The 576,716-nt window shown below is 43.3% G+C and overlaps 4 protein-coding genes across 7 annotated transcripts; 2 read left to right on the top strand and 2 right to left on the bottom strand.

Annotated features, from left to right (window-relative positions):
• Positions 1 to 50,017: 50,017 nt before the first annotated feature.
• Positions 50,018 to 76,476, bottom strand: MRPL15 (mitochondrial ribosomal protein L15). Its single transcript, XM_077492701.1, has 5 exons — positions 76,314 to 76,476; positions 72,793 to 72,950; positions 64,743 to 64,908; positions 60,667 to 60,790; positions 50,018 to 50,415 (listed from the first exon to the last, which is right to left on the bottom strand). Exons 1-5 carry the CDS (start codon positions 76,416 to 76,418, stop codon positions 50,078 to 50,080), a joined length of 891 nt encoding a protein of 296 aa, XP_077348827.1. The 5' UTR covers positions 76,419 to 76,476; the 3' UTR covers positions 50,018 to 50,077.
• A 28,321-nt stretch (positions 76,477 to 104,797) lies between these two features.
• On the top strand, positions 104,798 to 150,185 carry LYPLA1 (lysophospholipase 1). The gene is made up of 9 exons (XM_077492700.1): positions 104,798 to 104,981; positions 117,341 to 117,372; positions 119,427 to 119,492; positions 119,713 to 119,760; positions 133,325 to 133,395; positions 133,697 to 133,770; positions 135,452 to 135,553; positions 139,511 to 139,687; positions 149,687 to 150,185. The coding sequence occupies exons 1-9, from the start codon at positions 104,913 to 104,915 to the stop codon at positions 149,735 to 149,737; spliced, it is 690 nt and encodes a 229-aa protein (XP_077348826.1). The 5' UTR covers positions 104,798 to 104,912; the 3' UTR covers positions 149,738 to 150,185.
• An 8,606-nt stretch (positions 150,186 to 158,791) lies between these two features.
• TCEA1 (transcription elongation factor A1) lies at positions 158,792 to 194,776 on the top strand. Of its 2 annotated transcripts, none has more exons than XM_077492699.1 (10): positions 158,792 to 159,024; positions 163,881 to 163,943; positions 171,362 to 171,467; positions 179,563 to 179,650; positions 181,683 to 181,828; positions 184,044 to 184,100; positions 184,314 to 184,468; positions 186,307 to 186,453; positions 190,213 to 190,284; positions 194,153 to 194,776. In XM_077492699.1, the coding sequence occupies exons 1-10, from the start codon at positions 158,950 to 158,952 to the stop codon at positions 194,159 to 194,161; spliced, it is 918 nt and encodes a 305-aa protein (XP_077348825.1). In that variant the 5' UTR covers positions 158,792 to 158,949; the 3' UTR covers positions 194,162 to 194,776. The 2 variants fall into 2 exon arrangements, with proteins under 2 accessions (XP_077348825.1, XP_077348824.1); XM_077492698.1 differs by having other exon boundaries at positions 158,793 to 159,024; positions 181,680 to 181,828.
• Positions 194,777 to 253,715: 58,939 nt separating this feature from the next.
• On the bottom strand, positions 253,716 to 534,367 carry RGS20 (regulator of G protein signaling 20). 3 transcript variants are annotated; one of them, XM_077492695.1, is made up of 5 exons: positions 533,844 to 534,367; positions 284,040 to 284,188; positions 271,348 to 271,434; positions 267,576 to 267,810; positions 253,716 to 254,701 (listed from the first exon to the last, which is right to left on the bottom strand). In XM_077492695.1, the coding sequence occupies exons 1-5, from the start codon at positions 533,964 to 533,966 to the stop codon at positions 254,513 to 254,515; spliced, it is 783 nt and encodes a 260-aa protein (XP_077348821.1). In that variant the 5' UTR covers positions 533,967 to 534,367; the 3' UTR covers positions 253,716 to 254,512. The 3 variants fall into 3 exon arrangements, with proteins under 3 accessions (XP_077348821.1, XP_077348822.1, XP_077348823.1); XM_077492696.1 differs by lacking the exon at positions 533,844 to 534,367 and adding an exon at positions 352,507 to 352,782; XM_077492697.1 differs by lacking the exons at positions 284,040 to 284,188; positions 533,844 to 534,367 and adding an exon at positions 352,507 to 352,786.
• Between the last annotated feature and the right edge of the window lie 42,349 nt (positions 534,368 to 576,716).

Raw genomic sequence — 576,716 nt, 5'->3', positions numbered from 1 at the left:
CTGCCTCTGGTCAATGGGAAACCAAAGTGCTCATACCGCAGCAGTGGTTTTCCTTCTGCCTTTGGGATTTATAATGTCTTTCTTGTCATTCTGATTCACATATACAGTGGATAAAAAAAGTCTACGCGTCTTACTTTTGGTCCACAGTTAGGACCGTTATTCAAAAATTTACGGAGTATAATGTCCCCAATGACCCGGCCTTCTTCCTCCTGCACGTAAATACCATGTTCACTAAAAAGTACAAAAAATCCATTCTATGTCACCTAGTAAATGCCGCTAGAGCATGTATACCGCTCCACTGGAAAAGCCAGGCCCCTCCATCGGTGGCGTCCTGGATTCGTAGGGTGGAGGACATTAGTAAACTGGAAGACCTGGTGCTTATGGGGAGGCAACAGCAGGAAAAATTTAGGAAAACATGGGCGCTCTGGCACCAGTTTATATTCTCGCCCGAAGGAGTATCTCTGAGGACCTTGTAATATGGTCGGCATTATAGACTACCTGTGGGTTAGGGCAGTCCTGAATCAACCAGAATCCCCCCCCCCTCCCCCCTCTCCTTTTCCTCTCAGTTTCCCCCTTCAGTGTCCCTTCCCCCACCCCCGATGGTCTCTGCCCTTGGTACTGGGTTTTTGCCGGGGTGTTGAGGTTCTGACGAGAGCCGGAGATGGGGGGAACTGAACGGATCTAGGCTCTCGAATACACTTCTGGCTTCTTAATGAAGATTTTATGCTTAGACAAGCGGTTATCCCCAGATGACAGATTGACTTAGGTCTTTCATGGAGGTATAATTGGTATGCCATGTACAGTGTCTTCTATGAACCTTCCTCTCCCTTGCTCTCGGCAATATGTTCAATATGTGCTTATCTTTTCCTCCCTCCCCTTTATGTATCCCACTTCTCTGTTGTATGATATGCCCATGCCCATGTTGGGCATTGTTTGAAATTAATAAAAATTTATATTTGAAAAAAAAAAAAAAAAAAAAAAAAGTCTACGCACTCCTATTTAAATGTCAGGTTTCTTTAATGTAAAAAAATAAGCCAAAGATAAATCATTTCCACCTTTAATATGACCTAAAACCAACTGAAATCTTTTAGGGGGGGGGGTACAAATAAAAAAATTAAAATAATGTGGTTGCATAAGTGTGCATCCCCCTCCTATAACTGGGGGTGTAGCTGTGTTCAGAATTAAGCAATCACATTCAAACTCATGTTAAATAGGAATCAGTACACACCTGACATCATTTAAAGTGCCTCTGATTAACCCCAAATAAAGTTTAGCTGTTCTGGTAGGTCTTTCCTGACATTTTCTTAGTCGCATCCTACAGAAAAAGCCATGGTCTGCAGAGAGCTTCCAAAGCATCAGAGGGATCTTATTATTAAAAGGTATCAGTCAGGAGAAGGGTACAAAAGAATTTTCAAGGTATTAGATATACCATGGAACACAGTGAAGACAGTCATTATTAGACATGTGCGATTCGGTTCGTAACAAATAGATTTTCGTACGAATTTGTTATATACGTACATTCGGATCAATTTGAACATCTGAATAGCTGAAAGAACCAAAATACGAAAATTAGGAAATTACGGATAAGCAAAATAACAAACTACGAACAGACAAACTTACAAAAATATGAAACTCTGAAAAGAAAGAAAATGACATCTATAACAAATGATTTACATTTCGTATTTTCAATCCTTCGTCTGTTCATAATCTCGTATGTTCATATTTTCATTTGTGTATTGGTAATTTTATTTCTTCATCTGTTCGTAATTTCGTTTGTTCGTGTTCTGGAATCGTTCTTTTGAATGAACAGTGTAAGTGTATCTTAATATAAATGTTCGTAATTTCGTGTTCTCTAATCATTCTTTCAAATGGACAGTGTATTAGTGAGTTATGTATCTTACTTAATATCTTTAGCCAATCAGCTTATCCCTTTTGTGTCTGAGTCACACTGCATTCCTGAATATTTTTAGATTTAGTTGAGGAGGAGACTCGTGACTGAGGGAGTGGACTGGAGTAAGTACAGGAGTTATTAGAAAAGCAAGCATAGGATTAATTTTCTTTATTTCCTAAGAAAGTACAAATCAACGAAAAAGGCAATCTCACAAAAGTAACAATTACTAAATTAAGAGTAGCATACCGAATAAACGAAAATTATTATCTAACAAAATTACAAATTTCGAATCAAAGAAAATTGGAACAAAATTACGAATCATTTCGTATCAAAGAAAATATCACTGTTACAAAAATACAAACGAGTCCAAATATGAAACCTCGTGTCTTACGAGATTATGCATCATTAGATTAATGGAAATACGAATCATTTCATATCAACGAAAATATATATTTTTACGAAAATACGAACGAGTCCAAACATGAAAACTCACGACTTACGAAATTACAAATCATTGCGGAAATGTAAAGAAACAGAACTAAACTAATTTTTTTGTTGTACACATGTCTAGTCATTATCAAGTGGAGAAAATGTGGCACAACAGTGACATTACCAAGAACTGCACATCCCTCCAAAATGTATGAAAAGAAGAGAAGAAAACTAGTCAGGGAGGCTGCCAAGAGGCCTACAGCAACATTAAAGGTGCTGCAGGAATATCTGGCAAGTACTGGCTGTGTGGTACATGTGACAACAATCTCCTGTACTCTTCATATGTCTAGGCTATGGAGTAGAGTGGAAGCCTTTTCTTAACAAGAAAAACATCCAAACCTGGCTAAATATTGCAAAAACACATCTGCAGTCTCCCAAAAGCACGTGGGAAAATGTGTTATGGTCTGATGAAAATAAGGTTGAACTTTTTGGCCATAATTCCCAAAAATATGTTTGGTGCAAAAACAACACTGCACATCACCAAAAGAACACTATACCTACAGTGAAGCATGGTGGTGGCAGCATCATGCTTTGGGGCTGTTTTTCTTCAGCTGGAACAAGGGCCTTGTTCAAGGTAGAGGGAATTATGAACAGTTCCAAAACCTTCAGGCTTCTGCTAGAAAGCTGAACATGAAGAGGAACTTTATCTTTTAGCAGAACAACGACCCAAAGCATACATCCAAATCAACAAAGGAATGGCTTCACCAGAAGAAGATTAAAGTTTTGGAATGGCCCGGCCCTGAAACCCATTGAAAATCTGTGGTGTGATCTAAAGAGGGTTGTGCACAGGAGATGCCCTGACAGATATAGAGTGTTTTTGCAAAGAAGAGTGGGAAAATATTGCCAACTCAAGATGTGCCATGCTGATAGACTCAAAAAGACTAAGAGGGTTATTTACTAAAGGAAAATCCACTTTGCACTGTGAGTGCAATTGTAAATAAAGTCGCTGTAGATCCAAGGGGGACATGCAAGGAAACAAAAATAAAAAAGCATTTTAGCTTGCACACGACTGGATGATAAAATCAGCAGAGCTTCCCCTCATTTCAGATCTACCCCTTAGATTTAGCGCTACTGCACTTCCAACTGCACTTTCAGTGCACTTTCAAGTGCACTTGCAGTGCAAAGTGGATTTGTCTTTTGTAAATAACCCCCTAAGTGTAAAAAATTAAAAGATGCTTCAACATAGTATTAGTTTAAGGATGTGCACACTTATGCAACCATATTATTTTATTTTTTTATTTTTACTCCCTCCACCGAAAAGATTTCTGCTTGTTTTTGTCAGGGCTGGCTTAGCCCTTCCTCTTCTGGGCTGGCCGCTCGGCTAATTGCCAGCTCTCTTCTCTTTCCACAGTTACCAGCTGTTCCCGATGATGCTCGTCTGACCTGCCTATTTAAAGCCTTCCAGCTCACTTTTTCCTTTGCCTTCGCGTTGGTCACATCACAAGGAACCATCTCCTGCTGTTTGTTTCAAGACTGGCTTGCTGACATCCCTCCTGGCTTCTTATCCTGCTTGCAGTTGCTCTCCTTGACTTCTGGCCTGATTACCCAATCTGGTTTATGAACTTTGGACTGGCTGACTACCCAATCTGGCTACTGGACTCTGGCTATGCTTGACTACGCTTATTTCTATTTACCTTTTTATTTTTATTAATAAACAAGTGTGATTTGATTGTATTTGATTGTACTTCTGTCTCAGTCTGTTTCATGGTTTCTGATAGTTTTTCAACAGAGTTGTACAGTTTATAGGTCACATTAAAGGTGGAAAAAGTTCTGAAATGATTTATCTTTGTCTCGTTTCTTTACATCACAGAAACCTGACATTTTAACAGAGTTGTTAGACTTTTTATATCCACTGTACAATAATTAACAAAAGTATTGTGACGCCTGCCTTTACACACACATGAACATTAATGGCAGCCCAGTCTTAGTCCATAGGGTTCAATATTAGGTTGGCCCACCCTTTGCAGCTATAACAGCTTCAACTTTTCTGGGAGGCTGTCCACAAGGTTTAGGAGTGGGTCTATGGGAATGTTTGACCATTCTTCCAGAAGCGTATTTGTGAAGTCAGGCACTTACGTGGTCGAGAAGGCCTGGCTCGCAGTCTCCAAACGAAATCATCCCAAAGGTGTTCTATCGAGTTGAGGTCAGAAGTCTTTGCAGGCCAGTCACGTTCCTCCACTCAAAACTCACTCATCCGTGTCTTTATGGACCTTGCTTGTGCGCTGGAGCTGTTGGAACAGGATGCGGCCATCCCCAAACTGTTCCCACAAAGTTGGGAGCATGAATCTGTCCACAATGTGTTAGTATGATGACACCTTAAGAGTTCCCTTTACTGGAACTAAGGAACCAAGCCCAACCCCTGGAAAACAACCCCACACCATAATCTCCCCTCTACCAAATGATTTGGACTAGAGCACCAGTGTCCTTTATTTCACAGTCCACTGCCTATAAACCTTGAAAATGGAGAAGACTGATTCGGCAAGGGACACCCCCCCCCCTTTCACACGCACACAGGAACAGCTCAGGATGTCACCTTTTTTACCCTTTGGCTTCAAGAGAACTTATCAGAAGGCACTCATGCAGATAGTAGAGGAACGAGGCAGCAGACAGGAATGACACTTTGTGCTCTGGATTGGGACACATACACACTTTGGAAGGATTTGCTTTGTTATATTTCATGTCAGGGAAACAACCACCTTAAAGCTCATAATTTAAGAATGTTTGGATTATTCTTACCGAAAATGCCTTTAAATTAAACCAAAGCAGATTTACCCTTCAATATTTATATAATCTAAGAGATGGAAGAATACAAGACACAGGATCAAATGTGTACTTTTTTTTTCACAGCTACCACAAGGTAGCTGTGAATAAAAGTACAAATTTGGCCCTGTGTCTTCCCCCTCCAAAAAAAAACAAAAAAAAATACAGCACGTATCGTTACATTTAAACATGAAGAAATATTTATAAACATAATGGATTACATTCATACATCACATACATATTGGGAAATACAATTGCTTAAAGAGGAAGTAAACCCTGATGGGTTTTACTTCCTCTTTGTTTCCCTGCAAAGGTAAAGCATAATGGGCTACTATGCATATGGTCATCAAGCGTGTCTCCTAGAGGAGAGATATTGGATTCTATATGGCTGTGAATACCGATGTTATGTGATAATATATGGCGTGCTGAAACTGCGGGAAATGGATGTGAGAGTAATAGTCATCACTCATACAGCGTCATATGGCCTATAGTGGCCGCTAATAGAGGTGAGAGGCTGGGGGAAATAGGGGGCGCACCCTGGATTGCACTGAGCACAGAGGATTGGTGGATTTGCACTGCTTGAAGGTGGATTGCACCGAGATTTGCACCTGAAATTGATTTTGAATAAACTATTATATGAACATTATAATTTATTGCAATATTGTGGGACTTGATTTATAAAATCCTTTTGATGGTCACATTATTGGGGTATTCAACTATTGTTTAGCACGGATTGCACTTTGGAAAGTTTTTGGCACTTTAGAAGCATATTGCACTTTATAGGTTGATTTGCACAATTTTATTATATGTTTGCACATTCATCACTATCGCACTTTATCTATACTACTAAGGGTATATATTGTATTTTACCATATACATGTGATAATTAATGGTATTATTATTTTAATTTTAATTTTTTCACTTATTGGAATTTTTCTCGCTTATTTAACCAGTTGCCGACCGCCGCACGCCGATGTACGTCGGCAGAATGGCACGGGCAGGCATAAGGGCTTACATGTACGTCCCTTGCCTCCCGCGGGTCGGGGGCCCGATCGGGCCCCCGCCCGGTGCCTGCGGCGGTCGGTTTTCGTCCGGGAGCGATCCGGGACGAGGGGGCGGCCATTCATTCATGGCCACCCCCTCGCGATCGCTCCCGACGAATAGAAATCCCCCGTGACATCACTTCCTCTCCTGTAATGTAAACACAGGAGAGGAAGTGATGTATTCTCTCCTCCGTGTCGGTATTTTTCGTTCCGACACGGAGGAGAGCGGATCGGTGAGTTGCACCAACACTCTACACACACAGTAGAACATGCCAGGCACACTCACACCCCCCCTTTACCCCCCGATCACCCCCCCAATTACCCCTGCCCCCCAGTCACAGTGACACCAATGTCATTTTTTTATTTTTTTTTTGCATTGGTGTCATTTGTGACTGTAATAACTGTTAGGGCAGTTAGAGTTAGCCCCCTTTAGTTCTAATGTACCCCCCTAACCCCCCCAATACCACCGCACTGCAGTGCAAATCACATTCGATCTCTGTGCGATTCGAGTTCAGCCATTCGCCGCACCCGCCACACCCGCCGCACCCGCCGCAAATTCGCACGGGACCCTTTTTTTGGCCCGCAGCAGAATCGGATCGCATGGGTGTTCACACCATGCGATCCGAGTTTGCAGATCGCACTGCGATATGCGAACTGATCTGGGGGTGTCAGTAACATTTCACTGACACTCCCAGCAGTTCGCATAGGGCAGTGTGAACTGCCGCCGGGAGGCATGCGATGCGGGAACCCGCCGCGCATTCGTGGCGTTCCCGCATCGCTCCAGTGTGAACCCAGCCTAATAAGCGATCGTTTTTCTGATCGCTGTATTAGTGTCACAGGTGACGCTAGTTAGGCAGGTAGGTATTTAGGTTCGCTGCAGCTTTTTATAGCGCCAGGGACCCCCATATACTACCGCATAAAGCCCCCTGATTGCCCCCTAGTTAACCCTTTCACCAGTGATCACCATATAACTGTTACAGGTGACGCTGGTTGGTTAGTTATTTTTTTATAGTTTCAGGGCACCCGCCATTTATTACCTAGTCTCACTAGTGTACCCCTAAATTTAGGGGTGTCTACTTTCCAAAATGGGGTCATTTGGGGGGGGTTTGTGCCATCTTGGCATTTTATGGCCTTCAAAACTGTAACGCCCTTAGAAAGCCTGAAGGCGGTGCTTGGTTTTCGGGGCCCCGTACGCGGCTAGGCTCCCAAAAAGTCCCACATATGTGGTATCCCCGTACTCAGAAGAAGCAGCAGAATTTATTTTGGGGTGTCATTTCACATATGCCCATGGCATGCATGAGCAATATATCATTTAGTGACAACTTTGTGAAAAAAAAAAAAAAAAAAAAAAGTTTGTAATTTTCCCGCAACTTGTGGCAAAATATAAAATATTCCATGAACTCAACATGCCTCTCAGCAAATAGCTTGGGGTGTCTACTTTCTAAAATGGGGTCATTTGTGGGGGTTTTGTGCCATCTTGGCATTTTATGGCCTTCAAAACTGTAATAGGTAGTGAGAAGTGAACTCAAAAATTTACGCCCTTAGAAAGCCTGAAGGCGGTGCTTGGTTTTCGGGGCCCCGTACGCGGCTAGGCTCCCAAAAAGTCCCACATATGTGGTATCCCCGTACTCAGGAGAAGCAGCAGAATTTATTTTGGGGTGTCATTTCACATACGCCCATAGCATGTGTGAGCAATATATCATTTAGTGACAACTTTGTGTAAAAAAAAAAAAAAATTTTTTTTTTTGTCATTATTCAATGGCTTGAGGCAAAAAAATAAAATATTCAATGGGCTCAACATGCCTCTTATCAATTTCCTTAGGGGGTCTACTTTCCAAAATGGGGTCATTTGGGGGGGTTTTGTACTGCCCTGCCATTTTAGCACCTCAAGAAATGAGATAGGCAGTCGTAAACTAAAAGCTGCGTAAATTCCAGAAAACGTACCTTAGTTTGTAGATGTGACAACTTTTGCGCAAACCAATAAATATACAATTATTGACTTTTTTTTTACCAAAGACATGTGGCTGAATACATTTTGGCCTAAATGTATGACTAAAATTGAGTTTATTGGATTTTTCTAATAACAAAAAGTAGAAAATATCATTTTTTTTCAAAATTTGCGGTCTTTTTACGTTTATATCGCAAAAAAAAAAAATCGCAGAGGCAATCAAATACCATCAAAAGAAAGCTCTATTTGTGGGAAGAAAAGGACGCAAATTTTGTTTGGGTACAACATTGCATGACCGCGCAATTACCAGTTAAAGCAGCGCAGTGCCAAAGTGTAAAAAGACCTCTGGTCATTTACCAGCAAAATGGTCCGGTCTGAAAGTGGTTAAGGAGTGTAGTAGGTGCGGTAGTGTCACATATCACTTATAAATATTTACAAGGAGGGAGACTGCCATACATAGCCAGTTCTCCCTGAAGACCGCATTGTGCCAGATTTTCATTCCTTCCCTGGGAGATCTCCTGCAGAGTCAGCAGGTGGGCTGATGAAAGGGACAGTCTGGAGAACTGTGAAAGAAAGTTAGCCTGGAGGGCTAGTGAAAGGGCAGCTGCAGCCAGGTGGGTTGGCAGGGCCTGAAGAGGTAGGGCTGGGACCAGCAGCCACAGGAGGAAGAGTTCAAGCAGCTGATTACTGTAATCTGCTACACAACAAGGGGCTTCGAGTTTCTGCTCCAAAATGCAATTGCTAAATCTAACTGTGTTTGTCAGATTAATTTACAGTGATCCAGCTGGAGTCTGCAATCAAGGAAAGTGCAGGAGGGGTGTCAAGGAGGCTGTATATAGACTGTATATAGAGAGATGTCCCTGAAGATGTTGTTAAAGTGTTGGTTGCTGAAGTCAGGTGGGCACCCTATAATTTGCCATCCCCATTCAAGTTATTAACCCTCAATAAACTACAAAAAACAAAGTCATGACTGTTCTTTGTCTCTGAAGTGCCTGTGAAAATTCAGTGTGCCTGGCTGTGCAGGGTGGGGGATCCCAGTTCATCTGCAGCCCTTAAGGGGGTGCACTACATAGATATGAGGAAGAGGAAAAGTATAAGACAGAGAAGTTTGGAATCACATGGAAGAATTTAATTTAAGCTGCATCCCCCCAAGGTGACAGCCTACAACCACTGTCCCCCCAGGTGGTAAGCTACACCCCCCCCCCCCCCCAGGTGACAGGCTGCAACCTACCCCAACACACACACACGATAAGCAGAATCCCCCCTGAGGGAGGTGACAGGCTGCAACCACCCCCAAAGTTGATAAGCTGCAAACCCCCCTTCACTCTTTCCACGAGGTGACAAGCTGCGCGTCCCCTGGTGTCAGAGAGGTTGGGAACCGCTGCTCCACATGACACTTTTGTTGAATGGCTTGGTCTGTTAAAGGAAGTTGAAAAATTACAGAATTACTGGCAGGATCCCCAGATGAAAGCTAAGATAAAAAAGCATAAAAAAAGAAAATAATTCAGCCACCACATGTAAGAACTGGCAAGCTACAATATATATATATATATATATATATATATATATATATATATATATATATATATATATATATATATATATATATATATTTCTGTTGTTTTAAGGTTTATTACAGCTTTAATAAAGTAATGCATATCAGCACTATCATCTTTGTTTTAATCTTTGTGTATTCACGTTTTATAAATGTATATATATATATATATATATATATAGTATATTATAGAAATTTTTTCTAAATATATATAAAAATGATATAAAGAATATGGTTTCCATGTATAATGCACTCATTAAAGTTACTCATTCTCCGACAAGGCTCATTCTACATCCATTCTGTACCTTGTCATCAATGGCACAATAACGTCAGTTGACCTGTGCCCCCTTATCTCTTTGTTGGTATAAATAGGGGGGGGTCTTTAGAAGTCACTTGTTGCCAGGTGTCCTCTTCACTTTACTGAGAGCTCAGAGGCACTCGGGGCCCCTCTGCATTTCCCAGCTCCATCTTTTCCTGGTCCATCAGGAATTTCCTGTGATAGAATATCAGAAATCTGCTGTGGTTCAGGAGGAGGTGACTTCACACAGCAAGTGTTCCCTTTCTAAACATTCCCAGTGTGCTGATGTACAGCTCTGATTACAGACAACTGGGCACAGACTTCAGACAGACAAAAGCCATTTGAAATCTTGTCATGAAGAGGAAGTTACTTGACTACATTTTTCTAATTATGCTTACATTGTTTTGGTGTCAGAATTCTCAAGTTTCATATTTAAGCTGAGCTGGAAGTTATTTTCACAATACTTGGTGACCTTTTGATTTGATGTAGATGCAGAATTGGTTTACAATAGCTTGTGCTGCCGATCTGGAGAAGACAGTCGCATACCTGTTAGTATTTTTGCCTTGCAGCATGCCTTCCAGGCCTGCAACTTGAGAAAGAGGGACAATTTGTGACAGAGAAGATATGAGAGGAAACGCCACAGTGAAGGTGGGTTTGGCTGCTTAGTACTGAAAACTGGGCATGGTTTAAAAGGGCATAATCTGAGCCAATAGTATACACTTTAAACAGTCCCCTGTCCGTGTAGCCACACAATAAACCTCCTGCTGATTGTGAACAAGTAAGCTCTTTATTGCAGAACAGGCATGCAATGTGTCTTCTGCAATATTATACACCTACCTTCCTGCTTGCTGTCTTCTGTGACCTGTAAATTGAGCTGCACATGCATCCCTTCGTGCCTAGGAGACCGACTCCTGCATATGCAGGAGTGACGTCATCCTGCACTGGCCAATGAAGATGGTCAAAGACTGGCAGAAACCAGCAGATGATGCCGTTAGGGACGAGGACTGTTGAAGGAAAAGTATGTTTAGCTCCACCATTACTACTGTGCTATGAGAGAGTCTCATAGATATATACTGTATATACCAAAGCACAATTCAAAAGAAAAAAAGGGGACACAGACAGAGAGCTACCACTTGTCTGAGAAGAACGTCTGAAATAATTGTAAAATACACACAGTTACATAGTTAGACTGAAAAAGACCTTCTAGTTTAACTAATAAAGCTGATCCAGAGAAAAGCAAAAATAAAGCTCTATGTAGCATGGTCATTTCTTCCTGGTCCCCCAGGTAGGGTGACCACATTTCCAAACTGCCATTTAGGGGGAACCCCCTTCCTAAAAATCAGCTTGTGCTGTAAGAATCATAGCACAGCTAGGGTGGCGGGTGTGCGCTTTACCCAGAAACACTGATCTCGCCCCTCAAAAAAGGCCGCCGCATCACCACTTTACTCACTGACAGTACTTGTCCTTGCAGGCCAAGACCCGTTTTACCCTGTTCCAACGCTGGCTCTACAGTGATTACACGCAAGAGGCAGGATTTATGATTTCTCCAATCACAAGCAGGGGATGGGGATTGTGCCTCTCTAGACATTGCCGGTATTGTCAGTGAGTAAAGTGGCAATGTGGCGGCCTTTTTTGCAGGCATTAGATCAGCCCTGGGGGTGGGTGGCAGTGGCAGTTTAATTCCGGGACACTGTATTGTCCTGGAATGAAGGTGTCCGGGACAGACCTGCAAAATGCGGCACCCTACCCCCGAGTAACAATCAGATATTCCTTGGATCAAAAATCTCTGGTGTTATTACCAATAATGACATAAGACAAGTATTTGGCGCAAATCAAAGATATTAGGTTCCCACTTGAAAAAAAAGGAGTCTATAAGGTTACATATGGTGAGTGCAGGGAATGCACTACTTTGTCCAGACCAAAAAAAGGAGGGAATAAATGTTCTTTAGTTCATGGAGAGGGGGAGGGGAAAAGGGATGGGGAGGGGGGGGATGGATCCGCATGCAGGGCTGCCACCTTAAAAGAGCTGAAACTTGAGCTCCTGGATTGCTGTAGATAAAGGAGAAAAAGGAGAGAAAGGGGCGCCTCTGGGTGCAGATTTTTTTAAAAGGTTTTATTTTCAGTGTAAAAAACATAAAATTTTGCACTCACATTTAGTAGGCAAAAAGTAAGCATTAAACACCAGGGGTCATCTGGTATATCTGATTTTTGGGACGTCAGCCAGTGGTCCGGTCCACATCTGTCATCTCATCGCGTTGTTCCTGTTCCTCTCACATGCTGTCCACTGCAGGTGTTTTGTATGAAGCAGCCGGCTTGTGGTGGACACGAGATGTGCGGTCTTCAAAACGAGGCTTGGGAGGCAGAGACGACCAGGGCGCGGGGCTGTGACGTCAGCGGGTATGCGACACGTTTCTTGAGCGTGCGGGTCGAGATCGTCGGACGACCGCGCTCTTTCATCAGGCAGAATCAGAAAAAAATGCAGGGGACTCAGGATATAAATAGGGGCAGGCTAAGGGCAGTGGGCGGGGCTACAATCGAGTATGAGAAGGAAAACAATGAGTAATGAGGGGAGAGGGAAGTGGGATGAGTAATGAGGGGAGAGGGAAGTGGGAGAGAGAGGGAGCTGGAGCGGCTTAGTATAAGGAGGAAGTCAACGTCTATGGTGAAATCTTATGTACATATCGGTAAAGATATCTATGGGATAAAATCCTATTTGGAAAAAATCAAAGAATGGATGGAAGAATGAGTAAACAAAGGGGGATGGAAGGAAGATAAAAAATTTATATTAAAAATGGGTAAAAAGGCTTAAAAAACTTAGAAAGGAAGGTAAAAAGAGAGGAGCATACATGGAGTGTGTAGATATAATTATATTGGAGATTGGACGTGCAGGACATATGTGTTATAAGGGAATAAAAATAAAAAATAGTGTATGTGTATAGACACATACACACATACACGTGTAGATCCGTACGCTTATCAGTGTTTTAATGCAATTAATAATGTTATTCTAAGCGTATTGTATACAATAAAATGAGAATTAAAAAACAGAAGTATAATCAGAAAAGCACACATATATGCCTACATGGACACATGTGTGTATGTGTGTGAGCACATACATGAGTGTGGGGCGCGGAGATAGGAAAAAAAGGGGTACGAGGGAGTGGATTACGGGGCGGGGGGGGGGAAATAAAAATGGGGGGGAGGGGGAAAGGGAAAAAAAATAAAAAGGGGGGGGGAGGGGGAAAAAGGGGGGGAAAAAAGGGAAAGGGAGAGGGAGGGGGGGCCTGGGGAGAGGGGGGGGGGCAGCAAAAAGAGGGGGGGTGGGGGGGGGGGGGAGTATTACACAAATACAAAATCATAACAATAATTTTCTAAAAGAAATGCATGGGTACATATACAAGCCAATATCAGTGCATGATTCTTTGCAAGGAGAAGACAGAGTATAATCGCTTGAGAGATGCAGTAACGTTGGAAACAATATGTATACTAATATATTTTCCATAAATATCGGTAGCTAGAGCAAGCGGATAGATTGAGAGGATATCTATATAGATAGAAGGATATTTTTTTGTGGAATCATGTTGTATGATAGAGACCGCACTATGGACAAGGGGTGTCTGGTATGGGGCAGTTTGAGCTCTACAACAGATGATAACGGGTTGGTTATATCAGAGGATGGTGGCAATTTCGATACACTCGTTGATTCCCCCTGGGGAGAGTGCGTCGAGAGTGTAGATCCAGAAGGTTTCGCGGGAGCATAATTTTTTAAACCTTTCCGCTGGAGGGAGATGGTTGGGGATCTGCTCGATAACCCAGACCTTGAGACCTGATGTGGACCCCTTATGACAGAGGGCGAAGTGTCTGGGCACGCTATGGGGGTCTGTGCCTCCTTCTATTAGTCTACGATGCTCACCGAAACGTTGTCTGAGAGTCCTAATGGTTCTCCCTACATATATGAGACCACAGGGACAACTCAGACCATATATTACGAAATCGGATGAGCAGTTGTAAAATTCTTTTAGTTCATAGGTTTTGCCTTTGGTGGTAAATTCTTTTTGTCCGTGTTTGACAAATTTGCATGTTTTGCAAAGTGCTTTGTGGCATTGATACATCCCAGTTAGAGGTATCAGTTGGAGGGTTTTGGGAAAAATGGATTGAGTTTTTAATTTGCTGGGTGCGATTTTGTTCCTCAAGTTTGGGGCCCTGCGGTAAGTGACAGATGGTCGGGCTGGGAGTTCAGTTTTTAGGTGGGGGTCCTGCTGTAGGATATTCCAGTGTTTTTTTAAAATTCTTTCCATAGTTTTATGTTCATTGTGAAAAGTGGTGATGAATCTACTAGAGAAATTCTGTGGGGGGCGGTCTGTTTTTGTTGCAGTTTTTTTCTGAAAGACACTGTTTGAAAGCGTTTTCTATAAGGGGTGCAGGATAGTTTTTTTCTTTAAATTTAGTTTTCAAGGTGTTACTGGATTCGATATAGTCGATTTGTTTGGTGCAGTTTTGCCTTAGGCGCCAAAATTGTCCCTTTGGGATGTTTTTAAAGAAAAAAAATATCCTGCACCCCTTATAGAAAACGCTTTCAAACAGTGTCTTTCAGAAAAAACTGCAACAAAAACAGACCGCCCCCCACAGAATTTCTCTAGTAGATTCATCACCACTTTTCACAATGAACATAAAACTATGGAAAGAATTTTAAAAAAACACTGGAATATCCTACAGCAGGACCCCCACCTAAAAACTGAACTCCCAGCCCGACCATCTGTCACTTACCGCAGGGCCCCAAACTTGAGGAACAAAATCGCACCCAGCAAATTAAAAACTCAATCCATTTTTCCCAAAACCCTCCAACTGATACCTCTAACTGGGATGTATCAATGCCACAAAGCACTTTGCAAAACATGCAAATTTGTCAAACACGGACAAAAAGAATTTACCACCAAAGGCAAAACCTATGAACTAAAAGAATTTTACAACTGCTCATCCGATTTCGTAATATATGGTCTGAGTTGTCCCTGTGGTCTCATATATGTAGGGAGAACCATTAGGACTCTCAGACAACGTTTCGGTGAGCATCGTAGACTAATAGAAGGAGGCACAGACCCCCATAGCGTGCCCAGACACTTCGCCCTCTGTCATAAGGGGTCCACATCAGGTCTCAAGGTCTGGGTTATCGAGCAGATCCCCAACCATCTCCCTCCAGCGGAAAGGTTTAAAAAATTATGCTCCCGCGAAACCTTCTGGATCTACACTCTCGACGCACTCTCCCCAGGGGGAATCAACGAGTGTATCGAAATTGCCACCATCCTCTGATATAACCAACCCGTTATCATCTGTTGTAGAGCTCAAACTGCCCCATACCAGACACCCCTTGTCCATAGTGCGGTCTCTATCATACAACATGATTCCACAAAAAAATATCCTTCTATCTATATAGATATCCTCTCAATCTATCCGCTTGCTCTAGCTACCGATATTTATGGAAAATATATTAGTATACATATTGTTTCCAACGTTACTGCATCTCTCAAGCGATTATACTCTGTCTTCTCCTTGCAAAGAATCATGCACTTATATTGGCTTGTATATGTACCCATGCATTTCTTTTAGAAAATTATTGTTATGATTTTGTATTTGTGTAATACTCCCCCCCCCCCGTCCACCCCCCCTCTTTTTGCTGCCCCCCCCCCCTCTCCCCAGGCCCCCCCTCCCTCTCCCTTTCCCTTTTTCCCCCCCCTTTTTCCCCCCTTTCCCCCCCCCCCTTTTTTTTTTTTTTTTCCCTTTCCCCCTCCCCCCCATTTTTATTTCCTCCCCCCCCCCGTAATCCACTCCCTCGTACCCCTTTTTTTCCTATCTCCGCGCCCCACACTCATGTATGTGCTCACACACATACACACATGTGTCCATGTAGGCATATATGTGTGCTTTTCTGATTATACTTCTGTTTTTTAATTCTCATTTTATTGTATACAATACGCTTAGAATAACATTATTAATTACATTAAAACACTGATAAGCGTACGGATCTACACGTGTATGTGTGTATGTGTCTATACACATACACTATTTTTTATTTTTATTCCCTTATAACACATATGTCCTGCACGTCCAATCTCCAATATAATTATATCTATACACTCCATGTATGCTCCTCTCTTTTTACCTTCCTTTCTAAGTTTTTTAAGCCTTTTTACCCATTTTTAATATAAATTTTTTATCTTCCTTCCATCCCCCTTTGTTTACTCATTCTTCCATCCATTCTTTGATTTTTTCCAAATAGGATTTTATCCCATAGATATCTTTACCGATATGTACATAAGATTTCACCATAGACGTTGACTTCCTCCTTATACTAAGCCGCTCCAGCTCCCTCTCTCTCCCACTTCCCTCTCCCCTCATTACTCATCCCACTTCCCTCTCCCCTCATTACTCATTGTTTTCCTTCTCATACTCGATTGTAGCCCCGCCCACTGCCCTTAGCCTGCCCCTATTTATATCCTGAGTCCCCTGCATTTTTTTCTGATTCTGCCTGATGAAAGAGCGCGGTCGTCCGACGATCTCGACCCGCACGCTCAAGAAACGCGTCGCATACCCGCTGACGTCACAGCCCCGCGCCCTGGTCGTCTCTGCCTCCCAAGCCTCGTTTTGAAGACCGCACATCTCGTGTCCACCACAAGCCGGCTGCTTCATACAAAACACCTGCAGTGGACAGCATGTGAGAGGAACAGGAACAACGCGATGAGATGACAGATGTGGACCGGACCACTGGCTGACGTCCCAAAAATCAGATATACCAGATGACCCCTGGTGTTTAATGCTTACTTTTTGCCTACTAAATGTGAGTGCAAAATTTTATGTTTTTTACACTGAAAATAAAACCTTTTAAAAAAATCTGCACCCAGAGGCGCCCCTTTCTCTCCTTTTTCTCCTTTATTACCAATAATGAGCAGCTGTTGAAAATATAACGCTTTGGTCAAAAAACATGTAACACCCAAAATATTGTATAGAGTGCAGGGATCAGGTCTATGCAGCTATCTACACTATATTGTCAAAAGTTTGGGACTCCTGCCTTTACACACACATGAACTTTAATGGCATCCCAGTCTTAGTCCGTAGGGTTCAATATTGAGTTGGCCCACCCTTTGCAGCTATAGCAGCTTCGACTCTTCTGGAAAGGCTGTCCACAAGGTTTAGGAGTGTGTCTATTGGAAAGTATGACCATTCTTCCAGAAGTGCATTTGTGAGGTCAGGCTCTGATGTTGGACGAGAAAGCCTGGCTTGCAGTCTCCTCTCTAATTCATCCCAAAGGTGTTCTATTGGGTTGAGATCAGGACTCTGTGTAGGTCAGTCAAATTCGTCTACTACAGACTCGCTCATCCACACTATATTGTCAAAAGCATTGGGCAACCCCTCCAAATCATGTAGTGGAGCGTTGGTGGTATAATGGTGAGTATAGTTGCCTTCCAAATCATTTGGTGGAAGGGGGGTTATGGTGTGTGGTTATTTTCCAACATGACTGCGCACCGATGCCGAAAGCAAGGTCCGTAAAGACATGGATGAGCGAGTGTGGGGTGGAGGAACTTGACTGGCTGCATAGAGTCCCGACCTCAACCTGAGAACCCCCTTGGGGCGAATTAGAGCAGAGACTGCTAGCCAGGCCTTCTTGTCCAACATCAGTGCCTGACCTCGAAAATACACTTCTGGAAGAATGGTCAAACATTCCTAAACCTTGTGGACAGCCTTCCCAGAAGAGTTGAAGCTGTTATAGCTGCAAAGGGTGGGCCAACTCAATACTGAACCCTACAGACTAAGACTGGGCTGCCATTAACGTTCATGTGCGTGTAAAGGTGTGTGTCCCAATACTTTTGACAATATAGTGTATATCTACAGTGCCTTGAAAAATTATTCATACCCATTGACATTTTCCATATTTTGTTATGTTACAGCCAAAATGTAAATGTATTTTATTGGGATTTTATGTGATAGACCAACACAAAGTGGCACATAATTGTCAAGTAGAAGGAAAATGATAAATGGTTTTCAAAATGTTTTACAAATAAATATGCGAAAAGTGTGGCATGCATTTGTATTCAGCCCCCCCCGAGTCAATACTTTGTAGCAGGTGGGAGGAAAAAATGCCCAGCGTCGTTAGTCACTGGGACCGCATATATTATATTTTTTTTTTTTAGTTTTGGATAGAGTGGAGAGGGATCAGAACACTTGTCAGGTTTTATTGATGTCTGTATCCCCATCAGCCGGATGTTTCATTCATTAAAAACTGTTATATCTCTGCTTATACTGCCTTCATTTCATGGCTTTGCGTCCTCCAGCCATGAAATGAGGTGGGCTCTATCTGACTTGCTGTAACTTTTAAGGTACATTGTGAGAAGTTCACAATGTTCAGTAGCATCAGAGTAAGCAGAGTAAGCAAGTCCAATACAGTAGAGGCAGCTGGTTGGCAAGTGATTAAAGTAAGAATCCAGGCCTTTTATTATAACAATCTACTGAGCTGGCCAGAACCACCTCTTGCAGAAGTCTATTCCACATCTGCACAGCTCTTAATGTGAAGAAGCCTATCCGTATTTGGAGATTAATTCTTGTTTCCTCCATAACTAAAGTGTGTCTTCTAGGATGACCTTAAGGTGAAAAACTCTACAGCGAGTTCACTATATGGACCAATTATGTATTTATACATGTTGATCATATCCCCCCTTAATCTACTCTTCTCAAGAGAGAATAAATTCAGTTCCTCTAATCTTTTCCAATAACTGAGCTCCTCCATGTCTCTTATCAGTTTGGTTGCCCTTCTCTACACTTTCTCCAGTTCCCCGATATCCTTTTTTTAAACTGGTGTCCAAAACTGAACTGCATATTCTCCAGATATTCTAAAATGATATCTCTCTCTCTGGAGTCCATACCTCTCTTAATACAATAAAGGACTTTGCTCGCTTTGGAAACAGCAGCTTGATATTGCATGCTATTATTAGTAGAACCTAAGTAGAACTATAGGTAAAAACTTTTTTTTTCATTTTGAATAGTGCGGGGGGGGGGGGGGTGAATGGTGCTTATAACCCCTGTCAGATTTCTTTTTTCACCATCTGTGTCCCATTGGTGAGATTTCTATTCACTTCCTGTTCCATAATCAGAGAGGGAAACAGATAAAGTCCTTGAAAATTAGGGAAACCCCCTGGGGCCCCCATGGTCACCAGCACTGGTGTCCTCATTGGAAGATTTCCCTTCCATTACTTTTCTGAGGACAAACCAACATTTGTGATATTCTTTTACTTTCACTTCAATGATAATGGTAAACAGGACAAATAAAGAGGGTGCATCTCCTTAATGGGGGCACAGACAGCAATAAAAACTGTCAGGGGTTCTTATCCCTCCCCACTCTATCCAAAACTTTAAAAAAAATAGATTTGCCTTTAGTTATACTTTATTATCTACCAGAACACCCAGATCCTACACCGCCACTGATTCCCTCAGATGTTCTTCTCCTAGTATGTATGATGCCTGCATATTCTTAGCCCCCAAGTGCATAACTTTACATTTATCAACATTAAACCTCATCTGCCACATAGTTGCCCAATTAAACAATGCATTGAGGTTGGCTTATAAATTTGAGATGTCCTGTAAGGATGTTATACCCCACACTTTTAATCCCAGACCCTAAATCATTTATAAATACAGTGGTTATAGAAAATAATCACCCCCTTTAATATAATCAAATTTTCTTGCTTTGCAGCCTGAAATGAAGACAGACACTGTGTGAAGGTAAGGTAATGTCCCTGCCCATGCCTGCTGGACCATGAGTCAGCAGTAATATGCACCTTAGTGCAGACCGCCCTGTCCAACGAGGCCAAAACATTGCCTTCCACATGCCGGTAGAGAGCCGGAATGGCCTTCCGTGAAAAGAAATGGCATTTTGGAACCTGCCACTGAGGTACAGCACATTCCACAAATTCACGAAAGGGGGCAGAGTCTACCAGCTGAAAAGGCAGAAGTTGCAGTGCTAGCAATTTTGTCAAGCTAGCATTTAGACGCTGAGCACGTGGATGGCTGGGACCAAATTTATTTTTATGGTTCAGCAACTGGGGTAGCGAAATTTGCCTGCTAAAATCAGATGGTGGTGTAGTGCTTGCAGATTGGCTGCAAGTACTTTGGACACCTATTGCTATACCTTCATTCCTCTCAGTGCAGGTTTTTGAGAGGACTGGAGGTATAGCAGGGTTGGAGATCTCAGATGAGGAGCAAGGAGAAATCCATCTTTTTCTTTGATGTGGGTCTTTTAAGTGCTGTTGCCAAAGGACTGCATGGCAGGTCATCGTATGTCTGGTCAAGCATGTGGTGCCCAAGCGGCTGCTGTTCTGGCCATGCTTGATTCAGACATAGGTTGCAAACAGCAACGGTGTGATCTGCTGCACATGTGTCAAAAAAGGCCCACATCAAGTCAGTGGGGAGTCAGCAACGCCATACACCTGCCGAGCTCTGCGGTGTGATGACATTAGGTGGCTGCCCTTAAGCTGCCTCCTACAGGACATCCTGCCTCATTGGAGTTGTGCCTCCTCTCTTACCTCGGGCACCCAAGTACAGTCAGTGACCGCATCATCCCCTCCCTCCTCATCACTGGGGCAAGCTTGGCAGTATGCTGCAACTGGGTGAACATGACTGTGAGTTTCTTGTCCTTCTTGGGCACCCTCTCTCTCTAGGCTTACGTTACTCCCTTCCTTAACCTGGTAACCAACGTTGGAGCTTTCAAATTGCTGTGCATCCTCCAGCAGCATGTACCCGACACTGTGGTCAAATAATTCTGGGGACTCCGTGCATGATGGTGGGGCTACGGAAGGAGTAGCTGTGGACAAGGAGCCAGTGGAATAGGCCACTTTGGCAGCTGCATTGGAAGGCAAACTACTCTGAGCCTGGGTGAGAAAGCATGAGGGGGATGAGGATGGCTTTGTTATCCAATCCACCAACTCCTATGCATGCTCTGGCTCAATAATATGGCCAGCATATATATATATATATATATATATATATATATATATATATATATATCAAGTACACTGCCACTGCTGAACTGAATAACCCGCCTGCTTAATCGAAATCAAGCTATCTTTCCGTCCACACCAATAACACTACACACGGCCACCATGTAAGCTGCCTTATATGGTGTGGGGCATGGACTTAGTCCCCCTGAGCCATGATTGCCTTTGGCCAATTATGGCTCTCTTAGCAGAGGGTGCTGTGATTGGCCAAAGCATGCACGTCAGGTGCATGCTTTGGCCAATCATCATACAGCAATGCACTGCGATCTCGCAGTGCATTATAGGGCGTTCCGCGGCGCTCATATTTGTCACGAACGCAATGTTCGCTCTTCGGCAAAAGGGTGAACACCCGATGTTTGAGTCAAACTTATGTTTGACCCGAACATCAAGCTCATCCCTAGTCCCCAGTCAGCCAACTGCAGGTTATTTTGTAAAGAGCCTACATGCTCAGACCTGACCTTTTTACTATTAATATATTTGAAGAATTTCTTTGGGCTTGTCTTATGCCACGTACACGCGATCTAATTGTCCGGCGGACTAGGCCGGACCACGGTACACCGGACAATTCGATCGCGTGTGGGCTCCAGCGGACTTTTTCATTGTAAAGTCCGGCGGACTTAGAAAGTAGTTTTGACTCAAAATTTGTCCGCCGGACTTGGCTTTCAGCGGACAATCCGCTCGTCAGTGTGCTAGTCCGGCGGATTAAGAATGACGCATGCTCTGAAGCAAGTACGAGAAGGAAGCTATTGGCTACTGGCTATTGAACTTCCTTTTTCTAGTCCCCTCATACGTGCTGTACATCATCGCGTTATAAATCGCCGGACTTTCGGAGCGTCTGTGTGTGGCCAAGTCCGTTCGTTATAAAGTCCGGCGGATTGTTTGCCGGATTGTTTGCCGGACCAATTCCACCGGACAAATTCGATCGTGTGTACGCAGCATTACTCTCTTTTGCAATCTGTCATTCCCTTTGGATTTTTGCAGAATTGATTTCCTTGACTGAAATGTGACTTTAACTGTTTAGGTCAGGGGTGTCCAAACTTTTTTCAGTGGGGGCCAGATTTGATGAAGTGAACATGCGTTAGGTGAAGAGATGAGCTTGGAAGTGTTATTTATATATATATATACCTTTTAGTGGCCCCCAACGAATCCCTGAGTGCCGCTCAGGACTAAGGATGAGCTTGGGTGTGTTATTTGGATATACCATATTTATCAGCATATAACACCTGGAAAAAACTTACATTTTAAATAAAGAACTGTGAAGCAAAATAAGGGTCAGTGCCCACCAATGTAACCTAATCAGTGCCCATCTGCAGCATCACCATTGCCATAAATGCAGCCTTATCATTGCAATCAATGCAGCCTCACCATTGCCATGAATGTAGCCTCACCATTGCCATGAATGCAGCCTTACCATTTCTATCAGTGCAGCCTGATTGATGCCCATCTGCAGCCTTGGAGGGGACTGGGAGGGGGGGGGGGGGGCGGGACGTGCTCTGACAGATTACATAGAGGAAAATCTCCTGTTTACATGGCGGCCTCTTTAATACAAAGTCCCGCCTCGCTGTCCAATGGCAGCCCAGGAGACGGGACTTCCTATTACAGACACCCCTGAGTAAATAGGAGATTCTTCTGTATGTAATCTGATGGTGCGTGTCCCGCCCCCTCCCTGTCCCCTCCGAGGCAGCACCGATAAATACAGTATATATCCAAATCACCAGGGGGGCGTATTAAACTGGAACACAGGCTGCAAGTGGTCCGTGGGCCGGACTTTGGACATGCCTGGTTTAGTTAGTATGTGGGCTACATTGTTCAAGAAGTGCTGTAGGTGTGTTCAGTGATGTAAACAATAATAGTATGCCTGTAATATAAAAATTTCTAAAGTGGACCTAGCATCAATTATTTCATGTTAAGTGCATGGATACCAAAAATTAATCCCTTGACTCCTGTTTGAACATACCTGGTTAGTGAATCCAGACCATTGGACCTACGACGCTCGGCCCACTCTGCTCCATACATTTCTGGGCCTCACATTTTTGGTCTTGTTAGACCTGTGTGGATCAATGAGCTGCCTTCTCTTGAATGGCCTCCTGATTTCTGGATGTTTTGGAGCTGGAATTGTCCACATATGATTCTTCCACCTATATTGTTATCTATTCAATGTACTCCTAAACAAAGAGCTCCCTGAATAAGACTGTTATAGTTGAAACACGTAGGGGTATTGTTGTGTTGTAGTATTGCTTTTTTGAGGAATTACATCATATGCAATTGTTTGCTCATGACATGTACGCCTACTTTTTTGTATGCATTATGTTTTAACTTTATATGGATTTTAAACATTTGTATCAATAAAATTCTTAAATTTAATACAATTGTCTCTACTCTTAAGTGTCCTTTGGTGCCTCCAAAGTCCCATCCTGTCTCTTCTTTTTTGTTCCAATATTCATTGGGATGTGGCACCTTTTGAACACTTGGATATTTTAGGCCTTTTCTGATAGAAAATATATCTCCAAGTTTATCCCTAATCAGGAATTTATTGATGCAGATTAAGCATAGATCCTGAAAAGTCAACTTAAAGTGGAACGGTTATTTCTAGGTTACTTTAGACCAGGTCATGTTACCTTACCTTTTTTGGAAGTCAGACTAAGACATGTTTATTTACAACCACGCAGGGCACTTAAAGACAAATTTCATTTACAACTGTTTTGTCAGTGTTATGGGCCATGGTAATATTGGAATTCCTTCGAGAGTTGGTCACACTGCTAGACATGAATGCTTTGTTTCCTGTTTATTATTATTTTCTTTGAGGAGTTGGGTTTTTACTAGCAGTGTACAATGCATTCACTACCAAAAGAATAATTATGCCATAACAGGAAAGCCATTTGTCAGGTATGAACAGGATAAACTCATTCAAATTAATATTCTACTGTTTAATAGCAGCTAAAAGTGAGGTGTCTGGAGAAGTTGTGTATGTAGGAAAATTAATGGCTTCCGATGCTTTGGATAGAGAACTTGTTTCATTGAATTAAAATGACCTCCCCAATAGGTCACAATAGATGAAAACACAAGCATAAATAGCAAACATAGTCACCCTTACAGCTTACTGAATGTACAGTTTGTGTGTTAAAAAGATAATGTAAAAATTAGAAAATGAGTCGTTTTTAATAAAAATATATGTCTTTATTCATATTGTAGAGTATAATGGCCTACCAACCATGCCAAAACATGTTCAAACTTTACATATACCATTCAGTAACCTAAAAGTGATTGTAAATGATGCCTTGTAAAACAATCAATTCAGTTTAAAATAGAAATGAAATGCAAACCATTTTTGTATAGCTATTATAAATCACATTCCATCTCTTCTCAGCTGCATAAAAGCTGGGGGGAGGAGGAGAAGCAGCAGTACACTGAGCTTCTCAGTGAATGGCTGTGCAGAGGGAGCATGCCAGGACAAGTCTGATCATTGGAGGATAGCATAGCTAGAGAACTGACCATGGTGTGCTCGCCTGCTTAGTGTGGTCAGTTTTAAATAGGAAAGCAGAGGGACAGACAGGAACAACAGGGATTTCCGACAAAGGAAGCAATACAAGGAGAACAGGATACTTTCTCATATAAGTACATGGTACAGCAGACACTTATCAGGAATATGAAGCGTTGGGGTAACAGACGCTCTGCACAAAGTAATTCTTGAGAACAGTAATAGATAAACTGGGGACGCACTTGTAGACATTTATATAAAAAAAGAATGAGTTGGAACTTTAAATGAGATGTGCAGTTGACAATAGGTTGGATCAAATCACATTTTTAGTGCTGCCCATGTATTACTACTTTTGATTATATGTTTGATCCTAACTATTGTTATCTGTGCACCTCAGTTAAAGTCCCAAGCCAGGGATGGAGGCACATGTTGTCATGTACCTCGTTTAAAGTCCCAACCCCCCTTTCTCCTTACACTTCTAGACATTTAGTATTTACTGCCTTGCCCAGCGGGCCCCTATTCTTACCTAATTACCAAAATGGGCATTTCCTCTCAGCAATATGAAGACTTTTTTTTTACTCCAGCATGTAGGCAGGTGCAGTGTGCTTTCTCCACTGCAGGTGGTGTTCAACCTCAGTAATGCAGTTGGATGGGAAGTCATGGGGAACAGGGTTCTATGGTTTCCTGATTCACTGGGACAGCGATCCGATTGGATGTTGGCCACCCATGTGATTCTGGTGGCCATCTTATGTGTGGTAGAGTCTATTTAATACCCTGGAACCTGGGCTTGGTACGCTTTTTGCAAGTGGGTAGTGTAGGGAAAGCTACCCTGTCTGTTAGGGACAGTACTAGCAGTAGGAAAAGGTTCCTGATGAAGAGGGAAAGTGTAGGGACACAACTCTTCTGGACATCTTCCCGATTAGGCACCAGAGACCGCCAGCCACATTCTGCCCCTCTCAACAGATGCTGTCGGTCCAACTGGAACCCGCTCTGTTTACATTGCTGGAAACTGTGAGTGCACCTGGTTGGGCAGTCTTCTCACTGGGTTTGTTGTGAAATGTTAGTACATACTACAATACAAGTTTTCTATTGCACCAGACTGTGTGAATTATTGCCACTGCACCACACCTACACTTGACAGCCGTTGGCAGGATATGTCCCTTGCGGCGGGTGTGGAGGAAGCACTGGAAACCAGCATGGCTCCAGTAGGATCGTCATTAGCCCCGATACCGAAGCTTAATGGCTCTAACAGTCCTCTGGCAGAGTAGGAGGAGAGACTGGAGAGTGCCGTGCACCTGTACCAGGTGTTGTTCTAGCTGGTGGCAAAGTTAGCTATTAATGCTTTAGCGGCCGATGCACACCACACAGTGATGGAGCACCTAGAAGATGAGAGGGCCACCCTAGAGCAGATCATGTCACACTTGGAGAGCCTGTTTGGGGAGAGATTACCGGTGCAAGAGCTGCACTGAAGTTTATTTTAAAGGAGGCAGTAGGAAGATGAGAAAAGCAAGGGAAGGGAGAAAATGGCACCAACCTGTGGTGTAGTAAAACGATCAAAGAGCTTTATTAAAAACAACATATTATGTACTTACAAAATAAAATAAGAAACAGTACATATAGTCTATGAGGAAAAACCCACTCAACACACAACACGGTCACAAGGAAAGGATGGATGAGCAGCCACAGCATCCGGAAGCTGAAGAAAAGCTAAATAAGAGGAGGAGTCCTCAAAACGCATCCTGCAAACCCCACTTTTACAGGAAACCATTGTCCACTGAGAGCTGTCCTTGGGATTGAGTGAGCCGAGCAGGAGCAGCAGATACTTCTGGCATCCAGCCCAGCTCTTCACCTGTCAGCTGGCTACACAGTGATCTGGACACTGTCGATGCTCATCCATCCTTTCCTTGTGACTGTGTTGTGAGTTGAGTGGGCTCTTTCTCATGGATTATATGTGCTCTTTACCATTTTATTTTGTGAGTACATAATAAGTTGTATTTAATAAAGCCCTTTAATCCTTTTACTACACCAGAGGTCTGCACTGTTTTCTCTCTTCCATTGCTTTTGTCTTCACATGTGCACGTCCCTCTCTCTGATTACAACAGCAGTCCTCCTAGTGTGTAGTAGTTGTGTATCTAGGTGTTGGGCTACCCACTCAGTAGTTCACATTATTTATTGATAGCTGTATTTATATTTACATTTATAATTTGAGGTCATATCTATGTCATGCATAACTTTTTCATTTGTTATGGTCAATTCAGGGACAGTGTAGCGCTGTGAGCCAAACTCCATCCTGGTGTAAGGCTTTTTGTGGTTTTTAGCAGGAAAATGAGAGCCTTACCCACTATGCGTTGGCCATGCAGAAACTGTGGAGAAAAGAGAGATGTTCATGGCTGTGGAAATATCACTGTTTCAGATCACATCCTGAGGGATCAATTCCTAACTGGTATAAAGGCAGGCCCAGTCCGAAGAGCCCTGTAAGAGAAAGCGCAAACCACCATTTCCTTTCACAATGTGCTGGTGGATGCGGTTGCGCAGACACAAGAAGAGGCGGATGCAACAGTAGCAGTCACCAAGAAGTTTGAGTCTGCATACCTCAATTAAGAGGCCCTGGCACCACCGTCATCCCTGTTGGCCATGAAAACAGCACTCAAGAAGCTAACTCAGGATTTGGCCGCCTTGAAGCAGGAGGTAGCCTCCTCTAAAAGGGACTCACCTCAACCCCATAGGGGTGAGCACCCATTACACCTGAAAGAAGACAGAGAATGTTGGAGGTGTGGTCACTATGGACACATATACAAGCCCTGGGGGCGGTCTGGACCCAGGAACCCTGCTAGGCCATCGTTAAACTACTAACTTCCGGGACAACCCCCGGCAAAGTCAATCCAGAGTCCCAACAAGTCTGAAGGCATAGTCACTGCAAGCCCAGTTATGTCTGCCCTAGTCAATGGGCAAGAGGTCTCATGTTTGATCAACGTTGGGTCCGAGGTCATGGAATATGACCATGATGTGCAGAGATTTGGAGCACGGAAATAGCTGGATCCCTGCAGCTGCTATCCTCGGGCACTATGGCTCTGAGTATTTCAGGCTTTCGAGGCAAAACACAGAGCTACTAAGAGGTAACCTGAACAAGGGAGGGTGGCCCGTACCCCCCCCCAAAACAAAAGGTAATTCTGGTACCACTGCAAAAGGTGGTCGGGTCCCTGCCAATGGGGGCCCACAGGAAGCTACACGGAGCTACAGTGAACCCCACAAGGATCCCACAGCACCTAGAGGACCTCTAAGATTTACCGTAGAAGGGTGTTGGTACAGCTTATTAACCTGGAACAACACCAATCTCACTACCCAGGCACGCTGCATTGGCTGACATCTACGCTGTGTTAAGGGGTTGAGGTCATATGTGTCCCCTTGCAGGCAGCCATGTCTTCTTTGGATGAGACCCAATACAAGTCCCTCTTAAGCCGCGTACACACGGGGCGGACTGTCTGGCCAACTTAGTCCGTCAGACAATCCGACGGACAGTCCGTCATACTTTCGAATGAACGGACTTGACCACACACACCACTTTTTGAGCGGACTAATACGGCGTACTAAGTCCGCCATACTATCCGCCCTACTTTTGAAATGAACGGACTCGCCCACACACGCGGAGGAAAGTCCGCTCATTTCGAGCGCGTCTCCAGGTAGGCGGGGCCCGCGAAGGAGACGTCGCTGGCCCCGCCGCCTGGTATGGACTTAAAGGGGACCCCCAACGCCGAAAAAAATCGGCGTGGGGGTCCCCCCCAAGTCCACAACAGACCCTTGTCCGAGCACGCTACCCGGCCGGCCAGGAAAGGGGGGCGAGCGAGCGCCCCCCCTCCTGAGCCGTACCAGGCCGCGTGCCCTCAACATGGGGGGGTGCCTTGGGGAAGGGGGGGCCGCGCGGCCCCCCCACCCCAAAGCACCTTGTCCCCATGTTGATGAGGACAAGGGCCTCTTCCCGACAACCCTGGCCGTTGGTTGTCGGGGTCTGCGGGCGGGGGGCTTATCGGAATCCGGGAGCCCCCTTTAATAAGGGGGCCCCCGGATACCGGCCCCCCACCCTATGTGAATGAGTATGGGGTACAATGTACCCCTACCCATCCACCTGTAAAATAAAAGTACAAAAAAAACACAACACACGAGATAAAATACTTTATTGCACAGCTCCGGGGGTCTTCCGTCTTCGGGGGTCTTCTCGCCGGACTCCTCCGCTATCTTCTTGTAGCTCTTTTACTAGCAGAGGAGTCCGGCTTTCTTCCTCGCCACCAGCCTCTTCTCCCGACTTCGGGGGTCTTGTCCCCCTCTTCGGTTCTTCTGCCGGGCCACCGTGCCTTCTTATAGCTCTTTTACAGACGGTGGCCCAGTCTTCTGTCGCCGCCGTCGCCTTTTCTCCGGGCGGGAAAAGTCCGCTCATTTCAAAAGTACCGCGGACTGGCACACACACGGGCGGATTGTCCGCCGAAATGCGAGTCCGACGGACAGTATTACGGAAATTCCGAAATACTTAGTCCGCCAGACTGCACGCTGAAAAAGTCCGCTGAAGCCCACACACGAGCGGACTGTCCGCTGAAATGTGTTTCGGCGGACTAAGTAGGCCAGACAGTCCGCCCGTGTGTACGCGGCTTTAGAATAGATGGACATTCCATTTATAGACTTCTCCTTACCTCAACAGAGACTGCTTCATCAGCTATTGGAAAAGCACTTTTTGGTGTTCGCCACCAGTCCTGAAGACTATGGATTCACTGAAGCCATTGACTACCCTATTCTTATGGGGGGGACACCGCCCATTAGTGAGCGGTACCGCCATATTCCCCCAGTGTTGTTCCAAAAGGTTAAGGAGTTACTTTGCAATATGCTACAAGGTGGGGCGTGGGCTGCAGGCCATGGGCTGTTACTTTTTTCTGCGTCAACTATCCCAAACTTAACCCCTGCACACTCAAGGATGCTTACCCCCTTCCTCAGGTTGAGGAATCCCTAATAGCCTTTGGACAAGCCAAGTTCTTCTCTACCCTGGACCTGGCCAGTGGCTACTGGCAAGTCCTAGTACAGGATCAAGACTTGGAGAGAAGACCACTTTTATTACACCCCTGGGCCTGTTCAAGTTCAATTGTATGCCCTTCAGAATCAGCAAATGCCTCAGCAATGCCCCCAGCACCTTCCAGCACCTGATGGAGAGATGTCTTGGAGATTTTATTTTTGAGACTGCTAGTTTACCTTGATTATTGTCAGAAACCATGAATCAGACTGAAAGAGAAGTACAGTTAAATCATACTTGTTTATTAATAATAATAATAATAAAAAGGGTAACATAGTCAAAACATAGCCAGAGTTCGGGAATCGGAATGGATAGTCAGACAAGCCAAAACATCAGGGAGCCAGAGATGAGCGTAGTAGAACAGCAAGCAGGATCTGGAGCCAGAAGGAATGTCAGCCAAGCAAGTCTTTAACAGGAACACAGGAGAGCGTCTCTGGAGATGTGACCAAGGCAAAGGCAGAGATCATCTGGGCTGGACGGCTTAAGTAGGCAGGACTGACGAGCATGATATCATCAACAGGTGAGTCACTGTGGAGAGATAGGAGCTGGCAATTAGCCAAAAGCTGAGCAGCCAGCTCAGAGAATGAAGGGCTGAGCCCAGCCCTGACAGTACTCCCTCCTCAATGACCCTTCCCTTCTCGGAGGACCACCAGACTTGAGGGGAAAACATCTATGAAAATCACAGAGGAGAACAGGGGCATGTACGTTCGAGGATGAGACCCAAGAGCTTTCCTCCAGACCGTACCCTTTCCAAGTGCTTCTTCATGCCGCCATGCCCCCCTTTTAATACATTTTAAAATGTTTTTTACATTTATTTATAAGGGTGTTTGAGCTTTGGGATGCACACCCTAATGCAACAGGCTGTGCACACCTATGCCTGTGTAAATTATTGCCACCCCACCATGCTGCACCACACCGACAATACTACCCCCTGCCTTCATTCTCACCTAGGTGTCTTTGCATCCCAGTAGGCTTCAGGGATATCTCAAAAAAACTGCTCATGTGCATGGGAACATCATCAGCAGGGGCCAGGTTGCTAGAATTCAGAAGAGACAACCAGCTATTATTATTATACAGGATTTATATAGCGTTGACAGTTTACGCAGAGCTTTACAACATTAGGGCAGACATTACAATACAAGCCAATACAATTCAATACACGGGGAATCAGAGGGCCCTGCTCGTTAGAGCTTACAATCTAGGAGGGAGGGTCAAGTTATACAAAAGGATAAATAGCTGTGGGGGATGAGCTAATGGAGAAAATGGTGCAGTTGTTAGAAGGAGGCAGGATAGGCTTCTATGAAGAGGAAAGTTTTCAGGGATCACTTAAAAGTGGATACATTTGGAGACAGGCTAGGTCAGTGATATAACGAGGGGGGGGGGGGGGGAAGAGTTGTGGATGGCTTTGTAAGTTATTGTTAGTATTTTGAATTTAATTTGTTGAGCAAGTGGCAGCCAATGGAGGGATTGGCAGAGAGGGGTAGCAGACACTGTGCGGTTTATAAGGTGGATGAGTCTGGCAGCAGCATTCATGATGGACTGAAGGGGGCATAGTCTTTTTAAAGGTAAGCCAATGAGGATTGCAGTAGGCGAGAGATAACCAGGGAGTGAATCAGGAGCTTTGTGGTTTCATTGGTTAGAAAGGGACGTAGTTTAGAGATGTTGCGGAGGTTGAGGCGGCAAGCTTTGGAAAGTGATTGGATGTGGGGCCGAAGGGAGAGTTCAGAGTCCAGGATAACACCTAGCACACTGACATGTGGGGATGGGTGGATGGTTGTACCATTGCTCATGACAGATAAGTCAGGGGAAGGGGCAGGTAGGGGAAGAAATATTATAAGTTTGGTTTTGGACAAGCTGAGTTTGAGGAAGTGGTCTGACATCCATACAGATATGTCTGTTAGTAAGTTAGAGATGCGTGAGGAGACTGATGGAGTGAGTTGAGGGGTGGAGAGATAGATTTGTGTTTCGTCAGCGTAGAAATGATATTGATCAGCTGACCCATGGAAGACGTGTAGATTGAAAATAAGAGGACCAAGAACAGAACCTTGGGGGACCCCAACGGAGAAGGGAAGAGGAGTTGAGGAAGTAGAATTGTAGAGACACTTATGCCGTGTACACACGAGCGGACTTTTCAACATCCAAAGTCTGAAGGACCGAGTCCGTCAGACTATCCGATCGTGTGTGGGCTGCAACGGACTTTTGATTCACCAAAGTCTGACGGACTTTAGAATATGGAACATGCTTCAAATTTTCCCGAAGGAACTCCGCCGGACCCGGTCCCCTTCGAAAACTCCGCTCGTGTGTATGCTACTCCGACGGACTAAAACCGACGCTAGGGCAGCTATTGGCTACTGGCTATGAACTTCCTTATTCGAGTCGGGTCGTACGTCATCACGTTCGAATCCGTCGGAGTTTAGTGTGATCGTGTGTGGCCAAGTCCGTTCGGCCGAAAAGTCTGTCAGAACTCCGTCGGAACTCCGGCGGAACTCCTTTGGAAGTCTGTCGGACATAAGTCCTCTCGTGTGTACGGGGCATTAAGGTGCGCTGGGATAGGTAGGATGAGAGCCACTGAAGAGCACAGTCACGGAGACCAAGGGAGTAAAGTTTTTTGACGAAGAGGGGGTGGTCAACCATGTCAAATGCAGCTGAAAGGTCCAGAAGTAGGAGTACAGAATAGTGTCATTGGATTTTGCAGTTAGTAGGTCATTTGTGAGTTTTAAAAAAGCAGTTTCTGAGGAGTGTTGAGGGCAAAATCCAGATTGAAGGGGATCAAGAAGGTTATTTTTAATGAGGTGGTCACTCAGTGGGTTGTAAACCAGGCGTTAAAGGAGTTTAGAGGAAAAGGGGAGCAAGGAGATAGGGCGTAGGTTGTTAAGATTGGTAGGGTCCAAGGACGGCTTTTTAAGTATGGGGGTGACCAGTGCATGTTTTAAAGCATTGAGGAAAATGCCAGAGGTGAGGGAGAGATTGAAGAAGTGAGTTAGAGAGTGTAGGATAGAGTCAGAGGGTGACTGTAGTGTTTGAGAGGGAATAGGGTCCAGGGGGCAGGTGGTTAGGTGGGCATTAGAAAGGAGTTTAGCAACTTCCTCTGTAGTAGCAGATTTGAATAAGGGGAGTATCAAATGTACCTGTTTTAATAGGGTCTTAACTGGGGGAGATACCTGTAGAGTGGAGATTTCATCATGGATTGTATAAATCTTGTTTTTGAAGTGATTAGCAATCTCCTGGGCAGTGAGTGAGTCAGTGGGTGGAGGCAGTGGAGGACGAAATAGAGAGTTGAAGGTAGAGAAAAGTTCACGGGAACTGAACAAAAAGGTATTAATAAGAGTTGTAAAATAGGTCTGCTTGGCAGTGTGGAAGAAAGAATAGTATTTTTGGAGGGCAGATTTGTTTTTCCAAAAAGATTTTATTCGAGTTTTCCATGAAATATACAGCTAAATACGTCAAACTGGGATACAGGTTCTATACCTGATAAGCCCAACATTGGCTAACAGGTTGCTGACATCAAAATTGTCTAGAAGATAAGCTAGAGCTATAAAGAACACTATGATGAGAGGGAAAGAGAGGGAGGGGAGTGAATAACCTGGAAGGTGCTTTGGGGGAATAAGAGAAATCACACTCCACCTCCCTTGCGTCTATTAGGCCTAGGGGATTGAGTCCAGGGAAGGCCATCCTGGGAGAGGGAAGCAGGAGAAGGGGTGTCAGATTCGTGGAGCCAGGTTTCAGTGAGAGCAAGTAGATTAAAGCAATTAGTGACAAAGAGATCATGAACAGTGGTGAGCTTGTTGCAGACAGAGCGAGTGTTCCAGAGAGCGCAGAAGAGAGGGAGGCTGGTGTTGGGAAGAAGAAGAACGTAGACTAAATTGTGTAGATTGCGACTACTGCCAGAGGGTGTAGGGCAGGGGTGCCCAACCTTTTGAAGAGCGAGGACGACTTGGTAACCGGTCGTGGGCCACAATGAGCAGAGCAGGCGGATGACAGGTCCGTGCAGAGCGGACACAGTCCACTCTACTCTATATGGGTCCTCCGATCCGGTCAACCACGACGGAAGGGGATTGTTCTTTTTTTAGTGAATCAGATTGGAGGTAGGCAGATGTAAATGGACACAAATCTGTTTACATCTGCTGTTTCATAGAGGTGAACGGAGGGTCAGATTGGGTCGGACTGATTGTGTGAAAGGGGCCTTTCACACTAATGCAGCGCAGTGCACCTGTGTCTTTCCTGCGGGTTACCTACACTTTGCCATAGACTTCTGTTATATCCTGCAGGTTTGGTGCACTTTCTGAAAGCACACCAAACACGCAGGTAATAACAGAAGTCTATGCCTCAGTGCGAGTAAACTGAAGGTGCACTGCACCTGTGGATCAGTTTGAAAGCTGCTCAGTAACCAATCCGCAGATATGCCCATACATACACTGCAATTTTAATAATAAACTGACCTTTAACCACTTCCCGACCAGCGCACGACGATGTACGTCGACAGCATGGCACGGGCAGGCATATTGGCGTACATGTACGTCCAATATTCATTGCCGCCGTGCCATCGGGAGCGCGCCGCCGGCGGCGCGCTCCCACGCTGGTCGGGACCCCCGTGAGTCCGGTCGCGGGACCCGCGGACTCGATCGCCGCGGGCATCCCCGCGATCGTCTCACGGAGCGGCCGAATGGAGGAAATGCTGTATAAACAACATTTTCCCATTCTGCCTAGCAACTAGTGACGCTGATCTCTGCTCCATGTGATTGGAGCAGAGATCAGTGTACACTAAATGAAAGCCCAACCCCCCCACAGTAACACACCCCTAGGAACACTTAACCCCTACACTGCCACCCACAGGTTAACCCTTTCACTGCCAGTGTCATTTACACAGGAATCACTGCATTTATATAGCAGTGATTACTGTATAAATGACAATGGTCCCAAAAATGTGTCAAAAATGTCCGATGGGTCCCCGACAATGTCGCAGTCACAATAAAAATCGCAGATCGCCGCCATTACTAGTAAAAAAAAAAATAATAAAAAATTATTAATAAAAATGCTATAAAACTATCCCTATTTTGTAAACGCTATAACTTTTGCGCAAACCAATCAATAATCGCTTATTGTGATTTTTTTTACCAAAAATATGTAGAAGAATACGTATCGGCCTAAATTGAGGGAAAAAAATGTTTTTTTATATATTTTTGGGGGATATTTATTATAACAAAAAGTAAAAAATAATGCTTTTTTTTCAAAATTGTCGCTCTATTTTTGTTTATAGCGCAAAAAATAAAAACCGCAGGGGTGATCAAATACCACCAAAAGAAAGCTCTATTTGTGGGAAAAAAAGGACGTCAATTTTGTTTGGGAGCCACGTCGCACGACCGCGCAATTGTCAGTTAAAGCGACGCAGTGCCGAATCGCAAAAAGTGGTCTGGTCTTTGACCAGCAAATTGGTCCGGTCTGAAAGTGGTTAATAACAGTCTTCCATTCAGGTAGTGCCTGCTGTTGCTGTCCCCAGCAGAGTGCATTTGGTATCACTCTGCCTGTGGCAGTAGACGGGGCTATACAGGAAGCATCAGCTTACACAGCTCTGCTCCACAGCCGCTTGCTTTGCCAGCTTCATTAACAACACAGATGCTTTGGGATGGTGAGTCTGCAACCAATGATCTTGGCTTGCTGCCAATCCGCCATCCCACAGAAGGAGGTCGCGGGCCACATCAGAGGGCTCTGTGGGCCACATGTGGCCCCCGGGCCACTGGTTGGGCACCCCTGGTGTAGGGTGATGGTGATGGGTACAGTTAAATAAGGGAGGCCCAGGGTTAAGGGAAATATCTTCAGCAGTTAGGAGAAGCAGAAAAGTAAGGGAGGTAATATGAGAATACGATTTGTATGAGGGGACATGCTTCAGTATCCTGGGGTGTTTGTTCGCAACTGGTCTTAGAGTTAGAAAGAGGTGATGAGTGCAGTAATGGGGGATGGGAGAAGTGAGGGTGATATGTACAGATTGTGGGGTTTAGAAGGGGGGTGAAGAAAAGTGAGTTTGAGGAGAAAGGCTGCAATTATGAAAAGGAGGAGAGGTAAAGAGTGCATGTTTCAGAGAGGAAGGTGAGATCATTTGGAAATGAGGTCACCTGCAATCTGCTGTAGTTTGCTTTGTGCGAATCGCTGAAGTGCAGGAGCATAAGTGCCACTTATTTAAAGAACCCCACTTCTTTGGAAGAACCCCTGTATGCGACACTCCCTGTATGTGTTCCCCCATAAAGAAAGCCTTGTTTTTATACTGTGTTGGGTGTGGGTTGAATCTGGCAATTAATAAAGCAGGAGGTAATATTAGGCACGCAGCTAGCAGGGCACATCTTTTCACATCACATTCAAACTGCAAGAGGACCAAGAGGTCAAAATTGTAAAGATAAGGGAACCCATAATTTAGGTAAGACTTAATAGCTAAATAAACATTGAAATAAGGTGAGCATGGCTACAGATGGAGTTGAAACAGTGGTGACAAACAGATTTACCAAGTATGCATGTGACCAGTTAGTCAATGTTCAGTTTGAAGTAGATTTACCAAATATGAATGATATCAGCAGAGAAGACAGCAATGCGGGTCCTGCCGTGCAGTGGCCTTCAGCCAATACAGGAAACCAGGTAAGGGGAAAGAAAAAAAATATATAACATAGAGGGGTGAAGTTTTTTAAGCAGAACTCTATTATGTCCTCAGTCTTCTGTGTTGAATGATGACCAACATTTTTCAACCCACTTCCACTGAGCCAAGTTTGTCATTGACCCTTCCTATCCTCTTACTGGACAGTGAACAAGGAGCAAAACAGTACTAGATCTATTTCTGTGGCACTCTTTTTCCTCCTATCAGCATGCTCAATGCCACTCCCTGCACTAATTGTTTTTCTTGTCCTTACTCAGGAGCTCTATACTGCACAGGGGCTGCAATAGGCAAATACCAGGTCAAATTCAGGTACTTACATTGCTTGCATTTAACAACACAAATTTAATGATGTATTCATGACTACAAAGATTCCTTTATTTGTGTCTTTGATATTTTCCTAGAGTTTAGGTTTAAAATCATAGCTGTATGCACAGTGAAATTTATTTCTACGATGTTTGATTGTATTTCTTGACCATGAGCCAAAGACTACACATTGCAGATTATAGAGTTTTCACTTACAGATAATGGCAATGAGGCTGCCAAGAGACAATCCATTTTCATCAATGTAAAATGACATGTATACAGCAATAGGATATCCTTATATTTTAAAATTTCATTTAATTACACTTATAACTCTGCCCACATTTCACTTAAAAGCACAACCTGGTATATCAAGAAATTGACCCTCCGAGTTCAATTTGTTTGTTAACAAATACAAGATCCTTGTAAGTGTTCTCTTGAGTGAGAATGACCGGATCTCGGGGAACGTGGCTGTTTTGGCTCAAAGTGTATCTCCAGCACTAGAATATCAAGGCCAGGATACAGCTGCCTTTTGACTACATGCATGTTTAGTGAGCAAGTCATACCCAATCACTACACGTCACCAGACATCTGTTTCCTGTTTTCATTCCTTCTCCGCTATGCTACTATCATGCTTCCCTTTCACCTGTAGGGACATTTACAGACTGACGACAAATGCTTGGGCTACCCTGGAATGTGTTATTGCAAGAATTTGCTGCTCATACCTAACCTTCAATAAGAAATGGAACAAAATATTTATTAACTCAAGCCTGTCTGAATATACACTGCTCTTGACCCTTGGGCTAATAAGGGTTATCCTCAACAAGTCACCTTCTCAAGAGGTTTGAGCTAGGGTGTTACAGGGTTGATCTCAAACATCAATCTGAAGCCTATGGAAGGTTGGTCCTACAAGTGATGCAAAAGTTAAAGGGGTTGTAAACCCTCTTGTTTTTTCACCTTGATGCATCCTATGCATTAGGGTGAAAAAACTTCTGACAGTAAACGACCCCCTAGCCCCCACCCCCTCCCCCCCATTTTACTCACCTGACCCCCTTTGATCCCTCGGCGGAGACGTACTATACCTCTCTGCCCGAGATTCTCGGCTCTTGAGTGGATAGATTGAAAGCAGCGCAGCCATTGGCTCCCACTGCTGCCAATCAAATCCAATGATGCGGGTGTCAGGGGGGGGGCCGAGACCGGCATTCTGTGTCTATGGAAGCAAATGCTGGATTTGGGAGCGCACCCACAAGGTAACCCTCCTGGGAGAACGATTCTCCTAGAGGGTTAGACAATGTAGGGAGAAGCTGATCGCGCCGCCGGGGGACCCCAGAAGAGTGTGATCGGGGCCACTCTGTGCAAAACGAACTGCACAGTGGAGGTATGACATGTTTTTAAAGCTTAAAAAAAACAATCACTTTAAGGCAGCTGCCTTCTAATAGATTCCAGCATTCCACCAAACATTGTGGATGAAGGAGTCTTCGCTGATGGCTATCATCTGGTATCTGCAGCTGTCTGAATACCCAACTGATTGTATGCGGTAACTTTTCAGCAATTTTTGACCCAACTCCTTCAACAAACATCAAATGAAAAGTCAACTTTTGCTGAGATGGGTGGTGCCAAAAGGGTCACCCATAGCTTAAATTTCGAACAATTCAGCTGGAATCGGCTACAATTTAAGCTACGTATGACAGGCTTTGAGACAAGAAAATAACAGCAACAATACATGACAGTTGGACAAAAAGTAGTCAGGAACACTTAAACAAATTACTTATATCACCCCTGTGCTCTTTTGCGATCCCACTACAATATTCAGCTACTGCAACCAGACTATCCCCCTGCGCCTCATGCGAGATTCAGCTAAATTTTCACAGATTTCTCCTTATTCTTTAACAAGACCCTGTGGGTAGGTGCAGCATGGTGTGGCAGCAGAAAACAGTGCAGAGAAACAGCAATATGTTGTAACTGAAGTTCTGCAATACAGAACAGGCCTCGTGGGAAGACAACCTGACCGGGAGCACTTACAGCATGTAACAACGATGTGTCAGTAGAAGTAGGCCTCAGATGTGCCAACAGCATCTGTCCCAAGGGGTGGAATGCAGCCTAGCTGATTTATACCCAAGTGGGAAGGCTTTCAGGTAGGCTAGCGTGTCTCTGCACACTCTGCTCTCCCTGATGCTAAGCACTTTCCCTGCCAGACGGGTGACCTGTCCCTACACTAGTCACACGCAAAATGCGCACCAACCTTGAGAGTCAGGGTCTTAAATAGACTCTGCCTGACCCAAGATGGCCACCAGAGTCACATGGGGCTCCAGCATCCAATTAGATAGCTGGCTCCCATGACCCAAAAAAGCATAGAGGAAACAACTCTGCGCTCCCTGATGCTAAGCACTTTCCCTGCCAGATGGGTGACCTGTCCCTACACTAGCCACACGCAAAATGTGCACCAACCTTGGGAGTCAGGGTCTTAAATAGACTCTGCCTGACCCAAGATGGCCACCAGAGTCACATGGGGCTCCAGCATCCAATCAGATAGCTGGCTCCCATGACCCAGGAAAGCATAGAGGAAACAAGTTCCTCTCGATTTCCTCCTCCTCTGCAATGCTGTTGCGGTTAAGCACCACCTGCAGTGGAGAAAAAAAGACTGCACCTGCCTATAGACCCAGTCAGCAACTTATAAAAAAATTCAGACAGACATGAATGGACAGCCGTACTGGAATGAACTGGTGCTTGTAATGTAACATGTATCTCTTTGAGAGAAAGCTGTTAAGAAGGGATGCTGGGATGAGAGTGCCAATTGGTCCATTAGCAAAAGGGGGCAGAAAGTTCAAAGAGGAGGAGTATCCAAAAAAGCGTTATCAACCCCATTTAGTATGATAAGGAGTTTTTACATTTGGTGAGTGTATTAACTTTATAGGGATAAGTGTCTGCACTAAGGCACAGTGGCACTGACACAGATTGAAGAGTGGCATTTTGCATACAGTGGCTTTGTGGACTGAGTTATTGAACTTTGGCAATGCACTTCAGCACTTTCCTGTAAAGATTATTTTTTGGCTATTATGTGTCACATAATATAAGTAATCACAGGCTATTTTTAAAAAGTTTTATTTACCATTAATGATTGTCACAGACTGTCAGAGTTTGAAGTACTGGGAACCAATCAAGTTGATAGGTTGATAGAGAGTGTAGAATGACTGAGTTGAGTTCGGGCTGCAGCTTCTCCTTTCATTATGCAGTCACAAGATTAATAGTGATGTTGCACATACCTAGGTTTGGTTCAGGGTAGCAAACTTTATTGATGTTTGGATGCCTTAGAAATCAATAATGGCCATTTCTTTCAGCAATAGATTTGTTATTTTTTGGCTTACACTGGTACAACCATACCATAACAAAAACATTCAGGCACATTGGTCAGTCCCAAAATAATGGCCTTTTTTTAGGCTAATAGGCAAGTGACTGTCAAAGGGCATAGGTGGTTGGGTACTGGCCTGGGGGACATACATCAAAGCAGTAAAGTTCAATACCAGATCCTTTGGTGGTCCTCTTTTAAATATATCTAAATCAGGGGTGCCCAACCCCATGTGTGGCCTGCGCCGTCCTCTGATGTGGCCCACCACCTCCTGTTCTGGGATGGCGGGTCAGCAAGCCCAGATCACGTGGTTCCCGACCCACCATCCCAGAACATCAGCAAATGTGAAGAATGGAGTCGATACTACAAGAAGCAGAGCTGATGCTTCGTGTATAGCGTTGGCACCTGTCACAGGCGGAGTGATACAAAATATACTTTTCCCCCCTGCCTAATGAAGGGGTCCTGCGAGGCGCCATAACGTTGCTATTCAGAGTAGCAATGTGATCACTGAATAATGCTTTGGACCCATTCTGGAGATACATGGTGTGCTGGTAACATTTTCTTGCTCTATTTACGGTTCCAGACGGTGGTCAATTCAGCACTCACTTCTACAGGAAAGTGTGCGTTGGGAATAATGAGTATCTAATGATTGGTAAGTTGCCATATATAATGCATTCTTGGTTTTCGGTTTAATACCACTTTAATTCCTTTAGCAAATTAACCCCATAGTGTCTGTCTGCAACCTTACTGAATGTGGTGATCATAAACTATTATAGAAATTATACATAAAGACACAACATACACACACTGTATGGTCGATTCATTTATAAATGCATAAAAAAATAAGTCACCAAAAATAACGCTTTTGTTGCAGGGTAGACTTCCTTTAAAGCCAACATTAGCACTACTTTTTCCTGCTTGTTCATTTGAAACTTCTGCAGAACAGAGTACAATAGTGAATATGTTCATAAAACAAAATCCTTACAAATGAGGGAAACCAATTCATAATCCAAAACTGCTGCTGAAGCATTGTAATAGTGAGGAAAAAGCAGCTTGTCAAGTGCGTATGTTGCTCAGCCAGGATACGGCGTAGTTTTGGTATTGAAATCAAGGAAGGCTTTTTAAGAGTGCATTATTTAATTCAAGGAAAGAGGCTTCCAAGGGACTACTAGTTGCCAATGTTTTTTCATGAAGTCCATTTAACACAGGTATTTTCTTTAGTTAAAGTGTATGCAGACCTGGACAAATCTTGGTTAAGTACCTTTTGTTTATTGTGTTGACGGAGCTTTTATTTCTTACATTTTACTCCTGCCAGTGAGAGACTTTTGGCCCTAGGGTAACTACTCCATAACCAGCCTTTTGTCTCTGGCCTCTATCCCATTCACTGCTATGACATGCACCATTCGTATTGGAAAGTGAAGCTTTCCTTGGCAAATAAAGTTAAAAAAAAAACAAAAAAAAAACACACACACACACACAACTGTGATGCATATTATAGCAAAGTGATTGCTTTACATTGCCATTTGGGATTTTTACTTTCATTTTCCCATTTTTATAAGCTCAATTATTCCATTTTGTAAATATGCCATTGAAAGTCCACAGCACTCTGTTCAGATGCTTATACCACTGATGTGGTTTCAGTCGGCGGAGGCGGCTCTCTTCCCTGCACAGGCTGGCTGCAAAATGGCACACAGGCTGCAATGGGACACACTGGCTGCAATGGGACACACTGGCTGCAATGGGCTGCAATGGGGCACACTGGCTGCAATGGGCTGCAATGGGGCACACTGGCTGCAATGGGGCACACTGGCCTGCAATGGGGATGCCTCCTGTACCACGTCCTCTGTCTCTGACCATCTCCTGTACCATGTCCCCAGTCTGACCATCTTCTGTACCATATCCCCAGTCTCTGACCATCTCCTGTACCACGTCCTCTGTCTCTGACCATCTCCTATACCGTGTCCCTAGTCTCTGACCATCTCCTATACCGTGTCCCCAGTCTCTGACCATCTCCTATACCGTGTCCCCAGTCTCTGACCACCTCCTGTACCATGCATGCAGTCTCGGACCACCTCCTGTACCATGCATGCAGTCTCTGACCACCTCCTGTACCATGTCGCCAGTCTCTGACCACCTCCTGTACCATGTCGCCAGTCTCTGTCCATCTCCTGTACCATGTCCCCAGTCTCTGACCATCTCCTGTACCATGTCCCCAGTCTCTGACCACCTCCTGTACCATGCATGCAGTCTCGGACCACCTCCTGTACCATGCATGCAGTCTCTGACCACCTCCTGTACCATGTCGCCAGTCTCTGACCACCTCCTGTACCATGTCGCCAGTCTCTGACCACCTCCTGTACCATGTCGCCAGTCTCTGTCCATCTCCTGTACCATGTCGCCAGTCTCTGTCCATCTCCTGTACCATGTCGCCAGTCTCTGTCCATCTCCTGTACCATGTCCCCAGTCTCTGACCATCTCCTGTACCATGTCCCCAGTCTCTGACCACCTCCTGTACCATGCATGCAGTCTCGGACCACCTCCTGTACCATGCATGCAGTCTCTGACCACCTCCTGTACCATGTCGCCAGTCTCTGACCACCTCCTGTACCATGTCGCCAGTCTCTGACCACCTCCTGTACCATGTCGCCAGTCTCTGACCACCTCCTGTACCATGTCGCCAGTCTCTGTCCATCTCCTGTACCATGTCGCCAGTCTCTGTCCATCTCCTGTACCATGTCGCCAGTCTCTGTCCATCTCCTGTACCATGTCCCCAGTCTCTGACCATCTCCTGTACCATGTCCCCAGTCTCTGACCACCTCCTGTACCATGTCCCCAGTCTCTGACCACCTCCTGTACCATGTCCCCAGTCTCTGACCACCTCCTGTACCATGTCCCCAGTCTCTGACCACCTCCTGTACCATGTCCCCAGTCTCTGACCACCTCCTGTACCTTGTCCCCAGTCTCTGACCACCTCCTGTACCTTGTCCCCAGTCTCTAAACCACCTCCTGTACCATGTCCCCAGTCTCTGACCACCTCCTGTACCATGTCCCCAGTCTCCGACCACCTCCTGTACCATGTCCCCAGTCTCCGACCACCTCCTGTACCATGTCTCCAGTCTCCGACCATCTCCTGTGCCATGTCTCCAGTCTTTGACCATCTCCTGTACCATGTCCCCAGTCTCTGACCACCTCCTGTACCATATCACCAGTCTCTGACCACCTCCTGTACCATATCCCCAGTCTCTGACCACCTCCTGTACCATATCCCCAGTCTCTGACCACCTCCTGTATAAAAATATTTTTTAAAAACAGTCATTTTCGGTATCGGTGCTGTTTCGGTATCGGTTTCGGTTTTCAGCCTAGTGTATTTTTCATTTTCGGTATCGGTTTCGGCACCAAAAAAACCATTCGGTGCATCCCTAGTTGCGATGGACAATCTCCAGTTTCCAGGCATAAAGAACAGTTTTTATAATATAAAACTGCATGCAGGACACTGGACAGCCCACTAGGGACAAAGGGGATGTGAAATAATTACATACAGTAATGTAATCTGTAAGATTACATTATACTGTATGTATACTGCGTGTTTCACTTTTTGAATTTGGCGCCATTCTCCATCCCCGTGCGTCGCAACGCTCGCAGGGAACGGAGATCGGCTCCGTGATGATTCGAGCGGAGGACGAGCCGCTCGTACAGCGTGGGGACAAGGTAAGTAAGCGTCCTCCTGCATACAGCGATGCGGTCCCGAGTCTGGCTCGGGGTTACCGCTTTTGGTATAAAAATTCCACCCCGAGCCAGACTCGGGAACACCGCCAGGGGGGGTTAAACAAAAAAAAAAAAAAACACGACATATAGATATCTATATATGGATATAAAAAGTCTACGCACCTCTGTTAAAATGTCAGGTTTTTCGAATGTAAAAAAAAACAAGACAAAGATAAATAATTTCAGAACTTTTTCCACCTTTAATGTTACCTATAAACTAGCAAAAATAAAAAAAATGAATAATATGGTTGCAAAAGTGTTCACACCCTTAAACTAATACTTTGAAGCACCTTTTGATTTTAGTACAGCACTCAGTCTTTTTGGGTATGAGTCTATCAGCAAAGCACATCTTGACTTGGCAATATTTGCCCACTCTTATTTGCAAAAACACTCCAAATCTGTCAGATTGTGAGGGCATCACCTGTGCACAGCCCTCTTCAGATCAACCCACAGATTTTCAATCGGATTCAGGTCTGGGATCTGGCTGGGTCTTCCAAATCTTTTATCTTCTTCTGGTGAAATCATTCCTTTGTTAATTTTAATGCATGCTTTGGGTCGTTGTCATGCTGAAAGATGAAGTTCCTCTTCATGTTCAGATTTCTAGCAGAAGCCTCAAGGTTTTGTGCCAATATTGACTGGTATTTGGAACTGTTCATAATTCCCTCTGCCTCAACTAAGGCCCCTGTTCCAGCTGAAGAAAAACAGCCCCAAGGCCTGATGCTGCCACCACCATGCTTCACTGTGGACATGGTGTGTTCTTTTGGTGATGTGCAGTGTTGTTTATGCACCAAACATCTTTTGGAATTATGGCCAAAAAGTTCAACCTTGGTTTCATCAGACCATAACACATTTTCCCACGCTTTTGGGAGACTTCAGATGTATTTTTGCAAAATGTATGTAGTGGCCATAACCCTTGCAGGGCGGCCTTGAGTTATTGGGCTTACCGGTTACCTCTGCTTGGCTTGTTCTTCCACGTCTAGGGGTTCCCAGGGTTGATACCCAACAACTTGAACGCTGACACAAATAAAGTCCTTTTGAAAGGTTTTATTTTGCAGTAATAACATCCAGTAACACAGTCTCTCATGGGAACGGAGGGCACGGGTGAAGAACTTAGGCACCTTGAACTGCAAGTCTAGCAAAGTCTCTAATTCCACCCAGAGAGTAGCCACTCGCAGCTGGGTACTTCAAGGCTGAACAGATCTCTAGCCAGAGATCATGGCAGTCAGCAAGTTGACTCAAAACTTGAAACAATCCTATGAACGTGTACGTTGTAACTAAGGGTGAACAGGAACCTTTTTCCTCAGTACCTGGAACGTTCTCTGTCTCCTCAATGATACTGGAAAAACGTGGACTTGTCAATGTCTTTCCAAACTCAGTAACCGGGTACTTCCCAGGATGCCACTTGCCGGCCCTCCTCTGAAGAGTCCTCCCCCAGTCACTTCCACGAGCTGTGGTGCCTCTCCAAGCCGAGAGCACACCCGGACACCTTGAATCCTCCCTCAGTTACTGCGCTTCGGACCAGCAGGTTCCGAGACTCGGGAATAGACAGATCCCTACCCCAGACCAGGTAGGTCTATCAGGGGCCTCTAACAGGAACATGTTGCGGGATGTCGAACACCTCGTAACCGGGACCCCTCATGGGGCTACCCCGGTCCTGGAACCAGAACAGACCGCACGGACCTCACAAACTCCTCTCCCTAAACACCTGACCCACACATCTTAAGTACCCCTTCCCAGACTCCTCAGTGGGCCCCGGCACTCCCACTGAGTGGTTTCCGAGAAGGCTGATACTCAAAACGTCCAACCAGGCCTGGTTCTGGCCTGTCACGTGCACCTCGCTGCTCACATGACCAGGCAGAACTTCCAACACAGCCCGGCCAGACTGATGTCAAGGCCAACCTACGTAATTAACCCTCAGAACCCCTACTGTTCTGAAGCAAAAACTAAATTTACATGCGTATGACATTTTGGCCAAGATGTCATCTGCTACATGTATATGGGCTTGGATGTTTTTCTGCATAAGAAAAGGCTTCCATCATGCCACTCTACCCCATAACCCAGACATATGAAGATTACGTTGTCACATGTACCTCACAGCCAGTACTTGCCAGATATTCCTGTAGCTCCTTTAATGTTGCTGTAGACCTCTTGGCAGCCTCCCTGACCAGTTTTCTTCTTGTCTTTTCATCAATGTTGGAGGGACGTCCAGTTCTTGGTAATGTCAGTTTCGTGCCATATTTTCTCCACTTGACGACTGTTTTCAATCTGTTCCATGGTATATCTAATGCCTTGGAAATTATTTTGTACCTTTCTACTGACTGATACATATTAAAAATGAGATCCCTCTGATGCTTTGGAAATTCTCTGCAGACCATGGCTTTTGCTGTAGGATCTGACTAAAAAATGTCAGGAAAGACCTACTAGAACAGCTGAACTTTATTTGGAGTTAATCAGAGGCACTTTAAATGATGGCAGCTGTGGAACTAACTCCTACGTAACATGAGTTTGAATGTGATTGCTTAATTCTGAGCACAGCTACAACCCCAGTTATAAGAGGGCGTGCACACTTATGCAACCACATTTTTGTTAGTTTTTTATTTTTACTCTCCCCTAAAAGATTTCAGTTCGTCTTTTCAACTGAATTGTAGTTTATAGGTCACAAACTACAAAAAAAAAAGGTGGAAAAACTTCTAAAATTATTTGTCTAATTTTTTTTTTTTACATTACAGAAACATATTTTAACAGGGGTGTGTAGTCTTTTTATATCCACAGTATACACACACACACACACATTTTCTGCAAGTAAAATATATGTGTATTTGTCTGTAAAGCGTTGCACCCATGATCAGCAAATCACGAGTGCAATCGCTGGCTCCTACAGTCTGTCTGTGTAGCTGTTTGTTTGTACCTTGTATGGGCAGGCAGTTCCTGAATGACTGGATGAATCAATGAACTACTAGATCACTCAACAGTGCCCTATAATTCATTGACAACTACAGTGCCTTGAAAAAGTATTCAAACCCCTTACAATTTTCCACATTTTGTCAGTTACAACTGTAAATGTACTTTAATGGAATTGTATGTGATAGACCAACACAAAGTGGCACATAATTATGAAGTCAAAGAAAAATTATATATGGTTTTCAAATTTTTTTTTTTTATAAATATGTGAAAAGTGTGGCGTGCATTTGTATTCAACCCCGAGTCAATACTTTGTAGAACCACCCGTCACTGCAATTACAGCTTCAAGTCTTTTTGGGTATGTCTCTACCAGCTGTGACATTTTTGCCCATTCTTCTTTGCAAAATAGCTCAATCTCTGTCAGATTGGATGGAGAGCATCTGTGAACAGCAATTTGCAAGTCTTGCCACAGATTCTCCATTGGATTTAGGTCTTTGACTGGGCCATTCTAGTACATGAATGTGCTTTGATCTAAACCATTCTGCTGTAGCTCTGGCTGTATGTTTAGGGTCTTGTCCTGCTGGAAGGTGGAACTCCAGCCTAGTCTCAAGTCTTTTGCAGACTCTAACAGGGTTTCTTCTAATATTGCCCGTATTTAGCTCCCTCCATCCCATCAACTCCAACCAGCTAACCTGTCCCCGCTGAAGAAAAGCATCCCCACAGCATGATGCTGCCACCACCATGTTTCACGGTGGGGATGGTGGGTTCAGCGTGATGTACAGTGTTATTTTCCGCCACACATAGGTTTTGCTTTTAGGCCAAAAAGTAAAATTTTGCTCTCATCTGACCAGAGCACCTTCTTCCCCCAAATGGCTTCTCACAAACTGAAAACTGGACTTCTTATGGCTTTCTTTCAACAATGACTTTCTTCTTGCCTCTCTTACATAAAGGCCAGATTTGTGGAGTGCATGACGAATAGTTGTCCTGTGGCCAGATTCTCCCACCTGAGCTGTGTCTCTCTGCGGCTCCTCCACAGTTAGTATGGGCCTCTTGGGTGCTTCTCTGATTAATGTCATCTTTGCTCAGCTTGTCAGTTTAGGTGGACGGCCATGTATTGTTAGGTTTGCAGTTGTGTCATACTCTTTCCATTTTTGGATGATGGATTGAACAGGGCTCAGTGAGATGTTCAAAGTTAGTAAAAAAAAAAAAAAAAGTTATAACCTTAAGCCCCATACACACGATCAGATTTTTGTCTTCGGATTTACCAAAACCATATAATATAAGGTGAAACCTTAGGAGTTTCAATTTGTATGCAATCAGGCAGGCCCTTGCACTACATGGTTTTGGTAAATCCGAAGACAAAAACCAGCAGAAAATATGATAGCGTGTATCTGCTTTAAACTTCTCCACCACTTTATCCCTGACCTGTCTGGTGTGTTCCTTGGCCTTTATGATGTTTTGTGTTCACTAAAGTTCTCTAACAGAGAACATGTGAATTAATACTGAGAATAAATTACACACACAGGTGGACTCTATTTACCAATTAGGTAACTTCTGAAGGCAATTGGTTCCACTGCACGACTTGGAAGCTGCATAGGCTGTCGGTACTAGTAGTTCTCACATTCACAGAACTCTATGAAAGAAAGAATGATGCAGCCATGTGGGTGGAGCCGCTTTCTTTTCAAATTGTAACAGTGGTACGGGGAGAAGATGCCAGGCCCCCTGCCATAATTAGAAAGATGGGGGGGGGGGGGGGGTCAGAGAGAGGCTGCAGGAGCATGTACATATTTCCAAAAGTTAACTTATCCTTTAAAGCGGATGTAAACCCGAGTCATGAAATTTGAGCTTGGCACATACAGTAGATATAAAAACTCTACACACCCCTGTTAAAATGTCAGGTTTCTGTGATGTAAAAAAATAAGACAAAGAAGTAAAAATAAAATAATGTAGTTGCATAAGTGTGCACACCCTCTTAAAAACTGAGGATGTAGCTGTGTTCAGAATTAAGCAATCACATTTAAACTCGTGTTGAATAGGAGTCAGTACACACCTGCCATCATTTAAAGTGCCTCTGATTAACCCCAAATAAAGTTCAGCAGTTCTAGTAGGTCTTTCCTGACATTTTCTTAAATAGCATCCTACAGCAAAAGCCATGGTCCGCAGAAAGCTTCCAAAGCATCAGAGGTATCTCACTGTTAAAATGTATCAGTCAGGAGAAGAGTACAAAAGAATTTCCAAGGCATTAGCTATACCATGGAACACAGTCATCATCAAGTGGAGAAAATATGGCATGACAGTGACATTACCAATGACTGGACGCCCCTCCAAAATAAATTAAAAGACAAAAAGAAAATTGGTCAGGGAGGCTGCCAAGAGGCCTACAGCAACATTAAAGGTGCTGCAGGAATATCTGGCAAGTACTGAATGTGTGGTACATGCGACAATGTATTCTTTATACATCTGGGCTATGGGGTAGAGTGCCAAGATGGAAACTTTTTCTTACCAAGAAAAATATCCAAGCCCGATTAAGGTTTTGCAAAAACATACCTGAAGTCTCCCAAAATCCAAATGCCTACTTATAGGGTTTAACATTTTTCCACTCAGGAGTAAAGTTGACAACATCAAGTCCTACGTGTGAAGGGTCAGTGTGAAGGGCAGGGGAAAATTGAATGGTTGTGTCCCTAATGCTGTCAAATGTGCATCAAGTGTACTTTATTACGTGGAAGTCAGGGAAGGTGTAGGAGCATTAGGCATCAAAAGTGTGGCGCTAGCTAAAAGAACACGTGAAAGCTGAATCTGTGTTGTGACTGGCAGAAGAAAAGGAAGTGGAACCTGACCCAGATGGGTTCTCTAGTAGGTTTAGTGCTTGTGCCACTACAAATCCTAGACGTGTATTAGTGCATGAAGTCGTAGATGCATTAGGATTCGGACTCGTATATGTTGAGTCACAATGCGATCTTAAAATTGGATAGAATGTGTTTAACACTCCTACAAAGTCCATTCTTTCAACTGGCAATTAGAGGATTCTTAAAGAAGAAAAAAAATGGAGGGACTAAGATACCAGATGGCTTTAATTTATCCACCTTAGTTTATTTAACAGGTGAGAGTAGCTAAGTGTCAAACACCTCTATGTCCTTTGTATTATGAATACTAGGTACTATATATTAATCCCTTGTTATCATATGTTTGTGTTTTAGGTTACTGTGTGGTCTTATGTTGGTTACTATTATATTAATACTATCTACTATCTGGCTACCTATGAGATAGCTCCTGTATGGTCTATGTGCAGAGGTAGGCTTTTGGCCAATAATACTATTTGCCATCTTCCCTCATCTGCTTTTATGCAGGAATTGGGTTTTTGTTTTGTTTTTTCAAATCTGCTATCTTTAGAGGTTTAGAGCCATTCGGTGGAATCCCATTGCAAAGAGCAAGCATATATAAACCTATTATATCTTTTTAAACGTCTTTATAACTTTGATATATTTCATAGTGAAAACACACCGAAAAGCCATAGGAAAAAAAAGAAAAGATTTATTATACACACACTGGACTGTGTTGCTATTCCAGTCACTTAAGAACTGTAATATGCCAGTAATCGCTCATCTGTAGGCTTCAAGATCTTCTTTTCAGCCATGTTAATCACCCAACCTGGAGCAAGGCCAAAGAACATCTGGCGGGGATCCTTGCGCTGGCACAACATTTCATACAGTTCATCTTTGGTAATGTCAGGAAGGATATAGCCATATTTCTGAGCGAGTTTCTTCCTTGCTTCTTCAACCTTTATGGGATCTGCCAAGTAGCCACGTTTTTCAGCATCAGTATAATATTTCACCAAGTCCTCTGGTGGAAGCATTCGTTTGGGAATAGGTTTACCACGCATGAAAAATGGGACTGGTTTACACAGAATCTCTGCAAGGGAGATAAAACAGGTTTGGCAAAACTAGAGAAATAAATGATATGGACAAAACAACAAAACCCCAGTAAACACATTTTATCCTGTCAAAAGGATATTACTCAGCAGCAAAATTTACTCTAATGCAGGGTTTCATCTTTCTATCTATATCAGCTTATATGCAAAAGCACACAGAATAAACTCCCTTTCCACATAATTGGGAATAAAAAATAAAAAAAACTTCCAAGGAAAGCCTACCTTTTACAGGATTTTCATGTTTCTATAGGTTACATCATACTACACTGAATCACACAGGATATATAGTGGATATAGAAACAAATCACCCCCTTTAAAATAATCACATTTTGTTGCTTTGCAGCCTAAAACGAAGACACACAGTTTTTGTTTTATCCAGCTGTATTTACTTAAACTTATAACATCCAAGTGAAAGATAAAAAAACACCAACATGGCAGAATTTTTTTTATTTTATTTTTTAATTCAAACAGAATCACAAAGTTGGAAAAAGGATCGCTCCCCTTGTGTCAGTATTTTGAACCACCTATTGCTTTAATTACAGCCTTTAGTCTGTTGGGATAGGTCTCCACTAACTTTGCACATCTAAAACTTTGCAATATTTGCCCACTCTTTGCAGATCTGCTCAAGTTCAGTTAAATTTGATGGTGACTGTGGACTGCAGTCTTCAAGCCATTCCACAGATTTTCTATGCGCTAAGTCTGGGCTCTGATTAGACCATGCAAAGACATTCATCTTTTTCTCCTTCAACCACAGTCTGGTCATTTTTGATGTGTGCTTCAGGTCATTGTCATGATGAAATGTAAACCTTCTCCCCCCTGAGAACTTTCTGGCAGAGGGCAGCAGATTTTCCACAAGAATGAGACGGTATTTTGCCCCAACCATTTTTTTCTATCCTGACAAGTGCTTCAGTTCCTTCAGAGAAAAACCCCATAACAGGATATTACCACCTCCATGCTTTATTGTAGTAAAGGCGTTATTTGGATGGTGAGCTGTATTGGATTTCCACCAGACATAGGGTTTGGTGTTGAGGCCAAATAATAAAATTGTAATCTCTTCTGACGATAATACCTTTTTCCATGTGGTCCCAGAATCTTCAAGGTGTATTTTGGCAAAGGTCAATCAAGACTGCATGTGGCCTTTGAGGAATGGCTTATTTATTTCAACTCTCCAATACAAGCCACATTTGTGGAGAATTTGTGATATTATTGTCACATACACACACTGACCACTGTCATAAATTCCTGCAACTGCTTCAGAGTTGCTGTAGGCCTCTTGGTAGCCTCTCTGACCAGTTTCCTCGTGGCTCTTTCATCTAGTTTGGAGCAACGTCCTAATCCAGGGAGGGTCTGTGTTGTACCAAATACAGTCCACGTCTTCATAATAGACGTCACTGATTCTAGGGCTTGAAATGTTTCTATATACATCTGACTTATGCCTGTCCACAATTTTTTCCCGGAGATCTTTTGACAATACTTTGCCAACCATAGTTGATGGTTTGCTTCAGTTGCACTATCAGGGACTGGAATACACCAGGAAAGCTCTTTTCATGCAGCGCTAATCAAAATGACCACACCTGACCACAGTTGAAAGTCAAATGGCTGTGTGTGCCATTGAGAAGGTGATTAACTACACCTACAGTGGGGCAAAAAAAAGTATTTAGTCAGCCACCAATTGTGCAAGTTCTCCCACTTAAAAAGATGATAGAGGCATGTAAATTGTCATCATAGGCATACCTCAACTATGAGAGACAAAATGTGGAAACAAATCCAGACAATAACATTGTCTGATTTTTGAAAGAATTTATTTGCAAATTGTGGTGGAAAATAAGTATTCAGTCAATATCAAAAGTTCATCTCAATACTTTGTTATATATCCTTTGTTGCAAATGACAGAGGTTAAGCGTTTTCTGCAAGTCTTCACAAGGTTGTCGCACACTGTTGCTGGCATGTTGGCCCATTCCTCCATGCAGATCTCCTCTACAGCAGTGAGGTTTTGGGGCTGGGCAACACGGACTTTTAACTCCCTCCAAAGGTTTTCTATGGGGTTGAGATCTGGAGACTGGCTAGGCCCCTCCAGGACCTTGAAATGCTTCTTACGAAGCCACTTCCTCGTTGCCCGGGTGGTGCGTTTGGGATCATTGTCCTGCTGAAAGACCCAGCCATGTTTCATCTTTAATGCTGCCCTCACTGATGGGAGGAGCTTTGCACTCAAAATCTCGATACATGTCCCCATTCATTCTTTCATGTAGAGGGATCAGTCGTCCTGTTCTTTTTGCAGAGAAACACCCCAAAGCATGATGTTGCCACCCCCATGCTTCACAGTAGGTATGGTGTTCTTTGGTTGCAACTCAGCATTCTCTTTCCTCCAAACAGGATGCGTTGTGTTTCTACCAAACAGTTCTACTTTGGTTGCATCTGACCGTATGAGAGAAGGGGGGGAAACACTGCGCTGAAGCCAAAAGCATCAGAGTCAGTAGCTAACACCCAAACAAAGTTTAGTGAAAATGAGAAAAAATTGGTGTAGCGCTGGTGAATCAAATAGTGTAAAACTCTACAGCTATATTTGAATGGGTGATAATAAAACCAATACTATAAAACAAACATGTGAAATAATGTGCAAAAGGTAAGTGAAAAATATAGAACGAAAATAGATGAAATTAATAATTCATTAAGTATATGGATGCAATATATAAATGCACACAAATCTTAATGGGTATCAGCAACTGAAATCTAAATCCCAGCAAACAGTCCACATATGTTATGGAATGCAATGAAATCAAACGACCACACAGTTCAATTCAACCCGGAACAGTGGGTTGTCTGGAGTAAATGAAAGAATTGAATACTCTTACCGGAAGAATTGGACACATCTGTCATATGACAGTGGGTCAGAAGCGCTTGAAATCCTAGATGCCCAGTGCCCCTGTTGAAGACCTTTTGCTGTCGAAACGCGTCAGGCTTGCATTTTGTACCCCACATTGCTTTTATATCTTTGCTCATGTTCGATTTTAATTTGTGATCACTCATTGCCTTTATGCCAAGGTTTTAATGATTTTTTTCAATAAACCCATTGGTTACCTTCTGACCTGCACCATTTGGAGCCTTTTTTCTTTTTGAACCCCTTTTTATATGATCTTCCATACTTTGGATGGCATTCCAATGTGAATGTTTGGACCTTGTGGAGCCTGGAGATGTACGGTCCAGCCATTCATATCAGGAGTCCCAGTGAATCGTGAAATCTGGAGACAATACGGTGACTAACCGGGACCTGCCAACAAAGCACAATACCAGATTGATACCATCTAGGATTTCAAGCGCTTCTGACCCACTGTCATAAGACAGATGTATCCAATTCTTCCGGTAAGGGTATTCAATTCTCTTTAATTTACTCCAGACAAGCCGCTGTTCCGGGTTGAATTGAACTGTGTGGTCGTTTGATTCCATTGCTGGGAAGACCAACATTGATATTTTTTACCACCTAACATATGTGGACTGTTTGCTGGGATTTAGATTTCAGTTGCGGATACCCATTAAGATTTGTGTGCATTTATATATAGCATCTATATACTTAATGAATTATTAATTTCACCTATTTTCGTTCTATATTATTTTTCACTTACCTTTGCACATTATTTCACATGTGTGTTTTATAGTATTGGTTTTATTATCACCCCTTCAAATATAGCTTTTTTACACCATTTGATTCACCAGCGCTACACCAATTTTTTCTCATCTGACCATACGACATACTCCCAATCCTCTTCTGGATCATCCAAATGCACTCTAGCAAACCTCAGATGGGCCCAGACGTGTACTGGCTTAAGCAGGGGGACACATCGGGCACTGTAGGATGAGTCCCTTGTGGCGTAATGTGTGTTACTGATGGTAGCCTTCGTTACGTTGGTCCCAGCTCTCTGCAGGTCATTCACTAGGTTCCCCCACGTGGTTCTGGGATTTTTGCTCACCGTTCTTGTGATCATTTTGACCCCATGGGGTGAGATCTTGTGTGGAGCCCCAGATCGAGGGAGATCAGTGGCCTTGTATGCCTTCCATTTTCTAATTATTGCTCCCACAGTTGATTTATTCACACCAAGCTGCTTGCCCATTGCAGATTCAGTCTTTGCAGCCTGGTGCAGGTCTACAATTTTATTGCCTGGATTTGTTTCCACATTTTGTCTCTCATAGTTGAGGTATATCTATGATGACAATTACAGGCCTCTCATCTTTTTAAGTGGGAGAACTTGCACAATTGGTGGCAGACTAAATACTTTTTTGCCCCACTAATTGAGTTTACAAGTCATTTTTTGAAGTGATCCTTTTTTCCCCCCCAACTCCAGGAGTCTGTTATAGATTTTTTTTTTCCTGACATGCTGGCATCATCACTTTCACTTTTTTGTAAGTTGCAAGATTTTATAAGTTGCATTGAGTAAATATAGCTGGATGAAACAAAAACGGTGTCCGACTCAATTTTAGGCAGCAAAGCAACAAAATGTTATTATTTTAAAAAGGGGGGGGGGGGGTGATTCTCTTCTATACCCACTGTATGTCATATTAATTTCAGTATAGAGGGCAACTACCATTTTACTTTAGGTTTCCAAATGTATGCCTTAAGCTGTCCCAAAGACTTGAATTGGGTCACCCTCATGAAGGATCAGCTGCAGAAAACCAGCAGGGGCTTGTCCTATAGACAAAGACTGAACAAATCCAAAGAAAAAGGCTGACCACACTCCAAAACAAATTCAAACACTGGTAATTTTCTTGAATCAGATAACATGAGCAGAGAGTTCCTGCGTGGCACCTCTTTTGATGCATTTCATTTGCAAAGGCTGGGTTTAAATCAGAGGTTAGGAGGAGCAGATAAGAACAGACATATTTGTTATCTTTATAGAAGCGCAACTATTTTTGGCAAATTAATATTTGCGTTAATAGTATCTCACGGTGGAGCTGCTGCCCTAATTTAACTTGGTTGTTTATGTATTCAGTTTATAGCGCAGTTTCTTTTTTTGACTTTGGTATTTAAGAACAGACATCTTGTTATGACTACCCACCTGATATTGAGTATATCACCCTTTTGCCACCAACACAGCCCTGACCCACTGAGGCATAGACACCACTAGACCTTTGAAGGTATGCTGTGGTATCTGGCACCAAGCAGTCAGTTGCAGATCCTTTAAAAGCAGAGCTCCACCCAAAAGGGGAAGCGCTACGTGTTTGCTTCCTTCCCCCCCTCCAATGCCACATTTGCCACCTTTCGATGTGGGGGGGTCCTTGTTTTTGACCAGTACCTGACCTGTCCCCAATTCCCAAAAGCCTCATACACAAAACAATTATCTTGTTACAATGACTGTTCCTAGGGTACAGCCCTTAAAGAGAAACTTTACAGGCAGTAAGGCCCAGGTACCATCCTGTAGCTGCAGTGTCGTGGATGGATCGGGTTGCGGAGGTTTTTTTAAATCCAGCATGGATCCCTCCTGGAGCTCCTCAGAGCGCATCTTCATTCGTGACCAACACCTTAGACACTGGCAAAATAAAACTGAGGTACTCCTGGAAGGAGGAGGGGTTATATAGGGGCGTCAACTTCCTGTATTGTGAATACCAGTGTCAACACCTGAAGGTGGCACATAACCCATTAATTACTTAAGGCTGTGTCCCATGATGTACAATAAAAAAAATGCTCCACCTGCCTGTTCTTCCTTGTGGCAGAAAGGTCTATCTATGGGACTCCCCACTTCTGTTTGAACACTATTAGATTCTAGCACCGTTCTGTCGAAACCTCCCTGCTTAGGAAATCTGCCTGTGTTTAATTCCCCTTTTAAGTGAATTGAAACCAGAAGGAAGATTTGCCTCCGTCCATTGAAGGATTTATTCTGCTATCCTCATAAGGCCTGCCACTCTCGTACCTCCCTGCTTGCTGATGTAGCTTAAAAGGTGGTAATATTGTCCGAAAGGACCTGTGCGTGTCTTCCCTCAGAGCTGGACCAAAGGCTACTAGAGCCTTTAGAACTGCTCTCAGCTCCCTTGGATTGGAGGAAAGGGTGGCTTCCTGCTGGCTCCAGACCCCTTGGGCCATCTGTTTGCCTGAGCGGGCTCCCCACCCCTGACAGCTGCCATCCGTGATAACCGTCAGGAGGTTGTGTTGGGACCAAAGTCGACCGGCAGAGAGATTTGCTGGGATCAACCACCACTTGATTGAGGGCTTTACTTCCTGCGGAATCTGTTTTTCCTTCCTTCCATCCCAGACAGAAAGCATGAACGCCTAAAGTGCTCGAGTATGGAATTGGGCCCACTGGACTCCTGGGATGGCTGCTGTCTTCAACCCAAGGATCCTCATCATACCTTGAATTAAGGTCTCTGTACATGTGCAGAGGCTGCTCACCTCTAGAGGTCGACCGATATATCGGCCGGCCGATATATCGGCCAATATTTGCCGTTTTTTAATTAATCGGCATCGGCCGATTGAGCTGATAAAATGGCCAATTTAGAACAGTGGGACTTGGAAATGACTTCTGTAATAGAAGTCAGTGTAAGTTGCCTGAGTCGTCATAGAAACGTCTTTCCTCCTCTCTGGGCAGGCTGCCAAGAAAAGAACAGAAAGATACAATGTTTACACTTGAATGAATGAAGTCATCTCAGTGTGTAGAGTTCTCAGTTTAACCATTTAAAGACAATCTTTTTTGACACTTGTTGCTTACAAGTAAAAGTCCTGTATTTTCTGCCAGAAAATCACTTGGACCCCCCAAAAAGTATATATATTTTTTTAGCAGAGATCCTAGGTAATAAAATAGCGGTTGTTGCAACATTTTGTCACACGACATTTGCGCAGAGGTCTTTCAAATGCATTTTTTGGGGGGGGGGAATACACTAAATGATTAAAAAAAAAAAAAAAAACTAAACAGTAAAGTTAGTCCATTTTTTTTTTTCGTCCAAAAGTTTTGAGTACTTGTTTTTATTTTATAGGCTGCTTGCACACTGGAGCGGGCAGACGTTGATGGTAAAATGTTGCTAGTTTTAGCAGTGCTTTACCATCATTTTAGCGGTGCTATTCGGCTGCTAGTGGGACGCATATAATCCTAGCTAGCGGCCGAAGAAGAGGTTAAATGCGCCCGTGAAGCACCGTTGCCAAATCGCATTGCATGCGCTTGGGCAGTGGTGCCCATTAATATCAATGGGCAGGAGTGGTGGAGAAGCGGTATACACCACTCCAAACGTGCTGCTTGCATCGCCTCAGTGTGAAAGCACTCAGTCTTTCACACAGACTGCAGGGGAGCCGTTTTGCAGGCACTTTACAGGCGCTATTTTTAGCCCAAAAGCACCTAAAAAAAACGCCCCAGTGGGAAAGGTGTCTGTTAGGTTTTATGAGATGAAGGGGGATTAATAAAAAAAAAAAAAAAAAAAAAAAATCGGCCTAACATATCGGCCCAAAAAAAAAAAAATTAAAAAAAAATCGGCATCATATATCGGCCGCCATGATTTCTAAATATCGGCATCGGCCAGAGAAAAACCCATATCGGTCAACCTCTACTCACCTCTGCAATTATTGTTGTCACTTTTTCTTTCGTCAGAAAGAATTTGGATGTAGTCAAGTCTATCAAGTATCCTAGGAATACTATACTTTGAGTAGGTACTAACTGTGACTTCTCCTGATTTACCAGCCACACAAGCTGCTAAAGCTGTATGATAGACTGCTGAGTCTACAAAGATCAGCAGGTCATCCAGATAAGGAATTATGTGAATCCCCTCCGATCTCAGGGTCCACAGAGCTTCTGCCAGAATCTTCCTGAAGATGCATGGTGCTGACACCAATCCAAGGGCAGAGCATTGAACTGAAAATCGAGTCTTGAACCCGTTTTTCACTGCAAACCTGACAAATTGCTTGGACTCCTTTCCAATGGGGACATGAAGACCCCAGGGATTAACAAAATCTCTGGTGGTGTATATTGACTCCATTTTGAATTTTTTGTACTTTACAAACATGTTCACTTGCTTTAGATAAAAAAAAAAAAAAAAAAAATTCAAGAAAGTTCCGACTCATTTTGTATCAGAAAAACCCTCTTTTCTGGTCCTGTGGAGCTGCAAAACCCTTGTTACGCTGCAGTCTGTCCCCCTAATGGTTCCTTTTTCCTGGCCTCTAGAAGGGACAAAAATTCCTTTTTTGTTTTTTTTGGGAAAAAGGAAACCCCTTCTTTTTAATCGGCTGACCTCTCTAGAACAGATTATCTCTTTTTGCCAAAGAGCAAATCTCCATAAAAGGGGAGGGAACAGAGCTTGGTTTTTGACACTGACACTTCATTAATCAATGCTGTAGATCTGTCCGAGAACTTTACAGACTCCATGGATGCATCTGCTATATAGGCTACTGCCTTACTTAAAGTTGGCAAAGCATCCAAAATCTCTTCCCTGGGAGTGTCTGACTCCAGACGAGTGCGGTGCTGTTTTAGCCACAAATCAAGCATATGAGCCACACATGTAGTGGCTAGGGTGGATTTAAAGTTAGCTGAGCAGGCTTCCCACATTTTTTTTTTTTTTTTTTTTTTTTTTTTAAATAGCCTTACATCTTTCTATCCATTGGCTCCTTTAGGGTGCCTGTGTCCTCAAAGGAGAGCTCTGAACCTTTTGAAACTTTAGGGAAGCGCATAGTCTGGGACATGTTACCCACAACTTTGTATCCTCCTCGAAGGGAAACCTTCTCTTCAGGTTCTTAGGGAAGAAGACATTTCTCTGGATTCTTCCATTCCTGAGTACTGTCTCTTCAGGAGGGTAAGAAAAAAAAAAGGGAGCAGCTTGCCCCCTATTTTCAGGGCCTGATTCAACCGATGGCGCCTCCAGACCTGCTTCCATGAATCCTGGCATCTCCATGCTGCTCCTGGAAGCCTTCAGCACCATCTTCTTATCCAGGCCCCTATTTAACCACTTGCCACCCGCCATATAGCAATTTGATATCGACAAAGTGGTTGTGATGTCCTGGACGTCATATGATGTCGCTTTAATATCAAGCCGCTGTGCACCCCGGGGGGTGCGCATCATGGCGATCATCGTTGTGGTGCGTCAGTCTGACACACCGCAACTCCGATCTAGGTAAAGAGTCTCCAATGGAGACTCTTTACCACGCGATCATCCTCGTCCAATCAGGCTTTTCTTCACTTGCATCTGTACTCACGAGTAGAGGAGAGCCGATCGGCTGCTCCTCTTCTGAGGGGGGGGGGGTCTGTGCTGATTATCAGCGCAGCGCACCCCCCCTCAGGATACCCACACTGTACCACTGTGACCAAAAGGGATGCCCACCACTAGTCACCACCAGGTATGCCACCCTAGACCACCAGGGATGCCAATGCTAAACCATAATGCCGGCCCATCAGTGACTTCCGGCCGTGTCACTTCCTGCCGCAAGTGCCGGTCCACACGCTGAGGATAGAGAATCCCTGCAACATGGGGATCTCTGTAAATGAACAGCAGAGAAGGGCACCTGGACCATGCGGTGGCCCGCGCCTTCACCAGGAGAGCACCCTGCTGTACCTTTCCGGATGGACCCCACTGGGCCACCTCTTCCACTCCTAACAGGTACCTCACTGAGGCTACAACCACCAAGCAGGAGAGGGGGGTTACCTGCACCCTAGACCACTTTTTCCAGGTCTATGGGTGGCCCAAGCTGACTCATACCCCAGGAGTACTGCCCCTGTTGCACGGGGTTTTGGAGGGACAGGACGCATTTAAAAAAAAAAAAAAAAAAATGTTTTCTTATTTTAACTTTTTTTTTTTCCACTGTTCTTTTAAAAATTGTCACTTTTATTTCTATTCCAAGGAATGTAAAAATCCCTTGTAATAGAAAAAAGCATGACAGGTCCTCTTAAATATGAGATCTGGGGTCAGAGAGACCTCACATCTCATATTTACACTAAAATGCAATAAAAAAAAAAAAAAAAATTGTTATTTGAAAAATAAATAAAAATGTCCCTCTAAGAGCTATGGGCAATGACTTGGAGACAGGGACAGGTCCGGATTTCTATTACGGACCTGGCTCCTAACTTTTTTAGCTGGCTCCTAGATTCCAAGCAAATTTGTCAAGCCCTGTATTACAATATAGTATGAAAACTTTGGGGGGGGGGGGGGGGGTTAGTCCTTTATCTAGAACTGTATACAATTACAATTGCAGAAATCAAAATTTCATTATCTGTCATGGCAGAGAGATCCCAACAGCAGGCAACTTTCAACACATGACATACAAGGCAACTTACCAAGGCTTCGTGGATCATAAAAACCAGTTGTTATAACACCACCATTTCTCTCTATGGTTGCAACCACCAACTCTGATGCCCACTGGACTTCAATGTTAACTCTTGCACAAAACAAGTCAGCCCCCTGAAAACAAGCAAATATTGACAAAGTTGTCTGATTACATATAAGACTTTAATGTGTATATATACCCAAACTCTCCTTTGCTACCTTAAGGCTGGGAGACCCAGGTGTGATTCGCACCGCACTGCAGTGCAAATCACATCTGATCTCTGTGCGATGCGAGTTCAGCCATACAAATAGTATGGCTGAATTTGCATCGCACCCGCCGCAAACTCGCACGGGACCCTTTTTTTGGTCCGCAGCAGAATCGGATCGCATGGGTGTTCACACCATGCGATCCGATTCCTGTCGGAGTTTGTAGATCGCACTGCGATATGCGAACTGATCTAGGGGTGACATTAAGGTTTCACTGACACTCCCAGCAGTCCGCATAGGACAGTGTGAACTGCCGGCGGGAGGCATGCAATGCGGGAACCGGCCACGGGTTCGCGGCGTTCCCGCATCGCTTCAGTGTGAACCTAGCCTCAGTCTGTTGAAAGTGCATGGAAAGACAAAAATATAAAAAAACATAACTTTTGTACGTCTGTAGACTACATGCAAATTTCCCCATGCGTTATCCCTTTATAAAAAAAAAAAAAAAAAAAAAAAAAAAAAAAAAAAGAAGAAGAACAGAACTGTTGAGATGCCAGAAATAAAGTGTGCATTAAGGTAAAAACACCCCACATATCCCCCCCTGCTGTTTGCTCCCCTCTCTAAATACTTACAGAGTCCTGTCTTAGACCCCTTTCACACTGAGGGTGTTTTGCAGATACTATAGCGTGAAAAGAAAAAAAAAAAAAAAAAAAAATCGCTCCTGCAATCCGCCCTCAAACAGCTGCTCCATTTTCTCGAGTGTGAAAGCCCTCAGGCTTTCACACTGGAGCGGTGCGCTGACGGGATGTCAGGAAAAGTCCTGCCAGCAGCTTCTTTGGAGCGGTGTGTTTACCGCTCCTCCCCATTGAAACCAATGGGGCAGCGCGGCTATACCGCTGGTAAAACGCCACTATTGCAGCACATTGCAGGTGGTTTTAACCCTTTCTCGACAATTAGCAGGTGTTAAAAGCATCCCGTTGGGGGCCGAAATGCTCCAAAAAATGGGCGCACAGTGTGAAAGGGGACTGAATCTAGCACTGTGCCCATCTGCAGAAGCTCTGGTTTTTCTACCTGCTCTCAGGTGACAGATTGATAACAGTAGGAGCCATTGGTTCCTGCTGTTGTGAAACAAAACCAGTGAGGAGGGAGCAGGAAACATGGGCGAGTCTCATTGTGTCTATGGACTCACACAGCATGGCTTGGAAGCACCCACCTGTGCTCCCATAGCACACAGTTTGCCATGGGGGCAACACTCACAAGAGAAGGAGCGGACAACACCAGTAAGGGATCCCAGAAGAGGTAGTAAGGGGCCACTGTGTGCATTATCCTTGCACAGAGCGGTTAAGTATAAACCTCTATATTTTAGGTCAAAACATTCCACCTTTTAATATCACTTTAAACACAATTTCAGACTCAAATATGATTGATGTTTGTATCTAGCAAATCCAGAAAGGCTGCAAAATTAGCCTACACAATCTTGTCTATTTTGCATTTATTAAAAAAAAGCATTTAAAACATCCAAAACAAAGTGAGTTACAAAAATATAAAATAAAAATAAACATAAAAAAAAATAAAAAATAAAAAAGGAGGATATTCAACCTAGAAAGAGAAAAACAAAACAAACAAAAAAAAAAAATGTAAGAGTTAGCTAAAAATACTGTAGCTGCTGACTTTTACCAAAAGGACACGCACCTGTCTAGGGATCCAGCGCTCACCTGGGTCTGTTTTTTGCTGGTCTTTGGGCTCCCAGCATGTTTACTGTGGGAAGCCGCTACTGACTTCACATGTAAAAGCCATGCTGCCCTTTGTCAATAATCCTGCAAGCCTTCTGGGGAACATGTCCCAGAAGGGCGCGGACCAAACTTCCACCCAGGCCACCTAAGCGATCTGAGTAGAAGTGGGAGTGGGTGCCTTTCAATATAGCTATGCTTTAAAGAGCAAAAAAAAAAATGATAAGAAATACTTTTTAAAACAGTTCGCTTGGCTGATGTCTCCACCTAGTGGTGACTAATTTCTCTAGTTTTACAGATTAAAGCAGACAAAAAATAAAAAAATAAAAACCCTCCTCACGCTTATTACTAGAATTTTATTATTTGTGTGTGTGTATACTGACATAGTATGGAGCGAGGGGATGTAACTTCCAGAAAGGAGTGGCTGCCAATAGCCATATGCAGAAGAACCCGAGGCAGTTAATCTTGAAGGGCAAACCAAAAGGTAAACCTACTGTTATATTCAAGCAAGCAGTCTCTTAATAGCAAAAGAGACATGAAATTTCTCTTCTGCAATAAAAAAATAAAAAATAAAGTATGTGCCTACTTGCAGACTTTAAAACATACTCAGAGCTGTGCATGCACAGGTCTGTTTGCATTCCCAGCACAGTACCTGTGAGAGTTAAGTCATCTAGTGCTGCCCAATTAAGATAGTCAAAGGTCTGCACTTGGAAGAAGCTGGGGAAAATATGGCAGCGATAAACCTCATGGACATCAGACCATTGGAGCAGAGGTAATTATTGTGGACTTCAGTTACACTTTAAAGTCGGAGTCCAGATTTCCTGTCATTTTAATTTTCTTTGGACCAAGCTGGATTAAAAAACGAACAAATGATCAAATGAACCATTTCTATTACCAAATGATTTGGCCACTGTGAACACTGTGCTATAGGGTAGCAGCATTAACTGCATACAGTATACTGCGCTGTGTTCTGGCATCAGTATGGGCAATTTCCCTTCTGCTGCCAGAACAAACAGTGTATTCAGAGCAAGTCTTTATCAACAAATACAAGGCTTCCTCCGATTGGCCAAGGTGGAGAGACCAGTGGATGATGTCAACCTCGAGCCATCAAGAGGGAGTCTTTCATTTACTGATAAAAATAAAAGGCTTCCTCTGAGTGATTGAGGAGAACTCAGTCCGACTCGATCCTGACAGCAGATGGGAAGTTTCACCATTTAAAGTGCCAGGAAACCTAGACTTTGGTTTTAAGTTTCACTGTAACACAGACTTTAAAGTGGTTGTGAAGGCTGAAGGCTTTTACGAATGCATGAAGGTAAAAAAAAAAAAACCTGTGTGCTGCTCCCCCTCCCTTATACTCACCTGAGCCCCCTCTTGATCCAGCGATGGATACAGAGCCACGGCTGTCCCGGGTCTCTCTCTCCACATTAGCTGAGACACAGCAGTGGTAGCCACTGTTGTCAGGCACAGCCAGTCAATGAGAGATTGGGGGGCAGGGTGCACCAGTACCCCCATAGCAAGTGGCTTGCTATAGGAGGCATTGGTCAAGGAGGGAGGAGCCAGGAGTGCTGGCGGGGGACCTGAGAAGAGGAGGATTGGGGCTGCTCTGTGCAAAACCACTGCACAGAACAGGCAAGTATGACACGTTTGTTGTTTAAAAATAACAAACCTTTAGAATCACTTTGATACATTATTTTTATAAACAAATGTTTAATATGTGGCCAATATGCAGGTTAGAAAGGCATGTCAAGAATAGGAAAAACAAGTATATTTATTGTATTCTTTATCACAATAACCAGGGTACTCAACTGGCCAATACCAAAAATGAGGGGAGTGGGGGCCAACAGGTGTGGTGCATGCATTCTCTTTACAGAACAGGGCCTTCTTGCAAAATAAAATGACTGCAGCTCAGCCATAGTGAGTCTGATTGGGGCAAAGATCCAACTACAATGAAGAATAACTGCAACAAAGACTATTTTCTGTTATAGAGTGCAGGGTTATAACTATGACACAATTTTAATGAAACATGATTGAAGAACCAACCTAAGATATCCCTTTTAAAGTGCTTTAAAAGCAATAAAGAATGAATTATCCCACTGAACAGATAAGTTGCAGGTCAACCATTCAGTAATTATAAGCTTCAGTTGTTGCCATACCTCTTCCACCAACTGTACACCATAATCCCTTTTCAGTGGCTGGATGGTCACTCCTCTAGCATTGACCAGCTGGGTTAGGTCAATTGGTTGTGATGGATCCACCCTTCCAAGGTCAATGAGGTACTGGAGCTTCTTTAGGCTCAGCGGCTGATACTGGCGTCGGGTGCTAAACAAAAAACAATTCAGAATAAACAAGCCATTAAATAATGGTAACATATCCATTGTTTTTTCTTCCTCTGCCTTTGCCATTTTTAATTTTATGTTTCAAGCGGAGTTGTCGGACGTTACACCGACTCTCAGTCTCTTTGATAAATAAGAACATTTTCATTGCAAGGAGGTAAACAGAGGCTAAAAAAAAAAAATCAGATCCGCTCCGCTTTATTATAGGTTATAAACATTTTATCTGAAGTCCCCAATTATCCTGAATAGGAATATGTATTGGGATTGTTTTCCTGTTTTTCCATCTATGCTCTGTACACCAGGTCATCCCTTAGCTAGCAGTACAGTAAGAATTACATGAAGAGGGGGCGTGGCCAGCGCATGAGCTGAATGGAAGCTCTGTGAGAGAGCTCTGTGACACGAACGGGCATATTAGCGACAATTCACAGCGAATATCGGTAAAAAAGATACGAACAGACAACGGAAGAGTTCCTGAATCCGAAGGTGATGTCAAAAAAGCAGAAAGACGAACGGAAAATGATAAAACTAACAACATTCTCCTCTCAGTCAGCGGGAGGGAGAAAAAAAAGATGGCACAGATCCTCTCACAGCTGCTGTACCAGCAACAGCCTCCTCAGGGAGAGCGCAATACACTGACAGGCCTGATGCTGCTCTAGAGGAATCACCTCAGAAAACATATCTGGAATCTCCTCATGAGGAAGATTACCTCAGTCCTACATGTCGCAGCCCGGCTAAAACTCGTATCAAACTGGATTTCACAGGCCAGGAGGTAAGCTATAAAATACCTCATATTAGTCAAGATAACACAGTCATAACTCCTATAGCTTCACCTATAGCCGCATTCCCCACTAATAACCAGCCTATTCTGGACACCCAATTAAAAGAAATGCTATTAACTTTACATACTTTGCTTCATACGGATATTTTACAACTCACAAATCAATTCTCCAAAGCAGTGAACTCCTTAGGTGAAAGAGTACACACTATTGAGAACTCTATGGGAGACATGACCAATACTATTAATGATTTAATAGATGCTCATGAAGAAAATAAAGCTGAAAAAGAGTGGCTTAAATTTAAAATCGCAGATTTAGAAGACCGCTCAAGGAAGAACAATCTCAAAATCAGGGGTATCCCTGAAAATATACAGCAGTCTGATCTTAAAAAATATGCCACTGACTTATTCTCCAACTTGCTGCCAGCTATACCAGCCTTAGAGCTCACAATTGATCGTATCCATCGGATTCCGAAACCGTCATTTCTCCCTCCACAGATACCACGTGATGTACTACTTAGAGTACACTTCTACCATGTTAAAGAACAAATCCTATATAAAGTGCGACATCTAGGACAACTTCCACAACCATATAATACAATCCAGATTTATGCTGACTTGTCTAAACATACTCTAGATATGAGAAGACAACTTTCCACGATTACAAAAGCTCTGCGTAATCATAAAATTGAATACCGTTGGAAACAACCATCTAAACTACTGATACAGAAGAAGAACGACACCTACCATACAATCACTTCTGTGGAACAAGGCATTAAGTTACTTCACGCATGGGGTATTATCCCCGAACCAACTCCACCTATCGGAGCTAAGAAGAATCTGGAGAAACTTACGCCACAATGGCATTAGCTTTCATTGACTAGATCCGGTCAAAATACAATCCTAGCTATAGGAAACCGATCTATCAGCTTGCCCGCCGTGCGATACTAAATCTTTGGAACAGCTGACCTTTGAACTAATTCCCCATTCTAATGTTGCAGTATACATTGAAATGTTTACCACTGCAAGTTAAGTTTAATGTTTGGTTATATTTTTGTTTGTGCTTTTACTTTTATTTTTTTCTTCACAGTATCCTATACACAACTCATAGCATTCAAAGGGACAGGTATGTTGTGAACCTACAAAATTTGAATCAAAACTTTTCAGTCACTAAATTTTTGGACATTCATAGTCATTTCAGACTACAGATTGTTCACATGGAAGTAGAATTTAAAGCTATTATCAGGGTAGTATGTACTTACTTTTTCCATCTTATTAATATCCTTTTATGAGTATAAAGTTAATATCTTTAAATACTAATGGTCTTAACCATCCAGCAAAAAGCGTCGATGTGGCAAATGGCTAACACCCAGCGATGTCAAATATTGTGTATACAAGAAACCCATTTCAAAACAGGCGCTACTCCCACTTGCACCCATAAGAACTTTCCTCACATATTTACAGCATCAGGCCAACAGAAAAAAAGAGGAGTGCTTATTGCCATACATCATTCAGTTAATTTTCAATTGCATGAATCTATTGTAGATACCAATGGACGATACCTCATATTAATATGTACCATTGATAATACACTTACTACATTGGTAAATGTGTATGCGCCTAATAAAAGGCAATCCCATTTTCTGAATGGCCTGATGAGAAAAATAGGTAAATGCCGAAAAGGTGCCTTATAAATTTGTGGAGACTTCAACACAATACATGAACAAGAACTAGACACTTCTAATCCCAAAACCAGAACCAACTGTGCACTTAAAACTTTTTTGAATAAAAGCGATCTCTATGATGTATGGAGATGCCATCATCCTGGAGATCGTGAATACACATATCATTCCCTGGTACATAATACCTATACTCGTATCGATTATATTTTTACGGATAAGTGGTTATTGCAGCGGGTGAGGGAGTCTGACATTGCACCCATCACTTGGACTGATCATGCCCCAATTAGTATGACTATTCTACCTAAACACTCTCAAACGACCCATTTTCTATGGAGAACAAATGCATATCTTATCAAAATGCCTACCTATGCTACAGCTATACAAAACCAGATAACTGAATTCTTTAAATATAATGTGGGATCGGTGTCAGACTCCGCCACCCTATGGGGTGCTCATAAAGCATTTAGTAGGGGAATCCTAATGCAACTGAATGCTCAATTCAGGAAAAATAAAACGAAACTCATTGAGAAACTTACTGCTGTCATTAAAACATTAGATTCCCAAAACCAATCTCACCCATCACAACAACTGAAAACTAAACTACAAATATTACGACAGGAACTCAGAACGACTTTATTGGATACATTTGAAAAACATACTAGAAAACTTAAAGCTAAATATTACCATACTAGCAACAAAGCAGGAAAAAACATGGCACTTCGGATCAAAGGCAGATATTCCAAATCAAAGATTCCATATCTATACCACCCTATTACTAGAGAAAAATTGCAAGACCCCCAAGACATAGCAAATGCATTTAGCTGTTATTATAGCTCCCTTTACAATCTTAAAGATGATTCTCAAACTCCCACACCTACCCCAAAGATAATAAGTGATTTCTTAGATACTATTAGTCTCCCATCATTAACTACTGATCAAATCTCTGATCTTAACGTCCCATTTTCAGTGGAAGAAATTGCTAGAACTATAGACTCCCTGCCCAACAATAAATCTCCGGGCCAAGATGGAATGATAGGAGAATACTATAAATTACTTCGAGATATACTGGCTCCCCACTTATGCTCACTTTTTAACGAAGCGGCATCCAAATCAGAATTTCCGGCTGAGATGCTTCAGGCCTTGATCAGAACACTGCCGAAACCAGGCAAAGATCCCAATGCTGCCCAAAATTTCAGACCGATTTCACTATTGAACATTGACATCAAAATATACGCCAAAGCAATAGCGAATCGACTGATGAACTACATACCAGACCTCATTCACAAAGATCAATCTGGCTTTACTAAAGGTCGACAATCTTCAGATGCATTAAGACGTCTGATTGATATTATACACTTCACTGAGAGACATCAAACGCCTTCTCTGCTCCTTTCTTTGGATGCAGAGAAGGCGTTTGATAGAGTCCATTGGGGCTATTTACAGTCAGTGCTTTTAAAATTTGGCTTTCGTGGAAATATTTTATCGGCAATTTTTGCACTGTATAAGGGCCCCTCAGCGAGAGTATACACAAATGATATGATGTCTAGGCCCTTTGGCATCTCGAATGGAACACGACAAGGTTGCCCCTTATCTCCTTTAATATTTAATTTAGCCATCGAACCTCTAGCAGAACGTATACGATCTGACACAAAACTATCTGGTATAAAAATTGGGCAAATAGATAATAAAATAAGTCTGTTCGCAGATGACATAGTGCTTATAGTGTCTGATCCTATTTCATCTCTCCCGAATCTCCAAAATATACTAACGACATTTGGAGCAGCATCATATTATAAAATCAATGAAACTAAGTCCAATATTTTAGACCTAGGATTAGATAACACAACCAGGCAGTTATTGTCTAATAAATACCCCTACCACTGGAAAGACGAGGGGATTTCTTACTTAGGAATCACTCTCACTAACAAAACAAAAAACAGTTATTTAAAACAAACTTTTTACCATTTAAGAAACATTTTGAAACAGATCTGACAACACTTAGTAAATTCGAATTTACATGGGCTGGTCGCCTGGCAGCTTTCTAAATGATGACCTTACCAAAATTATTATATCAACTCAGGTCCCTTCCAATATGTATCCCTAAATACTACTTTAAATCCTTACAAAGCAGTTTGGGAAAATATCTATGGAATGGCAAAAAATCCCGTTGCACATACCATATACTAATTAAACATAGAAATATAGGTGGTGCGACCGTACCTGATCTACAGGATTATTATGACGCAACTCTTTTGACCCAATTGCAAGAATGGTTCTTGCCTACTCCTAAAACTTTATGGGGACAAATTGAGAAAGACATCACACGACAGCCTAATATGCAATTCTGGTTAATTAGTAGGAAAATTAAGTCCACAATTACAGCTCAATACCCACCAACGGTGAAAGCGACGCTACACTCTTGGCAGAGAATCATCACATACAAATGGGATAAAACTCCAATCACGGTGTTAAACCCTCCTCTAACAATTATACCAACATTAATTCCTGGCGTACAAATACACGACTGGAATTTGGGTGGGGATATCAAACTTGGTTCCTTCTTCCAACAGGGCTCATTAAAGTCTTTTTCTCAGTTAAGTAATGAATTACAGCTTCCGAATTCTGAGCGATCTACATATATTCAAATAGAAAAGTGTCTGCTACACAATCCACAACTCAGAGCTTCAATCCCGGTTAAAATATGGTCTTTCCTCAATAACCATGCCACCTCACAGAAAGGAGTAGCTACAATATACCCAATTCTAGGGGGAAAAAACATACCCAGCAAACTACCTTCCTTCCTTAAATTGGAACAAGATTTGGGGCAAGACTTTTCAATTAAACAATGGATGGCTTCCCTACAAAGCATATATAGGGCCACTGCATGTGTTACACTATGGGAACTGGCACAAAAAATTGTTCAAAGACAATACCTGACTCCACATATCCTAGCAAAATTCAAGGGGAACTCGTCACCTACTTGCTGGAGAAATTGTACCCAATTGGGGACCCTATTTCATATTATGTGGGACTGCCCAAGCTTACATAACTACTGGCAGGCAATCTCCCATTTACTCACTTCCGTAACAGGTATTGTCCTTCAACTTTCACCAGAACTAGCCATTCTGAATATGAATTTACATACGATTCCCAAACAATATCGTAAAGTAGTAACACATATACTTTTAGCTGCGAGACTATCCATAACTAGAAAATGGAAAACTGACTCTCTTCCTACTATGACAGAAGTTATAGAATTAACCCAACTCCACCACTCCTATGAATTGTTATTTCCTAATGACAAATCCCTATATATTAAGGAACAACAACTATGGGAACCTTGGAGTACATGGTACAAAAATTATACTTCCACAATTTAGATAATGCTGATTCTTTAATCATATAGAAGAAAGAACTCCTGTGCGTTTTAATATTTTTTTTGGATGGCTTTAAAAATAATTTCATAGCAAAGTGACAAATATATCACATATTTGTTTATCTGAATTGAGCTGCGGAGTAAGAATAGATCTTTATTTTCCTTCATAAAAGATAACTACTGTGTTTGAATTTCCTTTAGGATGTTGGCCTAGGTACTCCAAGACACAGATAGATCCCTGTGAGGGGTGTCTTGGGGTCCAGAAGTGGCCATTATCCATATCGCTATTTATAAATCTTACAATAATTATATTACAGACTTTATTATACAAATTTTAAGAGACTTACTCTTGTTCGAGTCCCTTTATGACTATGAATATTAGATACTTAGGAATACTACTTTATTCTTTATTGTGGATTATTTGTTTCTATGCTATATTATGCTGAGAAAACCCTGTCACTACATTATACTGTGTTATGTTACTTTTATTACTATATATTATTATTTTTTTTGTTTTGTAACCCTTGTTGTAACTAACTCTGCTAAAAATCTCAATAAAAACATTTGAAAAGAATTACATGAAAACACAGAGGCACGCTAAGGCCTCATGCACACAGGACATTAAAAAAAAAAAAAACTAACAAAAAAACAAACACCAGAGCTGCCAGGAAAAAGCAACATTAAAAATGAGCTGTGAATAGCGCTTATGGGGCATCAATGGGCGTGCATGGGCACATAGGCCAACATGGAGGGGCGTTTAGAGGCAGTAAAAAAAAAAATACAAAAATAAAAAAAAAAAATTTAAAAAAAAAGTCAGGACGCTCCTAAAAGCAGCTGTAAAAACGTCCTATGTGCATGAGCCCTTAACGTAGAATGAGTGTCACAAAACATGGCAGCTACAGAATATACTATACACAGGAAATGTAAACCAGGCAGGGACCGGAAAGTGGCATTAGTATGCAATTACTTTGAAATTATTCATATTGAGTATTTCTTTTACAATGTTAAACAAGTGATTCTAAAGGCTGAAGGGTTTTTTGATTTTTTTTACCTTAAAGCGGAGTTCCAGGCAAAAATACAACTTGGTCTTGTTCAACAAACTGCCCTACCTCGCCATGGTGAGGTAGGTAATTTCCACGGATGCATCAGCTCCTGGGATTGCAGTGTCCTCAATCCCAGGAGTCATTTGCCACCCCCGCTGCTAGAATCACATTATTTAAAAAAGGAAACTAGGTGGAGAACTTACACCAACGCCCCCATCGCTATGGAAACCGGGCCGACATGTAGTGGGGCACGCTTTATTCACACTGCACATGTGTGAGATCAGGAGGTGCATGCTGGGGAGCCAGTAGGCACCTAATCCCAGAACAGAGACCCAGCAGGCTTCACATGCCCACAGTCAGGATGGCCGTGCTGTGCAGACGGAGTACACACCAAGTAATAAATGCTGCACAAGTAATGAAAAAGGGACACTGATAACGACTGCAAATTGTAAAAGAACAAGTGGTGATATTCACGGGTGTAATAAAAAAATAAAAAGGCCAGAGCTAAGCTATAATATGCATTCTCTGCATTAAGGTAAAAAGAAAACCTGACTACAGCCCCCCTTAAATACTTACCCGAGACCGATCGCGATCCATCGCTATGCCCGAGAGCAGCGGGCATCTCCCTTCTCCACAGCCTTCGAGACAGCAGCAACTGTCCTTTGTAGCCATTGAGTAGAAGGGGGGGGGGGGGCGGGGCTGAGCCACGCTCTGTGTGTCAATGGACACACAGAGCATGGGTCAGGAGTGACTGAGCACTTGGTAGGAGGGAAAAGCCAGGAGCGACGACAGGGGACCTGAGAAGGAGGAGGATTGGAGCTGCTCTGTGCAATATGCACACACACACACACACAATAACTATATATATATATATATATACATACACACACACACACATACACATACACATTAATGCCTCTATAAGGTTACCTGGGTCAATATTTTAGGGAGCATTTCTTTATTTTTTTTTATTTTTTTTAAGATAAATACATGCCTATGTCCCTCGTTGAATCCATACTTCGGGATAATTAAGTAGAAAGGAGTCTGCCCGCCTTCAAACCCCAGACGAGGTTTGTTTCCTCTCTGTGTTTCTCCTTTGTGACCTCTACCACTTCTATTGCCACCATGTCTGCCACGACCTCGTCGTCTTTCCTTCAAACAAATGAAAAATAATTAAAACAGGAATGACTAACATATACGGAAATGTATTAAAAATAAACATCCGATAGCTTTATACAGTAAATCAGGACTGTGGTCTAGGACCATGATAGGGGGAAGGTACCCAAGCCGCTTTTCTCAGAGATCAGAATACCAAGTCACTGCTGTAAATGCCAAGATAAGCTGCAGTATCTTCAGATGGCCCACCCCTTGTGACATATATGCTGTAAATGGGCCATATGGACACCTTGAGACAGTCAAGAGTGCAAGCAGCTACAAGCATGGACTTATGAGTACATCCAGCACCTCTGTGACACAAAGTGCTAGGTGTCAGTCTAAGGCAGGGTTTCAACTCCAGTCCTCAAGGCACCCCAACAGGTCTTGTTTTCAGGCTTTCCATTATTTTACACAAGTGATTTGATCAGTTTCACTGCCCTAGTAATTACCACAGCCGGTTCAACTGAGGGAAATCCTAAAAACCTGACCTGTTGGGGCGCCTCGAGGACTGGAGATAAGAAACACGGACCTAAGGGATATAAACATGTGTTAAACTGAATCTCACAGCCACCTATGTATATAGGCCAACATTACTCTAATATCTCATGTAGTGTGCACTTGTCTTGAGATCCGTTCCTTTATGGCAAAGCAGGACCCCAGCTATGTGCAGAGCCTTTATTTCTCTCAAAGTTGAAATTCAAATGAACCTGTGCTTTGACAGTGCAGGACAAACCAACAAACCCCCTTCATCCACACTAGAAAGGCTGAATTAAAAAAAAAATTGCTATATCCATAATCCCCTTCCAACCGAGGACATCATTTTATTATGGCTTGGTTGGGAAGTGGTTAAATTACCCACTTCGGCCCGAGAAGGTTTTACCAGGCCATTTTTTGTGATACGGCACTGTTACTTTAACTGACAAATGTACGGTCATGCAACGCTGTACCCAAATAAAATTGAGGTCCTATAGAACACCTTAGGGAGACTGCAGGCCCGGCCTTCTTGTCCACATCAGTGCGTGACCTCACAAATGTGCTTCTTGAAGAAGGATCTCAAACCAGTGGCCCTCCAGCTGTTGCGAAACTACAAGTCCCATCATGCCTCTGCCTGTCGGAGTCATGCTTGTAATGGTCATCCTCGCCATGCCTCATGGGACTTGCAGTTTCACAACAGCTGGGGGGCCACCAGTTTGAGACCCCTGCCATAGACGCACAATAGACAGCCTTCCCAGAAGAGTTGAAGCTGTTATAGCTACAATGAGTGGGCCAACTCAATACTGAACCCCAAGGACCAAGAGTGAGATGCCATTAAAGTTCATGTAATAGCAGGCGTCACAACACTTTTGGTAATATAGCATGTGTGTAAACCATGTTCACACCACCCATGTGAGGTATCACCACCAACTTTGGAGTGAAAACGATCATTCTAGCACCACAGCTCACAGGTAGTTCTAAACTGATGATCTATAAAGGTTTTTAAAGTGTCACCTATGGAGATATTTGGGTACCATATTTTTTTGCAATATCATAATCACATTTAACCACTTCAGCCCTGGAAGATTTTACCCCCTTCCTGACCAAAACACTTCTTGCGATTCGGCACTGTATCGCTTTAACTGACTTTAATTGCGCGGTCGTGCGACGTTGCACCCAAACAAAATTGACATCTTTTTTTCCCCCACAAAAAGAGCTTTCGGTTGTCTTTTGGTGGCATTTGATCACCTCTGCATTTATTTTTTGCGCTATAAAAAAAAACGACAATTTTGAAAAAAATTTAAAAAAAGCGCAATATTTTTTACTTTTTGCTATAATAAATATCCCCAAAAAATATATTAAAAAAAACAGTTTAGGCTATGGTTAAAAAAAATAAAAAATAAGTCGCAATAAGCGTTTGACTGGTTTGGGCAAAAGTTATAGCGTCTACAAAATAAGGGATAGTTTTATGGCTTTTTTATTATTCATTTTTATTTTTACTAGTAATGTCAGCGATCTACAATTTTTATCAGGACTGTGACATTATGTCGGACAATTTTGACACATTTTTGGGACCACTGGCATTTATACAGCAATCACTGCTATAAAATTGATTACTGTAAAAATGTCACTGGCAGTGAAGGGGTTAACCACTAGGGGCCAGTGAAGTGGTTACATGTGTCCTAGTACGTGTTCTAACTGAAGGGGACTGTGTAGGGGAGATGACAGATCGCTGTTCATACTCTGTATAAACAGACAGTCTGTTCTCCCCTCAGAGAACCGGTTCTAGGTGTGCCCCGAGCGATCGCGGGGAGCCTGGCGGTGATCGCGACCGCCAGGCACTCGCATCGGCTCCGTGGGCGAACAGGGGATGCACACGCGCCCCCTAGTAGCCATCTATGGTACAGACGTACCATGACAGGGATTTGCGCAGCTGAGCCATATTGCCGCAGTATATCTGAAGCGGCTGGCATGCTGTTAAAGTAGGAAGTAAACCCTGATGGTTTGATACTTCCTTTTTAGGTCCCTGCAAAGTAAAAGCATAATGCGCTAGTATGCATTGCATACTAGCACATTATGTGCCACTTACCTGCAAACGAAGCCCGGATAAATCTTCGCCCCTCTTCCTTCCGAGGCCGCGGACTCCAGCTCTGTGACTAGCTGGAGTGGCACGTGCACAGGAGCCACCAGTCACGGCACTCGCTAGTAAAGAAAAGGCACGGAGGGCCATTTCTTCACAGCGCATGCACCGATGACATCATCGGCACACTACAAGGTAAATATCTCCTAATTGGCGCACGTTTAGGAAGTATTTACACTACCTATAGGTAAGCCTTATTCTAGGTACAACTTCCGCATGGAGGGTTTACAACCACTTTAAATCTAACACTTGGCACTTTGGGGATCTATTTATTTGGCACAACCTCATCTTTTAAATTTTAACCAAAGACGTTGAATTATATTGTGGTTTCACACAGAAAAAAAATATTTTACTAGATTTTTTTTTTTCCTGAAAATATGTATGAGACACTTATGCAAACATCATGCAACATAAAAATGTAAACTATCTTTTTATTCCCCAGGGCCTCTGCTTTCAGAAAATATATTGTGTTCTAGTGGGATTAGATGATTATAAAGAGAACAATTTAGATTTTATATGTGTGCAGAAAAGCTTGTAGTGTAGAAGTGTTGAGGGACAGCTTTCCAGTCACAGCACACGTGTACTCTCCGGAGGAGGGGCCCCTACACATCCTGGCCTTGCTGGTACTTGTAGTTCTACTAGAGCTGCCCATTCATAGTGTAGGTGAGCGGGTCCTGGCATGGGACCGCGTGACACTCGCCAAGCCCCCCGTCTATGGAAGTGTGCGGACACAGATCGGTTCTTACTCTTTGCCTGGCTCCGGGGTTGGGTCTCAGGTTGGCTAGGGACACACGGGGCAGAGTCCTCAGAAGCTCCCCGGCTTTCTTCCCGCTGCTCCCGGAGGCCGCCATGTTTGCATTCTGAAGGGCAGAATGACAGCAAAGACCATGTGACCACCATTTACTACTAAGCCACGCCTACAAGGTTTTGCTTTACGGCGATAACCTCAGTTTCCGCCATGTTGGTTTCGGGCAGAGGATAGTGGAGGACACATAGAAGACGTGTGCGTAGCGCCAAGTCTTTCTCTGTATTTTAGAAAGAGAAGTGATTATCAGATATTTGGTCATCCATGGACTGATATTTAAAGCAGTAGTAGTGCTCCCAACCAACCGTTCTTTATTAGGAATAATCCCTCTGTCCTTCCTCCAGTTGTTCCACTTTTTATTGTAAAGTATGTCATATAATTCATAACAAAAGTATAATACTATAAAACCCCTTTTACACAAAGCCACCCGTGACATCAGCAGTAAAGCGGCGCTATCATTAGCGCCGCTTTACTGTCGTTTTAGTGCCGCTAGTGGGGCGGTTTTAACCCCCGATAGCAGTGGAAAAAGGGGTTAAATCCGCCCGCAAAATGACACTGCAGCAGTATAGCAGTGCTGCCCCATTGGGATTAGCAGTGTATTCATGGCTCCCACACCGCTGCAAAGAAGCTGCTGGCAGGGCTTTTTGTGACGCCCCAACAGCGCAGCGCCCCAGTGTGAACTCACTCGGGCTTTCACACTGGGTTTGCAGCTGAGGCTTTTTACAGGCGCTATTTTTAGCACTGTAGCACCTGAAAAAGACCTCTGTGTGCAGGGGTTTTAATAGTGTATATATATATATATATATATATATATATATATATATATATATATATATACTCTATAATAAAAGTACTAGTTAACCACTTCATCTCTGGAAAATTTACTCGCCCCCCCCCCCCCCCCTTCAGGACCAATCCATTTTTTGTGATATGGCACCTCGCTATTTCAACTGACAATTGCGCGGTTGCGCCACGTCATACCCAAATAAAAGTTATGTCCTTTTTTTCCCACAAGTAGGGCTTTCTTTTGGTTGACTGCCAAATTTGAAAAAAAATAAAAAAAATTCAGAGAATATGAATGATACCACAAAAACTTTTCTTTCATTCATGGTCAGTGTTTGGCTGAAGCCATTTATTATCAATCTACTGTAAAGCTGCCCATTTCTCTTGACAAAAAGCCTCCAGTTCCTGTAAATTCTTGGGCTGTCCTGCATGATCTGCATGTTTGAGATCTCCCCAGAGTGGCTCAATGATATTGAGGTCAGGAGACTGAGATGGCCACTCCAGAACCTTCACTTTATTCTGCTGTAGCCAATGACAGGTCATCTTGGCCTTGTGTTTTGGATCGTTGTCATGTTGGAATGTCCAAGTACGTCCCATGCGCAGCTTCCTGGCTGATGAATGCAAATGTTCCTCCAGTATATTTTGATAACATTTCTGCATTCATCTTGCCATCGATTTTGACCAAATTTCCTGTGACTTTGTATCTTACACACCTCCAAAACATCAGCGATCCACCTCCGTGTTTCACAGTAGGAATGGTGTACCTTTCATCATAGGTCATGTTGACTCCTCTCCAAATGTAGTGTTTATGGTTGTGGCCAAAAAGCTCAATTTTGGTCTCGTCACTCCAAATGACTTTGTGCCAGAAGGTTTGAGGCTTGTCTCTGTGCTGTTCGGCGTATTATAAGTGGGATACTTTGTGGCATTTGCGTAGTAATGGCTTTCTTCTGGCGACTCGACCATGCAGTCCATCTTTCTTCAAGTGCCTCCTTATTGTGCATCTTGAATCAGCCTCACCACATGTTTTCAGAGAGTCCTGTATTTCACCTGAAGTTATTTGTGGGTTTTTCTTTGAATCCAGAACAATTTTCCTGGCAGTTGTAGCTGAAATTTTAGTTGGTCTACCCGACCGTGGTTTGGTTTCAACAGAGCCCCTCATTTTCCATTTCTTGATTAGAGCTTGAACACTGCTGATTGGCATTCTCAATTCCTTGGATATTTTTTATATCTCTTTCCTGTTTTATACCAACTCCTGCAGATTATTTGACAATTCTTTTGCTTTCCCCATGACTTGCACTGCAGCACTGGATGAAAGATGCAAGGGTCTGTCAGGAGTCCTGAAACTTATTGATCTTTTATACACACACACACTAATTACAAGCAAACAGATCACAGGTGAATATGGTTACCTTTTAATAGCCATTTAACCACTTTCAGACCGGACCATTTTGCTGGTAAATGCTTTAACTGGTAATTGCGCGGTCATGCAATGTTGTACCCAAACAAAATTTGCATCCTTTTCTTCCCACAAATAGAGCTTTCTTTTGATGGTATTTGATTGCCTCTGCGATTTTTATTTTTTGCGATATAAACGTAAAAAGACCGCAAATTTTGAAAAAAAATGATATTTTCTACTTTTTGTTATAAGAAAAATCCAATAAACTCAATTTTAGTCATACATTTAGGCCAAAATGTATTCAGCCACATGTCTTTGGTAAAAAAAAAGTCAATTGTATATTTATTGTTTTGCGCAAAAGTTGTCACATCTACAAACTAAGGTACGTTTTCTGGAATTTACGCAGCTTTTAGTTTACGACTGCCTATCTCAATTCTTGAAGTGCTAAAATGGCAGGGCAGTACAAAACCCCCCCAAATGACCCCATTTTGGAAAGTAGACCCCCTAAGGAAATTGATAAGTGGCATGTTGAGCCCATTGAATATTTTATTTTTTTGCCTCAAGCGATTGAATAATGACAAAAAAATATATATATTTTTTGTTTTACACAAAGTTGTCACTAAATGATATATTGCTCACACATGCTATGGGCAAATGTGAAATGACACCCCAAAATAAATTCTGCTGCTTCTCCCGAGTACGGGGATACCACATATGTGGGACTTTTTGGGAGCCTAGCCGCGTACGGGGCCCCGAAAACCAAGCACCGCCTTCAGGCTTTCTAAGGGCGTAAATTTTTGATTTCACTTCTCACTACCAATTACAGTTTTGAAGGCCATAAAATGCCAAGATGGCACAAAACCCCCACAAATGACCCCATTTTAGAAAGTAGACACCCCAAGCTATTTGCTGAGAGGCATGTTGAGTCCATGGAATATTTTATATTTTGCCACAAGTTGCGGGAATATTACAAACTTTAATTTTTTTTTATTTTTTTTTCACAAAGTTGTCACTAAATGATATATTGCTCACACATGCTATGGGCATATGTGAAATGACACCCCACAATAAATTCTGCTGCTTCTCTTGAGTACGGGGATACCACATATGTGGGACTTTTTGGGAGCCTAGCCGCGTACGGGGCCCCGAAAACCAAGAACCGCCTTCAGGTTTTCTTAGGGCGTAAATATTTGACTTCACTCCTCACTACCTATTACAGTTTTGAAGGCCATAAAATGCCAAGATGGCACAAAACCCCCACAAATGACCCCATTTTAGAAAGTAGACACCCCAAGCTATTTGCTGAGAGGCATGTTGAGTCCATGGAATATTTTATATTTTGCCACAAGTTGCGGGAAAATTACAGACTTTTTTTTTTTTTTTCACAAAGTTGTCACTAAATGATATATTGCTCACGCATGCCATGGGCATATGTGAAATGACACCCCAAAATAAATTCTGCTGCTTCTCCTGAGTACGGGGATACCACATATGTGGGACTTTTTGGGAGCCTAGCCGCATACGGGGCCCCGAAAACCAAGCACCGCCTTCAGGCTTTCTAAGGGCGTTACAGTTTTGAAGGCCATAAAATGCCAAGATGGCACAAACCCCCCCCCAAATGACCCCATTTTGGAAAGTAGACACCTCTAAATTTAGGGGTACACTAGTGAGACTAGGTAATAAATGGCGGGTGCCCTGAAACTATAAAAAAATAACTAACCAACCAGCGTCACCTGTAACAGTTATATGGTGATCACTGGTGAAAGGGTTAACTAGGGGGCAATCAGGGGGCTTTATGCGGTAGTATATGGGGGTCCCTGGCGCTATAAAAAGCTGCGGCGAACCTAAATACCTACCTGCCTAACTAGCGTCACCTGTGACACTAATACAGCGATCAGAAAAACGATCGCTTATTAGGCTGGGTTCACACTGGAGCGATGCGGGAACGCCACGAATCCGCGGCGGGTTCCTGCATCGCATGCCTCCCGGCGGCAGTTCACACTGCCCTATGCGAACTGCTGGGAGTGTCAGTGAAATGTTAATGACACCCCCAGATCAGTTCGCATATCGCAGTGCGATCTGCAAACTCGGATCGCATGGTGTGAACACCCATGCGATCCGATTCTGCTACGGACCAAAAAAAGGGTCCCGTGCGAGTTTGCGGCGGGTGCGACACGAATTCAGCCATACTATCTGTATGGCTGAACTCGAATCGCACAGAGATCGGATGTGATTTGCACTGCAGTGCGGTGCGAATCACATCCGTTCTCATAAACCGCTGCAATGTGAACCCAGCCTTAGTGACACTGGCGACGGGGGGTGATCACGGGGTTAAACCTTTATTGGGGGGGTTAGGGGGTACCTTAGAACTAAAGGGGGCTAACCTTAACTGCCCTAACAGTTATTACAGTCACAAATGACACCCGCCGGGTGATCAGGGGGTTAAACCTTTATTAGGTAATAAATGGCGGGTGCCCTGAAACTATAAAAAAATAACTAACCAACCAGCGTCACCTGTAACAGTTATATGGTGATCACTGGTGAAAGGGTTAACTAGGGGGCAATCAGGGGGCTTTATGCGGTAGTATATGGGGGTCCCTGGCGCTATAAAAAGCTGCGGCGAACCTAAATACCTACCTGCCTAACTAGCGTCAGCTGTGACACTAATACAGCGATCAGAAAAACGATCGCTTATTAGGCTGGGTTCACACTGGAGCGATGCGGGAACGCCACGAATCCGCGGCGGGTTCCCGCATCGCATGCCTCCCGGCGGCAGTTCACACTGCCCTATGCGAACTGCTGGGAGTGTCAGTGAAATGTTAATGACACCACCAGATTAGTTCGCATATCGTAGTGCGATCTGCAAACTCGGATCGCATGGTGTGAACACCCATGCGATCCGATTCTGCTGCGGGCCAAAAAAAGGGTCCCGTGCGAATTTGCGGCGGGTGTGATGCGAATTCAGCCATACTATCTGTATGGCTGAACTCGAATCGCACAGAGATCGGATGTGATTTGCACTGCAGTGCGGTGCGAATCACATTCGTTCTCATAAACCGCTGCAATGTGAACCCAGCCTTAGTGACACTGGCGACGGGGGGTGATCACGGGGTTAAACCTTTATTGGGGGGGTTAGGGGGGTACATTAGAACTAAAGGGGGCTAACCCTAACTGCCCTAACAGTTATTACAGTCACAAATGACACCAATGCAAAAAAAAAAAAAAAAATGACATTGGTGTCACTGTGACTGGGGGGCAGGGGTAATTGGGGGGGTGATCGGGGGGGTGTGAGTGTGCCTGGCATGTTCTACTGTGTAGTATCGTGTTGGTGCAACTCACCGATCCTCTCTCCTCGGTGTCGGAACGAAAAATACAGACACGGAGGAGAGATTACATCACTTCCTCTCCTGTGTTTACATTACAGGAGAGGAAGTGATGTGACGAAGGATTTCTATTCGTCGGGAGCGATCGCGAGGGGGTGGCCATGAATGAATGGCCGCCCCCTCATCCCGGATCGCTCCCGAACGAATACCGACCGCCGCAGGCCCCCAACCCGCGGGAAGGCAAGGACGTACATGTAAGCCCTTATGCCTGCCCGTGCCATTCTGTCGACGTACATCGTCGTGCGGCGGTCGGGAAGTGGTTAAAGTGGTTGTAAACCCTTACAACACACTTTGACCTACAGGTAAGCCTAGATTAAGGCTTACCTGTAGATCCAAGAAATATCTCCTAAACCGTATATTTGCCCGAAGACAGGCACCTCTGTCTACAGCGCATGCGCCGTAGACAGTGGCTCGCAGGCGCACTGAGCACGGCATTTTCAACGACGGAGCTGCCGCGCGTGTCGGCTCCCGTGCACATGCGCGGGAGTGACATCATCGTGGCTTCTCCGAATGACAATGGCGGAGCTGCGAGACCCCACCAAGAAGATGGATGCGCCGGACTACAGGGGACAGCGGTGACTTCGCTGGCTCCTGTGTCAGGTAAGTGACACATAATGACACATAATAGTGACACATAATGGACTACTATGCGATGCATAGTAGTCCATTATGCTTTGCCTTTGCAGGGAATGAAAGAGGAAGTAAACTCAACAGGGTTTACTTCCTCTTTAAACCCCTTTGTGTCAACTTGTGTGCATATTATCAGGCCAAAATCACCAGGGTATGTAATCTTTTGATCAGGGCCATTTGGGTAGTTTCTGTTGCCATTATGATTTAAAAAGAGTAAACACCGTTGATTGATAATAAATGGCTTCAGCCAAACACTGACCATGAGTGAAAGAAATGTTTTTGTGTTATTCATATTCTCTGAAAAATGGCCAAGAAATCATAAATGCTGTCAACTTAACCGTACAACTGTATAAAACACATCCAATAAAAAATAAATAAAAAATGTCTTCATAAATTTAGGCCAATATGTATTCTGCTACATATGTTTGGTAACAAAAATCCCAATAACCGTACATTGATTGGTTTGCACAAAAGTTTTAGCGTCTGCAATTTACAGTATATATTTATGGAATTTGTATTTATTTTTTACTAGCAATGGTAGCGATCAGCGACTTATAGCGGAACTGTGATATTGCAGTGGACAAATCAGACACTAACTGACCCTTTTTGGGGACCAGTGACACTAAAGCCTCATACACAAGATAGGACTTTGTACAAACTTTCCCTTGGATTTTTGTACAAAGGGCGTCAGCCGAGAACTTGTATTGCATATACACGGCAGGACTTTTTCAGCCAACTTTCAGCAAATCATGTGGTTTTTCTGCTCTTTACTGCCACCTTTGGTCAACTTCTGTATTGTCTGATCTTTTGCATTGGTTCTGAGCATGCCTGTTTGTACTTTGTACAAAAGTCCTTTGGTTTTCTGTACACACGATCAGACTTTGCTCCATCGGACTTTTGTTGCCAGAAAGTTTGTCCGTTCGCACAGCCAACAAAAGTCAGATGAAAACCAAAAAAGTTTGTCCGATGGAGCGTTCACACGGTCGGATGTTGCTCCAAAACAGCTAATTTGCATGTTTGTTGTCAAAAAGTCTGATCGTGTGATCAGTGCTAAAAATATGCACAGTCACTGTACTAATGACACTGGCTGGAAAGGGGTTAACATCAGGGGCGATCAAAGGCTTAACTGTGTGCCTAACCAGTGCCACGCAGGGGCTTCAACTATGGGAAGGCATGGATCCATGTTCCTTTGCAGGAACACAGGATCCATGACTTACCTACTGAGAGAACGGCATTCTGCCTTGTTTACATAGAAAAATCGCTGTTCTGGCTCTGTAATGAATGGTCATTGAGTACCTGCAGATCAGCTCCCGCTGTGTCTAATCACAGTGGGAGCAGGTCGCCGACGGCTAAATATATCATCCTGTGCAGGAGAGCCACCTTATATACAGTATACAGTCTGCAAGCAGTTAAACAAAAAGTTGTCTCTCTTCAATTTTGTATTAATGAGCCCTGTTCCCAGGGGTGTAGTGCATTGTCTTTCTTGTCCTATAGTGGTCTAAGGCCTAAGTTACATGGACATACTACAGCGTACACCTGTGTGAGGGGATGTAAAGGTGTTCCGTTCTTCTCTAGGTAGTAGGCTTCGACTGAATATTGGGGGCAGATATTCACTTTTTTAAAGAATCCTTATCGGTCACAAACATACCAATATTGGTCTCTCCTTGCCATGGCGGCCATCTTTTTGGGACCCACTATGTCATCGGCCTGGGTAGAAGAAGCCAGGACTCAGAAGGTTTTGCACTGCATGCCCAGTGCACGGAGGCGCACAGGACATGCACGTGACATCATTACATATGTTGCACCTCCACACACTGGGCCTCAGCCTCCTTTGTCTCGGACAGTGCAAGCCACTGAACGGCTGGACCAGAAGGGACATGCCAGCCAGCCAGCAGCCAACAGCAGGGTGTTAGCAAGCCACCCACCCACAGCAGGGTGCCAGCCACCCATAGCAGGGTGTCAGCCAGCCACCCACAGCAGGGTGCCAGCCAGCCGGGTACTCACAGCATGGTGCCAGCCGCCCATTCACAGCAGGGTGCCAGCCAACCACCCACCCACAGCAGGGTGCCAGCCAACCACACACAGCAGGGTGCCAACCATTGAGCACCCCACACATTTTTTACATATTTATTTGTAAAAAATTTTGTAACATGAAAAAATTTGGAATATTTCAAGTGTATGAATACTTTATCAAGCCACTGTACATGCTAATAATCACTGCTATTACAGCGTTTTACATGTCAGTGCTTCCACGGCTGTCCTCCCTACAGCGAAGTCAGAAAGTGCTTGTGCCATACGTACCACCCCGGGCACAGGGTTGCCTTTTTCTCCAGAGCGGGGACCCCCAGACTAAAATTTCCCCAGAAAATAGGAAGATTACATAGGCCACTTTAGCACTGTCCATAGGAAAGTTCTGTGGCTGTAGATCAAAGTGTATATTACACTGATTGACAAACCTGCTGCAACCCTTTGGACCCCTGGAGAAGCATGGAGGAGGCAGTGAGTGGCACAGGAAGGCCACAGACATAGCAGATGGCTAGGCTAGAAGGGATTGCGATTGGGGCCAGATGTTTGGGGTGGAATGACAGGGGTCTACAGTCGATCCAAACGAGTTGAGAGGGCATAGAGATGTCTGATCACCTGGACTTGACCAACTTGTAGGTAGGTGCAGTCTATTTCTCCACTGCAGGTGGTGCTCAACCGCAGCAGCAGTTCAGAGGGAAAGGAAGTCAGGAGGAACATGGTTCCTCTATGGTTACCTGGGTCACTGGAGCAGCGATCTGGTTGAATGCTGACAGCCCATGTGACTCTGGCAGACATCTTGGGTCAGGCAGAGTTTATGGCTCCTGGGTTTGGTGCACATTTAGTATGTGGATAGTGTAAGGACAGATCACCCATCTGTCAGGGACCATGCTAATGGTAGGGAAAGGTTCCAGACAAGGAGAGACTCACCACTCTTTGTGGATACTTCCCCACTTGGACTCAAACCAGCCATGCCACATTTCACCCTTCAAGATAGACGCTTGGCTGAGACCTGCTTCGCTCCGCTACATGCTGCTATCATTTGTGAGTGCTCCTGGTTGACTTCCATCTACCAGGCTTGTTGTGAACTGTTTTCCTTCAATACAATACTTCAATACAAGCTCTTTCAAATGCATCCAGAGTGTGTATTATTATTGCGGCTGCACCATGCTGCACCCACCCACAAGCTTCCTGGGCATTGACTCTAAAGAGAGTCCCTAGTTTGGATCGATATGCAGCTGGCGTTCATTGAAGGAATTCATGACAAGCGGCAGCCCTCGTCACCCCTCTGAAAAAACATCCGTGGTGCATCACTTTTCTTGGCAGGTAGTGAGGAGGCAGTATGCCCCAAACTCACCACCTGTTTTAACCCTAAAAGCCTGAACCACATGACAGCATACACTCAAATGGGTCACATTCAGTGGCTGTACTGCCTGCCGAATCTAACGTGGGAGATTACATTTTTACTGTAACCACAGGAAGTGTAAGCCATGAGCAGCTGTATGCCCTTCTTAAGGTGGGTGGTTGGAGAACGGTAAAACCCCCTTTGCCCTTGTTTGAAGGAGCCCTAACTCTAAACTATCTGAGTTCCCCACCTTTGGGACACATATAACAGTTCACAGAGAGCGGGCCCTTTCCTTCTAAAAGCTACAACACACATCAGAAGCCCAGATATCGCCTTGACAAAGTAGCTGAAGACTTGAAATGTGTGTCTGCGCCAAACCAAAAAAAGTAATGATGGCAGCTGCTAGATCTGTTTAAACACTACAACACTTTGAGGGTAGCCAGCAAAAAAAAAAAAAAAGTAATTATTTTAGCATACGTTGAATTTTTTTTTTTTGCATACATTTGCAAATGCATGTGGAATCCACACTGCTGCTTCAGGGCACCTCGGTTTAGTGCGGTCTGTAGCTGTAAACTATCTGTGTGTTAGTTTCAAACATAGAGCAGCTGCCATTGTTTCTTTTTTCATATACGCATACCACACACATTACACACCAGACACAGAATACATACAACCATTCATAGGAGACAGACCGCATAGCCATAGCACACAGGCAGAGCTTACACCCAGTCACTGAAGAGTGACATTCTCTGTCCCTGGCCCGTATCAGATAAACACAGAGGAGGCCTTATTGGCCTAATACCCGTTTTTTAGGGACACTCCCCTAAAATCAAGGACTGTCCCCAGAAACTGGTGACATCTGCTCACTCTACATTAAAAGCCAAGTATCCCTGATTGTGTCCCCAGTTAAAATATTTGCCACATTCTTTAATAATGTAGTCTCTGGCACTCTAATCTGTTTTAGCAAAATTTCTGATTGACCTGGACCATTAGGAAGTTGAGAAGAAATGTGTCTGCTCCCAACTGTGTTCAGGGTTATGGATGATGTCACATGCTGATGTCACCTAGCATACATAATATCTCACTTTTATTGGTGGTGCCCCTGGATTTCATTTTGAAAATATGTGGACTACGGATATCTACATAAAGCGAAGATGTCATTACAGTAAAACCTTTACCAAGCCATGCCCTCCATTGGCTGCCACTCAGCCAACAAATTAACTATAACTTACAAAGCCATCCACAACCTAGCCCCCAGCTACATCACTAACCTAGTCTCAAAATAATATACTATTCATTCTCTTCGCTCCTCCCAAGACCTCCTGCTCTCAAACTCCCTTGTCACCTCATCCCATGCTCACCTTCAGGACTTCTTCAGAGCCTCTCCCATCCTCTGGAATGCTTTACCCCATTCTGTCCAATTTTCTCCTACTTTATCCACTTTCAGACGATCCCTGAAAATGCATCTCTTTGGAGAAGCCTATCTGGCCCCCACCTAACAACTGTACATTTATCTTCTCAATTAGCACATCGCCCACAGTTTTTACCTCTTGTATCTCTTGACCTTTCCTCTTAGATTGTAAGCTCTAAGGAACAGGGCCCTCTGATTCCTACTGTATTCAAGTGTATTGTATTTGTACTGTCTACCCTCAAGTTGTAAAGAGCTACGTAAACTGTTGACGCTATATAAATCCTGTATAATAATAATAATAATCCCATACCACCATATGTTCCACTGCTTTTCCCCTATGTTTTTCACACCCTGTCTGTACATTAAGTATGCTGTCATAGACTTGTCTCCCCACCATCTATTATTCTATGTGCTCCTTGCTGTAAGGGCTAGTTACAGGTTGGGTTGGTTGCCGTTTGTTTGTACTGTTGGGTCCACTGTCACACCCTCCACACTCCTCTTCTGCACATACTGCCTTCTATCATACCCTCCACACTCCAGAAGTCACCTATGTTATATAACATTGTAGTGACAGGTTCTCTTCAAAGAAACATCAGCAGACTATTAGACCCCTGATATCTCACCTGCCCTCTATTAAAGCTAAGGGAGTGCATATTGCACTCCATTACTCCTTCCCTGGCCACAGTGACCAGGAAAAGTCACACTAGAAAACGGGAGTGGCGTTGTACACATTACTTCCAGGTTCTTTGCAGTTAGGTGATATCAGTGAATGGACATTCCCTGGTTTCCTTCCCCTCCACCCAGTGACACCCACCATTGGCACCGGCACCAATCAGAGAACACTTGAACGCAAAGCGTTCTATGATTGGATGCGGTGGAGAAGTGGGGTGGTGACATCGCGATCAGCACCTCATTCAACCAGAGAACACTTTGGCACGTGACCCAGAAGCTTTGGTGCCTAGTGTATTGATATCCAGCTCTCACAGGAATCCCACAGGTATGGCACATACATACTGACATTGGTCCAAACTGGACTAATATATCTGTATAAAGTTGCCATACTTCTGTTTTAACCACTTGCTGACCAGGCCATAGCCGAAATGATGGCTACAGCACGGTTGGCTAATTCCTGTGCGCCCCCTGGGGCACGCACCCTGGAATGTCCGTGACCGTCGGGTCCTCTGGACCTGGTACGTCACAGAACGGGGTAAAGGGCCAATGTCAGCAGCCCTATACCATGTGATCGCTCTGTCCAATGACGGAGCGATCACTTGTCAACAAACTAGAGCATGTCTGGTTCAGCTCCTCCCCTCCCGATCGGTACAGTGTGTAAGGAGAGTAGGGAACCAATGCAGCAACACTTGTGGGCTGGATCTGAAGTGCCCACAGTGCTGATCTGTGCCCATCCATGGCTAATCCATGCCTCATATATGCCCATCCATGCTCACCAGGTTTATTCATTAATTCCCCATGTTCACATCTTTCCTTGTTTGGGTATGGGGGATGTAATATTTAGTACATTTCCCTTTTACCAGGCCATTTGACACTATTATATGACCTTTAGGTAGTAGTCCTTAATCTGCCCATGGGCAGTTCTATATATAAAAATATTTACACAGTGTTCTCTTTTACAGTATACCCACTGGAATTGTCACACATTCTGTACCAATACCTAATAGCTAATTGGGGACTATACCACCACCGATGTTTCTTATATCATGTCCTTGGGCCTCAGTGTGGCCACGGATTTGCGGCCTCAGCTCCCGTGGGATGTCTGTTTTTCCATGGCACCTTCAGTTTCAAACATTAATAAAATAATATATATAATTAATGTGTATGTAGCGCTGACATTCTTGTTTACCGATGTGACTATGCATGCTTTAAAGCGGGAGTTCCACCGTTTTTTGTTTTTAAAAGTCAACAGCTACAAATACTGCAGCTGCTGACTTTTAAAATAAGGACACTTACCCTCCCAGCGCGCCCGCGATGTCGGCACCCGAGGCCGATCTCACGAACGGCTCTCGGGTGCTACCGCCGCCATCTTTGATATGGGAATCAGGAAGTGAAGCCTTGCGGCTTCACTTACCGGTTCCCTACTGCGCATGCGCGAATCGCGCTGCGCAATAAGGATGGTCCCCGCTGTCTCTGGGATCCGTGTGTTTCCCAGCAGGCAGCGGGGGACCCACAGGAAGTGGCGTAAATACCCACAGATTCTGTGGATATCTATGCCGGAAGTGGGTACAAATACCTGTACTATACAGGTACCTGCTCCTCCCTCCCCCTGTAAGGTGCCAATTGTGGCACCGGAGGGGGGGAGGGTTCCAATGAGTGGAAGTTCCACTTTAGAGTGGAGCTCCGCTTTAATGTGAAGTATATGGCCATTACTGTGGTTTCGCACTAGAGCCATCTAGTGACCAAATATGGGTAACGCACCTGTTTATGATTTACCTCAGAACAACCTAAAGACTTGTACAGGAAGGGACTGTTTGGATTCTGAAGGTTGACCTTGCTACCCAGGAGTCTGTGTGTGACCTACCCATGAACACTCTCTTACGCAGTGCATGCTGGGTAGGGAATATAAGGGACAGCAGTGGCCATTTTAGGTCTTTTGGGACCACGTTACCTGCCTGTGCAGGTCTGTGGAGGGGTGTCCCGAGACAGCCATCACAGAGCGCCAGCCTGTTTGTTCTTCTGAGGTGACCTGACGGAGCCTGAGAGACGGTAGCCGGATTGAGAAGGTCCAAAGACATTCAGCGGAGAATCGGAGAACCTGATCGATTCGGTGGAGCAATACAGAGCATCTGGCCCAGCTTACGGAAAGACAAGTGACAGTCACCAGACCAAAGTGATCACACGGAACTCTGATCCAGTTGATGAGTGGGTTATGACCCACCGTTTGTTAATTTTTGCATGCAGTTAGACTCACATTCAGACCTCACTGGAATCTGCAGTTCCACAGAGGCGTAGCAGAACCACTGACACTGAGCAGGCTTGGGGCCCATTTACTTTGGCGCCTCAGCGCACATAAATCAGTTACTGGAATTACACCAGGAGCATTTCAGCTTAATCTTTCACATTACTTTGGATTACAAATACAGATGAGTGATTTGAGCTAGCAAAGAAAAGAAAACCCCTGGACTGAAGTACTTTAAGTGAGGCCTCATGTATAGCCTTTAAAGCAGGGGTGCTCCCAGGTTCATTTAAATAGATTTAAATATATATGTTATATCCTGTTTTATTGAAATATATTGTGCTGTTGTCCTATGTTGGGATGACAGCACAATTATGGTAACTACCTGTTGAAATATTTACAATAAACAATATTTCTGGTTAAGTATCCAGTTGTGTGGTGTATTACTTTTCCCCACCAGGTGGAGCCAGTGGATCCTGAGGGTACAATACAGGTACTTTGCATTGTTGTATATTGTACAGTGTTACATTGCACCACAGCTGTGCCAAGGGGATTGAGTCAAGAGTGGGGTTGCTAGGTAGAGTGCAGGCCCAGTTAAAACCAGCAGCTCCTTCAGGGGTAAGTGCTACATGTTGATAAGAGCGGATGGGAATATTTCATCCCTCCTCCACCCTGCTTTCCTCTTGTGTCAAACGTCTGTTCATTCTGCAATTCTTTGTCCTATTGTAGATTTACCCTAATGTAACTGCTCCCGACGAGTGGATATCTCCACAAAACGCGTAGAGCCCCAGCCTTATGCTACATCAACGCAATCATGATATTCTGAGATTCAATAATATGAATTTTATCATCAATTATTACCATCATTAACATATTTATGTTCATTATGAATTGGAACAATTTTACCACTATATAGTATATACTAATGTATCTATTACCATTAGATTGTTTGTGAATTATGTCATTATGTATAATACATTGTTAAGGTGCTATTTATTTCTATCAAGTTATCACTTTTATTCAATGTATATATCCTTGAAATCCACTAACGTGATTGCATATTTATATCCTTGAAATCCACTAACGTGATTGCATATTTTTATTTTCTTAGCTGTGCTTCATGTAAAGTCCCAATCAATTGCCTTGTTTGAATTTATATATGCTCATACATGCCCATCCATGTTCATTCATGGCTCATCCATGCTCATTTATGCCCACCCATGGCTCATTCATGTCCATTCATGCCTCATCCATGGCTCATCCATGCCCATCCATGACGCACTCATGCCCATCCATGGTTTGTTCATGCTCATCCATGGCTCATTCATGCTTATCCATGGCTCATTCATGCTCATCCATGCTTACCCATGCCTCATCCTTGCCCATCCATGCTACATCAGTGCCCATCAATGCTACATTAGTGCCCATCCATGCTATATCAGTGCCCATCCATGCCAGATCAGTGCTCATCCATGCCAGATCAGTGCTCATCCATGCCACATCTCTGCTCACCTGTGCCACATCAGTGCTCATAAATGTTACATGAGTGATCATCCGTGCAACATTAGTGCTCATCAATGCCACATCAGTGCTCTTCCATGCCACATAAGTGCTCATCCTTGCTACGTCAGTGCCCATCCATGCCACATCAGTGTTCATCAATGCCACATCTGTGCTCATACCTGCCACATCGGTGCTCATACGTGTCACATCTGTGATCACTGTGTCACATTCATGCCACATTAGTGCTCATCAATGCCATATCACTGCTCATCCATGCCTCACCAGTGCTCACCTGTGCCACATCAGTGCTCATCTGTGCCACATCAGTGCTCATCTGTGCCACATCAGTGTTTATCCATGCCAAATCAGTGCTCATCCATACCACATCCATGCCATATCAGTGCCCAGTGGCGTAACTAGAACCTTCAGGGCCCCCGATGCAAGAAACCATGAAGGGCCCCCCTGAACCCCAGCCAGGGCTCTTCCCTCCGAGTCCGGCGGTGGAACTCCAGGGCGTGGTCACAGGTAGGACCTTTGTGAGCCCTGTAGTTCCACCACTGGCATCAGTAGTTTTTATCTATTTATTTTTTGACATTTTTAGGTGCCCCATTGGGGGACTGTCCCTAGGCAGGATTTGGGTCCCCGTCCCCAGAAGAGATGAGCTCCTTTTCTCCAGGGCAGATGAAGTTACTGCCCCCAGGTGAGAAGTGGGTCCCTGTCCCCAGGGGAGGTGGGGGTCCCTGTCCCCAGGGGGATATGGAGGGGGTATGTAATAGTGTGTGCTAGCTGCCTATGCTGCTGCCGGCCATATGTAGAGGGGGCTGCATGGGCCCCCTGCATCACAGGGCCCAGTTGCGGTCGCGACTGCTGCACCCCCTATAGTTACGCCCCTGTCAGTGCCTATCCGTGCCAAATTAGGACTCATCCGTGCCACGTCAGTGCTCATCCATGCCACATCAGTTCTAATCCGTGCCACATTCATGCCACATCGATGCTCATCTGTGCCACATCCATGCCACAACAGTGCCCATCAGTGCCTCACAAAAGTGTAATAGGTAGTCAAATTAGATTTGAAATGTATGCCCTTAGAACACCTGATGGTGCTCCCTGCATCTATGTTTGGGCATGCTGTGGAAAAGTCTCAGATATGTGGTATTGCCATACTCAGGAGGAGTGTCAGGGCAGCTATCCAGAGATGCCGACAGATCACATATGAATCAGGAGATAAATGTGGGAAAGTTCTAGCTAGGATGGTAAGGGAACAAAGGCAGGCATCGTACATCCCCCATATCACAGGACCGGACGGCCAGAGGGTCACTCTACCAGAACATATCTCAGATGTGTTTAGAGGTGTCTATGCTAAGCTGTACAATTTACCCACTAAGTCGCCCCCCCCCCCCCAGGCAGTTATGGACGAATACGTGGGATCTTCTCAGTTGCCCTCACTCCCCGCAGAAATAAGGGCCGAATTAGAGTCACCCATTGCCACAGAGGAACTTCAGGCCGCCATTAAGTCCATGAAACCGGGCAAAGCTCCGGGCCTGGATGGTTTCACCATCCAATACTACAAAACCTTCCTTCTATAGGCCCCCGTATGCTGACCTTCTTTGATGCGCTCAGCAACAAAGCTTCCTTCCCTAGAGAGATGTTGAAGGCCCACGTTTCCCTGATCCCTAAAGAAGGCAAAGACCCCATGGTATGTGGGAGCTATAGACCCATATCGCTGCTTAACGTAGACCTTAAATTGTTCTCCAAAATATTGGAAACCCGACTTGCGCAACACCTTCCATCTTTGATACATCTTGACCAGATGGGCTTTATCCCTTTGGCCTCGGAGACAAGATGCTGGGTTGGGTAGGTAAAATATACTCTAATCCTACAGCGCAAGTAAAAGCGATATACCATACCTAGGTACCCAGATCCCTACAGACATCAGACGCACCTTTGAGCTGAACTTCCCACCCGTCCTGATTAGGGTCCGGACCATCTTGGAAAGATGGGGTACAGGCCTACATTCTTGGTTTGGCAGGTGTAATCTCCTCAAAATGTGCATACTGCCTAAATTCCTGTACCTGCTCCAGGCTCTTCCCATTCGCATCCCACCCTCCTTTTTTAAACAAGTACACTCTTTGTTCACTCGATTTGTCTGGGCCAATAAACCACCACGCATAAAAAGAACTCTCATCTCCCTACCAAAGCAACAAGGTGGTTTGGCGCTGCCAGATGTGAGAAAGTACCTGGCCGTACATCTGGGCCGCATCTTAGACTGGAGGCGCAACACAGCGGCAAAGCTATGGGTACAGGTGGAGCAAGCCCAAGCGGTTGTGGCACTGAAAGGTGCACTGTGGTGCTTTGACTCTCTACCCAAAGACCTAAAAACACACCCCCTATTAGGGGTCACTATACTCCAGAGTAAGCGGGCATCTACAAAATTCTCCCTCACCTCTGACGACTCCCCTCTCTACCCAATCTTAGGCCACCCGGACTTTGCCTTATCTAGAGAAATCGCAAAGGGAACTTAACTGCAAATTCTCAGAGTCGCAACAGCAAAAAATTGTAGATTGCGCGGTCAAATCTTCCAGCTGCACTAAGATGCAGGAAAACAACTACAAAATTATGTCCCGCTGATACCTCACTCCCTCCAGATTACATAGGTGTTTTTCCGACACCTCTGATCGCTGTTGGCGCTGCGGGGAGGGGGAAGGCTCAATGTTACACATCTTTTTGGTCCTGCCCTAACCTGGTAAATATCTGGAAGGAGGTTCAATGTATCACACAGTTGTTTACAAGTTATGAGATCCCTGATGAAGTGGCTCTTTTTCTCCTTCATTTATCAACAATCCCGATGAAAAGATACAAAAAATCATTGACTCTACATCTTTTAAACACGGCTAAAGCGTGTATCCCAACCCGCTAGAAGCAGCAGTGCCCACCGACGGTGGCAGACTGGCTTCGTAAAGTGCAGGAAATACGTAAGTTGGAGGACTTGGTTCTCACGGCGCAACACAATCGTGAGAAATACTCAACAACTTGGGCCAGCTGGAATATTTTTATCTATCTGGCGGAGGGCACCTCTCTCTTAAACTCCTGACTGGCGGCTTGAACACGCACGCTGATCCGACCTCAGGAGGACCAGGATGTGCCCACCCTCGCTCTGGCTGCCGCTGCTGCACCCACCCATCACACCCCCTCTCCCCCTCTCCACCCTCTCTTTTCCACTCTCCGCTTCCCCTCACCGCTGCACTGACTCCCCCCCCCCCCCCCCACCCTTCTATCCTTGTTATCTCGTTCACTTTTACCCATGCCAATATAGAGTTAAGAGAAAAGTGCACAGCTCTGGTTACTATGGGTCTAACAGCTGTAAATATTGGAGGTTGGTGTCTGACTAATTGTGTATGTATTTTTGCTGGTTTTCAACACTGCTGTATATGAAGATGTCTGTAATGTGCATAATATCTTTGGAATTACTGTATTGCTGTTTTTTTTCCCCCCTGAGCTGGTGTTCAATAAACCTTTATATTTGAACAGGAGGAGTGTCAGGATGCACATGCCAGCAAACAGAATAATTCCTCTGGAAGAACTCCTGGGCACAAGCAAAAACTGATTCCCTTTCATGCTCGTAAGAATTTAGCATTGGCTAATAGATATGCACATGTGCGAACCTTCGCACAAACACAAGCCGTCGCGTATCCCCGTGCGCACCAATGCTTGCGTGCACTTGTGACAGAGCTGGCGCAAAAACAGACTATTTAAACCCAGCCAGTGCTCAGATTCAATGCTGCCTTGTCTTCAGCCTCCTGTGTATCTGGCATCCTGTGTATCTGGCACCCTGTATCCTGCTTCCAGTTATCAACCCGGCTTGTCTTGACCATTCCTTGAACTCCACCTGCATTGACCTCGGCTTGTCCAGTGACCATTCTTCTGTCCGCTCCTTTGGCTCCAGTTCCACTGATCGGTTCAGACCCGGATTGCTTCCTTACTACATTCCTGTCTGTGACCTGTATACAATTCTTCAAGTCTGTGTATGACTCAGCCTGCCTGACCCTGCTACCCTGTCTGCTGTCACCAGCACCAGCTACCTGCCTACCTGTCTACCTGCTGAAGCCATCTGATGACTTCACCTGCCCAGCAAGGACATCTGCTCTGCTGCTAGCAAGACTTTCTGGCACTCGTGCGACTCTGCACTCCTGCACCTCCTGTCTACACTATCAGGGGTCCCCGAATCAGAGGTCAAAGAGAGGCCTTCCTCATCCTATCAGGCTCTGCTACCAGGTACGTGATAAGAATAAGGAGTAGCAGAATATATTTTCGGGTGTCGGGTGTTTTCTGCTATGTACATGCTATGTCTTAGAAATATCTTATATATGGACAACTTTGTGTATACAAAAATGCGTAGTCAAGAAATTAAATGTGTAATTTATGTCCCTAGAACACCTGATGGTGATCCCTGCATGTTGGGCCTCTCTATGTGGCCAGGCTGTGTAAAAGTCTCACACATGTGGTATTGCCATACTCAGGAGTAGCAAAATGTATTTTGGGGTGTAGTTGTAAGTATGCATATGCTGCATGTGAGAAATAACCTGTTAATATGACAATTTTGTGGAAAAGAAATATTCATTTTGCGAAGAATTTTGGGGAAAAATTACAACTTCAAAAAACTCACCATGCCTCTTACCAAATACCTTGGAATGTCAACTTTCCAAAAAGGGGTCATTTGGGGTATATTTTTACTTTCCTGGCTTGTTAGGGTCCTTTCACACGTCTTTCCGCCCAACTGACTCTGTTTTGCTTAGCTGGGAATCGATCCGTTCATCGCTCACTGTGCAGAGACGGACCTGTCAGAGTCCCGCTCTCCTATATTGAGAGATCAGATGAAAATAGACCACCTGTCCATTTTCATCTGATCCCATCTGATCCTCCAGAGCAGGGGTGCTCAACCTGTGGCTCTCCAGCTGTTGCAAAACTACAAGTCCCATCATGCCTCTGCCTCTGGGTGCCATGCTTGTGGCTATCGGAGTCTTGCTATGCCTCATGGGACTTGTAGTTCTGCAATAGCTGGAGAGCAACAGGTTGAGCACCCCTGTTCCAGAGGGATGGAAAATAGGATTTCCATCTGTCTGGATTTCACAGACAGGTTTGGATATCGACAGATGTCAGCAGACATGTCACTTCTGGCATCTGCCGCTCTATAGAGGTCTATGCAGTGTCCGATCATGTCCACCTGATCGGAGCACCCATGTGATAGGGGCCTTAGTGTCTCAAGAAATGAGATAAGCCGTCAGTACATCAGGTGTGATCAATTTTCAGTGATTGGCACCATAGCTTGTGGACTCTATAACTTTCACACAGACCAAACAATATACACTGATTTGGGTTATTTTTACCAAAGATATGTAGCAGTATAAATTTTGGCCAAAATTTTAGAAAAATTAACAGAATTTTCAGTCTTTTTTTAATTTATAGCGCAAAAAAAAAAAAAAAAAAAACTGTGGTGATTAAATACCACCAAAAGAAAGCTCTATTTGTGTGAAAAAAAGGACAAACTTTTCAAATGGGTACAGTGTTGCATGACCGAGTAATCGTCATTCAAAGTGTGAGAGACCCAAAAGCTTAAAATAGGTCTGGTTAGGATGGGGGTTTGAGTGCCCAGTGGGCAAGTGGTTAAATTGCCTGGGTGATCAGAATTTATAATGTAAAGCAGACGAAGGCAGTGTGTCAAAATCTACCTTCTTTACAAATGCAGTGTGGATTATAAAGACATTTAAAGACAACCAGAGGCTTAATTGTTTACCTGACAAGGTATTTTTTTTAGCCTTCTAATTCCTTTAATCATCCATGTGTAGCATGACCGGTGAAGGTCAACGTATAATGAAAATATTTACTAGCTATACATACCGAGTTCACGCGGTTTTCTGCATGTGTCCACATTTACATTTTTACTTTTATTAGATGACACCCACATTGAGAGATAGTAGTATTACTTTTCTGATGATAGCGACATAAGGTATGGAGAGAAGTATCATTTTATTGCAGCATACACAATATAAATCTATTGTAGCCACTAGCCACCAAAATAAACTACACAAGTATGTGCTGACGCCCATGCATGCTCATTACAATTAGTAGTTATTGCTAGGAACTAGGAACTAAGGAGCATGCAAAGAGGAGAAAAAGCATGTAAAAGTCACTTGTGGATTTTCATAAAAAAATAAGTTTTATATAGATAGATAGATAGATAGATAGATAGATAGATAGAGAGAGAGAGAGAGAGAGAGAGATAGATGCAGATATATGTCACTCTTTTTGCACATTATTAGTATTCATATAATTCCATGATTACTACTAAAAATAAATTTGATGTATGTATAGAAGTGTGAGTGGGAGCTGAAAAATAATCTAACCTGGATGCCAACTATACCAGACACATCACTGCCCCCTTTTCTCCTGCCTGCATGTTCCTTGCCAGCACATGAACTAACTAGCTCCTTCTTCCTTTCCCATTCAGCTCTGAGTGGACTGCAAGAGACTGATACAATGCTTGCATTTGAAAAAATTTATTTAACTGTTTCCTGCCTGACCTATGCACAAATGATGGCTAAGAGGGAGCACTACAGTTCTGGGTGGACATCCAGGGCCATCTTTAATATTGATTGGACCCTGGGCAAAAATTTTCTTGCCCCTCCCCATGCAATTTTGCTCTCCGCGTGCTCTTGCTGACTGGTCTGTAGAGGTTACAGCACACATTACGGCTCACTGATTAGTTGCTAGAGGTTACAGCACATGATTTCTGCTTGTTGATTGGTTGCTAGAGATTACTGTACAGTAATACTGCTCATTGATTGGTTGCTAGAGGTTACAGCACATCATCTCCTCACTGCAGAAGGGCATGATATACATATGAATGCCGCCTTTACTTACATATGAATGCAGTCGCTATTTACATATGAATGTTCCCTTTATTTGCATATGAATGACAGTTATTTACACGTAAACACAGGGTCTGCAGGTGAGTCATCTGTACACAACAATAGGGCAGTGCTGGGCAGCATTAATAGCAGCACTTTACACTGAGGTATCGGGACACAGCTCAGGACTAAAACTTCAAGGGACAGGGGAATTTAAACAGGCATAGTTTCGCAATTATAAGGCAGCTGCTTTGGGCCCCACAACAATGACAGGGCCCAGGGCAGCTGCCCCTTTTGACTTGCCTTCAAGACAGCCCTGTGGACATCATATGATGTTCCCTTAGCCACACGCACCCTAGGGCCTGCACTGCAGCACAATATGTCAACTGCTGTGTCCACTGGACACAACGAATGACTGGTCGTCATACCAGGTCGGCCCCGGTATCATGTGATCGCTGTGACCACTCACAGCGATCACATGACAGTTTTACACAATGAATGGCTTTCATTCATAGCCATGTACTGTTGTGATGATCTTTGTGATTGGTTACAGTGAACACATGGTACAAACAGGGCCAATCACAGCGCATCTTTACCACGTGATAGCTGTGACCAATCACAGCCTTTGAATGAATGTATGCTGTTCGTAAAAATGATTTCTTCTAACAGTGATCATCATAAACAATCATACTGTTAAAAAAAGTAGTACAGTGTCACTATGGTAACAGTGCACTTTTCTGGACACAGTATAAAAAAATAAAAGATTTCAGCTGTTAAGCTGCAAGGCTTGACTTCATGTTTCTCTTATGCCATTTACACATGACCGGACTTTTCAACAGCAAAGGTCAGACGGAACGAATCCGCCGGACAATTCGATCTTGTGTGGGTTTCATCAGACCTTTGCTGTCTAAAAATCAGATGGACTTTAGATTTAGAACATGTTTCAAATCTTTCCGATGGACTCGAGTCCGGACGAAAAATCTGTTTGTCTGTATGCTAGTCCGACAAATGAAAACCGACGCTAGGCAGCTATTGGCTACTGGCTATGAACTTCCTTATTCTAGTCCAGTTGTACGTCATCACGGTCAAATCCGTCGGACTTTGGTGTGATTGTGTGTGGCCAAGTCCATTCATTCGGAAAGTCCGTCGGAACTCCTCCAAAAGTCCATCAGGAAGACCGTCAGACCTAGTCTGCCGAAAACTCCGGTCGTGTGTACACGGCATTACGTGAGATGCCGCTGCCTGCATCCGAAGCTGATTGAAGAATCGGCTTGTGCGAGGACATCGCTGGATCCCTGGACGGGTAAGTGTCCTTATATTAAAAATCAGCAGCTACAGGATTTGTAGCTGCTGATTTAAATTTTTTGGGGGGGAAGCCTGGAGCTTCTCTAAGAAATATTCACAATAACTTTACAGAATATACATTATTATGCTAAAGCTTATATGTATTTTTAATGATTGCATTTGGCTCTAATAGGGGCATTTTGGATGCACCTTAACAGACATACTGTAGCTTGAAGTTCCAAAGTACTGACCTATAGTGGAAGCAGCTTACAATGTTCATTTGCAATTCATATCTAAATTACAAGAAGTGTTCAAATACATCTCTGCCATGGGAGGAAATAAACTCATATTAAATTGTAACATTTTATGATCTACAAGAGTCTAGAAAACTACAAATGGCTGATAACTAGTTAATGAATAAAATGTCTGCAGTCTGACCTCATAATGATTATGTTCTTATAATATCATTGTAAGCTTAGGAGATAACTGGTAGATCTAGACCAAGATCTCAATGGATGAATGAGTGTCAGTGACGCAGCTATGGAGAATTCGTGTTGAAGAGTGCCAAGTTCCAGTAAATGCCCCCCCCCCCCCCCCCCGATGGGGTCAGGTGATATGAGCAGGCATATCCGCTGCTGTCCCCAGAGTGCTGCGGTGATCTGCTGATTATCTCCTCAAACATCACGTGTGCCATTACATGAATCCAATCAATGATCAGAGCTTATATGGGCTGCAGGTATGAACCTTATATGGTTTCCTTCTTGTACCAAAATCTACAGCGAGAACTGCTGATGCTTCATATTTTTGTTGATTTTCATTTGTCAGCTTTTTAATATCTATGAATTCTAAAAAGAAAAGAATCAGTAAGGCCCAATCTATGCTTTAGGGAACAGTAGATCAACATTGCGCTGATCCGGCCAAGCTGCACCGCACACTAGCCGCTGCTTTGTAATCTAACAGCTAGTGTGGACATACCATAAGGCTGTATTCACACTATGTGAAGTGACCGGCATTTTACTGCATTGTAAAACACTGGTCATCGCAAGGTCGCACAAGATCGCAGCCCAAGGCTGCGCTGCAGCAAGCAGTGTTAAGATGCAGACATACTACATTTTATCGCCGCGCATTGTACAGGATTGCATGTCACTGCATATCACGCTGATGTACAGTGATATGATTGAAATGTACTTTTGAACGCTTTAAATAAAGTTCATCACACCACCCCCACCCGGAAGGGACAGCTGCTGGAAAGGAAACTTGTCTGGCAGCTGTCTGTTGTATCTGAATACAGCCTTAGGCTAGGTTCACATTTGTGCTAGTGGTTCCCGCTGCGGGTCCGCACCTGTTCCCACAGCCACAACCATCCGCACAGAAAAACATGCCGGATGCATAATCCTAATAGACTCTCAGTTCCCGCGTGGGCTGCGATTTCTAAAATGCTGCACAGACCTTTTCCCTGAATTTTAGCAGGCATAGCTTATTCAAATGAATGGGTTGCCATGTCTGTGCAAAACGCAGCTTGCAGAGCCGCATATGTGAGAACCTAGCCAGAGGCGGAACTAGAACCTTCAGGACCCTGGTGCAAGAAACCATGGAAGGCCCCCCTTCAGTCAAAACAGCATGACAAAATGTGAGCATGACTAAGATTATAAAAGACCTGGGGCACCCTGGGATATGTGTGCCATGGCAAACAGTGGGCATGGCCATTGGGGGGGGGGGTCTTAAAGGGGGACTGAACAGAATCTGTGCCTGCAGTATATACACTGCACACATATACCACAGTTCTTGTACCCGCTTTACTAAGGAGCACTTTGCGCGCTGTATGGAGGCTCTCTGGGCATTTGTCATTACCTCCAGAGTGCCCTCTTACATCCATTAAAGAGTGCCTGCTTAGATCCTCCTCCAGAGTGCCCCTCTGTACTAAGAGGGCACTATGGAGGATGTAAAGGGGCACACTGTAAAAATAAAACACTTTAGAAAAAAAAATTGTCTTGGCGACTTTGAACTGCACACGGAGGGTTCCAGAGCCAGCCAATTAGAAAACTGCACACCCCACTGCCTAATCCGAGGCTGAGCCTGATAGTTCCCTAATCGACTGGCTCTGGTACTGCGCATGCCCAGTTCAGAGTCGGAGTCGCAGAGATGTTTTTTTTCTTTCTGAAGTGTTTTACTGCCAGCCACTTGTGAGTTGCGAGTCACGGGCACTGATGACAGAAAAGTGCCTGCTTTGGCAACACTGAGTCTCAGAACCCCCCAATGGCGGCGGAACGCAAGGGCACGGTTGCAAGTGCAACATTTGCGACCATGGTAGTTCTACCACTGAACCTAGCCTTAGAGGTGGTGAAAAGCTTTCTGATTAAAGTGATCTGGGCAGCTCTAGCGTTGCCCGATCACTTTTACAAGGGTTCCCAAATGTACATGCATCCTATCCCTCCGAATGACCAACTAATGTTCCCAGAAGCGACATGTATTACTACACGTCCCGTCCGGGATCACAGCTGTCGCTCCTTGGCTAATGCAGCAATTCCAGCACAATCTATGTTTTAATAACTTCTTTGGAGGGCAGAGAAGACATTGGGGGTCAAAGAGAACCCCAATGTCTTCATCAAGAGTACCTCTCAATTGCCCATGCTATCACATAGGGGTTAGCTCCCTTGGGATAGCAATAAAGTAAAAATAAAAATATTGAAAAGTGTATAAAAAAATAAAAAACTGCATAAACTAAATAAAAATAATTAAAATTTTGCTTAAAAGCACCCTGCTTCCTGATTGGCCCGGAGGAGAATCAGTGCGAAAATAGCGAATATTCATTCGCTATTGTCACACAACTGGGTGGACTAAGGGCGAAAAGCGTCCTGAGCCCATCCTTTTTTGAAGTCTGTTAGAGTCTGTGGCTCTAATCACATGCTTTAAAAAAAACACCCTGCCCCACTGGAATTCATGCATCCTGCATGGACGGTGGAGGCATGGATGGAAGGGGGGGTGCCACCCCTGCATAGGAGATATTGTCACAAATGTCAGAGTTGGAGCAATAATTCTAATGCCCCACACACACGATCGGACATTCCGACCACAAAATCCGTCTGATTTTTTTCTGAAGGATTTTGGCTAAAAATTGTCTTGCATACACACGGTCACACAAAGTTGTCGTAAAGTCCAATCGTTCGGAACGAGGTGACGTACAAAACGTACGAAGGGACTACGTAGAGGCCAGGGCTGGACTGGGACAACAGCACCTCCCCTTACATCGGAGTGCCCTCCCTCTCCTCCCCTCTCCCAGGAGTGACATCACAATCACTCACTGTCAGAGAGGAGCGGCTCCAGGACGGCACCTGACTGGCCTACTGAGCCATCGGCCCACCGGGAAACTCCCTGTAGTCCCGATGGCCAGTACATGCCTGGTAGAGGCCAGTAGCCAATAGCTTTCGTCTCCAAATTTTTTCTGAGCATGCGTGGCACTTTGTGCGTTGGAATTCTCTACACACGATCGGAAAAAGTCCGATCGGAATTTGTTGTCAGAAAATTTTAGATCCAGCTCTGAAACTTTTTCCATCGGAAAATCCGACAGAAAAAGTCCGATAGAGCCCACACACATAATCTGATCGTACTTTTTCCGTCCTAATTTCCGACTGTGTGTATGGGGCATAAGACCATAATTCATGATTAATGCTGGCCGTACAAAATATATTCAAAAAAGCATTTGATACGCTTGATTGTTTGACTTTTGAAATGTTTTTGGGCTCATTTTGATTCTTGAAATGCTAATTTTATGATAAAAAATTGAACCAACATGTTGGTTTTTTTTTTTTTTGCACCGAAACTAGCGATTTTTTAAACATTAGTAGTGGAATTGATCAAAAACAATTTTAACAAATCTACAGCGCATGCGTGTGTGTTAAAATGTAACCCCCGGATCGTGTAATCGATCAATGAAAAGTCAACTCTTTATATTGTTATCAATTGATAATATGCTGATAATTGGGTGACATCTATTGATACAATGGTGGTGATATCACATGCACGTTCCACAGATCTTTCGAAACCTGATCATTTTTTATCGGTTTTTTAAATGTGCATGGTCAGCATAACACTGAATTGATGACCTGTAAAGGCTTTTAAAAGGTCGCCTATGGAGGATTGTGGGAATGTCGTTTTTTGTGATTCCATGGGCATGTACAATATAATCGTCATCTTTTGGGTATAATATTGTGTTTGTACAAAAATACATTTTAGTGTTGTATTCCCCTTAATAAATAACTGCGCAGATATTGTGTGAAAAAAACTCCAACTACAACCATTTAATTCTCCGGGGTCTCTGCTCTCAGAAAATATATCATTGTTACTGGGATTTCTAGGAAAAGATGCAGAAAAATGAAAACATTGCCTCGGTATAGAAATGGTTAATATACAATGATTGGCGTGTCTAGGAAGGGACGGATCGATGGAGTCTTACATATCGGTATGGTGTTGTATACAGACATATGGAAGAAGTACCCCTCCCCCCTGACCTCATACACCCCTATACTGATCTCCATGGAACAGTGCGGAGCGCTCCGCTTCTTATGAATGGGATTATCAGGGTCCTATCCCTCCAGCTCTGTATACCTCGGAGCTCCGCCCACACGCCACGCCCCCCGTTACACACCCTCTGACTCCCCAAAAATGAAAGGTCGAACTCTACCCACTTTATCTCCGCCCACGGGCATCTTCCTCCAATCAGAGACCTCCAGTATGTGACATCACGCCCGCCATACGGCCCCTTCCAGTCGCCAGTCCTGGTCCCGGCTCAGCTGGTGATTGGTGGGATCGGCTGAGGAGGGGCTGGGTGTCTGCTGTGCCTCATGACGCCGCTGGACCGCCCTCTTCCGCGCGGCTTATCTCCGGGTTATTGAAGGATAAGGGCGGCGCGGCGGTGGACGGCCAGAGACACTCGGTAGCACGGAGACGAATTTGGGTACACCCGGTGTATGTGCGGCAACACCATGTCCGCACCCCTGCCTGCCATAGTGCCCGCCGCCAGAAAGGCCACGGCCGCGGTGAGTCCCCCCCCCCCCCCCCCCCATACAAACTGACTGTCCTGTGCCGAGCCGGACCCCTCCGTGTCACACTGCATGTACTCTGCAACTTCCGTCCTCTCCGGACCCGACACCTGTCCTCCTACTAAGAGTCCTCCTTCCCAGCAACCAACCAATACACGGGGCATGACTGCCTGGCTCCCCCCCCCCCCAACTGCTCACCCTCTTCCCATTCTTTCACCCCCAATTCTTACCTGATCACCCCCAGCTCTTCTCCCTGCCCCCCCAACTCTGATCACTCTCCTTCCACCTCATCACCCCCAATTCTTACCATCCCCAACTCTGATCACTCTCCTTCCACCTCATTGCCCCCAGTTCTTACCCCCCCCAACTCTGATCACTCTCCTTCCACCTCATCGCCCCCAATTCTTACCCCCCCAACTCTGATCACTCTCCTTCCACCTCATCGCCCCCAATTCTTACCCCCCCCCCCCCAACTCTGATCACTCTCCTTCCACCTCATCGCCCCCAATTCTTACCCCCCTCCTCCCTGTACCCCCCAACTCTGATCACTCTCCTTCCACCTCATCGCCCCCAATTCTTACCCCCCCAACTCTGATCACTCTCCTTCCACCTCATCGCCCCCAATTCTTACCCCCCCCCCCCCAACTCTGATCACTCTCCTTCCACCTCATCGCCCCCAATTCTTACCCCCCTCCTCCCTGTACCCCCCAACTCTGATCACTCTCCTTCCACCTCATCTCAATTCTTACTTCCCTCCTCCCTGTCCCCTCTGATCACTCTCTCCTTCCACCTCGTCCCCCCCAACTCTGATCACCCTCCTACCTCATCACCCCCAATTCTTTCCCTCCTCCTCCCTGTAGCCCCCCAACTCTGATCACCCCCATTCCAATCCTGATCCCCCTCCCCTGCTCCTCCCTATCCATCTCATTGCTCAACCCCCCCATCCCTCCAACTGTCATCACCTTTAACGCCCCTTCTCCCTGTACCCCCCCCCCCCCAACTCTGATCACTCTCTTCCAATCCTGATTCCCACCCTCCTCCTCCCTATCCATCTAACTGCCCCCTTCCCATCCTTATCACCCCCAACTCTTAAACACCCCCTTCCAATCGTGACCCCCCCCTCCTCCCTATCCATCTAGCTGCTCAACCCCCCCCCCCCCCCCAATCCCTCCAACTGTCATCACCCCCACCCCCCAAATGCTCCTCCCCTCTACTGCCCTCCCTCAAATCTTTAACCACCACCTCCTCTCTGTCCCCAACTCTGATCACCCCCCCCCTCCACTTTATACTCCCCTCAACTCGCCCCCTCTTCTCAATTTCCCCAACGCTGCTCACCTCTCTCCTTTTTATACCTCACTCCAAACTCTGATCACCCTCTCATTTTATCACCCTTAACTCTTCTTGGCCAACCTCTTCCTATCTATATCCCCCTAGATATACAGCTACCCCTCTAGATATAGATAGAGAAGTACACACACTTGTCTCAATCCAGAGCACTAAGTGTCATTTCTGTCTGCTGCTTCATTCCTCTATCAGCATGAATCACTTCAGACACATTTTCCTGATACCAGGAGAAAAATGACAACCCCAGCAGATTGACAATGTCAGCTGTGTGAAGGGGGTGTGTCCCTTCTCTCCAATCAGCTGTCAGATCTCTGCAGCGTGTAATAGAAATGGGCTCAGGCGTGTTCAGATGGAAGCCGCCACTGTACACCGCCAATCATAGGCTGTGTGTGCAGCTGCTGGTCAGGAAATGCTTTGCTGCTTATATTGATATTTTCCTCAGACAAACTTTGAACAGATGTAGAGAGGAAAGGGCTGTAGAGATACAGGTACAACTTATGTAGAAGGCTTTGTGTCATCTGTGTATCAGCTGAGGTCTGTGACTTCACTGGGTATGTTTACAGCCACTTTAACTCCCTTGTCTATGCACAGTATATAAGAGTAGATTATTTTTTTTCTGTAACTTCTGTTCAAATAAATCTCTATTGAGACTGTGAAGTCATCCATTCTCTGAATGCTGGGAGTAGAGATTATTGAGTTGTCCAAAGCTACTAATTAACTCCCTGGTTATCCATCAGTTAAACTACTTCAACTCCTTCCTTGTTGGTCTTCTACTACACAGGTTATCCCCCCCCCCCAGTTGATCATGATTGCTGCTGCAAGACTTGCTCACCTTACCAACCGCTCATTGCAGACCCCTCCGCCCTCCTCCCTGCCAATCCCTCCACTCCTAAATACTAACAACATAAATAGCAAGCCACGACTCCAGCTACATCACCAACATTGCCTTAAAAAAACCAAAAAAAAAACACCTAAATTGTCCTTTTTGCTCCTCCAGAGACCTCCTGCTTTCTAGCTTCCATGTCACCTCCGCCCATGCTCGCCTTCAAAACTTCTCCAGAGCCCCTCCCATCCTCTGGAACTCGCTATCCAGATCTCCTACTCTGCTTTTAAGGGATCCCTAAAAACTCGTCTATCTAGCAAAGCTTATCTTCTACCTGACAACTGAAGTTTTATTTTCTTCATCAATGCACCCCAACCCCCGATGGATGATTTTTTTTTTTTTTCCTTTCTTCCCTTTACAGTGTAATCCCTCATTAAGATCCCTTACACTGAGGCAGTTTTCAGGTGTTTTGGCACTAGAAATGGCCTCTGCAAAGCGCCTGAAAACTGCCTCCCATCCTTTGTAATGTGTGCTTTCACACTTGGACGGTGCGCTTGCAGAATGTTAGAAAGTCCTGCGAGCAGCATCTTTTGGGGCAGCTTGGGAATGCTTTAGCGCAGTTTTTTTGGTGCTGTAGTGTAAAAGGGGTCTAACGTGAACTCTAACCCTCTTGTCTTTAATTGTACTGCAACTCTTCTGTCTGCCTTATTTTGTGAAACGTTGGTTCTATATAAATCCTGTATAATTACTTCTGGACTGTGTTCAGGGTTCTTGCATACAGAGGTTTATTTTCTGATGGCTTTCTCACACCCTAGTTGTTGTAGATACTATGTACAGCCTGACCTACAGGTGACTTGCTGTGCACTGCTGTACTTTGGCAAATGCCAATGTGCCCTTGCATCAGCATTGACCCATTCCTGCAAGTCTGATGTGTTTGAGGCTCGGTTCACACAGGGGCGACTTGTCCAGGCGACTTCGCCGCCTGACAAGTCGCACCCCATTCTGTACTATGGAACCGTTCTAATAGGAGCGACTCAAGTCGCTCCGACTTAGAAAAAAGGTTCCTGTACTACTTTGGGGCGACTTGCATTGACTTCTATACAGAAGTCGTTTTGCAAGTCGCCGCTGATCGTGTGCAGGTCGCGGTGCTGCAAGTCGTGCCGCCCCTGTGTGAACCGAGCCTAAGTGTAAAACATCTGATGCTCATAAAGTGCTCCAAATCCATTAAATCCAGTCAATTATAATTAATTATTTGTATTTACTTTGCACTTTATTTGGGGTTGTGAACAATGTTAGCAGCTGGTCATCTATATATAAAATGCAATTTTTTTTTTTTATTGTGGCTTACCCATAATTTATGTCTGATGCACAGTAAACATTAACGCGCAGTAGCAACTGCATTTACAAGAGACCGTCTCCTTGGGCAAATCTTCTTAAAGTTTAATGTAGCAGTTTAAAAGAGAAGTGTGGGATTTCAAAATATCAAACCTACATACTCTCTCCCCTAAGTGAATGCAGCAACAGTTCACCTGCTGCCTTTATACTGAGATCTGAGAGATCAGACACTTCTGATTGCTCAGCTCTCGGTTTTCAGAGAGCTGGTGACTGTCAGTCACCAGCTCTCTGCTCTGCCCCTCCAGAGCTCACTGGAGCATTGGGCTTTGGACAGGGCAGCTGACCATAGATGGTGCGACGTTCTTTTGTGCAACCATGTAAGCCCCCCCAATTCAACAGACAGTGTTGATGGGAATTCTCCCTTTGCCGATCAACTGTCTTTTCTCCCGGCGGGGGCGGTTGGGGGAAGCCGTCCCTGCTGGGAGAAGACCATGATCATTGCAGCCGCTTGTCATCACAAGTGAAGCTGGCTGGTTGTACCCAAGTTGATTGAATGATGGTACATTCAGCCTGCCCATTAACAGTTTGCATCTCGGCTGGTTTCTGCTGAACCGGACAAGATTCAAACGGTCTATGACCAGCCTTATACACGATCCCAAAACAGGAAAAAAAACGGAAGTGATGTCATGTTGTGTATTTGTATTGTATTTTCAGATGACAACTGTACTGACTAAAAAAAAAGTTGTGCTTGTCCGATCGAATAATATCGGAAGAACTGTCATGATCGGCTCTCCAAAGCTAAGCACTAACAATCCGATTATTTTATTTGTAAGAGCGCGTTGAAGGCTTTTTTTTTTTTCCCCCGATCGTGTATACGGGCCATAAGGCTCTCTGTGGTTCCTGAGAAGCTGAGCCAACTACCACTTGGGCATCTGGGTGGATCCTGGCATTAGTCTAGATCCCTCCATAACCTGGACCAACTGAGTGACGTCGGCTGACAAAGACTTTAGCCCACTATTGGCTGAGTCTGGGTCACAGGACTGCACTTCAAAAGAGCTTTGGCCCCATTTCTCCTTTTTGCCTCCATTCTTGCCATGTTCATGTAGCCCTTTGGAGTCAAGTTTCTCAGTCCATTGAGCCTGAAATGCCAACCCCCGTGAGTTCATAAAAATGAACAGTGTCAGCTTGTGGCTGCAATGAGGGCACCATATTATAATAGAGCCTTGTGTTACAAAGATATGCACACAAAGACATTTTGCCTTTCAAAAAAAAATAGCTGAAATACCTGACCTTGAAGTGATTTTGTGTGATCGTGTTGTGTAAGCAGTCTGTTTTCTAGTTACATGAACAGTATAAATCACTGATTTTACAGAATAAATATGCAAACATGTTCTGACACATTGTTACTCTGTACGTTCATTTGCAGCACTTGCCTCAAATACGTTTTTATGTTGCGTATCACTAGCCATCAAAGACTTTGGAGGGGGAGGGGTGTGCGGTAGGGAAATAGTTATTCGGTGGGTTTTATCTTTTAATACAGGAAATTAAAGTATAATTTAAAGGAATTTTTTTTTTTTTTTTGGCTAGGGGTGAAAGGTATTAAAACCCGTCGTCCTGTTATTATTGTCTGTGTCCCCATTGGGGACATCATTCCCCCTCTTTCATTGTTTTCCGTTATCATTGAAAGTAAAGAAAATCCTTAATTTTGTGTTATCTCCAGAAAAGTAATAGAGGGGAAGTCTTCCAGTGGGGACACTAGTTCTGGTACCCTGGGGGTCGCCAAGGGATTACCTTAATTTTCAAGGATTTCCTCCCACTTCCTAATTGGCTGTAGGATGGGATGAGAAGCTAAATCTCCACAATAGGACACTTGCAGTGCCTTGAAAAAGTATGTGTACCCCTTGAAATTTTACAACCACAAAGTGGCACATCATTTTGAAGTGGAAGGAAAATGATAAATGGTTTAATACAAATATCTGAAAAGTGTGGTGTGCATTTGTATTAAGCCCCCCTTTTACTCCGGTACCCCTAACTAAAATCTAGTAGAACCAATTGCCTTGAGAAGTCCCCCAATTGGTAAATGGAGTCCACCTGTGTGTAATTTTATCTCAGTATAAATACAGCTGCTCTGTGAAGCCCTCTGAGGATGTTTGAGGACAAACAGCATCTTGGCAGCCAAGGAACACACCAGACAGGTAGGGGATAAAGTTGTGGAGAAGTTTAAAGCAGGGCTAGGTTATAAAAAAAAAAAAAAAAAAAAAAAAAAAAAATATATATATATATATATATATATATAATTTTCATAATCTCTCCTAAGCTTTGAACATCTCATGGAGCACTGTTCAATCTATCATCTGAAAATGGAAAGGGTATGGCACAACTGCAAACCTACCAAGACATGGCCGTCCACCTAAACTGACAGGCTGAGCAGAGAGAGCAATAATCAGAGAAGCAGCCAGGAGGCCCATGGTAACTCTGGAGGAGCTGCAGAGATCCACAGCTCAGGTGGGAGAGTCTGTCCACAGGACAACTGTTAGTCGTACACACCTCAAATGTGGCCTTTATGTAAGAGTGGCAAGAAGACATTGTTGAAAGAAAGCCATAAGACATCCAGTTTGCAAGAAGCAATGTAGGGGCTCTGGTCAGATGAGACCAAAATGGAATATTTTGGCCTAAAAGCAAAATGCTATGTGGCAGAAGACTAAGGCCGCGTACAAACGAGAGGATTGTCCGTCCAACTAAGTCCGTCAGACAATCCGACAGACAGTCCGTCCTACTTTTGAATGAACGGACTTGACCACACACGACGAACAGACAGTCCGCTGAAAGCTTGCGCGATGACGTGTACAGCACGTACGACGGGACTAGAAATACGACGTCCAATACACTGCAATGCAACCTTCGGCCGTGTAAATCCTTTCTGAGCATGCGCCATACTTAGTCCGTCCAACTTGCCTACTCACGAGCGGACTGTCCGCTGAAACCAAAGTTGGACGGACAATATTACAGAAATTCCGAAAGACTTAGTCCGCCAGACTGTCCGCTGAAAAAGTCAGCTGAAGCCCACACACGAGCGGACTGTCCGCTGAAACGCGTTTCAGCGGACCAAGTCCGTCAGACAGTCCGCCCGTGTGTACGCGGCCTAACACTGCACACCACCCTGAACACTCCATCCCCACTGTGAAACATGGTGGTGGTAGCATCATGTTGTGGGGATGCTTTTCTTCAGCAGGGACAGGGAAGCTGGTCAGAGCTGATGGGGAGATGGATGGTGCCAAATACAGGGCAATCTTGCAAGAAAACCTTTCAATTTGCAAAAGACTTGAGACTGGGGTGGAGGTTCACCTTCCAGCAGGACAACAACCCTAAACATACAGCTAGAGCTACAATGGAATGGTTGTTTTAGATGTCTTCTATTCTACTTTTAAAGTGTTACTAAACCCAGGAACCTACATTCACTATATCTGGTCTCCCACAGTACACAACATGGAAATGCAATTATTTTAGTAAATATAAACTGCTAAATACCTTTTTTTTTCTCATCAGCCGTATATAGCAGTCTTGAGACTTCTATCACTGTCTGGTTAAAGCTTGTAGGAGGAGTTTTAATTCTCTGACTGTCCTATGAGGCTGCATGACCTCTGATCCTTTGGCCAGTGCTGATTGGCCCTGTGCTGATTCGCATGCACCCTCCCAGAAAGAAAACAAAAAACAAAAACTCTAGCAATACACCAAACTGAGCATGTGCAGCCTATCCCCTGGCTCGGCATTATCAAGAAATCTATTGGGGGACAGTGAAAGGAATAGAGTATCAGAAGACAGGATCCAACAGCATTTTTACACAATGGACATGATTAACCCCTTAGGTTCCACATTGAGTGTAACCAGCATGCTTTACTGCATATACAGACTGATTTTTACTGTTGTGGGTTTAGTAACACTCAAAAGTAAAACAAAACGAAAAAACAAAAAAACACACCCAGCCTTTAGAACCACTTTAACCACTTGACCACTGGGCACTTAAACACCCTTAATAACCAGACCAATTTTCAGCTTTCGGTGCTCTCACATTTTGAATGACAATTACTCAGTCATGCAACACTGGACCTATATGAATTTTTTGTCCTTTTTTTCACACAAATGGAGCTTTCTTTTGGTGGTATTTAATCACCGCTGGGTTTTTTATTTTTTGTGCTATAAAAGAAAAAATACAGAAAATTCTGTCAAAAAAAAAATAAAAAAATGAATTTTTCTTCGTTTCTGTTATAAAATTTAGCAGATTAGTAATTTTTTCTTCATAAATTTTGGCCAAAATTTATACTACTACATATCTTTGGTAAAAATAAGTACAAATTGGTGGATATTATTTGGTCTTTGTGAAAGTTATAGAGTCCACAAGCTGTGGTGCCAATATCTGAAAATTGATCACACCTGAAGTACTGACGGCCTATTTCAATTCTTGAGACCCTAACATGCCAGAAAAGTACAAATGACCCCTTTTTGGAAAGAAGACATTCTAAGGTATTTAGTAAGAGGCATGATGAGTTTTTTGAAGTTGTCATTTTTTCCCACAATTCTTTGCAAAATCAAGATTTTTATTTTTTTATTTTTTTTTTTCACAAAATTGTCATATCAGTTTATTTCTCACACAGCATATGCATACCACAAATTACACCCCAAAACACATTCTGCTATTACTCCCAAGTACGGTGATACCACATGTGTGAGACTTTTACACAGTGTGGCCACATACAGAGGCCCAACATGCAGGGAGCGCCATCAGGCGTTCTGGAGCACCCAGGACAATTCTGACATTTCTCTCCTACATGTAAAAATCATCATTTATTTGCTAGAAAATTACATAGAATCCCAAAACATTATCTGTTTTTTTTTTTTTAGCAAAGACCCTGGAGAATACAATGGTGGTCGTTGCAACTTTTTATCTCGCACAGTATTTGCGCAGCAATTTTTCGAATGCTTTTTTTTGGAAAAACTGTTTTGTGCTTAAAAAAAAAAGAAAAAACACAGTAAAGTTAGCCCAATTTTTGTATAATGTGAAAGATGACGTTACACCGAGTAAATCGATACCCAACATGTCACTCTTCAAAATTGCACAGGCTCGTGGAATGGCGCCAAACGTCGCTACTTAAAAATCCCCATAGGTGACGATTTAATTTTTTTTTACTGGTTATATGTTTTGAGTTACAGAGGAGGTCAGGGCTAGAATTATTGCTCTCACTCTAACGTTCGCAGCGATACCTCACATGTGTGGTTTGAACACCGTTTTCATATGTGGGCGGGACTTACGTATGCGTTCGCTTCTGCATGTGAGCACATGTAAACATCCCTTGTAATAGGAATATGGCATGACAGGTCCTCTTTACAGTGAGATATGGGGTCAATAAGACCCCACATCTCACCTCTAAGCTGGGAAGCCTGAAAAAAAAAAAAGATTCTGGATTTGATCGTATTGGCGAGTCGGTAGAAGCACCGGAGGGCGGCAGTGGGGGGGGGGGGTGTCTATGGCTGGGTATTGCAGGGTATCACCGACTATGGCTGGGTATGACTGGGTATCTCAGAGTATTGTGTTGCAGAGCATTGCAGGACATTGGCGGGTGTTGCAGAGCGTTGCAGGGAATTGAGGGGTTAATTTTCGGTGAGCAGCGATGTGGGCACTGCAGATGCAGCCCACATCGCTGCTGACACCGATCTCTTTCCCCTCCGCTGTTCCGATCAGTACAGAGAGGGGGAGGGAGGAACCGGCGACATAACATGACGCCGGTTTGTTTACAAGTGATCACTCCGTCATTTGACGGAGCGATCACGTGGTAAATGGCCGCTATGAGCGGCCGTTTACCGTGATGTGCCGGGTCCTGTGGACCCGGCGGTCGCGGATGCTCTCGAGTGCGCGCCCCAGGGGGCGCACGAGAGCAGAATTCTGGGAGGACGTCATATGATGGCCTCCCAGAGTTAAGAAACTGCCCTGTAGCTGTCATTCGGCTATAGGGCGGTTGTTAAGTGGTTAATAAAATTTGACACTGCCCGCTAACTTGTTTGAATAGTTCTGCAGACAGAAAATTCAGGCCCCTTTTGACTGGTGTTTTCGTGTTATTTGAGTTCTTGCTATTCCTTACTAATTGACTTATCTGCATGTATGTTGAGCCACTTCCTCAAGCTCAATCTGTCCAATACTGAAGGCATAATATTACTCCAGGGTATTGAGCCGCTTGCATGTGGGGCTGATCAGCTGCTGTGTCATTTTTAGGCTGCCTGCATCAAGGCTGGACCCTGCACCTATCCCTCTCGGATACACCGCAGCCGCCCCATGTGCAAGAGCTCTTGGGTATAATCCTGGATTCCAACCTCCTTTCAGCCCCACATCCAGTCACTGTCCAGATTTGGTTACCTTCATCTCAACATCATTTCCTGACTATTCCCCAGAGACCACAATGCTCCTGATTCACTCTTATCTCTTGCCTTAACTATCAGACCTCCTTTTTTTATTGGTCTGTGTGGAGTCAGGCCATCTCTTCAATCCATTGCTGCTGTCAGACTCGTCCATCTCTCTAACTGCTCAGTGCTTGTCTCCCTTTTCAATCATTCTACTGGTCACACTGTGCATACGATTTATAATGCTAACCATAATATGCAAAGCCATCCACATTTCAGCTCCGAACTACATAACCAGCCTTATCACCCAAACCATGTTATTGCACCTCCCCAAGACCACCTGCTCTTTAGCCCCCTTGTCGCCTCCCATGGTTGTCTCCAGGACTTCTCCAGAGCCTCTCTCCCTCAAACTCCCTACCCCAATCCATCCTATAGCCTACTCTGTCCGTCTTCAGGCAGTCCTTGATTAATCTCTTTAAGGGAGCCCATCTCACCTGTACCAAACAACTGGAATTTAACTTTTTCCATCAACTCAATAGGTTAAAATAGAAGTCTCCCTATTACAGTGATGGCGAACCTTGGCACTACATTTCCCATGATGTTCATGCACTCTGCAGTGTAGGTGAGCATCATGGGTAATGTAGTTCCAAAACATCTGGGGTGCCAAGGTTCACCATCACTGCTCTATTATAACCTCTTGTCAACTACTTAATGCGTACACGTGGCAACAAGAAAAGGTGGGCTGTAATGTCCATCTGCTGCACATATGGGTCTAAGGTGGCATGAGGTTTGTGGACTGAGAGCATTCTCACAGCAAGCTGACCAAGATTGGTCTAAGCTTCTGATTGGGGAGCCAGTGAGAAGAGGTTCTGATTATCATGACTGTTTAAATCATCTGATCGAGAAGCTGTGCCCCCTCCCGGGCATTAGAGCCCACCAAAAAGGCTGTCTAGAGGCAGCATCAGGGGGTTTCATTTACGATTACCGTATATACTCGAGTATAGGCCGACCCGAATATAAGCCGAGGCCCCCAATTTACCCCCAAAAAACTGGAAAACTTATTGACTCGTGTATAAGCCGAGGGTGAGACATGGCTGTCCATCCCTGTGTGTCCGTCCATCCCTGTGTGTGTGTCCGTCCATCCATCCCTGTGTGTGTGTGTCCATCCATCCATCCCTGTGTGTGTGTCCGTCCATCCATCCCTGTGTGTGTATCCATCCATCCATCCATCCCTGTGTGTGTGTGTGTGTGTGTGTGTGTATTCATCCATCCATCCATCCCTGTGTGTGTGTGTGTATCCATCCATCCATCCATCCATCCCTGTGTGTGTGTGTGTGTGTGTGTATCCATCCATCCATCCATCCCTGTGTGTGTGTGTGTGTGTGTGTGTGTGTGTCCGTGCAGCCTTGTGTGTGTGTGTCCAGCCTACCTGTGTCCCGAGCCGCCGTCGTCCCGAGCCTCCTCTGTCCCGTGCCTCCTCTGTCCCGTGCCTCCTCTGTCCCGTGCCTCCTCTGTCCCGTGCCTCCTCTGTCCCGTGCCTCCTCTGTCCCGTGCCTCCTCTGTCCCGTGCCTCCTCTGTCCCGTGCCTCCTCTGTCCCGTGCCTCCTCTGTCCCGTGCCTCCTCTGTCCCGTGCCTCCTCTGTCCCGTGCCTCCTCTGTCCCGTGCCTCCTCTGTCCCGTGCCTCCTCTGTCCCGTGCCTCCTCTGTCCCCTGCCTCCTCTGTCCCCTGCCTCCTCTGTCCCCTGCCTCCTCTGTCCCCTGCCTCCTCTGTCCCGTGCCTCCTCTGTCCCGTGCCTCCTCTGTCCCGTGCCTCCTCTGTCCCGTGCCTCCTCTGTCCCGTGCCTCCTCTGTCCCGTGCCTCCTCTGTCCCGTGCCTCCTCTGTCCCGTGCCTCCTCTGTCCCGTGCCTCCTCTGTCCCGTGTCGTGCCGATGGATCGCCGCTCCAGGATCGCCGCTCTTCTCGGCGGCCATTCTACAATTCAAAAGCCGCGCCTCCTTCTCCGCCTGTGATAGGCGGAACACTCAATTTCCCAGCAGCCTGTGTTCCGCCTATCACGGACATCCTCTCATACTCGTCCGTAGTATGAGAATGAACGGATGTCCGTGATAGGCGGAACACTGACTGCTGGGAAATTCAGTGTTCCGCCTATCACAGGCGGAGGCGGAGAAGGAGGCGCGGCTTTTGAATTATAGAATGGCCGCTGTCTGTCTGCTCGATACGCTGATCGAGCAGTCAGACAGCGGTGACTCGAGTATAAGCCGAGGGGGGCACTTTCAGCCTCAAAAAAGAGGCTGAAAATCTCGGCTTATACTCGAGTATATACGGTAATAGTTCAATGTATTAAAGTCTGGAAAATAATGCGTTGCTTGTAATACATGCTGGTATATCTTTTAGAGCATGCTAGTCACGTATTAAATGTTTTTAAATTAATGCTTGGTTTTAAAACTATGTTCTTTATTTCAGGTTATATTCCTGCACGGCTTGGGAGATACTGGGTATGTCCGAAATTTGCTAGCTTATTAGAATGTGTGTGTTTCATCGCAGATAAAATAACACGATATGACATCCTTTTCAGTTTTAACCTCTTGGTGCCAGCCACATGCGAATATGCTGCTTCTTGGTGGGTGGGTCTTGGTGCCGAGTGGCCGCATATTTGTGTGCAAAGCAGCCATTGACTCCTGCTGCTCTCAGCCAAATATTGTGAGTGTGGGGTGTGGCTGAGGACCTGGCTTGAGGGCATAGAAAAGGGTACGGTGCTAGGGAGGGCCCACTAAGGAAGTAAGAGACTGGTTTGTGCAATATCATTGAACAGAGCAGGTAAGCATAAATTTAAAAAAAAAAAACAAGTTATTGTCACGTTTGCAGGTCTTGCTATCTGGTCTACATTATGATCAGCATTCTTTGTAATCTGTGTACAGGCAGTCCCCTAGTTACAAACATCTGATTTACAAGCAACTCCTACTACCAAATGGAGTGAGACAACAGGAAGTGAGGAAATCTACCCCTATGAAGGGACATTCACTCCTGTAAGGCCTCATACACACGGACGTTTTTACAGCAGCTTTTTTTGCTGCTTAAGAAGGCAACTCCATGTTATTCAATGGGCTCATACACACCATGGTGTTTTTGAGCTGTAACAGGCATGGTTGTTTTTAAGCTCCAAAAAAAACCAAGGACCAGCGCCTTCAGAGGCTCCATCGTTAGAGCAGTTTTGACGCTGACGCAGAAAAAAGCTCAAAAACACGCATTAACGTTATACCAACCTTTTTTAAGCTGTAAAAATGTTTGTGGAAAATAGCAGAGGGATTTTTTTTTTTTTTTTTTTTTTTTTTTAAAGGTGCCTTAACGTTAATGCTTAAACGTTGTTAAACGCGAATTGACGTCAAATCAAAACGCTAATAAAATCTCGTTTTTAACGCTGCTTTTTTCCCAGGTGTTACTAGCTTTACAGCTCATTTTTTTTAAAACGTCCGTATGTATGAGGCCTAAGAGTTGTTATGGGGGAAAAAGTGTCTCCACTGAAGCTTTATCTCCAATCCTTGTTTCCACAACAACCCAAAATGTTCAAAATCCTATTGTTATTGGGACAAAGTGTGGTGAAATCTTCTGAACAAGGGCACAGACAGCAAAACAAACGTTACAGGAGTGATAACCCTTCCCTATGATATCCAAACAGCTTAAAAATATTTTTGTTTTTTTGGGTGGAGCTACACTTAAAAAAAAAAGAAAAAAAAATGTACCTGTTCCGACTTACAAACATTCAACTTAACAAACCTACAGACCCCATCTTCTTTGTAACCCGGGGACCCCCTGTATTGTGAGGCTTCTGTCGTTTTATTTTTTTATAATTAGATGGATAGAATACGGAAGCTTTACAATAAATCAGAATTTTTTTGTTGCAGCAGCTGATGGAAATCAACCATTTTCTGTTGTCACCATAACTGGGAATATCTTCCAATGGTGATGCCTTTTCCAGTAGCCACTGTTCAGGAGGGGCTTACCCTTTTTTTCCACTTTAAAGCGGAGCTCCACCCAAAAATGCAACTTCCACTTTAAGTGCTGGTGACCCCCTGACATGCCACCTTTTGGCATGTCATTTTTTTTTTTGGGACGGGAAGTCTGTCTCACAGCTGGAAACTAACACAGTCCATACATCTAAGAATTTAACAGAGATGTTTTGGCTTCACGACACCTTTTTAGGAGCTACATATCTGTGTCTGACAGATCCTTAAGCATTCCATTTTCAATATACTTGCAGTGTAATGACATGTTAAGGCAAGCTTACCATTTGAAGAGAAGAGTCCAGCTCACATATTTGCATGTTTCAACACCAGATGCCGAGTGACATGCCTTTTGTGCAGCTACAGCAAAGCTTTGCTATGGAGGCTTTCTTTTTGTAAGGGAACCTCCAGACATGAAGCAGATATTTTGGATTCAAGCACCGTACTAAATGAAACATTCATACCATGACAATGAGCACCAAAAGCTTATGGTCAGAGCTAGTTTTTCACACTTGCCACAAATATTTTTTTTTTCTTGTACCCACTAGGCATGGCTGGGCAGAAGCAATGGCGAGCATCAGGAGTCCTCATGTGAAGTATATATGTCCACATGCGTAAGTGTTGTGTTCTATATTGCATTCGATCTATCCACTTTTATTGCCTTATCTTACATATTGTTTTAGATTTAACATTACAAAAGGCATTTGTTCTGTGTCTTGGTATACCTACATAATTTCAGCTACAGTCATTTAATATTTCTGCTTTCTTAAATCTATTGTAAATTGAGATGTTATGCTGCCGGTCAGAAACATAACTAGAGCTTTCTATTTGCAGGCCCATCATGCCGGTAACATTAAACATGAACATGGCTATGCCTTCATGGTAAGTGCACACTGCAATAATCCTGCCTTTTGGTCTTGCTGTTCTTAAAGAGGAAGTAAACCCTGATGGGTTTACTTCCTTTGTCTCCCTGCAAAGGTAAAGCATAATGAGCTACTATGCATCGCATAGTAGCCCATTATGTGTCACTTACCTGACACAGGAGCCAGCAATGTCACCGCTGTCCCCTGTAGTCCGGAGCATCCATCTTCTTTTGGGTATCGCTGCTCCGGCCACTCACAGCGCCAGAGCAGCGATGTCACTCCTGTGCATGTGCACGGGAGCCGCCGCTAACGACATATGTCCTATGATGTCATCACTGGGTCTCTGCTGCTTTATACAATACAGGCAGATCATAGCTGGTGGGAGAGGCTGAAAATGTCCTATGTACAGGCTTCCTGATGATATTGGGGCAGGCCTAGGTAATGATTGACATGCTCCATTCAGGAAATGGAGTGGGCACTGTCTGGCATGTGGCAGCTATTAATGCACACTGAGAAGCTCACCATGTGCAGTAAAATCGGAGTAAATACATTGAGGACAGGCTGTAGAACTGCACAAGCCTAAGGTTGATAGACCAAGTTTTTCCTTTAATACTAGATGGAGTATTTTCAGTAACCTGTACACTGTTTGCTAGTTGTCTGAACATTTAGAATTGCAGGTAACTGACAACAGGGACCTTCTATGTATAGACCTCTTTTATTTGTCTCTGAGGGAATCCTGAGTGGTGGTAGATAAAGCTCAGTGGGTTTCTGTCATCCTGGTACAGTATAATGTAATGTAAAGCAATACATTTGTTGCCCAATAATAGCAATGTAGCTAATGTAAATGATTTGCAGTGCACATTGAAACAGTTTCTGTATCAATGAATCTAGACAAAAGATACAAATGTAGTATAACTGTATATGCTGCTCCTCACTAATATCATCCAAGGCTACAATAGATGTTTTTACAGCACTATTACTAGGTTGTGTTCCACTGTTTCTCTTCATGAAAGTAGGCCAAGTATTAGTGATCCTTTCTTTTGGCTAGCTTAGCAGGTGTTGCCATATGCCACTATATTAGATTGGCTGTTACTGTGCTGCCTCTCATAGATAATGCATCTGTCTGACAGAAAAATAAATACTGTGTGCCATTTAGACCTTTTTAGTCAGAGCTTTTGTCTTCTGTGTAATATCTACAAAACTTGTACATTGTATAAAAATACATTCATCAGTACATTATATGGTGCGCTTTCGTTTTCTATTTTGCTCATATTTTTAGTTTTTGTCTGCCTCAAAAAAAAACAAAAAAAAAATAAAAAACTTTGAGAAATGGGTTTGGTCACAGCGTATTAGCAGAACTGGTTAGAGACTTATGCAGTCAGCACTTTTGTGTTTTAATAATTAAATTCAGATTACAGCATTTCCCTATGCCATGCTATTAATGCACATGCTATAAATGGTAAAATTACCTAATCTAAATTGACATGACCCCATCCCTACTAAATGATGGGATTTTTTTTTTTTTTCATTTTGTTCCCTTGCAAACTTTTCATTCTGTAAGGCTGGGTTCGCACCATTGCAGATTTTTCCGACTCTCTATGTTCACATATCTCTGCAGCAGGTCCGGTGCGTTTTGCAGAAAAACGTTGTGCGTCTTTTGGTCCATTTCAGATCCAAATTTAGCTAAAAATTCGGGTTAAAATCGGACCTGAAAGTTGAACCTGGACGCACCAGACCCCTGCTGTGAGACAGATGCGGGGATGGTGTGAACCCAGCCTAAAGGTTTGTTAATGCAAGCCAGTTCTTCGTGTGTGTGTGTGTGTGTGTGTGTGTGTTTGTTTTTTTTTTTTTTTCTTTTTTTTTTTTTTTCTTCCCTTTTTGTTAAAATTCCACAATGTATGCAAGGTACTGCAACCCACCTCCAAGGCAGCATTATGGTGTGAACTGGGTACATAAAACAATTGTTGATCATACTTTTATTTATCACCACTTGGGTTATGCAGTTAGCATCAAGTGAATGGACACTGGCCATAAGAAAGGCAGGAATTTTCCGGCCGGGCCTAACCCCCCTCAGCTAAGCCTCGTGTGTGTGTGTGTGTGTGTGTGTGTGGGTTTTTTTTTTTTTTTTTGCTAGTGTTAAGTGAAGGATGTGATTGTGAAGTCACTGTAGATTCCTACAGGAAGGAATCTATCGTATGAATTCATGGCCTGTCCTGCAGACTTAATCCAAATCAGTCACCTGGAGCCAAGAGGGGTCTCTGGGCCCTGCATGCAAAGAGCAGGGATAGCCTTTAATCTTGCCTTGCGCTGGATCTATCTCTGGGCTACCCAGTATTAGGTGACTTCTTTGGCAGGGTGCTATATGGGTCCAGGACAGCGATCCCATCAGCAGCGGTAGAAAGCCCTACGAGGCAGGCCAACCATGAGGGTTAAAGGGGTTGTAAAGTAAATTTTTTTTTTTTTTAATTTAATTTTTTTATTTTTATATAACAAACATGTTATACTTGCCTCCACTGTGCAGCTCGTTTTGCACAGAGTGGCCCCGAACCTGGTCTTCTTGGGTCCCTCGGCGGTTGTTTCGGCTTCCTCCCGCAAGTACTTCTCACGTTCATGCGAGCTCCCTCACATGGTGAGAAGCACTTGCAGGCGCGCTCCCACGATAAAGCCGACGGCTATAGCTGCTCGCTGTATCACTCGGATGTGATTGACAGCAGCGCGAGCCAATGGCTGAACTGCTTTCAATCCATCCACTCTAGTGGCTCAATCAGCGGCCAGGCTGAGCAGCGAAGAGGACGTCTGGGCAAGCGTGGGACTTTCGAGGGGTCAGGTAAGTAAAATGGGGGGGGGGGGGGGGCTGCGGGCGCTGGCACTGCCAGGTGTTTTTTCACCTTAAGGCATAGAATGCGTTAAGGTGAAAAAATATTTACCTTTACAACCCCTTTAAAGATTGGGCCTTTTTACCCTTGTCTGCAAATGGGTGAGTGCTGTGTATGGCTACAGCTCAACCAGGCCAGTGCCTTCTGTAAGGCTGGATTCACACCTATGCTTTTTTGCATTTTGCAGATTTGCACTGCAGTCCATTCAACATGGTTTCCTATGGAACATGTTCTGTAGAGCAAATCTGCAAAAAGCACAAAAAAAAAATGTATAGGTGTGAATCCAGCCTTAGTATAGGGACATGGGTGACTTGCCACATAGTTCATCTTGGCAGACACCCCACCCAGGTCTATTGACAGCAGGATGTGGCAATACGCAGGCGGGGGGAGGGGGGATGATGGAGTGGGCGGTCAAAGCCCTCTCCCTTCAGGTGAGGATGACCCTACCCATTTGACTTCCAAGACCAGGCCAGTTCTGAAATGGTAGATATTTATGTAGATGCTGGCAGATCCGTCTTTCTGATGATTTTACTGATGACAGATGCCAGCTTGTCAGGCTAGGGAGGTGTTCTGGGGCAGGGCTGGATCTAGCCTGTCTGATGTTGGGGGTGTGCTTAAAGATGGGGTTGGGGGGGGGGTAGAGGATGCAAGGTCGTTAGGGCACAGGATAGGGCCAGCAGTGTACAGAGGCCATTTGTTTGGGAAGTGTGTAGGGGGGCAGCAGGGCAGAGGATGGGTTCATGACTGGCAGGGCATGCCACAGATCCTCTTCTTCACCCTATGCAGGGCATAGCTGAGATTGGATTTTATTTTCACTGCTGAGGTTATTGGGGTATGGTTCCCCCCCCCAACTTCTATTTATTTGTGATGGCTATGTAGAATGGAGCAATCATAGGTGCTGAATCGCTGCTATGTAGTTTTAAAATTTAGTTTAATTGATGGCAGAAAGCATAGGTTGGTCTGCAGGCATTCTGTTCCTTGGTTCCCACAGATTTTCTGTTTCTGATTTGGCAATGACCCTTGGGTGAATTTCCTTGATTCTGTACAGACTAGAGGTCGACCGTTATGGGTTTTTCTCTGGCCGGTGCCGATATTTAGAAATTGGGGCGGCTGATGGCCGATACATGATGCCGTTTTTTTGTTTTTTTTTTGTGACCAATATTAGGGCGATTTATTATTATTTTTTTAACCACTTAAGGACCGCCGCATGTAAATGTACGTCAGCACAATGGCACCGATGGGCACAAGCACGTACATGTACGTGCTTGCCTTCCAGCGGGTGGGGGGTCCATTTCGCTTCAGGAGCGATCCGGGATGAGGGGATGGCCGTTGGTTTCTGGCTATCCCCTCTCCATCGCTTAAAGAGGAAGTAAACCCTTTCAAACCACTTTGACCTACAGGTAAGCCTAGATTAAGGCTTACCTGTAGGTCCAAGCAATATCTCCTAAACCTATATGGTTTAGGAGATATTTGCCCGAAAATGGGCACCGCTGTCTACGGCGCATGCGCCGTAGACAGCGGCGCGCAGGCGCACTAAATGCGGCAAGTCCAAGAATGGATTTGCCTAATTTGTCGACTCGCGTGCACATGCGCGGGAGTGACGTCATCGCGGCTTCGCCGAATGGCAGCGGCGGAGCTGCGAGACGCGACTCCCGTGCGCATGCGCGGGAGTGATGTCATCGCGGCTTCGCCGCTGTGATTCGTCGGAGCTGCGAGACGCCACCAGCAAGATGGAAGCGGCGGACTACAGGGGACAGCGGCGACTTCGCTGGCTCCTGTGTCAGGTAAGTGACACATAATGAGCTACTATGCGATGCATAGTAGTCCATTATGCTTTACCTTTGCAGGGAAAAAAAAAGAGGAAGTAAACCCATCAGGGTTTACTTCCTCTTTAAGGAGCTTGAGAATGAGAAGCTTCCCCCGCCTGTGTAGTGTAAACACAGGCAGGGAGGAAGTGATGTCATTCTCCTCTGGGCGGTCTTTTTGACCGGACTGCGAGGAGAACACATAGTAAGTGTGCACCAACACCCCCCCCTCCCAGTCAGTGTCACTGATTGCAGTGATCATTTATTTACTGATCACTGCATTTAGTGTCAGTTGTGACAGTAAAAAGTGTCAGGGCAGTTAGTGTTAGGTCCAGGGTAGCCCCCCTACCCCCTAATAACCCCCTGATTGCCCCTAGAGTTAACCCTTTCACCCCCTTTTGCCAGTGTCACTAAGCGATCGATTTTCTGATCGCTGCATTAGTGTCACTGGTGCCGCTTGGTAGATATTTTTTTTTTTTAGGTTCACCGCCAGGTTTTTATAGCATTGGGTACCCCCTGATTGCCCCTAGTTAACCCTTTCACCAGCGATCACCGTATAAGTGTCACTGGTGACGCTGGTTAGCCAGTTAGTTATTTAGGTTCCCCGTCAGGTTTTTATATAGCGTCAGGGACCCCCATATACTACCTAATAAAGATTTTAACCCCCTGATTGCCCCTAGTTAACCCTTTCACCAATGATCACCGTATAAGTGTTACGGGTGACTCTGGTTAGTTAGTTTGCTTTTTATAGCATCAGGGCACCCACCATTTATTACCCAATAAAGGTTTAAGCCCCTGATCACCCGGCGGGTGATATCAATTAGGTTTTAGGGTCAGGGTCTGCGTTGCCCCAGGCAGCGCTAGGTTAGTGCCAGTACCGCTAACACCCATGCGCAAAGCATACACCTCCCGTAGTGGTATAGAATCTGAACAGATCAATATCTGATCAGATCTATACTAGCATCCCCAGCAGTTTAGGGTTCCAAAAAAACACATTGTTAGCGCGATCAGCCCAGATACCTGCTAGCACCTGCGTTTTGTCACTCATTGCTAACTTTTGCGCAAACCAATAAATATACGCTTATTGATATATTGACTTTTTTTTTTTTTTTTAACTAAAGACATGTGGCTGAATACATTTTGGCCTAAATGTATGACTAAAATTGAGTTTATTCGATTTCTTATAACAAAAAGTAGAAAATATCATTATATTTTTTTTTTTTTTTTTTTAATTTTCAGTCTTTTTCCTTTTTTATATCGTAAAAAATTAAAATCGCAGAGGCAATCAAATGCCATCAAAAGAGAGCTCAATTTGTGGTAAGAAAAGGATGCAAATTTAGTTTGGGTACAACATTGCATGATCGCGCAATTACCAGTTAAAGCAGTGCAGTGCGAAATTGTAAAAAGACCTCTGGTCCTTAGGCTGACAATTGGTCCGGGGCTTAAGTGGTTAAAAACTCACCCACTGGCAGGTGGCACTGGTTGGTTTCACACTCGTGAGTCGAGTGTAACTGTGTGAAACTGACAAGTAACAGAGAGGAGCTGTCAGAATTTAGCTTAATGTCGGGGGTGGGTGGGACGCAGCTATCAAACACCAGCCAATGATTAGGCTGCTTAAGAAAAGGGCAGGGCCACGTACATGTAGTGGCCCACCCAGATCCCATCGGCTGGTGTTTGATAGCTGCTGGGTCCCACCCCCAACATTAAGATCAATTCTGACAGATCCTCTCTCTCCTCTGTTGCGTGTCAGTTTCACACACTCAGCGGCTCTGGCAAGCATCAAGCGGCGCGCTGACTGTCAAGAAGGGAGGAGGAACGGTAGTCAGTGATAAAAATCGCCCTAATTTTGATAATCCGGCCGATGACTATTTATCAAAAATAACCAAATATCGGTTGACTTCTAGTTCAGACTGACATGTGCTGCATAGAGTAATGTGGGACATTGGTGGCAAACCCTTAAACAATGTACAAGCTGAAAAAAAGTTTTGATGGATCAGCAGATGGCCTCTAACAGGAAAAAATGCATGAAGAAAAGCTACTTTCTAGCCTCAATTGGGTAATATCTAAAGGGAAGCTGGGAAATGTAGTCGCACTATTTGTTGCCTAGAAATTGAGAGCTTTTGAAGCTTGTGCGGATTACACCAAGCCTAATGAAGAAGGGTATGTATCCACCTCAATAAATCGTACCCAATAACAATTGATTCTGGTTAATGGTAGACAGTTCTTATTGTTAAGACCCCTTTCACACTGGGTCATTTTGCAGGCGCTAGAGCACTAAAAATAGCGCCTGCAAACCGACCTGAAACAGCTCCTGTTGTGTCTCTAGTGTGAAAGCCCCAAGGACTTTCACACTGGAGCGGTGCACTGGCAGGACGGTAAAAAAAAAGTCCTGCTAGCAGCATCTTTGGAGCCTTGTGTATACTGCTCCTGCCCATTCAAATCAGTGGGGCAGCGCGGCTATACTGCCGGCAAAGCTTTCTGGTGGCTTTTAACGCTTTCTCGGCTGCGGGGGGGTGGTAAAGCCACCCTGCTAGCGGCTGAATGGCGCCGCAAATCCAACAGTAAAGCTGACGCACCTCCCGCCCCAGTGTGAAAGGGCCCTCAGAGTCAGCAGTTTGCATCGTTGGTGAATATAGCTGCAAAGTAACCTGATTTAAATTGTAAATCCAGGATTACAAAATGTTCTATGAGTTTGCTTTGTGTCACGGGGTGAATCTATCATGCAGAAAATGTATTCTTCTCTCACATTATTGTATACAAAGGTGGAAAAAAATTGCAGGATGAACTTAAAAATAGCCTGTATGTCCGTATAAGTAAATGGTACCTGGCTTCTTGGTTGCAGATATTTTGGGCTAATTTTAGATCCTGATAGTGAAATCAATTTTGTCTGCCAGTTTAGTATGCTTAAAAACTACAGCCTTGGATCTTCTTTACATGGCTCATGTCCCTTTTGGATTTACCCCTCTGCTGTTCTAAATATTGTTAGAGAGGATATGGGATTTTTAGGGTGCCCAAGAAAAATTAAGTCTAATGAATTTATTAAAACAATATATAAGACATCACAGTATCATAATCACAGTAACCATAATATGTGTTGCCAGCTCTACATGTTTGGCCCTGCAATGGTTTCCTCAGGAGACTTCCAACAAGCACTGCCTAGCATGGTAACTATAAGTGTAAAACAATATATTAAAATCCCAAATTTTTAACCAAAAAATAGAAATTGAATTTTCTCGCAAATACAGTTAGACCAAGAGTTTGCAGCTCGGTGGACCTCCCTTCTTCCTTTCCGACCAGTGGGTCTGTGAACTGGTTTCATCAGGCTACAAGATAGTTTCTTTCTTGTCTGCCAAACAGATCTTTTGGTGCTGACTCAACACCTGAAGTACCTGGGCTTAATTCTGGACTCCACAGAGACGAGAGTCTTTCTCCCCTCAGATAAGCTGCAGACTCTTCAATCTGCGGTGAAGTTGTAGGTGTCCCGCAGGTGGTCGTCGCTGCGTTTGTTTTTGCATGCGAGTTCTGGGTCTCATGGTAGCCACTTTCGAGGCAGTACCATATGCTCAATTCCACACTCTTGCAGAAAGAGAGCCTGTCCAAATGGGACAAATCTCAGACATCCCAGGATTGTCAAATTTGGGTGAATCAGCTAGTCCGATTCCCTTCTCTAATGGCTGAGGTCTCCGGCCCTTCGGTCTGGGAAGTTGTTCTTCCTCTCCATTGGACAGTGATCACAACGGATGCCAGCCTGACCGGTGGGGGGGGGGGGGTTTGGGGAGTACAGTTGGCCCAGGGTCACTGGACGCAGGAAGAATCCCGCCTGCCGATCAATGTGCTGGAGCTTCGGGTGATCAGGCAGTGCCTCTCCACATGGTCAGAGGTGTCCGGTCAGGATCCAGTTGGACAAAGCCACGGCGGTGGCGTATGCCAACCATAAAGGAGGAACAAGGAGCTCGGCTGCAGCACTGGAGGTCAATCACATCCTGCAGTGGGCAGAGCAGCACACGTCTGCTCTGTCAGCTGTATATATTCCGGGCGTAGAAAACTGGCAGGCGGTCTACCTCAGTCATAAGATGCTGGACTAAGGGGGAATGGTCGCTGCATCCGACTGTATTTCGGCTAGTTTTCCTAAGGTGGGGCACACCAGATGTGGACCTCTTGGGTCAACCGGAAGGTACAGAGGTTTGTGGCCAGGACAAGAGACCCCTGGGCGGATGCGTCAGACGCGTTGGTGGCTCTATGGGGGCATTATCGGCTGATTTATGCCGCCCCCCCCCCCTCAGACTTCTACCCAGTCTGCTATGCAGAGTGGAGGCCGAGGGGATTCTGGTAATTCTGATTGGCCTTGATGTCCTTGGTATGTCGACATAGTCAAGAGTGGCGGATGTTCCTTGGCGGCTGCCAATGCAGGAGGACCTTCTGTCGCAAGGTCCAATACTTAATCCTGCTTTACCGTCGCTGGTATTAAGCACCATTAAGGGGCAGGTATCAGCTTTGGCTGTCCATCCTCCTTCTCCTTCTTCCGTAAGTACGTTTTTTTGTTTAGGGGGTTTGACATGTGGCTCCTCTGATTCAATCACCACTGCCTCCGTGGGATTTGAATCTGGTACTTCAGAAACCGCCGTTTGAGAACATTAGGGAGCATCTGCCAGGAGGGTTTGAGTTGGCGGCCTTGTATTGCAAGTCTCCCTACTTCATCCTCCCACAAGGATAAGGTGGTGCTGTGTCCGCAGCCTTCGTTTTTTCCAAAGGTTTCAGCTTTTCATCTAAATGAGGACATTGTGCTTCCGTCCTTTATGTCCTCAGCCGTCGCATCCCAAAGAGGTTGCTTTGCATTCTCTGGACGTGGTCCGGGCTCTGCATATGTATCTGCTACAGCTCCTTTCTGGAGGTCTGACTTGTTGTTTGTATTGGTGGCTGGTCCGAAGAAGGACCTTGCAGTCTCGGCCACTTTCTTGGATCAGACAGATCGTGGTTCAGGCTTATGCCAAAAGGTGATGGGTGTCCCCATTTCCTGTCATGGCACATTCTACCAGGGCAATTGCCTCCTGGGCTTTCCAGCATCAAGCGTGTTTCTCAGATGTGTAAGGCGGCAACCTGGTCGTCCGTTGACTTGAGAGCATCTTCGGATGCGTGCTTTGGCCGCAAGGTTTTGCAGGCGGCCATTTTAAGGTTGCAACTCCTCTGAGTTCCTTTTTGTTATGGGTGGAGTTTATTTTCTTGCTGTTCCCACACTTTATTTTATTTTTTTTATTTATTTTTTTTTTTTTTTTTTACACTGCTTGGGGACAGCCCTACGGTCAAGGTTAAAGGTGCTGTGTCCGTCCAATGAACAAAAGAGAAAATAGGATTTTTGTACTCATCGTAAAATCCTTTTCTCTGACGTTCATTGAAGGACACAGCGCCCACCCCTTCTATTTGTTTGTACTGCTTTTTGACGAACTGAGCTGCTGGAAGCAGCGTGAGGGGTTATAGCCAGTAGGACCGCCTCCTGGGCAGTACTGTTCAATTTTTGCTGTTTTTACATGTTCTGCCTAGTCCTCTCCTGAAGGTGGCGATATAACCCTAAGGTCAAGATTAGGTGCTGTGTCTGTCAATGAACGTCAGAGAAAAGGATTTTACAGTGAGTACAGAGTACAAATATTCCCCCCCCCCCCCCCTTTAATTTTTTTTGTTTTTTTGACCACGGTAGAATAAACATTCAAACCTTAGAGTGCAGATAAGGGAACCAATTAATAATAATGGATGCTACCATAGCTGGTGGTACTTCCAGACGGTTAGCAGATCTGAAGGCAGACTTCCCCAGAAGAAACTTCCAAGCAGTCATATAACCTAATCAACAACCAGAAAAAAAGACATTTTGTATACTTCCAATCTGATTCCCACAAAAGTCTGGAAGTCTTTTACCTTTCACAGATTTGAAGCATCACATATCGCCTTGCCCTCGACTCTGCCGCTGCCCTATCTGCAGAGAAAGGGGATCCTTTTATGTCCCCACCGGCGTCCAATGGCACGGACGCTGAGAAATTGCCACCACGCATGCGTGAGTGATGCCAGAAGTTACGTAACGCGCAAGTGCGATGATCACTTGGCGCCAATGTGAGTCCATCTTTCAGTGCCAGTCCATAAATGTGTGTGTGTGTGTGTGTGTGTGTGTGTGTGTATATGTATATATATATGTATGTATGTATGTATATATATATATATATATATATATATATATATATATATATATATATATATATATATATAAAAAAATCCATGAATCATGTAATCCCATGCATCAAAAACAATCCTGTGTATCGACCTTTGTTCACCACGGTGTCCTTCACCCCACCTAAGATGTCTTCTCCCCTGCTTGGATGGACCCCACTACCTAAAGGAGGTCAGTATGTACCTTTTTTTTTTTTTATTTATTTATTTTTTTTTGTTTTGTAAAAGTGACGCTGCTTCCACTGACAGATCAAATCCAGTCCACAGTTCTCAGCGTGGGGTCATACAGTGAGGGGGGGGGGGAGTATTTGACCCCCACCCCCCTGCTGATTTTGTACGTTTGCCCGACGACAAATGATCAGTCTATAATTTTTAATGGTGGGTTTGTTTTAACAGTGAGAGACAGAATGCATTTTAGACTGCATTCACACCTGAGTGTTTCGTTTTCAGACAGTTGTGTGTGTGTGTGTGTGTGTGTGTGTCTTTGTTTGTTTGTTTTTTTGTACAGGTCAAAAGGTCACCAATGTAAAAAAACAAATGCCTGTAATCTGCCCAAAAAGAAGCTCCTGTACTTGACCCCTTCGCAAAATGACTTGGTGGCAAAACCCTTGTTGGCAATAAGAGGTCAGATATTTCTTGTAGTTGGCCACCAGGTTTGCACACATCTCAGGAGGGATTTTGCCCCACTCCTCTTTGCAGATTTTCTCTGAATCATTAATATTTCGAGGCTGACATTTGGAAACGTGAACCTTCAGCTCCCTCCACATATTTTCCATGGGATTAAGGTCTGGAGACTGGCTAGGCCACTCCAGGACCTTCTTCTTTTGTTACCTTGGCAATGTGTTTTGGGTCATTGTAATGCTGGAATACCCAGGCACGACCCATTTTCAATGCCCTGGCTGAGGGAAGGAGGTTCTCGCCCAAGATTTGACTGTACATGGCCCCGTCCATTGACCCTGCGGTGACGTTGTCCTGTGTTTTTGGGGTCATAGGCAGCGTTTCTCCTCCAAACACAGCGAGTTGAGGCGATACCAAAGAGCTTGATTTTGGTCTCCTCTGACCACAACACTTTCACTTTCACCCAGTTCTCCTCTGAATCATTCAGATATTCATTCCCAAACTTCAGCTGGCCTGTACATGTGCTTTCTTGAGCAGGGGGACCTTGCAGGTGGCACTGCAGGATTTCAGTCCTTCATGGCGTAGTGTTACCAATTGTTTTCTTGGTGACTATGGTTCCAGCTGCCTTGAGATCATTGACCAGATTCTTTCGTTGGTTCTGGGCTGATTCATCATGTTCATTGAAAGTCCATGAGGTGAGATCTTGCATGGAGCCCCAGACTGAGGGAGAGTGACAGTTATTTTTTGTTTTCCATTTGCGAATAATTGCACCAACTGTTGTCACCCCCTCACCAAGCTGCTTGGCAATGATCTTGTAGCCCATTGCAATTCAGTCTTGTCTTTGACATGCTTGGAGAGCTCTTTGGTCTTGGCCATGATGGAGAGATTGGAATCTGATTACTTCTGTGGACAGGTGTGTGTTTTTTGAGATTAGGAGCACTCTCTTAAAGGGAGTGCTCCTAATCTCAGCTCGTTACCTGTATAGAAGACGTCTGGGAGACAGAAATCTTACAGGGGATCAAGTACTTATTTTACTCATTAAAATGCAAATCAATTTATAACTTCTCTTGAAAACTGTTAAACCTACCATTCAAATTATAGAATGATCATTTCTTTGTTGGTGAGCAAATGTACAAAATCAGCAGGGGATCAAATGCCCCCCCTCACTGTATATGTAAGAGGAAGGAAACATAGTGCAGATCGCCCATACAGCATATTAAGTGTAAAAATTCAGAAGTCAAATACAGGCATATTTTAGTACTATCCTTGGCTTGCACAGCTCCACCTGGCTCTGTCCAGCGTGATTACGTCACTACCCACATCCTACCCAATGGGCTTTCTCGAGGTCTAGGCGTATACTCTTCATATTGACCTGGATGAAAGGGTGAGACTTGTCCATACAGTGCCTGAAGGTACAAAGAATTCAAATAATTGGGGACATTTCCCTGTCACTTTTTTGATCTGTGTCATTCCAGCATTTTGTAAAAAAGGGATTGGTCCTTGTAGATAAATATTATTTGCTATTTCCAGAGTCCATGGCCTTTCTTTCCTTCCTTCTCTTTTTTTTTTTCTCCCCCCCCCCCCCCAAGAAATCTGATGGGTTAGAAATGGCGAAACAGCTCCGTGGGCATACCCTTATTCCCGATACTTCCCCTGTAATGAAGTGGATAGAATCTCCTGCTATTTAGACCATGCTGTAGCTTCAGACATGCTTTTTATTAATGAATGTTGTAGATCTCCCTGCTAGCTTTTGGCCTCCCTCTTGTAGTCCTGTCAGGAGACTTTAAATATATCTACTTCCCTCTAATTAATTTTTAAATGAATTTGTAATTAAATATGCATACAGTCCACAGGGCAAAGCAGGCTCAGTGTTGTCTGGTAACAGCACAAATGAATGGTTCCTTAAGGCTTTAAGAGTAGAACAATACTGTGTGGTATAATGGTAATGTAGCTTTCATTTAAGATGTTGGCAGCTTAATCCAGAAATGATTTTGATAAACCACTTCCATATTTTACACAAATACAATGAATACTTGAGGCATATTTTAATTTGTGCTCATTATGTTTTCAGGTTTGACATCATTGGGTTGTCGCCAGATGCTCAGGAGGATGATGCTGGAATTAAGCAGGCTTCAGAGAACAGTATGGCTTTCTCACTTATTTTACAGCTTTCTTAGACACGCTTTGTAGGCATCTTCTATATTTCACAATAGTTCACTTAGAAATTAGTTAAAGGCATCCTTTTATTTCAGTGCTTGACAAGACTGAATCAATGTGTAATTTCATAGAGTATGATTATGAAACAAATGACTAATGCAAGATTGGGGAAGAAACTGTAGCTGCTTGGCGGCTAGTACCATTATGAAAAATCATTCGCCACAAAGACACATGAATGTTGCATCACTCCTATAACCAATAATTTTTATTTTTTTTCTCTTTCCAGTTAAAGCTCTTATAGACCAAGAAGTAAAGAATGGTATACCCTCAAATAGAATCATTTTAGGAGGATTTTCTCAGGTAAGTCAGACCTGTTAGAAAGTCCTTTCAAACTGTTGAGTGCTGTAAATCTGTTTTTTCTCTGTACATTTGTAACACCCACAGCCTTTTACTCTTTTTTACTGCTTTAAAGCTATATAAGAAGCCTAGTGGTGCAGTAGCTTGTAGAGGTCGACCGATATATCGGCCGATATTTGCCGTTTTTTAAATAATCGGCATCGGCCGATTTGTGCTGATAAAAAGCCGATTTAGAACTACAGCGGGACTTTGAAATGACTTCTGTATAGAATGGTCTAAGTTGACTGAGTCATCATAGCAACCCTTTCCTCCACTCTGGGCAGGCTGCCAAGAAAAGAACAGAAAGATACAATGTTTACATTTGAATGAATGAAGTCATCTCTGTGTGTAGAAGTTCTCAGTTTAACCATTTAAAGACTAAATCTTTTCTGACACTTGTTGCTTACAAGTAAAAAATCCTGTATTTTCTGCCAGAAAATCACTTAGACCCCCCAAAAATTATATATATTTTTTTAGCAGAGATCCTAGGGAATAAAATAGCGGTTGTTGCAATATTTTATGTCACACGGCATTTGCACAGAGGTCTTTCAAATGCATTTTTTTGGGAAAAAAATACACCATTTAAAAAATAAAAATAAAATAAAAACAGTAAAGTTAGCCCATTTGTTTTTTTTTTTGTCCAAAAGTTTTGACTACCTGTTTTTATATATATATATATATATATATATATATATATATAATATATATATTTTTTTTTATCTAAATCATACATACAAGTAAACTGATTGGAGGTTTGTTTTGTTTAATAAATGTTTAAGTGTAAGAAATTTTCTGTATCACGTATGAAGGCCGCTTTCACACTGGAGCGGGCAGGCGTTGATGGTAAAACGCAAGTTTTAGCGGCTCTTTACCATCATTTTAGCGGTGCTATTTGGCTGCTAGTGGGGCACATATAACCCAGCTAGCGGCCAAGGAAGAGGTTAAATGCGCCCATGAAGCACCGCTGCCAAATCGCATTGCATGCGCTTCGGCAGTGGTGCCCATTCATATCAATGGGCAGGAGTGGTGGAGGAGCGGTATACACCACTCCAAACGTGCTGCTTGCAGGACTTTTTTTTAAGATCCTGCCAGCGCATCGCCTCAGTGTGAAAGCACTGTGTCTTTCACACAGACTGCAGGGGAGCCATTTTACAGGCACTTTACAGGCGCTATTTTTAGCCCAAAAGCGCCTTAAAACGCCCCAGTGGGAAAGGTGTGTTAGATCAAGGGGGATTAAAAATAAATAAATAAATAAAATAAAATCGGCCTAACATATCGGCCCAAAAAAATCGGCATCATATATCGGCTATCGGCCGCCATGATTTCTAAATATCGGCATCGGCCAGAGAAAAACCCATATCGGTCGACCTCTAGTAGCTTGATTAGCGTCATGATTCGTAAACGTGGGATCAAGTAGGCCAGCGAGTGACAAAAGTACAAGTTGTGCCCTGTTATGCATTTGCATGTAGTGGTGGCCATACAATGAAAGAACATGGCACCCATCTGGGTTGTCTTTTTTTTAATTGCTAAGCTTTGGGCATGGCTAAAGTAGGGTTTATAAACATAGCTATGGCTATCGTTATAGTAATAAACAACATTTATAATGTAGAATTTGTTTGTGTTAACAGACTTTTTACCCTTCCAGGGAGGAGCTCTGTCACTGTACACTGCTCTAACAATGAGTCAGAAATTAGCTGGTGTTGTTGCCCTGAGCTGTTGGCTTCCATTAAGAACCTCTTTTCCCCAGGTAATGTAGTAAGTCACTCATCTGATTGTGCTGGCTGTACATGGGAAAAATAAATGATGGGCTATAGATTCTGTTGATTCAGATTTTGTTTTAAAGCAAAATCATTAAAAACAGTAGTTTTTTTTAATACAATTTTTTTTTTTTTTTCAGGCTGTTTCCTTTTCAGTAGGAATAATGTTGTTGTCAAGTTGGTGCAATAGACCTCCAAAAATTTTCTTTCATTTGGAACTTTCATTGTTGAACATATTGTATTACCATTTATTTAGGGCCTGCATTGTCATGTCAAGCTGTCTTTGCATTCCCATACAAGTCTATAGCAATGCAAAATCCACTTAAAGCGGCGTTCCAACCTAAAGTGGAACTTCCACTTAATTGCTTCCTCCCCTGCCTCTTATGATGGACAGAACAGTCGTCCAATGCCAACCCAGGAGACGGAGCTTCCTATTACAAAGGCTGCTAAGTAAACAGTAGATTTTCCTGTATGTAATCTGACGGCACTCGTCCCATCCCCTCTGAGGCTGCCAGAACTAAACGATAAATATAGTATATATCTTTTGTGGCTCCCCACAATGGCGCTTGGGGATTTGTTGGGGTCCACAAATGAGAACTCGCACACTCTTACTTGTGCTCATAAGTTTACAAACCCTGGCAGAATTAGATTTCTTGTCTGTTTTTTCAGAGAATATGAATAACGCAAAAACTTTTCTTTCACTCATGGTTAGTGTTTGTCTGAAGCCATTTATTTTCAATCAATTGTGTCGTGTGTGTGTTTTTTTTTTTTTTTAATCCAAATGACAACAGAAACTACCCAAATTACTCTGATCAAAAGTTTACATACCCTGGTGATTTTGGCCTGATAACATGCACACAAGTTGAGACAAATGGGTTTGAATGGCTATTAAAGGTAACCATTCTCACCTGTGATCTGTTTGCTTGTAGTGTGTGTGTGTGTGTGTGTGTGTGTGTATATATGTATGTATGCGTATATATCAATGTGTATATATGTCAATGAGTTTCTCTACTCCTGAAAAACCCTTGCATCTTTCATCCATTGCTGCACTGACGTTTCTGAGTCATGGGGAAAGCAAAATTATTGTCAAAGGATCTGTGGGTAAAGGTAGTTGAACTGTATAAATCAGGAAAGGGATATAAAAAGGAATTGAGAATGCAAACTGTAATCAAGAATGAAAAATTAGGGGTTCTGTTTAGACCAACTAAAATTTCAGCCACAACTGCTGCAAAGAAAAACCCACAAATAACTTCAGATGAAATACAGGACTCTATGAAAACATGTGGCGTGGCTGTTTCAAGATGCACAATAAGGGGACGCTTGAAGAAAGCTGGGCTGCATGGTCGAGTTGCCAAAAAGCCATTACTACACAAATGCCACAAAGTATCCTGCTTACAATACGCCACAGCACAGAGACAAGCCTCAAACCTACTGACCAAAGTCATTTGAAGTGATGAGACCAAAATTGAGCTTTTTGGCCACGACCATAAACATTACATTTGGAGAGTTTTGGGGATGTGTGAGCTACAAAGGCACAGGGAATTTGGTCAAAATTGATAAGATGAATGCAGTATGTTATCAAAATATACTGGAGGAACATTTGCATTCATCAGCCAGGAAGCTGCACATGGGACGTACTTGGACATTCCAACATGACAATGATCCAAAACACAAGGCCAAGTCGACCTGTCATTGGCTAAAGCAGAATAAAGTGAAGGTGGAGTGGCCATCTCAGTCTCCTGACCTCAATATCGTTGAGCCACTCTGGGGAGATCTCAAACATGCAGTTCATGCAAGACAGCCTAAGAATTTACAGGAAATGGAGGCTTTTTGCAAAGAGGACTGGGCAGCTTTACCATCTGAGAAAGTAAAGCACCTCATCCACAAATGACTTTGAGCTGTCATTGATGTTAAAGCGGGAGTCCGCGTTTTTTATTTTTTTAAAGCCAGCAGCTACAAACACTGCAGCTGCTGACTTTTAAAATAGTGACACTTACCTGTCCAGCGCGCCCGCGATGTCGGCACCCGAAGCCGATCTCTCGATCGTCTCTCGGGTGCTGCCGCCGCCATCTTGGGTATGGGAATCAGGAAGTGGAGCCTTTCGGTTTCATTTCCCGGTTCCCTACTGCGCATGCGTGAGTCGCGCTGCGCAATAAGGATGGACCCGCTGCCTCTGGGATCTGTGTGTTTCCCAGCAGGCAGCGGGGGACTTTCGGAAAGGGGCGTAATCTACGCCCCTTTCCGCAGAGAGCTATCCTGGAAGTGGGTGCAGATACCTGTACTGTACATGTACCTGCACCCCCCTCCCCCCTGAAAGGTGCCAATTGTGGCGCCGGAGGGGGGGAGGATTCCAATGAGCGGAAGGTCCACTTTAGGGTGGACCTCCGCTTTAAAGGGGGCAATACACAGTATTAAGAACTGGGGCATGTAAACTTTTGATCGGGGTCATTTGGGTAGTCTCTGTTGTGAAGATTGATTTTAAAAAGGTCTAAGCACAGTTGATTGATAATAAATGGCTTCAGCTAACGCTAACCATGAGTGAAAGAAGTTTTTGTGTTTTTATCATTAATATTCTCTGAAAAATGGGCAAGAAATCTTAACTTCTGCCAGGGTATGTAAATGTGTGTGTGTGTGTGTGTGTGTGTTTATAGATGGATATAGAGAGAGACATTGGCCCTGGACTTTGGACATGCCTGCCTTACCTGGAATGGTGGCAGCTGCACCCAACAGCTGTTCCAAAGATTGGCTTGGGTGCTGACAACACTGTCTTCCTGGATAGGTATGTGTCCATATAGTAAAAGTCAGCTACAGTATTTGGAGCTGTTGGCTTGTTGTTCCCCCCCCCCCCCCCCCAAAAGGGGGAACTCTGCTTTAAAGGATAAGTTTACCTTTCATGGCCCGTTAAACCCATATTCAGGGTGTAATATGTTATGAAAGCAGCGGCCCTGCCTTTGCGGCTTGTAACTTTCAATGAACTACCACGGTGCTGAAAGAACAATTAGCCGCCTTGTTTACATAGGCAGATCCCTGTTTTGCCTTTCTTCACTGCGATCGCGGGTGGCCAGTGGACATAGAGTCGGTGGGTCTCGCAGGTATGCTCCCACCAACAGTTTGACATTCATGGACCAAAGAGCGCAGAAAAGCCGACCTGCTGCAGTATATTTACTGTGGCTGGTCGGCAAGTGGTTAAAGCAGGTCCCAAGGTCTACTGCAGGTGAAATGTAGTACCGGTCAATGACTGTTACTATGTATATATTTTTAAAGAGGAAGTAAGCTCTCCCACTCTGATGCTTCTTTTCATTTAGCCCATTATAATAAGTAATTATCAAACTATAGCCACTGTAATCCAGCCCAAATTGCATATTACTTACTGTTTAAAGAAACTTTAAAAAACTTGTTTCCAGGAGTAAGGCAGCGCCATCTTAAGTATTGTTTTCTGAGTCCACAGTGGAGTGTATTTCCACCCTTACATTGAGCACTTCCTGTACTGTTAACCAAGCCTCCTTCTCAATCCAACGTTTCTATGGCAACCCTGCTTTGCCGTAGTGTGCCGTAAATCAGGGGAGATCTGGGCATGCTCAGTGACGTCATTTTAAACAACAAAAAGGATTACAACAATACTAAGCAAGTAAGGAGATATCCACTAGCAGTGTTCATTGGGGTTTTTTATGCTGATTTACATGGGACAAAGTTGTGGGGGAGAGTTTACAACCACTTTAAATGGCTCTTTTATGACCTCTTCAAAAACAACATTTTAGTAGCTTTTTTTTTTTTTTTTTTTTTATTGCAACAATAATTTTTTTTTTTAACAATAGTGAGTAATCGAGATCTAGCTAAACTAAAAGTAAGCATAAAAGGAAGCCACAAGAATGCAGCAGCCGTTTAAACATTTAAAAAGGTAATGTTTGGTCTACATTATTTATTTATTTATTTTATTCCTTTTGCAGGCTGCTGCTAATAGTGCCAACAAAGATGTATGTGTTCTCCAGTGCCATGGAGAAAGTGATCCACTAGTTCCACTCATGTTCGGGTCTCTCACATCAGAAAAGCTAAAAGCTATAATAAATCCACCGAATGTTCATTTCAAGACCTACCCGGGTTTGGCACACAGCTCGTGCAACCAGGTGAAACGCAATGTTTTCATTATTTTAACGACTCTGTACAGCAGCTTGTTTCATCACAATAGAGTGATTGTAGTGTTGGTATTAATTTTATCATTTTTTGTGCTGACATAGGCTTAGTTTGATGCATTTTATTTACAGCAGCACATGAAAATGTACTTTATTTTCTCAATTTACAATTTTCTATGTGTAGAAGCAGAAAAAAGTTATTTCCCATAAATTAATGTAAAGTAAGAGAAATGCAGGAATTGTCAATGCTTCTGTAACTGCTAGGGGACTGGCTATTGTACTGATCCATTAACTTTTTTTTATTTGAGTCACTGACCTGGAACCTGGATGCAGAGAAGAGTGCAAAAATGGCAGCCAGGCAACTAACTTTTTCACAAATCCCATACTTTTAATGGCCCTTCAGAACTATTTCAAACTTCCTTTCCCTGGCACCATGTTAATAATGGAGCATGGTAGTTGTGATTGTGCAGGGGTGGGGAGGTGTTGGACAGCTGGATATAGACCACGGATCAGCGGTCCTGATCCTCGGTCTGCTGCCAGGGAAGGGGCATTTGGGATGGTGCACTGTTTTTTAAAGTGGAAAGAACATTTGAAAACTGACTTTGTTTGCATAATTTTAATCTTTTTATATCCACTTGATCTCTGGAAGATTTGCGCCCCAACCCCCCCCACCCCTCCCTGACCAGGCCGTTTTTTGCGATCGTGTTCTGCCAAAATGTCGAACCTGGCAGAATGAGCAACCCGCGTCACTTCCGTGTTTTTTTTTTTTTTATTTTTATTTTTTTTTAACCATCATGAATTGAAGATTGTGACAGATTACTGTTTATTTTCACAAATAGGTGTTTGGACACAACACCAGAAACCAAAATTTGTCCTCGTTAGCTGATGTGCTGTGAAAACAGCAAAATCTTCCTGTACCAGACTGTATTTGGTATCCGGTGTTGTGTCCAAACACCAATTCGTCCAAATCGGCAATTACTGATTGTTTAAAGAAAGTCGAAGTGACGTGGTTCGATTCCTCTGGTAAGTTGCCTATTTTGTCAGGACAACGGCACTGTTTTACTTTTAAAGCAGAGGTACACCCACCCCTGCAAAAAATGGAAAAACCAGCAGCTACACATAATGCAGCTATTGACTTTTATGAATAGGACACCTGCGTGTCCTGGAGTCCAGCGATGTTGGCACCGCAGCTGATGTTTCCATCAGGTGTTGCCGCCACCATTGCTGGTAAGGGAACCCGGTAGTGAAGCATTATGGCTTCACGCCGGGACCCTACTGCACATGCGTGAGGCACCGCTGCGCTCTACTGGCGGTAGTGAGGGAAGGAGGAGGGGGGAGCCGAGCTGCTGACTTAATTTGAAACTGCCCGGTCTCCAGAGTAGCCATAACTGCCAGGTATCCACCCCCCGAAAGATGCCAAATGCATCGGAGGGGGGTGGAGACAAATGAGTGGAAGTTCCACTTTTACTGACAATTGCGTGGTTATGCGACACTATACCCAAATTTATGCCCCCTTTTCCCACAAATAGAAATATTCTGCAAATATGTATTCTGCTACACTTCTCCGTTCGTTCGTTCGTTCGTTCGTTCTTTCTTTCTTTCTCCTTTTTTTTTTTTTTTTTGTTAGAAAAAAAAAAAATCCCTCCCAGATGAAAAAAAATGATGGTTTGCGCAAAAGTTATTGCGTCTACAAACCATGATGTATTTTTACTAGTAATGGTGGCAATCAGCAACTTATAGCGGGACTACGATATTGCGGTGGACATTCGGACACTAACTGCCACTTTTTGGGGACCAGTGACGCTAATGCAGTGATCAGTGCTACTAATGACACTGGCTGGGAAGGGGTTAATGGGGAAGATCAAAGGGGTTAACACTGTGCTGGACCAGTGTTATGCTAAACTGTGGGAGGTGCATTTACTAGGGTAAGACATGGATCCTAGTCCCTGCTTTGCAGGAACAGGGAATCATGCCTTCCCTCCTTTCAGAACAGCAGTCTTATTTACACAGGCAGATTGCAGTTCTCTCTGTGGCTGATGATCGGCGGGTGCTGGCTGACATTGAGCCCACGGTACCTGCTGATCGGCTCCTGCTGTGTGTAATCGCAGCAGGACCAAGCCGGTGGGGGGGTATTTAAGCAGACCACTCACAGTGGTCTTTGTCGGTTCCAGTGTGCGGTATTGTGTCACCAGGCCGACTCTGCCAGCTCACTGTGTGTTTGTGAGCCTGTGTATTCAAATTCCAGGGTGTTGCAGTTCCCTGTTCGTAGGTTTTCATAGATTTCGTGCTCTGTCGCAGGTAGGATTTGTTGTTACCATTTTTTATTTTTTTTTCCTCTCTACACCCCAACGGGGTTGGTTGTTATGTTCCCTGTTCGTAAACTGTCGTCTCCACATGTCATAAATTCCTTGCCTTATTCCCAAAGCTTCGTAAAACTTTCCATATCATTTGCCTGTATCCGTACCTAGTAGGTTTTTCAAAGTCTACCACCCATGCATTAGGATTCTATACCTCATTTGTATCAAGTCGCCTTGATGGCACAAACTATTTGAATCCACACCACTGACACTACAGCCACTTCTGGATTGAGTCACACCGGTGGCATACATCCCAAACCCTCGGCCCTACATACCACACCATTCACTGACTCTTCAGCCCGATCCAAATCTAGTCGCATCAGCGGGACAACGATTCGGATCTACAAATCGCACCATTCACTCACACTCCAGCCTGATCCGAATCTAGTGGCATCGGCGGCACAACGATTTGAATCCTTGGCTCCACATGTAATTGATAAGAACTGCAATCTAGTTCAAGGTTATCTGCTGCTGTTCCTAATTAGAAAGTGTGAATATGCATGCATTTGGAAGCAAACACTGACACAGCTGTTCAGCTCGGTTACTTCCACACTTCTGCTTTATTACAGAGCGGTGCTAATGTTTTATACAGAAAGAATAATAGATCATACGACATTGCTATGTCAGTCTAATAGGTACATCTCAGTGGCTGAAATACAGGAAGAATGCAGAGACTTGATGCTGAGGCTTGGATGTTGCTGGCTGTCTTCACTTCCCCATTCTTGCAATACATGGGTAGTGGGGGATAGGCGCCATCTTCAGTTCTAGAAGCAGAGCTAATCTGTGTACTGTATAATAAGTAAGGAGTTATCTTTGTACACATAATGATAATCATAAAAATGCCTATTTTCTTATTTACATTCCTTCACACACACACACCACACCCTCCACATTCTTTTCAACCCAATCTGAATCTAGTCGCAGCGGCACAACGATTCTGATCCTCGGCTTTACATTACTCGAATCGGGCGCATAACATACACACCTCACTACATCTATTCGTACGTTGTTGCGGTCGGTCAATCCTAAATGCTCAAATTCCGCTATCTTTTGTTTTCGCCTTCCTGATAAGGCTGCTTACTAATCATTGCAAGCACTTCTTCAGCGGCACTCAAATCGGCCACTCATCGTCACCAGTGGCAAATCGCTTATTCTCTGTCATTTTCCCTTTTAGGTCAGTAAGAGTTTAAGTTGGTCCATCCCATACCGGGTTTGGACGGTATTTCCTCAGGTAATAAAACAGATTTTGACGGGGCTTGCGCCTTCACCAGGGCCAGCCATGCCCCAATCGGCTCTTTGCAACCCCTTTTGATTTAAAAAAAAAAAAAAAAAAAAAAAAGCACTCCTGTGTCGCCTTACTATAGGTTCCCGGCCGACCCAATTCTCTTAGACCCCCGATCCCGCCATAAAGAGTACCTGTCACCACCTATTACTGTTTACATTCCTTGTGACAGCAATAAAAGTGATAAAAAATAAAATAAATTGTAAAATAATAATAAAACATTTTTTTTAAAGCGCCCGCCGTCCCCGTGCGCTCATGAAGCAAAACGCATACAGAAGTCGCACCCGCATATGTAAACTGTGTTCAAATCACACATGTGAGGTATCGCCGTGATCGTCGGAGCGAGAGCAATAATTCTAGCACTAGACCTCCTCTGTAACTCTAAGCTGGTAACCGGATTTTTTTTTTTAAAGCGTCGCCTATTGAGATTTTTAGGTACCGTAGTTTGTCATTCCACGAGTGCTTGCAATTATAACGTGTGACATGTTTGGTATCTATTTACTCTGCGTAACATTATCTTTCACATTATGCAAAAAAATTGGGCTAATTTTACTGTTTCGGTTTTTTTAAATTCATGAAAGTGTCCCTTTTCCCAAACATTTGTGTTTTTAAATCACCGCTGCACAAATGCCGTGTGACATAAAATATTGCAACAATCGCCGTTTTTATTCTCTAGAGTCTCTGCTAAAAAAATATATATTATGTTTGGGGGTTCCAAGTAATTTTCTAGCAAAAAATATGTATTTTAACTTGTAAACACCAAATGTCAGAAATGGGCTTAGTCATGAAAGGGTTAAGCACTCTTTCACAAAATGTTTTACTTCACATACATGATTTTAGTTGCTCCTTAGGCATTAGTAACTGTCACATCTTTCTGTGCACAACTCTGTTTACAAAGGGCGGCCCTTCACCTATGCAGACAAGGTCGCTCAACGTCAAGCTTGCTGGCAGTGCAAGCATTAGCAGGCTGAACAAACATCAATAAACTGCAGATTTCAACATTCCTACTTGGAATACCAGACGGCGTATCCCTGCCCCCCAGTACGCCCTGGGGAGGGGGGGGCCTCTGGGTCACAGGTTTGTGCCAAGCACAGATGGGCACCCATGCTATAGGTTACCTGGCCTGTTGCCAAGCACTCTTGAGTTTTATAAATTTCCACTTGACAGTGTTCGTATGCAAATCGGCTTCTTCACTACACCTGTCGTTGCTTTTCCTGTCTTTGTGTTTCTCCTTCTTTTTCTATCTTGCCTACACAACGCATCTGTCCCCTCTTGCCTTTACAACAGAGCTTGTACCATCCCCAAGCTCACAGCACAGCTGCGGCGCAGGGGTATTTCCTACCCTGCCACAGCAAGGAAAGCTTTTTAGGCTGCTATTCCCACCACCAGGCACCCAGGCATCACTGCAGTATATATCCTTGGCTATTGCTCAGCTCCTCTGCATGGTGCCCACGCTGTCCACAGTAGTCACCGATGTCCACGCCAGAGTGGGAGCCCTAGAGGTACACCCAGCTGTGGCCCTATCGGACCTGGTCACCATCGCCGACCCAATTCCTTCACCTACAGGTACGCCTGACATCTGCACAACTGTCTTCCCTGCGCACCTCAGCCCAGCTGGCATCAGGAAGGACATCTTTAACGGCAAGGATGTTAACCTAGCATCACTCCTCATATGTGTTCATGCCATGGCCGCCGACAAATCGTATAACTGGGGGGGGTGTCTCAGTCGTCCTAAAAGCTAAAGACCCTAGGCTTAACCGCAAGATCATGGTCACTGAGTTTGTGCTAGCCTTTGGGATGGTCAGAGATGTTCTTTGCACAGCGAACCCAAACAGGAGGGAAGAACTTGGACCGGTGTGTACATGCAGTGGTGAATTTGGGTCACAAGTACTGGGGGGTTTGCATTTTATGACTACCACTGGTCATTTTCAGCTAAGGCAGCAGCTAGACTCTCTAGTTTCAGATTACCACCAACTGGAGCACCATCGAAACAGCAATTCTGCCGCCACTTTGCGTGTCTAAGCTCCATGCTCTGTGCGAACTGCCAGTCTTCCACCCATACGGCAAACTGGTGCTCCGAGATAGGTGGCAACTATCCCTCCACCTCTGGTGCCGCTCAAAACTTGCCAGCTTTCACACAGCCATCCCAGGTTGACAAGTTAGGACAACTGTTCCGGGCAGAGGTGGGGTGCGTCTATCTGCAATAATTTTGATTTCAGGATTTGCAACTATGCTCACAGTAAGCTCCTTCATGTTTGCCTTGCATGCCATAAAGCGCATCTTAGTCACATGTGGCATCGAGCTATTCAAGCCGTCATTAGCACTTGGCTGTCCAAAGCTGACATCTCGGATGCCTTCAAGTTACATCCCATCGAGCCTTCCCTCTGGCGGTGGTATGGAATCAAGTGGAAAGGCTTGTACTATTTTGCCAGCAAGTTGACATTTGGCTGTAAAAGCAGCCCCTGGCTGTTCGATGCGTTTGCCCAGTTTCTTTCCTGGATTCTGTTACATCATGCACATTATTGAAAGTGATGAACTATCTCGATGGCTTCCTGCTCATCGAAAAACCCAGTGAGCCCCCAGTAGATGTGGACGGCTTAAGAGGGGAAGTAATAATCTTAATATGCCCATAGCTGAAAAAGGGGAAGGCCCAGGGAAAAGACACCACCTTGGGTGTCACGCTCGACACATGCTCCATGCAGGCCAGCCTGCCTTCCGACACGTTAACCCGTGTCAGGTCGGTCACCTTTACCTTTACGGAAGGGTGCACCAAGAGACGGCTACAATCTTGCTTGGCATGCTTAACTTTGTCATGAGGATCATACCTCAGGGACAGTCCTCCTTCATCTCGCATCTTGGTTTTCCTTTTGCAGGCGCACACCGAATTCTTAAGCTAGACACTGCAGCAATAGCAGATTTGTCAATGTGGGGCGAATTTCTCACAAACTGGAATGGCATATCAATGTTCATTCCTTCAGCATCCTCTTCTTCACCTTGGGTAGGTCACGGACACAGCAGCTTCTTCGGGCGTTGTGGCAATTTTTGGCCATCATTGGTTTGCAGGTCCATGGCCACCAGAAATCTTCCTGATTCCCGTGTTCAGTCAGTCCTCCTCATTATTTGAACTCTACCCCATTGTGGCAGCAGCTCAAGTCTGGGGCAGCACCTGGGTAGGGCAAACGGTGACATTTGTCTGGCAAACAGGCCACAGCCAATATCCTAAATAAAGGCAGGTCCAAGTCGCTAGCCATCATGTCCTTCCTATGCAGGCTGGTGGAACTATCCCTGCAGCACCAATTCATTTTGCACTGCATCTATATCCCGGGCAAGTACAATATCTTAGCCGATGCACTTTAACTTTGCGTCATTCTTTTTGCAGGAACCTGGCCACATCTCTTATCCCACCTTGGTCACAGCTAATGTTGGATTAAAGCAACACCTACACTATGTGAACTGCCTTTATTAATCAGTCATTATCTCGCAACACCCTGAAGGCCTAATGTACTGCCTGGAATTCCTACGAGGGGTTCCTAGCCTCAAACCCCAGGGCAGTATTGGGTGATCTCAAGCACATCCTGGCTTTCATATCATATTGCCACACACAGCTCGTGTTGTCACACAATACCATCAGACTCTACTTAGCTGGCATCCAGCATTTTATCTACTTGCAGGACCCTACCAAACCATCCTTGTTCACTTCCCACACAGTCAAAACAATCCTACGTGGTATCCACAGCAACAGCCTCAAACCAGTAGCAAGCGCCTACCCGTCACTAGCGCCATCTTCAGAGACATGTTTACCATCCTGTCACAGTCCCTCTTCGGGTTATTGCCCATCATGATCATTCAAGCAGCCATCTACCTGGCCTTCTATGGCTTCTTAAGTCCAAGCGAGTTCACTGGCCCCGGCTGTCAGGTACTACGCAGACGCCATCTGAATCCCTTCATCCTACACCTCCATAGTGTCCAAAACGCAACAGTCCGGTCCCAGGGTAGATATCAAACTTTTTCAGACTCCGCTTGCTCTGCTCGATGCATCTCCAATCCGCAAGCATGTTACAAACCTTCTGCAAACTTGCTTAGTAGTACATTAGCACCGCAAATAATTCCTACCAGCGTTTTACCCCCTTCACGTCTCTCCCGGTCATAGGGTTCTGACCATAATTATTATTTTTTTTTTTTTTATACAATTATGGCCAAAGAGGCCGCAGTAAAACTGCTATTGGGCGGTCGGCAAGTGGGTAGCTTAAGTTTATCTGGGCTTTAAGACATTCTTCTATATTTTGTAATATTTTTTCAGTCTAACCAGTAACCAAAACATATGGAACAGTGCGGACCCATAGCTATGTTATAGGAATGTATTCCACTGGATATAACAGTTGGATGAGGCGGAACACTGCCTGTCCAAAGACTGAATTCCTTTTTCAAATTATGTTGGGGGGGGGGGGGCCCTCCCTTGGCAATTTTGGAAAGTGCCCTGTCACCTGAGGTGAACATTGCAAAGAAAGGATGGATGAAGTTAGATGGACAGAGCTTGTGTATATGTGTGTATGTATATGTGTGTGTGTGTGTATGTATGTGTGTGTATATGTGTGTATATATATATATATATATATATATATATATATATATATATATATATATATATATATATATATATATATATATATATATATATATATATATATATATATATATATATATATTTATTTTTTTCCAAAAGTGAGTACACCCCTCTTATGTTGGTATATCTTTTCATGTGACAACACTGAGGAAATTGTAGCAAAGTGTAATGTAAAGTAGTGAGTGTACAGCTTGTATAACAGTGTAAATTTGCTGTCCCCTCAGAATAACTCAACACACAGCCATTCATGTTTTTATATATGGAATATGTGGACTGCACTAACCTTGCAAGAAAATTGTATTTCTCACCTCTGTGAATCGGTGTACTTTTAACACCCCTTCTCAATCAAACCAACTAGTCAACACTAGTTGTGGTACACCTTTTACAATATAAATATTTAAGTGATCATAAAAAAAAATGTTCTAAATACCACCAGTGAGTTTACAAACACTAATTATATTAACTATAGATTATGAAATGATAAATGATACTGAATAGTAAATGATCCCTATGTTAACTAGTCCCTCTCTGTGAGCGCACAATTCATGAATAAATCAACTTAAAACGTGACCTAATAATAGTGAAAGTCCATAAAAAAAAAAAGGTGAAAAAATGTTTACACTGATTCACAGTAGAGGTGAGGAATAAAATTTTAACAGGACCGGTTCCACTCAGAAAAGGCCTTGCCATGGTGGACCAAAAAAGTTGAGTGCATGTGCTCAGTGTCATATTCAGAGGTTGTCTTTGGGAAATGGACGTATGAGTGCTGCCAGCACTGCTGCATAGGTTAAAGGGGGGGGTGGGGTGTTCAGCCTGTCAGTGCTCAGACCATACGCCACACACTGCATCAAATTGGTCTGCATGGCTGTCATCCCAGAAGAAAGCCTCTTCTAAAGATGATGCACGAGAGCCTAAGTGCTGTCAGCACTGGGAGCTACAGTTCATTGAGGGAACCATGAATGTCAACATGTACTGTGATATACTGAAGCAGAGCATGATCCCCCCTCCCTTTGGAGACTGGTCTGCAGGGCAGTATTCCAACATAATGACCCCAAACGCACCTCCAAGATGACCACTGCCTTGCTAAAGAAGCTGAGGGTAAAGGTGATGGATTGGCCAAGCATGTCTCATGAACTAAACCCTATTGAGCATCTGTGGCTCATCCTCAAACGGAAAGTGGAGGAGCGCCAGGTCTCTAACATCCACCAGCACCATGATGTAGTCATGGAGGAGTGGAACAGAACTCCAGTTGCAACCTGTGACGCTTTCGTAAACTCCATGCCCAAGAGGGTTAAGTAAGTGCTGTAAAATAATGGTGACCACACAATATTGATACTTTTGGCCCAATTTGGACATTTTCACTTAGGGGTGTACTCACTTTTGTTGACAGCGGTTTAGACATTAATGGCTTTGTGTTGAGTTATTTTTAGGAGACAGCAAATTTATACCGTTATACAAGCTGTACACTCACTACTTTACATTGTAGCAAAGTGCCTTTTCTTCAGTGTTGTCACATGAAAAGATATAATAAAATATTTACAAGTGTGTGTGTGTGTGTGTCTAAAAATATGTATCTTTTACCTATCACCAGGAACTTTTACTATGAAAAGAAGACTTGGCCATACATGGCAAAAACAACACTGTCCAACCAGCACAAAGCCTAAAAAAAGGGAAAAGTGGTTTGTTAGTATAGTATTTCTTAATTTTTTTTTTTTTTTTTTTTATTTCAGGAAATGTCTGACATCAAGCAATTCATTGAGAAGCAGCTACCTCCAAGTTAACCGACACTTCTGTATGCCTTTTTGGAATTTTGAAATATGCACCAGCAACAGTCACTATACTCCTCCTAAATGTCTTCAATAAGGAAGCTTCTAGTTCTTCTGATAAGATGCAGTAATGAGGGTTGGGATAATCAATATGGTTACCAAGGATTTGCTAATTTTAAATTTGGCCAAATATAGGATACTAAAGACCACATTACAAAACTGTAGTTGACTGATTGCTATATTATTTATAGCATTGTAAGGGCTATTTCATGATATGGTAGTAGCAAAGGACTCTGAAAACTGTTGACAGATGCTGGGTCTATACGTACATATAGTATAACACAACCCTCTAGATTTGTTTCCAGTTCTGTGTTCATGTTGTGCATTAAAATGCAGTACATCTTGTTAAGCTTTTCTAACCTGTTGTACGTTTCTACAATAAAGTTGTATAAAAAGTTTAAAATGTATGGAAAAGTCCATATTTCTGTCATCTCAACTAGGGTTACATTTTGAGATTTTCTAGGCTGTGTTTTTTGGTAGGCAGAATGTTGGCTGTTGTTTTATAGCCTAGCAGGAATAGTCTACTAGATATGCCCATAATATGTTTTTATTAGTCCTGTTCTTTTCTTACCAACTATAATATTGATAAATTGTGTCATAATGTGAACCTTGATGGACCACGTTCACTTAGAACTTTGTTACATTCTGCCATGGGACAGAGAATTGCAGATTTGTAATTAGTAGTGAATATGAAGTGAACAGGGACTGACTGACCATAGCTAGAAATGTGAGGGACTTTGAGAAATGTTGAATGTACAAGGGTAACGAGTATTTTGGGTGATCCAGGACCATGAACTGGATGTCAGGATTCAAAGTGCATTGCAAAAGTATTCACCTCCCTTGGCTTGTTACCTATTTTGTTACAGTACAGCCTTTAGTTCAATTTTTTTTTTTTTTTTTTTTATTACATGATCAGAACACAATAGTCTAAGTTGGTGAAGTAAAATTAGAAAAATATATACATAAAACTATTTTTCAGAAATAAACAAACTGATAATTGGCATGTACACATATGTATTCACCCCCCTTTGTTATGGAGCCCATAAAAAGCTCTGGTGTAACCAATTAGTAATTACCAATCAGAAGTCACATAATTGGTGAAATGATGTCCACCTGTGTGCACTCTAAGTATCACATGATCTGTCATTACATATACACACCTTTTTTGAAAGGCCCCAGAGGCTGCAACACCTAAGCAAGAGGTACAACTATCCAAACACTACCATGAAGACCAAGGAACTCTCCAAACAAGTAAGGGACAATGTTGAAGTACAAGTCAGAGTTAGGTTATATATTAAAAAAAAAAAAAAAAAAAAAAAAGTCTGGCGCAAACCCATCGCATCACCCAAAGAACGCCATCCCCATGGTGGTGGCAGCATCCTGCTTTGGGGATTTTTTTCAGCAGTCAGGACTGGGAAACTGGTCAGAGTTGAGGGAAAGATGGATGGTGCTAAATACAGGGATATTCTTGAGCAAAACCTGTACCACTCTGATTTGAGGCTACGACGGAGGTTCACCTTCCAGCAGGACAATGACCCCCCAAACACACTGCTAAAGCAACACTTGATTGCTTTAAGTGGAAACATGTAAATGTGTCTTTCTGTTTTGTTCCATTTGCTTTACAATAAAAAAAAGTTGTGGGCATGTTCTGTAAATTAAATGATGCAAATCCTCAAACAATCCATGTTTATTTTCAGGTTGTGAGGCAACAAACAAGAAAAATGCCGGGGGGGGGGGGGGGGGTGAATACTTCTGCAAGGCACTGTACATCCAGGTTTAGAAGTATTACTTTTTTTTCTAGCAGGGATGACTGTTTGTTTTTTTTTTTTTCCCTCATAATTTAGTACATTGGTAAACTAATACTTTGCATTGGGTTTACCATTCCTTTTGATTTATGGCCCCTTTGTCCGAATAACTATATTAAAGGTTTAAAAGTTACTTCAGGTCTCTTGCTCTCCATGAATGCATCATAAGAATGTACGTGTGCTATACTCAAGATGATAAATAACTATTGTAAGAAGGATGACGCTATGCAATAGGTCAGTTGATGTATCGGCCAGAACAGTGGTACTCAGCTGTGATCTTTATCCATAACCATGCATATTTTTTAGTTTTCTTCAGAGGCTTGCAGGTTAGATACCTACCTGGTAGTGGTAAAACAATGCAATATTGGTAGGTGTTGATGACTAGAATATGGCACCACTTATCTAGACGGGAACCATATTAAATAGCTCTTTTATTATTCATGTTAATCATAGTAATGGTGAGTTAAAGAAAACACTGGACTGTTTAGTGAAAATCTTTTAGGTACTGCAGTGCTGGACCCATATCTCAGAATAAGAGTTGAAGTACATTGTGTCTCTGTGTGTGTGACTCCATGGTATAAATTTCTTCAAAAAATCTGCCTGTCAGCTTTAGGCTGGCCATAAATTATACAATTTTTTCTTTTATAGATTTCCTTTAGATTTACCAAAACCATATAATATGAGGTCAAATCTAAACACTTTCAACTTGGGTGCAATCAGGCAGGCCCTTCTACTACACAGTTGAAGGTAAATCTAAAGGAAATTGAATAGGAAAATTGTATGGTGTATGGCCAGCTTTACCCAGCATTAATAGATGGTCATAGCAGCAATTAGACAAGACAAATGTTAAGCTACTGGACTGAAAGCGTTCATAAAAATGATTATACTTGAAGGTCTTTGAAACTACATACTGAATTTTCTGGGGTTCTCATTTTTATGTTGTGTGCTCGATATGCAACCCTCCCTGTTATTTTTCTGAGCACTTATAACTTTGGCTGCTTTGAACAAATTGCAGTCATAGTCCATGTTGTATTATCATTTGTTTTCTTACTTTTTGCTGTTCTAACTATTAAGATGTACAAAACTTTGATCTCAACTAGGATTATCTGCATTGAAACTTTCTGATAATTGTATTTAGCAATTTTATCTGACTGTATCCACACTGGGGCTGGTTTTACTGTTACCAGTACAATTGCACATATTTTTATATAATCGGGACTAGTGGCTCAACTTAAGGCCCACTATTTACATTGCATATTTTTCTATTCCGAAAGGAATTGGTCATGTGTGTTGGCACACATCTTGACTGGTTTGAAACTCTATCATCGGCTTTAAACCACAGCAATACGCCATCTGTGGTTTCAATCAATAGCAACGTTTGAGTTCCCAGTCATCAAACTAGGAGGTGAGATCTGTTTTAAAATGCATTTAATCCAGTACTGCAGTGGTTTTGGATAATGTTGTGGAATACTATTAAATATTGTGTGAGTATTTGAAGGAAATTGGACAATATGCATTGCAGTCCCTCTTGAGGACACTGCTGATTCCAGCTATGTTAAATCTGTGGGGTTGAGGGAATTTCCTTTTGTAAGCCATATGGTTTATTTTCTTTTTTTTTTTTTTTTTTTTTATATCCTCCAATAGGTGTAGCAATTTTAAGATGCAGCTTGATTATTATAATTTTTTTTTATTATTTTCTTTTAAATGTGAATAGACTGTGCTTTTGCGCTATATTCAGAATGGTGTTTAGTAATTTATAATAGAAAATGTCTGTTTTGAAAAGTCTCTCTAATGGAAGACAGGATAATTCTTAATGATGGGGTACATTTAATACAACTGCTAAATTCCAAGCCTGTAAAGAATAGTGCTTCTTTTAATATTGGTACATTAAGATCATGTTTTAATAAATACATCTAAATGATCAATTCCCCCCCCCCCTTCTTTTTTTTTTTTTTAAAGTATGAACGTGCTTACTCTTTTTAAGGCTTTTTTATGATTTGTCAAAGATAAAATAAAAAATAAAACTAGTCCTAAAGCAATATGTTGTGTGTGTTTGTTGTTTTTTTTTTTTTTTTTTTTTTTGTTTGCTGTGTGTTGATAGATTTTTAAATTGCAGGTGAAAAAAGTCATACTGAAGTTATGACGCAAAATTGTCAGCACTGAAACTTAAAGGGTGTATTAAGCCATAAAAGAATTTTGCTTGACTACAGGTTTAAACTGAACTCTGGGTATGTTATTGAATGTGTATAAAGATGGTTTGTTACCTATTCTTACATGGATAGGTATCCAGGATTTGAGAAACCCATGCTTTTTACATGATTTATAGGCCTGTTCCCTAAATATTAAACATGTTAAACTCTTCCCCCCCACCTTGCCTATGCAGACTAAAATCCTGTTTAAAAAAAATAAATAAATGTGCATATAATTGCCTATATTTATTTAATTTTTTTGCTAGCTCTGGTCGGGTCAGGTGATCAGACTCTCTCCTGTGTCAGCCAGCGGCGGCTGCAGAGGAGAGGAGGGAGCTTTTGACAACAGCTGGGAGACGGGAGGCTAAGGGTGATATCGCTGCTCTAGGCCAGTGATGGCGAACCTTGGCACCCCAGATGTTTTGGAACTACATTTCCCATGATGCTCATGCACTCTGCAATGTAGTGGGGCATCATGGGAAATGTAGTTCCAAAACATCTGGGGTGCCAAGGTTCGCCATCACTGCTCTAGGCTTTCCTTGCCGCCGTCAAGCAAGCGCTCCTCTCCCCTGCAGCCACCCCTGGGTGACACAGGATCATGTGATTGGACCAGAGTAGGCTGAAAATGGGTAAGTATGCCCTCCATTCTCGACCTCCAGTCTTGTAGCATCCCATTGTAGCTCTCTTTGCCGCGAGTGGGGACATAATTGCATCCCCCGCTTACTATAGCTTGCAAACCCAGTAGTGTCTGGCTACCAGTCTGAATGAAGTAATAAAAAGTACTCCTGTGCTACCTAAAACCATTTGTGATTTAAGCAATACCCCAATAAATGTATTTTCCAGCTGCCACCTAAAGTGCACCCTTTTAGCACTTTTGGTATCTTATACAAATGAAGCGGCGCTTTATCAAACACCTGCATTAAAAAAAAAATTAAAAAAAATGTCAGTTTTTAGGCTGGGTTCACACTGCTGCGATGTGGGAACGCTGCGAATCCGCGGCGGGTTCCCGCATCGCATGCCTCCCGGCGCCAGGTCACACTGCCCTATGCGAACTGCTGGGAGTGTCAGTGAAACGTTAATGACACCCCCAGATCAGTTCGCATATCGCAGTGTGATCTGCAAACTCGGACAGGAATCGGATCGCATGGTGTGAACACCCATGCGATCCGATTCTGCTGCGGACCAAAAAAGGGTCCTGTGCGAGTTTGGGGCGGGTGCGATGCGAATTCAGCCATACTATCTGTATGGCTGAACTCTCATCGCACAGAGATGGGATGTGATTTGCAGTGCGGTGCGAATCACATCCGGTTCTCGTAGCCGCAGCAGTGTGAACCCAGCCTAAATGTAACCTTAATCCTTGTGCTCATGCAACACACAAAAATCCATAAATAAGTGTAGTTAATGATCAAGTGTGACGGAAGAGAGAGCAAAAGGACACTTGATCACAGACTATACTTATTCATAGATTTTTGTGTGTTGAATGAGCACAAGGGTTCATGTTCAATACTGAATGTTTTTATTTATTTATTTTTTTATGTATATTATGTTTGATCCCAGACTCCTGGTTTGTCACATCTCATATGCTTTCACTGTACCTTTTCCAGGTACCTGGCCAGAGCTGCAAAATTTCAGTGAGATTTTTCAGAGGTAAATTACTAAAGGTGACCAGTTACTGTATATAATTAGGAGCTATATAATGTACATATCTGGCTTTTATGGAACAAGTTTTAATGTATTTAACAAGCTTTGGTACTGCATGAGTTTCTGTCGTTGACATTCTAGAGCATTCCTTCCAATTTGGATGCATGAAAGTGCAGCCAATGTGCGAAATTGAAAGCATAGCTTTCACATTATCTGTTTCTTTTAATATAGATTATTAAATCTAGAGTATTGTGTATAGGTTAGACAGAGTATAGGGTGTCATTCCCCCCCCGGCCAGTTGTACAGTATAGAAAACAGGCATTATTACTACGACCGGGGCATCCAAATGTATGCACAAAGTCTAGGTGGCAGACTTGCAAGACTTGAAAAGACAATAACACACTAACAAATCTGGTGTGCCTTACAGGGGAAGGAGGAACTCTACCCTTCAGGACTATATGATCTATTGTCTGATCCAGCTAGCAATGGTGGACTGAGAGCTTTCACACAGTACATTCAGCACATAAAGGTAATCTAATGTCCAAAAGGAGGCAATAGCTAAACTGTAAACTCTCCGAGCATGAACCACATCCAGTTGGTGGAGAGACATTTTCCTAGGGTGTTTCAGTGATAATATAAAGGAAGGACAATATCCTTATTATGGTGAAAGGAGGAGACCACATTTTGAGATTAGAGGCTGAAGGCCTCAAGACAACTTTATGCAAGGATTAGGCTGCTAATATAGAACCTTCTCTCGCATGAGTAATGCCACCTTACAGGTAAGAAAATATCCCAAACAGGTTTAAAGGGCAGAGAGAACTGGAGTGAGGGCACAAGATCCTACACTGGAGAGATGTGAGTTACACCCAGAACCATTTTCTAAAGAGGAACTGCAGTCTGCTCACTTTTTTTTTTTTTTTTTTTTTTAAAGCACCCCTGTGCTTATGCGCAAATGTAAAAGCATACGTAAGTTCTGCACGAATAATGTAACCAGTGATTGCACCACACATGTGAGGTACGTTTGAGTGAGAGCAATAATTTTATTACCACATGACCTGTGTATGTCTAAACTGGTAATCGGTAAAGATGTTTTTAAGTACCAGTTTGGCGCCATTCCACAAGTAGATGCAATTTTAAAGTGTGACATGTTTGGTATTTATTTACTAAGTGTAAGGCCGCGTACAGTTTCAGCGAACAGTTACAGTACACACAGTTTCAGCGAACAGTCCGCTCAAAATTAGCATGGACGGACTTGCCCACACACGACGAACGAACAGTTTGCTGAAACCGTGCGCGATGACGTGAACGGCACGTACGACGGGACGGAAAATACGACGTCCTATACACTGCATTACAACTTTCGGCGTGTAAATCCTTTCTGAGCATGCGCGGAACTTAGTTTGACGAACAAGCCTACACACGAGGGGACTGTTCGCTGAAACCAAGTTTCAGCGGACAGTTTTTCGGAATTTCCGAAAAACTTTGTTCAGCAGACTGTTCGCTGAAACTGTCCGCTGAAAGCCCACACACGGGCGGACTGTCCGCCGAAACACTGTTCAGCGGACAAAGTTGGGCGAACAGTCCCCGCGTGTGTACGCGGCCTAACACTTTCTTTGGAGATATATATATATATATATATATATATATATAACAATTGGGAATTATATTGTGTTTTTGTGCATTAAAATTCATGTGTGTATTTTTTATTTTTTTCCAAAAAAATTGTGTTTGAAAAACTGCTGTGCAAATACAGTGTGACATAAATTGTAACACCCACTATTTTATTCTCTAGGCCAGTGATGGCGAACCTTGGCACCCCAGATGTTTTGGAACTACATTTCCCATGATGCTCATGCACTATGCAGTGTAGTTGAGCATCATGGGAAATGTAGTTCCAAAACATCTGGAGTGCCAAGGCTCGCCATCACTGCTCTAGGCTCTGTGCTTTAACCACTTTCTGCTGGCAGGGCATAAATGGACATCCTCCAGTTTCAGTGGTTATACCGGGATGCTGGCTGCACCTACAGGCATCATCTCGGTATTGATCTTTTTAGCCAGCGATTCTGAACAAGGCATAAGTGATCTGAGTGGCTAATTATCCACATGATTAATTCTGTGGGTGGCGGAAAAGGGTCCCGCCCCCTTCCACCGCCTCCTCTCCCGGGATTTCCGGTCCCATTGTGGTGTCCGGGAGTGATCAGACTGTTGGCGATGGCTGCCCTGTACAGAGAGAGCAACTGATGTCGTTCCTCCCTCTCTGGAAACTGGGAGCGATGAGTAGTTTGTCACTTCTGGTCCTGCCCCTTTTTTTTTTTTTTTTTTTTTTTAACCTGGTCACCAATGGCCAGGTGAGTAGCTGATCAGACAGATTTGTGTCTGATCGGCTACATGGGAGGCCAGAGGAAAGATTTGGGGTCTAACGGACCCCAAATCTCTCCCTAAAGAGGACCTGTCACCACCCATGGTAAAACACAAGGGATGTGATTCATCCCTTGTGATAGCAGTAAAGTTAGTACAAAAAAAATGTATTTTTGTATTAAAAAAAAATTAAAGTGCACCCTTCCCCCTGTGCTTATGTGCGAATGCATATATTACTCCCGTCTGAATTTGTAAACGGCCATCAAACCACACATGTGAGGTATTGTCAGTGTGAGAACAAAAGGTTCTAGCATTGAACCTCCTCTGCAATGCTAAACTGGTATCCTGTAAAGATGTTTAAAGCGACGCCTATGGAGAATTTTAAGTGCTGTTGTTTGCTGCCATTCCACAGGCAGATGCAAATTTAAAGTGTGACATGTTAGGTATCTATTTACTTGGCGTAACATCGTCTTTCACATTATACAAAAATAGTGGGCTAACTTTAGTGGGGGGGTTTTTCGTGAAACTTTTTTTTTTTTCTTTGCAAATAAATTGTGTTTGAAAAACTGCTGTGCAAATACAGTGACAAACTATTGCCGCACCCACCATTTTATTCTCTAGGCTCTCTGCTAAATATATATATTTCATGTTTGGGGGTTCTTAGTGATTTTCTAGTAATAAAAAAGTAGACTTTGACATATAGGAGCAAAGTGTCAGAAATGGCCCGGATGTCAAGTGCTTAAAAATGTGTTTTGTAACAAAAACAAACAAACTGATTTTTACATGAAAAATAAACTGTCAGAACAGGCCTGGCCTTCAAGCCAACTGATGGCTAGGCTCAAGGCTGAGCAATAGAGGTGTACAAGGTGAAGCAGCCCTGCGCATCATACACGCTGCGTGCATTTCCCACATCTAACCACCAGGTGGCGCAGGCACTCTCCATATCTGACTAAGAGCCGCTTACTACGGGGCGTGGCGGACCGTACAACACCTCCCCGGAAGAGGCCGCTCTTCTAGAACGATAACACAGTTGCGTCCTCGCTGTTTGGGACTGTCGTGCTAAACTTCCGGCTGGGCTATAGAAAGGTCGTGCTAAGCGGGAATTTGGCTTTCGCTCCAGTGTTGTTGTCCAGGCTCCTCCGTGTCATTGTTTGTGGCCCCCAATAGAGCAGAGATGAGCGGGTGTGGCGGGGAGGAGATTATCCGTATCGCCAAGAAGATGGAGCGGATGGTACAGAAGAAGAACACGGTGAGCCCGCTGTGGCGATGGCACAGGCCGCTCCAGGCACGCACCTTGTGTCTTCCCACCCCCCATGGGCATGCAATGGTGTGTGCTGGGGATTCGAGCAGCCCATCAGAGGGTGTCTGTGCCGCCTAGAGCTACAAACCACTGCTCGTGATTGGCGGTATAAGGCGCAGTACACCGGAGCTGATTTATACAGGGGGGTTTCCTGAGTGTGGAAGAGCCAGAGCTATCTGGAGTTCCCCGGTCCTTGTCTGCTGGGGTTCCCATGTGCCAAACAGTAGAGGGAGCCAGTGAGGGGACATGAATACTCACAATAGACTGGAGACGAGCGGAGAACACACAAGGAAGGACCAATGGAAAGAATAGAAGAATGTGGGCAATGCCTGCTGGGAATGGACTTATAAAAGGAATGCTTCCCCTGAACTGTTCTGTTCCTTCCACAAGTCACCTGATTGTCTCCCTGTTATATGATCAGTGGTGGCTAGTGGTCCATGAGGGGGGTAAATAAACCTAGACCCCCCTCACTCGCCCGTCCGCCAATCAATCGGCACTTTACCCCATCCAGGTTGTGGCTTGTGTTCTCAGTGCCCTCTGTCTCTTCAGTGTCCTAGTGGTCACTGCTTCTCCTCCCGTACAATCGGGTCTTCGGTCTCCCGGCCAATTGGGTCTCAGGAATCTTTCTGATTGGCTGGGAGGAGAAGCAGGAAGAAATTGGCTAATAATTTGTTAATGTCACACAACTGGGTGGGCTCAGGGCGCAGTGCTCTGCACCCCCATGCCCACCCTTTTTTGAAGCCAGTTAGAGCCTCAGACTCTAATCGTGCTAAAAGAAAAACGTTGCTATCCATCTGTCCCTAATGGATTGGCCACTGCTGTATATCATGATGATTAAGGCATGTTTTACATAGGCTTTAGCTTGTGAGAGCCCCTTGAACAGCAAGCTTTGACAGAGCATTTACAGAGCTTTCAGCTAGTTTTGTTGAGTTTTTAAAGTACCATTGAGATCCAGTTTGTGAATGTTGAACACAGATCTTAATGGGAGTGCTGCTAGCAGGCTTTCCACAAGCATCAAGAAGTGCTGAAACCTGCTAGCAGCCTGTTTAAAGTGGCAATCAGCACTCCCATTAAGATCTGTGTTCAGCATTCACAAACTGCATCTGAATGGTACCTTTAACCACTTGCCACCCGCCCTCCGTCAAATGGCGGCGGTGCGGCTCTCATTCTGGGTGGACGTCATTTGACGGCACCCAGAATGACCGCTCTGGTGTGCCTGCTGCTCTTTATCCATAGAGCGACAATTTTGAAAAAAACGCATTATTTTTTACTTTTTGTTATAATTAATATCCCCCAAAAATATATCAAAAAAACATTTTTTTTCCCTCAGTTTAGGCCGATACGTATTCTTCTACATATTTTTGGCAAATAATCGCAATAAGCGATTATTGATTGGTTTGCACAAAAGTTATAGCGTTTACAAAATAGGGGGTAGTTTATGGCATTTCTATTATTATTTTTTTTTTTTTTACTAGTAATGGCGGCAATCAGCGATTTTTATTGTGACTGCAACATTATTATAATATTTTATTGTGACTGCGACTGGCGAGCACATTGGACATTTTTGACACATTTTTGGGACCATTGTCATTTATACAGCAATCACTGCTATACAAATGCATTGATTCCTGTGTAAATGACACTGGCAGTGAAGGGGTTAACCAGTGGGTGGCAGTGTAGGGGTTAAGTGTTCCTAGGGGCGTGTTACTAACTTTGGGGGGGCTAGGCTTTGTGTTAGTGAACACTGATCTCTGCTCCAATCACATGGAGCAGAAATCAGCGTCACTTGTTGCTAGGCAGAATGGGGAGATGCTGTTTACAACGGCATCTCCCGTTCAGCAGCCCCGTGAGACGATCGCGGGTATCCCCGCGGCGATGGAGTCCGCGGGACCCGCGACCGGACACACAGGGGGTCGCGAGCGTGCTGGCAGCGCGCACGAGATGGCAGGGCAGCATATAAAAATGGACGTACCTGTACACCAATATGCCTGCCCGTGCCAATCTGCTGACGTACACCGGTGTGCGCCGGTCGGGAAGTGGTTAAAGCTTGCTGTTCACACGGCTCTTATACAATCTGAAGCCCATGTAAAATAGGCCTTATGCATTAAAGATAATTAATTTGCATTAAGGTGCGTTAATTTGTTTTTTCAGCTCTATGGGTATCCCGTGTGTGGATGGTGCTGCATTACTTTCGCTTTACGCTTTATTCAGCCCAAGCAGTACGCTCTGAACTTCCAGTGCTGAGACTTGCCCTCCTGGCTCTAGTACAGTGTATACAGTGGGGGTATGGGGGAGGCTTGCTCTCCATCTCCTCCATTGTGCTCTTCTCACTGATTACAAGGCATTTACAAGAGACGTTTGTTGTTGGGGTTTCCATACAAGTTAAAAAAAAAAAGAAACCCATGCGGTTTTTTTTTTTTTCGCTTTTATCCTATTCCCTGTGTGCTGTTCATACTTTCCAGCCCTGTGAGAAGTGTTCCCTTTCTGTTAAAATTGAAAAAAGTGGAACTTTAGTCAAATGTAAAACCTTAAAAATAAGTGTCTATACTGTTTAAAATCTATTAATACATGGTCTCACCCTGCTCTGCACATGCTCAGTTGCTTTCCGTTTTTAGCTACTGCTGAGTTTGTAGAGGCTGATCTGCTGACAGTCTTAAAGCAGAGTTCCACCCAAAAGTGGAAGCTCCGCTTATCTGCTCTAACTACCAACCCCCCCTTGCCACATTTGGCACCTTTAGGAGGGGGTACCTGTTATTGACAGGTACCCTGCAGCACTGTCCCTCTGGAGTTCGGGCTCCACCGATGGGACAGTTAGAAAGCGATTTGTGCAGTAGAGAACCGGCTGTGGATTCGAAAGGCTTCACTACCGGTTATGATGAACGGTGGCTGCACACAGTCAACCCAAAAATTGTCTGGGGTGCTGACATTGCGGGCTCTCTAGACTGCCTAATATTAAAAGTCAGTAACTACAGTATTTGTGGCTGCTGACTCTTAATTCCCCCCCCCCCACCGCTTTAAAGCTGTATTAAACCCTACTATCCTGTTTACAGCCAAGGAATCTGTTTGGTTTGATCTGCAACTGCCATGATTCTGCACATGTGATCAGTGAACACAAGACATTTGATATTTTGGTTGAGGACACAGGCAAATGCAGTTAGCATTTCCTGCATTCCAGGAATGTAACTGTTTTTTGAAACTGTTAAATCAATGGGATTTGTTCTGCTTTATGATTTACTGCTGTTCAGGGGCTCTGGGCTTCAGCAAAATGGCATCAAAAAGAAACTGGATTAATGCTGAAGACAATTTACAGCACACACTAATTTTGGTAGCATAATTTTTAATGTGGAATGTATGTTACTTGCTAAAGAACATTTCATTTTTATCAAGTTTTTAGAGCAGTGTTTCTCAACTCCAGCCCTCAAGGTGCCCCAACAGGTCATGTTTTCAGGATTTCCTTCAGGTGAAACCGCTGTGGTAATTACGAAGACCCCATACACACTATTAGATTTTCTGCAGATTTTTGTCTTCAGATTTACCAAAACCATGTAGTGTAAGGGCCTGCATGATTGCATACAAATTAAAACTCTTAGAACCCTTTCAAAGTGCGGCCGCGCTAAAGCGTTGCTAGTTTTGGCGGAGCTTTTCGGCTGATAGCGGGACACTTTTATCCCCCGCTAGTGGCCAAGAAAAGGGTTAATAGCGCCCCTTTTAATCCCTGCTAGAGGCCAAGGAAAAGATTAATAGCGCCCTTTTAGCACCGCTGCCGAAGCGCATTGCAAGTACTACGGCAGTGGTGCCCATTCATTTCAATGAGCAGGAGATGCAGAGATGCTGCTTGCATGACTTCTTTTTTTTTTTTTTTTTTTTTTTTTTTACGTCCTGCCAGCGCCGCGCCCCAGTGTGAAACAGACTTTCACACTGGGACTGCAGATGAGGAATTTTTCAGGTGCTATTTTTAGCACTAAAGCTCCTGAAAAAACGCCTCCAGTGTGAAAATGGTCTTAAGGTTTCACCTCATTATATCCTTTTTGGTAAATCTGAAGACCAAAATTTGCAGAAAATCTAATAGTGTGTATGGGGTCTAGGGCAGAGAAACTGATCAAATCACCTGTGCAAAATAATGGAAAACCGGAAAACATGACCTGTTGGGGTGCCTTGAGGACTGGAGATGACACACTGCTCTACTGTACCAGGTAGAAGTCTTCATTAAAACCATTTTTTTTCCAGGTTTACAGCTATTTTAAAGTAAATACCTGTGGGAGGGGCTACAGTCTTATGCTGGCAATCTTGTTGGGATCTACCTCCTTTCCGTCAGCTCTGGGCTGTCTGCTGTCCCCCTCCTCCCTCCCTCTTTTCTCTTACAAACAGCCTCTATCTGCACACTGTGTAGCTGCCTGCTATGCTGCGCTTCTGACCTGTTAAGTTCCCAGATAAAAACGGCTGTGTAGCTTAGCAGTGCGCACATAGCGGTTGTCTGTAAGAGAATGATCTGAGCTGTGTGAGAGGAGCTGTGCTGTCTTGTGTTCAGACTGTGTGCACTTCAGGGATGTGAGAAGGAGCCCAATGGGTCCAACTTCCATGGAGGTTGGAGGGGGGCACAGCCCTGCCTAACAGCCCCCTATTAAATAGCGTGTTTGGTTTCTCAGATGCATTAAAGATCTGCTTTAAATGCATTTTAATCACTAAAATGTTATTAAAAATGGTGATGCATTAAATGATATGCATCGGTAGATGGGGTTTTTTTATGCACGATGTACTCTGCAATATTTTTATTTATTGAGAATTTTTTTTTTCCTTTTTTGCAGGCTGGGGCTTTAGATTTATTAAAGGAACTTAAAAATCTCCCGATGACTTTGGAGCTTCTTCAGGTAAGTTTGGTGGTACTGTTCTGGTTTTAGGATAAAAATAAAGCTATACATATATAAACTGGTATTGGAAGTATGAAGGCTTCTATTGCTGATTGCTGAACTCCACCACATAGGAGAAGCCTTGGCCCCGTAGCTTGCAGAAATCCAGCATTTTACGGTTCTCAACGGAACAGGAATCGTAAAGATATTTTCCGATGGGGTCACCTGCTGTTGTGATAGCTGTGCATGGAGGTATTTTACCTCACTTTGGGGAGATTTTCTCTCCTCTTTTGTGGTATCTCCAGAAACTGAAGTGAAGGAAAATCTTTCCAAAGGGACACACAAATCTGAGGTTTCACCCTTCCCTACTCCATCAAATAAATCTGGCTTTACACTATTGTGTTGCACTACCGCAATATGTAAACGTTCGTGCATTGCAGTGCCATTCATTCCAAATGACACCCATGGCTCACTGAAGCCCCATCCACACTATCAGATTTTCTGTTGTTTTTCCTTCAGATTTACCAAAACCATATAGTACAAGGACCTGTCTGATTGCATACACATTGAAACTCCTAAGGTTTGACCTCATATTATATGGTGTTGGTAAATCTGAAGGAAAAACTCAGCAGAAAATCTGATGGTGTGTATGGAGCAACTGCGAAGACGACTGTGTGCAGTGCGGTGTTGGAGGGAGAATAAGGCTGCTCATAGACGGAATTGTACATTGAGTTGTACAGTTTATATGTCACATTAAAGGTAGAAAAAGTTCTGAAATTATTTCTTTGTCATTTTTTTACATCACAAAAATATGTGTGTGTATTTTATTTTTTATAATTTATTTATATTTTTTTCTTCATACAGTGAGGGGGGGTGAAAGTATTTGATCCCCTGATGATTTTGTACGTCTGCCCACTGGCAAAGAAATGATCAGTCTATAATTTTAATGGTAGGTGTATTTTAACAGTGGGAGGCAGACTAACATCAAAAATATCCAGAAAACCGCATTTCAAAAAAGTTTAAATTGATATGCATTTTAATGAGTGAAATAAGTATTTGACCCCTTCGTAAAACATGACTTAGTACTTGGTGGCAAAACCCTTGTTGACAATCACAGAGGTCAAACGTTTCTTGTAGTTGGCCACCATGTCTGCACACATCTCAGGAGGGTTTTTCTCCTACTTTTCTTTGCAGATCCTCTTCAAATCATTAGGGTTTCGAGTTTGATGTTTTGTAACTCGACCGTTCAGCTCCCTCCACATGTTTTCTATGGAATTAAGGTCTGGAGACTGGCTGGGCCACTTCAGGACCTTAATGTGCTGCTTCTTTAGCCACTCCTCTGTTGCCTTGGCCATGTGTTTTGTGTCTTTGTCATGTTGAAATACTTATCCACAGCCCATTTTTAATGCCCTGGCTGAGGGAAGGAGGTTCTCACTCAAGATTTGAGGCCACATGGTCCCCATTCATTGTCCCTTTGATGCGGTGAAATTGTCCTGTCCCCTCTAGCAGAAAAACACCCCCAAATTATGTTTCCACCTCCATGTTTGATGTTCTTAGGGTCATAAACAGCATTCCTCCTCCCTCCTCATCTGACCACTTTCACCCAGTTCTCCTTCTAAATCATTCACATGTTCATTAGCAAACATCAGACGGTCCCGTACATGTGCTTTCTTGAGCAGGGAGACCTTGCAGGTGGCACTGCAGGATTTCAGTCCTTCACAGCGTAGTGTGTAACCAATTGTTTTCTTGGTGACTATGGTACCACCTGCCTTGGGATCATTGACCAGATTCTCCTGTGTAGTTTTGGACTGATTCCTCACCGTTCTCATTATTGAAACTCCACAAGGTGAGATCTTGCATGGGTCCCCACACCGAGGGAGCGCAAGCTATTTTGTGTTTCTTCCATTTGCGTATAATCGCACCAACTGTTGTCACTCGAGCTGCAACTAACGTTTATTTTAATAATCAATTAGTTGGGCGATTGTTTTGATTAATTGGTTAATAACCTTACAAAAAAAAATTGTGTATAAATTTAGTTAATATGTAAAGTTAAAAAAAAAAGTAAAATTATGCTTTAATATCTCTATACAGTGGTAAATATAAATAACCAACTATATCTTTAGGGAACAAAATATCTAATCATAACAGACAGAAGATATACTGTATATACTATTAAAGGGTGAATCCGGTAAATATTAGACTTGCATCAAATTTTTTTTATTAAAAAAAACAATGTCTTCCTTAAAAAAAAGTAATTTTCTAATCGTTAGTGGGGTCAAACCGACATTCATTTTCAACCACAGTGAAAATTTGGAAATAATAGAAAACTTCTTGGTCAAAGGAATTTTCAGACCGTGTATGTGGTTTTCGCTCAAATTACATTCATTTTAAAAACAGAATGTTAAAAACAAGTGAAAATTTCAAACAAACTACATTCTTTCATTCAGCGAATGTACAAAGTGGGCAGCTTAAGGCTCGGTACACACCTATGCAATTTTTGCTGTTGATCTGTTTCTGCAGTGCTTTTTGCTGTGCGTTTTAAATTTTGCGCACGCGATTTTGCTGCGATTTGCGTTTTTGTATTTTTTTTTGGCCAATATGTTGGGCAGGTTAAAAAACACAAATTGCTGCAAAAACGCATTACATGCTTTTCTGCAGCTTTTCCATTGAACTATATTGAACCAAAAAAATGCTTTTTGTTTTGCGTATTAACAAAAAAAAGTCCCTGGCCCTTTCCAAATACACAGTGGCTGAAAAAAGCATAGATGTGAATGTGTCCAATAGGAAACCATGTACATGAACTGTAGTGCGTTTCTGCAAAAATCACCAAAAAACACATAGGTGTGAACCAGGTCTAAGATGTTTAGTAACATAATGGGGTTAAAAAAATAAAATAATTAGCCCTTTATAGTACAAAAAAAGCAGATAATCACTGTTGTAAGGGGTTCATTTGTTTACTGTAGAACTGTGAAAGTAATATTTACAGTAGCGATTTGCTCCTTTTTTATTTTATTTATTTTTTTTTTACTATAAAGGGCTCATTTTAGGTTTTTTTTAACCCCATTATGTTACTAGCCTATTAATCGATTATGAAAATAGTAATAGATTAATTTCATAATCGATTAGTTGTTTCAGCCCCAGTTGTCACCCTCTCACCAAGCTGCTTGGCGATGGTCTTGTAGCCCATTCCAGTCTTTTGTGTAGGTCTACAATCTTGTCCCTGACATTCTTGGAGAGCTCTTTGGTCTTGGCCATGGTGGAGAGATTGGAATCTGATTGCTTCTGTGGACAGACATCTTTTTATATAGGTAAGAAGCTGAGATTAGGAGCACTCATAAATCTCAGCTTGTTACCTGTATAGAAGACACCTGAGAACCAGAAATCTTGCCGATTTGATAAGAGGATCAAATATTTATTTCACTCATTAAAATGCAAATCAATTTATAACGTTTTTAAATGCCTTTTTCTGGATATTTTTGTTCTTCTGTCTCTCACTTTTAAAATCTACCAATAAAATTTATATTATTATTTTTTTATTTTTATACTTTTTTTCCCCCTCACTGTATATATTGGGATAGGGGGTATTTTTAGTAAAATTTTGTTGGCACCTAGCACTTTTAACCACTTCAGACCCAGGCCAATTCTGACATTTCTCTCCTACATGTAAAATTCCTATTTTTTTTGCTAGAAAATTACATAGAACCCCCAAACATTATATATGTTTTTTAGCAAAGACCCTAGAGCAGTGATGGCGAACCTTGGCACTCCAGATGTTTTGGAACTACATTTCCCATGATGCTCAACCACACTGCAGAGTCCTTGAGCATCATGGGAAATGTAGTTCCAAAACATCAGGGGTGCCAAGGTTCGCCATCACTGCCCTAGAGAATACAATGGCGGTCATTGCAACTTTTTATCTCACACGGTATTTGCGTAGCAATTTTTCGAACGCGTTTTTTTCATAAAAAAAAGTTTCATGCTTAAAAATAAAATAAAAAAAACAATAAAGTTAGCCCAATTTTTTTGCATAATGTGAAAGAGGAGGATACGCCGAGTAAATAGATACCCAACATGTCACGCTTCAAAATTGCACGCGCTCGTGGAATGGCGCCAAACTTTGGTATTTAAAAATCCCCATAGGCGACGCTTTAAATTTTTTAACTGGTTACATGTTTTGGGTTACAGAGGAGGTCTAGTGCTAGAATTATTGTTCTCACTCTAATGTTCGCGGTGATACCTCACATGTGTGGTTTGAACACCGTTTTCATATGTGGGCGGGACTTACGTATGCCTTCGCTTCTGTGTGCGAGCTCACGGGGACAGGGGCGCTTAAAAATTTTTTTTTTTTTGTTAATTTTTTTTTTTTTTTTTTTAGTTTTACACTTAAAAAAATAAAATAAAATTGATGACTTTTATTCCTATTACAAGGAATGTAAACATCCCTTGTAATAGGAATATGGCACGATCGGACCTATTTACAGTGAAATATGGGGTCAATAAGACCTCACCTCTAGGCTGGGAAGAATAAAAAGAAAAAAAACGATCCTGGCTTCCTAGCCAGATCGGCGCCGTTAATTTGAATACAGAGGCCGGGCGTGACGTCATAACATCGCGCTCTACCTCCGAACGATCATAGAGACTCCGGGGACAATCTAGTCCGCCGGAAATCTCTATGATCACATGCTGGGGCCGGCGGATCCTGTGACCGACTCACCGATGGAAACGGTGAGTCGGTAGAAGCACCGGAGGGGGGGGGGGCTTCCCCTCCCGCCACCCGTAAGAACGATCAAGTGGCGGAACAGCCGTTATGATCGTTCTTATGGTGTAGGGAATCGCCGGCTGAAAACGGCAATATCTGAATGATGTCTGTGGACTCAGGCATCATTTAGATATAACCAGCGAAACCCCATGACGTCAATAGACGTAGTGCGGGTCTCAAGTGGTTAAAGGTACAGTGCATATGATTTGTCACCTTGCTGACACTATTGTTTGAGACGCACATTTTTGATATTGCACTTTTAGTACTATATTTAACCACTTGCCGAGCAGCTTGTGTACATTTATTGCAGCAGGTCAGCTCTCCTGTGCAAACCGATGTAACTGTACGTTGGTCTGTGCAAAGAGGAAATTGTGCCCGTGGGACCAGCGATCACTGTGTAGAGGTAGAATGGGGAACTGCCCAAGTCAATGCTGGCAAACCTTGGCACCCCAGATGTTTTGGAACTACATTTCCCATGATGCTCCACTACACTGCAGAGTGCATGAGCATCATGGGAAATATAGTTCCAAAACATCTGGTTCGCTATCACTGGTCTATGTAAACAAGGCGATTCCCTGTACTGCCTAATGACATGTTGGAGATCTTCTGTTCCCAGTGATCGGGAACAGTGATCTGTCATGTCCCAGTGAGCCCATTCTCTCCACGTATAAAAAAAAATATGTATGCCCCTAGCCAAAGCAACGAACTACAGTGATCCTTATTTGGTAAAATTGGAACTACAGTGCATCTCCCACTTCTAAAACAATATATCTTAACCAACATTTTTTTTTTTTTTTTTTTTTTTTTTTTAGTGTATATCAACAACCAAAAAAGTGATGCTTTGTAATTAAATGTATGCTATAGTGCACCTCGCTCTCTTTACAGCAAACTGTGATTACTGTGAGTCCATTAAAACCATTCCTTTATGTGCTTATAAATATTCTTTAGTTCGTGTTCTACCTCGTTGTCAGTGCTCCCCACCCATTCCCCTCTGTGCCAAACAGCAATGTTTATGGATCCCTTGATTTAATAAATGGGTCTACAAGCCCTCTTTATTTTTTTATCACCCATTTAAGGCCTTTGACTCCATCTTATTTTATTTTTTCCCCCTTTACCACCAATCTTCAGGGCTAGGGAAGCAGTGAAGGAGACCCATGGTGGATGTTGAATTGTTTGCATACTAATAAGTTTACTTTTTTTATTTTATATATATATATATATATTATTATAATTTTTTTTTTTTTTTTTTAGATAATTGGAGATCATCAATTGCATGTTTCTTTCTGTCACTTTGTTTTAGGCCTCGTTCACACAGGACATATTATACAGTACACCCATGCAGGCCCATGTTTACCCACATAGGTATTGCATGCACCCCAGATGGTCCCATTGCTGTCAACTGGGACACAGCAGCTGCTCAGACAGTGTTCGGGACACGCACCCACACAGATGTCCTGCCGAGACACAACAGCTGTGTCCCAATTGAGATTAGTGGCCTGGTCTGCATGGGGAAGCATGCAATGCCTGCACATCCCCATGCAGGTAAACACGGTTGTGCATGGGTGTACGGTATAGTAAACACTGTGTAAATGAGGCCTTATAGCAGCTAATGAACATGCATGGGGGAAAAAACCCTGCCTGTAGCTTTTATTTCAAATGCAATGTGAAACTTGGCTGTCTGATGGCAATAATGTTTCACTTCCATTTTTCTTTACAGCTGCAGTGAGTTTTCTGCTTTTGCTTTTTGTATTCTATAAGCAGTTAAAGCAGAACTGAAGGTAACAGCAAATGATCTGGGTGCTTCCATCGAGGTTTCTGAATGTACGGAGTGTGTGTCCAGTATAAAAATCATTCCGTGTGGTAACATCTGCGCTCATAAGAGCAGACGTTTCTAATGTAAGGGGAAGGATACTCTGGGGCTTGCTCTTTAAAAAAGAAAACTCATAATTGATGGCATCTCCTATGATTTTCTGTCCTGATGCACTTATATATTATTTTTTTTTAACGCAGGGAAGATTTTCTCATACTAATATTACTACATGAATGTTAAAATAGTGTGGTTATGATTTTCTGTTATAAAGTGACCTTGTTAAAGTGGTTGTAAACCTAGGAGATATTTACTATATATGCAGCCAATGATGTCATCGGCACATGCGCTCTGAAGGAACAGCCACCCTTGCCATTCCTTCTGAACCCTGTGCCATAAATGACAGTTCCCCCGCACATGCGCAGGAGTGGCGTCCTTGCTGCTCTGGCCCGTCACACAGCCGCAGTCCACGGGCCTGGAAGGAAGACTGGAGAAGATGGAAGCAGTCTCCAGGAATGAGATTGCATCGCTCGAATGCTTAATTTTCAGATAAGTTTCACAATGTGCTAGTAAGCAATGCATACAAGCACATTATGCCATTACCTTGCAGGTTAGAAGAAAAAAAAAAGCACTCATTGCTGTACAACCGCTTTAACACTTTGCAGGTTCAGCTTACCTTGTTACTGTAACTGCTGCACAGTCAGACTTTCTGCTAAATATGTTCTTTTCTACACCCCCAATCGCGTCTAAGATTGTGACCTGCAGAGCTTGTCAGCTGAGATAATTACAGAACGTGCACCACCAGTGCTTTCTCTCGTATTGTTTTGATACCTGTATGTGCCCAACCCATTTTCTTTATTTTTTTTTCTTCAGTCCACGCGAATCGGAATGTCGGTGAACGCCATCCGTAAACAAAGCTCCGATGATGACGTGACATCTCTAGCCAAATCGCTCATTAAGTCCTGGAAAAAACTTTTAGGTAACAATGGACTTGCCTTCTTCCAGCTATTTGTAACTGCAAACGCTTCTGAATAAGAAAAATGGGCGTATTTTTTTTAAAAAAGAAGTTGCTTTTTGCGCTCATCATTTTCCAGGAATTATTTCATGTACTTGTCTATGGATGCTATGGCACTGCACTATATTAACTTAGAAGTTGTAAACCTTCCCCTGTTTTTTAAGGCTAACCTATAAGTACACTAAATATCTCCTAAACGTGCGCAGTTTAGGAGACATTTACTCTGTACTGCGCCAATGTCGTCAGCACATGCGCTGTGAATAAACAGCCTTCCGTGCCATTTCTTTTAGTTTTTTTGGAAAAGTGCTAGTTTCCTGGCTGTCTAACCTCAATATTCTGTCACCAAACCACTTCAAGCATGTAACTAGTGAAGTCAGAACTTCAAATTGGAAAACCATTTTGTAAACTAAGTAACCTTTTCAAAAGGAGAGGTCAGCTCTACCATTTTTTTTTGTTTATTTATAAAGTTTTTTCCAAAAAAAGAAAAAGGCACAATACAGTATAAAGAAAAAGCATTTCAACTTTCGATAATACAAAGCCATGCATATAGAAACGTACGAAATTGAGCGTACATACAGGTATGTTCATAAAGTAAGCATCTTCCAACCATGGATCATTCAAGTGCAATTAGCATACCATATCATGTGATAAATGAAAGCGGAAGAGGATATATAGTTACGTATAACAACAATACAGGAAAAAAAAAAAAAAGAGAGAAAAAGATAGCAGGGTACAACTTAATCAGACGTTCGCATCATGGGAATCAGGAGGTTTAAGGGTTAGCAGACTCAAGGGGGAACTCAGTCGTCCCATTTCTTCCATATTTTATAAAAAGAGGGTAGTGTATCTTCCGTTTTAGCAGTCAAGTGTTCCATCCTACGCATATCTGCCATTATGGAAAGAAAAAGATGGAATGTGGGGGGAGTGGTGGATAGCCAATGTCTAGGAATTGCTCTCTTAGCGGCCAGAAGGATAAAGGACATCAGGTTGCGCGAGGGTTTAGACAGTCTCGGAAAAGGAAGGCCTAGAAGGAAGTGCATGGGATTCAGAGGGATAGGTGACATTAGTACCTTTTGTAAAAGATCCTGAATTTTAGTCCAATAAGGGCTAATAAAGGGGCATTCCCAAAATATATGGAAATGAGAACCTACAGACTCGCCGCATCTCCAGCAAATATTGGAGATGGCTGGGTTGCGAGCATGCAGCAAGTCCGGGGTCTTGTACCAAAACATCAAGATCTTAATAGCGGTTTCCCTCTGCACTACACAACATGACGTTTTGGATGTAGATTCCCATATTTTACCCCAGTCTAATAGAGAGATTGGTCGTTGCAGTATGCGGGACCATTTTTTCATGTAATTATGAGTGAGTTCCGTTAGAGGTGGGGTTTCCTGTAGGATTTTGTATATAGAGGAAATCTGTTTGGTTTCATAGGGGCCGTTGGCACACAGGGCCTCAAAATCAGTCGGTTTCTCCAAAGAAAGAGAGGGGGAGTTAGTGGAAGAAATGTTTAAACTGTAGGTATGAGTATAGAAGGGAGGTAGGCAAGTCATATTTTGTTTGCAGATCTGAGAAAGGCATAAGTTTACGTGTAGCCGGATGTACGAGATGTCGCAACTGAAAGATTCCCGCCTGCGTCCAGGGAAGCATCCTTGTATAAGACAGACCATCGGGTATATCCGGGTTAAAGAGTACATTTAGAAATGGGGGACATTTAGAGGATAGGGAAAACTGCTCCGCACATCTCTTCCAAATGGAAAGGGTGAAAAGCATTGGTGCTAGGCATAAGGATCGCAATTGAGGCATAAATTTAGCAGAGGAAGGCCATAACAAATAGCACGGGTGCACTGGAACAGTGACCCCCATCTCAATCTCAGCCCACCTGCTCGGAGCCTTTCTAGAGAGCCAGGAAGTCAATACCCGGAGGTGAGAGGCGTAATAGTATTTAAAGATATCTGGCGCCGCCAGTCCACCTCTAGACTTTAAAGAGTAGACTACGGAGCGTGCAATCCTATGGGATGCATTATTCCATATGAACTTGAGGCATTTTCTTTGGAGAAGTTTCAATTGCGACATTGGGACTGGGATAGGAAGTGTTTCAAATAAATACAGTAATTTAGGAAGTATTGACATCTTAAGGACATTAATTCTACCGAGGAGAGAAATAGGAAGAGGGGACCACAGATTTAAGAGACGGGTTATTTCTGCAAACATGGGAGGAAAATTTGCTTGATAGAGGGAGTCGTACGAGGAAGTAAGATGAACTCCTAAGTACTTCAAGGAAGAAGGGCACCAACGATAGCTAAAGGAGCGTTGGAGGGTGTCAAGCAATGTTGGTGAAATGTTAATGGGTAGACCTTCTGTTTTTGACTGGTTGATTTTAAACCCTGAGAGAGAACCAAAGGTGGAGAGAATCGTCTGAAGGGAAGGTAAGGATATGAGGGGATGGGTGAGTGTCAGTAAAATATCGTCAGCAAAAAGTGATAGTTTGTATTCTTGTTGTCGCAACGATACCCCCCGGATGTCTGGGTGAGACCTGATAGCTGAAGCTAGAGGTTCTAAGCTTAGAATAAACAACAGGGGTGACAAAGGGCACCCCTTTCTAGTGCCATTGGTGAGGGGGAACCGCTGCGACAAGTATGAGGACAATTGAACCTGAGAGGAAGGTGTAGAGTATAGAGCTTGCAAGGCTTGTATAAAGGGTCCTGAGAATCTGTATCTGGAAAGGGCCGCAAACATAAACGGCCAACTTAGGCGGTCAAAAGCTTTTTGTGCATCTAGGCTTAGGACAATGGCGGATTGCTTGGTTTTAGTCAAAAGATCTATCAGGTCTATAGTCCGTCGTGTATTATCACCTGCATGTCGCGTTGGGACAAAGCCTACTTGGTCTCTGTGAATCAACCTCGGTAGTAGTGGGGAAAGTCTGTTGGCCAGTAGTTTAGTGAAGATCTTATAATCCGAATTTAATAACGCAATAGGGCGATAGTTATCTGGGAGTGACGGATCTTTACCCGGTTTAGGAATGACGGTTATGTGTGCATGTAGGAACTGTGAATGTGGGACAGAACCTTTGAGCAAAGAGGAAAATAAAGTCTGCAAGTAGGGATTTAGAATTGGAGCAAAGATTTTGTAGTAAATATAAGGGAGCCCGTCCGGGCCTGGGGATTTGTGAGCCGGCAAGGCTTTAATCACCGCCGCTATCTCATCCACAGTAATAGGGGCGTTGAGCGTGGAGTTTTGTGCAGTGGACAGTTTGGGTAGGTCTATGGAGGACATAAAATCATCAAATTTTGTCTGGGAGAATTGGGACGTAGAATCTGAACTTAAGCAGTTATAAAGTTTCTTGTAAAATTCACCAAATACCTGGGACATAGCCTTAGGGCAGTGGGTAGGAGTGCCGTCTGATCGCATCAAATGGTCAGGTATCGAAAGGAAGGGGCGTGATTTCAATCTATTAACAAGCATTCTATGTGGTTTGTTTGCAAATTCATAGAACTTTTGCCTGGCCCATAGCATAGATTTGGAAATCCTGTTCATGTCAAAAGATTTGATGCGGTTCCAGAGAGAGGTAACTACTCTCAGTCGTTCCACCGTGGGGGAGTTGAGTAGGTGCATCTCTGCGATTTTCAGTTGAGCAAGGAGATCAGTTTTGAGTTTGATGGAGTCCCGCTTAAGGCGGGATCCCGCAGAGATGCATTCACCCCTGAAAAAAGCCTTATGGGCCTCCCACAAGGTGGAAACCTCTGCAACCGATCCATCATTTAGGTGGAAAAATTCAGATAGTTTTTGATGCAATTGGGTTTGGATTTTTGGGTCTTTAATCAGAGATTCATTAAGACGCCAATGGCAGGTCTTGGGGGTGGAGGCCGTCAAGACAATGTCAAGTTCAATGGGTGCATGATCCGACCAAGTAATGGGGTTGATCTCAGAAGAGACAATGTATGGAAGGAGAGGGGCAGTTACAAAAGTGGTCCAATCTGGAATACATCTTGTGAGCAGGAGAGTAAAACGTATAGCTTGTCTGAGTAGGGTGTTTCACTCTCCATGTGTCAAAGAGGTTGTGCGATCTAGTTAGTTTACGGAATGAGGAGGAAAGCTTCTGGACCGCGGTCCGCGGGGTGTCTTGAAATAGGGCTCGTCTATCCTTAGTCGGGGACATGCACACATTGAAATCTCCCCCTATAATCATAAATGGTTGAGAAAACGATTGGAGTTTCTCCAAAACTTTTGTAATAAAACCTATCTGACCCACGTTTGGAGCATAGATGTTAGCTAAAATGAATTGAGTGTTCAGATGACTACAGCTCAGGAGCACAAAACAACCGTGTGGATCCAGATAGGAAGAGAGGATGCGTAGCGGGCAAGAACGTTTAATGAGAATTGCCACACCAGCCTTCCCAGAGGGATCAGAGGCTAAATAGGCCAAAGGAAAATGCTTAGATGCGAATTTAAAGGATCCACCCGGTCTGAAGTGGGTCTCCTGGACCATGATCACCTCCGCATTGGAGGTCCTGAACTCCTTCAGAGCTTGCCATCTCTTGCTGATGGAATTCAGGCCCTTCACATTACAGGAGTATATTCTAAGAGCCATAGTAAATCAGACTCGTGTATAGCTAGCGTACCATAGTTTGTAAACCAACAGTAATATAACCTTAGTGCAACATGTACATTAACAAGTAAACATTCAAGTTGAAATGGTATCATAAAAGAAACATTGGTGACCAAAAAAGGGTCAGAAAACAGGCTTCCGTGAAGTGGGAATGAGAATCTATAAAAAAAAAAAAGAAGAAAAAAACAACGGAAAAAATAATTTGAAAACATTTTTGGAGACCCTGAAGAGAAAAAAATGTCAGGGAACCCAGGCAGCAGCCTGGGGTATTAGTAAGGGACATGGCAGACCATGCAATCCGACAGTAGATTCCCGTCTCTTCAAAGAAAAATAGTCGGCTCCGTTCAATGGATGGTTAGCAGTTAAACAAAAGGATTGTAAGCTATTGTAAGATTGGTAAGGTTGGGAAATGCTCAAGAGAGCCTTGAAGAGGGAGCCCCCTCAGGTAGGAAATCTGGCAGGATTAGCTCGTTGAGGAGTGGAGAAGGACTTCTGCGGTCGCCGACGTACGGGGGTCCATATCTTGGCTGGTGTCGTCGGAGGCTTGGGGTTTTGGATGGGAAGCTTTAAGTCCTCCTCAGGGATGGGTGGGAGACCTAGGTTACGAATGAAGGCTTCGCTTTCAGAAAGGTCACGTAGGGAGAATTGGGCGCCATCTTTAGATACAGAGAGACGAAATGGAAACCCCCAGCGGTAAGGCACTTGATGGTTTTGTAAGTGCGTGGTAACTGGGCGAAAGCTGAGTCTTTTCGCCAGGGTGATAGGGGAGAGGTCGCTGAAAATTTGAATCTTGGCTTGTTTAAAGTCAATGCGAGACTTGTTGCGAGTTGTGGTAGTGAGGGCTTCCTTACTCTCATAATAATGAAAACGGACAATGACGTCCCTGGGGTTAGAGCCGAGTGGAGGTTTAGGAGCCAGAGATCTGTGAGCCCGGTCAAGACGCCATTCGATATCTGGGATGTGGGGGGCCAAGGTGACAAATAGGCTTAGGAGGTATGGGCGGAGTTCTTTATCACTGATAGCCTCAGGTACTCCCCGGATTCTTAGGTTCTGACGCCTTTCTCTGTTCTCCAAGTCCTCTTGTTGGAGCTGGAGTTGGGAGGCCGTGTGCTTCATAGCGGCATTGTCTTCCTCCAGAGCGTGTACATATTGGGTCAACTCGTCAAATTTGTTCTCCAGGGTGTCTGTACGTTCTCCAAGTTGATCTATTTCCCCACGGAGTTCGTGTGCTATTTTACCCACCTCTCTAGCTATGTTATGGGTCAGGTCCTGGAGCAGTGATTGAAGCTTAAGGTCCAACACAGCTACTGTCACCATAGCTGATGTATCGGAGAGTTGTGTTGGGTGGGACCTGAGGTCCGTCTGAGGTGGTTGTTCGGCTGTGGGGAGGGAGTCGGTAGGGACTGGTGAAGACGACGCAGCATTCGGGGTCGGGGATTGTGACTTATACAGGAAGCGCTCCATGGTTTTATTAGGTGATGGCGGGATAAATCCACGGTAAATTTCTTTCTGGAAACCAATCTTTCCCATAAGCAGCTCGGAAGTAGCTGACCAGCTGTGGTGTCGCTCCTGGATCTAAAGAAGCTGTGGACGCTGTACAGGAGCTGCAAATGTAGGGACGGGGACCGAAAGTCTACATGACTTCCACCCTACATGGTCACGCCTGAGGCCCCTCAGTACCAGAGACCCTGCGTGGGGCGATTCGGACCCGGAGGAGTTAGGAAGGGTCCTAAAGGCCTGTAGCCGGGTGGACCAAGATGGCCGATGTATGTGGTTATGGGGAATAAACCCCTATCTGCACTGGTACAAGGTAAGTTGCCAGCAGGATACCTTGAGACAGGCCAGTGTCTGGTGCTGTATAATCGGGATGGTCCAGGGAAGGCAAAGCAACGAGGCTGATAACTCGTGTCAGGGTGTAGCAAGATGGCTGCTTCCTACCTATGTCCTGGCTGACCGACGTAGTAGGCTTGGGAGCAGAATCCGCGGTCCCACTCACCACGTGGGAAGGGGTGCCCAGCAGTAGAACAGTCCAGAAAGGAGCTGCAGGTGTAGGGGAGCCGGTGGATCCAGAGAACAGCGGAGGAGTTGCTGCTGGGTGGACCAAGATGGCCACCGTTTCCCTCAAACAGGCCGGAGCTGCGGAATCCACTCCAGGCGGCCTGGCTCCAGGAGATCGCCGCGTACCCGAGCCTCAGCGGACCCCTGGCAGGCCGAAGAACAGCCACGGGAGGGCCCGGATGGCAGGAGGCAGCGGCGTCCGTTCTGCGGGGTGTACCAAGATGGCCGCCGTATGCTCCGACTAGGCCGAGTGCGCGATCCGCGTCTCCGGTGCCCAGAGGTCCCCAGATACCGAGGGACACCGGGATCCGCACCGAGGACCAGGCAAGGACAGAGGGACCCGAGAATCCACCACTTAGGCCTTCGGAAGGCCGGAGCTCACAGCCAGAGCGTCCACTCAGCTCAACGTCCGGCCACGCCCCCTCTACCATTTTAAATGTTTGTTCAGATTGAACTCAAAGGCACTGGGGTCAACTTACAATTTGATGTTCTGTTACTTCTCTTTCTATTTAAAGTGATTCTGAAGACTGAAGGTTTTTTTTATTTATTTTTTTATTACATTTTTAAAGAGGTGCTTCAGTCATATTTGGAAAAATTAAGTCAGCAGCTACAAAAAATCTCTAGCTGCTGACTTTTTTTATTTATTTAATTTTTTTATATTTTTTTTCAATAAAGACATTGCCCTGTCCCAGGATCCAGCACTGTGTTCACCCAGCAGGTTTAGGCTTTTGTTTTTTAAACATGAGTTTACAATTGCTTTCATTTTTTGGTAGGGGGATTTTTAAAACCAAATTAAGTACACAACCTTTTGTTTATCTGTATTTTTTTGTGTCGTTGTTTCTTGCTCTCGATGAAGAGCTCCTCTTATCCACCCAAGTAATGCCTGGGAGGATGAAAGGAGACTCCAGGAGGCTTCAATCCATGGTGTAATGCAATGATTCTCAACTCCAGTCCTCAAGTACCCCCAACAGGTCACGTTTTCAGGATTTCCCTCTAATGAAACAGCTGTGGTAATTACTAAGGCAGTGAAACTGATCATATCACCTGTGCAAAATAATGGAAAGCCTGCAAACGTGATCGGTTGGGGGTACTTGACGACTGGAATTGAGAAACATTGGTGTAGTATAGATCAGTCCAGACAAGGATCGGTAATGTCATTTACTTTTTTTTCTCAGGTTGCAGGGAGAATATTAGCTAAAGAATGAAAGGGCCTTTGTAAAAACTTGCTGGCTCCAGATATAATATATTCCAAGTCTTGTGTAGAATATTATGTGACAGATTGAGGCTTTAACAATCAATTGTTTAATTTTCCAAGGATAACTGACTGGTTGATATGCCCTTTTACATCAGTAAGGCTGTAATTCTAAGGCTACATTTCCCTTGTTTTTCTAGATGGCCCTTCAGATGACAAAGAACCAGAGGAAAAGAAGAAAGAGCCACTGCCTCCTGCTCAGAACAGCCCAGAGCCCAGGGAAGAAAGGTATTGTGCAGCTACTTCTAATTGTGTCTTACAAGGTAACCTTCCCACCTGGACGCAGTAGAGATGGTAGTATTGAGTGTCCATGTTTACTCACCGGCTCTTGGTGAATCTTTTTGACTAATAAGTCCTCCTACAAAGTGTGCTGCTTGACTTTCGAGAGAAGTACTTTGGTTGCTATAAATGTTTATTGTAAAACAAAGCTGTCCACTAGAACGAATGAACCTTGTTAGGAGGTGCGTTTTGCTAAAGGTCACAGGCCTGTTAGCGTTTTAATTTTGGTCAATTTATTGAGAACTCTTATAACTTCTCATTACGAGCGCAGCTGCTAGGAGGCTACCTAAGGCATAGCTGTCAGCAACTTTTAAAAGTGACTGCTGGTAACCAAACTTGCAACCTATTTTAGTCAACGTTTTAATGTCCTCCCTCCCCGCAAATTCAGTAGTGTACTAGCTGTCGTTAAATCCCTACTTACAGACCATGGTTGTCATAAATTTACTGCACAGCATTTTTTTAAAAAATCTAAATGATTCTAACTGGTTCATGAACAAGCCACACCTTTTGGGATGCCACCCTCATTCATTCTGTGATTAGGTTCATACTCCCAATTCAAATGGAGTGCAGAGCCATCCAAAAGAATGTCCCTGGAGCCACAGCAGGCTCAGAACCTTGCCAGGACTGTTTAAAAAAATATATATATATTTGGGGGGGAGCTGTGCAGCTTTTGGCATGGCGAGTTTCTCAGAATTGGCGCTACCGGCAAGTATTTGCCTACACTTAGAGGGTAATGGATTTTGGCTCATGAGGCTTCTCTAAAAGTGAAACTGTTCTTTAATGGTACATCTGTATTTATTGAGATGTGCTATTTTTTTGGGGTCCTGCAAAACATTTGGGACACCTTCTGTGGTGCACAGCAATGCTTGTTAATGTGGAAGTAAACCCATGGATTTAAACAGTTAAAAAATAAAAATAAAAGGCATGCTGGGAATGCTAACTGCACATTGGCTGTGCTCTCAGCCAAACTATCAAACCATCCAATGGCTGGTGTCATAACGAATCACATGTGCAGCACCATAGCAGTTGAAGATTAAACAGAGGCAAAGATGGCAGCTTCCTTGGCTGAAAAACGATAGGGGAGTTTACTTCCACTTTAAGCGCATCGAACACTGCGGTGCCTGCCAATCATTCTCAATGTCATCCCTATGCAATGGGTTGCTTTAATGCTTTACTCCCTTTTTAGATTGGGCATTCTTTATCAAACTTGATACTTTCTTCACCTCTATACTACCTGGTTATATACAAAAGCAGTTGAATATATAGCACTGCTTTGTGTATTGCTGTGTTTTGTGAGGTATATTTCCTACAACCCAGATGGACAATGTTCCCAACTCCTTTCTAGTAGTATCGATATTTCCATCAAATGCACATATTTTCCTGCACACCACGTATCATCAATTACTTCTGAATCTTTATTGAAAGATGATGACATCACAGAAGACAGTGCAATGTTTTGAAGTGGCACGGGACCCTAATGTCAGACATGTGATGACTAAGGGGTCCTGCGTGGCTCCAAAACGTTGCACTGTCTTCTGTGATGTGATTGTTCTTAAATAAAGATTTGGACGTAATTGATGGTCTGTGGTGTGCTGGCAAATATGTGAATTTAACTCCCTTTTAGTTCCCTTGTGCTTCCAATTCCTTGCTGACTAAACTTTACTGTGAGTGACCAGCCTAGGTGGTACTTAGGGATGGCTTTTCAGAACTTGTTTGAAATTTCTCCTTCAGTTGCTGTCTTGATGTAAATTTTAAGTTTTACCTGGACTCTACCAACTAATGAGGCCATGCTTCTAGTTTTTTGGGTGCTTTGTGTGAGTAGAGCTGAACATTTCCACTGCACTGGAAACCTATGTCTGTTAGTTTGCTAGTAAATTGTACATATCTAATTAGAATGACTGACAGATTCTGGTTTGGTTCAGAGCAGTATACAGTTTTATAGGCCGTTCTGCTTTACCCTCCTTTCTTTTCCACTCAGCAGTTCAAGCAGTAATTCCAGCTTTCGGAAGGATGACTGTGCCGCCCCACCTGAGAACTTCCTTACCTCTTATCCACGAGCTCCTAGTACATCAGACTCTGTTAGGATTAAATGCAGAGAACTGCTGTCTGCAGCCCTGAAAACAGGAGGTGAGTTTCAGTAGATATAACAAACTTAAGACGTGTAGAAACGCGCCTATAATCTTTTTTTTTTTTTTTTTTTTTTTTTCTTTTATAGTTTGTGGCCACTAGAGGGCATAACAATCTTTAGCATTGTGTATGCGAGAGATGCATTACATTACAGAAGCATATTTATGTATCTTTGTAATATCGCACCATAAGAAATTGCGAGGAATCAAACTGCAAATTGTGTAAGCCTTTCCATAACGTTCTTCATAGGTTTGGGAAGTTGCTTTTCCTGGAATGAGTTAATATGCAGTTTATCCCTCACAATATCCTTGATAATATCAATCCAGAAATGACTACCCCAATTCCAAAAAAGTTGGGACGCTGTGTAAAAATCTACATAGAAACAGAATGTGATGATTTGCAAATCCCATAAACCCATATTTTATTTACAATGGAAAACACATCACATGTTTAAACTGAGAAAATGTGCCATTTTAAGAAAAAAAAAAATTAAGGTAACTTTGAAATTCATGGAACGGGGCACCAAAAAGCTGGCATAGTGGTACTAACATGAAAGAGCTGGAAGAACATTTTTGCAACTAATTAGGTTGATTGGCAACAGGTTTGTAACATTTTTGGATATAAAAAGAGCATTTTAAGAGAGTCAGTGTCTCAGGAGTACACATGGGCAGACGTTTACCAATCTGAAAAGCTGTGTCTAAAAAATGGCAAACCATTTCAGAATTTTCCTCAATGTAAAATTGCAAAGACTTTAAATATTTCCTTCATCTACAGTACATAATATCAAGATTCCAAAAACCTGGAGAAATCTGTGTGCAAGGGACAAGGCCAAAACAAATATTGGATGCCTGTGATCTTCGGGCCTTCAGATGGCACTGCATCAACAGTGAGCATGATTCTTAGATGGACATCACTGCAAGGGCTCGGGAATACTTCCAACAATCACTGTCTGAACCCAGTTCGACATACCATCTATCCAAGGCAAAGCTCTATCATGCAAAGAAGAAGCCATATCTGAATGTTTATTATTATATAGTCTAATACAGGATTTATATAGTGCCAACTGTTTATGCAGCACTTTGATATCAAGGGAAACCATACAGCAGCAATACAAGAGGGTTAGGCGGGCCGTGCTCCTGAGCGCTTTCAATCTAATAGGGAGGGGCAGGTGGAACAACAGGTAATGACTGGGGATGAACTGATGGGAGAAATAAGATTTGTTTATTATCTGAAGGCAGGATAGGCTTCCCTGAAGAGATGAGTTTTCAGTAATCGTCTGGAAATGCCACGGTCTTCTCTGAGCCAAAGCTCATTTAAAATGGTCTGTTTCAAAGTGGAAAACTGTTCTGTGGTCAGATCAAAATGTGACATTCTTTTTGACAACCATGAGTGCTGCATCCTCAGACTAAAGAGGAGAGGAACCTTCCAGCTTGCCATCTTTCAGTTCAAAAGGCTTACTCTCTGATGGTATAGGGGTGCATTGGAATGGGCAGCTTGCACATCCACAAAGGCAACATCAATGCTGAAAGGATATATCTAGGTTTTTAGAGCAGCATATGCTCAGGAAAAAATGGGACCATGTTCTTCTCCTTGGACTCCAGAAACTGATTTCATCAGTTCCCTGAAATTTAGAGTGTTAAAAGAAGAGGGGATGATACACTGTAGTAAGCATAGCCTTGCCCCAACATTTTTAGAGTTTGGGTTGTATATCATCAGCTTTTTGTTGCCCTGTCCCAACTTTTTTGAGACGTGTTGCTGCCATAATGTCAAACTTGCCTTATTTTTTTTCTTAAATAGTTGAAACAATGTTTTTTTTATTATGAATAAAATGTGGTTTTTTATGTAGATTTTACACAGTAGCCCCATTTGTTTGGCATTCGTACTGTATATTAGTTCAGTCTTGTGCAAAGTTTAAACCTTTTGCTATTTTTCCCCAGTTGCACAGTGAAAAGAGCTTTTATGCACGGTGCTGGCAAATTCTATTTGATTCTGATCGTGTTATTTGATCTCATTCAAATATCTTTTGTTGGGGGTAAGCAGGCATTGGGTCAAGTTTCAATACAGCTTTGGAAAATAATTCTTGAGTGAAGCATATTTGAGGATCCGCAAATTCAATATCATAGTGGCTGATAGAAAACATTGCATGTAATAATATATGTATTCTATTGTTTTTTTTTTTTTTTCTTTTTTACATTTTTTGGTTTTCTTCCTATAGATGATTACATTACAATTGGTGCAGATGATGAGGAGCTTGGGGCTCAGATTGAAGAAGATATCCTTTTTATTAAAATATTTGTGGATTAATTTATTGTATATAGTTGGTATGAAGACCTACCTTTTTTTTTTTTTTTTTCGCTAGTCAAATGTGGCTAGCCTCAAGATGCTTGTAGACCGGCATATATATATACGAATGAAGGGTACAGGGGGGTGTGTGTGTGTGTGTGTGTGTGTGTTTGTTTGTTGTTTTCCCTTGACTGCATTGAACCTGTGTTTCAAGAGTTTAAAAACACAGATGCAAAGTACAAGAACAGAGTTCGGAGCAGAATCGCCAACCTAAAGGATGGAAAAAACCCAAACTTAAGGCGAAATGTCCTTTGTGGCAACATTTCTCCAATTGTGTTTGCCAAGATGTCTGCAGAGGTGAGTGTGTAAAGATGTCACAGATGTTGTAGTACATAAAATGTGGTGCTCCCCTGAGCTCTTTCATCTTGTCCTTGGTAGGATTAGTGCAAGAATTTGTTTCACAGAAGATTTAAAAAAAAAAAGATCAAAAGCGCAAAGTGTTAATTTATTGGCTGAGGTTTTTCATCGACCTTAATGGCACAGCTATCGACCGTTCTTCCTCTCATGCCAGGGTGCTAGGTGTAATCCTGGAGTCCAGCTTCTTATTTGGGCCCCACATCTAGTCGCACTCTAAATATTTCTGTTACCTCTGTAAAAATGTCCCCCTCTTAATCAATGATGGCACCAATTCTCTTGTTATCTCTTGTGTTGAGTATTGCAACTCCCTCCTTGTTGGCCTGTTACTGCCAGACTCAACCACCTTACTGGACGTCAGTATCCGCCACCCCCTCTGCCAAGTTCCCCGCTGGCTTCTGCCTGCCCTAATGAATGCAATTCAAAATACTAATCTACAAAGCCATTTACTTTACAAGTCTGCCCTGAGCTACATCACTAACCTCTTCTCAAAATATCAACCAAACCTTCTATATTGTTCTCCCAAAATCTCCTGCTTCCTCATCCCCCTTCTCCCAAGCCTCCAGAACTTCTCAAGAACCTCTCCTATTCTCTGGAACTCCTTACCTCAATCTCTCCCTTGATACACACCCCCAGGGATACTTATGCTTTCTCTACCCACAACTCAACTTTTACTCTTTTCTCTCTCAGCTCACCCCCCCCCTCCCCCACAGTCTTTACCATTTTTGTCTCTTGCATGCCCCTTTCCTTTAGTTTGTCAGCTCTTATGAGCAGGGCCCTCGTTTATTGAATTGTATGATAACTGTACTGTTTCCTCCTGTTTTCTAAAGTGCTAAGCAGACTATTGGCACTCTATAAATCCTGTATTTTAATACATTTGCAAAAATGTGGAATTAAAGAAGATTATCTCTTGTATGGCTGTCTTGTCCTCCCTCCCACCAGATTACCTGGTACACCGTTCTTTTCTTTTATCACCAGGCTTTCATATTTCAGTCATGCTCCAGTGCTAAACGCATCTAGCGTTTAGACGTATTTACATGCGTTTATCAGTGTTAAGTGTTTTTCTCCCCAAAGCCTCCTCTCCTGAACATGCAAGTGATTATTTTTCTCCCCCAGCCTCTAATCACTCCTCTTCTAATATGCCTATAAATGCCTATGTGCATGTGAGTAGATAGGCTAACATAGAGGTGCATTTAATGGTTGGGAAAAAACTGCCAAACGCCTCTTAAAGTGTTTTTGTGGTTTTTTTTTTTTGTTTTTGTTTTATTTATGCCCAGTGTGCATGAGCCCTCCAGTAGGAAGGTTGGGTTAATAAGAAAACAATGTTGAAATTCTGATAAACATTTCTGATTCATAGTTGCAATGCATTTTGATTGAATTGTTTACCTGGCAAAAGATTTGTAACTTTATTCAGTTGGTGTCATGATTTACACGTCACACTGCACAGCAGCTTGGCTCCTGATGTCACCTGCCTTCTCATTGCATGACAAATCTGCTTAATCAAACCACTGATCCACCGAACAAGCAGGTGACACGAAAAGATGAATAGTTGAAATAGAAATTGGTTCACTAAATAATAACAGCGCTCATTCTGTCTGGTTTAGTGAACGTTTTTGTCCTTGGCAGCAGGACAGATATATATACTACTTTTTGTAGGCTGGAGAAATGAAGTCTGATTTGCATTGTCTTGAACAGCTTTGTTTTTAATTTGTCCATCTGTTGTTCAGCCATTAAATTGCTATGAATTGTCTGAAGTGTGGCTTCTTACGATTTTTGCCCAGGAAATGGCCAGTGATGAGCTTAAGGAAATGAGAAAGAACCTGACTAAGGAGGCCATCCGGGAGCACCAAATGGCCAAGACTGGTGGTACAGAGACGGACCTGTTTAGCTGTGGAAAATGTAAAAAGAAGAATTGCACATACACACAGGTAAGCTTTCTGATACAGGAACTATTTGGTCAATGTTCCTTCTAGCTTCTTTCAATTGCCTGATTTTCTCAACTCGGGCACAAAGCCTTAAAAATAAAAATAAATAAAAAAAGCGTATAAAGTAAATATAAGTATTGACAGATTGTTCTTTTTAGTGGACTGATCTGGTCAGTCAGTATGTTGTAGATGAAAGGCAAACAGGTGAGTGGGATATATTCTTCATTGTTACCCCGTCATTGGATTGCTGGATCGTAAATGTTTGGTGTTCAATCATCTGTCTGCGTTTTGTAGCATTTGGCTACCATTTTCAAAGAGGATTCACCTCAGGCGCCAGCTGGTGAATCTTGTTTGTTATTGGAATCTCCCTATTGTATGTGCATGCTGATGGGTGAATCTTTGGAATCTATTTTGTTGTAAATGGGGTAAATCCTCTGAAAATGATGGGAGAATGTTGAATAAATACACTAATGTCTATCTAGACATGCTGTATAAATTGCACAATGAATCCTTAAAAAAAAAAAAAAACAAAAAAAAAAAAAAAATCGACTCCTGTGTCTTGTTGCTTATATAGAAGGTCTCCAACTGCTGGCAGGACAATAGATTTGTTGATCTCTTACTTCTCCCCCCTCCTCACTGTAAAAAATAAAATAAAATTTGGTGCTCTGCTGATTTTGTACGTTGTCCCACTGACAAAGGATCAGTCTATAATTTTAACGTCTAAAGTGGATGTAACCCCGATTCATGAAATTTTGAGCTGGGCACATATATCTGCAGTGTTTTGTTATCTCTTCACAGCACTGTCCTGTAGCTGTTTCCTGCACCATTCTTCTGTTATCAGCCTGATAACATCTGACAAGTTGTCAGACAACTGAGATAAAAACAGTCAGAGTTTTGTGTTGAGGAGGATGTCATAAATGGAATGGCAGGCTGCTGAACTATTCAACCAACAGAGCTGATTCTCTACCTATGGGGGGGGGGGGGGGGGGGCGCTTCACTAAAGTCTTGATAAAGGAAGAGAAAAATCTAACGTGATGTGCACTTTCTGAACATATATATAAAGCTGAAAACAGCAGATATACATTTCGTTCCTTTGTATCATCTGAGGCTGTTCACTTCACTGGGTATATGTGAGGGTTTACATTCATTTTAAGTTTATTTAAACAGTGAAAGAGAATAAAAACAAAACAATCCAGAAAAACACATTAAAAAAAAAGTTCTAAATTGATTTGCATTTTAATGAGTGGAGCAAGTATTTGACTCCTCTCCAGGAGGTGGGTATACCATTGTCAAAGTCTGCAATCGAGAGAAGACTGAGCGCCAATGCAGAGGGTTCTTCATAAGCCTAAAGAACAGAAAAGCCAGATTAGACTTTGCCAAAAAAAATCTCTAAAAAAGCCAGACCAGTTCTGGAAAAGCATTCTTTGGATGGATGAAACTAAGATTAATTTTTACCAGAATGACGGGAAGAAAAAAGTGTGGCGAAGGCTTGGAACAGCTCATGATCCAAAACACAACGTCATCTGTAAAACATGGTGGAGGCAGTGTGATGGCATGCATGGCTTCCAGTGTTGCTGGATCATTAGTGTTTATTGATGAGACAGAAGCACCCGGTTGAATTCTGCAGTATTTAGAGATATACTGTCTGCCCAGATTCGGCCAAATGTAGCGAAGTTGATTGGATGGTGATTCACAATACAGATGGACAATGATCCAAAACACCCTGCAAAAGCAAACCAAGAGCTTTTGAAGGAAAAGTGGAATTTTCTGCAATGGCTGAGTCGATCACCTGATCGCAACCCAATTTGAGCATGCATTTTACATGCTGAAGGCAAAACTAAAGGCAGAAAGACCCACAATCAAAGGACAACTTAAGACAGCTGCATTTAGGGCCTGGCAAAGCATCAGAAAGGAGAAAAAGTCTTTGGTAATGTCCATGGGTTCCAGACTTCAGGCAGTCATTGCCAGTATAGGATTCTCAAAAAAATATTAAAAATGATCTTTTTATTTATGATTTTCATTTGTCCAATTGCATTTGAGCCCCTGAAAATGGGGGGAGGGGGGGTGGCTGTGTATAAAAATGGTTACAGTTCCTAAAACTTATACTTTTTACTTAACCGCATGTTCCCACTCTCCTAAGATCACTGTTGGAGATGTGGGGACACCGTGGGGATATTGTACATGTTTTCTGGACATGCGATTGACTCTGCAGTTTCCAGGCTGAAGTAAAATGAATATCTCAAACATTTCCAGACTACTAAATTCACCTGGACCCAGCCTGGTTCCTTTTACACCATCATTCCATGTCACAAGACTTGTAAGCGATGAGCCTTGCCTCACCTGTTTAACATGGCCAAAAGCTACATACCTGATCTCTGGAAGTAGAATCGACCCCCCCCTCCATCACTATGTGGCTGGCTAAGGTTGAATAAAATGACCCGAATGGGAGGACCTCAACTCCACTGATCGGGGTACCCATGACAATTTCTTAAGAGGTTTCTGTGGAGTAAAAATCTATTTGGCACAGTCTGAGCCCGATGCCCCCAATGGGAGGCTGAGTGGAGAAAGTACCCCCTCCCCTCTTCTCAGTTCGGACCCGCCCCCTACTCTCTGCCCCAGAGACATGTGAACCGGCTCCATAGAGCCGGTCATTTTCTCCTCCGCATCCTATTCATATAGGTGTGAACCCAGCCTAAGAGTCAACTGTAGTTTGTGTTCCCACATGGTAATGAAAGATAGCCTATAGCCCTTAAGGGGAGCATTCACGAGATTGACCTCTGTTTCAGCTCTTCTGGTTGCATGAATCAGAGGTCAATAAGTTTTCCACACCTCCCTCTTAGTAGGTCTATATGCTCTTCTGTTTGCTCTCTTTTCCTCCGTTTCTCTACTTTGACATCTGCATTTGTTTTAAAACTCGCACCAAGTGTCTAATACGTGTATAGGTCCTGGCAGAGAATGAATGTATTCCCTACAGAGAACTTTGGGGGGCAATTATTACATCACTTCTTCCCTAGCTGGCCTCTTCCTTCATTACCTCCCTCTAGTGCTTATGAACAGTCTTTGCAGGATGGAAAATATGAATTGCAGTACCCCCCCACGCTTTTTTTTTTGTGTGTAATTTCAGAGTGTTTGCTTTAGAAAAATAAAAGTTCTGTTCAATAGCCATGAATACTTCTTTACTAATAGAAGCAATGGTTTGCATGAAAGTATGCGTTATGTTTGTACAGGGGCAAACAATTCCCAGGAGCCGGGAAGCCATTGTGCCCACAAAATTATCAGTGGCCTTTTTTGTTAGTAACCAACATCCCCTGAGCCCTTTAGAAGTGCCTACTGCATCCTAATGCCTAGTACACACTGGCTGAATGTCAATCGACATTGGCCGGTTTCTATTGAAACATTGAACATTTGGCAGTGTGTTTGGCAGCCGGTCCCACAGAAGCCGGCCATTTTTTGTTTTTCTGTTGAAGGGTTGTGACCGAAAAGGTCTGCCGATCAGTGCTTTCAGCCAATGGCTCAGAGCGCTGACCGGAAAGTTCTGCCAGAACACAATAGCACAGCAGGGAAGATCGCTGAACTAACATTGGATTGTTAGTATAGCGGCTCCTACCTGATCTGTGAGGTGTTTTTGTTTTTGTTTTTATTTTTGTTCAACCTATCGGGTTGTGTACTGGACTTAAGTTATTGGTCTATCTTCACCACACAAGCCGCATATCAGTGTAAGCTTCTGTCTACACACTAAGGATGTCTGTTTATATTTTACAGGTTCAGACCCGAAGCGCTGATGAACCTATGACAACATTTGTATTCTGTAATACATGTGGAAATCGTTGGAAGGTAAGATATAACGTTGTTGGTTATCTAAATTGCCCTGGTGTTCTGTGTGCTCTGTTTAGAGTAGGCTTAAAATAGTTTCACATAACTAAGGTACAAAAATAGTGACTTGAAGCAGGAGATACACAAAGTTCTCATCCTATTGCTGGTGAGCTGTGTCTACGTTAATCCTTTCCAACATCTGAGCGAGCACATGTTTCCTGATTTTCTGAATGTTTATTCAGTAGGTATGTCCCTGTGTATGTAGATCTGTTGGCTGTTAATGTCCTTATGATAAAGAGGCAAAGTGAAATTTTTAACACGTCAATGCTAAGCAAAGTATCTGTTTCTGTGAAAAAAATGCTATAAAGATTTAATCTGGTTACAGTGTTGCATGACTGCGAAATTGTCATTCAAAGAGTGACAGTGCTGAAAACTAAAGATTGGTCTGGACAGGAGGGAGCTTTAAAAAGGTTGTAAACCCACAAACAAAAACCAAAACTTCCAGGTATAACGGGCTCCGGCGCTGTGATTGGTCAGAGCCACGATGGTGTCACTCCCGCACATGCACGCAGGAGCCGCCGGTAACGGCACACTCGCTGAAGCAGTGGCACGTACGTGCCATTGCTTCAGCGCACATGTGCCGATTATGTCGGCACATATGCAGGGGATATCTCCTAAAACCATTCAGGTTTAGGAGATATCCAGGGTAGCTACAGGTATGCCTTATTATAGGCTTACCTGTAGCAAAAAGTGTTGTAAACCCTTACAATCACTTTTAAAGTGTTTATGTAAAGGTTTGTTTTTTTAAATAACAAACATGTCATACTTGCTTACCTCCACTGTGCAACTTGTTTTGAACAGGGTGGCCCCGAACATCCTCTTCTAGTGTCCCTCAGGGGCTCTCCCGACTCCTCCCCGAATCGGATAACCCCCTAGGAGATGCGCCCTCCCAGGGGGTTACCTTGCCGGCACCCTCCCTAGTCCAGCATTTGCATCCATAGACACGAATGCCTGACTGTGCCACGCCCCCTCTGGCACCTGCGTCATTGGATTTGATAGCAGCGGGAGCCAATGGCTGCGCTGCTATCAATCTATCCAATCAAGAGTGGAGAACCCTGGGCGTGTGGAATTCCAGGGCTCGTGTAAGTAAAACGGAGGGGCGTCTTATGCATTTAGGTGCAATAAAACCTTCCCATTGCTGTTTAGTGATGTCAGTATTGCTTGGAAATTTAGTCCTATAACTAAATTGTTTAAAAAAAATAAAAAATAAAAAGCTATCTGGTAAACCGCTGCTAGTACTGAGTTATTTAGGCATTTTTTTTGTAAAGACATTCATCTACAGTTAGGAGGCACTGGTAATAATGTACCCAAGGTGGGGGGGGGGGGGGAAGCATTGATAGTGGGTGACCTACATGAAGAGGCAGTCTGTATATAATGCCTTCATTAAATTGGTCCATGGTTTGTTAAACTTGAGAAACAATACTATACCCTCTACACTAAGGCCCCTTTCACACTGGGGTGTTTTTCAGGGGCTACAGCGCTAAAAATAGCGCCTGCATAGTGCCTGGAAAAATCTGGCCCCTTTCACTCCAGTGTGAAAGCCGGAGGGCTTTCACACTGGAGCGGTGCGCTAGCAGGACAGTGAAAAAAAGTCCTGCTAGCCGCATCTTTGGAGCGATGTATGCACTGCTCCTACCCATTGAAATCAATGGGGCAGCGCAGCTATACCGCTGGCAAACGCTTTGCGGGCCGTTTTAACCCTTTTTCGGCCACTAGCTAAAATGCTGACGCTTTACATACAGCATTTCTGTGCTCTGCATGCTCGTGGATTATCCATAACTGTGTGAGAACTCAGAAGCTGGTGACATTTTCTGCAGGCGAGATGGCCTTTTTCATGAGGGTGGGGGAGCTTTCCATGGTGGCCCCTTTACCAGCCATAAGTTCCTAGCAAGGGATCACGCCTTTACAAAAGTAAACCTTAGAGTTGTTGTAAACCCCACTCATGAAAGTTGAACTAAGCGCATTTATCTGTAGTATTTACTTATCTCTCTCCAAAGCTCTAAGTGTCGTTTCTCTCGGGGTGCTTCGTTCTTCTTATCAGCATGAGTCGCTTTTGACAAGCACTCCGACACATGAGAAAACATGGAACTGAAAATTGTGTCAGAAGGAGCTTAAAGGGAAATAAGCAGAGCGTGCCTATTCAGACTACAGCCCTGTATGTTGATTCGTTCCTCTGCCTATGTGGAGGGGGGGGTGTTTCTTTCCTCCAATTGGCTCATACAGTGTAAGCCCATTCTCCCCACCCACCCATATGTGCTGCTGAGAGAGGAGGAAAGATTTTTGACACAATTTGTGCTTTCTAAAGGGTGTAGAAAGCTAAAGTCTGCAGCTATGCATGTAAAGCCTATGTAGGAGGATTTTTTTAATCTCTGCATCATCTGAGGCCAGTTACTTCACTGGGTATATGTGAGGGCTTACACCTCCTCCTCCTCCTCCTCCTCTCTCCAACTAATCTCCTACCACTTCTATCAGCTCATTCTTCTCAGTTACAACCTTTTGTACCACCTGCCCCACCCTATTGGATTGTAAGCTCTTCTGAGCAGGGCCCTCTTAATCCTTTTGTATTTTATTGTATTGTAACTATTATCTCCTTTTTATATTGTAAAGCACTGCGTAAACTGTTGGCGCTATATAAATAATGTATAATAATAATAGTTGCAATTTCTTTGAGTCAGTCTAGGTCAGGGGTAGGCAACCTCTTGAGCAAAGTGTGCCGAATAATGTTTTCAAAGAAATTGAGTGTGCTAATTTTTATGAACAAAAACTTCCAACTTCACACTCTCAATCATGAAAAGGATTTTTTTTATAAAGTAAATGTTGTGAACTAGTTTTAGTAGTGAGAAATTAACATCCTGCACTCTCACGCCTCAGATCACTGTACCCCCCCCCCCCTGCTCACCTGCCCCACCGCTGTAGCCCCCACCCTTGTAACTCGTCTGCCATACTGGTCTATCCTCCTGCTCAGTTTCCCCACCGCTGCACCCTCCTGCTCATTTTCCCTCTTCTCATCTATATGTGTGATATGCAGAGTGGTGAAAGCAGAGATGAGACACATCTACCTGTCCTGGCACACTCATCCTGCTGATCCACCCCTTGCATCCAGCCCACGTGCTTTGTATGTGATGTCACACACAATCATCTGGAATGGATGCGCAATGATGAGCTCAGGTCAGGGGCATTTTCTAAAAGCAGTGGGCCTGTGTGCGGGATCATAAGTTGGGCCCCCGCAGCTGAGAAAAAGTAGTTGGGTGTGATTTATCATTGCACTGAATACTGGCTGTGGCTTTAAGGGACACAGAGTGCAGGCATTCAGTTGTAAGTGATGCAAAGGTTCAGGAAGAATTTCAACAAAGTTCCCAGAAGCTCAACAGTAATTCCACAAATTGTCACCTGATTGTGGTTTTCTCAATCGGTGAAATCCCCTTTTTCTGAGATTAGTAGTGGCAACCAAGCGTGTCATTTTTCCTCCAGATAGTGGACAGGGCTAGCAGGACTGTGATTGGCTTTAGCAGTGGCCAATCAGTCGTCGTCCTCCTGGAAACAGGAACCGCCCCCCAGCAGAACTGAACCCAAAATCTCTTCCCCATCACAATAGCTGATGATCGCAGCTACAGTAAAGTTTCCCATCTACAATGTGTGGGGCACAGTGCCTCCCCCTCAGTGCGGCGTGTGGAATTCTGAAATTGGAAAGCATTCTTGTCTCACTGGCGCTTCCCTGCGCTACTCTGCTGATGGGGAGGGGGTCGAGTGCCGGCAAAAGAGGCTTTGAGTGGTAATGCCTAATGATATAAAGTTAACTAACGTTCCTCTTTTTTTTTTTTTTTTCCAGTTTTGTTGAAGAAAATGTAACCCGACTTTAAAGAAGAGTGAGTTTTGTAATTGATTCAATCAAGTGGTTCTCCGAAATTGTTTTTTTTTTTTTTTTTTTTTTTTTAAGCTGGATTCAACTTGTGGAATCTGTGAATTTTTAAGAACTGAACAATTTGTGGAAAAAATTCGCCTTGCACAAAAAAACAAAAAAAAAAAATGCCCCAATTTTATGGTGCAAGTTTAAAACTGAATACTAATTTTATAACGGTCAACTTTAAACTTTTATCAGCACCTCCTATGACATTATCATTTCCGTCTCAACATATACGACAAATCCGTTTTTACTTTAGCCAATACCCCAACTGTATTGTATGCTATTAGTCATGCACAGTCAGACCCTAAAGCTGTTAAAAATGAGTGTACATAATAATGCCACAGGTTGTGGACAAGTTTAATATTTCTCATGTATGGCTTTTCCAATGTTAGAAATGTTCTTCTAATCATGAAATGAAAATTGCTAATCAATTGTGACACCAAAGTAAGTTATGTTGAAACATGATTAGTTTGAGCTTCATTCCCTCTAAACATTGTGTCATGCTGGATTTCGTTTTATAGAGCTTTTCATTAAAAAGATTTGTTTGTATTTTGTGCTTCAACTTTCTATCTCTTTAATGTTTGAAAAAAAATTTGGATTATTTCAGCAAGTACCTGGTGCTGTACTTGGGACATTACTATGTTAAAAAAAAAAGGTCACCTCGGGCACCTGAACAGTGTTGCCAACCTACCATATTAAAATTTACTGGCGTCTCCAAAAGTTACAAATTACAGTTTTAAGTGCACATTTCAGTACTTGAGCTACAAACAATGTTCAATATAGTAAGTAGGTCAGGGACAGGACTCGGGAGGGAAAGAAATTAGAAAGGGCGCACACACAAATGAAATTGACACTGACAGCGATGTGCAGCAGCGTAGATGACTCCTCACTGACAGAACACGTCCCCTTCAGAGTCAGTGATGGTCTCTCTCCATGCCAGGTGAGTGGTGGGGTACTGGGGAGATTGAAAAGTGTCATCTCTTCTGGGGTCACCAACGTATTGGTGCTTAGTGGCACAATGCCCTCTTGGCTGAATTGGACCGCTGATCTCAACAAGGGTCCCTTTTACATTTGTCAGCAGGCCATGTCTGCAACGTCAGAGCCAAGGGGATTTGGGGTGTGAGGGACACCACATACCTTTTTGTCAGGTAGAAAGAAATCTGTACTTGGTGCTCCATAGTATTGTATCCCCTGGACATCGGGGTGTTCCATGTGGATCTGACTCCTCCACCTCTTAGGCACTTCCAGTACATTTTGTGTCAAGGGAGCATTTTTCATCTGCTATTGCTAGTTTACAACACCAGCTCTCTGGAATAATGTGTATAGATAGCCTTCGCGCTATTAAATAAATAAGAAAGTTCTACGTGTAATAAATAAGAAAAGATAAATGATAGATAATAAATAAATAAGGCCTTATAGCTCTTAATAATGTTATCAGTGCTAATAGTATAAAAAACAGTGCACTACAAATAAATCGGTATCATCAATAATAAAGTGCTAACATCAGTACAAGTATTTCATTCATTCAGTAATAAAGTGCTCAAAGTGATATAAAATATACACATATAAATACACCTAAAAGTGAGATAGATAGATATATATATATATATATATATATATATATATATATATATACGCGCGCAGCAGGGTCTAAAAGTTTTCACATAATACTACATAAATAAATAAAATGCATAATGATCCTGCGCAAACAATGCGTAGAAAGGAAATTAAACTAGAATGTATAAATAATTATGGGCAATACGGAATAAGTCACTAGTAGCGGTACTGGATGAAAAAAGCATATGGCAATATTAAATGCTATAAAACGCATGCATCATCTCATCAATTCAGGTATTGAAAGTTTCTCCAATGGTAAATAAAAAAAAAAGTCTCAGTAACTATATATGGAAAAAGCTGATTCCTACACATAGAAGAGAACAAAATAATCAGGGAGATCCAAATCTGGGCTCTCAGAACTCTCACCTCCACTCCTTTGTTAAATCGCATCAAACTACGGGAATTTTGCTGTTTATCTTGTTCTCCACCACCAAGGGGTCTTCCACTCTTTTGCTTCTCTGGCACAATGGTGTCAACACAGCCACCAGGGGGCCATCCATCCCTGCAGTAAATATACTGGACGCTAGGTCACCACCTCCGCAATGATGTAATGCTCATTAACAAGGAAGAAAGAGGGGAAAAGGATCCTCCAATTGTGTAGTGTTTTGTTAAAAAGCTGAATTTATTAAAAGCTAAATAAGACTCTCACATTTAATATAAAAAAATTGCATTCAGGGGATCCCCTGAAGAAGTCGCATGATTGACGTAACGCATAGGGAGTGGCCAGGAACGAACGTAATACCGGAAGTGATGTAAGACTGGCGGAAGACGCCAGACAGTCATTTTACTTGAGAGCTGCCATTTTTTTATATTAAATGTGAGAGTCTTAGCTTTTAATAAATTCAGTTTTTTAACAAAATACTACACAATTGGAGGATCCTTTTCCCCCTCTTTCTTCCTTGTTAATGAGTGTTACATCATTGCGGAGGAGGTGACCTGGCGTCCAGTATATTTACTGCAGGGATGAATGGCCCCCTGGTGGCTTGATATCTGTGTTGACACCATTGTGCCAGAGAAGTAATGGTTCCTGGTGGTGGAGAACAAGATAAACAGCAAAATTTCCAGTTTGATGCGATTTAACAAAGGAGTGGAAGTGAGAGTTCTGAGAGCCCAGATTTGGATCTCCCTGATTATTTTGTTCTCTTCTATGTGTGGGAACCAACTTTTTCCATCTATATTTCCTGAGACCTTTTTTTTATTTATTATTGGAGAGACTTTCCATACCTGAATTGATGAGATGATCCATGCGTTTTAAAGTATTTAGTATTGCCATATGCTTTTTTTTTTCATCCAGTACCACTACTAGTGACTTATTTCGTGTTGCCTATAATTATTTATACATTCTAGCTCTCTGGAATACCGCAGCGCTTTGGTTGAAAATGGAAGCATTACTCCTCTCCTTCCTGCGCGCTCTTGATGGAACAGAAAACTAGGTGAGGATGAGGTAGGGGGGGGGGGGGGGTGAATAGTATTAGGGGGCACAGACTCATCTGAGGAATCTATTCCCAAGGAACCCCAGGACTATGGTATTGCAGAACCAAAAGTGTGTGTGTTTTTTTTTTTTCCCCCCTTCTACTTCCTGAACTCTCCTTCAAAAGTTACAGGTTTTTGGATCCGTGTCCACCGCAACATTCTCAATCCTTCCCTGTACATTCTCACTAAAGCTCCATACGCACTATCAGATTGTCTGCTGATTTTTTTTCCTTCAGGTTTACCAAAACCATGTAGTACAAGGGCCTGCCTGATTGCATACACATTGAAACCCCTAAGGTTTGACCTCGTATTATATGGTTTTTGTAAATCTGATGGAAAAAATCAGCAGAAAATCTGATGGTGTGTATGGGGCTTTAAAGGATGTTTTGTATGCAGACTGTGCTTAGCCTGACAATGTGTCTGCCAAAAATATTCACTCAGCAATATCCCATGGACAGTAATGCCCCCATACACACAAGCGGAAATTCCGCCAGCAAAAGTCAGCTGTGAGCTTTTGGTCGGAAATTCCAACCGTGTGTATATGCTCCATCTGACTTTCGCTGGCAGAATTTCCGCCAACAAAAGATTGAGAGCAGGTTCTCTATTTTTCGTCACTAAAATTTGCTTTAGTCTGTATGCAGTCTGTATGCAATTGCGACATGCAAAAAAAAAACACGCATGCTTGGAAACAATTCAACGCATGCTGGGAAGCATTGAACTTCATTTTCTCAGGTCGTCGTAGTGTTGTACGTCACTGGGTTCTTGACGGTCAAAAGTTCAGAGAACCTTTGCGTGACCGTGTGTATGCAAATCTTGCATGGTTTTTCCAACGGAAATTCCGCTTGTGTGTACGGGGCATTAGTTTTACCAAGAAATGGAGTATACCTTTTGGATCTGGCATTTTGCTTCTGTAAGGCCCTTGCATGTCCACTGGATGAAATCAGAGTATGTAAAGGCTAAGTTCACCTTTTATTAAAACCAATAAATGCACAAATTTTTGCAGTTATCCACTTGCCGACCGCCGCACGCCGATGTACGTCGGCAGAATGGCACGGGCAGGCATAAGGGCTTACATGTACGTCCTTGCCTGCCCGCCGGTCGGGGGCCCGATCGGGCCCCCACCCGGTGCCTGCGGCGGTCGGTATTCGTTCGGGAGCGATCCCGGACGAGGGGACGGCCATTCATTCATGGCCACCCCCTCTCGATCGCTCCCGGCGAATGAAAATGTCCGGTGACATCACTTCCTCTCCTGTAATGTAAACACAGGAGAGGAAGTGATGTATTCTCTCCTCCGTGTCGGTAGTTTTCGTTCCGGCACCGAGGAGAGAGGTTCGGTGAGTTGCACCAACACACCCCACATACAGTAGAACATGCCAGGCACACTCACACCCCCCCTTTACCCCCGATCACCCCCCAATTACCCCTGCCCCCCCAGTCACAGTGACACCAATTGCTTTTTTTTTTTTTTTTGCATTGGTGTCATTTGTGACTGTAATAACTGTTAGGGCAGTTAGGGTTAGCCCCCTTTAGTTCTAATGTGCCCCCCTAACCCCCCCCAATAAAGGTTTAACCCCGTGATCACCCCCCGTCGCCAGTGTCACTAAGGCTGGGTTCACATTGCAGCGGTTTATGAGAACGAATGTGATTCGCACCGCACTGCAAATCACATCCGATCTCTGTGCGATTCGAGTTCAGCCATACAGATAGTATGGCTGAATTCGTGTCGCACCCGCCGCAAATTCGCACGGGACCCTTTTTTTGGCCCGCAGCAGAATCGGATCGCATGGGTGTTCACACCATGCGATCCGAGTTTGCAGATCGCACTGCGATATGCGAACTGATCTGGGGGTGTCATTAACATTTCACTGACACTCCCAGCAGTTCGCATAGGGCAGTGTGAACTGCCGCCGGGAGGCATGCGATGCGGGAACCCGCTGCGGATTCATGGCGTTCCCGCATCGCTCCAGTGTGAACCCAGCCTAATAAGCGATAGTTTTTCTGATCGCTGTATTTTTGTCACAGGTGACGCTTGTTAGGCAGGTAGGTATTTAGGTTCGCCGCAGCTTTTTATAGCGCCAGGGACCCCCATATACTACCGCATAAAGCCCCCTTATTGCCCCCTAGTTAACCCTTTCACCAGTGATCACCATATAACTGTTACAGGTGACGCTGGTTGGTTAGTTATTTTTTTATAGTTTCAGGGCACCCGCCATTTATTACCTAATAAAGGTTTAACCCCCTGATCACCCGGCGGGTGTCATTTGTGACTGTAATAACTGTTAGGGCAGTTAGGGTTAGCCCCCTTTAGATCTAAGGTACCCCCTAACCCCCCCAATAAAGGTTTAACCCTGTGATCACCCCCCGTCGCCAGTGTCACTAAGGCTGGGTTCACATTGCAGCGGTTTATGAGAACGGATGTGATTCGCACCGCACTGCAGTGCAAATCACATCCGATCTCTGTGCGATTCGAGTTCAGCCATACAGATAGTATGGCTGAATTTGTGTCGCACCCGCCGCAAACTCGCACGGGACCCTTTTTTTTGGTCCGCAGCAGAATCGGATCGCATGGGTGTTCACACCATGCGATCCGAGTTTGCAGATCGCACTGCGATATGCAAACTGATCTGGGGGTGTCATTAACATTTCACTGACACTCCCAGCAGTTCGCATAGGGCAGTGTGAACTGCCGCCGGGAGGCATGTGATGCGGGAACCCGCTGCGCATTCGTGGCGTTCCCGCATCGCTCCAGTGTGAACCCAGCCTAATAAGCGATAGTTTTTCTGATCACTGTATTAGTGTCACAGGTGACGCTAGTTAGGCAGGTAGGTATTTAGGTTCGCCGCAGCTTTTTATAGCGCCAGGGACCCCCATATACTACCGCATAAAGCCCCCTGATTGCCCCCTAGTTAACCCTTTCACCAGTGATCACCATATAACTGTTACAGGTGACGCTGGTTGGTTAGTTATTTTTTTCTATAGTTTCAGGGCACCCGCCATTTATTACCTAGTCTCACTAGTGTACCCCTAAATTTAGGGGTGTCTACTTTCCAAAATGGGGTCATTTGGGGGGGGGGTTTGTGCCATCTTGGCATTTTATAGCCTTCAAAACTGTAACGTCCTTAGAAAGCCTGAAGGCGGTGCTTGGATTTCGGGGTCCCGTACGCGGCTAGGCTCCCAAAAAGTCCCACATATGTGGTATCCCCGTACTCAGGAGAAGCAGCAGAATTTATTTTGGGGTGTCATTTCACATATGCCCATGGCATGCGTGAGCAATATATCATTTAGTGACAACTTTGTGAAAAAAAAAAAAAGAAAAAAAAAAAGTTTGTAATTTTCCCGCAACTTGTGGCAAAATATAAAATATTCCATGGACTCAACATGCCTCTCAGCAAATAGCTTGGGGTGTCTACTTTCTAAAATGGGGTCATTTGTGGGGGTTTTGTGCCATCTTGGCATTTTATGGCCTTCAAAACTGTAATAGGTAGTGAGGAGTGAAGTCAAATATTTACGCCCTTAGAAAACCTGAAGGCGGTTCTTGGCTTTCGGGGGCCTCGTACGCGGCTAGGCTCCCAAAAAGTCCCACATATGTGGTATCCCCGTACTCAGGAGAAGCAGCAGAATTTATTTTGGGGTGTCATTTCACATATGCCCATAGCATGTGTGAGCAATATATCATTTAGTGACAACTTTGTGTAAAAAAAAAAAAAATATTTTTTTTTGTCATTATTCAATCGCTTGAGGAAAAAAAAAAAAATATTCAATGGGCTCAACATGCCACTTATCAATTTCCTTAGGGTGTCTACTTTCCAAAATGGGGTCATTTGGGGGGGTTTGTACTGCCCTGCCATTTTAGCACCTCAAGAAATGAGATAGGCAGTCGTAAACTAAAAGCTGCGTAAATTCCAGAAAACGTACCTTAGTTTGTAGATGTGACAACTTTTGCGCAAACCAATAAATATACAATTATTGACTTTTTTTTTTACCAAAGACATGTGGCTGAATACATTTTGGCCTAAATGTATGACTAAAATTGAGTTTATTGGATTTTTCTAATAACAAAAAGTAGAAAATATCATTTTTTTTCAAAATTTTACGTTTATATCGCAAAAAATAAAAATCGCAGAGGCAATCAAATACCATCAAAAGAAAGCTCTATTTGTGGGAAGAAAAGGACGCAAATTTTGTTTGGGTACAACATTGCATGACCGCGCAATTACCAGTTAAAGCAGCGCAGTGCCAAATTGTAAAAAGACCTCTGGTCATTTACCAGCAAAATGGTCCGGTCTGAAGGTGGTTAAAGTGCATTAATTGTTTTTCAAAACCGGAGCCTGGAAAGCATTGCATCCACAATTGTCAGATCATGCATGCAATGTCAGGCTCCTGCACACACTGCCTACAGCTCTGTTACCCATACTTCTGGATGAGCTGTCATTGCAGTGCTGTAGAACAAACACCACGTCTGTGTCGTCCTATCTATTTTTTTGTTACTCAGCCTTAGCTTTGATTGGCTAAGCCTAAATAAAGGCATTTTTATTGGACAGGGTTGCAGCATAGCCATGAAGGCACCAGATGACTTTACTGGCCTACCGTAATTAAAATAATAGTAGTTATCTTGTGGCGTCTGCCCCTCAAGTGTAACCAAGTCATCTTTGTGGTTGGGAGCTTTTCCTGTGAAGTTGCCATGTTCTGGGTTTTACCATCCTGATTGACCAGCCCTGTATGGAAATAATCCTGTACATGGGAGTTACTTTGTCACCTGCTGCGTGTCAGGTTTGTACTCTGAACTTTACAATGTTTTGCACGTCACAGCTCAAAGAAAATTTCTGGCATATAGAATAAGAGCTTTTATTGCAGAACAGACATGCAGAGTATCTTCTACCCATAAAAAAGTTACCTGCCAGCAATTGCAAAATAAAAAAAGCCTGGTTATGCTTCAAGCAGCACTTTACCCATAACAGCTTATAGCTCAATTGTAGTTTCATTCAAACTATACAAATTAACTCAGGTTAGAGAAAATGTTTATTACCTTACACTTAATTTTTTTTTAATGCTTCTCCAGCAGAAAATAATGTCTGGCAGGAGGCTGCAGCTACATACTGCTGAGCGTCATCTGACCTGCCCCCCTGCCTTGTCATCAGTACAATGCTGTAGACAGCAGGGCGGGTGATTATACAGTGTCACAAAGGACAATGATCTTTAACTGCAGCCTCCTACTGGTAATGGAGTTTCCGGCCTAGACAAGGAAGCATTAGGCTTGGTTCACATTAGTGCGGGCCGTGCGTCCCAAATTTGCTCTGGCATTGCAGCCCAATCATTTTTAAAGGCTGCAGAAAAAAGGTGCATGCACCTTTTTAAAAATCTAGCCACAGGGAAACTGAATGGTCTTTTTGACCATGTGGTTTCCCTGCAGCTCCCGCACCTGCGATTCGGCTGAGATGCATAGGGGTGCCTTTCAGAATGAGCGCCAGCCCTGCTCATCTTGCAAAAGCAGCGCGATTCAGCTGTGGGTGGTTGCAGGTGTGGGAATCAATGCAATTCCCATGCCCGCAACCGGAATGCATGGCCCGCACTAGTGTGAGCCAAGCCCTAAACAGTAGGACAATTAACAGTCTGCATAAGATATGTCATAGTACCATGAGTTATTTGCAGGTGATTGGAAAGTGGCAAAAAAAAGAAGGTGCAGGGGCATCCCTTACAAGTCCTACCACTCCCAGTGTCCTTAGGGAATGGATCTTTACTGATAGAAGATAACTCTTTTCTTTGGAGGTTTTTTTTTTAATCTAAAATATTTTTTTCAAGGTTCCTGGCTGCTCCACCGCCACTGCAGTTCCTGGAGCCTCTGTACCTATGAAGATGCCAGGCTGGCTTGCAATGTCGCTTCAGGCTCTGGATCCTGCATGGGCACTCACCTTGGTACATGGTGCTTTCTTGTTGAGTGCTTTATAGGTGCAGACATGTAGTCTGATGGTGGCAGGGAGCCCTGTCCCTTAAGACGCCCTTCAAAAATATACTTACTATGGTGGGCAAAGCCTGGATGGGGTATACACTCTTACATTCAGCCCAGAGCATGATGTGGTAAGTACAGGGCTTCCACCATTAAATTCTTCAAGGTTTTCATGCTTCTGTGTCTAGGTTGCAGAGGAGTGCAGGTTGTGATACTTTAAACTGAATGTTGCAGCCATGGAGTAGGAGGGCTGCTGCCTGTTTACATTTAATGTAATTTTTCCAAATGCCCAAACCTACCAAGTACTTCCCTGTCCGCTTGATCCTAAAACATGCCCTATAAACTAACTAACACATCAATTCAGTGCTCTACAAAACATAAATTGTACTGTAGTGATGTTCATAAATATATAAATTAGTGACAAATTTCATATAAAATAATGATACATTATAAATGCATATACGGGGTCACAAACACTGGGAAATACTTCTGTCTTCTCCAGGCAATTACATGATCCAAGCAGTCCCCTGTTAATGACTTAAAAACAACACTTACAAATCCAAGTTCGTCTGGTGTAAGGTACAAGTAAAAACAGGATCAGCTGTAGAGGGAAGCAGAGTCCGGTCTGGCAACTTGCAAGTATGTATGACACTCGGCGTGTGCGACGTGCATCCCAGCTATATGCAGGAACAGAGGACTCGTGTGCTGCGTGTCGAGCCTCACTTTCAGGAAATGGGCGCAGCGCCATTTTACTGGAGCTTAAATACAGACGCCTTCATTATGATAGGTCAAAACAAAAAATATATTATCTGGGCAATTAGAATGATTTTCAAAATGTTTCCAATTCAAAAACCTTTCGTTACCCTTTTCAGCAGCATCCTTACAAAGCAAAAAAACAAATCTATAATAAGATGATCTCTAAAAAACATAATAATTAAACTTTATCTGAGGTAAGTGATATGGGCAATAAGTTTAAAAGGCTAAAAACAAAACCCATGTGGCTCATGGCCAAAGTTAAAAAAGCTATAAACTATAAGAAAAGAGCTTTTAAAAAATATAAAAATGAAGGAACACTAGTGTCATTTAAACGTTACAAAGAATTTAACAGAATATGCAAAAAGGAAATGAAGGATGCAAAAATTCAAAACGAACGACAGATTGCAAAAGATAGTAGGACAAACCCCAAAAAATTCTTTAAATATATTAATAGTAAAAAGGTCAAGTCTGAGCATGTAGGACCTTTACAAAATAGTCTAGAGTGGGTGACTGGGGACAAAGAGAAGGCTAATTTATTAAATACTTTCTTCAGCTCTGTGTATACAAAAGAGCATGGGGGAGCTCATGTCCATAATGAGGGTGGTAGTGACACAACCCCAAATGATCCACAATGGCTCAAAAGTGATATGGTCCAGAAATATTTAGACGGAATAAAGGTGGATAAAGCACCTGGCCCTGATGGCATTCACCCATAGATCCTCAAAGAATTGAGCTCTGTAATTTCAGAGCCATTGTATCAAATTTTTAGGGACTCATTAATGATGGGAATAGTACCACTGGATTGGCGCAGGGTGAACGTGGTGCCTATATTTAAAAAAGGATTAAAGTCTTTACCAAGTAACTATAAACCTGTTAGTTTAACTTCTATAGCCGGGAAGATACTGGAGAGATTAATAAAAGACCACATCGACGAGTTCTTGCTGGAAAAAATCATTTTAACCACTTCAGCCCCGGACCAATTGTCAGCCTAAGGACCAGAGGTCTTTTTACAATTTCGCACTGCACTGCTTTAACTGGTAATTGCGCGGTCATGCAATGTTGTACCCAAACTAAATTTGCGTCCTTTTCTTCCCACAAATAGAGCTTTCTTTTGATGGTATTTGATTGCCTCTGCGAAATTTATTTTTTACAATATAAAAGGAAAAAGACTGAAATTTTTTTAAAAAAAAGATATTTTCTACTTTTTGTTACAAGAAAAATCGAATAAACTAAATTTTAGTCATACATTTAGGCCAAAATGTATTCAGCCACATGTCTTTAGTAAAAAAAATGTCAATAAGCGTATATTTATTGGTTTGCGCAAAAGTTATAGCGTCTACAAACTAGAGTACATTTTCTGGAATTTACATAGCTTTTAATTTATGACTGCCTATCTGATTTCTTGAGGTGCTAAAATGGCAGGGCAGTACAACCCCCCCCCCCAAATGACCCCATTTTGGAAAGTAGACACCCCAAGGAAATTGCTGAGGGGCATGTTGAGCCCATTGAATATTTTTTTTTGTCCCAAGTGATTGAATGACACAAAAAAAGTTTACAAAAAGTTGTCACTAAATGATATATTGTTCACACATGCCATAGTTATATGTAGAATTGCACCCCAAAATATATTCTGCTGCTTCTCCTGAGTACGGGAATACCACATATGTGGGACTTTTTGGGAGTCTAGCCGTGTGCGGCACCCCGAAATCCAATCACTGCCTTCAGGATTTCTAAGGGTGCAAATTTTTGATTTCACTCCTCACTACCTATCACAGTTTCGAAGGCCATAAAATGCCAAAATAGCACAAAACCCCCCCAAATGACCCCATTTTGGAAAGTAGACACCCCAAGCTATTTACTGAGAGGCATGTTGAGTCCATGAAATATTTTATATTTTGCCAAAAGTTGCAGGAATATTACAATTTTTTTTTTTTTTGCACAAAGTTGTCACTAAATGATATATTGCTCACACATGCTATGGGCATAAGTGAAATTACACCCCAAAATAAATTCTGCTGCTTCTCCCGAGTACGGGCATATCACATGTGGGGGACTTTTTGGGAGCCTAGCCACGTACAGGACCCCGAAAACCAAGCACTGCCTTCAGGATTTAAATATAAAACGCTACCAAAAGAAAACTGTTAGCGATCGCAGGGATCAGGCCTGACTCTGCGAACGCTGCAGTTATGTGTTTAGTGTTTTGTAAGTGACAGTGATCGATCGATACTGCACTTGGGTGGGCTGGGCAGAGGGGCAAAACGCAGGTGCTAGCAGGTATCTGGGCTGATCCCGCTAACAATGCGTTTTTTTGGAACCCTAAACTGCTGGGGACGCTAGTATAGATCTGATCAGATCAGATATTGATCTGTTCAGATACTATACCATTACGGGAGGTGTATGCTTTGCGCGTGGGTGTTAGCAGTACTGGCACTAACCTAGCGCTGCCTGGGGCGACGAAGACCCTGACCCTAAAACCTAATTGTTATCACAATGGTGGGTGCCCCGATGCTATAAAAAGCAAACTAACTAACCAGAGTCACCCGTAACACTTATACGGTGATCACTGGTGAAAGGGTTAACTAGGGGCAATCAGAGGGTTAAAATCTTTATTAGGTAGTATAAGGGGGTCCCTGACGCTATATAAAAACCTGACGGGGAACCTAAATAACTAAATAACTAACTGGCTAAACAGCGTCACCAGTGACACTTATACAGTGATCGCTGGTGAAAGGGTTAACTCTAGGGGCAATCAGGGGGTTAAAACCTTTATTGGGTAATATATGGGGGTACCTAGCACTATAAAAGCCTGGCGGTGAACCTAAAAAAAGAACTAGCTACCTAGCGGCACCAGTGACACTAATGCAGCGATCAGAAAAACGATCGATTAGTGACACTGGCAAAAGGGGGTGAAAGGGTTACCTGGGGGCAATCAGGGGGTTAAAACCTTTATTAGGTAATATATGGGGGTCCCGGACGCTATATAAAAACCTGACGAGGAACCTAAATAACTAAATAACTAACTGGCTATCCAGCATCACCAGTGACACTTATACGGTGATCGCTGGTGAAAGGGTTAACTGTAGGGGCAATCAGGGGGTTAAAACCTTTATTGGGTAATATATGGGGGTACCTAGCGCTATAAAAACCTGGCGGTGAACCTAAAAAAATAACTAGCTACCTAGAGGCACCAGTGACACTAATGCAGCGATCAGAAAAACGATCGCTTAGTGACACTGGCAAAAGGGGGTGAAAGGGTTAACTCTAGGGGCAATCAGGGGGTTAAACCTTTATTAGGGGGGGTAGGGGGCTACCCTGGACCTAACACTAACTGCCCTGACACTTTTTACTGTCACAACTGACACTAAATGCAGTGATCAGTAAGTTAATGATCACTGCAATCAGTGACACTGTGACTGGGGGGGGGGGGGGCGATCGGGGGGTAATTTGTGTGCCTATGTGTACCTACGTGTCAGTGTAGTGTTGGTGCACTTACTATTGTGTTCTCCTCGCAGTCCGATCAAAAAGACCGCCCGAGGAGAATGACATCACTTCCTCCCTGCCTGTGTTTACACTACACAGGCGGGGGAAGCTTCTCATTCGCCAGGAGCGATTGAGAGGGGATGGCCAGAAACCAACGGCCATCCCCTCATCCCGGATCGCTCCTGAAGCGAAACGGACCGCTGCAACCAGCGGGAGGGGGTCCGATCGGACCCCCCACCCGCTGGAAGGCAAGCACGTACATGTACGTGCTTGTGCCTGTCAGTGCCATTCTGCCGACGTACATTGCCATGCGGTGGTCCATAAGTGGTTAAGCAACATACAGCATGGATTCATGAAAGACAGAAGTTGTCAGACAAACCTGATTTCTTTTTATGAGGTGGTAAGTAAAACCTTGGACAGAGGGGTGGCGGTGGACGTGATATATTTGGATTTTGCAAAAGCGTTCGATACAGTTCCCCACACACGGTTCCTGTGTAAGGTAAAGTCTACAGGTTTGGAAATATCAGTTTGTAAATGGATAGAAAACTGGCTAAAAGACAGAATTCACAGAGTAGTGGTTAATGATTCTTACTCTGAATGGTCTAAGGTTATCAGTGGTGTACCCCAAGGTTCAGTGTTTGGACCCTTACTTTTTAACATCTTTATAAATGATATAGGGTCTGGGATCAAAAGTAACATTTCAGTCTTTGCAGATGACCCCAAGCTATGCAGTGGAATAACGTCCTTACAGGATGTCTCCAATTTACAAGCCAACCTCAATGCACTGTCTAATTGGGCGACTATGTGGCAGATGAGGTTTAATGTTGATAAATGTAAAGTTATGCACTTGGGGGCTAAGAATATGCATGCATCATACATGCTAGGGGGAGCACAACTGGGGGAATCCGTGGTGGAGAAGGATCTGGGGGTTTTGGTAGATCATAAGTTTAATAATAACATGCAATGCCAAGCTGCTGTTTCCAAAGCGAGCAAAGTCCTTTCTTTTATTAAGAGAAGTATGGACTCCAGAGAGAGATGTCATTTTGCCCCTGTACAAAGTATTAGTAAGACCTCATCTGGAATATGCCGTTCAGTTTTGGGCACCAGTTCTTAAAAAGGATATTGGGGAACTGGAGAAATTGCAGAGAAGGGCAACCAAACTGATAAGAGGTATAGAGGAACTCAGCTATGAGGAAAGATTAGAGGAACTGAATTTAATCTCTCTTGAGAAGAGGAGAATAAGGGGGGATATAATCAACATGTTAAAATATATAAGGGATCCATATAGTGAACTTGGTATTGAGTTATTCTCTGTATGGTCAACCCAGAGGACAAGGGGCACTCTTTACGTCTAGAGGAAAAGAGATTTCATCTTCAAATACGGAAAGGTTTCTTCACAGTAAGAGCTGTGAGAATGTGGAATAGACTCCCGCCAGAGGTGGTTATGGCCTGCTCGGTAGATTGCTTTAAGAAAGGCCTGGATACTTTCCTGAATGTATAACTGGGTACTAACATTTATAGGTAAAGTTGATCCAGGGAGAATCCGATTGCCTCTTGGGGGATCAGGAAGGAATTTTTTCCCCGGCTATAGCAAATTGGAGCATGCTTTGCTGGGGTTTTTTTTTGCCTTCCTTTGGATCAACTGTGGGCATAAAATTGGGTATATTGGATTGTACGATATTTTTTATTTATTTATTATTTTTAAGGTTGAACTGGATGGACTTGTGTCTTTTTTCAACCTGACTAACTATGTAACTATGTCTGGATGTCATTAGCAATGTACATACAGATACCTCAGTTGTGTCTACTTGATGTTTCCTCCCTATGTTAGCTACACTAATACAAACATAGGATATAATCATATAATCCTATATTGCTACCCATAAACCGTATTGCTCTCCTGTATAGTTAGTTGGACCACCACATGATTCGGGGCATAATAAAAGTTAAATCATTTTAAATTGAAGATGCAATGTCTCCCCCCTGTGGTGGAGACTTACTAATGCATCCACAATAACAGAAAGAGGTTAAAGAGGAAGTAAACCCTGATGAGTTTACTTCCTCTTTCATTCCCTGCAAAGGTAAAGCATAATGGACTACTATGCATCGCATAGTAGTCCATTATGGGTCACTTACCTGACACAGGAGCCAGCGATGTTACTGCTGTCCCCTGTAGTCCGGCGCATCCATCTTCTTGGTGGGTCTCGCTGCTCCGCCGCTGTCATTCGGGGAAGCCGCGATGACGTCACTCCCGCGCATGCGCACGGGAGCCGCCACGCGCGGCATATCGCCGTTGATGGGTGCCGCGCTCAGTGCGCATGCGCCGTAGACAGCGGTGCCTGTCTTTCGGCAAATATCTCCTAAACCATGTGGGTTTAGGAGATATTTCTTGGACCTACAGGTAAGCCTTAATCTAGGCTTACCTGTAGGTCAAAGTGTGTTGTAAGGGTTTACAACCACTTTAATGTACTGTATCTCCATTGTTCTTAGATACATTTTGCCATCCTCTACTAGATTCTAAAAATTATTGAACTATAGATAAGATCTTATAATCCCACTTTACTACACTAAAAAACAATATAAAAAATATAAATGAATAATTCCAAAATTTACCAAAAAAATTCAGGTTGGTCATGATCTATAATTTTGCAAATGTTATTGGTGCAATGAAAAAAAAAGTAAGTTAAAAATTAAAATATATTAGAAAATTGACAAAAAGATATATAATATAAAGCCCATTAATAAAGCACTAGAGAGTAGGACTCAGTGGAGGGCTAGGAAAAACAAGTGTGTGTGGGGGGGGGGGGGTGACTTCCCAAAGGAACTCAGTCAATAGTCAAAAAACAATTCAGGTCTATCTCGATGTTCAATTATGCAATTTGATCTTGTTTCAAACTGGTATATTTATATGTATGGACCATTTGACCGCATCCAGTGCGTCATTCTGCTTGATATTAGTGTAGAGGGACTCTTTGCGTCTGCTGTAACCAAGAATATTGATCCCTCCACGTATTTCCTCTAATAGTTTTTTTTAAATCCTTTCCATCTTTTAAAAAGGCAGGGCCTTTTGCTGCCATGGTTTGAAAAAATGTATCCAAGTATTCACCAATGTGGGAATAGAGAGAATTTATCCCACTAATAATGGGTCTCCCTGGTGGGGTGATTTTATTTTTATGCATCTTGGGTAGTTGATACATCACTGGTATTTTAGGGGCTCAGATGAGATTAGATTGAGATACTTTGCCTCCTTCTTATCCAAGATGTCCTTCCTAATACCCTTTTTTAACCATTCCTCTAGTTTTTTTTTATTTATTTATGAGTTTATGAGTGGGGTTACCCGGTAATTTGACATATCTCTACTCTCTATCCTCTAATATCCTATTCATCTCTGCTTTATATTCAGATATAGGAAGAGAGAGAGGGGGTGACATGTTAACCAAGGTCTCGCAGCCTGAGACCCGGTGGATCTTCGAGCTGGGATGTCTCATGCCGCCTGGTATGAACATTGAGATAGACCTGAATTGCTTTTTGAATGACTATTGACTAGAGTTCCTTTGGGAAGTCACCCCCCCACTTTTTTTTCTATCCCTTTTTTCCTAGCCCTCCACCGAGTCCTACTTTCTAGTGTTTTATTAATGGGTTTTATATTATATATTTTTTTGTTAACTTTCTAATATATTTAAATTTTTCATTTTTATCTTAAAAAATTTTTTTTCATTGTACCAATAACATTTGCAAAATTATAGGAGATCAAGACCAACCTGAATTTTATTGGTAATTTTTGGAATTATTCATTTATATTTTTATTTTATTTTTTTGTATTTTTTTTAGTATAGTAAAGTGGGATTATAAGATCTTATCTATAGTTCAATCATTTTTAGAATCTAGTCGAAAGATGGCAACATTTATCTAAGAACAATGGAGATACAGTACATTAACCTCTTTCTGTTATTGTGGATGCATTAGTAAGTCTCCACCACAGGGGGGAGACATTGCATCTTCAATTTAAAACGATTTAACTTTTATTATGCCCCGAATCATGTGGTAGTCCAACTAACTATACAGGATAGCAGTACAGTTTATGGGTAGCAATATAGGATTATATGATTATAGCCTATGTTTGTATTAGTGTAGCTCACATAGGGAGGAAACATCAAATAGACACAACGGAGGTATCTGTATGTACATTGCTAATGACATCCAGTCCTTTGATAAAGTTTAATTTTTATGTTTTTTAGAGATCGTGTTATTATTGATTTGGTTTTTTGCTTTGTAAGGATGCAGCTGAAAAATGCAGCGAAAGGTTTTTGAATTGGAAACATTTTGAAAATCGTTCTAATTGCCCAGATAATATATTTTTTGTTTTGACCAATCATAATGAAGGCGTCTGTATTTAAGCTCCAGTAAAATGGCGCTGAGCCCATTTCCTGATGACGCGCGCATGAGCGTGAAATATATTGAAAGTGAGGCTTGACGCGCAGCACACGAGTCCTCTGTTCCTGCATATAGCTTATTACTAATTTTAGGAGCAGTGTCAGTTTGTGATAGTGCTTGATATTGGATTTGCAGCCGCACCGATTTTTTTTTCATTATTTCACTCAGTTCACCATCAATTTTACCTGTGACCATACGCTACTGCTACTGTGCTACATCCCACAGATTAGCCTTCCTTCTGTCCATATGTGGAGTATTCTTTGGCTCAAATGCTGGTCAGCCAAACTCTGCAAGAAACACCTCAAGCATCTGCCCTTTAAGGAAGATCATTGTTCATCTGTTGTTTTTTGTCTGCATTCTGGTCCCAGGAAATCTCAGAATTTTGGGTACAAAGTGTTATTTCCAGGGGCTACAAACTGGAGTTCCAGACTCTGCTTCCTCCCTCACCTCATGCTCTCAAATTTGTCTCTCACTTCAAAGACAGGTGAATTTTCTTGCGTCTGTTCAGAAGCTGCTCTTGTGGGTATCAATGCTCCTAGCCTGAATGAAGAAACTTTTGAATTTGGATTTCGAACCAGCAACCCTTTTTACTGCTAGGTGAGAGTGCTAACCACTACACCACTGTGCCGCCCAGAGTCCGACAAGAAGACCTCCGAAGACGGAAGAAGACCCCCGGAGCTGTCTAATAAAGTACACTTTTTTCCCCGGTGAATGGGTACCCCATACTCATTCACATAGGGTAAGGGGCCAGAATCTGGGGGCCCCCTTATTAAAGGGGCTTCTGGATTCTGATAAGCCCTCCGCCCCAGACCCCGACAACCAACAGCAAGGGTTGTCGGCAAGAGGCCCTTGTCCTCATCAACATGGGAACGAGGTGCTTTGGGGTGGGGGAGACGCAGGGCCCCCCTTCCCCAAAGCACCCCCATATGTTGAGGGCATGCGGCCTGGTACGGTTCAGGAGGGGGGTGCTCACTCGTCCCCACCCCCTTTCCTGACCGGTCGGGCTGCGTGCTCGGATAAGGGTCTGCTATGGACTTTGGGGGGATCCCCACGACATTTTTTTGTCCGGTCGTGTGTGGGCTCGTTCGGAAAGTCTGGTGGACCTCCGCTGCAAAGTCCAGTGGGTTGTCTTCCGTATAGTCTGATCATGTGGACACGGCATTTGCCTTGCTACATTCTCAGAGAATACACGTCGTGGGTTGTCCGGCTGATCTCTTGCTAAAAGATCAGTCCTCCCTATCCTTATCAGCCAGTGTCCAGCAATTAGAGTTTCCTGGGCCTGAAATTGGACACATCCCTGTACAATCTCTCCCCTAAATGCATCTGAACTGTGAGGAAAAAACTCACTCTGGCATTGTGGATTTCTAGCCTTGCACTGGAGTCAGGCAGAAGATGTTTTACCTTAATTCTAAGCATTAAGGTGTAAACGTCCGGGGTGAAGCTCCTCCACCAAGCCCCCCCCCCCCTTATATTTCATCCAGCGATGTGCATGAGAGCAGCAGCTCTCCCGGGGGTTTGTGTCTCCTCATTGGCTGACACAGCAGCTGGAACCATTGACGCTTGCTACTCTCAATCAGAGCCAGGAAGCCAATGAGGATGAGGGGGGGCGGGGCCAAGTCTTGCTCCATGGGTAAACGGACAATGTCCATTCATGGGAACCTCTATGGCAAGCGGCTTGCTATTGGGGGCACTCGGCAGGGGGGGGGCAAAAAGAAGGGGATTGGGGCTGTTCTGTGCAAAACCAATACATAGAGCAGTTAAAGTGATTGTAAAGTCTTGTTTTTTTTAGTTAAAAATAACAAACGTGTTATACTTACCTGTCCTGTGTAATGGTTTTGTACAGAGCAGCCCAGATCCTCCTTTCTTCGAGTCCCTCTTTGGCACTCCTCGCCCCTCCCTCCTGTTGAGTGTCCCCACCCACAGCAAGCAGCTTGCTATGAGGGCACCCGGGCTGAGCCACAGGTCCCTGTGTCCATTCAAACACAGAGCTGCGGCCTGGTCTCATCCCCTTTCATTGGCTGACTGACTTTGACAGCAGTGGGAGCCAGTGGCACCACGCTGCATTCTCAGCTAATGAGGAGGGGAGTCCCGGGCAGCTGAGAAACTCCTGCAACATCACTGCATCTAGAGCAGTGATGGCAAACCTTGGCACCCCAGATGTTTTGGAACTACATTTCCCATGATGCTCAACTACACTGCAGAGTGCCAGAGCATCATGGGAAATGTAGTTCCAAAACATCTGGGGTGCCAAGGTTCGCCATCACTGATCTAGAGGAACCTTAGGTAAGTATTAGGGGAGCTGCTGCACATAGAAGGCTTTTTATCTTAATGAATAGAATTCATTAAGATAAAAACAAACTTCTGTCTTTACAACTACTTTAAGTATAACATATTATTTAAAAAGAAAAATTTGAATATTTAAAACCTCTTCAAGAAAAGTTCTTACAATGGACACCAGCTTGTCAGGCTGAGGAGTCCTGGATGCCATCTCAGTACATTCTGGAACTCACAATTCTTTGAAATGTCAAAGAAAACTTATATAAATAGCAAATCAGCAGATGAGAGTGGCTTTCATCTCCTGAACCCTTAGGAAATCTGAATCCTATGCCCCGTTTGTTCTTGTATTAAGACAAGAATCCAGTTGGACAATGCCATGACCATTGTTATTTTAAATGCCATGACTGTAGCCTACATCAACCAGCAGGGATGCACCAGATGTCACACTGCTATAAGGGAAATTGACTTAATCGTCTTGGGCAGAACTGCATGTTCTGGCCCTGTCCTCTGTCCACATTACAGGCATGGAAAATTGACAAGAGGACTAGATTCGGTTAAATGGGCTTTCCACCCAGAGGTGTTCTAAGATGTTTGCCACTGATGGTATATCGATTATGAAAAACGGTACTTAGATTATTTTTTTTTATTCAAATAAATACAGTGCTGTCATCCATATACATAAAAATAAGGGATGATATAAATTAAACGTTGAAATTATCCTCTGGGCGAGGGAAGATGTCACCGCCAAGTGAACACAGTGATTATTAAAAAGCTGCTAGCAATAAAAGCAACAGCCTGTCCATACAAGGTTAGAATCTCAGCTGGTTCCTGCTGAACTGGCCAGGATTCGAACCGTCCATGGCTGGCTTAAAGATCCTGTGCCCTGAACCATACAACTGAACCAAGACAATGGGATTTTTGACTTACCAGTCAAATCTGTTTCTTGAGGTACAGTACATGTGTTTGTTATGATCTTCCTATTGCTGGCTAGAAAATTGAGGCTAACGGGGGGTGGTTATATAAGGGATGGCCCAACAGCGTTTTTTTCAGTGTCCAGTCACATGAAGGTAGCTGCATATATAACCCATGGTTACTTTGGCACCAGTCACACGCATATGTATAGCCGCTTGGCGGGTGGGCCTTAACGTCGAGCGGCCGCATATATGCAGCCCTGTTACAACAACTTACCATACTGAGAGCACACTCCCAGCACATACTTTGGATCGAGAGCTTTCCAGTCATGTGACCGCTGTGACACCCAATCACAGCGGTCACATGAACCGAATGCCCACCTTACGGCTTTTACAACTCTAAAGGGCCAGAAGGTGGTCGACGTGACAGGGTTAAAGATTCTGTGTACTGTACTTCAAGAAACAGACTTTATTAGCAAGTCAAAAATCCTAATTCCAACTGAGCATATTACAAAACAAAATGCAGGGAATACTCTTGGTAACAAATGCATGTCAAAACAATCTGTAGATCCAGACATGTAAGAAGCTATTAGTCAAGACACCTATCAAAGTGAAGATTTGTATATACAGTGCCTTGAAAAATTATTCATACCCCTTGAAATTTCCACATTTTGTCATGTTACAACCAAAAACTTAAATGTATTTTATTGGGATTTTATGTGATAGACCAACACAAAATGGCACATAATTGTGAAGTGGAAGGAAAATGATAAATGGTTTACAAAATGTTTTACAAATAAATATCTGAAAAGTGTGGCATGCATTAGTATTCAGCTCCCTTTACTCTGAAACCCCTAACTAAAATCTAGTGGAACCAATTGCCTTCAGAAGACACCTAATTAGTAAATAGAGTCCACCTGTGTGTAATTTAATCTCAGTATAAATACAGCTGTTCTGTGAAGCCCTCAGAGAAATATTGGTAAGGTTAGAACCTTAGTGAACAAACAGCATTATGAAGGCCATGGAACACACCAGACAGGTCAGGGATAAAGTTGTGGAGAAGGTTTAAGCAGGTTTAGGTTATAAAAAAATATTCCAAGCTTTGAACATCTCACAGAGCACTGTTCAATCCATCATCTGAAAATGGAAAGAGTATGGCACAACTGCAAATCTATCAAGATATTGCCTTCACGTAAACTGACAGGCTGAGCAAGGAGAGCATTGATAAGAGACGCTGTCAAGAGGCCCATGATAACTCTGGAGGAGCTGCAGAGATCCACAGCTCAGGTGGGAGGATCTGTACACAGGACAACTATTAGTTGTGCACTCCACAAATCTGGCCTTTATGGAAGAGTGGTAAGAAGAAAGCCATTGTTGAAAGAGCCATAAGAAGTCCAGTTTGCAGTTTGTGTGAAGCCATATGGGGGACATAGCAAACATGTGGAAAAAGGTGCTCTGGTCAGATGAGACCAAAATTTAACATTTTGGCCTAAAAGCAAAATGCTTTGTGTGGCGGAAAACGAACACTGCACATCACCCTGAACACACCATCTCCATTTCATGGTGGTGGCAGCATCACGTGGGAATGCTTTTCTTTAGCCAAATACAGGACAATCTTAGAAGAAAACCTGTTAGACTGGGGCAGAGGTTCACCTTCTAGCAGGACAACGACCCTAAATTTACAGCCAAAGCTACAATGAAATGGTTTAAATCAAAGCGTTTTCATATGTTACAATGGTCCAGACCTGAATCCAATTGAGAATCTGTGGCAAGACTTGAAAATTGCTGTTCACAAACACTCACCATCCAATCTGACAAAGCTTCAGCTATTTTGAAAAGAAGAATGGGCAAAACTTCACTCTCTGGATGTGCAAAGCTGGTAGAGACATCCCAAAAAGACTTGCAACTGTAATTGCAGTGAAAGGGGGCTGAAAACAAATGCATGCCACACTTTTCACATATTTATTTGTAAAATATTTTGAAAATGATTTATCATTTTCCTTCCACTTCACAATTATGTTGGTCTATCACATAAAATCCCAATAAAATACATTTACGTTTTTGGTTGTAACATAACAAAATTTGGAAAATTTCATATGAATACTGGTATGAATACTTTAAGGCACTGTAAATACTGCTATCTATATATTCAAGTCTGATTTTTGTCATCAAATACTCAGTTTGAATTGGCTAAATTTATGACAGGGTTACTTTTAACCTTGGGCCTACAGCAAAGCAGTTACATAGCAGATTGTGACAGTTCAGTGTGTCACGTATCTTCAGGAATTGACGCATTGAATAGTGCCAGAAGCCATTTATGAATATATAATTTGCAGATGTTTATTCACGTTTACTACTGGAAAAAGCAACAATGCATTGTAAAAAGATTATTTGTATTCTTTATTTATTTATTTTAATGCCAGTTTGATTTGATGTGTGGCATGTACACATTTTAAAGCTTCACAATTAATATGTTCATTCTCTGGCCGCAGGTGTTGGTGCGAATTAATTATCTAATGTTTTTGTTCATTTTCCACCTGTATTTTGTCAGTGGGGAGAAAGTGTAATTGTGAATCAGGAAGCACAATCATATCCCCATGTACTACCTGCAGTGTTGTGTGTAAAGTGTGAATTAGAAAGGCTCACCGGCTATTGTTTTAGTTCTGTGAGAATCCATACCACTTTCCTTGCTTGTTGATTTATTTGTGAAATCTTCAACATGCTACCAGTGTGTTAAAAGATAAGTTCACCTTTTTGCTCACCTGTGTGTAATTTCATCTTAGTATAAATACTAAAAATCTGTGGAACACATGAAACAGGTCAGGGATAAAGTTGTGGAGAAGTTTAAAGCAGGATTAGGTTATAAAAATATCCTAAGCTTTGAACATCTCACGGAGCACTGTTCAATCCATCATCTGAAAATGGAAAGAGTATGGCCCCATTGCAAACCTACAAAGACATAGCCATCCACTTGAAGTGACAGGCTGGGCAAGGAGAGCATTAATCAGAGAAGCAGCCAAGAGGCCCATGGTAACTCTGGAGGAGCTGCAGAGATTCACAGCTCAGGTGGGAGAATCTGTTCACAGGACATCTATTAGTCGTGCACTCCACAAATCTGGCCTTTATGGAAGAGTGGCAAGAAGAAAGCCATTGTTGAAAGAAAGCCATAAGAAGTTCTGTTTGCAGTTTGCAAGAAGCCATGCGTGGGGACACAACAAACATGTGGAAGAAGGTGCTCTGGTCAGATGAGACCAAATTTGAACTTTTTGGTCTAAAAGCAAAACGCTATGTGTGGTGGAAAACAAACACTGCACATCACCCTGAACACACCATCCCCACTATGAAATGGCAGTTTCGTGTTGTAAGGATGCTTTTCTAAGGCAGGGACAGCTTAGCTGGTTGGAGTTGATGGGAACATGGATGGAGCCAAATATAGGGCAATCTTAGAAGAAAACTTGTTAGAGTCTGGAAGTTCACATGCCAGCAGGACAACCACCCTAAACATACAGCTAGAGCTACAATGGGATGAATTAGATGAAAGCATAGTCATGTGTTAGAATGGGCCAGTCAAATCCAATCCAATTGAGAATCTGTGGCAAGACTTGAAAATTTCTGTTTACAGACACTCTTCATCCAATCTGACAGAGCTGCAGCTATTTGCAAAGAAGAATGGGCAAAAATGTCACTCTCTGGATGTGAAAATCTGGTAGAGACATCCCCAAAAAGACTTGCAGCTGTAATTGCAGCAAAAGGTGGTTCTACAAATTATTGACTCAGGAGGGCTGAATACAAATGCACATTACACTTTTCAGATATTTATTTGTAAAAAAATGTTAAAAAACATTTATCATTTTCCTTCCACTCCACAATTATGTACCACTTTGTGTTGGTCTATCACATAAAATCCCAATAAAATACATTTATGTTTTTAGTTGTAACATGACAAAATGTGGAAATTTTCAAGGGGTATGAATACTGTAGTAAGTTAACTTACTGAATACTTACCTCTCCAGCTGCCCACACCACCCAGTTGTACAGAAATTCTCTATTGAAATATTTCCTGAAACCAACACATCCTACGACATTGAAAGACTTCTGACCCACCTACTCATAAGGAATGACTGCCATGCATGGGGGGCACTCTTAGAATGGAAAAATACAAGGTGTTTCTAAAAAGTTTGGAGAATGGTATCAGAAAACAAACAAAATAGAAGATACAAACAAATTACCTTTATTGGCTGAAATAAGTTGTTTTTTTCCACGCTATGGTAAAACAGGTATGGCTGCTGCCTACCCCCAAAGCTCCACAGAGTGGATTTGGTAAGAAAGATATAAGGAAAGGTGAGGTAAAATGACGCTGCCTAAATCTAATAAGTGATTGGGTTAAAAAAGTTAGAAAAAATAAACCGTCTAATAACGTGTCCTATCTCTTCAAATAGGCAGAACTTGGAACACCATTACGTTCCTTCCAGTCTGTGGAATGCAAGGGGTCCCAGATCTATTGCTGTTGTATTTGTACTGACCCTGCAGCACTTTTAAAAGTGCGATTTTAAAACATTGATTTTAATAAAATTTATTTTTATGGATTCACACTATGACAAGCATTTCTTTTCATCCACTCATTTGTTAGTGTACTCAATAACCAGACCCACCATGGAGGAGGAGATACCACCAGACAAGAGACCAGAGATGACTGTGCTTGAATGCGCTTTACCCCTGCAGGGATACATCTTTCTGTTGAGTGTGGAACCAAGAGGGGAGCACGTGTAGAATTCACCTAATTTTTCACCAAGAGATATTGTTTATCTAGGCACAAGTCACTTTGGAAGTTATTATATATTTTTTGAACTGTAATTTTTTTGGTTTACACCAGTGGATTCTTACATATATTTTTTTTATATGCAGTATAATCCAGTTTTTATGGACAAATATTTTGTATGGACACTTTTTGCACAATAAGTACACAGAGCACTTTATATGTGTATTTTTTGGTTTATGGAACTTTTTATTAGCCATCCAGCATTGCAAATGTTATATTGAGCACTCATATGATTTAACACTAATAAGGTTTGTGTGATTTGAAGAGATAGGACACGGTTTATTTTATTTTTCCAACCGTTTTAACACAACCACTTATTAGATTTAGGCAATGCCATTTTACCTCCCCTTTCCTTATATCTTTCTTACCAAATTACCTTTATTGGGCTTCAAAATAATCGCCATCCTTCACAACACACTTTTGGCAATGTTCATAAGGTTTCCAGGTCTGATCCCCTGTGACAATGGTTCACAAAAGGGAGGGATCCTGGTCACATATGGTAATGAAATCTCCAGAGGCTTCCATCCATTTTGCTTTCTGTTCATCAGCTTGTACGGCATGAACCAGGAACAGATCTTTCGCTTACCCAAATCTTTGTGGATGATGGCGCGTACCATGTCCTTGCTAATGCCCAATTCCTCCACCATCAATCATAGTCAGTCGCCTGATGGTCGCGTGTACTTTAAGCTAGGTCTCTGGATAGCCATGTGCATGCGCACACCTGGCCCATGTTTCTGTTGAGATATCGGACCATTCACCAAACTTTTTAGACACACCTCGTATATCTACCAGCAAAAGGGCTGCCCTGACAAATTTGAAAAACTATGGGGCCCATGGTTGGACACCCCGGGCATAAGTTCACTCGACCTAGTAATGGGCAAAATTCCTACTGGCTAATGTACTACCAAGGTCTTTCAACTGTTGTATTAACTCACTCTTCTCTTGACATGGCAAAAGGGATGTTTACTTTCAGTCCTATTTTTAATGTTATACCATTATATAATCAGAATTGTTGTAATGAGTGTGTTCATGCACATTCCATTTCAGCTTCAGTGTACCCTCTGTTTATTCTGCAATTGAAGAATCTTTGTTCTGCCTGTTTTCTCAATAAAACCTCTTTGACATAAAAAAAAAAAAAAAAAATATTCTTTTAAATTTATTAAAAAATCTTGCCTATGGAAAAGTTTAGTATTGTTGGCATTCACTTGTTATATTACCTGTTCAACCACAAGGTGGCTGTGTGTGCCTGTCATTTTGGTCATGGCTGTGCAGATTTGTTTGCTGTTAGACATACAGTAGCAATGATTGTAATCTCTTACAGTGGAGATTTCCAGCTTCTTAAACAATAAACCAGGTTTCATGTATAAAGGTTTTGCTCTATCACAGTTTTACTTTTTTTTTTTTTGTTATTCTTTATTTTGAAGAATCAGCATGTGTCACATACATGACAGTAGAGCCTGATATGCAGCAGACGGCCTCTCTTACACCTCTGACTCAAGGCTCCCTGGTAGAGCAGACAGGAGGCACAGGAGTGCAGAGTCGCATGAGTGCCTGATGGATCTCAGACCGTGGAATCAGAAGCAGCTGCAGGATGAACAGCAGTACTGCAGGATTCTCCAGGCAGGAAAGAGGGTAGGTACAGTCGAGCTGGGTCATACAATGACGGACACTTCAGGAGCAGGTGCGAAGGTAGAAGAGTAATCAGGATACAAGCCGGGTTGGTGAAGGGCTGGCAGCGAGGTAGCAAAAGGAGCAGGCGGATGCGGTAGTCAGACAAGCCGGGTAAGGTGCAGGCAGATAGCAGGAATCGTCAGAGGCAAGCTGGGTTGGTTAACAGTAACAGATCTCAGATACAGGTAACAGGAACATGCAGGAACGCTGTAGAGCAGACAGCACCGAGTCTGTGCACTGGCAGGGTTCAAATAGCTTGTTGGACGGCAAAAGCTGTCACAGGGTGCGTGCGCAGGTGTGCACAAAGGTGCGTGCAGGCACACTGGCGGCAATCTGGCTGAGGAAACAGGCTGTCTTGGATTCCCATCTTGAGCACTGGCATGCCCTTCCTGATACTGTGCGCACAAAGGTGCGCGCAGATGCACCAGAGGTGTTCTGGCTGAGGTCACAGTTCATCTTCTTCTGCCGCCATCTTGGGTACTGGCTAGCCCTTCCTGACAGCATGGCAGTTCAAAAGTCAAAACACACAGTGGTAACATATGATACAATAAGCGAGGCACTGCGTGACATAGTCAAAAAACATAAATATGACAAGGATCCATGGACTTAATAAAAAAAAAAAAGGTGCCCTAACAGCGTATCTTGCCTACACACCAGGTCAAATCACAGTTTCATCGTTAAAACAAACAACATCACAACATCATCTAAAATCCTTGATGATTCAGAGAAAGAAAATTGTGAAGCTATGGTCGCATTCCCTACGGTTTTACTGGGGAAGAGGTTACTGCTATGCTATAAGACTGAGAGCTGATGTCATCCACTGGGTGGAGTGCTGCACTAAAATGACTTTGGTCACCTCTTGCGCTCTACCCACCTGATAGGAGCTGCCCAGGTTTTGTGAGTACCTGAAACCTTGCCTCTTATCATGAGCCTTGTGTTGCCTTTGTTAGGTGTGACCTCAACAAGTCACCTATTTGTCAGGTTATGTTACCGTTTCCCAATTGTTAGTTAGAGTTCTTATCCAAGCAAAGAGACACGGAGATATTATTCAGTATTTCTGCTCAGAAGTCCGTCGTTAACTCTGACTGTCTCTGACTGACTGTGGCTCTGAGGCTTCTTTATTACATCTTTTATAGACAGAAAAGGGCAAACATCAGCAAATGTAAAAAAAACAACATTTTCAAAGTAAAGACAATTCTCCGGGTGTTATCAGCTGATAAGACAATCTTCTGGGCGTAGACTGCTTTTTAGGGCTGATGCGGCCTCTTCTTGATGAGTACGTGACAATAGATGACGAATCCTTATTTTACAGAGAAGGATAAAAAAATACATGTATTTAGTAAGACATAAGGTCAACCATTTTGTTTAGACACCCCTTAATCCTTACATTTCCCCCTTTGACATCACCCCTCCCTCTTGCCCTGGGTCCACCTGAACAAGTTCTAGTCAGCCTATATCCAGAGTACTCTCCCTGACCGCGAGTTGTCAGAGGGGTATACACCCATCCCCCTGGACAGTACCAACATCTAAAATTCAGGAAGAGTGGCTTTTCTGACAGATGGGTGATGTCAAGAAACTAAATCTACCTATCTTCACAAAAGTTCCATCTTTTCCGCATCATTTACCTTGGCTTTCTTGCAAAAGCACATAAACAACTTAAAGCATGCATAAAAGAAAAATACGAATAAGAGCACCACTATAATCGTCATTGCTGCCTTCTTAACCCAAGAGAATAACCCTGAGAAACTAAAAGTTCCACCAAACGGATCCCAGTCGCGACCAATATTTCGGGCCTTCTCTTGTAAATTCTTTACTTCCATACGGTGTTGTGCAATGATGTCATAATAGTCAGGTACCTCAATACTGGTGTTATGTATCCAAGTACAGCACTCATAGTCCTCAGTAGTTTCACAGAGTCCTGTCAGTGCTGCACTCATACTTTCAATTGCTAATTCATGTAATTCTAATTGTTGTCTGATGGCTCTGGTCTCCAGATTTAACTTAGTAATGTCATCAGAGTTTTTCTCCAAAACATCATTAATAATTCCTGTATAGTTATTTAGTCTTTTCATTAAGTCTATACCCCATCCTGTCCAGGACGGGAACCAAACCCATGCCATGTCCTTCTTCAGGAATATTTCTCTTTTACTACGATACCTGAGGGGATATCTAGGATGCATGCTAGCTTCTAATAGGTGATCACCTCGTTCATCACCTACTACTCCCATTACTGGTACTAAACTTGCGAGGTAGCACCATCCCTGAGCTCTTCTAGGTATCCAGGTATAACACTTATCCCCACAACAGATGTATATATTGTTTCCTAGAGCTACTGATCTTGAACTGATATCATTTCTATAACGAGAGGTGTATCCATAGAGGGATAAGTTGGATACTAACCACCTAACATTATTATCCACAATGTTAGTGAGGAAGTCAGATAATGTCTGGTGTGTGCTGGAATTACTGGGGTAGAAGCTTCCATTTAATACGACAATGGACAAATTAAACTTGCTGTCTTGGCATTCTCCATTTCCTCCCGTTGTGTTCCCTAAGTTGAAACACCAATCAGGGAAAAAGGCGAGACCATTTGACTTAAACATTACTGTCTCATTGATATTTGTTCTAATTATGTTAATGCTACTGTTAGCAAGATCAGTATAGTTTATAGGAACTGCCATCAGTGGTATACTTGCTGTGCTGGGGTGTAATTTGCTACAAATCCAACATTTCTCATATCCTGACTTCTGGGCATAAGCATATTTAAACTTCAGTAATAACATTTTTTTAGAAAATCCTTCATCCTTGTGTATTTTATTCTGTGAGGTAACCAAACTATTAGCCAGAATTACTGAAACAATAAAAAGATACATGTTGTCATTTGCCAACTGGCTCCTTTTTACAATGAGAAGCGTGGATCCAGGTAGGTTTCCCTTCCAATTTCACTGAGGTTGCCGTAATCAATAGCACCTGGAAAGGACCTTCAAACCTTGGTTCCAGTGTCTTTCTGGTATGTTTCTTTACATACACATAGTCTCCTGGTTGTAGATCGTGTGTACCTGTGACAGAATTAGGGTCTGGAAGAGAAGAATACACACTCTTGTGGATTTTAGTCAGACGTTGTTGCAACTGTATTACATACGTAGTTAAACTATCACATTGTAATTGCATACTTTGAGGAAAATATAAACCTAATCTAGGTGCACTTCCAAACAGTATTTCATATGGGGATAACCCAGTTTTTCCTGTTGGGGTGTACCTAATAGAGAACAAAGCTAAAGCTAGGCACTCAGGCCATGGTTTGTTCAACTCCTGCATAGCCTTTTGTATTTTCAGCTTGATTGTACCATTTACTCTTTCTACTGATCCTGAACTCTGTGGGTGGTAAGGAGTATGAAAACTTTGTTGAACCCCTAACATTGCCATCACATTTTGCATTATTTCTCCCGTGAAATGTGTCCCCCTATCTGATTCTATTGTTTCTGGGAGACCAAACCTAGGTATCAGCTCAGTAATCAGTTTCTTGGCGGTGGCTTTTGCCGTAGCTGATTTCACAGATAACTTTCGGACCAGCCTGAAAATAGGCAGATGCACACGAGAACAAATTCAAAGGGGCCGCTCTTAGGCATTTGTATGTAGTCAATCTGCAGTCTCTGAAAGGGATATTGGGCCCGGACCTGATGTTTACGTGGGGTTTTCACTCTCTGTCCTGGGTTATTAATCAGACAGATTTGGCATGCAGCACAGTAGTTCCTTGCAGTACTACTGAATCCAGGGGCTAGCCATCCTTGGCTTACAATCCTATACATAGAATTGGAGCTGACATGAGTGGGTAAGTGAACAGCCGCTGCCATTGCTGGGTATAGAGAAGCGGGTAGACATATTTTGTCTCCTTCTCTCCATACATTGTCAAGGCCTGGTGCAGCTCCCTCCTTAACCCAACGGTCCTTCTCAATAGCCCCTGCTTGTTCCTGTAGTTCGATTAGCTGCTGCCATGTGGTTTCGGGCATACTCACCTGTACCGTGGCTAAGGTCTCAGGGCTTACTTCCCCTAGAGCTGCCTTCTTTGCAGTTAAATCTGCAAATGCGTTTCCTTTTGCCTCAGTTGTTTTTGCGCTCGTGTGTGCCGCTATCTTCATGATGGCTACTCTTATAACCTTTTGAAGATTGTTCAGGACTCTTTTGATTCCTTCACCATGTTTAACAGGTGTGCCTGCTGCTGTAAGGTAACCTCTAGCTTTCCATATGTGGCCATAATCATGTGCAACACCGTAGGCGTATGCGGAATCAGTGTAAATGTTCCCTTCTTGTCCCTCCAAGTGTTCTAGGGCTTTCTCTAGAGCGGTTAGTTCCGCTTCTTGTGCCGACATGTGTACTGGTAGTGACTTTGCCTCAATTACCTGTGTGTCCGTTACCACAGCATAACCTGTGTGATATTTACCTTTGTCATCGGCAAATCTACTACCATCTATGTACAGTGTGTGTTCTGCATTTGCAATGGGTATGTCTGTGACATGTGGGAACCCCGTGGTTTCTTGTTCCATAAGTTGAAAACAATCGTGTTCATCAGATGTTATGTCATGAAATGAAAGTGTGTCAGAATCCTGAGTATCTTGTGCTGTATCTACACCATTATCATCATTACTCCCCCCTGTCAAATCTGTCTGTAATGGTAAAAGCTGTGCTAAGTTAAAAGAAGTGCATCGCTCAAAGGTAACATTGGGGGGTAGGAGCAAAGTGCATTGTAGACGCAGCTGCCTTGCCATTGATATGTGTTTTGGCTGGACCTGTGATAAGATGGCGTGTATGTCATGTGTGGTATGTACCACTACAGGATTGTCTAAGACAATTTCTGAGGATTTGTCAATGATAATTGACACTGCTGCAACTGCTCGTACACAGGACGGTGATCCTCTAGAGACAGGATCGAGAGCCGCCGAGAAGTATGCTACCGGCCTTTGTTTGATGTGTTGTTGTGTCAACACCCCTGTTGCGTGTCCCGTGATTTCAGCAATGTACAAATGAAATGTTTTGGTATAGTCAGGGATCCCGATCGCAGGTGCCGAAATTAGTAACCTTTTTAAGGTGCTAAAAGATTCATGACCTGCTTCTGTGAGTACATAGGGTACTATTTTCAAGCAATCATATAATGGATGCATCAGAGAACTGGCATGTGGTATCCATTGTCTACAATATGATACCATTCCCAGAAACATACGAAGTTGCTTAAAGTTGCGTGGGATATTCATTTGTCTTATGGCCTGGACTCGGTCTTCAGTGAGATGTCGAGTACCCTGGGATATACAGTGGCCCAAAAAGACAACCTTTTTCTGACATACCTGTAACTTAGTTCTATTCACCTTGCACCCTTTTTCAGCCAGGAATTGTAACAATGATAGAGTGGCTTTTAAACAAGTATCGTTATCCGGACAACATAACAATAGGTCATCTACATATTGCAACAATACACAAGTGTCAGGCGGTAGCCATTCTCCTAACACTGTCTGCAGGGCTTGTGAGTATAGAGTTGGCGAATGCGCCATTCCTTGAGGTAGGCGTGTCCAGGTTAGCTGACGGTTTCGAAGGCGGAACGCGAACCATGGTTGACATTCCTCCGCCAGGGGTACAGAAAAGAAAGCATTTGCCAAGTCTACAACTGTAAATGAGGAGCTATCTGATGGTATTTCTGACAGTAAGGTATGCGGGTTCGGTACTAATGGCGTTATTGGGGCCAATATTTTGTTTATTGCCCTTAAGTCCTGTACCATCCTATACCTTATTGGGCCATCCCCCAATGTCTTTTTCTTAACTGGATACAATGGGGTATTGGCTGGTGATTGTATTTCTTTTAATGCTCCACTTTTAAGTAGAGCCTCCACTTGTAGTTCTATAGCTGCTTCCTGGGGCGCACTGAGTGGGTACTGTTTCTGCTGAGGGAGAACTGCTCCTGGAATCAGCTGTAGAGTAACCGGGGGTATGGGCAGAAGCCCAACGTCTGCTGGATGTGTTTCCCATAACCCTTCCGGAAGGCTAGACAGAATTTGGTCTATTTCCGGTGAGGGCGTATTGGACGGTTCTGGTTCTTCTTCCAAGCATTGTATTTTACTACAGATTTCTATACCCTCTGGGTCATCTCCTATTGCTAGGGTGACCATGCCATCTGGGTGATAAGTAATGTTCGCTCCTATTTTCTGAAGAATGTCTGCTCCTAATAAATTAGTGGGAGCTCCTCTGGAAATCAAAAAGCGTGACAAAAACATGTGATTTCCTATCTTTACTTTTAAAGGTTTAGTCAGTGGGGCATCAGTCAGGAGTCCGTCATAACCACTTATGGGTATGGTGTCACGGGACGTCATGTGTGGAGGGACTACTGAATCAGACAACAGACTGCGTGACGCTCCTGTGTCAACCAAACAAGGAATATGTTTACCTTCCACCTTCATCAACATGTGGAGCATTTTGTTCTCTGATTCAGCTAGGACTGGGGCAAGTCATGCGGTCGGATCGTCCCTATCATTGGTACGCCTCTGTCTGTAGTCCCTCGTGTCTCTGTCCGTGTTTCCTTCCTGTTCGTCTTTTATCCTTTTCCTACAGTCTCTTTTTATATGTCCCACCTTGTTGCAGTAATAACAGGTAAGAGGTTTACGGGAGGAATTCCCTCCTTCATTGACCCGGGCAACAGTGTTAACTCCCGGTGTCCTTCTGGGTTTAGTTTCTGCTAAATCAGCCTCTATGCCTTGTGCTTTCTGCAACAATGTTTCTCTGTCCCGTATGGCTCTCCATTCGGGAGTACATGCCTTCAGTTTGTCACCTATTTGGGGTACTAGTCCTTCCATAAACTGTCGATTGAAAGCCCTAATGGTGACGGGTAAGGCTAAATCTAGACCTTCGTCAGCCATCATGCTTTCCATGTTGAGGTAAAATTCTGTAACAGTCTGACCTGGGGCCTGTTTTATGGGCGCTGTCGAACCCCTTTCCTGCTGTTTCCCTTGGCAAAATTCTCGTAACTGAGCTATAAACAGGGGTCTAGAGTCTATATGACGAGGATGTACTCCTGGCGGATCTGCCGCTGGATCCCCTTGTGGTCTATGTGGAGCAATTTCATTCATAAATTGATTAAACATTGTCAGTGTCATTTTATGTCTACATATATCTTCCCCATCTTGCCAAGTTGCTTCATGTGTGTTTGGTAATTGTGTCACGAATCTACAGAATGCGGCAGGTTTTGCTACGGGATCAGGAGCATTCTGTATTAATGCCATAAGAGTGTCAGCCGACCAAGGTGTCCATGTCCTCAGAACGACTTGTCGGGTCACTGTAGGTGGCTGTCCTGCTTGACCCGCATTTGGATTATTTACTTGTATTACCCTAGTCCGACTATGGACTGGAGCTACGGGCTCTGGTCTTTGAGCTCCGCAATGCACACATTCCTGTGCCCAGTCTGGGTTCTGGATACCGCATACTCGGCATACCCATCCTCTTCCTCTTAAGGAAGGATAAAGTTTTGGTCTTTCATTACCTGGTGTGGTGATGTTATAAGGAGGTGGAGTATCTCCCATATTAACCCTATCGCCGGGAGCAGAAGGAAGACTTTTGTGTCGGACCTTCATATCCCATCCACCCTTTTCCTGACAATACTCCCATCCCTCCTCTTCAGCCCTGTTGGAAACCTTAATTAAACATTGTATTTGTGATACCCATCTGTTCTGCAATATCTCTCCCTGTCTGTCTCTCTTTATTTCTTCCCAACCTTCTACACTTAATCCATTTTCTCCATCCATCCCCAATTTCTTGAGAATCCTATTTGTGCCCTGTGCCTTATCCTTCCCATACAACATTGTAATTATGTCTTTAACAGCATAACATTTCTGAGATTCCTCCTGGGGTTTACCATGTGTCTGGCCCATTTTGACAGTCCTGCCTAGGTGGCGTTTGGATCACTTACTAAGTGTCTCGTTGCCTTCTCCTCCTAGGGTGCCAAAATACTAAAAACCTCTCCTGGATGAGATTTCTGAAATCGAATTACCTTATATGCTAGCCAACTGACAAATATTATGACCAGACTGACGGCTACAACATATACAAGCATTCCCTTTTGGTGGCCAAACACATATGACTAGGTCTCCGGGCTTTGTGGAGACCTTATTTCCGTCCCATTACCATGGAATCTCTCAGCATTCGTTTCTTATTCCTGCTTTATTGAGGCAGTCAGGACTTATACTTTCAACCCGTTTTTAGGCTCATGAATCAAAAAGCGTATATCAAACTTAAGTGTCGGACCCCCAAAGTACTCTTACGAGTTAAGGGCGCATTCCGTTACCCATTGGGATGATATATGTTTCAATTCACACCATACAAACAGAGCTTATCTCAGTCACAACAGACAGATGACAAGTAGACAGACAAGAAACAACGGTAACATAAGCCAAAATATTAAGTTCAAGACCCGCTTACTACAGAGGTTGGTTTTTACCTGAAGAACAATTCAGACAGATCAGGTGGGCACAAATCTAAGAAGCACAGAGTTTATAAGAAAATAAAGCTTTTCTTACCTGCGCAGGATTTGTCTGTGGTTCTTGATGTGCCCGACCATTTCGTTCCGTCCTTATGTTCGTTCGCCTCTTGTAGTTTCTTCAGCGAGTCCCTATTCGCGGCGCCAGAAATGTTAGGTGTGACCTCAACAAGTCACCTATTTGTCAGGTTATGTTACCGTTTCCCAATTGTTAGTTAGAGTTCTTATCCAAGCAAAGAGACACGGAGATATTATTCAGTATTTCTGCTCAGAAGTCCGTCGTTAACTCTGACTGTCTCTGACTGACTGTGGCTCTGAGGCTTCTTTATTACATCTTTTATAGACAGAAAAGGGCAAACATCAGCAAATGTAAAAAAAAAAACATTTTCAAAGTAAAGACAATTCTCCGGGTGTTATCAGCTGATAAGACAATCTTCTGGGCGTAGACTGCTTTTTAGGGCTGATGCGGCCTCTTCTTGATGAGTACGTGACAATAGATGACGAATCCTTATTTTACAGAGAAGGATAAAAAAATACATGTATTTAGTAAGACATAAGGTCAACCATTTTGTTTAGACACCCCTTAATCCTTACACCTTACTACCATGCAGTCACAACATGTTTGCTTTTAGACATAGGGAGACAAACTTGTTGTTCTAGGTGCCCCCCAGCTCCCACTCTTCTTGTGCTGCTTGTAGTATGTGCCTACTGATGGTGCCAACATCTGCAGTCTATAATCATGATGCCCTCTGCTCTTAGAGTCATCACTTCTCCCCTCTCCTTACTACTGCACTCATTATCTCTTCCTAACTCTAAACCCACTTGCTAACAAACCCCCCAGGGTACTGAAGCATATCCCCTCATACAAATCCTACTCTCATATTACCTCCCTTACATTTCTACTTCTGCTGGCCGCTGGAGATATTTCCCCTAACCCTGGCCCACCCTTATTTAACTGTACCCAACACACCCATCACCCTACACCCTCTGGCAGTCGCAATCTATGCAATTTAGTCTCGATTCCTCTTCTTCCCAAAACCAGCTTCCCCCTCTCCTGCGCCCTCTGGAATGCTCGCTCTGTCTGCAACAAACTCACAGCTGTTCATGACCTCTTTGTCACTAATTCCTTTAATCTACTTGCTCTCACAGAAACCTGGCTCCACGAATCTGACACCCCTTCTCCTGCTTCCCTCTCCCAGGGTGGCCTTCACTGGACTCACTCCCCTAGGCCTAATGGACGCAAGGGAGGTGGAGTGGGACTCCTCCTATCCCCCCAATGCACCTTCCAGATTATTCACTCCCCTCCCTCTCTTTCCCTCTCATCATTTGAAGCTCACTGTATTCGTCTATTCTCTCCTACTTCCCTAAGAATTGCTGTGATCTACCGGCCCCCTGGACCAGTATCAACTTTCCTTGATGAGTTCTCTGCCTGGCTACCCTTCTTTCTGTCTTCAGAAATTCCCACAATCCTTCTTGGTGATTTCAACATCCCTGCTAATACAAACACTCCTGCGACTTCTAAACTTCTTAGTCTAACCTCTTCATTTGACCTGAAGCAATGGGTACAGGCTTCTACTCATTCTGATGGCAACACCCTTGACCTTGTATTCTCCTACCTTTGCACTCCATGCAACTTCTCAAATAATCCTTCTCCTCTTTCCGACCATCACTTAATTAGTTTCTCTCTCTCCCTGTCTTCCAACACCCTTCCCTCCAATCGTCTAACAATCACCCGTAGAAACTTTCGCAACTTCAACTCTTCTCTCCTTTATTCTGCTGCTGGCCACCTCTATGACAAAATCTCTCCCCTGTCCTGTCCCAACCAAGCCACTTCCACCTACAATAAAACCCTGTCCTCCATCCTGGACAAACTCGCTCCAATCACTACACGCAGAATCAGACCTCGACCACTACAACCCTGGCAAACAGATGACACTAGAATTCTCAAAAAACGTAGTCGTGCTCTTGAGCGTCTGTGGCACAAGACCAAGTCTCTCAAAGACTTCAACCAATACAAATCTGCCCTCCAAAAATACTACCCTTCCCTTCACACTGCCAAGCAGACCTACTTTACAACTCTTATTAACACCTTCTCATCCAGTCCCCGTAAACTTTTCTCTACATTCAACTCTCTACTCCGTCCTCCACCGCCTCCACCCACTGACACACTCACAGCCCAGGAGATTGCTAATCACTTCAAAAACAAGATTGATACAATCCGTGATGAAATCTCCACTCTACAGGTATCTCCCCCAGTTAAGACCCCACAGGCACTCTCAAAACTCCCCTTATTCAAAACTGCCACTACAGACGAAGTTGCTAAACTCCTTTCTAACGCCCACCTAACCACCTGCCCCCTGGATCCTATTCCCTCTCAAACACTACAGTCACCATCTGACTCTATACTACACTCTCTAACCCACATCTTCAATCTCTCCCTCACCTCTGGCATTTTCCCCAATGCTCTAAAACATGCACTGGTCACCCCCATACTTAAAAAGCCATCCTTGGACCCTACCAATCCCAACAACCTACGCCCTATCTCCTTGCTCCCTTTTTCCTCTAAACTCCTCGAGCGCCTGGTTTACAACCAACTGAGTGACTACCTCATCAAAAACAACCTTCTTGATCCCCTTCAATCTGGATTTCGCCCTCAACACTCAACAGAAACTGCTCTTTTAAAACTCACAAATGACCTACTAACTGCTAAAACCAACGGACACTACTCTGTACTCCTACTTCTGGACCTTTCAGCTGCCTTTGACACGGTTGACCACCCCCTCCTCCTCACAAAACTTTACTCCCTTGGTCTCCATGACTGTGCTCTTCAGTGGCTCTCATCCTGTCTATCCCAACGCACCTTCAGTGTCACTTACAATTCTACTTCCTCCACTCCTCTTCCCCTCTCTGTCGGAGTCCCCCAAGGTTCTGTTCTCGGACCTCTTTTATTTTCAGTCTACACCTCTTCCCTGGGTCAGCTGATAGCCTCTCACGGCTTTCAATATCATTTCTACGCTGACGACACTCAAATCTATCTCTCCACCCCTCAACTTACTCAATCAGTCTCCTCACGCATCACCAACTTACTAACAGACATATCTGTATGGATGTCACAACACTTCCTTAAACTCAACTTGTCCAAAACAGAACTTATAATATTTCCTCCCCAACGCGCCTCTTCCCCTGACTTCTCTGTCAAGAGCAATGGCACAACCATCCACCCATCCCCCCATGTCAGGGTGCTAGGTGTTATCCTGGACTCTGAACTCTCCTTTCAGCCCCACATCCAATCACTTTCCAAAGCTTGCCGCCTCAACCTCCGAAACATCTCTAAACTCCGCCCCTTTCTAACCAATGAAACCACAAAGCTCCTGATTCACTCCCTGGTTATCTCTCGCCTTGATTACTGCAACTCCCTCCTCATTGGTTCACCTTTAAATAGACTATCCCCCCTTCAGTCCATCATGAATGCTGCTGCCAGACTCATACACCCTACAAACCGCACAGTGTCTGCTACCCCTCTCTGCCAATCCCTTCATTGGCTGCCACTTGCCCAACGAATTAAATTCAAAGTACTAACACTTACTTACAAAGCCATCCACAACTCTGCCCCCAGCTACATCTCTAGCCTAGTCTCCAAATACCAACCTATTCGCCCACTTCGTTCCTCCCAGGACCTCCTGCTCTCTAGCTCCCTCATCACCTCCTCCCATATCCGCCTACAGGACTTCTCCCGAGCCTCGCCCATCCTCTGGAACTCACTACCCCAATCTGTCAGACTGTCTGCAAATTTATCCACTTTCAGGCGATCCCTGAAAACCTTCCTCTTCAGAGAAGCCTATCCTGCCTCCATCTAAGAACTTCACTATTCTCTCCATTAGCTCATCCCCCACAGCTATTACCCTTTTGTATAACTTGACCCTCCCTCCTAGATTGTAAGCTCTAACGAGCAGGGCCCTCTGATTCCCCTTGTCTTGAATTGTATTGCATTGTACTGTCTACCCCAATGTTGTAAAGCGCTGCGTAAACTGTCGGCGCTATATAAATCCTGTATAATAATAATAATAATAATGTCATCTGAATCCTTTAGCACCATTAGATGTGGATGAATCATTGGCCCTATTTGCTGAAGTGTTTGCTAAAGTCATGCAAAACTTGGTCCCAAATCATCCAGGCATTTGCTTGCTCTAACTACAGAAGCCACAATCACAAATGGTCAGTTCAAATGGAGGCGTTCTAAAACATGTGTTGCAGGGGGGCTGAATGTGGACCCCTTGGCCCCTAGGTTGAACAACAAACTGGGCAGGTTTGTATCCAGTTACAGGGTTTCCTCTTGCAGAAGCAATGGATAATCAGTTTGCACTCTGATCTATTAATTTCCTCTCCCTGAAACTTCTTTGTCTGCTCATCAGGATCAAGATGGAGGGCATTCCGATGATCCCTATTGCTCTGGACAGACAGACCGACCCAGGTGGATGTGTTACAGTGATGTGGTAAGACTCCTGGCAGACGCTCTGTGGGCACTGGATGATCATCAGCATCATGATAATTTTCTGTCTCACAGCCCAATTTGTTATCCTGCCTCTTGGTTGCTGGCTTGTAACAGTGTGGCTGTTAATGCCCAGGTTCTGAGGGAGAGAGACATCTCTGTGTCTGATTCCTACAATACACAAAGGTAGAAGGTCTACTTCCCACAAGGTTTATCAGACATGGATTTTCTTAGTGAGATGAGTCTTCTCTTTCCTACAGCTGGGTCTGAACCAGCATTTGGCTCTCAGCAGTATCACAAGTCAGATTTGTCTTTTCTATTCTGTTTCAAATACTGGCCTCTCCTTTTGTGCAGGGGGTCTCCCATCTAGCTCCCCCTGTTGAGTTCCCTTTGACACTGTGGGAGCTGAATCTTGTTCTCTCTGTGCTTCAGAAGCCACTGTTTTAATTTATTGGAGACATTTTTCTCTCTACACAAAGCAACCTCTCTAACCAAAACATCAAACATTTACATTTTGAAGAAGTCATGATTGAATGATAAAATGCATTAGGACTTGGTCTGATATTATCATCATGTTAAGTGGAACCGGAAGTCAGCCATCTTGGTTAGGTATCTGACTAACTGTGCAACTGTTTCTAGGTGCACTAGGTGAAGTGCACTTTGTTTGTGAGTTCTATTTTAACCCTGCTGCTTAATACATTTGTAGGGTAAGATGGTATATTGCACAATGAGATTTCTTCAGTTGTTTTGAGGTGTATATGGAGGAGTACTTTTGGTGAACGGGACAAGAGAATATATCTGAGTGAGGAGTAGTATTAGCCCTATTTAAAGGGCAAGGTGCAGATTTATCTTACATTATAGTGGGTCAATATCCTGAGGTAAGCGTTTTGGCTGGAAGGTGATGGACTCACTGGTTAATGGTGGTCTACTAATTATAATTTTGCACAGTGTATGGGAATTCTTGTGGTAAAGGCAATACGGGTCATTTATTAACTATTGATATTCATTACTATAGACTGTGCACTTTATAATATACTGTGTCTGGTGGAGGACAGCATGGCAAGATATACTATTGATATTCACAGAAGAAAAATCTTTTCGTGATTTATTTAACTGAACACTGAAGTAATATATATGATATTTTCACATACGATCTATACATGTGGTTTCCTTTATATATACCGGTAAACATTTATTTGTTTAATTTGATGTATTTTATGCACTGTTGAATTTTATTGGTTGCGCAGTGTTTTTTTATTTATTGATTGCTCTCTCTTCGCCCACCCACAAGGTAGGTTTCCTTGTAGCCGTCACCTCTTTGGGGCAAACGTCTGAACTGGTGGCCCCATTTTGCAAATAATCATTTTTACAAGTTATACATACCTATAATCTCTACACATTGAACCGCATTGTACAGAATATATTCTGAGTGTTCCAGGGGTTGAGACTCATACAGAAATGTAACCTGTCCAAAAGTCTGGAAAGAAGGTAATAATAAATCTTAGCAATGAGACCTCAATGACGAGTGGACGAGGTAGAGAACCAACAGAGATAAGATGTGGTCATTGCGGGCCTTACCATAACTAGGTAAATATGGTAGGAGCAACAAGGTCCATATTTATTCAAGATGGTAGAGGAGGTGACAGCCAACGCTGCAAGGCTATCAGTCATATGAACATCTTTCTCTGGTTAGGGAATAAGGAGAGGAAATGTGTTCCATGGCTCCACCATTCTATTGTTTTTTATGCGGCTTGAGCTATGCAACTGTATCTCTGAGAAAGAATGAATCCCTTTTTGTCATCATGGATGGACCACATAAAGGTTCCCTGGCTTCCACCATCTCTAGATGGCTCAGGCAGATCATAATGAAACCATATGGTCCAATTATTCAGGTTCCACCTTTTCTTGTCAAGGTGCGCCCTACTAGATCCATGAGCGCTTCTTGGGCTATTTAACAAGTAACTGTTTCTGAGATTTGCAAAGCTGTCACATGGTCTTCTATTGAAAAACAAAACAAAAAAAGGAAGGCGCACTAACCTAGTGCATTACCATAAATAGAGCTTTTATTGAAAACAGAACAAATAGCAAAATGGCTACTCACAAACGAGTATTAATAAAAGGCATAATCAATACAAATGGATCCATCGCACCGAACATCGACACATCCAGATCTGATGTCATCTGAATTGACGAATACCTCACCGTAAACGGCTGCCGCGTTTCTGGGGAGAACCCCTTTCTTCAAAGACAAAACAAGCAATGGTTCCTCACTGGAGGCTAGCGTTATATATATATATGGAGGTTTCTGAAAGCATGTGGTCAGAAGGTCATGGAGCTCCACCCACAGAATGGAGGCATGCTGGTAGTAGGATGGGTTATCCTGAGCTGGCATATAATTTTTTTTGTTTGCCAGTGTCCAATCCTCTTGTGAGCACCAGTTTAAAACAATGGTTGAAGACTTCCTGTGTCTCTCAATGAATATCAAGAAAATAACTTTGCGGTTAGTACAATAATTCCTATTATACTTTCTCTTTAAATTATTTCACTTAATTTTCTAGATGACAAATTATTATGTTTGCTTATATCTAACTTAATATTTTTATTTGAAGTCCTCCATGCAATTTTGTTATCCCTTCACTCAGGGACATGCGGTGAGGTCAGTGCCTAGTTAGGCACTGGGTAGTATCAGAGCCAGATACACACAGGTTATATACGCCACAATCGTTAGAGCGAGAGCAATAATTCTAGCACTAGACCTCCTCTGTAACTCTAAACAGATAACCTGTAAAAACTTTTACAGCTTCACCTATGGAGGTTTTTAGGTACTGAAATTTGGCAGCATTCCACAAATGTGTGCAATTTTAAAGCGTGACATATAAGGTATCTTTTTACTTGGTGTAACATTATCTTTCACATTAATCGAAATAAAATCTAACTTTACTTGTTTTTTACATTTTTATTCATGAAACAGTTTCTTTCCAAAAAAAACACAAATACCGTGTGACATAAAAAGTTGCATTGGCCACCATTTTATTATATATATATATATATATATATATATATATATATATATTACAATGTTTGGGGGTTCTGAGTAATTTTCTAACAAAAAAAATTATGATTTTTACATGTAGGAGAGAAGTGTCAGAATTGACCTGGCTTGCAAGGGGTTAATTACCATAAGTAAGTAATATACAAATAATTATTATATAATTATTTGTATGGTAATATACTATATTTTCAAAAACTGTACTCAAGCAGGTGGCTTAATGGACAAATTACTGAAGTTTGAAGTTATAACTTCCAACCAGTAATTTCACAGTAAATAGATAATTAATAAATTATTATGTTAGAACATTTAGCATATAAATATATGATTTAGCTTGATTGAAACAGTACATTTTTAACAGCAGCAGAGTCTCATTCTCCATCTTAACTGTGTGAGAAAAACATGGGATTGTGGGTAAATCTTATACCCATAAACACATTTTTTTCCTTGTAGTTAAGAGGGCTGGATTGCAAGAATGCATTAAGATGAAAAAACACTTACCTTTACAACCCCTTTAACATAAAATGCAAGAAGCCCAACAACAACCCACACACACGCCTCATATGAGATGCTGTTTACCTCCACTCAGGGTAAGCACAAAGAGGCAAGCCTCCAATGGAATAGATGGGCAGAATGGTATACAATGTTTTCCAAACTGTGAATTTCCCTCAAACCAATCGAAAACCAGCTTTACTAATACAGACTGTGGTGTAGAACTGTACATAGTTATCTTTTTATCCATGTTCGAAATTAAGATTTCCTCTCTGTTAGGAACTCCCATGATACTGAGTGTTAATGTTGTGACCTATGATGACAATACCAACAGAATAAATAAGTACAACAACCTTGGGTCCTCGCCCTCCAAGACACAGATTGTTCCCCTTGGGGCGTCAGGAGAGCAGCGATCCATCGAGATAAGCATAAAAAGATTTAAGTCATTTATTGATGCTTTATGTCACCGTGATATCATTTGTCTGAAACAATTACCATTGCTTAAGATCCAACTAGTGATGCATTATTCACTCCTGAGATAGTAACTGTTATCTCCTTGTTTTCTTTGTTTTCTCTGTTATCATCAAAATTTTCCAATAAAAACTTATTGAAATTAAAATGCAAGAAGCCCAACCTCTGAACCTTTAACTCTTTATTAGGATAGACCAGGCTTTCTCAACCTTTTAACCCTAGAGGAACCCCAAAAATAATGTTCATGTCTCGAGGAACCCTTACTAAATCCAAAATATCAGGGCTTAATAGGAACAATGCTCCTTATATTGGTGGTCAATAGGAAGAATGTCCCCCTTAAGGTGCTGTTCAGAATGCCACCCTTAAAGACAGCTAAAAAGATATTTAGTGTCATGCTGCTGGCTTTGCTAAGTGATGCTGAACCTTAAACTCTGTAGGCATCATCAAATAGGTGGTTCATCAGCCACAGCTCAAGGAACCCCTAGCAACCTCTGGAGGAACCCCAGGGTTCCACAGAACCCTGGTTGAGAATGGCTGGGATAGACAGTATTCAAATCTACTTACAATTGACCATGAAGATCTGCCTGCATAGGACAGGGGTAATTATGGCAAACTCAGCTTTTTTCTTTCCAGAGGATCCAGAACTGAGCATCTAAAAAAGGTACGATGCAATTTTTCATTTGAATTGTCTTTAAGTTATGCTATGTGATTGGGAACATGTAACAAAAATAAAGTACCCGTTATCTCAATTTAGCTGCAAAAGTGGAAATAAACTTTAATACCTTGGTCAAGGACCCACCCCAACCTGTGGATTGAACATCAGCACACTGATGAGATTATTCTTATGCACATCTCAGTTTACATTCCAAAACAGAGTACAGGAGTGATGTCATCTGACACAATAAAGATGGACACAGCCTGGCACCCAGAAGAAGCCAGTAGAAGATTCAAGCGAAAGACCTTGGGCAGCTGAAGGAGAGGTGAGCACTGAAGACTTTAGTTCCACTTTAAAAGGTTTGTAAAGCCAAATCATTTTAATACTTGTCATTTTTTTCTGTGTACCCTTGGGTAGATTTCTCTTTATTTGCCATTAAGAGAGAGACAGCAGTTTGTAACAGGATATCTCTCCAAAGCACAGAGATATCCCCTCTTAGTTGTCACCAGAAGAGACTTTTAGGAAGGACCCTTAGGAAGATTTACCTTCGCCTCCTATTCTTGTGACAACTTAAACAATTGATATTTCCTATCATTTACTGCAGCACCGACTGTGGTCACCAGGACAATAGAGAGAGCGAATTTCCCCAGGAGGGAGACAGACGGTGATAAAGATCATCCAGCTTCTAAAGCTGGCCATAGATTATGTGATTTTCTTTCCTGCAACCATGAGGGGAATCCCTCCCACAGAGCTATTGTGTTCTCAGTGATTAAAGTCGCTGGCAATAATCTCATGAAAAATCCGACTGGCCCATACATAATTCAAATCTTAGCTGGTCCCTGCTGAATCGCCTGAGATTCCAGCTGTCTATTGCCAGCTTAATCCACTCACATACTTTAGAAAAAAATGTTTGCTTGATATACACTTTAACCACTTAAGGACCGCCGTATTGCCAATGTACGTCATTACAATGGCACAGGCAGGCACAAGCACGTACACGTACGTGCCTGCCTTCCAGCGGGTGGGGGGTCCAATCGGACCCCCTCCCGCTGGATACGGCGGTCCGGTTCGCTGCAGGAGCGATCCGTGATGAGGGGATGGCCGTTGGTTTCTGGCCATCCCCTCTCGATCGCTCCTGGCCAATGAGAAGCTTCCTCCCACTGTGTATTGTATACACAGGAAGGAGGAAGTGATGTCATTCTCCTCGGGGCGGTCTTTTTGACCGGACTACGAGGAGAAGACAGAAAGTAAGTGTGCACCAACACTACACTGACATGTAGGTACACACAGGCACACAAACCCCCCCCCCCCCCGATCCCCCCTCCCCCCCCAGTCACAGTGTCACTGATTGCAGTGATCATTTATTTACTGATCACTGCATTCAGTGTCAGTTGTAAAAGTAAAAACTGTCAGGGCAGTTAGTGTTAGGTCCAGGGTATCCCCCTATCACCCCCCAATAAAGGTTTAACCCCCTGATTGCCCCTAGAGTTAACCCTTTCACCCCCTTTTGCCAGTGTCACTAAGCGATCATTTTTCTGATCTCTGCATTAGTGTCGCTAGGTAGCTAGTTATTTTTTTAGGTTCACCGCCAGGTTTTTATAGCGCTAGGTACCCCGATATACTACCCAATAATGGTTTTAACCCCCTGATTGCCCCTAGTTAACCCTTTCACCCCCTTTTACCAGTGTCACTAAGCGATCATTTTTCTGATCGCTGCATTAGTGTCACTAGTGTCGCTAGGTAGCTAGTTATTTTTTTAGGTTCACCGCCAGGTTTTTATAGCGCTAGGTACCCCCATATACTACCCAATAATGGTTTTAACCCCCTGATTGCCCCTAGTTAACCCTTTAACCAGCGATCACAGTATAAGTGTCACTGGTGATGCTGGTTAGCCACTTAGTTATTTAGGTTCCCCCGTCAGGTTTTTATATAGCACCAGCGACCCCCATATACTACCTAATAAAGATTTGAACCCCCTGATTGCCCCTAGTTAACCCTTTCACCAGTGATCACCATATAAGTGTTACGGGTGACTCTGGTTAGTTTGCTTTTTATAGCATCAGGGCACCCACCATTTATTACCCAATAAAGGTTTAACCCCCTGATCACCCGGCGGGTGATATCAATTAGGTTTTAGGGTCAGGGTCTGCATCGCCCCAGGCAGCGCTAGGTTAGTGCCAGTACCGCTAACACCCACACGCAAAGCATAAACCTCCCGTAGTGGTATAGAATCTGAACAGATCAATATCTGATCTGATCAGATCTATACTAGCATCCCCAGCAGTTTAGGGTTCCAAAAAAACGCATTGTTATCGGGATCAGCCCAGATACCTGCTGGCACCTAGGTTTTGCCCCTCTGCCCAGCCCACCCAAGTGCAGTATCGATCGATCACTGTCACTTACAAAACACTAAACACATAACTGCAGCGATCGCAGAGTCAGGCCTGATCCCTGCGATTGTTAACAGTTTTTTTCGGTAGCATTTTATATTTAAATCCGGAAGGCAGTGATTGGTTTTCGGGGTGCCGTACGCAGCTAGACTCCCAAAAAGTCCCACATATGTGGTATCCTCGTACTCAGGAGAAGCAGCAGAATATATTTTGGGGTGCAATTCCACATATAACTATGGCATGTGTGAGCAATATATCATTTAGTGACAACTTTTTGTAAACTTTTTTTTTTTTTGTCATTATTCAATCACTTGGGACAAAAAAAAAATATTCAATGGGCTCAAAATGCCTCTCCACAACTTCCTTGGAGTGTCTACTTTCCAAAATGGGGTCATTTGGGGGGGTTTTGTGTTATTTTGGCATTTTATGGCCTTCGAAACTGTGATAGGTAGTGAGGAGTGCGAGTGAAATCAAAAATTTGCACCCTTAGAAACCCTGAAGGCAGTGATTGGTTTTAGGGGTGCCGCACGCAGCTAGACTCCCAAAAAGTCCCACATATGTGGTATCCTCGTACTCAGGAGAAGCAGCAGAATATATTTTGGGGTGCAATTCCACATATAACTATGGCATGTGTGAGCAATATATCATTTAGTGCCAATTTTTTGTAAACTTTTTTTTTTTTTTTTGTGTCATTATTCAATCACTTGGGACAGAAAAAAAAATATTCAATGGGCTCAACATGCCTCTCCACAACTTCCTTGGGGTGTCTACTTTCCAAAATGGGGTCATTTGGGGGGGGGGTTTGTACTGCCATGCCATTTTAGCACCTCAAGAAATGAGATAGGCAGTCGTAAAATTAAAAGCTGTGTAAATTCCAGAAAATGTACTCTAGTTTGTAGACGCTATAACTTTTGCGCAAACCAATAAATATACGCTTATTGACATTTTTTTTACTAAAGACATGTGGCTGAATACATTTTGCCCTAAATGTATGACTAAAATTGAGTTTATTCAATTTTTCTTATGACAAAAAGTAGAAAATATAATTTTTTCTCGAAATTTTCGGTCTTTTGCCATTTATATTGCAAAAAATAAAATCTCTATTTGTGGGAAGAAAAGGACGCAAATTTCGTTTAGGTACAACATTGCATGACCGCACAATTACCAGTTAAAGCAGTGCAGTGCAAAATTGTAAAAAGACCTCTGGTCCTTAGGCTGTTAATTGGTCCGGGGCTCAACTGGTTAAAATATAGTTTCCATGTTATTTAAGCAGGATTCAGATTCAATTTAGATATTACAGCAAATACATTACATAAATATTGCTAGGGGCTTAGAACGGTATGTTTAACCTGAAGGAGATATTTAACTAAACAATTAGATGCCTACATTTTCCCCGTGTCAGTATTTTTTCTCCAACTCAAGCTTTTTCTCAAATTGTTCTCCAATTCTCTCCAATTTTTGCTGTTCTCAATAGACACCACATAGAGTGGTGGTTGTAAACCTACGAGGCATAGGAGGACTCAAATGCAACCCTTGAGATCATCGAAGGGCAGCACACGCTGTACAACATATATAGTGTAATTCTTAGAGGAAATTATGTTCAAAGTCTGTGAATATGCTATAGGCTACAGGTTTGGTTGGGGACCTGAGACATGCGGAAAACAATGAGAGACTGGGGAAATGCTGCACGAGGCTAGTAGAGATCACGGCTATTATCCCTTCACAAATCAATGACCTCAATCCCACCACAGACTGATGGGGTCCAACGTCCACACAATAGGTTCCAAAGGGCCACATGCTGGGCCCCAGGAGCCTCACAATTATAGCTAGTCAGAAGCTGCCACTGAACGGTATTGTCGACCGAAGTCTTTTTAGAAACCAACCCTATTGTGAATGTTAATGTTCATGTCCCCTTCCGCATTCTGTGGTTTCTCTCACCGATTGTAGGAGAAACCAATAAGTGTAGCTGGGGGTCAGCACTCCTAAAAGTGTCCATTTCTAAAAATAACCCCAAATAAACAAAAGACACAAAAAAGTAGATTTTTCTTTGTCAGAGCAGCATTCGCAGCATGAACAGCAAGACAGGTTGGTATAGTAATTTTATAGTATTACTATAGTTTTATAGTAATTTTATAGTAATATATAATTTTGTTTACATTGTAAACTTCTGCAGTGCCCATCATTTTCTACTGTGAGCAAAGTATTTTGTGAATACGTGTTAATTGGTGTGGTAAAAATTTAATCAGATGTAATAAACCTTAGGAAAAATGGTTTGCATATATGACCATCTAGAGCAGTGATGGCGAACCTTGGCACCCCAGATGTTTTGGAACTACATTTCCCATGATGCTCAACTACATTGCAGAGTGCATGGGCATCATGGGAAATGTAGTTCCAAAACATCTGGAGTGCCAAGGTTCACCATCACTGATCTAGAGTATTTTCCTAGAGTATCTCACATATGACTATAATTCATTGGTTATATCACTGAGGAATAAGTCCAGTTACAGTATGCTTTCAATGGTTTCCTTAGATGGATACATTCTTGCATCTTTACCATTTGGAGAATGTTTTATTTATCTTAACCAGTGGTGACTGGTGCTCCATTTTTTGAGGGGTGGGCAGCAAACAAAACACCTATCCCCCACCCGCCAGCAAGCCCTGCCCTTACCCCATCCAAGTCCCCACTTACCCCTTCCCCAGCTTTTCCTCCTGGCCAATCCAGTCTTAGGACCTGCTTTCTGTCCTGATTGGGTAGGAGGAGAAGCAGGAAGACAACAGCGAATGGTTATTTGCAAGTGGGTGGGCTTGGGGTGCGCTGCTCTGTGCCCTGAGACCAACCTTTTTGATCATGTGCTTAAAAAACAAACACAAACAAACCTTGCAGAAATCTATCCTTCCGGTGTCCCGCATGGAGATTAGGGGGTGGTGCCCCTGCTCCCCTTTTGGACCGGCCGCCGCTGTTCTGAACATTGTACAAAAGTGAGTGCACCCCTCACATTTTTGTAAATGTTTTATTATATCTTTTCAGATGACAACACTGAAGAAAAGGCACTTTGTTACAATGTAAAGTAGTGTGTGTACAGCTTGTATAACAGTGTAAATTTGCTGTCCCCTCAAATTAACTCAACACACAGGCAATAATGTCTAAACTGCTGGCAACAAAAGTGAGTATACTCTGAGTGAAAATGTCCAAATTGGGCCCAATTAAACCTTTTCTTTCCCCAGTGTCATGTGACTCCTTAATGTTACAAGGTCTCAGGTGTGAATGGAGAGCTCTCACTCTCATACTGGTCACTGGAAGTTCAACATGACACCTCATGAGAAAGAACTCTCTGAGGATCTAAAAAAAAAGAATTGTTGCTTTTACATAACGATGGCCTAGGCTATAAGAAGATTTTTAAGACCCTGAAACTGAGCTGCGGGACGGTGGCCAAGACCATACAGCAGACAGGTTCCACTCAGAACAGGCCTCGCCATGGTCGACAAAAGAAGTTGAGTTCACATGCTCAGCATCATATCCAGAGATTGTCTTTGGGAAATAGATGTATGAGTGCTGCCAGCATTGCTGCAGAAGTTGAAGGTGTGGAGGGGTCAGCCTGTCAGTGCTCAGACCATACGCCGCACACTGCATCAAATTGGTCTGCATGGCTGTCTTTCCAGGAGGAAGCCTCTTCTAAAGGTGATGCACAAGAAAGCCTGCAAACAGTTTGCTGAAGACAAGCAGACTAAGGGCATGGATTACTGGAACCATGTCCTGCGGTCTGATGAGACCAAGATAAACTTCTTTGGTTCAAATGGTGTTAAATGCGTGCGGCGGCAACCAGGTGAGGAGTACAAAGACAAGTGTGTCTTGCCTTCAGTCAAGCATTATGGTGGGAGTGTCATGTTCTGGGGCTGCATGAGTGCTGCCAGCACTGGGGAGCTACAGTTCACTGAGGGAGCCATGAATGCCAACATGTACTGTGACATACTGAAGGAGAGCATGATCCCCTCCCTTGAGAGACTGGGCTGCAGGGCAGTATTACAACATGATAACGACCCCAAACACACCTCCAAGACGACCACTTCCTTGCTAAAGAAGCTGAGGGTAAAGGTGATGGACTGGCCAAACATGTCTCCAGACTCAAACCCTATTGAACATCTGTGGGGCATCTTCAAACGGAAGGTGGAGGAGCGCAAGGTCTCTAACATCCACCAACTCCGTGATGTTGTCATGGAAGAGTGGAAGAGGACTCCAGTGGCCACCTGTGAAGCTCTGATGACTCCATGCCCAAGAGGGTTATAACACTGTTATACAAGTTATATACTCACTACTATACATTGTAGCAAAGCGTCATTTCTTCAGTGTTGTCACATGAAGAGATATAATAAAATATTTACAAAAAGTTGAGGGATGTACTCATTTTTCTGAGATACTGTATGTGGATATTGCAATTTGCTAGATTCTGTAGGATCTATGGAATAAAGGGGACTGTTTTTAATAACATTTTACTATTGTGGTAGTATAAATATTGTGCATCTGCCATTATGGTTTTGACAGTGAACAACAAATGTTCTGTTTTAATATTGGTTTGTTGGTTTAAATTTTGGAGATAGAATGTTGTAACATCCAAACCTTGTGCTAAGGCTGATGATTTTCTAGCACTGTTTGTACCGGCTACAGAATTTCTCTTTGAAAAAATGACTTGCAGTTGAATAAGGGTCTGCCATTGGAAGACAGTCATTAAGCAGTTGTGAAAGGCTGGGCTGGCACTACTCCTTAGATCCATGACATTAAAGTGTAACCATAGGTAACATAAAACCTTATGTATATAATGTAGTTTGCATTAACAAAGCAATTTTTGTTTTTCGGAGTCCCCTATTACATTGTTTTATTACTTGTTGATCCTGGGAGTAGATCCATTAGTCTTCCATGTCCTTTAACAGGCCAAGCTGTCTAGCAAATGCAGCCAGAGAGCTGTGAAAAAAAACAAAGTTTACAGGTGGGGGTGCTTACCATTGCCTGCTTTTATTGATATGATTTAAAGCAGTATTAAATTGCAGCTTTCCTATTCTTAAATGTGGTGTCTGAATTTGTTTTCTTTCTTAGGATTGTTTTCCTTTATTTTTACTCCGATGATACAGCCAATAAGTCTGTTGTTTTCCAACCTCATTTAACAGACCAAACTGTGCAAAGTAACAGAGGGCTGAGACAAATAATTAAACACTGCCAGGGGTGCTCGCAATGGTCAGCCTGTATACATTTATGTAAAACCTTTATTCCAGATGGGAAAAAAACTGTTTGCTATAGCTGCTTATAAAGTCTTAACTGGAGTTCGGCTTCAATTTGTTAGTGGTGCACATCTAAATCTGCTAAGTCAGCACCACCCTCTCCCCAGATTGACAATGCTGCTGTCCAAAGTCTGCTTTACTTTTTCATCCAGAATGCAGACACCCCAAAACAGGAAGTGTGTTGCAGGCAGGATCACCAGGAAAAAAAGAATTGGTAACCTGCAATATATTACATTATTGTTTTTGGGTTTAATATGTAGCACTGACCCCCGAAGGAGCTGCTGGTTTTATTTGGGCTTACCGTTACCTCCTTGTTTGCTTCTCCGTCTTGGGGTTCCCGTGGTAGATGGTCCAAATAATGTGGAAACTGACACTGAATATTCTTTTTATTTAGGACAGAAACAGAGTCTTTCAATAAAGGGTAGAGGGTTAGGAGTCAGTTCAGGTACAAGAAAAATGAAAAATTCAAGAAAAATGGAAGCCTTTAGAGAAAAATCCAGAGAAAAGCAACTGTTTCACAGCTGTATTTAACAACCCCCGGATAGACCTCCTCTCACTAGGCCTAGCAGCCGGTGGGGTGCTCAGTAAAGGCTCTGCCACAGACTTATGAAGTACACCTGAGCCTTACTGAGGGACGTAAATAAACTTAAAGAACTAACATACAGTACCAGTATCTCTCAGCCGATCCGGCGATACCGTATGGGTGTTGATCCAGGTTGCATCCTTCAACTAAGCCTCCAGGCTCCTTCAGAGAAGCCAGCCTTGAGCACAGCTTTCTCCTGAAGAGTCCTCCCCTGGGGTTCTTCAATTGCTGGGCCTCTCCCTTCAGGTGAGACGGCACCGGACCACCTTTGGATCAGTAGGCCCCGAAATTCTCTCGAGCCTGTCCCAGCATTTGTGCCGCCTCGGGCCAGTGGACCCCGAGACTCAGGATCCATGGCTCCGCACCCCAGGCCAGGAGGGCCATGGGGCTGGGTCAGGAGGACCTCCGGAACAAGACAGAAAATAATCAACTACTAACTCAACATGGCGTCGGTACCTTAAATACCACTCCCCAGAATGCACAGCAGAAGAACACTCCGACTGGGCTGGTTCCGAGGGGATATTGGCATTCAATACATCCAGCTAGACTGCGTTTCTACTCTTGCCAGCGGTGATAGCGACACCTGTGGTCAAGGAGAACCCAGTGCAACCCATCTAGGCTGGTACTGAGACCAGAATTTTAGAGAAATAGGTCCCAAAGCCCAACTGTGGCTTCAGGCAAATTAACTTTTCAAAACCGTAGTGCCTGCTCGTCAGGAGCCAGCGCTAAAAATACATCTTACGCTTTTTCTTCTTAACCTCCCTGGCGGTATGATTAGTTCTGGTTTTAGGTGCTGAAAGCGGTACAATTATTTTGCATGGAAATTTGGCATTTTATATTGTAGGCCTGCAATTCTTAGGAATAACTCTCTTAAATCTGTCCAAACCAGAGTCTAGCAGACATCCCGGGTATGATAAAGTTTATAATATAATAAATTCTGCAAGTGATTATAATTTATTATCGCTGTTTTCTAGTTGGTCTAAAATCACTTTTGACATAAAGGGACACTTTTTGGTTGCTATGGGCAATCTCCAAATTCCAGGCAGAAAAAACTGTATTTATAATATAAAAGTGCATGCAAGGCACTGCACAGACCACTAGGGACAAAGGGGGTGTGTAATTTTTTTATACAGTACTGTAATCTCTAAGATTACAGTACTGTGTGTGTTTTGTGTGTTTTTACTTTTTTGAATTTGGCGGCGATCTCTGCTCCCGTGCGCCGTAATGTCGCAGGGAATGGTGCTCGGCGGCATTCGGGCACTGTGTGAATCGAGCGGAGGAGCTCGATCACACAGCGCAGAGGACATCGCTGGATCCAGTGGACATGTTAAGTAACTTCTCCCTGTGTCCTCCCTGTATCCAGCGATGCGATTCCGAGTCTGGCTCGGGGTTACCACTCGTGGTACTGAAATCCCAGCCCATGCCAGACACGGGATTACCGCTAGGGAGGTTAAAGAGGAGGGCCAGTTTAAAAAAAGAAAAAAATTAAAAGTCAGCAGCTGCAAACACTGTAGCTGCTGACTTTTAATAAGCACTTACCTGTCCAGGGCGCCCGCGATGTCGGCCGCCCGAGGCCGACCCGTCCCTCGGCTCTCGGGTCCCGGTGCCGCCATTCTATCTAAGGGAAACAGGCAGTGGAGCCTTGCGGCTTCACTGCCCCTTTCCTACTGCGCATTGTGAATGGGGCGCGCTGTGTTCTGGGACACACAGTTCCCAGAACACAGCGCGATCCATTACCCAGAAGACGCCGCATGGAGAAGAGAAGAAAGAAGATCTCCGCGGAGGAGGAAGAGGCAGATTAGGATGATGTGCCTAGCAACAGGCATTTCTGGTAAGTTAAAAAAAAACAAATTTTCATTTTTTTTTTCTGATTTTTTTCAAATTTTTAATGTGTTTTTTTTTTCAGGGTGGCCCTCCACTTTAAAGAAAAAAATCTCCTGCATTAACTGCCTAAGAAGTGTTAGATGGAGTTGGGCTTGCCCATTGGCGGGCCCGGGAGCGCCATGGTGGGTGCCGGCAGCTGGAGGGGAATGAGAAGAGCGGACACACATCCGCTCTCCTCCCCTTCTTCTCGTGACCCGAAAAGTGACATCTCTTCTGGGTCAAGCTCTCGGTGTCCCCGGCTAGCTCAGATGGGAAATGTTTTGCAATGCGATCTGCATTGCAAAACATTTAGTGGAGTACAGGGGAGAAATGCAGGGGGCTTTTTGTCCCCTATGTGATGAAAATAAAATGCAAAAAATAAAGTTACACCCAAGCACAACTAATACAAGACCTCCTCCCTAACACTAAACTGATACCTATAGGGGGCTTTTGAAGCCTTGCCTATAGAAAATATGAGGTACTAAAGTTTGACACCATTTCATAGGTGCACAAAAAATTAAGTTTTGGCATGTTGGGTATCTATTTACTCGGTGCAACCTTGTCTTTTATATTTTACCAAAAATGTTGGGTAATTAATTGTGTCTGTTTGCCCTAAAATTCACGTTAGTGTGTTTTTTACTGAGATTTTGCATTTCCTAGACCTTTGAGGTAATATCGTGTGACATAAAAAAATTGGAACTACCACTATTTTATTCTCTAAAGTATCTGCTTTCGGAAAATATATAATATTTATGGGTTTTGTGTAATCTTCAGGCCTAAAATAATTTTTTAAATGTGTGCAAAAAACCCCCATAAAAACGGCTCTGGCAGCGAAAGGGTTAAAGGCTCATTAAAAAAAAAAAACAAACAAACATGCCATACTTGCCTGGTCCGTGCAGTGGTTTTGCACAGAGCAATCCTGATCCTTCTTTTTTCGGGTCCCCCGCCGGTGCTCCAGGATCTTCCTCTTCAGCCAGTGCCCCCAATAGCAAGCCACTTTCTCTGGGGACACTGGTGTATGCTTGCTTGCTCTATTTGTTCATAAGACACAGAGCCGTGGCTTGACCCCACCCCCACCCTCTCTTCATTGGCTCACTGGATAGGATTGACAGGAGGAGCCAATGGCCAATGAGGATTGAGAGACCTAGGAGAGGCTCGGCTCTCGTGCACATAGCTGGATGGAGAGGGGTTTATTTACTAAAGCTGGAAAGTGCAAAATCAGGCTCACTTCTGCATAGAAACCAATGAGTTTCCAGGTTTTATTACAAAAGCTTAATTGAACAAGCTGGGGTTAGAAGCTCTTTGGTTTCTATGCAGAAGTGAGCCTGATTTAGCAATTTCCAGCTTTAGTAAATAAACCCCATTGCATACTTAAAAGTGGGGTATGCCTGTATTAGGGAGGTTGGGGGTGCACACAGAATACATGAAGGTAAAAAACCTTGAGCCTTTAAAAACCATTTAAAACTACATGTCAATCTAAAGCCAACCATACATCGATCGAAATTTGTTCAGTTCAGCAGAAATTGGCTGAATTTCGATCCATGTATGGACATGCTGGTTGTACAGAAGTAAATTTACTGATTGACTTCTGTACAACCAACCTGTTGGAAAATGTCCACACAATCAGCGCCTCCAGCTAAAGCCAGCAGTGCTGATCAGTGTATTCTGATAATGGGGAAGCCTTCCCGCTGTCTGAATGCAATAGGAGCGATTCCCCATCCACACTGACACATAGGGGTTGATTTACTAAAGGAAACTACACTGCACTGCAAGTGCAGTTTCTGCAGAGCTTAGTAAATGAGGCAAATCTTCACTTTGCAAAGAATACCCAATCACATGCAATGAAAATAAAAAACAGCATTTTTGTTTGTACATAATTGGATGATAGAAACCAGCAGAGCTTCCCCTCATTTGGGAGCTTCCCCTCAGATCTAGAGCAACTGCACTCAGGCCTATTTGCGGAGCGGCTCACAGCAGGGATCTGGTGCGTTCCTGTACACCATTTCAGGGGTAAATCAGGTCCGAATTTTTTCCTGAATTCAGACCTGAAACTGAGCCAAAGACACACAAGACCCTTCTGCAGTGTGCTCCGCGGTCGCCCCAGAGATGTGTGAATGGGCTTCATAGAGAGGAAAGAGGGAAAGCCGCTCGCAATATTGTGAAACCGGCCTTAAAGTGCATTTGCAGTGCACAGTAGAAAATCAATCAATCAATCAATCACTCAATCAATCAATCAATCAACTGTGTGTGTGTGGATGGGGGATTCAAGACATTGCTGGTTGAACAAAAACAAAACAAAAACAAATGAATCATGTATGTGCTGCTTAAAGCGGAGTTCCAGCATTTTTTTTTTAAACACCCCCATGTTGTTTGCACTTAAAGTGGATGTAAACCCATCCCAAAAAATCAACCCTGTAAGACAAAGGCATAATGAGCTAGTATGCATCGCATACTAGCTTATTATGAAATACTTAGTTATTTCCGGGTTCACTGTGATTGGCTGGAGCCACTATGACGTCACTCCCGCACATGCACATGGGCGTTCTCTGCACCGACCCTGAAGAGACAGCACGAGCAGGCTGTTCCTTCAGTGCGCATGCGCCAATGACGTCGGCGCAGGCATATATGGTAAATATCTCCTAAACCATGCAGGTTTAGGAAATATTTACAGTACATACAGGTAAGATTTATTATAGGCTTACCTGTAGGTACAAGTGGTGTAGCAGAGTTTACAACCACTTTAATCCTACATCAATCGGCATTATTAGAAAATGTAAATGTACCTAAGTTTGAAAAGCTTACTTTTCAGCCCCCCCTGAGCGCACTCCCATCTTAAGTGTGGGGGAGTTTTTAAAAAGCCTGGAACTCCGCTTAAACACTACCCTGTCTACAGGATGACAACCATGCTGTGCAATTCCACTTTGAAATGAAAAGCACTGTCACCCTAGCACTGGAAGTGAAAAAATATCATCTCTGCTGGCAGGATGAACACTTAATGTAACTATGTTCCGGGGACCACAGAAAAACAAAAAGTGCTTTGTTAATATTAGTGCCAGACTGCATGATCTATATATCATTTCTCATTTGTTCATTGACAGACACAGCCTTCTTTATTCAGAACCATAGGGTTATATCGCCCCCTACAGGAGTAGGACATTAGGCAGAAAAAAGACTTGGCTACGCCCATGGGCAGTCCTAGGTGATATACACCCCCCTCTCTGCTATAGGCCTTCAGTTTTTTATTAGTTCCAGACTGCATGATCTATGCCATTTTTGGTTTTGCCCATAGTTTCTTAGTAAAGATATTGTTGGGTATTTCCATTATTTTATCAACTTTATTTGAGCTGCAAAAAAAAAAGCCTTGGAGTATGTATCCCCTTGTCCCCATACAGGCATGCCCCACTTTTAAGCACACAATGGGGTTTATTTACTAAAGCTGGAAATTGCAAAACCAGGCTCACTTCTGTATAGAAACCAATGAGCTTCTAACCCCAGCTTCTTCAATTAAACTTTGGTAATAAAACCTGGCAGCTCACTGGTTTCTATGCAGAAGGGAGCCTGATTTTGCACTTTCCAGCTTTAGAATATAAACGCCATTGTGTACTTAAAGGTGGGGTATGCCTGTATTCTCTTTGCTGATCATAAAGTAGTACCTTGGATCACAAGCATAATCCGTTCCAGAAAAATGCTTGTAATCCAAAGCACTCTTATATACAGGTATACCCCACTTTTAAGTACACAATGGGGTTTATTTACTAAAGCTGGAAAGTGCAAAATCAGGCTCACTTCTGCATAGAAACCAATGAGCTTCCAGGTTTTATTACAAAAGCTTAATTGAACAAGCCAAGGTTAGAAGCTAATTTTTTTTTCTATGCAGAAGTGAGCCTGATTTTGCACTTTCCAGCTTTAGTAAATAAACCCCAATGTGTACTTAGAAGTGGGGTATAGCTGTATAAAAGCGAGTTTCCCCATAGGAAACAATGGAAACTCAGATAATTTGTTCCAGTGTCACTGCTAATGCATGTGGCCAGAGGTGGGGGGGTTGGAGACACTTGGAAACATTCGGAGAAGCTTGGAGACACTCAGTAACAGAGTGGCTCAGAGCATCACCGGCTCCACAAACCTCTGGCCAAATGCGGTACTGCACACCCTAGAGGCTTGAGTCCTACACGTCTTGAAAGACAACACTCGCGTCAGGATTTAAAAAACCAAAACAGCTCGTATTGCGAAACGCTTGTAAACTGCATTACTCGCAATCCGAGGTTTTACTGTATGTTGTTTTACACATAGGACCCAGATCATTAAAAAAAAAAACACCACTACTCCAGTAAAACTATTGTGCTTTATTACAGTTCAGACATTTGTCTTCTTTTCTCTAAAGGATGTAAATGTCCATGTTCATTGTTTCTTTAGTTTCTCCCATCGCACAAGAGAAGCAGTGAATCATTATTCAAAACCAGCCTTTAAAATATACACAAATTTTGATATCAGAATCCCAGGCCTTTGACAAAAATCCAGGATTCTTCCATGCCAGTGGATCTCATGAATTCAAGACTGTCCTCTGCTTGTGTCACGTATGTGTGCATATATACAGTATAAATATCTATATATTCACATACCCACAAGCATATATTGTATATCCCCGAAGACAAGTGGAAGTACCCTCCCTAGTAAACAAATCTTGTTCTGGACATCAGAATATTTGTCTTTAATCCAATCTAGTGCTAGGAAATAGACATAAACACAGCAAGGCACTTCCACCTGTGTAATGCTCGTCTTTGAATATATACTAATTACTGTTGTAAAAATACAACTACTATATTTATCATATAATTTAAAAACATTTCCAACTCTTTTTTTTCTTCTTTCTTACTTGGAAAATATCACTAAAATTGATAACTAACTGCAACAGGCATTGGCAACGAGGAGCCCTCAGCCGCAGATAATATTACAGAAGTCCTTATTAAAATATGCCTGAGTTGAAATTTCAGGGAAATATCACAATAGTGCTAAACTCCCTGCCAAGTGTAGTACCCATTTTTTTTTCATTGGTTTTAAATAAATAAAAACAACAATAAAAATAATAATAAAAAAACACAAAAACAGAAAAAAAAACCCCAAAAAACTAAGATTCGGCAGTGGTCTCCGATAAGGTTTGAAGAAGGTTCTTGTATATTACAGAGTTCATAAAACGTGGGTAGGAGTCTCTGTGCATTAAGGTAAAGATCTGGAGCTGGGCATCATCAAAAGTGCGTTGTGTGGGTTCCAACATGTTTCGGTTGATGACTTCCCGCACTCGGGAATCCAAGCTCACCTGAAAAGAAAGACCGGACATGTATTATTCTGTCGCAGATTTTATTGAAGTGATTTAGAAAGTGCTGGCTGGTTCTGAATGAAAAATGAACCATATGACGTTACCGAAAAAAATGTTGTGCTTACAGAAGACCTTTTAGTAGCTTTACAAGCCTCCATGATAAACTCCTGACATCATCCATGGAAGCAATTTTTCCAAAAAGTTTCCAGATAAGTGACTTTGTCTTGGCTGAGATGATGTCACCTGTTTACTGCACACAGGAAAGTGCATTTCCCCAGTCTCTGCTCCACTAGTGATCAGACTACAACACTGTAGTATTGTAGCATATCACAAGGTGAGGGCCACAAACAAAGCTGAGCTTAGTCCTGAGCGGCCAGTAGATAGGTGCAGAGAGTAAGTAACAACAGGCATCTTCCAACGCACACAACACACTGCAGAATGACACTTAGAGGCTACAAGTGTGTCAGTACCAGGAGCAAACTGCCAAGAGCTGAACATAAGATGATCAAAATCATAGCTTTAAAGTTTCTTTCTAACTTAAAGTGGTGTTTACACCAAAAAAAAATATAGCTTAAAATTCATAAAAAAATAAATAATAATTAGAAAATGTTTTTTTTTTACTCACCTCTAAATGCCTGTTGCTAGGGGGTCCCTCGTAGTCTGCCTCTTTCAGTGCCCGGGCACTGACATCACTTCCCTTCGGCGCCGCACAGTCATCTGGGACCTGTCACGTGTCCCAGGTGACTGTGCGGCGTATCGAGGCGCCGCTCGCGCATGCACAGTGGGTGTCCGGCTGTGAAGCCACAGCCAGGTGCCCACAGTAAGAATGCTGGTGCCGCAAGCGGCTTCGTTCCCCCACATCGCTGGACCCTGGGACAGGTAAGTGTCCGATTATTAAAAGTCAGCAGCTGCAGTATTTGTAGCTGCTGACTTAAAATTTTTTTTTTTTTAGGGGGCACCCCACTTTAAAGCTGAACTCTAGGCAGATAAAAGGGACACACATTAAAGTGGTTCTAAAGGCTCAAATCTTTTTTACCTTCATGCATTTTCTGCATGAAGGTATAAAAAAGTTCTCTGTGCAGCAGCCTCCCCAATACTTACCTGAGCCCCATCACGATCCAACGATGTGCACGAGAGCCTTGGCTCTCCGGGGACTTTCCCTTCTCATTGTATGAGACAAAACACAAACACAGCCAGTGAGCCAATGAGGAGAGAGAGGGGGTGGGGCCGAGCCATGGCTCTGTGTGTGAATGGACACACAGAGCAGCAGCTCGGGAGTGAGCATACTTGGGTGCCCTCATAGCAAGCTACTTGCTCTGTGGACACTCGACAAGAGGGAGGGGCCAGGAGCACCAGTGGGGTTCCTGAGAAGAGGAGGATCCAGGCTGCTCTGTGCAAAACCATTGCACAGAGCAGGTAAATATGACATGTTTATTTTTTATTTTTTTAATGCCTTTAATATCACTTTAATACAGGTCTGTTATTTGTTTATTTATTACAGGTACTTATATAGTGCCATCAATTTACACAGCGCTTTAAACATATATTGTACATTCAGATCAGTCCCTGCCCTGTGGGAGCTTACAATCATCAGAAATACATCCACAGATGTATTTTTAAATGAAAGCATGTGAAAGTACCTGAACTGACTTATGCCGCGTACACACGAGCGGACTGTATGGCGTACTTAGTCCGTCATACAATCCGACGGACAGTCCGTCATACTTTCCACTGAACGGACTTGACCACACACGGATACACGAACAGTCCCTCGAAAGCTTGCGCGATGACGTGTACAGCAAGTACGACAGGACTAGAAATAGGAAGTCCAATACACAGCAAAGCACCCTTCCGCCGTGTAAATCCATTCTGGGCATGCGCCATTCTTAGTCCCTCCGACTAGCATACTGACGAGCGGATTGTCCGCTGAAACCAAAGTATGATGGACAGAATTTCGAAAAATCCGAAATTCTTAGTACGCCGGACTGCACGCTGAAAAAGTCAGCTGAAGCCCACACACGAGCGGACTGTCCGCTGAAATGTGTTTCGACGGACTAAGTACAAGACAATACAGTCCGCCCGTGTGTACGCGGCATTAGTATCAGCCTCTTGGCCTACTCAACAGTCTGTATAGCAGGGTTTTGACAGGGGGAGGGAGAAGCAGCACAAGGAAAAAGTCAGGTGTTCTGCAGTACAAAAAGCATGCTGATAGTAATACAGAGCAGAGAGATGAGATCATCCGCCTGCTAATCTTCCTTTTACTGTCCAGTTACAGTAAAAAGATAAAGCCCCCTCCCCTGCCAGACAGGGCCATGCTGTGTTGCAGATCTCTTTAACCACTTAAGGATTGGAAGGATTTACCCCCTTTACGACCAGGCCATTTTTTGCGATACAGCGATACAATTGTGCATTGGTGCAACATTGTACTCAAACAAAATGTATGTCCTTTTTTTTCCCCCACAAATAGAGCTTTCTTTTGGTGGTATTTAATCACCTCTGCGGTTTTTATTTTTTGCGCTATAAATACTGACAATTTTGAAAGAAAAAAACTATATTTTTTACACTTTGCTATAATAAATTTCCCCCCCCAAAAAAACTAAAAAAAACAAAATGTCTTCATCCGTTTAGGACAACATAGTTTTTAGACATATTTTTGGTAAATAAAATTGCAATAAGTGTATATTGATTGGTTTGCGCAAAAGTTATAGCTTCTAAAAAAATAGGGGATAGATTCATGGCATTTTTAATTATTATTATTATTTTTTTTTACTAGTAATGGCAGTGATCAGCGATTTTTAGCTGGACTGTGACATTGCAGCAGACAGATTGGACACTTTTGACACTTTTTTGGGACCAGTGACATTATTACTAGTGATTATAGGAACAGCGTTCTCTCTGTACTCCCAGTCAGTCCACTCCCTCCACAGTTAGAAAAAACTAACTGGGACATGCTTAACCCCTTGATCGTCCCTCTAGTGTTAACCCCTTCCCTGTCAGTATCATTTATACAGTGATCAGTGGCTATTTTTAGCACTAGGAACAAACTATTACACTGCACTCCCCTGTCTCTCTGAGGAGCGATTGCGGGTGGCTGGCAGACACGCCCACAGTGACTTGTGCACGAAACGACATATGGGTTCACGTAATAGGGATGCCCTGCCGCAGTGTATATATGGTGGGTGGTCCTTAAGTGGCTAAAGAAAATGCTACCGCAACATTTCATATTCCTGATATGTAGTTGTTGTACCATGTACTTTCTTACACTGTTGTCTTTGCATTGCTACCTTTGTGTGAAATACCTGCCAGTCCCCCTACTTTCCAAACTCACCACCCTAGGTATGGGAGCCCATCCATCTTATATTGTGTCAGTTTCCAGGCTTTGCTGACACACACCTCTATACAGGCAATACTGGGAACATCATTCAGTATTCTGCTGTTTATTCACCCCCACCTCTCTAAGCCCATTATGCAGCTTAGAACAGAGATTATGTGATTACTTATAAAAAAAAAAGATTATATATATACAGTATCCCACAAAAGTGAGTACACTCCTCAATTTTTTGTAAATATTTTATTATATCTTTTCATGTGACAACACTGAAGAAATTACATTTTGCTACACTGCAAAGTAGTGAGTGTACAGCTTGTATAACACTGTAAATTTGCTGTCTCCTCAAAATAACTCAACACACAGTCATTAATGTGTAAACCGCTGGCAACAAAAGTGAATGCACCCCTAAGTGAAAAAGTCCAAATTGGGCCCAAAGTGTCAATATTTTGTGTGGCCACCATTATTTTCCAGCACTGCTTTAACCCTCTTGGGCATGGAGTTCACCAGAGCTTCACAGGTTGCCACTGGAGTCCTTTTCCACTCCTCTGTGATGACATCATGGAGCTGGTGGATGTTAGAGACCTTCCGCTCCTCCACCTTCTGTTTGAAGATGCCCCACAGATGCTCAATAGGGTTTAGTTCTGGAGACATGCTTGGCCAGTCCATCACCTTTACCCTCAGCTTCTTTAGCAAGTCAGTGGTCATCTTGGAGGTGTGTTTGGGGTTGTTATTTTGGAATACTGCCCTAAGGCCCAGTCTCCGAAGGGAGGGGACATTGCTCTGCTTCAGTACGTCACAGTACATGTTGGCATTCATGGTTCCCTCAATGAACTGTAGCTTCCCAGTGCTGGAAACACTCATGCAGCTCCAGACCATGACACTCCCACCACCATGCTTGACTGTAGGCAAGACAAACTTGTCTTTGTACTCCTCACCTGGTTGCTGCCCCACACGCTTGACACCATCTAAACCAAATAGGTTTATCTTGGTCTCATCAGATTACGACATGGTTCCAGTAATGCATGTCTGTTTGTCTTCAGCAAACTCTTTGTGGGCTTTCTTGTGCATCATCTTTAGAAGAGGCTTCTTTCTGAGATGACAACATTGCAGGTCAATTTGATCCAGTGTACGGCATATGGTCTGAGCACTGACAGGCTACCCTCCCCACCCCTTCGACCTCTTACAGTATGCCACGTACACATGACCAGACTTTCCGGCAGACTAGGTCCGACAGTCTTCCCAATGGACTTTCGGCGGAGTTGCGACGGACTTTCTGAACGAGCGGACTTGGCCACGCACGAACAGACTAAGTCTGTTTGAAAGTCCGCTCGGTTTAAACGTGATGACGTAACACACAGACAGAGATAGATTTGAAACATGTTCTATTTCTAGGTCCGTCTGATTTTTTTTCCGAAAAACGATCGGACTAGCCCACACAAGATCGGATTGTCCGACGGACTAATCCCTTCGGACCTAGTCTTCCGAAAAGTCCGGTCGTGTGTACGCGGCATTAGACCCATGTCTATTTGCCAAAATCAACCTCTGGATATGACGCTGAGCACGTGCACTCAACAACTTTGGTCCACCATGGCGAGGCCTGTTCTGAGGGAAACCTGACCTGTTAAACCACTGTATGGTCTTGGCCAACGTGCTGCAGCTCAGTTTCAGGGTCTTGACAATCTTCTTATAGCCTAGGCCATCTTTATGTAGAGCAACAATTCTTTTTTTCAGATCTTCAAGGAGTTCTTTGCAGTGAGGTGCCATGTTGAACTTTCAGTTATCAGTATGAAAGAGTGAAAGCAATAACAACAAATTAACCACACCTACTCCTCATTCACATCCGGTGAGGGAAAATGGCTAATTGGGCCCTATTGGGACATTTTCACTTAGCGGTGTACTCACTTTTGTTGCCAGCAGTTTACACATTAATGGCTGTGTTATTATGAGGGGACGGCAAATTTACACTGTTATACAAGCTGTACACTCACTACTTTACATTGTAGCAAAGTGTCATTTCTTTAGTGTTGTCACATGAAAAGATATAATAAAATATTTACAAAAATGTAAGGGGTGTACTCACTTTTTTGAGATACTTTATCTATATTGTTGGTATATTTAGCTGTTTGCCTGGAGTTCAATTTTATCATGTTTTAATGACAGTTCACTACATTAAGTTTATTTTAAGGCATATTGCTCTGTTTACTGGATAGTACAGACTGCAGTCAGGCTGTATATAAACAGAGCAATGTTTACACCGGCCTGGGGTTGTGATTACTGCTCTCAAAATATAAGGGAAGAAAAGGCAGACTTAAAGCGGTTGTATAGTCGATTTTTAAACTTGTACCTACAGGTAAGCCTATAATAAGGCTTACCTGTAGGTAAAAAAAAATATCTCCTAAACCTGTACGGTTTAGGAGATATTCCCCGTGCAATGAGCTGCTGACTGCAGCGGTGCATGCGCACAGGGGATTCTCAGTTGAAAGCCCAGCAGATGCCGGACCTTTCCGGAAAGAAGTCTCCCGCGAGGGAGTGACAACATTGTGGCTCCAGCCACTCACAGCGCTGGAGCCGCGATACCCGGAAGACATGCCGAGGCAACATATCATCTCCCTCGGCGTGGACCAGGTGAGTTACTGACACCTCGTTCTAAGGTGAGTATTTCATAATGAGCTAGTATGCGGTGGATACTAGCTCATTATGCCTTTTGCCTTACAGGGGTATTAAAAAAAAAAAAAAAAGTGTCAGCGGGTATACAACTGCTTTAAGGGCTCATATTTGTGAAGTTGCATGGTGTCCATTAATACATTAAACAATCTAATATATTTTTAAAGTACAGCTATCCTTTAAGTTTTACTAAAAGCTTGAATTGCATATTTTGTTGCCTCAACCTTTCAACTTTAACTGAGATCCACTAGCAGATGCCCTATACCGTGGACATACTGTGAGCAGTCCATACCTGCTGTGCCATAATATGCTTCAATCTCCTTAAACCAAATATGAGTTACAGTATGCAGCTCTCCTGATTGACAAGTCTGTTTTCTTATTTCAAATGACATTAATGATTCTCGGCTGTATTGTCTGGGAATATAATACCTGAAAGGTCAGACTGTTTTAAGAATAATTATTCTCTTTCACACCAAGCCCCAAGAAAGCCTCCCCAGGGGATCTCACTTGGTTAATCATCTTAAATGTCTTTCCATTGTTTATACACACTCAAGAGTCTTGGTAGAGCGCAGACCTTGTCAGTTTAATAAAGTGAAAATGTGTTTTGTTTCATTGCTGTCAGTGAACTAATAAGAAAGCATACAAAGCGTTTCTCCTGCTCCCCAAAGTATTGGTCCAGCCAGTTCCACCAGTGATAATACTTATTCCTTGAGTGATGCAATCACACTTGTGGTTGTGGTTTGTCTTGTGGTTTGGCCTTCTCAGTGTAGAAGATACATCTGTCAGCATTAGCAAAGGCTAAGCACACTATTTCCAGAACATAGACTCTATTTCCTACAGTGGTTTGGCTGCAGCTTTATGGCCACTGGCGTAAAAACTTTTTAGTCACCGTTATTTCATGACACATAATAGAACGGTTAAGGATCTTATAAGCAATATAATTAGTAGACGACAAACCTATCAGGCCGCGTACACACGCGCGGACTGTTTGCCCAACCTTGTTCGTCAAACAGTTTCGGCAAACAGTCCGCTCAAAATTTGCATGAGCGGACTTGCCCACACACGAGCGGACTGTTTCAGCAAACTGTTTGCCAAACAGTTCGCTCAACTTTTGAAATGAACGGACTCGCCCACGTAAGGAGGAGGCAAATCCGCCCATTTCGAGCGCGTGTACAGGTAGGCGGGGCCCGCGAAGGAGACGTCGCGGGCTCCGCCGCCTGGAATGGGCTTAAAGGGGAACCCCAACGCCGAAAAAAATCGGCGTGGGGGTTCCCCCAAAGTCCACACCAGACCCTTGTCCGAGCACGCTACCCGGCCGGCCAGGAAAGGGGGGCGAGCGAGCGCGCCCCCCCTCCTGAGCCGTACCAGGCCGCGTGCCCTCAACATGGGGGGGTGCCTTGGGGAAGGGGGGGCCGCGCGGCCCCCCCACCCCAAAGCACCTTGTCCCCATGTTGATGAGGACAAGGGCCTCTTCCCGACAACCCTGGCCGTTGGTTGTCGGGGTCTGCGGGCGGGGGGCTTATCGGAATCCGGGAGCCCCCTTTAAGAAGGGGGCCCCCGGATACCGGCCCCCCACTCTATGTGAATGAGTATGGGGTACAATGTATCCCTACCCATTCACCTGTGAAATAAAGTACAAAAAAAAACACAACACAGGGAAAAAATATTTTATTGCACAGCTCCGGGGGTCTTCCGTCTTCGGGGGTCTTCTCGCCGGACTCCTCCGCTATCTGTGTGTAGCTCTTTTACTAGCGGAGGAGTCCGGCTTTCTTCCTCCCCGCCGCCGGCCTCTTCTCCCGACTTCGGGGGTCTTGTCCCCCTCTTCGGTTCTTCTGCCGGGCCACCGCACCTTCTTGTAGCTCTTTTGCAGGCGGTGGCCCGGTCTTCTGTCGCCGCTGCCTTCCGTTCTTCTGTCGCCGCCTTCGGTTCTTCTGCCGGGCCACCGCGCCTTCTTGTAGCTCTTTTACAGGCGGTGGCCCGGTCTTCTGTCGCCGCTGTCGTCGCCGCCGCCTTCCGTTCTTGTTCTTCTTCTCCTGGAGATGTTGACTCGACGAGCTCTCCGGCCGGAATGCCAGGGACACGCTCCGCTGCCACTTATATAGTGACAATGGGGCGGTGTCACATGGTATATGTCACATGGGTTGGTCACATGGTGACCCCGCCCCCTTACGATGTCATAGTCCCCATGTGACATCAACCCATGTGACCAACCCATGTGACATATACCATGTGACACCGCCCATTGTCACTATATAAGTGGCAGCACAGCGCGGCTCTGGCATTCCGGCCGGAGAGCTCGTCGAGTCAACATCTCCAGGAGAAGAAGAAGAAGAACAAGAAGAAGAACAAGAACGGAAGGCGGCGGCGACGACAGCGGCGACAGAAGACCGGGCCACCGCCTGTAAAAGAGCTACAAGAAGGCGCGGTGGCCCGGCAGAAGAACCGAAGAGGGGGACAAGACCCCCGAAGTCGGGAGGAGAGGCCGGCGGCGGGGAGGAAGAAAGCCGGACTCCTCCGCTAGTAAAAGAGCTACACACAGATAGCGGAGGAGTCCGGCGAGAAGACCCCCCGAAGACGGAAGACCCCCGGAGCTGTGCAATAAAATATTTTTTCCCTGTGTTGTGTTTTTTTTTGTACTTTATTTCACAGGTGAATGGGTAGGGGTACATTGTACCCCATACTCATTCACATAGGGTGGGGGGCCGGTATCCGGGGGCCCCCTTCTTAAAGGGGGCTCCCGGATTCCGATAAGCCCCCCGCCCGCAGACCCCGACAACCAACGGCCAGGGTTGTCGGGAAGAGGCCCTTGTCCTCATCAACATGGGGACAAGGTGCTTTGGGGTGGGGGTGCCGCGCGGCCCCCCCTTCCCCAAGGCACCCCCCATGTTGAGGGCGCGCGGCCTGGTACGGCTCAGGAGGGGGGGCGCGCTCGCTCGCCCCCCTTTCCTGGCCGGCCGGGTAGCGTGCTCGGACAAGGGTCTGGTGTGGACTTTGGGGGAACCCCCACGCTGATTTTTTTCGGCGTTGGGGTTCCCCTTTAAGCCCATTCCAGGCGGCGGAGCCCGCGACGTCTCCTTCGCGGGCCCCGCCTACCTGTACACGCGCTCGAAATGGGCGGACTTTCCGAGCGGGAACAGTTTGCTCATTTCGAAAGTAGCCTACACACGGGCGGACTGTTCGCTCAAACACAGTTTCAGCGGACAGTTTTTCGGAATTTCCGAAAGACTTTGTCCGTCCAACTGTCCGCTGAAACTGTCCGCTGAAAGCCCACACACGGGCGGACTGTCCGCCCAAACACTGTTCAGCGGACAAGGTTGGGCGAACAGTCCGCCCGTGTGTACGCGGCCTCAGCATGGATGTCACACCACTTCCTCAAACTCAATCTTTGTAAAACTGAGCTCATAATATTTCCTCCTGCCTGTGTCCCCTCCCCTGAATTTTCCATCAAGATCAATATTACCACTATCGGTCCCTCCACTAGTGCCAGGGTGCTAGGTGTAACCCTGGATTCTGACCTGTCCTTTCAGCCCCAAATCCAATCGCTGTCCAAATCTTGTAGACTTCACCTCTGTAACATCTCCAAAATAGACCTCTTTCTAATCGCTAAACCACTAAGCATCTTATTCACTTCCGTGTTATCTCTCACCTTGACTATCCCCTCTTCAGTCTTTCATAAATGCCTCTGCCAGACTCATCCACCTTACCAACCGTTCAATGTCTGCCACCCCTCTCTGCCAATCCCTCCACTGGCTTCCCATTGCCCAACAAATAAAATTCAAAGCACTAACAATAACATACAAATCTATTTACAATCTGCCCTGAGCTACATCATCAATCTTGTCTCCAAATATTGCCCAAACCATCCTCTCCACTGCTCCCAAGACCTTCTTCTTTCTAGCTCCCTTGTCTCCTCCTCCCATGCTCATCTCCAGGACTTCTCCAGAGCCTCTCAAATCCTTTGGAACTCACTACCCCAATCTGTCTGGTTATCTCCTGCTCTATCCACTTTTAGGCAATCCCTAAAAACTCATCTCTTCAGGGAGGCCTATCCTGCCTTCAGCTAACAACCGAATCTTCTACTTCCCTCATCAGTTCATTCCTCACAGTTACTACTTTTTGTTTCACCAGCCCCTCCCTAATAGATTGTAAGCTCGGAGGAGCAGGGCCCTCCCAACCCTCTTGTATTGAATTGTTTTGTTGCTGTATTGTCTTCCTTTATATTATAAAGCTCTGCGTAAACTGTTGGTACTATATAAATCCTGTATAATAATAATTAAACATTTTGTTCACTATGTTCCCCCTATGGCATAGTTGACTTGCATTCTGCCCCTTCTGATGTCAGTATTCAGTCCTGCCCATTGCAGACCCAATCATTTCTTCTACATTCTGATGTGTTTTCATGATTGACTTCCCTATATACAGTATCTCACAAATATGAGTACACCCCTCACATTTTTGTAAATATTTTACTATATCTTTTCATGTGACAACACTGAAGAAATTACACTTTGCTACTGGTTGCCCCTGGAGACCTCTTCTACTCCTCCATGACTAAATGAAGAAATTACATTTTGCTACACTGCAAAGTAGTGAGTGTACAGCTTGTATAACACTGTAAATTTGCTGTCTCCTCAAAATAACTCAACACACAGCCATTAATGTGTAAACCGCTGGCAACAAAAGTGAATGCACCCCTAAGTGAAAAAGTCCAAATTGGGCCCAAAGTGTCAATATTTTGTGTGGCCACCATTATTTTCCAGCACTGCCTTAACCCTCTTGGGCATGGAGTTCACCAGAGCTTCACAGGTTGCCACTGGAGTCCTTTTCCACTCCTCTGTGACGACATCATGGAGCTGGTGGATGTTAGAGACCTTCCGCTCCTCCACCTTCTGTTTGAAGATGCCCCACAGATGCTCAATAGGGTTTAGGTCTGGAGACATGCTTGGCCAGTCCATCACCTTTACCCTCAGCTTCTTTAGAAATGCAGCGGTGTTCTTGGAGGTGTGTTTGGGGTCGTAATCATGTTGGACTACTCGGCCCAGTCTACGAAGAGAGGGCATTATGTCACAGTACATGTTGGCATTCGTGGTTCCCTCAATGAACTGTAGCTCTCCAGTACCGGCAGGACTCATGCAACCCCAGACAATGACACTCCCACCACCATGCTTGACTGTAGGCAAGACACACTTGTCTTTGTACTCCTCACCTGGTTGCAGCCACACACGCTTGACACCATCTGAACCAAAGAAGTTTATCTTGGTCTCATCAGACCACAGAACATGGTTCCAGTAATCCATGTCCTTAGCCTGTTTGTCTTCAGCAAACTGTTTGCTGACTTTCTTGTGCATCTTCTTTAGAAGAGGCTTCCTTCTGGGAGGACAGAATTGCAGGCCAATTTGATGCAGTGTGCAGCATATGGTCTGGGCACTGACAGGCTGACCCCCCAACCCTTAAATCTCTGCAGCAATGCTGGCAGCACTCATACGTCTATTTCTCAAAGACAACCTCTGGATATAATGCTGAGCACGAGCACTCAACCGCTTTAGTCCACCTTGGCGAGGTTTGTTCTGAATGGTACCTGTCTTGTTAAACCGCTGTATGTTCTTGGCCACCGTGCTGCAGCTCAGTTTCAGGGTCTTGGCAATTTTCTTATAGCCTAGGCCATCTTTATGTAAAGCAACAATTCTTTTTTTCAGATCCTCAGAGAGTTCTTTGCCATAAGGTCCCATGTTGAACTTCCAGTGACCAGTATAAGAGAGTGAGAGTGATAACACCAAATTTAACACAACTGCTGCCCATTCACACCTGAGACCTTGTAACACTAACGAGTCACATGAAAACGGCTAACTGTGCTCAATTTGGACAATTTCACTTAGGGGTTTACTCACTTTTGTTGCCAGTGGTTTAGACATTAATGGTTGTGTTTTGAGTTATTTTGAGTGGACAGCAAATTGACACTTATACAAGCTGTACACTCACTACTTTACATTGTAGCAAAGTGTCATTACTTCAGTGTTGTCACATGAAAAGATATAATAAAATATTTACAAAAGTGTGAGGGGTGTACTCACTTTTGTGAGATACTGTAATTACTGTTCAATTGTTGAATTTCTTTATACTTCTCTTCTTGTTTCTGGTCTACATTTATTCCTATGCATGTGGTATATGACATATACATCAGACACATGTGTGGCGTGCTATAACTCTATGCAATGTATTATAGCATTTATATAATGTGTTTTGATTACTGTTATATATGTCACTCTGTACATCTGTGATTCATCATAATGACTGTTCTGTTAAGCCTTATGTGGTTTATTCTTTCAATATATGGAACATCCATGTTATGTGTCAAGTTGGTGGCAATTACTTGCTTTGCTTTTGTACTGAATGTTTTACAAAATGTAATAATAAAATAAAATTACAAAAAATAAAAAAAAAGTTCACTCCCTCTTTCAACTGTTTGCAATGAATGGATAAAGAGTCATAGAAGGGCTTGTGTTTCCCCAAAAAAATGCTGTCCCAGGCTTTCTTCACTGCTGGCCACATGGATGGTTAAAGGTCTAGGACTCCTAGGTGATCTGAGTACCCCCCCCCACCCCAAAAAAAATAACCTGTCAAATGCAGGGGAGGAGGACTTAAAGCAAAACTTCCCCTTGTGGGTAGAGTTCCACTTAAAAAAATATTTTATTCACATAAACATTTATCTGAAAGTCTACTTTCACATGTGAAGGGATTTTTACAAATACAAACATCATACATCTACTAATCTGTAGTAGGTTGCTTCACATTTATATTTCCTCAAATATAATAATATAAAAAAAAAATGATATATATACTGTATAGACAGAGAGATAGGTAATAGATGAATAGTGATACCTCTTTTGGAGACAGAATGGATATGTAGTCCTCATATATTAATCTAGCTTTCTCTTCTATGACGTTCTTGTTGGATTCCTTCTTGAGGTCCTCACAGGCCATCCAAAAGAGCATGTTCTCCTCACTGAATTCTGTCCTGAGGAATTCCCGGAAAGCATTTCTTCCTGCCGGAGTGTTCATGAGCTTGTCAAATGACTGGCCCCAGGAGTAAACGTCTTCAAGGGTAGGACTTGGGCTAATAGAAAATCATAAGAAACATCAGATTTACTGCTCTACTATGAAAAAAAACCTCCAACCAAAATGAAAAGTCTGTAGTAAATTAAAGGTCTCCCTTGCCTATGCCTTCAAGCAGATCTATCTGTTTTGTGTATAGGGCACAGTAGTGTAATATAATCAGTTCACATTAATGGGATAGACAGATAAAATTAAAACCCCCAGCAAACATACAATTCTGTCATAAGCATGCAATAGATGGCCTAGATCAGGGGTCAGCAACCTTTTCCCACTTAAGGGCCAGATTCATGTATGTGAATGCATGGAGGGCTGCATTCATCTGATAATAATCTGGACCCCTTTACATTACACAGCCTCGCACTTCTTGACCCCTTTACATTGCACAGCCCCCATACCTCTGGATCCCTTTACATTACACAGCCCCTGTACCTCTGGATCCCTTTACATTACACAGCCCCCATACCTCTGGATCCCTTTACATTACACAGCCCCTATACCTCTGGATCCCTTTACATTACACAGCCCCTATACCTCTGGATCCCTTTACATTACACAGCCCCCATACCTCTGGATCCCTTTACATTACACAGCCCCCGTACCTCTGGATCCCTTTACATTACACAGCCCCGTACCTCTGGATCCCTTTACATTACATAGCCCCCGTACCTCTGGATCCCTTTACATTACACAGACCCCTCTGCATATTATAAAACCCCTCTTGCACATCACACAGTACCCACCTACCTAGCCCCCCCCCCCCTGCATATTACACTCCCTTCATGTTATGCTTTAAAATTGCACACACTCGTGATATAGCGACAAACTACAGTACTTAAAAATCTCCATAGGCGACGGTTTAAAAATTTCTGCAGGTTACCAGTTTAGAGTTACAGAGGAGATGTGGTGCTAGAATTATTGCTCTAACGATCGTGGTGAAACCTCACATGTGTGGTTTGAACACTGTTCACATTTACGGTCGCGACTAACATATGCGTTTGCTTCTGCGCACGAGCACAGAGGGATGGGGCGCTTTAAATTGTTTATTTCTTTTCTTTTTTTCTTACACTGTCCTTTTAAAAAAAAAAAACACAATTCTGGTCAATTTTATTGCTGTCACAAGGAATGTATACATATAAGACCTCAAATCTTTCCTTTGCACTTAAAAGCATTCATGCTGTTTTGAATACCGTTGTTTTTTTAAATTTGCCACCTTTAAGTCTTCTGTAAACCGGAAGTGATATCATGACATTGCTTCCAGGTTACTAGATCTGAGACCTGATCAAAGCTGATTCTGGCTTTGTTCGGGCCTCCAGGCCAGCCGGCATATGTGGCAGGTGGTCGCTCGGGCCTCCCAGTGGGACAGGAGAGCCCAAGCGAGGGGGGGGGGGGGTGGTCGTACGTCCCTTTCAGCTGTTTGGGATAACAGCCGAGTGGCTTCTTAGCCACATCGTTTGTTATCCCAAGAAAGCTGAAAGGGTTTAACATGTCCGCGGGCCAGGTGCACGTGAATTCCGGGCTGGACATTTAATGGCGGCGGGCCAAAAGTTTCCGACCCCTGGCCTAGATGGTCATTCAGTTCTAATACAGCACGGTCATGTGGGAGGAAGGGAGGACATATGGCCCCCCATACCTGGAAGCACTGGGCACTATTTGCTTCTGAATGGAGTAACAGGGAAGCAAAGGAAAGGTTTTTTTTTTTTAACTAAGGAGGGGAAAGTTGCCCAGGATCAATGATCAACTTAAGAAAACAGATACACTTTAAAGCCACCATACTGCGAAAAAACTGCCCCTACAGATTACATTTTTACTCCTGCCATTGCCCATGCCATTGCTGAATTGAGGCTCGGTTCACATATATGCAAATTTGATGTATTTTTAAATGTATCCAGTTTGCATAACACGTGAATCAGAACGACTTTCAATGGAGCCGGTTTACGTATCTGCGGGGTGGCCGTGGTGTGGTTTTAAAAAAGGGTCCTGTGCATTTATGAATCTGGTTCTGGTGTGATTTCAGGTAAAATTTGCACCTGATTCGCACCTGAACCGGTGAACAGAACCTGCACCGGACCGCCACACTGAAACCGTGGCCACATATTTGTGGACCTAGCCTCAAGAGAAAGCATCTGCTAAAGTCCGCTCAGAAATCAACACTCCTCCCCTTCCCCCATTACTCTTAACACAGTTGTAATACAGGGGTCAGCAAGAGGAAACACCAGTATTAATTGGTGTTTTATCTGCCTTTTTATATATCTTTTATATATATATATATATATATATATATATATATATATATATATCAGCTGAACTCGCACAATTTCATTCCCACATGTCAGTCCCGGCTTCGGAGGTGATTTCAGAGACATCTGTGCAGGTTTGTGCTGTGCTGTGAAGCCCCACCATGCAAGTGGACACAAGGTAGCACTTAGTAACAGGGCCCCTCGCAGGCTTGCTTCACTCGCCCTGCTTCGGGCACTGCCTTGTTTAGCTTGGCAATCGTTTATTCTAACTCTATGTCCACTTGGATGGTGGGGCTTGAACCTGGACTCAGTGCGCAGGCGCCGTTCATCTTCGGAGACCTTTGGCGTCTCCTTGTCCTCCGTACTGCGCAAGCGCAATACAGGGCGGACACTATCTGACGGGGGACAGTATTCGACACAACACCGGCAATTGCCATTTGACATGTCAAATTGCATGCCAAATCACATAAATGTGAACCAGGGCTCAAATAAGACATATATGCGAATTAGATGCATTTTGAACCGCACCTAATTCACATGGCATGTGAACCAAACTGGCTCACATACATGTGGGCCTGCTGCAGTACGCTTTTAAAAAGAGTCTTGTATCATTTTCAGGCAGGTTCAGGTGCAATTTTAAAGTGATTGTAAACAATCACCTTGTAAAACAGCCTAGTTTAAAATAGAAATGAAAGGCAAAAAAGTTTTATATAGATATGAAAAAAAAATACCCTTTTCCCCCTTTTCTTTATAAGTGATTGAATTCCTTCTGTTCTCAGCTGCATAAGAGCTTGGGGGGGAGGAAGCAGCAGAACACTGAACTTCCCAGTGAATGGCTGTGCAGTGGGAGCGTGTCAGGACAAGTCTGATCATTGGAGGAGAGCACACTGAGTTTCCATCATAGCTAAAGAACTGACCGTGGTGTGCTCTGCTGCCTAGTGTGGTCAGTTTTTAATAGGAAAGCAAGGGAACTATCAGGAATACCAGTGATTCAACATAAAGGAAGCAATATAAAGAGAACAGGATAGTTTCTTATACAAGTACATGGTACAGCAGGCACATATCAGGAATATGAAATGTTGGGATGACAAACGCTTTAAAAATTCTCACCTGAATCGCACCTGAACTGATGAACGAAACCGCACCAGACTCCTTTGAAAAATCGCACTGAAAACCGTCTCCGCACATATGTGAATCGGCTCTAATTTGGGGCTCATTTTCCTTGTCTCCTGTTATACTGAATCAGCCCTGTTGTAGTTATCTATGGTTAATATAAGACTCTGGCCATTAGGGTCACTTACCTTTCTTCACAGTTTGGGATTCCGTCTCCTCTGATTTCATTAGATGATCTTCTTGTCCTTTCATTTTCCTGATTTCTAACTGTCAGGCTGAAAATATACACAATGAATTTATTCAGGATATACCTCTGCCAAGGAGATAAAGGTGCAAACAATAAAATGAGTGTTGATTGTTGAATGCAGAAATGTGTCATATCTGTGGTCATATATATATATTATTTCCCCATTGCCTCTTATTGTAATGGAGAAAGTCACCTCTGAAGTGTCTATGGGAACAGACCGACTGATAACAGTATTTACATTTATCTAAATTGATTATTTCATAGATAACCCATCAAATCAACTCCCTTTTTTTTATATCAAATATTTTTTTTTATTTTTCTAATTATACATACAAGCGGATAGTATATTAAATAAGTTCATTAAATATCTGGCCATAGAAAAAAAGTATACATATTTCACATTATCTGTGTTTAAATCATAAGATCGGTATGGACATGAATGCTTTACACAACCTCTGGCACACTATTGCCTATCGCCTCTTTCAATGCTTCTCAATGGGTGGCGGCAGCTGGTCCCGGGAAGGTCATTACACAGGCCCTGTATGTTGTAGGACCCCTGTGCTGCTGTGACCATGACGCCAAAAAGGATTTTTACCAGTAGACTGGTGAACTGCTTCATAACGCCCAACATTTAGAGATGGGAATGAGGGACGCCAACCAGAAAACGTATGTAGGCATGGGACATGCCCCCTGCCAAACCCCTCAAAAAGGTTAATTAAATCCACAAGGGCTTTTTTTACCACTACTATTCCTTTATATCAGCTTTTAGAATTTACAAGTGCAGCAATTTAGAATTTGGATGAAAGGTTTGGCACTGGGAAACACGTTTTGAAAGATAAAAAGTGCATTTTATATACAGCTATTTGGATCCCAAAATGAGGGACAAATGAGGAGGAAAGAGGAAAGAGTTGGGAGCTTTGCTGCTTTGCTTCACATACAAGTCAATGAGATTGCAAAAGCAACTGGAAACTCAAAGCAGCTCCTTGAAAAACTCAAAAGTAAGTCAAAGCACCTGCAAACTTTCAGCATTTGACTTGCTTCTGAATTTGATGCCCATGTAGTTTAGTTATTCTGGCACTTGACTCCACGTCCACAATGGATATAAAAAGTCTACACACCCCTGTTAAAATGTCAAGTTTCTGTGATGTAAAAAAAAAAGATAAATCATTTCAGAGCTTTTTCCACATTTAATGTGACCTATAAACTGTACAACTCAATTGAGTAAAAATAAGAAACTAAAATAATGTGGTTGCATATAGTATCTCACAAAAGTGGATACACCCCTCACATTTTTGTAAATATTCTATTATATCTTTTCATGTGACAACACTAAATAAATGACACTTTGCTACAATGTAAAGTGAGTGTACAGCTTGTATAAAAGTGTAAATTTGCTGTCCGTTCACAATAACTCAACACACAGACATTAACCTCCCTGGCGGTATGATTATTTCAGATTTTAGGTGCTAAAAGCGGTACCATTATTTTGCATGGAAATTTGGCGTTTTATTTGGCACTTATTAAAGGGGGCTCCTGGATTCCGATAAGCCCCCCGCCCGCAGACCCTGACAACCAACAGCCAGGGTTGTCGGGAAGAGGCCCTTGTCCTCATCAACATGGGGACAAGGTGCGTTGGGGTGGGGGGGCCACGTAGCCCCCTCTTCCCCAAAGCACCCCCCCATGTTGAGGGCACGCGGCCTGGTACGGCTCAGGAGGGGAGGGGCGCTCGCTCGTCCCCACCCCCTTTCCTGGCCAGCCGGGTAGCGTGCTCCGATAAGGGTCTGATATGGACCTAAAGGGGGACCCCCACGCCGTTTTGTCAGCGTACAGCTTCCCCTTTAAGTCCATACCAGGTGACGGGGCCAGCGGCGCTTCCTTCGCTAGTCCCAGCTACCTGGAGCCGCGCTCAAAATGAACGGACTCTTCTCCATGCGGGAAAAGTCTGTTCATTTCAAAAGTATGGTGGACTAGCAAACACACGGCCGTATTGTCCACCGGACTCGTGGTATTTGGTGCATATTTTGGTGCAAAACTACTTTCTTATTCCGCTGGACTTTTGGGTAAAAAAAGTCCGCCGGAGCCCACACACGGGGGGATTGTCCGGCGACTCTTTCACCGGATTGCTTGATTGTGTGTACGTGGCATTAGAGATAATTCACTTAAATCCATCCAAACAAGAGTCTAATAGACATCCCGGGTATGATAAAATATATATATATATATATATATATATATAAATAAAATAAAATAAATAACTATAAATAATTATAACAAATAATAATATAATAATATATAATAATATTAAAAATTATTCAATAATGTAATCAAATCAAAAACAATGAAATATGCTGAGTTGCAGAATTGTCACCATCATTACTTTTAGTGGTTGATGACGAATTTCCCCACAAATTACTATCGCTCAATTCTGCGAGTGATTCTAATTTATTATCGCTGTTTTCTAGCTGGTCCATAACCACTTTTGATGTAAACTGACATTTTTTGGTTGCTATGGACAATCTCCAGTTTCCAGGCATAAAGAACAGTATTTATAATATAAAACTGCATGCAGGACACTGGAGAAACCACTAGGGACAAAGGGGATGTGTAATTATTTGATACAGTACTGTAATCTGTAAGATTACAGTATACTGTGTCTATACTGTATTTTTTACTTTTTGAATTTGGTGTCGAACTTCGTCCCCGTGCGTCGCAGCGCTCACAGGGAACGGAGCTCGGCACTGTGACAGATCGAGCAAGACATGGCGGCTCGCTGATCACAGCAGGGAGACATCGCTGGATCCAGAGGACAAGGTAAGTAACCCTTACATTGATCCAGCGATGTGATCCCGAGTCTGGCTCGGGAATACCGCTTATGGTAAATAAATCTCACCCCGAGCCAGACTCGGGAATACCGAAAGGGAGGCTACTGTCTAAACTGCTGGAAAGTGAGTACACCCCTAAGTGAAAATGTCCAAACTAGGCCAAAAGTGTCAATATTTTGTGTTGCCACCATTGCATGGAGTTCACCAATGCTTCACAGATTGCCACCGTAGTCCTCTTCCACTCCTCCATGATGACATCATGGATCTGGTGGATGTTAGAGACCTTGTGTTCCTCCACCTTCCATTTGAGGATGCCCCACGGATGCTCAATAGGGTTTAGGTCTGGAGACATGCTTGGACAGTCCATTACCTTTACCCTCAGCTTCTTTAGCAAGACAGTGGTCATCTTGGAGGTGTGTTTGGGGTCGTTATGTTGGAATACTGCCCTGTGGCCCAGTCTCCGAAGAGAGGGGATCATGCTCTGCTTTAGTAAGTCACAGTACATGTTGGCATTCATGTTTCCCTCAATGAACTGTAGCTCCCCAGTGTCGGCAGCACCAGACCAGGACACTCCCACCACCTTGCTTGACTGTATGCAAGACACACTTGTCTTTGTACTCCTTATCTGGTTGCAGCCACACATGCTTGATACCATCTGAACCAAATAAGTTTATCTTGGTCTCATCAGACCACAGGACCAGTAATCAATGTCTTCAGCAAACTGTGGACTTTCTTTTGCATTGTCTTTAGAAAAGACTTCCTTCTGGGACAGCAGCCATGCATACCAATTTGATGCGATGTGTGGCATATGGTCTGAGCACTGACCGGCTGACCCCCCCCACCCCTTCAACCTCTTCAGCAATGTTGGCAGCACTCATACGTCTATTTCCCAAAAACAACTTTTGGATCTGAGGCTGAGCATGTGGACTCAACTTCTTCGGTCGACAATAGCGAGGCCTGTTTTGAGTGGAACCTGTCCTGTTAAACCACTGCAGCTCAGTTTCAACGTCTTTCCTTTTATAGCCTAGGCCAGGGATATGCAATTAGCGGCCCTCCAGCTGTTGCAGAACTACAAATCCCATGAGGCATAGCAAGACTCTGACAGCCACAAGCATGGCACCCAGAGGCAGAGGCATGATGGGACTTGTAGTTTTGCAACAGCTGGAGGTCCGCTAATTGCATATCCCTGGCCTAGGCCATCTTCATGTTAAGCAACAATTCATTTTTTTCAGAACTTTGCCATGAAGTGCCATGTTTAACTTGTATGACCAGTGACCAGTATGAGAGAGTGAGCATGATAATACCAAATTTAACACATCTGCTCCCCATTCACACCTGAAGCTTGTAACACTAACGAGTCACATGGCACTGGGGAGGGAAAATGGCTAATTGGGCCCAATTTGGACATTTTCACTTAGGGGTGTACTCACTTTTGTTGCCAGAAGTTTAGACATTAATGGTTGTGTGTTCAGTTATTTTGGGGGGACAGCAAATTTACACTGTTATACAAGCTGTACACTCACTAATTTACATTGTAGCAAAGTGTAATTTCTTCAGTGTTGTGACATGAAAAGTTATAAAATATTTATAATAATGTGAGGGGTGCACTGACTTTTGTGAGATACTGTAATTGTTCACACCCGCTTATAACTGGGGATGTAGCTGTGTTCAGAATTAAGTGATCCCATTCAAACTCATGGTAAATAGGAGTCAGTACACACCTGCCATCATTTAAAGTGCCTCTGATTAACCCCAAACAAAGTTCAGCTGTTCTAGTAGGTCTTTCCTGACATTTTCTTAGTTGCATCCTACAGCAAAAGCCATGGTCCACAGACATCTTCCAATGCATCAGAGGGATTACAAAAGAATCTCCAAGGCATTAGATATACCATGGAACACAATGACGACATCCATCAAGTGGAGAAAATATGGCACAACAGTGACATTACCAAGAACTAGGCCTCCCTCCAAAATTTATGAAAAGATGAGAAGAAAACTGTTCAGGGAGGCTGCCAAGAGGCCTACAACAACATTAACCTATTCCAGTCCCCCCATGTACATTTACTGTGGCAGGGCAGCCAGATGTGCAAAATCACGTACCTGTATGTGATTTTGTGCACGCGGTCTAGGGGAGTGCCACTCCCGCTGTGCTTGAACACAGCAGAAGCCGGTCGCATTCGGTGTACGCCGTACAAAACGAGGAACCACGAGCACACCACAAAACGATCTGTTAAGCGAGCAGCCCCAGTACCAGGTCAGGCACTGAGTAATGTAAGCAGCCATTTGGCTTTATGTTTTTAAAATTTCGTTTTAAATAAACAGTATTATGCTATGGATATTGTTTGATCTTTCTTCATGCCCCGTCTGAGCCTACGAGGAGGAAGGTGTTTTCCATAGAGTCCGTATCATATTCCATGAGAGCAGCCATTTACCTGCCCAAGCTCATCTGACTATCTTTTTAATTAAAGTAGTCATTACAATCTGGTAAGGAGACTACTGTATCTTCAAGATTGGGTGTCTTTGTGGTGAAGGGATTTTTCACTAGTTTCAGAAGATCTCATTGTATTCTGGCAAAAGGTTTTAGATTAAGGGCCGGTTCACACTGCGGGCGATGCGAGGCGACACGACTTGCCTCGCCGCGATCTGACAAGTCGCCCCCGTTCAGTACAATGGAACCGTTCTGAGAGGAGCGACTCGAGTCGCTCCGATTCAGAAAAAAGGTTCCTGTACTACTTTTAGGCGACCTCGGGGCGACTTGCATTGACTTCTATACAGAAGTCATTTGCAAGTCGCCGCTGAGATCGCGGCAGGTCGCGGCGAGGCAAGTCGGTGTCGCCTCGCATCGCCCGCAGTGTGAACCGGCCCTAAGTCTATCACAATTGTATCTGTGGAGTTTTCTCCAGTTTCTAATTGGGACTATTTAATTAATAATTTTTGCAATTGTTTTTTGGTTCTATTGTATGTTTAGTGGGTTGGTACACCACCCCAATCACTTATGGGTGTTATTGTAGTATTTTTCACTCATTCAATGCAATGTTTGAGGAATGAGGGTTTTCCTCCCTATTGTCACTAAATCTCAGCGAATTAAGTTTCTTACTATAGATCCTTTCTAGGGAGCCGCTATAAAATTATCACAATATTAGTTTGATAGAGTATTCACAATCAGTATCACAAGGTATTTTATTAAGTGGCGCAGAGTTTATTTGGAGCTGTTATCAGCTGCATGCACACATTGATTCTAATTTATTATCAAAACTTTTTGGTTGCTATGGACAATCTCCAGGCAGAAAGAACAGTATATATAATATAAAACGACATGCAGGGCACTGGACAAAGCATTAGGGACAAAAAGGATGTGAAATAATGTGATACAGTAATGTAATCTGTAAGATTACAGTGTACTGTGTATTATGTGTTTTTAACTTTTTGAATTTGGCGCTGGGCTCCATCCCCGCGCGTTGCGATGCTTGCAGGGAACGGAGCCCGGCTGTGATGAATCGAGCGGAGGACACAGCCTCACACACACAGCGGGAGGACATTGCAGGATCCTGGGGACAAGGGAAGTAACTTTGCCTGGATCCTGCAAAGCAGTCCCAAGTGTGACTCAGGGTTACCGCTTTTGGTATGGAAAATTCACCCCGAGCCACACTCGGGAATACCGTCAGGGTGGTTAAAGGTGGAAAAAGTTTTTAAATGATTTATTTGTTTCATTTTTTTTTTTTACATCACAGAAACCTGACATTTTAACAGGGGTGTGTAAACTTTTTAAATCCACTGTATCCACTGCTGGGCAGAAGATAGTTCTGGAAGTGACATCACTGCAATGGCGCAGGAGAGGGGTAAATTTGTTTATTTTTGTCTCACAGTCTCCACTCTAATTCATCCCAATAAATGAGGTCAGGACTCTGTGCAGGCCAGTCAAGTTCCTCCACCTCAAACTCGCTCATCCTGTCTTTAAGGACCTTGCTTTGTGCACAGTCATGTTGGAACAGGAAGGGACGATCCCCAAACTGTTCCCAAAAAATTGGGAGCATGATATTGTCCAAAAGGAGCCCTGGCCTAGTATTGAGTGCATACTATACTGTACATGGACATACTTTTCAGTAAGCCAAGATTTCCATATTAAAAAAATGTTTTTATTGGTCTTATGTAATATTCACATTTTTCTGAGATACAGAATTTTGGGTTTTCACTAGCTGTAAGCCATAATCATCAAAATTAAAAGAAAGAAATGCTTGAAATAAATCATTCTGTGTGTAATGCATCTATATAATGTATATGAGTTTCACTTTTTGAATTGAATTACTGAAATAAATCTACTTTTTGATGATATTCTAATTTTATATGGAGCACTTGTATGCGTTACCGGTCGTAAAAGGGATTAAAGTGGAAGTCCATGCTAAAACGGAAATCCCTGCATCTATAGCCACCAACATTCTGACACTAACCTATCTGGCCCTGAAAAGAAAAAAAATCAGTATACATACCTTTTCTACAGGCGATCCGTCCCAATCTCCAGCGGCAGGAGCTCTTATCCCACGCTGAGCTGTCAGTGGAGATGGGTGCAGAGGACACGTTCGTCAATGGAAGCCCTATAGTAACTCTATGGCTGACGTCACTTCCCATTCATTTCACAGCCGCTGTCGGACATTTCCTCTGCAGAGTTTCCGCCGCTGGAGATTGGGTGGAATCGCCTGCAGAAAAGGTATGTATACAGAGTTTTTTCTTTTCAGGGATAGATGGGTTAGTGTTAGAAAAATGTTGGTGGCTACAGGGATATTAGTTTTAGCCTGGACTTCCACTTTAAAAGTTAAAATAACAAAACCAGCCTTTGCTTCAATATTCACCTTCCCCTGAAGTACTTTTTTCTGCTAACAGATGTTCTCAGTCTAGTGGCCTGCATCATTCAAGCCACATCTCCTGGGCCCAGGTCATCCTGGATCAGCACCCGGCCTGCGACTGGACAGTGAAAGGAGAAGCAGCACCATAATGAGATCTGTCACTCTACTGCCTCCTCTGATCAGCAAAATTGTGATTCTTTCTTTTTAACCCTTCTCCACTCTATGCAAAACTAAAAAAAAAACATTGAGCTCGTGTTCCATTTTTATTAGTCTAGCAAACAATATATTGAAGATAGATAGATAGATTTACAAGGAGCTTGATAGTTAATATTTTATTTGGGGTTTACTGTGTAGGGATATTTCATGACTGTATACATAAATATATTAGGCACTGTGGGATTTCTGCAGCATTTTGAAATAAAATATTTATTCACGGATGAGAGATATTTAGGTCAGGGAGCTGCTGGATATGATAGTTTCTAGTATATACATTATTTCTTTGAAAGCATGTTCATCTGTCTCTGTTGTCCATCTGTCATTTGGCATATGTTGATTATTGTTGATTACAACGACAGTAAATACATTAGACTGGCAAAAGAAAATTACATATAAAAAATGGTTTCAACAGAGTAAATTAGGAAGACGCTGGCATATGCAGGAACATGGCCCGCAGCAAAGTGAGATCACACAGTGCTTGGTGCCCACTCCTTGCTATTTCAGTATATTGGGACAATAGTTACAAAGGAAAATGTACTTATGTTGGATTCATACATCTTCCAGTTTATACTATTAGAAAAAGGTTCTGAAATTTCTTATTTTAGAACATAAACAACTTTATTCATTTTAGGTAGTTTGAATGTCTAAGCTCTGTAATTAGACTCTTAACCTTTTGTTGTGCTGCGATCTCAGAACTCTGTCTATACGTTTTGCAGGTACCTGTATTGGCTATGAAATGCTAATGCTAATGCTGCGTATACACGACCGGACTTTTCGACGGACTAGGTCCAACAGTCTTCCTGACGGATTTTCAGAGGAGGTTTCAACAGACTTTCTGAATGAAACGGATTTGGCCACACACGACCGGACTAAGTCCATTCGAAAGTCAGTTAGTTTTGAACGTGATGACATGAACGGGACTAAACAAGGAAGTTCAATAGCCAGTAGCCAATAGCTGCCCTATCCTATTTGGTCCGTCAGACTAGCACACATGAACGGTTTTCACGATTTTTAGTGCGTCGGACTTGAGTCCGTCGGATAGATTTGAAACATGTTTTATTTCTAGGTCCGTCTGACTTTTGGGGGAAAAAAGTCCGCTGGAGTCCACACACGATCGAATTGTCCGACGGATTCCGGTCCGCCGGACCAAGTCTGCCAGAAAGTCCGGTCGTGTGTACGCAGCATAAGAGTTGCTAACCTGAAAATAAAATTGCCATGAGAAATTTACAGGGATGAAAACACCTTCTGAAAATGCCAGCTGTCTGGCTGTCATACTAATTCACATTCTGAATCACTGACGTGTAAGACGTACGCTTTTACATGCATCAGGGATCATCCTTATATGCATATTTGTTGTGAGTGAGTGGCTCAATGTTTTCAAGCAAGAGGGGCAACATTAAGGCCAGAAACTGAGCATTTTCAGAAAGGCAAACTCTCATGGTAGGTTTACGTTAAAGGATAAGTTCACTTTTACAAAAAAAAAAATAATAAATGCACATTTGTTTTGCAGGTAAAAAAAATCATTTTTTTTGTTGTTATTAGGAGCCTGTAAAGCATTGCACCCGCAATCAGCAGATCGTGGATGTATTGCCACGGTCCTGCCAACTGTCTGTGTAGTTACTGAATGTTACTGAATGACAGGAAGTTCAATGAACTACCCAGAGCTCTCAACAGCACCTTGGAAGTTCAGCCGCAAAGGCCGTCGGTACTTGTGGTTCATTGATTCACAGGGATCTGTGGATCAATGATGCGCTTGTGTGGGCAGAGCCCCGCACAGCTGCGCTCTCTTTGAATTGTGACAGCGAGTGCGGGAGAAGATCCCTGGCTTGCTGTCACGGGGGGGGGGGGGGGGAATCAGAAGCTGAATACGTTACACCCTAAATGTGGGTTTAACATGTAACATGTTTAGAAAGGCGAACCTATCCTTTAATGCAGACCCGTGCACCATAGTATATTTTGTGTTTTGCATCAAGCCTTCATGAGTCTTTACAGATTTTCAGGACCCCAGAAGATTCCCAACCACAGGCTATTGTGAATTTTTCAGCTGAGCTTCTAGCATCACAGTTTAAAATGGGTTTCCCACATACAATATTCCTATAAATAACCCACTAGATCAGGGGTTTTCAGCCTTTTGAAGAGCAAGGGCCACTTAAGTGATCTGGTAACTGGTCACGTGCCACAATGAAATGAAACAGTTTCGAATTTCTAATTCTTTATTTTGAATAGCATAATGAACATTTTAAACAACAATCAGGACCATCATTTTCCGTGGGACCAATCCCAGTTAGATGTTTACCTACTGTTTATTCACAATCACAAAATGAAAACAGACAGGTGGACTTGGTTAGTCTGATCTTGTGAAAGGGGCCTAAGACTGCTTTCACACTGATGCACTGCGGTTTACCAGAACCGCGGGTGCAGAGCAGTGCACCTGTGGCATTCCTGTTGGTTAGCTGCGCTTTGTCTTTAACTTCTAGTATATCAGATGTGGTGCACTTTCTGAAAGCACACAAAAACTCCTGCATTGAGGAGTTTTGGTGCACCTTTTGGAAAGCGCACCAAACCTGCAGGATATAATAGAAATCCTTGGCTCAGTGCAACTAGCCCACAGAAAAGCCACAGGTGCACTGCTCTGACCCGCGGTTCTGGTAAACCGCAGTGCATCAGTGTGAAAGCAGCCTTAAGCCCCTTTCACAAGATCAGACTAACCAAGTCCACCTGTCTGTTTTCTTTTTGTGATTGTGAATAAACAGTAGGTAAGCATCTTACGGGGATTGTTGTTTAAAATGTTAATTTGAAATTCTGAACCATTTAATTTCACTGTGGCATGTGACCAGTTATCAGATCACTTAAGTGGCCCTTGCTCTTCAAAAGGCTGAGAGCCCCTGATCTAGTGGGTTATTTACAGGAATATTGTATGTGGAAAACCCATTTTAAACTTTTCTTTTTGTTATTATTAATAAACAGTAGGTAAGCACTGAAACTGGGATTGGACCTGCGCTGCACCCACGGATCAGTGTGAAAGCAGCCTAAACTATTGCTCATATATTCCCAAATTCTGATAATATGACCATTGCTGTGATGCCCAAACTGTGATTTTCATTAACTGACCTTTCTGCAGGCATCGCCAGCTGTGCAAAAATGTTTCTGTCCGAGGTGGAGTGCATTTGGTTTCACTCCGCCTGGCACAGGAGCCGACACTGTAGAGGAAGCTTTGGCTTATGTGGCTTTGCTCCATCGGCAGCTGCTTGTTTCCTCGTTTTCCTCTCTTGGCAGCTTCAACCACAACGCTGATGCTCTGGGATGGTGGGTCGGCAACCCGCGATCTGAGTTTGTTGAACCCCCATTCCAGAGCAGGAGGTTGCGGACCACATCAGAGGGCTCGATGCACGGGCCACCGGTTGGGCACCCCTGCACCAGATGCTCCAGGAAAGAATAAAAATAACTAATTTAAACCATTGCCACCAGTGGCACAGCTGAAAAGATTAGCAGCAGCTGATACAACCCTACTGGGAATTGGGAAGACCCCCCCCCCCAGGATAGCTGTTAAAGCTTAGGTTTGGTGATCTTTTTTTTAAATCAACACCAGGATGGTTCGACCTTCTGAAATGAACTGGTTGCAGATCAAACCTCTCCCTGTGCCACTTAAAATGGGGAAATAAACCTTCAGGTTCAGTTCTACTTAACATTCTGGACAATGCGTATCTATGCCAGGCAGCTCTTGACAAACACTTCTGCTCATATCTGGTGTATTCACAATAAAGCTCTGGGATTCAAATAATTATTATTTCATTTATTGATAGAGTAGCTAATGGTCAATCCATCTGAGAGTGTTTTTGTTTGCCGCTGAGGGAAACGTATCTTCACTTCCTGTCCTGTAGACACAACGGGAAGTGAAAACAAATCGCTTCAAAGAAAAGGAAATTGGAAAACAAAATTGGGCTTTAGACACTTAAATTTGTCAACAGAAAAGTACAATAGCTGACATCACTGAAAATAGTAGTTGCCATAGAAAAAAAGAGCAAAAGTTTGTAGGCAGTGCCATCAGTAAACTCATGACTGCAAGTTATGCCGTGTACACACGACTGGACTTTTCGACAGCAAAGGTCTGACGGAACGAATCTGCTGGACAATTCGATTGTGTGTGGGCTTCATCGGACCTTTGCTGTCTAAAAATCGGATGGACTTTGGATTTAGAACATGTTTCAAATCTTTCTGATGGACTCAAGTCCGACGGACGAAAACCGACGCTAGGGCAGCTATTGGCTACTGGCTATGAACTTCCTTATTCTAGTCCAGTCGTACATCATCACGTTCGAATCCGTCGGACTTTGGTGCGATTGCGTGTGGCCAAGTCCGTTCGTTCGGAAAGTCTGTCGAAAGTCCGTCGGGAAGACTGTCGGACCTAGTCTGCAGGAAAGTCCGGTCGTTGTGTACACGGCATAATACAAGTAAAGGACATGAAGAGCGAAGCTTTGTAGTATGTGACTGAGAACTCATTTCCCATTTTATTCAAGTTAAAACAAAAATTAAAATTTGAAGTGCAGTAATAATGTGAAAAGTGCATTAGCCTAAATCAACCAATTAGATTTAATTTCATTCTACGCCGAATGGTAAAGTGAGTTTGTGTTTAATTGTCATAGGTTGGTGCATTTTGCCCTTGGATATTCAATGTCCTTACCACAATTTACTGAATAAGCCTGACTGTGTTCAATGGTTATAATGAGGTGACATGTAATGTAAATTTCACCTACCATGAGCAGCTGCAGCAACAGCACCAACAGAAGCAGCAAGCATTAGATCCCCTATTCCCAACTCCCTGCTGTGCCTGAGAGGAGCTCACAGTCTCTTGGTGCACTGACATCTGCCGTTTGCGCATCTCCATCCGCTCTGTTCCCATGGGCTGTAACCGAAATGAAAGCCACGTAAGACAACTGAACAAAAGTAAATCAGAGTCATTTTTTCCATTTCGTTGACCACAGATTAACTATATTCTAACTAGTTCTGTTTCTTTCCAATGATTTATTGAGAACAGAAAAAAATCTGAGTTCTAATGCAATAGTGTTTTGAACTACAATTGTATCTTATCATATTCCTTTACATAGACGTTCATGTATATTTTGGAATGTCTTACGTAACCAATCTGATTCAGATCACATCACTGCCTTTCAATGGGAATGAGGTCAGGGCTCTGACTCAAACTCCTTTATGTGATTTGCAGACAGAAGCCCCAGCATTCTGCTCTAGAAATTTTGGATATATTTTGAAATTCATTATTGCTTCAACAAAATCTATGCCCTGAGGCATAACATTTGTAGCACCTAATTTTACAATGATGTCAGGGCATCGCTATAGTTACTACTGAATGTATAAAGTCATTGACAAATAACAAGACGGGTCATTTTGTTATATTCATTTTTAAGTTTTACAAATATACATTTAATACAAAGTGCATTATGGTATGGTATTATATGGCAGTTTTTTTTTAGCATTATGTATTTTCAAAGAGAGAACACAATGGTTGCCACTTTGTTTTATAGATTGCCTATCTTTCACTCCCTAAGAAGTAAACTCTATGGGCTGTTATGCAGAACATTGGGGTTTACTAAAACTGAAGAGTGCAAAATTTGGTGAAGCTCTGCAAATCAATCAGCTTCCAGGTTTTATTGTTAAAGCACCAGATTTTGCACTCTCCAGTTTTAGTAAATCAGCCCCACAGAGAGAAGGTATAAAGAAGGAGGATGTGTCGCTCCCCCAGAGTATCTTCGTGTATAAATAGAGCTTCAGTTATTGAGCTTTGTAAAAAAATAAAGTTAGCAAAGCAGATGAAATCAGCTGGAAATAGGTCAATATTACATGTTTATATGTAGAATATCACTGTTACCTGGTTAAAGTGGAAGTAAACCCACTTTTTTAACTTTTACCTACAGGAAAGCCTATAATAAGGCTTACCTGTAGGTAAAAAAAATATCTCCTAAACCTGTACGGTTTAGGAGATATTCCCCTCGGTATGCGCCGCTGACTGCAGCGGCGCATGCGCACAAGGGGGTTCTCTCCGCGAAAATCCGGCAGCGCTCGTCCGGCCGGATTTAAATCTCCCGCGCGCATGCGCGGGAGTGACGATATCGCGGCTCCGGCCACTCACAGCGCCGGAGCCGCGATACCCGGAAGAGACGCCGAGGGAGCATGTCGGCTTCCTCGGCGTGGATCGGGCGAGATGTCGGGGCCTCGTTCTAAGGTAAGTATTTCATAATGAGCTAGTATGCGGTGCATACTAGCTCATTATGCCTTTTGCTTTGCAGGTTTTAAAAAAAAAAAAAAAAAATGCGGGTTTACTACCGCTTTAAACCAGTAAAAATCATTTAAAATGCCAATAACTGATAAAAGGTTTATTGGGCTCAATTCATCTTTTGAGGTTTCTGTAGGGCTCCACGCCAATGTTCATCTATTTTTCTAATCATTAGTGGGGTCAAATCATCATTAGTTTTCAACTGCAGAGAGGATAAAATTTGAAGGAGCAGGATGGAATATATTTCTTGAATGTGTGCATTTCTAACAGTGTATGCGGTTTTCGTTTGGTAAATTCCATTAATTCCAAAATTGAATGCTAAAAGCAAACAAAATCTTGAACTACTTTCGAATGTTCTGAGAATTTTCATCCAAATTTCCCTAAGAATTTTTGCTTGAAATTCTACTAGTGTATATTCAGCTCTCCCCTACTGTGATGTGGTTGTTAGCAAAAAAACAGCCACAGTTGCAGAGGATTAGAAGTGTCAGCTTTCCAACAGACTTTAGAAGACCAATTCTCAGCAAAGGAGCAGTGGGGTAAGTACCAGTAATTAGCCTCTTCAGTACAGGTATATGTGCTTTGCTACATCCCGTGTGGGCAAAGACAGCACTTCCTATGGGTGTAGGGATAGGTACACCCTTATGAATGATGCCTACTACAGTAATCATATATAGCCGTCTGCCCAATACTGAAGGAAGACCCCATTCTTTTTGTAATTTCCCTCCCTCACTAATGGGACAAAACTTAACAAGCATCTTCTCAGTACAGATCTTGCAATAACCCATCATAAAGCTGAAGAATCATTTCTAGCCAGTTGGTCTGTTGTATGTCAGATTCAATAAGGCAAACAGCAAAGTGAATAGTACTGCAACCCTATGATCTAACTAGAAATCATCCTTCAGCAACTTGACTTATGAAAAACACAATCCAGTTAGAATTCATCTTTTAGAGTTCTGAATACTGTAAAATGAAATCTGACTGGTTACATAATCAGGTGGAAAAAGACACAAGCCCATCTAGTTCAACCAATAAAAAAATTGAATAAATAGAAAACCTTCATAAACAGAATCCTCTATCCACAACTGATCCAGAGGAAGGCAAAAAAAACTATAAAGCATGGTCCAATTTTTTGGGTAAAATTTAATTCCTTTATAGTTTATCAGTAAGCAATCGGATTTTCCCTGGATCAATAATCCCTTCTGTTATTACTTAAAAATGTTAACCCCTTCCTGCCGACCACCTCCCAGCCCTTAAATGCCCTGTACACACGGTCGGAACTTTCCGACGGAAAATGTGCAATCGGATCATGTTGCTGGAAAATCCGATCGTTTGTGGGCTCCATCGGACTTTTTCTATCGGAATTTCCGACACACAAAGTTTGAGAGCTGGATCTAAAATTTTCTGACAGCAAAATTCCAATCGTGTGTAGACAATTCCCAGGGACAAAGTGCCATGCATGCTCAGAATAAATTACGAGACAAAATCTTTTGGCTACTGGCCTCTTCATAGTCCCGTCGTATGTGGTTTATGTCACCTCGTTCTGAAATATCTTATTTTCCGACAACTTTGTGTGACCATGTGTATGCAAGACAAGTTTGGGCCAAAATCCGTCTGAAAAAATCTGATGGATTTTGTCGTCGGAATGTCCGACCGTGTGTACAGGGCATAAGAGTTTCTAAATGCCAGGAGGGGGACGCGGGGCGTTCCCAGTCATGTGACCGCTGTGATTGCCGTCACATTGGCCACATGACCAGAAAGCTCCCGATGACAAATAGTTATAGGTAGCATTTCGGTTCCTGCTGGTAACTTTGCTGGTAACGCTCTCAGCACAGAATTGTTTACATTTGGGTCGCATATATCCACTTGACCTCCAGAAGGTTTACCCCCCCCCTTCCTGACGGGCCCTTTTTTTCCCATATGGCACTGTGTTGATTTAACTGACAGTTGCGCAACGTTGTGCCCAAACAAAATTTATGTCCTTTTTCCCCACAAATAGAGCTTTCTTTTGTTGGTATTTGATCACCTCTGTTGTTGTTTTTATTTTTTGCGCTAGAAACAAAAAAAGACCAATTTTGAAAAAAACAAAACAATATTTTTTACATTCTGCTATAAAACATCTCTAATAAAAAGATGTAAAAAATCGAATTCCTTCATCAATTTAGGCCAATGTGTAATCTGCTACATATTTTCGGTAAGAAAAATCCCAATAAGTGTATATTGATTGGTTTGCACAAAAGTTATACCGTCTACAAACTATGGAAAATTTTTATAATAATTTTATACATTTTTTTTTTTACTAGTAATGGCGGCAATCAGCGACTTATAGCGGGAGTGACGGATAAATAGGATACCTAATGGACACTTTTTTGAGGACCAGTGACAGTATTACTGTGATCAGTGCTGAAAAATATTCACTGTCACTGCACTGACGACACTGGCAGGGAAGGGGTTAACATCAGCGGCGATCAAAGGGTTAGATGTATGCCTAGGGAGTGGTTACTAACTGTTGGGGAGGTGCTTTTACTGCTTGAAGACATGGATCGGCGTTCCTGCTTCACAGGATCCATGTCTTTTGTACTCACAGAATGACAGTCTGCCTTGTTTACATAGACAGACTGTCTTTCAGCCAGAGTACCAAACAATCGGCGGGCCCCGTCAGACATTGGGTCTGCGGGACCTGCTGATTGGCTCCCGCTTTATGAAATCCTAGTGGGAGTGAGCTCCTGGCGGCTCGCGCCCAGAACCCGGAAGTGCAAAATCACATATATATATATATATATATATATATATATATATATATATATATATGCGAATCTGAGCAGAGCAGCCGCCCTGTGGCAGTAAATCTGCTATGGGGCAGTCGGTAAGAGGATATGCGTTAAAGATCTCAGCTTTAAAGATCTCAGCGTTAAAGTCCACCCATCGGAATGGGAACAGGTTAAAATCCATTGAGCTGGTCAGAGCTAGTTCTCGAATTGAGTCTATTCCAAATTTTAACAGCTATCAGGAACTTTTCTGTATGTGGAGGTTAAATCTCTTTTCTTCCAGATGTAAAGTGTGCCTTGTTCTTTGTAAAGACCTACAGCTGCTATAGTTTACTAAAATTTGCTGTATTCTGAAAAGGCGATATTTAATGACTTTCAAGCATTTAAGTCTGCATTTGTTGGATTGTATTTACAGATCCTTATCTGACCATAGGGTTACATCACTAGAAATGATTTCAGCACATGTAATCCAGACAGTGATGTGCTGCCTGGCAAGCTTCATTTGTTTTATTTGTTCGAGAACACGAGACATATAAGCCGATATAAATTCTTTCCAAACATTCTCCATTGCCATAGAAGTGAATGTAAAACAAATAGGTATTGGTACACCATAATGGACAATGGTTCTTTCAGCCAATCAAACCGGAGGCTGGTATTTAGTTTGCAAATAAAAATGAGAAATGGAATTATTGGGAAGTACAAGAGTAAGCTGTGTCAGGAAAATGAAGCATTGTTTCCATGCTGCATTACACAAATGTTTATCCGTAAGATAAAGTAATTTGCATGCTGGCTACCAGGTGCACAGCCTGGAAATAGCCAAGGGTGAATTGAGTCCCCCAGAGAGCACAGTTCTGAAAGTGCCATCATTTCTTATTTAATTACCTGCTGCAAGCCAGGTAAAAATAACAAAACACCATGGCATGACAAGTTCATTCGTCCCACCATTGCACCTGTGTGGCTAGTATCGTCATCATTTTGCACATGGCCCTATATGAGTGGGACTGGTAGATCCACTATTGCTTGAGGACCCTACATTACGCACGACTACTGCATAGCTATAAATAAGTAATCTTCATTTTATTTAACAATATGCTGTATCTTCTTAAAGTGGTTGTAAACCCTTTACAACCACTTTTTGTTACAAGTAAGCCCATAATAAGGCTTACCTATAGCTACCCTGGATATCTCCTAAACCTGCACAGTTTAGGAGATATCCCTTGTATCTGCATGTGCCAACGTCATCGGCACATGTGCTCTAAAGCAACGGCACGTATGTGCCATTGCGTCAGTTAGACTGTGTCGTTACCGGTGGCTCCCGTGCGCAGGAGTGACGACATGGCGGCTCCGGCCAATCACAGCTCCAGAGCCCGTGATTTCGCCAGCCAGAACGGTGAATGAGGACCGCTTTGGGGGGTTCGATTTAAGGTAAGTAATACATAATGAGCTAGTATGGTATGCATACTAGCTCATTATGCCTTTGTCTTGCAGGTTTTTTTTGTTTGTTTGTTTTGTTCGCGGGTTTACAACCACTTTAAGATCGTACACTTTTCTGAGCAGAACTGTCCCATTGTATCTTAATCTCATGTTCTGCAATGTAGCTATATGTACAACAGTTGTTCAAATGCTTAAAGTGGAACTATAGGCAAAACATTTTTTTTTTCATTTTGGATAGAGCAAGGGAGGGTTATAACTCATAAAATAATAAAAACAGTGTAGCGCTTCAATAATAATAAGTGTAATCAACACAAATTATAAAAATAATAATAACAAAACAAAAATCGCACAAAACTAAATGCCTGAAAGTAAAAGTCCAACATAAGGCACTCATTCCACTATGTTGATGGCATAGGAGTGACCAAACCGTCACATGGAAGGAAAATGGTGTACTGGAGCTGTTGGTACCCCACATTGCTTTTAAGTTCATTTCGTTTTTTTATGTGATCACTAAGTCATTTATTACCTTTTGACTTCAATAAACCAACGTTTTTATATCGTTTGATCCGCACCATGTGGAGCCTTTTTTTCTTTTCCCTTTTCTCCATGGTTTTGGTTTAAAACTTTACAAACACCCCCCTCCCCATTCGGGGGAGGCTGGAGTATTGGTCCAACGGGCTGCGTTTGAGCTTGATTACTTCGACCTTTGATGTTCCATCTGAAAGGATCCATCTTTGAGCCTACAACCGCCTGGAGCTCCTCCACTAGCTCAACTGACCTCTCTCCTCACACTCCTTGGTCCTTGATTGTGACCCCAAGCCTTCCAGACTCAGCCGTCATATGACTGTGTGAGTCCAACTGTTCCGGTAAGAAGTATTTATCTACTATTCACTGATGTTTACAATCAAGTCTACCTGCATGAACATATTCGTCCAGTACACCATTTTCCTTCCATGTGACGGTTTGGTCACTCCTATGCCATCAACATAGTGGAATGAGTGCCTTATGTTGGACTTTTACTTTCAGGCATTTAGTTTTGTGCGATTTTTGTTTTGTTATTATTATTTTTATAATTTGTGTTGATTACACTTATTATTATTGAAGCGCTACACTGTTTTTATTATTTTATCTGTTGAACTTTGTTTGTTTTTAGTGTTGGCTGCTGTTTTGGCTGTTGTGGCCATCTTTTCACAAACTATAGCGCAGTGTTTTCCCCTTTTATATTTAGGGTTATAACTCATGTCAGATTTTTTTTCCACCATCTGTGTAACATTTTGGAGATTTTACTTCACTTCCTGTCCCATAGCCAAACAAGAATCCCTGAAAATTAAGGGAATGTTTTGGGGACTCCCAGGTCACCAGAACTAGTATCCCCACTGGAAGATTCCCTCTCTATTACTTTTCTGGGGGCAACTTTACTTTTACTTTCAATGATAATGGTAAAAGGAGAAATAGAGAGGGTGAATCTCCTTAGCATGGGTACAAGTCACAATAAACACTGATGTAATCACCTACTGAATATGTACAGTATTTTTCAATCTTTGTCTATGTTCCAGTCTAAGCTAGTGCCATTATTGCTGCCCCAGGTTTAGAGAGATAAAAAAAAGGTGTTGACGCGTTTCACACAATAATAAGTGCTTACTCAACTTATTATAGTATGAAACGCGTCAGAACTTTTTTTGTATCACTTTTACTGTGGACTGTTTTATGTGATCTTCAATTTGCAATAAAAAGGCACAAGAAAAGATATTCTTTCCGGAGTGCGGCTGTCCAGAGTTTTTTCGTCTCTCTTCATCTGTGCATGTATTAGACAGCACCTGGGGCTCTCTGTCTGAAAGAAAAGCATTTGTTCGGCCTGAAGCGGAGGTTCTCTCTCTCTGCTGCCCCAAGTTTCCCATTTCAGGGTGTCTCCTTTCTCCTGCAGTATCCTACTCAGCCATCCTTGCATGCAGGGACTAGAGCTGTGTCTCTCTATGCTGTATGCATCAATAGAAACACACAGACTCATAGCTTAGGACATAAAGGCACTCTCCTCCTCCTCCTCCCTTCTCCAAGCTAACAAACTGACTGAAGACGGCATGGTCCACTGATAACTCTTTCATGTGAAGATTGGAAGTTTAGGGAAGTAGAACTGAGACTGCGGGAGCCAACAGCTTTGAAAGTTGAAAACTGCAAGTGCTGGAGTAAGAATTTTAACAAATAGCTTACTAATTTTTTTATTTTATTGTGCTCAATGTGTTAAAATTAAAACAACATTGAGCGTTTATCTGATTTAACTGTGCAATCACTAAAGCTGAAACCAGGCATATATAGAATCCATAAATACAGCTCTGTATTAATCAAAGCAGACAGTAAATAAAAAATTAACAATAACATTCTTACAAGAATTAAAGTCCAAAAATTGACCCTTGCAGTGGGGTCCCCTGCACTGTAATGCCTCGCACACACGATCGGATTGTTGGCCAACAAAACCATTGGAATTTTGTCCAAAGGGTGTTGGCTCAAACTTGCATACACACGATCACACAAATGTTGGCCAACAATTACGAATGTAGTGACGTACTACGTGTTTTTTCAGTTCTTTAGCGGCACCCTTTGGGTTCCTTCTGCTAATTTTGTCTTAGTAGAAGTTTGGTGAGTGTTGATTCGCACTTTTCTTTTCACATTTTTCATTTAGCGCTTTTCAGTTTGTTTCTGAATGGCCGTTCGTCAACCAGACATGTTGCGGAATCAGAGGAGATAATGTGTTATTTATTATTGGCCTTAGAGTTATTGCTTTGACATTATTTTTTTGATTGAATAATAATGATTTGATTTGGTATGTTTTCTATATTTTTGGATGCATAGAATGGACTTTTTGGTTAAGTTCTATTGGCAGATAGCATGTCTAATTTTTATTTTTTAATTTTTAATTTTTTAATGCACAATTAAAAAATTGTGTAGAATAATACTTGGCTATGTGTTTTACTTCAAATGACAGTTTGGGGGTAGGCAGTTACATTTTAAAAAATACAATGTAAAATTGACAGGGGACATCAACATAGTTGTATATTTGATCTTAAAAATTAGGGGATAATTGTGTCGTGGTAACTTGAACATAAAAAACAAAACAAAAAACATAATAATATTATTCTTGATATCACTAGAAAAAAAAGCCTTTGCAAATCTGTTTGCAATAATTCCATCAGTATCACCAGCAAAGCAGCTTCATTATTATCCCATTAAAGAAGAAGAGAATTGTGCACTGCATTTGGAGATTTCATAAATTGCCACTTCACGAATGTTAATTCCCCATTACAAACGCTAGTTTACAAGACTGACCGCTTCTGGCTTGTCCTTGCTTCCGAGCATGTGTGTTTGTACTTTGGACTTTTGGCCGACGGACTTGTGTACACACGATCGGGAAAGTCCGACAACACACATTTGTTGGCGGAAAATTTGAAAACACTCTAGCCAATATTTGTTGGCGGAAAGTCTGAAAACAATTGTCCGATGGAGCATACACACGGTCGGATTTTCAGCCAACATCCTGACATCTAACATTTCTCATCGGAAAATCCGATCGTGTGAACGGGGCTTAAGGGCTAAATACAATTACATACATAAATGCATCACATACTAGAACACTATGAAATACTTACCTTAGAATGAAGCCCTCCAACAGACCCTATATTATAGATTAAATGTTTGAGGTACAACATCAAATGCCGTATCAAAATTTAGATACTGTATAGTACTATGTCCATCGGACTTCCATCATCAAATTTCTCACTTACTTCTTCATAGAATGATAACAGGTTGGTCTGACAAGAATAGACATTTATAAATCCATGCTGGTTATCATTTATGACTCCTTTATCACAGACAAATTTCTGTATCGAGTCCCTTACCATTCTCTCAAATACCTTACATACTAATGATGTTAGGCTGTCTGATCTGTAGTTTCCTAGTGTACAGTGCAATTATTTTTTGTAAATTGGTACAACAATCTCACTATGCCTATCAGTTGGTACCATTCCAGTCATAACTGAGCTAAGTTCCCTATGGATTCGCAGATGCAAGCCATCTGGACCTGGTGAATTTGTTCAAATTAAATTCTCTAGTATCTCTTGTACCTGGTTTTCATCCAACTACAGAAATACCTTCTCTAAACCATCAAATATGTCTACCCTAGCATGTAGACTTAGGGACTGTCTTCATGGCATTTTTGTACATAGTTAGATGTATATGTCAGTATGGATGTGGGATCCCCATAGAGGCTGGAAAACACTGTAGTAGGCACCGCTATTGCAGTGATCTCCACTAGCTTCTGGGTTCCGTGCCAAGTGGCTGCTATGCTGCTTACTGAACATAGGAGGCAACCTGCTTGACACAGGCGCCATATAGAGAACACTGCATTATCTCTCATTATCTTCTTTGCATTCATTGAGAAAAGCTTTAAAAAAGTTAATTTGGACCAAGCTGGTCCAATCAAACTATTACCTTAACTAACAGATGCACCCACTGGGAGCACTGTATAAAATGTAGCTGAGGCTACAAATAGTATACAGTGCTATGTTCTTGCACAAGGATGGGGACTTTCCATGCCATTACCATAAAAAAAAAAATTTGGGCTTGTTCACAGAAAGCTTTGCATTTTCTAAATGAATGCAAGGCTTACTCTGATTGGCTGAGATGGAAAGGTGAGCACATGAAGTCACGATCTCCACCTCAGAGGAGGCAGTTAGAGGAAGCACTCAACCTAACTCGATTTTGTTCTGGGAGCAGGATGAGAAGTTCCTGTACCCTGTACAACTGTACAAGACTAAGGGCTCATACACACTATAAGAAAATTGTGTGAACATTTTCATCCAAAGAATTTTCGTATGATTTTACGTATAGTGTGTACACAACTTTCAACAGCCGATTCCGGATTTTCATACGAAAATTCCCGAAGGGACATACTCAAAAAAATTTCTAGTAAGAATTTTCATTCATCGGATCTGATTTGCTGTAAAAGCAATGAGGAAAATTGGACGATCATTTTCCTGATTTTCTCATAGTGTGTACCCCACTTTAAGGTAAGATTGGAGTTCAGCTTTAATACCTAACCAAAAACAGCAGCGAGACGGCACCTGGGTCAGTGTGGTAGTAAAAACACGTAACACTTTATTCAAATAAACTTACATAAAAGTATCTTGCAAGCTGCACACAGTGTGGATGTGGATCACCAATCAAGCAGCCAGCCATCACAAGGTATGAGAAGACCGCTGTGAGGATAAGCTTGGACCTGTATGGAGGTATATAGCCGGCAGGGTCTTCAGATGTCACACCTGCTCTCACAGAGCTACCAAGAGACCAAATCAAGATGGGGCAGGCCGCAACACGCTTCCCAGGCGCCGCCTCCTTCTTCAGGCAAACCCGACCCCTCTGGAGGGGAAAATTTATACTGTCTGGATGGAATCAAAATATAGGCAATCGGCACAGAGACTGAGCGTGGCTAGTCACCCAATCAACAGGGCAACACTGGCTGCAATCCAATCTCCATTGTGTATAACTGTTATAGCATGGCACAAGTGTACCTATAGCACAGAGGGCAACAAACTAAAGGGTATGTAAAATAGAATAAAGGAAACTGGGCATGATTACAGAAAATCCTTAAAAATTTCCTATGAATGGCTGCATACTAACACATCTAGGATAGTTTAGAGCGGAAGTAGGGTGTTACTACCCAATATGATCAGAAGATTGTTTAGAGCTACCTGGGTACGGAAAGGCAGTCGTACAGATGCAGTAGCAATCATGAGAAAAGATGGTCCACAACTCTCTTTCAAATCTTCAAAATGTATTGATTCTTTGTAAAATACACAGTGTCAGGGCTGGGCTCAACCCTTCCTTCTCTGAGGTGGCCACTCAGCTGTTGGCTAATTGCCAGCTGCTATATATCCACAGTGACTCACCTGTTGATGATATCCTGCTCGTCACTCCTGTCTACTCCAGCTCAGAAGATCTCTGCTTTCAGCTTGGTCACATCTCTAGAGATGCTCTCTTGTGTTCTTGTTAAAGACTTGCTTGGCTGACATTCCTTCTGGCTCCAGATCCTGCTTGCTGTTCTACTATGCTCATCTCTGGCTCCCTGAGGTTGTCTGACTATCTGTTCCAGTTCCTGAACTCTGGCTATGTTTTGACTAAGTTTACTCTGTTTACCTTTTTTTATTATTATTAAACAAGTGAGATTTAACTGTACTTCTGTCTTAGCCCCTGTACACACGGTCGGAGATTTCGACAACCAAATCCGTCGGATTTTGTCCGTCGGATCTTGTCCGAAACTGTTGCATACACACGGTCGGACAAAGTTGTCGAAAAATCTGATCTTTCAGAACGTGATGACGTAATTTCGTTACGATGGGACTACATTCAGGCTAGTAGCCAATAGCTTTGATGTAGGAATTTGATCTGAGCATGCATACAATTGCCATATACAAAAATGCCACAATATATAGTGTATAAACCCTTCCTAGCAGCACATGTATGGTGTTTCACCTCTCCAAGTAACTCTGATTATCTACTAATTGGCAAATTAATGACATGTGCTACCAGGAGGGGTTTATACGCTATATATTGTGACATTTTTGTATATGGCATTTGTAGTGAACAAGGCCCACAAGGCTGAAACACGTTTACATCTGCTGTCTGTGTCTTTTATGGAGAATCAATACATTTTGAATATTTTAAAGAACAAGCAAGGAGTTGTGGACCATCTTTTCTCATCTTTAATTGTATTTTATAATAAATGGTAAACAATCAAATAAAATAACCTATAAACCACTTCAGCCTGGAAGATTCGGCTGCTGAATGACTAAGCAATTTTTTGTGATTCAGCACTGCGTCGATTTAACTGACAATTGTGCGGTCGTGCGACATTGTACCCAAACAAAATTGATGTCCCTTTTTTCCCACAAATAAAGCTTTCTTTTGGTAGTATTTGATCATCTCTGCGGTTTTTATTTTTTGCACTATAAACAAAAAAAGAGCGACGATTTTGAAAAAAAACAAAACACAATATTTTGTACTTTTTGCTATAATAAATATCCCCATTTTTTTTTTTTTTTTAAAGCAAATTTTTTCTCAGTTTAGACCGATATGTATCCTTCTACATATTTTTGGTAATAAAAATCGCAATAAGCGTATATTGATTGGTTTGCACAAAAGTTATAGCGTCTACAAAATAGGGGATAGATTTATATAATTTTTATTATTTATTTTTTTACTAGTAATGGCGGTGATCTGAAATTTTTATCATGACTGTGCCATTATTGCGGGCACATCGGACAATTATGACATATTTTTAGGACCATTGGCATTTATACAGTGATCAGTGCTATAAAAATGCAATGATTACTGTAAAAATGTCACTGGCAGTGAAGGGGTTAACACTAGGGGGCGATCAAGGGGTTACCTGTGTTCCCTGCTATGTGTTCTAACTGAAGGGGGGTGGGACTGGCTAGGGGAAGAGATAGATTGGTGTTCATACTTTGTATGAACACACGATCTGTCTCTACTCCCCTCGGAGAACCAGGATCTCTGTGTTTACACACAGAGATACCAGTCCTCGCCCTCGCATCGGCTCCAGGGGCGAGCAGCAGCGCACGCCCCTAGCGGCCACAGAAAGAAGCGATGTAACATGACGGCAATTCGCACGGCCAAGCCATGTTGCCGCAGTACAACTGCGGTGGCTGCTAGGCAAGCGGTTAAGATCCCTACATGAATAATTGCACTAAAAAATACAAATGTTAAATTCATCAAGATACACACCAGGTGATAATTCCTATCAGCATAACTAAAGGGTGATGGATGTATACACAGACTAAATTTAAAAATAAGTATAAAGAAAAGAGGAGAAATACTGCAAATTGATCATGCTAGGTATCATAAAATTGTGTTGACTTCTATCTTCTTGTTTAAACCCCCAGGCGCCAGAACATTCAAGGCATAAATCCAGTAGGTTTCCCTGCGGCATAACCTCTGGAATCTTTCGGCCCAGGAGTCACAAGGAGGCATAGATTCCAACACCCAGACTTTTAACCCTTCAGTGGATTTATTATGGACATGAAGTAAGTGCCTAGGGATGCTCTGTACATCTCATGCTATGTTGCTACATCCCCCCCCCCGTTATTCATCCCTCCTTATGGTCCACCTTATAGCTGCCAATCAAGCAAATCATCATCAACAGGAACTCTAGCAGCAGAGTCACCTTCTGACATCAGCTTTAACCCTTTAAGAAAATTAAAGTGGTTCTAAAGCCCAAACATTTTCTACCTTAATAAATTCAAAAAAAATGTTCCAGTACCCGTATCACCCCCTCATCCCCCTTTATACTTACCTGAGTCCTCACTTGATCCAGAACTGTGCCCATCTGTAGCACCTCTCCCACTCTCACGGGCTTTGCTAAAGCAGCAGGAGCCACGCTGTGTGTGTCTATGGATGCAGGCAGCACAGCGTGGGATTGAGCCTGCAGGTGTGCCACCATAAGAAGTTTCTATGGCAGCACACAAAGAAAAGGAGGAACCAGGAGTGCCCCAAAGGAGGAGGGTCCGAGCTGCTCTTTGCAATTCTATCGCACAGAGCAGGTAAGAATGACAATTTTGTTATCAAAATCACTTCACGTTAGTAACCTTTCTATCACAAATGTCAGTTTCAAAGAAAACAATTTAATGTTCATTTATTACCAGTTAGTAGAATAAAAATGTATAGACAGAAGTTTCAAAGTGTACCTGTTATGTGACTGGACCTCACATCAATCTAGATGGAAGGTTTTAAAAGGCTGTCTGGTTAACGGATGGCAAAAGAAATGTTGTAATTACCTATAATTCCTGCCACCAAGTGACAGCAGTGAGTGGCATCTTTATTTTTAACCAACAACAGTCCATTCCCACCCACTCATATGCATACATTGTCAGCGGTGAAGAAGAAAAAACATTCCCATTTACACATACAGTATGTCCATAGAAACTAAGGTAGAAAGGACTTAGTAAATATTCAAGCATATTCTGTAACCTAGAGCAGCCAATCACACAGTTTTCAGCTATAAGACTAATTACAACCTAATACCTATGTGTTATTCTTTACTACTTGTGTTTTACTCATGACTTGACTAATGACCTGACTAACAAATCAAAGCCCAGCCAACACTTTCTAAGCAGTTACAGTAACAGTTTAAAGGTTTTAGGCTCCATTCACACTTGTACGATTCCAAAGTTGCCCGGACTGGAGTGCAACTTTGGATGGGTGCCAATTGGATACGACTTTGGCTTTGACTGGTGACAATGGCCAACTGTTGCATTGTTTAAGATTCAGGTACAACTTTTACGCAACTTCTGAGGGTTAACACTGAAGTATGGCCCTCAAGTTGCATGAAAATCAGATCAAAGTAGTGCATAAACTACTTTGAAGTCACTGCAACTTTAAGTCGCACATACATGAATGATTATGATTGGAAAACATGGGGAATGACTTGTCATGCAGCTCTGATGTCCAAAGTTGCATGACAAAAACATTTTTGTGTTTAATACCACTTTAAAGGTCAATACCCTTGGAGTGGGTACCTCCTCTGCAATTCAAGGGTTAAATGCTTATTAACTCTTGAGGAGAGAGGAATAAGCTATATTACCTACCATACCACTTGCTTTGGCTTTCTCCTCTGCTCCAGGCTGTGGGCTGTCCCTTGGTGTCATCACATACAATATAGGCATGGCTGTGCACAGGGAGGTGTTCCAGCTGTGCTTGGGCACACCATAATCACTACATGCGGTACTAATTCCACCTACTGCCCGGGTTCCTCCCCCCCCCCACCTCGCATTGATTCTGGCCTCCCTCCTCTTCTATCCCCTGGCTGCTGTGGGGGATGTTTCAGGATGGAAAGCGGAGGAAAAGGGGTTAATAAATATGTAATTTACCAGCTCCTTCCTTTTGTAAATCAACACAATGAACACACTCGCTTGCTGTATTCATTTATAAAATACAAAAATAGTGCAGTGCTAATAAATGCATAAAGATGATAAATAACTGCTACAGAAACACATAAAAGTCCCAGATATGAGAAATGCTAAAAAGCTTGGATGATGAAAACACCAGCAGCCAAGAAGAGAACTCCTCAATGGTGACCAGGGTGCAAGATGATCGGAAACCGTGTATATTCTTATCTGTGCTTCCACCACCATAAGTACAGGCCGCTTACCTTAGTCTATGGACCTCAGATTTAACAGAAAGGTCTTGCAAGCAGTCCCCTCTGGGGTAATCATAAGGTGCAAATCAGTTTAATGGTTGATCCAACGATCGAAATTCAGCTTCAATAATGCAGCAGCAATATGGCAAGTCTCTTATGCAGTCATGGTTCATGTGAAATCAATGAGACATACATAGTGCTCTTTGTTTTGACTAAAACCAGCTTTAATACTGATAAAACATGTTACTTACAAACATAGCACTGCAAACCCAATGCTAGGATGTGAGGCTTATAGCATAAAATGCATGAATCAAGGAAGGTGGCTGTAGTGAACTCACGGTACCCTTTTGTCGGATGCGTATCATCCTGTGGGCGGGACTTCATCAGCGAACTGAATGAATCATTCATAACTGAATCATAGCAAGCTGTGTTTACTATGCTTCTGTTTGTAAATGAACAGGAAGCTCAACACAGAGCATTTCCCATCCATTCAATGTCCATTGCAACCGAGACTGCAGAGAAAGGCATGTGTGTTTGAGCTTTGGGGTGCACACCCCTATGAGTGCAGGGCTTTTAGTCCAGGAACAGAAAGGAGGCTGCAGGGACCAGTCACACAGATGGAGGTAGCATGCTGGAGCAAGGAAAAAGGAATTTTACTTCTTATTCCCCTACCCCTAGGCAAAAACTTTGCATTTAACCCTTGCAGGCTTTTAAACCCATGGGGCAGGAAGGTCTGCCCAATGGCTGTCATATGATCGGTACCGGTGCTGGATCATTACAAGAGATTGGGAACTGTCTTTGACAGCTCGGCCAATGTGCTGGGAGCATGCAATGAGCGTAATCTCTGCACAGAAACTTGGACCCACATGTGTGGGCGTTGTGTGGGTGTTAAAGCCCACCCTATTTGCCACATATGTACTACATGGATGGCAACCATAATCTGCCCACCTAAAACAGTTTTTTTTTTTGGTTGATTTTTTCTTTTTGGTTGTTTTTTTTTTTTTTTTTTTTTTTTCGCTGACAGGTTTAAAATGCCCGGCAGTTTTTTAAAACCTCTTCTACTCTTTTCTGCAAACATTAACAACACATCCCACTCCTACTACAGGATTCCTCATCTATATATAGTAAATTAGGTAAAATACACATTGCTGAAATATTTGGATGGTGGGATCCTTGAAATTGACTCCTTTTGCGTTGCGTTGGACTTGAACCTAATAAAGGCAGAATTACCCAGAATCAAAGGATAAATATCCCAGTGACTTGTTTTTCTGCTCAGCTAATATAAGAAGTAATAGACGGAGCAGCTTTGCTTTTCTAATGATTTGGTGTTGTGTGTAATAAAGCATGACATGGTTAGCATGGTGTGCCAGTAGTCAGCACTGCATGTAGAAACTGCAGAAGCCCTTCGGAAAATGTGGCCCTTAGAGAGTTCTCAGTTCCTGTCTTGTTTTCTTCTCGGTCCCCAGTGAACATTGTTTTTCTTTTCCACTCCTCACATGTAGGTTGTATTTCTGCTGAGGAACAATACAATCTTTATTGCAATTTTTAAACTAATGAGGAGTTATTTCATAGGATAATAAGCTGAATTCAGAGCATGGGAACAAGGAAAACTAACAATAGTAGTAAATGAATAATTGTATACTAATATCAACATTTGTCTAGTGTTAATATACGCTGTATCTATTCTTACTATACTTGGATGTAATTGTGCTTTGGAACAACTTCAGTTACTATGTTACAGTTATATGCTGAATAATATCATTGTAGCTAATCTTCTTATACAGCTAAATCTTGGATTGTGAGCATAATTCATTCCAGAAACATACTTGTAATCCAAAGCACTTGTATATCAAAGCGAATTTCCCCATAAGAAATAATGGAAACTCAGATGATTTGTTCCACAACCATTTATTCATAAGTCCTTCGGTTTATAGTCCATATAAAAAGATTATAGCAATGTGATAGGTTGTGTAACCATAAAATGTCCATCCACAAATGGCAGCCTCCATAAGGGGATTAGAAGCAAAATCCAGCAGGAGCTCCAGAGTATAAAATAGAAGAGCGGCGCCTCTAAGCGTAGCAATATGGTTACATTTAATAAAGGTACAACACTTAGCAACTCACATGGTCGATGATTAAAAGAGGCACATCTATGCAGACATCTGGGATAAAGCTGTCCACATAGACCGTCCTCCACACTGCTGGCTCTCACTGCTGACAGTCTGCAATCGTGAACGGGAAGACTACCCTGCAGTAGAGCGATCTGAAAGCGAGGCTTGATAAGCTCGTGGAAAGCAGCGTGGAAGGGATTACATTGATGGTGGTACGGAGGACGGTCTATGTGGACAGCTTTACCCTGGGTGCCTGCATACCTAGATGTGCTTGTTTTAATCATCAACCATGTGAGTTGCTAAATGTTGGACCTTCATTAAATGTAACCATATTACTACACTAAGAGGCGCCTCTCTTCTCTTTTATCAAGAAATCGCTCAAAGTTTATAGAAAAATGTTGCTTGTCTTACTCTCAATCCAAGGTTTTACTGTACCTTTGTCTTTTTCAGTCTATATATTGATTTCCTGCTAAAAAATAATTTTTATAAAAAAATAAAAAAAACAACAGTTTTTCTTTAATGACCTCTCCCCAGCACATACTAACCTTTGCTCTTCGCCAAACCATTATGATGCTGAGAGCAAGAAAACAACACAGTACTGCACGGTATGAAGGAGCATGTGACTTGTTCCTCTACTTCTCATGGGTCAATGCTGGTACTTGGCCTAGAACTGTCACATGGGAGTGAGGAAAGTGTCCTTAGCTCTGTGTAAGCTCTTACTAGAGCAGTCTTTCTCAACCATGGTTCAGTGGAACCCTAGAGTTCCTTCAGAGGTTGCTAGGGGTTCCTTGAGCAATTTCTGCCCTTCAAATAAGTAACCATTATGCGTGCGAAAGCCACAGAGCCGCGCCAAGGCACCCCAATATCTGTGGTACCTAACACTAACTTATAAGACGCCACCTGCTTGTGCTGGGTGTTCAGTGTGCTCCTGTACCTTTAAGGAGGGGTGGCTCCCCTTCAGTCCACCTGCTTTCACTTATCCATCAGAATGCATGTGCCTCCACTGTGGGGACACTTATAAGTTAGTGTTAGGTACCACAGATATTGGGGTGCCTTGGCGTGGCTCTGTGGCTTTCGCATGCATTTGCAAATGTGTGCAGACTAAACCCCTGTTTTTAACGCCTACTGTTAGACAGGTTATCTGGTTGTCTGTGGGCTGGTGGTAAGTAAAGCTTGGTTTTTTCCTCGGTTTATCCTTGAGTTTGTTTGTAAAGTGATACTAAACACGCACTTAACCACTTCAGCTACAGAAAGTTTACCCCCCTTCGTGACCAGGCCATATTTTTGCAATATGGCACTGCATTACTTTAACTGACAATTGTGTGGTCGTGCGATTCTGTACCCAAATAAAATGTTTGTCCTTTTTTCACACAAATAGAGCTTTCTTTTGCTGGTATTTGATCACCTCTGCGGGTTTTATTTTTTGTGCTACAAACAAAAAAAAATAAAAAATTTTGAAAAAATCCCAATGTTTTACTTTCTGCTATAAAACATATCCAATAAAATTCAAAAAAAAAAATCTAATTTCTTCATCAATTTAGGTCAATATGTATTCTGCTACTAAATAAGTGTATATTGATTGGTTTGCTCAAAAGATATAGTGTCTACAAAGTATGGAATAGATTTATGGACTTTTAATATTTATTACTAGTAATGGCATGATCAACAATTTTTACGGGACTGCAACGTTCCGGGGGAGAAATCTGACAATAAGGGGATCCAGTGACACCAATACAGTGATTCGTGCTTAAAAAAATGTACTGTCACTGGAAAAATTATACTGGCAGGGTAGGGGTTAACATCAGGGGCGAACAAAGGGTTAACAATGTTTCCTGGGAGTGTTTTCTAACTAAGTGGGGGATGGCTTAACTGAAGAAAGACAGAGATCTATGTTCCTGCTTAGCAGAAACACAAGATCTCTGTCTTTCTTACTAGCAAAATGGCAATCTGCCTTGTTTACATAGGCAGACTGCCCTTCTGCCTCTCTATGAATGAGCGTTGGTACCCGCTGATTGGCTCCCACTGCATTCAATCACAGCGGGAACAGGTTTCTGGGGGCACGAACCCCAGACCCTAAGGAAGGAATCGTGTACAGGTACATGATTTTGTGCTCAAGGGCCACCCTGCTGCAGTAAATGTATGTGGGACGATCCTTAAGTGGTTAATTTACAGTATCCCTTCTATTACTGTATGTGGATGATGGCACTGTAATTATTTTAGCCAGTTCCCGACCAGCACACGCCGATGTACGTCGGCAGAATGGCACGGGTAGGCATATTGGCATACAGGTACGTCCAATCTTTAATGCCGCCCTGCCATCTTGAGCGTGCCGCCGCCGGCGTGCTCGCGTGCTGGTCGGGACCCCCGTGAGTCCGGTCGCGGGTCCCGTGGACTCGATCGCCACAGGCATACCCGCGATCGACTCACGGGGCGGCTGAACGGAGAGATGCCGTTGTAAACAGCATCTCCCCGTTCTGCCTAGCAACAAGTGACGCTGATCTCTGCTCTATGTGATTCGAGCAGAGATCAATGTTCACTAAATGAAAGCCCAGCCCTCAACAGTTAGTAACACACCCCTAGGAACACTTAATCCCTACACTGCCACCCACTGGTTAACCCCTTCACTGCCAGTGTCATTTACACAGGAATCACTGCATTTGTATAGCAGTGATTGCTGTATAAATGACAATGGTCCCAAAAATGTGTCAAAAATGTCCAATGTGTCTGCCATAATGTCGCAGTCACAATAAAAATGATCGCCGCCATTACTAGTAAAAAAAAACCATAAAACCATAAAGCCATAAAACTATCCCCTATATTGTAAACGCTATAACTTTTGTGCAAACCAATCAATAATCGCTTATTGCGATTTCTTTACCAAAAATATGTAGAAGAATACGTATCGGCCTAAACTGAGCGAAAAAATGTTTTTTTTATATATTTTTGGTGGATATTTATTATAACAAAAAGTAAAAAATAATGCGTTTTTTTCAAAATTGATGCTCTATTTTTGTTTATAGAGCAAAAAATAAAAACCGCAGGGGTGATCAAATACCACCAAAAGAAAGCTCTATTTGTGGGGAAAAAAGGACGTAAATTTTGTTTGGAAGCCACGTTGCACCACTGCGCAATTATCAGTTAAAGCAACGCAGTGCCGAATCGCAAAAAGTGGTCTGGTCTTTGGACAGCAAAATGGTCCGAGGCTGAAGTGGTTAATAAAAAATACCTTTTCCCTAATCATTATACAGCTGTCACATGTCCCAGATCTTTCCCAACCTTTCCCAGGGAAACATAAGCACAAGGAGCTTCTGGTCACATGTTCAAAAGAAACAAAAAAACAAAACAGGGAATACATAATAAAATAAAATAAATACCATCAATAAACTGTTTTAAATTGGCATCCAAATATATATTTGAAATTACATCTTTATTATTTTTTGGAATTAACATGGTGTGGGCAGATTTTTGCCAGTCACAGGCTATGTCACTACCCTCCAGCCTGTGCCTTAGAATAAGAGGGAGGCGAAGCCTCAATCAATCTACATATAATATCCCATCCCCATTGTGTAGCTGGTTAGTGGGCATGAAAGATGAGAGGTGGAGTGGGCTGTTATATATCACTGTGTAAAAGCCCACATGTGTGACTCTATTGTCACATGGGCTGCTCAGCTGTAATAGGGAAGAAATGCTCAGCATAGAACTCACTAAAAACTGAACGTGCAGAGTAGCCACCAAAGCTGAAAAATCCCTAAATGCACTGGGGACATGGACAGAAGGTGGAGAGCAGGACCAACCAGGTTTTTTACAGAATACAGAAAACTAATCTTTTAGAGACTGAGTGAGTATGAACAACAGGTAATACACCATTCATTGACAGTTTTTTATGATGTGGGTTTAGTGACACTTTAAGAAAGGCTGGATTAGAGTGTCTTTAAGATTGCACAGGGCATTCTGTCCACATTTCCAGGGACTGGATAGAATGTCAGGGGAAGGTAAGTATGTGCTACTGGGGAAGGGAGTAGTATCTGTTCTTATCAGCGACCAGTAGGGATGCTACGCTGTCATTCTGTCCCTCCAGCAGCTGGAATGGCTGGCGGTATAGTATCCCTGCTGGTATGATAGGGGCTCTGAAGGCTAGTACCAGCTGGAAAAGAAACCAGGACGCCCACAGGGAGTTGGGGCATGGGAGTAAATCCTTCAAGAAATAACTGGATGAGCCCAGTTTCTCATGATTTGGGTGGATCTACGGTACCTTGTCTGGTCATGGGTTGGAAAGGCAGAGAGAAATGGTGGGTCTTTGCCCCCTGAAAGTGGTCACCCTAGGGGTGCTCTTAGTAACACTTGGGTGTGGGACCCCATGGTGTAAAAAGGCACAAGGTCATAGCACCAAAAAAAAAATTCTGCACTGCGTCATTTAGGGCTGGGCTTTTTGACAATTTTTGTTACCAGGCCTCAGGGCCGGCCAGTGCACATTTATTTATTTTTCTCCTCATGTTTTGTCACCTTTTACATTTTGTGTGTGTGTTTTTTTTTTACTAGGATGGAGGGTGTGAGTCCTTAGGCTTACCCAGACGTCTAGGGGCAGGATGTGTGGCCCTCAGGTTGCTTCCTCCCCTGACCCTCTTCAGGAGAGCCACTCGAACCTAGTACTCGATGGCTGGCTTGGGCTGGCCAAGAGGAGAGGCGTCTGCCAGGCCTTCTGGCTAGGTGGACCAAGTTGTATCCTATTTCCCTGTCAGGAGCGACCTGGCAAATCAGGGAGAGGTCCTACCCCTTCAGGGGGGTGGACAAAGCACACCCTTAAGTGCACTTTTTAGTTTGTGTTTACATTTTTGTGTTACTCAATAGTTTTTATGTTTTCGTTTTTAGCACCACCGCAGATTAAAAAATATAAATAAATAAATCAAACCTGGACAGACACTGATGTTGTAATTCCTGAGCATGTGCACTGGAGTTACAATATTTTGTCACCCGTTTCCGTTGTATATGTGTCACAGTCAGGACTGAAAAAGATTGCTATTAGGTATAAAAAAAAAATGTTTTTTGGGCAGAAGAGACTTATAAAATCACTTCTATCAAAAGGCTCTACCTGCTGGCAATTTTTAGTTTTAAGAGTTTACTTCCACACAATACTGATCCACTATCGAATGCAAATATGTGTATGGAGCTGTGGGGAATTAGGGTGTGTGTAAGGCAGAATTCACACTTCCACAGTTTAACCACCTGTTTTTACCACCCTGACTGCTTGTGCAAAACTCAGCGCCTGACAGGTAAGCCAAAAGCCAAATGCCCACTTTGATCACCATGGACTTATCTAGCCCAAATGGTGTAACTAATCTTCTTTTTGTGAGCTTGGAAAGCTAAAGCTGGCCATACAAAGACTGGGATTTTTGGTATTAGCACTTCTTTATTACTACATGGTAATAGCTAATACAAAAAAGCTATCTTTCATATAATTAAATCCCAGATAAAGATCATTTTTTATTTACTTTTTGATTTCCCCTCACTGAGACAGAACACAAAGTTTGGATAAGACAGTATTCAAAATGAGAGGCAGATCTCCCCACTAGGGCCATAGGCAGCAACATAAACACATGTTCTAGTATCGTGATGAGGACGTAGGACCTCCGCCAGGATTTTATTGTTGTTTCATCCCTTCCTGACCAGCTGATGAGGGATGCTTTAAATGCAGTTAACATTCTATTTAAAAAGTAAAAAAAAAAAGATCAGCTTTTACTGCAATTACTAGTCTCTGTAAGACAAGGGAAGCCTGCCCAACATACAATGACTTATGGATGCACATGTCATTTTAAAGGAAGAAAATATATCCCTAATTGTGTGGCCAGTTTAATTCCAAGAGGAAATCACTACTGTCTAAAGCAGTATTTTGCAAACTTTTTTTCAGCCAGGGCACACTTTGGAATTGTGCACAATCCTGGGGCACACCAGACTGGTTCACATAAGGAGGTGTCCCTGCATGTTGCGTTTTTTAATAGGCTTCTCTATGCTCGTGAAACGAGAAAAAGGTGCTGGCATGATTCTTAAATTGTGGCCCACCAAAATGCATGATAACGCGGTACCATGTGTTTTAGCAGGCGCAAACGTACATGCAATTTATGCGCAGGGGTGCCATTCATTTTTGTGTGGTGTGGTAAAATGTCCGACTCACTCTTCAGCACAAGCCCCTCTTCTAAATCCCCCTCCTAGCATGAAATCCCCACCCTAAGCACAAAACTTCCCATCCTACCACATCCCTCTCATCACTATAGTAGTGACAGCAGCTGAGGGGAGAAGAGAGCCTGGAGGAGGTGCGGCTGTGCTCTCCGCCCCAGCTCCTCTCCCTCCTGTCTGTATACTGCATATAAAACAGAATTCTTAGATACGGACTTTTCCATTGTTTGATTACCACCCCGACCCACAATTTCTGCTGCGGAGACATGAGCAGCCTTGAGGGGGAGGTAATCAAGCCCTGTACAGTAAGATCATGAAAGGGTTCCCCTGTTCTGCACCTCCTCCCAGCTGTTATCTGTAGGCAACACTCAAAGCTGTGCAGGCCGCCTGACCTGTCCCTAGCAACCAGTGATATCATTGGTTGGAAGGACACGGGCGGATGGCTTGCACAGGTTTCAATTTTGCCTGCTAGTGTACAGATAATGGCATTGAGGAGAGCGCTGGGAGGAGGTGTGCAATGTGCTCTCTCCCTTCTTACTGTACACAGACGTTTACAGAGGAACCCTCTCGTGAGCGGACTGTACACAGCTTTATATAATTTGGCCACAGCACCACTGGGGACTCGTTGTGGCACCTCAGGATGCCAAGGAACTCTGGTTGAAAAACTCTGCTCTAAAGGGGATTAAGCCAGCTTGAAGCCAGTGCAGTGCAGTATAAGTTACAGCACACGTGGGACCGCAATGCCAGGTTACTATTTTAACTGAATTCCTCCTGAAGACCTGACAAAAGTGGCATTGAGGAGGGCAAGAAAGCATGGCTGTCCTTTTGAAGAGGTATGTGGTGGGAAGACCTAAGTAGTACTTTAAAGGGACTGCACTTCCTGGAGAGTATACACTTGGAAGAGCTTGGCTAACCACTGTGCCACTGACTATAGGAGCAGCTGGTGGGTGCTATAAAAATGGTAGCTGTAGCGCCCCTAGGTGGTATGGCAATGGTAAGGCCACTGAGCAGTGTCTGAAAGGGTTCAGCAATATCAGAGAGAGTATACTGGTGTATTATAATTGCAGTTTCAAGCCTTCTATTTTCCTGTATTTAGTCTGCCTAACAATTTGTTGGAATACTGCCCTGCGGCCCAATCTCTGAGCAGGTGTGTTAAATTTGGTGTGCTCTCACTCTCTCATACTGGTCACTGGAAGTTCAACATGGCACTTCATTGTAAAGAACTCTCTGAGGATCTAAAAAAAAAGAATTGTTGCTCTACATAAAGATGGCCTAGGCTATAAGAAGATTGATTGCCAAGACCATAAAACTGAGCTGCAGCATGGTGGCCAAGACCATACAGTGGTTTAACAGAACAGGTTGCACTCAGAAAAGGCCTTGCCATGGTCGACCAAAGATGTTGAGTCCACATGCTCAGCATCATATCCAGAGGTTGTCTTTGGGAAATAGACATATGAGTGCTGCCAGAATTGTTGCAGAGGTTGAAGGGATGGGGGGTCAGCCTGTTATTGCTCAGACCGCACACTACATCAAATTGTTTTGCATGGCTGTCATCCCAGAAGGAAGCCTCTTCTAAAGATGATGCACAAGAAAGCCTGCAAACAGTTTGCTAAAGACAAGCAGATTAAGGACGTGGATCTGTGGTCTGATGAGACCAAGATAAGCTTATTTGGTTCACATGGTGTCAAGCAAGTTTTGCGGCAACCAGGTGAGGAGTACAAAGACAAGTGTGTCTTGCCTACAGTCAAGCATGGTGGTGGGGGGTGTCATGGTCTGGGGCTGCATGAATGCTGCTGGCACTAGGGAGATACAGTTCATTGAGGGAACTATGAATGCCAACATGTACTGCGACATACTGAAGCAGAGCATGATCCCCTCCTTTCAGAGACTGGGCCGCAGGGCAGTATTCCAACATAACGACCCCAAGCACACCTCCAAGACAAATACTGCCTTGCTAAAGAAGCTGAGGGTAAAGGTGATGAACTGACCAATCATGTCTCCAGACCTAAACCTTATTGAGTATCTGTGGGGCATCCTCAAATGGAAGGTGGAGAAGTGCAAGGTCTCTAACATTCACCAGCTCCATGATGTCGTCATGATGGGAGTGGAAGAGGACTCCAGTGGCAACCTGTGATGCTCTGGTGAACTCCAGGCCCAAGAGGGTTAAGGCAGAGCTGGGAAATAATGGTGGCCACACAAAATATTGACACTTTGGGCCCAATTTGGACATTTTCACTTAGGGGTGTACTCACTTTTGTTGCCAGCGGTTTAGACATTAATGGCTGTGTGTTGAGTTATTTTGAGGGGACAGAAAATTTACACTGTTATACAAGCTCTACACTCACTACTCTACATTGTAGAAAAGTGTAATTTCTTCAGTGTTGTCACATGAAAAGATATAATAAAATATTTACAAAAATGTGAGGAGTGTACTCACTTTTGTGAGATACTGTAGGTGGAGAGTCAACTTGGGGCAGAGTGTGGGGATAATTTGGGAGGGCAGATACTTAGCCCTGCCTATAGCACAGGTGAGTTCAGAGATTTAAAATAAGTATTCTCAGCAGCGTTATGCAATGAACACCACAGCCTCCACACCATGGCCTGCATTGCTCATAAAATGTATGCACAATGTGGAGTGAACACTGTGTCTAGTGCTGAGTGGATAGCGATATCCAGTATTTATTAAAATCGAGCCCCTCTGAGCAGTATGCTATCCCTTACTTCCAGTACCTCCTACAGCCAATGTGTTAAACGGGACTTCTTGTTAAAAAAACAAAAAAAAAAAAAATGAATCTTTTGTACACCTATTTACTGTATATATAATATAATCAGAGCAAAGAGAATTATCTGGAAAAAAAATGTTACATTACCCTTAGCAGTATATGATTACATAAATTGATGCCAATGACGAATGAAATCCTGGGACAAGTCATTTATAAACAGAGATGTTGCCCTTAACAATCAGTAGCTAATCAGTTCTTGGAAAGATAACAGCAGGAAGTCTCATTGGCTGTAATAGGCAACACCTCCAACGTTCTTTACTCCATTTTTCATAGATTAGGCCCCATAGTAAAAAGTATGAATAAAAGTATTTCCTTTATTCCCTATGATTCATACTATATCCTGTTCATGCAAACTGGCTGGTTGCCTGCATTTGTGACCTACTTTCCAGGAAGTGTCAATGTCCATTATGATTCTTCAATGGATTATTTTAAAGCATTAGTGCATATGCTACGTACATATAAAATATATTTGTCAATCCATGTTTATATTTCACTGCACATGCCACAATTCAGAATCCTGTATTTAATGCAAAGGAATTAAACTGGTCTCAATCTCTATGACATGCAGATTATAGAACACTGTCTTTAAACTTTTAGATGAAGCTGAATGCAAAGATCTGGGATAAAAGTTATTTTTATGGACAAAAGCTGCTTACTGCTGTTTGATTTAATCATTTATAACATTGAATAATTCCCAACAGCGGTATTCATTGCAGCCAAATACAAAAGAGAGAATAAAATCTGTACTAACTAGAAATCATCAAACTCCAGCTGTAACGAACTTTGTTAAATCATCTGGATTTTTTTTTTTTACTGAAGAATAAATAATAGTTAAAATTAACTGGGGATAGTGGTTAGCACTAGGGTTGTCGGTTCAAATCTCAATCATACCACTGCCCTGGAGTTTGCATGTTCTCCCTGTACCTGCATGGGTTTCCTCCCACACTTCAAAGACATGCTGGTAGGTCAATTGGCTCCTGTCTAAAGTGGCCCTAGTATATGTATGTATGAATGTGAGTTAGGGACCTTAGATTGTAAGTTCCTTCAGGGCAGGGACTGATATGAATGTACAATACATATATAAAGAACTGTGTAAATTGTTGGTGCTATATAGGTACCTGGAATAAAATAAATTCTTTCTAAACTGGCTCCAGTACAAAAATGGGGGTACCTAGAGGAGCCTGCACAAACCAACATATGTCTCCACCAGAACTTTGGGAACCCCCAAATCCCAGGTATCTCTGATATGCAAACACCATTTTTTTTTTTTATTGTCAAAAGCTGACCAGCCCTTTGCTACCTTTTGTATATATATATTGGCCAGTAAGGGTGCCCATTATATTAATAAGTCAACGTGAAAGGGAAAGATGTAGAAGAGGGTGGTCCAGCTTTCAACAATAGCAGGTAGTGTTGGCATTTTCTTATGAAAGTAGCAGTATTTGAGGCTCTTGGGGTACTGGAGGAAACATGTGAAGACTCTACTAGGTGTCTACATTTTAGTTCTGGAGACAATTTTGGATAGAGGAACCAAAAAGGCGCCCCCGTGCACCAGCATGCCTCCACTGATGTCCCCACCAGGGATCACTGATATCAGGACAACCCAAGGTGGACAAGTACTTTAAGAGATGGTAAGGTACTGTTTACACAATGTAAATCATATGGTGTGGAAATGTTGCTCACCATCAAGGGCCTATAACATTGTTCATTTGGTCCCAAGTCTATGGTGGGGCTCAAATATCAATAAAAAGTTTATAATCACTTCAAGCTATGAAGGCATTCAGTGACGTTCTAGCATATGGTGTGAAAATGTTGCTCATCATCAGGGGCCTATAACTTTGTTCCTTTTGGTCCCAAGTTTATAGTGTGGTCCACATATCAATAAAAAAGCCAATTACCTGAGTGATTATATCAAGTAGAACGTCGCTACTGAATGCCTTCATAGCTTGAAGTGATTATAAACTTTTTATTGATATTTGAGCCCCACCATAGACTTGGGACCAAATGAACAATGTTATAGACCCTTGATGGTGAGCAACATTTCCACACCATATGCTTTACATTGTGTAAACAGTACCTTACCATCTCTTATAGTACTCATCCACCTTGGGTTGTCCTGACATCAGCGATCACTATGTGGGGACATTCTGGGGGCCCGGGGGCGGTGAAGCCTTTTTGGTTTCTCACTCCAGGCAGAGGCAGTGCTTCTTTCTTTTAAATACCTACATGGCCATGCAATACTTTGACCAGCTTGGTGGCATGTACCCTGTGAGCAACAATGGGGTTCTGGATTTTACTCTTGTGTTACTATTACAATGTTGTTTTTCTATTTGTCAGAAATTGCTGAAATTGAACAGATGCATCTCCTCTTAAATAACCCTGAAGAAAGATGTTTACCTGAAACGTGTCGTGTTCAATGGAGACGCCAGAACTCTAGATATATGCATCCATATACACAATGTTTGTAAATTGAAGCTGTGTATTTTACTGTATATGTTTTTTCATGTCCTGTTCATTTTTGAAAAACTTTTAACACGTAACAATAAATGGATATTTTTTGAATACATGTTCTTGGTATACTGGTTGCCCTTTAAAATCCCATTTATCCATGGGGGTTCTGATTTATTCCATAGTAATAAAAGGCATACTTTACATTGCCATTTGTTTTACTCATGGCAGTCTTTACTGTTGGAGTTTAAAAGGACCACCATCAAATCAAGGGAGTGGAGCCTAGAAGGCAGGATGATATACTGTAACTACTAGAATATCCCCTTCTGTGCACTCAGAATTACAAACGACCACTTTGTTTAAAAGAAAAAAAGGCATCCTCTTTCTGAACTGATTAAACTTTACATTTTTCCATAATGAATATCATTGATCATGCAGTTGCCCAGTTACCCAGTGTGTTGTAAAATGAAAACAAATCGAATAAACTACATGCCACTCCTATGACTACAGCTATAATTACTTACTCATAAAAAGAGAGTAGATTTGTTTGACAGTATGTGTCTTTCATGAATCTATGAGGGCTATCACCAATAAATTACATTTTATATATACCATTCTATGTCATCCCGTAACAACCCCAAATATAATTTTTACAATTAAATTTAAACTTACAAGCCTATGATTATCAAGTTTAACATGTTTATATAGATACCACATTTGCTAATGCCAATCAATTAAGCAGTCTTTACAAAATAGAAATAATGGTTTAGACACTTCCAAACCTAAGCTTGCTAAGGACTCACAGGTGTAAGCTCTCTGGTCAAGCTGTTTTATTCATATGTATTTTAAACCATATATGCCAATGCAGTGAGTTTGTAATTGTGTCAGTACCATTTTCATTTTATTTATACATCAGTACAATGTTTCTTCATATTCCCAGTCCATGTTTTGTCACTACTGATGTAGCAAAATATATTCTTTAGGATTTATCTTTTTTTAGCAGCCTGTTTTTTGCCATTCTGATTATATTTTTGCAACTCTCACTGTATTCAAACCATGTAAGTAATTCTTCAGATGTACAGTATATATTTAATATCATTTTTTTAATTGCTAGAAGTTCTTCAGATTTGTTTTATTATTGGTCTTCAGCACATTAATCTGAGTAATATATTTACATATTGTCAATTTAAAATACTTTGTATTTTGTATCTTTTGTTGAAATATTTTCTCCTAGTTCTGAGTTACAGAGCAGCCACGAGGAAAAGATTTCTCTTAAAATAAAGTGTTTTTGTTTTTCAGGAATGTATTTTTTATAGCTTATGATTAAAAATAAAGTCATAGTATGATCACTGTCATCCAGAGTTTTCATTCTCTAACCCTTTGTAATAAACTCTACTTATTTGAGATTAACAGATGCTACTTTCCCAAATCACCTTGTTACACTTTTCAAAATAATTTTATTATTATTATTATTATTATTAATAATAATAATAACGTCTGGTAATTTTCTGCAATATTACTATTTTTCTCATATAGTGTCAGTGTCTCTACCTTGAATAATACATATGTTTAAATGTGACATTTAAGGGCCATAAAACATCAGTAATCATTAATATTATTCACACTTAGTAACAGGAGACACACATTACTATGTTATAGTTGTAAAGGGACGTATGGCTTATGAATCACAGAATAAAGGTTATTATTATTTGTTATTATTATTATATTTTAAGAATTATTAATATTATTATATAGTATTAATATTTTAAAGCAGATGGGTACATGTAAGAAATGTTACAATATATTGGTGCAAATTGGATTACACTGTTCAGCATAAGTATACACCCCCTTGGCCTTGGTATTTCCCATGTTCCAGTGTTATCTAGAATTAATTAGAATTAGAATTAATATAAATAGAATTAAAATGGAAAATTGTCTTTTTAACCCTTCCTTTACACAACATACTTAATACTTTGAAGATGAAAAATATGTTATTGCAAAACAAAAAATAATGAGTTGTAAAGGGACGTATGGCTTTTGAACCACACAAAAAAGGTTATTATTTTTTATTATTATAAATATTAATATTATTATATAGTATTGATATTTTCAAGCAGATGCGTACAAGTCAGAAATGTATAAGAGAAAGTAGATACTATATATTAGTGCAAAGTGGATTATGTTTACACTGCTCAGCATAAGTCTACACCCCCTTAGACTCGCTATTTCTCATGCTCCAGTGTTATCTAGAATTAAAAAGGAAATCTGCTTTTTACCCCTTCCTTTACACAACATACTTGATACTTTGAAGATGCAAAATATTTGATTGCAAAACAAAAAATACCTAGAAAATGATAACGCTGTTTTATATCCCATAGAACCCGCACCCTGCTCCTTTAATAAAAAAAAAAAAGTACCACGCACTTATGAAGCACAATGCTGTGCTTTGGAAATGTGTTTGGCACCCTACTGGGTTTGGAATACTAAGGCTTGTGGAGTGCTACCCTTTCAAGTTTAAGAATGATTTAAAAAAAGCTCATTAAGGCCGCGTACACACGGGCGGATTGTCTGTCCAACTTAGTCCGCTGAACAGTGTTTCAGCGGACAATCCGCTCGTGTGTGGGCTTCAGCGGACTTTTTCAGCGGACAGTCTGACGAACAAAGTCTTACGGAATTTCCGTAAGACAGTCCGTTCAAACTTGGTTTTGTCCGTCCAAACTTGGTTTCAGCGGACAGTCCGCTCGTGTGTAGGCAGGTTGGACGGACTAAGTATGGCGCATGCTCAGAAAGGGTTTACACGGCCGAAGGTTGCATTGCAGTGTATAGGACGTCGTTTTTCTAAGCCCGTCGTACGTGCTGTACACGTCATCACGCACGCTTTCAGCGGACTGTCTGCTCATCGTGTGTGGTCAAGTCCGTTCATGCAAATTTTGAACGGACTGTCTGTCGGATTGTCTGCCGAACTTAGTTGGGCAGACAATCCGCCCGTGTGTACGCGGCCTAAGGTGACCTGTGAAAGTCATACGGCCAGTTCTCCTCCAACAACTATGTGGGGTATCACAGGCTTCAAACTACGGCCCACATTTTATACATAGGTAGTAAAATGTGATTCATTCAGTGGAATAACCCTTCCGACAATAATGGAGAGTGGATAATGATACCTGCTATCCATTATCAATGAGTCCCTACATGTTTTTTTATTTCACTTCTTCATACAGGCTTATCTCATGTAGCTTATAAACATAAAGTCCATTCCAAATCCATATTTATTCCAGGTTACAATATCACTAATGTGTAAGAGTCCAAGGGTAACAAAGGCATATGCAAATAAATTGTATCATTTACTTAAAATGATCTTTAAGGTGGAGTCAAACTTTACAAACAAAACTCTGTATGAAGGGTGTTGTTCATTTGCAACTGTAGTGCGTCTAAATTGCACGCCAAGCAATGGTCAGTAGGTTCTTGTGCATTTGGATTGCTTTGCATTTTTTTAGATGCAGCATGCCCTACTTAGATTAATCTGCACTGAAGACAAAGCAAGATAAATCCAACCTTTTGCTGTGACTTGCCTTCTAAGCCATGTTTTTGAGAGCCACTGCATTGGGATTCAAAAGCCAGCATTACACAAGCCCAAGTTATGTAAAACGTGAATACTCTGAGCTTGCTCCCAAAGTCCACCAAGAGCTCCATGGTTAATAGTCTATAACTTAGATTTGGTATGTGCTGTGCTTCAAATAATAAATCTTGATTGCAACATCTGTCCAAACTAGAACTAGAGCTACATGGCTGATTTTCATTAGCTACTAAAATTGCTACTGATTAATTGCATAGAGTAGTGACTAAATGATAAACAAATGCAGCAAATGGCTTCCGGAGAAGTCAACTACACAAGCAGCACATAGCAGTACTACCCTGTTTCCCCCAAAATAAGACCTAGCATGATTGTCGGTGATGGCTGCAATATAAGCCCTACCCCCGAATAAGCCCTAGTTAAAGGTCCTTGTAGGTCTTATTTTCAGGGTAGGGCTTATTTTAGGGGAAACGGGGTAGGGCTTATATTGCAGCCATCACCGACAATCACGCTAGGTTTTATTTTCGGGGAAACAGGGTATGCAGTAGTGATCAATTGCAGTGAGACTGGAAGAGCTTCCAGCATCAAGCTAAGTGGATGGCATGAATACTGGATGCATGTTGGGAGCCAGAAGCTCTGACTATATGGCCTTATCCATAGTCTGAAATGTGAAACAAAAATCTCTTCTGTATATCGTAAAACTCATATTTTTGCTCACTGATCGACCTATGAGCTTGAGAAGTGCAGTTATTCTGTATATACGTTTTCTAGAAATGTACACTACCTTCAACAGCCAAAAGATTAAACAGATCTACTAGATCTACTACCAACAGTAGTGATGAGCATGGGTTTGGTTCTGGGTTTGTTCCAAACCCAGAAATGAGCTGTCTTTTCTGAGCCAATGAGCTGCAGTCAGGAGATTCCCCGCAGCTGATGTACACAAAGGGTTGAGGATGCTTGTGACATCATTGACCTAATTTGGGTACATGGTCATCTTAGGTCTAAGGCCAGGTGGCCATATCAGCTCAATGATCTGATGAGCATTCCTGTTCCGTCATTATCGTGAAGTTAGTAAAGACGGGTAACGTCTGGGTTTGGACTGAACCCAAGCTCTTCCCTAACCAACAATTATGATAATTTCCCACTTTCAATAGAAAGCGCTCGTCGTATGTTGCCTTGATCCATATCCATGTTTGTTGCACAAAAGAGGCATTCTGACAAAGTTACTTTGCTCAGGGCTATAAAAACTGGCAACATGAAGAAACTAAAAGCCAAATACAAAAATAAATATGAGGTTTTACCTATCATTTTTTATTTTCTGCTGTTTGTTTACCATTGGGGCAATTTCCCATCTCACTTCCTTTACAAGAAATGCAACAGAAAGATAGAGAAAATTTCCCTAATTGCCCTCTAAGCCCTTGTACACATGGTCGGAGATTCTGACAACCAAATCTGTCGGAGTAATTCCGACGGATTAATTCCGGAAGAGGTCCGGAAGTGACGTTGCATACACACGGTCGGACTAAATTGTCGGAAAATCCGATTGTACATAACACGATGACGTTATTTCGTTACGACGGGACTACGTTCAGGCTAGTAGCCAATAGCTTTGGTCTAGGAATATGACCTGAGCATGCGTGGCACCTTGTCCGTTGGAGTAGGCTACACATGATCGGAGTATGTCCGATAGGAGCATTTTGTCGAAAAATTTTACTGGCAAGTTGGAAAACTTGGTCCGTCAGATATTCCGATGGAAACAGTCCGATGCAGACCACACACAGTCGGAATATCCGACAAAACGGTCCGATAGGAAACATTCCGTCGGAATCTCCGACCGTGTGTACAAGGGCTTAGACAGTTGTCCCTGAACATGTCTACCCATTGGAAGATGTCAACTTACCTTTAGTTCTGGGAAAACTCTAAAATTCTGTCTCTGTGACAATGGTCATCAGGACAAATAAAGTGGTGAACCTCCCCAATGAGGCAACAAACCAAAAATAAAACTTGACAGAAGGCCTATCCCTTCCCCATGGCATCCAAAACGAAGAAACGATGCACTTAAAGTGGAGTTCCATCCACAAAATTTATGTTACATTAATCAACAGGAAAAAGCATCAGGAAAACCATCTAAAAATGTTTTTTTTTTTAACATACTTGTTCTGAGCTGTTGCTATGGGGTCCCTTGTAATCTGCCCCCTTCCTCTCTGCAGCACCTTATGTAATGTAATTTCCCTCAGCGCCTGTGTTCGCTAATGCTCCTGGGAGATGTGTCTCATCATTTCCCAGGAGTCAGTGGGCAGTGCCAAGGGCTAGAATCCCGGCTAAATGACCATACTGCGCATGCGTGAGAATGGGCGGTGCATGCTGGTTATTCAGCAGCACCGAAACCTGGAAGTTTATGCTTGTGGGCTTCGATGGGAAGATGGGAATGCCCGAGAATAAGGAATATACGGTAAGTTTTTATTTTTAAAACTAACTAAAGTTAGTTTACCACATGCACCAATGCCAAAACAACATAACATAATAGTAACAGATATATTACAAAAAATTTTAAAAATTTGTGGGTGGAACTCTGCTTTAATCATTTTCCAAAAACTTGTAGGCCTGCAACAGGAAATTAACCAATCTCTCAACATCTACTTTCTTTAAATAGCTTACAGTACAATGTCATCCAAAACTGAACCAAACCTAAACAATTCTAAACTTACCATCAGCTGCAGAGAATGGAACTGTAAATTGTAGCCCTTGGCATGCAGGTCCTTCAGCAGCTTACAATCACAAAACCCGACATTATGTGAGATTACTGCCAATTGTATCCATTAATAGTACAGACAATTCCTGCTATTTACGCCAGCAGCGTTCAACACATTTGAGCGGTCACCACATAGAACAGTTATATAAAAATATTTAAAGCTGAATGTCAATAAAATACATATCGGTGAACTATTTTCCTTGCCAAATAATTTGTGATTTAGGCACCCCTGGCAGGCAACACAGCCAGATCCCTGACCTTTCTATTAAGTAGAATGTAGAAAAGCAGCACAGCCTATTCCAGTACACAGCGTGAACGTTTAGATAATGTAGGAGCATTGGTGAGGTCATCTCAGGACTGTTTCTATCTGTAAACAGGTTAACAAGACAGCACTGTGCAAAGCAATAGATCTCTGTTAAAATGTAGGAGGATCAGACTAGAAAATCTGTGATATTTTTTATGGCTTATATTACTTATTCTAACTAATGATGTTAATACCCACATCATTCCAGTAATCCAGGTCAAACCTAAAATATTATCTTTTCATTATATAAAGCTATAATTTTCCTTAGTGACTTGCAATAATGGTATACAGTAAATAAACACCATTACAGAAAATTACAAGAAATCATTGTACAGTATAAGGGCAACAGCTTGTTATCACTAACAGGAATGACACAAAAAATACCCCCAATGTCATTAGGCTTCATGTACGCGGGACGTTTTTACAACCTCTCCTACATGATTTAACTTGACAGATAGTAACCCACGTTTAAAATGTCCGCTTTGCCACGTTTACATGCCGCATTTAGCCACATTTGCATTCAGAAGCATTGAATTTTTTTTTTTTTTTAAACAGGCAAAAATGAAAAGTGTCTGTAAACAAAACGCGGCTAAATGCGCGTTACCACGTTTAGAAGCGTTTGGCGCTTGAAATGCCTCTAGACTCATTTTTTTGCTTTCCAAAAAAGGCCTCCAAACTCAACTGCCTAGAAAGACTATAAACGACCCTGTGTACATGCACTGATAAGATAACATAGAGCAGAGTTCAGGGGCAGTTGAAAAAAATGCCCAACTGCACCTAAATGGAGAAAGGACCAGTCATATGCTATGAAAAATCAAGGTTTCTATGCACTCAGTAGCACTAGGATCTACAATGCAGCTAGTGCATAGCTTAGTGAAGAGTTAAAATGCCTACGAGCCTAGAGGGACACGCTACTAAAAAATCTTGAAGAATATGTCAGAAAATGAAGACATGAAGCTACGCTGCAGTATGCAGAGTCATGAGAGGTCACTGATAAGAGGAGTGGAGAGAACATAAAAGTAGATGGTCTTGTGTGCCGGATGGAAAGGAGTGTGAAGTGACTAAGGCCATTCACATTTGAGCAACATACGAGCATCACACTTTTTCGTACAGTTTTGGAGCCACACTATTCATTCGAATGGGTTGTACTCTTCTCCAAAAACATGCTAAAGTTGCTTTACCCTTTTTAAGAGTCAATTTTGGCTCTATTTTAGAATAGCATGTTTTCTTTAGTGAGTTTTGGGTGCCATTAAAGCAGGACTACACTGCATCTGAGCACCAAAAACACTATTTTTGGCACGCTGCTGAAAGAGAAAAAATTTCATTGCAGGGGTATCATCCATCCTCCCCTCGATCCTCGCAGACCTGCGATCTCTGTGTGCCACAGAGCTGAATTGTCTGGGCGGCAGCAGTTACAACGTCCTGCCTCCTGTGACCTCACACTGGTCCAATGGCGGGACATTGAATCAGTATGACTTGATCACAGGAGGCAAGACATTGTTACTGTGGCCGGGAAGTTCAAATCCAGCTCCGTGACACATCGGGATATAGCCACTCTGATCTGGGCATAGGCAGGCTGTATCTGACAGGCACAGGTAGGCTGCATTTGACAGGCACAGGTAGGCTGCATCTGACTGGTAGGCTGCATCTGACAGGCACTGGTGAAGCTGCATCTGACAGGCACTGGTGAGGCTGCATTCATCTCTTGTATCATGTCTGCAGTCTCTGACCATCTCCTGTATCGTATCTGCTACGTGCACTGATTCAAAATTTTGCTAATACTATTAGCAGTGTGTTTAAGTGATTGCAGACATGATAAAAGAGCTAATTAGAGACTGAGGACATGATACAAGAGATGGTTAGAGACTGAGGACATGATACAAAAGATGGTCGGGGACTGAGGACACGATACAAGAGATGGTCGGAGACTGAGGACATGATACAAGAGATGGTTAGAGACTGAAGACATGATACAAGGGATGGTCAGAGACTGAAGATATGATACAAGAGATGGTTAAAGACTGCAGACTGCATTTTTCTTGACCTTTCTTGCCCTTAAGGTGCCAATAATGGCCAACAATAAATGAACATTAATTTAAATTGATGATATTAATTAAAAAGTCAAATATAAAACAATTATATATAAAAATATAAAAATTATTTTTTTTAAAAACTGTTATTTTTGGTTTTGCTTTCAGTTTTCCGCAAAGTACATCCTGCAATTTTGGTTTCGGCACCAAAATTTCCATTCGGTCCACCCCTAAAGCAAAGTCTCCCATCCATCCATGCCTTCATGCTTTACTGCTGATAAATCACTTTGAAAAACACTCCCCTAGCATGTCTGGCAGTGGCCAACTTGAGTAAAGGTATATGATTCATATGGCATTTACTTCGTGAAAATCATCGGCCCTTAGTTCAGCTATGCAGACGGGAAGGTGTGCTTAGCTCAGAAAACCCCTCCTCCCCTCCTGAAGACTCCTGGGATGTATGCCATAATTTGCCTAGGCATGGAACCCAAGAAGTAACCGAAGAAACGTAAGACAAATGTTAAAACAAGTAAATATAATATACTTTCCTATCCATTTACTAATGCTAGCTGCATAAGGATTAAAAACAGTAAATGTTAATTAAGAGAATTCTACTTTAACAATTAATGGTACCTAAATGTGCATTGCATGGCCCATTTTAGTACACTCAGAAAACACAGACAAAATTGTGTTATTCTACCTAGGATTCGCTAGTGGCCGAATATCGCCGCTAAAACAACGGTAAAGTGGCGCTAAAAATAGTGCCGCTTTAACACTGACTCCAGTGGCGGCTCAGTGTGAGAGGGGTCTTAAAGCCTTTAAAGCGGAGTTCCGCCAAAAAAAAAAAAGTTAAGTCAGCAGCTGACTTTTAATAATCGGACACTCACCTGTCCCACATTCCAGCAATGCCACGCTCCTCTCCACAGCGCCGGCATTCTAACTGTGGGCGCCCGGCTGTGGATTCATAGCCAGGCACAAACTGCACATGCGCCAGTCGCGCTACACGTTGTGAATGGCCGGGCAATCTTCTGGGACCCGTGATGTGTCCCAGAAGATTGCAGGGAGGGAGGGGGAGAGGTGAACTTCCTTCCGGTGCCGCAGAACCCCGGGAGGAAGTGGGAGCTGGATGCCTCTTAAAAGGGGGTATCCGCTTCCCTCCCCAAAAAATGACATGCAAAATGTGGCATGTTAGGGGGGGGGGGTCACCATCACTTAAAGCGGAAGTTCCATTTTTGGGTGGAACTTCGCTTTAATAAACAAAATATGTAATATCACAAAATCATAACATAGAACTAAAAACATATACATAAAAAACAAAAAAGGCATCAAAAGATTTTGACTGCAACTGCATCTCTGCTGGATTATCCTTAGGATTTATAAGAATGATTCTTATTATATAATATGAATATATAATTATTATATAAAAAATAATATATATTATTTTGTAATATTTATACACATACTTTTTTCCTATGGGCTTTCAGTCTTGGTCATATGGGTCCTCTCCACGGTCATGTGACTATGCCCAGGGATAGTGATTAGCTGCTAGACCCGAGCACCCTCATATGGGAGGAGGGTCACATGCTCCCCCATACCGGGAACGAAGCCAGGTATTGTTGCCAGCTACAATGGAGGCAGGAGCACCAAGGGAGTGTTGCTAAGCAAAGTATAAATGCTGCAGAAGAAAACTTTGCAAACAAGCTACAGTTGGGCATCAAAGACTTGTGTAGAAGAGCAAATGCAGCATGTTTTTAGTTGGATACATTTTGCACTCATATCAATTAGAGAGATTTCTTATGACTGTGTGAAAAGGTTATCATAGTTTCTGCTAAATCAGTCAAAATTCAAGCCCTAGATGGCCCTGAAAGCACCACCCAGCTCGACAGAAATTGACAAATCAAAACTTACCAGCCAAACAGTTACTACATCCAAGCAGATGCAGCCACTGTTCAGGTATTCAGGCAGTTGAGGCCACCTGAATACAAAAGCTACCAGTGTTCTGACCACTACTTGACTTCTGGAAGATTTTCCCCATTTTTACGGCCCTGTACCCCAATAAAATGTATGTCCTTTTTTTCCCACAAATATAACTTTCTTTTGGTGGTACTTAATTACCGTATATACTCGAGTATAAGCCAAGTTTTTCAGCCCAATTTTTTAGGTTTAAAACACCCGTCTCGACTCGTAATCGAGTAAGCCGTACAGCAGCCGTACCTTTCATTACTAAAACAGCATGTGTCTTCCTCTGCGTTATGCAGTCTGTTCGGCCGTCCATTGTAACAAAGCCCCGCCTCCTCCTCGTTTGTGATAGAGGAATACTGATACAATGCTGGGAAACTGTATCAGTATTTCGTCCTATCACAGATGAGGAGGAGGCGGGGCTTTGCTACAAATGGGCACAATTAGAATGTAAATGGGACAGTGAGGCTGCAAATGGGCACAATTAGACTGCAAATGGGCACAGTGAGGTTGCAGATGGGCATTGTTTACCAGTAGCTGCTGCATTTTCCCACCCTAGGCTTATACTCGAGTCAATATGTTTTCCCAGTTTTTTTGGCAAAATGAGGTGCCGCATGAGCTTATTTTCGGGTCATAAACTAAGACTGCTAATTAAAAAAAAAAAAAGAAAAAAGCGATACTTTTTACTTTCTGCTATACAACATATCCAAATCGAAAAATGTAAAAAATAAAAATGATTCATTAATTTAGGCCAATATGAATTCATATTTTTGGTTAAATAAATCCCAATAAGTGTATATTGATTGGTTTGTGCAAAAGTGTCTACAAACTATGTGATATTTTTATTTATTTATTTCTTTACTACTGTCGGCGGCATTCATTTTTTGGGGACCAGTGACACTAATACAGTGATCGGTGCTAAAAATATGCACTGTCACTGTACTAATGACACTGGCTGGGAAGAGGTTAACATCAGGAGCAATCAAAGGGTTAACTGTGTGCCTAACCTGTGTTTTATTACAGTGTGAGAGGTGCTTTTACTAGGGGAAGAGATGGATCCTAGTCCCATGCCTTCTCGCCTGTCAGAACAACGATCTGCCTTGTTTACATAGGCAGACTGTTGTTCTGCCTTTCTGCTCGATCATTGGCGTGCACCTTTGGACATCGAGCCAGCAGTGGCGTGCATGCATGCCCTCTACCCAGAAGATCCGGATCACATGTATGCTATAGAAAACATTTCTTATCACATATAGGCTATATATATATATATATATATATATATATATATATATATGATCTGGCACAAAAGTGCGACCCTGTAGCAGTAAGACTGCTATAGGGCAGGGCAGACCTGTAGTAGTTAACAGTAGTAGTTTGACTTATATGAAGATAAAGGAAGTTCTCACGTGCACAACAGCCCATGTACACAAGCCCTAAAGGAGTCTGCTCTAAGTTTACTTAACCACTTCCAGCCCACCATATAACAAAATGACGGACGGAAAGTGGTTGTATTATTCTGATTGGACATCATATGATGCTATCAATAATGCCTGCCAGTGCCTCCTGTTCAGTGCTGCCTATCAGTGCCACCCATAAGTGCCCACCAGTGCCACCTATGATTGCCCATCAGTGCCACCTATGAGTGCTCATCAGTGCCGCCTATCAGTGCCCATCAGTGCTGCATATTAGTCCCACTTATCAGTGCCCATCCATACTGTTTATCAGTATCGCCTATGAGTGCCGCATATAAGTGCCTCATCATCAGTGCCAATCAGTACTGCCTCATCAGTGAAGGAGAAAACATACTTATTTACAAAGTTTTGTAACAGAAACAAAGAAAAACGTTTTTTTCCCCCAAATTTTCTGTCTTTTTTTTTCCTTCTTTGTAGCACAAAAAATAAATAAAAACAGCAATGGTGATCAAATACCACCAAAAGAAAGCTCTATGTGTGGGGAAAAAATGATAGAAATTTTGTTTGGGTACAGCGTCGCACGACTGCGCAATTTCATTCAAAATGCAAAGGCGTTGAAGTGGTTAAAGAAGACCAGTTACAAAGAAATGTGAAGTTGTATTTAAAGAAAACAGGTTTAATATTTAATTATTAATATTTTTAATATAAGAAGATCTTTCCAGTCCGTGTTTAAATACACAGACTGGAAAGAACGTCTTATATTACTATGCAGTAATCTGGAATAAGAACTATTTGCATACTATAGAAAAAAACCTGAAATAATATATATATGACAAATACAGAATAAACCTCCCAAGACGTATATGTCAGGTGTAAGCAGTGATATCACATCTCCATCCTATGATTGCTTGTATTACATCTATTTCTCTATGGTGAGAATTAAAGCTCTCCTGTGCCATGATGCAGCATGCTATAATTATTGTGCAATTAGCATGTCCAACTAACCTAGTGCTTAGCTATGGGGACGTCACACACTCTTCCAACGAATGTCCAAATATACACTCTGACAAGCAAAAGTTGAATACAACACATACAAGCCCATGTTTATTTAGAGCTCTGTAAACATATTAGCTTTGGTGAGCCATCAGCAACCTTTAGTGCTCACTTCCCATGAAATTTAATTCAGCATTTACCAATCATTAGGGAATAAGGTGCAGCCAGTGGAGGTGAGTGTCACGTCAAAGCGTATCTTGGGAAGTGCACAGACCTTTCTGTTGGATCATAAATGACTGCGGCTATGAAATCTCAGTGACGCAGTTCAAGGTGAAACAGTTGGAGAGTTGGAAATTGAGACAGAGAATTTTTTCAACCACTTTTATTATATTCCATTCCAGAAACCCGCCTGCTGGCTACAGGAGACTGGTCATAATAAATAAAGAGAGGAAATATATACTGTAAACACTAGTATATAGTACCTTTAAAGCAGAAATAAATCCCTTGAATTATCGGTTTCAAAGAATAGTGGGGAATGATAACTGTCACATTTGCTGTGCTCTCAACCAACTGTCAAACCACCAAATGGATGGTGCAGCACATAAAATGTGCTGCACCATGGCACTTGCAGATCAAACAGAAGCTAAGATGAACAGGATAGGAGTGTTTAGTTCTGCACTTGACCTCCGAAAGATTTACCCTCCTTAACCACTTCAGCCCCGGAAGATTTTACCCCCTTCCTGACCAGAGCAGTTTGTTGCGATTCGGTACTGTGTCGCTTTAACTGACAATTGCGCGGTCGCGCGACATTGCACCCAAACAAAATTGACGTCCTTTTTCCCACAAATAGAGCTTTCTTTTGTTGGTATTTGATCACTTCTGCGGTTTTTATTTTTTGCGCTATAAACAAAAAAAGAGCGACAATTTTGAAAAAAAATGAATATTTTTTAATATTTTCTATAATAAATATCCCCCAAAAATATATATAAAAAAATATCTTTGAAGTGAATAGACTCGGATGATACCCAAAGCTGAAACAAATCTCCCTACATAAGTTTTACATGTATATCTGCTGTCTTCAGCTTTCTATATTCTTTAGAAAGTGCACATTAAGGGTTATTTTCAAAAGGCAAATCCACTTTGCGCTGCAAGTGCACTTGAAAGTGAAGTCGCTGTAAATCTAAGGGGTAGATCTGAAATGAGCGGAAGCTCTGCTGATTTGATCATCCAATCAAGTGCAAGCTAAAATGCTGTTTGTTTTTTTTTGCGCTTGCATGTCCCCCTCGGATCTACAGCGACTTTACTTCCAAGTGCACTTGCAGTGCAAAGTGGATTTTTCTATAGTAAATATCCCCCATAGTGTTAGAATTTCTACCTCCAGTTTCAGCTGTGGGAGAGGAGTCTGTGCATACTATATGTGAGAGCTGATTGGAGGAAAGGCACACACACCCACTCCACATAGGCAGAGGAATGAATAAACATGCAGAGCTGTGCTGTGAATAGACAAGCTCTCTGCTAATCTATCTATAGTACCCTCCCTGACACAAATTTGCATCCCCCTTGTATACGTGATCCGGCTCTTCAGTTTTTTCGTCTGCTATAAAATAAATGAAATAAATAAAAAAATAAAAATTTAGGCCAATATGTATTTTGCTAAATATTTTTGTTAAAAAAAGCAATAAGCGTATATTGATTGATTTGCGCAAAAGTTATAGCGTCTACAAACTATGGGATATATACTGGAGTCTTTATTATTTTTTTTATACTAGTAATGGCGGTAATCAGCAATATTGCAGTGGACAATCTGATGGCAGTTTACTTCTTCTCCATAATGGGGTTATTCAAAAGGCAAAAAGACTGTATAGTTTGAAAGTACAAACAATGTCAACTCACTACCCAGGGGTAGTCAAGAGGGTTGGTGCTGCTTTCCTAAGCTCCTGTAAGCCATATGTATTAAAGTGGTTGTAAACCTTTACAACACACTTTGACCTACAGGTAAGCCTAGATTAAGGCTTACCTGTAGGTCCAAGAAATATCTCCTAAACCTACACGGTTTAGGACATATTTGCCAAAAGACAGGCGCCGCTGTCTACGGCGCATGCGCCGCAGACAGCGGGCCGCAGGCGCACTGAGCGTGCCACGGTCAATGGCGAATCGCCGAATGACAGCTGCGGAGCAGCGAGACCCACCGAGAAGATGGATGTGCCGGACTACAGGGGACAGCGATGACTTCCCTGGCTCCTGTGTCAGGTAAGTGACACATAGTGGACTACTATGCGATGCATAGTAGTCCATTATGCTTTACCTTTGCAGGGAATGAAAGAGGAAGTAAACCCATTAGGGTTTACTTCCTCTTGAAATGTAAGGTAAAAGCCAGAACTCCCCCATGAGACTGTACAGAACACTTTTTTTGGAAGCAGGGTAAAGCATTCATCCATGCAGTCTGCTTATGCGTTTCTGTCCATAGGGGGCTGTAATCATAGCTGTAATAATGTATAATAATAAAGTAATGCCCCTATGGGCAGAAATGCGCAAGCAGACTTCACTGATGATTTATCCAGTTTTAGAGCTGCATGATTAATCGTTAAGAATCGAGATTGCGATTCTTTTCCCCTCGCAATCTTAACAAAGCATTTTCCCGATTCTATGCAGAGTTCCTTGTTCAAGCCGACAGCTGTCACAAAAAAAAAAACAGGCAGTCTGCCAAGATTCACAACATTCCTCAGCCCCTGAGCAAACTATAAACATTGTAATGTTTTGTTCTTTAGATCAAAGGAATGAACTTTGGTCTGTAAATGAGGGAACTTTAACCACTTAACCACTTCACGACCAGCCACCACAGTATAGGTTGGCACAGCTGCATGAACCATCGTAGCTGTACATCGGCTCTTAAGGACGCTGTAGCAGACGCACACGTGCCTCCAGAGGTGCTCGTTTGCAGGATGTCCCTGGAGCCAATTCGCGTGCACAGCGGGCATAATGACCGCCGGACACCCACAATTGCTTGTGACAGAGCGAGAACCGGGATCTTTGTGTGTAAACACAAAAATCCCGGTTCTGTCAGGGGAGAAGAGACAGATTGTGTGCTCCTACTAAGTAGGAACAACGATCTCTGCCCTCCTATAGTCAGCCACATTCCCCCCACAGTTAGAAACACACATTAACCCCTTGATTGCCCCCTAGTGTTAACCCCTTCCCTGCCAGTGACATTTATACAGTAATCAGTGGCTATTTATAGCTCTGATCACGGTATAAATGTCACTGGTCCCAAAAAAGTGTCAAAAGTGTCTGATTTGTCCGTCGCAATGTTACTAGTAAAAAAAAAAAAAAAATTGAAAAATGCCATAAAACTATCCAATATTTTGTAGATGCTATAACTTTTGCGCAAACTAATCAATATACGCTTATTGCAATTTTTTTATACCAAAAATATGTAGAAGAATACGTATCGGCCTAAACTGATGAAGAATTTTTTTTTTTGGGGGGGAGGGGGATATTTTTTATAGCAAAAAGTACAAAATATTGTGTTTTTTTTCAAAATTGTCACTCTTTTATTGTTTATAGTGCAAAAAACAAAACAAAAAACATGCATAGGTGATCAAATACCACCAAAACAAAGCTCTATTTGTGGGGAAAAAATGACATCAATTTTGTTTGGGGACGTCACATGGTCGCGCAATTGTCAATTAAAGCGATGCAGCGCCATATCGCAAAAAATTAGGGGAGCCAGACAAATGCACTCTTTACCCTTCCTCAACACTGGCTTTGTGTGGGAGACATTTTTTTGCTTTTACAGTGACAGATTTTTGTAAAAAAAAATGTTTAATCTTGTCTTTCCAAAAAATAAAGTTCAGACACTAAATGTGACCAATACAACAAGCATACTGTGTACAGTATATTAAATTCATACTTCAAATTGTGATGAGGAAGTATTTCCCTGGTGTTTTGAGGAAGCCTTCTTACATCATTCATTTCCCCAAGAAGCATCTGGTTAGCGGTTGCTGAGAGTTTCACCATAGAGAACAAGACACTGATTCTCAGTGAATGGGAAAAGAAATATGCTTATTACACAGAGAATGTATTTCACTTCACCAAATTGTGAATGACATTTTTAATCAAATACTTTAACCACTTCAGCCCTGGAATTTTACCCCCTTACTGACCAGGCCATTTTTTGGCAACTGACAATTGTGTGGTCGTGCAACGCTGTACCCAAACAATATTTATGTCCTTTTTTTCCAACAAATAGAGATTTATTTTGGTGGTATTTGATCACCTCTGCGGTTTTTATTTTTTGTGCTATAAACAAAAAAAGATCAACATTTAAAAAAAAAACAACATTATTTTTTTTACTTTCTGCTATAAAACACATCCAATAAAAAAAAAATGTAAAAGTCGAATTTCATCAATTTAGGCCAACATGTATTCTGCTACATATTTTTGGTAAAGAATATCCCAATATATATTGACTGGTTTGCGCAAAAGTTAGCATGTCTACAAACTATGGGATATTTTTAAGGACTTTTTTTATTGTGTACTCAGATGTAGTAACCCGGAAGCAACACCACAATATCACTTTACTCGGCTACCAATGGCACCAAGTTTAAAAAATCCACAGCATTCCAAATGCTGATTTTGCCGTCTTGAATACTTTTAAGTGCAAAGGAGAGATTTGGGGTCTTTTAGTACCTGTCACCACCTATTACTGTCACAAGGGATGTTTACATTCCTTGTGACAGCAATAAAAGTGATCAGATTATTATTATTATTATTTTTTTTCAGATTATTATTTGGTTTTTTTTTATTCCCACGACTGCCATTTTTTTCTCCAGAGACTTTGCTAAAATATATATATATATATATATATATATATATAAAATGTTTGGGCGTTTGCTTTTTTAGCTGATTTTAACTTAAAAAAACTAGTGTCAAAAATAGAGACACTTAGTCCAAAATAGCGGCAGAATTTTACTTCCATTTCTTTTACAAGAATTTTTTTTAGGTTTTTGAATAAGACAAGTTATACTGAATATTAAAGAGGAGGGCCGTTTAAAAAATAAAAATAAAATAAAGTCAGCAGCTGCAAACACTGCAGCTGCTGACTTAATCAGCCCACTTACCTGTCCAGGGCGCCCGCGATGTCGGCCGCCCGAGGCCGACCCGTCCCTCGGCTCTCGGGTCCCAGCGCCGCCATTCCTTGTAAGGGAAACAGGCAGTGGAGCCTTACGGCTTCACTGCCCGTTTCCTACTGCGCATGCGCGAGTCACGCAGCGCTTTGTGAATGGGACGCGCTGTGTTCTGAAACACACAGTTCCCAGAACACAGCGCGACCCATTACCCAGAAGACGCCGCACGGAGGAGAGAAGAAAGAAGATCTCCGCGGAGGAGGAAGAGGAAGATTAGGATTATGTGCCTAGCAACAGGCACTTCTGGTAAGTAAAAAAAATAATTTTTTTTCATTTTTTTTTTTTAGATTTTTTTGTAATTTTTAATATTTTTTTTTTTCAGGGTGGCCCTCCACTTTAAGTGATGAAAAACATTTTGCTTTTAAGGAAGACATTGTTTTTGTATGGCCAGCATATAATATATTACAGTTCTGTTTGAAAATCTGCAAAACAGTCTTTAACTTTTTGTTTCTTTAAATAAAAAAAAATGATCTCTGAGTCTGATGATATTTAACCAGATCCAACCTCTAATAGTATATACAATAGATCTCTTCAGTCTGTTATTCTCAGAATAGATTTTGCTCCCTAGCTATATAGCTGGTTATTTATATTTACCATTGCATACAAATATTTAAGAATAAATTACCTTTTTTTTTACTTTACATATTAACTAAATTATAAACAACACTTTTTTTTTAAGGTTATTAACCGATTAATCAAAACAATAATCGGCCAACTAACCGATTATGAAAACAATCATTAGTTGTAGCCCTACTACTGTGCCGCAAATGTGGCTCCCATGGGCATGCACGGGAGGGATTTAATCAAAGCTCCACCATTCAAACGGCTGGAGCGTGCAAACCCGTAAGGAAGACCAAGTGAAGATAAGAGCCCTCAGTGGTGAAAGCATGCCGCTGGAGGGCTTTGTTTTAAGGTACAGCATCTCACAAAAGTGAGTACACCCCTCACATTTTTGTAAATATTTTATTATATCTTTTCATGTGACAACACTGAAGAAATGACACTTTACTGCAATGTAAAGTAGTGAGTGTACAGCTTGTATAACAGTGTAATTTTTCTGTCCCCTCAAAATAACTCAACACACAGCCATTAATGTCTAAACCGCCGGCAACAAAAGTGAGTACACCCCTAAGTGAAAATGTCTAAATTGGGCCCAATTAGCCATTTTCCCTTCCTGCTGTCATGTGACTCATTAGTGTTACAAGGTCTCAGGTGTGAATGGGGAGCAGGTGTGTTAAATTTGGTGTTATTGCTCTCACTCTCTCATCCTGGTCACTGGAAGTTCAACATGGAACCTTACGGCAAAGGTGCCACAGTATCTAGTGTGAGATACTGTAAGTCTCTCATAATTTGCTAGTCCATTTGCAAAATGTGGAATCCTTCTTTGAATCTTTGAGATGCGCTTGTTTTATTTACATATTTGTAAAAGTTGTCAGTGGCTCTTTTGTTGTTCTCTTTTAATATTACGCACATGAATAATAAAATGATAATCTCTCCTATCATACGTAATTATTTTTTTAATAGGCGTTAATTTCTTTCTTTCTTTACACTATAGTGTAAATAAACAAAAAACCATTGGCACCATGACATGCCTGATGGTAACTGGCTAAGCAGGGCCCCAAAAATTAATGAATGTACTCGTTGACATTAAACTGTGTACAATGATACAAATAGAAGCCCACAATACATAAAACACAGCAGTAAATACAATAATAAACACATATACACTCTGTTCTCATCCCCATTAGCCATATCACATTTAGTACATGTAAAGTCATTTGGCTCCAGGAACCATATTAAGGAGAAAAACATCACACGGATGATTTCGAGGTGGAAAGGTCAGCCAACTGGGAGGCAGAGATTCCCAACCAGGGCTGCCATATCCTAGTAATACTTTGGGGGGCAAGCTTGGTTTATTAGATTGTCTTATATTTATATATAAGATTGTCTTATATTATATATATATATTATATAGGCAGGGCTGAGTTCACCAGGAGACCAAAAAACTGTGCAGTAGGTGGGGTAGGGCTTTTCCAATGCAGCGGAATAGCTTTCCTGCAATAGAAAAGGGAAGGCCTGGAAAAAAATGAAAAATTGGGAAAAAATATGGTTTTCTACCATTTTTTTTCTAAAACCGTTTTTGTTTTGTTTTTTCTCCCAAAAAATGTAAAACATTTGTCATTTTTGTTTTTACGTTGATAAATAATATATCAAAGACATGTCATTCAAACTATATAACATAAAGGCCTTAATGAAAGATTTCTGAGACTTAAATTATTGCAAGGTCTCTCAGCTGAAGACAAGCAAATCCTGGAGTACAATTCAAGTAACACTGTACTTTTCAATACGGTTCCCAAACAACATAAATATTCATTTATACCACTAGGTGACACTTCAGGGGAAAGGCTTCACTTTTATTTGTTTGTGGGCTCTTGTACCTCCTACAATTGGGTGAATGTTGGGATACAGTAGATGATAGTTTCTGTCCTCTCAGGTCTTAAAGTTAATGTAAACCTGAGTCATGAAATTTGACCTACGCACATAAATCTGTACTGTTGTCTTATCTCTCTCCAAAGCACTAAGTCCCGTTGTTTTCTGCTGTTTCATTGATCAGCGTGATAACTTCTGACAAGTTCTCCTTCAACCAAGAAAAAAACAGTCAGAAATTTGTGTCGAGGGAGGTTGCTATAAATAGATTAACAGAGAGCTTTTCTTGTCACAGCACAGTTCTGAAAGTATCTTCGTTCTTCTATCTATGTGGGGGGGGGGGGGGGGGTAACTTTCCTCCAATCAACTGTTTTGGCTGTATACCAAGAATCCACACCCAGTGCCCAACAGGAAGAGAAAATCAGGACATGCACTTTCTAAAGAATATATAAAGCTGAAGACAGCAGATGTACATGAAAAACTTATGTAGGGGGATTTGTTTCATCTCTGTGTAACATCTGAGGCTGTTCACTTCACTGGGTATAGGAGAGGGTTTACATCCACTTTAATTAACAGCTAAGAGGGTATAAGTTTCCAACAAATTTGTTTATTTTTACAACCTTTAAATTATTCCTATTAATAAATTATTAAATTAGTCAGTAAATTAGTTTCGGTTTCCCCCTCTTCCCAGTAAAATGGTGAAACCAACATCTAGCGTTTGGAAACATTTCCACAGTGCAATTTCTGCTGAGAGCAAACAGGCAATTTGCAAACACTGTGAGAAGTTGGGTTTTCTTAAAATTTTTAAAAAACAAGTTTAGTTTATTTACTGAATAAGCTGTATTTTTACTTCATGTATACTACTTTTATACACACTGCATTTCACATTCCCAGTGTAACAAAATGACTTTCAATTTGTAAAACTACTCCACACTGATGTTTTGTTTTGTTTTTTATTTTCAAAAATGTTATTTTTTTCCAGAAAAAAACTGTGGAAAACTTTTTTTCATATGGCTAAAAAATTTCCAGAAATGTTGCATCTCTATCCTAGAGTAGAGGAAGAGTAGACACAACACAACTGGAGGAGCAAGGAACACAATGACTGAGAATGTCCAGAAGGCACACTTCCAGAGTTTTGGGAACTGTAGGTCCAGATTAGTTTCAAATAGAGTAAAAGGTTTAATCTCGAAACATAAGTAATAGATTTACTGAATGTTCTTCACACCTTGGCAACACACTTGTATCACTAAACCCTTGCAAGACAATTTAACGGTGGTGTAGTTTAGATGGTGAATAAACCTGAAATGGGTTATTCTATATGCCGTACTGATAACATCTTGAAAGCAAGTTTCAGTAACTTTCTCCCAATCATTTTCCATGAGATCTGGAAGACAATGTAACCAACTTCTGTAGGAGGATGCAAATGGATGCAAGCCCTGAGCTTGCAGACCTTCATAGAAGGTGGTGACCAAATTATTTCGCAAAAGGTGTGCAAGTAGGTCAAGTGTTTACAAGGAAGGAACAAGTAAGACAAGGAGATCAGTGGTAGGTCAAGTGTTTACAAGGAAGGAACAAGTAAGACAAGGAGATCAGTGGTAGGTCAAGTGTTTACCAGGAAGGAACAAGTAAGACAAGGAGATCAGTGGTAGGTCAAGTGTTTACAAGGAAGGAACAAGTAAGACAAGATCAGTGGTAGGTCAAGTGTTTACAAGGAAGGAACAAGTAAGACAAGGAGATCAGTGGTAGGTCAAGTGTTTACAAGGAAGGAACAAGTAAGACAAGGAGATCAGTGGTAAGTCAAGTGTTTACAAGGAAGGAACAAGTAAGACAAGGATATCAGTGGTAGGTCAAGCGTTTACAAGGAAGGAACAAGTAAGAAAAGGAGATCAGTGGTAGGTCAAGTGTTTACAAGGAAGGAACAAGTAAGACAAGGAGATCAGTGGTAGGGCAAGTGTTTACAAGGAAGGAACAAGTAAGACAATGAGATCAGTGGTAGGTCAAGTGTTTACAAGGAAGGAACAAGTAAGACAAGGAGATCACTGGTAGGTCAAGTGTTTACAAGGAAGGAACAAGTAAGACAAGGATATCAGTGGTAGGTCAAGTGTTTACAAGGAAGGAACAAGTAAGACAAGGAGATCAGTGGTAGGTCAAGTGTTTACAAGGAAGGAACAAGTAAGAAAAGGAGATCAGTGGTAGGTCAAGTGTTTACAAGGAAGGAACAAGTAAGACAAGGAGATCAGTGGTAGGTCAAGTGTTTACAAGGAAGGAACAAGTAAGACAAGGATATCAGTGGTAGGTCAAGCGTTTACAAGGAAGGAACAAGTAAGAAAAGGAGATCAGTGGTAGGTCAAGTGTTTACAAGGAAGGAACAAGTAAGACAAGGATATCAGTGGTAGGTCAAGTGTTTACAAGGAAGGAACAAGTAAGACAAGGAGATCAGTGGTGGTGACCAATTAAGTTGTACATCATATGTAGATCATCATATGTAGATATTAACTCCCTCCTCCTAAAGCCTCAATTTTTTGACTACTTACTGAATATTTTTTTTCACTCTTTAGGGTTCACAAGCACCATTCACATGGTGTCGTAAAACACTTATTATGAATGGATGTGACAAGTGATACTACTGTTCTACACCTGACTCACGTTGTTTACTGTGGTGTACAGCATACCGCCTCCTGACTCACAAAGTTATCTACATTCCAAATGACTCATAATCTAGTTTTTCCTAAAATTCACCTCTGACTCACATCAGATTTTTTATACGTTTTAGCTGATACTTGAGGGATTTTAAACCATCAAAGCAGCAGATTGACTCACACTGTGATAAGTGACTCACAGTTTAATACACTCTTTTAAAAGACGATTTGCTTAAAAACCTCAGATTATTCCAGGTTTGAGGGACTGATTAGAAAAAGTCCCAAACCAGCTGCACACGGTGGATAGTCGCTCTCCCACACACGAGACGCCATCTGTTCGCATCGCACATTAGCGCTGGACATCATGTTACTAACTCACTTATTATGTCTGCCGGATTGTTAACCTGTGTATTAGGATTCCGTCTCCTGTGTGTTAGAGGGACATTCCACTCATTTTCAAGGTTCTTACTTCTTCCAATTATTTAGACAGTAAGTATGAATTCTCATCTTTATCGACTTACTGTAGCCTTTATGGCAGGAAAATATGCATTTGGTATCTTTTGGTGTAATGTCCATTCAGAGAGGATTACAACGTTTTTCAATAAAGCACTGCAAAGAACAAAGTTCAGCAATTCACTCAACTAAATTCAGTTTATAGAAACCAGACTAGAAAAATACATTCTCATTGGTTGATCAGGTTTTACATACCTGGGAACTCTTTAAATGGAGAATTCCTGAGAATGGGATGTGGAGCTGATAGCAGCATGAGTAACATGCTGTGGTGAATGATGGGTGTTGCAAAATTGCATTAACACTGGGAGGGGCTTAAAACTTGTGCGTATGTACAGGGTGCCGGAGTCAGAAGTATGTAACGTACATTACATGCACTACATTACAGTGCATAATGTACATAGTGCAGGGGTCTGGGTTGGATAAGGTACAGTGCTTTGCAAAAGTATTCACCCCCCGGCATTTTTCGTGTTTTGTTGCCTCACAACCTGGAATTAACATGGATTGTTTGAGGATTTGCATCATTTAATTTACAGAACATGCCCAACAACTTTTTTTATTGTGAAGCAAACAATAAATATGATAAAATAACACAAAAAGTCAATATGCATAACTATTCACCCCCCTAAAGTCAATACTTTGTAGAGCCACCTTTTGCGGCTATAACAGCTCCAAGTCGCTTTGGCTAAGTCTCTATGAGCTTGCTACATCTTACCACTGGGATTTTTGCCCATTCCTCCTTGCAAAACTGCTCCAGCTCCTTCAAGTTGGATGGTTTGTGCTTGTGAACAGCAATCTTTAAATTTGACCACAGATTTTCTATTGGATTGAGGTCTGGGCTTTGATTAGGCCATTCCAACACATTTACATGTTTCCCCTTACACCACTCAAGTGTTGCTTTAGCAGTGTGTTTGGGGTCATTGTCCTGCTGGAAAGGTGAACCTCCATCCTAGCCTCAAATCACACACAGAGTGGTACAGGTTTTGCTCAAAAATATCCCTGTATTTAGCACCATCCATCTTTCCCTCAACTCTGACCAGTTTCCCAGTCCTGACTGCTGACAAACATTCCCACAGCAGGATGCTGCCACCACCATGTTTCACTGTGGGGATGATGTTCTTTGGGTGATTTGGGTAATTTGTTGGGTTTGCGCAAGACATAGCATTTTCTTTGATGGCAAAAACGTTTAATTTTAATCTCATCAGACCAGAGCACCTTTCTCCATACATTTTGGGAGTCTCCCACATGCCTTTTCGCAAACTCAAAACGTGCCATTTTGTTTTTTGCTGAAAGTAATGGCTTTCTTCTGGCCACTCTGCCATAAATCCAAACTCTATGGAGCGTACGGCTTATTGTCGTCCTATGTACAGATACTCCAGTCTCTGCTGTGGAACTCTACAGCTCCTCCAGGGTTACCTTAGGTCTCTGTGCTGCCTCTCTGATTAATGCCCTTCTTGCCTTCTTAAGTTTTGGTATTCGGCCGTCTCTTGGCAGGTTTGCTGTTGTGCCATGTCCTTTCCATTTGGTTATGATAGATTTGATGGTGCTCCTAGGGATCATCAAAGATTTGGATATTTTTTTTATACCCTAACCCTAACTTGTACTTCTAAACAACATTGTCCCTTACTTGTTTTGAGAGTTCCTTGGTCTTCATGGCAGTGTTTGGTTAGTGGGCCTTTTGCTTAGGTGTTGCAGCCTCTGGGGCCTTTCAAAAAGGTGTGTATATGTAATGACAGCTCATGTGACACTTAAATTGCACACAGGTGGACATCATTTCACTAATTATGTGACTTATGAAGGTAATTGGTAAGATCTTTTTATGGGCCTCATAACAAAGGGGGTGAATACATACGCAAATGCCAATTATAATTTTTTTATTTCTGAAAAATAGTTTGTATATATTTTTTTTAATTCTACTTCACCAAATTAGATTATTGTGTTCTGATCCATCACATATAATTCAGATTAAAAAAAATTGAACTAAATGCTGTAATGTAACAAAATAGGTAAAAGCCAAGGGGGGCGAATACTTTTGAAAGGCACTGTACATAGTACAGCAGGGATGGCTAATGTACATAATGCAGAGGTCTGGGTTGGGTAACCTACATAGTGCAGGGGTCCGGGTCGCAACATATCTAGTGCAGCAGGGATAGCTTATGTACCTGTCTGGGTTTGGGCAACGTACATAGTAGAGCTGCACGATTAATCGTTAAAAAAATCGCAATCTCGATTTAACCCCCTTGTGATCGTAATACAACATTTCCTTGAGTTAGTGCAGAGAGTTCTCTGCTCACAGCTGACAGCTGTCATAAAAAAAACAAATCAAAACAAAAAAACAAAAAACAAAACAGGCAGCCTGCCAAGTTTATCACAACATTGTCAACTGAGAGTTGGGAGATAACTATAAACAAAAAATAATTTAGGTCTTTTAGGCCCCTTTCACACTACTGTTCCGTTCAGGCCCGCCTGTCAGTTTTTCAGGCAGACCTGAACGGATGCTCCATAGAGCTCTATGGAGTGTTGGATGTCAGCGGTGACATGTCCGCTGACATCCGACCCGCTCCGATCCTAAAAAGTGTGATGGAGGAAAAAGCTATTTTTCCATCCATCATCGGATCGGGTGACGAAGGACACTGCGGTCCGTCGTCACCCGATCTCCCATAGGGGAGAGCGGCGCTGTGACAGGTCTGGCCCTGCGCAGTGCGGCCGTTTAGATGCGTTTGAGGTTTTTAGGCGGTTTTAAATTGTAAAGCGCGCTTATAATGAAAAAACGCAGCTAAACGCGCAAAAAATTGGCGTTTTTAAAACGTCCTGTGTGCATGAGCCATAAAACCTCTCCTCAATGATTTAACTTGACAGATAGTAACCGATGTTGAGAAACGTCCATTGTGCCACGTTTACATGCCGCGTTTTGAAAATAGTCAAAAATGTATCTGCATTAAAAACACCTGTAAATGAAATGCAAGTTACCGCGTTTACAAGCTGTTACAGGCATTTGGCATTTCAAATGCCTCTGAACATCCGTCCTTGCTTTCCAAAAAATGCTTCTAAACTCAACGCCCTGGAAATGACTATAAACGACCCCGTGTACATGTACTGATAAGATAATAGAGGAGAGTTCAGGGGCAGCTGCAAATTTTTTCAAAACTGCTTCTAATGCCTGTTTACCAGCAGCAGTGTACATGAAGCCTTTAGATCAACGGAATTAACTTTCCTCTGTAAATGAGGTCAGTTTAACCACTTAAAGAGGAACTGCAGTCTGCTCACATAATTTGTAATAAAAAACATCTTTGCCATTCTGAAGCTTCCCTCCAACCACTTTGCATATTATTTTATATATACTGTGATTCTGTACTTGCCAAATATGCTGCAGAAATCTCCCTCCACTAAGTCTGGCTGCATCCATTTTAACTGTGGGCAGCTGAAGCTGCTGCCTGTTCACTTCCTGGATTTACACAGACACACAGAGGCACACCTCCAGCTCTGCAGCTCTCATTGGCCCTCTTATGACTCACCCCCTCCCTTCTTGGCAAACTCTCAGGAGAGTGTGAGAGAGAGAGAGAGAGAGAGAGAGAGCTGTGCATGATGTCATAAGCCTAGGCTAATGACCAGACAAGAAACAGGAAGTGGGCTGTATAAGGTATTTACTGGCAGAAAAAAAAAATGTTTTACTATCCAAAGTTAAAACAACAAGGGCAGAGGATTTAATAGCTGGAAAGATGAAAAAATGACTGAAGGTCTGCTTTAAAGACTAAACCTTTAACTAACACTTGCTGCTTACAAGTTAAAATCAGTATTTTTTGCTAGTAAATTACTTAGAACCCCCAAACATTATATATATATATATATATATATATATATTTAGCTGCAGAGACCCTAGAGAATAAAATGAATGAATTAAACAAAATAACTAAACAGTAAAGTTAGCCCAATTTTTTTGTATAATGTGAAAGATGATGTTATGCTGCAAGAATCATGAGAGAATCAGGATCTTTATTGGAAGAAAAACAGTCGTGGTTCTCATTTTAGCCAGAATCGTGCAGCTCTAGTACATAGTACAGCTGCAATGGCTAATGTACATAATGCAAGAGTCCGGGTTGAGTAATGTACATAGTGCAGAGGTCTGGGTTGGGTAACATACATAATGCAGGGGTCCGGGTTGAGTAATGTTCATAGTGCAGAGGTCTGGGTTGGGTAACATACATAATGCAGGGGTCTGGGTTGGGTAATGTACATAGTGCAGGGCATAGTGCAGAGATCTGGGTTGGGTAACATACATAATGCAAGGGTCTGGGTTGGGTTGGGTAATATACATAGTGCAGTTGGGATGGATAATGTACATAGTGCAGGGGTCTGGGATTAAGTAAGGTACAGAGTGCAGGGGTCTGGATTGGGTAGCGTATTTATTGCAGGAATCTAGAGTGGGTAATGTACATAGTGAAGGGATATAGGTTAGGTAACGTACATAGTGCAGAGGTTAGCATTAAGTAAGGCATATAAGACAGGGATCTGGGGTGGATAGCGTATTTAGTGCAGGAGTCTGGATTTCATCTCTTGCGATTTCTTCCCTCCTCTCCGGGTCTCTTCTCCCTCTGTTGGTTATTCTCCCTCTGCGCGCTGTCTTCTCCGCCTTCTGCTGGGTCTCCTCTATCTGCTGTCTTCTAGCTCTTTTGCCATGTCTTCTCACTCTTTTGCTGGGGCTTCTCCTTCTGTTCTTCTTCTGACGTTGACTCGATGCGATCTCCTGGTGTAATGCTGGGTCTGCCGTGTACAATGACTTATATTGGTATTGGGGGAGGGCACCCTATTATGTAATTTGGAGGCCACGTCCCCTGCGACTCCATCACTCCATCATTCCCCGGGCGGTGATGTCACATGCCAATATAAGTCATTGCAAATGGCAGACCCAGCATTACACTGGGAGATCGCGTCGAGTCAACATCAGAAGAAGAGCAGTGGGAGAAGACCCAGCAAATGAGCGAGAAGACAGCGGAGAAGACCCGGCAAAATATCGAGTAGACAGTAGAGAGAGAAGACAGTGCAGAGGCAAGAAGGACCGGCAGAGAGAGAGAAGAAGGGGAGAGGGGAAAAGGACCGGCAGTGGGAGAAGATGTCGCCAGAAGGAGAAGAGCCAGAGCTGCCTTGTGTAGTGTGTCTATTTTTGACACTTTTTTTTAGGTGAATGGGTAGGGGTACAATGTACCCCATACTCATTCACGTTGGGTGGGGGGGGCGGGATCTGGGGGCCCCCTTGTTAAAGGGGGCTTCCAGATTCCGATAAGCCCCTGCCTGCAGACCCCGACAACCAACAGCAAGGGTTGTAATCGGGAAGAGGCCCTTGTTCTCATTAACATGGGGACAAGCACCCACCCCCCCATGTTGAGGCCATGTGGCCTGGTATGGTTAAGGGGGGTGCTCGCTCGTCCCCCTCTTTCCTAACCTGCCGGGCTGCGTGCTTGGATAAGGGTCTAGTATGGGTCTTGGGGGGCGTGGGGGTTCCCCTTAACTGGGGGAACCTCACGCAAAAAATTTTTTTACATTTGGGCGAGGTTCCCCTTCAAGATTCTCAGCACACAAGTCGCAACGCAAGTCGGATCATCTTGATCCATATTCTGGTGTGACTTCTAATCAAATCACTGGTCTCCCATAGGGAAACACTGATTTTGAACAGAGGTAGAGAAACGCGGCTGAAAGCTAGTACAGAAAAACACGCATTGACGCCAATGGAAAATGCTAATAAAATTGAGTTTTTAAAGCCGCTTTTTCCCTGGCGTCGGTACTAGGTTTACAACTCGTTTTTTAAAACATCCGTGTATATGAAGCCTTACTTTGCAAACTGAACATTTAGGAGAGATTTACCAAAACGTATTTACTAAAGGGAGTTACTAAAAATTCAGCTTGTTCCAGTAAAGTTGTTGTAAAGCTCAGATATGAAATAATAAAAAAGCATATCCCTCTATAGTGTGTACTTGTCTAAATTTTGAGCACTAAGCGTAATTTCTGTCTGCTGTTTCTTCCTCTGCAATGTGCATGACTATCACTTCTGACACCAAGAGATAAAAAGGTAACAGGGAGGGAGCTCCAGCTGATTGACAGCCCAAGCGCTGTACTTGTGTGCTATGTGAAGAGGGTTTATCCCTTCCCTCCAATCAGCTCTAAGAGCTCTCCTCACTGAGCTCCACAGAGTGTAACTTCTGCTCTCCACCCCCTTTTTTCTGACAGCTCAAGCAAGCTTATAAATTCTGAACAGATGTAAGACCGCAGATAAACAGGTAAAGCCTATGTAGGTGGATTTGGTTCATCTTTGTGTATCACCTGAGGCCAGTCGCTTCACTGGCTATATGCGTGGGTTGTATTTTAAAAGTTTAACTAGGGCACCTCCCTGGGGGTCGCACGGCTCACAAGTCTGTGTTCTCGTTTCCCTATGTGCGCCCTCTCTCTGCGGGTCCCCGTTTGTCTTCCCTCTCCCCCCATGTGACGACCCATGTTGGGCATTAGGTCCTCATCCCTGGTCTCCTCTGGAGGCTGTAGAATTACTCATAGTGATTTCGGTTTCGGGGTTCCTGTCTCCCTCTCTCCCTCTCCCTTGCCGTCCCCTGTCCCCTCCCCCCCTTTTCTTACACCCCCCTCCCCTCTCCCCCACCTACTGATTCCTTTCTTTGTTTCAACTGGTATTAATCAGCTCTGTTATTCTCGCAGTTCTTTTTGCTTTTACACTTGTACCTAACTGTTTGTGTATTTCCGGAAATGTATTACCATTTTGTACTCCTTATTTGCACTGATTTTGTGATAATAATAAAATATATGTTCAACCCTATATGTGTGGGTTTACAACCAAAGGGTTTGACAATGAAACCTAGAAGCTGATTGGTTACTATGCACAGCTGCAGCAGGTTTTGTGTTCATCAGTTTCAGTAAATCCTTCCTTTACTGAACAGTCGCTACTCCTTTAGTAAATCAACTGCACAATCTTCCAAATACTTGAAAAGCTTTAAAAAAATTAATAAAAAAAACTGAACTCCAGGTATGATATTTTATGCAAAGTTACATTGGTACAGCTTGGCACAATGTGTGTATGTATATCTGATACCTAAGGGACTGCTGGGGAAGCTGACAATCACTGTAGTAGTTGGTGCTACTATAGTCATAGCTGCAGGCTTTCTGGGTCCTGGATGAGTGGCTTCCCCACTGCACAATAACCACAGGGGGTCACAGTACTGCTAGGACTGAAATACCATATGTATTGATGTATGACACGCACAGGCGTATAACATGCACCAATTTTAAGAGGGAAGATTTAGGAAAAAAATCTTAAATTTGAAATAAAGAATTTTGAAGAAAAATAAGGGCCAGTGCCCATCTGCAGCCTTGCCATTGCCCATCACTGAAGCCTAATCAGTGCCCATCTGCAGCCTTGGCCATCATTGCCACCTAATCAGTGCCCATCTGCAGCCTTGCTCATCATTACAGCCTAATCAGTGACCATTTGCAACCTTGCTCATCATTGCAGCCTAATCAGTGCCCATCTGCAGCCTTGCCCATCATTGCAGCCTAATCAGTGTCCATCTGCAGCCTTGCTCATCATTACAGCCTAATCAGTGCCCATCTGCAGCCTTGCCCATCATTGCAGCCTAATCAGCTCATCTGCAGCCTTGCCCATCATTGCAGACTAATCAGTGCCCATCTGCAGCCTTGCTCATCATTACAGACTAATCAGTGCCCATCTGCAGCCTTGCCCATCATTGCCACCTAATCAGTGCCCATCTGCAGCCTTGCTCATCATTACAGCCTAATCAGTGCCCATCTGCAGCCTTGCCATTGCCCATCATTGCAGTCTAATCAGTGTCCATCTGCAGCCTTGCTCATCATTACAGCCTAATCAGTGCCCATCTGCAGCTTTGCCCATCATTACGGCCTAATCAGTGCCCATCTGCAGCCTTGCTCATCATTACAGCCTAATCAATGCCCATCTGCAGCCTTGTCCATCATCGCAGCCTAATCAGCTCATCTGCAGCCTTGCCCATCATTGCAGCCTAATCAGTGCCCATCTGCAGCCTTGCTCATTATTACAGCCTAATCAGTGACTGTGAGTTGAGTCGAGTACAAAGGAGATTGCGGCTCTATGTTCCAGCGGCGCTCGTTCCCTCCTTCCCCTCAGAGGCAGCCTATATCGACGTATAACACGCACACATGATTTTCCCCCTATTTTAAGGGGGGAAAAGTACGACTTCTCTAGACTTCTTCTTGATTTAATTTCAAAAGCAATGCTTAGGCTAGGTTCGATGCTGCTCTGCGAGCCTCGTTTTGCGCGGGCATGGCAGCCAATGAATGGGCTATCACTCCTCCTGAAAACAGGGAAAAGCAGCTGCACCACTAATCGATTAATTGGCCAATAATTTTTTTGATTAATCGGATAAAATCATAAAAAAAGTAGCATGCCATTTTTCCGTTTATTTAAAAGTAATAATGAAAAAACTGAGTGTTACACTCAAACTGCAGAATAAAACACCAATGATAGGGTACTATTCTTCCCTAGAACACCAATGATGAGGTACTATTCATCCTGGGAACACCAATGATGGGGCACTATTCCTCCCGGGAACACCAATGATGGGCACTATTCCTCCCGTGAACTCCAATGATGGGGCACTATTCCTCCCGGGAACACCAATGATGGGGCACTAGTCCTCCCGGGAACACCAATGATGGGGCACTATTTCTGCCATGAACACCAATGATGGGGCACTATTCCCCTCCCAGGAACACCAATGGGGCACTATTCTCCCCCTTCCAGGAACACCAATGGGGCACTATTCTCCCCCTTCCAGGAACACCAATGGGGCACTATCCCCCCCAGGAAAACAAATGATGGGGTACTACTATTCTACCCACTCCTCGGAACACTATTGATGGGGCACCCCTCCCAGGAATGCTTAGGAGTCTTAGGATGGGGCACTTTTCATAAAAACTCATGTACTGTGTCTGTTTTATCTCACTGTTATATTAGCCGCTACCTTTCACAGTCTGTGTGCAGCTCGCCAGCTCGGCTCCCCTCGTAGCTGCTTCTCGCCTCTCTGTTCCCTCGAGGCAGCAGCGGACGGGGCTGAGAAGATTAGTGGGGAGCTGACATCAGAGGAGAGGCCAGGAGGAGAGGCGTGGACATGCCTCGTAACATACGGCGGCGCCTTGTGCACAGACAAGAAGAGGATTTATTTAACAGGGAGGAAGGTGCGGACCAACTAATCGATAATGAAAATCGTGACAACGATTTTCATTATAGATTATTATCAATAATATCGATTAATCGTTGCAGCCTTAGTTCCCAGTACGGGAGCAATTTCCAGTGCATGCGTTTTTCTGTGCGGGTGGTTTGCGGTTGCAGGAATGCGTGCGGACCTTCAGCGGGAACCACCTGCACAGGTGTGGACCAAGCCTTAGTAGATATGACGGCGATGTGTGTATATCAGTAACAAATATTTAATGAACAATAGTTTAGATTGATTACTTTCCAACACGTAGGAATATGTTGAAAACTGTTCAAGTAAACAGAAAAAGTTGCAATTAGCAGAATAAAACACAAATTCACAAAATTAATTATAAAAATGATATAAAAGGTCACATGAACAAATAACAGAACACTTATCAAACCTTTTTATATTTAATCAATTTCAATATTTACTGGCCACTCCAATAACTTCAATGGCACACAGATTTACATACTGTGTGTGAATGCTTGTATATTCAGAACCGTTTGCCACTATTCATACAGGACAACAGAAAACTTTTCCATGGATTTATTAAAGCTGCCTGCCAACCTCCCTGCTGAACCGCCTGCCAACTATGGCCAGAAAGCAAGCCACGGGAGCATGCAACTTGTACATTACAGAGCAAGGCTGGGGACATGCACAGTGGCCATAGCGTGGGAACACGGCCAAGTTTGTTGGCCGCCAGCCTATCCGGGAGTTTATTCAAACACACAGGCAGAAAGAGCATCATAAATACAAATGTTGACTGCACCGCCTAATATATATTTTCATCATTTTACATTTTACACTACAATTAAAAGGAAAATATGCATGACATATAAATTAAATCTTTTCTTTCCTGATCACACTGACATATTTGATATACGTTTAAATATATAATATTTTTAGCACCATGAAGAATTATTAAAATGATTTTTTTTTAGGCAAACTTACTTTAGATCAAATTGAAATTTAAATATGTGTTTATTTATTTATTTATAAATACAGGGTAACGATATTTATATTTTCAGTCTATTAAAATTATACAACTCTACTTCCAAATAATTTAGAATACTGAGAAAATTAGAATCAACTTTAAAGTTAAAGGTAAAATGTGTGGCAGGAAGAACAGGCTGTCATGGCCACAGGGATGTACACTTGACTTATGAATTTTGTATAATTAGTGGGGTTGATTTACTAAAGCTGGAGAGTCCAAAATCTGTTGGGAGTTCTGCATAGAAAACCAATCAGCGTCCAGGTTTTATTGTCAAAGCTTAATTAAAGAAGCTGAAGGTAAAAGCTGATTGGCTACCAGCACAGCTGCACCAGATTTTGTACGCTCCAGTTTTAGTAAATCAACCCCTTTGTCTCACGTCATGTATGCTCATGCATTTCTTTAACCCACACATGTGAATTGTGCCACTTTTAGTAAATCAGATCTAGGCATCCCTACTACATCATCTGAGATCATCAGCCTGGTCAACCAACTATCATCAACTAATCAATTAATAAACCATAGTAAATAAGGCCCCTATGCAGGCTAGTATAATGAATCCTAAAAAAGACTATGGGGTTGATTTACTAAAACTGGAGAGTGCAAAATTTGTGGTAGCCAATCGGCTTCTAACTTCAGCTTGTTCAATTAAGCTGAATTAAGCAGAAAAAAACAACAACTGGTTTCTATGCAGAGCTGCACCATATTTTGCATTTTGCAGTTTTATTAAATCAATCCTTATGGCTTTTACATCTATATAACATTTTAATGTGACTGGGACACAGTATATAGGTGTGCATCACATAACATGTTATTGTCTGTATAGTTCCATCCATCTACTAAAACATAAACATAATATCATTATTCAGATGAGCTGCCATACATTGGAATTATCCAGGGCACAAAAGCCACAACCTTCAGGCTGCTCAGACCCATTATTATTAATATAACTTCCATTATGAATTTTGAAGGACCCATCAAACATTCATCTTGTCAAGTCCAATATCATGGCCTCCATACTGCATACTCTATATAGCAGTGGCCTCCAAACTGTGGTTCTAGGGTTCTAGGGACTGGATGTGGCCTTTTGCCTGCCTTTAAGCACCATTCCCCTACTGACACCATCAATGGGACACTATTCTTCTTTATAATAACAATGGGCCACTATTCCTCCCATTAAAACCAATGATGGGACAATGGTGCTCAGTGCTGGGACAAGGTCCGGGCGAAGATGGAAAACTGCGCCCCCCTAGGGCAACTTGTCAGGCGACTTATTCAGTGCAATGGAACCATTCTAATTGGAGCGCCTGACTTAGAAAAAAGTTCCTGCACTACTTGCGGGCGACTTCAGAGCAGCTTGCATTGACTTCTATTAAAGCGGTTGTATACCTGCACATCTAAAAAAGAAAAACCCTGTAAGGCAAAGGCATAATGAGCTAGCATGTGGTGCATACTAGCTCATTATGAAATACCTTAGATTAAAGCCCCCGTATCGCAGCCCGGTCCATGCCGAGGGAGCTGAGATTTTCCCCTCGCGTTTCTTCTGGATTCGCAGCTCCGGCGCTGTGATCGGCCGGAGCCGTGTTGACATCTTTCCCGCTCATGCGCGTGGTATGGCAGTGTCTGCCAGGCATTCAAAGCACATGCGCCACTGACGTCAGCAGCTGCATGCAAAGTGAATATCTCCTAAACCGTATAGGTTTAGGAGATATTCATTTTAGCTACAGGTAAAAGTAGGGTTTACCTACAGGGCTTACCTGTAGGTAAAAATGACAAATGAGGGTATACAACCATTTAAAAAAAGTTGTTTGCAAGCTGCGCTGAAGTTGCGCTGTGCGAGGTGGCTTCAAAGTTGGGTGACACTGGCTGGGAAGGGGCAATCTAGGGCTTAACTGTGTGTCTAATAATGTGTAATGTGTGCCGCTTTTTACTACTGATTGATCTGTTTATTTTGTATGCTTTACATGGAAAAAAAAGCACTTGTTCCCTCTGTCCAGAGCCCTGTGTTTACTGTCAACACAGAGCTCTGGGCTGTGATTGGACACATTGAATGGGATCTGCTGACAGACTCCCACTGTGTACAATCACAGGGGAGTAGACGGGAGGAACATGTGCCCCAAACAGGCAGTGATGTGTGGGTACGTCCCGATGCCTGTAGCTGCCACCTGCGGTGGGGTTGGCAAGTGGTTAATTAGCAATGTTATTTGTAATATGAAGCAGGAAAGGGGGTTAATGTACTGTCACTTGTGCATTAGTGACCAGTGGCAGTTGATTAACCCCTTTGTGCTGCATTAGTGACACCAGTGGGTCACTAATGGAGATTACTCCGCCTGACAGGGAAGTGAAGGGCAGGCAGGGCAGGGTTGGTCTTAGGCTTGTAATGGGTGCAGGAGCGCACTCGGCACATGTTTCAGGCTATTTATGTAGAGCGGCCAGTGTGTACAGCACACTGCACACTTCTCCAGTGCCCCCTTCCTCCAGTAAATGGTGCTGCCCAGGGCATCTGCCCCCCCGAGGGTTTTTCTATTCCTACTGGCTACAGTCTGGGCCCCCTAAAGTCTGAAGGGCAATAAACTGGCCCTTTGCTTAGAAAGTTGGGAGAACCCTGCTATATGGTATACATTGATTATAAAAAATAAATAAAAATCACATAACAACCAAAACAGCCAAAAGATGCATTAAATGTCAAAATCTAACAGTAAAAGAAGTCATTGGAACTCATGGGTCGCTTAGAGAAATAGATAGATGTAGATAGAGATATAAAGAGAGATAGAGCTCTAGAAAGAAAGATAGATAGATAGATAGATAGATAGATAGATAGATAGATAGATAGATAGATAGATAGATAGATAGATAGATAAATAGATAGATAGATAGATGTACAGTAAGTGAGGATGAGGATTGGATCTTGCTCGCTCTCTCTGCCCCTTCTTACTACATGTCACCGGGGTCTCCATTGGGATTATTAAGTGACTGAGGCAATCAGCAGCTGCCCGGCGATACAGACCTCCATTCTCCATCCACATAAACACAATACACTGGAGACATCAAACTGCTCTTTGATGTAAGCTTCATTTAAACAGAACCTAGATTACACAACCTAGAATGAATGGAATAGTGGATCTAAATGCAGCACATAGATAAATGTATACATGTGTATATACTGTATATATATATATATATATATATATATATATATATATATATATATATATACACAAATAATATTTATATATGTACATTCAGTCTGCGGAACATTCCATCACATATTTCATCCTGCATAGGTTCCAAAATATATTCCTCAATCGTTATTTGTTGATAGAAAAATGTTTTCTTTTTTTTTTTTATTGTTTGCACTGCTGCAATCCAGCTGTTTATTCAACAGTAAATCTCCAGCTTCACAGCGAGGCTTCAACCGCAGTGCGTTTCAAAGCCCCTTCACCTTCCCTAACACAAGGGGTTAACCCTGTGCCATGCTGCAGTGTCTAAATCTGACTCACAGTCAAGTTATAAATAACTGGGCATCAATCTATGTCAATGAGCTGCTGGGCATTGGTGCCAGCTTGTGAGCTACACATGTACAGCACAGGCATACAGATCTGGTGTCACCATAAGCCTACATTGTACCTGGCCAGGAGCTGGCACTTGGTAACACAGCAGCAATGGCAGGCAGGGCACAGGTTGGATACCTGTTATTAGTGTCATGCTTTGGAGAGGGGGAGGAGGGGAGGGCATTGCTGGGTGGTATATGGAGGGTTGTGTATTGGACAGGTAATGTGTGTATGGAAGTGTATGGAAGTGTATGGAGGTATATGGAGGTGTACTGAAGTGTATAGAGATGTATGAAGGTGTATAAAAAAGTATATGGAAGTGTATGGAGGTTTATGGAAGTGTATGGAGGTGAACGGAGGTTAACAGAAGTGTATGGAGATATATGGTGGTATATGGAGGTATATGGAGGTGTGTATGTGTGTATGGAGGTATATGATGTATATGGTGGTATATGAAGGTATATGGTGGTATATGAAGGTATATGGAGGTATATGGTGGTATATGAAGGTATATGTTGGTATATGGAGGTATATGCAGATATATGGTGATATATGGAGGTATATTGTGGTGTATGGTGGTATATGGAGTTATAGGGAGGTATATGGTGGTGTATGGAGGTATATGGAGGTATATGGTGGTATATGGAGGTATATGAAAGTATATGGAGTTATAGGGAGGTATATGGTGGTGTATGGTGGTGTATGGAGGTATATGGAGGTATATGGTGGTGTATGGAGGTATATGGTGGTGTATGGAGGTATATGGTGGTGTATGGAGTTATATGGAGGTATATGGAGTTATATGAAGGTATATGGAGTTATATGGTGGTATATGGAGGTATATGGAGTTATATGAAGGTATATGGAGTTATATGGAGGTATATGGTGGTATATGGTGGTATATGGAGGTATATGAAGGTATATGGAGTTATATGGAGGTATATGGAGGTATATGGTGGTATATAGAGGTATCTATTAGGATGAGGATGGCTCTCTGATCTGGATGCTTGTACAAGGCTCTGATGATCATTACATTGGAGGACTCAGGCATGACAGATCCCAGCACACAGAACACACAGATAAGAAATCACAGCACACAATGATCAGCTCCATAGAAGAGCCAGCTATAGAGGACCCCAGGCAGACCATGCTGAGAGATGTGCAGTGCGGGGATCATACACCGTATATATATATATATAGATAGATCTATCTGTCTATATATATATATATATATATATATATATATATATATATATATATATATATATATATATATATATCCTCTACATGAGCTATAAAAATGGATCCGTGTGTGTGGCAGTGCTGGGTAGGTAGGTAGGTAGGGGGGATGGTGGGGATACATATATTGCGGGTATCCCGCAGTGGTGATCCTGGCACAGACCCCCCTATCAGGAGAAGACAAGGATCCCCGATCCCAGGAATACTCACAATGTCACCATCAATGCCGGGAGACAGCGGACGGTCCTTGCCTGGATCACATCCGTTGAAGCTGGGCTGCTCACCCAGGGCTGGTTGCTCATCATCCATGCGCATGCGTCTCAAGCTTCTACTGCACGAAGATGATGGTTGTCCTTGTTATTGGGGTCCGGGGATCAGTCCGCGATCATAGCACTGAGCGGAGAGCCGAGAGTCCGCTCTACATGGGGGAGGATGGAGGAGAGTGCCGGAGAGAGACGGGGAGGAGTGCCAGAGCTCATCACCGCTACATCCCTTGAGAGTACACAACACCGAGCACTCACTGTCTGGGGGGGGGGGGGTTGTACACTGTGTGTGTATGGGGGTGTACACTGTGTGTATGGGGGGGGGGGGTGTACACTGTGTGTGTATGAAGGGTGTACCCTGTGTGTGTGTGTGTGTGTATGTATGAGGGAGTGTACACTTTGTGTGTATGGGGGGATGTACACTGTGTGTGTATGAGTGGTGTACACTGTGTGTGTGTGTGTGTGTGTGTGTGTGGGGGGGGGGTGTACGCTGTGTGTATGTATTGGGGGGTGGGGGGGTTTACAATGTGTGTGTATGGATGGTGTACGCTGTGTGTATTTATGGGGGGGGGGGTGTGTACACTGTGTGTATGTATGGGGGGGGGGGGTGTACACTGTGTGTGTATGGGTGGTGTATACTGTGTGTATGTATGGGGGGGTGTACACTGTGTGTGTATGAGGGATGTACACTGTGTGGGGGGGGGGGTGTACACTGTATGTGTATGTATGAGGGAGTGTACACTTTGTGTGTATGGGGGGATGTACACTGTGTGTGTATGAGTGGTGTACACTGTGTGTGTGTGTGGGGGGGGGGTGTACACTGTGTGTATGTATTGGGGGGGTTTACAATGTGTGTGTACGGATGGTGTACGCTGTGTGTATTTATGGGGGGAAGGGTGTACACTGTGTGTATGTATGGGGGGTGTACACTGTGTGTGTATGGGGGTGTACACTGTGTGTATGTAGGGGGTGTACACTGTGTGTATGGGGCGGGTGTACACTGTGTGTGTGTGTGTGTATGGGGGGGTGTACACCTTGTGTGTGTATGGGGGGTGTACTCTCTGTGTATGTATGGGGAGGGGGTGTACACTGTATGTGTGTGTGTGTGTGTGTGTATGAGGGGGTGTACACTGTGTGTGTATGGGGGGGTTGTATACTGTGTGTGTGTGTGTGTGTATGGGGGTGTATACACTGTGTGTATGTATGGGGTGTGTACAGTGTGTGTGTGTGTATGGGGGGTGTACACTGTGTGTGTATGAGGGGTGTACACTGTGTGTGTATGGGGGGTGTACACTGTGTGTATGGGGGTGTACACTGGGTGTATGTATGGGGGGGTGTACACTGTATGTGTATGGGGGTGTACACTGTGTGTGTATGGGGGTAGTGTACACTGTGTGTGTGTATGGGGGGTAGTGTACACTGTGTGTGTGTATGGGGGGTGTTCACTGTGTGTGTGTATGGGGGTGTACATCTTGTGTGTGCGTGGGGGGGTGTACACTGTGTGTATGTATGGGGGGTGTACACTGTGTGTGTGTGTGGGCGGATGTACACTGTGTATGTGGGGGTGTACACTTTGTGTGTGTATGTGAGGGGTGTACACTGTGTTTGTGTATGTATGGGGGGTGGAACACTGTGTGTGTATAGGGGGTGTACACTGTGTGTGTATGGGGGCGTTGTACACTGTGTGTGTATGGAGGGAGGTATACACTGTGTGCAGGTATGTATGGGGTGTACACTGTGTGTGTATGTATGGGGGTGTACACTGTGTGTGTATAGGGGGTGTACACTGTATGTATATGTATGGTGGGTGTAGACTGTGTGTGTGTGTGTATATATGTATGGTGGGTGTAGACTGTGTGTGTATATATATGTATGGGGGTGTACACTGTATGGGAGGTGTACATTGTAACAGAACGCCCCACACTTCGCTTGATTGCTTCAGTCATATACCACTTCCTCCAGTCTGAATATAGATATTAGATATTATAGCCACATATTACAACCAAGAACTAGGTAGGACTCGTTTGACAGCAAAGCTGGGACTGTTTATTTGAGAATATAGGCTTTTATACACTTGAGAAGGAGGTTCCCCCTTCTCCTCATATTACCCTAACAATACAAACTGTAACCAGAAACATAAATTAACATGAGCTAATTAACTCATTATTTAACCAGCCTAGGTTACTCAGAGGTCTGACCTTTCAGGTCAGACTTGCCATATTTTAGCTCAGAAGACACAATACACATTATTATAAGTATAAACACAGATCTCCTTCAGACAATAGCAGACCTACTTACAATAAACAAATTATGGCAGGGGGCCCCAGACAGGTGGCTTGCTGATGACATCAGCATCTGCTATGAGTCCCACACTGGCAGATACCATCATGGCCTCCTTAATAATGTCCTTTTGCATTACATGACACATCTTCCTAAATGCTTGTAGCTCCCTCAAATGCCAAGTCCCATAGTCGATGTGCAAGAGGCTAGCATTCAGTCCCCTCCAAAAGCCCCTGTCCCGGGTGAGTCTATCACATACACTAGACTGTGTGTGTGTGTATATATGTATGGGGGTGTACACTGTGTGTATTTATGGGGGGTGTACACTATGGGGGTTATTTACAAAAGGCAAATCCACTTTGCACTGCAAGTGCACTTGGAAGTACAGTCACTGTAAATCTAAGGGGTAGATCTGAAAAGAGGGGAAGCTCTGCTGATTTTATCATCCAATCATGTGCAAGCTAAAATGCTGTTTTTATTTTCCTTGCATGTCCCCCTCGGATCTACAGTGACTTTACTTCCAAGTGCACTTGCAGTGCAGAGTGGATTTTCCTTTAGTAAATAACCCTTTATGTGTGTGTGTATGGGGGTGCACACTGTGTGTATGTATGCGGGGGGTGTATACTTTGTGTGTGTATGGGGGTGTACACTGTGATTGTGTGTATGTATAGGGGGTGGTGTGCAGGGGAGTATACACTGTGTGTGTATGTATGGGGGGGGGGGGGGTGTGCACTGTGTGTGAGCATATGCATGGGGGGGTGTACACTGTGTGTGTGTGTGTATGTATGGGGGGTGTACACTGTGTGTGTGTGTGTATGTATGGGGGGTGTACATTGTGTGTGTGTGTGTATGGAGGGGGTGTACACTGTGTGTATATGGGGGTGTACACTGTGTGTGTGTGTGTGTGTGTGTACAGTGGTGTGAAAAAGTGTTTGCCCCCTTCCTCATTTCCTGTTCCTTTGCATGTTTGTCACACTTAAAAATCCAAACCATCATGGCCCTGTGTGAAAAAGTGATTGCCCCCCCTTGTTAAAACATACTATAACTGTGGTTGTCCACACCTGAGTTCAATTCAATACTCTGTGTGTGTGTATGTATAAGGGGTGTACACTGTGTGTTTATTGGGGTGTACACTGGTGTGTATGTAAGGGGGGAGGTGCACACTGTGTGTATGTATGCGGGGGGGTGTATACTTTGTGTGTGTATGGGGGTGTACACTGTGATTGTGTGTATGTATAGGGGGTGGTGTGCAGGGGAGTATACACTGTGTGTGTGTGTATGTATGGGGGGTGTACACTGTGTGTGTGTGTATGTATGGGGGGTGTACATTGTGTGTGTGTGTGTGTGTGTATGGAGGGGGTGTACACTGTGTGTATATGGGGGTATACACTGTGTGTGTGTGTGTGTACAGTGGTGTGAAAAAGTGTTTGCCCCCTTCCTCATTTCCTGTTCCTTTGCATGTTTGTCACACTTAAGTGTTTCGGAACATCAAACCAATTTAACCGCTTCCTGCCCGCCCTATAGCCGAATGACGGCTTTAGGGCGGGCGGCTTCCCGTGCCTGGCCGTCCCTGGACGGCCTGGTGTTTACTTCCGCAATGCGCGCCGCCGCGGGCGCGCATCGCGGAAGTTCTGTGTTTGCCGTGTCCCCCGGGGACAGGCAAACACAGATCGCTGTAAACGGCCAATCACAGCGGCCGTTTACAGCGTGATCGGCGTGTCCAATGGGAGATGATCTCATATGTAAACATATGAGATCATCTCTCAGCGCCGCTCTCCCTCCTCACACAGACAGCGTGTGAGAGGGGAGAGAAGAACGGCTGCAGCAGCCGTCAGTGTAAAAAAGAAAAAAAAAAAAAAAAAGTAAAAAAAAAGTTTAAAAAAAGTGCCATCCTCCCCCAGAGCCATCCTCCCCCAGTGCCACCCCCCCCCAGTGCCATGCCCCCCCCCCCAGTGCCATCCTGCCCCAGTGCCATCCTGCCCCAGTGCCATCCGCCCCAGTGCCATCCGCCCCAGTGCCATCCGCCCCAGTGCCATCCTGCCCCAGTGCCATCCGCCCCAGTGCCATCCGTCCCAGTGCCATCCACCCCAGTGCAATCCACCCCACCCCAGTGCCACCTGCCCGCAGTGCTATCTGTCCCCAGTGCCACCTGTTGTCAGTGCCATTTGTCCCCAGTGCCATCTGTCATCAGTGCCACGTATAAGTGGCATCTGTCATCAGTGCCACGTGTTATTAGTGCCACATAGTGCCATCTGTCATCAGTGCCACGTATTAGTGCCATCTGTCATCAGTGCCACGTATCAGTGGCATTTGTCATCAGTGCCACCTGTCAGTGTCACGTGCCATCTGTTGTCAGTGTCACGTGTCATCAATGCCACTTATCAGTGCCATCTGTCATCAGTGTCACGCGTCATTGGTGCCACGTATTAGTGCCATCTGTCACCGGTGGCACGTATTAGTGCCACGTGTCATCAGTGCCACGTATTAGTGCCACGTGTCATCAGTGCCACATATTAGTGCCACGTGTCATCAGTGCCGCGTATTAGTGCCACGTGTCATCAGTGCCACGTATTAGTGCCACGTGTCATCAGTGCCACATATTAGTGTCATCTGTCATCAGTGCCACGTGTCATCAGTGCCACGTATAAGTGTCATCATTGCCACGTATCAGTGCCATCTGTCATCAGTGTCACGTGTCATTGTCCTGGTATTTCAAAAGTGTAATAAGTAGTCAACAAGTTAGATGTGTAATTTATGCTTCTAGAACACGTGATGGCGCTCCCTGCATGTTGGGCCTCTCTATGTGGCCAGGCTGTGAAAAAGTCCCACACATGTGGTATTGTAATACTCAGGAGGAGTAGCAGAATTTTTTGTGGGGTGTCATTTGTGGTATACACATGCCACGTGAGAGAAATAACCTATTACAATGACAATTTTGTGGAGAAAAATAAAGAAAATGAAAAATCTTCATTTTGCAAAGAATTGTGGGAAAAAAATGACAACATCAAAAAGCTCACCATGCCTCTTACTAAATACCTTGGAATGTCTACTTTCCAAAAAGGGGTCATTTGGGGGGTATTTGTACTTTCCTGACTTGTTCGGGTCACAAGAAGCGAGATAGGCCACCAGTACATCAGATGTGATCAATTTTGTGCGATTCGCACCACAGCTTGTAGACTCTCTAACTTTCACAAAGACCAAATAATATCCACTAATTTGGGTTATTTTTACCAAAGATATGTAGCAGTATAAATTGTGGCCAAAATTTATGAAGAAAAATTAATAATTTGCATAATTCTGTCACAGAAACAAAGAAATATGCGTTTTTTTTCAAAATTTTCGGTCTTTTTTCATTTATAGCGCAAAAAATAAAAACCCCAGAGGTGATCAAATACCACCAAAAGAAAGCTCTATTTGTGGGAAAAAAAGGACACAAAATTTATTTGGGTACAGTGTTGCATGACTGAGTAATTGTCATTCAAAGTGTGAGAGCACCGAAAGCTGAAAATTGGTCTGGGCAGGAAGGGTGTTTAAGTGCCCAGTAAGCAAGTGGTTAAACAATAGTCAAGGACAACACAAGTAAACACAAAATGCAATTTGTAAATGAAGGTGTTTATTATTAAAGGTGAAAAAAAATCCAAACCATCATGGCCCTGTGTGAAAAAGTGATTGCCCCCCCTTGTTAAAACATACTATAACTGTGGTTGTCCACACCTGAGTTCAATTTCTCTAGCCACACCCAGGCCTGATTATTGCCACACCTGTTCACAATCAAGGCATCACTTAAATAGGAGCTGCTTGACACAGTAAGGTCCACCAGAAGATCCTTAAAAGCTACACATCATGCCGAGACCCAAAGAAATTCAGGAACAATTGAGAAAGAAAGTAATTGAGATCTATCAGTCTGGAAAGGGTTATAAAGCCATTTCCAAAGCTTTGGGAATCCAGTGAACCACAGTGAGAGCCATTATCCACAAATGGCGAAGACATGGAACAGTGGTGAACCTTCCCAGGAGTGGCCGGCCGCCCAAAATTACCCCAAGAGCGCAGCGACGACTCATCCAAGAGGTCACAAAAGACCCCACAACAACGTCCAAGGAACTGCAGGCCTCACTTGCCTCAGTTAAGGTCAGCGTTCATGCCTCCACCATCAGGAAAAGACTGGGCAAAAATGGCCTGCATGGCAGAGTTCCAAGGAGAAAACCACTGCTGAGCAAAAAGAACATCAAAGCTCGTCTCAATTTCTCCACAACACATCTTGATGATCCCCAAGACTTTTGGGACAACATTCTGTGGACCGATGAGACAAAAGTGGAACTCTTTGGAAGGTGTGTGTCCAAGTATATCTGGCGTAGAAGGAACACTGCATTTCATAAAAAGAACATTATACCAACAGTAAAATATGGTGGTGGTAGTGTGATGGTCTGGGGCTGTTTTGCTGCTTCAGGACCTGGAAGACTTGCCGTGATAAAAGGAACTATGAATTCTGCTGTCTACCAAGAGATCCTGAAGGAGAATGTCCGACCATCTGTTCGTGTGCTCAAGCTGAAACGAACTTGGGTTCTGCAGCAGGACAATGATCCTAAACACACCAGCAAGTCCACCACCGAATGGCTGAAGAAAAACAAAATGAAGACTTTGGAGTGGCCTAGCCAAAGTCCTGACCTGAATCCTATTGAGATGTTGTGGTATGACCTTAAAAAGGCCGTTCATGCTCGAAAACCCTCTAATGTAACTGAATTAGGACAATTCTGCAAAGATGTGTGGGCCAAAATTCCTCCAGGACGCTGTAAAAGCCTCATTGCACATTATCACAAACGCTTGGTTGCAGTTGTTGCTGCTAAGGGTGGCCCAACCAGTTATTAGGTTTAGGGGGCAATCACTTTTTCACACAGGGCTATGATGGTTTGGATTTTTTTTCACCTTTAATAATAAACACCTTCATTTACAAATTGCATTTTGTGTTTACTTGTGTTGTCCTTGACTATTGTTTAAACTGGTTTGATGTTCCGAAACACTTAAGTGTGACAAACATGCAAAGGAACAGGAAATGAGGAAGGGGGCAAACACTTTTTCACACCACTGTATGTATGGGGGTGTACACTGTGTGTGTACAGGGGGTGTACACTGTGTATGTATGAGGGGGAGGAATACTCTGTGTGTGTGTATGTATAAGGGGTGTACACTGTGTGTTTATTGGGGTGTACACTGGTGTGTATGTAAGGGGGGAGGTGTACACTGTGTGTATGGGGGGGGGGTCTACACTGTGTGTATGGGGGTTGGAGTGTACACTGTGTGTATGGGGGGGTGTACACTGTATGTATGGGGGGTGTAGACTGTGTGTGTATATGTATGGTGGGTGTAGACTATGTGTGTGTATATATGTATGGGTGTGTACACTGTGTGCATTTATGGGGGGGGTGTACACTATGGGGGTTATTTACAAAAGGCAAATCCACTTTGCACTGCAAGTGCACTTTGGAAGTGCAGTCACTCTAAATCTAAGCGGTAGATCTGAAAAGAGGGGAAGCACTGCTGATTTTATCATCCAATCATGTGCAAGCTAAATTGCTGTTTTTTATTTTCCTTGCATGTCCCCCTCAGATCTACAGCGACTTAACTTCCAAGTGCACTTTCAGTGCAAAGTGCATTTTCCTTTAGTAAATAACCCCTTATGTGTATGTACACTTTGTGTGTGTGTATAGAAGGGGGTGTACACTTTGTGTATATGGGGGTGTACACTGTGTGTATGTATGGGGGTGGACATTATGTGTATGTAGTTTGGGGGTGCACACTGTGTGTGTACAGGGGGGTGTACACTGTGTATGTATGAGGGGGAGGAACACTGTGTGTGTGTGTGTGTGTGTGTGTGTGTATGAGGGGTGTACACTGTGTGTATGGGGGTGTACACCAGAGTGTATGTAAGGGGGAGGTGTACACTGTGTGTGTGTGTGTATGGGGTGGTGTACACTGTATGTGTATGAGGGGTGTACACTGTGTTTATGGGGGGTGTTATACTGTGTGTGTATGTATGGGGGGCTGTACACTGTGTGTATGGGGGGCTGTACACTGTGTGTATGTATGGGGGGTGTACACTGTGCGTGTGTATAGGGGGTGTACACTGTGTGTGTAAGGGGGTTGGAGTGTACACTGTGTGTATGGGGGGTGTACACTGTGTGTATATGTATGGTGGGTGTAGACTGTGTGTGTGTATGTATGTATGGGGGTGTACACTGTATGTATATGTACGGGAGGTGTACATTGTAACAGAACGCCCCACACTTCGCTTGATTGCTTCAGTCATATACCACTTCCTCCAGTCTGAATATAGATATTAGATATTATAGCCGAATATTACAACCAAGAACTAGGTAGGACTCATTTGGGGGCAAAGCTGGAACTGTTTATTTGAACAAGAATACAGGCTTTTATACACTTGAGAAGGAGGTCCCCCCTTCTGCTCATATTACCCTACCAATACAAACCGTAACTAGAAACATAAATTAACCTGAGCTAATTAACTAATCATTTAACCAGCCTTGGTTACTCAGAGGTTTCACCCTTCAGGTCAGATTTGACATCTTTTAGTTCAGAAGACACAATACACATTATTATTAGTATAAACACAGAACTCCTTCAGACAATAGCAGGGCTACTTACAATAAACACATTATGGCAGGGGGCCCCAGACAGGTGGCTTGCTGATGACATCAGCATCTGCTATGAGTCCCACACTGGCAGATACCATCATGGCCTCCTTAATAATGTCCTTTGCATTACACAACATCTTCCTAAATGCTTGTAGCTCCCTCAAATGCCAGGGCCCATAGTCGATGTGCAGGAGGCTAGCATTCAGTCCCCTCCAAAAGCCCTGTCCCAGCTGAGTCTATCACATACACTATGTGTGTGTGGTGGGGGGGTGTACACTGTGTGTATTTATGGGGGGTGTACACCATATGTGTGTGTGTATGGGGGGTACACTGTGTGTGTGTGTGTGTATCAGGGTGTACACTGTGTGTGTTTATGTGGGGGGTGCACATTTTGTGTGTGTATGGGGGTGTACACTGTGTGTTTGTATGTATAGGGGGCAGTGTACACTGTGTGTGTGTGTACAATTTGTGTGTGTATGGGTGGAGTGGGTGTGTACACTACGTATTTATGGGGGGGTGTACACCATATGTGTGTGTGTGTATGGTGGGTACACTGTGTGTATGTATGGGGGTGTACACTCTGTGTATGTATGTAAGTGGGAGAGAAGGAGTGCACAGGCCAGAGACATGTAAGTGGGGGTGGGGAAGTAAGTGGGAGAGAAAGAGTGCACAGGGCCGAGACATGTAAGCGGGGGTGGGGAAGTAAGTGGGAGAGAAGGAGTGCACAGGGCAGAGACGTAGTGGGGGAGGGGAAGTAAGTGGGAGAGAAGGAGTGCACAGGGCCGAGAAGTGGTCTGGGGAGGATGTTATTGTACACAGTGCTAAGCACTGCTACCTTGCTGGGGGGGGGGGGGGGACACTTTGCACGTGGTTTGCAGGGCATTGTTCTAGAACTCCCAGGCAGCAAGCAGACAGAGAACCTGCATCTCTCAGCCAATACTGCTTGTCAGGGGCTGATGCTTTAATAGACAGGCAGAGCTCAGAGGAAAGAGGACTTTCAGGTGGGTAAAGGTCCCTCCCTCGCATTTTTGTCCAGTTTTTGTTCACTGAGGAAAGTTGGAATTGATTTTCATCATAGTTTGTTCATCACTTGACTAAATTGAAACTTTATTTTCATTTAGTATTCTGCACTGAAAACATCCACTGACAAAAATTATGATGAAAATATTTTTGTCGAGAAGGTTTACACTGTGCATAGTGTGATGAAAAGTCTTGGAAGGTGTGTGTAGTGTGAGCGTGTGAATCCCTGGAAGGTGTGTATAGTGTGAGCGTGTGAATCCCTGGAAGGTGTGTATAGTGTGAGCGTGTGAATCCCTGGAAGGTGTGTATAGTGTGAGCGTGTGAATCCCTGGAAGGTGTGTATAGTGTGAGTTGTGTATCCCTGGAAGGTGTGTATAGTGTGAATGTGTGTATCTCTGGAAGGTGTGCATAGTGTGAGTGTGTGAATCCCTGGAAGGTGTGCATAGTGTGAGTGTGTGAATCCCTGGAAGGTGTGTATAGTGTGAGTGTGTGAATCCCTGGAAGGTGTGTATAGTGTGAGTGTGTGAATCCCTGGAAGGTGTGCATAGTGTGAGTGTGTGAATCCCTGGAAGGTGTGTATAGTGTGAGCGTGTGAATCCTTGGAAGGTTTGTATAGTGTTAGTGTGTGAATCCTTGGAAGGTGTGTATAATGTGATTGTGTGAATCCCTGGAAGGTGTGCATAGTGTGATGTGTGAATCCCTGGAAGGTGTGCATAGTGTGAGCGTGTGAATCCCTGGAAGGTGTGCATAGTGTGAGCGTGTGAATCCCTGGAAGGTGTGCATGGTGTGAGCCTGGGAATCCCTGAAAGGTGTGCATAGTGTGAGTGTGTGAATCCCTGGAAGGTGTGTATAGTGTGAGCGTGTGAATCCCTGGAAGGTGTGTATAGTGTGAGCGTGTGAATCCCTGGAAGGTGTGTATAGTGGGAGCGTGTGAATCCCTGGAAGGTGTGTATAGTGTGAGCGTGTGAATCCTGGAAGGTGTGCATAGTGTGAGTGTGTGAATCCCTGGAAGGTGTGTATAGTGTGAGTGTGTGAATCCCTGGAAGGTGTGTATAGTGTGAGTGTGTGAATCCCTGGAAGGTGTGCATAGTGTGAGTGTGTGAATCCCTGGAAGGTGTGTATAGTGTGAGCGTGTGAATCCTTGGAAGGTTTGTATAGTGTTAGTGTGTGAATCCTTGGAAGGTGTGTATAATGTGATTGTGTGAATCCCTGGAAGGTGTGCATAGTGTGATGTGTGAATCCCTGGAAGGTGTGCATAGTGTGAGCGTGTGAATCCCTGGAAGGTGTGCATAGTGTGAGTGTGTGAATCCCTGGAAGGTGTGTATAGTGTGAGCGTGTGAATCCCTGGAAGGTGTGCATGGTGTGAGCCTGGGAATCCCTGGAAGGTGTGCATAGTGTGAGTGTGTGAATCCCTGGAAGGTGTGTATAGTGTGAGCGTGTGAATCCCTGGAAGGTGTGTATAGTGTGAGCGTGTGAATCCCTGGAAGGTGTGTATAGTGGGAGCGTGTGAATCCCTGGAAGGTGTGTATAGTGTGAGCGTGTGAATCCTGGAAGGTGTGCATAGTGCGAGCGTGTGTATCCCTGGAAGGTGTGTATAGTGTGAGTGTGTGTATCTCTGGAAGGTGTGCATAGTGTGAGTGTGTGAATCCCTGGAAGGTGTGTATAGTGTGAGTGTGTGAATCCCTGGAAGGTGTGTATAGTGTGAGTGTGTGAATCCCTGGAAGGTGTGCATAGTGTGAGTGTGTGAATCCCTGGAAGGTGTGTATAGTGTTAGTGTGTGAATCCTTGGAAGGTGTGTATAATGTGATTGTGTGAATCCCTGGAAGGTGTGCATAGTGTGAGTGTGTGAATCCCTGGAAGGTGTGCATAGTGTGAGTGTGTGAATCCCTGGAAGGTGTGCATAGTGTGAGTGTGTGAATCCCTGGAAGGTGTGCATAGTTTGAGCGTGTGAATCCCTGGAAGGTGTGCATGGTGTGAGCCTGGGAATCCCTGTAAGGTGTGCATAGTGTGAGTGTGTGAATCCCTGGAAGGTGTGTATAGTGTTAGTGTGTGAATCCTTGGAAGGTGTGTATAATGTGATTGTGTGAATCCCTGGAAGGTGTGCATAGTGTGAGTGTGTGAATCCCTGGAAGGTGTGTATAGTGTGAGCGTGTGAATCCCTGGAAGGTGTGTATAGTGTGAGCGTGTGAATCTCTGGAAGTTGTGTATAGTGTGAGCGTGTGAATCCCTGGAAAGTGTGTATAGTGGGAGCGTGTGAATCCCTGGAAGGTGTGTATAGTGTGAGCGTGTGAATCCCTGGAAGGTGTGCATAGTGTGAGCGTGTGAATCCCTGGAAGGTGTGCATAGTGTGAGTGTGTGAATCCCTGGTAGGTGTGCATAGTGTGAGCGTGTGAATCCCTGGAAGGTGTGCATAGCGTGAGCGTGTGAATCCCTGGAAGGGGTGCATAGTGTGAGTGTGTGTATCCCTGGAAGGTGTGCATAGTGTGAGTGTGTGTATCCCTGGAAGGTGTATATAGTGTGAGTGTGTGTATTCCTGGAAGGTGTGCATAGTGTGAGTGTGTGTATCCCTGGAAGGTGTGCATAGAGTGAGTGTGTGTATCTCAGGACGGTGTGCATTCACTGTGTCGGACCGCACCCCTTCCCCCGGCACTACCGGCTTCCCTCTCTTGCTGGCTGCCACTGGTGCAGGCCATGTGTCAGGATGGAGAGCGGAGGAAAAGGGCGGTAAATATGTCATTTAGCAGTCCTCCTTTTTTTTTAATGGACAAAGTAAGTGATCGGTACTGATCACACCCATGTCCATCATAACTGAGTATAGCAAACAATGTTTACTATGCTTCAGTTTATGAATGAACAGGAGCCTCTGTCTCCTGGTCATTCATCTTCAGTGTAGTTGAGGCTACAGAGAAAGGGATTGAAAACTCTGTGCCCTCAATTCCTTTCTCTCTCTGAAGGGTGAGATGTTAGGAATCTGTTTAGACCCCTGATATCTCACCAAGTCCCACCAACAGCATTGTAAAAAAAAAAAAATTTTTTTTTTTAAAAATGTAAAATAAAAAATAATAGCAAAATAATTTTAAAAAAATTGACATTTTTTTTAAATTGTAAAAAAAAAAAATGTAAATTATAAAAAATAATTTTTCAAAACATTCTAAAAAATAATTTAAAAAAAATTGTAAAAAAAATCATTTAACCACTTGCCAACAAGCCGCCACAATTATACTGACGCAGGTTGGCTCGGCTGCGCAAGTCTCTGTAGGTGTACGTCTGGCTCGTACACGGCGATCTGTGGGTGTCCATTGGCCAGCAAGGGAGCCAATTAGTGGGTCCAGTAGACCAGGCAGAGCCCTGTTCTATCAGGAGATGACACATAGATCCTGTCTTTCTGCTATGTTCCAGGCAGCCCATCCCCCATACAGTTAGAACACAGCAAGGGAACACATTTAACCCCTTGATTGCCCCTGATGTTAACCTATTTTTAGCACCGATCACTGTAAAAATGTCACTGGTTCACAAAAAAAGTGTCAAAATATCAGGTGTCCGATCTGTCCACTACAATGTCGCAACCTGCTAAAAATTGCATATCACCGCCATTACTATTAAAAAAAAAAAAAAGCCATAAATCTATCCTCTATTTTGTAGATGCTATAACTTTTGCGCAAACCAATCAATATACGCTTATTTTTTTAAATTATTTTACCAAATATATGTAGCAGAATACAAATTGGCCTAAATTGATGAAGAAAGATTTTTACATTTTTTTGTTATGTGCTTTATAGCAGAAATTTTTTATTTTTTTTTCAAATTGTCTGTCTTTTTTTGTGTATAGCGCATAAAATAAAAACCACAGAGGTGATCAAATACCACCAAAAGAAAGCTCTTTTTGTGGGCAAAAAGGACATCAATTTTGTTTGGGCACAGCATCGCATAGTTGCGCAATTGCCAGTTAAAGCGGCGCAGTGCCGTATAACAAAAAATAGCCTGGTCAGGAAATGGGTAAATCCTTCTGGGACTGAAGGTTAAAAAAAACTGTAAAAAATCATTTTAAAGATTGTAAAAAAATAATAAAAATGAAGGGCTAGTTCACACAGGTTCTCTGGCCATACATTGTGAACAAGCTGTTTGTGTTGCAGGAGCCGTCTGTTTCTCTGTGACAGGCATATGCAATTAGCGGACCTCCAGCTGTTGCACAACTACAAGTCCCATCATGCCTCTGCCTCTGGGTGTCATGCTTGTGGCTGTCAGAGTCTTGCAATGCCTCATGGGACTTGTAGTTCTGCAACAGCTGGAGGTCCGCTAATTGCATATCACTGCTCTATGATAATGTGGCGGCTGTATGAACACAGCCGCAGGTCCTAATTTGATAGGTGTACAGGTGTGGGTGCACACTGTCAATGTTCAATGGCCATACACCTGCATCTACACACCTGTCCAATGAGGACCTGAGGCTGTGTTCGTACAGCTACTGCATCCCCATAACGTAACATGCATGCAGCAATAGCCACATAAAAAAAAAAAAACACAGATTCACACTGTACAGGCCAATGCATCTATGTGAAAGAGCCCCAAGACCTAATTTACACACAGGAATTTGTATTAACTCTATACAGTTTTATCTTTTACATTTAGCAGGAATACTGTATGTTTTGTTATGTTCGTGGTTACTACTAATGATTTTAGTGTATTCTTTGTGAAAATATTGTTTTGATATGTTCGGGGGAGGGGGTAGGCTGTAAGGGGCCCTGTGATTTCTAATGCCGCGTACACAAGGGCAGACTGTATGGCGTACTTAGTCCGTCGAAACACATTTCAGCGGACAGTCCGCTCGTGTGTGGGCTTCAGCGGACTTTTTTAGCGTGCAGTCTGGCGTACTAAGTATTTCTGATTTTTCGAAATTCTGTCCGTCGTACTTTGGTTTCAGCGGACAATCCGCTCGTCAGTAGGCTAGTTCGACGGACTAAGAATGGCGCATGCCCAGAAAGGATTTACACGGCGGAAGGGTGCTTTGCTGTGTATTGGACTTCCTATTTCTAGTCCCGTCGTACGTGCTGTACACGTCATCGCGCAAGCTTTCGACGGACTGTTTGTGCATCCGTGTGTGGTCAAGTCCGTTCAGTCGAAAGTATGACGGACTGTCCGTCGGATTGTATGACGGACTAAGTACGCCATACAGTCCGCTCGTGTGTATGCGGCATTAGGCTTCATGTACACGGGACGTTTTTACAACTTCTCCTGAACGATTTAACTTGACAGATAGTAACCCACGCTTAAAACACTCATTTTGCCGCGTTTACATGCCACGTTTAGCCGCGTTTGCATTTAGAAGCATTTGCAAAAGAAAACGGAAAATTTATATCAAATACTTACCGTAATTTTCCTTTCCTGATAGGCTCCATGGCAGCATACGTGTGGGTAGCCCCGCCTCCACGATTACCCAATAGGACCCAACTCCCATAAATCTTTGCTCCTGGCCACTATCAGTGTTCCGTAACTAGCCGACTCCAGACATTTGGGAGGGAACTCCTGCTGCCATGGAGCCTATCAGGAAAGGAAAATTACGGTAAGTATTTGATATAAATTTTCCGTTTTCCTGAAAGGCTCCATGGCAGCATACGTGTGGGAAATAACTCGCCAAACACACCCGGGTGGGCAAAATGTCGAGCAAAGAACAAAAGTTTATTTAGCATTGTCAACCGACAAAACTTGCAAACCAAAATTAACAGAAGACAGAGCCGCTGGCTCTACACAGTAATGAGAAACAAAGGTATTAATAGAAGACCAAGAGGCCGCTCTGCAAATAACTTCAGGCGCCACATGGCGAGAAGCTGCCCACGATGTTGAAATACTCCGTGTTGAATGAGCTGTTAATGCCTCAGGAGGAGCCAAGCCCTTTGCTCTGTACGCCCTCTGAATGATCTGAATGATCCAGGTAGAGATAGATCTAGCCGAAGCTTGCAATCCTTTATTCTTGCCATGAGGGAGAACAAAAAGAAATTTCGTTTGTCTAAAGGGAGCTGTGACTTCCAAATATTGTTTCAGCGCGTGTCCTACGTCCAGAGGATGAACATCCTGACTCTCTGAGTTTTTGAAAGTGGGAAGCACAATTTCCTGATTCTCATGGAAGACCGAGGTTACTTTGGGATGCGATCCCAACATGGGAATCAATACTGCCCTATCTGGAAAGAAAGTCAGAAAGGGTTCTTCCGAACCTAGATTCCTAATCTCAGAAACTCTCTTGGCTGAGGTTATAGCTACCAAGAAGATGGTCTTGAGAGTGAGATCCCTTATGGACAGAGGCTCCGTAGAATCCTTTCCAAGGTTTGAGAGAAAATCCAGCACTAAAGGGAGGTCCCATTTAGGAAACCTTGGTTTTCTTTGGGGTCTGAGCCTAGTAGCTCCCTTGAAGAATTGTTGTACCAGTGCATGGTTTGCCCAGGAAATACCCGTAAAGGCTGAAATAGCCGATACTTGGACTCTCAATGAACTGATAGTTAGAGGTAAATCAAGGCCTGTTTGAAGAAAGCTTAGTATGTCTTGTATTGTTGGAGAACTGCAAGAATTTTCTCTGGAGGACATATGGGCCGAAAACTTGGACCATATACGCTCATATACCCTATTAGTACTCCCGCGTCTGGAATTGAGAAGGGTTGGGATGACCTCTTCCGGACAACCAAGAGCTTCTAGCCTTTCCCTCTCAAAAACCATACCTTGAGGTTCAGACATGATGGGCATGGATGTAACCTTGTGCCTTGAGATAGCAAATCCGACCTGAGAGGCAGGGGAACTGGCTCTTGATAACTGAGGAGCAGCAGTAGAGGGAACCAAGGTCTGTTGGGCCAGAAAGGAATTACTGCGAGAATCTCCGCCTTCTCTGACCTGAGTCTCCGAAGGAATTGCAGGATCACCGGAACTGGAGGGAAGGCGTAAGCTGTCTGAAACTTCCAATGTTCTGTGAGGGCATCTATCCCATATGCCTGGGGATCCCTGAACCTTGAGTAATATTTCGGAAGCTTCCGATTGCACGGGGAAGCGAACAAGTCGACTTCCAGGGACAATCCTAAGGTCAGGAGCCAATCGAATACTTCCCGGTGTAGAGACCACTCGTTGTTGTCCAACTCGACACGCGATAGGAAGTCCGCCTGAACATTCTGCACCCCTGGGATGTAGACTGCAGAAAGGTTGGACAAATTCTTCTGAGCCCAATTCATTATTGGCTCCGTCTCCTGTAACAGGGACCAGCTGCGAGTTCCCCCTTGCTTCTTTACGTAAGCCACCGCGGTTGTGTTGTCCAACCTTAGCATGACCGAGGCATTTGCTGTCAGATGATGGAATGACCGAAGCGCCTGGAAGGCCGCTCTTAGCTCCAGAACATTGGAGACGACTCTCTGTGATGGAAACGTCCACCTGCCCTGAGCGACCTCCGAAAGGCAGTGAGCGCCCCATCCTCGGTTGCTGGCATCTGAAGTTACCGTGACCCATGAGATGGGAATGATTGAATGGTGGTTGCGCAGGTTCTTCCCCTGTAGCCACCAAAGAAGAGACGTCCTCATGGCTGGAGTGAGGAATATGCGCTGTGTCTGGCTGGATAAGTCCCACTGTTGTAGAAACCCCTTCTGAAAGGGACGAGTGTGCCACTGGGCCCACTTTACCATGGGAATGGTGGCTGACATTGTGCCAATCACCCTCAGACATTGGAGAGCCGAGAGATGGGATGCTGCAAGGGCTGCATGAATCCTGTCTCGTATGACTCCAACCTTCTCTTCTGGAAGGGCGATAGTACCTTCTGCTGTGTTGAACTGCGCCCCTAGGAAAACAAGAGACTGAGTTGGATCTAGGTGACTCTTTTCTAAGTTCAGAAGCCACCCGAACTCCTGTAGAGTGGAGATGACTAGGTCTTTGTGCTCCAAGAGCTGATCTTTGTTCTGGGATAGCAGAAGAAGGTCGTCGAGATAGTGATGGAGACGAACACCTTTGACTCTGAGAAAGGCCACAACTGCCAAAAGAACTTTGGAGAAGACCCGTGGGGACGTTGTTAACCCAAAGGGAAGACATGTAAATTGAAGATGTTGAATGCCTACTGCAAAGCGGAGGTATTGTTGAAACTCCTTTGCCACGGGAACATGGAAGTAAGCATCCTTCAAATCGACTGATATCATCCAGTCCCCCAGATACACGGACTGCTGGATGGTAAGCAAAGATTCCATCTTGAACTTCTCTTTGCGAATGAAGGAATTGAGATGGGTCAAATCTATTACCGGCCTCCATGTGCCATTTTTCTTTTGAACCAGAAACAAAGGGGAATACATGCCCTCTCCACGTTCTTCTTCTGGAACGGGAACGGCTGCGCCTTGATCCAGTAAAGAGTTCACGTAGGTCAATAGGACTTGTTTCTTCTCTTTTGATTCTGAAAGATTTGTGGGAATAAATCTTAGCTTTGGGGTGCTGATAAAACCCCACTTGTGACCTGAGGAAATTGTTTTTACAGTCCAAAAATCCCGAATTGAGGCCGCCCAAACATGCCTGAAGTGGAGAAGACGAGCCCCCACCTGACAAGTTTGAGCGGGCCCAATTTCAAAAGGATTTCGCGGAATCCTGCTTGCCGGACGAACCCCCTTTTGAGGTATTTTTGAAAGAAGATTGCCTGGATCTCCATGACCTTGAGAATTCTCGACCAGGTCTATAGCTCCGCGCCTCCCTGGCACGATCAGGGCCTTGTCTTCTAGGAAATGGACGCCTTTGATTTTGAAGACGTCTGTCCTGGGGAAGAAACCCAGATTTCCCACCTGTAGCCCGGGATATGGCAGTATCCAGCTTGTTACCAAACAAAGATGACCCCTCAAAGGGAATACGGCACCAGGCCTGTTTGGATGCTGGATCCGCCAGCCATGGACGGAGCCATAACGCACGGCGAGCTGAGACTGCTGCTAACATATCCCGAGATATCAGGCGGATAACATCAATAGATGCCTCCCCCAAAAAGGCAGACGCCATCCTGATTTCTTGAATAGGGGAGTCTTTTGCTGATTCAATAGAAATACCCCTCAGGAATTCCTCTACAGAATCAGCCCAGGATTCTATGGCCTTGGATACCGCTGCCATTGCAAGCACTGGTTTGCAAGCCATTCCAGAAGTCAGATATATCCTCTTAAGGTCTGAATCGATCCGCCTTTCCAAAGGATCTTTAAAGGATACCGTATCCTCTAAGGGTAGGGTTACATATCTCACCAAACGCATGAGCGCTGCATCCACCAGTGGTGCTGACTCCAGGTGCTTCACATCCTCTTCTTTAAAGGGATATAATTTCAGGATTTTTGACTGCATGGAACCCTTTTTATCCACCTTGCTCCATTCCTCGGTAATAATGTCACCCAACTCTGAAAGGAAGGGAAAAAAATTGTCGCTCCTTATTGAGCTGTTTAAAGAACTTTCTCTGCTTTGGTGGGGAAGTAACAGGGTCTTCCCACTTCAGAGCCTCTCTCATTGCTTTGACCAATGAAGGCACCAGTCCATAGTCAAAACCTAAACCAGGATCCTCACAGTCAGATTCACTATCTGAGATGGGAGCAGATAGGCGGCTTGGCTGAGAGGATTCCCATGTCTCCTGCAATGGGTTCTCTCCAGGTGGAGGAGCCAATAATTCTGACGGGGATTCACACAGCTGTAGAGCGTCCCTCTCCTGCAGAGACTCCTTCACAACCCGTCTTACTATTGACTCCAAACGCTGGTCTGCATCATCCCTTTCATCTGCAGCTTTGGAGAAGCAATGATCGCATAAGGATACGTCCGAAGGAACAGGCATCCTGCACCCCCAGCATGATTTTTCCGTACGCTTGCTGGAGTGAGCAGCAGGGGGGTGAGAATAATTCTTATTATGCTGTTCAGATCTTGACCTATGCTGGCTAGATCTTGAGGAGGATTTATGGCGGTGTGATCTTGATGATCCACTGCGTCTAGAAGTGTTAGGTTGTGGATCAGACCCAGAAGGGCTGTAAGGGTAAAACAGACAGAGAGAGAAAAGGATATACAGTCAATCCTACCTATGCCAAACACTCTCTCCAATATATAAAAAGCATAAATACTAAAGACCTACCTAACATGAGCGGGCTGGCCACTAGGAGGCAGTAAGGCGTCCATATTCACAATAAACCCACAGTTTAAGAAACACTGCAACTAAAGAGAAAAATAAAACACACATTTTTTTTTTTTTTTTTTTTTTAAAAAGCATTTCCCCAGCCTAAGGGACACGCTCTTACCTTAAACCGCCGCGCTGACAGCCCCGGGAAGTCGCTGCGACCACTGCAAACATTCCCAGGGTTTTGACAGCTTCCAAAGCCTTTTAAATTTGGCGCCCGTGACGTCATCGCCGACGTCAGACGCGAGGCGCTCGCGCGCATGCGCGGGAACCAAGCCTCGGTCTCATACCGGGTTCGCACATGCGCAGAACGCCTGCATAACCCGGAAGTAGGAGAGAGGTTTGCTGGAACGCGGAAGCGAACGCAAACGGCATGGAGGAGACCGCAAGACAAACAAAAGAAATACACACAAATACAATGCTGCCATGGATAGATAAAAGGCTCACCACTCCACCAACGATCACCTGGCCGAACGGACTGGAACACACACGCCATACCTCCAGCAGATAATGGTCACCCATAACAACGGGACACAGACCGTGCGCACTCAGGTAGGAAATCCTTTCTTCAGCGCTACTCTGCAAATACTCTCCATACCCTGCTTAACAGTCAGGGCCTATCGGAGGAAAATTTCTCAGTCAATCAGCCAATCGATCGTCGTGAAGTTTTATTTCCAGGAAAGAAACCATCTGGTCCTACTGGGGAGGACAAAAAAGGAACACTGATAGTGGCCAGGAGCAAAGATTTATGGGAGTTGGGTCCTATTGGGTAATCGTGGAGGCGGGGCTACCCACACGTATGCTGCCATGGAGCCTTTCAGGAAATGTTTTTTTTTTTTTTTTCAAAATAGCCAAAAATGAAGAATGCCTATAAACGAAATGCAACTAAATGCGAGCTACTGTGTACTTAGAAGCATTTAGCTCTTGAAATGCCTCTAAACTCAGCGTCTGAACTCATTTTTTCCTTTCCAAAAAAGGCCTCTAAACTCAACTGCCTAGAAACTACATTAAACAAACATGGGTACATGTACTGATAAGATAACATTGGATGAGTTCAGGGGCAGCTGAAAAAAGCAGCCAACTGCCTCTGAACGTCCGTTTACCGGCAGCAGTGTAGATGAGGCCTGACAGCAGCCCTTTAGTCTTGGTTCACATATATATGAGATGCAGGAACCAGCGCGATTCCAGTTCAGGTTCCCGCATGGCATGTCACCTGCTGGCAGTTCACACGACATCTGTGAATGCCAATGCAAAGTTAATGACACCCCCAGAATGGTTCGCAGTGCAAACTGCCAAATGGTGCAGGAATCGGGTGACATAGGTGTGAACACCCGTGCAATCCGATTTATGTGTGGACCAAAAAAAGGGTCCTGCACCATTTTGGTTCGAATGCGATGCAAATTCAGCCATACAATCTGTATGGCTGAATTTGTATCGCACAGACATCGCATGTGATCTGCACAGCAGTGTGGCACAAATCACATGCGAAATCTGACATCGCATATGTGTGCACCGAACCTATGCCCTTGTACACAAGGTCGGAGATTCCGTCGGAATGTGTCCTATTGGACTGTTTTGTCGGATATTTCGACTGTGTGTGATATGCATCGGACTGTTTCCGTCGGAATATCCATCGGACCAAATTTTTATCGGACATACTCTGATTATGTGTAGCCTACTCCGACGGACAAAGTGCCACGCATGCTCAGATCAAATTCCTAGACCAAAGATATTGGCTACTAGCCTGAACGTAGTCCCGTCGTAACGAAATAACGTCATCACGTTATGTACAATCGGATTTTCCGACAACTTGGTCCGACCGTGTGCATGCAACAGTTTCGGACAAAATCCGTCGGACAAAATCCAACGGATTTGGTTGTCAGAATGTCCGACCGTGTGTACAAGGGCTAAGTGTGAGTGTGTAATGTGGATGTGTGCGTCACTGGCATGTACACACCGCTATGTTTATTATACAACTTGCAGCAGATGATCACTGCCTGGATGGCTCAATATACAGCATACATCATAGTGGTGTAAACCTTTCAGTCTTTGCAGGCTCACCAGTCCTTCCAATCACACATAGTACTCTATAATCTGTACACTTTGATTTAATAACCAGAAAACATTCAGGGATGAAGTTCCCCTACATTACAGTCGGCTGCTGTAAGTCTTGGTAAAGCCGGGGTTAAATAGTGTGAGTGCGGCTTCCCTGGAGGGGATCAGGGGGACTTCATCTCTGATTTCCACCCACTGAGTCCTGGGGCAGCACATGAACATTCTCCTCCTAACAAAACACTTGCTCCACATCGGAGCTCAGCAGCTCTGCAATCTTTCCTGCAGCAAAAAATGAGTTGCTATATAAATAACATGCACGTCACTTCCTTCGGTGTCACTGGAGTAGGAATTAGGGTTCCCTAGTTACTGGGGAAAATCAAAACAAGCATTTAGGATCTGTTAACTGTTTCCGTAAGGAGGAAAAGCCCCACTGTCTCTGCAAGCAATGCACACACGTCAGCATTATTCAATCTGTCAGTAGGCTAGCAACTGTGGCATCTGGATTGTCCTCACTCTGATACCCAAGCGATTGATTGCCGTATATCTTCATGTCATTGATTTTATAGTGAATTTATAGTGCTCATGTCCACGATGTGAGATAACAGTGAACAATTTATGAGATCAAAGGCTTTTTTGGAAGTAATGCAAAACACATTCAAATACACAACATAATTACTACTTGTTACTTCGGCCAGCAGCAATGCTTTACCATAGTAAACCTATACTGGCCAAAATACTGCTTCTTGCATTGAAATGTTGGTAAGTCAAGATCAGCACACTTTCTCATATTATTTGATAATGAAGGATAATAATATTGCAAGAACAAAATAATGTGCAGCCTGTTGCCTGCTGTTGATTATTAAGATACATTATTGGTGTTACACCATTTATATGTAAAGCCAATCACTAAAATCAAATAAAACTTTAACATGCTAATGAAATGTCAAAGGTTTTTTTCAATGTTTATAAATGTGTACAGTCAGGGACAAAGGGGCAGCTGCCCTGGGCCCTGTCATTGTTGTGGGGCCCAAAGCAGCTGCCTAATACTTGCCAACTATCCCAGTTTAAATGTCATTGTCCTTTGAAATTTTAGTCCTGTGCTGTGTCTTTATATCTCAGTGTGAAGTTCTGGTACTAATGCTGCCCAGCTCTGCCCTATTGTTGTGTACAGGTGACTCACCTGCAGACCGTGTGTTTACATGTAAATACCCGGCATTCATATGTAAATAGCGGCACTAATCATAAGTAAATAGCTGCGGCCGGCTGCATTGATATGTATATAAAGGCAGCATTCGTTTGTATATCCTACCCCTTGCACTAAGTAGATGATGTACTGTAACCTCTAGCAATCAATTAGTGAGCAGTATTACTGTACAGTAATCTCTAGCAACCAGTTAACAAGCAGAAATCATTTTCTGTAACCTCTAGCAACTAATCAGTGAGCCATAATGTGTGCTGTAACCTCTAGCAACCAGTCAGGAAGCAGTAATGATATGCTGTAATTTCATGCAACCAATCGCAATTGCTGCCTGATCTGATACAGTAAACTGATTTTAAGTCTAGCTGCTATTTATTGTATGTCTCAGAGCAGGTGGCGAGTGAAATTGCATGGGGGGGGCGAGAATTCTTTTACCCAGGGTCCAATCAATATTAAAGATGGCCCTGTGTACAGGTGACAACTCATCTTCCAGTTTTGCCTCTGCAGTGTCACCCTGTCACATTGGCTTCTGATGGAAGGTACGACTCCCACCACAGCTATGCACTCTTCTCAGGGTACCCTCACTCCCACTAAGGCTTCATTTACATGTATGCCAGTGTGTGTACGTTTTCACACGTTGTGTTTAGGGCAGCCTATTCATTTCAATCAATTCTTCCCTATGCATGAAAATTACACAAAAGAAGCGCATGCCCCTTTTTAAAAACACATGGTACTTTTTTATGAAATCACATACATCAGCAAAGAGCGTGGGAGTGCTATTAAGAATTAATTGAACTGATGCGGTTGTGCAAAAGGCAAGCACTTTTTTTTTTTTTTTTACTTTATTGGAATATTCCTATTTTTTTCTTATTTTCTGTTGAAATATTGTGTTGTTGCAGTAAGCCAAGCCTTTGACTCACAGTTTCAGCACAGCACCATTTGGATTTGGCAGGCAGTACCGCCTGTCTAACGTGACCTGTGGTATACATTTAGCATTTTGGCAACTGGCCATGTTAACCTGATGGGTTTACTTCCTCTTTGTCTCCCTGCAAAGGTAAAGCATAATGGACTACTATGCATCGCATAGTAGCCCATTATGTGCCACTTACCTGACACAGGAGCCAGCGAAGTCGCCGCTGTCCCCTGTAGCACGAATCGTCCATCTTCTTCCGGGTATCGCTGCTCTGCCCACTCACAGGGCCGGAGCAGCGATGACATCACTACCGCAGATATGCATGGGAGCCGCCACTAATGGCATATTGCCGTTAGCATTGGCATGCTCAGTGCACCTGCGCGCCAATGTCTACGGCGCATGCGCCATAGACAGCGGTGCCTGTCTTTTTGCAAATATCTCCTAAACCGTATAGGTTTAAGAGATATTTCATGGACCTACAAGTAAACCTTAATCTAGGCTTACCTGTAGGTCAAAGTGGTCTGTAAGGGTTTATAACAACTTTAACTTGTGGTGGCCTGGCGGCTGGGAGGGTGGTAAACCTGATGCTCAACTTCCTCTTAGAGGCAGGTAAATGGGGTCGTAACACGGCTTAATTCCCACAGCTCAGTGTTGGCCTGGGCTTAGACAGATTTGTGAACAATATTTGAGAGCCTTTTGTGTACATAAAAAAAAGTCTTAGATCTTTGAGTTCCGCTCATGATAAATAGGGGCAAACACAAAAGTGTTGCATTTATAATTTTTCTCAGTATCTATATATATATGTATATATATATATATATATATATATATATATACACATACATACAGTGATGGAAAAAAGTATTTGATCCCCTGCTTATTTTGTACATTTGCCCACAAACAAAGAAATGAACAGTCTATAATTTTAATGGTAGGTTTATTTTAACAGTGAGAGACAGAATAACAACAAAAATGTCCAGAAAAACGCATTTCAAAAAAAGTTATTTGATTTGCATTTTAATGAGTTAAATAAGTATTTGATCCCTTATCAGTAAGCAAGATTTGTGGCACCCGGGTGTCTTCTATACAGGTGACGAGCTGAGGAGCACCTGTCCACAAAAACAATTAATCAATCAGATTCCAATCTCTCTACCATGGCCAAGATGAAAGAGCTTTCCAAGGATGACAGGGACAAGATTGTAGACCTACACAAGGCTGGAATGGGCTACAAAACCATTGCCAAGCTGCTTGGTGAGAGGGTGACAACAGTTGGTGTGATTATTTGCGAAATGGAAGAAACATAAAATAACTGTCACTCTCCCTCGGTCTGGGGCTCAATGCAAGATCTCACCTCGTGGAGTTTCAATGATCATGAGAACAGGGAGGAATCAGCCTAAAACTACACCTTGTCAATGATCTCAAGGCAGCTGGGACCACAGTCACCAACAAAACAATTGGTAACACACTATGCCATGAAGGACTGAAATCCTGCAGTGCCCGCATGGTCTCCCTGCTTAAAGAGGGATTCCACCAAAAAAAAAAAAAATATTAAAAGCCAGCAGCTATAAATACTACAGCTGCTGACTTTTAATAAATGGACACTCACCTGTCCCGGGTTCCAGCGATGCCGGCAGCCGAGGCCGATTGATCGCTCGGCTCTCGGCTGCTGTAGTCACCATTCTAGGTGAGGGAATCAGGAAGTGAAGCGAATCGGCTTCACTTCCCGGTTCCCTACTGCTCATGCGCGAGCCGCGCCGCGCAATAGGAAATCTCCGCGCTGTCACTGGGACCCGTGTGTGTCCCAGCAGACAGCGCGGCAGGGCAGGAAATGGCGTAGACTCCCACGGGAGTCTATGCCCGGAAGTGGGTGAAAATACCTGTCTTTGACAGGTATCTCCACCCCCTCCCCCCTGAAAGGTGTCAATTGTGACACCGGAGGGGGGGAGGGATCCGATCAGCGGAGGTTCCACTTTAGGGTGGAATCCCGCTTTAAGAAAGCACATGTACAGGCCGGCTGATGTTTGCTAATGAACATCTGAATGATTCAGAAGGAGAACTGGGTGAAAGTGTTGTGGTCAGATGAGACCAAATCAAGCTTTTTGGCATCAACTCAACTCACTGTATTTGGAAGAGGAATGCTGCCTATGACCCCAAGAACACCATCCCCACCATCAAACATGGAGGTGGAAACATTATGCTTTGGGGGTGTTTTTTTTCTAAGGGGACAGGAGAACTTCACTGAATCAAAGGGGCGATGGACGGAGCCATGTACTGTCAAATCTTGGGTGAGAACTTCCTTCCCTCAGCCATGGCATTGTAAATGGATGGGTATTACAGCATAACAATGACCCAAAACACACGGCCAAGGCAACAAAGGAGTGGCTCAAGAAGAAGCACATTAAGGTCTTGGCGTGGCCTAGCCAGTCTCCAGACCTTAATCCCATAGAAATTATGCGGAGGGAGCTGAAGGTTTGAGTTACCAAACATCAGCCTTGAAACCTTAATGACTTGGAGAGGATATGCAAAGAAAAGTTGGACAAAATCCCTCCTGAGATTTGTGCAAACATGGCGGCCAACTACAAGAAACGTCTGACTTCTGTGATTGACGACAAGGGTTTTGCCACCAAGTACTAAGTCATGTTTTGCGAAGTGTTCAAATACTTATTTCACTCATTAAAATGTATATCAATTTATAATTTTTTTGAAATGCGTTTTTCTGGATTTTTTTGTTGTTATTCTGCCTCCCACTGTTAAAATAAACCTACCATTAAAATTATAGACTGATCATTTCTCTGTCAGTGGGAAAACCTACAAAATCGGCAGGGGCGCAAACACTTTTTTCCCTCACTGTACACTCATTGGCCACATTATTAGGTACACCTGTTCAATTTCCTGGTAACACAAATTACAAATCCACCAATCACATGACAGCAACTCAATGCATTTAGACATCTAGATGTGGTGAAGACGACTTGCTGAAGTTCAAACCGAGCATCAGAATGGGGAAGAAAGGGGATTTAAGTGACTTTTAACGTGGCGTGGTTGTTGGCGCCAGATGGGCTGGTCTAAATATTTCAAAAACTGCTGATCTTTGTTATACTACGGCAGTTGTAGATATTCTAATGGTCCTTGATTTTGTAACAATACCTTGTGACCCCTGCATGGGTCCCTTCCCTGTTAATAGCCAGATGTTGGCTGAGCTGTTGTGTGTCTGTATTGTTTTGTGTTTGTTAAGAAAATAATAAAAAGTAAAAAAAAAAACTGCTGATCTACTAGAATTTTCATGCACAACCATCTCTAGGGTTTACAGAGAATGGTCTGAAAAAGAGAAAATATCCAGTAAGTGGAGGTTGTGTGGACAAAAAAATCATCTTGATGTCAAAGGAGAATGGGCAGGTTTGAAATGATAGAAAGGGAACTGTAACTCAAACAACCACTCATTACAACCAAGGCATGCAGAATACCATATCTGAACACACAATACATCAAACCTTGAAGCAGATGGGCTACAGCAGCAGAAGACCACACCAGGTGCCCCTCCTGTCAGCTAAGAATGGCTTTTTCATTTGGGTAGTTTGTTTTGTCATCATGATTTAAAAAGAGTAAACACAGTTGATTAATAATATATGGTTTCAGCCAAACACTAACCATGAGTGAAAGAGACCTTTTTGTGTTATCATTTATATTCTCTGAAAAATGGGCAAGAAATCAAAAATTCTGCCAGGGTATGTAAACTTATGAGCACAACTGTATATAGTTAGTCTGGTTGAATAAAGACACAGGTACATCTGGTTCAACCAATAAAAGAAAACATACACTTTTATATACACAATCCTATACCCACAGTTGATCCAGAGCAACAATTTTTATTTTTTCTGTCTGATTTCTCTCATTTTCATTTCCTGTTTCGATTTCCTGTCTCGGCGATAAGAGAAGATCTCTCTATAGGAATGGGATACAGGCATACCCCAATTTTAAGTACACAATGGGGTTTATTTACTAAAGCTGGAAAGTGCAAAATCAGGCTCACTTCTGCATAGAAAGCAATGAGCTTCCAGGTTTTGTTACCAAAGCTTAACCACTTTCAGACCGGACCAATTTGCTGGTCAAAGACCAGACCACTTTTTGCGATTCGGCACTGCGTCGTTTTAACTGACAATTGCGCGGTCGTGCGACGTGGCTCCCAAACAAAATTGACGTCCTTTTTTTCCCACAAATAGAGCTTTCTTTTGGTGGTATTTGATCACCCCTGCGGTTTTTATTTTTTGCGCTATAAACAAAAATAGAGCGTCAATTTTGAAAAAAACGCATTATTTTTTACTTTTTGTTATAATAAATATCCCCCAAAAATATATAAAAAACATTTTTTTCCCTCAGTTTAGGCTGATATTTAGGCTGATACGTATTCTTCTACATATTTTTGGTAAAAAAAATCGCAATAAGCGTTTATTGATTGGTTTGCGCAAAAGTTAAAGCGTTTACAAAATAGGGATAGTTTTATAGCATTTTTATTAATAATTTTTTATTATTTTTTTTTTTACTAGTAATGTCGGCGATCAGCGATTTTTATTGTGACTGCGACATTGTGGGGGACCCATCGGACATTTTTGACACATTTTTGGGACCATTGTCATTTATACAGTAATCACTGCTATACAAATGCAGTGATTCCTGTGTAAATGACACTGGCAGTGAAGGGGTTAACCAGTGGGTGGCAGTGTAGGGGTTAAGTGTTCCTAGGGGTGTGTTACTAACTATGGGGGGGTTGGGCTTTCATTTAGTGAACACTGATCTCTGCTCCAATCACATGGAGCAGAGATCAGCGTCACTAGTTGCTAGGCAGAATGAAGAAATGCTGTTTACAACGGCATTTCTTCATTTGGCCGCTCCGTGAGACGATCACGGGGGTCCCGAACCAGCGCGGGAGCGCGCCGCCGGCGGCGCGCTCCCGATGGCAGGGCGGCAAATTTAAAGGGATGTACATGTATGCCCATTTGCCTGCCCGCGCCATTCTGTCGACGTACATCGTCGTGCGCTGGTCGGCAAGTGGTTAATTGAACAAGCTGGGGTTAGAAGCTCATTGGTTTCTATGCAGAAGTGAGCCTGATTTTGCACTTTCCAACTTTAGTAAATAAACCCCAATGTGTACTTAAAAGTGGGGTATGCCTGTATACTTTTTTAGACAGCTGTTACCAGAATAGGTTTCCCTATTGGATGATTTCCTCTTAATTGTATTCCAGTGACATAAAAAAAAAATGTGGGATTTCTGTTCACTTTCTGCACCAGAGACAGTGATCATCCAGACCAGTGATTCTCAACCAGGGTTCCTCCAGAGGTTTCTAGGGCTTTCTTCAGCATTGGGCAATTTCTGCCTCACAGATAAGTTCCCACTGACAGCATTGTTCTTTTTAGCTATCTGTAAGGAAGTAATTCTTCCCAATGACCACAAGTGTAAGAACCATTCTTCCCACTGGTCATCACACTAATGTATCACGAGTTGTAGATTTCTAAAATTTAGCGGGGGTTCCCCCGAGTCTGGAGAACTATTTCAAGGGTTCCTCTGTGTTGAAAAGGTTGAGAAAGGCTGATCCAGACCAACTGTAAGGGTGAATTTTCCTGATGGAGAATCATAGCAATACAAACCTTACAGGGCTCCTAACCCTTCCACATTGTATTAAATTTAAACAAATGTTTTGGTTTTATACACACTTTATATGATGCCATAGCTCCAGGATTCTTGCAGCTTGTCCTCAGCGTGTATTATACTGCATGGAGCTCTTTGTTCAGGACCTAGGACAGCTCCGGGAAAACCTCCTAGTGCCAGCTGAATTATCAGAGTTCATCCATATCACAAAGATAGGCTGTGGATGGTCACTGCTTTTATCACGCACTTTACACATAATAATTACCTACGCCCGCTCATTACTTCCTTGTATTTGTTTGTATCGCAAACACCATGGCAACATATTTTCATCAAGCTCTACAAAGTTCCTTTAGGACTTTCCCTTTTTATATTATCACTTGGCTAAATAAACAGTGCTGTCAGCTCCCTTTAAATAGTGCTACGATTATTTTTTCGTGTATGATGACCCTAAGAGAAAAGGCTTACAGACGTAAGAGTAAAAGCATCACTGAGCATCTGATCGTGTTCATGGTTTCTGTCAAATCACTTTTTAAGCTAAGGGTATTATTTAAAGTATAACTATAGCCAAATTTTCATTTTTCATATCTTTGGAAAGAGTGGAAAAAGGTTGCCATATCTGCTGGGAAGATTCACCCTCACTATCTGATATGGTGAACATTGCTACCAGAAAGTAATGAGACATTTTATGGTTGAGGGCAAATCTGCTGTTCCAGTGATAACCCTTCTTATGCCCTGTACACACAGTCTGACTTTTCGACGGAAAATGTGCGATCGGATCGTGTTGTCGTAAAATCCGATTTTTTGTGGGCTCCATCTGACTTTTTCCGTCGGAATTTCCGACAACAAAATCCGATCGTTTAAATTTCCGATCGTGTGTAGACAATTCCGACGGACAAAGTGCCATGCATGCTCAGAATAAATTGCTAGACAAAAGCTATTAGCTACTGGCCCATTTATAGTCCCGTCGTACGTGTTCTACGTCACCGCGTTCAGAGCGATCGGATTTTCCGACAACTTTGTGCGACCGTGTGTATGCAAGACAAGTTTGGGCCAAAATCCAAAATGTTGTCGTTGGAAAGTCCGACCGTGTGTACAGGGCATTCAAAGATAATTTCCCCTTACTTTGAATAGATTTTCTCTCACTTTCTGTTGTGTATCCTGCCAAGGAAGTACAGATTCATTTCCCAAATAGCGCTAAAACAAGAAACTTTTCACTATTACCTGAGGGGGGGATTTACTAAAACTGGTGAACACAGAATCTGGTGCAGCTGTGCATAGTAACCAGTCAGCTTCTAACTTCAGCTTGTTCAATTAACCACTTGAGATCCACGCTATAGCCGAATGACGGCTACAGCGCGGACCTCCTTTGCCGGGACTACGTCTATTGACGTCGTCCCGTGCAGGAGCGGCCTGCGCGCCCCCTGAGGGGCGCACGCGGCGCGCTCTGTGATCGGCGAGTCTATGAGACTCGCCTGATCACTGATCCGAGCAAGGGGTCGATCCCGACCCCTTATCACGTGATCAGCTGTCAGCCAATGACAGCTGATCATGTGATGCAACGGAGCCGGTAATCGGCTATTATTCCTCCTCGCGCTGACAGCGCGAGGAGAAAAAAAAAGAGCCGATCACCGGCGGCCGTGATTGGGACATCAGTCCCGATCACGGCCAGCCCTGCCAGTGCCCACCTGCCCCCTGCCAGTGCCACCTTAATAAAATATAAGTGCCCCCCTTCAGTGCCACCCAGCCGTGCCCACAGTGCCACCCAGCAGTGCCCACAGTGCCACCCAGCAGTGCCACCCACAGTGCCCACAATCTGCCTCAACAACGGTGCTGCACCCCAGTGCCACATATCCGTGCCCATCAGTGTCATCTACCAGTGCCCAGCAGTGCCGCCCATCAGTGCCCAGCAGTGCCACCTATGAGAGCCACCTATCAGTGCCCATCAGTCCCATCTATCAGTGGTACCTATCAGTGCCCCTTAGTGCCACCCATCCGTGCCCATCTTTGCCCATCAGTGCCGCCTTATCTGTGCCCATCAGTACTGCCTTATCTGTGCCTATCGGTGTCACCTTATCTGTGCCTATTAGTGCCGCCTTAACTATGCCTATCAGTGCCCACCAGTGCAGCCTATCAGTGCCCACCAATGCAGCCTATCAGTGCCCACCAGTGCAGCCTATCAGTGCCGCCTCATCAGCGCACTTCAATGAAGGAGAAAAATGACCTGTTTGCAAAATTTTATAACAAACTATTAAACATGATTTTTTTTTTTGCATCTTTTTTTGTTTGTTTAGCAAAAAATAAAACTCCCAGCTGTAATTAAATACCACCAAAAGAAAGCTCTATTTGTGGGAAAAAAATGATAAAAATTTCATTTGGGTACAGTGTTGTATGCCCGCGCAATTGTCATTCAAAGTGCATCAGCGCTGAAAGCTGAAAATTGGTCTGGGACTGAGGGGGGTTTAAGTGCCCAGTAAGCAAGTGGTTAAAGGGGTTGTAAAGCTTCCCGTTTTTTTCACTTTAATGCATCCTATGCATTACTTTGAACAGAAAGTGTGGGCATAGTAAGGCACTCCTGATAAATACCCATCACAGCGCCCCCTGCTCTATAAACCCCTGCCACATTGGAAGATTACTGTGTTGGAGGTAGGGGTAGGTTGGAGGAGGAATAGTTAAACTAACATATCAATGTTAAGTGACCCTCGTGCTGATGCCTTCTGCATTAGCCCTTGTACACACAGTTGGAGAATCCGTCGCAATGTGTCCTATCGGGCCGTGTTGTCGGATAATCCGAATGTGTGTGGTATGCATCGGACTGATTCCATCGGAATATCCGTCGGACACAGTTTTCCAACTTGGAAATATTTCCCGACCAACTGGTTCGATCGGACATACTCCGATCATGTGTAGAGAATTTTGATCGGACCAAGTGCCACGCATGCTCAGATCAAATTCCTACATCAAAGCTATTGGCTACTAGCCTGAATGTAGTCCCATCGTAACGAAATTACGTCATCACGTTCTGAAAGATCGGATTTTTCGACAACTTTGTCCGACCGTGTGTATGCAACAGTTTCGGACAAGATCCAATGGACAAAATCCGACGGGCAAAATCCGACGGATTTGGTTGTCGAAATCTCCGACCGTGTGTACAGGGGCTTAGGTGATATAACCCCCCCCCCCCCCATGCCTGCAGGTGTTTTCTTCCGGTGCTGCAGGGGTTAATACAGCTGAGGGACTATGGCTGCCCTTTAAGCCTCCCTTGACCCTTCACAGAAGCTGTACTATAGTTTCTATGAATGAAAAGCTATTTATGATGAAGTATTGGCTGATGAATGAAAGGGCTGGCTCCTCCATTCATAGAGCATTTTTCATTGCTGATTTTTTTTTTAAAACAAAAAAAGTTTCACTAAATAACTACACCATCACAATAAAAAGCTAATTTTCACAAAGATGCACAATGAGAAAAACTGTCTGTAAAAATTCACCATCTGCAAAACTGATCATTTTATGAGAAATCTATTTTGTCAACATCTCCCCACTCCTTCCTAGACTTGGGTGATGACTCTATACAAGTCTATTGGTGCTGTATACTTAGAAAAGTAAAGGGGGTCCAGAAAAGTATATTTATTAACAAGCTATCAAAATATAGATCAAAATTACAATTTTTTAGCACATTTCATTGCATTCCTTCATCAAGGTTTTTAAGCTGAACTGCAGGAATTAACCAAAATCTACCGCAGTGGGCATGCCCCCTACACTGGAAAGGTTGACTACTTGTTAAGTCTAGGGGTACCTGAGTAAGTAGTTTCTTCCCGCTTGGGTAGGCTCCTTCATTCTTTGTGACCGCATCAGTACTGCCTCCTCTCCAAGGTGCTCTGGCCCCAGTTGCACTCATGCCTGCTTCACATACAATGCAGGGTTATCCCTGCAGCACAAACATAACAAAAGTTTTCAACACGCTTACTAAAGCTTAATACGTTCTCAATAACCCTACATTGCATGTGATGATGCCGAGGTTTCTGCCAAAACCCAAAGCTTTGTGGAGAAGGAGAGCATTGAAACTTGTCGGAGCAAGGGTAATACAACTAATATATTACCTTCACTTCCCTACTAGATTTAATGAGCATTTAGACCTTGCAATGCAGGAGGGCCCCACTGCAAGGGAACACTTTAGCAAATTCCCAGAGATCAGCTTTAAATGCTGAGTAGAACTGAGTGACTGCTTCAGCAGTCATCATTATCTAAATGGCTACCTATTTCTAGTACCATTTACAAATTTCTTATTTTACTTAGCTTAGTGAATGAGGCGGAGCTAAGTACCAAATCACGTGCAAGGAAAATAAAAACAACTGGATTTTAAGGTTCAGAATAGCATCACTTCATTTACTGAGTGAGAATTACATTTTCAAAGTGAACATGCTATTTTGGAAAATCAATCCAACTACCATTGATCAGGTACACAAGTTGGCAGGGGGATGAGGTAGGCGGGTGATGATGGACCTCTCCTCCTACTGTGAGGGGTTAGCTCGGCAGCGGGTGTGTGTGACCCCCTGGATGGGTTCACAACACAAAATTAGGCACAGCAGACAGCGTTGTAGGTGCAAAAAAACAAAAGATGCGGTTTATTTATGCCACATGCAGTGAAACATATAACAGCCAAACAAAAATAAAACATGAAAATAAATCCTGGTCAGCTTGACCTCTAATTACACACATAAATTCCCTCTCTAACAACTGAGTGCAGCCTTGAGCTGCACCAGTCCCTGTCTCTGTTGTAGAGGTTTGCCACACAGGCGTTAACTCACCGCACAGAACAGGTGCCACACTCCCCAGTCTATACAACACAAAACTGGTTCCAGGATGGAGCATCTCCCTAAGCATGCTGGGGTTTTTTGTAGAGGTCTTAATGAGCCCAATTACTTCAGCTGGGCTCATTAACTCTTCCCCTCTAATTGTACAAGTCTGCATAAAGCCTGAATCTAGGGCACACATATTTCCCATCCTGGATACAACCAGGTGATTTTACCTGCGTGTTGCCACATACCCCCCCCTCTTGTTTCAACCTTGGGGTTGTAACACAAGCAGTCAGACACGCATGTATCCGAGACAAAGCATCCACATTCCCCATGTTAACACCAGGGCGATGCTTAACTGTAAAGTTAAATTCCTGTAGGGCCAGGAACCACCTATTTACCCTTCTATTGGTCTCCTTGTTTTGAGCCATCCACTTTAAAGGAGCGTGATCAGTCACCAGGTCAAAGTGTCTACCTAGCAGATAGTACCGAAGGGAATCTAGAGCCCACTTCACTGCTAAACATTCCTTCTCAATCGTGGCGTAATTTATCTCATGGGACTTCAACTTCCTGCTGAGGTAAATGACTGGGTGCTCTTCCCCGTTCCAGACCTGGGATAACACTGCTCCTAACCCAACGTCTGATGCATCAGTTTGTACCACGAAGTCCTTAGAGAAGTCTGGTGAGTACAACACTGGCTGGCTACATAAGGCTGTTTTTAAGGACTGAAATGCTTCTTCAGCCTCTGGGGACCATTTAACCATGACCGACTCTTTCCCTTTTGTCAGGTTGGTGAGGGGCACAGCCTGAGAAGCAAAATGGGGAATGAATCGTCGATAATAGCCAGCGATTCCCAGAAAGGCTCGTACCTGTTTCTTGCTGTTGGGACGTGGCCAACTCTGTATGGCCTCGACTTTATTGACTTGGGGTTTTATCACCCCCCTCCCAATAGTGTACCCAAGATATTTGGCCTCCTCCTGTCCAATGGTACACTTCTTTGGATTGGCCGTAAACCCAGCTTCCCGGATAGAGTCTAGGACTGCTTGTACTTTTGGCAAATGTGAGACCCAGTCTGTGCTATGGATAATCACATCATCCAGGTAAGCTGCAGCATATTTCTGATGGGGCCTCAGAATCGTATCTATTTTCCGCTGGAATGTTGCCGGTGCATTCTGTAACCCAAACGGCATTCTCTTATATTGGAATGCCCCATCTGGGGTTACAAACGCAGTTTTCTCCTTGGCCGACTCGGCCAGGGGAATTTGCCAATACCCTTTGGTGAGATCAAGAGTTGTCATATATCGGGCTGTTCCCAGCCGGTCAATCAACTCATCTATACGCGGCAGGAACAATAATTTTCTGTTTCCTTTATGACCCCAGGCCAATAGAATCTCTGCAGTACCCTCTCTCTGGTTTTCTCGGCCCCCAGATGACCTCCCAGAATGTGCCCATGGGCCAATTCTAACACCAACTTCCTGTAAGGTTTGGGCACTACAAGTTGCTCAATGGTTTCTTCTGCCCTTTGAGCCACTCGATACAGCAGGTCCCTTTCCATAGTGAAGTAAGGATAAGTGCAAGTCTTATCTGGATTCACTAACTCGCCATCTATTTTCACCACATTTTCCCGTGCCTTTATTAGGGTGGGGTCTTTTAACTGTTCTGTGGCAAAATTTTCCCTGTGAACCTCAAGATCCGAAAACTCCACAGACTGCATGTTTTCATCTGAGGATGTTGGCTCCTCCCCAGTTTCTCGAGTTTCCCCCGCCAATACCGACAAGGGAAATTCAGGAGAGTCCTCACCACTCCCAGAGGAATTCTGGTCATCTTCCTGGTTTATACCAGTGGGGGGCTCAGGACAATCCCAGAGTTCCCAGAATTTTGGAAAATCCCTTCCCACAATAGCATCATGTGGTAAGTGAGACACTAACCCCACCTGATGAGAGAGGTTACCTTTGGGGGTCTCAAAAAACACTGAAGTTACAGGATACTCTCGGGTGTCCCCATGCACACAAATAACAGCCACCCTGTTCTTCCCAGAGACCTCTGTAGTAACTAATTCAGCTTTTATCAATGTTACCAGGCTACCTGAATCCAGCAACACATCAACATTTCTACCATTAATACACATTTTACATAAATGTTTCTCAGGTCCCCGAATGGCAGTGCATGCAACTGTCGCAAACAGCGACTGACGTCTCTCCCTTATAAAGTCACATTGCATAGGCTCATCCACAACGGGGCAATTGGCTGCAATATGTCCCTCTTGCCGGCAGCGGTAGCAAATAATCTTTTTCGCTGTCTATTGCAGAATGGGCTTCCTGGGCTGCTCCCGCCAGACCTTAGGTAGAACTCCCACCCTCTCACTCTCTCCACCCTCACCCCTTGGAGTCATCTTACCCGCCACTGGGGATGATCTGGTCCTAGGGTGGAAAGTCCGTGAGTCCCTGGAAGAGGTGGTCAGGTTCTCTGTAGCCAAGTACCTCTCAACCAGATCCACAAGTTTATCTGCATTTTCTGGGTCTCCATGGCTTACCCATTTTTGGATGGCAGTAGGAAGAGCTCTCAGGAAACAATCCATAACAACACGTTCCACAATGTTTGGTGCGGTCAAAGTCTCTGGCTGCAGCCACTTCCTGCTCAGGTGAATGAGATCATACATTTGAGACCTGGGGGGTTTTCCAACCTGAAAAGTCCAATTATGCACACGCTGAGCCCGGACAGCCAGGGTGACACCCAGCCGTGCCAATATTTCTGTTTTTAGCAGCACATAGTCTTTTGCTTGGTCAGGCTCTAGGTCATAATAAGCTTTCTGCGATTCCCCAGTTAACAGAGGGGCCACCAGTCCAGCCCATTGCTCCTTAGGCCACTTTTCCCTTTCAGCAGTCCTTTCAAATGTGGTCAAAAACACCTCCGGATCATCCTCTCCAGTCATTTTTGTCAATAAACGGCTCACACCAAAGGATGCGGTATTATTGTAACCACTTGCTTCATTGGTCTGCGGACGTTGCTGTATTAATGTCTCTATTTTCTGTTGAAAATTCTGCTCTTGCTTCTGCAACAGGTCTATGAAGCGGGCTTCAGATTGCTGCTGGGCTTGTTGCTGAGCTTCCAGACTCTGCAGGTGAGCTTTCTGCTGGGCTGCAAGGCTCTGTTGTTGAGCTGCAAGGCTCTTTTGTAAAGCCGCATTTGTTTGCTGCTGATTTGCATTTGCTAGAGCCAGCTGTCTCAGTATCTCCTCCATGCTGGCCTTTAACCACTTCCCACCCGGCCAATGCATATATACGGCCGGGTGGGAGCCGTATACTCCTGATAGGACATTCAGGAACGTCCTTCAGGAGTAGCGGGATCGCGCGCGCCCGCGCCCGCGCAGCGGGGCGATCCCGATGTGCTCGTGTCACCCGGACACGGCACATCTCAGATCGGCAGGAGGGCTCTGTGATTGGCCCTCCTGATCACATGACGGCCGTGTCCAATCACGGCCGTCATGTGATGTAAACAAACAGCCAGTTGCTAGGCAATCGGCTCTCCTCTCCTCACACGGAAGTCACCGCTGAGGAGAGGAGAGCAGAACGCTGCAGCCGGCTGATGATCAGTGAGTATGGGCTGCTTTTTACAGCTTTTTACTCACTGATCATCAGTGTAGTGTAAACACACAACACACCACACAGTACAAACACAGTCCCCACATATGTCCCCAAAACATACATGTCCCCAAATAATAAAAACACATGTCCCTAATAATAAAAACATGTCCCCCAAATATGTCCCACTAAAATCACATGTCCCAATGATTATCTGCACACATATGTACGTGATCACCTGCACACATATGTACATGATCATTTGCGTACATATGTCCGTGATCACACAAACCAAATATTATACACTTAACGGAATTTTTTTTACCAAAAACATGTAGCAGAATACATTTTGGCTTAAATTTATGACAAAATTTGATTTTATTGGATTTCTTTTCAAATAGAAAAAAGAAAATATTGTTTTTTTCCCAAATTTCCGCTTTTTTTGCGCTTATATCGCAAAAAAAAAAAAAACGGAGTCGTGAATAAATAACACCAAAATAAAGCTCTATTTGTGCGAACAAAATGATAACAATTTCATTTGGGTACAGTGTAGCATGACCGCGCAATTGTCACTGAAAGCGCTAGAGCGATGAAAGCTGAAAATTGGGCTGGGAAGGAAGGGGGTGAAAGTGCCCTGTATTGAAGGGGTTAAAAATGAAAAAAAATTGCCAAAATTCTCCACCAACTGTGAGGGGTTAGCTCGGCAGCGGGTGTGTGTGACCCCCTGGATGGGTTCACAACACAAAATTAGGCACAGCAGACAGAGTTGTAGGTGCAAAAAAACAAAAGATGCGGTTTATTTATGCCACATGCAGTGAAACATATAACAGCCAAACAAAAATAAAACATGAAAATAAATCCTGGTCAGCTTGACCTCTAATTACATACATGGATTCCCTCTCTAACAACTGAGTGCAGCCTTGTGCTGCACCAGTCCCTGTCTCTGTTGTAGAGGTTTGCCACACAGGCGTTAACTCACCGCACAGAACAGGTGCCACACTCCCCAGTCTATACAACACAAAACTGGTTCCAGGATGGAGCATCTCCCTAAGCATGCTGGGGTTTTTTGTAGAGGTCTTAATGAGCCCACTTACTTCAGCTGGGCTCATTAACTCTTCCCCTCTAATTGTACAAGTCTGCATAAAGCCTGAATCTAGGGCACACATATTTCCCATCCTGGATACAACCAGGTGATTTTACCTGCGTGTTGCCACACTACACATCTTCAAAAGGGCAAAAAAGTGTTAAAAAGTTTTCTTCATATGTCAGGAGCACAGAGGAAAAGGCGGAGAGGCTGCAGTTACAGTGTGTGAGAGCTGATTGGAGGAAAGGAACACACCCACCTTTGCACAGCAAAAGAACTGTGTTCTGAATAGGCAAGCTCTGTTCTGAGCTCCCGCTCCTTCCCTCCCAACACAAATGTATCTCGGGAAAACTTCTTACTCATGCTGATAGCAGAGGAGCAGGCACCAATGAGAAATGACACTTAGAGCTTTGGAAAGCGATAAGTAAACACTACAGCTATATGTGCTTTTCTCAGATTCCATGACTGAGGTTTGCAAACACTCTAACTCATTGGATTCCAAGTTTGGGTCACATGAGAGGATTAACTCCCAGGTGGGTTCTTCTGGGCTATGCTAGGCACCTGTATCTAGATAACTTTACTACATGTTGGGTACCTTTACGTCTGTGCCATTTTCATCCTGCCCCGGGACAAGGCTGAGGCCACCGTGGGGGAATACTTAACCTTAAGGCCGGCCACTGGTTTTATAGATGAACATACACCACGTTCACTTGCACTATAACCGTTCCCCAGTTAACTTTGGGGTCCCTGTGACAATGTACACCTTCTCTGTAACTTGCACTTAGGATGGACATTCTGAGCCCTGTGAATATCCACCCATCCAGTGTATCACCACTACCACACTCCTAGAAACGGTTCCGCTATACAGCCAGTGCCGACTCAATGCATGCACTTAACTTTACTTAATTCTTCAGTACCTGTGTACAGGCCGGAGACCTCTGCGGCACGAGTCTGTTCCAGTTGCTTTGGCAGGCGGACTGCTCACGGAGAGAGTGCTGACAACAACTCCTCCTGCTAAAAACTGTCACAACCCCTTTAACAACAAGCTGCTTGCTAAACTTCCTAAACACGGTAAGCTTGTGTTACCCCAGATAACCACTTGTATCTTTCCACTGTATTAACTCCTGTACTGGTTTTTCCATAACCCAAAGTACCTTAGTGACCTGAACTGTAGAAAGGCACCGGTTACTTTCATTAACCCCTTTATTAACTGAAGACCAAGCAGAAACAAGGTTTAAAAAGCGCAACATATTACAAAGTCCATATGCAAGAACAGTATTTCTTTCTACATCCCTAATCCTATCTCCAGCTACGTGCTGCCCTGGCATACCTGCAAAGGTAAAGTCCATGCATTTTATGGTCAGGGGATCCATAAGTGACATTTCCCAGTGCTGGAGTTTTTGGGTCAAACACGAGGTCCTGATGAGCTTTTATATAAGAGCAGTAGCAGCAGCAGATGACATTCTTTCAGTCCACACAGGTGCAGCTCTCCAATTCTCTCCCCTTCGAGGGCTTTGGGCCTCAGTTTCTCCTCTGCTTTTCAGCTCCATCCACCTCTTTCACTCACACACTCACACTCTTTCTGGCTCCAGATCACTCTTCCTCTTTTATATCACAGGATCAGCAGGTCAGACCCAAAGAAAACCCACCAGAACCAAAGAACCGGGAATGACATTAACCCCTACCCTCCCGTTCGGTTTAGCACCTAACTGGCTTAAAGTGATATTAAAGGCAATTTTTTAAAACTAACAAACGTCATATTTACCTGCTCTGTGCAGTGGTTTTGCACATAGCAGCCCCATTCCTCCTTTTCTTGAGTCCCCCACTGGCACTCCTGGCCCCTCCCCCCTGCCAAGTGCTCCAATAGCAAGCAGCTTGCTACAGTATGGGGTCTCCCGAGCAGGCTTGTTCCCGAGCTGCTGCTCTATGTGTCCATTCCTCCCGTTCTCTCCTCATTGGCTTATTGGCTGTTATTGATAGTAGTGGGACCCAAAGGAAGAGACCTGAGAGAGCTACTGCTTTCGTGCACATTGCTGGATTGAGATGGGGCTCAGGTAAGTATTGGGGGGGGGGGCTACTGCACATAGAAGTTTTAAAAAAAAACCCTGAGCCTTTACAGCCACTTTAATTTCCACCCGCTTGTACACAGGATGGGAGTGACTAAATGGTTGTTCCGGGTTGATGCCTTTGCATGCTAAAGAAAAGGACCCATGCTCAGCTTCTCCTCTTAAGTTTTCGTGTGTTGGTCTTAGATCATCTTGATTGGCTGATGATGGATGATGGAATTCCTGCATAGGAGTCGGTCATTCTGACACAGAGGGACCATGCTGACAATGTAAACTAAGCTGTGCATGTGCTAGCCTATCTTCGTCCAGCTAGATTGATCAGCAAGGGTCAGCATGCACAGAAGTGAATCCCGGCACGCAGGGACTGACAATGTAAATTGAACCGTGTATGTGCAGTTCAGTTTACATGCCACAAAAGACTATGAGCGGCCAGGTAGGTTTATTTTGCACGTCTCATCTGCGATAAATATCCTACCTTTTAGCAAAATTTCTGATGTTGGCTTTAGTTCCTAATGATTAACATCATTAAGAACACATGAAATGGTGTGGCTTCCTGAGAGCCACAAGTGCATTGTTCTCCTGGCTAATAAGCCCACCACTGCCTCTTAAGGGGCCCACAGCTTAAAGCGGGAGTAAACCCAGTTTCAAAAAACACTTACATTCCCGGCATGCCGGAAATGCTAACTTTCACATTGGTTGTGCTCTCAACCAAACTTTCAAACCATCCAATGGCTGGTTTCATAACTGATCACATGTGCAGCATTATGGCAGTTGAAGAATCATTAGAGGCCAAGATGGCAGCTTCCTTGACTGAAACCGATAGACGGGTTTACTTCCACTTTAAAGCGGAACTAAACCCATCGATTTAACAGTTTCAAAAAACTGTTATATTCTGGTATCATTCCAGGAATGTAATTGTCACATTTGCTTGTGCCCTCAACAAAACTGTCAAAACATCAAATTGCTGGTGTCATAACTGATCACATGTGTAGCATTATGGCAGAGGCCAAGATGGCAGCCTCCTTGGCTGAAAACGATAGCAGGGTTTAGTTCTGCTTTTAACAATGGTGAGACATACGGGACTGTAGGCAGTATTTTTAATAAAAATAAATAAACACCAATACAACCTTTTGGAAGTAAACTTGGTCGCAGCCATTTTTATTGTTTAAATTGTTATCACTTAAACAATGTCTCAGCCACTATGGCTCAAGCCATAAATTTCATAACAAGTTTAAAACATCCCATAACTCATCATAAGCTCAAATAACCATCAGTTTAATCATAAAAACTCAAGTTGGAAACTTATATAACACAACCGCACAAAAATAGGCCATGACAAAATGGGGCAGGAGGGGAGCACCCCTGAGGCGAGTGATCTCTTTGGGTCAGGACCCCCTTTAAATAGTTCTCGAAAATAGTCCAGAACTTTCCAGGAGGTCATGTGACCCCCTAGAAAATTCACCAATCACCTGACCCTTCTAGAATACTCTTCACATGTCATTACATGTGAATGGGGAGTCTTGAAACCTGCAAACACTTCAAGGATCCCTTGAAGAGAGAGGGGGGCCTAGAAACCCATAACCCCTTCACTCACTCAAGGGAGCCTTGAAACTCCCTAACTGCCGCAGTCCCATAGGGAAGGGGAGCCTTAAAGCAGGCATTCCCCTTTTCCTCATTCCCCATCCACCCATCCAGGACCTTCCTCTTGAGCATTGTATACCTTATATCAGGGCTGGCAAGCCATAGATCGTGATCTACCCGTCCAACACGGGAACACAGCCCCACACACAGTCCTTCCCCCAGCCACCGCTGCTCTCATCTTCACTACAACGTAGAGATCGGGAGAAGTCACAGTACTGAATAGAGGGCGAGGGCAGGAGCTGCTGGAATTAACATTTTACATTAACCAACAGGTGATTGGTTGCCAGGCAGTCCTAGGAACCAATCACCAGCTTGTTAATGTAAAAAGTTAACTCAGATCCCGCCCCTGCCTTCTATCCAGTACTGTGACTTCTCCTGTTCTCTGCTCTGCTATACTCCGGTGTATGGTAGGAGAGTGCTACCTACACACTGGTGTGAAGGATACAGAGGACACTACAACTAAGGGGAGGGAGGGGTGAGGGGGACAGAGGGCACTAAATGGGGGTGGGAGGGTCTGTGTTTATAGGACAGAGGACATCGCTTTGGGAGGGCAGAGGATATTAAAGTGGGGAGTGGGGGCATAAAGGGGACAGAGGAAACTGCATGGGGGGCACAGAGAACACTACGGGGGGTGTAGAGGGAAGGAGATATTGCATGGGGGTCAAAGCACACTACAGAGAGGGGGGGTAAAGTGGTCAGAGGAAACTTTTTTGAGGGGAAACAGGGCACTGCTATGGGGGTGCAGATAACACTACAGTAGGGGGAGGCTGTGATGTGAATGGGACAGAGGACACTGCTTTGAGGGGGGCACAGGGCGCTTCAATAGTAGGAGGGGCAGAAGACCCTACTTAGAGGTGGAGGGGGGCAGAGGACACTGCTATGGGGGGCAGAGGACACTAGAGTGGGGGAGTGTGATGTGAAGGGGGGCAGGACACTGCTATGGGGAGGCAGAAGACACTATTGTATGGGGGCAGAGGTCCTTAATGTGGGGGGGGGGGATTACTGTGGGCAGAGGAAACTATTGTGATGGGAATGTTGTAAAGGGGAGTGGTGGACACTAGTGGGAGTGGGGAGGCACAGGACACTATGCTGTTTTTTTTTTTGGGCACTTGATAATTTATTTATTTAAAGGGGGCAAAAGGTTGCCTACCCCTGCCTTATATAATGGATTACCAGTCATTAATTCCTTACAGAAATTAGAAAAAAAACACATACCTTGAAATTAAAAATATCTAAAAAATTCCTGACATTTATTTCCTCCCTGGAGGTAATCCCGAGTGTGGCTTGGGGTTAAATTTCAGTACCATTAGCGGTAACCCCAAGCCACACTCGGGATTGCAGGTTACTTATCTTGTCCCCAGGATCCTGCAATGTCGCCCCCCCCCCCCATGCTGTGTCTGCGGGCAGTGTCCTGCGCCGGAAGCTCTGTCTGCCGGGCTCTATTCCCTGTGAGCCTCGCGACAAAACATAACACATACAGTACACTGTAATCTTACAGACTATCAAATAATTTCACATCCCTTTTGTCCCTAGTGCTTTGTCCAGTGCCCTGCATGCAGTTTTATATTATATATACTGTTCTTTCTGCCTGGAAATTTGAGATTGTCCATGGCAACCAAAAAGTGTCCCTTAACGTCAAAAGTGGTTTTAGACCAGCTAGAAAACAGCGAAAAAGGTGATAATAAATTATAACACTTGCAGAATTGAGTGATAGTGAATCGTGAGGAAATTCATTTTATTATTATATTATTTTTTTTTTTGAATTATTTATAGTTATTTATTATATTATAATTTATGAATTTGTGTTTCAAACTATCATACCTGGGATGTCTTAGCCCTTGTACACACAGTCAGACATTCAGACAGAAAATGTCCGATCGGACCGTGTTGTCGGATAATCCGACCTTGTGTGGGCTCCATCGGACTGTTTCTGTCGGAATATCCGACCGACAAAGTTTTAGAGCTGGGCTATAAAATTTTCCGACAACATGATCCGATCGGACAAAGTCCAATCGTTTGTAGAGAATTCCGATCGGACAAAGTGTCACGCATGCTCAGATCAAATCTATTGGCTACTAGCCTGAACGCAGTCCCGTCGTAACGAAATAACGTCATCACGTTCTGAATGATCGGATTTTCCAACGGATTTGGTTGTAGGAATGTCCGACCGTGTGTACAAGGGCTAATAGACTCTTCTTTGGGCAGATTTAAGTGTGTTATTACCAAGAATTACAGGCCTACAATATAAAATGACAAATTTCTATGCGCTCTAATTCTATTTGAGATGCAAAAATCTGCCATAACCATACTGCCAGGGAGGCTACAGATTTTTTATTTTATTGAAAACCATGTTTTTGCTCTATAATAACCTTTTATTTATAACCAATTATGAAATGAGTTATTAAATTATCTTTGAGAGAAGAACGCCGTATACAGCCTTTCTCCCATTTCATTACTATTTACAAACTGTATAACTTGAGCTGCTGGGCTCTAGTGCTCTGGTAATTAATTTCCACTTGGCTGGACTTGGACCTTCCGGTGAGGTTCTATATCGCAGTGATAGGCATTTTTTACACATATCAGAGACCAAAAAAGTTGTAGCTCAGTCCTGAGAAACTGAGGGTCATATGTATTCTGCTACATATTTTTGGTAAAAAAAAAATCCTAATACGCGTATATAGGTTGGTTTGCGCAAAAGTTATAGCGTCTACAAACTATGGGATATTTGTTATTATTATATTTTTTTTACTAGTAATGGTGGTGATTAATGACTTATAGCTGGACTGCGATATTGCGGAAGACAAATTGGACACCTGACACTTTGGACACTTTTTGGGGACCAGTGACACTAATACAGTGATCAGTGCTAAAAAATATGCACTGTCACTGTACTGACACTGGCTGGAAAGAGGTTAACATCAGGGGCAACCAAATGGTACCCCGGGAAGAAGTCAGCTTTGACGAAACGACGTAGGGTTGAGCGGCGTGCTGACGTCACCACCATTCCCCGTTGGTCTACGAAGGACGGGCAGTGTGAGCGAAAGAGAGCCGGCCGGCTCGTTACTGTATATACACGCTTGTATGCGGCTGAAATTGTGAGTTTGCAATCTCTGTTTTATATTGTTTGAATAAAAGTTTTATATAGAGTTACGCTATGGGAGCCTTTCTGTTTTATCTCATTAAATGATTGTGGTGTAACGGGAGACGCTCCGAGGAGGGGATACATGAGTTGGAGATATCAGCAGTGTCTTTTAAAGGGACCGGATTGATGGTTTTGTTTGCGAGCACGTATGATCTCCCTAAAAAGAGATCTTGTCAGCTGGTAAGCCTCACTAAATCTAGTGGTGGAGGAATTTCTTTCTCTGGGTGCACTTGCTACATACTTTGAGGGTATTTTGTACGGAGTCACCTAAATGGACCGAAGCCTTATCTTCTCATCTTTTTCCCCTTTTTTTTGGACTGTTCACGTTTTTAATTAATTTATGTTCTTTTTATTTGTATTATTCATGGTTATATCAATATTTTGCACACAGGGTGGAAGAATTATGTTATGATGATAATGATATGATTTTGCACTATATGATTTCTAGCGCAGCTTTCCTTTTTTAATTAGCAACCAAATGGTTACCTGTGTGCCTAACCAGTGTTTTCCCACTGAGTGTGAGGTGCTTTGACTCAGGGAAGGCATTGATCCTTGTTCCTGCTTTGCAGGAACACAGGATCAATACCTTCCCTTCTGACAGAACAACAATTCGCCTTGTTTACATAGTCAGATTGCCATCCTGCCTGTGTACTGTCTGATCGGTGGGTGCCAGAGAACAATCGATGTCTGTGGTAGCCGCCGCTGGGCTCCCGCTGTGGGTGAACACAACAGGAGCGGGTTGCTGCTGGCGCACACATGGGCCCCAGACCCAGAAGTGTCAGATTACGTACTAGGTATGTGATCTGGCATAGAGTGGCTGCCCTGCCACAGTATATGTATGGTGGGCAGTCTGCAAGTGGTTAATAGGTTTTTTGTTAGCCTACAAGCTGAACCCCGGGATTCGGCAGGAAGTGAAACATTTAGCAGCATTATTATAACCACTGCTAAATGTATCATCTTCCTGCTCAGGCTGTTTACTAGCTGCTGGCTTACCAGTCTAGTGCTACCCCGCAGGGGCCGCTAATATCAATTGGTTCTTTCCTAAACAGCACAGAGGCTGCCAGTCACCCAAGCAACAGTCAATTTTGTTTCAATATGTTTATTGAAAATTTTAATAAACAGGAATAAACAAGAGACTACAATCTGCTCCTTGTGCGCCCTCGCAGGGGCTACAAAGCATGAATATGAAACCAAAGGGCCAGCCATCACATTATACTTATAATAAACACAAGAAAAGGAGGGAAAATGAGTAGGGGATGGTATCGAGACTGGTTCCAGAACCAGGCAACTCGTTCCCTCGTCGTTTCCGGAGGGCAGGCCCTTCTTCCACTACCCCCTCCTACGGGGGGCAGCAGAATTCGTTAGCAATGGGAGAGATTACAAAGAAGAGTGAAGAGAGATAGGGAAAAAAAGAAGAAAAGATAGAGAGAAAAGAGGGGGAAGGAAGGAGGGGGAAAGTTCGGGTGTGGGCGCCTCGCCAAGAGGAGTTAGACCAAGCCCAGGCATGCAGCTTGGAGCGCGGGGAACTCATAGGAGATCCACGGCTCACAGATTTTTAGAAATTTAGCATGAGAATCATGAACAATACTGGACATACGTTCCTGAAGTAACATTGCAGTCATGCAGGTTTTAACACCTTGAAAATCTACCCGTTGGGACTTCCAGGCTTGGGCAATGGTCCGCTTGGCCGCTATAAATAGATAAGTAGCCAACTTCTGTTGAGGGCCCCGCAAACCAGGTACCGGGCAATGTAGGAGAGCTAGCTTAGCGTCCCTTCGGATGGTTAGGTGGAAAAGTGTCTGCAGCAAACCAAAAATCCTAGACCAGAACCCCACCAGCCTTGGGCAAGCCCACCATGTATGCATAACATCACCTCGCTGTCCACAGTTGCGGAAGCATCTGTCCGTACTCCCAGGGAAAGCCCGAGCGGTGCGGGCAGGTACCCAATACCATCAAGCAACAGTCAATTCAACCCAGAAACAGTCTAGAGTTGTCTTTTTTTTTAAATCATTTATTGCTTGTAAAACTTGTAACATGAGAGGGATTGAGGCATGGAATACTCCAAAACTGCTAGTAACATCAATGTGAGGGCAGTCTAAACCATGGGTGTCCAACCTGCGGCCCACCAGCTGTTGCAGAACTACAAGTCCCATCATGCCTCTGCCTTTGGGAGTCATGCTTGCAGCTGTCAGCCTTGCAGTGCCTCAGTGGACTTGCCTTGCAATGCCTCATGGGACTTGTAGTTCCGCAACAGTTAGAGGGCTGCAGGTTGGACATCCATGATCTAAACACTTACAGTGGGGGACCATGAGGCCAAGCTCTTTGACGCCTGGTTGCCCTGCACAATTGCACAGCTGTAGGTGCCAGATGCAATTTCAGGAACACTGCACAGTACAGAAGGACACTCTTCACAAAACTCCAGAATCCTGCTGAGGATAGGGGGATGGCCAGTATCTAAGACCCTAATTAAGCTGTCTCAGTCAGAACAACTTCTGACACCTATATCCCAAAGAGCACACAGTCACTAGGAATTAGTTCAGGGTCATTACTAACAAGTCTACAGGACAGCTGCCACCTTCCAGCTACCCCTAGACATCTCCCGGTAAGTGAGGAAAAAAAATACTTCTTCAAGATCCCAAGAGACCTCAGAGAAGAGCAGCACAATCCAAGGCTTGCCTTTAGAGAGGCAAAAGCCCCCTCTAAGGCTGGGAACTCTCCTTGTTGGGGAAAGACAATCTCTCCAGGGCCTCAGACAATTTATCAGCTTCCCAGCCACCATCTGGGCACAAATTCCCAGGGATTGGCTGGGTCCTGATCAATATTCAGGCTGATTATTTGAATCTTCCCTCCCTAAGCTCTGGAAGGTCATTTTTCCTCCCAGTGACATCATGAACCCATGGGCATTTTTACTTTCAGTTACATCATGAACCCAGGGGCATTTTTTCTTCCAGAGACATCATGAACTCAGTAGAATTTTTCCTTCCAGTGACTTCATGAACCCAGGGGCATTTTTCCCCGAGGGAAGGAAGGAAAAATGCCACAGGGTTCATGAAGTCACTGGAAGGAAAAATGATCCTGGATTCATGATGTAACTGGAAGGAAAAACGCCCCTGGGTTTTTTGATGTCACTGGAAGAAAAAAATCTTATTCCAGCAGCTACTACTGCCCCTGCTGTGTGCTTCATTCCAAAATGACAGGAGTGATGGCAGCATCACTCCTGTCTGTCAGGCATCAAGGGGGTTTCTGTAAAGAAAATGATTATTTGTGCAGTACAGATCTCCCCCACCCCTTCCAAAGTAATCTTGTGGTGCGGCAGGGGCAGGGCAAACCCAAGACATTGTGCTGCCTGGATCCAAGAATGAAATGCTGCCCCCCCCCCAAATAAATAAATAAATCACACCCTTCAAAAGGCCCCCACACCCATTATTTTATATCATGATAAATAAAACTAAATTTAATTTATCAGGAAGTCAGATTTACAGGCAACAGCACCTTGTCTATATGCAAAATTATATGACAAACCATTGTGTTCATTTCCAAGGGGTGGGCTAGGGCAGTATATACACAGGCTAGGGAAGTATAGGGGCAGGCTGTGGTAGTATAGAGGCAGGCTAGGGCAGTATATAGACATATTAGGGTAGTAAGTGGGCACACTAGGGTAGTATATAGACAGGCTAGGGTAGTATATGGAAAAGCTAGGGCATTATATGGACAGGCTAGGGCAGTATATGGACAGGCTAGGATAGTATATGGACAGGCTTGGGTAGTATAGGGAAAGGCTGGGGTAGCATATGGACAGGCTAGGGTAGTATATAGACAGGCTAGGGCAGTATAGGGGCAGGCTAGGGTAGTATATGGACAGGCTAGGGTAGTATATGGACAGGCTAGGGTAGTATATAGACATGCTAGGGCAGTATAGGGGCAGGCTAGAGTAGTATAGGGGCAGGCGGAGCTGCCCATGGGGGCAGTTGTTATCCTGACACACAAAACTGCTGGAAAAAAATCTTGGTTGTCAATTTTCTGGGTAAATAGAAGAGAAGGAGAGGCGGCCATGGTTCAGTTTGCTGCCCCTCTCAAAGTGCTGCCTGGGTCCAATGGACCCTCCGGGACCCATGGTAGGACCAGCCTTGGGCGGGGGTTATTAGAATTAAGGGAGCAGTGACAGACACTCATCAAGAGAGCCAGACTATACCCACCTTTTTCGGCCCAGCTCCTCCATTTATAGAAGCCAGTATAACAGCTTCTATGAATAAAACACAATCTATTAATGGAGGGGGTGGACCTTTCAATCATCTCCCAGCCTCCATTCACAATTCTTGTTTCATTCATAGACTACAGCCACAGAGGAACAGCACAAGGGACACATCTCACTGAATGTTAAATTTAACCTTTGAGGAACTGTTTGCACATCTAGAGAACTCTGTTTGTATAGTTAAACACCGAGACTTGGCATTACTAGTCATCCTCCAAATACACTTGCCAACATTTTTAATGCTTTTACAATCATGCCAATAATTATTAAACATGGAAGTTATTTTAGTGCTTAAATCAATATTGACACTGTAGAATTATATCCCCGCTAAGCAGTGGCCAAAGTCTGAATCACTTCTTATCTAACTAACTAGCACAATTAAACTACACATAGATATTAGATGATGATTATCTTATCTGACTAACATTGGCAACATCTGGACATTATAATTTTAAGTAATTGGGCTACAGGAGTCCTCAGATGACATGATCCTTAAAGGGAAACTATAAAAAAACTTTAGCCGATTTTTCAAAATGAACACCCTATTGACAATGCCGACTCTAAGCCACACCCCCATGTGTAGCACCACCCACATAACCACACTCCCATTTTTAACAAGCCTCAAAACAATTGGTCACAGACTTTTGGAACAAGAAGTAGAAAGTGAAGGTATAAGGATAAAAAGCTTGTAGGTGGTGTGCAGAATGGTGTGGTGGCAATAACACACACAGTCCAAGTGTGATGAAGAACTTGAATTGAAATAATGCAAAGACAGTCCACAATTAACCTGGTGGGAAGGCAGCCTAGCCAGGAACACTCACAGGTCCAACAGCATGTAGACAGCAGGATTCAGCCAAATTGACAGTGCCTATTGAGAGGGGCAGAATGCGGCATGGATGTTTTGTGCCCAAACAGGAAGATGTCTAGAGCAGTTGCGAGGCCTTCACTTTTGCTTCTCGTCAGGAACCTTTCCCTGCCGCTAATTATGTCTCTACCAGGTGGGGTACCTCTCCCTACTCTACGCTTTCGCAAAATGCCCACCAAACCTGGGAACCAAGGCTTTAAATAGGCTCTGCCTGACCCAATATAGCTGTTAGAGTCACATGGGGTGACAGCATCCAATGAGATAGCTTCCCCAGTGGCCCAGGAAACCACAGAAGAACCATGTTCTTCTTGACTTCCTCTCCAACTACAGTGCCGCTGTGGTAGATTGCAACCTGCAGTGGAGAAAGTAGACTGCACCTGCCTACAAGCTTTGGATACTATGAGTAGAGAACTAATGTATCTCATGTAGTGCACCACACACACAAATCTCTCCCTACAAATCCCTCCCACTACAGAGCTGTCTCCCCAAAATAAGCCCAGTAAAGACCACCCCCTAAAAAACTCCAGTACAGACCACTCCCACAAGTATACACCACAGACTCCCCAGTAGCAGTATAAACTTTCCTCCCCAGTACAGACCATGACCCCCCTTCCCTAGTACAAACCCCCCTTTCCCCCCACTTACCAGATGTCAGATATGGCAGCAGGGCACAGTGAGGTGGAAGTCCTCAGCAGTGTTATGTGGCACTGCACATCAGAGTTTGGGAGGATCCTTCCTTGGCTAAAGCCATTGTGTCTGAGGTCTGAAGAAGCCCCCAACTGCAGCACAGATGGCACTGCAACGCTGACATTTAAAGCAGTATTAAACCCAAAAGCAAACATTTATTATATTGCTACTTACCAATTCTTAGGCATGATGGCTGTATTCGTTTTCTTTTTTAGGCTTTCTTTCTTTGATTTTTACTTGCCAGTAAAACTGTCTTTCAGATGTACTAGTTGGAGGGTTGAGACAAACTATTCGAAAATGACAGCGGTGCTTACAATGGTCATCTTATTAATTTATGTAAAACCTTTATCCCAAAAGAAAAAAAAGGCCTAACTGCTTAAAAAGTGTTAGCTGGAGTTTGCCTCCAATTTGTTAGTGTATTTAAACTTGCTAGTACAGGAAATACTCCCCACCCCCAGAATGACAGTTCTGCTGTCCAAAGGTGTCCCTGTTGCTCCTTCATGTAGATTTTAGGCACTTTAATACAGCAGATGTGTTACTGGCCAGATCACCAGGAGAAAAAATAAAACGAATGCAGCCACCACATCTAATGATTGGTTAGCTGCAATATATTACATTTTGAGCTTTGGCTATTCATCTCTGTAACCTACAGGTCTTTTTCAGCAAAAGAGTTAAAGAGACCCTGTCAGGTCTCTAATCAAACCAAAATCCTGGTACCCTACAAGAGAATAGGAAGTGTATTCACCTCTTCAATGACCCATGTCTCCTACCTTCCCTCCATTCCACGCACTGTCGTCTTTCTGAACACACAGCCACAGAAACAGATTCTACTGATTGGCACTGATGGGGCTGCAGTGATAATCAGGGCACTGATGATCAGTGCCCTGATTATCAGTATAAACCATGTGCTGACAGCCTTGCCAGTTATCGGCTCTCCTTTCCTCACACAGACACAGCGCATAAGGAAATGACTGCTGATAACCGGCAAGTCTGTTTACATGTGATCAGCTGTGTCTAGACACAGCTGATCACTTGGTAAAGGGCCCCAGTGATTGGCCCTTTACCACTATCTGTGATCAGCTGTGTTCGAAGGGGGGCAGGGTTCTGGGAGGACATCTGTGGATGCCCTCCCAGAACTAAACTAGACATCTTTTGGCTATAACGCGCTACTACAGTGGTTAAAGTTTTATGGTTATCTGCTTTATAAAGCAGCCATGGCCTGAAAAGAAAAACTAGGACCCTTGCTGTGTAGAAGCAGTGGTCTTTCTACAGAGATCCAAAATGTCTCCTGATGTATCAGACCTAAAACTCTGCAGTCAGCAACACTCACGCTACCTGCTGATTGGCAAGTTAAGACTCAGTAGGGGGTGTGTTGGACCTCTATAGAAAGACATCTGCTTCTACACATCAAGGGTCCTTTTCTACAGAAAATAACCTGGAAGACTTTGCACATTTTTTGTTTTGATGCACCTAGAATGTCATAAGCTCAATTAGACTTCAAGGTCAAATCTAGGACAAATTCATAATAGTTTTAACCTGTGACCTGTGGCTTGGTTGCTTGAGTGAAGTGGGACCCTACAATGCCTAAATATAATTACAGATTTTCAGTGTTCACCAACTATAAGGGCCCTTTAAATATATGCATGTATGTCTGTTTCCCTTGTGCATTGTTATGTGTTGCAGTTGTTATGGTGGAAGAACATGTGATGCTAGCAAATTGTGCAAACATGAGGAGAAATGTGCAGATTATGCATATATCGTTTAGAAGGTAATCATGTTTTTAAAGCTGCAACAAAGAGTTGTGTAAAGGGTCACTCTCTATTGTGTTTCCGTTCCCTGCACTATGCTTTCCTCTATGTGCTGTCATTTTCTTCCTAATCAATGTTCATTGTGCCACATCCTAATGCTGTCATTTTCAATGTTGCTATTGAGAGTTTTTGGGGGAGATTTACTAAAAAGGGGTGCACACAGAATCTGGTGCAAGTGGGCATAGTAATCAATCGGCTTCTAACTTCAGATTGTTCAATTAGGCTTTGACAATAAAATCTGGAAGCTGACTGGTTACTATGCACAGCTGCATCAGATTCTGTGTGCACCAGTTTTAGTAACCCCCCCTCCCCGTTTTTTTTTTTTTACTCCTGGCATGCAGACTAGATCAGCGTTTCTCAACTCCAGTGCTCAAGGCGCCCCAACAGGTCATGTTTTCAAGATTTCCATTATTTTGTACAGGTGATTTGATCAGTTTCACATCCTTAGTAATTACCACGGCCGTTTTCATCTGAGGGAAATCCTGAAAACATGACCTGTTGGGGCGCCTTGAGGACTGGAGTTGAGAAACACTGGACTAGTTAGTAACAACATACCACAAGAAACCTAACATAGGTAAAACAGTGGCAGATCCACACATGGATCAAGCGGTGGGTGATCGAAATCTGATCAGATAATAACACTCTGCCTTACACATAATCCTGTTTTACATCCCTTGGTAGGTATTTTGTGATAATGCATACCTCTTTCCTGGGCCTTCAGCATACCTGTCTTTTGTGTTGGGGGGAGGAAGCTGATATGTGAGAGGGGATACAAATAGTTAAAAGAATTGTTTGCTTTACTATAAGAACATTGTCATATTGGCTAAGTGGAAGGGTATTGGCCTTGGGTGAAAGTACTTGGATATGGTTAAGGTGCATTGGAAGGGGGGTGAATTACTGGTGGCCTTACTTTGGCTTAAACTACTACAAGGATGTGGGGAAGAGTCTTCCAATTGCTTATACTTTTGTGATTTTCACTTAGGGCTAATCTTCATGTGGAATCTCATCATTAAAGGTAAAAGGGTCTGTATAAAAATATGCATTAGGGTTGAGGTTTCCAATTTTCTGCCATATTCCTTAGAATCCTCAGCTGGCTTCAGTACTGTGTTTCTTCTACAACCTGAGCGGCTTATAGCAGTTAATTGCTGAGATGAGGGCCTATGCTAAGTTTGTTCTTGGCATCATTCGTTGGGCTGGCCATTGTCTTTCGTTTAGGCATCTCCCAACTGCATTTAGTGTTGGGTTAAGAAAGTAGGAATGCATCTGATATTCCTAAAACAAGTAATGAGTTTCTGTACAAAAAAAGCCAGGCAAATGTAATGCTCCCTATTTCTGCATTTCAGTGTTGGGATCCAAAAAGGAAAGATTCCTGGCATGCAAATATTTGCAGTTTGCACGTCCTGAGGAGTCACTATGTGTCTTCTGCTGGCATTTGTAGAAAGTTTGGTTATATTTAATGCTCCTCCAGCATGTCAACTGCAACAAACAATGAAACATATTTTCTTTCCAGGTACCTGACAAGACAATCTTTATCCAGTTTGCCTTATTAATTTATTATGTGGAAGTCAACAGCACCGTAAAGTCTCTGACACATGTAGAAGTCTGTGGGATATATTATCAGAAAGGGTAATGAAGAAGCCAGCAAGAGATGAATAGGCCCAAAATTCAGATGGGAATAATGCAAGTTCCAAACTGTAGATGATGGAAAGCACATTCACCTAATCATTTCACCAGCTAGTAGCAACACGTTCTATAATTGACTTGCTTTTACTGTTGCTAATGCAAATTATTTTTTCAGTCATATTAATAATGGATTATATGGCAGTAGTTCTTAATTTTTTCCCACTCTACATTTTCTGCACAATAATAGCCTGGATCTGCCTCCCAACCGTTCACTTCCTGGAACCACCAAGCCACCTATGCAAAAGTCTTGGTGTGGGAAGAGGCATTTGCATTGTCTGAACACCTTTTGAGACCATATTCTAAGTGTGTCCTTTGTAAAGAAAGGGATGGTTTTAACTATCGCCTGATGTATGCCCACCACACAGTTGAGTGTTGCTTTGGAATTTTGCCCAATAGGTGATAGATTCTGGATTCACACATTTAGTGATGGACGAACTTCCGACGGGATGTTTCGCGAACGCGGCCGATAGTTCGCGAACCGTAACGTTCACGGCAGGCCCCATTGACTTCAATGGGAGGTGAACTTTGCAAACCTACAGGTCAAATTTGCAGCCACAAAATAATTACTAGCTGTGCAAACATAGTCCCACCACATGGCCAATGACATAACACATGTATGAGGTGAATCTGGGATCGACAACTACAAGCATTCTTTTTTTATATGTGAAATTGTTGTGACAATTCAGGACTGTGGAGCGCATGAAGGCAATGGAGGAGAGGGAAGGTCAGGGTAGGCAAAGAAGAGGGTGCAGGAGATGATCACCAGCAGTGTGACATACAGCAATGACACCTGCACCGTGATAGAGTCATCTGACACCAGAACCGTGATAGAGAGCACTGACATCAGCAGCGTGACATACAGCAATGACACCTGCACCGTGATAGAGTGATCTGACACCAGCACCGTGATAGAGAGCACTGACATCAGCAGCGTGACATAAAGCACTCACACCAGCACGGTGATATACAGCACTGACATCAGCAGCGTGACATACAGCAATGACACCTGCACCGTGATAGAGTGATCTGACACCAGCACCGTGATAGAGAGCACTGACATCAGCAGCGTGACATAAAGCACTCACACCAGCACCGTGATATATAGCACAGACACTAGCACCATGATATACAGCACTGACACCAGCACCGTGATATACAGCACTGACATCAGCAGTGTGACATACAGCAATGACACCTGCACCGTGATAGAGTGATCTGACACCAGCACCGTGATAGAGATCACTGACATCAGCAGCGTGACATAAAGCACTCACACCAGTGCCGTGATATACAGCACTGACACCAGCACCGTGATATACAGCACTGACACCAGCAGCGTGACATACAGCAATGACACCTGCACCGTGACATACAGCAATGACACCTGCACCATGATAGATTGATCTGACACCAGCACCGTGATAGAGAGAACTGACATCAGCAGCGTGACATAAAGCACAGACACCAGCACCGTGATATACAGCACTGACACCAGCACCGTGATATACAGCACTGACACCAGCACCGTGATATACAGCACTGACACCTGCACCGTAAGCAGCCCCAGGAGGAAGTCAGCATAGCACAGGGATGGTGGGAGCCCCTCATAATGAGCATAGCACAGGGATGGTGGGAGCCCCTCATAATATGCACAGCAGAGGTACAGCCCCAGGAGGAAGTCAGCACAGCACAGGGATGGTGGGAGCCCCTCATAATAAGCAGCCCCAGGAGGATGTCAGCATAGCACAAGGATGGTGGGAGCCCCTCATAATAAGCAGCCCCAGGAGGAAGTCAGCACAGCACAGGGATAGTGAGAGCCCCTCATAATGAGCATAGCACAGGGATGGTGGGAGCCCCTCATAATATGGACAGCAGAGGTACAGCCCCAGGAGGAAGTCAGCACAGCACAGGGATGGTGGAGCCCCTCATAATATGCACAGCAGAGGTACAGCCCCAGGAGGAAGTCAGCACAGCACAGGGATGGTGGGAGCCCCTCATAATAAGCAGCCCCAGGAGGAAGTCAGCATAGCACAGGGATGGTGGGAGCCCCTCATAATGAGCATAGCACAGGGATGGTGGGAGCCCCTCATAATAAGCAGCCCCAGGAGGAAGTCAGCACAGCACAGGGATGGTGGGAGCCCCTCATAATATGCACAGCAGAGATACAGCCCCAGGAGGAAGTCAGCACCGCACAGGGATGGTGGAAGCCCCTCATAATAAACAGCCCCAGGAGGAAGTCAGCACAGCACAGGGATGGTGGGAGCTCCTCATAATAAACAGCCCCAGGAGGAAGTCAGCACAGCACAGGGATGGTGGGAGCCCCTCATAATAAGCATAGCACAGGGATGGTGGGAGCCCCTCATAATATGCACAGCAGAGGTACAGCCCCAGGAGGAAGTCAGCACAGCACAGGGATGGTGAACTTTACAAACCTACAGGCAGGGCCGCTGATAGGGCAGTACAGCCAGCCCTGTTGTACTGGTCCCGCCCCCATCAGCTCCACAGGGGGGCCCGGTCAGCTTTACAGTTAATTTCTGCAAATTAAAAACTAGAGCTTTCTAAACTAAGTTCTCCCCCACTAATACTTGCTTAGAGAAAGAGGGGGGGTTGTAATTACATTTTGCTGTGCCCCATCTATTCTACAGAGGGGCCCAGAGGGTGAGCACAGAGCTTGGACTATTTCTCCTTTTTCGGGCGCATGTACATAAAGCTTCACCGCATATTGCTCTGCTAGTTAAATAGATCTGGCTGCCACTGCCCACTGCCTTCCCTGGCGGAGTGATAATATGGAACGTCGTAACTTAGCTCCGCTTCCCATGCCGACTGCCGAGACTGAGGTGAGGCGACAGGCGGCTCAGTGGATGAGAGGGAGCAAGAACCTGGAGGACAGCGTGGCTGGACCTGCACTGCAGAGTGAGTGGAGAACAGCAGATAGAATCCTCACTGTCTCACGTAGGTAGGCTTACACACTGACACACAGCATAGCAGGTAGACATGTGCATTCGTTTTCGTCCGAATGCATTTTCGTCCGAATTTCAGCTATTTTCGTTTTCGTTTTGACAAACGATAACGAAAGCACAAAATCCGAAAAACGAAAGATCCGACATAAATAAATGCTTTATTTTCGTTTTCATTGTTACAACAGTTCGATATAGAATAGGAGATTCGACATGACTCTGACAACAATCTGTGTCTATAGAACCTGTGGTCGAATGTGCCTAACCTTACCTCTATTAGTCCAAGATTATATAGAGAAAATATTCGACAGAGAAAAAAGATTTGACAGAGAGAAAAGATTCTGCAAGTTACTGTCCTAAAAAGTGTTTGGGGACCCGGGTCCTGCCCCAGGGGACATGTATCAATGCAAAAAAAAGTTTTAAAAACGGCAGTTTTTTCGGGAGCAGTGATTTTAATAATGATTAAACTGAAACAATAAAAGTGTAATATTCCTTTAAATTTTGTAGGGGGGGGTTGTCTATAGTATGCCTGTGAAGGGGCGCATGTTTCCCGTGCTTAGAACAGTCCCTGCACAAAGTGTCATTTATGCAGGAAAAAAAGTCCTTTAAAATCACTCGCAGCTATTATGGATTGTCGGCTCCCGTAATACAGAGAACACTCATTGAAAGTCATTGATAAAAAAATAAAAAAATAAATAAATAAAAAAAAAAGCGTGGGGGTCCCCCAAATTCAATTACCAGGCCCTTCAGGTCTGGTATGGATATTAAGGGGAACCCTGCCTCAAATTTAAGAAAAAATTTGACGTGGGGTTCCCTCTAAATATCCATAACCAGACCCTTCAGGTCTGGTATGGATATTAAGGGGAACCCCGCGTCAAATTTAAAAAAAAATTGACGTGGGGTTCCCCCTAAAAATCCATACCAGACCCTTTATCCGAGCACGCAACCTGGCAGGCCGCAGGAAAAGAGGGGGGGACGAGAGAGCGGCCCCCCTCCCTCCTGAACCGTACCAGGCCACATGCCCTCAACATTGGGAGGATGCTTTGGGGGTCTGTGACCCCTCAAAGCACCTTGTCCCCATGTTGATGAGGACAAGGGCCTCATCCCCACAACCCTGGCCGGTGGTTGTGGAGGTCTGCGGGTGGGGGGCTTATCAGAATCTGGAAGCCCCCTTTAACAAGGGGACCCCCAGATCCCGCCCCCCCCCCCTGTTTGAAATGGTAAGGGGGTACAAAAGTACCCCTACCATTTCACAAAGAAAGTGTAAAAAAGGGTTAAATAAAACAAACACACTTTTGAAAAATTCCTTTATTAAAAATAAAAAAATAAAAAAAAGATTCCAGCGGCGGTAATCCACTCTTGCTATCCAGCGACGGACGGTCATCTCTCCAGCGATGTCTCATGTCATCCAGCGCAGCGAATCCTCCGTCCTTCTTCTGTCTCCGTGGAGGAGACACTACAGACATTCCGGCGGCTTGACGTTTCTTATATACGGTGGGCGGGGCCACCCGTCACCTGACCCCGCCCCCCTCTGACGCAAGGGGAAACCCGGGGTTCCCCGTGACGTATGGGTGACCCCGCCCCCCTCTGATGTAACGGAAACCTGCCTGTGTTACATCAGAGGGGTGCGGGGTCACCCATACGTCACGGGGAACCCCGGGTTTCCCCTTGCGTCAGAGGGGGGCGGGGTCAGGTGACGGGTGGCCCCGCCCACCGTATATAAGAAACGTCAAGCCGCCGGAATGTCTGTAGTGTCTCCTCCACGGAGACAGAAGAAGGACGGAGGATTCGCTGCGCTGGATGACATGAGACATCGCTGGAGAGATGACCGTCCGTCGCTGGATAGCAAGAGTGGATTACCGCCGCTGGAATCTTTTTTTTATTTTTTTATTTTTAATAAAGGAATTTTTCAAAAGTGTGTTTGTTTTATTTAACCCTTTTTTACACTTTCTTTGTGAAATGGTAGGGGTACTTTTGTACCCCCTTACCATTTCAAACAGGGGGGGGGCCGGGATCTGGGGGTCCCCTTGTTAAAGGGGGCTTCCAGATTCTGATAAGCCCTCCGCCCGCAGACCTCCACAACCACCGGCCAGGGTTGTGGAGATGAGGCCCTTGTCCTCATCAACATGGGGACAAGGTGCTTTGAGGGGTCACAGACCCCCAAAGCATCCTCCCAATGTTGAGGGCATGTGGCCTGGTACAGTTCAGGAGGGAGGGGGGGCCGCTCTCTCGTCCCCCCCTCTTTTCCTGCGGCCTGCCAGGTTGCGTGCTCGGATAAAGGGTCTGGTATGGATTTTTAGGGGGAACCCCACGTCAATTTTTTTTTAAATTTGACGCGGGGTTCCCCTTAATATCCATACCAGACCTGAAGGGTCTGGTTATGGATATTTAGGGGGAACCCCACGTCAAATTTTTTCTTAAATTTGAGGCAGGGTTCCCCTTAATATCCATACCAGACCTGAAGGGCCTGGTAATTGAATTTGGGGGACCCCCACGCTTTTTTATTTATTTATTTATTTATTTTTTTATCAATGACTTTCAATGAGTGTTCTCTGTATTACGGGAGCCAACAATTCATAATAGCTGCGAGTGATTTTAAAGGACTTTTTTTCCTGCATAAATGACACTTTGTGCAGGGACTGTTCTAAGCACGGGAAACATGCGCCCCTTCACAGGCATACTATAGACAACCCCCCCCTACGAAATTTAAAGGAATATTACACTTTTATTGTTTCAGTTTAATCATTATTAAAATCACTGCTCCCGAAAAAACGGCCGTTTTTAAAACTTTTTTTTGCATTGATACATGTCCCCTGGGGCAGGACCCGGGTCCCCAAACACTTTTTAGGACAGTAACTTGCATATTAGCCTTTAAAATTAGCACTTTAGATTTTGAACGTTGGAGTCCCATAGACTTTAATATGGTTCTAAAGTATGCTATATATACTAGCTCCGTCGAATCTTCTTTATACATTCGACAGACACTATAAACCTTCAAAGACAGATTCGACCGTAATTCATGTGGATTTTCGGACGAATGCAATTTTTGAACGAAAAACGAAATAAATAAAAACGAATTTCGGGAGTAACTAAATAAATTAAGTTTTCAGACGAAAACAAAATTCCGAAACGAAATATTTTACTCTGCACATGTCTAATAGCAGGTCATGATTATCTGCATTATGATCCTCATGCAGGCAGCACAGTCAGCATGTGCTCTGTCATGGATCTGTCAGTGTGTCATATTGCTGTTTGGTGCTTACTTTGTTATTGCTGTATGCTATTGCAGGGTTAAAGTTTGTAACACACAGTTAACAAAGTCAGCACCCAAAAGCCATGTGACACTGACAGATCCATGACAGAGCACATGCTGACTGTGCTACCTCTGTAATTTCCATAATTCTGATAATCATAAAATGATGTGAGATGCTACTTTACACTTTCCTTGGGGGGGTCAGTAAACATGTGCCTCCCAATCACCCCCCTTTAACCACTTTCTGTCCAGCAATGTACTGGTACATTGTTGGATTGGAAGGGTGATATCTTGGTCATGGCTGCAGCAATGATCAGGATATTATTTTTTAGCCCCAACAAGTCTAGACAAAGTAAAAGTAATCTTAGTGGCTAAGAAGCCCCTGGATTACTTTTGCAGGCAGTGGAAGGGGGTTTCACCACCGTTGCTCTCCCGTTCAATCAGGGGTCCCATTAACCACTTGCCGCCTGCCCTATTACAAATTGACGGCGGCAAAGTGGTTTCATAATCCTGATCAGACGTCATATGACGTCCTCAGGATTATGAGCCGCTGCGCGCCCCCGGGGGCGCGCATCGCGGCGATCGTTGTTGCGGGGTGTCAGTCTGACACCCGGCAACTACGATCTCGGTAAAGAGTCTCCGACGGAGACTCTTTACCACGTGATCAGCCGTGTCCAATCACGACTGATCACAGTGTAAATGGGAAGAGCCGGTCGGCTGCTCCTCTGACAGGGGGGTCTGTGCTGATCGATTATCAGCACAGCCCCCCCGAGGATGCCCACACTGGACCACCAGGGACGCCACCAGACCACCAGGGAAAAGGTAATCCTCCCTAGACCACCAGGGATGCCAATGGTCAGCACAATGGATGCCAATCAGTGCCCATAATGGATGCCAATCAGTGCCCACAATGGGCATCACTGATTGGCATGCATTATTGTTTGGCACTGATTGGCATCCATTAGTACAGTATAACACCAATGCCGCCTATGAGTGCCCACCTGTGCCGCCTATGAGTGCCCACCTGTGCCGCCTATGAGTGCCCACCCATGCCCACCTGTGCCGCCTATCCATGCCCATCCGTGCCGCGTATCCATGCCCATCTCTGCCGCCCATCCATGCCAATCCATGCCAGCTATCAGTGCCAATTTGTGCCACCTATCAGTGTCCATCCGTGTCGCCCATCCGTGTCGCCCATCCGTATCGCCTATCAGTGCCGCCTATCAGTGTCCATCAATGCCACCTCATCAGTGCCACTTCATTGGTGCCCATCAGTGCCGCCTTATCAGTGCCCATCAGTGTAGCCCCAATCAGTGCCCATCAGTGAAGGAGAAAACGTACTTATTTACAAAGTTTTGAAACTGAAACAAAAAAAAACATTTTTTTTCAAAATTTTCGGTATTTTTTTATTTGTAGCGCAAAAAATAAAAACCGTAGAGGTGATCAAATACCACCAAAAGAAAGCTCTATTTGTGGGGAAAAAATGATAAAAATTTCATTTGGGTACAGTGTAGCATGACCGCGCAATTGTCATTCAAAGTGCAACAGCGCTGAAAGCTCAAAATTGGTCTGGGCAGGAAGGTGTTTAAGTGCCCGGTATTGAAGTGGTTAAGGATGTGGGCAGCAACATCCAGTTCCTGGGACACAGTGAGAGGAGCTGATGATGTGCTTCCTACTTACATGGTCTCATATAAGCAAGCCATTACTGGCTTAAACAAACTTCTGATCAAATCGATCTTTGTTTGATCAACTGCTTTGGAGGCCAGAGGAGAGATTTGGGGTCTAATAGACCCCAGACCTCTCCAGAAGGATGACCTGTCACTGCCCTATGCTATCAGAAGGGATGTTGTTCATAAAAGAGATACAAAAGGAAATTAAAGATACAGTGTACATTTTTTTTGTAATAAAATAAAATTGAAAACATTATTAAACTGCCTCTGTCCCCCTGTATTCATGCACAATAATGAACACGTGTGCATATGTAAACGGTGACAAATCTGCAGAGGTTGGGTCAGGTGAGGAGCCTAGGATGGGGTCGAGGGCGGGGTTGGGGGGGGGCCCAGTTGGGTAGGCTGTACGGGGCCCCATGATTTCTAACAGCGGCCCTGCCTACAGGTCATACAGGCCACAAAATAATTACTAGCTGTGCACACATAGTCCCACCACATGGCCAATGACATAACACATGTATGAGGTGAATCTGGGATCGACAACTACAAGCATTCTTTTTTTATATGTGAAATTCTGACAATTCAGGACTCTTGAGACAATGGAGGCGAGGGAAGGTCAGGGTAGGCAAAGAAGAGGGTGCAGGAGATGATCACCAGCACCAGCACCATGATATACAGCACTGACACCTGCACCGTGATAGAGTGCACTGACACCAGCACCAAGATAGAGAGCACTAACAGCAGCACTGATACCAGCAACTTGCTGCTGGGCCCCAAAAATATGACACCGCTCAACCTCTTCAAACAGGAGGGTACGGGCATATAGTACGGTGTGCTTTTTAGGTTGTGATTAGCAGACTGTACCTCACTCAACCCTATATACTATAGTACACTATACGAGTCCTTATAAGGACCTTTGTGGAACTAGTAGGTTGTGATTAGCAGACTGTACCTCAGTCCCTATACTGATAAAGCACTGCTGCAGAATTTGGCAGCAGTCAGCAGTAGTGCACCTAAACCCTATATATTGTGGACCTATACCAGTCCTTAAGGATTAGCAGACTGTACCTCACTCAACCCTATGTACTGTAGTACCCTATACCTTACCAGTCCTTATAAGGACCTTTGTGAAACTAGTAGGTTTTGAATGATTAGCAGACTGTACCTCAGTCCCTATACTTATAAAGGACTACTGCAGCAGAAGGGCAGCAGTCAGCAGTAGTGCACCTCAACCCTATATATTGTGGACCTACACCAGTCCTTAAGGAATAGCAGACTGTACCTCAGGCAACCCTATGTACTGTAGTACCCTATACCTTACCAGTCCTTATAAGGACCTTTGTGGAACTAGTAGGTTGTGAATGATTAGCAGACTGTACCTCAGTCCCTATACTGATAAAGGACTACTGCAGCAGAAGTGCAGCAGTCAGCAGTAGTGCACCTCAACCCTATATATTGTGGACCTATACCAGTCCTTAAGGAATAGCAGACTGTACCTCACTCAACCCTATGTACTGTAGTACCCTATACCTTACCAGTCCTTATAAGGACCTTTGTGGAACTAGTAGGTTGTGAATGATTAGCAGACTGTACCTCAGTCCCCATACTGATAAAGGACTACTGCAGCAGAAGGGCAGCAGTCAGCAGTAGTGCACCTCAACCCTATGTATTGTAGACCTATACCAGTCCTTAAGGAATAGCAGACTGTACCTCACTCAACCCTATGTACTGTAGTACCCTATACCTTACCAGTCCTTATAAGGACCTTTGTGGTACAAGTAGGTTGTGAATGATTAGCAGGCTGTACCTCAGCCCCTATACTGATAAAGGACTACTGCAGCAGAAGGGCAGCAGTCAGCAGTAGTGCACCTCAACCCTATGTATTGTGGACCTATACCAGTCCTTACGGAATAGCAGACTGTACCTCACTCAACCCTATGTACTGTAGTACCCTATACCTTACCAGTCCTTATAAGGACCTTTGTGGAACAAGTAGGTTGTGAATTATTAGCAGACTGTTCCTCAGTCCCTATACTGATAAAGGACTACTGCAGCAGAAGGGCAGCAGTCAAGTATAATATTCTTTCTATATTTTGAAGAAAGAATATTATACGTGTACAAGCCTATTACCATACCAGTCCTGAAAAGAACCTTTGTGGACCTAATAGTAAAAGCTACTGATTAAACTGACTGTCCCTCACTGCCTCACACACAGCTTCCTGCCTGTCCCTATTTAAACTGACAAAACAGAGGCTGCTGGAACAATAACTTGAATAGCACTTTTGTGGACCTAATAGTAACGGCTAATGATTAAACTGACTGTCCCTGCAGCACACAGCGTCCTGTCCCTCTTTCTACACTGACAAAAGACAGGCTGCTGCAAAAATCAGTAGCACAGCAGTGCCTCAAACCTATATCCTGAACTACACCTAACACCTATACCAGTCCTGAAAAGAACTTTTGTGGACCAAATAGCTAGCGATTTGGGTCACTGCAGTCTCTCCCTGCTCCACACATCAACCTCTCCCTATAGTGACAGAAGAAAGAATGTAAAATGGCCACCGGATCGGGTCTATTTATAAGTTAGGGGGAATGTCCAAGTGTCCATGTGCTGTAATGTCTCAATTGGCTGTCCTGTACCCCATGATGGATGTGTCATCATAGGTCAAAGTTCTTTTACACAGTAAACACGGAAGTCCGCCGGGCGAACGGTGGCAATAGTCCGCCGATCTGGTGGACGGTGAACAGCCTAAATTCGCCACGAAACGACCGTTCGGCCATCCCTACACACATTACCTGTTCCCCTTTAATGCAGCATGCATAATAAAGACCACATGTGTTCTGAACAATTATGTCAGGAAGAAAGGTGGCTAGCTATTTCTTTAAAGACTGGATGGGACATTGCATGCAATACTTTACAAATACTACACACACACACTAAACACACACATATCAAAACACAATATTTGGCCCTATAGTGGAATGAAAGTAAAGTGCAACTTAACTTTTTTTCTTTTATGTGACACACACTAAGCAGCTGACATTTGATGTCAGCAGAGGAGCAGCAGATGCCATCCCATGCCCAACTACATCATTTGCCTTCCTTCCAAAACCTGTGGAGGGTCTTAGAGGAGGGGTTAACTCTGTACCTCCCTGATTATAGCTTGCAGAAATTGGTTTTCCTTTCATTTTGTTTGGGTAACTGCATACTAGACAGTTTTCAAGAATTTGGCTTTTAAATAGCTGTTCCCAACATGTGAAGCTCTAATTTGTGGTACAGTAGTAAGGACTGTTGTACATGTGTGCTTTGTGTACCGTGAGTAGGCTTAGGCTGTACTTAACCATGCTTCTTTAGGGCACACCCAGTGCAATTTAGCTGCATAAACTTTTCACCAGGGTGGTTTTGGCCTAGCACATGCTTTTTCCTGTCTAGGTTGTCCCTTTTTCTAAATTTCTTCAACTTCTTATTTTGGTAGGTATGTGGTTAGTACCCCTTTAAGACATTTCTTCTTATGCTCTTTGGTCAGCGTACATACTACACACACATGTATAAAAGTAGCGGTACTTCATCAGTGATTACTGATCAATATTACATACTATATCCTGTGACAAATTATAAAACAACAGCCCTGATTTGTACTTTATGATCAGCTGCTTAATGCAATGAGAACTAAGGAGTCTATATTTAAGCATTTATCTTCTACAACTCAAATACGGTATATGTTGATGTCTTTGGTTTGCAAGCCATTTCTTATAGTTATTTGTTTAGTCCCTCCACTAATGGATTGGAAAAGCAAATTAAAGGCTAAGCCTCAAACCACTGATACGTCCCATGAGCACAATTTTCCTTTATTACCTGAATAATTTCCTTTTTTTTCCACATCCTCATGTCTACCCAAGTTTCTAGCCACGCATTAGATTCTATAGGTAAATCCAGAGAGGATCATTACTATAAATCCATAACATTGCTTGCTCCACTGGAATGAGTCATTCACATTGCTGAAATACCTAGTGTACATGTTATATATGCATTATTGAAAGCCACATCTCTCATGGTCTGGTGACCTTTTGGCTCCAATAAGTGGAACGTACAGTTTGCTCCAGTATTTAGCTCAGATCGACTCAAAGAAACATTTGGATCTTTGGTAGTTTGTTCTTCTCAAATAAGCTTAACACAATAAGTTAATAGAAAACAAATACATTTCCAGTGCTGGGAATTAGTTCTTGAAGTGGAGCTTTTGTTAAAATATGTTTATTAAACATATGCCAAGAAATCCCTGACCTCTGACCTATCATTAATTTACTTAACTAGAACAATTAACCCTCACCAAAACCCTAAAGCTTTAAGCTAAACTCCAGGCAAACAGATGGATACGCTGTTGAACTATGCATACAGGTACTGTTTTAAGTGTCAAAGGATGTGTTTTACTGTTTCCAGACAGTTCTGGTATTTAGTGAGCCCTGCTATACAGCACAGCCAGGTTAGTGACCTGACTTTTCTCCAATATATTTAAGCAATACAGGTAGATCACCCCCTGCCTTTAGCCTGTGATTAGACCTTTGCTACTGCCTAATGTTAGAATTTTCCATTTGAGCATGTTTTCACTGCTACATACCCGATTGGCCTTTAGCTTCACCCCTGTTTTTCCCACTTTGATTACAATTGGCTCACACCAAATCATAATCATGTTTACAGGTTTTGAATTCTAAAATACATTTCAGTTTTTTTATAGTAATCACATATACTGATGATTTATTTATTTGTTTTAAATCTAGCTTTTCACCCCTAAATTATCTCCTTACCTAGAGGTTTGAATTGACCTCTAATGCCGCGTACACATAGTCGGACTTTCAGACGGAAAATGTGCGATTGAAGTTTGAAAGCAGAATCTAAAATTTTCCAACAACAAAATCCGATCCTTTAAATTCTGATCGTGTGTAGACAATTCCGATGGACAAAGTGGCACGCATGCTCAGAATAAATTACGAGATGAAAGCTATTGGCTACTGCCCTCTTTGTAGTCCCGTCGTAAGTGTTCTACATCACCGTGTTCTGAACGATCGGATTTTCCGACAACTTTGTGCGACTGTGTGCATGCAAGACAAGCTTGGGCCAAAATCCGTCAGAAAAAAATCAGACGGATTTTGTAGTCGGAATGTCCGACCGTGCCTACAGGGCAGCGTACATACGACTGGACTTTTCGACAGCAAAGGTCCGATTGAACAAATCCGCTGGACAATTCGATTGTGTGTGGGCTTCATCGGACCTTTGCTGCCTAAAAATCAGATGGACTTTAGATTTAAAACATGTTTCAAATCTTTCCGCCGGACTCAAGTCCGGTGGAAAAAAATTTGTCTGCATGCTAGTCCGATGGACGGAAACCGACGCTAGGGCAGCTATTGGCTACTGGCTATGAACTTCCTTATTCTAGACCGGTTGTAAGTCATCACATTCGAATCCATCGGACTTTGGTGTGCTTGTGTGTGGCCAAGTCCGTTCGGAAAGTCTGTTGAAACTCAGCCGAAAATCCGTCAGGAAGACCGTCGGGCCTAGTCCGTCGAAAAGTCCGGTTGTGTGTACGTGGCACTACACTTAAACATAACCTGTAATTATGGATGAAGTTAGGGATTTGAGATTCTGGCAATTTTTTGTGCAGATTCTCTTAATAGAATATATTGCACTGGATTACCTTTGTATTATGACAACCAAGCTTTATAAGGTCAATATGGGCCTTTTGGACAAGCCAGTTACCTGATAATATATGGGGGTTCATAGCATCCATACTGTCAGGGAATTGGGAGCTGTAGGGAAAGCAAAAGCTGATCAACTGCATAAGAAGAGATTAGGATCAGTTAAGAAACTGTACTTTAATCTGATTGCAAGCTGTTAGGCTGCTTTCACACTGAGGCGCCAAAAAAAGTCCTGGAAGCTGCATCTTTGCAGTGCTGTAGGAGCGGTGTATAAACCGCTCCTAAAACGCCCCTGCCTTTTGAAATCCATGGGCAACGCCGCCGAACCGCCGGCATAGCGCCACTGCAGCGCTACTTTGCTGGCAGTTTTAACCCTTTTTCGGCTGCTAGTGGGGGTTAAAAGCACCCCGCTAGTGGCCAAAAACCCCTGCAAAAATGATGGTAAAGCGCCACTAAAAATAGCGGCGCTTTACCACCGAGGCCCCCAACGCCCCAGTGTGAAAGTTGTCTCAGGGCAACAACCCATTTGGTGCCTTTTTTATACTTTTTATTAGGGGCTTTTTTTTCTTTTTTGTGTGGTTGATTTGAGGTCAGCTGTTCCTTTTACTTTTTTTATTATAATAATTTTTTAATGCTTTTAATGTTTTTAGGGCTAGTTCCTCTGGATCGCACAGGAATGCACTCATTTCTGTGTGGTGCATTTAAAAGCCCAATTCTTGCACTACTAAAAGAAATGGAGTAGAGAGTAGAAAACTCTACTCTTAGTAAAATACATATTACTCTAGTATTCTACTATACTCACAGGGGCGTTTCTTAATAACTAGCAAAGTCTTTGTGTAATATGTGAATCAGTATCCCTTCTCCTAAAGGGTGTGTAGCGGAGATATGTATGTCTTCATCCAAATCTGCATTTGCTACGTATTTTCATGAGTAGAAATTGAAGAATCCTTCGTTCGTCCAATAGTTGGTTTATTGTTCAGAAAGATAAGCAAAGACAAGATTGACATCTGGTAACATATGGCATGGTTTTGGCTTCTAAGGTGGTACTTCTGGTGTTACATTTTCAAAGTATAGCGTTCCTTCTCTTCCCACCGATCTCCCCTCTCATAATCCTACTCCATTCTTATACTGTTTCATGATGTTATGTCAGCATATTCTAATAACACCCATATTTGCATATATACCTAATATGGTTCAGTCTATAGATAAGTAGCATAACTCCACCCATTGTCCTGACATAGTAACTCAAAAATAGAAATACCTACTCAGCAAAACCACTCCTCCCTATACTCTCTGTTCTTCTGTGACCTTCAGAAAGCATAACTTATTACTGTACGTATAACTTACATATATTTTCAGAAACTTTTATCACTTAAAATATTAATTAACTCAAAAACTTCTAACAACTACTTTTTCAAAAGAAAGACTTTGCAGTAAAGGCATGCAACAGTCCTTCACATATGGTGATAACAAGGTCCTTCATTTCTGGGATGATAATATCGGCACCACAGTATTTACAACTAAAGACAATGACCTGGAGGTCACCATGGAAGACAAGGAGTTTCTAAAAACTTTGAGTAAGTAGTTCTCTCAGGACAATTCCAACAGCTGGGTAGGACCACTACCATTTCATGCCTTAAGAAAGAAACTACCAAATAATAATCAGTATGCAGAAGCACAATATATTTCTTTACAATGTACCCTGAACCGAAAACCTGTGATGAAAAGACTTTATGCACAAGATGTTTACGAAAGATCATGCTGAGCCTGTACCACCTCTCATAGAAGGAGAAGAATATTGGTATCTCTCATGTTTTGGTGTGCACCATCCTTGGAAACCAGATCTGAGTAGAGTTTGTCATTGACTCAAGTGCTCAATATAAAGGTGTTTCCCTCATGAATGTCCTTTTCACTGGGCCTAATCTGAAAAACAACCTCATAGGAGTTTTGCTTTTCTTCAAACACGAGTTGCTGTTATGGCCAACGTTCAGCAAATGTTCCACTATTTTATCATTCAAGAAGATAACAGAAATTTCCTCAGGTGCCGATGGTATTGTGACAACAATGCAATGAAGTCATAGACTACCATATGACAGTGCATGCTTTTAGTAACAGCCCTTCTCCTGCTGTAATTTATGGGCTGAGAAGGACAGCTCAAGAAAGTGAAAAATAATTTGGATTCTGATGCACGTGAATTTATAGAAAATAATTTCTATGTAGACGACATGCTCAGAAGGAGAAGCAAAATGATCTTCTCAAAAGAGCTTAGGATATGAGTGCCACTTCCAACCACAGGCTTCACAAAATTATTTCAACAGTGACAAGGTAATGTAGGCCTTTTCTTCTGACAACTATGTTTTTAGAGTGAAGGGATTTGAGCTAGGAACAAATCTTCCTCTTATTCAACATAGCCTCAGATTGCTTTGGGATGTCAAACAAGACACATTTACATTTCAAGTATCAACTTGTGAGCCTTTCACAGAACAAGGAGTTTTTTCTGCTGTAAACAGCATCTATGATCTCCTAGGTGTCACAATACCCTTTACTGTTAGGGTAAGATACTTCTAACTTACTTCTGAAAACACAGATTGAGATATTCCATTATCTAGAGAGAAACAACAGAGATGGGTATCATGGAAAGAGCCCCTGAAAGCACTAGAATATCTTTAGATACCATGCTCTTACATTTATTTATCCCTAATGAATGCCAACAGAGGAAACCCATGTTTTTTCTGATGCTTCCATTGAAGAAATAGCTGCAGTAGCCTACATAAAAGTTATAGATCCAAGAGACAAAGTAATTGTGGGTTTTGTCCTTTTAAAGGCCAAGCCCGTACATACCATTCCAAGGTTTGAACTAGGTTTGTGTAGCCATGTTAGCCGTTGAAATTGTTGAGCTTATAAAATGCGAACGAGTCTATTAATAAGACTCTTTTCACTTTTACCCAGACCGCTCAAAGGCATATGCCTACGGACCTCAACCTGACTGATCGCACCTGTGCAGTAGCAGCCACTACATATCCCACTACATATCTGGTCATTTCATCGCCATCCCCACCTGACTTCTTGAATGACGACCCCACTGATTCTACATTTCAACTGGTTGATCCTGAGTCTGAAAAGGAAATTAGAGCTAAAACTGTTACATTTAACACCCATGTGAAGTCAAAGACAAGGATGAGTTCTCACCATTTTGAATGCTTTTCAAAGTGGTCTTCTGTTGTATAAGCCATCAGTTTATACATGTTGCTCATCAAATGCAACCAATACTGAGGACCATGGATCATGGCTGGCACATCTGTAAAGGGCCTCCCATAAAGGAAATATCATAAGCAGAAAAGGTCATCATTTGATGTGGTCAACATATAAAGGCATAAAGCACTGGTACATATTGCTGCCTTCCCTTCTGAAAAACTTGATTCAAAGGGTGTTAAAGGAGAAGTCCAGCCTGAGCTCATTTGGCTGGGTTTCTCCTATGAGTCACAGGAGTGCAATTTGTTTTGCACTCCTGTGACCCATTTTCAACAGAAAGCAGTCTGAAGTCCGCTCTCTGCTGATGTCACTGGAATCAGTCCAGGCACCGTATCATCATGACAATAAAGTCTGGATCCGCCAGATGGCTGGACTGATGCCTATCTCAGCCTCTCAGCGAGCTGCTGAGAGATTGGGATGGCCATTCCCCACCCCTCCACAGCTCAGCGCTCCAATGAGCATGGAGGAGCAGAGTGTGAAGGAGCAGAGCTTGGGGAGCGGTGGTGTTCGATGGCTCAGTTCTCAATGCAGAGGCGCCGGGTACAGATGCAGCATTGGTCTGATGCTACATCCACCTAGGTAAGTATAATGGGTAAATTAAATAAAAAAACATACTTCTCTTTTAAGAAGGACTGGTGCAAGTTGCTGTCCTTCCCCCTGAAGAACTTGATTCAAAGGGGATTTAGAAGGACTGGTGCAAGTTGCTGCCTTCCCTCTTGAATATAGACTCAGGGACTGTCTTCTGTGCCATCTTACAGACACCAGTAAAGACTTTACAAGTTGTACAATATGTTAATGTTTGCATTATCTTTCATGTTCTAGCCTTGCTTTTCTTTCAGGTGTTCCTAGTGTAGCATTACCCCTGTAGGAGTCGCTGATGTCAGGGTTCCCCACTGCTGCACAGCCAGTCACACAGTATTTCCTTCTTGCATTCAAACTCAGAAACCAGTCATTTGCCTTGTATTTTTGTTGTTTTTATTTAGGGGATGATAACTTGAATAGTGTAGGGGATTATGGGGTGCCCAACTTAACAATGTTCAACACAAAACCAGGGACAACTTCCTTCCTATTTACAGATTCTTCTTCTTCCTTCCTCCTTGGTTCCCTTTGTACAGCTTGATCACTCCTGGAGGACCTAACAGTCACTTATTAGCTCAGCAACAGCCCATTACGGGCTAGGAACTTACTGTCCCTTGACAAAGTAGCACATGTGGAGTGAACAGCTTCTCTTACCACCTTCTGCTTCCCCATAGACACTGATCCCAGCTCTACTGCCTACATAAATGCTGGTCCACCTGGCTGCCACCAGCCTACCTGGCTGCTTTCTCTTCCCAGTCCTCCCGACTGACACATACATGGAGATCTCCCAGGACAATGTTGGATGAAGACTTGGCACACTGCTGTCTTCAAGAGAGCACTGTTACAGCTGGTAGTCTCTCCACTTGTCTTTCCCTGCACAGTGCTGATCTACTCTCCTTGCTCATTCTGCCTCTCTGGTTAGGGTCCTTCCAACTGCCTCCTATGGGGGGAATCCTTCCAGGCCAGCCTCCTGAGCTCCAGCCTGATGTAAAACCCCTCTCGGCAGGGGTCCCTCAGAGGCCACCAACAGCCTCTCCTCAGCTCTGCTTCTCCATCTTGCATCCGACTTCCTGACTGGCATAGCTCATTGCTATTTAAGGGCTCCCTAGTCCCTTTCCAGGCCCACTCCTGGGGATTGGCTAAGGGCCTCTAAATATTCAAGGTAACCCCTCCTAGCTTCCACGCACTGTTCTCCAATATTCTATAAACAGGGGGAGGCACCAGTGAGCTGCCAAGATGAGTCACCCAGTTTGAATTCTAGTAACCCTGACCTAATTACAGACTCACTAGCTAAACATGAGTCAGAGTACAGTTTGCCTACTCTCACTACTAGTAGCACACACTAGAGGGTGCTACACTAGAAAATAGTTTTCTTTTGCAGTGTTTGGACTTGACTCTCAATTGTTTAGTATTTGAAATCATATATTTTGACAGGGAGTATTACGTTTGCTTGTATTGATTGTTTGCTTTTTACTCATAACCATACTCATGTTTTACTTTTACTCATAACCATCCCGCTGTCCTTTTTTAAAGGTCACCAAATTAAGTGCCATTGTCTGGGATCAGGCTTGAAGGCCAGTGGCTGTAGCAGTGAGGTTCACTCAGTAGTCAGCTGGATGAAAGAATACACAGGCAGATCCCCCTAGCTGCTGACATGGGCTCACCTGAAGCGCTGGGTCTAAGCGCTACACAATCTTCACCAGAGCGGCTGAAGGAGTTTGAAAATAAATGGTGTCCCTGGGATTTCAGCAGGTGAATTATAAAGACAAAGGCCCAGTTTGAGCCCTGGTTCACACTGACAGCAGGAGGCTATTGTGCAAGTTCAGCTGAACTCATGATTTCATTCCAGCGTGTCAGTCATGGATGCGGGGGGAATTTCAGAGACATCTGTGCAGGTTTCTGTCCTAAGTCCATAGCCATGCTCAGTGTCACAAGCAATATACAATATATTGACCTAAGTATTGGGACGCCTGCCTTTATACGCACATGAACTGTAATGGCATCCCAGTCTTAGTCCATAGGGTTCAATATTGAGTTGGCCCACCCTTTGAAGCTATAACAGCTTCAACTCTTCTGGGATGGCTGTCCACAAGGTTTAGGAATGTGTCTATGGGAATGTTGACCATTCTTCCAGAAGTGCATTTGTGAGGTCAGACACTGATGATGAAGGCTATCCACTCAAATTCATTCCCAAGGTGTTCTGTTTTTTGAGGTCAGGACTCTGTGCAGGCCAGTCAAGTTCCTCCACCCCAAACTCACTTACACACCATGTCTTTATGAACCTTGCTTTGTGCACCGGCCCAAATAATTTGGTGGAGGGAGGATTATGATGTGGGGTTGTTTTTCAGGAGTTGGCCTTGGCCTCTTAGTTCCAGTAAAGTTCATGCTCCCAAGTTCAAGGGAAACTCTTAAGGTGTCAGCATACCAAGACATTTCAGACAATTTCATGCTCCCAAATTTGTGGGAACAGTTTGGGGATTGCCCCTTCCTGTTCCAACATGACTGCACACCAGCGCACAAAGCAAGGTCTATAAAGACATGGAGGGATTGAGTTTGGGGTGGGGGAACTTAACTGGCCTGCACAGAGTCACAGAACACTTTGCTGAATTAGAGCAGAGACTGCGAGCCAGGCCTTCTCATCCAACATCAGTGCCTGGCCTCACAAGTGCGTTTCTGGAAGAATGGTCAAACAAACATTCCCATAGACACACTAAACCTTGTGGACAGCCTTCCCAAAAGCTGTTATAGCTGCAAAGGGTGGGCCAAATAAAATTTTAACCCTACAGACTTAAACTGGATTCCCATTAAAGTTCATGTGTGTATAAAGGGAGATGGATGCCCAAATGCTTTTGGCTAGTTAGTGTATCTGGCAAGATTTACAATGGTGGTAGAACCCTCCTACACATGAATACTACATTTAGACATAACCTCACAGGTTTTAGGACCTGGGAAATGAGACAACTTGTCTACATGAAGTGGCATGTTGGGGATTTGAACCCAGACCCTCTGAGCTACTAAGCAGAAGTTCTAACCTCTAGGCCACAGAGTCACCACGTATGAATACCTCCTACACATAAATACTGCATTTCTTTGGACATATAGGTGGTGGAATTACATTACTCAAGAGTTATTCTTGATTTATTCTGTGATATTTAGTGGGTGAGTGTAGAATAGTAATGTTACCCTCTAAGTTTTTGGAATTACATTTTGATTGCTGATGTTGGTACACATATCACATCTTTTGAGCTTAAATTATGCTTACTTGGAAATAATAAAAAACACACAAAATTGTGACCCATTTTAAATTTGCATCAGCAATGGTATTGTTTGTGGTTTGTAAAGACACCTGTGTGAGTTTGGGTAAAGATTTTTGTAAGATGGAGTTATAGTGATAAGTTAAAGTGACAGAGAAAAATATATTTTACCAAAACGTCAAAACATTCCACTTTCTAGCATTCTTAAAAACAAAATATAGGAGAAAAACAAAATAGAAGCAGCAACATTGTTGCAAGGAACATTTATTTCAGAGAAAGATACAGTTCATCTCAACATTAATAGTATTTATTTCGGGAAGTTACAATTGTACCATTAGAATCAATGCCTGAAACTTGTCCTGGACTACAATAGCGACGATTTTCATTCTCAAAAACACATTTTAGGCCAGCGATAATTTTGGTATTTAGTATAGCGCCCTGTAAAAAAAGCCATGGGAGCTAAAATGAGAGCTGTTTGCAGGTCTGAGCATGCTCAGTTGTGTTGTCAACTAGTTGTACAGAGATGGGGAATTTATTTATTTTCTGAAACAATATACAGCATATTTCAGTACCATTTAGGTGATTATACCATGCTCTAAACATTATTTCAATGTACACTACTCCAGGTTTTAGCAGAGTAAGGGTTTGGGCGTTATTTGTTTTCAGGGAACTATAGTAAATTAGATTTTGGGAGTATTTTTTATTAGCGCTATAGTGAATACCAGTTTAGCACTAATTAGCGCCGCTGCACTATAGTAAATGACCCCCATAGTGTTCAGTTTGTTACCCACCCTGGCTCTTTTGTATCAGTGAGGGTGTCACATGATTAGTGCTATACATGTGATTTTATGTATCAACATATATGTGTTATATATGATATATGTTGTCTATATCTGGATATATATACAATTTTTTGTATTTGTATGAATAAAATATATTGTATGTTTTCGTTTTGGGTGACCATTGGGGGTGGTCTCCTGCCATTTTTTACCATCCAGAATCTAGTTAATATTTGGTTGGTTCAAGATTTAGAACTAATTGTATGTATACAGTATACAACCAGAATCCATTCTCTGGTGATCAAAAGGAAGCCTATATTATTGGGTTACTGCCTGATTATTTATTAGCTAACCTACTGTAGTATTGGAAAATAGTGGTCAGTATAAGTCATTCTCTGCACTCTCAACTGTCCTCACTCAGGTAGCTCCAATAATCAATTTGCTCGTTTGACATATTTTGATTGATTTTAAAATAATATGCATCAATGACCTATCTTTTGGTTTTGTTGTGGTGCAGAGCATGGTTGGGTTGCCTATTCAGTATTTACACCTATTTGGGACTCAAGTGGGAAGACCTTTCCCATGGCTGTTATAATCTAAACTTTAATTGTAACCTGTGATGTTTATTGTCTGTACAGTGCCTTGAAAAAGTATTTATACCCCTTGAAATGTTCTACATTTTGTCATGTTACAACCAAAAACGTACATGTATTTTATTGGAATTTTATGTGATAGACCAACACAAAGTGGCACATAATTGTGAAGTGAAAGGAAAATGATAAATGGTTTTCAACATTTTACAAATACATATCTGAAAAGTGTGGCATGCATTTGTATTCAGTGCCCTTTACTCTGATACACCTAACTAAAATTTAGTGGAACCAATTGCCTTCAGAAGTCACCTAATTAGTAAATAGAGTGCACCTGTGCTTAATTTAGTCTCAGTATAAATACAGCTGTGCTGTGAAGCCCTCAGAGATTTGTTAGAGAACCTTAGTGAACAAACCGAATCATGAAGACCAAGGAACACACCAGACAGTTGTGGAGAAGTTTAAAGCTGGGTTAGGTTATAAAAAAAATCCCAAGCTTTTGAACATCTCACTGAGCAATGTTCAATCCATTATAAGAACATGGAAAGAGTATGACACAACTACAAACCTACCAAGACATGGCTGTCCACCTAAACTGATAGGCCAGGCAAGGAGAGCATTAATCAGAGAAGCAGCCAAGATGCCCATGGTAACTCTGGAGGAGCTACAGAGATCCACAGTTTAGGTGGGAGAATCTGTCCACAGAACAACTATTAGTATTGCACTCCACAAATCTAGCCTTTATGGAAGAGTGGCAAGAAGAACGACATTGTTGAAAGAAAGCCATAACAGTTCCCTTTTGCAGTTTTTTGAGAAGCCATGTGGGGGACACAGCAAACATGTGGAAGAAGGTGCTCTGGTCAGATGAGACCAAAATGTACCTTTTCGGACTAAAAGCAAAATGCTATGTGTGGCGGAAAACTAACACTGCACACCATCCCCACCATGAAACATGGTGGTGGCAGCATCATTTTGTGGGGAAGCTTTTCTTCAGCAGGGACAGGAAAGCTGGTCAGAGTTGATGGGAAGATGGATGGAGCCAAATATAGGGCAATCTTAGAAGAAAACCTGTTAGAGTCAGCAAAAGATTTGAGACTGGGGCAGAGGTTCACGCTCCAGCAGGGCAATGACCCTAAACATACAGCCTGAGCTATAATGAAATGGTTTAGATCAAAGAATATTCATGTGTTAGAATGGCCCAGTCAAAGCCCATACCTAAATCCAATGGAGAATCTGTGGCAGGACTTGAAAATGATCTGCAAAGCTGGTGGTATAAAAAGACTTGCAGCTGTAATTACAGCGAAAAGTGGTTCTACGAAGTATTGACTCGGGGGGGCTGAATACAAATGCACACCACACTTTTTGGTATTTATTTGTAAAAAAAATTGAAAACCACTTATCATTTTCCTTCCACTTCCCAGTTATGTGCCACTTTATGTTGGTCTATCACATAAAATCCCCAAAAATCCCATAAAAATAAATTTATGTTTTTGGTTGTAACATGACAAAATGTGGAAAATATCTAGGGGGTATGAATACTTTTTCAAGGCACTGTATATTCATATAAATAAATCACTACAGGTTGACTGATATAATATTTGTTCTGGGTCTTTTACCTAATTACTCAGTGTAGTCAGGGCCGTCTTTAATATAGATTGGACCCTGGGCAAAAATTTTCTTGGGGCCCCCCATGCAATTTCCCTCTCCACCTACTCCACCTACTCTCAGGCAGCAATTGCGATTGGTTGCAAGCAGTTACAGCATATCATTACTGCTTACTGACTAGTTGCTAGAGGTTACAGCACACATTATGGCTCACTGATTAGTTGCTAGAGGTTACAGCACATCACCTCCTTACAGCAGGGGAGCATGATATACATAGGAATGCCGCCTTTATTTACATATCAATGCTGCCGGCCGTAGCTATTTACTTAGTATTGTCGTAACTTTTTACATACGTATTCCAGTTATTTACAAGTAAACACAGGGCCTGCAGGTGAGTCATCTGCACACAACAATAAGGCAGAGCTGGGCAACATTAGTTCCAGCACTTCACACTGAGATATTGGGACACAGCACAGGAATAAAACTTCAAGGGACAAGGCAATTTAAACCTGGATAGTTGGCAAGTATGAGGCAGCTGTTTTGGGCCCCCCAACAATGACAGGGCCCAGGGCAGCTGCCCCCTTTGCCCTGCCTTAAAAACGGCCCTGAGTGTAGTGTGTGTAGTGAAGATAAATGCAGCAAAGGCATTTTTTACCTTTCTTTCCCCCCCCCTGTTTAGATTTTTAATTTGCCCAAAAGACATTGGGAGATAGTTGTATTGTGCATGCATTCCCAGCTCTTCTCTATGTATGTGTCCATATGTCTATGGCCAGCTAGAGTCACCCAGGACCCCACCGATCTCAAACTCAAGCCTGTCCTTTTACATATGTTGTGTGTAGTATTACATAATGACTGGTGAATTCGAATGTGTACTCTAAGTAGTCCAACCATAATCACATGCAATGTTCTCATGGCAGCAGTACATTAATTTTCAGCTTGAAAAAAAAAATGTGGCTGTCTTGAAAAAAAAAAAACATTTCTGACACGTGAAATCCTAATACCTAAACCTCAAATTAAGTTCTAAACCTTATTTAAAGAAAACTTATACTTTTAGAAATATGTAGGCTGTCATTTCTGAATTCTTCTTCTTTTGAACAGCTGCCTGGCTGTCATGGCAACTAGCATTGTCAGAAAGAGTTTAGCAATGGAAGCCTTCATACTGTATTCCTTTCAGTAATGGTTGCTGTTAGTCTCAGACTAACCCTTAACCCAGGCCCATCTAACATCTGACCCTAAACATCAATCTAAGTGCTCAACCAAGCCCCTAATCTAACACATACGCCTAGCCCCAACCTGAATGTAACCAATAATATTAAACTAAACCCTAATCTTAACTCTTAATATCAGACTATCTGCTACTTGCAAAATCTATCATTATCACAACTAAAATTAGTACAATAATTATACTGTCAAAATTACATTGAAAATGCTTGCTGCCAAAACAGCGCAAAAAAAAAAAAAAAGTCTGCTCTGACAAAAAGCAACATTAATATTCTTGCAGCCAATATAATCAATTCATTTGGCAGTGCTTTAAAATAATTTTACCATTTGCTTTTTTCTCATCTCTGAATGCCCGTGGATAGGTTATAACATGAGATAGAAGCAGTGTATGGATTATGTGGAGTCTTCCCAGAGCATAACCTTCTAGCATAACAACTAATGGTGCTCATAGATATTAGCTGAAGGTCTCTCAATCTATGCGATTCTGCTTGGTATCTTATTGGCTTCTAATAAGTATGATGACCTTAACCGTTCAAGAGGGGAAATGAAATAAATTGCAACAGTGGGAATGGTTCTGCTAAGTAATAGTATTCAAAAGTAATTATCTTCAGAGCCCATGGACACCTATCTAAACAGTATATCAAAAAGGATCCCAAAAAAGGTTTAACACAGTATCAAATACTAACGCATCAAACCGTTGTAAATTCCACTGGTTGACTAAAAAGCACACTGCAAATAGTTGAATAACCACTTCAGCCCCGGAAGAATTTACCCCCTTCCTGACCAGAGCACTTTTTTGATTTTTTAGATTTGGGGCACTGCGTTGCTTTAGCTGACAATTTCCCGATCGTGCGACTTTGTACCCAAACAAAATTGATGTCTTTTTTTCCCCACAAATATTTATTTATTTATTTTTTGCGCTATAAACCAAAAAAAGAGCAACAATTTTGAGAAAAACATATTATTTTTTTACTTTTTGCTATAATAAACATCCCCCAAAAATATATAAAAAACTATTTTTTTCTTCAGTTTAGGCCAATATGTATTCTTCTACACATTTTTGGTAAAACAAATTACAATAAGCGTATATTGATTGGTTTGCACAAAAGTTATAGCGTCTACAAAATAGGGGATAGATTTATAGCGTTTTTATTATTATTATTATTTTTTTTTTTTATTAGTAATGGCGATGATTTTTATCATGACTGCGACATTATAGCAGACAATTTTCAATCATTTTTGGAACCATTGGCATTAATACAGCGATCAGTGTGATTAAAAATGCATTGATTACTGTAAAAATGTCACTGGCAGTGAAGGGGTTAACACTAGGGGGCGGTGAAGGGGTTAACTGTGTTCCCTGGGAGGTGATTCTAACTGAAGGGGGAGGGACTAACTACAGTAAGTGACAGAACGTAGTTCCTAGCTAATAGGAACACACGATCTGTCACTCCTGTCAAAACAGAACAGGGAAGTGTGTGTTTACACACACCCGTCCCTGTTTTGTGTCTCCTGGTCGTGATCGCTCTTGGCCGGCAGTCATCGCAACCGTCGGCCACGAGCATCGGCACCCCCTCTGTGCAGCGTGCACTTGCACCTGCTATCCAGACCCCGCAAGACCACTTACAGTAATGTAGTTTTGTGCAGGGGAGCCAACCTGCCACAGTAAAAATGTGGCGGCTGGTCTGGAAGCGGTTAAAACATTTACTTATTTACAAATAAATTAAGTATACAGTTTGAGAATAGGAAATCTAAGGGATTTTTGATGACACCTAACATTTATTTTACAATAAGGTATGCATTAGTATCTATGGTTCTGATGAGCCAAGTGTTAAGGTAAAAGTGGAGTAACCCTCAGCAGTCAATCTCAACATAATTTTTCTAACAACTTTGGCCTCACCATGAAAACAATGTGTACATCTGTATTTACAGTTTTGCCTTAGTCCCCCTGTAAATTCTCACAAATACCTGTTGACCTTACCAGTTAAGTCCATCTCATGCAGCTTCCTGTGATAGAGTTACAACGCCACCACACTGCTCTCAAATTTAGAGCTGTCTTGTCACCCTCGCACCTTGAGACACGAAAAAGGAGGATTTGGCTCAATAAGGAGAGGTAAAGGTGAACTGGATTTGGGACCTGTTTGGACTATCAAGCAGGAGCCTAATATATACTTTAAAGTGACATTAAAAGCGTCTACAAAATAGGGGATAGATTTATAGAATTTTTATTATTATTATTTTTTTACTAGTAATGGCGATGATTTTTATCATGACTTTTTTTTGTTTTCCCTATTTTTTTTTTAAAGAGGTTATACTTACCTAATCTGTTTGGCACTGTCTGTTCCTCCTTCCTCTTGGTGCCCCCTAAGAAAGCTGTGTGCTATGAGGGCACCCATGCGCTTATGCTCCTGATCCAGGCTCTGTGCATCCATAGACACACATAGCACCGTGAGCCATGTCTTTGTTCTCTCCTGACAGAAGTTTAACTGTCAGTAGCAGGAATTGTTCTCAGTGTCTCCCATAAGATAAGTACTGTAAAGGAGGAGAATGGTGCTGCAGCCGGGACAGCACTGTGTTCAGGGATGGGGGAAGAAAAAATAGTAGGGTGTTTTTTTACCTTAATGCTTTAAGGGAAAAAAAATTTACTTTGCAGCCATGTTATGTCAGACCAATACAAAATGGATTATGATTACTTGCTGTTTTTATTACCCTTGGTGCTTATTTGTTTACTGCTTGCCCTAGCTTGCTGACAAATCCTATAGAATGATATAATTATATTATATTACATTATATTATAAAATTATATTATATTATATAATAAACTCTATGTACTAGTGTAAAGAGATAACTGCACTTAGTATATAAAATGACCTAAAATTTGCGCTAGGGCAAAAAGTGCAATTCATACGAATCACACAACACGTGATGTGCATACATCCAAAAATGATATAATAAAGTGCAATTGTGCAATGATTGGTACAGTTTGAAATTAAATAAATCATAACATATGTGCAATGTAATATCACAAGTGCAAACAAAAGGAAAAGTTCATATGCAGCTGATTTTCAGAAGGAGTTCCATGAAGAGGGGGTGTATTGGAAATGATCAAATGCTTGGCAGCGTGATACCCATGACCACAAATAAAATGAAGGCTTACCAGAAAGCCAGTGACCCCCCCTTATTCAGGGAGGTCACAAAGTGCTTTGTTGGATCTGTGATCTGCAGAAAAGATGTCCTGATGTGTCTCCCCAGTAGCCTCAGAAGATACACACCAGAGACTGCACAGCTGATCAGGGCGTGGTGTTTTAAGCCTCGTACACACACAATTGGATTTTCCACAGACAAAACCTCGGACTTTTGTCTGAAGGCGTGTGCCTGGATTTTGTCTTGCATACAAATGGCAAAGAATTGTTGGCCAACAAACATGAACATACTGATGTACTACATGGGTTTTCAGCTCTTTAGTGCCACCCTTTGGGCTCCTTCTGCTAATTTCATGTTAGTAGAGGTTTGGTGACTGTTGATTCGTGCTTTTCATCTCATGCTTTTCATTTAGCGCTTTTCAGTTTGCGCTTTTCATTTCTTGCTTGTCAGTTAGTTTCTGAACGGCTGTTAATCAACCAGACATTTTTCGGAATCGGAGGAGATAAAGTGTTATTTATTATTGGCCTTGGAGTTATTGCTTTGCCCCAAGTCCAGTCCAGGAACATGGGGGTGGAGGAGTTCTTGGACCAAAAATTGGTTGCTTTATTAATCATGACCAATTATGCCTTTGCTGCAGGAGCTCCAGGAGAATAATCCAGATGTTTTTCAGAATTATCTCCGGATGACGGACCCCTGCTTTCACCAACTCTTGGCATTGTTGACCCATTTTATATAGACGCAGGACACATGCATGAGGCTTTATTTTATTTTTTGGTTGAATAACAATGATTTGATTTGTTATATTTTCTATATTTTTGGATGCATAGAATGCACTTTTTGGTTAAGTTCTATTGGCAGATAGCATGTCTAATTGTATTTGTTTTCTTTTTTTTTTTAATGCACAATAAAAAAATGGTGTAGAATAATACTTGGCTATGTGTTTTACTTCAAATTATTTTTTGGGAGTAGGGAGTTACATTAAAAAATACAATGTAAAATTGACAAGGGACACCAACATAGTTGTATCTTTGATCTTAAAAACTGTGGGATAATGGTGTTGTGGTAACTAACAACAAAAAATAAATAAATAACAAGCATAATAATATTATTCTTGATATCACTAGAAAAAAAAAGCCTTTGAAAATTTGTTTGCAATAACTCCATCAGTATAACCAGCAAAGCAGCCTCATTATTATCCCGTTAAAGAAGAAGAGAATTGTGAGCTGCATTTGGAGATTTCATAATTTGCCACGTCACGAATGTTAATTCTCTGTTACGAATGCTAGTTTACAAGACCGACCGCTTCTGGCTCATCCTTGCTTCCGAGCATGTGTGTTTGTACTTTGGACTTTTGTTCGATGGACTTGTGTACACACGCTCGAAAAATCCGACAACAGACATTTGTCCGTGGAAAATTTAAAAGCCTGCCATCCAACATTTGTCCGCAGAAAATCCAACAACAATTATCTGATGGAGCGTACAAACGGTCGGATTTTCCGCTAACAGCCTGTCATCACACAATTCCCGTTGGAAAATCCGATCATGTGTATGAGACTTTAGAAAAGCCACAGAGCCAGAGTATATAGAGAGACAAAAAGACCACACATTATAATATTGTCTCCTCTTTGCAGTTAATTAGCAGCAGTGCATATACACAGGATAGCAAAAAGTTTAAGCCGAGAGCATATCTCAATCTAAACACTTCCTTAAAATCCAGACAGGGATTGCATGTGCACAGTAGCGTGTGTACATGTCCGTCCCTGCATACTCTATGTACTTTAGGGATGCAACCATTTCTTCAAGTCAAACTCGAACACTTTAGCGTTGCACAGCAATTTATTATCATAGTATGCATAGATAAACTATGCATAGAAGTTGCTATTAAAAAACATTTCTAATCATATGAAGTTAATCACAAGAGTCCCCCTTTACATTAGAGTCCACAGAGTTCCCCCTTCATATCAGAATCCACAGAGTTCCCCCCTTACATCAGAGTCCACAGAGTTCCCCCTTTACAACAGAGTCCACAGTGTTCCCCCCTTTACATCAGAGTCCACAGAGTTCCCCCTTTACATCAGAATCCACAGAGTTCCCCCCTTACATCAGAGTCCACAGTGTTCCCCCCTTTACATCAGAGTCCACAGCGTTCCCCCCTTTACATCAGAGTCCACAGAGTTCCCCCTTTACAACAGAGTCCACAGAGTTCCTGGACTTGGGTGTAAGGGGGAACACTGCGACCTCTGGTGTAAAGGGGAGCTTTGATGTAATAAGTGCTCTGAGAACCCTGATTTATCTTAGCATACTCACTTAGAGGCAGGAGAGAGATCGGGGGAAGGGGGGAGACTTCAGTCAGGGATGGATGGTGAGACCACTCATCCCTTGGCAGTTAGCACCTCTTATCCAGATGTATCTGAGGCTGCTGGACTTCAAATTTCCTGTCCCCACTTTCCTTTTCTGAGGTACAGGGCTGGGGATTGGAGTGTGGGTAGACACAGAGGAGAGGGGGGGGTTGCAGATCGAGCCCTCTCTCCTCTCCCATCTGTGTGTGTTTGGGGTAGGGGGGATTGTTAGTGCTAGCTTTGGGCTGTGTGAAAGAGAGTTTAACAGACACTTTCAACTTAGACAACTGCAGCTAGCAACCCTGCTGGGAAGCCATAGTCCGGCCTGAAAAATGGGTCCGAGTCTCAGTAAAAGCTGTGGGTTGAGATGACGTGCCCCCCCACACATACCTACCTGAACAAGCAGATGCAGCTGCTCTGGGAGGTAACACAAGCCATGGCTGTGATGCTTTGCTTCAGGGCCATGCCAAAAATTTAAAATCCTGTTGCATTTGGTGAGCGCTATCACCAACAAATGTGAACTATTCAAGAGAATGGGCCACACTGCTACCACTCTGCAACTGTGTGGTGGATCAGCATTTTCATGGTTAAAACAGGCAGTAAGTATGTGACTTACTGCTTCTTCTACCACGGATCACTTTTCAGAGAGGCAGCAAGGGCTGCCACAAATATGAACAAATCACCATTTCTCTTTTAAGTTCCCTGATGATATACTGTATATTATAAATATATTATATATAATATAAATACTGTATATTATCCATGATAATATACTGTATAATGTATAATATATATATATATATATATATATATATATATATATATATATATATATATATTTTTTTTTTTTTTAAGTGAAATACCAATGCACAAACCATACAAACCACATTGGAGGGGCAATAACAAAATGATAGAACTCAGTCAGCCAGAATCGGGCTGGATCCATCCATTGCTTACATTGATACCTTTGGGGCATAACATAGAATTTGATCTTAGTTGTTTTATATCTAATTTTTAATTTTAGTATTGAGGAATGTTATTCACAATTTACTATAACATATTCATCTACTAGATGCCACTATTCACTCGGATATTTTTAACTGATGGGTGTTATTCTAGTATTAGACAGCAGCTGGTGTTGTGTGGTCTTTTACCTTATTACTTCAATATATATGAAATATGTTTAGATTTCTATATGTGATGTGGAGCGCATATATATTGATTTTATTGAGGCCAGGATTAGAACATAAGTACCTAATTTAAGTATTTTGTATGGCTGCTGGCATTACCATGACAGCAGAATTGTGTATAAAAGTCTGGCATTGTTCACCCGACTCCATATCCTTGATGAAGTCACGTGATCTGTGATGCAACGCGTCGGGTGGAGCCGGGTGACGCCACTTCCGGGTGCGGCCGAGACTGGAAGTCCTGTTGCTTGTGAAGCTGATCATCGTTATTTTAGCTATAAGTTTACTGCTGTTTTAAATAAATATGTGTATTGGATTAATGCACCATGGAGAGTTTCTTATGTTGCATGTGAACGATATATGGAGGAGAGTGAGGATCTGTAAGGATAAGATCGGTACCAGTGGAAACTTTATAACCCGTCTGGCTGGAGGCCCCAGTAGGAATCCATTGTTGTAGATCTTGGAGTCACACATAAACAAAGGCTCAACTGGACCTGGTGGGGTCTTTGTCTGAGGTGAGAGGCTGGAGCAAACCACTGGCAAACTACGGATGGTGGAAGCTTTTATGATTTGGATTAATTGGATTTTGCTCAAGCACTTTTATTTATGAACTTTTGGACTGGGCACGATATTATTCATTCACTGCATTGTCACTTTAATACTGTAGCACTTTATTGCTGTGGCACCTATTAGGGTGTGAAGAAAACACCACATTTATTGTGTTTGAATAATTGAATTGATAATATATATATATATATTATCCCACAAAAGTGAATACACCCCTCACATTTTTGTAAATATTTTATTATACCTTTTCATGTGACAACACTGAAAAAATTACACTTTTCTACAATGTAAAGTAGTGAGTGTACAGCTTGTATACCAGTGTAAATTTGCTGCCCCCTCAAAATAACTCAACACACAGTTATTAATGTCTAAACCGCTGGCAACAAAAGTGAGTACACCCCTAAGTGAAAATGTCCAAATTGGGCCCAAATTGTCAATATTTTGTGTGGCGGCCATTATTTTCCAGCACTACCTTTACCCTCTTGGGCATGGAGTTCACCAGAGGTTCACAGGTTGCCACTGGAGTCCTCTTCCACTCCTCCATGATGACATCACTGAGCTGGTGGATGTTAGAGACCTTGCGCTCCTCCACCTTGCGTTTGAGGATGCCCCACAGATGCTCAATAGGGTTTAGGTCTGGAGACATGCTTGGCCAGTCCATCACTTTTACCCTCGGGTTCTTTAGAAGGCAGTGGTTGTCTTGGAGGTGTGTTTGGGGTCGTTATCATGTTGGAATACTGTCCTGCGGCCCAGTCTCTGAAGGGAGGAGATCATGCTCGGCTTCACTATATCACAGTACATGTTGGCATTCATGGTTTCCTCAATGAACTGTAGCTCCCAAGATCCGGCAGCACTCATGCATCCCCAGACCATGACACCCCCACCACCATGCTTGACTTTAGGCAAGACACACTTGTCTTTGTACTCCTCACCTGGTTGCCGCCACACATGCTTGAGACCATCTGAACCAAATACGTTTATCTTGTTCTCATCACACCACAGGACATGGTTCCAGTAATCCACATCCTTAGTTTGCTTGTCTTCAGAAGAGTCTTCTTTCTAGGATGACAGCCATGCAGACCCATTTGATGCAGTGTGTAGCGTATAGTCTGAGCACTGACAGGCTGACCTCCCACCCCTTCAACCTCTGCAGCAATGCTGGCAGCACTCATACGTCTATTTCCCAAAGACAACCTCTGGATATGACGCTGAGCATGTGCACTCAACTTCTTTGGTTGACCATGGCAAGGATTGTTCTGAGTGGAACCTGTCCTGTTAAACTGCTGTATAGTCTTGACCACCATGCTGCAGCTCCGTTTCAGGGTCTTGGCAATCTTCCTATAGTCTAGGCCATCTTTATGTAGAGCAACTATTTTTTTTTTTTAGATCCTCAGAGAGTTATTTGCCATGAGGTGCCATGTTGAACTTCCAGTGACCAGTATGAACGAGTGAGAATGACAACACCAAATTTAACACACCTGCTCCCCATTCACATTTGAGACATTGTAACACTAACAAATCACATGACATCGGGGAGGGAAAATGGCTAATTGGGCCCAATTTGGATATTTTCACTAAGAGGGTGTACTCACTTTTGTTGCTAGTAGTTTAGACATTAATGGTTGTGTGTTGAGTTATTTTAAGGGGACAGCAAATTTACACTGTTATACATGCTGTACACTCACTACTTTACATTGTATCAAGGTGTAATTTCTTCAGTGTTGTCATATGAAAATATATAATATAATACTTATACAAATGTGAGGGGTGTACTCACTTTTGTGAGATACTGTGTATATATATATATATATATTCCTTGATAATATGCTGTAACCTCCTAGCACCACCTGTCTTCACTGTTAGTAAGATGGACAGTCAATACAATCACTTCTATTAGAAGAAGAAAAGATTAGATAGAATATCATATAAATACTGTAAACTATGTTGTTTTATAATGTTCTGAATTATTGAAAATACTTATTCCACAGAAGTAAAAGCTATGGCAATGTGAAAACAATATTTACAGATGCAATGGGCTTGATTTACATAAACTGGAGAGTGCAAAATCTGGTGCACAGTAGCGTTTACCTTCAGCTTGTTCGATTAAGCTTTGACAAAAAAAATAAAAATAACAACACTGGAAGCTAATTGGTTTCTATTTAGAGCTGCAGTAAATTTTGCACTCAGCCTTAGTAAATCAACTCCAATGTTTCTTTATACATTGACAAAAACAGAAGCAAATACAGGCAGTTTAGTTTGTACTGTCATACCACAGATCACAGGCAGATGTCAGTATTGCACCATTCCATCATATCATTTGGAATGTAGGCTGAACAAGGTATTTATGCTGCACAGATCTGTATACATTTCAGTGTTATGTTTACAGATTTTAAAAAGATCCATTATTTTTTTGTATACAAATGAATAATTGGAAATTACTCATTTTAATAAATAAGTACTGAGGGAAACACTCAGAATGACATTTCTGCTCTTAAGATAATGCTGTTCACTTAGCTGATCCAGTGGTTTCAATATGTTCTAAAGCCTTTTACACACTAACATTTTTTTTTTGTTCAACCCAGAGGGCTGAACAAAAACTGAAGAGCTCATCAGAAGAAGCCTCTGTACTAACAATCCAATGATAGTACAGCGATCTCCCCGCTGGGCTATTGTGTTCTGACGCCCCACCAGAACACACTGGTCAGCGCTCTCAGCCATTGTCTGAGAGCACTGATTGGATGCCCAGCGACAGACATTTTTCGGTCTTGCCACTTTGTCAAAAGCTGGCTGAACTTCTGTTGGATCAGCTGCCATACACGCAGGCCGAATGTCGATCAGTTTTATTGTACCAACTGATGCGTGTGTAAAGCCCTTAACAGAAAACAAGTAGAGTTTTTTAGAGTCAACACTTCTGGGAGCGTCAGAAAGACATAAAGGTTGCCAATTCAAACCACTAAGTAAAGTGGTGTACCAGATCATTGTCACCTCAAAAAGTATTGGAATCTGCAGGATATTCTTTGTAGGGGGCATTTATTTTGATACATTTTTTAGCATTATTTTAATGTGCCTGGAAGACAAGTTTCAGAACTATTTATGGTGTGTGACCATCTGCAGCTCCTCCTGAAATATAAATGGAATTGTTCACATATAGTATTTCCCCATTCAAATGGCATGACCATGTGCTGCCAATGCATTATATGTCTCTAGAGCCAGAACCTTTTGTTATAGTTTTAAAAACTTTTTTTTTCATTTTGTATACAGTAAGCCCTTGTACACACGGTCAGACATTCCGACGGAAAATGTCCGATCGGACCATGTTGTCGGATAATCCGACTCTGTGTGGGCTCCATCAGACTGTATCCGACGGACAAAGTTTTAGAGCTGGGCTTTAAAACTTTCATGATCCGATTGGACTTTGTCTAATCATGTGTAGAGAATTCCGATCGGACAAAGTGCCACGCATGCTCAGATCAAATTCCTAGACCAAAGCTATTGGCTACTAGCCTGAACGTAGTCCCGTCATAACGAAATAACGTCGTCACGTTACGTACGATCGGATTCTCCGACAACTTTGTCCGACCGTGTGTATGCAACACCAGTTTCGGACAAAATCCGTCGGACAAAATCCGACGGATTTTGTTGTCGGAATGTCCGACCGTGTGTACAAGGGCTTAGGGAGGGGCATTATGCTTGTCATTTTTTTGTTTTACCATCTGTGTCTCAATGGGCAATTCCACCTCCACTTTATGTCCTATACTCAATTCAGGAGGTGATAGGAAATCCCTGCACCCCCAGGTCACCAGAACTAGTATCCCCATTGAAAGATTAACTTTTCTGGGGAAAACCCCAAATTTGTGATTTTTTTTTTTTTTCAATGATAATGGTAAACAGGACAAACAGAGAGGGTGAATTTCCCTAACGGGCACAGACAGCAATAAAACCTGACAAAATGCACTTATCGCCACTCTATCCAAAACTAAAAAGAAACGTTTTCCCTTTTAGTTATACTTTAACTTTTGCATGGAATAGGAATTGGTTAGCAAACCTAACAAATTTTTATTGCTGTCTGTTTACTTGCTTAGGAAATTTCCTCTCTAATTTGTCATAGTAATCATTTTCACTAAGACTGAAGTGAGGAAAAAAATGAATTTATTATTATCATCAGAATAGGAATAGGGATGAAATCTTCCAACAGGCATAGAGAGATTTTCCCTTACTTTCTATATGAGGGTACATCTCACTAATGGAACAAAGATGGGGAAAAATCGGACGGGGGTTTTAACTATTCTGTACTCTATCCAAACTTTTGGTTTATATATATATATATATATATATATATATATATATATATATATATATATATATATTATTATGAACATATGATGAACGATCTATTCACTATCACTGTCAAAGGTCATATTCTACACAATTTATGTATTAATCTTGAGTGTTATGTATTCATTTTGAGTGTTGATCACAATGTTGTCACTCCTGGGGTACTTTTGTTACTGCTGGAGTGCGGGTGTCACTGGTGAAGAATTGGTCTCATTGCTGGAATTCTGGTCTCATTTCTAGAATGCGTGTCTTATTGCTGGAGACAGTGGAGAGCTGGTCTCATTGCTAGAATGCTGGTCTTATTGCTAGAATTCTGGTCTTATTGCTGGAGTTCTGGTCTCATTGCTAGAATACTGGTCTTATTGCTGGAGAGCTGGTCTCACTGCTGGAGTGCTGGTCTTACTGCTAGAATACTGGTCTTATTGCTGGAGAGCTGGTCTCACTGCTGGAGTGCTGGTCTTACTGCTAGAATACTGGTCTTATTGCTGGAGAGCTGGTCTCACTGCTGGAGTGCTGGTCTTACTGCTAGAATGCTAGTCTCATTGCTGGAGTGCTATGCTCATTGCTGGATTGCTGGTCTCACTGCTGGAATGCTAGTCTGTTGCTGGAGTGCTGGTCCTATTGCTGGAGTGCTAGCCTCGCTGATAGTGCTGGGTTTACTGCTAAAGTGCTGGGCTCACTCCCAAATTACTGATCTTCATCCAAAGTATAGTAGCTGAGTTGAGCTATTCCTTGAAGTAAAGGGGTAGAACATTTGTACCAACAGCCACCGAATACGTATTAGGTGACTATTGGTACAAATGGTAGCAATTTGTAGCTAAATGTTTCCCCTTGGTGGCAATTATTTTAGGCACGGGAGCAAGTGGAGGATAGCAGGAGAACACTGCCGGGCAAATCTCCAGGGAGGAAGACAGCCAGGTGAGCTGGTGAGTGATACAGTCGGAGAGGACTGAGAGGCATGCGTGAGAAGACTGGGTGCAAGCAGTCTGGGATGGATGCAGAGTCAGTCTGGGAGGACTGTGGAGTCTTAGCTAGGAGGGCTAGAGAAAGATGCAGCTACAGCCAGGCAGGCTGGCAGTGTCTGAAGAGGTGGTAATGGGATCATTAGACACAGGAGGAGGACTAGGACTTTTTGCTACACTAATGCCGCGTACACACGATCGAACTGTATGACGTACTTAGTCCGTCATACAATCCGACGGACAATCCGGCGTACTTTCCACTGAACGGACTTGACCACACACGGATACACAAACAGTCCACCATTCTTAGTCCGTCGGACTAGCATACTGACGGCCGTATTGTCCGCTGAAACCAAAGTACGACGGAAAGATTTTTGGGCAAACCGAAATTCTTAGTACTCCGGACTGCACGCTGAAAAAGTCCGCTGAAGCCCACACACGAGCGGATTGTCAGTTGAAATGTGTTTAAACGGACTAAGTACGTCATACAGTTCGACCGTGTGTACGCGGCATAACAAAAGGGCCGGTGGTCCCTGCCTTTAAAGGGCATTTGCTACTGGTCCGATTGAGCTCTTGTCAGACCATCCATACAGTGCCAGCTGGTCCTGGGAGATGTAGGTCTATAAGCAAGATTTGTGCTGAATGTAGAAGATGTGTAAATTCATACTGTATGTAGTTGTGTCCCTGAAGAGTTCTACTACTTTGATCAAATGGGCATCCCATAATACCTTAATCCCTGTTCACGTTCAGCACCCCTAATAAAATACAAAAAAAAAAAGCTGCAAAGACCACTTCTTGATCCCAGAGTGCTGTGCAAAATTCTGTGGCTGTGCAGGGTGGGAGATACTTCATTCACCAGCGACTCCTGGGGGGGGGGATGGGGGTAGCGCTACAGTATAAAGGATAAAGGATAAAATCTTGTGGGATTAACTATATTTTTTTTGCATAATTCACCGTTCAGGGGACGGTGTCCTATGCCTACATACTTTTGCTAATAGGTATCCCTCGTTCCCATCTCAAAAAGTTGGGAGGTATGTTTTAGGAATAAGCAGCCTTGACATTACTGAGTGTATAAATCTTGCTTCCTTTCTGGAAATAAAGAATGTACAGTAACAACTGCTTTGACTCTTTATAGGTTTTACTTTTATACATAAATGAGAAGCAGTTAGCATATTCAGTACTATCACATGAACGGCTATGGTGATAGCTTTCCCCTCAGAGGAACAGATTGGATAATGTTTTTTGATCTTGCTGTAGCAACAAGACCAGCCCTATGGAATATAATCCTAAATAAAAATAATGATCTGGAACCTAACATTTTAAGACCAGAGCTATGCTGGTTTGTGGAATAAATAAACCATAAAAATATACCAATTAATATTTTTAATTACTCTGGGAAAATAACAAAAAATGTCATTACAATGAACAATACTGTCATATCCTGTATTTGTTTTCTCATTTACCTACAGTATCGATTTTCATTCTTTGTGTTATACCTAGATGCTGTTTCAAGCTGAACTTGAAAGTATAGCCAAAGCTATTATGGCTGTACTTCACTTGGGGATCACAGGAGTGCAATTTGTTCTGCTTTCTGTGTCCCATTTTCAGCCTACAGCGGGCTAAAGCTGTCAGCTGACATTACTCAGCCAGTCCAGAATCTGGATCGATCCAACTTTTCAAGATTCACCCACCGAGAGACTGAGCCAGCTGCTCCTGCCCCCTTCACAGCTCAGTGCTCCAGTGAGCGCTGGAGGGGCAGAGCAGAGAGCTGATGACTGACAGCCACTGGCTCTCAGCTCAACAAAGGCTGATCAGCAGTTTTTAATCACTCAATTCTCAGTCTTAGAAGCAGCGAGAGAGAGATGCTGTATCCACCAAGGTGAGTATAAATGTTTATTTTTTTAAACCCATTCTTCTCTTTTAAATAATTGCAGATATCCAGCTGTCAGTGAGACCATGTTTCAGGAAGCTGACTAGTGTTGACAACTGTCAGTATTTTTACTGGCAGCCAGTAAACAATTAGCATTTTTCTCCTGTCAGTAAATGCCAGCGACACTCGGCTTGCAACTGCACATGCATAGTTCCGGTCCGGAGTCAGACGAGAACATCCGAGTGCCTGCTACAGTGTGTAAGGGTGGTGCTGGGTGGGTCTGGAGGAGGCATTGTCTGAGTGTGTCATGTAGGGGAGCCAAGCAGAGAGGCCAAAGCCCTGTGTGAGCAAGGCAAGCCGGGAGCGGGACTGTCAGTGCCGTTTGGACTGGAGTGGACTGAAGGGCCCACCTGGCATGGAGAGAGACTATCACTGACTCCAGAGGGAACGTTTCATATTGGTGAGGTATTATCATCATCTGTGCTGCTGCACTGCACACTGCTGTCAGTGTCATTGTGATGGTCAGTTTCATGTGTGTGCCGCCCATTCTAATTTCTTGCCCTCCTGAGTCCTGTCCCGGAGCTACTTACTTACTATATTGAAACTAAAATAGGAAATATTTTTTGCCTTAATATCTATCCTAAATCACATTGCTAATTGCATATTGTAATTAGTTGTAGCCTAAATACTGAAATTTGCACTGTAATTCTGTAACTTTTGGAAATGCCAGTAAAAATTTTGGGTGTCATGTCAGTAAATTTCAATCTGGTAGGTTGGCAACACTGGAGCTGACAGAGGAGACACCCTGTAAGGGGAAACTCTTTCCGTCCTTTACAGGCCCCCTTCCCTACCCAGTGGGGGTTCTGTTTTTTTCTCCCACATTGCAGGCACCCCGAATGTTGCAGACTTCCACTATTAAAGTGGTTGTAAACCATAATGAAAAAAAACAAAAACACCCTGCATGATAAAGGCATAATGAGCTAGTATGCATAGCATACTAACTCATTATGAATTACTTACCCGAGAACGAAGCCCCCACAGCCATCCTCATCTCCCCCTGCGACATCTATTCCGGAGGTTACTTCCGGGTATCGCGGCTCCGGCGCTGTGATTGGCCGGAGCCAAGATGACATCACTCCCGTGCATTCGCAGGAGCCGCCAGAAACGGCACAGTGCAACTGAAGCAACGGCATGTATGTGCCATTGCTTCCGTTGGTTTAAGTGTGCATGTGCCGCATGACGTCGGCACATGCAAATACAGGGATATCTCCTAAACCGTGCAGGTTTAGGAGATATCCAGTGCAGCTACAGGTAAACCTAATTATAGGCTTGCCTGTAGTTTAAAGTGGATGTAAAGGGTTTACAACCACTTTAATGGAATCCTTAGTCAAGATGGCTGCCAAATCTTGCAGATTTCAGTATCCAGTAAGAATGCTGTCCTCCCCAAGATGGCTGCCTGGAGCCCATAGCAGGAGACAATTAGTCTGAAGTGTCACCTACAGGTTGGAGAATACATTGCAGGCTCCACCTGCCTACACATTGTTTTTCCTTCACTGTCCAATCACAGGCCAGGGTTGGAAAATGGTCATGCTGTGATGTTTAACTGCAGTAAAGAAAAGTGAAGTAATCAAGCGGTATGTGTAAATCTCAGAAGTGACTAAACAAAATTTTAAATCATGGTAGATAAAACAGCTCCAGTACTGTATATAGCTGTTTGACTGAAGTTCAGCTTTGAGCATTACATTGTAAAATGCTTCATTGGTTCAGAATATGCAAAGCCTTAAACTTAAATCTACACAAGATGAATTAAGCCTATAAAATTATTTACATATATCAGCAGTGAAGTGCAATGTGTATACACAAGTCATATAGTATTTCATTTTTTTCCACTCCAGCTCAACTCTAATTCTAATATTTACATAAGCAAAACATCTGCAATGCAAATTAACTGCTAGTTGTTATGTATATGCTTCAGTGTGACACTAAATATAAAGATTACAAAACTGAACCACAGATTGCATGTCAAGTTTAGCCCTGTAAGATTCATCCGCAAAATAGTTTTATCTGTGCCAATAATTACATTTGTATTACCAGGCCCTAATAATTCTAAAACTTGCATTTAGCATAAAAAGATTTATTTTGGGTCTCAGATCACTTTAAGGGAGACATACCATAAGGAATACATTATTTTTCTTCTGACATATTCTGATTTGCAATTTTAATATCCTCTGCAAATAAGAAGCCCAGTGGAGCATAGTTCTAAACATCTGTTTGTTTTCTGAAGTATTTACTAAGCTCTACACTGGAATTGATAGACACAGAATGGCAGGGAACGTGAAGTAGATGTAAACCTTAACCAAATGGCATTTAGCTTGCTAGAGCGTTACGATGTTGATTTACTAAAGGCAAATAGACTGTTTACTTTGCAGGGGAATTTGCCTTGGAGCTTCGTGCATTTGGTAAACTTTCACTTTGCAAAGAATTCCCAATCACCTGCAAGGGGAATAAAAAAAGCAATATCTTCACCTCATCTAATAAGCTTTGGGGTAAATTCTCTTGCAAAGTGAACAGCCTATTATTTTTTCGTAAAAAACAAAAACAAAGTTCCTTTAGCGCTAAAAACCTGTTGGTCCTGCAGTGGTGTGTGACAACCAAAGTAGTTATATATCCTCCAGAGCCAGTGCAGCTGACAAAAAAACATTTGAAGGAATGTGACATAAAGAGAGATACTGATAGGCAGTGCTCTATGGATTGGATCTATAGATGGACAAAACGTCAATGGGACTATGAATAAAGGCAATGTTTTATTCCAGAAATGAACAGAGTCATGAATAAACAATAGAAGGTTAAAATGAAAATAAAAGAACAAACGATAACACTTAGGATCCTGCGGTCATTAAGGGGTTAACACCATCTGGAGGGGTGGCTGGTGGAGCATGGAGGGGGTGCCAATGTCTATGCTGTGGGGGATAGAAACCCAGTCTAGGTGAGGAACACCTGATGGCTGAAGTGAAGGACACGGGCGTATCTGGGGAGATGTGATGCCACGGAATGCGGTAAGACGTGTAACTGCTCTGGAGTCAAAGGGTCCAGTGTGGAAGTGAGCTGGGCAGAAAACTTCCTCTACTGGCTTCTGTGTTACATGACAGGTCGGTGAGAAGAGTGCTGCCAGAGGTTCCGGAATGTTCGGTCCCCGGCATTAACCGGGGGCCCGCATGGGACAGGGCAGAGGGCTCTTTGCCTGTGCATTTTCTCTCCTTTCTTCAGCAGGGCTATTGGTGCAATATCCCTTAGCAACAAGCCGTCATTGGAGGAATTTGGCGGGCTGTTTCTTCGCGCCTATAACTGCTTATATAAGCCGGGCACTACCTCAGCTTCACAGCCACCTGAAGAGGACCAGTGTGCGCTCAGGTGTACATTTAGAATGGAGTCTCTCCTTCGTCAGCTTCTGGAAAAGGCAGAAAGCTCCGGTGGTGAGGAGTGGCTGAGGCACTGCTTAGCTGAAGACCCTCCTGCTTTTTCTTCTCTCCCTGCCTGTCTGACGCCCATGCCGAACATTAATATGGAGGAACACAGGAATTCTCCTTCAGCTGGCAGCTCCCGCACACCTGTAGGAAAAGGAAAGAAGCAGAAAAAGTCGGCAGCCCCTGCTGTTCCTTATTCTAAGGAAGATTCTTTCACTTCTGCTTCTCGTTCCAGGTATCTTAAAGATGCTGCAACTTTATCCTCCTCATCCTCCATTCCAGAAACCAGCGCTGCAGCTCCTTTGGGACAGAATGCTGTGTCAGATATTCCACCTGGTGAGAATCCTGTTTCTTCTTTACCTGACTTAATTGTTATCCTTAATTCATTAGCAAATGCTTTTACTAGCCTGTCAGAAGGGGAACAAGGATCTCCCTCTCCCTCTCTCATTGCCAGGGCTCTGTTTGCAAGCGCTGGCAGTTCTTTTCAGAATAGACAGCAATTAAACAATGTTTCAGTTCAAACAACTATCCCTGTACAGGAGGCACTGCCTTCTGGTACCTTACAAGGGGCACATTTATTTGGTGCAGCTCAGGAGACACAGCCTGCTGGTGCTCCTCTTAATACTATGTCAGGTGTACAGTCTTCTGGTACTTTTTCCTATAATTTGCAGCCAGGTGCACAGTTTTCTGGTGCAGTGTCAGGTGCTCAGTATTCTGGAGCAATATTACAAAATCCTGTTAATCATTTGAATATTAGTACTGCTCCCCCTGTTGGTGTAAGGGAAGATGTGCAGCCTTTGCTTGCTTCAGGTGCACAAAATATTGGTGCTTATCAAGATGGTACTGGGTTGCAGCAGTCAGTCACTGCGGATGCTTTAAAGGTTGGCCCTGTCTGGAACGCTATGCGTTCGCAGGGTAATGTTACTATTCCTATGGAGAAACAGTTTAACCCTTTAAGAACTCAGAACATTTTAGTTAATACTGGTGGTCTTTTACAGCCTAGTTCTTGTAATAATACACCTTGTCAAGTAGCAGAAGCTTGTATGAAAGAGGAGCTTCCGTGCGAAATCTCCCCGTTAGGTTTCCACTTGTCTTCCTCAGTTAAGGAGAAAATTTGGAGAGGAGAATTTGTTGATTTATTATCCCTCCTGCCTTCTTCTAAAGAATTTCTTTCTAAATTAGATAAGAAATCAGAGGACCGTTCAGAAGAAGATAGAAGGAGAGCAGTACCTAGAACATTCCAGAATTGGCTTCAAGCATTCTGTATTTTCGCTTCAGTTATGGGTGAAAAATTTCCAGAAAAATGTTCTGGGCTATTTCAACATCTAGACATTGTTGCTGAGGCCTTTAGGCATTTCGGGGGTATCTCATGGTTTCATTATGATGAGAATTTCAGGCAGAAGCTGGCGGTACACCCTTCTCTGCGTTGGGGTGTGAAAGACATTGGCCTTTGGTTAAATCTGATGTTGCCTCCAAAACTGCAGGTGCAATTCAAAGCACTCAACTCTACTAATAATTCATTTCGCAAAGGTTTCTGCTTTGCATTTAATGAAGGACAATGCAGATTTCTGGCCAACTGTAGATACAAACACGAGTGCTCATATTGTACAGGGTCACACCCAGCTTGTAGATGTTATCGGAAGGCCTCTGCCATGTCAGGTCAGCCTCAATCCAGGGATGGGATTTTAAAAAGGCACGGACAACAGTGAAATTGTCAAACATGCTTCCTTGGCTAAAAATGTATCCAAACATCAGGATGGCGGAGCTGCTTTATAGCGGCTTCAAGCATGGTTTTTTAGTCCCTGGTTTTTCTGGGTCTGGTTGTAAGTTAGTGGACAATTTGCGTTCGGTCTTTTCACACCCAGAGGTTGTTAGAGTTAAAATTGAGAAAGAACTAACAGAGGGCAGGATTGCGGGTCCGTTCTTCTCACCCCCTTTCGCCAACTTCAGAATTTCTCCATTGGGCGTAGTTCCCAAAAAAGAGCCAGGCTCTTTTCGCCTAATACATCATTTGTCATACCCTGTTGGCGAGTCTCTTAATGATGAGGTTGCTGATTTCGATGCTTCAGTTACGTATGCTTCTTTCGATGAGGCCTTGGTTCTCCTTGAGCATTTTGGAAGGAATTCATTAATGGCCAAGGCGGATATTAAGTCTGCATTTCGTTTACTCCCAGTACACCCGCAAGGCTTTAGTTCTTTAGGTTTTCATTTTAACGGATATTTTTATTTTGATAAATGTATGCCAATGGGCTTCTCCTTATCTTGTTTTTACTTTGAGGCTTTTTCTTCTTTTCTTCAATGGGTAGTGTCTGTGGTGCATCCCGGTGCTGGTTATATTCATTATTTAGATGATTTTCTTTTCATAGGTCCACCTGAATGTTCTGTTTGCTCTGATTCTTTGTCAGCTTTCTTTGATATTTGTGAAAATTTTGGCATTCCCCTTGCCCAGGAGAAGACAGTGTTTCCATCTACTAGTCTGGAATTTTTGGGCATTGTCATAGATTCAAACGCCATGGAATTCAGATTGCCTCCATCAAAGCTTTTCAAGATTAGGTCGCTAATATCCTCTTTTCTATCCAGACGGAGAGTTCTGCTTAAAGACGTCCAATCTCTATTAGGCTTGTTTGCTTTCGCTGCAAGAGTAATTCCGGTAGCTAGGATTTTTTCTCGCCGTTTTGCTAGGGCTACAAAGGATTTAAAAAATCCTTTTTCTCATGTTACCATGTCAAAAGCCATTAAAGATGATTTAAAGGTATGGGATGAGTTCTTGTTAGGTTTTAATGGCTCAACGGTATGGCAGAAAGAATTTATAGACGATTTTGAACTAGGCCTTTTTACCGACGCTTTAGGTTCTATAGGCTTTGGTGCCTTCCTGGCAGGTCATTGGTGTGCTTCAAAATGGCACACATCTTGGAGGATTCCCGACATTGCGCGTGACCTAGTCTTGTTAGAATTATTCCCAGTAGTAGTGGCGGTAGTTATTTGGTGTGATTTGTTTAGAAATCGGAGAGTTTTAATTCACACGGATAATAAAGGTGTCCTATTCGCGATTAATTGTTTATCTTCTAAATCTGATTTTGTAATCAAATTGCTTCGTTTCTTAGTTCTCCATTGTATGAAATATAATATTTGGCTTAAGGCTAAACATTTACCAGGTGTAAGCAATAGCATTGCAGACTCGTTATCTCGTCTTCAGTTTTCCAGGTTCCGCGAATTGGCTCCAGAGGCAGACCCAATTGGCTCCCAATGCCCGGAATTCCTCTGGGGCTTGATTTGGGATTAATCTCCGCCAATTTAAAGAACTCCGTTTCACTGAGAACATGGGAGGACTATCTGCGAGCATGGTCGAGATGGGATAATTTCTGCTCTACATACAATTTAAGTATTGCCAGTTGTAATGCTTGCACAGCACTGTCTTTTGTTACTTTTTTTTAATCCATTCTAACCTTAGTGCAGCTTCTATACATAAAATTTTGGCCGGTGTTTCCTTCTTTCTAAAATTTTTTGACCTTCCGGCTTTGTCTTCTTTCTATACAGTACGTCAGGTATTGAAAGGTTTTAGGCGTTCCCATTTGGTTAGAGATGGTAGGAGACCCATTTCTATTGATCTTTTGGTTAAATTAATTCAGACTTTGCCTTCAGTATGCTATTCCCCTTATGAAATTTTATTATTTAAAGCAGCTATTTCTTTGGCATTTTTTGGCGCTTTACGGCTGGGTGAGTTTTCCGCCTCAAATAAGTCTTCATGCGCTATCCTGTTAGATAGTGATGTGTTTGTTTCTTCAGATTCTTTCACTATATTCATTAGAAGATCAAAAACCGATCAGGTTGGGAAGGGACGCATGATTAAGTTGGGTCGGGCATGGTATATTCCTATCTGCCCGGTCCAAAATAATTAACATTTTATCTCCTTTAGACCTTTCTTTCACGGGTAATTTTTTATTCACAATGACCTGTCTCCTCTTACTCGTTATCAATTTTCTTCTGTCCTTTCTTCTTGTCTAAAAACCCTTGGTTTGTCGGCTTTTATTTCTCATCTCACTCCTTCAGAATAGGGGCTGCCACTGCTGCTAACTCTATGGGTTTTTCTTCTGAGGAGGTTCAGAGGTTGGGTCGTTGGGACAGTTTTAGATATAAGTCTTACATTCGACCTGAGTTAGTTACTAATTAATTTTCTTTTCAGATTTTCCTAGGTTCAAAGTCTGGATTATAGGCCATTCATTTATTCATTGGGCCTACAAAAGAGCCGAAGCATGGAATTTCGAAAAGACTTTGGGTTTTAAGGTTCATGCTTTGCAAATCTTTTGGCATGGTGTTAGGGGGTTACGTTGGAAAGATGTAAGAAATGAATTAATTTATTTAAATAATGTTTGGCCCAGCCCGGATCTATTAATAATCCACGCTGGGGCAAATGATATTGGTAAAGTTAAAACTTGGAATCTTTTATGTGAGATGAAACAGGATCTTTTTTCGTTTAAGGTCCTTTTTCCATCCGCAATTATTGCCTTTTCTGAGATGATTCCTAGGTTACTTTGGTCCCCCTCTAGCAATTTGTTTTATCTAGACAAGATTCGTAGACGTTTAAAAAGGACCATTCATAATTTTTTGGTTTCTTCCAATGACTTATCCTATCGCCACGTTGAGTTGGAAGGTTTTATTTCAGGTCTCTATAGATCAGACTTGGTACATTTGTCGGACATAGGTCTGGACATTTTCAATGTAGGTTTGCAGAATATGATAGAGAAAGCCACGGTGTTGGGGGGGCCTCAGCGTTTTGTTTCACAATTGGCTTCGGCTGGTGGGGTTCGTCTTCCAGTATAAGTCTGGAAGGACATGGTGATTGAGATCTGGTATTGGATCATTTTGTTAATTTTGAAATTAAATTCTATGCTGAAAGCTGATTTTTTAGTTAATGTGAATGTAGCTAATTTGGGTTACCCCTTGAATAAACACCGTGGCCATTTATGACCAAATATACTGTGTGTCAGTTTTGTTTATTTATTATTAGCTACTCTGTACTGTCCCATGTTCGGTCCCCGGCATTAACCGGGGGCCCGCATGGGACAGGGCAGAGGGCTCTTTGCCTGTGCATTTTCTCTCCTTTCTCGCAGCAGGGCTATTGGTGCAATATCCCTTAGCAACAAGCCGTCATTGGAGGAATTTGGCGGGCTGTTTCTTCGCGCCTATAACTGCTTATATAAGCCGGACGCTACCTCAGCTTCACAGCCACCTGAAGAGGACCAGTGTGCGATCCCACCCCCCCTCCCTATTTTCATTATTGTTTAGTCACGGTGCTATTCAGTGGGGGTTCGTCTTCCAGTATAAATCTGGAAGGACATGGTGATTGAGATCTGGTATTGGATCATTTTGTTAATTTTGAAATTTAATTCTATGCTGAAAGCTGATTTTTTAGTTAATGTCAATGTAGCTAATTTGGGTCACCCCTTGAATAAACACCGTGGAAATTTATGACCAAATATACTGTGTGTCAGTTTCGTTTATTTATTATTAGCTACTCTGTACTGTCCCATGCAGTTCTGGCTGAAAAAAAACCCTGGCTATAGCAATGGAGAAGCTCCCACCGACCAGCAGGATAGGTATACAAGCAGGTTACCCTGGTGGATGACGCAGGCTCACCTGATTGGGGTCTAAGCACTGGTATTCACCAGAGCTCCCGATAGAGAAGATGGGTTTTGCTACATTTTAGTACCAGATCACGGTTTCTGGGGTCCAGTAGTGCAGATATACAGGTAGGGATCAAGCAGAAGCGGAGTCAGTAAACAAGCCAAAGGTCAGAAACAAGTGGTTGCAAGTTGGGATCAAGCAGAGGCGTAGTCAAGGAACAAGTGATAACGAAGATACGGAGAGCAGCATAAGTGAAAAGTACCAGTATCAGGTCACGGTCACTGGGGTCCAGTAGAAGATGTGGCAGGTAGGGATCATGCAGAAGCGTAGTCGACAAACAAGCCAAAGGTCAGTAAAGAGTGGTAGTGAAGATATGGAGAGCAGCAGGAATGAAAAGAGTGACATATTGGCTGGAGAGAGCACAATAATCTGGAAAACAGGTGCAAGTGCAAAGGCATGGCTTTAATAGGAAGTTCATGGGAGGAGCAAAGAGTTCAAGGTTCAAGACAAACAAGATTCTGTCTGATTTAAATCCCCTAAATGAAATATATAAATGCGTCCTACTCTGCTCTGGTTTGTCTCTTATTTCCTTTTTTCAGGAAACATGATAAGCAAGAGACTTGAGAACTATGAGAAGAAGCCCTTAGAAAAACTTCTCGGAAAAAAATATTTGTTCCAAGAACATGAGCTCATAGGAAATGTCTATAATACCCAAAGTTTTGGAAAAAAAAGTGTCATAAACATTAAGCACGAGAGAGGGGGACAAGATTTCTGCTCCTATGTATAATAACACAATAAAAGACAAATCGCGCTCCTCCCATACAGTGCTTGAACCAAAATGATAAAGTGCTAAGTACAAATATTCAAATAATTCATATATCCTAAATTCATAAATATCAAATAAATTGTATAACAAATATAAACTTGAATAAAATAAATAAAGTGACTGGGGCTGAATGATAGTCCCAAATTGAAATGTAAATCACATATGATAACATTAATTCATATAAAGTTCATCATGATCTTCAAATAGTGCTTGCTTGTGATTTTCTATATAAATAACAGAGGTGATGAAAAAATGTAAGCAATGTCCCAGTGATAGAAACATACCCCAAATCCGTGTTGACAAGTGGGCTCACACCACACTTACCAGAAAAATTTGACCCCTTTTCTCAAAGGAGGTCAAACACACTTGAGGTAAGTGTATCTCCGGATGGAAACTGTAATTAATCCTCACTCAATGGTCTGAGTAGTTTAATGCATCAGAAGCGGCTTTCCTATATCCTTAGTAACTCATAGGCAAAGGCGACATACATAATTCCCTCACAGTGTAATAATTTGAAAGATTTATTCTGAAAATACACTTACAATCTGATAGTAAAAAAACAGCATCAATGAAACCCTGGAACGGTGATTTATGTTCCGATGAGCGGAAGTGACATGTGCCAGAGAGTCCCGCCCTACGCGTTTCATCAGTAAACATCTGACGCATGAGTGTGGGAGTCATGGCCGTGGCACAGTGCTCTTAAGGAATGGCACGGGTATGCCATTCCTTCAGAGCGCATGCTCTGGTGACGTCACTGGCTGCTGCTCACTAGAATATCTCCTAAACTATGCACATTTAGGATATTTATTTTACCTACATGTGAGCTTTATTATAAGCTTAACCGTAGGTAAAAGTCCAAATGCGAGTTTACTACCACTTTTAACCCAAAAGCAAACATTTATTATATTGCAGCTTTCTATTTTTTTTAGATGCAATGGTGGTTATTTATGAAAGGCAAATCCACTTTGCACTTTCTTGTGAAAAAACAAAACAAATCCACTTTCTACTACAAGTGCAAACTACAAGTGCAAAGTGCACTTGAAATTGCACTGTAAGTGCACTTGGAAGTGCAGTCGCTGTAAATCTAAAGGGTTGATCTGAAATGAGGAGAAGCTCTGCTGATTTTATTATCCAATCGTGCAAGTTAAAATGCTGTTTTTTATTTTCCTTGCATGTCCCCTGCGGATCTACAGTGACTGCCTTTCCAAGTCCACTTTCCGTGCAATTTCAAGTACATTTTGCACTTGTAGTTTGCACTTGTAGTGCAAAGTGGATTTTCCTTCAGTAAAGGACCCCCAATGTCTGCCTTTGTTTTCTTTTTTAGGCTTTCTTTCTTTTATTTTCATCTGGTGATCCAGCCAGTAAGTCTATTATTTTTCAAAAGAACAAGCTCTCCAGCAGAATGTATCAGCTACAGAGACGAGACAAACCATTTAACACCACCGGGGATGCTTACAATGACAATATTTTATTTATTTGTGTAAAACCTTTATCCCAAAAGCAAAAAAAAAACTGTTTGCTGTAACTGCTTATGAAGTGCTAGCTGAGCTTGCTCATTGCAAGTTTAATTTGTTAGTGTATTTAAATCTCCTAGTACATCTGACACTCTCCTCCCCCCAGACTGATAATGCTGCTGTCCAAAGGTGCCCCAATGCGCTTTTTCATCCAGAGTGGAGGCACTATGATACAGGAGATGTGTTACGGGCCATATTACCAGGTGAAAACAGAGGGCAAACACATTAAAAAACAAATGCAGCCTCCACATTTAATGATTGGCAAGCTGCAAGATGACATTTTTGGTTTTGGATTTAATACCGATTTAAAGTGTTTGTAAGCCCTTACAACACACTTTGACCTACAGGTAAGCCTAGATTAAGGCTTACCTGTAGGTCCAAGAAATATCTCCTAAACCGATATTTGCCCGAAGACAGGCACCGCTGTCTAAGGTGCATGCACCGTAGACAGCAGCACGCAGGCGCACTGAGCGCGGCATTCTGAACGATGGAGCTGCCGCGCGTGTCGGCACCTGTGCGCATGCGCGGGAGTGACGTCATCGCAGCTTCGCCGAATGACAGCGGCGGAGCTGCGAGACCCCACCAAGAAGATGGATGCGCCGGACTACAGGGGACAGCGGTGACTTCGCTGGCTCCTGTGTCAGGTAAGTGACACATAATGGACTACTATGTGATGCATATAGCCATATTACCAGGTGAAAACAGAGGGCCATATTACCAGGTGCATGGCGATGCATAGTAGTCCATTATGCTTTGCCTTTGCAGGGAATGAAAGAGGAAGTAAACTCATCAGGGTTTACTTCCTCTTTAAGTCACAATGATCACACAGAAGTTGGAAGGGAAATCTCCCCGCTGGAAGTTCTTATCCTAAAAGAAATGAGCTTGGGTTCAACTTAAAGGGCAACTTCCAGTAGGCATACTTTCAAATAAAGGCATTAAAAAGATGCTGTTTTTAGGTACTATTTGTAATGTACATAGATACCCAATGTACAAAGCCGATGCTCAGACTCATGACTGCTACCCTTAAAGTATAACTAAGGGCCCCTTCAAACTAATCAGTTTTTGATGCGCTTCTGAGGTTTAAAAAACAGAAGAAAAATGCATGAAAAATGTAACCCCTAAAATCCTATGGAATTTTTCACACCAGTGCGTTGCAGGTGTTGCAAGTCCTGCATGCTGCATTTTTGGCGAATGTTTGATATTAATGGAAACATAAAAGAATGCACTGCAGTCCAAGTTTCATAGGTACATGATTGGATTCAGGCAACTAGAAAACGCATCAAAAAAGCACATTTATCCAATCGACCCTAGGAAGTGTTGAACCGTTGAGTGAGAACCAAATAAAATAGATTTATTTTAAGGTTTGACAGGTGTTGAAACTGTTGAAATTCTGAAAACACAACTGGTAAGGGGGTCAGTGGATTTGAGAGGAATAGTAGAATGTCATCTGCGAATGCAGCGTATTTGTACTTTTTTGGGGAGATCGGATGCCTTGAATGTCTGGGTTAGCTCTTAGTTTGCGGAGGAAGGGCTCAAGCATCACTACAAAAAGGATGGGTGAAAGGGGGCATCCCTGCCGTGTTCCGTTTTGGATGGGAAAGGCGTTCGACAGAGTGTGGTTAACTCGAACCCTCACAGTCGGATTGTCGTATAAGGACATGATAAGGTTGATCAGGTAGGGTCCTATGCCTATAGCTTGAAGTACTGCCTTCATGTAGTTCCAGGACACTCTGTCGAATGCCTTTTCCACCTTCCAGGGACAAAAAAAATCCCTTTTGGTTTGTTCTTGACATGAAATAGTCTAGGTTTATGGCCTTGATAGTGTTATCCCTGGTGTCGCGGCCAGGGATGAAACCCGTCTGGTCTTGAGATATGAGAGATGGGAGAAATGGGAGTAACCTATTAGCTATCATTTTTGAGAAGAGTTTTATGTCCGAATTGAGAAGGGAGATGGGTCTGTAGTTGCTTGGTTGGGACGGGTCTTTCTCTTCTTTGGGGATGACAACGATATGGGCTTCGAGCATCCTTTGTGAGATAGGAGAGGAGGGAGAAATAGAATTAAAGGCTTTTAAGAATGGGGATCGCAAAGAGTTTGAGAATGTTTTGTAATATACTGCTGGCAAGCCATCCGGACCCGGGCTTTTACCGGGTTTAATGTGTTTAAGAGCTAGGTTCCATTCTAAGGGGGAGATCGGGGAGTCCAGGCTCTTTGCTGCTTCGGATGGGATCTTGTCTGGGGCGAATTGAGTTAGGAAAGAGGCAATAGCATTGTCTCCTGTGAGCTGGCCGTGCGCTGGGTGGGCAGATTTGTTGAGATCGTACAGTGAGGAGTAATAATTCTTTGGCGATATCCTTGTTGTGCAGGACATTATTTCCCGAGGGAGTTCGCAGGTGATGTACCATGTTATTGGATCTTTTCTTACGAAGGGCTTGTGCAAGAAGGCGTCCACTTTTATTTCCATGCTCATAAAAGAGTCTTTGGGATAGAATGTAATTTCTTTTAATGTTAAGGTTCAGGGCTTCATTAATTAAGATTCGGGTTTCGGTCAGTTCTACTAAGGTTTGTTGTACTAGAGTGAGTTTGTGGAGTGCTGAGTCTATCAAACAAATCCACAAGTTTAGCCTTCCGGTCTTTCCTGAGCGCAGCTGAGATAGATATCATTTTGCCACGTATGACACATTTGTGCGCTTCCCACTGAGTCATATGAGATGTTTCTGGGGAGTCTTTATCTAAGAAGTAATCAGTCAGGCATTTGTCTAGGTTACGTTGCATAGTCTTGTCTGTCAGGATAGTGGGGTCCATTTTCCAGATAAAGGTTCGATCGATTACATCTGGGAAAGTGAGTGTCAGGAAAATGGGGTGGTGATCAAAAAGGGACATTGGTTCTATGGTAGCGGTCTGTAATGTCGATAAATCCTGTTGTATTAAGTAAAAATAGTCAATGCAAGAGTATTTGTCGTGGGGGGTAGAGTAGTGTATAAAGTATTTTTTTTTGGGGTGTAATGTGTGCCACGTGTCGTGTAGGGAGAGCTCTTGGAGGCAACGCCTGATTTGCTTAATTGCCCTATAAGTGAGGTGTGACCTGCCTGATGAGGTATCCAGGAGAGGGTCGAGGGGTAAGTTGAAGTCCCCCCCCCCCCAGTATCAACATTCCCTCCTGGAAGGAGAGCAATTGTTGAATTATTGCTCGAAAGAAAGGGACCTGGGATGAGTTGGGGCCATATATATTTGCCAGGGTAATGGGTCTATTTTTGAATGTACCTTTGAGGAAGACATATCTCCCTTGATCATCTAGGAGAGTGTCTGTAATTTGGATAGGCGTGTTTTTGGAAAGTAGGATGGAAACTCCCTTGGATTTTGTGATGGGAGAGGTAGCGTGATAGCCATGGGGAAATTGATGGTTTGCCAGTTTCGGTATATGCTTAGCACAAAAGTGGGTCTCTTGGAGGAAAACTACATCAGCTTTGAATTGTCTCGCGTAGGACAGCAATCGGGAGCATTTTTCTGGGGTGTTCAGACCCCTTATGTTCAGGGAGAGGATTTTGAGTGTGAGGTGGCCCAATTTTGATTGGTTACGGGACATGACCCCTGAGCGGTGGTGTAGTGAGGAGGTGATGTAAGGGAAAATGGGGGAAGCCAGAGACAGGAAGGTGTGCGGGGAAAGCTGGGTGGGGGTAGGGAGGGGATGTGGAGAGGGGGGGTGGTTGTGGGCTGTAGTGGAGAGGGATAGAAGGATAGAAGGACAGGGAAGAATGGGGGGTCAAATGGGGAGCGGGATCCTACAAATCCCTAGATAGAGTGTGAAGGGTTACCCGGTTGACGAGATTGACCTGCAACCCTACGCCTTGTGAGGGGATTAACCGGGAGTGATCAGCCGAGACTACCAGAGTCCGCTGTGTGTGGGGTGGAGGGCTGGGTACGGACCGAGAGGGGGGCTCTGTGTCCTGTTGAGGCTACAAAGCTATGCGATCAGGTGACAGTGCAAGTAGGCAGGGGCCCATGGGGGGCATATGCCTCTCCCGGGGTCCCGCCCACTGTCAGATATCTGAAGATCAACCATGGTGAGGTAGTGTTAACGAATAAGTTGTCTCTTAAGCAACGTAATCTGGTTTGTGGAAATCTAGTGCTAGCCCTGTAGCTATGGGGGAGGGAGGGAGGTGACGAGCCCTTGAGTGAGGTTCGCCTATCTAGCATCAGTGAGGGTTAAGAAGTGAGGGTTCTAGACCAGAAGGCTTAGTGAAGAAGGGATACGATTTGGGTGATTTACCTTGGAAAAACAGTAATTAGAGAACCGGGGTTGAAAAGGTCTATGGGATAGTCAACTGAATAAAAAAAAAACACATTTCAAAGAGTGCTTCCCATCTGGCAAACCTTGTATATTTAAACAATGAACACAACTACAAGTAGCTAACATAAAAACTTGTTTTCCCGCTTTTCCTTTCCTTTCTCAATGTCATTCCCCCTCTGTTCCCTGTAAGACATGAGACCATTGCTGATACCGACACATGTCCCCACACTGAAAGAGACGACCATACATCAAGACTCTGCTAGGAAGCGCCAGGGGGTCATGCTCAGTCCTGGATCCCATAAATATTAGTTAGGTATAAATTCTCCCCTGGTGAGACAAGGGGTGGAGCTTTGTTAAGTCACTATTCCAGGGGCTAAATTTGGTCCATGCCGTAGAACGGATATAGTAAAAGCAAAGGATCTTTTACCTGAGCATGACTCCCTTGGTTCAAATAGCGTAAACAGTTACCTCAGTACTTCTCGCGATTAACTGAGAAGGGTCTGGTGCTATAGAAGGGTCAGAGGGAAATCAAATCAAGGTGTACCATGGTAATACCTAGAAAGATTCTGAGAGAGAAATAGCATAGTGAGGGGGAGAGGAAGGTAGGGAGAGAGGGTGCTCAGCTGGAGAAGGGTGAAAGAGGGGGGGAAAGAACAGGGATAAGGAGGGAGAGGACATAGAATTCTAAGCGAAGCCCAGTCCAAAAAAATATTGGCCACAAATTAAAGCCATCGTGTCCAGCCGGCAAGTCAGGTGCAGTTCTGAGGCACAAAGCCAGGGAAAACCGGAGATATTAGTGGTGGGATCCATCCTTGCTTCGTAGACATCCATCCGGAAGATCCCGTGTGTTGTAGTAATATTTGCGGATAGAACGGGTGTTCTCACACTGTTGCACCGTGATGCGTCAGGGTAATTTTACTAGGGCTATTCTCCGGTGGTCCGCGACCGCCGTGGAAGAAAAAAAAAAAAGAAAAAAAAAAAGAGAAAAACCCCCAAGGGGAGGGGGGGGGGGGGTGGGGGTTGGGGATGTGGGAGGGGAGGGAGGACAGGAGGAGACGGAAAAGGGGGCATTTACATAGGTCCTCGTGCTGCCTCCGGTAAAGGAAGTCCAAACTAGTTAGGTTATGCTCTCACCCTAGGGTTTAATGTACAGTCAGGTGGAGGGAAGCGTGGTACAGTCTATGTGCATAACAGAATACGGTTCACCCTTCGGTATCTGTGACAAAGTACTTAGCGGAACAAAGAACGGGGAAAGTCAAGTGGGTAGCTTAGTGTAGGGTAGAAGAAACAGTACCTTAGAGCCAGATGAGAACTTCTGCTGGATATGTGATGTCTGATTTAGGAGACCCTGGCTCTGCTGTGCACCGGGGATGCCGTGGGGCTGCCATTTCTCGGTGCTCTGACATCTCGTAGTGGCGAACGCGGAGGCAGTGGATGGATGCTGAAGTTCCCCGCTTCTGCGATTCCATCCATAGAGGTGGCCCATGGAAGTGCTGATTGGTGAAAGTCACTGTACCAATCGGGTAGTTCCACCGGCGGAATGTCTAGCGTGGAGAAAAAGTGATCCATGTCTTCAGGCACTCTGAGAGTCGCTGTTTTGCCTTGATGGGAGGCTGCAAGACCAAAAGGGAATTTCCATCTGTAAATAATTGATCGGGCTCTCAAAGATTCCAATAGAGGGTGTAATTCCCTTCTCCTTTGCAGGGTGATGCTGGAAAGGTCTTGGTAGATTTTGACCGTTGCACCCTGTACTGTGACCTGATTGTGTGTTCTGGCCAAGTATAGAATCCTCTCCTTCAGCTAAAAGTCCATGAGGCAGCACACAATATCCCTTGGGGGGTCTGTGTCTCTCCCTCTTGGTCGCAGCGCTCTTTGTAATCTCTCGATTGCTATCTGTGTGGCAGGAGATCACTCAAGTATCTTGTTAAAAAAACAGAGCGGTGACTGTTTGAGAGAGCTGGGAAGGTTCTATGGCTTCCGGGATTCCTCTCACTCGGAGGTTGCAGCGTCTTCCTCGGTTGTCTAAATCTTCCAGGTGCCGATTTATTTCTCTAAGGTGTATGGCGTGGGATTCCGTTATTTGCTGGACATGATATAGAGTTATGTCATGTCGAGCTTGGATTTGTTCCACCTCTTGCACCCGTAGAGTCATGGCTTGTATGTGGGACCTCATGTCCGAGATTGTTAAAGTGTTATTAAAGTGTTTTTGATGTTCGCTGCCACGTTGTGGAGGTCATCTATGTTTACTGCTGCTGCGGGGCTATAATTTTGTTCAGTGCCCGGGCTTGTGGAGCGCGAAGCTTCCGACCGATGAGGGCTGGCGCTCGGGGATCTGGGCTCCTGCGCTGCCGCCTGGGAGGCCTGCATCCCACCAGAAGGCCGCGCCTGGAATATCTCCGGTATTTGTCTAGTGGAGTGGTTATCTGAGCCTCTGGGCGATCTGGAGTGTGAAGCCAAGGTGCCTCTGGATGCCCTTACCATGGCAGGGATGAAATTGAGCTGAGAACGCTGATGATGTGGACCTCTAGGATGGGAGCTCCAGCTCTAAGCATCCATCTTGGATCGGATCCAGGCCACACCCCCCCTTTTTTCCAACGTTTTTACCAAATCTTCCCAATGGGACACAGATGGAAAATTAAATTCACATTGGTTATGACCTTTTCTTACTCTATCCAAAATGAGAAAAAAAAATAAGTTTTGCCTTTAGTTCTACTTTAAGTATTTTCTAGGCTTTGGAAATGGTACAATATGTTTCGTATGTATCTGTCTTTTCTTGTTCTTGTTAATAAGCCTTTAGCAATTGATTTCACACACATGGAATAGAAGCCATCAAAGTTCTGAATTACAGAATCAGTCAATACAGATTTGTTGCTCTGCAATTCATAGACAGATATATTGTTGTACAGGAATATATTTCAAATGTAGGCTCACGATAAAACGAAATCGAATTCATGTCATGGATTTAAGAGAAGATATACACGTTAAAAGCTATAGAATAGTGGCTGTTTTTTTAATGTAATTTCAATTTATATAAAAATATAGTGTACCATTTTCTGTTATATAGTTAAATAGTTAGTTAAATTAGTATAGTATTTGTACAAACAAAACAGTGTGACCAAGACCCTCAAATGCTTGGAAATAAAAGAATGCAATACAATACAGCACGTTACATTACTTCCAAAGTTGTATTCTGTCGTACAAAAATTCAGAATTTTAGTATTCTATTAGTTTATAATATGAGACTAGCAATGAAAAAAAAAAAAAACGGACGATCATTCATCCGATATTCTTATCGTACTAGGCATAAAGCACTTTTTTAGGGTAAACAACTTGAGACTTTTTTTTTGGGGGGGGGGGGGGGGGTTATTTTCATTATTTACATTTTTATGTACACATGTATGCAAAATGTTTGCAAATTATTTCAATGAGATGATTATCCATTTTAATTTTACAAAGTGTACTATGTCAGTGTAGTAAAAACTTTTTTTGAGAAAAAATAGAAGATGACTTTGTTACTATACATTGCTCCCTCAGGTCCAGATGCTGACAAAACCCCATAAAATGTCTAAAAAATTATTTAGCAGATTTGCCAATTCCTTAGGAAGAGTTTTCCTGTTGTAAAAGCAACTAATTATAATCAGAGCATTTTTTTTATTACTTGTTCCTCTGTAATGTTTTTGTTTCTTACAATGAAAACATCATGCAGTATTTGTCACGATTACTGAACTAAAGCCAGAGGTTACTTTTAGAAAATATTGTGGCTATTGTGTGAGGATAGCAATGTAAAACCTAGCAAAATATCATGTTTTGAATGTCATCTATTGTGGTGAGAAAATTGGTTACGCATTTTATTTTAGAACCAAATGTAACAACAGATAATTGCCAAACTGATAATAAAAATACTGTAGGTAAATTAATATAAAACACTTTAAACGGGGTTTTGTGTTGCAAGGTTGCCTGCTGTTGTATCCTAAAAACGAACTTCAACGTTAAAATAATTAAAAGTAATAACTGCACATATTTTTGCTGGAAAATCTGGGACTTAATTCTTTCACAGATCTCTAAGTTCAAAAGCGGCGGTAGTAGCTTGGGGGGGGGGGGGGTTCTGCAAGCTCTCATGGGCGGGAGAGGGGGCTTGCTTGGCACCTTATTATTTAGTGTAACATGTTGCAAAAGATGGAGTTAGCCTTTAGAGGACAGTATAGAGCAGTGGTCTCCACTTTGTGGCCCTGGGGCCAGGTGTGGCCCTTTGCTTGCCTTTTTGGCCCTTGGGGCACTACTCCACCAACTGACACTAATGATGGGGCACCATTCCCCCTAATGACACCATCACTGGAGCACTATTCAACTAAATAAAACCAATAATGGGGCATCATTCCCCCTACTGACACCATCACCTAGTCTTCTGACTGATATCAGCACTATTCCTCCCATTAAAACCAATGACGGGACACTGATGCCAGGGCAATTTCTACTCCCACTGACGACAGTCCAGGCCCACATAAAGACTGAAGGACAGTAAACTGGCCCTTTGCTTGGAAATTTTGGAGAACCCTGGTATAGAGAATTGACATACTGAAGTGTCCATACTGAATTTTTTTCCCAAATGTTTACGTTCATAGTTTTGCGTCTTAGTTTTCCTTATTTTTTGTTATTGCATTAAAGTAGATTGAAACGTAACGACTAAAATCCTATAAAATCTTTAATAGTTAATGTAATTAAAACAGCTTTCATTAAAATAATATCTGGTGATCCTGCTATGAAGATCCTTGTACAGGCACTTACAGGATGACAACTGTTTCAAATCATGCTATTGCATTGTCACTCAGTCACACCTGTCCCTTGTTGATACTATAAGCAGTAGTACAAAAATACTTTGTTCAGGCATGGTCCACAGTTGTCATGGTCCAGGGAGATGGTCCAGAGCAATCCTGTGCAGTCAAAGCTAGACAGGAAGTGCCCGAACCTGAAAGATGCTGTAGAAAATTAGCAGAACTGAGATGATAAAAATGTGGAAATGGTGTTTGATGAAAAACTTCATTTGTGTATGACACAGGGTTTAAATCTGTTTTAGAACTGTTTGGCCAGCCCCCCATGCTTTTCCCCAAACATTACATCCACCCCCTCTAGCTAATGGCTGCAGCAAATATAAAAAGCCAATGTAAATGCCTCAAATAATCACCCAAATACACAGTCACATGAAGCACCAGGACCTGAGTCTTCTCTCTTCTGGACTTTAGGTGGCATTAACCTTCTTCTAGTATCAATGTTCACCATTTTGGATACTTCCTATTGCCTGCCTATTTGTGAGGTTCTCTCAGGTGATGAAGACTCAATTGATGATGTAATGATGTCACACCCAGAGGCAGTTGGCAAGACCAGTTGGTGGGGGATTTGCAGTGATAGATCATCATCTTCCACACATTTCCACAAGTCAAAAGGGCAACTGGGAGGGTCACGTAATGGTGGAGTAAGGTACGAAAAAAAGGATAGGGATGACTTGGTAAATTGGTCAGGGATTTTTTTTTATCTGTGGATGGGCTTTAACCATAGACATTTTCTCAGTAGGTACTAGAAGGAGCTCTATATTTTATATAGGTTGGCCATAGATGGTTTGAATCTCGGCCAGTTCAGCAGGAACCAACCAAAATTGGAACCTTGTATGTGTCGGTCAAATATACCAAGTTGATCAATCAATCAACTTGGGTACAACCAGCTTGCTGAATTTTACTTGCGATTGGCTGCCATTAGCAATAATCACTGCCTTCTCCCAGCAGGGATGGCTTACCTCGCCCCCACGCCGGGGGAAGACAATGTCTTGGCAGGAGGGATTCCCCTGTCAGCACTGTTTGTGTTGATGGGGGAATTGTGCAAATTTGCACCATCTATTGCCTTCCTTAGCTTTATCTATTGATCATAACAAATGTTGAGATAAGATATCAGCCACAAGGGGATTGCATTGTTTTTGATGAGTTGTATACTTGCTTTAACGAGGATCGATAAAAAAACAGTAATTCTGTAGCATTGCAATGCAAGTAGAAGAGTCTGAATATGTACATGTAAAACTAATAGAGGAACAAGATTGTTAAAAACATATGTAGCTGCAGCTCCTGAAGAGCATGCGCTATGCGTTTTTTTTTTCTAAAGTTAAAAATGCCTAAACTGCAGTTTGGTTTGGGTACAATTATCTAAATTAGACTTCAGCATCAGTCTGACTGGACCGTGAGATGTTCATCCTGGCCACAGGGAGCACTGTCTCTTCTGGCAGGCATGGAACTATGGTCTGGTTAGGTGCTTAAGTTACTCTCTCTTTGAGCCTGCCCAGTGGGAGTGATGTTCTTGCTGTGCTTTCTGGGAGAGGGTACTTAAGATGCGGACGTCACGTGGGTTCGGGGTTTTCTGTTCAGAATGATATACTGACTTCATGGTCCTTGTCCTCCTGACCAGCCCCCACGAAGGCTATGGCCTGGGGTTTGGATCCACCCGACTTTGATGTCTCGGGGCTGGCTAGCCCGAGGCAAGGAAACTAAGTGAAAGATTCTGAGGTGGTTGAATGCTGTCTCTGGTTTGGGTGAGACCCAGTGACTTCAAGCATTCCAGGAGAGGACTCTTCAGAAGAAGACCACATACGGGTTTGTTCTTAGTAAGAGCCTGGAAGAGCTGAAGTACCCAAGAGAATCCAATCTCGTGGATATTGCCAAGCTGGCTGAAAGATCCAGGTATCCTATAAGTGTTTTCAAGCTTAGTTTCCCTACATGTTCTACAACAATGTCTGTGGCAGAGACATTATCTTGTACGGGTTCTACAACAACGTCTGTGGCAGAGACTGGTTCCTGAGTAAGCACCTTGTTGGCTGCCAGGCCTTGTGAGAGAGGGACTGTCCAACCTGAGTGAACATCCAGTTGTGAATGGCTATTTTCTGGATGCAGTCAAAGTAACCAAGTTCTTCAACAATTTTGACTTTGACACTAAGAGTACCTGAATTCCCTTTCCAACCCTCTGATCCCAATTTAAGAGACTGTTCATTGTCTACGTTTTGCAAATAAAATCCATTCAAGTGGATCTGTTATCGGTCTCTCAAGTTACTGGGCCATTAACACGGGACACCCCTAGACGTACAACGAGGAAAAGAGAAGGTAATGGTAAGCCCAAAACTAACCAGCAGCTCCTTCGGGGGTTAGTGCTACACATAACAAACATTAATATAATCATTTAAGAAGACGCCAAGGTAAAATAAAAAAATGCACATTTCACCATGATTTATCCCTTAAAATACCATGCAAGTACAGAAAAATACCTTTTAATCTGCCAGAAATGTGCTTAACAGCTATGTCTTCTTGTAAGATGATAACACACAGCTTTTTTGTGGACTGAACGTTATCAGCCCTAGACAGTTTTCTTTTGCTAGACTACCCTCAGATCTCTACAAAATAAAATCTAATCATTCAGTAGTCTCAAGATAAGAACTAGGAGGGCTCTTTCAGATAACACAATATATGTGCAGGGGACACACAGTTTTTTGCATTTATGAAACAGATACAATGTTGGAAGACATTGTTTATGTATTTTGTACAACTACAGATATATTCTTCAGCCAGTAGATGACAGTATTTACAAGTTTGTAGCTGCATCTATGGTAATACTCTGTCTTTTCTCTTAACAAAAATTACTGTTTGCTATCTGCAGTTAAGCAGCAAAGCCCATGTGGACTATGCACTGTCTGTTCTGTAGGGCTATATGTAGAATTTCTAACAGGTTATAGGCCCAGACATAGTCCACATACCCATTCAGAGAAAAGCTGAGAACACAGACATCCAGTCATAGCCCGCTACAGCAGATACATGCACGATACAGCAACAGAAACAAGACTGCAACAGAATAATCAAAAATGGCCAGTAACACAGTTGTAACAATGCTTTCATTTGCAAACCAGAACTACCAGTCTTGGAAATTCAAGATGAAAATGCTGTTAAAAAAAGAAGGTACGTGGAAAAGTATAAATTAAGTTAGACCAGAACATCCTTCTGATTAGCGGATAGAGAAAGATCAGAAAGCTCAGAGCACAATCTCTCTTAGCATAGAAGATGATCAAATCATACATATATATAATGCCGCATACACACGGCCAATTTCAGCCAGCAAAAGACCGATGAGAGCTTTTCATCAGAAAATGTGATGTGTGTATGCTTAATCGGAATTTAGCTGGCCGAATTCCCGCCAGCAAAAATTTGAGAGCATGTTCTGAGCATGAAATTCCAATCGTGTGTATGCAATTCCAATGTGCAAAAACTCACGCATGCTATGATTCAACTACGAGATGGAAGCTATTGGCTACTGGGTATTGAACTTCCTTTTTCTAGCCCCGGTGTACGTGTTGTACATCACCTCGTTCTTGGTGGTCGGAATTTGGTGTGACCATGTGTAAGCAAGACAGCTTGAGCGGAATTCCGTCGGAATTCCATTGAGAAAACCATAAGACCTTTTTCCGACCATAATTTCGATCGTGTGTACCCGGCATAAGTGTGAAATGGCTAACAGGATGTGGGGTGGATTGCAAAAGGCGCATGAAAGAGCTAATCTCAGCAATAAACTCTGATTAGAAAGCTTTACCGAACCAAGCTGATGAAAGGCCAGGATATGCAGTATTAGATAAGGCATAACTTGGAATTGGTTGAACGCCTGAGAGATATAGGAGAAGAAATAAACGATTTTCATGTCAGAGCACTATTACTCAGTGGCTTACCAGGAAGTTATGAAACTTTTGTCACAGCATTTGATGCACGTATAGATGATGAACTGACATTGGAATATGTTAGGGCCAAGCTTGTGGATGAATATAAGCGCAAAACATAAAGAATTAATAGTGACGGTGGTTCTGTCGCAGGGTCTGCTTTAACCACTTGACCTCTGGAAGATTTCATGACCAGGTAATTTTTTGCTTTTTTGGCACTGCATTAATTTAATTGACAATTGCGTAGTCATGCAACGCTGTACACAAATGAATTTTAGAGCACCCTTTTCCCATAAATAGGGATTTATTTTTGGGGTATTTGAACACCACTGGGTTTTTTAATTTTTTTGTGCTATAATACAAAAAAAGCCCAAATATTTTGAAAAAAATGTTTTTTTTTTTTTTACTTTCTGCTATAAAACATATCCAATAAAAAAAAAATTCTTCATAAATTTAAGCCAATATGTATTCTGCTACATATTTTTGATAAAAAATACCAATAAGCATGAATGTTATAGCTTCTACAGCTATGGTATATATGCTAGAATATAATATTTTTTTCTTATACTAGTAATGGCTGAGATCAGCAACTTATAGCGGGACTGCAATAGTATGGCATGCAATCTAACACTAACTGACACTTTTGACACTTTGTGGGAACCAGTGACACTAATACAGTGCTGAAAATATACAGTCACTGTATTTATGACACTGGCTGTGAAGGGGTTAAAATCTAGGCACTTAAAGGGATATATGTGTGCCTAGCAGCGCATTCACTGTGTGCTGTTTTTAGTAAGGGATGTTCTGGTTTTTATTCCCTGCTTTGCAGGTAAACAAAAACTGGCACATCCCTGCTGACAGGACGGGGCTCTGTATTGTTTATATTCACAGAGCTCTGTCCTGTCATCCTCTTTGACGATCAGCAGATGCTGGCAGTCAATCAGTGGCCGGCTCCCACTGATCAGCTTGTGCTGTTACTAATCACAACCAGCTCTCCGGCATCGTGTGTGTGCGCCCCCTATATTGAAGTGCTGGATCACGTACTAGATACGTGATCCAGCGCAGGAGAGACACTCTGCAATCATACTCCTACGTGAGGCAGTCGACAAGTGGTTTAAGATGAAAATTAGGAATAAAAACAGTAACATGCAACAAGAAACACAAGAATGTTTTGTGCTCAAGAAACAAGGTAATTTAAAATCAGATTGCAGAATCTGGAAAGCTAGAATGCAAAAACAAACTAAACTACAAAAGTATGAAGGAAGAAACAGATTTTTCGCCAGATAATATTTTTTCAATCCAAAAGTTGCACTTCATCTTTACAGGTATGTTGATTCAGGAGGTACAAGTCACATGACAAATGACAAATTACTTTATTCACTGTGACCAGAGTAATATAATAATGGAATTAGAAGGAAAGAGATTTTTTTTTTTACTGTCCTATTTCCCAGAGTGTCACCAGAAAGATATCTGTGAAAAATGTCCTGTATGTCCCTGCTCTTAAACAAATCTTTTGTCAGTGAAGAGGTTCACTAAACAAGGCAATTAAATCATCTCATCACAAAAGTGGATATCTCACTTGCAAAGGCTAAAATTACAGATGAACTGTTTTAGTTGAACTACAATGAGCTGGTTAATACTACAAGGAGGAAAAACATTTAAACTGTATTCACACATGGTACAGATGACTTGGGCATAGAAGTCCTGACACAATAAAGAAACTGAGAATGACTATGTATGTAGAATACAAATTAGTCCATGTGATCAAGCAATAAAATGCACCAGCTGCATAAAAGGAAAAAATGACAATAAAAGCCTTTTTAAAGCAGAGTAACAGCAGAGCTAAGAAACTTCTGGACATATAACCTCTTGACTTAATTGATTCAGATCTTCATCGTCCAATGGAAAAATTGACTCCAGGAAAAAAAATAGGTATTTTTTTCACTTTTATAGAGGATTATTTCAGGTGTACTACACTATGAGGTTGATTTACTAAAGACAAATGTAAAGTGCACTACAAGTCCAATGCAAGTGCAGTTGAGATCTGAGGGGTAGATCTGAAATGAGGGGAAGCTGTGCTGATTTCTATCATCCAATCATGTGCAAGCAAAAATGTGTTTTTTTATTTACCTTGCATGTTCCCCTCAGACCTAGGGCAACTGCATTTGAAGTGCACTTGCAGTGCACAGACTATTTGCCTTTAGTAAATCAACCACTACATCTGTTACACAAAAAAAGTGAAATATCAGAGAAATCTGTATTTGGTTCAAGTAAGCAACAATTTTGGCAAAATGCTGATTGTATTACGCACAGACAATGGAACTGAAAATAAAGGTGATAACACACAGTCAATTCTCAAAATGCATGGCATAATATTTCAAACTACTGTACCATACAACCCAGAACACAACAGGGTTGCAGAAACAATGAACCGTACTTTATGTGATAGTAGAAGAACCATGTTGTTTGATGCAGATTTGCCAATTTAGGCAATTATGACTGCACGCTATCTCTAAAATTGACCAGGTAAATCAACAAATCAACTAAGAAAACTCAATGTGAAAGGCCAAGAATTTGAACCATCTGAAAATGTTTGGAAGCAAAACCTATGTGCACATCCCAAAAAGAAAAATGTACAAAATGAGATGCTTGGGCAAAGGAAGGTGTACTTGTGGGGTACAGTGAATCTCAAAAGGGATACAGAATTCTACACCAAGACACAAACAAGGTAACCATCGGTAGACGTGTAATTGTTGATGAAGCTTCAGTGTGTTCAAAACTTCATGCACTAACACAACACTTCAAACAGGGGGAAATTCCACATCAGTGCCACATGAAGTTAAGCAAGAAAGTGACACAGAAATAGAAATGAACACAGACAATCCAAACACTATAAAAGAAGAAACCAGGCCACAAGCGGCTTCAATCAGGAAGTCCACCAGAAGCAATAAAGGCATCCCAGTCAAATGTCTGTCCTATGATGTTCAGGTAGTACTATATTGTAGACTGTGCACTGTCTGTTTGTTCTGTAGTGCTATATACAGTATTTCTAACATATAACAAAATACTTACCGTATTTATCGGCGTAGAACACGCACTTTTTCCCCCTTAAAATCGGGGGAAAGTCGTGGGTGAGTGTTATACTGAGCGCCGCCGAAAAAGACCGAGCCGACTGCTCGGCTCCGCTCATAGTCCCGCCTCCCTGCTGTTTCTGGAGCAAGCACTGCCGAAAAAGACTGAGCCCGACTGTACTGTGTACTCGGCTCGGCTCGGCTTGCAGTCCCGCCCAGTACAGTTTGCTCAGTCTTTTTCGGCAGTGCTCGCTCCAGAAACAGCAGGGAGGCGGGACTACGAGCAGTCGGCTCTGTCTTTTTCGGCGGCGCTCTGTCTTTTTCGGCGGCGCTTGCTCGGTCTGTCTCGGCGGCAGGAAATTTAAACATGGGCAAGCTGCAAATGACACTGGCAAGCTGCAAATGACACTCTGCAAGGCTGCAAACAGTGCTGGGCAAGCTGCAAATGATGGTGGGCAAGCTGCAAATGACACTGATTATTCTGCAATGATGGACAAGGCTGCAGATGCACACTGATAAGGCTGCATTGACGGGCATTTAAATGTAAGTTTTTTTTCCTTAAACTTCTCTCCTAAAACTTTTTTCCTTAAAATGCCCTCCTAAACTTGGGGTGCGTGTTATACGCTGGTGCGTGTTATACCCCGATAAATACGGTATATTGGTTTTCTAATCATACAAAAGGGGAGCAAATAAGAAACATTTGTTGTTAGTGTTTTACATACACTTTAAGCTGATCTCTTATACACCTTATATTAGAGCTGCACGATTCTGGCTAAAATGAGAATCACATTTTTTTTGCTTAGAAGATAGATCACAATTCTCTCCCGATTCTCGTGGCGTAACATCATCTTTCACATTAAAACAAAAAAAAATTAACTTTACTATTTCTCTTTTTCTTTTAATTTATTGAAGTGAATTTTTTCCCCAAAAATTGCATTTAAAAGACCGCTGGGCAAATACAGTGTGACATAAAATATTGCAGCAATTGCCATTTTATTCCCTAGGGTCTCTTCTAAAATATATATGTTTGGGGGTTCCAAGTAATTTTATAGCAAAAAATTTTGATTTTAACTTAACTAGTTGCAGACCGCCGGCTGTCAAATGACGGCCAGGCGGCGCAGCTCTTGTGGCGGGAGGGCGTCATATGATGTCCTCCCATTTAAACAGAGAATGCGCATGATCGTGCGCACGCATCCCTGTTCCTTCGGTGGCGGCGTGTCACAGAGACACCGCTCGCCACAGAGGGGGTTGAACAGCCATTGGGTATGGCTGTTTACCACGTGATCGGCTGTGATGAAGTCATGGGCTGATCACAGATGGTTACACCCCCACTGTGCATGGCGCGAGCACGCGATTGCGAGCGCGCTGCGTGTGCACGCCGGTGGTGGAGTGGTCCCGGGAACACTGCTCATCACCGACGGTGGTAAACAGCCATTGGCTGGCTGTTTACCCACGTGATCGGCTGTGATCCTTTCACAGCCGATCACTAAATGTAAACAAACCGCGGTAACGAGATGTTACCAGGTTCTCCTCCTCACACACCGATCATTTTATGGGCAATTCCATTGTCCTCGTACTCCAGGGCCTTCAAAAGTGTAATAGGTGGCTGTGAAATGAGATGTGTCATTTTTGCTCGTAGAACACCTGAAGGTATTACTTCAATGTTGGTGCTCTGTATGTGACCAGGCTGTGTAAAAGTCTCACACGTGTGGTATCACCATACTCAGGAAGAGTAGCAGAATGTATTTTGGGGTGTAATTTGTTGTATGCATATGCTGCGTGTGAGAAAAAAAAAGTCTTCATTTTGCAAAGAATTGTGGGAAAAAAGGACAACTTAAAAAAACTCACCATGCCACTTACTTAATACCTTGGAATGTCTACTTTCTAAAAAGGGGTCATTTGGGGCGTATTTGTGGTAGTCAGGTATTTCCTGACTTGTTAGTGTCTCAAGAAATGAGATTCACCCGATGTACTGAAGGCCTGATCAGATGTGATACATTTTCAGTGATTGGCATCATAGTTTGTAGACTCTATAACTTTCACAAAGACTAAATAATATACACTAATTTGGGTTACTTTTACCAAAGGTATGTAGCAGTGCAAATTTTGGCCAAAATGTATGAAGAAAAATTACTAATTAGCAAAATGTTATGACAGAAACAAAGAAAAAGGCATTTTTTTTCACAAAATGTACGTTTTTTTTTTATTTATAGCACAAAAAATAAAAAACCCACTAGTGATTAAATACCACTAAAAGAAAGCTCTATTTGTGTGGAAAAAAGGACGCAAGTTTCATATGAGTACAGTGTTGCATGACTGAGTAATTGTCATTCAAACTGTGAGAACGCTGAAAGCTGTAAATTGGTCTGGTCAGGAAGGGGGTGTAAGTGCACTGTATTGAGGTGGTTAAAGAAGTGTCAGAAAAAGATTTAGACTTTAAGTGGTTAAACTTCCTGCATTTACAAGTTTTTTGAAAACTTGGCAGTCTGCCTTATTTATTTACACAGACGTTCTATCCCTTTGATCTAAGAAGGAAGCTTAGTTACAATGTTGCAAGTTAAAAAAACTTGGCAGACTGCGTGGATGTTTTCTTTTGACAGCTGAGTGAGCAGATAGTTTCTCCACTTGTTTATATGAAAGAAAATCGGCAACCTCTGCAGGAGAGATCATCAGAGGGGGTGAATCGAGATCATGATTTTTTAGCGATTAATTGTGCGGCTCTACCTTATATCCTATCCCATCTTATCCTGTTATTAAAAAGAATTGGAGGGATTGAAATTCCTGTTTTTACTAGTGCTTATGCTAAGTACAGAGCCCTGATCAGCTGTTGACAATACATATGAACCACAGCCCTGTCCAACTAGTCATATATTGTTTGCATGGCATACACTTGGCAAAAGGTGGAATAGCATCCCATCTTCAAAGTGTTTCATTAACAACTTGGTCTGCTTCTTCAGGATCAACTCAGGATATATATAAGAGCTTTAGTATAGCCACATATTACTTGTACTGAAAAAGAACTGTTAAAAATGGGCAGACACAGGGGCCAACAAAAGCAGCACTAGCCAGTAATCGTATCACGATGGAGTACAATTCCTAATCAGGATTTTTGATTAAACTCAACTAAGTATCCTATTTGGGGTATTCCTCAGGATCCAAATACTCTCTTACTCTCAAATACTCTCTTCTATGGGTCAGCAGCCATCAGTTCTTATTCACCAGTCTACCAAAAACTGTCAGTACACCTCAGGCAAGTAGGGTAGATCAGAGGATCATCCTCTTTGTATTGCTTCCTTTGTGTGAAATCACTGGTGTTCCCACCAGTCCTTCTGCTTTCTCCGCACTAAGCAGGAGAACACACCATGGTCAGTTCTCTGCTGCGAATAGGTTGTTTTACAGGGTGATGGTTTACATTTGCAGTTTGGAGGGTGGGAATGAGATGTACATTCTCAGAGACTATATTACATTTATTGATTACACAGAGATGTAAAGTCGCCAGCTTGAAAAATGATTGAAGAGGTGAACCAGTACAAAAGGTTTACTGCTGCACCTTTCTGTGGCAGCTGTTCTCCAAGTTTTGATAACTATGTCCAAATGATTTTGTTGGTTTAAAGTAACCACTTAGATTCCAACTGGAAAATGTGGCTATTCTTATCCAGCACACAGCCATAAAGGAGGTCAGATAATTATTTTTATACAAATAAGAAGTTCCTACTAGCCCCATTAAACATGTATCTAATCATTGTGTTATGATCTGACCATTAAAAAAAGGTACAATGGGGCGTGGCCTGGACATGGCGGTGTGAGGACGTGATTTTGCAGAGCTCCCGGGCTTGATCCCCTCCTCGGCTATATCTCATTATTTTACTTACCTACACTGCTATACTGTTATACTGGCATGCCTTCCAAGCGGCACAGAACTCGAGCCAATACCCAGGGGACATTAGCGGCTAAAAACCCGCTGGAAATCCGCCGCTTCTTTGAGCAAATTCCGCCTGTCCCTTCAGGCTACGAGACTACAACTCCACGTGGTTCGGGCGGCAGAGCTGTGAGGGACTCCCCGCCGCAGGATGAACCGATAAGCCTGACCAGCCCCACATCCAACACGAGCGTTCTCGCGAGCGCTGCTAGCGAGACTAGTGAAACAGCCGCATCGCCTGGAGAGATGTCCTCCAGGGACCCCGCCGTGATCGTGGACAGTGATATCCGAGCGCTCTTACAAGCACTTCCAACACGAACGGACATAGAGGCACTGATCCTACGTCTTGAGGAGACTCACCGGCGGGATATTCAGGTGATTCGGGAAGAAGTAGGCGGTCTATCCGAACGGATGAGTGCAGGCGAATCGTCCGTTACTGCACTTGAGAACAGGGTGCTGTTATTAGAACGTTCGAGAGACCAACAACAGGAGGAGGTGACTGCCTTACATCTTCAATTGGAGGAAGCAGAGGATCGGAGCCGCCGCTCTAACATCAGGCTGCGTGGCATTCCAGAGTCGTCTGGAATTGACAACCTGGGAGAAGTGGTAAGGTCTATTTTACGTGAAGTAGCAGCAGACCCTGACATGGATTTTGAACTAGACAGGGTGCATAGGACCTTGGGTCCTAAATCAGGGGATCCGATGAGATCACGAGATGTGATCTGCCGTTTCCATCGTTATGTGCAGAGGGAGATGATCCTCCGGTGTGCCTGGGAACATGGCGCATTGGAGCTTAATGGTGCACAGATCCAGCTTCTCCCAGATCTCTCCAGGGCCACACTACGTCGAAGAGCCTTGCTCAGACCATTGCTGGATATAGCGAAGCGAGGGGGTTTTTCCTATCGCTGGGGATATCCACTGTCGGTGACTTTCCGGAAGGAGTTGTCTTCGTTTAAACTGCAGACACCTGCGGATCTGCCAGCTCTGTTTGATTATTTTGGAGAAGTACCGTGCTCGGTACCGGACTGGTTGCTACCCCTTTCACGATTCACAGGTAGATCGGGAGCCCGTCAGCATCAGGGTCCTCCACCCCATCACCCCCATCAAAGTTCGTAATGGGGCGAGCGACGGAGAGCGATATTTAGAGATCCCCAACGCGAGTAGACGGATGGGTGCCCACCCCCCCCCCTTGTTCCCCTGCTGATGGATTAATTACTAACTTCTAACCCCTTCCACCTAACTGACTGTTTTCTTAGTAGTCCCCGGGTTGCTTCTCCCTCCCCCCCCTGCCCTGCCCTGTTGGTCTTGGACTGTTCAGGTCCCTCCCGTGCACTGGCACTTGCTGTTTCTAACATGCCATTTTTTGCCCAGTGACTGTGGCTCTGTTGACCGCTCCCGGTCATAGGGATGCGGCCGGAGCCTCTTGGGTATGGGATAGGGTGAGATAATGGATGGGGGGAGGGGGGAGGGGGGGGTGGCTAATATGGTGGGTAGTATAGATTATATCTCATTCTGATTAAATTTGAAATTTTTCTATAAATATTTCTCGGAACAAATAAGGTTAATGAATATCCCTTACTAGGTCTGCCATCGGTGGGGGGGATGACCCATTGGGAGGAGTGAATGGACGACTGCTGGAAGTCGCCATGGGGGTTGTTCCCTCGGGTCCCTTTGGGTGACCCTGGCCTGAGATACTGTAAGATACTATGGGGATATTAAACGGGAAATATTTGCGGGTTAACAATAGTATTTGAGAATGATATGTGCTGGGGAGGGGGGGGGTGGAGGAGGATATTTTTTTTTTTTTTTTACTCCTCCCCTCCCTCCCCCCCTCCTCTAGCAATATTTATTGTAGGGAAGCCCTCTATCACGGAAAGAAAGTGATACCTGGTTGGTTTTAAGGAGAAGTGAGGGGGTTATATTCCTTAGGTGACCTGGGGGGGGGGGGGTGGATGACAGGGTGGGTGGGGGGATCACGCTCTGGATTATGGGGGGACTGCCCCGGCGGGTTCGTTCTGTTGTCTATCCTAGATTTGGAGGGCACGGAATGATCCACCGGAGCAGCGGGTGGCTCTGTGTTTTGATGTGGTTATGTTCTTTTTTTGTATTTATGTGTAGTTTACTTAAATTTTTGATGTTGATTTGTTCACTTTTTTTTTTTTTTTCTCTCTCTTAGGTGTACATACTGATAGGTGTAGGTTATTACAGTATGTTGAGTGAGGGGAACCGAGACCCGGGAGCTCACTCTCTGCCCTGTCTGTCCACACCCCCGAATAGGCCGGCGCTTCTGACCCAGTTAGGGTAGATAAGTGCCAAAGCACGTTTTTGTGCTTTAATCTTAGTTTAAGTGGAGGCCCGTTTCCGTCGCGCCTTGTGCGTGGACGGTAGGGTCCTCCTACCTCCCCTTTTTTATTTAAATCTTTCCCCCTTTTTCCTTTTTTTTTTTTTTTTTTTTTTTTTGCTTCTCTGACATGGTAGGGACGGGATGGCTGATCCTATTAAGTTTCTTTCGCTAAATGCCAAGGGATTGAATTCCCCGGAGAAGCGACGGATCTTGCAACGAGAGTTGAAGACTAATTCCGTAGATATCGCGTTTATTCAAGAAACCCATTTTAAAACCTCTAGTCTGCCGATCTTGAAGTCCCGTGCCTTTCCTCACGTCTATCATTCGACTAACTCTTATTCTAAAACTAAAGGGGTCTCTATTTTGATATCTAATAAAAGGACATGGGTTTATCGGGACCTAATGGCGGATCCGGAGGGGCGTTTTCTTTTCCTTAAAGGCCAGGTTGGGCAGTCTCTTTTCACTTTTGCTACGGTATATGCTCCTAATGACCACCAGGATGTTTTCATACAGCGTACCATGCGTAGTCTAGCTGACTTCCAAGAGGGCCAATTGATTCTGGGAGGGGACTTTAATATCCCTCTTTCTCCAGTTTTGGACTCCTCTACCTCCTCCTCTTCAATTCCAGTCCCAGTTGGGAAACGGGTGACTAAATGCCTACAGTCGGCCCAGCTAATGGACGTTTGGCGACTTCAACATTCGGGAGAGAAAGATTATTCTTTTTACTCCTCCCCTCATAAATCCTACTCACGGATAGATTTTTTTTTGATTCCCCATGATCATTTACATTTAGTGAGCTCTTCTTCTATTGGCCACATTACCTGGTCGGACCATGCACCGGTTGTGATCACCTATGTGCTTTCGGGAAATCCCTCACCCAGGTCATTATTCTGGCGACTGAATGAGAGTCTCCTTCAGATACCAGAAGTTCTCGTAGATGTGACTAGAGCAATGGAACTCTATTTTCAGGAGAATGAACTGGAGGGTTCTGATCCGGGTATGATCTGGGAAGCTCATAAAGTAGTTCTTCGTGGGGTGTTGATTAAACACGGGACACGTATTAAACGCGCGCGAAACGAACAGCTGCAGGGCCTGTTTCAGGAGTTAGCCCGAGTTGAAGCACGATATAAACATGCTCCCTCACGACCTTTAGAGATCGAACTGGGGTCGCTTCGCTCTCAGATTAATGATCTTCTTTACTATAGAGCGAAGGCTGCACTCCAGTTCTGCCGTAAATTAACATACGAATCTGGAGATAAGTGTGGGAAGCTTCTGGCCAAGTCGGTTAAGGATTTGAAGTCGGCTGCGTTTATATCACAGATTACAGATGCTACTGGCAAGTTGGTCTCAACGCCGAAGCAGATATCTGAGACCTTTGGGAGGTTTTACTCTGAGCTTTATAATCTTCCAAACACGGGGACGGGGAGGGAGGAGATAGACAGTTATGTGGTTGGAGCTGGCTTGCCCTCTTTATCGACGGAGGATCGGGAACTACTAGAAAAACCAATTACCCTGCAGGAGGTGCAGGGGGTGGTGGGTTCTCTGAAATTGGGCAAAGCGCCGGGTCCGGATGGATATACCGCGCAATATTATAAGGTCTTTCTCCCCATCCTCGGCCCACGATTGGTCGATTGGTTTAATGCTCTGAGTTCCGAAAGAGACTTTGCTTTTGATACCCTTAGGGCACACATCTCCTTGATCCCCAAGGAAGATAAAGATCCAGGCCTGTGCGGAAGCTACAGGCCTATTTCCTTGCTTAACTTGGATTTAAAATTATTTTCTAAAATTCTTGCTATGCGTTTAGCTCACTATGTGCAATTTCTCATTCATGCAGACCAGGTAGGCTTCATCCCCTCTAGAGAGGCTAGGGACAATACCATCAAGGTCCTGGCTCTGATACACAAGGCTCAGGTGTCGAACACTCCGTGTGTCTTTGTGAACACAGACGCGGAGAAAGCCTTTGATAGGGTCCACTGGCCTTTTATGTTTTCGGTTCTCCGTCATGTAGGATTAGGTGAATGGATGCTTACCTGGATTAGTAAAATATATTCAAGACCCTCTGCGCAAATTAAGGTAAATGGGGTGCTCTCTTCTTCTATCAATATTGGTAATGGGACCAGACAAGGTTGCCCGCTATCACCCCTCTTATTTGCTCTGTCCCTGGAACCTTTTCTGGCGTCGGTCCGGCGTAACCCAGATATTACGGGCTTGCGCATGGGTGGGAATGAATGCAAGATCTCTGCTTACGCAGATGATATGATGTTTTCCTTGACAAATCCAAGAACTTCCTTGCCGAATCTTCTTCGGGAATTTCAGATATATGGGCAGATGTCGCATCTGAAAATTAATCTCTCAAAATCGGAGTCTATGGGGGTGGCTGTTCCCCCAGGGCTACTTCGGGATGTGCAATCGAATTTCCGTTTTAGATGGACGACCACCGCACTTAAATATCTGGGTACTTATGTCCCACCGGACGTCGCGAATACGTTTAAGTTGAACTTCCCTCCTCTGCTTATTAGAACACGTACCTTGCTTCAAAAGTGGCACGCTGGGCTCCACTCCTGGTTTGGGAGATGTAATTTGGTAAAAATGAATAGACTTCCTAAATTTAACTACCTTTTTCAGGCCCTTCCCATTAAAATCCCTTCTTCATTTCTTAAACAGGTACAATCCGTGATCATGGAATTTGTTTGGGCGCACAAGAAACCCAGACTCCGGTGGCCACAGCTGACGCTCTCTAAACAACAGGGAGGGTTGGCATTACCCGACATACGGCGTTATTATGTGGCCTCCCATCTTGGAAGGATTTTGGATTGGAATCGTAACAGTGCTACCAAATTATGGGTGCAAATGGAGCAATCTCAGTCCCGCATCCCGCTGAGAAGTGCCATGTGGTGCTTCCGGGCGTTGCCAGTAGAACTGAGATCGCATCCTACTATAGGGGTCTCTTTAAGAGTGGGCTATATGATCGCCTCTCAGAATAAAATCACATCATTGTCTTCCCCCTTGTACCCGATCTTAGGTAACCCGCAGTTTGAACCAGGGATCTACCCAGGAGACTATAAATTACTTAGTGAGCTACACGTAGAGCATGCGTCCAGATTTGTAATCGATGGGAAATGGCCATCTATCGCCGATTTGACTGACCAGGCAGGTTTGTTTCGTCTTCCTTTCTGGAAAGCGGTGCGCTTAAATCATTTTCTGCGCTCCATACCCGATCCTCAGGTTTTTGTGGGCCCCATGACAGAGTTTGAGACCTTATGTAGGGAAGAGGGCCCGCTGGCTCACGTCCTCTCTCGGACTTATAATCTTCTGAATGGGCACCGGGACCACCCTCACCTGTCTTGTTTGTCTAAATGGGAAAGGGATCTTGGTTGTTCGTTCTCTCCCTCGCAGAGTCAGCGCATTATTACCTTAGCTCTTACGACTTCGTTGTGTACAAAGACACAGGAGTCGAATTTCAAACTTTTAACTAGGTGGTATATGACACCGGCTAAATTGCATAGGTGCTTCCCATTAGTTTCGGACAGATGCTGGCGATGCGAAGTTGAGGAGGGTACACTGCTTCATGTTTTCTGGTCCTGTCCGGGTTTGACGAACTTCTGGACAGAGGTCCGTCGTATAACACAAGCACTTATTGATTATCCTATCCCGGAAGGACCAGCTTTTTTCCTCCTCCACCACTCACAGATCCCAATAAAATGTTATAAAAAGTCACTTTTGCGGCATTTGGTTAACGCGGCGAAATCATGTATTCCTCTTTATTGGAAGCAGCGTACCCCTCCTTCGGTTACACATTGGGTTAGAAGAATTGAAGAGATCAGGAAGATGGAGGATTTGATTCTAACTTCTTTGAATAAACAAGAAACCTTTAAACAGACATGGGACGTTTGGTGTGTCTTTCGAATCTCGTTGGAGGGTCGTCGACTGTTGGTGTCCTAGCAAGATATTTTCGTCATGGAGCACTCCCATGTCTCTCCCATGTCTTTTTCTATTCTTTTTTTTTTTTTTTCCCCTCCCCTCCCCCTTTTTTTTTTTTTTCTTTCCCTCTTTATCTTTCCCTGTATTATTGGTAAAAAGTGAAAACTGGGCACGCTGGGCCCCCTCCCTACGGGTTATAGGTGGATGTGGGCAGGGCAGAGGGTTGAGATGACCATGGTCGGTCGGTCTCATCTTGTTTATGGGGCTGTAGGAAGGAATATTTGTATTGAGGATACTTACGTTACGTCTCCCCTTCTGCCTTATGCCTTGATGTATTTTGTTTATTATGTACTGTGGGTCCTGTGTGCCCTTTCGGTTGGAGTTGAATAAAGTTATATTTGGAAAAAAAAAAAAAAAGGTACAATAATAGTCATACAAAACAGAATCATCCATTGAAAATCTTTCTTTCATGTAAAAAGTGGTAAGAATGCAAAACACATTAACACCATTTACTAACCCACTTGTAACTTCAGTAACACTTTTCCCTCTTTCATGTATGTATGCTGTATCCATGTTTGTTGAACTTCAGTTACTACACCATTACATTGTTATTATCCATATGAAATTTTTAAATAAAAAAATTAACAAACACTGATATTCCAGAAGAAATTATGGTTCCATACTTACCAAAATGCAAATGGTAACTTTGTACATTAGCTTAAAATTATAAATACAATAATATCCACAACACCCACAGCTGTTGCACACACTTCAACAATATATTAAAATAAGTGGTTTCCATGGTACTCATTCTAGTCTTTATTTAGATAATGACAGATGCTATCTGAAATATGCAGTGGCCATGCGAAAACTCTAGAAAGCGTTAAAAAAAACATGAAACATACACTAGGCCAGTGATGGCAAATCTTGGCACATCTGCACAAGGCTCAATTCACAATATTTGAACACAAAAATGTAGTGACAGAAATGTGAAAATCTCATTAAACTTAAAGTGATTGTATAGGATTTTTTTTTTTTTTTAAATAGCAAACATGTCATACCTCGTTTTGCACAGAGTGGCTACGAACATCCTCTTCTGGGGTCCCCCCAGCAGCTCTCGAGGCTCCTCCCGGGATCAGATAACCCCCTAGGAGAAGTGCTCTCTTGAGGGGGGGTTACCTTGTGGGCGTGCTCCCGAGTCCAACATTTGCATCCACAGACACGAATGCCAGACTCGGCCCCACCCCCTGGTGCCCGCATCATTGGATTTGATTGCAGTGGGAGCCAATGGCTGCGTTGCTATCAATCTATCCAATCATGAGCCGGGACCCCATGGAGAGAGGGACAATGCGTCCCCGCTGAAGAGATGAAGGGACTCAGGTAAGTAAAATACAGGGGCTGGGGGGACGGTGACTGCCAGGTGTTTTTTCACCTGAATGCATAGGGGGTGAGGACAGTGTCTATCCTTTAGAGGTGAGGACGGTGTCATCTTAGCCTCTATTCAGATCTGCAGTTGCCATATTGCTGCACACATGACCAGCTATGACACCAGCCATTTGAGGACTTGAAATTTTGGTTAAAATTGAACTAAACTGATAACCTCCCATGGCTTTTAATATCATTTCTATGCTGATGACACTCAAATCTATCTCTCCACCCTTCAACCCACAACATCAGTCTCCTCATGCATCACTAATTTATTGACTGGCATATCTGTCTGGATGTCCCACCACTTTCTCAAACTCAGTCTATCCAAAACTAAGCTCATAATATTTCCTCCCCCACGTGCCCCTTCCTCTGACTTCTCTGTTAAGATCAATGTCACAACCATCAACCGTCCCCCCATGCCAGGGTGCTTGGTGTAAACCTGGACTCTGAACTATCCTTTTCTCCCCACATCCAATCACTGTCCGAAGCTTGCTGCCTCAACCTCCACAACATCTCCAAAATATGTTAGCCCCTTGCTAACCAATGACACCGCAAAGCTTCTAATTCAGTCTCTGGTTATGTCTCGCCTTGACTACTGCAACTCACTCCTCACTGGATTACCTTTACATAGGCTGCCCCTCCCTTCAGTCCATCATCCACCGTAGCAACCATTCGGTATCTGCTCCCCTTCTCTGCCAATCCCCTCATTGACTGCCACTCACCCAATGAGTTCAATTCAAAATACTAACAACTTACAAAGCCATCCACAACTCTACCCTTAGCTACATTACTAACCTAGTCACAAAATACCATATACTGTGTTGCATACTAGCACATTATGACTTAAACTGCACAGGGCCTGATTTATTTTTTTTGGATGCGGCTTTATATTGCTGGGCCACAGTGATGTCACTCCTATGGGTGTCACATCACCATGGCATGGCACAGTGAGGGTGTTGTGAATCTGATCTGTGCATGTGCAGCTTAGATTACATTATCACTAACAGGCCAGACGAGCCATGCATGGCAGAAGAGACCACTAGGATCTCTTCTGTAATTAAAATCCTGCCAGTCAGAGGTTTTTAGAATATTTACTTCAACATCACTTTAAAATAGCTAGTTCCAAACAAAATCCCCTACAAATATGAGATGTTATTATTGTTGGATATTGAATCTAAAAATCACCTCTGTTTATCCACCTCCTCGATTATCACTGCCCGGCTAGACAATTATATGTCTGTCAAACTAGAGCTAGAAACATATATCAAAGCTTTTCCTGATGTTGATCTCACAGTGAGACAGGGATGGATTGACCCAATATGTTTCACAGCCAATTAATGCCCTGTGGCTGATGAAATAAAAAAGATACTACATAATCCCTGGTATGCCGATAAGAATGACAAGAGTGACTTTAAGACTGGTGATAAAGTTAACAACATTTCCATCTCTGCTCAATACAGTAACAGATAAAAAAAGGAACTTGTGTAAAAGTTACAAAGGACTAGCTGGCAAACGTGCCCGATAGGAAATCTACAAAATTGCAATAGGTGTATATTTATGTATTAAAGTTGCATATTCCGTATTGGCGATTACAACTTACTGTTGGTCTGTCTGTCTACCTGCCTCTCTGTCTATCTATTGTGGGGTTCAGCTCAAAGTGGAGAGTTCTCAGAGAGGTAATCCAAGCCGCATGTAAGGTTAAAGGGCTTCCTGCACGTGTGTATTGGTCAGCATGTGCAGCAAACAAAAGAATTCCCCCGCAGGGGTAGTAAACATGGTCCACAAACAAAAGTCCAGCAAAACAGTTTTAAGCCTACTTGGCTAGTAAATAGACCTCATTGGGTCTGCTCCAGTCCTCACAGCTTATCCCTCACAGCTTGCTTGTCTCCTTTCTCAGCACCAACCCTGATTAAACCAGCGATGACAAATTATACCCCAGGTGAGGCACAAGATGTGGCCAGTGTTGGACCCCTTGCTCCCTGCAACAGACCTCTCTTGCCACCCATTTACCTTATGAACCTCAAAATTCTATGTGGCAGATACACACCATCGACAACTGACAGGTGCACTCTACCTTTCTATCTATCTATCTATCTATCTATCTATCTATCTATCTATCTATCTATCTATCTATCTATCTATCTATCTATCATATCTATCATCAATGCATTCTGAATATACAGTGCCTTGCAAAAGTATTCACCCCTTGGCATTGTTTGTGTTTTGTTGCCTCACAATCTGGAATTAACATGGATTGTTTGAGGATTTGCATCCTTTAATTTACAGAACATGCCCACAACTTTGAAGATTTTTTTTTTGTGAAGCAAACAACAAATAGGACAAAATAACAGAAAAAGCCAATGTGCATAACTATTTACCCCCCTAAAGTCAATACTTTGTAGAGCCACCTTTTGTGGCTATCACAGCTCCAAATCGCTTTGGATAAGTCTCTATGAGCTTGCCACATATTACTACTGGGATTTTTGCTCATTCCTCCTAGCAAAGCTGCTCCAGCTCCTTCAAGTTGGATGGTTTGCACTTATGAATAGCAATCTTTAAATCTGACCACAGATTTTCTATTGGATTGAGATCTGGGCTTTGGCTAGGCCATTCCAACACATTTACATGTTTCCCCTTAAACCACCCAAGTATTCCATTAGCAGTGTGTTTGGGGTCATTGTCCTGCTGGAAGGTGAACCTCCGTCCTAGCCTCAAATCACACACAGAGTGGTACAGCTTTTGCTCAAGAATATCCCTGTATTTAGCACCATCCATCTTTCCCTCAACTCTGACCAGTTTCCCAGTCCCGACTGATTAAAAACAATCCCACAGCATAATGCTGCCACCACCATGTTTCACTGTGGGGATGGCGTTCTTTGGGTGATGTGATATGTTGGGTTTGTGCCAGACATAGCATTGTCTTTGATGGCCAAAACGTTCAATTTTAGCCTCATCAGACAAGAGCACCTTCCTCCATACATTTTGGGAGTCTCCCACATGCCTTTTCGCAAACTCAAAACGTTAAGTTTTTTGCAGAAAGTAATGGATTCCTTCTTGCCACTTTGCCATAAAAAGCCCAACTCTATGGAGCGCACGGCTTATCGTCATCCTAGATACAGATACTCCAGTCTCTGCTGTGGAACTCTGCAGCTCCTCAAGGGTTACCTTTGGTCTCTGTGCTGTCTCTCTGATTAATGCCCTCTTGCCTGGTCCGTGTGTTTTTGGTGTGTGGCAGTCTCTTGGCAGGTTTGCTGTTGTGCCATTTTCTTTCCATTTGGTTATGATAGATTTCATGGTGCTCCTAGGGATCATCAAATATTTAGATATTTGTTAATAACCTAACCCTGACTTGTACTTCTCAACAACAATGTCCCTTACTTGTTTGGAAAGTTCATTGGTCTTCATGGCAGTGTTTGGTTAGTGGTGCCTCTTGCTTAGGTGTTACAGCCTCTGGGGCATTTCAAAAAGGTGTGTATATGTAATGACAGATCATGTGACATTTAGATTGCACACAGGTGGATATCATTTCACTAATGTGACTTCTGAAGGTAATTGGTAGCACCAGATCGTTTTCTAATTTTACTTCACCAACTTAGACTATTGTGTTCTGATCCATCACATATAATTCAGAATAAAAAAAAAAACATTTAACTAAAGGTTGTAATGTAACAAAATAGGTAAAAAGCTAAGGGGGTGAATACTTTTGCAAGGCATTATATGTCTGTCCCTATCATAGCTTGTGACTAAACACTGAGTTCCTAAATACAAATCTGTGCATTTTATTTGGAAATGTGGCATTAGTGTAAAAAAAAATTGTAATAGGTGACTTGCCAGCTCTTAGCAGAGAGACAAATCCAATTATCCTAACTGTGTGTTTTTTACAGAGAGAGACATAAAGTAACAGACTGTAATCTGTCTGATACTCTGCTTCACCCACTGCACATTACATGGCTAAATTTAGGGTTACTGATGTGAGGTTCTTAAAATATACCCCATTAATGACTGGCCTGATTCAATCTCACCAAATAATTTGCAGTGTGAATATGCACTTCAATTCACACATTTTTCCAATATGGCTCTCATAGGGTTACATTTCACATCCTGGAGAAACAGAGAAACATATTCTCTCTAAGGGGTTTCCATGCGTCTGACCTTTCCTCAGCTGTACACAAGTCTAGTAAGGTGTTTAGAGAACATATCTGTGAAAATGTGTTTTGCAGTATTAAGAAAGATTTTCAGACCAGAAGTAGTACTGCTTTCCAAGCTCACCTGATACTTGGAGAGCAACCAGCAACATCAGCCATGCCAGTACTGCCCATTTTATGAACTGATATTAATTACTGCTGATAGTTTCTGGCTGCCCATCTTTCTTCTCTGATGTCTCCTCCTGGACATACTTTAGTTACTTACATACCGATTTAATTGTCCTTACCATCTGATCTATAAAGTTTGTCATAAGTATGTGGGCAGACCCGGTAGAAGCACTCGCTAGTGCCCCTAAAAGGTGGTCTGGGGCTGAGGTAAGACACAAGACTGGTATTTAAGGCAGCACTCCAACCTAAAAGCAATGCTTCTCCATAGGTATACAAAATTAACTACTCCTTGTAGTCCATGGTCCAACTATTGTAACATTTCCCATTGTTCATTACGGACATCATTTTCTTATTAAACTCTCTGCACTGTGGATAACAGTTTATTAATATACATAATATTCTTCTCTTACTTTAGTTGTGCAACATTTGTTAGCTGGTATTGCTGAGCTGAAGGACGAATTTGCACTACCCAATTTTATGTTATTTTGCTATCTCCAGCTTCACCATGACTTACAAACTCAATTTACGGACAGGTACTCTGTTCCCATACATATATTCAGAATGCAGGTGATAGCAGGAGACAAACTGATTTCAACATTCTATAACATTCTATGCACTCCATTGGCCTCGCAAATTGCCTATACCCCCAAACCCCATTGGGAATCAGATGCAGGCAGTGTAGACGATGAGGAATAAAGCAAAGTACTGGATAACTGTATAACGGTATCTCCCAAGCTATCCGACTACCTCACACAGCTCTATTTCTTACACAGAACCATCTAACCCCAATATGCCTGGCCAAATTCCATCCAATGTATAGTCTACTATGTACAATGTGCTTAATTGAACCTGGCACATTTAGTCACCACCTATGGACCTGCCCTAAGATCCAGGTATTCTGGTCACAGGTTGAACAATTCCTACAAGACAAAATGTGGTCACGGTTTTCCCTAAACCCCAAATGCCTACTAGGGCTTTATCTTGACCCTGATTCAGATAAATTCATGACCACATTTCTACACCTTATTCACAGCTAGGAAGTTGGGTGCAGGCCCTCTCCCCAACACTTTAATCTACAGCTAGTAAGTTAATAACCCACAGCTGGATGCAGGCCCTCTTCGCGACACTTCAAGCCTAGATATCTAAAATCAATAACACTCTATCTTTTAAAAAGTTGATATACATAAATAGAGGGTGCCCAACTAACTACAAAAAGATCTGGGACCTCTGATTACAACTACTCGATACCTACACATAGTATCTAATCTTCTTGTTATCCTTCCTGAGAGACTATGCTTTGACCCCCGCTGTCTTTCTTGGCAATTGTAGTTGTCCTTATATGGTAATTAAAATATTGCAAACAGATGTCTCTTTTGTGACTTTACTAATCTAGGATGTAATGAACTCTCCCTATACACAGATAACATTGTTTTTGTGTATCCTGCTTACTCTTGTATGTGCACTATAGTACTTACCTCTGCCAAACAGTTTTTTTACTATTTCTCCCTGGCTGTTCATGTTTTTGATAACAATACACTAACGCCATCATGTTTGCTCAGGAGATCAGCGCTGTTCATGTCTGCTTGTCTCTTTATGCCGATATGTGATTACCTTTCCTTTTTTAATAAAGAATGAATATTTTCACCTGCAGAGGGTTTTCACTAATACGAATAATGAATATGATTAGTTATTCATGAATTATATAACATGAATGGTTGTAGAAAAGTGGAGATACGGGTGAAAATGGGAGTACATGGGAAACATAGGGATGCTCACTAAAGGTCACTTGAAACTGAAATGGCATGAAATACGTGGCCTAAATCAGAAAACATTTAATGATATCAGTATCTGGCAAATCAGTGTGATCTGGGTTTGCTCATCTCTCCTCAGGGTCTTAGTACTGCATTAAAGAACATTACCAGCTGTGACACAGTTTAAATTAAAACCCAGACAAATCTACAGTAACAGATTAAAAAGAAAGAACAGATCATCGGATGTTCTCATTTCAAAACTTGTACAACACTCTGGTTTTTAACAGTGCAGAGGTCTTCCTCTGAACGGCAAAGCTAAAATAACAGTGATCTGTTTAAAATAGATTAAGAAAAAAAAAGGTGAACTGTAATAAATACAAGCCTTCAAAATAATATATTCTATAAATGTAGGGATGTAGTGATCTCCTAAATAATTTTTGCTGTGTATTGTGATCTGTTAGTGTTAGTCAGCTTAGCTGTGTGCTGGCTGTGCACTCTAATGCCTTGTACACACGGTCGCATTTTCTGCCAACACCCTGACATCCAACATTTCTCGTCGGAAAGTCAGATTGTGTGTATGGGCCTTTAGTGTCCAGTGATTATTCTCAGTCACATGCTGTGTGAGTGTTCTCCAGCAGGGTGTGCTAGAGATTTTACTGTACATTATAGATATTTAATACCTGGTCAACCAGCAGGAAGCCTGCTGTGCATGCTGAGAGAGCTATTAAATATCTGAGTCACTTCCTGCTCTCTCTCTTTCCCTCCAGGGACTTTCCCTGAGAGGATGTCTGTGTGATCCTCTTATCTAGGCCTCAGGCCTTAAGACCTAGAGGTTTGGAGTGTTGAGGGATCTCCTGTCCTGGGAGGTGTCCCTAAGATGTTGGCTGAGATGAAGTGCTACTGGCCGTTGAAGAAGCAAAGCTCTGGATGTCCTACCACAGAGATGGTGAGTGACGACCTAGCTGGGAAGCACCACATGAACCTTCCCACTGCTGTCCTGCCTTGTACTCTAAGCCCCTGCACACACGGTTGGACATTCCGACGGAGAATGTCAGATCGGACCATGTTGTCAGATAATCTGATTGTGTGTGGGCTCCATCTGACTTTTTTCATCGGAATGTCCAACCAACAAAGTTTGAGAGCTGGATATAAAATTTTCCGACAACATGATCCGATCGGACTTTGTCCAATCGTTGTAGAGAATTCCGATCGGACAAAGTGCCACGCATGCTCAGATCAAATTATGAGACCAAAGCGATTGGCTACTAACCTGAATGTAGTCCCATCATAATGGACGAACTTCATCACGTTCCGAACAATCAGATTTTCCGACAACTTTGTCCGACCATGTCTATGCAACACCAGTGTCGGACAAAATCCGTTGGAAAAAATCTGACGGATTTTGTGGTCGGAATGTCCGACCGTGTTTACAAGGGCTAAGACTGAGAATACACAGGAACCTCAGTTGACAAGGAGCCACTATTATGAGATGTATTCCACCCAGCAGAGTTCTGTGACAGAAGGATTTATATTAGTGAGAAGACCATGTATGGGACCAGAGACTGTGTACTGTTAATGGAGCCCTCAGGTATCCTGTGTTCCCTCCACCCTCCTTCCCACTCTTCATTCACGTGCATGATTAAAACATGTAGAATGTATTCAAAGTGAACACCACCCCGGAAAAACGGTCTTTTGCCCTGAGAAGGAATGTGCCTAGGACATTTATCACCAAGTAAGTGGGTCAGGGACATTCACATGTACCTACTGGGCATCAGTAGAGCCAAATGTGCCAGGACTGGTTACCGATAGCATTACATAAATATAGATGGAATTGTGTGGCAGCACATACTGTAAGGTTATATATTAATACCAGCATGCCCCTCAGATTCGTACAAGAAATAAACTGAAGGCTGAAAGGTGAAGTGGCCCAGAAAGTCTGTGCGAGAGCAAAAAAAGAGATAAAAAAAAAAATCTCCTGTTCCATGTCTTAATGAAGGTAGGCTCCAAGAAAATATCATATTAAATGGCAGGTTTGTTAGCTATAAAGAACATAATAAAGGGTCTATTCTCATTTTTTATATAGGTATTTGGGATGACAGAGAGATAACAAGACATGGAATGTAAATTCTACACATATATTTCAAACACGTGAACATTTCAGCTGCTTGAGCGAGTATTCATTTGGCTTTACTATTGTAAATTTTACATGAGATCAACTTTGATTTTCACATTCTTGCTTGCTTCCTGTACAATATGTTCATTATAGAATTTTATATAAGGATATGGAGGTTTTTCATGTAATGGCTACATCAATGTCAGCCAGGGCAGCCAAAATTCTTATTGAATAAGCACTATGAGAAATCAATTTCAGGACAAATGGCAAAGTGTATTATATTACGTTGTATTGTATTATTTTCCCAGCAGTGTGGAACTTGAATTAGAAGTCTGTTGTTCAGTGACATGACTACTTCAAAAAACGCTACATGTAAGTGCTATTGATGGACTCTGAAATAGTATATTGTTGGGTCCACTACTAAACAATACCTTTTGTTTAATATATTTTTTTATTGATTTTCACATATAAACATCATAGACATGAGATTGGAAAATATCAATGAACATATTACAGCATGCAGTATTACAAATGATAATATCAAAGAGATGACAACCAGAAGAGAAGTAAAATTGCATGGTGTTTCGGGGATAAGGACCATTCAAATCTATCCCCCAACTAGTAAAAGTATAGGATTAATGAAGGTGCTGATGAGATCATGGATGAAGGACCCTGAGTGGACAGGCCCCCCTACCAGGCAGGCCACCTCTGCCAGGGAGGGAAGGACCTCTAAATAGGCTCCCCTATAGCAACAGAAAAAAGTAAAGGGAGACTTCATGATATTGCATTGAAGTGATTGTAAACAATCACCTTGTAAAACAACCCATTCAGCTTAAAATAGAAATGAAAGGCAAAACATTTTTAAATAGATATAGAAAAAAAAACATAAATACTTTTTTTCCCTTTTTAATAAGAGACCACATTCCCTCTGTTCTCAGCTGCATACGAGCTGGGGGAGGAGGAGCAGCATCAGCAGCAGTACACTGAGCTTCCCAGTGAATGGCTGTGCAGCAGGGGCATGTCAGGAAAGTCTGATCATTGGAGGAGAGTACACTGAGCTATTTTACTTGATTTAAATATTGGATTGCTTCAGTTCCAAAACGCTACTTTCTTGGGAACAAATTCTTTTTAATGCACTAATATTTTTGTTAACATCAAAGAGGTATTAAATCTAAAAACAAAAATTTTCTATATTGAAACTTACCCATCCTTGGATGCGGTGGCTCCATTTGTTTCCTTTTTTAAGGCTTTTCCCCCCAATGTTTTCAACTGGTGATCTGGCCAGTTATGCCGCGTACACAGGACCGGACTTTGAGGAACTAGGTCCGATGGTCTTTCCGACGGACTTTCAGCGGAGTTCCGACTGACTTTCCGAATGAACGGACTTGGCCACACACAATCACACCAAAGTCCGACCAATTTGAATGTGATGACGTACGACCGGACTAGAATAAGGAAGTTCATAGCCAATAGCCAATAGCTGCCCTAGCGTTGGTTTTTGTCCGTCGGACTAGCATACACACGAACGGATTTCTCGGTCCGGCGGAGTTCCGGAGGTATAATTTAAAACATGTTCTATTTCTAAAGTCCACTGGATTTTTGGCATGCAAAGGTGGATGCATTTGGCAAGCAATGGAGCCCACACAAGATCGAATTGTCCGACGGACTCGTTCGGTCGGACCTTTGCTGTCAAAAAGTCCGGTCGTGTGTACGCGGCATTACACACCTCCTGTCTTAGAGTGCCTCCCCTGTGGATGCACAGGGGGCACATTTGGGCAGCAGCATTGTCATTGTGGGGGGAGGGGAGTGTTAGATGTACTAGCAGATTTAGAAACACTAACGCATTGAAACCAAACTCCATATAACACTTTAAAGCGGAGGTCCACCCTAAAGTGGACCTTCCGCTCATCGGAACCCTCCGGCGCCACAATTGGCACCTTTCAGGGGGGAGGGGGGTGCAGATACCTGTACAGTACAGGTATCTGTACCCACTTCTGGGATAGCTCTCTGCGGAAAGGGGCGTATATTACGCCCCTTTCCGCAAGTGCCCGCCCCTTCCCACAAGTGCCCCGCTGCCTGCTGGGAAAACACACAGATCCCAGAGGCAGCGGGGACCGTCCTTATTGCGCAGCGCGGCTCGCACATGCGCAGTAGGGAACCGGGAAATGAAGCCAAAAGGCTCCATTTCCTGATTCCCATACCCAAGATGGCGGCGGCAGCTCCCGAGATACGATCTACAGATCGGCTTCGGGTGCCGACATCGCAAGCGCACTGGACAGGTAAGTGTCACTATTTTAAAAGTCAGCAGCTGCAGTATTTGTAGCTGCTGGCTTTAAAAAAAAAAAAAAACGAGGAGTCCCGGTGGACTCCCGCTTTAAAATCAGTAACAGGAACAGCTTTTTTTCCCTTTTGGGATAAAGGTTTTCCACACATTAATAAATGTTGATCATTTTAACCACTTCAACCCCTGAGGATTTGGCTGGCCAAAGACCAGAGCACTTTTTGCGATTCGGCACTGCATCGCTTTAACTGACAATTGCGCGGCCGTGCGACGTGGCTCCCAAACAAAATTTACGTCCCTTTTCCCCCACAAATAGAGCTTTCTTTTGGTGGTATTTCATCACCTCTGCGATTTTTATTTTTGTGCTATAAACAAAAAAAAGAGTGACAATTTTGAAAAAAACGCATTATTTTTTACATTTTGCTATAATAAATCTCCCCCAAAAATATATAAAAAAAACCATTTTTTTCCCCTCAGTTTAGGCCGATATGTATTCTTCTACATATTTTTGGTTAAAAAAAAAAAAAAATCACAATAAGTGTTTATTGATTGGTTTGCGCAAAAGTTATAGTGTCTACAAAATAGGGCATCGTTTTATGCCATTTTTATTATTATTTTTTTACTAGTAATAGCGGCGATCAGCGATTTTTATCGTTGACTGCGACATTATGGCAGACAGATCGGACACTTTTGGCACTATTTTGGGACCATTCACATTTATATTATATATATTCCCAATTATATGCGATTAAAAATGCACTGATTACTGTGTAAATGTGACAGTGAATGGGTTTAACACTAGGTGGGGCTGTAGGGGTTAAGTGTGCCCTGGGGAGTGATTCTAACTGTGGGGGGGCTGGGCTGTGTATGACACATCACTGATCACAGCTCCCGATCACAGGGAGAGCTGATCATTGACAGTGTCATTAGGCAGAACAGGGAGATGCTTGTTTACATTAGCATCTCCCTGCTCTTCCTCTCTGTGAGGCGATCGCGGGTATGCCTGCAGACATCGAGTCCGCGGGACCCGCTGTCAGACTCACGGAGCTCGCTGCGAGCTCGTGTGCCCGCTAGACAGGCCTCGCGAGATCACGTACAATAACGTGAAACTATAAAACTGCGGTGGCTATTCCTCAAGCGGTTATGCATACCTTCCAGTATTAAATAGTTTGTCTCGTCCTTTGAACTGATACAATCTGCAAGAGAGCTTGTTCTTTTGAAAAACAACAGACATACTGGCTAGAACACTAGGTGAGAAATAGAAGATAGATAAGTTAAAAAATAAAACAAATGCAGCTAGCACATCTAAAAATTGGTAATCTGCGATATATTAAATGTTTGCTTTTGTATTTAATACCACTTTAAGCTTGTCGCATTGACATTCATAATATCTAAATGCTTTGAAAAGCCTTTAAATTCCTTTCAAAATGTACTTTACACCCATTCTGTGAATCTTCCCTTTATCTAGCAATCCATACTATGTACATTACCAATGTCAAATACCAAAGGCTATAATCATTTGCCTTTGCATTTAAACAGAAATAAATTCCTACTTATATCTGCAGTTGATTGGATTAGAAATAGTATTGCATACACCTCATGGGCAATGTATCTTAGAATGCAGTTCATATGACTTGCAGCGTGAAGTGGAAATGAGTTTCAGCTGCATTTTCAAACGCAGATTCGTTTTTGTGATAGACATCAGTGAAAAGTACAAAGCAATTTATGCCATTGGCAGGTCCCCATGGATATGAGGGTAGATAAATGGACTCATGGACCATATCATTAACTAGCATTTGCTGTCTTCAGAACAAAGATGTGAGAAGTTCTGAAACAAGTAATCATATGGATTCTTTTCTAGGCACATTCCGGTATCAGGATACAGAGAAACAATCAATACAAAAATTGCATAGATTATACAGCAATAATAATACACTCACTTTTTACTGGTTGTGTTAAACATCATTACATTTAACTATATATTTGTCTTTATAGGAGATGGCTTTCTTTTTCTTTCTCCATTATGTGCTTCTAAGAGGCTTTAGTATTGAACAATTTACATATATCTCACAATGCATGAAGTTTAAACCCCATGTAAACACAGAAACTGTCCCAGCATTGCTTTTTTAGTAAATATAATAAAAGCATATGATGTAATTAGTCATAGAGATGTTTATTTTTCACATTTAAACACTTAGGGACCGGAAGGACTTGCCCCCTTAATGGCCAGGCCATTATTTGTGATACGGCACTGCGTCACTTTAACTGACAATTGCACAGACTTGAGACGTTGTACCCAAACAAAATGTATGTCCTTTTTTTCCCACAAATCAAGATTTCTTTTGGTGGTATTTGATCACCTCTACGGTTTTTATTTTTTGTGCTATTAACAAAAAAATGACTGATAATTTTGAAAAAATATATATTTTTTACTTTTTGCTATAATAAATATCCAAAAAAAAACTAATTTATTCCTCTGTTTAGACCGATATATATTCTTCTACACATTTTTGGTAAAAATATCTCAATAAACGTATATTGATTGGTTTGTGCAAAAGTTATAGCATCTACAAAATAGGGGATAGATTTGTGCCATTTTTATTATAATTTTTTTTTTTTTTTTTTTACTAGTAATGGTGGTGATCAGTGATTTTTAGTGGGACTGCAACATTGTGTTAGACAGGCTGGACACTTTTTTGGGACCATTGACATTTATACAGCAATCAGAGCTAAAAATAGCCACTGATTACTGTATAAATGTCATTGGCAGGGAAGGGGTTAACACTAAGGGGATATCAAGGGGTTAAATGTGTGTCCTAGGGAGTGGTTCTAACTGTGGGGGGATGGATCTGCCTAATGGAGGAGACCGATCGCTGTTCCTAATCAGTAGGAACAACAGATCTGTCTCCTCTGTACCGACAGAACAGAGATCTGTCTATTTACATTGACAGATCTCTGTTCAATCTCTCTAAGTAGCGATCGCAGGTGCCCGACAGACATCGCAGCCACCAGGCATGTGTATCGGCTCCAACGTTGCACACCCCCGGCACCACGTGCGTGCCCCCTAGAGTTTTTAAAGCGGCCAACACACCATGATGGTGATTTGCGCAGGGGAGCCAACCTGCCACAGTATAACTGCAGAGGCTGGTCCTTAAGTGGCTTAAGCAGTGTCTCTGATTATAACGGCAGAACCCCTTATGTATTACACAAATGTATATGCTAGTACAGTTTCGTACTCCCCCCCTTACAGATTTATGGCTCATTGCTTCTTCAGCCAATGGTGGCATTAAGATAAAATCATGTTATTGGCTTTCATTCGTCAGTCTGGAAAAACAACAACAAAAATAGAAGGGCACACCGACCTAGGGCATTACCTCAATAAAATTACATTTAAGATAAAAACAGCAATAAATATGCTCAGGGTAGTGATTACTTCCTCTTCTGGTATTGCCAAATATGATTAAAAATTGCAATCAAATCTTAAAAAAACTAGTAGAAACTAGCCTACAGGAGAACTATGGCCAAAACTTTTTTAGCCATACTTCTGGGGATCACCGGAGTGCATATAGTTCTGTGTCCCAGATTCTGTCTCAGACATCACGGAGCTGGTCCTGGCTCTGCAGGAATTTCCACCATTAATGCTGGGATCCATCCATATGCCTGATCGGCAGCTGGCTCAGCCTCCCTCCAGTGAGCCCTAGAGAGGCAGAGCAGTGAACCAGTGAAGAGGGATCAAAGACCACTGATAGCTCAGTTCCCAGTGTAGGGCCAGTGGAGAAAAGCAGCCATCTGGGTGACTACATACGATTGTTTTTTTTTTAACTCAAAGAGAGCTTTAGCACTTTTATCAGCTGTATCACTGATCTTCCTACTTAAACACTTTTTATGTCACTCACCTATAACAAGGAGGCTAATTAGGAATTCTGACTTTACTCTGGCTTCTCTTGCTTCATGAAATTTACAAAGTATTAAAGCCTTTGGGCAAGTGTAAAAGCCAGGAAATTGGCATCTTCAGAAAAAGTTCAGCGATGGTAGCGTACATATTTCTCTTACCTTTGTATTATAAAGATTGTAAAGTCCTCCCTTGACTAAGACCTTGCTCATTTCTTGACTATTATTGACTCTTTGCCCACATACACATGGTCGGAGATTTTGCCAACCAAATCCGTCGGATTTTGCCCGTCGGATTTAGTCCGACGGATTGTGTCCGAAACTGTTGCATACACACGGTCGGGCCAAGTTGGCGAAAAATCCGATCTTGCAGAACGTGATGATGTAATTTCGTTACGATGGGACTACATTCAGGCTAGTAGCCAATAGCTTTGATGTAGGAATTTGATCTGAGCATGCGTGGCACTTGGTCCGATGAAAATGCTCTACACATGATCGGATTAGGTCCGTCCGGCCCAGTTGGTCGGGAAATATTTCCAACATGTTGGAAAATTGGGTCGGACGGAGATTCGGAAAGAATCAGTCCGATGCATAGCACACACAGTCGGATTATCTGGCGACACGGTCCGATAAGACTCATTCCGACAGATTCTCCGACCGCGTGTACAAGGGCTTTGAAGTTTTAACCAAACCTTATACTTTGATCTGAAATCTAACCATTGTATTGACTTTTTTTTTTAACTTTCTAGTTTTTGCTGAAGTTTATAAAGTTTAAAGAAGTACTTAATTGGTTCCTATTTAACAATTTGGTCTTTTGTATATCATATAGATGATTTTAGTTTTTTTTCTTGTTTGTAACACAAAATGGCTGTTTGAGGCTTCAAAAAAGACAATCAACTAGAAACAGATGGTGTTCTTACCAAATGCCTGTAAACAGCTGTTGTGGGGGAAAAGCCTGAGAAAGTATCACTGCCACATTTCAGATGTTGTAGACACCAATCCTTTCGCAATGATCTGGCTAGAGTGTAATGAATTTCCATTGTTCCTCTACTGTACTCACGTCTTATGATCTCATCAGCCTTGTAAGCAATAACCTCATTTAGTGAAAACCAAGACCAAGTGTAACATACAAAAATATGCTCATTTATGACCAATTTAAAGCCAGCCATAGACATTTGAATCATGTATTGGTGGGCTGATTGTACCCAAGTTGATCGACCGATCAACTTGGGTACAACCAGCATGTTGGATTTTTCATGCAATTATTGCCTGCAGCTATAGCCATTAGCAATAACCACTGTGTGTTCTCCTGGCCAGGACAGCAGGAGAACACAATAGCTTTATGGGAGGCATTCCTCCCATCAACACTGGCTGTGTTGATGGGGGAATCAAGCAATTTCCTTTTCTGCAGCCCATGGTTGCAGGAAAGCAAATTACACCATCTATGGCTGGCTTAAAACTATAGGCAAAACTTTTTTTTTCATTTTAGAGTCGAGTAAGGGAGGGTTCTAACCCCTGTAAGTTCATTTTTTGCCATCTGTGTTGATTGTGGATTTACCTTCACTTCCTGTCACACAGCGAAAACAGGAAGTGAAAAAAAATCCCTGCAAATGAAGGGATTTCCTTGGGGATCCAAGTTTTCTTTTACTTTCACTTTTAATGATAATGGCAAACAGGACAAATAGAGAGGGTGAATCTCCTTAACCACTTAAGGACCAAGCCTCTTTTTGAGATGTGTTGTTTACAAGTTAAAATTTTTTTTTTTTTACTAGAAAATTACTTTGAACCTCCAAACACCCTAGCGAATAAAATGGCGGTTATTGCAATACTTTCTGTCACACCGTATTTGCGTAACGATCTTTTTTTGGAAAAAAATATACTTTTTTGAATTAAAAAAATAAGACAACAGTAAAGTTAGACCAATTTTCTCTTTTTAGAACAAGGAAGAGGGACGCCTCTGAATATATATCATAAAACAATTTATTAAAACAACAATATCCACTCATATGGAGGAAAGTGTGTGCTGTGTGCTGGGCTGAGGAGATGGAGTAGGACTGCAAGTCACAGCAGATCCAGTCAGGCTGGCACTACATCAGATCCAGGCAGGAAGGGGTGGGATGGCTGAGCACAGCATTATCTCCTTCAGTGGTCCAGGTCCAGGCTACTCATATCACAATTGGTGGGAAAAATAAAGTCCATCAAACAAGGATAAAGGTTCCAATAGTAGTGAGGGGAGAGAGGGGACAGACGCCAGTGCTGATGGATAGCCACGCCGTGTATCCACAATGAACGTTCTGCCTCTGTGATGTGAAGAAACACGGCCGTGTAATCAGGATCAGAACGAGGCTTGGGGAGCAAACACAGTGCGGTGCCCGGCAGTGACGTCACAAACATGCCGCGCGTTTCAGAACTGGCAGGCCATTGGTGGAGGAGTGGCTGCGTTCCTTTCTCAAGCATTATGCTCCTCATTACCAGTACTTAAATGAATCCATAAACCACACCATACTCACTGAGGCCGCGTACACACGCGCGGACTGTTTGCCCAACCTTGTTCGTCAAACAGTTTCGGCAAACAGTCCGCTCAAAATTTGCATGAGCGGACTTGCCCACACACGAGCGGACTGTTTGACGAACAAGGTTGGGCAAACAGTTCGCTCAACTTTTGAAATGAACGGACTCGCCCACGTAAGGAGGAGGCAAATCCGCCCATTTCGAGCGCGTGTACAGGTAGGCGGGGCCCGCGAAGGAGACTTCGCGGGCTCCGCCGCCTGGAATGGGCTTAAAGGGGAACCCCAACGCCGAAAAAAATCGGCGTGGGGGTTCCCCCAAAGTCCACACCAGACCCTTGTCCGAGCACGCTACCCGGCCGGCCAGGAAAGGGGGGCGAGCGAGCGCGCCCCCCCTCCTGAGCCGTACCAGGCCGCGTGCCCTCAACATGGGGGGTGCCTTGGGGAAGGGGGGGCCGCGCGGCCCCCCCACCCCAAAGCACCTTGTCCCCATGTTGATGAGGACAAGGGCCTCTTCCCGACAACCCTGGCCGTTGGTTGTCGGGGTCTGCGGGCGGGGGGCTTATCGGAATCCGGGAGCCCCCTTTAAGAAGGGGGCCCCCGGATACCTGCCCCCCACCCTATGTGAATGAGTATGGGGTACAATGTACCCCTACCCATTCACCTGTGAAATAAAGTACAAAAAAAAACACAACACAGGGGAAAAAATATTTTATTGCACAGCTCCGGGGGTCTTCCGTCTTCGGGGGTCTTCTCGCCGGACTCCTCCGCTATGTGTGTGTAGCTCTTTTACTAGCGGAGGAGTCCGGCTTTCTTCCTCCCCGCCGCCGGCCTCTTCTCCCGACTTCGGGGGTCTTGTCCCCCTCTTCGGTTCTTCTGCCGGGCCACCGCGCCTTCTTCTAGCTCTTTTACAGGCGGTGGCCCGGTCTTCTGTCGCCGCTGCCTTCCGTTCTTCTGTCGCCGCCTTCGGTTCTTCTGCCGGGCCACCGCGCCTTCTTGTAGCTCTTTTACAGGCGGTGGCCCGGTCTTCTGTCGCTGCTGTCGCTGTCGCCGCCTTCCGTTCTTGTTCTTCTTCTTCTTCTCCAGGCGATGTTGACACGTCGCTCCCTCCGGCCGGAATGCCAGGGACACACTCCGCTGCCACTTATATAGTGACAATGGGGCGGTGTCACATGGTATATGTCACATGGGTTGGTCACATGGTGACCCCGCCCCCTTACGATGTCATAGTCCCCATGTGACATCAACCCATGTGACCAACCCATGTGACATATACCATGTGACCCCGCCCCATTGTCACTATATAAGTGACCGCACAGCGCGGCTCTGGCATTCCGGCCGGAGGGAGCGACGTGTCAACATCGCCTGGAGAAGAAGAACAACAACAAGAACGGAAGGCGGCGACAGCGACAGCGGCGACAGAAGACCGGGCCACCGCCTGTAAAAGAGCTACAAGAAGGCGCGGTGGCCCGGCAGAAGAACCGAAGGCGGCGACAGAAGAACGGAAGGCAGCGGCGACAGAAGACCGGGCCACCGCCTGTAAAAGAGCTACAAGAAGGCGCGGTGGCCCGGCAGAAGAACCGAAGAGGGGGACAAGACCCCCGAAGTCGGGAGAAGAGGCCGGCGGCGGGGAGGAAGAAAGCCGGACTCCTCCGCTAGTAAAAGAGCTACACACACATAGCGGAGGAGTCCGGCGAGAAGACCCCCGAAGACGGAAGACCCCCGGAGCTGTGCAATAAAATATTTTTTCCCCTGTGTTGTGTTTTTTTTTGTACTTTATTTCACAGGTGAATGGGTAGGGGTACATTGTACCCCATACTCATTCACATAGGGTGGGGGGCAGGTATCCGGGGGCCCCCTTCTTAAAGGGGGCTCCCGGATTCCGATAAGCCCCCCGCCCGCAGACCCCGACAACCAACGGCCAGGGTTGTCGGGAAGAGGCCCTTGTCCTCATCAACATGGGGACAAGGTGCTTTGGGGTGGGGGGGCCGCGCGGCCCCCCCTTCCCCAAGGCACCCCCCATGTTGAGGGCACGCGGCCTGGTACGGCTCAGGAGGGGGGGCGCGCTCGCTCGCCCCCCTTTCCTGGCCGGCCGGGTAGCGTGCTCGGACAAGGGTCTGGTGTGGACTTTGGGGGAACCCCCACGCCGATTTTTTTCGGCGTTGGGGTTCCCCTTTAAGCCCATTCCAGGCGGCGGAGCCCGCGACGTCTCCTTCGCGGGCCCCGCCTACCTGTACACGCGCTCGAAATGGGCGGACTTTCCGAGAGGGAACAGTCCGCTCATTTCGAAAGTACAGCGGACAGGCCCACACACGGGCGGACTGTTCGCTCAAACACAGTTTCAGCGGACAGTTTTTCGGAATTTCCGAAAGACTTTGTCCGTCCAACTGTCCGCTGAAACTGTCCGCTGAAAGCCCACACACGAGCGGACTGTCCGCCCAAACACTGTTCAGCGGACAAGGTTGGGCGAACAGTCCGCCCGTGTGTACGCGGCCTGAGATATATACCCATACATAGCAAAACTGATTAACAAGGTTATAACAATGTATTAAGCAAAGATACACCCTAAAATTAACTACAAGGAAAATTAATCAATGGGGTTGATTCACTTATGCAAAATTGTTTAACTTTGTAAGGGAAGTTGCACTTTGCAAGGGACTTTGCTCCAGAAATTTACTTTGCAAACAATATCTAATCATGTGCAAGGAAAAAAAACAAAAAAACAGTATTTATGCTTGCACATGAATGTTTAATAAAAGCTCTGGGGCAAATTCCCTTGCAAAGTATATGAAACTCAAAATACAATGAGCGAATAACAAAGACCTACTGTGTAGTACAGACAAATCCATAGGAAATATATTACCAAATTATACTTCCTAGCCCAAAAATTCTACTACAGAATTAATTAAAATTATAGTCTAAAATCTCTTTTAATTAAAATGGAACTCCAGGAAGATATTTTGTCTCTACTTTTAGAGTGTGGAATGTTGAGAATCCATCAGGTGTCTATAGATTTATGTTCTTGTTGGCAAAGACTTCTTTTAATTTCTTCTGCTTCATATAAAACAGAAAGTGAATACAGATCTACAAGAAGGTATATCTTGCCTTTGACATTGATCACTGGAACAGATGTCCCCAATGTGAAATCTTTCCTCTGCTACTATTCTGTAATAACTGTAAACTCGAAGATTTCCATTCCTGTTTTATGTTCCAGAAACAACAATCTCTAGGCTAGGAAGAAGGAGTGAATCTGCCCGGCAGGGGGACAGAGGTAAAAACCTTATAAACACATAACCTCTCCTTATTACATCCAGATCTAGATAAAAAAAATTAGTTTGGAGTTCCATTGTAGGCTATTTGCAGAATCTTTTCTATTAATGGTACTGTATAGGGATGAGCTTCGTGTTCGAGTCGAACATACGTTCGACTGGAACATCGGCTGTTCGCCCGTTCGGCGAATTCCGAACATTATGGGTCGTTCGTGCCAAATTCGTGTGGCGCTCATGGCCCACAATGCACTGCGTCATCGCAGTGCATTGCTGGCTCATGATTGGCCAAGCATGCACTGTGACCCCGCATGCTTGGCCAATCACAGCGCCAGCAGCGAGGAGAGCCATGATTGGCCACAGGCATAGCTCAGGCTGTGTAGTACACGCCCCACACTATATAAGGCCGCCAGCGCGGCGGCCTTGTGTAGTGTGTTGGCGTCTGAAGCAGTTAGTGGGTGTTCTGTGTACCTTCAACACAGTATACACCGATCGTTATCGGCCGATTTTCGATCTTGCTGTTGTGTAGTGGTTGTTGTCTGCGTGCCCTGACCGCAGTATACACCGCTATATTCACCTCACCTATATAGCTAGTGATCTATATTTTATAATAGAGCTTGCAGTCAGTAGTGTTAGGAGTTTGTGCGTGCTGTCTGCGTGCTCTGTACCCAGTACACACCGCTATATCCACCTACATAGCTCTTCTCTATTTGAGCCCACTTGCCATCTTCAGGAGTTATTGGAAGTTGTGTGTGCCTTCAGCACAGCTCAGTATACATCTGTATATACCCCTTTATCTCTGGTGTTCTATAATTAAGGCATCTGCAGGAGTTAGTGGGTGTTTTGTGCCTCCAGCACAATATACACCTGTATCTACCCTTTATTGCTGTTCTCTAATAGAGCCATCTGCAGGGCTTAGTGGGTGTTGTGTGACTCCATTACAGTATACCCCTTTATCTCTGGTGTTCTATACTAAAGGCCAACTCCCTTCAGGCCATTACTATGTCTGGAAGGCCAGCAAGGAGAGGCAGACAGGCGCGAGCCAATAAAAGAGGGCAAGCAGGCTCTGTGTCTAGAGACAACAGTGCTGGTCGTGGACGCGGTGCATTGTCATCAGCACGTGGCCATGGGACATGCTTGTCCTTCTTTTCGGCAGCTGGACGTGTTGAACTGCAACATGCCAATGACTTGGTAGAGTGGATGACCAAGCCCTCTTCATCCTCCTCATCCTCTCTCACCCAGTCTCAGGGTACTAGCAAAGCAGCTGCCAACGCATCGTCTTCCCTCGTCTCAATGTCATCATCAGTGATTCTTTCCCTAGACCCACCATATCCTCCTGAGGAGTCTCCAGAACTCTTTGAGCACAGTGTTGGGTACATGCTCCAGGAGGATGCCCAGTGTTTTTTAGGCTCTGATGATGACACTCAGCTAGAGGAAGGCAGTAGCGTGAATGCAGAGAGAGGGGATGCTCAAGAAGAACAGCAATCTGGCAGTCATGTTCCACAAGCTGCAGCATATTGCCAGGTTTGCTACAGCAATGAAGAGGGAGGGGATGATGAGGGCACTGACTCCACGTGGGTGCCTGGAAGGAGAGAGGAGGAGGAGGAGGAGGCACATGTCCAACGAGGCAGGATGCCCTCTGGGGGTCAGCTTAGGGGCAGCACACCGACTGAATCACACCGCAGAGCTCCACCTGTGCAGGGCGCTGCCTCTGCGCGTTATTCTAAAAGTTCTTTGGTGTGGGCCTTTTTTGAGACGAGTGCATCGGATCACACCACTGCTATTTGCAACATATGTCTCAAGCGTATCTCGCGTGGCCAAGACATCAGCCGCTTGGGCACCACATGCTTGACCAGACATATGTTGACCTGCCATGCAGCTCGTTGGCAAGCGTACCTCAAAGACCCACACCAAAGAACAAAGCGGACCTCTCCTTGCTCCTCATCAGCTGGCATTTCCAACCCCACTAGACCTTCAGTCCTCTCTGAAACCTGAGAGGAATGAAGGTGTAGAATTAGGTGTGTCACAGCCAAGTGCTTCCGGGCACTCTGCTAGCAGTACACCCACGTCCGATTATAGCAGGCAAATGTCCCTGCCCCAGCTGCTGGACCGGCGAAAGAAGTTCACTCCCAGCCATCCACATGCCCAGCGGTTGAATGCTAGCTTGGCTAAATTGCTACCACTTCAACTGCTGCCTTTTCAGTTGGTAGACTCGGGCCCCTTCCCGGATTTTGCACAATGTGCGGTTCCTCAGTGGCAGGTCCCCAAACGCCACTTTTTCTCACGGAAGGCGATTCCGGCTCTCTACCGGCATGTGGAAGGCTATGTTCCAGGGGCTACGCAAGTACGCAGGCAAAACGATGCCATGCCGTGCTTGCGCCGGTTTGTTTGGGGGACAGGAGCCACACTGGGGCGGATGTTTTGTCAGCTCTGCAGGGGCAGGCCGAGAGGTGGTTGACGCCACGCCAGATTAAGCCAGGAATGGTGGTTTGCGACAATGGCACCAACCTCCTCTCCGCCCTCCGACAGGGACAACTGACCCATGTGCCCTGTGTAGCTCACGTCCTTAACCTGGTGGTGCAGCGGTTCTTGGGCAGGTACCCCGGCTTACAGGATGTCCTGAAGCAGGCCAGGAAAGTCTGTGTGCATTTCCGCCGATCATTTAATGCCTGTGCTCGGCTGGCTGAGCTCCAAAAGGAGTTGAACCTGCCCAAGAACCGCCTTATATGTGACATGCCCACCAGGTGGAACTCAACGTTGGCCATGCTGCAGTGGCTGCACACGCAGCAGAGGGCCATCAATGAGTACCTGTGCGACTACGGCACCAGGACAGGGTCAGGGGAGCTCGGTTTTTTCTCACCACGCCAGTGGGGCATGATTATGGATGCATGCACTGTCCTGTCACCGTTTGAGGAGGCCACAAGGATGGTGAGCAGTGACAGTGCATGCATCAGTGACACTGTACCTCTTGTCCACCTCTTGGAGCATACGCTGCGTGGAATAATGGACAGGGCACTTGAGGCAGAACAGAGGCAGGAAGAGGAGGACTCCCTTGCCTCTCAAGGCCCCCTTTATCCAGACAGTGTTCCTGCTGTGCCACCCATCACACAGGAAGAGGATGAGGAGGAGGAAGAGGAGGAGGAGGATGATTGTGCTAGCATGGAAGTGGAGGCTGGCACTCAGCAGCAGCAGTCTTGTAGGGATGATTTACAGTCCCAAGAAACCCGCGGACTTGTACGTGGCTGGGAGGAGGTAGCTGCGGATCATGTTGCCCTTAGTGACCCAGAGGACTCCGGACCGAATGCTTCAGCTAACCTACGCTGCATGGCCTCCCTGATCCTGCAAAGCCTGCGGAAGGATCCTCGTATTCTTTGGATCAAGGAGAGGGACCATTACTGGCTGGCCACTCTCCTTGATCCACGGTACAAGGGTAAGGTTGCCGACCTTATCTTGCCATCGCAGAGGGAGCAGAGGATGAGACATCTCCGGGAGGCCTTGCAGAAAGGTCTGTGCAACGCGTTCCCAGAGACTGGGAGGTTACAAACTCCTGGTCCTGAACAACGTGTTGCTGAGGCATCGGTCAGAAGGAGTGGTGGAGAAGGTGGCCATCTGACTGATGCTTTCAGACAATTTTTTAGTCCGCAGCCCCAAGGTATGATCGGTTCCAGCAACCATCACGAGCGTCTGATTTACATGGTGCAGAAATACCTAGGGGCAAGGTCAGACTTGGACACCTTTCCCACCGAAAATCCTCTGGCTTACTGGGTCTTGAGGATGGATCACTGGCCAGAGCTTGCACAGTATGCAATTGAGCTACTGGCCTGTCCTGCATCCAGCGTTCTTTCGGAACGCACCTTCATTGCTGCTGGTGGCTTTGTTACTGATCACAGGGTGCGCCTGTCCACCGAATCAGTTGATCGACTGACCTTCATCAAGATGAATCAGTCTTGGATCACCCACAGCTACCAAGCACCTGAAGCTGATGTAACCGAATAATTTTTTTTAAAATATCACATCCCTTCAAGACTGCCTATGCTGATGCTGAGTGACTGTCCTGTTATGTTGATTGTCTATCCTCTTCCTCCTCCGCTGATATGTTGGAAGAACATTTCTGGTTCTGGGTGATGCCATCAGCCCAATTTTTCTGCCCCTGTTTAACAGGGGCGTTTAATTACAATTTTTGAGGCAATGCTTTGCAGCAGGGCTAATTCCTGCAATAAAACTAGAGTATATGGGAGAGGTTGCAGTGTGGTGGCACCAGCACCAGTGCCTAAGGCCCAATTTTTCTGCCCCTGTTTAACAGGGGCCTTTAATTACAATTTTTGATGCAATGCTTTGCAGCAGGGCTAATTCCTGCAATAAAACAAGAGTATATGGGAGAGGTTGCAGTGTCGTGGCACCAGCACCAGTGCCTAAGGCTCAATTTTTCTGCCCCTGTTTAACAGGGACATGTAATTACAATTCTTGATATAATATTTCACAGGAGGGCCCGTTCCTGTGCCCACCCAGAGTAACTGTGAGGACTTATAGTGTTGTGGCACCAGCACCACAACCACCAAAGGTCAATTTTTCTACCACTGTTCAACAATGGCATGTAATTACAATTCTTGATATAATCGTTCACAGCAGGGCGCTCCAGCGCCCACCAAGAGTCACTTTGAGGGCTTACAATGTTGTGGCAAAACCAACACCTTGTTCCGCCATTTCTGCAGAGCATATAGGGTAGGCCCCTACTTTCAAACATCCAACTTACAAACATCTCCTACTTGCAAATGGAAGGAGACAACAGCAAGTGAGATGAAAAAAGATGTACGACAAAACAAATTATACAGGGGTGATAACCCTTCCCTATGTTTTCCAAAAAGCTTAAAAATAGTTTTTTTGACTGGAGCTACCATTTAAAAATGTACCAGTTGAACATTACAAACAGATTCAACTTAACACAACAAACCTACACAGTCCCTGTCTTGTTTGCACCGCCTGTATACTGCTGTTCTGAGTATATAGGGCCTGGGGGCCACACGCATTTCCTTTTTTTAATATGGGTACGGGGTTCCCCTTAATATGCGTACAAGACCCAAAGGGGCTGGTAATGGGCAGGGAGGGCTACCCATGCCATTTTTCTCAATGATTTTCAACCATATTGCAGGAACCAGATATAACATTAAAACCGCAAGCAGTTTTAAATGATGTTATTTCCGTTTAATGTCATTTTGTGCAGGGACTGTTCTAAACACGGGAAACACGTGGCACTTCACAGGCATACTACAGACACCCCCCAGGCACCATATTTAAAGGAATATTTCACTTTTTTTTCACTTTAATCATCATTAAAATCCGTGTTCCCGCCAAAACGGCAATTTTTAAAAACATTTTAGGCATTGACCCATGTCCCCGGGGGAAGGAGCCAGGTCCCCAAACCCTTTTTAGGACAGTATCTTGCATATTAACCGTTAAAATTAGCACTTTTAATTTCGAACGTTCGAGTCCTATAGACTTCAATGGGGTTCTAAAGTTCGTACGAATTTGGGGTCCGTTCGAAAGTTCTGGTGCGAACCGAACCGGGGGGTGTTCGGCTCATCCCTAGTACTGTATAAACAAATTTTTTTAACATTACTAAACTTTGGTCTCCTTGGTTTTCATCCCATGACTGACACCTAATGCGGTTTTCCTGATTTTTAGTCCGTCGGACTTGAGTCCGTCGGATAGATTTGAAACATGTTTTATTTCTAGGTTCGTCTGACTTTTGGGAAAAAAAAGTCTGCTGGAGCCCCCACACGATCCAATCGTCTGACGGATTCCGGTCAGCTGGACCAAGTCTGTCGGAAAGTCCGATGGTGTATATGCGGCATTAGAGGTATATCTAATCCAGGGGTGTCCAAACTTTTTTCAAAGAGGTCCAGATTTGATGAAGTGAACATGTGTGAGGGCCGACCATTTTGCCTGACATTTTTTGAACCATTAAAATTAAATGCAAATTAAGTTATACACTGCCCAACAAGAATTCTCTTGCCTTTGTGGCTGTGTGTGGTGAAGAGTCTAAAGATGAGCTTGGGCGTGTTATTTGGCTATAGTTATACAATATGTATCGCATATATCATGCACCTTCATTTTAAGAAGAAAGTTTCAGAATTTTTTTTTATTTGAAGTAAAGAACTGTGAAGCAGAATAAGGATCAGTGCCCATCAATGTAGCCTAATCAGTGCCCATCCGCAGCCTCAGCATTGCCATGAATGCAGCCTCACCATTGCCATGAATGCAGCCACACCATTGCTATGAATTCAGCCTCACAAGTGCCAAGAATGCAGCCTCACCATCACCATGAATGCAGTCTCTGAATGTAGCTGCACCATTACCATGAATGCAGCCTCTGAATGTAGCCACACCATTACCAGGAATGCAGCCTCACCATTGCCATCAGTGCAGCCTGATCAATGCCCATTTGCAGCCTCAGAAGGGACAGGGAGTGGGGAGAACGAGTGCCAACAGATTACATACAGAAGAATCTCCTGTTTACTCAGTGGCCTCTTTAATACAAAGTCTCGCCTCCTATGATAGACAGAACAGTCTTCCAATGGTAGCCCAGGAGATGGGACTTCCTATTACAGAGGCCGCCAAGTAAACAGATGATCCTCCTGTATGTAATCTGAGGGCACTCGTCCCGCCCCCTCTCTGGTATGATAAATACAGTTTATATCTTTTATGGTCCCCAACAAATCCCTGAGCGCCGCATTACCAGTGGGGCCGCATGAAACGGGACCACGGGCCGCAATTGGCCCACGGGCCAGGCTTTGAACGTGCCTGATCTAATCTAATGCTCTCTTTCATCACATCACCGCAGCTATTTATTCTCAACCTAGGTAAGAGTAGCCTAATGAATAGGTTAATATGGTGCCCTGAGCTAATTGTATCTTTCATATCCCAGTTATTTAACAAATTTATTACTTTATGTGCCTTCAAAACTGCTCCTTTTTTCTGCTTTCAGCATTTAATTTCATCATGGACCAGATTAACACTATGTCAGTTTTCTTTGGAAAAACAAAAACATTATTGTGTGTTTTCCAATATATCCTAACACAGGATAAAAGCTGGTCATAGATAGATCGAAATTCAGCCGGTTCAGCAGCAACCAGACAAATTTGAATTCATATATGGCCAATTCTGTTGGTGAAGTTGGTCTAATGATGGACTTCTCACGAATGGGCTTGTCAAAAATTTGTGTTTGATCAATGCTGCAGCGCTGAACAGTGTATTCTGGCATTGGTGGAGTCCCGCTGTCAGAATACAATAACAAAGTGAGGAGGATTCCTCCATCAACATTAATTGTTAGGATTGGGACTCCATTCCCTTTTTTTCGATCAGTCCACTGGCAAGTTGAAAAAACTGGCCCATATATGGATAGCCTTAGGCCACGTACACACGCGGGGACTGTTCGCCCAACTTTGTCCGCTGAACAGTGTTTTGGCGGACAGTCCGCTCGTGTGTGGGCTTTCAGCGGACAGTTTCAGCGAACAGTCCGCTGAACAAGGTTTTTCGGAATTTCCGTAAAACTGTCCGCTGAAACTTTGTTTCAGCGAACAGTCCCCTCGTGTGTAGGCTTGTTCGTCAAACTAAGTTCCGCGCATGCTCAGAAAGGATTTACACGCTGAAAGTTATAATGCAGTGTATAGGACGTCGTATTTTTCGTCCCGTCGTACGTGCCGTTCACGTCATCGCGCACGGTTTCAGCAAACTGTTCGTTCGTCGTGTGTGGCCATGTCCGTCCATGCTAATTTTGAGCGGACTGTTTGCTGAAACTGTTTGACGGACAAAGTTGGGCGAACAGTCCCCGCGTGTGTACGCGGCCTAAGGGACCTAAAAAAAACACCTAGGACCAAATAAAAACTGCCCTGAGAAAATAGGGATCCAGAGCTTGTGTTCTTAAAGCGGTTGTAAACCTCAGACATGAAATATGAACAAAGCATATCCCTCAATAGAGTGTGTACTTGTCTCAATTAACCACTTCAGCCCCGGAAGAATTTACCCCCTTCCTGAACAAGCCGATACTGCGTCGCTTTAACTGACAATTACGTGGTCGTGCAATGTTGTGCCCAAACAAAATTGATGTCCTTTTTTGCCAAAAATAGAGCTTTCTTTTGGTGGTATTTGATCACCTCTGCGGCTTTGATTTTTTGCGCTATAAACAAAAAAAGAGCGACAATTTAGAAAAAAAGCAATATTTTTCACATTATATAATTATTCCCCAAAAAATATAAAAAAAATAATTTCTTCCTCAGTTTAGGCCAATATGTATTCTTCTACATATTTCTGGTAAAAAAAAATCCTCAATAAACTTATAATGATTGGTTTGCACAAAAGATATCGCGTCTACAAAATAGCAGATAGATTTATGGCATTTTTGTTATTAATTATTTTTATTAGTAATGGTGGTGATCTGCGATTTTTTTATCATTGCGGTAGACAGATCGGACACTTTTAACACTATTTTGGGACCATTGGCATTTATACAGGTATCAGTGCTACAAAAATGCACTGATTACTGCGTAAATGGCAATGGCAGGGAAGGGGTTAAACACTAGGGTGATCAAGCCGTTAAGTGTGTTCCCTCAGTGTGTTCTAACTGTAGGGAGGATGGGCTCACTAGAACATGACATAGATCACTGCGCCTGATCACTGGGAGCAGTAGATCTCTGTCATGTTGCTAGGCAGAACGGGGAAACTCCTTGCTTACATAGGCATCTCCCCGTTCTGCTTCTCAGTGCCACGATCTCAGGTCGGACATTGAGTTTGCGGGACTCGTGCCACTTTGCCGATGTATATATGGGTGTGAGCCGGTCAGCAAGTGGTTAAAAGTACTAAGTGTCATTTACATCTGCTACTTCATTCCTCTGCTATCAGCATGGATCACTTCTGACAAGTTTTCCTGATGCCAAGAGAAAAAAGGTGACAGGGCAGAGACCAGATTGACAGCCTTAGCTTTGTTCCTGTGTGATGTGTGAAGGGGGTGTGTCTCTTCCTTCCAATCAGCTCTCAGAGCTCTCCTTGCTGAACTCTGCAGAGTGTAACTTCAACGCTCCAGCACCTTTTGCCTGAACTTTCAGACAAGTTTTTAGATTCAAAACTTTGAACTGATGTAGTAAATAGAAGACTGCAGGTAGACAGATACAACTTATGTAGGAGGAATTGTTTCATCTCTGTGTATTACACATGATCAAACAATCGGGTGGAAAAGTCCGGCAAACTCAAGTCCGCCGGACAATCCCCCCGTGTGTAGCCTCCGGCATACTTTTTTGACCCGAAAGTACGGCGGACTTAGAAAGTAGTTTTGCACTCCAATCTTCCCGCCGGACTTGCATTTCGGCGGACAATCCGGCCGTGCGTGTGCCAGTCCGCAGTACTTTTGAAATGAACTGACTTTTCCCGCCCGGAGAAAAGTCCGCTCATTCGAGCGGGTCTCCAGGTAGGCGGGGCCCGCGAAGGAGACGTCGCTGGCCCCGCCACCTGGTATGGACTTAAAGGGGAACCCCACTGCTGAAAAAAATCGGCGTGGGGGTCCCCCCCAGGTCCACATCAGACCCTTGACCGAGCACGCTACCCGGCCGGCCAGGAAAGGGGGGCGAGCGAGCGGCCCCCCCTCCTGAGCCGTACCAGGCCGCGTGCCCTCAACATGGGGGGTGCCTTGGGGAAGGGGGGGGCGCGCCATTTCGTGGCCAGCAGAAAAAAAAGTACAAAAAAAACACAACACAGGGTAAAATAGTTTATTGCACAGCTCCGTCTTCAGGGGGTCTTCTCCCCGGACTCCTCCGCTATCTTCTTGTAGCTCTTTTGCTAGCGGAGGAGCCCAGCTTTCTTCCTTGCCGCCGCCCTCTTCTTCCGACTTCGGGGGTCTTGTCCCCCTCTTTGGTTCTTCTGCCGGGCCACCGTACCTTCTTATAGCTCTTTTACAGGCGGTGACCTGGTCTTCTGTCGCCGCCGCCGCCGCCACCTTCCGTTCTTCTTCTTCTTCTTCTCCTGGAGATGTTGACTCGACGCTCTCTCCGGCCGCAATGCCAGGGACGCGCTGCGGGGCGACTTATATAGGGACACGGGGCGGGGTCATCGGTTGATGTCACATGGGTTGATGTCACATGGCGACAGTCCCAGCATCCTCCGGGACTGTGACATCGTAAGGGGGTGGGGTCACCATGTGACATCAACCCATGTGACATCAACCGATGACCCCGCCCCTTGTCCCTATATAAGTCGCCGCACAGCGCTTCCCTGGCATTGCGGCCAGAGAGAGCGTCGAGTCAACATCTCCAGGAGAAGAAGGAGAAGAAGAAGAACGGAAGGCGGCGGCGACAGAAGACCGTGCCACCGCCTGTAAAAGAGCTATAAGAAGGTGCGGTGGCCCGGCAGAAGAACCGAAGAGGGGGACAAGACCCCTGAAGTCGGAAGAAGAGGCCGCGGCGAGAAGACCCCCGAAGACGGAAGATGGAAGACTTCAATTTACGCATCGCTTTACATATACATTGTACATTCACATCGGTCCCTACCCTCAAGGAGCTTACAATCTAAGATCCCTAATTCATATACTAGGGCCAACTTAGACAGAAGCCAATTAACCTACCAGCATGTTTACATGGCGTATTAATGACACTGACTCTAGCATTAATGTGAGGGTATCGGACATATTGATTTGGTACTTGGTACTAGGGGTAAGGCATCCTTAGTACCCATGCCATTTCTATTAAGAACACCTTAACAACGGTCTGGAGTTCTAGTAAGCAATCTTAATATCAATTTCAGAATGCAGTCTAGACTGTATACCTTCAGATGCTAGCAGGTCAGGTTATCATAATAAAACTGACTTTCAAAAGAAAAGAAAATTTAAGAGCATCAAAATATTACAAGGAGATATCAAAAGACAATGACAAAACGCCCCAGCATTTATTTTATTATAATTCTAACCTAAAGGAAACCTTTTTTTTCAGTGAAATACATAATAGGATATGACATAATCAATCATAGAGATGTTTACATTTAAAGTGGCTTGAACAGTGCCATATAAGGGTAGAATTAAATTATTTTCTTTTTTCTTATTTTCTTTTTTTTTTATTATAGAAGTCTATATACTATTACATAGTACATTGTCATCAACCAGATCGCCAGCCAATCCCAACCCCCAGCACCGCCCCCCCCCCAAAGTTTGCAGATCATTGCTTTTCCAGCAAATAACTGCATTAAGATAAAACCATGCAATTGGCTTTCATTTATCAGTGACATTGAGGTTGATTTATTAAAGGCAAATAGACTGTTTATTCTACATAGGATGTTGCACTATGCAACACAATTTATTCCAGAGCTTAATGAATGTGGTAAAATTTCACGTTGCAAGAAAGACCCAACCACATGTAAGAAAAATAAAAAATAGTAATTGTGCTTGCACATATTGGATGAGAGAAGCATAAACTCTGGGAACTACCATGGTGTTCTACAGCGCAGTGGCAGTTCATTGAGAACTACAAGCCGACAGCCGCAAAGGATGACAGGCATATACTGTAGTTCACTCACACACAGAGCTATGTGAATTAATCTCACAGGCGGGTGGGCAGAGCTCTGCACCACCATACTGATACTGTTAAAAAGTGACAGCTAGTACAGGGAACTTCTCCCCATACTGCTGTCACGGGGGGGGGGGGGGGGTTTAATATCAGACCAGTAGAAGGAGCTGATGCTCCGAGCGCGTAGCCAATCCTGTGCAGTGCTCCCGGCTGTCTCCCAACTTCCAGGGATGTCATTTCTTCCTGGTGGCCACAGGATGGACTACAGACCTCCCTTTATCTCCTCAGCCCATGGATACAGTGCAAGGACGTTAGATCTGAGTGACACCCCACTACAGATGAGAATTTTTTAAACCTATATCTTCTGAGTGTTTTGCATCTGGACAATGAAATTGTTTATACTAATACTACACTCAGGTCTTTCCCTCCTTTGTTTCATTCCACAGAGCTGGCTTTCTCTGAGAATAGCTACCGCCCTTAATTTATTACATGGATCATGGACTCAAGTTCAAGTTTTAGTAGTACTGCTTATGGACTACAATATTGCCCATTCTGAATGTGCCTTATTACTATTATTTTACACGTATACATTGTCTTTGCACCAGCAGCTACTGTATTTACCTTCAGATGGGAAGCCCATCGCCCACAGCTAAGGAACTCTAGTTGAGAATGGCTGCTTTAAACCATCTTTTATAAGAAATAACCAATGAGAGATGATTACTAATTGGTTGCTACAGGTTACTGTACTATTCTCTTTGCCTTAGTGAATAAAAAGCTTCACATGTGCTGACAAGTGTCACTTATTTTTAAACATGCTGTCTATAAAAACAACCTTGCAGAAAAAGGACGCTTAACATAAAAATAAATAAGCTAAAACAAATGTCATCTTACGGGACATTATCATTTTACAAAGACAATTCATCTCAAGGAAACTGAACAGTTGCCAGGTATTGATTTATGCCTCAGGCTAGAACACGGTTTACCAGTGATGGATTGGGTCTGAGATATGGCTTTGTATACGGTTTTCTTGACATGTGCAATAAAATGAAATCCAAGAAAGCTGACCTGACTGTATTGTGTATTAATGAGACACAGCTTTAGGGAGTTATGTTCTATTAGGATTTTTTTTTACCTTACATGGACCATTTAGGGTATAGCCAACCAAATTGTCCCATTCTCAGATGGTATTCCTCAGCTCACTGTGCTAAATATTTCTGCCAACTACTGTTGAATATGCTCCAGTAAACTGTGGGTGGGGGGGGTAGCATTAGCATTATTAGTTATGAGTGTTTATCAGGCTGGCCAATCACTGAAGAGTGCTGTCCAGCAGATTGTGTTAAGTTAATAAATATAAATATTTGTAACCTACCTTTCTAGAGATTTCTTTTCAAGATTGGTGGTTCTGTCAGGGGATTGAGAAGAACTTCTTGAAGGAAATCACATGCTGTTATTCACCTCCATTTAAAAGAAGTGGCACATGACTTACTGAAGTAGTATACACAGGAACCTTCTCTACTAATCTATCTTAGTGAAGTCTACGGTCCTGCATACATAGCAACCTTTACTACTAAGGTGCTGAGTCATTGGTTGGTTGCAATCCTTAAAAAGGTAGCTCTTCTTTCGTGTAAAAAAATAGCAAGAATAAAATACAGTAAAACTTTGGCTTGAGCGAAACTTGGTCTGCAAGTGTTTTGCAAGACAAGCAAAATTTATTTATTTTTTATAAATTTTGACTTGATAAACAAGCAATGTCTTGATATGCTGGCCAGTTTTCAGCATTCTTCAGCCAGGACCAGCACACCCTGGATAGACTAAACCCTTGTACACACGGTTGGACATTCCGACGGAAAATGTCCGATCGGACTGTGTTGTCGGATAATCCGACCATGTGTGGGCTCCATCGGACTGTTTCCGTCAGAATATCCGACGGAAAACGTTTTAGAGCTGGGCTATAAAATTTCCGATCGTGTTTCCGACTTTGTCCGATCGTTTGTAGAGAATTCCGATGGGACAAAGTGCCACGCATGCTCAGATCAAATTACGAGACCAAAGCTATTGGCTACTAGCCTGAACGTAGTCCCGTCATAACGAAATAACATCATCACGTTACGAACGATCGGATTTTCCGACAACTTTGTCTGATCAGTGTGTATGCAACACAAGTTTCGGACATAATCCGTCAGACAAAATCCGACGGATTTTGTTGTCGGAATGTCCGACCATGTGTACAAGGGCTTACAGTAACTGTGGTTATAAACAGTTGTACTCAACTTTTTTAAAGCTAATCATTTGTATATGGAAATGAAAGATTTCTTTATTTTTAAGCCTATTTGGTATGTGTATTTATTAGACCCTGAAAGGTACATGTAAAGTCCCACTGCATTTTTGTTGCCATTCAGTAATTGTTTTATATGGGATGGTACCTTTGTAGGGACATAGTTGCCTCTCCTAATATTGATATACAAGTAGCATCATGTCACAACTGAGTATACAAGAGAAGGGAATGTCCATCCACAAATGGAAGCCTCCACAAGGGGATTAGAAGCAAAATAAAATAGAAGAGCGACACCTCTAAGTGTAGCAATATGGTTACATTTAATAAAAGATACATCATTTAGCAACTCACATGGTTGATGATTAAAACAGGCACATCTAATTTTGCAGGCATCCGAGGTACAGCTGTCCACATAGACCATCCTCTGCACCACCATCAACATCATCCCTTCCACGCTGCGCTCCACAAGTGATTCAATCCTCGCTTTGAGATTGCTCTACTGCAGGGTAGTCTTCCTGGTCATGATTGCAGACTGACAGTGGCGAGAGCCATCGGTGCTAAGGATGGTGTATGTGGACAGCTTTACCTGGATGCCTGTATACTTAGATGTGCCTCTTTTAATCATCAACCATGTGAGTTGCTAAATGTTGTACCTTCATTAAATGTACCCATATTGCTACACTTAGAGGCGCTGCTGTTCTCTTTTTGCTCTGTAGCTCCTGCTGAATTTTGCTTCTAATCCCCTTGTGGAGGCTGGCATTTGTGGATGGACATTTCTTGGTTGCACAACATATCAAATTGCTATAATCTTTTAACTGATGCTCCAAGCGCATAGCCAATCCTGTGCAGTGTTCCTGGCTGTCTCCCGACTTCCAGGGATGTAATTTCTGTGCGTTTCACGCTGGTTTCGTTGGACCTCCTGGTGGCCAAAAGATAGACAACAGACCTCCCTTTACCTCCTGCTGCCCTTTATTACATGGACTCATGGACTCTAAGTTAAATTTTTAGTAGTACTGCTTATGGACTACAATATTGCCCATTCTGAATGTGCCTTATTACTATTATTTTACACGTATACATTGTCTTTAAAGCGGTCCTCCACCCTGAAGTGGAAGTTCCGCTCATCTAATCCCTCCGGTGCCACAATCGGCACCTTTCAGGGGGGAGGGGGGTGCAGTTACCTGGATAATCCAGGTATCTGCACCCACTTCCGGGAGACCGCCGCAGATGCCCCGCCCCCGTTGTGTTCTGGGAAACACACAGTTCCCAGGACACAGCGGGGGACCAGCAGAGACACGCAGATGCGCAGTAGGGAACCGGGCAGTGAAGCCGCAATGCTTCACTTTCCGATTCCCTGACAGAGGATGGCGGCGGGGGCAGCAGAGAGACGAGCGATCGCTCGTCATCTGCCGCCGACATCGCTGGACCCTGGGACAGGTAAGTGCCAATTTATTAAAAGTCAGCAGCTGCAATATTTGTAGCTGCTGGCTTTTAATATTTTTTTTAACCACTTCAGGACCGCCGTATTGCCATTGTACGTCAGCACAATGGCACAGGCAGGCAGAATCACGTACATCTACGTGATTGCCTTCCAGCGGGTGGGGGGTCCCATCGGACCCCCTCCCGCTGGTTACGGCGGTCCGATTCGGTCCAGGAGCGCTCCGTGATGAGGGGATGGCCGTTCGTTTTCGGCCACCCCCTTTGGATCGCTCCTGGCCAATGAGAAGCTTCCTCCCCTGTGTATTGTTTACACAGGAAGGAGGAAGTGATGTCATTCTCCTCGGGGCGGTCTTTTTGACCGGACTACGAGGAGAAGAGTAAAAGTAAGTGTGCACCAACACTACACTGACATGTAGGTACACACAGGCACACAAACCCCCCCGATCCCCCCCCCGATCGCCCCCCCGCCCCCCCTCCCCCCCCAGTCACAGTGTCACTGATTGCATTGATCATTTCTTTACTGATCAATGCATTCAGTGTCAGTTGTGACAGTAAAAACTGTCAGGACAGTTAGTGTTAGGTCCAGGGTAGCCCCCTATCACCCCCCAATAAAGATTTAACCCCCTGATTGCCCCTAGAGTTAACCCTTTCACCCCCTTTTGCCAGTGTCACTAAGCGATCATTTTTCTGATCGCTGCATGTGTCGCTAGTGTCGCTAGGTAGCTAGTTATTTTTTTAGGTTCACCGCCAGGTTTTTATATCGCTAGGTACCCCGATATACTACCCAATAATGTTTTTAACCCCCTGATTGCCGCTAGTTAACCCTTTCACCCCCTTTTGCCACTGTCACTAAGCGATCGTTTTTCTGATCGCTGCATTAGTGTCGCTACAGTCGCTAGGTAGCTAGTTATTTTTTTAGGTTCACCGCCAGGTTTTTATAGCGCTAGGTACCCCGATATACTACCCAATAATGTTTTTAACCCCCTGATTGCCGCTAGTTAACCCTTTCACCCCCTTTTGCCAGTGTCACTAAGCGATCATTTTTCTGATCGCTGCATGTGTCGCTAGGTAGCTAGTTATTTTTTTAGGTTCACCGCCAGGTTTTTATATCGCTAGGTACCCCGATATACTACCCAATAATGTTTTTAACCCCCTGATTGCCGCTAGTTAACCCTTTCACCCCCTTTTGCCAGTGTCACTAAGCGATCGTTTTTCTGATCGCTGCATTAGTGTCGCTACAGTCGCTAGGTAGCTAGTTATTTTTTTAGGTTCACCGCCAGGTTTTTATAGCGCTAGGTACCCCGATATACTACCCAATAATGGTTTTAACCCCCTGATTTCCGCTAGTTAACCCTTTCACCCCCTTTTGCCAGTGTCACTAAGCGATAATTTTTCTGAACGCTGCATCAGTGTCGCTAGTGTCGCTAGGTAGCTAGTTAACTAGGCTCCCAAAAAGTCCCCCACATGTGGTATCCCCATACTCGGGAGAAGCAGCAGAATTTATTTTGGGGTGTAATTTGACTTCTGCCCATAGCATGTGTGAGCAATATATCATTTAGTGACAACTTTGTGCAAAAAAAAAAAAGTTTGTAATATTCCCGCAACTTTTGGCAAAATATAAAATATTCCATGGACTCAACATGCCTCTCAGTAAATAGCTTGGGGTGTCTACTTTCCAAAATGGGGTCATTTGGGGGGGTTTTGTGCTATTTTGGCATTTTATGGCCTTCGAAACTGTGATAGGTAGTGAGGAGTTAAATCAAAAATTTGCACCCTTAGAAATCCTGAAGGTGGTGATTGGTTTTCGGGGTGCCGTGCGCGACTAGACTCCCAAAAAGTCCCACACATGTGGTATCCCCGTACTCGGGAGAAGCAGCAGAATGTATTTTGGGGTGTCATTTCACATATAACCATGGCATGTGTGAGCAATATATCATTTAGTGACAACTTTTTGTAAAAAAAAATTTTTATTTCTTTTTTTGTCATTATTCAATCCCTTAGGACAAAAAAAATAAATATTCAATGGGCTCAACATACCCATCAGCAATTTCCTTGGGGTGTCTACTTTCCAAAATGGGGTCATTTGGGGGGGATTTGTACTGCCCTGCCATTTTAGCACCTCAAGAAATGAGATCGGCAGTCATAAATTAAAAGCTGTGTAAATTCCAGAAAATGTACTCTAGTTTGTAGACGCTATAACTTTTGCGCAAACCAAAAAATATACGCTTATTGACATTTTTTTTACTAAAGACATGTGGCTGAATAAATTTTGCCCTCAATGTATGACTAAAATTTAGTTTATTCGATTTTACTTATAACAAAAAGAAGAAAATATCTTTTTTTTTCAAAATTTTCGCTCTTTTTTCATTTATATCGCAAAAAAAAAAAATCGCAGAGGCAATCAAATACCATCAAAAGAAAGCTCTATTTGTGGGAAGAAAAGGACGCAAATTTCGTTTGGGTGCAATATTGCATGACCGCGCAATTACCAGTTAAAGCAGCGCAGTGCGAAATTGCAAAAAGACCTCTGGTCCTTAAGGTGTTTATTGGTCTGGAACTGAAGTGGTTAAAGGTGCAGAACCACTTTAAATTATTTTAAAATTACACGTATACATTGTCTTTTAATAATGAAGGTACAATGTTGTGCCTTCATTAAATGTAACCATATTGCTACACATAAGCCTCATACACACGATAGGATTTTCCGACAGGAAATGTGTGATGACAGGCTGTTGGTGGAAAATCCGACCGTGTGTATGCTCCATCGGACAATTGTTGTCGGATTTTCCAAAGACAAATATTGGATGGCAGGTTTTAAAATTTTCCGCAGACAAATGTCTGTTGTTGGATTTTCTGAGTGTGTGTACACAAGTCTGTCGGACAAAAGTCCAAAGTACAAACATGCATACTCGGAAGCAAGGATGAGCCAGAAGCGGTTGGTCTTGTAAACTAGCGTTCGTCATGGAGAATTAACATTTGTGACGTGGCAAATTATGAAATCTCAAAATGCAGCGCACAATTCTGTTCTTCTTTAGATATAATGGGATAATAATGAAGCTGCTTTGCTGGTGATACTGATGGAGTTATTGCAAACAAGGCTTTTTTTTTTCTAGTGATATCAAGAATATTATTATTATTATTATTATTTTATTTTGTCAAGTTACCACAACACCATTATCCCGTAGTTATTAAGATCAAAGATACAACTATGTTTGTGTCCCTTGTCAAACTGTCATTTGAAGTAAAACACATAGCTAAGTATTATTCTCCACAATTTTTGTATTGTGCATTAAAAAAAAGAAAACAAATAAAATTAGATATACTATCTGCCAATATAACTTAACCAAAAAGTGCATTGTATGCATCCAAAAATATAGAAAATATAACAAATCAAATCATTATTCAACGAAAAAAATAATGTCAAAGCAATAACTGCAAGGCCAATAATAAATAACATGTTATCGCCTCCGATCCCGCAACATGTCTGGTTGACGAACGGCTGTTCAGAAAGGAACTGAAAAGCACGAAATGAAAAACACAAAATGAAAAGCTCAAAATAATAAGCGCAAATCAATACGGATGGCCGAACTGTTCGCCCAGCGGTCGTTTCGCAGGGAATTTTGCGTGTTTGCGATTCACCCGATCGGCGGACTATTGCCGCTGTTCGCCCGGCGGACATATGTGTTTACAGTGTGAAAGAACTTTGACCCATGATGACACATCCATCATGGGGTACAGGACAGCCAATTGAGACATTTCAGCACATGGACAATTGGACATTCCCCCTTCCTTATAAATAGACCTGATCTGGCGGCCATTTTACATTCTTTCTTGTGTCATTATAGGGAGAGGTTGCTGTGTGGAGAAGGGAGAGACTGCAGTGATACAAATCGCTAGCTATTAGGTCCACAAAAGTCCTTTTAAGGACTGGTATGGTATAGGTGTAGTACAGCATATAGGGTTCAGTGCACTGCTGTGCTGGTGATTGCAGCAGCCTGTCTTTTGTCAGTGCAGGGAGGGACAGGACGCTGTGTGCAGCAGGGACAGTCAGTTTAATCACTAGCTATTACTATTAGGTCCACAAAGGTCCTTTTAAGGACTGGTATAGGTGTACAGTATATAGGGTTCAGTGCACTGCTGTGCCGGTGATTGCAGCAGCCTGTCTTTTGTCAGTGCAGGGAGGGACAGGACGCTGTGTGCAGCAGGGACAGTCAGTTTAATTACTAGCTATTACTATTAGGTCCACAAAGGCCATTTTAAGGACTGGCATAGGTGTACCGTATATAGGGTTGTACACGCATAATATACTTTCTTCCAAATATAGAAAGAATATTATACTTTCCTGCTGCCCTATTCTGCAGCAGTCCTTTATCAGTGTAGGGACTGAGGTACAGTCTGCAAATCACTAGCTACTAGGTTCACAAAGGTCCTTGTAAAGAATGGTATAGGTGTACAATATATAGGGCGCTGGTGCAGGGCTGTGCTGCAGATTACTGCCCTATTTCGCAGAAGTCCTTTATCAGTGTAGGGACTGAGGTACAGTCTGCAAATCACTAGCTGCTATGTCCACAAAGGTCCTTGTAAGGACTGGTAAAGGTGTACAATATATAGGGCGCTGGTGCACTGCTGCAGATTATTGCCCTATTCTGCAGCAGTCCTTTATCAGTGTAGGCACTGAGGTACAGTCTGCAAATCACTAGCTGCTAGGTCCACAAAGGTCCTTGTAAGGACTGGTATAGGTGTACAATATATAGGGTGCTGGTGCAATGCTGCAGATTACTGCCCTACTCTGCAGCAGTCCTTTATCAGTCTTTTTATCCCAAAGAATGACAAAGCAGTGGTAGTTGGAACAATCATTAATTCACGACTGGAATACGCAAACTCGCTTTACATAGGATTACCACAATATCAACTTGCGCAATTACAACTGATCCAAAACACGGCGGCAAGGCTGATAACAGGAAAAAAGCCTGGGAATCCATCTCTCCTTCGCTGAGGAGCTTACATTGGCTAACTGTAAAAAACCGGATCACGTTCAAGACCCTCTGCCTCACCCACAAATGCGTGCATAGAGAAGCTCCGCAATACCTAATGGAGAAAATAAATCATTACACACCAAACCGCAGTCTTCGATCAGCCAACAAAAACCTCCTCCTCGTGCCCAAAGCCCGGTATAAATCCAAGGGGGATCGGAGATTCGCTGTCCAAGGTCCTCGGCTATGGAATGCTCTACCAATCAACATCCGCCTGGAAGAAAACCACCTGGCTTTTAGGAAAAAACTCAAGACCTTCCTCTTTTAGCAGATCATCAAAGCTCGCCACAGTGCCTAGAGGCGATTCAGTTCGCATTGTGCGCTATACAAGTATTTCATTCATTCATTCGGAGTAGGGACTGAGGTACAGTCTGCAAATCACTAGCTACTAGGTCCACAAAGGTCCTTGTAAGGACTGGTATAGGTGTACAATATATAGGGTGCTGGTGCACTGCTGTAGATTACTGCCCTATTCTGCAGCAGTCCTTTATCAATGTAGGGACTGAGGTACAGTCTGCAAATCACTAGCTGCTAGGTCCACAAAGGTCCTTGTAAGGACTGGTATAGGTGTACAATATATAGGGTGCTGATGCACTGCTGCAGATTACTGTCCTATTCTGCAGCAGTCCTTTATCAGTGTAGGGACTGAGGTACAGTCTGCAAATCACTAGCTACTAGGTCCACGAAGGTCCTTGTAAGGACTGGTATAGGTGTACAATATATAGGGTGCTGGTGCACTGCTGTAGATTACTGCCTTATTCTGCAGCAGTCCTTTATCAGTGTAGGGAATGAGGTACAGTCTGCAAATCACTAGCTACTAGGTCCACAAAGGTCCTTGTAAGGACTGGTATAGGTGTACAATATATATGGCGCTGGTGCACTGCTGCAGATTACTGCCCAATTCTGCAGCAGTCCTTTATCAGTGTAGGGACTGAGGTACAGTCTGCAAATCACTTGCTGCTAGGTCCACAAAGGTCCTTTAAGGACTGGTATAGGTGTACAATATATAAGGTGCTGGTGCACTGCTGCAGATTACTGCCCTATTCTGCAGCAGTCCTTTATCCGTGTAGGGACTGAGGTACAGTCTGCAAATCACTAGCTACTAGGTCCACAAAGGTCCTTGTAAGTACCGGTATAGGTGTACAATATATAGGGTGCTGGTGCACTGCTGTAGATTACTGCCCTATTCTGCAGCAGTCCTTTATCAGTGTAGGGACCAAGGTACAGTCTGCAAATCACTAGCTACTAGGTCCACAAAGGTCCTTGTAAGGACTGGTATAGGTGTACAATATATAGGGTGCTGGTGCACTGCTGCAGATTACTGCCCTATTCTGCAGCAGTCTTTTATCAGTGTAGGGACTGAGGTACAGTCTGCAAATCACAAGCTACTAGGTCCACAAAGGTCCTTGTAAGGACTGGTATAGGTGTACTATTTGGTGTGCAGTATATAGGTGTGTAATACAGACAGGTATAAAATACTTGCACATATAGAAAGCATAGTATAGTGCATTTCCACTGTGCAGCATTGTGACTGCTGAGCGGTTCTGCAGCGATACTACAAACAGTGACAAACGCAATAAAAAAAAGTATTATAACTGGTGTGATAGACCAGTGGCCCCCAAAAACAACAGATTGAAGCGGGGTGTTATATACCTTCTTCCACATACATACTGCACTTCTCTAGAGACTTTTGTCACAGGGTCATTTAAAAAATGACAGGCAGAGGAAGAGGCAGGCCCTTCCACAGGGGTGGTAGGGGTAGGGCAGGAGCAACAGACTTGAGCCAAAAAAAGTATCACGGACAGTACTCAATTCTCTCTGTGTAAACAACATGAAAGCACTGATCCATCCTGCCTTGTGTCAGTGGTTCAGGCTGGTGGTGGTGTAATGGTGTGGGGGATATTTTCTTGGTACACTTTGGGCCCCTTAGTACCAATTGAGCATCATTTAAATGCCATGGCCTAACTGAGTATTGTTGCTGACCATGTCCATCATTTTATTACTACTTCCAGCAGGATAATGCACCATGTCACAAAGCTCAAATCATCTCACCACTGGTTTCTTGAATGGGACAATGCGTTCACTGTACTTCAATGGCCTCCACAGTCACCAGATCTCATCCAATAGAGCACCTCTGGTATGTGGTGGAATGGGAAATTCGCATCATGGATGTGCGGCCGACAAATCTGCAGCAACTGCGTAATGCTATCATGACCAAAATCTCTGAGGAATGTTTCCAACACCTTGTTGAATCTATGCCATGAATAATTTAGGCAGTTATGAAGGCAAAAAGGGTCCAACCCGGTACTAGCAAGGCTTAACTAATAAAGTAGCTTATAAGTATATATACAGATGTCAACATTTTTTGCTTAGTGTGTATTGCTGCTGTTTTCTGCATGAGACAAAAAGTTGCAATAAGTAGCATATTACACACAAACACACATTGAAGTGTAGGCTCTTTATTGCATGGCACCACCTCTCAGACTACAGCACATGACTGCCTTGGATCATGCATTTTCATTCATTTGAATTTCTTTCACTTTCTCAAGGAAATAACTGACAGAAAGCAAAACCACATGCAGAAGCCAAAGCAGCCGGATAAGATTTTGCATCAGGCACCCATCTGACATATAAAATCATATCACAAGAACATACACATCCCTAACCTCAGCACACACCATCAATTACGGCAAACTCCAACCTGGCTGATAGACTATTCTCTTGAGATATACTGTACCAGCAAAAGGTGTTTGCAAAAAGTAAAAGGATTTTTCCCTTCAGCTCATCTGAGATTTTGCAGCATCAATAAAAACCTAGAAGAAGTACTGGGAATAGCACAGGATTATTTGAAGTTTGTCTTGGGATTGTTATAGTCAATGCCTGAATTGGAAGATCACCATGTCTCCAGCAATCTCATTGCTCGTATGTTTGATGTATGTTCTCCCATGAGTTTACACAGGAGGTTTACCAATCCAAAATTTGTAGGGTTGGTATGCCTGTCAAATCACCTTAATAAGTTAGACTGTCTCTAATAATGACTGTATATTTGATATTTTTGAACAGATAATTTATATTTTAAACAATGATTCTTTTTCAGTAACGTTTTAATTATTATAAGCAAATGAAACACTTAAAGCAAAGTTCCAGTCCCCCAATTAGATTTTTTTTTTAAGACTCCACTCTAACTTGATCCACTCTATATGCAAGCTTTAGATTAGTTTTATTCATGGAGTGCTTTTTATTTATGTTTGAATTTAATAAAAGTGCCTGGATCTTGGAAGCAGGCAGGGTCCATCTGCACCTCTTCTATCTATTTCTGGGACCTCTTCTATCTATTTCCGGGAATCGGTGCAGCTGGCTACCCAGCATGCAACCCCCGATCTCGTACCTGAGCAGTAATGCCACCGCGTGGCGCTCCTTCCTCCTGAGTTCTAACATGTTGCCATAGCGGTGCCAGCAGACGTTCCCATCAATCATCACATGATCTCGTCACTAGGCGATTTGCAAGGACACTTGGGATACATGACGCCGCTATCCCAGGAGCCCTAGTGACGTAATCGCCTAGGCGGAAGTGCAGGAGAAATAAGGTAATTAAAGGTATTTCCTTTAAATAAAAATTATAATTTCCATTGCGAAAAGGATGCTCACAGGGGGTACCATAGGGAGGAAGTGTAGAGAATGGGTGGAACTCCACTTTAACAACTCCAACAGCATAAAATGTTGAAAGGGATCACCCTCATTCTGACATGCTTAAAGCCTAGTACACATGATCAGAATATCATCCAAAAAATAATGCTTTTGAAGCGATTGTAAGATAATCTGAATGTTAGTACACAGCTTTCATCTGAAGTTATCCGAAAGGACAAACAAGAAAATGTTTCCCGTACAATACCAGATCCTATGTTTTTTTTTGTTTAATCAGTTACGTTTTTGTCCAAAAATACCATAAAAATACGCTACATCACTTCCAAATTTTTATTCTGTCACACGACAATTTTTTGTACTTATTGGTACAAAGTTAGGGGCACCAGTAAGCATATTAGGTGTCACGCGCGTGCAAGTGGAGTACAAAGTATCGGTGGGGAAACATCAGGCAATATTCATTGGGTGGGGACATTTACTTATAGGTTGTTAATTTTCCTAAAGCCTCCCTGCCTCTACTTTGTACTTTAGTGAAGCTACACATGAATGAATGTATGACTGATGAAAAGATGTATGGTGAAAGTCCTAGACTACCAATAAACACAAGACAATGCTTTCCAAATGCGTGAACATATATATTTTTTGACAAAAGATCAGTCTAAAAACAGTAATGATTTTCTTTGCAAAAAAAGTCTTTAACCAGTTCCCGACCAGCGCACGCCGATGTACGTCGGCAGAATGGCACGGGCAGGCATATTGGCGTACAGGTACATTCAATCTTTAATGCCGCCCTTCTCACGTGCTGGTCGGGACCCCGTGAGTCCAGTCGCGGGTCCCGCAGACTCGATCTCCGCATGCATACCCGCGATCGTCTCACGGGGCGGCTGAATGGAGAGATGCCATTGTAAACAGCATCTCCCCGTTCTGCCTAGCAACAAGTGACGCTGATCTCTGCTCCATGTGATTGGAGCAGAGATCAGTGTTCACTAAATGAAAGCCCAGCCCCCAAAAGTTAGTAACACACCCCTAAGAACACTTAACCCCTACACTGCCACCCACTGGTTAACCCATTCACTGCCAGTGTCATTTACACAGGAATCACTGCATTTGTACAGCAGTGATTGCTGTATAAATGACAATGGTCCCAAAAATGTGTCAAAAATGTCCGATGTGTCCGCCATAATGTCGCAGTCACAATAAAAAACGCTGATCGCCGCCATTACTAGTAAAAAAAAAATTATTAATAAAAATGCCATAAAACTATCCCCTATTTTGTAAACGCTATTTGCGCAAACCAATCAATAATCGCTTATTGTGATTTTTTTTTCCAAAAATATGTAGAAGAATATGAATCAGCCTAAACTGAGGGTATTTTTTTTTATTATATATATCTTTGGGGGATATTTATTATTACAAAAAGTAAAAAATAATGCGTTTTTTTCAAAATTGTCGCTCTATTTTTGTTTATAGCGCAAAAAATAAAAACCGCAGGGGTGATCAAATACCACCAAAAGAAAGCTCTATTTGTGGGAAAAAAAGGACGTCAATTTTGTTTGGAAGCCACGTCGCACGACTGTGCAATTGTCAGTTAAAGCGACGCAGTGCCAAATCGCAAAAAGTGGTCTGGTCCTTGGCCAGCAAAATGGTCCGGGGCTGAAGTGGTTAAAAAAAACACAAGCAGAGGTGCTAGATAATGGCGATTGCTACCAGATATAGTAAATGTGTTTTGTTTTTTAATTTTTAACTATCTTTGGATGGATAAGCAGACATGTAAATAGAATTGCTGTTCAAAGAAAAATGACCAAAAACTATCAGTTCTACAGATTGATTTTTAAGGAGATCTTTAGTATGAGCACTCTTTTTGAAACTGGCCGCACGTTACCATCTACATGTGGGCATGTGGGCTTCCCCCAAGATGCATTAACAGCAATGTCTACAGCAGTCTGAGGCTATTCATAGACATCATGATCATTGTCTGACCCAGACAAAACAAACTCAATTAGTGTCTAGTTACCTAAAGTCTATAACTACATTTAATTAGGTCATTTTGTGTTTTCAGTTAGAATCTGTTAGCAGGCTAGTGTCTCAAAACGATCAAAAAATCTGAAGGCTATTACCGATTGTTATTACCCAACAACAATACATGTGACTGACACAGGGTAGAAGGAACTGAGATCACAAAACTGAGCTAACAAAAATTAAAAAAGTGGGTGTATACCATTTAGTGTATGAATTCATAATTTCAAACTCATGGCATCCCTGCATTAGAGACTCTTGATGCTTGTGCAAAATTATTTTTACAGTAGTCTGAGAAATCAACTTTAAAAACAAAACAGGAAATAGTTTGCCGAATCATTAAGAACAGACAAACAACAACCAATAACGAACATGCAGTAACTATGTGGATTTATTACTTAATTTAAATATAATTTTACAAATGTACTTTAACAATTAGGTTAAACCGCAGCCTCAGGTCAAACAACAGAAAATTTAAAACAGTAAGATATACAATTTGTGGATATGTTCTGAATAGTTAAATCAGTAAAGTTTAACCATATGTTTCTAATGTGAGGACCCACTTTATGGAGCATAAATTGGGTTGTATTGGTGAGCATAGTGATTTCAAACTTTACAAAACAAATGGATCAAATCTAAAGAAAATCTAACCAGTATTTGCCCATTTAATGATCAATCACCTACTGTAAGTGTAATGGAAAAAAGTACTTTAAGCTATTAGTTAAATACACTCCCCACATTTAAAATATTCTAAGGTTTATAGGAGATCAAGAAACAAGCAACTGATTAAAATAAATAAATATATAAATACATAAAATACATAAACAAATAAATACATAAAAAAATACACAGAAAATCTAAAAGCTTGAATCAAAAAAATATATATATCTAACCGGTATCTGCCCATTTAATAATGAATCACGTAAGTGTAGTAGAAAAAAGTACTATAAGCGATCAGCTAAATACATTTTCCACATTTAATTTATCCTAAATAAAGTTCAAAGGAGATCAAGAAACATGCAACTGAATAAAATAAATATGTAGTAATATTATAAGTAATTATTAAAATAGTAAAATAATAAACAGGTGAACAAATGAATATCTGCAATAGAATAAAATCCAAAATCGTAATAATACAACATCATATAATTTATATTATTACATTAAAACTAAATCACAATAATACAACATCATATAATTTATATTATTAAATTAAAACTAAAAAGTAATTGTAATATCAATATCAAAACTACTCCAATCATTTATGTAGCCATGAAATCACCAGTTAAAAAAATAAAGAAAAAACAGAACTTAGAACTTGTCATGTCTTACCTTATAAAGCTGGAGGGCATCCTTGCTGTTTTCTTCTTCATTTTCATGTTTCGGATTTTTGGCCACACGAAAACTACCTGCATATCTTCGTGCTCGAAGTGGAGACAGGAACTGCCTCCACATTGGAAATCCACGGCCTGGTTAACACTAGGCCCGTCTTTGTTAACGGAAAAAAAAATGATGATGGAATATATGGTACGACAGTGCAGTCAGAATGTTGAAGATGAGATCAAACATGGACAATCGGCATTGTGGGTAATCTTCTACTAATGCATTGTTGGCAAAAAAGATACTCACATTTTGCCAGCTCTTTTGTTTCTGTGTTTACAGACATGATGAAGGAATAAGGGATTATCTTCCTGTCTATGTACCGGTGCCTTACTTACTCTGGGAGCATTAGTAAAGTGTTCCGGCTTACAGATTAAAGCTATTACATTGAATGCCTTGGTCTAGTGAGGCTGGCAACAAAGGAAAGTTCAGGTCCAGTAAGAATGAACATAAAAGGCAACATTGACAATGTATACAACAAACTGGCACACTTTACAGTCACATCTTCAAAAATTCAACTGATACTAAACAGAAAAGGTATACTGAGATTTTAAGCAACGTTTTTTAGCTATGGTGTGATTCTGCTTAGACAGATGGTCCATTCTACAATATAATCCTTTCTGCTTCAATGAAAATAACATTTTAGCTGAATTAGTACAGGGTTAGCCTGCAAACTTCTAATTAACATGAGACAAGAACGGCTCTGAATGCTATCTCATCTGTGAGCTAGATGTGAAATGACAGCTCACACTATGCTGTTGATCACATTTTTATTCTTTGTCTTACATGTGGCGTTTTGTCTGTAAAATATTCTTCTAGAATACTAAACTTCACAGAACATTTTACAAATGGATATTTTGACAGCTTTCAATAAAGCAAAGGAACGCAGCAGAAAGCTTTTTTTGACTGTTTATTATGGAATAGTCACAAAAAAAACCACAGGATGTAATTTATACTCAAAATTATTATTAATATATTCAAATTCGCTTGTTTAATATATACTGAATTATTATGCCACTATATTATCAGCATATTACTCTTTATAATGGTCACTGTGAGATCAAATGTATACTGAAATCCCAAAACATATTTAAAGTATTACTAAAGGCAGAACTTTTTTTTAGTATTGGATAGAGAAGAGAGGAATTAGAACACCTGTCAGTTTTTATTAATGTCTGTGCCCCCATTAGGAAGAGTCATCCTGCCTATTTGTCCTATTTGCCGTTATCACCGAGAATGAAAGTGAAAAATCCCCAATTTTGAGTTGTAACCAGAACAGGAATAGAGGGAACATTTTCCAATGGTGACGCTAGTTCAATGTCAAACAGGTGCTGAAAAATTGGTCTTTGGGTGTTGTGTTCATAAAACCTAAACCAAAATTCTTCCTCATGAAATGATTGAACACCCTCAAAGCTAGGCAGCCTTGAAGTCCTGCAGAGATTCCACATACCAAAAAGACTTAGTTAGTGACATCGGCATCAGGGGCTTCATAGCTGGTAATCCAGGACTGATTCCTTTTTTATAAAAGTCAAGCAGTCTACGGAGTCTGTGGACAGACACATTCTATGATCAGTAACGACACCTCCTGCAGCACTGAATGCCCATTCTGAAAGCACGCTGACAGCCCTGGGCGGCAAGGACTAAAAAAATGAAGAAATGCCTCATTTAGGTGGAAGTCTTCTCCAATGCTCTTCTCTTGACCAACAGAAGACTCAAAACTACGTTTATCAGGACACTGTAACCTACTGGAGTCAGGAAAAACATTCAATAAAATCCACTTTAATATGTCCTCAAGAGATTTAATCTTCTGCACTCTCTGTGGGGACCAGATGAGTTCTGAGACCTTCCTCTTATAATGGTGGTCAAGGAGGGTTGCCAACCAGTAATCATCCTACTCCTTTATGCCACGTATTCTTGGGTCCTTTCGCAGGATTGAAGCATGAGGTTGCCCATACGCCTCAAATTTGCAGAGGCTAGAGAAGCAGACTCCTCGGGGTCACTCAGGATGACAGCATCTGGAACTTCCTCCTCCCATCCACATACTACTCCTAAGGGTCCTGGGGTTGGAAAGCCATCGTTTACAGATTGATGTATGTCTTCCTCTTGAAAGTGCCAGAATCCTAATCCTCATCCTTCTCCCCTCTCTCCTCCTGTGTGTTCTGTGACATGGGTATGATGGTGTCTGGATAAAGTGGTCCTTGAAAGGAAAGGAAGTCCTCCTCTTGCTCCTGCTGCTCTGCCTCCAGAGCCCTGTCCATAATGCCATGCAGAGTCTGCTCCAGCAGGAACACAATGGGGATATGTGTCACTGATGCATGCACTGTCACAGCTAACCATCCTTGTGGCCTCCTCAAGTGGTGGCAATACAGTGCATGCATCCTTAATGATCAGCCATTGGTGTAGGGAAAAAAAAGCAGAGGTGGCCTGAGCCTGTCGTCGTGCGCATTTATAGCCGCTGCAGCATTTCCAAAGTCGGGTTCCACCTGGTGGGCATGTCACAAATCAGGCGGTTTACGGGGCAGGTGGAATTCCTGCTGAATTTCAGCCAACCGAGCACTGGCTGTGTATGACTGCCTGAAATGGCTACAGACTCTTCTGGCCAGATTTAACACATATTGCAAACTTGGGTATGCATTTAGGAAACACTGCACCACCAAATTGAGGACATGTGCCAGGCATGACGTGTGCAACTTCCCCTGTCTTAGGGCGGACAGGAGGTTTGAGCCATTATTGCACACTGCCATTCCTGGCTCCAGCTGGCGTGGTGTGAACCTCTGGGCCTATCCCTGCAGAGCTGCAAGAATCTATGCTCTGGTGTGGTTCCTGTCCCCTAAACACACCATCTGAAGCACTGCATGGCACCTTTTAACCTGACTCTGGGAATAGCCCATTGAACACTTAGGGGGTACCTGATGTTCATAGGACAATTCTGCAGAGGAGGGCATGGAGGTGGCAGGGGAGGAGGGGGAGCTCACAGGTCTGGCATCATCACCACCAGCTGTATGGAGATGTGGGGTCACAACAAGCTGCAGCACCGGGCCCTGTCCTGCATCCTTTCGAGTTGCAAGCAGCATTACCCAGTGTGCTGTGAACAAATATATCGTCCCTGCCCATGCTTGCTGGACAACGTGTGAGCAGTAAGGTGGATCTTATGGCTGACTGCCTTGCCCAACAATGCTAGAACATTCCCTTCCATGTGATGGTATAGAGGCTGAACAGCCTTATATGAAAAGTAGTAGCAACTGGGAACCTGCCTGTCAGACCCACGTACTTGACAGGTGAGCCCGAGATAGCAGGGGAAGGTCTCTCTTATGGGTCTGGTTCACGGCCCCTGGTAGGATGGACAGGAGACACGGGAGCGCAGACGGGTATGAGAGCCTGGCGGGTTAGATGCTGGAAAAGAGATCCAACGGCTGGGTTCGGACAGGTAGACAGTCTCTCACAGCTGGATGCAGAAGCAGATGCAAGCAAGAGATGGTGAGCAGGTCCAGCCACAGGCACAGATGGCAGCAGGCGGCCGGGGCAGTATAGGGATCAGCAAGTTCAAGTCTGGATCACAAGCAGGGTAGGCAACAGGCGGGCAGCGTGGTACAAAGGAGCGGGCATATGCGAGGTCAGAGACAGGCCGAGGTCAAAGGCAGGCAGCAGATAGGATAATCCAAGGGACGAGCCCGGTAAACAGGAGGTCAGGAACATAAGCAAAGTCACAGGTAACAGGGCACAGGAAGCTGCAGATCGAACAGCACCGAGCGCACCGTGGGGGAACACTTAAGTAGGTGGATTGGCGCCAACGCGCACGACGCACGCGCGCAAGTACGCACACCCGCACGCACGCACAGCCAGTGCGCACCAGCACACACCGACGCCCCGCAGCGCGCCCAGTGACACGTCCGCTACGGGCAACTCTCTGACAGTGCCCCCTCCTCAAGGGCAGCTTCCGCATGCCCATCCGGGCCAATCTATCCAAGTGGGCACCTTGGCATCTTGTCGCTGGGAGAGCACTGCCCCTACCGCAATTTCTGAAGCGTCCACCTCAAGGACAAAGTGCAGGGCAGGATCTGGGTGCTTTAGGATGGAAGCAGAAGTAAAAAGCTCCTTCAGTTTCTCGAAAGCAACTTGGGCCTTGGGGGACCAACAGAAATGGTTTCCTTGCTTGGTGAGTTCAGTTAAGGGGGCGATTATTGCAGAGAAGCCCCTAATGAACTTCCGGTAAAAATTGGCGAAGCCAATAAAACGCTGGACACCCTTTTTATCAGTAGGAGCGGGCAAATCCAGAATAGCGGACTCCTTCCGAGGATCCATCTTGATACCGTCGACAGAGATAACCAGGCCAAGGAACTGTATGCATTGGAGCTCAAATTCGCACTTTTCCAACTTGGCGTAAAGTCTATGCTGCCTAAGGCGAGTCAACACATTTCGGACGTGCCTGCGATGGTCAGTGACTGAGGAAGAGAAGATTAGGATGTCATCCAAGTAAACAATAACGTATAAATCCAACAGGTCACGGAAGACGTTGTTTATAAAGTGTTGGAAAGTGGCGGGTGCATTACACAGACCAAAGGGCATAACAAGATATTCGAAGTGCCTGAACCGCGTGCGGAAGGCAGTCTTCTACTCGTCCCCCTCACGAATGCGGATCAAGTTGTAGGCACCGAGGAGATCTAACTTGGTGAACACAACAGCTGACCCCAGTCTTTGGAAGAGTTCGGGCACTAAAGGTAGTGATTTTTGATGGTAATCTTATTTAGCTCCCGATAATCGATATAAGGTCGTAGAGAGTGGTCTTTTTTTTCGACAAAAAAGATGCCGGCCCCGGCTGGGGAAGTAGACGGGCGAATGAAGCCTTTCTTGAGATTTTCGTCTAAATAGCCCTTTAGAGTTTCCAGCTCTTGCTCGGTTAACGGGAAAATTCTTCCAAAAGGGACCTCGGTTCCAGGTAGAAGCTCTATTAGGCAGTCATAGGATCTGTGCGGGGGTAGGGTTTCTGCTCCTTTCTTGCTAAACACATCCGCAAAATCCCGATAGGGTGCAGGACTAGCTTGAGGTGACTCAGGGTCAGAGTCCAGACTGAGGAGCTGAGTGGACGTGGAAGGGACTTCAAGAAAGCAGTGCTGTTGGCAGTAGCCGGAAAGGAACTTGACCCTCCCTGTGGCCCAGTCGATGTTGGGGTTGTGGGCTTGTAGCCAAGGCATTCCCAAGATAATGGGGAAAAGAGGGGAAGAGATGGCGTCCAAGCATAAGAGTTCACGGTGGTTAGGACCCATGGTGGTCAGCAAGGGGATGGTTTCCTGGGTGACTTAGGATGGAGCCATCAGCAAAGTGCACCACCAGGCTTTGGAACTTCGGTCGGACGGGAATGCGATGATTGGCAGCAAATGTCTGCTAAAAAAAAACAACCACAGGCTCCGGAATCAATTATGACTGGAACTGGGATATCCTTGTCGGGAAGCTGTAGAACGACAGAGAGAGCAAAGTGAGAAGTAGACTTAGGCAGAGTAGGAATGCTTGAAAGGAATCGGAAGAGACTTACGTGTCTTGTTAGGACAAGATCTCACGTAGTGACCTGGTTCTCCACAGTACATACACAGGTTACTGGCTCTTTGGCATTGCCGTTCCTCCAGAGTGAGGGATGGATGGATGAGGCCCTGCTGCATGGGTTCAGGTCCCGGAGTCAGAGGAGCTAGAGTGGTCGGCCGAAAAGAGCTGGAAGCACTAGGGACCTTGGGGAGGACCCAAGTAGGCCGAAACTGGCTGGAGGATCTCTCAGAACGACGTTCCCTAAGGCGTCGATCGATTTGGATGGAGAGGTTGATGAGTTCTTCCAGAGACTGAGGGACAACGACCCGTGCCAGCTCGTCTTTGAGTAAATCAGACAACCCCATGCGGAACTGGTAGCGCAGGGGGATATCATTCCATTCTGTGTCAGAACTCCAACATCTGAAGTCCACCACATAGTCTTCTACCGTCCTGCGCCCCTGCTGTAGGGCGTGCAAGGCGGCCTCCGCAGTTGCTCTCAGCTGGGGATCCTCATAGAGCTGGGACATAGTGGCAAAAACGGTATCCAGACTGTCAAGGGAGGGCGACTTCTGCTCTAGGAGGCAATGGGCCCAGGACTGGGGTTCACTGGACAGAAGTGAAATCATGAAGCCCACTTTAGTCGCTTCCAGGCAGAAGGTGCAAGGTTGTAAAGCGAAGTAAAGCTCGCAAGCGTTGCGGAAGGACCGGAACCTACTGCGGTCACCAGAGAATCTCTCAGGGGTTGGTACCCTGGGTTCAGGAGGCAACATTACTACGGACGGTGCTGATGCTGGTCTGGCAGCGGAAACTCCTGGTTGGTGTGCGGGAGACGACAGTACCTGGATTTGGCCTTCCAGTCTGGTGTAGCCTTCTAGAAGACTCTTCTTGGCTTGTGTGAGACCCGACAGGTGTCTGCACAATTCCTCCATGGGGGAGACTCCCTGCTCGGGCTCAGACATGGCTGTCCGACACTGTCAGACCCACATACCTGACAGGTGAGCCCGAGATAGCAGGGGAAGGTCTCCCTTACGGGTCTGGTTCACGGCCCCTGGTAGGATGGACAGGAGGCATGGGAGCGCAGACGGGTAGGAGAGCCTGGTGGGTTAGATGCTAGAGAAGAGATCCAACGGCTGGGTTCGGACAGGTAGACAGTCTCTCACAGCTGGATGCAGAAACAGATGCAAGCAGGAGATGGTGAGCAGGTCCAGCCACAGGCACAGATGACAGCAGGCGGCCAGGGCAGTATAGGGATCAGCAAGTTCAAGTCCGGATCACAAGCAGGGTAGGCAACAGGCGGGCAGTGTGGTACAAAGTAGCGGGCAGATGCAAGGTCAGAGACGGGCCGAGGTCAAAGGCAGGCAGCAGACAGGATAATCCAAGGGACGAGCCGGGTAAACAGGAGGTCAGGAACACAAGAAAAGTCACAGGTAACCAGGCACAGGAAGCTGCAGATCGGACAGCACCGAGCACACCGCGGGGGAACACTTAAGTAGGCCGATTGGTGCCAACGCGCACCGGCACACGCGCGCATGCGTACTCGCACCCGCGCGAGCCCGCACAGCCACGCGCACAGGAGCGCCAGCGCGCACCAGCACACACCGACGCCCCGCAGAGCGCCCAGTGACACGTCCGCTACGGGCAACTCTCTGACACTGCCATTGTGGTACAGCACATTGTGTGAATTCACGGAAGGGGGCAGAATCCACCAGGCTGAAAGGCAGAAGTTGGAAAGCCAACAGTTTCAACAAGCTTGGCATGTGGGTGGCAGGGACTGTATTTTTTTTTTTCTGCTGCAGCAGTTGTGGCAGAGAAATTTGCAGACTACAGTCTACATCTGGTGGTGTGCTGCTGGCAGATGTGCTGCTAGGACCTGGGACACCATCATCCCTGACAGTGGAGGCTGCTGAGAGGTAATGAGCAGGGACAGACTGAAGTGGGTAAGGTGGAGGAGAGGGAGGAGGAGGGACAGATTTGTGCCCCTTTTGTGTGGCTTTTAGGTGCTCTTGCCAATGGGCTGAGTGGTTGGAAGTTAAAGGCCTTGTTAAGCATGTGGTACCCAAATGGCTGGCGTTTTGGCAACGTTTAAAGAGGAAGTAAACCCTGATGGGTTTACTTCCTCTTTGATTCCCTGCAAAAGTAAAGCATAATGGACTACTATGCATCGCATAGTAGTCCATTATGTGTCACTTACCTGACACAGGAGCCAGAGAAGTCACCGATGTCCCCTGCAGTTCCGAGCATCCATCTTCTTGGTGGGTCTCGCTGCTCCGGCGCTGTGATTCGCTGGAGCAGCGATTACGTCATTCCCACGCATGCGCATGGGAGCCAACACGTGCGGCATATCGCCGCGATCTGCGGCCTGCCCAGTGCGCCTGCGCACCGCTGTCTACGGCACATGCGCCATAGACAGCGGTGGCTGTTTTCGGGTAAATATCTCCTAAACCATATAGGTTTAGGAGATATTTCTTGGACCAACAGGTAAGCCTTAATCTAGGCTTACCTGTAGGTCAAAGCCCTTGTACACACGGTCGAACATTCCGACGGAAAATGTCTGATCGGACCGTGTTGTCGGATAATCCGACCGTGTGTGGGCTCCATCGGACTGATTCCGTCGGAATATCCGACGGACCAAGTTTTCCAGCTTGGCTATAAAACTTTCCGACAACATGATCCGATCGGACCTTGTCCGATCATGTGTAGAGAATTCCGATCGGACAAAGTGCCACGCATGCTCCGATCAAATTTCTACACCAAAGCTATTGGCTACTAGCCTGAATGTATTCCCATCGTAACGAAATAACGTCATCATGTTCTGAACGATCGGACATTCCGACAACTTTGTCCGACCATGTGTATGCAACAGTGTCGGACAAAATCCGACGGATTTTGTTGTCGGGATGTCCAACCGTGTGTACAAGGGCAAAGTGGTTTGTAAGGGTTTACAACCACTTTAATGTGACTGAGACACGGTTTGCAGATCGCAACAGTGCGATCTGCTGCAGATGTGCTGAAAAAAGCCCAGATAGCTGAGCTTTGGGGAGTGGGCCGGGTGATACCAGCTGCAGATTGTGACTGAATAGGGTGGCTGCTCTCTGCTCTTTCTTGATGTCAGCCTCCTTGGGGTTGTGCTGCCTCACATTCAGTTTCCTCCTCTGCGCACCCAAGTTGCATCAGTGACCTCATCATCATCTCCATCTCCTCCATCTTCATCATTACCACTGGAGACAACTTATAGAAAAAAATGGGGTTCAAAGTGAAAAATATCTGAATGTGGTATGTCGGTTAGATTGCTGCTAGACTTAAAGTGTATACCATGCACTTGAACAAAAATAAATAAAAAAGGTGATCTATACATATATTACTACATAGATGGATATCTTTGTTTGATATGTATTCTACCTCATAGATAAAATGCAATAAATCAATAATTATAACAATACTAATGGTGAATCCTAATGCAAATTGCTGCTGTGCATGCAATTATTTAGCACAGCAGCTAAATAATCGTATGCACAGCAAATAATTTGTTTGCATAGTTTGCACAGTAGCAGTTTGCACAGCAGCTAAATAATTGCATGCACAGCAGCAATTTGCATTAGGATTCACCATTAGTATTGGTATAATTATTGATTTATTGCACTTTATCTATGAGGTAGAATACATATCAAACAAGGATATTCCATCTTTGTAGTAATATATGGTATATAGTTTGCGCTGATCACCTTTTTTATTTATTTACTGGAGACAACTTGGCAAAACGCTGCGGCTTGAAAAACATGAATGCCAGTTTGTCTACCAGTTTTCCTCCCTCTCTTTAGGCTCATGTTCCTGTCATCCTCAACCTCAGAACAAACATCTGAATCCAGTAATGGCTGGACATTATCAAGGAGCAAGTGGCTGACGCTGTGGTCAAATAACTCAGCTGACTCCTCAATGGCTGATGTTAGGGCTATGGCAGGAATAGAGATGGACAAGGAGGCAGGTTTATCCATTCTGGCAACTGCAGGGGACTGCACACTTGTCTCTGCTTGCATGACAGAGGATGAGGAGGATAAGGAAGGTTTAGTAAGCCAGTCCACCACCTCCTCTTTGTGCTGTGGCTGGATAGCATGGTGCAAACTCACTAAACAGAGGAAATGATTCCCTGCCTGAGGACAGACCACCAAGTCCACCGTTGCTTGTGGACACATGTGTTGCTAGCCCCCTTAGAGTGCCAAGGGGATGTCTGCCTCTCCTTGTTGTCCTCCCAGACATTATAAGGGAGGGAGGGGCCAGTGCTTATAAGCAAATGTAAAGAAAAGTGGAAATCTGTAAGCAAATGTAAAGAAAAGTGGAAATCTGTACGTAGATGCACTTCAATGTAAAGTGGTGTATGGTGCACTTTAATTTGAGTACTTACACTACACAGACACACTCCACGGATACACTATAATATACTGCAATATAAACTTAGTGACACAAGGAACTATATGGCATTAAACTGGCAGTAACGTACACAGAAGTAAATGGCGTTAAATTGGCAGTAATGCACAAAACTATACAGTGTTAAGCCGCGTACACACGGGCAGACTGTATGGCCTACTTAGTCCGTCATACAATCCGACGGACAGTCCGTCATACTTTCGAATGAACGGACTTGACCACACACGGATGCACAAACAGTCCGTCGAAAGCTTGCACGATGACGTGTACAGCACGTACGACGGGACTAGAAATAGGAAGTCCAATACACAGCAATGCAACCTTTCGCCGTGTAAATCCTTTCTGAGCATGCGCCATTCTTAGTCCGTCGAACTAGCCTACTCACGAGCGGATTGTCCGCTGAAACCAAAGTATGACGGACAGTATTACGGAAATTCCAAAATACTTAGTACGCCAGACTGCACGCTGAAAAAGTCCGCTGAAGCCCACACACGAGCGGACTGTCTGCTGAAATGTGTTTCGACGGACTAAGTAGGCCATACAGTCCGCCCGTGTGTACGCGGCCTTAAACTGTCAGTAACATACACAGAACTATATGGCATTAAACTGGCAGTAATGCACACAGAACTATATGGTGTTAAACTGGCAGTAACACACGCAGAACTATACGGCATTAAACTGGCAGTAACGCACACAGAACTATATGGCATTAAACTGGCAGTAACACACACAGAACTATATGGCTTTAAAGAGGAAGTAAAGGCAAAAAATGTTTTAAAAAAAAGCACACCCTGTAAGGCCAAGGCATAATGAGATAGTATGCATAGCATACTAGCTCATTATGAATAACTTACCTGAGAACGAAGCCCCCGAAGCCGTCCTCCGTCTTCCGCTTCGCCGCTGCCATGGATCCTGGAGCGACTTCCGGGTCTCGCGGCTCCGGCGCTGTGAATCGCCAGAGCCGCAATGACGTCACTCCCGCGCATGCACATGGGAGCCAACACTCGCAGCATATCGCCGCGATTTACGGCCTGTCCCAGTGCGCCCGCGTGCCGCTGTCTACGGTGCATGCGCCATAGACAGCAGTGGCTGTCTTCGGGTAAATATCTCCTAAACCATATAGGTTTAGGAGATATTTCTTGGACCTACAGGTAAGCCTTAATCTAGTCTTACCTGTAGGTCAAAGTTGGTTGTAAGGGTTTACAACCACTTTAAACTGGCAGTAACGCACACAAAACTATATGCCGTTAAACAGGCAGTAACGCACACAGAAGTAAACGGCGTTAAAACTGGCAGTAACGCACACAGAAGTAAATGGTGTTAAACTGGCAGTAACATAATTAAATAGACGGTGTTCAACTGTCACTACACTGACGCTATCTGAACTGTCCCTACTCTAGCTATACACTAATATGAGCTGTTCCTGCTCTAGCTGCACACTATGCAAAGCTGAATGATGGTCCTCCTCACTACACGCACACTATCCTTAGACTGACACTAAACTAATATTCTACACTGACAATTGACGCAAAATAGCAAAGTATAGCACACTAACTAACTAATAGCACTGAACAGAGCCCTGTTCTATCTCTCTCCATGCTGAAATCACACTGAAAATGGTTCCAATGGAAAGAATACTTTTGTACTGTGGGGCAGGAATGAGCCATGATTGGATAAAGTGATGATGACAGTGTCCAATCATGACACTGACAGTGCTCTGTGCCCTGATTGGCTGATGCTTTCACTGCTTCAGCCAATTAGGGCTTGCAATGCACTGTTCGGTGCGGCAATAAATTGTGGTCATTTTGGGGGCTGAAAAAATGGTTGAACCACCTGTTCGCCCATCCCTACTGATTATTATTGCAGTCCCATCAGTGCCAATCAGTGCACTACACAGACACACTCCACGTATACACTATAATATACTACAATATAATGCGCCAAACTTACAGTGACGCAAGGACATCAGTGCAGCCTCATCAGGGCCCATCAGTGCTACTTATCAGTGTTCATCAAAGCCGCCTCAACCGTTTTTATCAGTGCCCATCAGTGTCACCCCATCAGTGCCTGACATCGCACCATCAGTGCCCCTCAGTGCAGCCTTAAAAAAATTACTTATTTGCAAAAATTTTGTAACAGAAACGATGAAAAAAACTTTTTTTTTTCTTTTTGCAACATTTTTGGTCAACATTTCAGTTTGTTTAGCAAAAAAATAAAGAAACAGTGGTGATTAAAACTAGCAAGATAAAGCTCTATCTGTCTAAAAAAATTATACAAATTTAATTTGGATACACTGTTGCATGACCGTACAATTGTCATTCAAATTGTGACAGCACTGAAAGCTTAAAATTGGCCCAGGCAGGAAGTGGTTAAAAGTGCCCTATATTGAAGTGCTTAAATACAGTTCAGAAAGTAATAAATGTACTTACTTTAGTTAAATCAATTGTAGTAAATCTAAAATATATCTGAAACCAGTTCTGAATAGAGAAGGGAAAGTTAAAACCTTGGAAGATTTTTATTTTGTCATATGTGTTCCTTTGGGGGAGGTTTCACGTCCGGCCCAATAGACACAACAAGAAGTTAGCAGAAATCCGTCCAAACAGAGGGAAATTCTGACAATCACTGCAACAGGTGCTCTATTGTGTTTCTGGTGACAACTAAAACTTTTTAAATTTTCCACCATTTTCAGTTCCTGTGATAACTAGGACAATCTCTACTATATCCAAAACAAAAAACTGGTTAAATGTAGGTCAAACAATTGTTTTCTATGTGTCACATTCACACTGCAATGCTGCTGTGATATCTGGTGCAGTGAGCTGTGGCGATATGCGGCATCTCTGCATTTTTCCACAGAACACTGCAGTGGCATCCACTCCATTAGGGGCTCAGGGGCGCCACCCCCCTAATCCATGCGCCCGACCCTTAATCTACATGCAAGGTGCCGGACGCCTGGATTTCAATGTTTTTGTTTTTTTAAGCACATGATTAGAGTCTGAGGCCACATACACACGGGCGGACTGTTCGCCCAACTTTGTCCGCTGAACAGTGTTTCGGCGGACAGTCCGCTCGTGTGTGGGCTTCAGCGGACAGTTTCAGCGGACAGTCTGACGAACAAAGTTTTTCGTAATTTCCGTAAAACTGTCCGCTGAAACTTGGTTTGAGCGGACAGTCCGCCCGTGTGTAGGCTTGTTCGTCAAACTAAGTTCCGCGCATGCTCAGAAAGGATTTACACAGCGAAGGTTGCATTGCAGTGTATTGGACGTCGTATTTTTCGTCCCGTCGTTCGTGCCGTTCACGTCATCGCGCAAGTTTCAGCGGACTGTTCGTTCATCGTGTGTAGTCAAGTCCGCTCATGCAAATTTTGAGCGGACTGTTTGTCAAACTGTTTGACGAACAAAGTTGGGCGAACAGTCCGCCCGTGTGTACGCGGCCTCAGGCTCTAATTGGCTTCAAAAAGAGTGGGATTGGGGTGAAGAGCACTGTGCCCCAATCCCACCTAGTTGTGTGACAGTAGCGAATTTATATGCGCTATTGTCTTCCTGTTTCTGATCCTGGCCAATCATCAAGCGAGTCTTAAGACCCTAATGGCTGAGAGGAGAAGTGACCGTATTGGCCAGGAGCAGAAGCAGGAGGGATGCTGTTGAGGAGGAGATGCAGGGGGAAGCCACCAAAGCTGCCCGCGACCTAGATGGGATAAGTGTGGGGCTGGTGGGCAGATGGGCAAGTGATGGGGTAGTTTGTTCGCGGATCGACTGAGCAATGGGAGATTCTTACTCGGGCTAGTTTTTCACTAACCTTCAGGTTCCCAATGCTGGCATCCTAACTGTGGACAGTCGGCTGCCCACTGCCCATGCTCAAGTCTTACTGTGCTTTGTGAATGGTCTTCTGGGACCTGTGATGTGCCTGAGAAGACTACAAGGAGGGAGAGGAAGAGGAGAACTTCTAGGCGATCGGAGCCGAAGACGGAGTGAGTACCTGTCAGAACTATGTAACCCCCCACCCCCCAAAAAAATGACATGCCAAATGTGGCGAGGTAGGAGGGGAGGAGGACTTAAAGTGAAAATTCTCCTTTTGGGTGGAGTTTTGCTTTAGCAAAAAAAAAACACAAGCGAGTAGTTGGATGCTGAAGCACTGTCATTAGTCTCCACAGTAATCGCTTCTATTTTTCCACATGGGCTAGTGTGAACAGAGCCTTAGTATTGTGCTTATTTATGATACTAAATGTTCTATAGTGTATAAAGCCCCAGCTCAAATCATAGAACTTTGCAATTTTTTTTTTGGCATAATAGAGCCTTTGTCACAGATGACATGAGCAGTTGAAACATTTAAACCAAGCCACATGTTATGTTTTGCAGACTGTATGGCAGACAATCAAATCTTTGAAAATTCCAATTGCCATTTATTTATTATTCATCAATCCTAATGCATGCATGCCCTACGGTAAATTAGCAATACTTATTTCTTCCAGGAAATGGCAGCATTGGATTTCCATTAAAATAAACAGATATATAATGCTCTGATATCAGTTTACATGTTATGATGTATATACATACAAATCAGCAGATGACATTCACTGTAGCGGTGTAAACTTTGTTCAAGCTCTGTTTTTTATACTTACAAATTTTTTTTCTTGTAAAAATACACAGGCTAACTTAAAGTGTATGCAAAGCTCAAACTTGTTTTCCTGGCATCAACATGGCAGCATACCTGCCTATGTTTTTTCACTGCGGTGCCTGTTAGGCTGTAGGTAGCAGGTACATGGGTTAAATCTGTCTTGCCTTTTTTTTTTTTAGCACTTAAGTTGGGCGCACTGTCCTGTTACTGTCTTCCTGTTCTCTGTCTCTTTGGTCCCTTTTTGCCATCTTTGTACCATTTTTTGTTACTTTTTTCCCCATGTGATAGTCTGCTGTGCAGTTGCCCTGTGGGTTCAGCGGGCACTTCTGCTCCTTAGGGAGCACATGGCGCTTTTGACCTTGCTTTCTGCCCAGCTGGGGTTGAGACAATGATTTTAGGCTCCTTTCTAGTCCGCACACGCATGGTCGCTCTTGGAAGCTGCAGCTGTCTTCTTGGTTAAGGGCATTTTGCCCTTTTTTTAAACAAATGTTGTGGCACTCATAGGCCATCATCCGTAATGTACATACGAGTAAAAAAAGAGAGCATTTGTCGGAATGTACAGGTCAGAAGGGAACATACGTTAGGATACTTTAAAAGTAACAACTTTATTGAAGTATTTTACATACAAAAAATTGTAACGCAATTGGGCATATCATTAAAATTCCAAGTGGTTAACACCAGTTGTGTAATGAGTGGCTATATAGCTACATAGAGGGTACTAATGGAATAGGTCCTCATTTGCCTATAGCTACATAGAGAGTACTAATGGAATAGATCCTCGTGTTCCTATAGCTACATAGAGAGTACTAATGGAATAGGTCCTCATTTGCCTATAGCTAAATAGAGAGCACTAATGGAATAGGTCCTCATTTTGCTATAGCTACATAGAGAGTACTAATGGAATAGGTCCTCGTGTTCCTATAGCTACATAGAGAGTACTAATGGAATAGGTCCTCATTTGCCTATAGCTAAATAGAGAGCACTAATGGGATAGGTCCTCATTTGCCTATAGCTAAATAGAGAGTACTGATGGAGTAGGGCCTCATTTTCCACTGCATTTCGCCAATTTTTGGTTTATCAGGGCTTAAGGAAACCATATAATACTCGTCTACAATGAAAGAAATAATCATTTACAAAGATATATATATATATATATATATATATATATATATATATATATATATATATATATATTTATACATACACATTATAAACACTAGTCATTAAAACTGAAATCATGCATTCAGTAAATGAATGCAAAAAAACACTCATGCATACAATCTCCCTGGTTTGGTGCTGGAGTATACAAAAAGATTGACCAGAGAGATCCTAAACATATTAAAGAGAGAAACATGTATGGATGTCCCCAGCTATATGAATTATAACCAAATAGGTTATAATGAATGAAAATAAATTTTGCCCTTATGCGCCAAGTAACATGGGGCAACGCTTCTGAGGACATTTTTTCCACCCCGGTTAATTAGTTGACCCCATTTCACAGGTTGTTTGGTCAGTTTATTGCAGGGGAGTGTCTGCAATCTCCTACTGTGGGCTTCAGGTGCTCTATCTGCATTACCAACAGGTATTGGTTTGTTTTTTTCTTCCAGGCTGACATCTTGGTAATTCCCTCTGCCTTGCATTCACTTGTTAGACTACAATACATTTTTATTATTTTTTTTTAATCATATTAAACATACATGAGGTTTTGTATTTCACATAAAATCGCAAACGTTTTACAACATGTATACATCAGATTGAACATAAATAACATTGTTATTTTAACCACTTTCTTACTGGGCACTTAAACCCCCCTCCTGCCCAGACCAATTTTCAGCTTTCAGCGCTGATGCATTTTGAATGACAATTGCGCGGTCATACAACACTGTACCCAAATGAAATTTTTATCATTTTTTTCCCACAAATAGAGCTTTCTTTTGGTGGTATTCAATTACAGCTGGGAGTTTTATTTTTTGCTAAACAAACCAAAAAGTTGCAAAAAAAAAAAATCATGTTTAATAGTTTGTTATAAAATTTTGCAAACAGGTAATTTTTCTCCTTCATTGAAATGCGCTGATGAGGCGGCACTGGTGGGCACTGATAGGCTGCACTGGTGGGCACTGATAGGCTGCACTGGTGGGCACTGATAGGCACAGTTAAGGCGGCACTAATAGGCACAGATAAGGTGGCACCGATAGGCACAGATAAGGCAGTACTGATGGGCACAGATAAGGCGGCACTGATGGGCAAAGATGGGCACAGATAAGATGGCACTGATGGGTGGCACTGATGGGTGGCATGGATGGGTGGCACGGATGGGTGGCACGGATGGGTGGCACTAAGGGGCACTGATGGGCACCACTGATAGATGGGACTGATGGGCACTGATAGGTGGCACTGATAGGTGGCACTGCTGGGCACTGATGGGCGGCACTGATGGGCACTGCTAGATGACACTGATGGGCACGGATATGTGGCACTGGGGTGCAGCACTGTTGTTGAGGCAGATTGTGGGCACTGATAGTTGGCACTGTGGTCACTGATGGGTGGCACTGTGGGCACTGATGGGTGGCACTGTGGGCACGGCCGCCGGTAATCGTCTTTTTTTTTCTCCTCGCGCGAGGAGGAAACATAGCCGATTACCGGCTCTGTTGTCATCACATAATCAGCTGTCATTGGCTAACAGCTGATCACGTGGTAAGGGGTCGGGATCGACCCCTTGTTCCGATCCGTGATCAGGCGAGTCTCATAGACTCGCTGATCACAGAGTGCGCCGCGCGTGCCCCTCAGGGGGCACGCAGGCCACTCGTGCACGGGACAACGTCAATAGACGTTGTCCCGGCAAAGCAGGTCCGCTCTGTAGCCGTCATTCGGCTATAGCGCGGATCTCAAGCTGTTAATTTAAAGCCAAATTAACATTCAGTAATCAAAGTATAATAATACGATTATTAATAATATGAACATGTATTATTATGAACCATTTAGGATATAGAACTAAAAAATAAAAGAAATATAGAAGTTTCTTGCTAGGGCACTGAAAGAATCTATATTTACTTCAAATATACCTGCCATTAAAAGACAAAAATGGAACCCTGTTGCTATCCACTGATAAAATTGCTAAGGTTTTTCATACATACTATTCAGACATTTATACTTTACCAAAACCTCATAAACCAGCTGACCTACAGGGAATGCGACCACAGATTCTACAGGCCTACCTGACTAATAGTGGAATGCCCAAACTCCCTATATCTGCCATAAAACACCTAGAGAAACTGATTACAGAAGATGAGGTGATTGAAGCCATTAAAGCCCCATACACACTATCAGTTTTTCTGCTGAGTTTTTCCTTCAGATTTACCAAAACCATTTAGTGCAAGGGCCTGATTGCATACAAATTGAAACTCCTAAGGTTTGACCTCATATTATATGAGGGCCCTTACTACATACATTGATTGGCCCAGAGTAAGTTGGTTTCATGCCTGGAAGAGAGTCAAGGGATAATGTCACCAAAGCCTTAAATCTCATATACAGGGCACGATTAAATCGCTTTACAGGTATCTTGTTGTCTACAGATGCTGAAAAGGCCTTCGACCAAGTTTCTTGGGATATTCTAACAGCTACATGCAAACATATTAGGCTAAAATCACATATGGTTATGTGGATATCTACCCTTTACCACGATCCTAAACCTAAATTGAAAATTAACAGAACTCTTTCAGATTCAGTGAATATACAAAACGGGACATGTCAGGTATGCCCTCTTTTGGCGTTATTGTTCATATTGACGTTGGAACCTTTCATCCATACTATAAATGCTAACCTGTCAATCGATGGGTTTCCAATAGGAGATAGACAATATAAATCTGCAGAATATACAGGTGGATTTTTCCTCACACAGCCTCATATCTCTATTCCAAATTTGGTGCAAGCATTTGCACATTATGGTTATGTTTCCAACATCAAAATTAATTATAAAAAATCAGAGGCATTGAATTTGTCTCTCTCCTCTCACACATTGGCCTTAGTTCAGAAAAACTGTTCCTTCACTTGGGTTGACAGGGCACTGAAATACTTGGGATTTTGGATTACACCTACCTTAAACGCTCTATATATATATATATATATAAAAAAATGTATTCCTATAATATGGATTTTAAAGGAGGATTTTGAGAAATGGTCCTTCAAGTATTTCTCCTGATTTGGTAGGGCAGCCATAGGCAAAATTATGTTATTACCAAAAATATTATATCTTTTTCAAACCCTACCAATTTTATTACCCTCAAAATTATTTTACTCTTTGCATTCATTACTTAGTAAAATTCTGTGGGCAGATAAAAGACCATGTATTAATCTCCAAATACTTACACATCCAAAACAAATTTGGGGGAATTGGGTTTCCCAATTTTAGGAATTATTATTTTGCATCTCATCTCATGAGAATTATTAATTGGTGTTGTAATGCAGCTAATAAAGATTGAGTAAATTTGCCAAAATATCTATATAAATCTTTCCATTACCATAGACCACAATACTCCTCCCCAGAGAAATACACAGAATCCTTGATCATATCCTATTCAGAAAGAAAAAAAAGAAAAAAGAAAATTCCACAACCATTTATCTACTCATATCCAAAACTCAATTTGTGCAACACATTGTTCAATATATAATTAAGAAGGAAACTTCATCTCTTGCTTTCAGTTCAATGTTTCAATCCACCCTTCTTTATGTGCTTGCTTTAATTATGTGTTTCCTATCCTTTATTATTATGAATTATGTTCTTCATTTAATGACATCAATCATCTCTCCACTGCATTTCCTGGAGAAAAAAAAAACCCAACTCCTCCCAGTTTCCCCTCTTCAGAGGCACCCCACAGACTATCCGATCCATAGCAAAGCACTACCCCCCATATAGTTTAATCTGCCCCTATTTCTGAGGAGTAGTACAGCCATCCTGCCCATGCATCTTTAAATTTATTCTGTTGGTCCGTAACCATATGTATCCATCTCTCTGCTTCCATTGTTTTTTCCACCTCCCTCTTTCAATCCATTATAGTGGGACATTCGGACTGTTTCCAAAATCTAGGTATCAGTATTTTAGCTGCATTTAGAAAATGTAGAGTAACACTTCTCTTATAGAGCCTAGCAGATGATGGCATCCCATGGAAGAGAAAATGTAATGGAGAAAATTCTATAGGTCTAAGTGTCATTTTCTTAATCCAGGGAGCTATTGCCTCCCAAAATACTTTAATCTTTGGGCAATACCACCATAAATGAAGAAATGAACCCCTTTGGTTACATTCCCTCCAACAGTTAACATCCGCTGATGGCTATATCTGAGCCAGTTGAACCAGTGTGCGATACCATCTTGTCAAGAACTTATAAGACATCCCCTGTATATGGGAACTTATTGAGGTATGGTGTGTTGCCCTTATCAACCTTTGAATTTGTTCGGATGTGAAATTAAAACCTAACTCTCTTTCCCATCCTCTCATAAAATAGGGAGTTGTTATACTTTGGGCACTCAGAACCAGCTTATACATTCGAGACAACATTTGACCCGGTTCTGATATATTAACACATCATTCCTCAAAAGTTGTAAGCGGGTTCGCCGGCCTAATCTGATACTTCCACTTGTTGAACAGATCCGTCATTTGATATTTCCATGCAGCCATTGGTATTTCCCCCAATATCAAAACCAACTCTGCCAGTGGTAGAAATTTACCCTGTGGGCCCCCCTCTAGCACAGTTACCCTCACCATCCATTCCCCATCAATCTAAACTCCCTTTCTCTTCCCCCAGGTGAAACCAGGCGAATCCTGCAGATATAATACAGGAGATGGTCAGAGACTGCAGATATAAAACAGGAGATGGTCAGAGACTGCAGACATAATACAGGAGATGGTCAGAGACTGCAGTTTCTATGGACGTTAGTAGATAATGGCCGATCGGCCCTCTCACCTGACCCAGCGATACAGCAACATCGGTTCCTGTGATCAGGAGTCAGCTCACTCTGAAATGACCGTGGCGACTCCGCTGGGTAGAGCCCAGATCTGTATTCTGGCAATGAATCCATTTCTTTATCTGCCAGGGATGGCGCTAGGCTGTGTGGCTTTCCCTCTGGTGGTGCAGGGTAGCGGGGTTCTCTCAGCACTGTCCTCTCCCTCTGGAGTCCTGGGTGAACTTTCCTGAAAGCTTTTCCAGGCTCCTGGCTCTCTCCCTCTCTCATTTAGCTGAGCATGCTGTGTGGGCTGCAGTTTCCGTGTTACAGTGGGGCTGCCAGTCCTCTGTACTTGATGTCCCACAATTCTCTTCTCTGATCCTTTTTCTATTCTATTTCTTCCCTGGCCGATATGAAGGCAGGGGGAAGAAAAATAGTGGGCGGCTGTGCTGGTAAGGCCGCGTACACACGGGCGGACTGTTCGCCCAACTTTGTCCGCTGAACAGTGTTTGGGCGGACAGTCCGCTCGTGTGTGGGCTTTCAGCGGACAGTTTCAGCGGACAGTTTGACGAACAAGGTTTTTCGGAATTTCCGAAAAACTGTCCGCTGAAACCTTGTTTCAGCGAACAGTCCGCTCGTGTGTAGGCTTGTTCGTCAAACTAAGTTCCGCGCATGCTCAGAAAGGATTTACACGCCGAAAGTTATAATGCAGTGTATAGGACGTCGTATTTTTCGTCCCGTCGTACGTGCCGTTCACGTCATCGCGCACGGTTTCAGCAAACTGTTCGTCCGTCGTGTGTGGCCATGTCCGTCCATGCTAATTTTGAGCGGACTGTTTGCCGAAACTGTTTGACGGACAAAGTTGGGCGAACAGTCCCCGCGTGTGTACGCGGCCTTAGTGTTGCTCACTAGTACAGTAGCACACGCGAGGAGGAGAGGCAGAGGGAGAGGGAGAGGTAGGGGGAAAGAAGAGTGCAGTAGCACTGCAGTAGCATCATTAGGGTTGGTGTCACCCAGTGCGGTAAAACATGGTGTCACCCCCCTCCACCAACTATAGTCACCCCTCAGTACAGACCTCCCTCCACTAAGTATAGACCCCCTCTGCCAGTGCAGAACCCCCACTAAGTATAAACCCCCTTTCTTCAGTACAGACCCCCCTCTATCAGTATAGACTTCCCCAGGACAAACCACCCCCTCCATTAGTACAGACCCCCAGGACAAACCACCCCCTCCATTAGTACAGACCCCCCAGGACAAACCACCACCTCCATTAGTACAGACCCCCAGGACATACAACCCCCCCCTCCATTAGTACAGAACCCCCTCAGGAAAAACCACCCCCTTCCATTAGTACAGACCCCCCCCCCCCTTCATTAATACAGACCCCCCAAAGCTCTTCGTATTTGTTTAAAGAATATCTGTGGAAGTTTTATGGGTACCGTATGTAAAACATAAATAAGTCTAGGAATTACACTCATTTTAACCACATTTACCCTGCCGAACCATGTCAGAGTATGACTTCTCCACTTCTGCAAATCCTTTAGTATAGAAACCACCAAGGGTCCATAATTTAGATCATAGCGCTTTACATCTGAAGAGATATGAATCCCCAAACAGAATATAGAATCAAAGCGCCAAACAAAAGAAAAGGATTGCTGCAGAGTGGTCATCATACTCAAAGGAACATGCCTCGGCATCAACACTGACTTCTCAATATTTATTTTAAAATTAGATATAAGGCCAAACCTATCTATTTCAAACCTTAATTCCATCAGAGACTCTTGAGGAGAAGAAAGGTACAACAATAGATCATCTGCATAAGCTGATATCTTATGTTCCATTGATCCAATATAAATCAACTTAATCCTCCTATTTCCCCTAATCGTTCGCAGAAAGGGATCCAGCACCATAACAAATAACAATGGAGACAATGAGCAGCCCTGCATAGTCCCATTCCGTATCTCAAAATAATCTGATAATCTGCCATTGACTTTAACCCTTGCTCTAGGATCTGAGTATAGTGCCGTCACCCACCCCATCATCCGTTCTCTCAGACCCATCTCTCTCAGAACTCTAACCATAAATTCCCACCCCACCCCATCAAATGCTTTTTCAGCATCCATTGAGATTACTACACTTGGGGTCTGGTTCGGTCCATTATGCATCCAATGCAATACATGCAGGGCCCGAATAGTATTGTCTCTGGCCTCTCAGCCCTTCATAAACCCTGTTTGGTCTGGGTGAATCAATTTAACAATATGATCTTGTAACCCAGGATCAGGCATGTACTGGCCATAGGGACTATAGGGAGTTTCCCGGTGGGCTGATGGCTTAGTGGGCCGGATTCAGTGACAGCCAGTGGCATCGCTGGGGGGGACTTTTGGGGCTATAGCCCCAAATCTGGGGCCCATAGCCCCGAGTCAGTCCTGGAGTCGCCATCCACAGGGTCCCGGCCCACTACCTGCCCTCTTTCTGGTGACCCTGATGTAAGGAGGGGCTCTCTGGGGAACCTGATGTAAGAGAGAGGCTCTCTGGGGACCCTGATGTAAGCCGGAGGCTTTCTGGGGAACCTGATGTAAGAGAGAGGCTCTCTGTGGACCCGGATGTAAGGGGGGGCTCTGTGGAGACCCGGATGTAAGGGGTTGGCTCTCTAGGGACCCCGATGTAAGGCGGATGATCTCTGGGGACCCTAATGCAAGGGGGAGGCTCTCTGGGGACTCTGATGTAAGGGGAGGCTCTCTGGGGACCCTGATGTAAGGGGAGGCTCTCTGGGGACCCAGATGTAAGGAGGGGCTCTCTGGGGACCCTGATGTAAGGGGGGCTCTCTAGGGGCTTTTTTGCACAATTGCGTACAGTTTATATACTGTTTTTTGCGTGTTTGCAAAATTAAACTGGGCCGGTCTGCATGAAGTCCAGGGCCAAATTTTTGTCCCAGTCCAGCCATGCCCAGGATTTTAGCCAGGGGCTTAGTGTCAAAGTTAAGGAGGGAGATGGATCTATAGCTGGCACAACACTGGGGATCCTTCCCTAATTTCGGGAGAACTATCACATAAGCCAGCAATGCCTCTGGAGGAAATAGGTTAGAGGCCGATACAGAATTAAGGTACCTACAAAGAGGAGCCAACAGGATTGAGGAAAACATTTTATAATACATATTTGTGAAACCATCTGGTCCCGTGCTTTTACCAAATGGCAAAGCCGCAATCGCTCCTCCCAACTCTTCAATAGAGATTGCTTTTTCCATAAAGGCTTTAAGATATTCCCAAACTCTATCTGCACACCTACCCTCCACCACCCCCACAGGAAGTGGATCTATTATATATAGAGACTCTGCGCGTCCCCAGGTTTTAAACGGGCCTTATGTTTAATTTCAAGTTTATGTATTTCCTCTAAGAGCTCAACCATTTATTTCTGTCTTTCTTTTCTAATATGCAAACCCATTGTAATCAACTCCCCTCTGATGACTGCCTTATGGGTTTCCCATACCACTTGATCAGACACCTCTTCTGATGTGTTGGTCTCAAAATATAATGCTAATGTGCGGGACAGGCTTTCTAAGCTCCCAATCAATGCCCATATCGTTAAACTTATTGGAGCATGATCTGATATTGTGATTGACTCAATAGTTGTTGAACTTACAAGATTCAAATAATATTGATCTACCAACAATATATCGATCCTTGCCTATACATTGTGTGTTTTTGAATAATAACTGAAATCCTTGTCCCGCTCATGCAGCACCCTCCAATTGTCCACCAAATGCAGAGAGCGAAGGCACTGTTTAATATACCTTACAGCCTTATAAGACACAAAGGTTTTCCCTGAAAAGGTGTCTAAACAGGGGTCCACTCCAAGGTAATGTTGAAATCCCCTCCCATAACCATAAACCTTCCCCAAACTTCCCCAGAATATTCAACATTTTAGATCTAAATGTAACAGTATAGTTATTGAGGGCATATATAGTGGCAAAGGTATAACACTGGCTCTGGATCTTGCCCTTAACAAAAAAGAAGCGGCCTTCGGGGTCTACTATTTCTATAGGTACCAAGGGGCATAGTTTATGGATAGCTATTGTAACTCCTCTAGCTCTAGGGATGGGCAAAGGTGCATGGAACCATTGATTATATGGAAAAAGAGGCATACAAGGGATCGACCCTACCATGAAATGCGTCTCTTGCAGAAAAACAATCTCTGTTTTCATGTGATGCAGTTCATGACAGAGACGGCCCCTTTTACCAAACAAACAGAGCCCTCTCACATTATACAATACAATCTTCATTCTACCTGTCATTCTCTCATTACTTCCATGGATCTCTTACTATACTGTTGGTTTCTGTTCCCAGTCTTCTGGGCTTTCTCTCCTTGGATGCATCTGATAAGAAAGGGAAGAGAAAGAAAAAAAAAAGATAACAAAGCAAAAAAACACAAAACCATTCAAAACCAATAACTTAATATGCCACTGTCTGTGACACATCCCTCTAAGCCCTTGTACACACGGTCGGAGAATCTGTCGGAATGAGTCTTATCGGACCGCGTCGTCAGATAATCCAACTGTGTGTGGTATGCATCGGACTGATTCCGTCCGAATCTCCGTCCGACCCAATTTTCCAACATGTTCGAAATATTTCCTGACCAACTGGGCCGGACGGACCTAATCCGATCATGTGTAGAGCATTTTCATCGGACCAAGTGCCACGCATGCTCAGATCAAATTCCTACATCAAAGCTATTGGCTACTAGCCTGAATGTAGTCCCATCGTAACGAAATTACGTCATCACGTTCTGAAAGATCGGATTTTTCGCCAACTTGGCCCGACCGTGTGTATGCAACAGTTTCGGATACAATCCGTCGGACTAAATCCGACGGGCAAAATCCGACGGATTTGGTTGGCAAAGTCTCCGACCGTGTGTACGTGGGCTAAGAGGAGAATGAGTCCGGGCAAAGCCTTGTCTCGGGACTGACCTATTGGGAGAGAGATGATTAAAAACATGAACAGGGCACCTAATGAACCCTGGACTTCCACTTATATTCCTATACCAATCTTATTTACATGTACTTTGGCGCATTGCCTCCAATATCCAAAAAAAAGAAAGAGGGAGAGAAAACAAAACAGCATCCCCCTCCCCCTACCCAAACAATCCCCCAACCCAATCCTACTCTAAGCAATCAGCTTCTTTCCTATTAACCTTACACCCCTATTGAGGCTTGTCCTTCTGAGATCCTGTTTGTCCACGTGATCTTTCCATTGGCCTTTAACTGGCACATGTTGCCATCGTTCTGGTCATTTTAGTGATGGTTTGCAATTATTCAGTCTCTAATCTGGAAAGTCCACCATGGGGAGCTCCAGCACGTCTGTGAAATGTTGCAAATCATCTTTAGTTTGAAGTGTCGCTGTTTTCCCATTCCATGTTGCTATAACCTTGAAGGGGTACCCCTAACAATATTTAACATTGACTGCTTTTAGGGCTTCCAACAAGGGTTTAATCATACTTCCTTACATAAGCGTTCTATGTGATAGATCTGGAAATAAAGCTATTTGCGCACCTTCATAGTCAACCATGGATTTATTGCGGACTGCTTTCATAATGGCTTCTTTCACTGGATATCTATGTATTTTACAAATAAAATCTCTTGGTCTTTCTGCATTTTAGGGGGTAGGGGTAAGGGTACGGTGTACTCTATCTATTTCAAGCTTATCTGGTGCAGATGGCCCCAGAATTAGCTGGAACAGACTGATCACCTTTGGGAGTAATTCAGAGTTGTTTTATCTTAGGCAGGCCCCTTATACGTTTATTTTGCCCCCCTCCACAGCCTGTTTGCAGGACGATTCAACAGCAATTATAAGTAATTCAATGTATTTCTTTGTAGGAAGTGCTGTTCGATGTTCTCTTAAGTCCCAATCCTCTATTAACTCTGATTGTGATGTACTTAATTCAATATTAGGGTCACAATTCAAAGAATTAACATACCGCACCTGTCCTGTAGAGGCTGTCTCTGGATTCAACCCGAGTCCTTTGCAGATTTTTGCAGATTCACTGCTGGATTTTGTAGTACCAAAACTTTCATTTTCCAAGGGTTCAGCAGTCCCTCCTGGGATTCCTTCCACCTCCTGAAAACTCGGATTTCCTCCAGTACACTCCCCATCCAGGCCCTTAATTTTACCTGCGTGAGCCATGGGGTCTCTCCATTCCAAAGTTATACAGCTCTGCCTTGGGCTTAGGGATGCATGGCCGCCGCCAGGTGCTTCAATTCCCCCTCCAAAGTCTGTCACTCCTCGACCCTGTGCAGGGGGATCGTGTCTGGCCCTCCCCGGTCCTCCCTATCCTCCTGAAGCCTGGGGATCACGGTGCAGCATGCTCAGTCAGCGTGTCTGTACATGCCACACCCCCTCCCCACACACCATTTATTTGGAGCTGGACCATGGCTCATTGTAGCACCTCCTGCTAATCAGCTCTTAATACAACATTTCATAATCAACAATGGCAAGATGCATGTATCTTTGCACATAAATATTCCGTTAGCTCCCGTTTTCAGGAACTTTCATATCCCATTGGTATATAACTCCTGATAAGTTGAAACAATGGTTCTCACAGTCCTCTGATTTGTGTTGGTATTGTAATTAAGAGATGGGTTCTCTGGTGCACATTTGGTGGAAATGCTCTCTTTGTGCATTGATAAAAAGTGTTACTGATACTAATATTAAATTGACACCAGCCTGATGCTTACTTCAGACTGCTCTATGAAAAAATTTAAAAAAACTAGATACCTATTGATAGCAGCTAAAGTCCTAATAACATGGTATTGGAAATCTACCTGCATTCCATCAATTAAAAAATGGATTAATAAAATACAGGAACTTTATAAGATGGAGGAACTCATAGCAATAGCTAATGGATCAATAGAGAAATTTAATAAGATATGGTTACCATGAGTTATTTTCAGAAATTCACCAGACTTTGCTCAGGTTACAACTAATGCCGCGTACACACGACCGGACTTTTCAACGGAGTAGGTCCGATGGTCTTCCTGACGGACTTTTGGCGGAGTTCCGACTGACTTTCCGAACGAACGGACTTGGACACACACAAGCACACTAAAGTCCGACGGATTCAAACATGATGACATACGACCGGACTAGAATAAGGAAGTTCATAGCCAGTAGCTGCCCTAGTGTCAGCTTTCGTCTGTCGGACTAGCATACAGACGAACGTATTTTTCGACCAGCCTCGAGTCCGTCAGAAAGATTTGAAACATGTTTTATTTCTAGATCCGTCGGACTTTTGGAAAAAAAAGTCCACTGGAGCCCATACACGATCGTAATATCCGACGGATTCATTCCGTCGGACCTAGTCCGTCAATAAGACCGGTTGTGTGTAAGCGGCATTAGAGATACAGTCAATTAGATAAATCTGGACCCTTATTTAAGTCTTTATTTATGAATTTACATGAAATCACTTATAGTTATCTTTATTATTTTATTATTTTAACTCAGATCTTTTTTCAATTTTTTTTAATTTTTATTTCTATATCTTAAATGGTTCATATTAATATATTTTCATGTTACTCCCCTTTTTGTGTCTCATTCTGCTTCTGTAGCTAACCACCCTGTACTTGGAAGCCATGAGCCAGTCACTAGCATTATAAGACCTTCACTTGCATAATAGGTTAGGGACCTATGGTTAGGTAAATTGACCCGAAACAAAAAAGAGTGCAACTGATAGGCTTGTTTCTGCTTTAAGCCCTGCCTGGTCACACTAAAAGAGATCTAAAAAATCATAAAAGCATTATGCTCATTCAGATGATGACAGTGCCTCCCTCTGGGTCTCCCAGGCATCGCCTGTGATAGATTGGCGGGAGCTCTGTGTTCCAGCATTTGGCACCCATTGCCACTCTGCATACAGCCATTCCATCCTGCTGGTTTGCGAAGCATTTTGACAATGCTGCTGTCCAAATGTGCCCCTGTGCTCATTCATCCAAAGTGGTGTCTGTAAAATACAGGAGGTGTGTTACTGGACAAATCACCAGGGAAAACAGAGGGAAAAATGGCTAAAAAAAAAAAGCCACTACATCTCATGATTGGTAAGTCGCAATGCCTTACATTTTTTTTTTGGTTTATTACCGCTTTAAGATATGTTTTCACAATGAATGGTATCATGGAAATATTCTTTAGTACTATAAAACAACAAAGAGAGGGCTCACCATCCTAGCACATTGGCACTGTACAAATGTATTAAATTGATAAAACAAGTGATATACTCACATACGCATGACCGTGATAAGCTTATCATAAAATACAGGTGGGACCGCTTCCAAATCCACACCGCTAGACTGGTAACAATGGAAGTCCATTTAACGTCCAATATAGCTTACGTGTTTTGAGGGGCAAGACCTTTTCATCAAACCCCCGAAGAATAATGATGAAAAGGGCTTGTCCCTTGAAGCGCACAAGCCATATTGGATGCTGAAATGTCTTCCCTCGTTACCAGTCTAGCAGTGTGGATCTGGAAGCAGTCTCACCTGTATTTTATGATACACTTATCATTGTAATGCGTTTGTATATCACTTGTTTTATTGATTTAATAAATTGTACGGTGGCAATGCACTAAGTTGGTGCACCCTCTCTTTGTTGTTTATAGTACTAAAGAATATTTCCATGATACCATTCATTGTGAAAACATGTCTTAAAGCGGTAATAAACCCAAAATCAAAAATGTAATGTATTGCAGCTTATCAATCATGAGATGTAGTGGCTGTATTCGTTTTTTTTAGCCATTTTCCCCTCTGTATTCCCCTGGCGATCTGTCCAGTAACACACCTCCTGTATTATACAGACACCACTCTGGATGAATGAGCACAGGAGCACATTTGGACAGCAGCATTGTCAGTCTGGGGGGAGGGGAGTGTTAGAAGTTAGAAGTAGCAGATTTAAATACAGTAACAAATTGAAGCTGAACTCCAGCTATTGCTTCACAATGCTCTTCTGTGTAGTGGGTGTGGGTGCATTCTGGCAGCAGCTCGCTCCTGCTGTGCTTCTACACACCGGGTGCCAGCGTTCGGTACTCAGGCAGAGCAGCAGTCTACCTATGTAAACAAGGCAGATTGCCGTTCTGTCAGCAAGGAAGGCATAGAGCCTGTGTTCCTGCAAAGCAGAGACCTGGATCCATGCCTTCCTCTAATAAAAGTATCTCCCACGTTAAACTAAAAAACACTGGCTAGGCACACAGTTAACCCTTTTATTGCCGTGATGTTAACCCCTTCCAAACCAATGTCATTAGTACAGTGACAGTGCATATTTTTACCACTGATCACTGCATATTTTTTCACTGACAACAAATAAGTGTTAAAAGTGTCAGTTGGTATCCAAGCTGTCCGTGCAATATAGCAGTCCCGCTATCGCTGCCATAAGCCGCTGATCGCTGCCATTACTAGTAAAAAAAAATCCATAAATGAATCCCATAATTTGTAGACACTTTAACTTTTGCGCAAACCAATCAATATATGCTTATTTGGATTTTTTTTTACCAAAAATATGTAGCAGAATACATATTGGCCTAAATTGATGAAGAAATTAGATTTTTTTACATTTGTTTATTGGATATGTTTTATAGAAAGTAAAAAAATCTTGTTTTGTTTTTTTAAATTGGCAGGTTGTTTTTTTTTTAGAGCGAAAAAAAAAAAATGGAGAGGTGATCAAATACCACCAAAAGAAAGCTCTACTTGTGGGAAAAAAAAATGATTTGGGTACTCAGACGTTCCAGGCTCAGGGAAGATTCCGACCATGTGGACCATCACCTTGCTGAGCCTCTCACTGATCTGCTGAGTCAGCCCCTCTGGCCCCCTCCATAGCCCAGCACTCCAGTGATCACTGGAGGGATAGGGCAGAGAGCTGCTGACTGACAGTCACGGCTCTGTTTTAAGAGTGGAAGGGGAGAACTGAGCGATTAGCGGTGTTTGATCACTCAGTTCTCACTGCAGAGCCAGCGGGGGACAGATGAAGCATAGGATCAATGCTGTATCCAGCTAGTTGAGTATAAATGTTTTTTTTTTTTTTTAAGTACATACTTATTTTTTATGTGTAAAATTTAAACTACAGTTGTTAAAAAAAAAAGTAAACTACAGGATTTCTGTTATACAAATATAAAGCCTGGCACCTACACCTAATCTCTGTGTTGCCAGAAGTTTGGAAATGCAATGACATGATAGATGCCAAGGATGAAATTAAGCACCTTGATTTGATTAGCTGCTCGGTTTAACAGTTATTGCTGATGAGTTCTCTCTAAAGCCTGACCTTTAGGGAAGAAAGAATGTTTAATCCTGAGAAGCACTTTCCTACGTAACAGTTCATGCCCTTATAGTGACTGAGCTGTGACAACTGCGATAAAATGCATGAATAAACAGGTAAATACAATTATTTATTCATCTTAATCATTTCTAGACAAGTCTAAATTTACACACGGTCTAATCCTTGCTTCATCTTCACATATTTATACTCTCTTTTTTCCTCCCAAATATGCAGTTTTTTTTTTGAATATTATGCTTTTTATACTATGGCCAGAAGCGTTCTTGTTGTTGATAACATGGGGAAGGGGGGAAGGGTTAGAACCATTCTCAGGATTTAAAGGGTAAGTTAAACTTTGTACACTTTTTTTTTCTTCTAAATTCCAGCTCTCCTATGCACCAATATAGCATTCATTTACCTTTTTAGCAAAAATATCAAAGCTTTCCATTAAATCTACAGTCTCTTACTTTTCTTGTCCTAATCCACGTTTCCAGATGTTTCCATTAGTAATGTCTTCTTCGTGATCAGACTTTAGGTCATGACACAGGAAGGAGTTGACCAGCTGACCTTATTGGCACACACCCCATCATCCACGCTCCCATTCCCAGGTGTACGTTTTGCAATCAATCGGTGATCACCCTTCTCACTAAATACACAATCAGATTGCATAGTGTATGGCCATCTTTATACAAGTACATAGGAGGGAGCGGACAGAAACATTCAGTTGTCAAGCCTGTTCACAACTCGTTTACATCTCTGCATAGCAGGAACTCGCATTCCCACATGCGTTGTTTTTTTTATTAGTGAGGGGGGAGGCGTTTTGGAGCATTTTCATACATCACACATAGGGCAGCCCATCTACCTGAATAGGCTGCCCTACACACAGCAATTACCCCAAAGAAAATTCAGAATTTTTTTTTGGAGCGAAGCTTGGTGCGTTTTTTACTGCGATTTTTGGTGCAGCACATTTCTAAAATACAAGGAAATGCACAGATGTGAATGGAGACTCATTGTTCTTATGTAAACGCACCATTTTGTGTCTCGTTTTTTCTGTGACATGCATAGGGCAGCCTGTTGATTTAAATTGGCTGCACTACATGTGGTTAATGGGGCATTTTGGCATTTTGTGGGTTGTGTGTTTTTTTACGGTGCATTTTGCAGCATTTTCCCCACCATTTTTTCAAATGGCAAAATGTGTGTTTGCTTTTGTGTTTGGTGTGCGGTTAACAATTGACGGCACTGAAAGCACAACTAGTAATTTTAGGTGTATAAACTTGGCCATACACTATGAAATCTGATTGTATATTGTGTTTTTAGTGAGAAGGGTTATCACTGATTGATTACATTTCATTTAAAAAACGTGCACCTGGCAATGGATGGGTGGATGATGGGGTGTGTGCTAATGAGTAGGGATGAGCTTCGTGTTCGAGTCGAACGCATGTTCGACTCGAACATCGGTCGTTCGCGCGTTCGCCGAATTCCGAACGTTTGGGCCGTTCGCGGCAAAATTCGTGTGGCCCACAATGCACTGCGATGGCGCAATGCATTGCTGTCTCACGATTGGCCAAGCATGCACTGTGACCCCGCATGCTTGGCCAATCGCAGCGCCAGTAGCGGGAAGAGCAATGGTTGGTCACAGGCATCCTGCCTGTGGCCAATCATAGCTCAGACAGTGTAGTGCACGCCCCACACTATATAAAGCTGCCTTTCAGGCGGCCTCGTGTAGTGTTTGTTAGCATCTGAAGCAGTGGGTGTTCTGTGTACCTTCAACACAGTTACACACCAATCGTTTTTGGCTGATTTACTATTTTGCTCTTGTGTAGTGGTTACTGTCTGTGCCCTGACCGCAGTATACACCACTATATTCACCTCACCTATATAGCTAGTGATCTAGCTTTAATAATAGAGCTTGCAGTCAGTAGTGTTAGTGCGTGCTGTCTGCGTGCTCTGTACCCAGTACATACCACTATATACACCTACATAGCTGTTCTCTATTTGAGCCCGATTGTCATTTGCTGGAGTTATTGGAAGTTGTGTGTGCCTCCAGCACAGCACAGTATACAGCTGTATATGCCCCTTTAACTCTGCTGTTTTCTTGTTATTGTCTGCGTGCCCTGACCGCAGTATACACCGTGATATTCACCTCACCTATATAGCTAGTGGTCCATCTTTAACAATAGAGCTTGCAGTCAGCAGTGTCACTCAGGAGATAGTGCGTGCTGTGTGCCTGCTCTGTACCCAGTACATACCGCTATTATCCACCTACATAGCTGTTCTCTATTTGGGCCCGATTGACATCTGCTGGAGTTATTGGAAGTTGTGTGTGCCTCCAGCACAGCACAGTATACAGCTGTATATACCCCTTTAACTCTGCTGTTTTCTTGTTATTGTCTGCGTGCCCTGACCGCAGTATACACCGTGATATTCACCTCACCTATATAGCTAGTGGTCCATCTTTAACAATAGAGCTTGCAGTCAGCAGTGTCACTCAGGAGATAGTGCGTGCTGTGTGCCTGCTCTGTACCCAGTACATACCGCTATTATCCACCTACATAGCTGTTCTGTATTTGGGCCCGATTGGCATCTGCTGGAGTTATTGGAAGTTGTGTGTGCTTCCAGCACAGCACAGTATACATCTGTATATACCCCTTTAACTCTGCTGTTCTATAAAAAAGGCATCTGCAGGAGTTAGTGGGTGTTGTGTGCCTCCAGCACAATATAAACTACACAACTACTGTTTTACCCAACTCCCTTCAGGCCATTACCATGTCTGGAAGGCCAGCAAGGAGAGGCAGACAGGCGCGAGCCGATAAAAGAGGGCAAGCAGGCTCTGTGTCTAGAGACAACAGTGCTGGTCGGGGACGCGGTGCATTGTCATCAGCACGTGGCCATGGGACATGCTTGTCCTTCTTTTCTGCAGCTGGACATGTTGAACCGCAACATGCCAACGACTTGGTAGAGTGGATGACCAAGCCCTCTTCATCCTCCTCATCCTCTCTCACCCAGTCTCAGGGTAGTAGAAAAGCAGCTGCCAACACATCGTCATCCCTCCTCTCAATGTCATCATCAGTGACTCCTTCCCTAGACCCACCACGTCCTCCTGAGGAGTCTCCTGAACTCTTTGAGCACAGTGTTGGGTACATGCTCCAGGAGGATGCCCAGTGTTTGGTGGGCTCTGATGATGACACTCAGCTAGAGGAAGGCAGTAGCGTGAGCACAGAGAGAGGGGATGCTCAAGAAGGACAGCAATCTGGCAGTAATGTTCCACAAGCTGCAGCATACTGCCAGGTTTGCTACAGCGATGAAGAGGGAGGGGATGATGAGGGCACTGACTCCACATGGGTGCCTGGAAGGAGGGAGGAGGAGGAGGAGGAGGAGGAGGAGGAGGCACATGTCCAACGAGGCAGGATGCCCTCCGGGGGCCAGCTTAGGGGCAGCACACCGACTGAATCACACCGCAGAGCTCCGCCTGCGCAGAGCGCTTCCTCTGCGCAGAGCGCTTCCTCTGCGCGTTATTCTAAAAGTTCTTTGGTGTGGGCCTTTTTTGAGACGAGTGCATCAGATCGCACCGCTGCTATTTGCAACATATGTCTCAAGCGTATCTCACGTGGCCAAAACATCAGCCGCTTGGGCACCACATGCTTGACCAGACATATGTTGACCTGCCATGCAGCTCGTTGGCAAGCATACCTCAAAGACCCACACCAAAGAACAAAGCGGACCTCTCCTTGCTCCTCATCAGCTGGCATCTCCAACCCCACTAGACCTTCAGTCCTCTCTGAAACCTGCTCTGAGAGGAATGAAGGTGTAGAATTAGGTGTGTCACAGCCAAGTGCTTCCGGGAACTCTGCTAGTGGTACATCCACGTCCGATTATAGCAGACAAATGTCCCTGCCCCAGCTGCTGGACCGGCGGAAGAAATTTACTCCCAGCCATCCACATGCCCAGCGGTTGAATGCTAGCTTGGCTAAATTGCTAGCACTTCAACTGCTGCCTTTTCAGTTGGTAGATTCGGCCCCCTTCCGTGAGTTTGTACAATGTGCGGTTCCTCAGTCGCAGGTCCCCAAACGCCACTTTTTCTCACGGAAGGCAATTCCGGCTCTCTACCGGCATGTGGAAGGCAATGTCCTTGCCTCGCTGGACAGGGCGGTCAGCGGTAAGGTGCATATTACCGCTGACTCATGGTCCAGCAGGCATGGACAGGGACGTTACCTGTCTTTCACGGCCCATTGGGTCACTCTTCTGGCTGCTGGGAAGGATGCAGGACAAGGTGCAGTAGTATTGGAGGTTGTTCCGCCACCACGCCTCCAAAATGCTACTATTGGTTGTGACACACCTCTCTCCTCCACCCCCTCCTCTTCTTCTTCCTCCACGGCCTCTTCCAGTGCTCTGTCCTCAGAACCAGCGGTGCTCCGTAGGCGTTGCAGGGGCTACGCAAGTACGCAGGCAAAACGATGCCATGCCGTGCTTGCGCTGGTTTGTTTGGGGGACAGGAGCCACACTGGGGCGGATGTTTTGTCAGCTCTGCAGGGGCAGGCCGAGAGGTGGTTGACGCCACGCCAGCTTAAGCCAGGAATGGTGGTTTGCGACAATGGCACCAACCTCCTCTCCGCCCTCCGACAGGGACAACTGACCCATGTGCCCTGTGTAGCTCACGTCCTTAACCTGGTGGTGCAGCGGTTCTTGGGCAGGTACCCCGGCTTACAGGATGTCCTGAAACAGGCCAGGAGAGTCTGTGTGCATTTCCGCCGATCATTTAATGCCTGTGCTCGGCTGGCTGAGCTCCAAAAGGAGTTGAACCTGCCCAAGAACCGCCTTATATGTGACATGCCCACCAGATGGAACTCAACATTGGCCATGCTGCAGCGGCTGCACACGCAGCAGAGGGCCATCAATGAGTACCTGTGCGACTACGGCACCAGGACAGGGTCAGGAGAGCTTGGCTTTTTCTCACCACGCCAGTGGGGCATGATCAGGGATGCATGCACTGTCCTGTCACCGTTTGAGGAGGCCACAAGGATGGTGAGCAGTGACAGTGCATGCATCAGTGACACTATACCTCTTGTCCACCTCTTGGAGCATACGCTGCGTGGAATAATGGACAGGGCACTTGAGGCAGAACAGAGGCAGGAAGAGGAGGACTTCCTTGCCTCTCAAGGCCCCCTTTATCCAGACAGTGTTCCTGCTGTGCCACCCATCACACAGGAAGAGGGTGAGGAGGAGGAAGAGGAGGAGGAGGATGATTGTGTCAGCATGGAGGTGGAGGCTGGCACTCAGCATCAGCAGCAGCAGTCTTATAGGGATGATTTACAGTCCCAAGAAACACGTGGACTTGTACGTGGCTGGGAGGAGGTAGCTGCGGATCATGTTGTCCTTAGTGACCCAGAGGACTCCGGACCGAATGCCTCAGCTAACCTACGCTGCATGGCCTCCCTGATCCTGCAAAGCCTGCGGAAGGATCCTCGTATTCTTCGGATCAAGGAGAGGGACCATTACTGGCTGGCCACTCTCCTTGATCCACGGTACAAGGGTAAGGTTGCCGACCTTATCTTGCCATCACAGAGGGAGCAGAGGATGAGACATCTCCGGGAGGCCTTGCAGAAAGCTCTGTGCAACGCGTTCCCAGAGACTGGGAGGTCACAAACTCCTGGTCCTGGACAACGTGTTGCTGAGGCATCAGTCAGAAGGAGCGGTGGAGAAGGTGGCCGTCTGACTGATGCGTTCAGACAATTTTTTAGTCCGCAGCCCCAAGGTATGATTGGTTCCAGCACCCATCGCCAGCGTCTAATTTACATGGTGCAGGAATACCTAGGGGCAAGGTCAGACTTGGACACCTTTCCCACTGAAAATCCTCTGGCTTACTGGGTCTTGAGGATGGATCACTGGCCAGAGCTTGCACAGTATGCAATTGAGCTCCTGGCCTGTCCTGCATCCAGCGTTCTTTCGGAACGCACCTTCAGTGCTGCTGGTGGCTTCGTTACCGATCACAGGGTGCGCCTGTCCACCGAATCAGTTGATCGACTGACCTTCATCAAGATGAATCAGTCTTGGATCACCCACAGCTACCAAGCACCTGAAGCTGATGTAACCGAATAATTTTTTTTGAAATACCACATCCCTTCAAGACTGCCTATGCTGATGCTGAGTGACTGTCCTGTTATGTTGATTGTCTATCCTCTTCCTCCTCCGCTGATATGTTGGAAGAACATTTTTGGTTCTGGGTGATGCCAGCAGCCCAATTTTTCTGCCCCTGTTTAACAGGGGTGTTTAAGTACAATTTTTGATGCAATGCTTTGCAGCAGGGCTAATTCCTGCAAAAAAACTAGAGTGTATGGCAGAGGTTGCAGTGTGATGGCACCAGTGCCTAAGGCCCAATTTTTCTGCCCCTGTTTAACAGGGGCGTTTAAGTACAATTTTTGATGCAATGCTTTGCAGCAGGGCTAATTCCTGCAATAAAACTAGAGTGTATGGCAGAGGTTGCAGTGTGATGGCACCAGTGCCTAAGGCCCAATTTTTCTGCCCCTGTTTAACAGGGGCGTTTAAGTACAATTTTTGATGCAATGCTTTGCAGCAGGGCTAATTCCTGCAATAAAACTAGAGTGTATGGCAGAGGTTGCAGTGTGATGGCACCAGTGCCTAAGGCCCAATTTTTCTGCCCCTGTTTAACAGGGGCGTTTAAGTACAATTTTTGATGCAATGCTTTGCAGCAGGGCTAATTCCTGCAATAAAACTAGAGTGTATGGCAGAGGTTGCAGTGTGATGGCACCAGTGCCTAAGGCCCAATTTTTCTGCCCCTGTTTAACAGGGACATGTAATTACAATTCTTGATATAATATTTCACAGGAGGGCCCCTTCCTGTGCCCACCCAGAGTAACTGTGAGGACTTATAGTGTTGTGGCACCAGCACCACAACCACCAAAGGTCAATTTTTCTACCACTGTTCAACAATGGCATGTAATTACAATTCTTGATATAATCGTTCACAGCAGGGCGCTCCAGCGGCCACCAAGAGTCACTTTGAGGGCTTACAATGTTGTTGCAAAACCAACACCTTGTTCCGCCATTTCTGCAGAGCATATAGGGCAGGCCCCTACTTTCAAACATCCAATTTACAAACATCTCCTACTTGCAAACGGAAGGAGACAACAGCAAGTGAGATGAAAAAAGATGGACGACAAAACAAATTATACAGGGGTGATAACCCTTCCCTATGTTTTCCAAAAAGCTTAAAGATATTTTTTTTGACTGGAGCTACACTTTAAAAATGTACCGCTTGAAAATGACAAACAGATTCAACTTAACACAACAAACCTACACAGTCCCTGTCTTGTTTGCACCGCCTGTATACTGCTGTTCTGAGTATATAGGGCCTGGGGGCCACACGCATTTCCTTTTTTTAATATGGGTACGGGGTTCCCCTTAATATGCGTACAAGACCCAAATAGGCTGGTAATGGGCAGGGAGGGCTACCCATGCCATTTTTCTGAATGATTTTCAACCATATTACAGGAACCAGATATAACATTAAAACCGCAAGCAGTTTTAAATGGTGTTATTTCCGTTTAATGTCATTTTGTGCAGGGACTGTTCTAAACACGGGAAACACGTGGCACTTCACAGGCATACTATAGACACCCCCCAGGCACCATATTTAAAGGAATATTTCACTTTTTTTTTTCACTTTAATCGTCATTAAAATCAGTGCTCCCGCCAAACGGTAGTTTTTAAAACTTTTTTTTGCAGTGACCCATGTCCCCTGAGGCAGGAGGCAGATCGCCAAACCCTTTTTAGCACACTATCTTGCATATTAGCCGTTAAAATTAGCACTTTCCAATTCGAACGTTCGAGTCCCATAGACTTCAATGGGGTTCTAACGTTCGTGCCGAACGCGGGGGTCGTTCGCAAGTTCTGGTGCGAACCGAACCGGGGGGTGTTCGGCTCATCCCTACTAATGAGCTCAGCTCCTTCCTGTGTCATGACCTAAAGTCTAATCAGGAAGAAAGACATTACTAATCGAAACGTCTGGAAACGTGGATTAGGACAAGAAAAGTAAGTGACTCCAGGTAATGTTTTCAGGATTTCCCTCAGATGAAACCGCTGTGGTAATTACTAAAGCAGTGTTTCCCAGTGTTAAACCTTTCATTCAATTTCTAAACTGCTGCATTTGTACATTTTAAAAGCCAATATGAAGGAATAGTAGTGGTAAAAAAAAAAAGCCCTTCTGGATTTAATTAACTTTTTTTGCTTAATTCTCCTTTAACTGATTGCCAACCGGCTCATTCCGATATACATCGGCAGAAGGGCAGGTACAGGCATATTAACCACTTCCCGACCAGCGCACGCCGATGTACGTTGGCAGAATGGCACGGGCGGGCATATTGGCGTACAGGTACGTCTCATCTTTAATGCCGCCCTGCCACTGTGAGGGCGCCGCCGGCAGCGCGCTCGCGTGCTGGTCGGGACCCCCGTGAGTCCAGTCGCGGGTCCCGCGGACTCGATCGCCGCGGCCATACCCGCGATCGTCTCATGGGGCGGCTGACTGGAGAGATGCCGTTGTAAACAGCATCTCCCCATTGTGCCTAGCAACAAGTGACGCTGATCTCTGCTCCATGTGATTGGAGCAGAGATCAGTGTTCACTAAAAGAAAGCCCAGCCCCCAACAGTTAGTAACACACCCCTAGGAACAATTAACCCCTACACTGCCACCCACTGGTTAACCCCTTCACTGCCAGTGTCATTTACACAGGAATCACTGCATTTGTATAGCAGTGATTGCTGTATAAATGACAATGGTCCCAAAAATGTCCGATGTGTCCGCCATAATGTCGCAGTCACAATAAAAATCGCTGATCGCCGACATTACTAGTAAAAAAAAATTATTAATAAAAATGCCATAAAACTATCCCCTATTTTATAAACGCTATAACTTTTGCGCAAAACAATCAATAATCGCTTATTGCGATTTTTTTTACCAAAAATATGTAGAAGAATACATATCGGCCTAAACTGAGGGAAAATTTTTTTTTTTATATATTTTTGGGGGATATTTATTATAACAAAAAGTAAAAAATAATGCGTTTTTTTCAAAATTGTCGCTCTATTTTTGTTTATAGCGCAAAAAATAAAAACCGCAGGGGTGATCAAATACCACCAAAAGAAAGCTGTATTTGTGGGAAAAAAAGGATGTCAATTTTGTTTGGGAGCTATGTCGCACGACCGCGCAATTGTCAGTTAAATCGACGCAGTGCCGAATCGCAAAAAGTGGTCTGGTCTTTGGCCAGCAAAATGGTCCGGGGCTGAAGTGGTTAACGTACCCATACATTTCCCTTTAAGAAGCGGCTTGCAGGCGCGCGCACACGCCCACCACAGGCTCCGTGAGTGTGAACGCGGGTCCCGCAAACTCGATGTCCACGGGGATACCCGTGATCGTCTCACGGAGAGGAAGAATGGGGAAATGCTGATGTAAACAAGCATTTCCCAGTTCTTTCTAGTGACACTGCAATCGGGAGCAGTGATCAGTGTCATGTCACACATAGCCTACCCCCCCCCCCCCCCATAGTTAGAATCACTCCCTAGGACCCCTTCACTGCCAGTCACATTTACACAGTAATCAATGCATTTTTAATTGCACTGATCGCTGTATAAATGTGAATGGTCCCAAAATAGCTCCAAAAGTGTCCGATCTGTCTTCCATAATGTCGCAGTCACGATAAAAAATCGCTGATCGCCACCATTACTAGTAAAAAAAATAAAAAATTATTAATAAAAAATGCCTACTATTCCCTATTTTGTAAACACTATAACTTTTGTGCAAACCAATCAATAAATGCTTATTGCATTTTTTTTCACCAAAAATATGTAGAAGGATACGTATTAGCCTAAACTGAGGAAAAACATGTTTTATTATATATTTTTTCAAAATTGTCGCTATTTTTTTGTTTGTAGAGCAAAAAATAAAAACCGCAGAGGGCTGAAGTGGTTAAGGGGGGGCGTGGCAGGGGCGTGTCCTCTGCCTACCTATGTTTGTCAGTAGGTGTCCCTCATTCCAATCTCAAAATGTTGGGAGGTTTGGTTGAACTAGATGAACCTGTGTCTTTTTTCAACCTGACTATCTATGTAACTATACTGGGGGCAAGGAATGTTGAACGAATGAAAGGAATAATTTTAGTCCTTGAGAAAGGTCCATGGAAAACACTTTGGCATGTAATTCACATTATGGTAGCATCAGTCATCTCTCTTTCAATCAGGATCTGGGGAAGCTTCCACCAGCAGACCATTTATAAACAGAAAATGTAAGTAAATAAATATCCGTGCTCAGTTAAACTTAAACTAACATCAGCTGAACACCATAACCCCGATACTGGGCACAGAAATGCAAAGAAAAAAATAAAGTGCAGCGCTTTTTCAATAAATAATGATTAAATAATCACACAAGTGAAACGTGCAAAAATGGTAACAATCCAAAACCAAAATAAAGTGGCATTCAAACAAAATCAATATTAACATATATAAGTGTGCAATAAAAATTTTATAAAAATGAATTCATACGTGAGTCCATAAATCATGAATAAATGTCCATAGAAATATCAAAAAATCCAACAGATAGTGTGACTTGATTGAATAAAAATAATATACTTGACCACGTGGGACCCGTCACCTTTAATCACCACTAATAAGATGGGCACTTACCAGATCATCAGGGGCCCCCTGTTTAGGGGAGGTCAGACAGCACGTATAATGTCACAAATTCCAGCTCCAGACAACCAGATGTGAAAAAACGGGGGTCCTCTATCTGCAGACTCTGCAGCTCAGGTGAAGTCACCGCAAACTTCTCAAACATTTGCCAGCGTGAAGGCTCATGCAAAATAAAAAGTGCTCCGAATCGTGTGATATGTTTTAACACCAAAATGTTTTTTTCGTTTTTTATTACAGATGCTGTAAAAAGGACTCCACCGAGGGGTACCCCTGATGATGTCAGACCTGTGACGAAACGATTGTCGGGTAGCTACGCCCACACATCCTGCGCATGTGCGATCACAATTTAAAACCACATACAGGTTTTTTTTATCTGCTAGCAGTTTTATTTTTTGTTTGCAACGCTGTTTGTATTTTAAACGCTATCTGTACATTGGAGACTCAGTGGAGTCCTTTTTACAGCATCTGACTTTATGCAATAAAAAAAATTTTGGTGTTAAAACATATCACACGATTCGGAGCACTTTTTATTTTGCATGAGCCTTCATGCTGGCAAATGTTTGGGAAGATTGCGGTGACTGATCACCTGAACTGCGGAGTCTGCAGATAACAGACACCCGTTTTTTCATATCTGGTTGCCTGGAGCCAGAATTTGTGACATTATACGCATCTGACCTCCCCTAAAAAGGGGGTCGCTGATGAACTCCTGAGCTCCCATCCATCTTATTAGTGGTGATTAAAGGTGACGGGTCCCACGTGGTCAAGTATATTATTTTTATTCAATCAAGTCACAGTATCTGCTGGATTTTTTTTTATACTTCTATAGACATTTATTCATGATTTATGGACTCACATATTAATGAATTTTTATTAATTTTTTTATTGCACATTTATATGTTAATATTGATTTCATTTGAATGACACTTTATTTTGGTTTTGGATTGTCACCATTTTTGCACGTTTCACTTGTGTGATGATTTAATCATTATTTATTGAACAAGCGCTGCACTTTATTTTTTTCTTTACATTTATAAACAGAAAAAAGGAGAGAAAAGCTTTACTACCTCAGTGTGGCATTTGTTAAAACACGCCCCTAGACCACGCCCATCGACACCACACATGAGGTTGGCGTTGCCCCTAAGGGCCAACTCATGAGAATCAGATGTAATTGTGACACTATGTTGGACTATCTATATCAGTCAGATATTGTGATTAACAAATTTAAAGAAAAGGGTTATCGGGATCAGGAATTGAGGTACATCCAATCACAAATCATGGAGATGGATAGACAACAACTTTTGGAAGACAAACCTAAAAAAAGATAAAGGATTCAGATTTTGTAGCCATTTTGACTAACTT

The sequence above is a fragment of the Lithobates pipiens genome, unplaced genomic scaffold (assembly GCF_037356315.1).
Source record: "Lithobates pipiens isolate NorthernLeopardFrog02 unplaced genomic scaffold, aLitPip1_a1.2 Scaffold_19, whole genome shotgun sequence".
NCBI classification, from domain to species: domain Eukaryota; kingdom Metazoa; phylum Chordata; class Amphibia; order Anura; family Ranidae; genus Lithobates; species Lithobates pipiens.
This window is presented reverse-complemented; position numbering and strand designations above follow the sequence as displayed.

What these genes read in the sequence shown, in the direction of transcription:
- MRPL15 (XM_077492701.1), bottom strand. Translation starts at nt 76,418, where the DNA reads ATGGCGGCCTCCGGGAGCAGCGGGAAGAAAGCCGGGGAGCTTCTGAGG. An exon ending in ACCCCGGAGCCAGGCAAAGA is followed by an intron (nt 72,951 to 76,313) that starts GTAAGAACCGAT and finishes ATTTGTTTGAAG; the next exon opens with GAAAGACGACGAGGTCGTGG. An exon ending in GTGTACAGTTGGTGGAAGAG is followed by an intron (nt 60,791 to 64,742) that starts GTATGGCAACAA and finishes GCTTGTTTTCAG; the next exon opens with GGGGCTGACTTGTTTTGTGC.
- TCEA1 (XM_077492698.1), top strand. Translation starts at nt 158,950, where the DNA reads ATGAGCGGGTGTGGCGGGGAGGAGATTATCCGTATCGCCAAGAAGATG. An exon ending in TGACTTTGGAGCTTCTTCAG is followed by an intron (nt 163,944 to 171,361) that starts GTAAGTTTGGTG and finishes TTTTTTCTTCAG; the next exon opens with TCCACGCGAATCGGAATGTC. An exon ending in TGGGGCTCAGATTGAAGAAG is followed by an intron (nt 184,101 to 184,313) that starts ATATCCTTTTTA and finishes ACTGCATTGAAC; the next exon opens with CTGTGTTTCAAGAGTTTAAA.
- LYPLA1 (XM_077492700.1), top strand. Translation starts at nt 104,913, where the DNA reads ATGTGCGGCAACACCATGTCCGCACCCCTGCCTGCCATAGTGCCCGCC. An exon ending in CCAGAAAGGCCACGGCCGCG is followed by an intron (nt 104,982 to 117,340) that starts GTGAGTCCCCCC and finishes TCTTTATTTCAG; the next exon opens with GTTATATTCCTGCACGGCTT. An exon ending in AAGTATATATGTCCACATGC is followed by an intron (nt 119,493 to 119,712) that starts GTAAGTGTTGTG and finishes TTCTATTTGCAG; the next exon opens with GCCCATCATGCCGGTAACAT.
- RGS20 (XM_077492695.1), bottom strand. Translation starts at nt 533,966, where the DNA reads ATGTGGAGGCAGTTCCTGTCTCCACTTCGAGCACGAAGATATGCAGGT. An exon ending in ATCCCAAACTGTGAAGAAAG is followed by an intron (nt 267,811 to 271,347) that starts GTAAGTGACCCT and finishes ATTTTCTATTAG; the next exon opens with CCCAAGTCCTACCCTTGAAG. An exon ending in CCATTCTGTCTCCAAAAGAG is followed by an intron (nt 254,702 to 267,575) that starts GTATCACTATTC and finishes CTTTCTTTTCAG; the next exon opens with GTGAGCTTGGATTCCCGAGT.